The 576,716-nt window shown below is 39.1% G+C and overlaps 4 protein-coding genes and 1 non-coding gene across 13 annotated transcripts; 1 reads left to right on the forward strand and 4 right to left on the reverse strand.

The window, feature by feature from the left end:
* Positions 1 to 1,056: 1,056 nt before the first annotated feature.
* Positions 1,057 to 76,416, reverse strand: LMBRD2 (LMBR1 domain containing 2). 5 transcript variants are annotated; one of them, XM_064271272.1, is made up of 18 exons: positions 76,237 to 76,415; positions 50,932 to 51,168; positions 50,367 to 50,458; positions 45,962 to 46,057; positions 42,728 to 42,895; positions 41,582 to 41,792; positions 29,318 to 29,392; positions 27,948 to 28,061; positions 27,169 to 27,352; positions 23,761 to 23,942; positions 23,084 to 23,217; positions 20,737 to 20,842; positions 20,151 to 20,248; positions 16,912 to 17,015; positions 15,506 to 15,552; positions 10,822 to 10,927; positions 6,001 to 6,130; positions 1,057 to 5,231 (listed from the first exon to the last, which is right to left on the reverse strand). In XM_064271272.1, exons 2-18 carry the CDS (start codon positions 51,103 to 51,105, stop codon positions 5,171 to 5,173), a joined length of 2,082 nt encoding a protein of 693 aa, XP_064127342.1. In that variant the 5' UTR covers positions 51,106 to 51,168; positions 76,237 to 76,415; the 3' UTR covers positions 1,057 to 5,170. The 5 variants fall into 5 exon arrangements, with proteins under 5 accessions (XP_064127342.1, XP_064127347.1, XP_010586399.2 ...); XM_064271277.1 differs by having other exon boundaries at positions 6,001 to 6,127; positions 76,224 to 76,415; XM_010588097.3 differs by having other exon boundaries at positions 76,224 to 76,415.
* SKP2 (S-phase kinase associated protein 2) lies at positions 76,373 to 118,340 on the forward strand. 2 transcript variants are annotated; one of them, XM_003407987.4, is made up of 10 exons: positions 76,373 to 76,776; positions 77,465 to 77,736; positions 93,428 to 93,539; positions 97,945 to 98,088; positions 99,828 to 99,962; positions 100,171 to 100,269; positions 102,155 to 102,285; positions 110,636 to 110,687; positions 110,856 to 110,963; positions 116,460 to 118,340. In XM_003407987.4, the coding sequence occupies exons 1-10, from the start codon at positions 76,769 to 76,771 to the stop codon at positions 116,671 to 116,673; spliced, it is 1,275 nt and encodes a 424-aa protein (XP_003408035.1). In that variant the 5' UTR covers positions 76,373 to 76,768; the 3' UTR covers positions 116,674 to 118,340. The 2 variants fall into 2 exon arrangements, with proteins under 2 accessions (XP_003408035.1, XP_023401190.1); XM_023545422.2 differs by lacking the exon at positions 100,171 to 100,269.
* Positions 118,341 to 120,497: 2,157 nt separating this feature from the next.
* On the reverse strand, positions 120,498 to 192,295 carry NADK2 (NAD kinase 2, mitochondrial). Of its 3 annotated transcripts, XM_023545423.2 has the most exons (13): positions 177,239 to 177,291; positions 176,425 to 176,467; positions 158,112 to 158,200; positions 157,110 to 157,198; positions 155,867 to 155,948; positions 150,122 to 150,205; positions 148,628 to 148,764; positions 142,987 to 143,065; positions 138,878 to 138,973; positions 131,852 to 131,907; positions 131,471 to 131,524; positions 128,805 to 128,928; positions 120,499 to 125,748 (listed from the first exon to the last, which is right to left on the reverse strand). In XM_023545423.2, the coding sequence occupies exons 5-13, from the start codon at positions 155,935 to 155,937 to the stop codon at positions 125,610 to 125,612; spliced, it is 840 nt and encodes a 279-aa protein (XP_023401191.1). In that variant the 5' UTR covers positions 155,938 to 155,948; positions 157,110 to 157,198; positions 158,112 to 158,200; positions 176,425 to 176,467; positions 177,239 to 177,291; the 3' UTR covers positions 120,499 to 125,609. The 3 variants fall into 3 exon arrangements, with proteins under 3 accessions (XP_023401192.1, XP_023401191.1, XP_003408039.1); XM_003407991.4 differs by lacking the exons at positions 176,425 to 176,467; positions 177,239 to 177,291 and adding an exon at positions 191,670 to 192,295 and having other exon boundaries at positions 120,500 to 125,748; XM_023545424.2 differs by lacking the exons at positions 158,112 to 158,200; positions 176,425 to 176,467; positions 177,239 to 177,291 and having other exon boundaries at positions 120,498 to 125,748; positions 157,093 to 157,194.
* An 8,737-nt stretch (positions 192,296 to 201,032) lies between these two features.
* On the reverse strand, positions 201,033 to 284,226 carry RANBP3L (RAN binding protein 3 like). Of its 2 annotated transcripts, XM_064271312.1 has the most exons (14): positions 283,258 to 284,226; positions 240,555 to 240,613; positions 238,976 to 239,015; positions 238,383 to 238,460; positions 237,484 to 237,558; positions 235,510 to 235,581; positions 235,008 to 235,165; positions 229,558 to 229,661; positions 228,428 to 228,512; positions 214,426 to 214,528; positions 213,939 to 214,069; positions 212,330 to 212,450; positions 210,256 to 210,398; positions 201,033 to 201,788 (listed from the first exon to the last, which is right to left on the reverse strand). In XM_064271312.1, exons 1-14 carry the CDS (start codon positions 283,346 to 283,348, stop codon positions 201,591 to 201,593), a joined length of 1,458 nt encoding a protein of 485 aa, XP_064127382.1. In that variant the 5' UTR covers positions 283,349 to 284,226; the 3' UTR covers positions 201,033 to 201,590. The 2 variants fall into 2 exon arrangements, with proteins under 2 accessions (XP_064127382.1, XP_064127379.1); XM_064271309.1 differs by lacking the exons at positions 201,033 to 201,788; positions 238,383 to 238,460 and having other exon boundaries at positions 210,194 to 210,398.
* A 73,765-nt stretch (positions 284,227 to 357,991) lies between these two features.
* On the reverse strand, positions 357,992 to 358,098 carry LOC111750001 (U6 spliceosomal RNA). Its single transcript, XR_002785151.1, has one exon. It is a non-coding gene; the product is annotated as a U6 spliceosomal RNA (small nuclear RNA).
* Positions 358,099 to 576,716: the final 218,618 nt, after the last annotated feature.

Below are 576,716 nucleotides of genomic sequence, written 5' to 3' on the forward strand. Positions count from 1 at the left end.
CCATTGGATTGCTTTAAAAAAAATAAATACATTGTCTCTCCCCTGCAACTTAGTATATTAAGTAGGGAAGATGCCAGCCAGCATTCTTTTAGAAATACAACACTTTAAGTGACCAGGTGGATAAGATTTACATCAACAATACTGGCTCTAAATGGTGCTGTACAGTCAGTTTAATAAATTATACTATTCTGTGTATGTCTGCCATAGTAAGCCACTCTTCTACTCTTAGACTTAGTACAGAAAAATTCTCCTTTTATAAAAAAGAGTTGAGATCAAGATAATCATAAAAGAAAAGATTTTTGGGGGGGGGAGTCAATATTCCCCAAGGAATGTGTTAAAAGCAAGGAACATGCCAATATTCTTGTTTTATTAACAAAGTCTAAGAAATTTAAAATTACAGGGAGGCCTCAGTGAACCTATCTTTTGAAAATGGAAATAAAGCGTTTAGGAAATCCAGGCTGAGACTGAAAATATTAGGGGTGAGAGCACGTTCTCACTGCTGAGCTTGGGTCCCCGGGGGATGGAGCTCAGGTCTGATCTGCCGGGGGAGACGGCTCACAGGGCCTTGCCTCCAGGATTTGGGAGAGGGGTAACACTGCCTGGTCTCCCAAGTCTCTGGGCAAGAAAAAGTCACTGAGTTGGAAAGGAACACCCTACACAGAGGGAATTCATATTTTGGAAGGGTTTCTGTAACCGTCTTGTATTGTTCCAACCTCTCCTGAGGAAAATTTTGACAACGACCTATGTTATTAGAATTTCTCTTCATAAAATGAGGTCTCAAGGTTAATGCTTTTATTTATTCTTTTAGCCATCACTTTTATTTTGTATATCTATTTTTATGCCAAAACATTACATTGAAAAGAATTAATTTTCCTGGAGTGGCCTCCTAAGTGACCTAAAAGACAACACTCTGAGCCAGCATATTTCACCTTCACATTCAGATGCAGCTTAGTTGTAAGCACAATTCGTTTCACTACTTCAGGTGTGACGGTGCCATTTCAAGGAGTGGGATCTGTAGTCAGAACTAGTTCCTGTTAAGTATACTGATCACCCAAAACAACTGTGTACACAAAACATCTGGAAGACTAATCTGTCAGCACATTAAAAGTCACACTAAAGGGAGGCCTCAGAGAGGAAGGATGGCATGAGAGGAGTGAGGCAGGAAGGAAGATACTAAAGAGAAAAACCCTAAATCCATTTACTTCTTAACATTTAGAACTTAATATAATACAATCCATTACAGTTTTGGAGATCTGAGTATGTGAAGATTTTTCACGGACATGTTTTGCCTTGTAGCACAAATGTATTTCACCTTGCAATTTTCAGGCATGGCCCACTCAAATTATAAGTACAACAAACTCACATTACTGTACAACATGAACAACTGTGGAGAGTTTGTTTTTCCCTTAAGATTGTAATCAATAATCATCAAAAACATTCCTTAAACCTATTAAAGGTATAAACAATGAGGTTTGCTATTGCAAATAAATGAAATTCCTTCATTAAAATGCTATAATATACTAACAAACAATTGATTTTCCTATCCTCAGTTTAATTTAATTTGGGTATAGATCCAGTTTAGATTTCAGAACTGATAATTCAATCGAATGGTATAGCTACATATGACCCAAGAACAAATCAACTGGTAACTTTTTGAAGCTTTGGATTGTCAAATTCTTTTCTCTATTCTTTATAAAGGGAAAACCCTTAAACGTTTTGATTTAGCCCTTACCACTTCTGTGAAATGCAGGGCTCATGCATGATAAAACTGTTCTGAGGCCCTTGTACTCATTTGGTAAAAGAGCAAATTATGATAATTAGGCTTATACTTTATTTTGAACTTTACGATTTTTTTTTTTTTACAAAAATGCTCTATTGATAATAACAAGTTACTGATATTGTACAAAAAGTGTTAATTAGCAATTTACAGGTGAGTTATGAAATTAATAGATTAGTACTTTCTGTTAAGTTATTGTGAATTACCAGCTTACTGAATATCCTTATCTAACAACTATTTAAAAAATAATTTACAAAACTCTAATCAGTTATTTATTAGATAAAAAAGACATCAAAAAGTAAGTGCCAAAGTAGTTCTTTAAGAACTGTACTCTGCACGTAAAGTATATGAATTTAGTAATATTTTGTAATGTAGTTAAATTTTTATAAGCTTTTCAAATCAGAAAGCTCTTTGTACCTATTACTTTTTTTTTTTTTTGTTTGTTTTTTGACACAATGAGGCGTAATAAATGTTAATTCAGTTTTCCAGCGATAAAGTCTTCATTTTCAGGGGTTAAATCATTGCCTTCTGAACTCAGACATACAACTCTAAAAGATCAACTCTAAGCTCTAGAAGATTAACAATTAACCTTCTCAAAGGGTAGTCTACTATTAGAGAATGAGCAAGGTAACCTTCCTATATGATTTGTATATAAAGTCCTATAAGACAAACTCTGCTTAAAAGTTGAATGCTCTCAATCACTGAAACATCTAAAAATTATTTTGGAAATAACTCAAAAGTCATATAAGGATCTATACTGATTGTGAAGGTATATACATACTTCAATTATTATAATCATAAAAAATTTAATAATAAAGGAAAGTAGTAATGTTCCCTTATACATTCCTATCCATTTGTCTTACAACGTTATATGAGTAGGTCTGAAAAGTAATTGGATAATTTCTTCTCTTTTCCTGCTTCTACAACAGCATCTGAATTTCATGATGAAACCGTATGGGAAACAACACTATTTTCACAGGAATTTTGATGAATTATTTTGGAGTTTTTGCTTTGGGTACTTGTTTCTTTTTAATAATAAGGAACCAGGCCTTATTATGATCATTTCTGCATCTAATGTAAGTACCATTAGTATAAATAGCATGACTAATGACTTACTTCGTTTTTTTTCAACACTACTATAGGGTTTTTTTTTGTTAGTATACAAACATCAACTCAATACCCTCACAATAGCTTTGTGAGGTAGATCAGTAGGTAGATAGCAAGTATCACCTTCATTTTGCAAATGAAGAAACTGAGGCACTGAAAGGTTATGTGATTTGCCCAAGGTATTCAGTGAGTCAATCCTGTGGTTACAAACAGGATTAAATTATTTCTGCTCCTGGCCTGTTGCTCTCTGACCACAGGTCACAATAAAAGGCTGTGTGTGTGTATTCAAATGGACAGTTTCTACAACCTTGGATTCAGAGAGTACATCTTCATTGATAATTACTTTAAAGGGGATCTAAATCTCAAAGGTCATAAAAACTGAAGAAAATCAGGTAAGAAGGGTGACGCCATTCCTTTTACTACCCATATGGAACTGTACCTTTACAAGAATTACATGATGACACTAATTAAAGAGGAAAATAAAAATTTCAGATTTATGATTCAGAGAAAGATTACCTTCAAGAAACACACAATCATATCATTAGGGTGGCCATATAGTTTATCTTCAAACTGGGACAGTTGAGAGTGAAAGTGAACACTATTAATAATTATGTACGATAACAGGTGTTCAGCTGGGACTGTCTTGAGCAAGCTCAAGTACAGTCAGCAATATATTACGGATCCTATAAAATTGGCAAGTATTTCAGGGAAATAAAGACTTTCTGCATGCATGTTGCACTCAACCATGTTCAGTTTGCAATAAAATACTGGTGCTTAAACCAGTGACTTTGGCTTAAACACAAAGGCTTAAAAAAAAAAAATTAAAATATTAAGCATGTTTCACCAATAAGTTATTTTAACACATTTCCATTCTAATTTAGTTTTCTGCTTTCTATAAACCACAATTTAAGTGTCAGTAACAGCATTTTTTAACAACAGTAAATGGATTCACTTTTTCTCTTTGTATAATCGGATTTTTTTTAACAGAAACATCAACAGGCACCTTTAAAACTTAGGAATTTTGTGGGACTCTTTGGCTATTAAAAATAAAACAAAACAAAACAATTATTTACCAATAATGCTTTGGATTCTGTTTGAGTGGAATGATCAACACTTAAATTAATATGTTAAATGACAAAGGTGAACATTTCTCTCTGAAATAAAAATCTTTTACAAAGCAATACCAAAAGTATAAAAAAATTTCCAGTTATGACCAAAGACTGAAAAAAGAATACGTCACCTGATTATTCTACGCATGCTAAAGATACTAACACTAGCAGTTGAAGGATAGTTTTAATTACACATGCAAAACCTCACTTATTTGCATACAGAGTTGAAAAAGAGCTTTTTACACTGCTGTGACTGGTAAGTAAGCCTTGTTTTAAGACATGGGTTTTGTGAATATGGTTATTATTTAAAGTCTTTATTCACTTATATCTCTTTGGGAAACACAGTTTTAACATCTTCTTTAGAACTGGCAAAAATATAAATCATAATAAAACTTTAGTTATGATTTACAGGTTCCTTGAAGTTTTTTTTTTTTTTGGACCTTAAAAAAAAAAATGACTTTCCTGAAAAAAATTTATCTAAATCAAACTGAACTACATGTCCTCAACATACACTGATCTTCATCATGAATTAAATCCTTCCAGGGTAACTGTACTTCTAAGGCAGATATTTAATAAATGGTATGTAATACCCTAAACCCTGGTGGCGTAGTGGTTAAGTGCTACAGCTGCTAACCAAAGGGTTGGCAGTTCAAATCCGCCAGGTGCTCCTTGGAAACTCTGTGGGGCAATTCTACTCTGGCCTATAGATAGGTCGCTATGAGTCATAATGGACTCAAGGGCATTGGGTTTTTGGTATGTAATACCCTATTTTTATGCAAATAATGCGTGCCTTCTGCATTTGTTTGCTGGCGGAACCCTTCCCCCATGAGGCATTTTTAGTAAGCCTGCTATGCTAATTTTGTTTTTTACAGCAACCTGTGAAAGAGGATTGGAATGCAGGTGCTTGTGAAGGCGCCTCCTGGGGCGGGGCGGGGGGAGGGCATGGCTGGCAAACAAATGCAGAAGGTGTGCATTATCTGCATAAAAATAAGTTAAATCCTAACAGAAAGACGATATTCTATTCAATGAACAATAGATAAACTATTATTACTAGAATATAATTAATTTTCCATGCCTTTTTTGTTATCCTGACACTTTTTACCCAGAGCACAGAGTAAATTCTAGGGTGTACTGATGTGTTGACCTCAGATAATTGTAACATAAATTCTTTCACACTTTAGACATCATCAAATATTCTGCTGCGAGACATCGAGAGATATCGTCCACCAGGCTGATACCTGAAATGTAGATATAAAGAAATGATATGAGGCACTAATAGAGGAGAGAAAAACAAGAACACATTAAAAGAAAGTGGCTACATGATTGGTAAGCACTGTGAAATCTATTCAATAGCTGACAGCAGAAGCTTACCCTCCATGGATCTTATCCCAAAGAGATTTACTTAATTATAAATTAACCAATACTGTTTTAGAGCTTAGAGTACATGCATGACAGAGTGAGGGATGGAAAATCCATAAGACACATAAGAAGCTCAATCAGTTTAAATCTACCCTCCAACTGTTGAATATAAGTGAAATATTTTACCTTTTTTGTTAATAATAGGCAATGCTAAAAACAAATATCTTTATGAGTATGATATTTTGCTTTTGTTTAGTTATTTGCTCATAGCGTAGTGGTTAAAACCACACCACTCTGCTGTGGTTTGAATGCCTGACTGCCTGTGTTTACAAGTATATATATAATATATACTTGTAAACATATATGTATACATAAATGTTGTTAGGGTTCTTGTTATTTCAATTCTTCTTTCTCATTTATAATACCACTGGTAGTATATGAAGGTGTCAATTTCAATTACCACTACCATACGCTACAATTTAAAAAATAAAGCATTAGAAAGTATAAAAAGGAATCAAAGGTTGATTAATATGCTTATGCCTCTATTATTAGTCATTTATTTGTCACTTGTTTTCAACCTAGTCAAGTCAGTACCTTATTAAAATATCAGAGGAATGCTGCAGCCACAACCACCCAGCTGGACCTTACCTTCCTGATTCAGACTCAAGAGGATCATCAGTGAATGTTTCTGCATTAAAATCCAAAGGTTCTGCATCCTGGAGGAGTTCTATTCTGTCCCTTTCAGTCCTATTATTAGCTCTGGTATATTTGGATGCTGCTGCAAAGGAAGGGAGGAAAAAAAAAGATGAAGAAGATATGTCTACTTTCCTACTGTCTTTTAATATACAGGCTATAGACTATAGCCTTACAGAAAAAAATAAAAAAGATTACAATTTTGACTACAAAGACATATAAGAAAAGATAACTACATGGTCCCTTAAAAATCAGATTAAAATTAAGAGACTGAAAAGACAAGCCACGAACTGGGAGAAAATCTTTGCAAAACATGTATCTGATAAAGAACCTGGATCCAAAATTACAAAGAACTCTTAAAACTCAACGATAATAAATTCAATTACAAAATGGGCAAAAGATCTGAACACACAGATCTGAAGACATATAGATAAATGACAAATAAGCATCTAAAAAGATGCTCCATGTTATATATCATTAGGGAATTGCAAATTAAAACAGAAGTGACATACTATTACATAGCTTACACACCTATTAGAATGGCTGAAATCCAAACCCCTGACACCACCAAATGTTGGCAAGAACGTGGAACTAGAGGAACTCTAATCCATTGCTGGTGGGAATGAAAAATGGTACAGCCATTTTGGAAGACAAATTGGTGTGCCTTACAAAGCCAAACAGGCTTACTATATGATCTAGCAATCACACTCCTGGGTATTTACCCAAATGAGTTGAAAATTTATGTCCACGCAAACAACTGCACATGAATGTTTACACAGCAACTTTATTTATAATTGCAAAAAAACAGGGAAGCAATCAAGATGTCTTTCAATAGGTGAATGGACAGACACACTGTGGTATATCCACAAGGTAGAGTATCATTCAGTGATATAAAGAAATGAACTACCAAGTCACAAAGACACAGGGAGGAAACTTAAATGCATATTGCTCAGTTAAAGAGTCCAGTCTGAAAAGGCTACATACTGAATATTTCCAACTATATGACATTCTGGAAAAGACAAAACCATGGAGACAATAAAAAGATCAGTGATTGCAGGGGCTGTGGGGAAGGAGAGGGGAGATGAATACATGAAGCACAGGCCATTTTTAAGGCAGTGAAATTATTCTGTATGATACTGTAACAGTAGATGCATGGCATTATGCATTTGACAAAAACCCACAGAACTGTACCATACAATGAGTGAACCCCAGTAAACTATGGACTTTGGCTGATAAGGTACGAATATTGGTTCATCAATTGTAACAAATGTACCAACTTAATGTAAGATATTAACGGGAAACTTTTGGGGGTGGGAGAAGATAGATGGGAACTCTGTACCTTCTGGGCAATTTTTCCATAAACCTAAAACTGCTATAAAAAATAAAGTCTTGTTGTAAAAAGATAAGATTAAAATTATAAATACAATGATAGAAAAAAAAATTTCTCTGGCTTTGTATCTAGGCTAAGCTCAGAAGCAGATACAGTGCAAAGACTTAATTAACGTGAATCAGAATTAATATTTAAGGTATTGTAATAGCGAAATTGGTCATTACCAAATCAAGTTTCAGTTGGTTCCACAGTGAAACCAGGGGCTGCTATAGCTTTCATATAATCTCATTTCTTGGCTAGTATTTTCTTTAAGATGTAATCAGCTCAGGATTTTCAAAAAAGGCCTGAGTGTTTTCACCTATGAGGCATGGTCTAGGGCAGCAGAGTCTAACAGAAATAAAATGCAACCCACATAATTTAACCGTAATTTTTCTAGAAGCTACATTAATGAAAAAGAAACAGATAAAGTTAATTTAAATATGTTTAACCCAATATATCCAAAATATTATCATTTTAACATGGGATGCCAGCCACACTGCAAGCGATCAATAATCACAAGTGGCTACTGGCTACCATATTGGTTAGCACAGATCTAGGGAACTAAATCTCCCTTCTCCACATGGACGGCAGTTTCTTCATAAACAACCTAAATTCTCACAATGTTGTCCTGTGCAGTCCAATAGCTTCAGAAGAACTTAAATGATATAGCTCTGTTTGAAAACTTGAGGCTTGCCAATTCTATCACATCTTACATTTTTGTCACCTTGGACTCTGCCCTACATGGAACCACATTCATCTTTTCTCTCGTTCATTCAGCAAATGTTGATTATCTACCACATGCCAGGTTCTCTCTAACTCATATTCCTAAGGCTTTGTGGCTCCTCTTCTATTAACCATTCTCCCATACAGATCTTTCCCCTCTGTTAACTTGCACGCCATGGTAAGCAAGCTTCCAAATCTCTTTACAGAATCCTCCCTCTACCTGCTAGTTTTAACTAAAATTTGTAGCCCTCTCCTATTATTCTACCATAAATCTCATTCCAATCTTCTTCTTTTCATCTCCAAGATTACTGCCTTATTTTAGGTCCTCAACATTTCTTGACTGCATTACCAAAACAGACTCAAGTGGTTTCTGTGTCTCACTTCCCTGAAAATCATGGTTTATACTTTAGTAAGAATTCATCTTACTAAAACAAAACTCTGATCATGTTTCTTCCCAAACTGAAGCCTCATCTTCAGGATAAAATCCAGACTTCTGAATATGATAGTATCTGTTTCCCAGCTATTTCTGTAGTCTCTCCCTCTTTTCAGCCTTCTCATACTTTAGCCTCTTGTCACAGAGAAAAATTTGGATTTCCCAAAAAGGCTCTCTTATGTTACCATGCCTTCCACTCATTCTTCCTAAAATATCCTTCACCTGGCTAAGTGCTATTCATTCCCAAATGCTCAGCTAAAGATTTATTACAGAAATCCTTTCTCAATGAAGAATTCCTTTTCCATTCCCTAAGCTGAATTCCCTCAGCATTGGTTGCTTTCTTCTGTCATAGCTCTCATTATAAATTATCAAATAACCAATTACATTAAAGTTTGCTTCTGTGACTAAAATACAGGTAGTCCCCAACTTATGATATATTTGAGTTACAACAAACTGCACTTACAACCGTTTTTTGGTATATCTTATTGTCAGTAATATGTACTATATACAATGTTGCACCCCATAATTTGATGTTATCATTCTTAGATGTTCAGTTGCAGAAGTTCAATGTTATGATTTATAAAGATACTGACAATAAAAGGTAATAATAATGAAAACTAAATAAATAAAGTATTCGACTTAAATCAGAACTTATGATGAAGTCATCGGAAGGGAATCCCATCATAAGTTGGGGACTACCTATATTTCTAATATTTCCATTTGGCTCTTTTTTAATAGTTTCTATGTCTTTGGTGAAATTCCCCACCTGTTCATGCATGTTGACCAACATTTCCATTAGATCCTTAAATATATTAATCAGTTATTACAAAGTCCCTACCTGATAATTCCAACATTTGGGCCACCTTTAGGTCTGGCTATGTTGACTGTTTTATCTCCTGATGATGGCTTATATTTTCTTGCATATTTTATAATTTTGACTGAATGCCAGACATCGTGTGTAAAAGAAAGTAGAGTTTGAGATAATTAATAGTTGTACCCCAAAATGGACACGTTTCTTCTACTAGGACATTAATGTTGAGGGACTGAGTTAATCTAATCTGTAGCTGGGCTTGGATTGGGCTTTATTGTTGCTTTAGTTTCTGTAAGTCCCCACAGGCTTCATATTTCTCCAGCAATACACTGCTATTGTCTTGTGCTCAGGAGGGTCTCGTCTCAAGTACAGATTTCTCAGTATTTTTGCTCCATTCTCAGATTTCAACAAGCCCTGAACATCTGTCACAGAAGGGGGGCGGGTGTCTCTCCACGTTTCTACTGCTCCCCCAACAGTACATTTATGTTGCTTGGTACTCAGTGCAAAGCTTGTAGTTGAGCGGGGGAGGGTTCTTGGCTTTCTCACTCCTTCCTTACTCTTAGACAGGCCCCTGTGCACCTAAGCCTGTGATGGTGCTCTCGTAGCAATCTTGCATCTCCCCAAAGACAAACAACCTCTGCCTCCTAAAACACAGTACTATATCCTGGGCTAAAATAGTTTTCTTGCCACAACCCCAGTGGCAGGTGGCTTCGGCCATGTGTCAGTGCAGGGCTAGGAACATCAGATTTCCTAACCCCCTCAAGTGCCAGATGGCTTATTACTGGTATCGTTCCTCATTAAAATACGAGCACCCTAAGAAAAGGGTATAAGTGGGAAGGTGCCTGATGTATATGGTAAGTCAATAAAGTATTAAAAATGGCTGAATATCATCTACTAAGTAAAAAAAAAAAAAAAAAAAAAAATCTGAGTAAAAAGTAGAAATAAGCATTTGCCTAGAACATGCCTGGGATAAGTGCTGATATTTCTTAGGTTAGTACACTTACAACTATCATTTGATGTCCCAGTACTCCTTCTCCTACCAGGATGCATATCTGAGTTTCCCCTTCCTTTTATACACTGAGGGATGTGAGAAAGGAATGTCAGTACAAAAGTACATTTACAGTTCTACAAAGGCATTTCTGAATGGGTATCCTAATGCTTGAGGAACCCTGATGATTAAAGTGCTCAGCTGCTAACGGAAAGGTCAGTGGTGTGAACTCACCACTGCTCCGCAGAAGAAAGATATGGCAGTCTGCTTCTGTAAAGATTATAGCCTTGGAAACCCTATGGGGTAGTTCTACTCTGTCCTGTAGGGTCGCTATGAGTTGGAACTGACTTGACGGCAACAGATTTTGGCTTTTATCCTAATTCTCAGCCTTTATACAAGCAAGTATTAAAAAAAAAAAAAATTCTAAGAGAACTAGAAAATAAATTACTTACACCGATTGGTACTAATATCTGAGAAGTTTGACTCTTTCGGGTCAGTATGAACATTTCTGTTTCTAGTGGAATCTTCTCTATTGTGTCCATAACGTTCTTTCCATTCCTAGGAAAGAAACGCAAAGGAATATTTAACAACAACCAAAACAAATCAAATAAACACAAAAAAATCCCACAAGCAGAAAATAATACACCACTATCAACAGACTGATATACATGCACCTCTCATTTTGCTGCACTTCGCAGATACTGTGTTTTTCCACACTGAAGGTTTGTGGCAGCCCTGCGTTAAGCAAGTCTATTGGCACCATTCTTCCAACAGCATGTGCTCACTTCATATCTCTTTATCACATTTTGGTAATTCTCAAAACATTTCAAACATTTTCATTATCATATCTGTTATGGTGATCTGTGATCAACGATCTTTGATGTTACTATTGTAATTGTTTTGGGGCATTACGAACAGCACCCATATAAGACTGCAAACTTAATCGATAAATATTGTGTATGTCTGACTGCTCCACTGACTGGCTGTTCCCTCGTCTCTCTCCTTCTCCTCAGGCTTCTCTATTCCCCGACAATATTGAAACTTGGCCAGTTGATAATCTTACAATGGCCTCTAAGTGTTCAAGTGAAAGGATGAGCTGCATATCTCTCACTTTAAATCAAAAGCTAGAAGTGATTAAGCTTAGTGAGGAAGGCATGTTGAAAGCCGACACAGGCTGAAAGCTAGGCTTTTTGTGCCAAACAGCCAAGTTGTGAATGCAAAGGAAAAGGTCCTGAAGGAAATTAAAAGTGCTACTTCAGTGAATACACAAATGACAAGAACGCAAAACAGCCTAACTGCTGATATGGATAAAGTTTTAGTTGTCTGGATAGAAGATCAAACCAGCCACAACATTCCCTTAAGCCAAAGCCTAATTGAGAGCAAGGCTCTAACTCTCTTCAATTATGTGAAGGCTGAGAGAGTTGAGGAAGCTGCAAAAGAAAAGTTTGAAGCTAGCAGGGTTGGTTTACGAGGTTTAAGGAAAGAAGCCATCCCCATAACATAAAAGTGCAAGGTGAAACAGCAAGTTGTGATGTAGAAGCTGCAGCAAGTTATCTAGAACAAGGTGGCTACATTAAACAACAGATTTTCAATGTAGACAAAACAGCCTTATACTGGAAGAAGATGCCATTTAGGGCTTTCACAGCTAGAGAAGAGAAGTCAATGCCCAGCTTCAAAGCTTCAAAGGACAGGCTGACTCTCTTGTTAGGGGCTAAAGCAGCTGGTGATTTTAAGTTGAAGCCAATGCTCATTTACCATCCCAAAAATCCTACAGCCCTTAAGAATTATTCTGAGTCTACTTTGTCTGTGCTCTATAAATGGAACAACAAAGCCCGGATAACAGCACATCTGTTTACAACATAGTTTACTGAATATTTTAGGCCCACTGTTGAGTCCTTTCAGACCTTCCAAAGATGATCCAACAGAATGCAGAAATCACTGAATAATATCATTAATATCACACACAAGTAAAATCTTGCAGGAGATCACTCAAAAGCAAATTGACCAAAAAAAAAAAAAAAAAAAAAAAGTACATTGACTACCAGAAGCTCAAGCAGGATTTAGAAAAGGATGGGGAAAAAGGGATATCACTGCTGATGTCAGATGGATCCTGGCTGAAAGCACAGAATACCAGAAGGATGTTTACCTGTGTTTTATTGACTATGTAAAGGCATTCGACTGTGTGGATCATAACAAATCATGGATAACACTGTGAAGAATGGGAATTCCAGACACTTAGTTGTGCTCATGAGGAACCTGTACATAGATCAAGGGGCAGATGTTCGAACAGAACAAGGGAATACTGCATGGTATAAAGTCAGGAAAGGTGTGCGTCAGGGTTGCATCCTTTCACCATACTTATTCAATCTGTATGCTGAGAAGCTGGACTATATGAAGAAGAAGGGGGCATCAGGACTGCAAGAAGACTCACCAACAACCTATGATATGCAGATGACATAATCTTGCTTGCTGAAAGTAAAGAGGACTTGAAGCACTTACTGATGATGATCAAAGACCACATGATAAACAGAGAAAATGCTGAGGTTGTCAAGGATTCAATTTTACTTGGATCCATAATCAACACCCGTGGAAGCAGCAGCCAAGAAAACAAAAGATGTATTGCACTGGGCAAATATGCTGCAAAAGACCACTTTAAATTGTTAAAAAGCAAAGATGTCACTTTGATGACAAAAGTGCACCTGACCCAAGCCATAATATTTTCTATCACCTCATTTGCACGCGAAAGCTAGTCATTGAATATGGAAGACCGAAGAAGAATTGATGTCTTTGAATTCTTCAAAGAATTCAAATTCAAATTATGTAGCTGGTGAAGAATACTGAATATACCATAGACTGCCGGAAGAATGGACATGTTTTCAGGAGAGACCAGTCCCTGGAAAAGGGCTTCATACTTGGTAAAGTAGAGGGTCAGTGAAAAAGAGGAAGACCCTCAATGAGATGGATTGACATAGTAGCTGCAACAATGAGCTCAAGCATAACAATGATTATGAGGATGGCTCAGGACCATGTTTCATTTTGTTGTACACAGGGTCGCTATGAGTTGGAACCGACTCAATGGCACCCAATAACAACAACTGTTGAGACCTACTGCTCAGAAAAAAAAGATTCCTTTCAAAATATTACAGCTCATTGATAATGCACCTGGTCAACCAACAGCTCTGATGGAGATGTACAAGGAGATTAATGTTGTTTGCATATGCCTGCTAATACAATATCCATTCTGCAGCCCATGAATCAAGGAGTAATTTACACTTCCAAGTCTTATTACTTAAGAATTTTATAAGGCTATAACTGCCATAGATAGTGATTCCTCTGATGGATATAAGCAAAGTAAACCAAAAATGTTCTGGAAAGGATTTACCATTCTAGATGCCATTAAGAACATTTGTGATTCAGGGAACATTTGTCAAAATATCAACATTAACAGGAGTTTGGAAGAAGTTGATTCTAACCCTCGGGATGACTTTGAGGTGTTTAAGACTTCAGTGGAGGAAGTAACTATAGATGTGGTGGCAACAGCAAGAGAACTAGAATTAGAAGTGGAGCCTGAAGATGTGACTGAATTGCTGCAATCTCATGATAAAATTTAACAGATGAAGAGTTGTTTCTTATGGACGAACAGCAAAAGTGGTTTCTTGAGATGGAATCTACTCCTGGTGAAGATGCTGTGAACATTGCTGAAATGACAACAAAGGATTTCGAATATTAAATAAACTTAGTTGATAAAGCAGTGGCAGGGTTTTACAGGATTGACTCCAATTTTGAAAGAAATTCTGCTGTGGGTGAAATGCTATCGAACAGTGACAGATTCTTTTTGACTCTCTGACTAGATGACATAGAAATTATTAGGTCTGAGCAGTCTACTGCATAGTCTATTGCAAGTATGGTCAACTACAGAGTTAGAAATTCTCACAGAGAGGTTCTAGTAACTTCTACTCTTTGAGTCTAGTTATGTCTTCTGAAATAAACAAGTTCCCCCTTTGACTGACAAACTATAAAATATACGAAGACAACTATCATGTTTCCTCCTAGTCTTTACTTCTCCAGTATAGATTCATCCAGGTATGGAAAATTTACAATAACTGTGACTAAGCTTTTCTTATTTTCTGCCTTTTCACTAAGAGGAGGTCAGCTTGCCTCAGCAAATGGAGGACTGAAGGAAAACTACAGAGGAATAAAATTAATGTCATATTACAAAAAAGCATAACAATTTCAAAACAATACCAATTTAATAGCAAGCCTGCACTGATTGATTCAATCAACAAATATCTACTGAGCACCTATCTTAGGAGAGAAACTGTGCTACATGTTAGACATAATTGAAATAATTTATTACTAACAACAGAAAGATGTTACCTGTGTTTTATTGACTATGTAAAGAAAGGCATTTGACTGTGTGGATCATAACACATTATGGATAACACTGTGAAGAACAGGAATTCCAGAACACTTAATAGTGCTCATGAGAAACCTGTACCTAGATCAAGAGGCAGCTGTTTGCATAGAACAAGGGGATACTCTGTGGTTTAAAGTCAGGAAAGGTGTGTGACAGGGTTGTATCCTTTTACCATACCTATTCTATCTGTATGCTGAGCAAATGATCCAAGAAGCTGGACTATATGAAGAAGAACGCAGTATTGGGATTGGAGGAAGATGCATTAACAACCTGTAATAAACAGATGACACGACCTTGTTTGCTGAAAGAAGAGGACTTGAAGCACTTACTAATGAAGAACAAAGACCACAGTCTTCAGTATGGATTGCACCTCAACATAAAGAAAACAAAAACCCTCAAAAATGGACCAATAAGCAACAACATGATAAAAGGAGAAACTATTGAAGTTGTCAAGGAGTCCATTTTACTTGGATCCACAATCGACGCCCATAGAAGCAGCAGCCAAGAAATCAAACGATGTTGACTGAGCAAATGACTCGACGGCCCCTAACGACAACACAATGGCTTTTTAGGTCTTATAGGACCTGTAACATGTAAAAAAACATATTCTATGGCATTTTCCTACTATCTTCGGTTCTTAGCCGATTATTCCAAATCAGTATAATTTTTATGATATTTTGCATTAATCTTTAGAGCAATTTAATAAGTACTGTACTTACTCTTCTTCGATTTTCACCTTCTTCTTGCCTTTGCCTTTTTCTCTTCTCTAGAGACAGAAAAGTAGTCTCAAATTTGGAACAACATGGTTTAATTAGAAGTACAGTAACTGAAGTTAATGTATCAGGCTATGGCCAATTTTAAATTACAACAAAGTGAAATATAATAAGTTACTGTTGGAAAGGACTCCATTGGGAATGCCTTCACTATTTTTGTTGGAGGTGGTCATCTAACCTCTGCCTAAAAAGCTTCGATAAAGGGAAAATTTCTTTCTCGTGGTGACCTGAAATTTGTTTCTCTGTAACTTCTGTCTTTTCTTTTAGTCCTATCTTCTAAATTAAGTTCATACCTTTCTTTTTTCTACTTAAGAGTCTTTTCCTTGGTTGTTCTCTTTGGGGTGTATACTAACTTCCTTCAGTGGTTTTATTCATAGGGTAGGTTTTACAGACTCAATTCTGGCTGTCTTCCTCTAAAAACTTCCTGATTTGTCAGTCTTACTCTTGAAAATCTTACCCAGGACTGGATATGATACCTATATGAGGTTGAATTAATGTAAAAAGCAGTAGAAATAGTATGTCAACTAGGGATCTCTTTCCTACGAAAGCACATAAAGGCTACTCTGGCTTATTTTGGAGCTGCAATACATTTTTTGACTTACATTCAACTGATGATTATACAAACGCCTCAGATCCAAGAAGGAAGAATGGCAAAGAACCAATGTCCCAAAACTTAAGTTTTTTTTTTTTTTCCTATTCTACCATCACTCGAATAGCAGTAAATTTAATACACTCAATTCTGTGATTAGAATCTAATAAGCCCAAGCGAGCCCGTTGCTGTCGAGTCGATTTCGACTCATAGCGACCCTATAGGACAGAGTAGAACTGCCCCATACGGTGTCCAAGGAGCGCCTGCTGGATTCAAACTGCTGACCTTTTGGTTAGCAGCCACAGCTCTTAACCACTATGCTACCAGGGTTTCCAGAATCTAATAAAGAGCTATGTATTTGAACAAACCGTTAATGGTCATCGCATTCTAAGAAAACAGCCTTGGCCTGAATGATTTCTCATGCAGTTTTAGACTGATGGTGTCTTATATTAGGGAGTGTTATGGCTGTGTAGAACTTAGCAAATGTATTTCAGGGCAAACATGAAAATGACTCCAAGACTGTATCAAGTTGTAGACATATTAATAATTTATGTTGCAGAATTTCTTAAAGACAGATGGAATGATTATGTTTTCAAATTATTTTTGCTAAGAAGGCTATATGTAGATTTTAAGCTAATAAAACTGCATTAATTTATAATTTATAATTTCTTTTGATTAAAAACTTTCAAATTTTTACCAACATTAATTTTATATTTTGACTCTTAGTATTAGCCCTTCATTTATTTTAAAAGACAAATCTTACCTCGTCTGATTAACTCTTTTCCTTCATCAACTAAGTCAGATGTCATATCGTTATCTCCCATGAACTGCTGGAAACCAAGCAGATTCAAACAACGAGTTCCCAAGCTAATAACAATGGATTTCAAAAAAGAGAAGCATTATTTCACATTGGAAATGCTTAGACAAACTATTATTTAGTATTATCATTCCCAAAGAAGTCTATGTTTCTGCCTTTCTTCAAAAGTACTTACTTACATTTCCAAGAAACTTATGTTTAATACTCCACTGACTAGGATATGCACTATTCCTAGGTTTCTGACAGAGGCAAATTAAATCAAGCCATTAGTATACCTTCAGAAAATTATTATACCAGGTTGCTAAATAATGGCTATAATATAAGACCATTTTATTCCTTTCTTATATTTAAATACTAGTTTTAAAATACCACAAATACACATATACAACTAGTATTTCTAACTATAAAATATTCTGCTTATAAAGTCCCATGCAAATTTATTTTCATGGCTGTTGTTTGTTTTTTTTCCTGTGAGTTAATTCTACTTAAATGACTGTTATTAGACACTCTGAAAATATGGCACACAAGGAAGGAAGCAAAGGATGGGTAAAAAAAAAAAAAGGATGGGTAGGCAGGATTAATATTTGCTAAGATCCTACTATGCATTAGACAACTTACAGAGATACTCTCGTATTTCATTCTTACTACTACTCTAAGAACTAAATATCGCTTTACAGATAAGGAGACAGAAACCTAAAGGGTTAAATACTTTGCTAAATGCCACTCAATAAATTAAAGAGTTAGAATTTAAATCCAAGATGAAACAAAGACTAGATCTTTTTATTACATTAGTTCTCAAACTTGTTTACTGATAAACTTCTAATGGCAGGAAGCATGAATATATACATACATACATAGAGAAAAGGAGTGAGTGAGCAAGTGAATGAGTGAGTATGTATGTGAGTGTTTGCGTTGGGGGAATGGAAACTATGCAGCAGCTAAAAGAAAAGTGAAGGTCTCCCATTTTACATTAAAACGTATAAGGATCTGGATAACTCATAATAATTTGCTTGTTATAATATAAAAGGAATGTTTTATATGAATTACCATTGTGTACATCTAGAGTTTCAGGTGGATAGTCATGTTTATTCTATTAATTTAACCAGTCCCTTTACTACCTTCATATTCTTGTGGGAATACGGTGTCCCTGTATAAGCCCAGAACTAGATCACTGTCTCTGGGACTTTGTCTAAAGTGTTAACAGAACAGCCTTTATGCTTTCTAGACAGGCAAGTCCGAATTAGCTCTGGGTATGGCTGTGTTGGTGTGTTGGTAATAACACAGGGATTAGTTACACTGATTATAATTGCATTTCAAATGAAAATGAACCTATAAAGTCAAGTTACCATTGAAATATCAGTAAGGTATTGCTTCATATTTCTAAAATAGAAAATCCATTTTGCAAGATAATTTGAAAATTCAGGACCTTTTTCTCCTTAAAGACAAAAAAATGGCACTCAAAGTTTATCCTAATTAGCTCTAGAATTACACTTTTAGTGATTATTTTTAAGTTTAAAAAAATTCCTTTAAGATACAATAATTCCTTACATTTGTTTAAGGCTTTATAGTTGATAAAGCATTATTTCACTCATAATCACTTGAACCACATAATCTAGTAAGGTAAGAAGAGATGCTAATCTTGCCACCATAACTACTAACATGAGAAGACACGCTTTATACGCTATAAGCTTTTACTGTTTCTTTAATAGTTTTGTAAACTTTTAAAATGAAGAAGCATATAATCAAAACTTAGTCTCTTCCTTTAATATACCATATTCACAGTATAAATCTGTTGTCCTTTCTATGTTAAAGAAAAAGACTCAATATTAGATTTGCTATTAGTTCATATTAACAGCTTTATTTTAAACTGTAATCCCTTAGCTATTTTACTTATTAGAAGGTAAACTATAAATTTTTTTAAATTCAGTAATATATTTTAAACAATACCTGTCTGTTTACTCAAAACCCTAATACTAATATATGCATATTATTTGTAATAACTATATAATGGTATTGAAAGATTTAAATGAAAAGTAGTTGGATGAGACTTGAACTTTAGTTAAAAAAGCAAGCTGATTAAACTAACATCAATGACTTGTTTTGAAAAAAATGGTATCTTTGGTGTGTGCTAGAGCACTTAGAAGCCCTGGCGTTACAGCAGTTAAGCGCTTGGCTGCTAACATAAAGGTCAGCAGTTCGAACCCACCAGCCGCTCTGTGAGAGAAAGATGTAGTGATTTTCTTTCATAAAGATTAACCCATTGATGAGTCGATTCTGACTCAAAGCGACCCTATAGCATAGGGTGGAACTGCCCCATAGGGTTTCCAAGGAGTGGCTGGTGGATTCGAACTGCCAAACTTTTGGTTAGCTAACCAAAGGTGGATGGTCATGTTTATTCTACTAGTTAACTAACCGAAAAGTTGGCAGTTGGAATCCACCAGCTGCTCCTTGGAAAACCTATGGGGCAGTTCCACTCTGTCCTATAGTTGCTATGAGTCAGATTCGACTCAATGATAGTGAGTTTTGGGGTTTTTATAGAGCACTTAAACAGTGAAAGAGGCAGGCAAACAGAGTACAGGATGAGGAAATAGGGAACACAGGGTACTCACTTCTCATTTAGCTCCTTCTGAGTCTTAACCCTGCCAAAATTCCACCACTTTTTCTTATCCCATTAATAAGGACAGGCCATTTTCATTCCAAAACTAGGGGGAAATTATCTTCCACCAGTCCTACATGTACTGCCTGACTACAATTGCTCCTCACTTGACCCTTTGTGCTGACTATGGTCTGAAGCATCTAGAAACCCAGAACTGCTCGTGGGGAAAGCCCTCTGACAAATTTATATTATTGGACAGAAGTTATGCATAGGGGCACTTTACAAGCTACATTGACTGCCAGTGTCAAAGCCAGGATTTAAGAGTTAAAATTCTTGAATTAATCCTATCACTTTGCAGCCTAAATACTCTACCTCTCTTTTCCTTAAAATATCCTCAGAGGAAGAGCCTGACCTCCTTAACTCAAACTCAAGCAACCCTTTCAAATTATTCCCAGCTTCCCCCACAGCCACAATAAAACAAATGACAACCAAAAACCAACCAGTGAATATTTAACAGAGCTTTTAGGAGAAAGGATATTCAGATCAGGGTAAGAATATTAGGAAAAATAATCAATGTTAAGTTTCTTACCTAAAATAAGTAGCTATGCAGAGAATTACCACCAACATAGGGTAATATATATAGAATCCATCTGCAATGAAGGATAAAACTTTCATGGAACCCATAATCTGAAGAGCAAGAAAAAAGTAAACTAAATCAGCACAATTCCATAGTTTTTATTCCTTTTCATCATTAGAAAATTTGCCAAAAGCTAGCTATATCAATAAATTTGGACTTATCAAAAAGTAAAAACAAAGCACTAAATGGACTTAAAAAAAAAACAAACTTGTTTTTTATTGAGTTTTTTGCTAAAGAAAATTAATATTTTATAAATATTACTGAAAATTATCATATGCATTAAGACTAATAAATACAAAGGTGAATATTATTTTAGGTCCTCTCTGTTAATACTCAGCTAGACAATCTATGTGAATAAAAAATTTTATAGTAAAAGAAAATACAATAATTTTTATCCAGTTATTAGTAATTCATATATAATCTTTAAGAGAAAGTTCAGTTATTAAGAAAAAGAATCTCAATAATGCTTTAGAATTTTTCTGCCAGCATCTCAATTAGATGTTGAATCTAAAGAAGTCTGTTTTCTGACCGTACTTACAGACGTATAAGCAGTTGGCTGAGTATTTTGGTGAGAGATGGATGAATCCATATGGGTCAAACCCAAGAAATTAAGACATAAAGGAGGAGTTAAACGGCAAAATAACCTGCAGTAAGAATTTTAAAATAGGATATATATTTAAAAAAAAAAAGTGGCAAAATATATTTTATACTATATAAAAATGTATTAGAAATATTTCAGATCATTCTAACTACTATATGGTTGTCACTGTTGTTAGGGGCCTTTGAGTCAGTTTCGACTCATAGCGACCCTATGTACAACAGAATGAAACACTGCCTGGTCCCACGCCATCCTCACAACTGTTGCTATGCTTGTGCCCATCTGTACAACTACTGTATTAGTTTTTATCTATTTGCATTTTATATATTCTGAATTCTTAGTGTGAATTTCCCTTATTTACCTGGAAGACATTTAAAGAAAATCCTGTTAACTACATCCCCCTTGCAAACACCAACATGGCAAAACTCCAATCTCAGGCAGCCTGCTTTCGTGGTATTTGACCCTGCTGTATTATGAGTTGGAATCAACTGGATGGCAACAGGTTTTTGGTATCCCAAGAATTTGTGCAATGCCTTCACATGCACCTCCTTCAATTCTATCTGTGCAATCCATCTCAGCGGCAAGACCAGAACAGTGACATCCTCAAAACAAGGACAGTACATACGACATCTGAGGTTGTATCAAAATATGTCAGTCTGACAAGTGCAGGGATAAAGAATTGCTAGAGGTCAGTTTTATCCAGATAAAAAAGGACCTTACAAAACTACAGGGATGGAGAATTGGGGGAGGGGATAACAAGCAGTGAATGCGAATACAGAGTATGAAGGAGCTCTTTTACAGTGATTGGAATACCGGTACATTGATTGTGGCAGTGGTTATGAAACAGGCTGCTCAGCCATATTGAAAACCCCAATCAACACCCCTTCCCCCCTCTCTTTGTCTTGCTAACCACAAGCTTGTTTTGAGCAGGAAATCACAGCAGGTAATGGCTCTGTCCACTGACTAGCCCTAGTTAACACCTTGAAGCATGCATAGATTGAAATCACAACCTTCAACTGACCACCCCCCCCCCAAAAATAGCCATGGGAGGCTAAAGGCAGAAAAAACCTAGTACCAAACCCAACGCCCTGACGCCATTGGAAACAAAAAGCTCCCCAGCCCCCTTAGTCAGCGAGCACGTGGCCTTAAGGTCACTAGACCCCACGCGCTCCTTGTATGTGCAGACAATAAACTTGCCACTTTCTGTTTCCGTTGCAATCAGTGTCTGTCTTATTTCAATTGGCTAATAAGCCAGGACAAGAACCCGAGTGGTGTTCGGTTAAAGTTACAGGAATCTACACACACGCGCACACATACACACAAATGAATGAAGGTTAAAATATGGTGAAAACTGAACAAGGTCTGTGGTCTAGTTAACAGCAATGTACCAATGTCAATTTTCTGGTTTTGATATTGTACAACAGCTATATAATATGTCACCATTGGAAATGCTGGGTGAAGGGTACATGGGACTCTATACTATTTTTGCAACTTCCTATCAGCCTATAATTGTTTTGGAAAAAAAAAAAGAAAGCATTTTAGAGATGCTTCAGATATCAATTTCTTTGTGAACTCCACTTAGTTCAACCTTCATAGGTACCTAGTATGACTGATTTAACAATCAAGACAAGTTATGCAACCTAGGCCAAGCTGGAGCCATCTCTCTAAACTCTCTTAATCCCCTAGAAAAAACAGTTCCTTTTGTTTTGTTAGTCTTCATTCATCTAGTTTTATGCCACTGAATCTCAGAACATTCTCTAGATCTAATTTAGTCCCTAAATTCTCAACTGTTCCTATTATTTACTAATTTTTTATTGAATCTCTTATGGGTAAATCCAGTCTTATCATGTCTTTCATTTCTTTCCTAACCCGGCATGCCTATTTTAACCTTAAACTTCAAGTAATATTTAGCTGGCAATCAAGGAACATCTATTTCGTACTTAAGTCTAAGCAATGTTGTGTTGTTGTTAGTTGCGGTAGTGTTGATTCCGACTCATGGCAACCCTATATGTGCAGAGTAGAGCTGCTCCATAGGGTTTTTAAGGCTGTGACCTTTCAGAAGCAGATTTCCAGGCCTATCTTCCGAGGCATCTGTGGGTGGGTTCAAACCACTAATCTTTTGGCTAATAGTTAAGCACTTAAACATTGGCACCACTCAGGGAATCAGCAGCTCATAGAAATCCAGCTGTTAGTGGAACACATATAAACAACACGAAATAAAAAAGAAATCTATAAGAATACACAGAATGGAGACAATTCTCTTGTTTCTAAACATAAGCCTACTTACATGCCACTGAAAAGAAGGCTGTAAGCATCAGTCTGGTGATGTGAAGCCAAGTAATAATAGTTAAATACACGGATCCTGAACACAGTAGAATAAACACAGATACTTAGGAAGAAGATAGAAAGGAAGCAAGCCATCTGCAAAAAAAAAGTCTGTTTAAGACTAACGGCCTTTAAAGTAGTCCTTTACATATTATCACAGCATTTCTTTCATTCCCAGCTAATACTTACTGAGGTTCTAAAATTTAAACACAAAAACAGGCTTTTTTAGCATCTAAGAAAATGAAATTATGAAAAATATCTACATTTAAACCAGTTCAACATCCTAGATTCATAAGTTTCAAATCTACCTCCTGAAGTGAGCCTTTTTTCCAATTCCCTTGGAAACTCTTCACATCAAGACTGTAAATTAGGTAGCTAGATAGCTTCGCTAGCATAAAGAGGATCGACGTATTCATATAAGAAAATTCTGCACTATTTTGCACCTTTTCAGCTCTCCTAAAATACAGTTCTTTGTATTTACAGTCTAGGTAAACTGATGAAGCTCATTTTTAGAAGTCTGAATAATAACACTTTTAATTTCACTGCTTTAATTGGTACTAGGTTATATGGAGAAAAGCTACAATAGTCAAGTATTAACTATGAACTGACATACTTATGACAAGTATACACTCAACTGACCTCGATATAAATATAATTGTATGTTTTTTCTGCCATCTGTATAAAGACTGCAAAGAGGGATAAGACAGGTCTAGTGCTAAAGAATGTACACTCTGACCACACAACAATCACAGAGAAGACAGACAAAACCACAGCAAGTATTCTGTAAAACCACGGTCGTAAAAGGCATTCCCAGTACCATTCTGCAAAAAAGAAAAGAAAAAAAAAATTAGAAAAACTCATAAAGGAATAAATATTTCCCTACAACATACTTCATAATAAAGAGAAACACAGTAATTTTACAGTGGAAGAACCTAGCAGACACCGCCCTAACTAAACGATCACCACTAATGGGACAAACTGACGTCAGTGCCTCCTGCTACGATGATGCACTGGGAACGCGACACCACTGCTGCCGTGTTCCTGCAGAACATTAGTGTAGTCACACGGAAACATCGAAGTGAGATTCAGGGACACTTGGCTGCTAACCGAAAGGTCAGTGATTAGAACCCAACAGCCACTCCATGGGAGAAAGATGTTGCAGTCTGCTTCCATAAAGCTTTATAGCCTTGGAAACCATGAGGCAGCTCTGCGCTGTCCTATAGGGCCACTACGAGTTGGAATTGACTCGATGGCAATGGGTTTTCTATAATGAGAAACTTCCAGATTAAAGGACACTAAGGAGACACGACAACTGAATGCAATGCAGGATCTGGGATTTTTTTAATCAAGAATATTATTTGGACTATTTACAAATCTGAATAAGGTCAACAGATTATATATAGTATTATATCAGTGTTAATTTATGGATTTTGATAAGTGTACTTGGTTTCGTAAGAGAATGTCTTTATTTTTTAAAAATACACACTGAAGCACTTAGGTGTAAAGAGGCATCATGTCTGGATTGGATTCTCAAAAGATTCAGATAAAAACATATACAGAGGGAAATATAAAGCAAATAAATACGATGAAATGTAATTTGGGGAATCTGGGTGAAAGATATATGAGAATTTTTTGTTCTATTCTGGCCCCTTTTTGTTCAGTCTGCATTTAGATAAAAATAAAAGTTACCCCCCAAAAAAGAAGCTCATAAAATTGAAAAGGCTATATTTTCACTTGATCCATTGGAGATCTGAGTTCCTGGCTCACTGTCTTTTCAACACTACTCTCAGCCTAACCTGGTAATTTCAGTATTCACATAGGTGATTCTCCTTTCAATACCTTAGTCTCTTATTTCCGTGATCTCCTCTCCTCCAACGATCTTGTCCTTCACGTTACCTCATTTACTCATTCCCACAGTCATCCCTAAGCCTCGTATTGTCAATAACTCCAACCCTTCCATATAATCTCAACTTCCAGCATCTCTTTCTCCAAACTATATTCCAACGTCACTGACTGACTCCACCTGGATCAACAATCCATTTATTCTACTGCCTTTTTATTGTTCCTTAATATCCTCATGTCCTTTCTTACCCAGTTAAGATTCCACAGTCTTTGATGATAATCACTGTAATTTCCCAATTTCTGGTTAGATCCAACTCCCTGTCCCTGCACCCATATAGCTGCACATTGCAGGAGAAAGACAATCAATTTTGCTGACTGGTCTTACTTTAAAGTCATAATCACCAGCTTAAAGTGGGCACCTATCTGGCTAGTTTCCTATAATTCCCTAATCTCTCATTCCTACTCTACTAGGCAACTATATTGTACCTTCTCTCCTAAAATCTCCACCCCTGTACTTACTCAGCATTCACAGAGAAAACAGAAGCAGTCAGAAGAGAACTTCCCCAAGTTCCCACCACTACATCATTTCACCTGCTCAGCTACATCTGTGCCTTTCCTCCTGTCTAAGGCCATTCTCTTCATTCATTCACAAATTCCCATCTCATCTCTCCTACTCATGAACACTGTCTCAGCAATTCCTGCCTCACATTTCTGAAATCCAATGACCAAATCTTAGTATTCATGATACCTGACCTATGCGCAACATTTGAAAAGGTACTGTACACATCCGTCCCCTCAAAACACTTCACTGTCTTGGTTTTCCTCCTATTTCACTGGCCACTCCTTTATTAGTCTTTTTTGCTCACCAACCTGATCTCTACAGTGCCTCTTTTCTGGAGTGCCTCTCGGATTAGTCCTCAGACTTTCTCTTTTCTCTATCCCAATCATTTCTTTTCTGATTTTATCCTGACACATGGCTCACCTATACACTGATGACCCTAATTTATATCTCCAGCCCAGAATTCTCCCTTGAACTCTAAATTCTATAGTCAAGTACTTACTCCAAACCAAAACCAAACCCACTGCCTTCGAGTCGATTCCGACTCATAGAAACCCTGGTGGCGTAGTGGTTAAGTGCTACGGCTGCTAACCAAAAGGTCGGCAGTTCGAATCCGCTAGGTGCTCCTTGGAAACTCTATGGGGGCAGTTCTACTGTCCTATAGAGTCGCTATGAGTACTTACTCAGCATCTTTATTTATACCTTTATGTGTTTATCACTCCACAAGCCAGGGATTTCTATCTGTTCTGCTCACTGATACCAGGTACCCAACAATACAAAGCATGTATATGCTTAAATATGCTGAATGAATGAAAACAGGCATCACATCACTCCTTCACTTAATTACAATGGATCTTTGTTGAAGAATTTATCTGAGGTATCTGTTTTGACCATTAAGTCTTCATACTCAAAACCAAACACGCAAAAGGGAATCAAGTGACTACAACCATTTGTTTGAATAATCAAGGCAAAGAGAAATTTTAGTACTGTGATAGTCTGGAATTTTTAGCAGGTTTCTACTAAATTTGATAACATTTGAAAAGAATATAGTAGTATAGTATAGTACAGTACAGTATAGTATAATATATATTTTAAAAAAGTATAATAACCGTACCCAGTGCCGTCGAGTCGATTCCGACTCATAGAGACCCTATAGGACGGAGTAGAACTGCCCCATAGAGTTTCCAAGAAGCACCTGGCGTATTCAAACTGCCAACCCTTTGGTTAGCAGCCGTAGCACTTAACCACTACACCACCAGGGTAAGAGAGGAAAAAAGATTATGACTAGTGGTTTTGTATATAAGCTGATAATTGAAAACGATCAAAGACGACGTCTTAGGGAAATACTTCAGTAGTATGTTAAGACTAAAGACCCAAGCTTGTGATGTAAAACTATTCAAAATCCTATTTTAAGTATATTATACACCATATAAAATATGCTTTATGTAGCACATATATTTTTATAGGATATTTAAATTTTTTGTGAAGTAACAGTGAAAACTGATATAGGTTATGTCTTATATGACAAGTAAAGCAGCTATTATGGGGGGAAGCTTATCAGATACATATTATTATCTGGCATAAATTAAAGTTAGTTACTTAATACAACTAGAATTTACATTGGTGAAATATATACTTTTTCATACCAACTGTTGGATTATAAAAATACTGGATAAATCTATTCTCTGGCTCTGGCGATTGAAAAGTGTGCACAAACTGACGAGTTGCACTGGCTTCATTTTTTGCCACATCTTCTAGATAAAATGCCTGTTCCAAAAGAATTTGCCATTGTACTTGAGTGCGACGGTGCCTCTGAACTGAATAAATCACCTAAAAAAGGGAATAGGGGTGTATCCATCAGTGTTTTGATCCAAGAGTGATTCAACTCCCTGCTAGGGAGCATGTTTTTTTTGTCACAACAAGGGGGAAGTGCTAGTGGCATTTATTGGGTGGAGCCAAGGATGTTAATATTCTATAACATATATAACAATTCTGTTCAGTGAGCAATTCTCCCTCCCCAAATGCCAATAGTGCTCCTGTCCAGAAACACAAAGTTAGACCAAAAACACTTCAAATAATGATAAAGGACAGAATCAAAGGACATTTTAGAAACACAGTCACTAAAAATCCCTTTTTGATAAGCAATAACTAAAAATCTAACTAAAATCATCAGTAAGTAAATAACTATACACCGTAGCCCTCCATATCTGTGGGTTCCACATCTGTAGATTCAACCAACCAACCATGGATTGAAAATATTTGGTGGGGAAGGGGGAAGAGTTTTTTTCTTGTCATTATTCCCTAAACAATACTATGCCATCTTATATAAGGGGCTTGAGCATCCTCGGATTTTGGTATATGCACGGTTCCTGAACCAATCCCACAGTGATACCGAGGGAAAATTGTAATTAATAAACAAAGTTACCTGTTTATGTAGTTTTACTAGGCTTTTTTCACTTGGGTAGGTATTATGCTTTTCATCAAAATCTTCATAATCATCCATGTTCCTACCCATTTTTTCCTGGTATTCTGTAGGGCACTGGAAAGGACAGGTAGATTTTTTTTTTAAAAAACCTTATTTGCAAAAAGATAAAAATTTAATTTTTATTAAAAATCTTCTATTTATGGGCATTTCTAATTTTCCCAAAAACAAATCTTGGCATCTCTAAATAATTGAATTTACACACCAATGTTTTCTTGAAAATGTTTTAAAAGATGTATTGAGTTCTGAGCTATAAAAAACTTTTCTTCTCATCTCTCTTATTATTAATCTTTACACTCAGATACACTAGCTTGGAATGGGTGAGGGCAGGGAAGTTTATGTACACGAGGCAACTAGTACTTGAGGATTATTCTAGGCAGGCACCTGATGAAACTGTTGTTTTCATTGCTAAGTAATGAGGAAGATCCATGACAAATCCAAGATGCTGAATTTTTTAAAGAAATAGTACTGAGAGGCGAATATAAGATTTAGAGTCATCTTGCCTACTAGTAGCCATTTATTATCTGTATAAACTCATGCAAGTTACTTAGCCTCCTTGAATAAGTCACAAAAGGTAGCAAACATGAAAGAAACGGTTAGAGAATTGATTCCCATGACAATCATCTTAGCCAAAAGAAACACTAGCTAATAATCAGTACAATGGATTTAAAATATAGGAAAAGAATTATTTCAGTGGTTCTGAGCATGCATTAAAGACTACTGGGGAACTCCTGGAGTAACCAGTCATGGGAGCATATGTATGAATTCTCCTAATTCAACACCAATGAGTCAAAGTCTTAATTTTATAGCTTTTTGTTAAATATCTCGTGTCATTCATTTTTTGATATATTAAGTATATTATGACATGTAGGAAGATGATTTTTAAAGAGACTATTATTGAGGCCCCACTTTACTCTCTCCTAGGGAGAGATGCCTTTAGTGACCATGTATAATGACATTTTTATAGACTGTAAAGGTCCATCTCCATCACTGTGTCAAAGCAATCACTATACATTACCCAACATCACCTCTACCTCCAAATATCAACGGAAAATACTGTCAATAATTAATGTTAAACTTCTAATAACAAAAGAACATATTGTACATGCCAATAATCGCTGATTTATGGTTAAGATTTCCATGAAAATGGGAAGAGGTTGGGAAGACCTCAACTATAGACTGTTCTCATACTTTTCTGATGATTTTATTATACCCAACCCACTGCCATTGAGTCAATTCTGACTCATAGAGACCCTATTATAACACTATATAAACTTATATTTCAAAAGAATATAGATAATATGATTAATTACCTTTTTAAGTATTGTATCAACACATTTTCTCAACGGGTGGTTATACTTGATGCTTTCATTCACTTTACGAACCTCCTATAAAAACAGTGGGACAAATAATTTCTATGGAACAGACATCTCAAGTAAGAATACACTACGTATTATATATACTTTCACAAGTTCTATTTCAACCCAAATTACTTACCATATATATACAGTCCCTTTCACTGAATAAAAATCCCTAAGAACACAAGTAAAAATTCAGTCACACTTTTTGTTACTTTCTAAATTTACTCTCTTATCATTTGCCTACTTGGTACACAAAGATGAATAAGCATTATAAAAAAGTTCACGTAGGATCAGACAAGCTTTGTGATTTTCTATACATTATCTGAAAAAGAACCGAATTGTGTTCCTCTATGTTGCTCACCCAAAGATCTATTATCTCCTTATCTACTTCTTACTGAAGAAACCGAAGGGAGCAGAAAATATAAAAATGTCACAAAGTGTCTGTTCCTTTCCAATAGGAAAGTATATTAAAGCAACACAATGAATTGTTCATCCAACACTTATTTATTAAGAATACACTATGGGCCAGGCACTGTAGGTATAAGGATACCATAATCCATATTGGAGAGTAGGGTCCAGAAGGCATGGAAGTCTTTGACTGAAATTAGTTTGGTGATAATTAAACAAGCAATTTAATGAGTAGGAAAACCAGAAGGGAATTAAGGAGGGAAAACTTTAGAACCAGTAATCCCCAAAGGAATCACAATATTCTATAATATTCATTGGAACCACTGTTCTAGGCAGAGGAAATTGCATGTTCAAAGGTTGGGAGGCAACAGAGAACACAGGAAGCCAAACACCAGTATTTTCAAAAGAACATCACACTGTAAGATAGAGAATGGTTTTAAGGGATACAAAATTAGTCAGGGAAACCATGAGGAATATAGACAAAGTTATTAAAAAATTATAATTTATATGATAGAGTCACTATCCCTACTTAATATGTGAACAGCTCTCACAAATCAATACAAAAACGGGCAAGACACAAAAGAAACACAATTGGCCAATAAATGTCTGAAAAAATAGGTAAGCTCACTAAAAATAATTACAAGTGAAAAAAATGAGAAAAGTTTTCAGGAAAAATTATGAAATACTGGTATCATTTAATTATGTAAAATTTTAGGGAAATAGGCCCTCCTGTACACGGTAAAAAGCAATATACCCTATTTCAAGGGTAATTTGGCAAAGTCTTGTTCAGCAGAGAATATGCAAATTCTGTCATTGTTAAGTGCTGTCTAGTTGGATTCAACTCATAGGAACTCTACGTACAACAGAATGAAGCACTGCCCGGTCCTGCCATCCCCACAATCGTTGCTATGCTTGAGCCCACTGTTGCAGCCACCGTGTAAATTCATCTCATTGAGGGTCATCCTCTTCTTCTCTGACCCTCTACTCTACCGAGTATGATGTCCTTCTGTAGGGACGGATCTCTCCTGATAACATGTCCAAAGTATGTGAGGCACAGTCTCGCCATTCTTGCTTCTAAGGAGCATTCTGGTTTTACTTCTTCCAAGATAGATTGTTCATTCTTTTGGCAGTCCATGGTATATTCAGTATTCTTCACCAACACCACAAAGTCTTCCTTATTCATTGTCCAGCTTTTGCATGCATATGAGGCAATTGAAAACACCATGGCTTGGGTCAGGCACACCTTAGACTTCGAGGTGACATCTTTGCTTTTCAATACTTTATAGAGGTCTTTTGCAGCAGATTTGCCCAATGCAATGCATCATTTCATTTCTTGACTGCTGCTTCCAGTGGTGTTGATTGTGGATGCAAGTAAAATGAAATCCTTGACAACTTCAATATTTTCTCCGTTTATTATGATATTGCTTATTGGTCCAGTTGTGAGGATTTTTGTTTTATGTTGAGGTGTAATCTACACTGAAGGCTGTGGTCTTTGATCTTCATTGGTAAGTGCTTCAAGTCCTCTTCATTTTCAGCAAGGTTGTATCATCTGCATAACATAGGTTGTTAACAAGTGTTCCTCCAATCCTGATGCCATGTTCTCCTTCATGTAGTCCAGCTTCTAGGATTATTTGCTCAGTATACAGACTGAATAAGTATGGTGAAAGGATACAACCCTGATGCACACCTTTCCTGACTTTAAACCATGCAGTATCCCCTTGTTCTGTCTGAACAATTGCCATTTGATCTAGGTACAGGTTCTTCATGAGCACAATTAAGTTTCTAGAATTCCTAATCTTCACGATGTTGCCCATAATTTGTTATGATCCACATAGTCGAATGCCTTTGCACAATCAATAATACACAGGTAAGCATCTTTCTGGTATTTTTTTCTTTCAGCCAGAATCCATCTGACATCAGCAATGATATCCCTGGTTCCACATCCTCTTCTGAATCTGGGTTGAATTTCTGGCAGTTCCCTGTCGATACACTGCTACAGCCGCTTTTGAATGATCTTCAGCAAAATCTTACTTGCATGTGTGATATTGTTCAATAATTTCTGCATTTGGTTGGATCACCTTTCTTGGGAATAGGGATAAACATGAATCTCTTCCAGTCAGTTGGCCAGGTAGCTGTCCTCCAAATTACGCATACTCTAGACTCAGCAATCTCATCTATAAGAGTCTACCCTAAGGAAATAATAACTCAAGTTTGTTCAAAGATATTTATTGCAGCACTGTTTGTAAAAAAAAAAAAAAAAAAGATATAACCTAAATACCAACAGGAAAATGGACAAATTATGAATCACTTGGGAAAAATAAGACTGCTCCTTTCAATGAACTTAATTTATGAGGAAAACAGACATCAGTCAAATAGAAATGTGGCAACAGCTGTAAAAGCAAACTATGGGATGCTCTGAGAGGATTTAATCTAGTGTGAGAGGCGTTCTGATGAACTGATATTTAAACTGAAATAAAAAGATTGAGTAGGAATTAGCCAACCAAAAGAAGGTACAAGAGTATTCCAGACAGACGATCAGCACGTGCAAAGCTTCCTGACAGAAGTAAGCAAGGAGTTCAGTTCAGCATGACTATACAGGAAATGAAAAGTAAGTCCATGAGTAGCACTTGATCAGGCTGAAGAAATAAAGTCAAAATACTCTAGAAGACTTTACTAAGGGTTTATCTTGAGGCCAATGAACACAGCTAAGCAGAAAAGTGACAAGATCGAATTTCCTTAAAGTTTGTTGACTTGTTAGCACAAATTTATCCTACTTTGAATATTTACTATATAAAACCAAAAAAAAAAAAAAAAAAAAAAAACCTGTTGCTGTTGAATGGATTCCAACTTGCAGCGACCCTATAGGACAGAGTAGAACTGCCCCATTGAGTTTCCAAGGAGCGCCTGGTGGATTCGAACTGCCAACCTTTTGGTTAGCAATGGTAGCACTTAACCACTAAGCCACCAGGGTTTCCATTAACTCTATAGTCTGGTTATATATTATATATGAAATATCATATTTTTTCCTTTAAATTCTTCAGCAATACTAAACAAAAACAAGTACTAAGATAGTTAACTATTAAAATTTGCTATCTCTGTTACTAATTTGAGGATTCTTTCAAAGTTCCAATTTTTTATCAAGTATGGGAAAGTATTTGAAATATTGGCTTGTTTCTTTTATACAAAATAACTTTTAACTTTGTCATTACTATGCCTAGTCAATTATTTACTAAGCAGGTCAGACAACTTCCATGAGGGAGACCAACAGGCAATTTTCAGCAGAAATTAAGTAGCTGGTTCTCCTTCCCCAAAATTCACCAATCTAGAAAATGATAAAAGGTAGACGTGACCTCTCAGGCCATCTAGCAAATACCTTTTGAATGATTTGACATGGCTCGTAAGTTTCATTAATATTTTAAAGAAAAATAATAGACACACAGATATACATTCATTTCAGAGAGACATGAAAACACCATACTGGTTTTTATAAACTGCCATTGGGGGATTATATGGTTAACTGAAAAAATAGTTTTTTAAATTAACAAACAAACAAAAAGGTAATTGAACTTCCTGATCTGTTAAAAGATGTAATCAAAACTGGCATATTTTAAAAGTTTTCTGTCAAACTATTTATATTCTTTTTCCACGTTCTCCCTCCTAAAGTACAATCTGCATACCGCTATCACACTGATCATCTTTAACCACATACAGGATCATATTACTTTCCTGCTTGCATAATTTCAATGATTCCTCACTGTCTTCACAATATAGTATGGCATTCAAGGCCCTGTTATCTGTCTACAACCTATCTTTCAAATCATATAACCTATATTTCTCCAGCATAAACCTTTAGTTTTGTTTGAATATCTTCTGATATCTCACCAGAGCAGGCCCAGGTATTATTGCATCTCTCCCATAATAACTTCTTTAGGTCACTATTCAGAAGGAAAACTCTGTACTACGGCATTTCCTTTGTATCATTAACATCACATTTACCATGTACTGTAAGGGACTATTTGTATAATTTTTCACTCCAGACAGACAGTATCCTAATGGCCAGTTTTGCATAGCAATTAACACAGCAAGAAGACAATAAATATTTGTTAGATGTTGAGTAAATTGTCTCCTTAATCCTAAAACACTACACGAAACTAGCACAGAAGGTACCAATGGTACTCCTTAATTTTCCACATCTCATTCCTAAGCACAGGGCTCTTAATAACAACATAGTAACAATCCCCTCTATCTTTATTCAAACATTAAAACAGTTCCTCTTAGCAAAATCCAGGTCAAAAATAATAAACTGGAATTATATTTGTTGAAGGAATACTAACTATACTTTGTTGGGAATACAGAATGAACTGATGAAATCCATATTCCTCCAATCTAAAACAACTGAATTTAATAACAACTTTTGAGGGGAACACTATCAATTTAATGTGAACATAAATTATTTCTTTTGAAAAAATAAAAACATACATTACTGGCCTAAGGAAATACAATAGAACATCATAAGAGAGATTTGCTCCTACATTTTCAACCAATGTTTTCAGCTGCAGTTCTTACATTTTGCAGGGAGTAAATGCTGAAAAGCCAACATAAAATTTTCTAATCACAGCATATTCATTTATTGGTTTATGTATTCATTTGTATAACAAGTGGTTGGTGGGTGCTTAAGTGTTCAGAAGATCAGGGAAGGCTTCACTGGAGAATTTTCATTTATGCTGAGACTTGAAAATTAGGAATTAGTTGAAGAGAACGGAGAAAAGAGGATTCTAAGAGTTTTGAAATAGCATGCTCAAAACCAGAAGAGACAGGAAATGACTGTAATGGTTGTTGTTGTTCAGTGTGGTTGGATTGACTCTAACTCATAGCACCCATATGTACAACCGAATGAAACACTGCCCAGTCCTTTGCCATCCTCACAATCATTGATATGTTTGAGCCCATTATTACAGCTACTGTGTCAATGCATTTCATTGAGGGTCTTCTGCTTTTTCACTGACTCTCTACCTTATCAAGCATGATGTCCTTCTCCAGGCACTGTTCCTTCCCAAAACCATGTCCTAAGTATGTGAGACAAAGTCTCTCCATCCTCGCTTTTAAGGAGCACTCTGGCTATATTTCTTCCAAGACAGACTTGTTCATTCTGGCAGTCCACGATATATTCAATATTCTCCCGTAACACCATAATTCAAAGGCATCAATTCTTCTTTGTTCTTCCTTACTCGTTCTCCAGCATTCACAAGCATATAAGCCGACTGAAATTACTGTGGCTTGGGTCAGGCCCACCTTAGTCCTTAAAGTGACATCTTTGTTTTTTAACACCTTGAAGACTTTTTTTTTTTTGGCAGCAGATTTGCCAAAGCAATACTTCTTTTGATTGCTGGACTGCTGCTTCCATGGGTATTGACTGTGGATTCAAGTAAAATGAAATCCTTGACAACTTCAATCTTTTCTCCATTTATTGTGATGTTGCTTATTGCTCCAGTTGTGAGGATTTTTGCTTTATGCTGAAATGTAATCTGTACTGAAGGCTGTAGTCTTTGATCTTCATCAGTAAGTGCTTCAAGTTCACTTTCAGCAAGCAAGGTTGTATCATCTGCATAACGTAAGTTGTTAATGAGTCTTCCACCAATCCTGACGCCATGTTCTTCTTCATATAGTCCATCTTCTCAAATTATTTGCTCAGCCTATAGACTGAATTGAGTATGGTGAAAGGATGTAACCCTGATACACACCCTTCCTGATTTTAAACCATGCAGTATCCCTTTGTTCTGTTCTAATGATTGCCTCTTGGTCTATGTACAGGCTCCTCATGAGCACAATTAAGTATTCTGGAATTTCTATTCTTCGTAATGCTATCCAAAATTTTTTATGATCCACACAGTCGAATGCCTTTGCATAGTCAATAAAATACAGGAAAACATTTTCTGGTATTCTCTGCTTTCAGCCAAGATCCATCTAACATCAGCAGTGATATCCCTTCTTCCACGTCCTCTTCTGAACTCAGCTTGAGTTTTCTGGCAGTTCCCTGTTGATGTACTGCTGCAACTGCTTTTGAATGATCTTCAGCAAAATTTTACTTGTGTGTAACATTAACGATACTGGTTGATAATTTTCGCATTCTGTGGATCACCTTTCTTTGAATGCGCACAAATGAGGGTCTCTTCCAGGTGGTTGGGTGGGTAGGTAGGTGTCTTCTAAATTTCTTGGCATAGATAGGTGAGCACCTCCAGAGCTGCATCTGTTCGTTGAAACATCTCAATTGATATTCCATCAATTCCTGGAGACTTGTTTTTCATCAATGCCTTCAGTGCAGCTTGGACTTCTTCCTTCAATATCATCAATTCTTGATCATATGCTACCTCCTGAAATGATTTCATGTCGACCAATTCTTTTTGGTACATTGACTCTGTGTATTCCTTCCATCTTCTTTTGATGTTTCCTGCACATTCAATATTTTGCCCATAGAATCCTTCAAAATTTGCAACCTGAGGCTTGAAATTTTTTCTTCAGTTCTTTCAGCTTGAGAAATCCCAGCCGTGTTCTTCCCTTTTGGTTTTCTTAACTCCAGGTCTTTGCATGGAAACCCTGGTGGCGTAGTGGTTAAATGCTATGGCTGCTAACCGAAAGGTCGGCAGTTTGAATCCACCAGGTGCCTTGGAAACTCTATGGGGCAGTTCTACTCTGTCCTACAGGCTCGCTATGAGTCGGAATCGACTTGATGGCAGTGGGTTTGGTTTTGGTTTTTTGGTCTCTGCACATTTCATTATAATACTTTACTTTGTCTTCTCGAGCCGCCCTTTAAAATCTTCTGTTCAAGTCTTTTCATCATGTTGTCCATTTGCTTTAGCTACTCTATGTTCAAAAGCAACTTTCAGAGTCTCTTCTAACATTCATTTAGGTCTTTTCTATCTTTCCTACCTCTTTAATAACCTTTTGCTTTTTTTTATGTATGATGTCCTTAATGTCATCTCACAACTTGTCTGGTCTTTGGTCATTAGCATTCCATGTGTCAAATCTATTCTTGAGATGATCTCTAAATTTGGGTGGGATATACTCAAGGTCATACTTGGAGTCTCGTGGACTTGTTTTAATTTTTTTCAGCTTGAACTTGAACTTGCATATGAGCAATTGATGGTCTGTTCCGTAGTTCGTGCCTGGCCTTGTTCTGACTGATGATACCAACCTTTTCCATAGTCTCTTTCCACAGATTTGATTCCTGTGTATTCCACCCAGTGAGATCCATGTACAGTCACTGTTTATTTTGTTGAAAAAATGTATTTGCAATGAATAAGTCATTGGTCTTGCAAAATTCTATCATGTGATCTCCGGCATCGTTTCTATTACCAAAGCCATATTTTCCAACTACTGATCCTTTGTTTCCAACTTTCATATTCCAATCACCTATAATTATCAATGCATCTTGATTGCATGTTTGGTCAATTTTAGACTGCAGAAGTTGGTAAAAATCTTTAATTTCTTCATCTCTGGTATTAGTGCTTGGTGCAAAAATTTGAATATTAGTCATATTAACGGGTCTTCCTTATAGGTATATGGATATCATCCTATCACTGACAGCACTGTACTTCAGGATAGTTCCTAAAATGTTCTCTTTGATGATGAATACAATACCATTCCTCTTCAATTTGTCGTTCCCAGCACAGTAGACCATATGCTTGTCTGATTCAGAATGGCCATTATCAGTACATTTCAGCTCACTAATGCCCAGGACATCAGTCTTTACGGGTTCCATTTCATTTTTGATGACTTCCAATTTTCCTAGATGCATATTTCATATGTTACACGTTCCAATTATTAATGGATGTTTGCAGCTATTTCTACTCATTTTGAGTTGTCAGCAAATGAAGGTCCCAAAAGCTTTACTCACATCATTAAAGTCAACTCTACTTTGAGGAGGCATCTCTTCCCCAGTCATATTTTGAGTGCCTTACAATCTGAGGGGCTCATTTTCCTGATTTGGTTATTACCACATGCCTGATTCTCAACTCAGTGTACTGAAACATTTGAATCATTAACTACCTGTTTGGATAGCCTCCCTATCTCATTTATTTATTTATTTATAGTGTTAATAAATATACGACTTCAAAAATATAGTAGAAGCAAAGGTTTCTAATAGTCACATGTATTTCTGCTCCAACCAATATCTGAATCACAAGCACAAGATAATACCCTAAAATAGGGCATAATTATCTGAAGTTCTGATTCTTTCCCTTTCCCTAAAACAGCCTCCTGTACTTCTCTGTGCACTAGAAGTTCCCCAAGTGACACGTCCTTTGTCTTTGGGGGACTGGCCCAGTTACATCACTGATCATCAGGTGCTGGCTACAGACACCCAGGCCACTTCCTGGCTGCAGAAACCGCCTCCTGATTAGACAACTCTCACTCCTTCCAGCAAGGTCTGTTTTGCTTTCTCTGAGTGAGTAGGTAAGAAAGGGGATCAGCAGGAAAGTAATGAATTCCTTAAATGGATGTCAAGCTTCTGGTTGGACAGCTTGAGTTTCTCCCTTTCTTTACCAAGTGGTACCCATCTTAGTCCTGGGCAGGTAAATCTATAGTATCATTTGCCATTGTCAAGGTGAAGCCAATTTCATATGGTCAGGGTTTAGGGAGCTTAATAAAATACAATCCCCCTGGTTTCTGAATTTCAGAATCAACAGAGAGAGTCAAAGGAGTTAGACAGATGGGGATCAAAATGCCACCTATTCAAGCTGGCGGAAGAACTTATCTTTAGGTAAGCAGCAAATATCAAAAGTCCAGGCAAGGAGGAATAGAGACTAGGGAGGAGGCCCTTTATGACCTCTAGGTACTGTACTGCCTAATCATTTCTTCTGGTGGTTCCCTAATCTCAAGTAATTTCTCACATGTATCCAGTGAACTGTTTCCAGCTGAAGACGCTCACTTAAGAGCTTTCTGTTTATGCAGTTCTGTGTTCTCTAGTATTCTGCTTTGTGAATTCTGCTTTGGCTTCCCTGAAATTGATCATGGTCTCTTCAACTCAGAGAGACTGCTGGTCCAGATTTGGGTTCCCACTTTCATGAGATGCACCCTGGAAATTCTCTCCATTCAGTCACAAATGTCCTGAATTGCCTGGTGTTCAAAGCCTTAAAACCATTTTTTCACATATTTGTTCTTTTTTTTTTTTAGGTTTTTAAAGTAGGAAGGTAAATCTGATCCCTGTTACTTCCTCATGATCACTGACTGATGTTCCTTACCTTCATTTCTTTGAAAGAGCCTTATTGAGTTATAGTTCACGTATAATAAACCGTACATATCTAAAGTGTATACTTTTATAATTGTTGACATATCTATATACCTCTGATTTCATCATGGCAATCAAGATAGTGAATATATCTATCACCCCCAGAAGTTTCCTCGTGTCTGTTTGCAGTCCCACCCCCACCCCCCTTCCCTTCTTACCTCCCAAATCCTGTTATTTGGCAATCAATGCCATGTTGCTCTATATTAGTTTTCATTTTCTAGAGTTTATATAAATGGAGTCAAAAGTTATGTACAGTTTTTTTTTTTTTGGAGGGGTTCTTTTAATCGACATTATTATTCAAGATTTACTCATGCTGCTTTGTGTATCAATAGTAAATTCCTTTTCATTCCTTAGTAGGATTCTTTTAGGTCCCTGGGTGGCACAAGTACTTTGCACTGATTACTAACCTAAGTGGTTCAAACCTGCCCAATGGTGCCGTGGAAGAAAGGCCTGGTGATCTGCTTCCATAAATATTACAGCCAAGAAAACCCTATGGAGCAGTTCTACTCGGCAACACATGGGGCTGCCATGAGTCAAAATTGGTAATGGGCGGGTAGTATTCTATTATATGGTTTCTTAGTTTCCTAGGGCTGCTGTTACAATATACTACAAAGTAGGTGGTTCTAAAGAACAGAAATTCATTTTGAAAAAGATATTAGTGATGAAAAAGGTGTTGGTCTTACAAAATTCTATCACGTGATCTCTGATGTCATTTCTACCACAAGTCCATATTTTCCAACTATCAGTCCTTCTTTTTTGTTTCCAACTTTTGCATTCCAATCACCAGTAATTATTAAAGTATCTTGATTACATGTTTGATCAATTTCAAACTGCAGAAGTTGGTAAAAATCTTCAATTTGTTCATCTTTGGCAGAAGAAAAGAAAGGCAATGAGTGTAATGGTTAAGGGTTGGCAAAAGGTGGAAGGAAACATTTAAATGTCTGTTGATAAATTAGTGAATACATAAAATGTGGTATATTTATATGCGTGTGTGTGTGTTCATCTCATAGGGTTGCTATGAGTTGGAATTGACTTGACAGCAGTGGGTTTGGTTTTGGTTTGGTGTGTGTGTTTGTGTATTATTCAGATATAAAGAGAAATGAAGTTCTGATATATGCTATGACATGGATGAACCTGGAAAACATTATGCAGAGTGAAGTAAGTCAGAAAATAAGTCAGACACAAAAGGACAGATGTCATACTCTCCCACTTACATGAAATACCTAGAATAAGCAAATACATAGAGACAAAAGTTTGTTGGTGGTTACCAGGGGCTGAAGGGAGGAGGGAATGGGAATTATTGCTTAAGAACTACTGAGTTTCCATTTGGGGTGATGAAAAAGTTTTGGAAATGGATAGTGGTGATGGTGAATCACCACGGCATGGTGAATGTGCTTAATGTCACTAAAGTGTATATATAAAAATGATTAAAATGGCAAAAAAAAAAAAAAAAATTGTGATTTTCATAATAATTGCATTAAGCACATGGAACAATTTAGGAGAAATGAACATGCCTGGCTCTACCACTGACTAGCTGTTGACTAGAGGAAAGTTACTTACCTTCTCTGTGCCTTGTTTTCATCATTTATAAAATAGAGAGATAATTTTTTGTAGGCTACATTAAACCATTCTGGAGTTTATTCTAACAGGAATGAGAAGCCTACAATATGAGGTTTTAAGTTGTAGAGTAACAAGATCAGAGTACCATATTTTCACGGAGGAGCAAAAATATGAGGTGACTACAACAATCTCTTTTTAAATCCAAAACCAGATTATTAACATAGGAACATCTTATAATTTGTTCTAAATTTTTATGTACGCTATTGAAATTTATCTTTTGAACAACGCTGTGAAGTTGTTTCAAATCATCTGTGTATCAAAAGTGAATAAAACGAAGTGCCTCATTAAGATAACAGAGAGGAAACAAAATTTATTGATAGAAATTCTCAATGCAAATTGTTCTCTAAGGAGGTTTCCAGGCTTAGTTGGTGAGATTACTTTGGATTAAATTTTCAAGAAGTGTATTTCCCACTCTAGGATGAAGAGCCTTGTTGGCACAATGGTTAAATGCTCAGCTGCTAACTGAAAGGTCAGTGGTTCCAACCTACCAGCAGCTCTGTGGGAGAACAGACCTGGTAATGTGCTCCCATAAAGGTTACAGCCTAAGAAGCCCTATCGGGTAGTTCTACACTGTCACATAGGGTCACTATGAGTTGGAATTGACAATGGCACACAACAACAACAATCTAGGATACTTTTGAGAATAAAAGTCCTCCAGGATGACTTCTTATTGGCAGTTGAGCCCCAGGAGGTGTCATCTTCATCCTCTAACTAACAAAGATGCAGTGAGTATATATGCTACAGTGCAGGGTTATGCCTGTTGCCTTGAGGTAACTTTTAATAGTGCCCCTTTTTATTCTCAAAAGTATCCTTAATGAGGCACTTACAACAAAAAACCAACAATGATTAAAAGAACATACATGTACTTGCTGACTGTCGCTTGTAAGTTTAAATTTGCTTACCTCCATGATGTCTTCTAAATTCTCTTCTGCATCTGCTTTCTCTGTCATCAGTTTGGCTGCCTTAAAATAAGTCTTCATAAGTAGATAACCCTTTTTTGCTCCATTCCAGTATGACCGAGGAATTTCCACCAAGCCATACCCCAACAACAACACAAGAAGAAACAGACCCCACGTATTTGCAGCAGCTATCCCAATTGTCTGGAGCTGGTTCCTAAGAAAGAAAAAATGTGAGCAGCATGCTGCGATAAAGAAATTTTCCCTACAAAAATGTAAAATGAAACTAACATCAGGTGGTTTTTCAGAAAACAACTGTCCGAAGGATGGATAGGATTTTACATAAAAGAATTAGACCTTCAAATCCTCAGCTACTCTTTTAATAACAGCAGAAAATCTGTGTGTTTTAATGGAAAGTTAGAGTGTGACTACAAATGGATTTAACACAGGAAACACTGCTTCCATTATGGATAAAATTAAAACATAGTATAATTCACGGCAAAAATATGTATATATTTTCCCTACGAGAGCACATTTTTTACTAGGTGCTCTCTGATTCAATATTAACTGAGATAAGTCAGGAAATCTTTAAATTATCTCATGTTGAAGCAAACCTACTCAAACCTCAGGAATGCAGCAGCAGTGAGGTCTATCACTACTACTCCATTTCTAAATTTTCAGACCTAGCTCTTTGTATACATTATAGATCACAAGTATAATGTACATACCAATTTTATTATAATGTCTAAATGTAAGATAACATTAAAGACAAATATGCCCTAAAACTATGGTCAATACAAAAGGAAAAAACATTCACAAGTTCAGTGAGTCCACTGAAAAAGAACGAAAAAAAAAAAATTTTACTATATACAAAATTTGAAATTCTATGCCAAAAATCATGAGTTAATACTTTTAACATATAGATATTAGACAAAGTATTAGCCTTTTGTCTAATAGCTATATTTAAAGATGTTATTCTATATTTTCTTTTTTAGTAGTATGGATTATTCAGATATCTTTTTAGGGAATCTACAAAATATAACTTGTTCTGTTTACTGATGAAATGTCTACTTAACTACACAAATGGGATAAAAATTAATATTAAAAAGTACAAGTATACAGAAACAATGTTAAGAAGACTACTTTTCTTACCATTCTAAGTGTAAACGTGGGTTTACAGCTACATAAATTAAAAATGCTCCAAAAATCAGCAAATAGGTACCATAATAGATTGCATTCTCAATAAGTGCAGTTTTGATCTTCCCAGTGATGGAAAACCCTCCTGACCTTGCATATGACTGCATAAAGGGTAACAGAATCCTAGATGATTAAAACAGAAAATGATTAAAACACAAAACAATTGAAGTCTGTATAATCTTAAAATACCAAAAGAATATGAACGTCAATTTTAATGTATAGTTCTTTTCACTAATAAATATGAATATGAGTAATTACTAATTCTGGGTAAACTATACTAGGTGACTGAATTGTCTGTAATATTAAATTTTGGGGAGAGGAAAGGACGAGTAACAGTAGGAGTGATCTACAATGAGTCTAAAAAAAAAACTTCAAAGCCTTTTTGAAGAGTCTGGACTACGTTCAAAGGACAATGAGGAACCATTCTCTTTAACAGAAAGGAGATATGATCAAATTTTAGTTTTCTAAAAAGGCTGATAGGCTGCAGCATGGAGAATGGACTGAGGGGGAACAAAACTGGCAACAAGTTGGGAGGTGGTAAGGGTGTGCTGGTAAGAAGCAGGAGGGGAGAAGATCAGTTGTCAGCATATTCATTTTGAAGTATCTAGGAGACATCCAGGAGGAACTGTGCAGGAGATAGTTGGCAATTCCAGTTCAGAGTTCAGTAGAGAGGATTAGCAATACAGATAGATGATAGATGGAGGAGTCATCACCATTTCAATGGTACTGAAGTAAGTAGCTAAGATCTCTGAGATGTCCTAAGGCTAGTATTTAGAATGAGGAGGAAAGAATTGAGAAATATCAACTTTTAAGGAAGAAGTAAAGGAGTAGGAGGAGGAGTAGGAGCCAGTAAAGGACACTAAGAAAGAGCAACAGAGAGGTAAGGAAGAAAACTGTCATGGATTGAATCGTGTTCTGCAAAAAATGCGTGTATCAACTTGGTTAGGCCATGATTCCCAATGTTCTGTGGTTGTCCTCCATTATGTGATTGTAATTTTATGTTAAGAGGATTAGGGTAAGACTGTAACACCACCCTTACTCAGGTCACCTCCCTGATCCAATGTAAAGGGAGCTTCCAAGTGGGATGGGGGCTGCACCACCTTTTATCTCTCAAGAGATCAAAGGAAAGGGAAGCAAGCAGAGTTGGAGACCTCGTACCACCAAGAAAGCAGCACAGGGAGCAGAGCACGTCCTTTGGACCGGGGGTCCCTGCGCCTGAGAAGTCCCTAGGCCAGGGGAAGTTTGACAACAAGGAATCTTCCTCCAGAGCCGACAGAGAGAGAAAGCTGTCCCCTGGAGCTGACACCCTGAATTTGGACTTTTAGTCTACTTTACTGTGAGGAAATAAATTTCTCTTTGTTAAAGCCATTCACTTGTGGTATTTCTTTTACAGCAGCCCTGGATGACCAAGACAAAAGCCATGGAGCTTACGGAGTAGAAGCTGGAAGACTAAAGTTTTTGAAAGTGGAGAGAGAAAACAATGAAGTCAACTGCAGCCAAGCAGTCAAGTAAATAAGGACTTGCAAGTGTGAGCAGAGGGGTGGGGTTAGAAAACAAGACACAATGGGCTGAGGAGTAAGTACGCAACTCACAAAAGCAGACACCAAATGTAGACAATTTATTAAAAAGTTTGACTGGCTAAGAAAAATGTGGTATACTCATAAAATGGAATATTTTACAGAAATAAAAAGGAACAGAATACTGCCAAAAACAACATAACATAGATGAATTTCCTAAATATAATGTGAGCAAAAAGGCAGATGAGAAAAAGTACATGTTGTATAACTCCACGTTTATAAAGTTCAAAAACAGGCAGACAAATTTATGGTTAACGGAGTCAGAATAATGGTTACCTTTGCAGGGAGGTAGTGACTGGGAGGGGGCCTGAGGGAGGCTTCTGGGGCATTGGTAAATGTCTGTAGCTTCATCTGAGTGGTGGCTGTATGGGTATGTTCACTTTGATAAAGTCAGACTAAACACTTAAAAATCTGTCCATTTTTCTCTATAAATTTATATTTCGATTAAAAAAAAGTTTCCAAAAAAAGAAATTTGGCTGTGATAAATAGCCTAATGAGCTGGACAGGGGTATGATTTGAAAGGCTTTTTGTTCCTTTCCTTTTTTTTTTTTTTAAGGATGAGAGAATTATGCATTCTTAACTGAAATTGGAAGACTTAAGTAGATAACAAGAATTAATGGGGACAGATTCATATTTTCGGAAGAGGAATTAGCTTTAACAGGAGTGACTATTCTGTTATGGAAGGGAAGGATGGGTAGGTTGTTAGGTTTGTTGGTGGGAAGCTGAAAGAGCTGCCTTCTGATGACTTTTATTTTCACTGTGAGGTAGGAAGTAAAGTCATCTACAAAGGCTGAAGGTGATTGCTTTTAGGAAGTAGGAGAGAGAAACACAAAGGGAACAGCAGATATTTGAAATATTTTTGTGGCAAATAGGGCAAGCAGACTACAGAAACAAAGAAGGAAAGTCTGGCAATGTTCAGGGCCCAGCTGAGTTTAATGAGTATGCATTTGTAGGGGTATTACTCTACTTTGTTTTATGCTTTCTCTCTTTCAAGATTCACCACCTGTAGAATTATCTAAGAGATGCTCAGTAGGCAGTGGATAAAGTGTTTCTGTAGCTTAGCAGAAAGACAAAGCTATACAGGGTAGAAAGAAAGATGAGGAAAGCACCATTGGTTAATGAAACCATGGATATAATTAAAGCTATGCAGGGAGAGTTGGATAACAAGATGACCAAAGATGGGAAGGTAGGGAACACCAACATTTAGGGAGTGTACTACAGAAATGGAGCCCAGGAAAGAAATTCAGAAAATTGGACTAAGTAGAATAACAGGGGATAATGATGACTTTAGAAGAAAAATTTCATGTACTAATGGGGCTGGAAGAAGACTGGGTTGAAGAAGGGAGAGACAGAAGCCAATAACTGGAGGGGAACGATGACAAGAAAAATTTTGTTTTCTATATTTTGTCTGTTTTTTTCATTTGTTGCTTTTTATTTTTTCTTTTTGTCTTTTAAGATGAGAGCAACTAGAGCCAGCAGAAGGGTGGAGGATGCAGATACAATGACAACAACAAGTGACACTTGGATCAATTAAAAAATGCAAAGCTTTATTGAAAAATAAATCAGGATTTTTTTTATCTTAGCCAAAACTCTACCCTTCATTACCACTTACCATGTTAAAAATTGTGATGTCCAATATACTACCCTCCAGAAAACTGGCATGATTCCATCAGGAATGTAACTCCATGGCTTGAAACATGGATGCTGGCTGTTTAATAACAATTAATTTAAAGCCAATTAATCATAAATGATGACTACTTAAGTAAATTATACAATAATTTCTATGTAGCAATGCTCATTTTACATTATATTCAGATTTTTAAATTATTGGTGGGAAATTGGATTGTAAAATTTACTAGACAACTTAAAATTCAAAGATGACTATCAAACTAAAAAAAAAAAAGTACATGAAAGGAACAAAACAGTTTGTTCTAGAGAGGAAGGCCATTTAACTTTCAACTTTCAGTGTACTTTTTAGTCATCAAGTAAGAAGTGGATATGATGTTCAATTCAGAGAATAATAAAACAATCCTTAAAGACAAATGCATCATGAAATCAAACCTCTAATACAAAACCAAACCCACTGCCATCGAGTCAGTTCTGACTCAAAGCGACCCTATAGGACAGTGTAGAACTGCCCCATAGAGTTTCCAAGGAGCGCCTGGTGGATTCGAACTGCAGACCTTTTGGTTAGCAGCCATAGCTCTTAACCACTACACCACCAGGGTTTCCAAACCTCTAATACTTACCTTTAAAATCATCACTAATAGTCTCTGGCTGGCGCAAATGGCTGAGTGTTCAACTAAAGGTCAAAAGATTGATGGTTTGAACATACCCAGAGGTACCTCAGAAGATAGGCCTGGTGATCTCCTTCTGAAAGGTCACAGCCTTGAAAACCCTTTGAAGTAGTTCTACTCTGCACATATGCAGTCACCATGAGTCAGAATCAACTTGACAGCAACTAACAATTAATAATACCACTTAATCTCTCAATAAAATACATACTTATTCCATTCATGCGTTTGTTTGCTTTTCTTTCTTTCTTTTTTGGAGAAGGGAAGGAAGGCAAGTGATTAATTCCTAGAAATTGGAGTGTTAACTGAATCAGTCCCTGTGGTGTAGCTCCTGTGAAGATGCACGCCAGCACTTACACATATTTCTGTTTCAGTTTCCTTAGCTATGATGGGTCTCTGACCATATATCCTCCCATTTGATGGCTGGTTACTCTCCCTAGACTACAAGGATATTTTTAATCTCCAAGGACTTCCAACAATCCATAATTATTGCTGATCAATACCCAATTTTTAATGTTGCTTGAAAGGGAAGTAAAATTTACTTTTTAAAATTCACCCAAATGTACTAAAGTTAGATTAAAAAAACAAATAAATAAAAGTTGCATAAAGAAGCCTGCAAATACTACTTAAAGCGCTGGTAAAAGCTATGGTCAATATACATATTTTTTTTCACTTGGTAGTTTGATATGAATTCAATTTAATCTCTTGACAATTTGAAACTTTACTGAAAATTGTACTGATTTCAAAGGAATACTCTACATGCAAAATAGCTTCCTTGTCCTTGTAACAACCTTTTAAATAAGGCAAAAGAGAAAATACATGCCTCATTTTTAGATTAGGAAACTGAGGCCAAGAGAAAAAATAGCTTTCTGAAGTCATATAATTGGTAAGGGGAAAAAACAGGACTAAAAACCAGCTCTTTTCCAAGTTTCTCACTAGCATCTACCAAAAAGCCTTATGAACAAATAAACATTTAAAATTTATTTAAAATGTTTTATTCTAATACCAAAATGAAGTTAATCCTAAAATAAATAAATTTTAGGATTTATCCAATCCTAAATTTATTTTAGGATTAAAGTTAAATCCTAATTTTACTGATTTTAGGATTAAAGTAGAATACAAAGTAATTAAAAGTCTATGAGCAGATAAACTTCCAAAAAACAGAAAAGGAGTGAACGCTTCCTAACTCATTGTATGGGGCCAACATTAAGCTGATACCAAGGACAGACATCACAAGAAAACTACCAACCAATATCCCTTACGAACAGAGATGCAAAATCCTTAACAAAATACTAAATAGCTGAATCCAACAGCATATTAAAAGGATTATATACCATTATCAAGGGGATTTATCCCAGGAATGCAAAGGTGGTTCAACATTAGAAAATCAGTGTAATACACATTAATAGAAACAGGAAAAGAATAACATGATCATCTCAATTGACACCAAAAAGGCATTTGACAAAATCTAACACCTTTTCATGATAAAGACACTTAGCAAACCAGGAATAGAGGGTAATTCCTCAATATGATAAAGGGCATTTTTGAAAAACTCACAGCTAACATACTCTGGAGAAAAACTGACAGCTTTCCCCTTAAGATCAGGAACCGCTACTCAATATTGTACTGGAAATCCTAGCCAGAGCAATTAAGTCACGAAAGAGAGATAAAAGGTATCCAAATCAGGAAACAGTAAAACTATCCCTTTTTGCAGATGACATGATCCTACAGGAAAACCCCAAAGAATCCACAAGAAAGCTACTAGTGTTAATAAACGAATTCAGCAAAGTGGCAGGGTCTACAGTTAGCACACAAAAATTTTTGTACAACAGCAATAAGCAATCTGAAAAGAAAACTAAGCAAACAATTCCATTTATAATAGCATTTTGATAAAAGAATAAGATACATAGGAATAAATTTAGCTGGGGGATTATAGATTTGTACACTGAAAACTTAGAACATTACTAAAGTCAATTAAAGACTTAAATAAACGGAAGGGCATTCTGTGCTCATGGACTGGAATATTGTTAACATGTCAGTACTGCCCAAAGCAATCTACAGATTCAACACAACCCCCATAAAAATTCTAACAGCCTTCCTTGCAGAAGTGGAAAACCCAATTCTTAAATTTATATGGAACTGCAAGGGGTCCTGAATAGCCATAGCAATCTTGAGAAAGGAGAACAAAGTAGGACTCACACTTCCCAATTTCAAAAGGTACTATAGAGCTACAGTAATAAAAGCAGTCTAGTACTGGTATAATGACAGACACACTGACCAATGGAACAGAATTGAAAGGCTAAAAGTAAATTAATGGGGTGAAGAATAGTCTCTTCAATAAATGGTGCTGGAATAACTAGATTCATGAAAATGAACCCGGGCCCATATCTCACACTATATGTAAAAATTAACTCAAAATGGATCAACGACCCAAACGTAAGGAATAAAATCTTAAAATTCTTAGAATAAAACATAGGGGTAACGTTTCAGGACCTAGTTTTCAACAATGGAGTCTTAGATGTGACACCAAAAGCGTGTGCAACAAAAGACAAAATAGACAAATTAGGCTTCCTCAAATTAAAAAAAATTGTACATCAAAGGACTTTATCAAGAAAGTGAAGAGACAACCCCTAGAGTGGGAAAAAATATTTGGGCATCACATACCTGATAGGGGTTTAGTATCAAGAATACATAAAGAATTCCTACAACTTAACAACAAAGAGACTACCAGCCCAATCAAAAAATGCGCAAAGGACTTGAAGAGATGTTTCTTCAAAGAAGATATACAAATTGCCAACAAACCACATGAAAAAATGCTCAATATCGTTAGTCATTAGAGAAATGTAGAACAAAATCACAATGAGATACCACTTTACCCCCCACTAGGATGGCTATTATTAGAAAAAGGAAAAATCACAAATGTTGGGGAGGATGTGGAGAAATTAGAACCCTCGCCTTTGCTGGTGAAACTGCATAATGGTGCAGCTGTTGTGGGACACAGTTTGATGGTTTCTCAAAAAATTAAACAAAGAATTACCATATGACCCAGCAATTCTACTCCTAAGTATATACTCAAAAGAATTGAAGCAGAGACTCAGATACTTATACATCAATATTCAGTGCAACAACTCAAGTGTCCTTTAACAGATGAATAGAAAAATAAAAATTGGTATACCCATACAATACAATATTATTCACTTATACCCATATAATACAATATTATTCAGCCACAGAAAAATGAAATTTTGATACATGATCCGACGTGGATGAACTCTGAAAACATGCTAGGTGAAGTAAGTCAGAAACAAAGGGACAAATATTGTATGATCCCACTTACATAAAATATCTAGAATAGGCAAATGCATACAGAGAAAAGTTCATTCGTGGCTACCAAGGATGAGCAGGAGGGAGAAATGAGGAGTTATTGCTTAAAGGATTCTGAATTTCTGTTAAAGGGTAACAGAAAAATTTTGGAAATTGGTAGTGGTGATGGTTGTACCACATGGTGAAGATAATTAGCTGTACACATAAAAAAGGTTGAAATGGCAAATATTTCATTGTATATATTTTTTCTACACATATACAAAAAAAGTCTATGAGCAAAGGATCAAGGCTGAGTGGTGAGAGGATCGAGTTTTAGGAAATATAAAATCTGGATGGTAAAAACAGACAAGTTTAAACAATTTTCCCCTAAAATATTTATATATATATAAAAAGAAATACCTTGGGATAGCAGTTGCGTATGATCCTGTAATGTTGCTATTCTCAGGAGGGCTTGAGTTTGCAGCAGCATGCTTGCACCGGTTGTATATTGTCTAAAGTAATGAATGTATGGTTTCAAAATGAGAATCAAAAGGTTACCAAGTACTTAAGAAATACTGGAGTTTATCAACCTATCTACCCAAACTTACCTTCCTGGCTACGCTTTTTAATTATCAAATTCATAAAACAATATTTAAATTCAAAACATAAGTATAACCTTACACGATTTAAGGTGCCCTTGTGGAGCAGTGGTTAAGCTCTCAGCTGCTAACTGAAAAGTCAGCAGTTAGAACTCACCAGCCGCTCTGCAGGAGAAAGATGTGGCTGTCTGCTTCCATGAACATTACAGCCTTGGAATCCCTTTGGAACAGTTCTACTTTGCTTATAAGGTAGTTATGAGTTGGAATCTACTCAACGGCAATGGTTTTTTTTGGTTTACATAATTTGGCTGTCTTAAAAACTAACATACCTCAAAATTGTGATTACAATTGCCTTTTAAAGTGTGAAAATCAGTTTCACATCTTACCGTACTAACATCCAGAGGCAGTATGAAGACGATAAGAAAGCAGAGATACCAAGCAAGCAGTGTTCCAACAATTACAAGCCTATGCTGTTTCTTAAAGTCTCCGTATCGATGAAGTAGGAACAATGCCAGAAAAAAGACAAAAACAATCTCGAGTCCCAAAGCTGCACCACTCATTATTGAATGTTCACTCTGATGAATGAATGTAATTCATGTGCAGGTCTGGATCATACCTGTAAGCTGGAAAAAAAAAAAAAAATGCAGCATTAACACAAGACACGTCCATTTGGTGATTTACTAAATATTTATTAGTGTATTAATAAACTCATTTGAAAACTATCATGCTTCAATTTGAACTACAGGTAAGATGAAAAGGATCATTCCTACCCGCAAAAATGTATTTCATATTTTTAAAAACAAATATTAAAAATTTCACATAAATTATATCTTCAGGGAAAAAACCCCAAAAACTATACTAGTTCTTAAACAATTACAAGTTAAGATGTTCTTAACACTAGCTGTGAATAGTTTCAATACGCTGTCATTTAGAGTTTGACCCTAATGTTGTTAAGCCACAAAAGAATATTTCATACAAATATACTATTGTGACTCCAAAAAAGCCAAACCAGGAGGCAAGGCCAAGATGATGGAGAAGTTAGATGCTTTTTGTAGTCTCTCTTACAACAGAGACCCAAAAAACAAGTAAATTGATTATATATGACAGTCTTGAAGCCCTGACCATCAAAGACAAAGTTGAGACATCGGACTGAGTGGCAGGGGGAGGAAGAGACAGTTCAGAAGCAGCAAGGACTTGCCAGACCTGACCTAGTGGGCACCGGCAACCTGCAGGCCGGATCCGATGGCACAAGCAGATTGGTGACATTTGACACCGCCCCCCATTAAACAGGGTCCTCACCTGCCCATATTAGGAGCCCAAGGCCTGATGACTCCACCCACTCCACTAGGCCACCCATGACAGAGGTCCAAGAATAAGTGGTGACTCCCAGTCCTTACAGTGAACAACACTGGGTGCCCACAGTCCAACTGCAAACCCCACCTACCTATGTACCCTAGGGAAGATGACTTCCACTCAGACACTGGCGGGCAGCAGTTATCCGCCTGCCTTGATCAGTGCATGACCCTCTACTGCAGCCAGATACCGGTGCCTACTCCAATCACCCCTGCCCATCTAGGACTGTAGGTGAGAACCTGCACTACACACTCAGTGACTGATGACCTGGACACCTGAGCTGAATTCACACAAGAAAAGTAAATGGACTCCTGGGCTCACATACCTAGTAACAGCTCTACTACACAAGGAAAGTAAACAGACTCCTGGGCTCACATACTTAGTAACAGCTCTAGCCACCTAGATACAGGACATGAGAGCTTCAAAGATGCCAATAATCAGACTAGCTCACACAACCAGCTTATTTGGGCATATCAAAATAAAACTAAACAAGAACCTAGGACATAGTAAGAAAACATAAAAAAATAAATATAATAACATATTGATAGCTTGGAGATAGGAGTCAATATCAAATCACACAAAAAGGCAGACCATGATGGCTGCAGCAAGCCACCAAAACAAAGAATCAAGAAACCTTCCAGAGGAAGATAATTTCTTAGAATTACTGGAGGCAGAATTCAAAAAGACTAATATACAGAACTCTTTAAGACATCAGGAGTGAGATTAGGCAAAACGCAAAACAAGCCAAGGAACATACAAGACAAATCAATAGCAGAAATTAAGGTTATACAAGAGCACGATGACAAATTTAACAGGCTGCAAGAATCTATAGAGAGACAGAAACCAAAAGATTAACAAAAGAATTTCAGAATTAGACAACTCAATATAAAGTCATAGGAGCAGAACTGAAGTAATGGAAGTAAGAATTCGTAAGATTGAAGATAAAGCACCCGACACCAACATATTTAAGGAAAAATCAGATAAAAGAACTTAAAAAAAAAATGAAGAAATACTAAGAATTACATGGGACTCGATAAAAAGGGATAACCTACGAGAGATTGGAGTGCCAGAACGGGGGTGGGGGAGTTGGGCGGACAGAAACTTCAAAGAGAATTGTTGAAAATTTGTTGGCAGAAAACTTCCTTGATATCATGAAAGATGAGAAGATACCTATCCAAGAAGCTCATCAAACTCCATGCAAGGTAGATCCCAAAAGAAATTCACCAAAAAATATTATAATCAAACTTGCGAAAACAAAGATATAAAAGAGAATTTTAAGAGTGGCTAGGAATAAGTGAAAAGTCACCTACAAAGGAGAGTCAATAAGACTAAGCTCGGACTACTCATCAGAAACCATGCAGGCAAGAAGGCAATGGGATGACATATACAAAGCCTTGAAGGAAAAAAACTGCCAGCCAGCAATCATATATCCAGCAAAACTGTCTCTCATCATGATGGCAAAATTAGGGCATTTCCCAATAAACAGAAGTTTAGGGAATTTATAAAAACCAAACTAAAATTATAAGAAATACTAAAGGGAGTTCTCTGGTTAGAAAATCAGTATCAGATAACAACCCAAAGACAAGAACTGAGGACAGAACACACTACCTACCTAAACTAACACAAACAGAGGCAAAACAACTAAATAAACCCATAAAAAAGAAGAGATTGAAAAGGTAATTAAAAAACTCCCAACAAAAAAAAGCCCTGGCTCTGGTGGCTTTACTGGAGAATTCTATCAAACATTCACAGAAGAGTTAACCCCACTACTACTAAAGGTATTTCAGCACATAGAAAAGGATGAAATACTCCCAAACTCATCCAATGAAGCCAGCATAGCCCGGATACCAAAACCAGGTAAAGACACCACAAAAAAAAAAAAAAAAAAATTACAGACCAATATCCCTCATGAACATAGATGCAAAAATGCTCTACAAAATTCTAACAAATACAATTCAATAACATATCAAAAAAATAATTCACCATGACCAAGAGAGTTCATACCAGGTATTATTCAGGGATAGTTCAACATTAGGAAAAAAAAAATGTAATCCATTACACAAATAAAAAAGACAAGAACCACAAGATTTTATCAATTGATGCAGAAAAGGCATTTGACAAAATTCAACACCCGTTCATGATAAAAACTCTCAGCAAAATAGGAATAGCAGGAAAATTGTTTAACCTAATAAAGGGCATTTAATACAAAGCCAACAGCCAACATCATCCTAAATGGAGAGAGTCTGAAAGTATTCCCCTTGAGAACGGGAAAGGAACAAGGACGCCCTTTATCACCACTCTTATTCAACATTGTGCTGGAGGTCTCGGCCAGAGCAATTACACTAGAAAAAAGAAATAAAGGACATCCAAATTGGTAAGGAAGAAGTAAAAGCATCCCTATTTCCAGATGATATGATCTTATACACAGAAAATCCCAAAATTATCCACAAGAAAACTCCTGGAACTAATAGAAAATTTCAGCAAAGCATCAGGATACAAAATAAACATACAAAAATCAGTTGGATTCCTCTACACCAACAAAGAGAATTTCTAAGAGGAAATCACCAAATTGATGTAGCCCCCCCAAAATAAAATACTCAGGAATAAATCTAACCAGGGATTTAAAAGGCCTATACAAGGACAAGTACAAGGCACTACTGCAAAAAACCACAAGAGACCTACATAAATGGAAAAACATATCTTGCTCTTGGGTAGGAAAACTCAACAGTGTGAAAATGTCAATTCTACCCAAAGCCATCTACAGATACAATGCAATCCCTATCCAAATTCCAACAACATTGTTTAATGAGATAGAGAAACAAATCAACTTCATTCGGAAAGGGAAGAGGCAACAGGTAAGCAAAGTATTAGAAGAACAACAAACCGGGAGACTTCACACTACCTGATTTTAGAACCTATTATACTGCCATGGTAGTGAAAACAGCCTGGTCCTGGTACAACGGATACATAAACCAATGGAACAGAATTTAGAATCCAGAAGTATATGCATCCACCTATGAGCAGCTGATATTTGACAAAGGTCCAAAGTCCATTAAGTGGGGAAAAGACAATCTCTTCACCAAATGGTGCCGGCATAACTGGATATTCATCCACAAAAAAAAAAAGAAACAAAGCCCATCCCTCACCCCACACACAAAGCTAACTCAAAATGGATGAAAGACCTAAATCTAAAATCTAAAATGATAAAAATCACGGAAGAACAAAATAGGGACAACACTAGGAGCCCTAATACATAGCACAAACAGAATATGAAACACAAATAAAAATGCATGAACACTAGAAGAGAAACTAGATAACCAGGAACTCCTAAAAACCAAACACTTATGCTCATCAAAAGACTTCATCAGAAGAGTAAAAAGACAACCCATAGACTGGGAAAAAATTTTTGGCTACGACATATTTGATCAGGGCCTAATCTCTAAAATCTACAAGATACTGCAAAACTTCAACAACAAAAAGACAAATAACCCAGTTAAAAAATGGGCAAAGGATATGAACAGGCACTTCATCAAAGAAGACATTCAGGCAGCTAACAGAGACATGGGGAGATGCTCATAATCATTAGCCATTAGAGAAATCCAAATCAAAGCTACAATGAGATACCATCTCACCCCAACAAGGCTAGCATTAATCCAAAAAACACAAAATAATAAATGTTGGAGAGGTTGTGGAGAGAGTGGAACACTTATACACTGCTGGTGGGAATGTAAAATGGTACAACTACTTTGGAAGTCGATTTGGCCCCTCCTTGAAAAGCTAGAAATAGAACTACCATATGATTCAGCAATCCCAGACCTTGAAATATATCCTAGAGAAATAAGAGCCTTCACACAAATAGATACATGCACACCCATGTTCACTGCAGCACTGTTTAGGATAGCAAAAAGATGGAAACAACGTAGCTGCCCCCTAACAGATGAATGGATAAACAAATTATGATATATTCACACAACAGAATACCATGCAATGATAAAGAACAACAAAAAATCCGTGAAACAGCTCAGAACATGGATGAATCTGGAAGGCATTATGCTGAGTGAAATTAGTCAGTTGTAAAAGGGCAAATACTGTATGAGATCACTATTATAAGAACTCAGGAAAAGGTTTAAACACAGAAGAAAACATTCTTTGATGGTTATGAGGATGGGAGGGAAGGAGAGGGGAATTCACTAACTAGATAGTAGATAAGAATTATCTTAGGTGAAGGGAAGGGCAGCACACAGTTAAGGGGAAGTCAGCACAAATGGACTACACCAAAAGCTAAGAAGTTTCCAGAATACAACCAAACATTTCGAGTAACAGAGTAGCAGGGGCAGGGATCTGGAGACTATGGTTTTAGGGGACATCTAGGCTAATTGGCATAACAAAGTTTATTAAGAAAATGCTCTGCATCCCACTTTGGTGAGTCTTAAAAGCTTTGGGGTCTTAAAAGCTGGCGAGCAGCCATCTAAGATGCATCATTTGGTCCCAACCCACCTGGAGCAAAGGAGAATGAAGAACACCAAAGACACAAGGAAAATATTAGCCCAAGAGACAAAAGGGGCCACATAAACCAGAGACTCCATCAGCCCAAGGCCAAAAGAACTAGATGGTGCCTGGCTACCACCGATGACTGCCCTGACAGGGAATACAACAGAGAATCCCTGATGGAGGAGAAAAGTGGGGTGCAGAACTCAAATTCACACAGAAAAGACCAGACTTAACAGTCTGACTGAGACTAGAGGAATACCAGAAGACACAGCCCCTAGACTCTCTGTTAACCCAGAACTAAAACCATTCCTGAAGTCAACTCTTTAAGCAAAGATTAGACTGGAGTATGAAACAAAATAATACTCACGAAGACTGCCTCTTCGTTCAAGTAGATACATGAGACTAAATGGGCAGCTCCTGTCCAGAGCCAGGATGAGAAGGCAGAAAGGGATAGGAGCTGGTTGAATGGACACAGGAAACCCAGGGTGGAAAGGGGGAGTGTGCTGTCACAGGGATTGCAGCTAGGGTCACATAACAATATACATGTAAATTTTTGTATGAGAAATTAAATTGAGCTGCAAACTTTCACCTAAAGCACAATAAATTTAAAAAGAAAGAAAGAAAGAAAAAAAAAAAGCAGGAAAGAAAGACCAAAGTAGATATTATGAACATAGAGTAGCTAAAGGGAATGTAAGAAACAATGAAGTAAAAGACCTGAACAGAAGATTTCAAAGGATAGCTCAAGAAGACAAAGTAAAGTATTGTAATGAAATGTGCAAAGACCCGGAGTTAGAAAACCAGAAGGGAAGAAAACACTTGGCATTTCTCAAGCTCAAAGAACTGAACAAAAAATTTAAGCCTTGAGTTATAATACTGAAGAATTCTACAGGGAAAATATTAAATGGCACAGAATGGGTCAAAAGAAGATGGAAGGAATACACAAAGGTAATGTACGAAAAAAATAATTGATCAACGTTCAGCCATTACAGGAGGTAGCATACAATCATCAAAAACCAAGAGTACTGAAGGAAGAATTGCAAGCTGCACTGAAGGCACTGGCACAAAACTAGGTTCCAGGAATTGACAAAATACCAGTTGAGATGTTTCAACAAATGAATGCAGCACTGGAGGTTCTCACTCATCTATGCCAAGGAATTTGAAAGACAGGAACCTGGCCAACCAACTGGAAGCGGTCCATATTTGTGCTTTTCCAAAGAAATGTGATCCAACAGAATATGGAAATTATCAAACAATACTATTAATAACACATGCAAATAAAATTTTGCTGCAAGTAATTAAAAAACTGCTGTTTCCATGGATATACATCAACAAGGAACTACCAGAACTACTAGAAGTTCAAGCAGGATTCTGAAGAGGACGTGGAACAAGGGATATCACTGCTGATGTCAGATTGACCTTGGCTGAAAGCAGAGAATACCAGAAAGGCGTTTGCCTGTGTTTTAGTGACTATGCAAAGGCATTTGACTGTGTGGATCATAACAAATTATGGATAACATTGCAAAGAATGGGAATTTTGGAACACTTAATTGTGCTCATGCAGAACCTGTACGTAGACCAAGAGGCAGTTGTTTGAACAGAACGAGGGGATACTGTGTGGTTTATAGTGAGTAAAGATGTGTGCCAGGGTTGTATTCTTTCACCAATACTTATTCAATCTGTATGCTGGGCAAATAATCCAAGAAGCTGGACTATATGAAGGAGAAGGGGTCATCAGGATTGGAGGAAAACTCATTAACAACCTATGATATACAAATGGAAGCCCTGGTGGCGTAGTGGTTAAATGCTATGGCTGCTAACCAAGAGGTCGGCGGTTCAAACCCGCCAGGTGCTCCTTGGAAACTCTATGGGGGAGTTCTGCTCTGTCCTCTAGGGTCGCTATGAGTCGGAATCAACTCAACGGCAGTGGGTTTGGTTTTTTGGGTTTGATATACAAATAGCACCACCTTGCTTGCCGAAAGTGAAGAGGACTTGAAGCACTTCTGATGAAGATCAAAGACTACAGACTTCAGTATGGATTATACCTCAACATAAAACAAAAATCCTCACAACTGGACCAATAAACAACATCATGATTAACAGAGAAAATGGTGAAGTTGTAAAGGATTTCATTTTACTTGGATCCACAACCAACGGTCATGGAAGCAGCAGTCAAGAAATCAAACAATGTAAACAAGTGAATTTTTAAAATTTTCCTTTTAATCAAAATTTTTTATTAACTGACAAATTATATAACAGATTATGTCAGAGAAGCAAGCTTCTACAGAACTTGGGAGGCTTTAAAAACAAATGAAGGAGGCGGGGCCAAGATGGAGGACTAGGTGGACGCTACTGTGGATCCCTCTTGCAACAAAGACTCGGAAAAACAAGGGAATCGATCACATGCATAACAATCTACGAACTCTGAACAACAAGCACAGACTTAGAGATGGAAAACGAACAAATACGGGCAGACAGCGACTGTTTTCAGAACCAGGAGCCAGCGTACCAGGCAGGTGACCTTCGGAGCCCGATCTGGGGCAGAGCCCAGGGGGACAGACGGCACAGAAAGGGGGCCCACCCCTTCCCCCGGAACCCATCCCGGGAGGAAGTCTAGCTGGTTGGCGCGGGCGGCGTAGAGGCGCAGCCGGAGGGAGAAGCACCCGGGAGGCAGTGACTGATCTGGGAGTGGGGAGAACAGCATCCCAGCTGGGGTGCCGTCCTGTCGGGAGTTAGGCGAGAAGCCGACGGGGCGCGAGGGGGGGGGGTCAACTATATTTCCCTAAAGTGACCCCGGGGCGGGGCCCACACGTTCGTGTGGGAGGACGCACACCCAGTCCGCGCGTGTGGCGCAGCACACCGGAGGGAGAAATCCCCGGAAGTGACTGTTCTCAAAGCAGGGAAAGCAGCATCCCAGACGGGGAGCCATTCCACTGGGATCTGGGCGCGTGCGCGGGTGGGGCGTGAGCGCGAGGTCCATTTTTATTACCCTGAATTGACCCAGGGGGCGGGCCCACCTGGTCGTGCGAGTGACGCCCACCCAGTTCCCGTGAGAGGTGTGGAGCACCGGAAGAAGAAGTCCCCGGGAGGAAGTGATTGGTCCCAAAGCAGGGAAAGCAGGGTCCCAGACGGGGTGCCGTCCTGCTGGGATTTGGGCGCGCGCGGGGGCGGGGCGTGAGCACGGGGTCCATTTTTATTACCCTGAATTGACCCAGGGGGCTAGCCCACTTGGCCATGCGTGTGACGCCCACCCCGTTCGTGCGAGAGGTGTGGCGCACCGGAAGGAGAAGTCCCCGGGAGGAAGTGACTGGTTCCGGAACGGGGAAAGCAGCGTCCCAACCCGGAAGTCGTCCCGCTGGGATTTGGGCACGCGCACGGGCGGGGCGTGACCGCGGGGCCCAGTTATAATCGCCTGAATAGACCCTGGGGGCGGGCCCACCCATTCGTGCGGGAAACGCCCACCCAGTGCCCGCGAGCGGTGCCGCGCACCGGAGGGAGAAGTCCCCGGGAGGAAGTGACTGGTATCAGAGCAAGGAAAGCAGCGTCCTAGCAGGGGACCTGTCTCCCCGGATTTTGGCAAACGGGGGCGGAGCGTGAACGCGGTGTTCAGCTCTATATTCTGTGGTGCTATACTCCTTTTTTTTTTTTACACTCCTAGCTCTCAGATCCCTCCCCCACCCTCCCCAGGCGGCCCCATTAACATCCGAATACCCGGAGCCAGAGGGAGAATTCAGATAGGGATCTGACTGCATTTTTTTTTAGCCGACTACCTGGAAAATCTAGTTTCCCAGTGATGGCTCGGAGACAGCAGTCCATATCAAACCACATAAAGAAACAGACCATGACAGCTTCTTCAACCCCCCAAACAAAAGAATCAAAATCTTTCCCAAATGAAGATACAATCCTGGAATTATCAGATACAGAATATAAAAAACTAATTCACAGAATGCTTAAAGATATCACAAATGAAATTAGGATAAATGCAGAAAAAGCCAAGGAACACACTGATAAAACTGTTGAAGAACTCAAAAAGATTATTCAAGAAGATAGTGGAAAAATTAATAAGTTGCAAGAATCCATAGAGAGACAGCATGTAGAAATCCAAAAGATTAACAATAAAATTACAGAATTTGACAATGCAATAGAAAGTCAGAGGAGCAGACTCGAGCAATTAGAATGTAGACTGGGACTTCTGGAGGACCAGGGAAACAACACCAACATAGCTGAAAAAAAAATCAGATAAAAGAATTAAAAAAAATGAAGAAACCCTAAGAATCATGTGGGACTCTATCAAGAAGGATAACTTGCGAGTGATTGGAGTCCCAGAACAGGGAGGGGGGACAGAAAACACAGAGAAAATAGCTGAAGAAATCCTGACACAAAACTTCCCTGACATCATGAAAGACGAAAGGATATCTATCCAAGATGCTCATCGAACCCCATTTAAGATTGATCCAAAAAGAAAAACACCAAGACATATTATCATCAAACTTGCCAAAACCAAAGACAAACAGAAAATTTTAAAAGCAGCCAGGGAGAAAAGAAAGGTTTCCTTCAAGGGAGAATCAATAAGAATAAGTTCAGACTACTCAGCAGAAACCATGCAGGCAAGAAGGGAATGGGACGACGTATACAGAGCACTGAAGGAGAAAAACTGCCAACCAAGGATCATATATCCAGCAAAACTCTCTCTGAAATACGAAGGAGAAATTAAGATATTTACAGATAAACACAAGTTTAGAGAATTTGCAAAAACTAAACCAAGACTGCAAGAAATGCTAAAGGAGATTGTTTGGCCGGATGACCAATAATATCAGGTACCAGCACAATACAAGGTCACAAAACAGAACGTCCTGATATCAACGCAACTCAAATAGGGAAAGCACAAAAACAAACAAATTAAGACTAATTCTAAAAAATAAATAAATAAACAAAATAATACACACAACAGGAAATCATGGAAATCAATAGATAAACGATCACAATAATCAAAAAGAGGGACTAAATATAGGAGGCATTGAACTGCCAGATGGAAAGTGTAACAAGGCGATATAGAAGGATACAAGTTAGGTTTTTACTTAGAAAAATAGGGGTAAATAAAAAGGTAACCACAAAAAGGAATATCAATTCCATAACTCAAGAAAAACGTAACGACTCAATAAACACAAAGTTAAACATTATGAAAATGAGGATCTCACAAGCTACTAAGAAAAACCTCTCAGCACAAAAAAGCATGTGGAAAAATGAAATGGCCAACAACACACATGAAAAGGCATCAAAATGACAGCACTAAAAACTTATCTATAATTACGCTGAATGTAAATGGACTAAATGTACCAATAAAGAGACAGAGAGTCACGGACTGGATAAAAAAACTGGATATATGCTGCCTACAAGAGACACACCTTAGACTTAGAGACACAAACAAACTAAAACTCAAAGGATGGAAAAAAATATATCAAGCAAACAATAAGCAAAAAAGAAGAGGAGTAGCAATATTAATTTCTGACAAAATAGACTTTAGACTTAAATCCACCACAAAGGATAAAGAAGGACACTACATAACGATAAAAGGGACAATTGATCAGGAAGACATAACCATATTAAATATTTACGCACCCAATGACAGGGCTCCAAGATACATAAATCAAATTTTAACAGAATTGAAAGGTGAGATAGACACCTCCACATATATAGTAGGAGACCTCAACACACCACTTTCGGAGAAGGACAGGACATCCAGTAAGAAGCTCAGTAGAGACACGGAAGACCTACTTACAACAATCAACCAACTTGACCTCATTGACTTATACAGAACTCTCCACCCAACTGCTGCAAAATATACTTTTTTTTCTAGTGCACGTGGAACATTCTCTAGAATAGACCACATATTAGGTCATAAAACAAATCTTTCCAGAATCCAAAACATCGAAATATTACAAAGCATCTTCTCAGACCACAAGGCAATGAAACTAGAAATAAATAACAGAAAAACTAGGGAAAAGAAATCAAATACTTGGAAAATGAACAATACCCTCCTGAAAAAAGACTGGGTTATAGAAGACATCAAAGAGGGAATAAGGAAATTCTTAGAACGCAACGAGAATGAAAATACTTCCTATCAAAACCTCTGGGACACAGCAAAAGCAGTGCTCAGAGGCCAATTTATATCGATAAATGCACACATACAAAAAGAAGAAAGAGCCAAAATCAGAGAACTGTCCCGACAACTTGAACAAATAGAAAATGAGCAACCAAAGAACCCATCAGCCACCAGAAGAAAACAAATAATAAAAATTAGAGCTGAACTAAATGAATTAGAGAACAGAAAAACAATTGAAAGAATTAACAAAGCCAAAAGCTGGTTCTTTGAAAAAATTAACAAAATTGATAAACCACTGGCTAGACTGACTAAAGAAAAACAGGAAAGGAAACAAATAACCCGAATAAGAAACGAGAAGGACCACATCACAACAGAACCAAATGAAATCAAAAGAATCATATCAGATTACTACATAAAATTGTACTCTAACAAATTTGAAAACCTAGAAGAAATGGATAAATTCTTGGAACAATACTACCTACCTAAACTAACACATTCAAAAGTAGAACAACTAAATAGACCCATAACAAAAAAAGAGATTGAAACGGTAATCAAAAAACTTCCAACAAAAAAAAGTCCTGGCCCAGATGGCTTCACTGCAGAGTTCTACCAAACTTTCAGAGAAGACTTAACACCATTACTATTGAAGGTATTTCAAAGTATAGAAAAAGACGGAATACTACCCAACTCATTCTATGAAGCTACCATCTCCCTGATACCAAAACCAGGTAAAGACATTACAAAAAAAGAAAATTTTAGACCTATATCCCTCATGAACATAGATGCAAAAATCCTCAACAAAATTCTAGCCAATAGAATTCAACAACACATCAAAAAAATAATACACCCTGATCAAGTGGGATTTATACCAGGTATGCAAGGCTGGTTTAATATCAGAAAAACCATTAATGTAATCCATCACATAAATAAAACAAAAGATAAAAACCACATGATCTTATCAATAGATGCAGAAAAGGCATTTGACAAAGTTCAACACCCATTCATGATAAAAACTCTAACCAAAATAGGAATTGAAGGAAAATTCCTCAACATAATAAAGGGCATCTATGCAAAGCCAACGGCCAATATCACTCTAAATGGAGAGAACCTGAAAGCATTTCCCTTGAGAACGGGAACCAGACAAGGATGCCCTTTATCACCGCTCTTATTCAACACCGTACTTGAAGTCCTAGCCAGGGCAATTAGGCTAGATAAAGAAATAAAGGGTATCCAGATTGGTAAGGAGGAAGTAAAGCTATCACTATTTGTAGATGACATGATCGTATACATGGAAAACCCTAAGGAATCCTCCAGAAAACTACTGAAACTAATAGAAGAGTTTGGAAGAGTCTCAGGATATAAAATAAACATACAAAAATCACTTGGATTCCTCTACATCAACAAAAAGAACACCGAAGAGGAAATAACCAAATCAATACCATTCACAGTAGCCCCCAAGAAGATAAAATACTTAGGAATAAATCTTACCAAGGATGTAAAAGACCTATACAAAGAAAACTATAAAACTCTGCTACAAGAAATTCAAAAGGACATACTCAAGTGGAAAAACATACCCTGCTCATGGATAGGAAGACTTAACATAGTAAAAATGTCTATTCTACCAAAAGCCATTTATACATACAATGTACTTCCAATCCAAATACCAATGTCATACTTTAAGGGGATAGAGAAACAAATCACTAATTTCATATGGAAGGGAAAGAACCCCCGGATAAGCAAAACATTACTGAAAAACAAGAAGAAAGTGGGAGGCCTCACCCTACCTGATTTCAGAACCTATTATATAGCTACAGTAGTCAAAACAGCCTGGTACTGGTACAACAACAGGCACATAGACCAATGGAACAGAATTGAGAATCCAGATATAAATCCATCCACGTATGAGCAGCTGATATTTGACAAAGGACCAGTGTCAGTCAATTGGGCAAATAATAGTCTTTTTAACAAATGGTGCTGGCATACCTGGATATCCATTTGCAAAAGAATGAAACAGGACCCATACCTCACACCATGCACAAAAACTAACTCCAAGTGGATCAAGGACGTAAACATAAAGACTAAAACGATAAAAATCATGGAAGAAAAAATAGGATCTACCCTAGGAGCCCTAATACAGGGCATAAACAGAATACAAAACATTACCAAAAATGACGAAGAGAAACCAGATAACTGGGAGCTCCTAAAAATCAAACACCTATGCTCATCTAAAGACTTCACCAAAAGAGTAAAAAGACCACCTACAGACTGGGAAAGAATATTCAGCTATGACATCTCAGACCAGCGCCTGATCTCTAAAATCTACATGATTCTGTCAAAACTCAACCACAAAAAGACAAACAACCCAATCAAGAAGTGGGCAAAGGATATGAACACACATTTCACTAAGGAAGATATTCAGGCAGCCAACAGATACATGAGAAAATGCTCTCGATCATTAGCCATTAGAGAAATGCAAATTAAAACTACGATGAGATTCCATCTCACACCAACTAGACTGGCATTAATTCAAAAAACACAAAATAATAAATGTTGGAGAGGCTGTGGAGAGATTGGAACTCTCATACACTGCTGGTGGGATTGTAAAATGGTACACCACTTTGGAAATCCATCTGGCGTTATCTTAAACAGTTAGAAATAGAACTACCATACAACTCAGAAATCCCACTCCTCGGAATATACCCTAGAGATACAAGAGCCTTCGCACAAACAGATATATGCACACCCATGTTTATTGCAGCTCTGTTTACAATAGCAAAAAGCTGGAAGCAACCAAGATGTCCATCAACGGACGAATGGGTAAATAAATTGTGGTATATTCACACAATGGAATACTACGCATCGATAAAGAACAGTGACGAATCTCTGAAACATTTCATAACATGGAGGAATCTGGAAGGCATTATGCTGAGCGAAATAAGTTGCAAAAGGACAAATATTGTATAAGACCACTATTATAAGATCTTGAGAAATAGAAAAAACGGAAAAGAACACATACTTTTGTGGTTACAAAGGGGGGAGGGAGGGAGGGAGAGGGCTTTTTATTGATCAATCTGTAGATAAGAACTGCTTTGGGTGAAGGGAAAGACAACACTCAAAACAAGGAAGGTCAGCCTAATTGGACTGGATTAAAAGTAAAGAGGTTTCCGGGAAAAAATGAAAGCTTCAAAGGTCAGCGAAGCAGGGGCTGGGGTCTGGGGAACTTGGTTTGAGGGGACTTCTAAGTCAATGGGCAAAACAATTCTATTATGAAAACACTCTGCATCCCACTTTGAATTGTGGCGGCTGGGGTCCTAAATGCCAACAAGCGTTCATCTAAAATACATTAATTGGTCTCAACCCACCTGGAGCAAAGGCAAAGGAAGAACACCAAGGTCACACGACAACTAAGAACCCAAGAGACAGAAAGGGCCATATGAACCAGAGACCTACATTATCCTGAGACCAGAAGAACTAGCTGGTGTCCAGCCACAATCGATGTCTGTCCTGTCAGGGAGCACAACAGACAACTCCTGAGGTAGCAGGAGACCAATGGGATACAGACCCCAAATTCTCACTAAAAGACCACACCTAATGGTATGATTGTGACTAGAGGAATCCCAGAGACAATGCTCCCCAGAACTTCTGATGGCACAGGACAGGAACCATCCCCGAAGACAAATCATCAGGCATGAAAAGGACTGGTCAGTGGAGGGGAGAGAGATGCTGATGAAGAGTGAGCTAATTAAATCAGGTGGACACGGGAGAGTGTGTAGGCAACTCTTGACTGGAGGGGGGATGGGAAGATAGAGAGAGAGGGAAGATGGCAAAATTGGCACGAAACGAGAGACTGTAAGGGCTGACTCAATAGGGGGAGAGCAAGTGGGAGAAGGGAGTAAGATGTATGTAAACCTACATGTGACAGACTGATTGGAATGGTAAATGTTCACTTGAAGCTTAATAAAAAAAAAAAAAAAATGAAGTAGCTTTGTATGTACTAATACGAAAGATCTTCCCAACACACTACTTTTTTTTTTTTTAAAAGAATAGAACAGGGTATGGATGTAATATGTTACTTTTGATATATAGAATGGCTAGATGGATGATAGGTAAATAGATAGATAGACAGAGAGAGAGAGAGAGAGAGAGAGAAAGGTACACAGATACATAGTTACACAGATACATAAAACCTGTTACCATTCAATGGCTCTGACCCATAGCAACCCTCTAGGACACAGTAGAGCTCCCCATAGGGTTTCCAAGGCTGTAATCTTTACAGGAGCAGAACACCATATCTTTCTTCTGCAGAGCAGCTGCAGGGTTTGAACTACCAACCTTTCAGTTAGCAGCCAAGCCGTTACCACTGTGGGTCACAGGCCTCCTTAGATAGAGATGTTCATATTTGCATAGTGTGCACCTTGAAGACAATCAGGAAATTGGAAAGAATGTCTAGGAGTAGGAAGAAGATTTACTTTTTAACCGTATCTGTACTTTTGTATTTTATGTCATGTGTATTAATTACCCCTGTAAAAATATTTTGAAAAAAAAAAATAGAATGTTCTGTACTATACAACATAAGACTCTAAGAACAAAACAAACCTATAACCCACATATTTAAAATATTTTAAAATCAAATAGTTAAACCTTGCTTCCTTATGTAAAAAAAAAAAAAAAAAGAAAGAAAGAAAGAAATCAAACAACGTACCGCACTGGGCAAATCTGCTGCCCAAAAAAAGTCTTCAAAGTGTTAAAAAGCAAAGACGTCCCTTTGAGGACTAAGGTGCGCCTGACCCAGCCATGGTATTTTCAACCACTTCATGTGCTTGTGAAAGCTGGACAATTAATAAGACCAAAGAAGAACTGATGCCTTTGAATTAAGGTGTTAGTGGAGAATACTGACTATACCATGGGCTGCCAGAAGAACAAACAAGTCCATCTTCAAAATACAGCCAGAATGCTCCTTAGAAGCGAGGATGGCGAGGCCTTGTCTCCTGTACTTTGGACATGTTATCCGGAGGAATCAGTCCCTGAAGAAGGACATCATGCTTGGTAAAGTAGAAGGTCAATGAAAAAGAAGAAGACCCTCAACAAGATAGATCGACACAGCGGCTGCAACAAAGGGCTCAAACATCGCGAGGATTGTGAAGATGGTGCAGGACTGGGCAGTGTCTCATTCTGTTGTACATATGGTCTCTAGGAGTCAGAATTGACTCAACGGCACCTAACAACAACAACAACCCCATCACCAACATTAATCCATTATATCTTGTTAGCTCTTAAAAAAAAAAACAAACAAACCCACTGCCGTCGAGTCGATTCCGACTCATAGTGACCCTATAGGACAGAGTAGAACTGCCCGGTAGAGTTTCCAAGGAGCACCCATTAAACATTTTTTTTAATATAAGCATTTTTCTGCCTTAGTGAATAAGGACCTCAAGGGCAGGGATTTTAGTTGTTCACTGCTTTCTTTACTAAATGAATCAAATTCCTAGAATTGGAATCGCTAAGTCCAAAGATATAAATATATCAAAGATTTTATACAATTGTAGAATTGGCTTCAAGACAGTCTGAACCAAGGTAATATTCTAACCAGCAATATAAGTCACATGCCCACTGCCCCACACCCTCCCTATTAGCAGTGACTGTTTCTGCAGAGAGAAAATGAGTAAAGAGGTTGGGAGAGAGACTTTCTTTTCACTGTTTACCCTTAAGTATTGTCTGAATTTACTGCCATGTGAATTTTTACCTATTCAATAAAAGTCCCTCCCAGCCCTGCCCATCAAATAACTAATGGATCTATTGCTGTTGTTAGTTTCCCTGCAGTCCATTCTCAACTTGTTGCAACCTGATGGGTTGCAGAGTAGATCTCTTTAGGAGATTTCCAGGCTTGTCTTCTGAGGAACTTCTCAGTGAGTTTGAACTGCCAATTTTTCAGTTAAAAGTAGTGGCGTGCTTAACCATTTGTGCCAATTTGGATAACCAAAACAACCATGAATAAACAGAGAAAACACCAGGATCTAGGGATGGCTTGAGCCAATGAAAAGGACCACATTGCCAGGGAAGCAAAAATCTGGACAGCACTTGGCAATATGTATCAAAAGCCTTAAAAAAGGTTCACACACTTTGTCCTAGTAATTCTACTTCAAATAACTTATTGTAAGGAAAGGCCAAAAACCTTATTCTAAGGAACAAGGATTTATCTACAAGGTTGCTTTTCAGTGCAACATTATTTAAACATGAAAACTAGAAACAACTTAAATGTTTATACCCAACAATCCAGGAAGCCTTAAAAATGTCCACCAGGCTCATCGTTACGCATTGGCTTTTTGAGAAAAGCAGACAAGGGTTTCATAAAACACTAATCCTGCTAATCTGGCCATGACTGATAGGAACAGGGTTCTGTGCCTGAGTCACAGACTACCTACCAGCAACATTCCATTGCAAACTGCGATTAAAGGACACCACCGCATTCCAGATGTCAAAAAGGGCAGGGTTGGGGGAGTACACAGAGAAACACATATATGCATTGACTAATATACACTAAAATGCTCACAGTGGGTGCCACAGAGTAGCAGAAGAAATGACTTCTACTGTCTTCTTTGTGATTTCGTGTGCGTGTTTAACTTTTTATAATAAGCTAACGTTACTTTACAATTTTACAGTTATTTAAAAATTAATATTAACAACATAAGGAAAATACATAGCAACTAGAAAATGAAAATTTTTGCTCTGGTTATTTATTAAGTTCTTCTTATTAGTTGCTGTCTATTCAATTCTGACTCATGGTGACCTCATGTTACAGAGTAGAGCCACTCTACAGGACTTTCTTGGCTGTAATCTTAATGGAAGCAGATTGCCAGACCTCTTCTTCCATGGTACCACTGGGTGGGTTCAAACTGCCAACCTTTAGCAATTGAGTGCAAACAGTTTGTGCCACTTAGGGACCTTATTTATTAAATAAGTGCCTAAAATTACAATAATTTTAAAATACAAATGGTTTATTTTACCTTGGCAAACTCAGGTTCCAAATTCCAACCTTATTTAATAATTGTGTAACTTTATGCAATTTAAACTGTTAAATGAGGATAAATATACAAGAGCCATTGCCGTTGAGTCAATTCTGACTTATAGCAACCCTACAGGACAGGGGAGAACTGCCCCATAGGGTTTCCAAGGAGCGGCTGGTGGATTTGAATTGCCTTTTGGTTAGCAGCCGGAGCTTTTAAGCACTGTGCCACCAGGGCTCCAGGTAGCTATAAAGATCAAGTGAGACAGAAAAGTAAAACACTCAGTAGGACTTCCAAGGCACAGAGTACTAACCAACCAACCGGGTGCCATCGAGTCGATTCCAACTCATAGCGACCCTATAGGACAGAGTAGAACTTCCCCATAGAGTTTCCAAGGAGGGCCTGATGGATTTGAACTGTCAACCTTTTGGTTAGCAGCTATAGCACTTAACAAGTACAACCACCAAGGTTTCCACACAGAGTACTATACCAAAAACCCAGCGCCGCCGAGTCGATTCCGACTTGTAGCGACCCTATAGCACAGAGTAGAACTGCCCATTGGAGTTTCCAAGGAGCGCCTGGTAGATTTGAACTGCCAACCCTTTGGTTAGCAGCCATAGCACTTAACCACTATGCCACCGGGGTTTCCCTACAGAGTACGAAAGGTACTCAATAAATGTTAGTTGCTATTCTCTGCCTCCTTTATATCATGAGACTCCAGAAGAAAACTAACTAGTTTTCTCAACAGTCTCAAAGCATAGCTTCAACTCATACTTTACCCTAAATGGTATCTCCCTGCCCCCCAACCCCCTACTCCCCCCCCAAAAAAAAACAACTACGAATGAAAATCAACTGTGTTCTGCTTTTCATGCTCAATGGGCACCACAGCCTGGGCCTACTTTCTGTCCTATAAAACAAGAAATCAGCCTGGCTCCCAAAGTTGATCCCTGTGCCTCTCTCAACAAGTTGGGATTACCTCTCTAGGTCTGCAAGGTAGCTAAAACGTCCTTTCATCTGTTTGTTGTGACAGAGACAAAACACACATCAGAGTCATGTCCAGAAGATACACTTGACACACTAATGTCCTATAGAAAGACAATGTCATTTTTCCTGGAACGATGATCAAAAAGGCAGACTAGTCTATATCATTTGAACTGTAACCACGTGCGGTTTTAAAAAATATACTCAAGAGCAAAATTGGAACTATGCCTCTGACAACGACATTGGTCCTTCTATAATATTATTCAAATATTAAAATTACATGCTTAGGCTAAATGACAAAAAAGAAATTCCTAAAATTGAGGCAAATCAAAATTCAGTTACATATGATTAAAAAAAAAAAAAAATCATAAGGTTGATATTAACACCACAGAAACAAGGGTTGATTTTACTCAAAATCAAAATGCTAATTCATTCATCCATTCAAAATTTGTGCCTGCTTTGATGTCATATTCAACCTTTCAATATACTAGCTCTGAAATAGTCTTAAACATTTAAAATCTAATTCAGTCTTTTTCTAATCAAGACATTATTCAACACTACTTTCAGGTGTCTTTACAATAGTTTCATAATTGAATTACTAATGTTACTAACTTAGAATACTGTTTCCTGAGTCCTTTATGACTCTAGCATTGTTTCTTTAGGCTAAACACACTCTGAGTGGAAAATTTAGAAGTTAAGATAATTTTGAAATTTGAAGCATTCCAAATATTTACAAAAAAAGGAGAAAAAGAGAGAGAAAGGAAGGAATGGGAGGAAAGGAAGGAGGAATGCAATAGATCAGAACATAAACAAAAAACTGACAAAAATTTTGCCAAAACTAAAGATTCTGAAACTGAATGAAAAATTTCAACTAGAACCTAATGATTCATCAGACTCGGAGAGTGTCAACTGCAATATGTACCTTTACTCAGATATATAAAACAATAAAAATGAGGAGATAACTCAAGATCATAATAATGAAAAATCAAAAGAATCAGAACTAGAAGTGAGAAAAGTCAACAATTGTCTCCCACCAATAAAAATTTAAATTTTCTCAAGGAAATCATCATTCCCTGCTGAAAGATTTCACGTACAGATAGAATTTACTTCAGAATGTAGAATATTATAAGAGAACATCACTCTCAGTCTAAAAATGGGAGAAAGTAATATGTTTCGAAGCCCATCTAAAGGCTGAGGTGGCAAAACAACTAGTCGAACCAAATTCCAAAGTGTGACAAGTGTTTAGGAGAAGGACACACACAAACTGTTCTGTCTTTGGCAAGGCATGAAGGGAACGGGTTGCAACCATGTACAGAGGTCAGAAGAAAGCAAGTAAAATTTTAATGAATTCTTAAAGATCTCAGGTAGATAATGCAAGACTTGTTTTGGTAATTAGAAAATAATCCTTACACTTTCTCTTAATAACAAAATAATTTTAAAAAAGAATAGCTAACATTTAGTGTGCACTTACTAAATATTGTGCTCCTACTTAACAAGCTTTATCATACTAAAGAGAAGACTGTTAGTATTCTTGTTTAATAAAGGAGAAAATTGGGCACAAACAGGATAAGGAATTTATCCAAGTTCCCACCAAAACCAAACCCAAACCCACTGCCGTCGAGTTGATTCCGACCCATAGTGACCCTATAGGACAGAGTAGAACTGCCCCACAGAGTTTCCAAGGAGCGCCTGGCAGATTTGAACTGCTGACCTCTTGGTTAGCAGCTGTAGCACTTAACCACTGCACCACCAGGGTTTCCCCAAGTTCCCACAAAAAAAAAAATTTTTTTTTTTTTTTTAAATGGCAAAGCTGGGATTCAAACTGAGGCATCCTAACTAGAGTCTGGCTCACAGTTAGAAAGCTACATCTTCTCTTCTCCAGTCCAGACATAGTTTCTTAATGCAATTTAAATTGTTTAAATAAATTTCTTCTGTTCAGTCTCCATAGTGAACAATCAGAAATTCCCCTATTGATCATTCCTATCAAGACATAGTTCACAGTATAAGAAGAAAATGTTCAATGTAGAACTTAGCTAAGCCTCTTTACCTCAGAGTAATACTGCCATTAGTTGACTTAAGGGTAATATGTGATTCTAATCTGTATGGGAAAAGTAGAAAAGAAAACATAGAGCAAATTAGAATCGGGGCCAGAACCTTTCCACCATCTGCCCATCACTGACAGCATTTAACTGCAGAGAACAAAAGATTTACTGTAGAATTAATCAAGGAAAAAAGATCCTTTCTCAAATTTTATTAGCAGATACAAACTTCTTGCCACATAATTGTTCTCAGGCTCTTGTTCCCGAGCTAAATGATGTGAGAAAAAAAACTCAAGAATTTTACAATTTATTTCATACTATGAAGGAACTAGGAGCCCTGGTGACGCAGTGGCTAAAGCACTTGGCTGCTAACCAAAGGGTCGGTGGCTCGAACCCACCAGCCGCTCTGCAGGAGAAAGATGGGGCAGTCTGCTTCTGTAAAGATTTACAGCCTTGGAAATCTTATGGGGCAGTTCTACTGTGTCTTATAGGATCTCTATCAGTTGGAATCGACTTGACAGCAGTGGATTTGGTGGGTGTGAAGGAGCTAAGGAAAAAGTTCATCACCATTCTCATTAAATAGAATCTCTTTTGTCATATTTGGTTTTCGAAAATAACATATACTTATATATGTACACACACACACCTATGACTATATTTATGACTATAAGCCACCACTCATCTGTCGGTTCGTAGCACTGTGGTGGCTTACGTGTTGCTGTGATGCTGGAAGCTATGCCAGTGGTATTTCAAATACCACCAGAGGGTTCGCAAAAAAGAGGAAGACCCTCAGTGAGATGTCTTGACAGAGGCTGCAAAAATAGGCTCAAGCAGAGCAACAATTGAGAAGATGGTGCAGGCCTGGGCAGTATTTCGTTCTGTTGTACATAGCATCACTATGAGTCAGAACCGACTCATGGCACCTAACAACAATGCTTATAAGATATATATACATATATATGTGTATACATACACGCACATGTAATAAATAGCTTATAATCATTTATGATTTCCAGTCCTTTTTGGTCCCTCCTATAATTTTACCTCTAAACAGATAATACCACCCTTGCCCATTCTGAGCATCTCTCGGTGATAAACACTTCCCCAGTTTACACAGTCACTTTGGAGTCTATCTGAAGCTTCCAAAGGGTACTAGAAATGACGGGCCCTAAGTCATTTGCAGACGTTAAAAGAGACTGTAATTCATTTGTCCTGGATACTAACATAGGGAAGGGATTTTAGTTCTGGAAATATGGTGTACCCCAAAGTGGGAAATGGGATGTGCTAAGGTTAAACTAACAAAATTAATCAGGAAAATAAAATATTCCACATCAGTAGCAATCACAGTGCAATTAAGAGAACAAATAACAAGACGTCTGTACGTAGCCAGTAACTGCAAGTCTTCAATGGACACAATTCCTTATATCAAACAGTATCACATGTATCTATTTAAACTTTTATTTACAGCCATGACTGGAAGGAATGAGAAAAAAAGTTCCATATTAGCAAGCTGAAGTATTTCTCTTACCAGGGCAAACACTGTTAGTGAAATATCTACTCCAGTAGTAGAGGACTTGGACCTTCAGCTGAAGACTTGCAATTACTAGCTACCTACCAATTAATGGACCTTATGTCCATTAATTCAGATACTGCCAGTATTCTAAGAACTAGAAATGTTCCCTAAACAGCAGACAGAACAAGAATATTTCTTATCCTTAAATTTAGTATCTTCCCATCTACTAGACCTTCTTATCTATGAGATTTGTATCTAAAGTGGCCTATTCCAATTACTTTATATCTCAAAACTTTGTTATGCTTGCTATGGATTGTGTCCCCCCAAAATATGTGGTGGAATCCTAACCCCTGTACCTGTAGATGTAATGTAATGTACTGCAATCACCTTTGTATGCAATCTAATGTTATGTTACTGACCCATACCCATTACCAGAGTTATAAAAAATGGTAGATAAAGACATGCAAAAACAAACCGGAAGAGAGGTGCCATGTGAAGATTGTCAAGGGACCAAGGAACAGGTAGGGCTACAGAAACTGAAAAAGACAAGGATCTTCTCCTACAGCTGACAAAGAGAGAGCCTTCCCTTATAGCTGGTGCCTGAATTCAGATTTCTAGACTCCTAAATTGTGAGAAAATAAATTTCTGTTCTTTAAAGCCATGCACTTGCGGTTCTTCTGTTACAGCAGCCCTAGTAACTAAGACAGTGCTCACCACGGCATTTTAAATATTTTTTTATCCTTTCTCCCCACAAGGTTACCAGTTCCCTCTGTCTTGTTCACTTTCCTGGAGACTATAACTTTTTTTGTTAGAAATATTTTCTGTAATGAGTTGCAAGCTTAAGGGAAAGTATGTATATCTCAAATGAAGGCAACTGCTTTCTCCTTAGCCAAAGTAAAGATAGGTAACTACCGTGCAAAAAACCAGGAATACTGCATTAAAAAAAATTCTCATCTAACAGTAGTTTAATGAACTGTGCACACTAAGCCTACTATTCTTCACCTAGTGTTGATCAAAATCAATTTGTGAACAGATCCCCTCTTAATAGAAATCTCACCTACTTTCGAGAACAAAATAAAGGTTCATGAATTCCTTCCTGTCAAGAAGTGGTTACTTTTCAAGAATCTAATCATTTTTTTCAAAGTAGTATGAAGGTATGTCATACAGCATAAAACCACTGTCATCGAGTGGATTCTGACTCTTAGCAAAGCTATAGGTCAGAGTAAAACTGCCCCATAGGGCTTCCAAGGCTGTAATCTTTATGGGAACAGACAGCCACTCTTTCTCCCCACTGAACTAATTCTTTGGGGATGAACTGCCCTGCGTAATTCTAAACTTTATAAAAAAACTTTATAAACCCTCATTATTTTTATTACGGTTGGAATTCATCCCTCTTCTCTCTTCCACTGTTTTCCCGGGGCCATCGTTGTAGTAGTTTGCAATGCACAATGGATTTCGCACGGTCATCCTACCTGGAATATGGTACACTCCCTACTCTAACGCCCCCAAACTGTTTCCCGCAGAGATAGGCTAAAGCAGCTCTAGGTGGCGACGCAAATGGATGCAGCCGGTTGGCCGAGAGCAACCGAATGGCTTTGCTGGTGGCTCAGAGCTTAGCCCTGGTAAAGCCCTTTGCAGATACACAACCCACCCAGTGCCGTCGAGTACAGTAACCATATTTATTCCCATACTAGCATTTAGGAGATTTGTCAAGGCTGCAAGGGGATGCGCACCCTTCCCACCGCACACAGGAACCAAGGTGGTCTCTTGTTCCCCTAAAATTCAACCATCCTCTCTCATTCCAGCTGCGCTGTAGTTTAGAAAACGCTTCCACAACCGTTATCTGATTCGATCCTCATTCAACGCCTGTAACAAGAGCGTTGTTGTCGTAGTGCCTATTTCACAGGTAAGGAAAGGATCCTGCCCACAGACCCAGTCTAATTCTGAAATCATTTCCTGAAGGGCCCAAGGGCCGCCTCTCCCCGGTGCAGGAAGAGCTTCCTGGCAGAGGGCAGAGCAGGTGTGACGCCCACCTGGGTGACGGGCCGGGCTACTGGCTCCATGCAGTGGCCGGGGACGCAGGCCCCGCGGCGGCAGCCGTTCGGGATCTCCGGGGTTCCCTCCGTGTCCTCCTCTGCTCCGCCCCGGACCTCAGACCCCAGACCCCAAAGTGTCTCATCCCCTCCCTCAAGCTCACCATCTGATCTCACCAGACAGAATCTGGACGGGACCAAGAAACTCCGCGTCGACCACAGCCGTCCAGGTTCTGGGACCCCCGCTCTGAAATGACGGCGGAAGCACTCAGCAGAAGGCCTGCAGGTTCCCGGGAAAGGAAAACCCCTTCTCACTCAAGCAGCTGACATTCCCAGTCAGCCGGAGCACCGCCCACTTCCGCTTCCCTGCCCGCCCCTGTGGGCCGCGGGGGGTTGTGGGTATTTCAAAGGTCTGCGAAGCTTCAAGGGAAGGATTCAGGAAGTAGAGGGCGAGCCAGCCTGACTCCTGGACAGCATAGGAACTACAATTCCCAGCAGGCAGCTGGGCCTCAGACCTCTGCCGCAGAGGAGAGCGGGCAGAAGAGCCCTGTGCGCGCGGCGGGGATGGAACGTTACTAGAGTTCGCGGGTCTCACTGTTGGGGGCCAGCGCTGAGCGCTCGGAGCTGCCGCGCGCCAAAGCCGGAATCCCGAAGCAGCAGCTCCGCAATTAATGCACGTATTTAAAACTCCTGTGAATCGGTGGACGCCATGCACAGGTAAACCGATTGCAAAAAGGGGCAGAGCGTGCATGGACCGTCTTAATTCTTTTAGGCCGTGAATACTGCTACTTGCTGTTGTTGTTACTAATGCTATTATTATGCGAATGGTTGCTTAGCCCATTCTTTGGGAAAGTGTGGATAAATGTTTTAGTGAGGTGATTAGCGAGACGTTTTATTTGGCTTCCCTTATAGGGCTTTCCTGCAGGGTTTTCAAAATCACTGGATGGCTGCCCTCCCTCCCTCCTTGTTCCCTCCACCGTAAGAAATTCTTGAGGCCTGCCTGCGTGATCGTAAATCAAAAGCCTTTCCCATTTGTTCGGTTATTTTTTTTTCTTGGGATTTCGCCACTGGCACTTACAAATGCAATTTTATTAACTGCTGCGGAAGTTTCAAGTTTTCTACAGCGCATAAACTGCAGCTTCTTTTGTGCCTACCTTGGAGCCCTCGTGGCTCAGATGGTTAAGCGCTCGGCTGCTAACCAAAAGGTCTGCATTTCGAACCCACCAGCTGCTTCGAAAGAGAAAGATGTGGAAGTCTGCTTCCCTGAAGATTACAGCCTTGGAAACTCAGTGGGGCAGTTCTACTCTGCCCTATAGGGTCACTATGAATCGAAAGGCTGGACGGGGGATGGGTTTGGTTTTGGCTTTATTCTTGAAAAGAAAGGGAGTGTTGTGCATTTCTGCAGGAAACACCTCCAGGAGATTCCGGACCAAAGTAGCAACGTTACCACCAGTTTCACGTGGGGATGGGATTCTAGCAAGACTTCAGAACTGCTCTCAGGCATGGGAGTCTCTGCCCTGGAGAAGGAGGAGGTGGACAGTGAAAATATCCCCCAGGAACTGCTCTCCAGCCTTAGTCACCCGCAGAGCCCCCCGCGAAAGCGGCTGAAAAGCAAGGGGAATGACAAGGACTTTGTGATTGTTCGCAGACCCAAGCTAAATCGAGAGAACTTTCCAGGTAAGGTATGCAGGTAAAACTGGCAGTCACATAAGGGGGTGGATGGTTTGCACTGTTTTGTCCATCAGCCTTTGTTCAGGGATCTTTAGGATAGTTTCCTATGTTAAGTTGCCTAATTCTTAAATTGGATTGAAACAGTGGCTGCAACAATGGGTTCAAACACAGCAACTATTTTGAGGCTGGCTCAGGAGCCAGCAGTGTTTCATTCTGTTGTACATAGGGTCACTATGAGTCAGAACTAACTCTACAGCACCTAACAACAGCTCTGAAGTTATTTTTTGAAGGAATAGAGGAAGTAATTGTCTTTGAAGTCTATAGGAATCTTTCTGGGTATCTGGTGTATAATTGACTTGAAAATCTTAACCCGAGACAATACCTTTCTGCTCTTTTCTGTAGAAGGGAATCTGCCTGAAGAAAGGCATGAAGTAGCCAGCCAGCTTAGTTTCACAGATAAATGGCAGCATAAACAGTAGTCTTCTTCCAGGATTCCTTTTTCTTAAAGCCGTGGGTGAGCTTTTTGCACTAATCACTTTAGGTATTTTGTCAATAAGTTGCTAAAGTATTTGTGTATTAAACTAAGTGAAAGAGACTTATCTCTCAGGCCTACTTCCAGATGGGCTTCTCCTGGTAGCTTCTGTCTCAGTTGCTGCCTGCTCAATCACCCAAACCAAAAACCTAAGGGTCAGCATAGATTCCTACCATCCCCCAATATCCAATCAATCGTTACATCTTCCATTCTTGTCTCCTAAGTATTTCTCAAATTCTCATCATCTCTTGCCTATTGGAATACATGCATAACTCCAGCTTATCCTCCCCAGATCCATCCCCTGAAGCCAGAGTGACTTAACTGAAATTATTTATTTATTTTTCCGAATTTAATGTCACTGGTATTTTTAGTGTCTGAAATGGAGCACTAGCCATTTGGTGCTTGACCAACCAAATGTGAAAGACACTTCCTTTTAAGATGAACAGATTTTGGCTGAATTGCCAAGAACTGATAGCTCTTGACGTAGTGTTATTGGTGCCTGTCCTTCCGCATTCCTACACAGACAGGCATAAATAAAAATGACATTTCTTAAGCAAGGCTCTGTGGGAAACAAGTCAGAAGTTTAAGAGGTGATTGCTGTCTTCTGGGAATTTGCAAGTCAAGTTGAGGAGAAAAGACGATAAGAAATAACAAGTTTACAGTAATACATGGTGGATAATACACTAGCAGCAGACAAGTAGCGTAGGTAGTGAGCACTGTAGGAGGCCAGAGGGAGGAGCTTATTTGTGCCAAAGTGACTTGAAGCTTCCCAGAGGCAGAAGGGCTTCAATGGTAATGCCCATTCAGGTGGATGATCCTCCTTCTTCCTCGCAGCAAGAGTGGTTTGTTGAAGTGTCCTCAATAAATCATATCTTTTTAGTATAGGTAACGCGTCTTACTGGGCATATTTATTTCTCACATCACTTCACTTAGAAAACAGAGATTATTTTATCTCTGTCTGTGTGTGAATGTGGAAGGAGAGACACCAGTCATACTCCATGTCGAGAGTCATTGGTACTGGCCAAGTTCATCAAGATCACTACTCTTGGAAGGGAGAGAAAGATCTGGAAATGGTCCAGTAAATGAGGCTAAATTGTTAAACCTGACTTTAAAAACATGTCTGAGGTGAGAGAGAAAAAAAATGAACCTTTATGTTTGTTACTACTTGAGAGAGACCAAGAGAGACACTAATAACACATGTTTGTGCATGTATGGAATTACACACAATGTGGATTGGTTAATTGGTGTGTATGTGGGTAGATTCAGTGATGTAGGACGAGGGACAGCTGCTGTAGAGGATTCCCAGTGGGCCTCTGGAACCTGAGCAGTGCCTCCAGTGTGGTTGGATCATCATTCCAGGAATTTGTTTGCAGTTGTCAGGACAGGTGGCTAATAGCTCTGCCAGGATTGGGGTAGAACAGGCCACACCTGCTTCATGTAGATATCTGATGACAGAGGCCCTGGGCTGTGTAGTTTTTTCTTGGTTCTGTGTTCAGCCTAGGGCTTCCAATCTGTTCTGGTTTGAACGCCTGCTGAGAACTTGCATTTCCAGCAAGTTCCTGGGCAATGCTAATGCTGCTGGTTAGGGGCCAGTTCTGAGAACCACTAGTAAAGCAAAAACAAAACAAAACAAAACAAAAACCAAACCTGTTGCTGTCAAGTGGATTCTAATTCACAGCGACTCTATAGGACGGAGTAGAACTGCCCTATACAGTTTCCAAGGAATGCCTGGTGGATTTGAACCGCAACCCTTCCTTCAGTAGCCATAGCACTTAACCACTACACCACCAGGGTTTCCACTAGTAACGTGGTGGTTCTCAAAATTTATTATACACAAGAATCTCCTGGAGATCTTGTTAAAATGTAGATTCAGATTCAGTATATCTGGGGTGAAAGTGCAAACTCTTAGCAGGGGATTCAGAGAACCAGGACAAACCGGTTCGAAGTCCTGGTTCAACCTCCTGTCCCTCCAGGCCCCAATCCAGGTTCACATCTGGTGACTAAATCCTCTTCATCTATTTACACTGGAAGATAAAAGCTGTGTGGCCAACCTGTGCCAGGACAGGTCTGATTGGCCCTTGGGGGTGAATGCGTAGTAGGAATTGGGGAGGAAGTGGCCCAGCAGTGAGGTCAGTAATTGGTGGTCGTTAATGCCTGGCCCCGCCCTTTAACAGATAATGGTTGTGATAAAGCTGTTGAACTAACTTGTTAATCATCTCTCCTCTGGCTGTTAAACTTCTTGTAATTCCAAACCTTACAGTGTTTCTCAGGCTTTTTAAACTCTAAAGTTTAGACCTTATCAGAATCCCCAAGGGAACTGGTTCAAAGTGCAAAATTCCTGAAATTCTGATCCAAAAAAGCCTGGCTCGAGCCTGGGAATCTGCATTTTAATACTCTAGGTCAACTTTTTTCCAATTCTTTTTTTTTTTAATTGCTGGTAAGAAATAGACTTTATATTACAATCCTGGATGTGTATCTGAAACAAAACTTTTATAAAACTATTTCCCCCCACTAAGAGACACTTTGAGATTTTCTATTTTGTTCTCTTCCTTTAAGGGAAAAAAAAAAAGTTTGTCAAACTCACTGAATTGATTTCGTGACTGACCAGTAAGTCTCAGCCAGCAGTTTCCAAAACTAAACTCTGTACAGAGCGTTTATGGGACCTTCCCCACGAATCTTTCTTTTCCCCCTCCCCTAGAGCTTTCATTCATTCATTCAACAAATATTTATTGAGCACCATTCTAAGGATTGGGAGTACGGCAGTGAACATAACAAGCCGGAGACCCTGTCCTCATAGAGGTTATATACCTTGTTCTCCAATCCCAATCTTCATTGTTCCTGTGTTGCTCCTCCCATACCCCTGGTTCAGCAGGTCTCTTGTAGAAATACAGGGTTGTGGGGTTAAGAGGTTCATTGAGGGCCCCTGTTTTTCTTTTACTGTGTTTTGCTTTTTTCAGTTTTGCCCACTGAGCCCAAAAAAGCAAAAATACCAAGAACTAGCATAGCCCAGTGTTTTCTTTATGGCTTATGGGAAGAGGGAGGGAAGTCATCCTGAATGGCAAATCTGTTTGTCATTCCCCAGAAAGGAAGTACGGTTTTAACTGCTTCCTTCAAACAAAGCAGCAAAAGCAGGCATGAGATGAGAACCGCCCCCCAAAAAGAACAGATGTGAACTCCAGTGCCTGCTTATTCCCCGAGTGTAACTTGATTATCCTTAAAGAGAGGAACAGATGTAGAAATTTTGGTTTGATTAAGTTTACTTTGGGTTCTTCAACTTGAATCTGAGTGTAGGTGATGCTCTGAGGAAGAAATCTGTCAAATAAAAGGAGTTAACCTATACAGAAAAGATCAGATGCATAGAAAGTTCTTCAACAAGTCACTCTTTCCAGAGAAGTTGGAGGAGAATGAGAGACGACAAGGTTCCAGAAGTAGAAAGCTGGATTTACACCTGAGGAATAAGTGGAAAAGGTGACTGAGGGCAGTAACTAGCAGGTTTGCTAAGCTGGCCGGTGTTCACCCATTCATGACTCTGAAGTATGTTTAACAGCTGTTCATGTAAACTGAGGTCTTAGCCTTAATAAATATTTCCATTAATGTGTTGGGTGAGTTTGCAGCCTTGCTGGGTTTAGAGGAGGCAAGTGGAGGAAAGACCTACCTCTGGATTCTCCCATCTACTCTAGCCAAACAGGGTAGAGTCAAGAATCCAGGAAACAGGTGGCCGATGTTTGGAGAATTAAATATGGCAAGTAAAACTAGATTATCTGTATCACAAACTAGGATACTGTCCCTAGAGCAGGAAGACAAATGTTAGCCCCTCTGGTGGGACAGAAGCCAGTTTCAGGGTGTGGCTTACCCACGCAGGGCCCTAGAATCAGGGTCATCCTGTGATCAGCTCAGTAGATCCCTGGTCAGTTGGCTGCTAGCTGGGGCTATGCATTTTCTTGGCCATTGTCCCTTCCATTTGGTGTTGAACTGTTGATATCAGCATCTTTATTTTATCCGCTCTACTCCCCATCACTCCCTATCCCTGTCTGGTTTCTTTTTTCATAGCAAGTCAGGTTTAATTCTCACCTTTTCTAAGCTTGCAGAACAATCAGGTACTTAGAATGGAGGAGACCATAGAATCTTAGAGCATCATAGGGTAGGAAGAACAAGATTTGGAGTCGTACCAGCGTTTGAAATCCCATCCTGCCATTAAGGCATCTCTTGCAGACCCTGCCCTCCCTACCTCTTCCAGGTACACCTCAAAGGCTGCTGTACTCATGTACTGATAGAAGACATTATCTTTGCATTCTGGCTTTTTCTCTTCAGTCCCATCCCCTCCATACACCAATGGTGCTGTGTCATTTCTTTGCGTGTACCCGACTTGCAGTGCCTTCTGCCACCCTGGCAAACCTTCAAATATCTACCTCTTGTTACTTTTTTTTTTTTTTGTGGTAAAATATATATATATAATATAAAATTTGCCATTGAAACCATTTTTAAGAGTACAATGCAGTGGCATTAATTATATTCACAATGTTGTGTGACCATCACCACTTATTTTTTTATTTCCAAAACTTTTTCATCACTCCACACAGAAACTCTGTAGCCATTAAGCAGTAACTCCCCATTTCCTCCTCATACCCACCTCTGGTAACTATCAATCTACTTTTGTCTCTATATGCATTTGCCTTTTGTAGATATTAATATAAGTGGGACCATACAATATTTGTCCTTTTGTGTCTGACAGTTTTCACTCAGCATAATGTTATCAAGGTTCGTCCATGTGGTAGCATGTATCAGGACTTCATTTCTGTTTATGGCAGACTGGCTATTCCATTGTATGAGTATACTACATTTTGTTTATCCGTTCATTTGTTGATGGATACTTGGGTTGTTTTCACCTTTTAACTATAGTGAATAATGGTGTAATGAACATTGTTGCACACCTATCTGAGTCTCTGCTTTCAATTCTTTTGCGTTTATACCTAGGAGTGAAATTGTTGGATCATATAGTAATTGTATGTTTAAATTTTGGACACTGTGTTACTTTCGAGCTGTTACCTTAGGGCATGAGAATTTGGTAGTTGTGTCATCCTGACGAACTTTTTTAACACCATCAAGACCATCTTCCTCGTCTGTAAAATAGGGATGATAATACTGAGTACACAGAGTTACTGCAAAGAGTAGAGGCAGTGTGCCTTGATAAATGCTGAAAACTTTTTGGGCTTTCAGTAAATGGTAGCCATAATTGTTGATTTATATGTTTGTGCATTAGTTCGTCCCCCAGAGAGGCCCTTGGGCAGGGGCTGTGGCTTACACCCAACTCCCGGCACTGGTGTATTAGTTCTGGTGTGTTAATTCGGCACCCAGGAAATGTTTGTTGAAAAAAGAAATTATAGGGCAAACTCTTCACTTTACAGATGAGGAAACTGAGGTCCTGAGAGGCCAAGAGCCTTATCTGTGTGTAAAATAAAGCCAGCATTCTTCTCTGGGGTGTCAGTCATTCCTTTGTAAAATAGCTATTCAGCACTTTCAAATATTCAGTGGCAGGCTCTGTCCTAGGCACTGGATATGCAGTAGTATTGGTTAACGAAGGTTAACCAGTCACACAAATACAAAATGAGCACATTCACAGTTTGTGTGAGGGGAGAGTAAAATGTATAATGCATTTAGCAAATATTTATCAAATGCCTATGTACCAGTCATTGCACTCGATGCTGGATGAACAGATCTGGGTATGGGAAATGTATTTGTTTCCTAGGTATCATGGATTGAATTGCGTCCCCCCCAAAATATGTGTAAGCTTGCTTAGGCCATGATTCCCAGTATTATGTGGTTGTCCTCCATTTTGTGATTTTAATTTTATGTTAAGAGGATTAGGGTGGGATTGTAACACCACCCTTACTCAGGTCACCTCCCTGATCAAGTGTAAAGAGAGTTTCCCTGGGGTGTGGCCTGTACCACCTTTCATTTCTCAAGAGAGAAAAGGAAAGGGAAGCAAGCAGAGGGTTGGGGACCTTATACCGCCAAGAAAGCAGCACCAGGAGCAGAGCACCAAGAAAGCAGCACCAGGAGCAGAGTGTGTCCTTTGGACATGGGGTCCCTGTGCCTGAGAAGCTCCTCGACCATGAGAAGATTGAAGATAAGGACCTTGCTCCGGAACCAACAGAGAGAAAAAGGCTTCCCCTGGAGCCGATGCCCTGAATTTGGGCTTTTAGCCTACTTTACTGTGAGGAAATAAATTTCTTTTTGTTAAAGCCATCCATTTGTGGTAATTCTATTATAGCAGCACTACGTAACTAAAATGCTAGGGTTGTTATAACGAAAAAAAAACCAAAACCCATTGCCCTTGAGTTGATTCTGATTCATAGTGACCTTATAGGACAGAGTAGAACTGCCCCATAGGATTTCCAAGGAGCAGCTGGTTGGATTCAAACTGCTCACCTTTTGGTTAGCAGCCAAGCTCTTAACCACTGTGCCACCAGGGCCCTTATCATAACAAAGGACCATAAAAATGGGTGGCTTAAAAGAAGAGGAATTTATTCTTTGATGGTTCTGGAGACAAGATGTCTGAATTCAGAGTGTTTGTTGACTGTGTTGATTTCTTCTGAGGGCTCTGAGGAACAATCTGTTCCATGCCTCTCTCCTAGCTTCTGGTGACAGCCAGCAATCCTTGGTTTATAGATGCATCACTCCAATCTCTTCCTCTGTAGTTTTCCTTCTATGTCTATCTGTGTCTCTTCTCCTCTTTTTATAAGGACACCAATCATATTGGACTAGGACTCACCCTACTTCAGTATGACCTCGTATGAACTAACTCCATCTCCAAAGACCCTATTTGCAAATAAGGTCTCATTCACAGTTACCAGGGTTTAAGATTGTTATCTTACATGTATGTTTTCATTGTCCAAGTTTGCTTGCTTCTGCTTTCATTGCTGTGCCAAATTTTCCTCCTAGGACTTGAGTAGCATATCTCATATTGCTCATCTAATTGTTCCTGTTATGGATTGAATTATATCCCCCAAAAATATGTGTTGTAAATCCTGACCTCTATGCTTGTGGTTATAATCCCATTTGAGAATGGGTTGTCTTTGTTTCATAATGAGGCAGGATTAGTGTAGAGTATATCTTGAGTCAGATTTTTTTTTTGAGATATAAGAAAGATTAAACAAACAAGCAGAACAGAGATGGAGGAAGACACATGCCAAGCTACATGAAGATTGCCCAGGAGCAGAAGCTGGGAAGAGACAAGGACCTTCCTCCAGAGCCTGTAAAGGGAGAAAGCCTTCCCCTAGAGCTGGCACCCTGAATTGGGACTTCTAGCCTCCTAAACTGTGAGAAAATAAATTTTCTGTTTGTTAAAGTTACCCATTTGTGGTATTTTTATTAGAGCATCACTGGATACCTGACAATTTGGTACCAAGAGTGGGGTGCTTTTCTAACAGATACGTAAAATGTGTAAGTGGTTTTGGAACTGGTAATGGGCAGAGACTGGAAGAGTTTTAAGGTGCCTAAAGCCTAGATTGCCTTGAAGAGACTGTTGGTAGAATTACGGATGTCAAAGACAATTCTGATGAAGTCTCAGAAAAAAGTTAGGAGAGCTATAAAGTCTCTCATCTTAGAGAACACATATGACACCAGCAACAGAATGTTGCTAGAAGTGGGAATGTTAAATATGCTTCTGGTGAGGCATTAAAAGAAAATGATGAACATGTGACTGAACAATGGAGGAAAGGTGATGCTTTTTATGCAGTGGCAAAGAATTTGTCTGAATTAGGTTCAAATATTTGGTGGAAGGTAGGACTTGTAAGTGATGAACTTGGATATCTGGTTTAGGAGATTTCTAAGCAAGATCTTAAAAGTGCTGCATGGTTTTTCTTTGCCACTTATAGTAAAATGCAAGAGAAAAGAGGTGGACTCAAAAATGAACTGTGCAAAATGAAAACAAAATGTAAAGATTTGGAAATTTCTGTTGTATAAACTAAGGACACACGTCCTAGAATTTTTACCAAGCATGTGCCTGCATGATCTTTTGTTAAAGAAATTAAGTCTGTGACTGATGGATCTAACAAACTACCACAGCAGAAAACCATCAGCTTAAACTGAAAGGGACAGAGAAAGAACAAAAGGAAAGAATGCTGTCTGCCTCTTGGAATTCTACAGGTGGGAAACAGGCCAAAGGAGCTACATCTTTTGTCTTCCAAGAAAAGAAAAGGACCATCCCTGGAGCAGCTTGGAGATCAGCAGAACTGTTGGAAGGAGAACGGGAAGGAGGACCTTCTCAGTTTCAAAGGGTGGGGCCACAGTGTCCTGGATCTCAAAGGGTGGAGCCACAGCCTCCTAGGTGTCAAAGAGTTAGATCCTTGCCAACTCAGTTCTGGAGTGTGAGGCTGTCATTAAGGTGTGCCAGGGGGATGGGGCTTCTGCACAAAGTAGAGGGGGTGGGTTGCTTTGCCCAAGGGGCAGAAGAACTGAGGCTGAGGGGGTGGGGTTGCCACTCAGATTGACAAGGAGAATGGGGCCACCCAAAGCTTAGGGAGCAGAGTTGCCATCCCAGTGGGCCTAAAAGGCAGAGCTGAAGCCCAGGGCTAAGGGGCCTCCACTCAGAATCCAAAGGGCAAAGCCTATACCCAGAGTTTAGAGGGCAAGGCCATTGCCCAGATGATCTCATACAACAGAGGATTATTTCCAAGCCTTGGGAGCTAATATAATTTGTTCTGCTAGATTTTGGACTTGCTTGGTGTCCTTCTTTTCCTCCAATTTCTCCCATTTGTGATAGAACTATCTACCTTGTACCTGTTTTGCCATTGTACTTGGGAAGCAGATAACTTGTATCCTAGATTTTACAGGTTCACAGATGAAGACTAATTTTCCCCCAGGGTGGAATATGCCTAATGTCTAACCCATATTTGATTTAGATGCTTCAGAAGATGAGATTTTGGACTTGGAGTTGATTTAAGATTTTTGCTATAAAGGGATGGGATGAATGTGTTTTGCATGTGGCAAGGAAGTGAATTTTGGGGGGGCCAAAGGGTGGAACATTGTGGAATGAATTATGTCCTCCCAAAATATGTTTTGTAGATCCTAACCTTTATGCCTGTGTTATAATTCCATTTGGGAATAGGCTGTCTTTGTTACGTTCATGAGGCAGAATTAGTGTAGGGTGTATCTTGAGTCCATCTCTTTTGACATATAAAAGAGATTAAACAAGTGAGCAGAGCAGAGATGGGGGAAGACACATTCCAAGCCACATGAAGATTGCCCAGGAGCAGAAGCTTAGAAGAGACAAGGACCTTCCTCCAGAGCTGGCAGAGAAAGCCTTGTCCTAGAGCCGGCAGCCTGAATTTGGACATCCTAAACTGAAAAAATACATTTTTGTTTGTTAAAGCCACTCATCTGTGGTATTTCTCTTATAGTAGCACTAGATAACTAAGACATTTCTTGATTTATTATGCCTTGCCAGTAAAATTGGAAAACTAAATTTATTTAATTTGTTTCTTCTTCTCTTGTACCTCACAGCTTTGTTGTTGTTGTTAGGTGTCATTGAATCAGTTCCAACTCATAACAACCCTGTGTATAACAGAACAAAACGTTGCCCAGTCCTGCACTATACTCATAATCATTGTTTGAGCCCATTATTGCAGCAGTTGTATCAATCCATCTCTTTAAGGGTTCTTATGAATTGATTTGTGTCCCCCCAAAAATGTGTGTCACCCTGGCTAGGCCATGATTCCCAGTATTGTGTGGTCATACTCCATCTTATGATCTGATGTAATTGTCCTATGTATTGTAAATCCTGACCTCTATGATGTAATGAGGCAGGATTAGAGGCAGTCATGTTAATGAGGCAGGACACAATCTACAGGATTAGGTTGTATCTTGAGTCCATCTCTTTTGAGATGTAAAGAGAGAAGCAAGCAGAGAGGAAGGGGACCTCATATCACCAAGAAAGAAGAGCCAGGAACGAAACGCATCCTTTGGACCCAGGGTCCCTGTGCTGAGAAATTCCTAGACCCAAGGGAAAATTGATGACAAGGACCTTCCCCCAGAGCCAACAGAGAAAGAAAGCCCTGCCCTGGAACTGGCACCCTCAATTAGGACTTCTGGCCTCCTAAATTGTAGAGAATAAATTTCTATTTGTTAAAGCCATCCACTTATGGTATCTCTGTTATAGCGGCACTAGATAACTAAGACAAGGGTCTTCCTCTTTTTTGCTGACCTTCTATCTAGCCTAATGTCCTCCAGGAGCTGGTCCCTTCCTAATTACATGTCAAAGCACATGAGATGAAGTCTTGGCATCCTCTCTTCTAAGGAGCATTCTGGCTGTATTTGTTCCAAGACAGATTTGTTCATTCTTCTACTACATCGTGTATTCAGTATTCTTCACCAGCACTCTAATTTAGATGCATCAGTTCTTCTTCGGCCACCTCACAGCAAGCCTCCCTAATTTCCTTTCCTCCACCATCTTTAGGGTACACTATCACTGCCCCATTCATACTCCCTTGAAGCTCACCATTCTGTTACAGATCTGAGACTTACTCCTGCACGCAGATGTGACCCGGTGCTTGAAGGCTTTCTCTGGGTACTCAGTGTTGGGTAGGCAGGAATGCTGGGGAGTTAACATCCCCACTTCTCTCCCAGTAGCCCCCGACCAGTGACTGACAGTACTTGATGAATTAATACCCCAGTACCCCTGCCCTCATCGACAGCTCTGGGGCAGGTTCTTTACAGTCTCCTGGAGTCCCAGCAGATCTGAACCCCAGTTGAATATAGCAATAACCTGCTTATAGACGTGCCCCATGTTGGCTTCCTTCCTTTCCATGTCTCTCTTCTCTACTTCCCTCCAGTGGTTCCTGATATCACTTCCCAAACTACTTGCATTCAGATCGTTATCCTAGCATCCGCTTCTAGGGGAACCTAAACGTAGATAGAAGTTGGTTATGGGGTATTACTGGTAAATCACGCCATGCAGCCTTTGTCTGGACCCTACTCAGATCTTGGATGTTTCCAAGCAGGTAAGAACTCAGAGCAGCTGAAAGGGAAGGGTTGTCACAAAGGGGAAATGTACAGATTTAATGGGGAAAGGAGAGGAATAGAAAGAAAATTTTGACTCTTGCTGCGTTATTTAATCTTCTCACATGTTATTTAATCTTCCAATTGAACAAGGCTGCATGATAAATCTTTTTATTTTCCCATTCCTACAGATGAAGAAATTGAGGCCCAGAAAAATTAAGTAACTTGCCCAAGTTCATGGACTTGGGGGCAGCGTAGCCAGGATTCCAACCAAAGCTGTGCTGCTTTCTCAGTCTGGTAGTTCTCAGACTTGTTGGGGTGGCCAAGCACCTGATGCCTGGATGGTCCTAGAAGAATCTTAGCATATTAACTTTGTAAAAACTAAGCATATAATTTTTTTTTTAGGGGGGAGCAAATCAAATACTAGAATCTGACCTACATACGCAAGAGACAACAGGTCAGGGATTTAAAAATCAAAATCAACGGTAAAAAAAGTTGAGAAAAATCTATTCATTAACTTTTTTCAATTTGGGGAGCAGAGCAGGAGCCCGATTTGAGAACCTTTGTCCTCAGCCCGCACTGACCTCAGGAGCTTTGTGACAGTGATAAAGGATGGTTCGCACACTGACAATTCTCTTGGTACTTCCAGCTGCACCCCTAGATCGTGGTCGAGGCTCAGGGTCTCGGTCAGTCCTTTTATTTTGTCCCCTACAGAGAGTGAGGGGTAGGCATTAAGTGAGCAACTGCATATCTCTGCGACATTCTTCCGTAAGGGCCGCTTCCTCCAGGAAGGCTTCTCTGACCACCCTCCCAGTTTCATATGCTGTGTGACACCTTGAGCCCTGTTGTAGCCTATCATAGTACTTCATTGAAATTTCCTGCTTATTTGTCTGTGTGTCTCAAACTGAGCAAAATGAAGGTCAAAACCATGCCTTGCTCATCTTTGTATCCCTAGAACCTAGCACATACCCCAGCATATAGGACATGTTCAATAAATATGTGAATGGATGAATGTACCAGACATTGTGCTAGGTCCTATGAATACAAACATTGTTTAAAAAAGAAAAAAAAATGGGTTTTGTTCTCAAGAGTTCATGGTTTAGCAGAGGCCTAGGGGGATGAGTAAGTAAATAGTGAAATAGGGTGAAATAAGTGATCTGTTCTTGGTGCTGTCAGGGGAGGCCTTACAGAGGAGCTGGGGCTTATATAGCAATTTGGTTTTAAATTCATTCAGCTAAATCGGGAAGGGCACAGCATGTACAGAGACACTGAGATGCAGTGCAGACTGATGCAACCCAAGAATTACAACTAGTTCCAAATGGCTGGAGCATATTTCTAGATAACGAACCTAGAAAAACTAGTTGGACCCCGGCATGAAAGCTTTGAAGGTTGTGCTAAGCAGTGGCGACATCTTGCTAAATATTTGGGGGTGCCATTATAGGGTTCTTACTGAGGTGCAGGTAGCCCTGGTGGAGCAATGGTTAAAGTGCTCAGCTGCCAACCAAAAAGTCTGGTTCAAACCCACCAGCCACTCTTGGGAGAAGGATGTGGCAGTCTGCTCCCATAGATTATAGCCTTGGAAACCTGATGGGGCAGTTCCTGTAGGGTCAGTATGAGTCGGAATTGACAGCAGTGGGGTTGGTTGGTTGGTTTGTTTTTTTGAAACTGAGGGACAGAGGTGATTGTTTTATAAAGATTGCCCAGGAATACTATTCTAGAGGCAGCAACTTCTGTATCTATCAACCTCCTGATTTCTCTTGTCCTCAAACCTGCAGGTACAATGTACATGTTCAGAACACTGACTTAAAAAACCAAGCCAAACCTGTTGCCATCAGGTCAATTCTGACTCATAGCGACCTTATAGGACAGTAGAACTGCCCCATAGAGTTTCCAAGGAGGGCCTGATGGATTTGAACTGCTGACCTTTTAGTTAGCAGCCATAGCGCTTAACCGCTACGCCACTAGGGTCACTAGAAGTGTAGAAGATCAGTTGGAGGTAAATAATGGCTAGGAAGGCAGTCATTGAACTTACCTAACCACTCTGTATTTCTTTAATGCATACTTGCTTTCTTTTGGCCATTGTCAAATCAGCCTGCTCTTATGGACTTATTTTGTACATTCATATGTAAAAGCCTAATACTTGTTGAATAAGGCAAAGAAAACTGGTCTTCCTGCATCTACCTTATCCCCTTCCAGTGTGGTTTGAACACAGCAGCCAGAGTGGTCCTTGTAGTCATGCCCTCCTATCCTCAGAACCCTCTAGTAGCTCTGCACTGCATTCTGGGTCAAAGCCAAAGGCCTTGTTATGATGTGGAGAGCCCTGCATGATCAGGCCCCTCTCTCCTCTCTGACCTCATCTGTCACCCCTCCTGTTCATTCTGATCTTCTGCACTGGCCTTGTTGCTTTTCCTCAAAACAGATATGCTGTTCCTTGCACCTAGAACACTCAGATACTCACAGGGCTCACCCCCTCACTTTGTTCAAGGCTCTGCTCAGTGCCATCTCAGAAAGACCTTCCCTGACTGCTGTGTTCAAAATTTTAACCCCCACCTCCCCACCACAGTCCTCCCCCCTCCCTTAACTCCACTTAATTTTTCTGCATAGCTCATGTTAATTCTGTTGTCGTTAAGCCAATTCTGACTCATGGCAACCCTGTATACAACAGAATGAAACACTGCCCGATCCTGTGCCATCCTCACAATCTTATGTTAGAGCCCATTGATGCAGCCACTGTGTCACTCCATCTCCTTGAGGATCTTCTTCTTTTTTGATGGCCCTCTACTTTACCAGGCATGATGTCCTTCTCCAGGGACTGGTACTTCCTGATAACATGTCCAAAGTATGTGAGACGAGGTCTCGCCATCCTCTCTTCTAAGGAGCATTCTGGCAGTACTTCTTCCAAGATAGACTTGTTGGTTTTTCTGACAGAATATTCGATATTCTTCTCCAACACTGTAATTCAAAGGCATTAATTCTTTTTTGGTCTTCCTTATTAATTGTCCAGCTTTTGCATGCATATGAGGCCATTGAAAATACTATGGGTCAGGCATACCTTAGTCCTCAAAGTGACATGTTTGCTTTTTAACCTTTTTAATACTTTAAAGAGGTCTTTTGCAGCAGATTTGCTCAATGAAATGTTGTTTGATTACTTGACTGCTGCTTCCATGGGTGTAATTTCCTTTATATCGTGTAATCTACTTATTTTTTTATGTGTAATTGTCTGTTTTCCCCCGCTACAGTACAAGTCCCATGAATGTAAGAGATTTTGCCTTTGTTTACTGTTCTTTTCCCAACACCTAAAAGGATACCTGGCATCATAGTAGATGCTCAATGAATATTTATTGAACTAAGAAATGAGACCATCCTTTTGGGACTACCGTTTTAGATAAATCAACTTCACTGCACTTCCTGTAAGTCTGAAAGAAGAGGGAGGAAGTTTCATTTGAAACTGAACCTGTTGGGACCAAAAGCATCGTGGTATTTTAGACATTTTGGGTGATACTTGGGAGGTTTGGGGACTTGTTTGGTACCTCAGCTAATATTTGTTGTTCTTGTTGTTAGCCACTAGAGAGTCGGCCCCCAACTGATTGTGTTCCCACGTACAATGGAACAAAATCCTATCTGGTCTTGCACCATCCCCATGATTGGTTGCAGATTGGACCATTGTAATCTATAGGGTTTTCATTGGTTAATTATTGGAAGTAGATTGCCACGCTTTTCATCCTAGTCAGTCTTAGCCTGGAATCTCCACTGAAACCTATTCAGCATCATAGCGACATGCTGACAGGTGAGTGATGGATGTATTGGCTGGAAATTGAACCCAGGTCTCCTGCATGGAAGGCGAGAATTCTACCGCTGAACCAACACTGCTCTTTCAGTTCATAGAGTCCTAGCATAAAATTGGCCACTGGAGCTAAAGAAAGGAATGATATGAAAAGTATTCTTTGTTCTCCTCATTCACTGAGAAAGCCGGGTGCTCACTTCAGGGCGCACAGACCGCGTGTTTACCCAAAAAAAAAAAAAAAAATTGTCAGGATGAGTAATTAGATTTGTGTTAACTCCTTCTTTTAAGGTAAATATGGGATATCTTTTAAGTGCATGAAAACACACAGTAGGCTTGATAAGGTAACAGGATGGTGATGAGAAAACTTTTTTTTCCCCTCAAAGGCGTTTCATGGGACACCCTACCAGATGAGCTGCTCTTGGGGATCTTCTCCTGTTTATGTCTCCCTGAACTCCTAAAAGTCTCCAGTGTTTGTAAGAGGTGGTATCGCCTAGCGTAAGTAAATTTCACCCTCTTGGCATATGTGGAGGAGAGAAGGGCTATTTATTTGTCATTTTTTGTCTGGTAAGTCTAAAACTCAAGAAAAATATAGTAGCACAAACCAGACCTTCATGTTTTTATTGATAATTAGTGCCTTTGTTTCACAGTGGAAGAGAGAGGACTCCTGGAGGCAGAAACCTTGCCGCATTTCTCAAAGCCTCCTTTCCCTGAATTCAGTTCAGCACATGTTAACTGGGTATTGCCTATAGGCTGGGCAGTGCGCTCAGAGCAAAGGGGATCATAGAGGTGGTTAAGGCTCGGAAGAGTTAACTAACCCCGGTCACACAGAGCATAAGTGGCAAAGGCTGAGTTCACACTCAGGTCTAACAACAGAACCCTGGGTTCTTTCCCCACTCTGCTCCTGTCCAGCTTACCAGATGTGAGGAGCCTGTCTCCCCATATATGAGGATGATGGTACCATCAGTTCAGGGCATTTCTGAGGATGAAATGTAAATATGCCAGTACAGTGCCCGGCTCGTGGATGTGTTCAGTACATGACAGCCAAGAGCTGTTGGTGCTCTTGTTGATACCACCTTTCAGGTCTGGAAGATGAGCTGCACGTGGAAAGTCCTGGTGAACTGGGACGGCACCAGCAGCCCTGATGCAGAAATAGGCCTTGTTTTTCAGTTGGAGCTTTTCCCACCCCTCCCCCTTCCCATCTTCATTCCCCATCTTATCACCCCGGTCATTCTTTGCCATGTGTTTAAAGGCTGTTTATGTCACTCCATATAACTAAGATTCCCTTCATGAGACAGCAGGAGTCCTTATCTTCCAGGGTGCACTGGAAATAAGATAACATAGGACTCTGTTATGGATTGAATTACATCCCCTCAAAATATGCGTTGTAAATCCTAACCCCTATACCTGTGGATAGGACCCATCTGGGATAGGGTTTTCTTTGTTGTTGAGGCCATATCAGTATAGAGTGTGTCTTAAACCTACTCCCTTTTGAAATATTACAAAGAGTGGATTCGGCACAGAGAAGCAAGCACAAATGGAGGGGAAGAGAGATAGCATGTAGAGGTTGCCGAGGAACCAAGGAATCCCTGGGGTTAAAGAAGCTGAGACAAGGATTTTCTCCTAGAGCAGAGAGAGCCTTACCCTACAGCCAGTGCCCTCAGTTGAGACTTTGAGCCTCTTGAACCGTGAGAAGATGAATTTCTGAAACCCATCCACTTGTGGAATTTTTGTTACAGTAGCACTACGAAACTAAGACATAGACTCCTAGGTGCTCACAGGATGGGCCATTTGCTTGGAAGAGCTGCAGATGTTTGCAGTTGTGGGAGCAAGTGGTGTTGGAGTTTCACTTATTCCCACCCAAGGAACCCATTTTGATTTTCCTTCTCCACCAGCTGTGAACGTGTCCTCTTCATGCAGTCTATTAATCTTTATCTGAGTTGTCATAAAAGCAACAGCTGACATTTACTAAGCACTTGCTATGTGCCGGGCGCAGCTTTAGCAATTTAGTCCTCCACGCACCCTTAAATGACCTTAGTTTCCTGTTGCTGCTGTAACACAGTACCACAGACCAGGTTTAAAACAATAGAAAGGTATTCCCTCACAGCTCTGGAGGCCAGAAGTCGGAAATCAAGCTGCCAGCAGGGCCATGCTTCCTCCTTTAGCTCCTGGGTGTTCGAGGTGTTGTAGGCTTACGGCGGCATCACTCCAGTCTTTGCCTCTGTTGTCACATGGCCTTCTTCTCTGTGTTCTCTCCTCTTCTTATGAGGACACCCATCATTGGATTTACAGTCCGCCCTAAATTCAGGATGATCCCGAGATCCTTAACTTAATCATATCTTCAAAGACCTTATTTCTAAATAAGGTGAAATTTTAAAGTCCCATTTAGGCATGATTTTTTTTTCTTTTTTTTTGGGAGGGCACTACTCAACTTACTTCAGTGACAGTATCATTCATACCATCTCAGTTTTAGAGATCAGGAAACCACAGGGTCAGGAACAGTAACAGCAGAGCTGATAAGTGGTAAAGCAAGGGTCTAAGGTCTGGGTGACTCCACAGCCTTAACTCTAACACCGTATCTAGTTAGGTTCAGCTTAGGGTTCATGCAGCTTCTGAATTCATCCTCCTGCAGCTGCCAAAAAACCTTTAAACTTTTCCCTGATTGTAATGGAATGCTAGATGAGCTGTAGTTTACCTCTTTGCGAGAGGAAACTTAAGAAATGAGATTAGAGACAACCAGAGCAGTAGTGTTCTTGAAACCAAGATGGATTCTAATCTAGGCAAGAGAAAGATACAAAAGCGTGTCACTCTCTTAAGGATTTCTTACCTATAGTCCTGCCTTTTTAATGATAGATAGGCATCATATTAAAAAAACAATTTCTTTACAGCAAAATAATTTTGAAATCCTGGCCAGTGGTTCATTTTTTACAAGCATTATTGAAAAAGAAAATTCTAGTACATCTAGGCAGTTAAAATGTTTCCTCATGTGCTTGTATTTTTTTTTTTTAATTGAATTCAACTATGGATATTAAAGCTCCTCTCTTTTTTTATTGTGCTATTTGAGGAGCCCTGGTTTTTTTTTTTTTTTTTTTTGGTATGGTAGCACAGTGGTTAAAGGGCTCCGCTGCTAGCCGAAAGCTCAGCGGTTCGAACCCACCAGCCATTCTGCGGGAGAAAGATGTGGCAGTCTGCTTGCATAAATATTACACTCTTGGGAACCCTACAGGGCAGTCCTCTTCTGTCCTACAGGGTCTCGCTGTGTCAGAATTGACTCAATGGCAGTGAGTTACTGTGCTATCCAGTATATTTTTGGTACCTCCTTCTGGTTTTGTAAGCACAATCCATAATCTAAGTAATATTTTTCACTTTTTTTCCTCACATTAGTTTATATACTAGTATAGATATCTTTTACTCCCTTTTGGCAAATGTAGGACAGGAGGAGAATAGAAGAGTTGTTGGATTTAGGTTCTGCCCTAAATCCAATGATTTCATTATTTATTTTTTAATTGTGGTAAAGTATATATATAACAAAAAATTTGCCATTTTAACTGTTTTTAAGCATACAATTCAGTGATATTAATTATATCCACTGTGTTGTGCAGCCATTACCACTATTTCCAAAAGTTTTCATCATTCCAAATAGAAACTGAAAACTCCTTAAGCAAGATACCCCATTCTTACCTACCCCAACCCTTGTAACCACTAGTAAACTTTTGACTCCATGCATTTGCATATTCTAGATATTTCATATAAGTGAGATTTTATATATAACCCAACCCACTGCCATCGAATTGTGTATATATATATATTTATATAGTATATATAATATAATATATAAAAAGTAAAAATAAATTATAAGTATGTATTGTGTATAAACAAAAAAAAAACCACTGCCATCGAGTCGATTCCGACTCATAGTGACTATAGAACGGAGTAGAACTGCCCCCGTAGAGTTTCCAAGGAGAGCCTGGCGGATTTGAACTGCTGACCTTTTGGTCAGCAGCCGTAGCGCTTAACCACTATGCCACCAGGGTTTCCATTATTGTGTATACATATAGATAGATATATAAATACATTGTTTATTTCATATATATCTTATATACTTCTTATATATTGTTTATCTGTCTTTCTGAACACGTATATAATTTTTAAGCTTAAAAGTTATCGTTCTTTTGTCTAATGTGAGATTTTGAAAACAGAGCTGAACAGTGACTATTTTTTCCTAGTGGATGTCCCTAACAACTATATATCATCCTAAAATAGTACTAATTTGCCTTCTTTAGTTATATTTACACGTTTATGGTAACTGTGGTAACGTATCCATTCGTAGCAAAAAATGGTCAAGTGTGATCATTTAGGCTATTTTGAAACCACCCACCTAGTAATAATAAATGAAGCCATTTGTCAGTCATTTTTAAATTTGTCCAATGGAGCTGAATGTAGGAATTTTATTCTGTGGTTTCAGACCATTGCATTGCTAATGGTAGCATTGAGCCATCCAAATTGGAAATACGTATAAAGAGAAATGTGGAAGCCTCTCCATGCTAGGATTAAGAAATATTCAGTGCTGCCTTCAAATGTTATAACTAATTGTATACCAAAAAAACCAAACCTGTTACCATCCAGTCAATTCCGACTCATAGTGACCCTATAGGACTGCCCCATAGAGTTTCCAAGGAGCACCTGGTAGATTCAAACTGCCAACCTTTAGGTTAGCAGCCCTAGCACTTACCGCTATGCCACCAGAGCTTCCTAATTGTACAGTCAACTTAAAAAACAAAGGTCCCTTCAGAATTTGCTTCAAGGAGCTTTAGGTGCTATGTCCTCCTTGTTAGTACAATTGTTGAGGGCCTCCAGGATTTTGTGTGGCCAACTTATCAAATCAAGCATCTCCTCTTTCCAGGATTGATGAGTCCCTGTGGCAGACCTTGGACCTCACAGGTAAAAGTCTGCACCCAGATGTGATTGTTCGGTTGCTGTCTCGAGGGGTCACTGCCTTCCGCTGTCCACGGTCATTTATGGACCAACCATTAGTGGAAAGTTTCAGGTAAAAAAAAAAAAAACTCCAGAAAAGAAGCTATGTCTAAATCTTGAGATGGGAAAACAGCTGAAAACTTCTTTGTTTACATTTCCAACATTATAACCTGTGGCAGATCATCTGTACAATTTGGGATATCAATTGCATATCTTGGTATGTAGCCTTTATGCTGAAACATGGCACAGGTTTCATTGACACCATTTCCATATTAATTTAGGGTTACTGTTCCCAGGGTCAAAGATGCACATATTTAGCTTCTCCAGTTGGGTTCTTAGGAGATGGGGACCAAGAGAGCATTCACTTGCAGATATAAGGCTGCCCATCTGTTTCCCTGCTGCCCTTTTCTGATAAATAAAAGAGTATGGGCTTTATACCAGTTTTATGGCTTCTGGTTTCTGATCCTACTGTAGGATAGTTCAAAAAGCGATCCTAAATAGCCTGTATTTCTAGATTACTGATCGTTTTGCAATATGGTTTAGTGCTGTCTCATACTTGAGAACAGTAACTAGAAACTAAGCAGAAAAATAAACTAAAAGCAACAGTGCTAAGAGTTAAGCATATGTATTCTGACACTAGTATTTTCCCTTCTTTCCTTAGTCAGATGGTGGCACTTCTCTCCCACTTGGTTTTTATCCTACTCCTGTGGCTGCACCTTCTCCGTCTCCTTCACATGCGTGCTTTCCTTTGTTCACTCCAAGGTCTGTCCCTGGCTGCCTTCTCTTCTTGATCCATAATACTGTTTTGGGCAAGGTGTGTGCTGACACCCACACTAATGCCGCCCTCAAAAAACAAAACAAAACCCACTGCTGTCAAGTCGATTCTGACTTATAGCAACCCTGTAGGACAGAGCAGAACCGCCCCACTGGGCTTCCAAGGCTATAAATCTTTAAAGAAGCAGACTGTCACGTTTTTCTCCCACAGTGCAACTGGTGGGCTCGAACCACCAACCTTTCGGTTAGCAGCCGAGTGCTTAACCACTGTACCACCAGGTCTCTCAAATGTTCATCTCTAGTTCAACTCTGTCTTTCAAACAGAGCCCTGTTTCTAATTACCTAGAAACTTCTCCACCAGAATTTACTCCAAGTACCTAAATATTAAACCACAAAAAATAGTTGCTGTCTACCCAGTTCCAATTCATGGTGACCCTATGTGTCAGAGTAGAACTGTGCTCCATAGGGTTTTCAAAGACTGATTTTTCAGTAGATCGCCAGCCTCTAAGTGTACTTAAACCTCCAGCCTTGAAGTTAGCAGCCAAGAGTATTAACTGTTGGTACCACCCCAGGACTCCGTGTTGGCATATCTAAAATTAAACACAGTTGTTAGCGTACCTAAAATTAAACACAGCCTGCCTTTGAAACTTGCTCTTCCACTATTTTCCATGTTTTAGTAAATGCTGCCGCCATTCACGCACTCACCCTCACCAGGAACCAGGAGTCCTCATATAGGCTTACTTCTTCATCACCCGCCATCCAGCTCACTCTCATGACACCCTCTAATTAATTTCCTAAGTGGAACTATATTGGTGACAATATCTGTCCCCAACTAAAATCTTCTTGAATTGTGAAATGAATGAGGATGGGAATTAGCTAGTAGGAATTTGCTTTGTGACCAGAACTATAATTAATACTTGAAATGTATAATTTGGGTCTTATTTGTTACTGGCTGCTCATCTGGGGAGAAGGGAGTGGATTTCATCTGGATATATTTGTGTGAGCCTTATGAAGTCTCTTTTTCTGTTATGTGTTCAGCGCTCTTCGCGTCCAGCACATGGACCTGTCGAACTCTGTAGTAAATAAGTCCACCCTCCATGACATTCTCTCTCAGTGCTCCAAGCTGCAGAATCTAAGTCTGGAAGGGCTACAGCTTTCGGACCCCATTGTCAAGTAAGTGGTAGCCAGGAGCATGTCACAGGGGAGATTGTTTTTGTGTGTGTCAGTTTGTTTCCTGACTGTAAGTGGATGCCCTTCCATCCCTGTCTGACTCGGAGGCCTGTGCGCTTAACTACTTCACTGTTCTCCTTTCCTTTGGATGCTCGTTGATCAGATAAGAGTGTCTTACTGGTATTCCTTTGGCATCTTTTTCTTTCCCCAGTAATCTTGCGCAGAACTCAAATTTAGTGCGACTAAACCTTTGTGGGTGTTCGGGATTCTCCGAATCTGCCTTGAAGGCTTTGCTAAGCAGCTGTTCCAGGTAGGAAAGATTTGAGACTTGATTATAGTGCTGTTGTATCAAATATACAATTATCTTTCATGGCTGTTGTTGTTATTAGTTGCCATCCAGTCAACTCTGACTCGTGGTTGACCCCATGTGTGCAGAGCAGAACTGCTCTGTAGGGTTTTCAAGGCTGTGACCTTTCAGAAGCAGATCACCAGGCCAGTCTTCCAAGGTGTCTCTGGGTGGGTTTGAACCACCAACCTTTCAGATAGTAGTCAAGCACTTAACCATTTGTGCTCCCAGGAACTCCCACATCTGAAAAGAATTGGGTAAATTTTTGAGCTATCTAAGTTCTTGCAACTCTTTATCCAAAATCCAGGAACCAAGTAGATTTGGATAATGCAATAATACACTTTGCTCTCAAACTTGTTGTCTAAACTCAGGAGCCAAATCAGTTTAGATTACAAGGGACACTTGTGTAGGTATCCCTTTTTTTTTGTTCGTTTGATAGCATGTTTATCAACAGGGTAGTTGAAAGAAATCTGTCTACACTTGACCACACAGTCAGGTTTTTTCCCCACAGTATCTGTAGATCTAATGTACAATTTTTAATTAAATTTGGTACATTGCTGATGTAAACCATAAATTTGGGTGACTTCATTAAAAACATCTCTTTTATGTTGTAGAGTAAGGTTAATACATAAAGACTACAAAGTTGCAGACATTACCAAGAGAGGAGAGGTATGGTTTACAGAAGTTTTATGTGATACAGCATTGTACCTATGTCTTTTTCATGATTTGTTGAAAGCAGATTGCTTTTGGATAAGAAAATGTCACCAACAAGAGAAAACGTATAGCCCTATCTTTAGTCAGTTAATGCCAGAGAGGGGAAAACCAAACCAAACCTGTTGCCATTGAGTCGTTTCTAGCTTAGAGCGAGCCTATAGGACAGAGTAGAACCCATAGGGTTTCCAAGGAGTGGCTGGCAGATTTGAACTGCTGACTGTGGGGTTAGCAACCAAGCTCTTAACCGCTGTGCCACCAGGGCTCCAGAGAGGGGAAGGGAGGCTTAATGTTTGCATGTTGTCTTTGAAGTCCTCATCTCAGCTGAGGAAGAATAAGATGAAGTGGCTTTTTACAATGTTATCTGCTCTTTATTAGGAATCCCTAGTATAATCTGTCAGTTTATTTCAGACAGCTTGGATGATTGTTCTGTCTTTGTGATTGTTTGCTATACCTACCTGGGTGGTTTGAGAAAGAAAATATAGAGGCTAGCATTTTTACAGTCAGACCTGGAAGAAGATTGGTGCTGTCAGGACAGAGCAAAGGCAAGGAGAGTGCGCCCTTCCACTTCCAGAAGGGGGCAGCATTCACTAAGGCCTCTGCCTAGATCTCCAGGCGACTTTCAGGGACAAAATGGGGCGAGGGAGAGTGTCAGGAAGGGGGAAGGCAGTTTCAGGTGAGCAAAGAAAGATAGCTTCTTAGAGAAGCAGGGGCTCTGTGTAAAAGGAAAGAAATCTGTAGCTTTGTATTTTCACTGCAATTTTAGGCAGTGTTCTGAGCTGGTCACTTCCTGGCCAGCATAATAAAGTGAGATCCCTTTTTTCTTTGTTTTAGGGTCCTCTTTAAGCAGAGAAAAGAGCCCTAGTGACCCAATGGTTAAGTGCTTAGCTGCTAACCAAAAGGTCAGCGGTTCAAACCCCACAGCCGCTCTGTGGGAGAAAAGACCTGGCAGTCTGCTCCTGTAAAGATTATAGCCTAGGAAATCCTATGGGGCAGTTCTGTTTTGTCCTACAGGGTCACTATGAGTCAGAATCATCCAATGGCACACAACACCAGCAACTAAGCAGAGAATCATTTTCGGGAGAACTCTTTCCCATGCGGTGGTTTCATGTTTTCGTGTCACCCATCTTCTGTGCAGATTGGATGAGCTGAACCTCTCCTGGTGTTCTGACTTCACTGAAAAGCACGTGCAAGTTGCTGTGGCGCATGTATCGGAGACTATCACCCAGCTGAATCTGAGCGGCTACCGAAAGAATCTACAGAAATCAGGTAAGAGCCACGGGGTCCAGTCCCCTGGGGCCTTAGCAACAGTAACACCAACAGTAATAATAGGTCTGATTTATGGAGCATCTTCTAAGTGCTAGTCTTTATAAACTGCCTCATTTAATCCAGTGCACATTACTCCTATTTTTCAAACGAGGTAACAGGTGATTTAGAAGGGTTAGAGAAAGGCAAACAGATAGTGGAGTGAAGATTTATTTAAACCTAGGATCTGAAAGTATATTTCACTTTTATACTTTAAAACAATTCGTTTTTAAGCAGAAGACCCTTTTTTATCAACCAAGTTCGTAGGCAAACCCCTAAAACTAAAATAGATAAATATAGTATTTGATTAATTTAAACAGTGACCCTCCCCTCTGTCCCCCTCCACCATGGGACATTTGGCAATGTCCAGAGATATTTTTGATTGTTACAGCTGAAAAGGTGCTACTGACATCTAGTGGGTAGAGGCCAGGGATATTGCTAAACATCCTACAATGCACAGGGCAGCACCCCTCAACAAAGAATTAGCTAGCCCAAAACGGCAGTAGTCTTGGAAGTTGAGAAACCCTGTTTGAAAGGTTTTTCGTAAGTTCAAATGTATAACTTATTAGAAATTCTGTTGAAGAAAACAGCAAAGTTGTTTGGATGAACACAGGCATTTGAAGTTAAGGATAACCCCCCCTCCCCCACCCAAAAACCAAACCCACTGCTGTCAAGTTGATTCTGACTCATAGCACCCCCCTGGGACACAGTAGAACTGCCCCATAGAGTTTGCAAGGAGCGCCTCGTGGATTTGAACTGCTGATCTTTTGGAAGTTAAGGATAGTGGGTGACAATTACAGTCTTTATAAACCTCAGCGCCCAGTTATGCTTTGTCTTATTGGTGTAACGTTGAGAAAATCTTGATTTGCAAAGCTAAGTGGTTGCAAACGGCCGGAATTTTATAACGACTCCACCCTGCCACCTCAGGCTAGTGTTCAGCCTGTGGTCTTCACGTAATCTAGTTAAGTTCACAACACACATAAACCCTTTATTGGTGTTTTGATGCTGGTGTATCAGCACATTTGAGTGTAGATGTTTTGTTTATTATAGTTTTTTTTTTTTTAAATATTTAAAAAGACTTGAATCAAACATTCGTAGAATGTATCTTCTTAAAATTGAAGTTGCATTTGAAAACTGCTTCTCCAGGACACGATATGTCCTCTTGTAAGTAACACAGAGCAGGCTGTAGAAAATGCTAGCTGGGTTCACAAGAGTGACCAGGATCTGGACCCCTTGCCCATGCTGGAGACCCTGCCGTTTTCAAACGCATGCATTTTCAGACAGTGCAAACGTTTTCATGAAAGATCTGTAAAAGAGCCAGCCATGTCTGGGTGTGTTGCCACCACCCTTCCCTCTGTAATATTCCTGTTCTACGTTTTTTTCCTTTAAGCACTACTTTTAATCTGATTATGGTATTACGTATTCACTCTCAAAAATATAGGAAAACAAGTCACCAATAATCCCACTAACATCTATCTTGCCAGTCTTTTTCTCCATAGTTTTTTTAAAAATGGGATCTATTGCACAGAATACTTTGTCGTATCACGTCCTTTTCGGTGGCTATCTATCAATACATCATAGGAGCCCCTGGGAGGTGCAAATGATTAAGTGCTGGACTACTCGCTGAAAGGTTAGCGGTTTGAACCCACCCAGAGGTGCTTTGGAAGACAGGCCTGAAGACCTGCTCCTTGAAAACCCTGTGGAACAGTCCTACTCTGCACACATGGCGTGACCATGAGTTGGAATTGACTCGACTGTAGCTAACAACAACAACAATAGATTACATCATAATTTTTCAACTAATCACCTTCTGGTGGACACTTAGAATCTTTCTAGTTTTTTTCCTTTTATAAATGACTATGATGAACAGAGGCAAATCTTTGAATGCATTTCTAACGATAGATTCTTAAAAGTGGAATTGCTTGGGAATTTTATCCATTGCTGGTAAAAATGTAAAAGGGTACAGCGCTGTGGAAGACAGTTTGGCAGTTCTTCAAAAACTTAAACATAGAATTACCTTTTGTTTCCCCATTGCTATCAAGTTCATTCTGACTCATAGTGACCCTATAGGATAGAGTAGGACTGCCCCATAGGGTTTCCAAGGAGCGGCAGGTGGATTCGAACTGCCAGCCTTTTGGTTAGCAGGTGAACACTTACCAGTTACCATATGACCCAGCAATTCCACTCGTAGGTATATACCCAAAAGAATTGAAAGTAGGGACTCAAACAGATAATTATACACCAATTTTCACTGCAGTATTATTCACAATAACCAAAAGGTAGAAACAATCCATTAATAGCTGAATGAATAAGCAAAAAGTGTTATATATATATATATATATATACACACACAGTGGAATGTCCACTCTGTCATAAAAAGAAATGAAGTCCTGATACCTGCTGCAGCATGGGTGAACTTTGAAAACATTAAACCAGCTGCCATCCAGTTAAGTCTAACTCATGGCGACACCATGTGGGTCAGAGAAGTGTGTGCACAGGGTTTTCAATGGCTGATTTTTCAGAAGTAGATTGCCAGGTCTTTCTTCCGAGGCACCTCTGGGTGGACTCAAACCTCCAACTTTTCAGTTAGCAGCTAAGCACTTTAACGTTTGCACCGCCCAGGACTCCTTGAAAATATCACGCTGAGTGAAATAAGTCAGACACACAAGGACAAATATTGCTTGAACCCCCTCACATGAAATATCTGGAATAGGCAAATGTTTAGAGACCAGAGTTTATTAGTAGTTCCCAGGGGCGCTTGGGAGGGGCAAATGGGGAGTTATGGCTTAAGGGTTTCTAAGTTTCTGTTAAGGGTGATGAATAATTTAGAAAGGGATAGTGGTGATGGTTGTATAGCATGGCGACTAATGAATGTCACTGAATTCTAGACTTAAAAATGGTTAAAATGGCAAATGTTTTGTTACATACATTTCACCACAATAACTTTTTTTTTTTTAATGTGAAATTGTGGAGTCAAGGACTAGGCACCGCTCTTGGGCTTTGGGTAGCTCTTGCAAAATTGCCTTCCGAGGAGTTTAAACTCCCACCAGTGAGCGTCTTCTTCACCTTCGAATCCCTCTACTCTTAGTTCTTCCCTCTTCATGTCCACGGAAAGGGAAGGCAGTACCCTGTTTACATTTCTTTTCCGTGTCAGAATTTCCCACTTGCTACTTTATTGAGAATTTTTCTGAAATGAACTGAGATCCATAGTCGCCCTGGCTGCAAGGTTGAGAAATTGGTATAGACACACTGCTATTAATTTTGTCAAAATTTGGCTTAAAACTTTTCTTTGTTCCTCTGAAAAAGAATAGATTGCCTGTCGACCGAGTTTTGGCAGGGCATAGTCAGTAATAAAATCCTGCTCGCTGGACACATTCAGGCAGAGGGCCAGAGTGGAAGTGGAAGTGTTAGTTTTCTTAATTATGGGAATCAAAAAATTATTATTAATGTCATTAAGAGTGGTGCACACTATTTCATCATATGTAAGTTAACGAGAGTTTGATTTCAGCTGAAAGACTGGTGTCAGACTAAAAAAACTACCTGGGTTCAAATACCAGCCATTTCCTGGGTAACCTTCAGCAAGTTGCTTAACTTCCTTGTGCCTCACATTCCTTATCAGAAAAACAGAGATAATAATACAGCCCATCTCTCAGGGGTCTCAAACCCAAACTCATTGCCATCAAGTCCATCCTGACTCATAGTGACCCTATAGGATAGAATAGAACTGCCCCATAGGGTTTCCAAGGCTGTAAATCTTCGTAGAAGCAGACTGCCACATCTTTCTCCCCAGGAGTGGTTGGAGGATTCGAACCACTGACCTTTTGGTTAAAAGCTGAGCACTTTAACCACTGTGCCACCAGGACTCCCTTAGGGGTTTAGTAAGGAATAGAGTCAGTACCTGTACAGTTCTTGGCATGTCACGAGAGTTTGGTAATTTTTGGCTGTTATTATTATAGCCACTGTCCTCTCCCCTCTTGCCCCCATCATAACCCCTCCGTGGGGCAATAGAAAAACACTGAACTAGGTCTTGGAGGAAGACCTAGCTTTTGGCCTTAGATTTGACCTTGGCTTCTCTAGTTTAAATTGCCTCTCATTTGAAATGATAAGATGATTTGTACATCCCCTCTACCTCAAGTGGATCTGTAATTTGTGGTAAAATAAAAGGAGACATTAAAAAGGTAATATCGTCACTGACTACTGTTCACTAAAGGAGCCGTGGTAGCTAATTGTCTAGTGCTCAGTTGCTAACTGAAAAGTTGGTGGTTTGAACCCACCCAGCAGCTCCACCGGAGAAGGACCTGGCAATCTGCTTTTGTAAAGATTACAGCCTAGGAAACCCTATGGGGCAGTTCTACTTCATCATCTTGGGTCACTTGGAGTCGGAATTGACCTAATGACAACAACAACACTGTATACTAACCCTTGCTGCCAAGAGAGGAAGGCATTTGAATGAAGACTAGAGAAGGAGACTTAACGATTTTATACCCATAGCGTTGATCTTTCCCTACCAAAAAAAAAAAAGCCTGCTGCCGTCAAGTTGATTCCAACTCATAGTGACCCTACAGGACAGAGTAGAACTGCTCCACAGAGTTTCCAAGGAGCACATGGCGGATTCGAACTGCCGACCTTTTGGTTAGCAGCCATAGCACTTAACCACTACACCACCACGGTTTCCTAGTAGTGTCAAAATCTAATGTTTTTAGCTGGTTGGTTGGCTAGACGACTGGCTTAATAGTCACACAAAATTGAACAGGTAGTCCCCAGGTACCACGGGATTCATTTCTGACATAAGTTGAATAGCTCTTTTTTTTTTTTTTAAGCTTTCGTTATTGCCTTTCATTATCGGTATCTTTATAAATCCGATCTTAGTATTTGTCTTTGGGGGTTGGAAACATTACATATAAACTTACAGATATGATGACATCAGCAACTTACATGCTGCAACATTGTATATAGTACATATTACTAACGATAAGATGTACCCCTGCCCTCGCCCAAAAAAAAGGACGGCTGTAAGTGTGATTTGTCATAACTTAAATACATAAGTCAGGGGGTTGTGAGTGCAGTTTGTCGTAACTTGAATATGTCATAAGTCAGGGGTTGTAAGCGCGGTCTGTCATAACTTGAACACGTCATAAGTCAGGGACTACCTATGCAAGTCTTCTGCTGCTTTCCCTTCGTTTTTTGGTCACTCATTAAACGAATGTTTATTGGGCACTTGCAACACATGAAGTCCTGCTCCAAGCTCGGGAAATGTGGCCTTGAGCAAAACAGACAGACTCACCCTTGTGAAGCATACGTTCTAGTGGGGAGCCAGACAGTGAACAAATAACTAAATTTTGTTGATTTTTGTCAAAATTTGGCTTAAAAAACTCTTTGTTCCACTGAAAAAAAGAACAGGTGGGAGGTGAAAACTGCAAGGAGGAAGAATAAAGCAGAGTAAGGAGGTAGAGTGTGGCAGGACAGAGGCTGTTTTTGGATGGAACCTCTCAGAGGAGGTGACACTTGAGTGAATGAGGCAGAGACCCATGTGGATATGTGAGGGAAGAATATTCTGGAACAAAGGACCAGCAAGTGCATAGGCCTTGAGATGAGAGCCAGTGTGCAAGAGGAGGCAAGATGAAAGGTGGTAGATGAGATAGCCATGTGCTCTCCAGGCCAAGGCAAAGCTTTGGAATTTTCTCTGAGTGAGATGGTAAGCCATTGGAGTATTTCGAGCAGAGGAGTGATACTATCTGACTTACCTTTTAAAAAGCTCACTCTGCTGCTGTATTGGAAACCCTGGTGGCGTAGTGGTTAAGTACTGTGGCTGTTAACTAGAGGTCAGCAGTTCGAATCTGCCAGGCGCTCCTTGGAAACTCTATGGGGCAGTTCTACTCTACTCTATAGGGTCGCTATGAGTTGGAATTGACTCTACGGCAGTGGTTTCGTTTTTTGGGTTTTGCTGCTGCATTGAGGAAAGGCTGTAGGGGGCAGGCAAGCCTGGAAGCAGGGAGACCAGTTAGGAGACTAGAGTGGTAACATGAGAGGTGGTGAGAAATGATCAGATTTGGAGCATATTTTGAAGGCCGATGTATCAGGATTTGGTAACAGACTGGATGTGGGATGTGAGAAAAATAGTCATATGACTCCAAGAGTTTTTGATTTCAGCAGCTGGATGGATGGAGTTACCACTTACTGAAATGGGAAAGTCATTAGGGAAGGAGCATATTTAGGGGAGAAATTAAGTATTTTGTTTTAGACATAAGTTTGAGATGCTGATCATATTTCAAAATGGGTATGTTGATGAGGCAGTTGTAAACGCAAGTCTAGGATTCAGGACAGGGAACTGGACTGAAAATGTGGCTGGAAGGGGAAAAGAAAACTAAGCAACTAATCGCATTTGCCTTTTTTTGTGTGAGTAACGTTTGTTGATTCATTTTCTGATTATGAAAATAATCAAATTCTGAAAAGTCATCTATAATGACTTCCAAATTGTGAAAAGTCATCTATGAGCCACCACCCTTGAAAACCACAGTTAACATTTGGTATATTTCCTTCCAGCCTTTTTATTTCCCCCTTTCTTTCTGATATTTTAACTGAATTGCGATTATGATACATTGTGTATATTTTGTTTTGTTTTCGCTGTACATTTTAAGTTCTGAGTATTTTTTTATGCTGTGAAATGTTGGAATGCCTTTTCATAACAGCTGGTAGCATTGTATCCCATGGAATGAATGAGGGTTAATATATTAAACTAAGCCTCCATTAGAATTTGGGGTTAGGGTCTATTATATGCATTGTTAAAATGATTATCTTCATGCACATTTCTGTTTTTCTAAGAATGAAATTACTTGGTCAAAGAGCAAAGTGTAAAGCTCTGAATACCTTTTTTTTTTTTTTTTAAATCAGTTCACCCTTCTGAAAAGTTGTATAAAATTAAATATCCATTTGTAGCATATGGGAGGACCTGCTTTATTATCTGGATATTATAATAAAATAGATATTTCATTTGGTGGCTGAAAAGCATTATTTCTAGTCTTGTTATTTCTCACTCCATTTTCATTATCTCTGTATTTTACAATTTATTTGTTCACATTCTTTGCCCATTTTCTATTGTGTTTATCTGTTTTACTCTTTACATAATAAGAACGTTAACTCTGTATATATTGCAAACATTTATTCCCAGTTCGTTAATTCTATTTGTTTTAACATGGTAGAATTTTAAAAATTGTATGTAGTAAATTATAAGTTTTCCTTATATGCTTTCTTTTACATTTACAAAGTCCTTACTTATCTCAACATCTTTTTAATATGTGTGAAATTTATTTGGGTATATGAGATGGGAAGATGGCTTCATTTTTTGCAGTCGTTGTAACAGTATTGGTTTGTCATGATCCTAGATTTCCCCCACTGATTTGAAGTGCTGCCTTTATAATATGCTGTATGTTTACATATACAGACAGTTCCCAGGTGGTGAACATCTGACTTACGGACAACCTGTACTTAAAAACGGACTGCCATAAACCTATTACGTTAAAAAACTGAGTTAAATACAATGATCCTTATGAACGCACGTGCTACTTTGTGATGCTCATGAAAACATTGCTTGGTTTGGAAGTCTTAAGTGTTTTATATGCATAGAAAGGTAAAATATATACCATATACTAAGACAAACATTTGACTAACTATAAATAAGAACCATATGTACCTGTTCCGACTTACAAATGTGACTTAAAGACAGACTTAGGAATGGATCTCATTTGTAACCCGGGGACTGCCTGTACCAGTGTTTTGGTTTTGGTTTTCGCTATTGTGAATGGGTTTTTTTTCTTTTATTTTTCCAGCCAATTATTGCTAATACACAAATAAGCTATGAATTGTTTAACCAGTCATCGTACACAGCTGTCTTAACATTTCCAGTAGTTTTTCAAATGGTTCTTTTGGATTTTCTGGGTAGAAAATTTTATATGCAAAGGTGATAAATTGTTTCTTCTAATTAATTGTGCAGAGGAGCCCTGGTAGTTCAATGGTTAAGTGCTTGGCCGCTAACCAAAAGGTTGGCAGTTCAAACCTACCTAGTGCCTCTGTGGGAGAAAGACCTGGTAATCTGCTTCCATAAAGATTACAGCCTAGAAAACCCTTTGGGGCAGTTCTACCTTGTCACATGGGATCACTATGAATCAGAATCGACTCGATGGCACCTAACGACGACATCATTGTGCAACTCTAGTTGCATTGTCCTGAACCTCCAACACAGTGTTAAATGGTAATAGTGATAGCAGGTATCCTTTTCTTGTTCCGCATTTAATAGTGACGTGTTTTCTCTTCTTAGATGTCTCTACCTTAGTTAGAAGATGCCCCAATCTTGTCCACCTAGACTTAAGGTATGATTTTGTTTGTTTATTTTAGATTAAAAGTTGAAAAAGCATGACTGCTATTTGAAAAGAATCTTAATGTTGAACTAAAGGAACTAGGCAGTACACTGTTGCTGCCTTCTCCACTCTGGAAGTGATGGATGGGCTTTAAACTTCTTTTCTTCTGCTCTGTTTTAGTGATAGTGTCATGCTAAAGAATGACTGCTTTCAGGAATTTTACCAGCTCAACTACCTCCAACACCTGTCACTCAGTCGATGCTATGACATAATACCTGAAACTTTACTGTAAGTATTTTTTGTTTTCAAAGCTAGTAGGGGACAGGGACCAAAAGAGATGCCACTGGTGTTAATATGCATTGTTATTAGTAGACGGTGCATTGTAAAAGAAAGAGGGACAAGATTACATCTTTTCATTGCACTCCCATCTTCAAATTATTGGTTTGACTCTTGTAAGTGAATTTCAAGAATGTATGAATAAATTAGACGAATCAGCTGCACAAGGTTAACTGGTGGAATTAGAAGATCTAAGAATTAGAGTCTTTATTAATCAGTTTAATTAATCATGGCTCAAAAAAAAAAAAAAGAAAACCATCATCAAGTCAATTCTGACTCATAGCGACCCTATAGGACAGAGTAGAACTGCTCCATAGGGTTTCCAAGGCTGTGAACTTTATGAAAGCAGACTGCCACATCTTTCTCCCATGGAGCAGTTGGTGGGTGTGAACCACCGACCTTTCAGTTAGCAGCCGAGCAGTTAACCACCGTGCCACCAGGGCTCATTAAACTTGACTCAGGACCTGAGTTTATCATTTGAAAAAGCACTCCCTGAAAGGGGTACCAGTACCTACTTCTGTCACTCTCAAATGTTGGGGTCTGAATTCATATCCATGGAATTCTTATTAAAACTGCCCTCCCCTCCTTTATTTCCTAACATTCAGAACTCTGAGGAACCTCTGACTTCTACCAAAAAGATTTCTCTGTCATCCATTCTTTCCCATCCTTGCCATTTGGGCTTCCCCTTCCTTGCTTGTGCAGCCCCCTGGGGAGTGCAGTGACAATTCTTTTCTGGTCACTTTTATTAAGAAAATCCGTTCATGTACCTTGTTTCCTTTCTTTCACACCAGTGAGAAAGAAGCTATGCTGACAATATCCAAATGCTTTTTCCCAGGCAGAAGCTAGAAGAAGGCTGGGAGCCCTCACGTTTTCACGTTATTATGCAATGAGATAATAATGCTTGCACAGTAATAACTGCAAGCTGCGTGATATGGTGGTTAAGACCTGGGGCCTGAAGTCACAGACCAAGCTGTGAGCGCTAACTCCATTATTTTTACTGATTTGTCTAAATATTATCTAGAAATAAGAGAAATAGGGGCATTAGGAATAAGTTACAAGTCATACCACCAGATGAGAGTGAAAACAAGAACAAAGATACCGTCCTTGAACCTTAAGGTAAAAGAGTACGTTTCTCTAGGCATTATGTAAACAGTACACTGATCTGCCTTCTGAACTTTTTAAAATGTTTGCTGCTCACCTAACCTTGAAAGTTTCTCGATGTTACGATGGAGCAGGAGAAAAGTGGGGTGCAGACCTCAAATTCCAGTAAAAAGACCAGACTTAATGGTCTGACTGAGACTGGAGGGATCCCAGAGGTCATGGCCCCAGACTCTCTGTTAGCCCAAAACTAAAACCATTCCTGAAACCAACTCTTCAGACAAAGATTAGACTGGACTATAAAACATAAATGATACCGGTGAGGAGTGTGCTTCTTAGCTCAAGTAGATACATGGGACTATGTGGGCAGCTCCTGTCTGGAGGTGAGATGAGAAGACAGAGGGGGACAGGAGCTGACTGAATGGACACGGGAAATATAGTGTCAAGAGGAGTGTGCTGTCACATTGTAGGGAGAGCAACTAGGGTCACATAACGATGTGTGTGTAAGTTTTTATATGAGAAACTGACGAACTGTAAACTTAAAGCACAATTAAAAAAAAAAGGTTTCTCAAGATAAAATTTCTTTCCCCCTAATTTCTGTCATTCTGGTGGCTTAAATATTTGAAGTTCACAATTAAAAAAATCTGAGGAGTGACTATGTGGGCAACCCCTGTCTGGAGGCAAGATGAGAAAGAAGAGGGACAGGAACTGGTTGAATGGACACAGGGAATACAGGGTGGAGAGGAGGAATGTGCTGTCTCATTAAGGGGAGAGCACCTAGGAGTACATAGCAAGGTGTGTATAACTTTTTGTATGAGAGACTGACTTGATTTGTAAACTTTCACTTAAAGCACAATAAATTAATTTATTTTTTTTAAATCTCAGGAGTGGGGAAACAAAGTTTCTGTCTTTTTTCTATAATAATCTTTAAATACTTGGGACACTGTACCATTTTTTCCTTAGGGCCTATTCCTATTGTACACATATTTCCTAACCCTGTGATTGGTATATTCCCTTAGTCCAAACTTTCTTTTGATTATTCTGTATTTCTCATTCAAATAAGAAACCCAAGCTGGACTTAGTAAATTGATCGGAGGTTAGGAGAAACTAAAAACTTCTGTGGTAGCAGAATTTGTAGTTGAGGAATTTAAGATTTTATAAGGAAAACAAGATTATGTTGATACAGTAAGGGGTAAACGAATGAGTTTATAAGTATCTTTTGTTTAATAAAATTAAGTAAAGACACTTAAAACATTATCACTGTCATTTTGTTATTGTCATTTGTTGTTAGGTGCTGTCGAGTCAGTTCCAGCTCATAGTGACCCTATGTACAACAGAACGAAACACTGCCCCATACTCAAAATCATTGTTATGCTTGACCCAGTTGTTGAAGCCGCTGTGTCATTCCATCTCCTTGAGGGCCTTCCTCTTTTTCAGTGACCCTCTACTTTACCAAGCATGATGTCCTTCTCCAGGGACTGATCCCTCCTAATAACATGTGCAAAGTATGTGAGACATAGTCTCGCCATCCTTGCTTCTAAGGAGCATTCTGGTTGTACTGCCTCCAAGACAGATTTGTTCATTCTTTTGGCAGTCCATGGTATATTCAATATTCTTCACCAACACCACAGTTCAAAGGTGTCAACTCTTCTTCGGTCTTCCTTATTCATTGTCCAGCTTTCACATCCATATGATGCGACTGAAAACACCATGGCTTGGGTCAGGTGCACCTTAGTCTTCAAAGTAACATCTTCGCTTTTCAACACTTTAAAGCGGTCATTTGCAGCAGATTTGCCCAATGCAATGCATTCTTTGATTTCTTGACTGCTGCTTCTGTGGATGTTGATCATGGATTCAAGTAAAATGAAGTCCTTGGCAACTTCAGTCTTTTCTCTGTTTATTGTGATATTGCTTATTGGTCCAGTTGTGAGGATTTTTGTTTTCTTTATGTTGAGGTGTAATGCATACTGAAGGCTGTGGTCTTTGATCTTCATCAGTAAGTGCCTCAAGTCCTCTTCACTTTCAGCAAGCAAGGTAGCGCCATCCGCGTATTGCAGGTTGTTAATGAGTCTTCCTCCTATCCTGATGCCCTGTTCTTCATATAGTCCAACTTCTCGTATTATTTGCTCAGCATACAAATTAAATAGGTATGGTGAAAGGACACAACCTTGACAAACACCTTTCCTGACTTTAAACCACACAGTATCTCACGTGTGGTATAGCAGTCTGTTCGAACAACTGCCTCTTGGTCTGTGAATGTCATTTTACATGTCTTAAATTAGAAATAGTGGCACTTAAACTATTCATTTCTGTTTACCATCCCATAGTTTGCAAAGTCTCTTCTATTGTAGCTTCAAAGAGATGCTCACAAACTTTGCTGTGTTGTAGATGACGCACATAATAAAAAGCCTGTTTTTTTGTTTTATTTTTTGCCTCCTTCTCAAAATGCTAAGGACTTTTTGATATTTTGACTTGGGAACTGGTCATTTGTCCATCATCCCATCTTAAGCAGCTCGCTCCCCTCTCACCTGTAACACCCGAGGGTATTCTAAGACAGGTGTAATCTCCTTCCCCATCAAGTATTTTCCACAAAGCCTTGTTTCAAGAACATTTCCTCCTCTGCCATCTGCTTTACCTCCTTTTCTTACTTCCACCCACAGTTTTGTCTTTTCCATGTTAATCCACCACAGAATGGCTCACAATTTAGCTAATTTGGGTGTCCCAGAACCAGAATTCTCACAGTTATTACAAAGTTCTCATAGGCTCAAATTTCACACGAGGGAAATTCAGAGTTAGGGCAGGATTGCTATCATCTTAAATGATGATAGGTTTAAAGATCTATGTATTGTGATTGGGTTTTTTTTGTATTCTTATTTCTACATTTCAGAGGATAGTATACTTCAAGAACAACAGCAATTTATTCTTCTTGATTTTCTTTTTGTCTGTTTTGACCTCCAGTTCTTATCCCCTCAATGAACAACAAGCTTACTTATTTTATTTGGATAGTGCATTTATTTTCTAAATTATCCATCATCTTACATTCATCTAACCTATGTTAAATATCGGTGATGTTGAATTCACTTCGTTGACTGTAGAATAGATAAACTTACAGGGGTGGTGGGAAAACTGGAAGAGCAGGTAAATATGGAATGCCTTATGGCCAGCTGAGCATGTGTTTAAGGTTCTGTAAACATGGAAGAAACATCAAAGGTTTTGAAGCAGGGGACTGACATAGTCAGAACTAGGCGTAGGAGAATACCTTAGCCATTGGTATCTAAAATAGGCTGGAAGGAAGAAAGATTGGATGTAAGGCGACAATTAATTATAAGGAAAGATTTTTTGTTGTTAAATAGCTGACAATGTGAAGATATAAAGGATGCTTCTAACACAAGGTCATTGACGTGTTCATTGATCTGCAGTGGGATTTTGTTAAAATTCCAAAATAAATGTTCCCTTTCCTGAGACTTTGTACTGTGTGTTCCAACCTGGAACAAATACAAATCAGAGATAGGAATTTCTAGGTACGTAGATGTGAGTTAAGAAGACCAACTCATTACCAAAAATATTTACTTTAGGGAAACAAGCTCTCTTCATGAACCAGGACTTCACTGTTGACAGAGTTGTATTTCATCAAATGTGGTTAATAAGAAGGGTAACTTAATCTACGATAGAAAAAAATGGTAATATGTAGAGAGGTAAGGAGGCTTTTCCCTCCAATAAAGGTGTCACTCCTTTTCTCCATCTATATTCAACTACATGACTCTGTCTAAAACAGCTCAGTTGAAGTCACTGTTAGGTTTTATCACATATAATGGGCTTGTTGACCATTAACCACTATTAAGAAGTTACCATCACCACTACTGACTTCTCCTTTTGAGAGAAAGAGCCTAGTTCCAAAAAAGGTCAAGTCCATATGCTTAGATTGCATGTAACCTATGGTGATTCCAGCTGATGCCTCTATAAAACACTTAAGCTTTTACCATCACTGGCTTGCTAGCTGCTTCTTACTACACAGTACATCTTTTTAGATAGATCACTGTATAAATCAATACTGGAGAATGGAAGCAAATATCATTGGATTTTAAATGCACCTTGGAGTTCCTGAAGTTGTTATGAGCCTCATTCAACAAAATGTACCGCCATGTTTTCTAAGGCCATGTTGCTCAAGCTATGGCCTTACTTTCCAGTTTGATTCATCTTTGCCATTTTCTCAAATCATTTATTCCAGATTATGTTTCCAGGTTGCATTTTATAGAATATGATACAAATTGTAAAAATTGGGTCATGTAACTCTAGTACAGTAGCTTCCATAGATACTGTTACTCTGAAAATCTCTCTCTTCTTTTCCAGTGAACTTGGAGAAATTCCCACATTAAAAACACTACAAGTTTTTGGAATCGTGCCAGATGGTACCCTTCAAGTGTTGCAGGAAGCCCTTCCTCATCTACAGATTAATTGTTCCCATTTCACCACCATTGCCAGGCCAACTATTTGCAATAAAAAGAACCAGGAGATATGGGGAATCAAATGCCGACTATCACTGCAAAAGCCTGGTTGTCTATGAAGTATTTACTACAAGATGGTGCCTCCTTTTTCTATGGAACAAGGAAAATAGATAGGAAGCCCAAATGCTTGAGCCCTCAACTATTTTTATTCGATTTTTCTTTTGCTTTCATTCTGCAAGCATCTTGGCATTAGAGGATAATTTAGGAGCGAAAACTAGAAAGTGTTGCTTTTTTTGAAATGACTGTAAAAGCTTTGACTTGGCCATTCCTTTAAAAGCCTAAGTTGTAGGTCTTTTGGAATTTTAGGAGAGTGAGCCTATCATTTCAAGCTCCCTTCAAGAGCAAAATTTGAGCCACCTCTTCCAAGTGCCCTTCTTACTAAGTCTGTTTAGAATCAAGCTAAAAATCACTACCAGCAAATAGTTTTCATAGCCTATATGGCAACTTGACTTTTTTCCATTTAATTTTTCAGTATTGCTTTATAAGACATAGATTGGAAGAAAAATAAGCTATTTGTATTATTAGGTAAATGGCAAGGGAATCACAGCGTAATTGTGTTTGATGCAGTCCCTTCTGGGGAAGGAAAAAGCTGCATTTCAGCTTTGACTTTGGATTTGAAATTAGGTTCATGTGAACCCGTAGCCCCACGGAATTCACCATAAACCTAGAAAGCAAAACTAAATAGAGGTATAGAACTCGTATAGAATTTGAAGGTTCAAAAGGTAATTTTTTATGACATTAATTTGAGGTATCTTTTAATTTATATAAGGTGCTGTTTCCCCAAAATTCTTAATTAGTTGAGGGAATATAATTGTGGTGTGCTAACTTTATGATCAAATTGTTAACATTGGTTCTTTAGCTTTTAAAGTGGCTTGCTTTGTTTCAGGAAGGTGACATTAACCAGTCTCTATTCTTGAAATGTCGACTAGAATACAGTAGTTGCCTGCTGTTTTCCTTATTACCGAGGCTATTTTTATATTACTCTGGAATCAAGTATTTTAATTGCCTTTTTAAAAATGATATCCTAGAACAATGGCTTGAAGCTACACGTTTTATAAAGTTACTGAACCTAAAGTGCCCTAAGAGGAACTCTAGGTTCCTTTCTGTCAGAAATACACACTCATAGCAGGTCCATAAAGTTTCAGAGCAGTAAGCACTACTTGCATCTGTATAAAAGTTAAGACTCAGGTGTTGATGCTTTTGATAGCATAGGTGCTTTAAACAAAAACTGGTATGTAGCAGCAAAGGGACTAAATGAAACAAAAAAAGAAACAAGCTAGTTTCTTGTTTAAATTGATGACTGCCCCGTATGTTCAAAATGGAAAAAAAAAAAAATTCCTATTAACATTAACTGATTTTTTTTTTTAATCATATTTTTCAAGTGTTAGAAACAATAGAATGAAGTGCCCTTATCTGCTCAGACCTAAGGAAGAACATTTTGGAGTAGTGTTAACGCAGGAAATGATTATGTGTCAATTTATTAGTAGTTAAAGAGTGCTAAATACTACTTGAAATTATTGTTTACGGATTAGTGACAAGGGCTGGTGATAGGATCCATTTGGACTGTTACTTCCAGATGTCCTCAGACATAAACTACTTCCAAACCGAGTCCAGCCATAAGCTATTTTGCTAAGATGTCAAAGTAATCTGTATTTTTATATGTGATTTCTACTTTTATAGATTTGTTTTAAAATAAAACACATTTTTATAAAAATGAGAACATCAACCGAATTGTATTCCTTGTTTCTTTTTTCTTAAGTACTGTGGCTAAAATTAGAAAGCATTCGATGTGGTGTGATTAATGTTGATAGTCAAGTATTTATTAATATAATCTACTAACACTTTTTAGGCATCCCTGGGTGGTGGAGACATTTAGTATGTTCACTGCTAACCAAAAGGCTGGAGGTTTGAGTCCACCCAGAGGCACCTTGGAAGAAAGGCCTGGCCACCTACTTCCAGAAAATCAGCCACTGAAAACCCCACAGAGCACAGTTCTACTCTGACACACGTGGGGTCACCATGAGGCAGCATGGACCAGATGGCAAGTGGTGTTTACTTTTTAGTAACCCTTTTTAAGTACAGACTTGACAAACTTATATGGTATATCTTTCTCTCATTCAAAAACTATTTGAATAGTTTAACCTATACCCAGAGGCCCTCCAGGAATTCAGTTCCTTTGAACTCATCCATTCAAGTGCAATAGTGACTCTCCCTGAATATTACCCAGTCTGTTGATCCTTCTTTTGTCTCTCCTCTGCCTTTTTCTTGTTTAATTATGAAAAATGGCAAAGATATGCAAAAGTAGAGAGTATGATGAACGCTCATCACTCAACTTCAGTCATTAACTCATAGCCAATCTCATTTTCTCCATAATCTCATTCAGTCCCTCCTCCCCACTAGATTATTTTGGTGCCAAACCCAGGCCTATAATTTAATATTTTAAAAGATAAGGATTCTTGGATTAATTCTGAAACATCAAATATCAGGTTGGTATTAGTTTCCCCAGTTGTCTCAAATGTTTTCTTACATGTCGTTTGTTCTGATCAGGCTTCAAACACGATCCTTGCATTGCATTTGGTTGGTTGACATTCTCTTAAACCATTTAATCCATCTGTTTCCCCCTCCCCCTTTTTTTCCTCGTAATTTGTTTTTTGAAGACACTAGGTAATTTATCCTGTGTTACACATTTTGGATTTTACTGATGTCAGTCCTGGAGTGATGTTTAACAGGTTACTCTGATGCCTTATTTCCTATAAACTAGTAGTTAGCTCTACCCACAAAAAGCTCTAGGCCAGCGGACTAGAGCTCCCCAGGAGACATTTGGCAATGTCTGAAGACATTTTTGGTTGTCACAAGTGGAGAGTTGCTACATCTAGTGGGTAAAGGCTAAGAATGCTGCTAACCATTCTGTAGTATACAGGACACCCACCCACCCCCCATAACAACTGGCCCAAAATGTCGAGTGCTGGTATTGAGAAACTCTGACCCAGAGGCTTGATTTTATCAAGATGGATTCTTTTTATGGCAAACCTCTTGCTGTCAACTCAATTCCAACTCATAGCAACCCTATAGGACAGAGTAGAACTGCCCCATAGGGTTTCCTAGGCTTTAATATTTTGGGAGCAGATCACCAGGTCTTTACTCCCATGGGTTGGAACTGCCAACCTTTCGATTAGCAGCAAAGCGCTTTAACTACTGTGCCATCAGGGCTTGTTTTTTTATCCGGGGGATACTTAATACCTAGCATCGTGTTCTTTCATCAAGAGGCACATAATGTCTTTTTTTAACATCTGTCCCCTTTGTTACTTTCATTCTGTCACCTCACTCTTTCTTGGGCCCCTTGGTTCCTCCCTCTTCCAGGCCCTATCCACATGTTCCAGAGATATTTTGTAAGGTACTCTCTGGCCAACTGCAAAATTTTTATTTCTGGATAAGGGGACTTGTACCCTTTCTGTCCTGGTGAATTCAATTTCAGTCCAGCACTTACTGAGATCTACAATGTGGAAAACACTGATTGAACAATGGCACAGGGCAAGGTGCAGAGCATTTGGGAAAAGACAAAGTAGTCCAAAGACTGGGCAAGCTAGAAAGAAATCCCTTACAAAGATATGTTACCCCTGGAACATGGCAAAAGGCAACCTCTTCTTTCCTTACCACTCCTGCACCTCCCCACCCAGCCAGACACCTCAGAAGTCAAAAAGGTCTCTTCCTCAAAAGGCTATTTCTTCAAGATACAGGCTGAAGACTAAAAGCCTGTATTAAACTCATTTTATTGGATTTGATTTAGTCATTATTTTAATCAACCTAAATATTAAAGTGCTATTTTGATATTTCTCAAAACATACTAAATTGAAATTTTGAGCATTATAGTTACTAATGACTACATTTTAAGGTCTTCAAAAGGCAAGGGCCATGATGGAAATGAGGAACTACAAAGTAGACTAATTTTAAATTAATAGGCACACTGTATTCTATTTGTATCCCAGCCCTTATCTTGTATTTATATCAAATCTTTTAAACAAATACTGGTCCTACAGTCATTTATATTGGCTTTTAATAATACATTTGCCACGCAAAACTACTCGTAAGTTACTCAGGGTAATAATTTCCAATGCAAAAAGTACACAGATAGGAATTTGGCAGTATTTTAGTCCTTAACTACATGTAAAGTGGATAATCCATTATAACCTACTTAAAAGGCTACTGGAAATATTTAAACTATTAATAGAATGATTTTATGGACAATCATTTCATGAAGAGATGATGCTTTGAGGGGAGATGTGAGGCAGGAGCAAAGAGCTATATAACAAAGCTTAATTACCAAAGGGACTTGAAATCTTTTATTTTCTTCTAAGAGCCAAGAAGAAACAATCTAGTTGAATGACAACCTGACAAATCATTCAAATCCTCTTTGTTCATTAAAAGAAAGTTTGGAAAAATGCAATAGTTGCACTTGGGGAAAACATTTAACAGCTTGTGAAAACCTGGTTCTCAAATACTGCCCTACTTATTACTTTATCCATACATCAGATAACCCTCCACACACTCCATAAAAGAATGACAAAGTTCACTATAGTAAAACTATTGTTTATTATCATTATAGGCAATTTCCTAAGTCAGTCTTTAAATAGTCATTATGAGAAAGGGCAAATCAGAACTCACAATCTACTCCTATAAAAAGCTGTGTATCGTTCAGGTTCCTGAACAGGTTTATCAGCATCCTAAGTTTTGACTTTTTTTTTTTTTTTTAATACTATTGATGTTTGATTTTTGAAACAGGAGAAATGAACAAAGTTAGCTAAACCCATACCTTTATCTCAGCTAAGCTCTTATCCCCACCCTCCTCCATATATACATATTTTTCATTATCCCATTTACATGTCACATTATCCCTGGGATCTTTTTTGCATAATTATCTTGTCACCAGTATGATAATGCTTACATTATGGTTTATTGGCACAGTGGAATGAGTTATTAAATTCTAAATTACACTTATTTCCACAGCTGAGCAACAGATAACTGTCATTGTTAGCTGCCATTCACTCAGTTTTTGACTCATAGCAACCCCATATGACAGAGCAGAACTGCCCCATAGAGTTTTCTTGGCTGTCATCTTTGGGAGAGCATTCATCAGGTCTTTCTCCCGTGGAGCGGCTGGCTGAGTTCCAGCAGCAACCTTCTGGCTAACAGCCAAGTGCTTACCTGTTGCGCCACCAGGGCTCCTGGAGCAACAATGTATCCTTAAATTTATATTCAATCACTTTTTCAACTCAAGTGAATATTTTGCAATGAATAGTTTGTTAGGTGGATCTATCTGCTTATTTTGGTTGTATTTATTTTCATGTTTAAAAATGAAATCAATGGAAATTCTTTATATGTGAAGGCTATACATTTAGGAAAACATGTATAGGCAGTCCCCAGGTTACAAATGTGGGGCTCACACGCAACCTGTAGTTATGAACCAACCCCGTAAAGCCTATTATATTAAAAATTCAAGGTACATACAATAGCTGGTAATAACAAACAGGCACTACTTTGTGACCTACATCAAAACATTATTATTAGTGTATTACTGCGTTAAAGATGTTTTAGTGTATCTGACAGTATTCAATGTTTTTATGCATACATAGGTACATTATATACTATATACTAGGGCAAATATTGGACTAACTGATGTTAGATACAAATCGTACCTAACTGTTCTCACTAGGAACGGAACTTTTTCATAGTATCTGGGGACTGCCTGTAATATGATTTGATATACTAGGGCCAGAATGAATGAATCTGTCTTGGAAGAAGTACAATTAGAATGCTCCTTAGAAGCAAGGATGGTGAGACTACATCTCACATACTTTGGACATGTTATTAGAAGGGATCAATCCCTGGAGAAGGACATCATTCTTGGTAAAGTACAGCGTAGCGCAAAGAGGGAGACCCTCAACAAGATGGACTGACACAGTGGCTGCAACAATGGGCTCAAGCATAACAGCAATTGCGAGGCTGGCACAGCACCGCAGTGTTTCATTCTGTTGTACACAGGGTCACTATGAGTCGGAATTGACTCAACAGCACCTAACAACAGCAACATAGAATATCAAAAATAAGTCAAAATTATCTTTAGAGTCTATATTTACCAGGTAACACTCTACCATCTGATTATGTAAAAAAATCATGATCCTGAGTCAAATATTAGCAGTGAATGAAAAATCGACAGGGCACAGAACAATATATAGTGCAAGCAGTGGGAAAAAGACTTTTTGAAACGTAACATTTTGTGAAAACCGGGTTTTCAAATAGACCCCATAAGAGTTAAGTGAAATAATGAAATAAAAAAGTAGAGATAACAATCATCTAATTTTATTCACATATAGTTGCATGAAAAGTTTAACTCATTCATAGACATTTTTGCTATTCTAACATCCTTTGTGTCTCATCATCTCTTACAAATAAATTCCCACCCAGAGCAGAAATGTTAGAAGTTATATCACAAACACATTAAGTATTTCTGAAACCTTTAAAATATGGCTTAGGGATAATTTTACACAGCAGGTTACCAATACATATTAATAGACCTATAGTAAAAAAAAAAAAAAAATTTTTTTTTTATAGTGCCATTTTGGACAATCAGTTTTTCTTGAGATTAACTAAAGACGGAGTTGGCACTTTTTTCAAGGCATTTTAAACCTCTTATAGGGTTGCTACAAGTCAGGACCGACTCAACAACAATGGGTTATGTGTGTGTGTTTTCAGGGGAGTTTGAGCCCTGGTGGCGCAGCAGTTAAGTGTTTGGCTGCTAATCAAAAGGCTGGCAGTTTGAATCCACCAGCTGTTCCTTGGAAACCCTATGGGGCAGTTCTACTCTGTCCTGTAGGGTCACTATGAGTCAGAATTGACTCAACAGCAATGTTTTTCAGGGGAGTTCCTACACTGTAGAACTTTACTTGTTTATAAAGTGGTATCTTTAGCCTATCATTTTAAAATAAAACCAGAAACCAGCTCCAGCTCTGGGAAAACACTGATTTTTCTTGCTTTTCTACCTGATGCATTATATAAACTCTTTATTATGAGTATTTTTGCAGATACTTTTAACTAAAATGAACAGATTCTTCTGGGTATACATCAAAATCTGAATTACCTTTGTATATTGTTGTTGTTAGTTGCCATTGAGTTAATTTGACTCACAGCAACCCAGAGTGTGTAAAATAGAACTGCTCCATGGGGTTTTCAAGTCTGTGACCTTGCAGGACCAGATTGCCAGGCCTGTCTTCCAAGAATTCTCTGGGTGGGTTCAAACCACCAACCTTCTTGTTAGTAGTTGAGTGCTTAATATTTGTACCACCCAGGAGACTATACTAACATTTATATTGAAATTTTGATAAGAACAGCAAGTTAAATGTTGGCAAAATTAAGTGCACTCAATTTGAATATACACCCTAGCTTTCACAGAATTTACTTCTGAGCTCACTAGACTTAAGTTCTAGAAGAAGAATGTCTGTTTCATTCATTAAAGTAATTCCAGCACCTGGCATAGTACATGGCACAGAGTGGGTGTTAAATACTTGTCAGTGACTGAACAGCTTTCACCTAAAACCCAGACCCAGTACAACTTTCATCACTGAGTGGAAAAAAAAAAAAGATAAAACTATAGATAAATGGCTTGAGAATACCAGCTGTCTCATTATGCAGCAATAGGAGCTTTTTGTGTCAATTCTGGGAGTACTTGTTATCAGTAGATCAAGAATTAGATAAAAGTAATTTCCTCCAAAAATAAAGGAATTCTCTAATCATAATGGGAAAAAAAAGAAAAGCCATAACATTTTATCCCTCCAGTGGTGATGTGTGAAACTTGGAGTATGAGCTAAGTGAAACCACAATATTACTCAAGGCAATCCCAAAACAAATGAATATCTTGCATATTTACTAAAGAATCCATTTTCTTTCTGACAATACTCCTAACGCTAGACAAAAAAAAATTTTAAGTGTTACGAAACTCCTAAGAGAAGATGTCTAATCAGTTTATCCTCTTCACCTTTTAATCCATGTTAGTGCATGTTAAAGACAGAAGAAACCTATTAAACTCAAATCATCCAAAAAAAAAGAGAGAAAAAGAGAGAGAGAGAGAGGAATGAATGCTTATGCCCTAAAACAGCAGCTGGGTAATTAAATACATTGGTAACAGTAGCATGACTTTGCCCAACCATACGCGTTTCATTCTCCTTGGAAGCTCTACGGGGCAGTTCTACCCTGGCCTATGGGGTCACCATGAGTCGGAATCGACTCGACGGCACTAGGTTTGGTTTTTTTTTGTTTTTTATATGCATTTCACCTCGCATTGTTGAAGTTAATATGAATTAAAGCCAACTAAATGAAAACACTGATCTGTAAAGAACTTCAAAAGTGATTGAAATTTTTAAATCAATAGAGTCATAACAAAATCATTTTGTTCTGAAATTATAAAATTCTTAGCATGTTTAAAAATGCATTTACCTATTTCAATTAGGTCAAACATCAGGATTTATCAAAATTCTCCATCAATATCATCAAAATAAAAAAAAATCTATTTTTAGGATACTATAAAAAATATGCACTACTCAAAAGGATATGTTTGATCTGACCAATTTCACAAACCTGGGAAAAAGAGAAGGAAAAAACATCTGTACAGTTGAATTTCCAATCCTAAACATTAAGTCCTTTATTACTTCTTTAAATTTAAAAAGACGCCAGCACTCTTGGTTCCCGATTGTAAGCAATATAGAAATTGTCACTAGTATCAATTCCAATCAGTTTAGTCCATCTATTTTCTTAGTGCGCATCTTTCCCATCACAATCCAACAGGAGAAAAAGGCGAATTTCACTCTCCTGGTCACCTTTGAGCCAGGGGCAACCAGTCTCAACAATACCCGCCCCCCAAAAAAAGGTAGCTTTATGACCAGTAACCAGTTTCTGCAGTAAAAAAAAAAAACAGTAATCAAAATTTGTCATCTGAGAAAACCCTTCACTGTTCTAGCAGCACAGTTCGAAGTTCGTCTTCTTTATTGATCATCATCGAAGCAATTGCTCCATCATTAAACTCAAAAGAAGTTCCTCCATCCACAACCATACAGGCATCCCAGCAACGAGAGCGAACACAAACCCTAAAGAGACAGAAACATTAAATATTAATATTTTCTTTACACTAAATGATAAAACCAAACCTGCTCCCGTTGATTCCAGCACATAGCAACCCTATAGGACAGAGTAGAACTGCCCATAGGGTTTCCAAGAAGCACCTGGTGGATTTGAACTGCCGACATTTTGGTTAGCAAACAAACTCTTAACAACTACACCACCAGGGTTTCCCCACACTAAATGACAGTTTTGTTAAAACCCTGAATTCTTATCTAAGCTAGTAGATCATTTAGCCTTGCTTTTAAAAATCAAGTTGCCCGTTGGTATGAGAGAATTGACTATTTAAATACATGGGTACCTTATCTAGGCTCTAAATTTACTTAAGTAAGAATTTTACATGAAAACGGTCACACTCTTCTTATTCAATGCTTAAAAATGTTTGTAGTGGTAATATCTCTTTTAACATTCAGTTATATGAGAAGAACCTATGAGCTCCATTAAGTCTGTATTTGTTCACTGATCCTGGATATTTACATTTTAAGACTCAGATGATGGGCAAATTATTAGTATCCAGCACAATGAACACACTTGTGTAATCACCAAAATTGGAAACAGAATGTTACCCAGCTTCCTAGAAGCTCCCTCACTCCCCTCTGTCACCACCCTGCCCTCCTTCCCACTGTCCTAACTTCTATCACCATAGCAGTAGTACCGTATTTTTACACAAATAACGTGTACCTTCTACATTCATTTGCCAATTGCATCCTCCCCCTGCAAGGTATTTCTGTAAGCACTGCTATGTCAATTATTTTTTTACATGTTGCTGTAAAAAATAATTAGGGTGCTATTTTCCATCAACATGTAAAAAAAAAAATCAGCAGAACAGCGCTTACAAAAATACTTTGCAGGGTGATGGCATGGTTGGCAAACAAATGCAGAAGGCACATATTATTTGCATAAAAATATGGTAGTTTTGTCTTTAACTTTAAATAGAAGAATACAGTCTGTACACTTTCATGTTTATGTTTTTATGTTTAACTTTAAATAGAAGAATACAGTCTGTGCACTTGTGTCTGGTTTTCCTTTGTGCGACAGTACGGTTATGAAATTGATCCGTGTTAATACACAGCAGTTTGTTCATTTTCATTGCTGTGCAGTACCCCACTGTACGGAAATACCAAAATTTATATATCTACGATGTGTTTATTTATCTACTATTCATGGACATTTTGGTTTTTGGCTATTGGAATTAGAATTATGAATATTCTTGACCATGTCTTTTGGTGCACATGTGTATTATACATTTCTGTTGGATAAATACCTAAGAGAATTATTGGGTCATAGTGTATGCTATGTTCAGTTTTGGTAGGTAACTATTGACAATTTTCCAAAGCATATATCTCTAACAGTAGTGTGCGAAGGTTCCAGCTGCTCCACCTCCTTGCCAGCAAATGGTACTTTGGACATTTTGGTGGATGTTTATGGTACTGTATTGTATGGTTTTAATTTGCATTTCCCCGATGAATAATACAGTCGAGTGCCTTTTCATACGTTTATCGGCCATCTGGATATACTCTTTTGTGAAATGCCTGTCCAAGACTACTGGCCATGTTTCTATTGCACTGCCTGTCTTTTTCTTATTGATTTGTAAGAATTTTTAAATATTATAGATTCTGGGTACGAGCCCTTTGCTAGATAGATATAAACCAAAAACCAAACCCACTGCCATCAAGTCGATTCTGACTCTTAGCCACACTACAGGACACAGTGGAACTGCCCTATAGGGTTTCCAAGAAGCAGCTGGTAGATTCAAACTCCTGACCTTTGGGTTAGCAGCTGAACACTTAACCACCATGGCATCAGGGCTCCTTGCTAGATATAGGAGCTGCAAGTATCCTTTTCACTCTGTGGCCTGCCTTTTAATTTTCTTAATGGTATCTTTCGATCAACAGAAGTTCTTAATTCTAGTATAGTTCAATTCATCCATCTTTTCGTTTGTTGTTTAAGTGCCTTTCCAAATCTAAAACCATGAACCTATTCTCTTACGTTATATGAGCAAAAGTTTTAATATAAGACGTATGTATCTTTAAGGAGTCTTTGTAATCTCACCCACACTGAGCACATTTTTGATTCATTAAAATTAATTCTTAAATGAATAAAGGGAAGTTTAGGTAAGGTGAGCTTCTTTTTCAGTGCCTTTCCTGGGAAACAAATCAACTGTCTATATTCATAAAAATAAAATACACATAGTATAAGCAGCAATTTATACTTAAACTCTTCTTTGCTTGCCATGAGGTGAATGCCATTTTCTCGTAACTACAGTAGATTTTCTTATCAGTTTGGAAAATTGGGCAACTTTACAAAATAAGAAATTTATATTCATTTTTGTATATTCTCTCCCCACGGTGGGGTGGAGGGAGCTGAAGCAAATTCAATAGGTGTGTGCATGTTTCACTTTTAGGGAAAAACTGAAAGAAATGAATCCTACTCTAAAGATATACTGCTATATAACTTAGGTTTTATATGAATATTTATCCTGCTTTTATTTCATAGCTTATTAGAAAGCAGCTGTTTTCCAATCAGTTTCTTTTATAGTGATCATTTGATCTTATTGTTTGTGTCCTGATACATTAAAAAACAAACAAATCCCCATCACCCAATTAAACACCTATGCCACTTCTAACCAAGAAAAAAACCCAAACCCATTGCTGTTAAGTCAATTCCAACTGATAGTGACCCTATAGGACAGAGCAGAACTTCCCCATAGGGTTTCCAAGGAGCAGCTGGTGGATTCGAACCGCTGACCTTTTGGTTAGCAGCTAAGCTCTTAACCACGGTGCCATGCCCCTTCTAGTCACTTAGATTTTAGTCTCTGTAAGATAATACAACAAGGTTGAAAGACAGTATGTTTTAGCCAACTTAGCATGATACTTCATTAGTTCAACAGGTTCTACTTTTTCCACTAGGTCATGTTTGAATGAGTAAATTTAATGAAATTAAATACTCTTAAAACCAAACCAGGTATGCTTTATGATTAAAACAAACATTACATGGTATGAAAACATAGACTTTAGAAGCTTACTTTGAGGAGAAACAACGCTGACGACTGCTTGAGAAAACTCTATTTGCTATTGGTTCTCGAATACTGAAAAGTATTTTTGGTTCCTCTGGACTGTAGAGCAGTGATTCGTTATACTCATTTGTTACTGTAAAGAAAAACATCCCCAAATATTAGCACATTCAATGAAAGATGGTCACTTCTGAGAGGTGTGAAAAAAAAAGATGCTATCCCCAATTTAAAAGCAGCTGTGTTCCAAAAGTTCTGTTTTGTAGCAAGTATAACACATACTCCATAAAAAACAAACTCATAAATAAGGATTAGGTTCAAGATTAGCCCACAAAAGCGCACACCACCCGCAATATAGCAGAAATAGGTACACTTGGGGCGGGGGGTGGAATAAAGAATACACTGACCACAAGGCTAATAATTTAAAATAGAGGAACTGGTTGTCGTTAATTGCCGTGGAGCCAGTTCTGACTTACGGCAACCCCCCGTGTGCAGAATAGAACTGTTGCACAGGGTTTTCAACGGCTGCGATGTTTTGGAAACGGATGACCAGGGCGTACTTCTGAGGTGCCTCTGGGTGGGCTGAACTGCCAACCTTCCAGTTACTGGTCCAGCACATAACCATCTGTGCCACCCAGGGACTCTGCAGGAACTATTTTGAGGCACTCGAAAATGGAACTTGACTTGCCATACTCTTCTGCCAAGTTCTTTTCAAAACACCATGTCAAAGCTTTCATAACCCTAATTTTATGTTAACAGTCTTGATATAAAATACAGTCTCGAACATGAACAAGCAATATGCTTTCTCCAGTGAAACTGCCACCGCTCCAGGCACGTCCGAGAACTCCCCGTGGCCGGCTGTCCCTCTAACCAAGAGACACGGGAGAGCTGCAGGCAAAGCGCAAACCGGCTAAAGACAACCGCGCACAGAAATCCAGCATGAGAGACAGTTTAACTGAGCACTGTATTAAAAGACATTATAAAAATTGGAAAAAGAGTGTACACACACACACACACACACACAGACAGAAATTACAAGTTGGTTAGATAATCTACCGTATTTACCAAAGTTGCATTTGAATCAGTTGGTTCCTTAAAAAAATTTTATTCATCCTCAAAAATAAAACTTTGCCTCCTTGGGGACACACACAAAATGTGCTAGTTCTGAAGGAAACTTCAAAAGAGTAGTTGCAAAATGTGTATAACAGTGAGTGCACTATTGGCATTCACCACTGCTTCTGAAGATAGTCAAATCTCCAAAAGAATGATATCCACTCAAAAGTAAAGCTCTGATATGTTTATCACGAGAAAGCACTATATTCTGTACATGCACTTAATTTATACACCTGATAAAAATGTCAGTTGTTTTACATACTGTACGTTACATTATATAATGAAGCATCAATTACTATAATGTGCTTAATCTTCCTTCCTTTGATACAGGTTTAATACTAATGCTAATTTATAAGCCAAGCTTAAAATAATCTTTTAGGTTTCAAATTAAGAGAGAGAGAAGAGTCCATTTTAGAGAACTGAAACAGACTTTAGAAATTTCGTCCTGTTTTCAAACTCTTTTAGATGCAAACTATTACCCCAAAAAGGAAGTCTTATGTGGAAATCCAATATATAAAATAACAGATAAACAGACACTGTTAAAACACTTTATCAGGTTCAAATGTATTGCTGACTCGTTTTAAAGGCAACCAAGTAGAAAGAAAAGAGGCCGTCCTGAAAACAGTTGGTGTTTACAGAGGACAGTTACAGTCCTGTATGAGTTGATATCCACTTTGTTTTGGTTGTACATGTTGAGAAAATCCTTATGCAGGTAGGTAAATGCAACTATAAACAGGTTTGGGTGTTTTTTGTTTTTCTAACAATTTACCTTGAAGTCTCAGGATATACTTCATTAAACAGAACTAGCAAGAAAAGTTTTAGTTTGAGGTCTGTACAAAAATGATCTTCATAGATGGGTGGATTCCAGTGTGTAAAAATTTGATATGCAAATCGAATGTGTTTTTCAATTTAAATATCTTTTAAAAATAAATTTTAAAAGAATGCATTTGCAGAAGCCCTGAGCACCAGCGACCTAATTTAATACCCTCATTTTATGGCTGAGCAGGAAGGAGAGGTGGGGAGGATCACAGTCTTGCAGAAAGTTTCACAGTGAGTGCCTGGCTGATTTAGGACTGGAACTCAAGTTCTAAAATTCCCTGGTCAGTATTCTTTCTCCCACAATGATAGTTCTCCTGAAGGAATCCTGAAATAACTGGGCAAATCTAAGTAGGAGAAGGTTAAAGAGAACATTTGAGTGAATGTGAGGTCAAGCATTCACAGCTCAGTGAATCGCATCTCAGTCACAGGATATTAATGGTATACCAAGTTTAGATCTGCACTTCCTATTTGCCAGATGTGCATTTTTCTATCACCCAAGACATGTCTGCAGTTACACCACTTAGACATAGTTTGTATTTATATTGTGACAAAAATCACAATATAAAAGTCCAGCTTTAAACTTTATATTCTTAAAATATACTTAAAGGGACATTATATTGAAAAGCATGTTTGAGTTAAAAAAAGTATTTATACTTTGCTAATAATTAGACAAGTACACATCACAATTACATCGAAATCAATACAGATTCCAATTTAAACAGGAGCGATTATTATCATTGGTCACCAACCTTTCTCCACCAATTCTTTGTTCAATGGAAGACTCAAACTTCCTTGTCTTTTTGCTATTGAAAGAGGAAAGGGAGAAAGCATCTTGATTAAATATTTTATAACATATAATAGATAACACATAATAACATACATATTATATAAAACCCAAACCAAACCCACTCCAGTCGAGTCAATTCCAGCTCATAGCGACCCTATAGAAGAGAATAGAACCGCCCCATAGGGCTTCCAAGGAGTAGCTGGTGGATTTTAACTTCTGACCTTTTGGTTAGCGGCCGAATACTTAACCATTGTGCTACCAGGGCTCCACATATTATATATATAAAAAAAAAATAGCATATTATAAATATATTACAACATACAACAGCTATTTTGGTACTCACCAATATTTAAAACATCTTCCACAGCCTGAGTAGCAACCCTGTTAATATTGAATGACCTAGAAGCAAAAATCAAATAATTCTGTTTTAATTCTAAAAATATGCTAAAAATGAAGTAGAATAATCTATTTAACATAGAAAGAATTCATATAAATGATCAGGGAAAGAAATAATCAAAAGGCAGTAGCGACCCCACCCAATTTTTAAAAACAGTCCCCAGACTGTGGTGCAGTGAATTACTTAATATGGCCCTTCACAGTCTTTGTGGCTACCACACAATGATTGGGTGGGACTATGCAAATAAGGTGCTTGTGACCCACAAGGGGTTTGGATAGTTTGCTGCTAACACAAATAAGGTGCATGGAACGCTTGTGGGGGGTGGGACCATGCAAATAAGATGTATAGAACCCTTGCAAGGGGATCAGTCAGTTTTGTCATCCCACTAGGCTTAAAATGAGCCACCCCAGAGGCAGAAAGGTGGACCTCACTACCACCAAGAAGAGATGGGAGTGGAGCATGTCCTTTGGACTTAGGGTCCCTGTGCTGAGAACCTCTTAGACCAAGAAGACAGAGAGAAAGACAGAGAGCTGTAATACTGGAGATGGTGCAAGACGGCAAGACACGGCAGCAGAGAAATGGAAGCAGCAGAACCAGGAGACTGGTGCGAGATAGCGCAGTGGGCTTCCAAACCCATGGAGCAAGGCGGTTACAGTAGGTGTGCTGACCCACAGAGCGGAACTGCTGAGTGCCTTCAGGCAGGAGGCTTCTTGGTGGAGTGGGGTGCCTCCAGGCACTTGTCGATGAAGCAGGGCTTGCTGACCCATTGAACAAGAGGGCTGAGCACCTTCGGGCCAAGGCTTACTAGTGATGTGGGGTGCCCTGGGAACTTATTGGTGGAGTTAAAGAACTTTGTAACATGAGCCTGAGCTGGGCAGAGGCTAGGCTGGCCCAAGAGGCCCAAGGGGCTGAAAGCCAAGAGGCCAAGGACCAGAGAAAGGCCTGCCTGCAGGCACAGCTGAGAAGAGGCTGTCCTGATTGAAGAACTGTATCCTGAGTTGTTCCTAATTCTGAATTTCAACCTGTTACTTTCCAAATAAATCCCATAATCGTATTATCTGTAAGTTCCATGCCACCACTGCAGTGAATTACCAAATCCTGTAGGGAAGTAGAGAGTGCCTTGGGAGGGACGTTGGCTGTCAGAATTAGTAAAAAGGTTGGAGGGTGGAGATATGTCTGACCTCTACCTCATAGCAATCAGCCTTGGGTTGCTGATCTTGATTCTCTCTCCTCCCTCTCCTGAAATTAGAGAAGGGCAGACACCTCCACTGTGCCATCATTTTTACACAGGCTTATTGACTTGATGGCAACGGGTTTGGTTTTGGTTTGGTATATGAAAAATTACTCTCAATCTTACTGATAATTAAGGACATACAAATTAAATTTTTTTTTCTCAAATTTGCAAGGATTAAAACTGACAAACAGTATTAGCATGGATATGGGGACAAAAGGATTCTTATACAATTCTGCACGGTCAACAGTTTAAAGCGAACATATTCTTATACAGTAATTTATCCTAAAATATACTTGCACATATAATATACAGAGATGTCAAAGATATTTACTGAAGCACTGTTTATAACAGCAAAACAAGTCAAATATCCATCCATAGGAAGCTGGTTAAATAAACTATAGCTATGAATACTACATAAATATTAAAAAGAATAAAACAGAACTGTATGTGCTAATATGAAAAGAGAACCGAATGTTAAGTTAAAAAAAGGGAACTGTATAAATAATGTATATTATTTCCCTGTTTATTTTTTTAAAAGAATTATACAAATATATGGTGTTTGTGTCTAGAGATTGGCACTAGAGATATGAATGAAAGGGAGACTAACATTTCATTGTAAACACTTTTGTACTATTTAACATATTTTTAACATGTGTTATTTCTTTAAATATAAAATAAATAATTGTCTTGAAAGTGAGAAATGCTTTACCTGTATGATATCTTGCTTAAACACTTAAAAATAAATAACACAAACATGAATACCTCTTGAAAATTGCTCTATCCTAGGGTCTAAAAGGAAATCCTGGCGGCACAGTGGTTAAGAGCTACAACTGCTAACCAAAAGGCTGGCAGTTCGAATCCACCAGGTGCTCCTTGGAAACCCTATGGGGCAGTTCTACTCTGTCCTATAGAGTCGCTATGAGTCGGAATCGACTTGACGGCAATGGGTTTGGTTTTTTAGGTTCTATAAAGATAAGGCAAAGATTTTTTAAAAAAATTCTTCCAGGTAATTTAGAATTCTTTTGGTACCTCATAACCCTTCTCACATTGGCCTCCATAGAAAATCCCAATGAACTGAAATAACATAGTGAGTCATGCAACTCTAAACCTAAATCAGTGGCTCTTACTTTTTGAGGAGAGGGAGTAAAGATACTACTCCCTGTATACTTCCCGCTCCGATTTTGAGAAATGGGAAAAAAATTTTGGACATTCTCCTAGGAAAAATGCAAATACTCAAAATTTTACATTAGAAATTTGATGTCATTCACAGGCCAAACCCCTGTGCTAAAAAACCTAAGGTCTGGCCCTTGCCTACTCCGTATTAACCATTATCTGCCCTCCAACTTCACAGCCCAACCACACCAAGCTGAGTCCTGCCTCCAGACATTTGCTCCCACTTACTAGCTGTGCTGTGTAAAGCCAAATACTTTAAAGTGTCCTGACCTACTTATTCTTGAGTATGAGGTCCATGATACCTATACGTCATTAATATTACCATTATAAATCAAGACATAGTCATTAATATTACCATTATAAATCAAGACATACGACACTACCTAGCTCATGGTAAAGAACTCAGCACTGAATGAAAATGTCAAACTCAAGGGATATACATGAATTATATTCAGATTTCTCTGAACATCCACATTATTGGAAAATATTCTTTTGGAATTCTTACATTAAAAATCTAAAAGTCATATAAAAATGAGATACTTTTACTAGGGTTCTGTTCAATTAAAATATATAGTTGAAAGGCAAAGGATTTTAATGACTAATATCTCCTTATAGAAGTAAGACTTGATTTAAGAGAACAAAAGTCTTGTAGAGCTTGTTCTTGTATTCCTAGAACTATGACGTATTAACAATGTTAGAAATAGCTCAAACTAAGCATGATCCACTTAAAAAAAGTTCAGTTGGACTTCATTAAAATTAAAAACTGCTCTGCAAAAGGCACTGTTAAGAGGATAAAAGGACAAGCCATACACTGGGAGAAAATATTTGCAAAACACATATGCGACACAGGACTTGTATCCACAATATACAAAGAATTCTTAAAACTTAGCAATAAGAAGACAAAAAACCCAACTAAGCAGTAAGCAAAGGATCTAAACAGACACTTCGCCAAAGAAGATATAAACCCAATGCCGTCGAGTCGATTCCGACTCACAGCAACCCTATAGGACAGAGTAGAACTGCCCCATACAGTTTCCAAGGAGCATCCAGTGGATTTGAACCGCTGACCTTTTGCTTAGCAGCCATAGCTCTTAACCACTACGCTACCAGGGTTTCCAAAGAAGATACACAAATGGCAAATAAGCATATGAAAAGATGCTCCACATCATGTTACTAGGGAACTGCAAATTAAAACAATAACGAGATACCACTGCACATCTATAAGAACAGGTAAAATCCAAAACACTGAAAACACCAAAGGCTGGCAAGGATGGACAGCAAGAATAACTCTCATTCATTGCTGACTAGAGTGCAAAATGGTACAGCCACTTTGGAAGACAATCTGGCAATTTCTTATACAGCTAAACATACATAATCTTACCGTGCAATCCAGCAGTTGTGCTCCTAGGTATTTACCCAAATATGTTGAAAACTTACATCTACACAAAAACCTACCGATTTATTCATAATCGCCAAGAAATTAGAAGCAACCGAGACGTACCTTAGTAGGTAAACAGGTAAACAAACTGTGGTACATCCATATGATGGAGTATTATTCAATGATAAAAAAAGCAATGAGCTATCAAGCTATAAAAAGGCATGGAGTAATTTTAGTTTTTTTTTTTAGTTGTGTTGACTTCTCCTGTATTGTGTATTATCTTTCCCTTCTTCAAAGTTGACACTTTAAATACATATTGTTAAGTGATAGAAGTCAGTCTGGAAAAGCTATGTACTGTATGATTCCGACTAGATGACATTCTGGAGAAGTCAAAACTATAGAGATAGTAAAAAGATCAACGGTTACCAGGGACTCGGAAGAGAGGGAGGGATGAATAGGTAAACCACAGGGCATTTTTTGGGCAGTGAAACTATGGTGCTGAAACAGTGGACACATGAAGTTAGGCATCTGTCAAAAAAACATTAGAACCCTAATGTAAAATACGCACTTAATAATAATGTATCAATATTGGTGCATAATTGTAACAAATATACCCCACGATGCAAGATGTTAAAAACAGGAGGAACATGGTACAGGGGAAGAGAGGGTATAGTGAACTCTGTGTACTTTCTGCATAATTTTTCTATAAGCCTAAAACTGATGTAAAAATTAAAGTCTAATAAAAAAGAAATAATTTGAGAAAAAAGGAGACCAGAAGGGGTACAGAGGAAACAAGATTGGGCATGAGCTAATAAATAGTGAAACTGGCTAATGGGACATGGGATTCATTATACTGCTTTGTGTACTCTTGTATATATTTAAAAATTTACATAATAAAGTGGTTTTAAAAAGCAATGCTAATCTCATTTATAGCTAACAAACCAAAAATATGAAGTAAATCTCCAAATTAAACAATCCAAACTTATAGTTTGATAATCACTATTTTAGCTGTATTTGTAAGCATATAATCATTTATTCAAAAAGCATTTGAGTGAATATGTATTAGCTACTGTGCTATGCAAATATGTCACATTGAGGACTAAGGTGCACCTGACTCAAGCCATGGTATTTTTAATCGTGTCATATGCATGCGAATGCTGAACAACGAAGAAAGAAGACCAAAGAAGAACTGATGCCTTTGAATTTCGGTGTTGGCAAAGGATATTGAATATACCATGGACTGCCAGAAAAATGAACACATCTATCTTGGAAGAAGTACAGCCAGAATGCTCCTTAGAAGCAAGGATGGTGAGACTTCGTCTTACGTACTTTGTGGACATGTTATCAGAAGGGACCAATCCCTGGAGAAGGACATCGTGCTTGGTAAAAGAGAGGGTCATCGAAAGTGAGGAAGATCGTCAAGGAGATGGACTGACACAGTGGCTACAACGATGGGATCAAGCGTAGCAACAATTGCGGGGATGGCACAGGACCAGGCAGTGTTTTGTTCTGTTCTACACAGGCTCACTATGAGTCAGAACTGACTTGACAGCACCTAATGACAACACTGTGCTACGCACACAAAAAAATTAAGCAGGAAAAAAAAGTCTCTAGTCATCATCCCAAACCATTCAAGTTGTTCAGTAGTCTATAGTATAGTATAGTATAGTATAGTATAGTATAGTATATAGTACTATACTATAATAGTACCATGAGAAAAAGTGTTGGGGAGAACAAAAGGGATGAATTAATTGTGCTTATGAAAGGAACTGGATTCTTGTAAAGATTTCCTAAATAGAATGACATTTGAAGACTGGGTTTTTCAGCCAGTGGATGGAAAGTTGAGAGTGTTTAGGCATTTAAAGCAGGAAGAAGTTGCATTGAGGAAAAATAAAAGCCAAGAAAGAACATGGTATGTGCTGAGACTTACAAGTAGCCTGCAGTATCTCCAGTACGCTCATGGGGATGGGCTGTGTAGGAATAAGGCTGGTAAGGTAGTTTAGATCATATTAGAAAGGGCCGTGTATGACAGGCTGAGCAATGTGAACATAGGCAGGGGTCAATGAAAGAATTAAAGCATAGAACAAATAGAGACAGAATTACCTACAGTTTAGAAATACTAACCTGTTGGTGGAAACCCTGGTGGCGTAGCGGTTAAGTGCTTCAGCTGCTAACCAAGAGGTCAGCAGTTCAAATCCGCCAGGCGCTCCTTGGAAAACTCTATCAGGCAGTTCTACTCTGTCCTATAGGGTCGCTATGAGTCGGAATCAATTTGATGGCAGTGGGCTTTTTTAACCTGTTGGTAATGTGGATGACACCCCAAAGAATAAAGGGTGAGGCACAAAGAACATGCACTAAAAAGATTGGGGCCTGGACCAAAGCAGCAGCAGTAGAAACTGAAAGAGGGGGCAGAGACTTCAGAGTTCGACTGACAGGACTGAGAGACTGGTATGTGTGGAGGTTAAGGATGGGGAGACTCAATGTGGAGTAAGGCTTTGAGGAGTAGTGTTTTTTCTCTAGAGCACAGAGTCAGGGTACACAGTGATGCCATTAAGCAATACAGGGAACACAGGAAGAAAAACTGAAGATAATAAATTCCGTTTTGAATGTGTTGAATTTGAAGTGCTATTAATATCCTGTCTAGCAGGTTACTTTACAATATGAGTTTGTACTCAGGAGAGAAGACATCTGCATGTAGACTAGAAGAGACTAGCCAGGGAGAGGTTACAGGGCAAAGAGGATACAGGAAGCCCCAGGCCATCTCCGGCAAAGTCCAGGAAGCCTCAGGCCATCTCCAGCAAAGTCTTTGTGGCACAAATCTTCAGCATATCTTTTGTATTGTACTTTGTACCCAATTCTTTATTATTTAAAATATTCTTCACTTTAAGAAGATATTTATATAGCCCCCAAAACTATTTATCATTTCCTTTATTTCTTTTTAAACCTAGTGTAGCAGGCTCAATAACGATCAGATAATGACCAAATCCAGGCTGTAGCTGTAATCCAAGAAGTCAAGGCAGGACTCCTGAACCCAACCAATGAATGAAACAGACACCAAGCCAACTTACACAACACCACCAGGTTACCACTTGAGTATTAGAGGTCTTAGGTGCACTAATACGAGATATTGCGTCAATCACTGAAAAGATTTCACAAGAGCTGATAAGCAACATCTCAAGTTACTTACCAGGCCTTTGATCCTGTTCCAGTACACAAATTGAGTCCTGAACTCTTCTGTTTTTCCCATGGACCATCATCAACTGAAATCTCATAGTAGGACGCCCTGTGGATTAAGAATATAAAATTGGGTTTGCAGAACTTACCGTTCACAATAAAAAGTTCTTCAGAACTGATGAACCCTAAGTAAGCTGGCTTTCCTGAGACATACCTAACTTAGTAGGCATACACATCACGACGCTAATTCCAATATTAAGTGAAAAAGTCAAACAAAACAAAACCTTCTACATGCCTCTCTGATCCATATGCTCCTTTCTATCAATACTTTAACATTTCAAACAAGGGCTTCTTGTAAATTTTTGGCTAGCATTGCTGCTACTGCTTGTATGGAATCTAACACACAGAATATTATTTTAGGATTCAAAAAGAAGGTATTGCCCTTAGGTGAGTTTCATTTTTGGTAGCTAGTCCTTGATATATATAGCTAATCCTTTAAGTTACTAATAATTTCTACTAAACTCTTGTTTAAGTTACACATTAACGGTGTCTTTGAATTGGCAGTAAGCTAATAACAGAGATAAGATATAAAAGGTCTAAAGAAAATTTCCAACTAGAACTGGGTTAGTGGACAAAACTAGGAATAAAACTTGACTTGTAAATTTCTTTTAAAAATTGTATTTCTTAGGGCATTTCATAAACAAGGAATTAAGTGGGCTTTCTGAGACCATCAAAAATGACACTATTCTTTAACTGAATGAATGTGTAAATGATTTATAACTATTCAAAAAACTTTTGAAATGTGTAGAAGTCTATTTTGTAAGCTATATCTTAAAATAATGGTGTCACAGAAAAACAATGGATTTTTTTCTCCATCAAATTAGCTTCAGCAGAAAAGTTAAAATAAGCCCTTAATGTAGCTTTTCAGATAATGACAATTATTAGATATGCTTGCAAACACTAACACTAACTATGTGGATAATTTCTCTTATTTTAACCCTTTCAATTTCTCCTGTAAGCACTCAATTCATAAAGGCTCTGCATGGTAAAACTCATTTTCTTCTTCTTAAGCCAGTATTCTTTATAAAAATAAAAGATAGCAGGACCTAATATTCACACTTAATCTACTTCATAGCTTTGTTTCATCTTCCTAGAAAAAGTACATTAGAAACCTATTATATACAGACAAGCCAACCAACTCCGTAGCAATGGCTGCTATCATTCCAGAATCAAGTAGAAACAAAAGAGATTAGAAGTGAGTGGGAGCCGAAGAAAAGTAGACGCAGAGAGGAAGAAGCATCAAGTCAGGTGGGAAATGCTGAGCCCAAAACACTGAGCAAACTTAGTGTCATTCTCACATGCAGGTTTATCACAGATTAGTCAACTCACAGAATTTATTTCAGGGAAATTATTTTTTGAAGGCAGCAATAAAACTCACAGTCCCTTTAGAGTGGGTATACTTCTTCTTAAATTGTCCACTGCTACAGCCCAAGAATAAGACAGTCTAGGTTAGAACAAATAGAAGAAAAGAAAACAACAAAAACAATTGGGCTTTAAAAATGTTCTTAAATCTAAGAACATTATAAATGAGGCAGGAATAATATTGCTGCATTTCATGTTTTCCAAGTGAAGCACTTAAGTTTTCAGTGTGGTGAAGCCTCAGTACAGGATCTGATCAGACATACTGGGTTTGTTTGATAGCTTTAATGCTAACTAATGACATGACCTTGGAGAAGGTATTTGAACTCTCTGAATCTCAGTTTCTTTCGCTGACAAATAAACTACCTTACTCATAGGGTGTTTGTGAACATTAAATGAGACAGCATATGTAACATCCACAGTGCCTGGCACACAGCAGGCATCCAGTAAATGTTTCTTCCTTCCTGCCTAGGGGTCTATGTCATGGAATCTTCAAAACTAAGTTCTAATGCTTCTAGTAATCAAACCTTTTTCAGGAGTGTAAGAAGCCAACACATTGCTGTCCTTTTCTTAGTAAAGACATAAAGTGAAGCATCAAAGGACACCAAACAAACAGCAGCAGTCACTGTACAGATCAACCAACCAAGCACTACTGCCACAGAAGTTAAGCATTCAATATAAAATCCCCCAATAGCACTTCACTTAATTCCCAAGTCTATCAACTGGTCCCAGTTTTCCTCCTTTTAAAAGTTATATAAATTTTTAGTAAGTACAAATTATAAAGCAATGCTAGCAATAGCACTCAGCAGTTAACCATACAACTTTTAAATGATACAAACAGAATAATGTTACCCATTAAATGGTGATTTTTACCTTTGTCATCTATTTATTTTAATATAGACTTTCTACATCAGAAAACTGTTGCTTTCTTCTGTCTTTGGCAATAATGACTAGATTATATCACTAGAATTACATTTTCTTCCTTTTCTATTGCATAAAAATATCCATTATTTATGTCCATATTGCTTCAAATTTAGTGTGTAGCAAAAAAAAAAACTATATATAGTGTAAGTCTTATGTTAAAATAAACATATTCTTTATGCTTTACTATCTAAGTTGCCTTTAATGAATAATTTTATTTCTTTGAAGAGTCGATGTTAAGATTAACAATTTTTTAAAGTGTGTATTTTACTACCCCCATACATTAAACACATTATACATGTGTTTAAACTAGCACTACACTTATACACTGAACATAGCGGGTGCAAACTCTATTTTTGTTGAACAAATTTAATATTGTTTAAGTCAAAACAATTACAACAACTCAACAAGACTGTTCAAATCATTTTGCCGAATCAGGTTTTCTTCTTTTCAATGCTGCCTGAGTTAAATTATTGGCTAGAATATCTTTTTTAGCTAAGGCAAATTTTTCTCATAATTATTTATGAACGGATATGATGTGCAGCAAACAAAATTTCAGAAAGTATAGAATTCTTTGTAAATGAGCGAGTCAATTACACCGTCTTCAAAGGGTCACATGGTTCCTCTAGCAGCAGGGACAGTGACTCATCTCTAATTTTCCACCGCTAATTTGTGGCATAGTGGTTAAGAGTTCAGCTGCTACCCAAAGCTGGCCGTTCAAATATACCAGGTGCTCCTTGGAAACCCTATGGGTCAGTTCTACTTTGCCCTACAGGGTCGCTAAGAGTCAGAATCGACTCAGTGGTAACAGGTTTGGTTTTTTGGTTTAATTTAGTTAAATCTACAAATGAGAAGGCAAGTTCTAAAGTAACAATAAAAGTTAACTTTATATTATAGCAGTCATTAGATATCTAGTAACAACTTTGATACAAAGTTTTACAAAAAAAAATTTTGTTGATAATTTAAGCATAAATTATATTCAACTCCCACAAAACAGATTTTATCAGTAATAAAACACAAATGACCTTTTACACTCCTCATGAGGAACTCTATTAACTTTAATACTTGTTTATAATAGTTATGAATCATAAACTGTCAATGCACTTGCCTTATGAAGTGTTACATTAAGAAGGTTACAACATCATCTAGATAGTATTCCTGGCAAAATTGTTTAGTCTGAATCTTACCATGCAGAGAAAAAAAAACATACAAATCTAAAATAAGGGATATTATGCAAGACAATTTGCTTGGACCATTTGAAAATATTAATATCATGAATGACAAAAAAGGGGGTAGAGATTAAGGAACTGTTCTTAACTGAAGAATTTTAAAGAGCCATGCAAGATGGCCAAATGCAATGTGTGATCCTTAAATGGATCCGGGACAAAAACATGCAAAGAAACAAATCAGCTCTAAAGGACATTATTAACAAAAGTACTGGGGAAATTTTAATATGAATTGTTTATAAAAATTGTGTATCAATTACAAATATATGCCTAGTATATCTCTCAAAAATTTATAAAGCACCTATAAGGTAGAGTAAAGGCTCTGGAAAGTACTGTAGTAAAGAAATCGGAATAACTTAGTAGAACCTAGAGTTTCACAATTTTTTTTTTTTGGCCACGAAACCCTCCTTCCTCTTAACATGTATTAATGTATACAAAGAGTCTGGAAATATTCCCACTAGTTTATTCAAAACTCTTAGCCAGGTTATAGAAGTTGAATACCCAAAAAATACTAAAACATCAAATTCCAAACTCAAGAACTCAGGTTTAAAAATACCTGGATGACAGACTCTCCCCAATGAAGACTTCATTTAGTGCTCTCACTGGCAAAAGCTGGGGTCCTGAAGCCACGGACTCTGCAAGTAATGAAAAAAAAAAAAACTAAGATAACTCCTTGAATTTTAGAAATATTATGTTTTAAAACAGTAAAACTTTTACATTTTTGTTTTAATAGAATCATACACTTTAACAAATCAATAACTTTTACTTTAAGTATTTAAAACACAAACCTTAAAGTCATGTAACATTATGCCTTCAAGGGAAGCCATTGTCTCTTCAACATAAAACTTAATTCCTCTTAAAAAAAACAACTGCCTCTTTTGCCAAGAGACCAGAAGAATACAGATCAAAAGGGGGTAAAATGTAGAACAGAATTTAAAATTCTCATGGGATACAGACTTCCTGTAGTCATTGAGGCTAGATGAACCCCAAACTATTGCCCTGAGATAACTTTAAACCTTAAACCAAAAGCATCCCCTGAAGTCTTGTTTAAACCAAACAATAGTTTAGCTCACGATATTGTTAGAAAAATAACATGCACCTTCTATGTTTATTTGCCAACTGTGTCCTCTCCCATGAGGTTATTTTCATAAGCATGTTTTTTTTTTTACAGCAACATATAAAAAAATTGGCATAGCAGGCATGGTTGGCAAACAGACGTAGAAAATACACAGTAATTAGTAAAGAACGTCTGCCTTGAGCACTGTACTCTTTTTTTTTTTTTGCACTGAACTTTTTTTTCTCTTTTTTTTATTGTGCTTTAATTGAAAGTTAACAATTCAAATCAGTTTCTCATACAAAAACTTACACACATTGTTATATGACCCTAGTTGCTCTCCCTATAATGTTACAGCACACTCCTCCTCTCTACCCTGTACTTCCCGTGTCCATTCAACCAACTCCTGTCCCCCTCTGCCTTCTCATCTCGCCTCTGGACAGAAGCTGCCACGTGTCTACTTGAGCTAAGAAGTACACTCCTCACCAGTATCATTTTATGTCTTATAGTCCAGTCTAATCTTTATTTGAAGAGTTGGCTTTAAGAATGGTTTCAGTTTTGAGCTAACAGAGAGTCTGGGGGCCATGTCCTCTGGGGTCCCTTCAGTCTCAGTTAGACCACTAAGTCTGGTCTTTTTACTAGAATTTGAGTTCTACATCCCACTTTTCTCCTGCTCCATCAGGGATTCTTTGTTGTGTTCCCTGTCAGGGCAGTCATTGGCGGTAGCCGGACACCATCTAGTTCTTCTGGTCTCAGGCTGATGGCGTCTCTGGTTTATGTGCCCCTTTCTGTCTCTTGGGCTCATATTTTCCTTGTATCTTTGGTATTCCCCATTCTCCTTTAGCATCGTACTCTTTGAAAGAACCATCTATATGGGATCACTACACAGTTTATTGTACTGTGGTGGCTTGTGTTGCTGTGATACTGAAAGCTTTACCACCTGTATTTCAAATACCAGCAGGGTCACCCTTGGTGGACAAGTTTCAGCGGAGCTGAATTATAGTGTTGGTGAAGAATACTGAATATACCATGGACTGCCAGAAGAACAAACAAATCTGTCCTAGAAGAAATACAGCCAGAGTGCTCCTTAGAAGCAAGGGTGGTGAGACTTCATCTCACACGCTTTGGACATATTATCAGGAGGGACTAGTCCCTGAAGAAGGAAATCATACTTGGTAAAGTAGAGGGTCAGCAAAAAAGAGGAAAACCCTCAACAAGATGGATTGACACAGTGGCTGCAACAATGAGCTCAAACGTAGTGATTGTAAGGATGGCACAGGACTAGGCGGTGTTTCATTCTGTTGTACATAGGGTCACTATGAGTCAGAACCAACTCAATGGCACCTAACAACAACAACAAAATGGATCATATTAACAATGGCAACTCAAAAGCTTAGATAGGAAGCTTAGGGAGCAGTGAGTTTCTGTTAATGGGGGAGCAACAATTCGAAAAATGAGATTGAGGATGGTTGCACAACTTGAAGAATGTAATCAATGTCACCGAATTGTGCATGTATAAACTGCTGAATTGGTATATGCACTGCTGAGTACATTTTCAACAACAAAAATAAATTCTTTTTAAAAATTGCTAATAAATTTCTGAGATTAGACAGGAAACTTAGGGAGCAGTGAGTTTATGTAATGGGGGAGGAACAACTCAGAAAATGAGGGTGAGAATAATTACACAACTCAAAGAATGTAATCAAGGTCACTGACTTGTACATGTAGAAACTGTTGAGTTGGTGTATGTTTTGCTGTGTATATTCTCAACAACAATAAAACAAATAAGATTTTTAAAAAATTTCCAAGAGTAATGAAATATTCCTCTCATTAGATCCTTGCCACACTACTTAGTTTACTCTGGTCAATTCAGAGATGGAATTGACCAAGCACTTCCAAGGGAGAGCCATTTTGGATTTAAATAGGAAATTACACGCATGAGTTACATTTGAAACGATATCATATGTTAAAGATAAGTATACTCGTATTTTCAAACAGGAATTACGTATGTTCAGATATTTATACACATTACATCAACCTATATTTTTCAGAAAGTTAATCCACTACCTCATGGTTAAAAATATTAAAGACTCATTAACTAGCTTAACATACAAAAGACTAAATTGTTTTGGTTTAAATTTGCAGAGGTGTATTTGACAGCAAAAACAGTATTCACTCCAAAAGCAAGGGTGGAGAATAAATGTAAAAAAAATCACTCATATTTAGAGAATTATTTTTGATTAAAGAAAAGTAAACTTCTATTTGTCTTCCAGTGCTTTAAGAATTTAATGTAATTTGACGTTTCAAAAAGGTCAATAGCCAGTTATTAAACAGTAGTAAGACAGTTAGCCATTCCTTCTTCTAAGTGACCGAAAAAGAAAAACGCAAGAACAGATCCTGATAGAGAATCCTAGAAATAATAAATCCTAGAATTTATTAACTATGACATTCTTAGGCCCATATGGCTGCATCATAGTGCTAAGGCACTAAGTAATGACAGGCGAATAATTAAATCACTAAAAAATCCTGAGGATTATCTTGACGTTCTGCCTTCCTCTATCCTAAATCACATAAGGACTTCATAAAATTTTTATGAGTTCATATTTTACATTTAACTCTTTACATCTATGAAACTTATTTTGGAGTAGGAATTATAAGGATTTTTTTTTTTCCCAAGTGATTGGGCAGTGTTCCAACACCATTTGTTGAATAAGCTACCCTTTCTTTATTGATGTGAAATGCTACATTTATCAGATACTAAATTCGTACATACATAAACTTGGATCTATTTCTGCTTATCTTGGTGCCAGGTTTAAACTGCTATTCTTTATAATGTTTTATGCCTGAATACCTCACCACACACACAACCCCCTTTCTTCACAGCTAAAAACCCAGAATATACTGTCTTATCCTAATTTCTTTGCACAGTAAATATGATCTAGTCCAGTGCTCTTTTTACTCTCATCTCCTACTCTATTACTAACCCTTGATGTCTTGAGAGTTTTTTGTTTGTGACTTTGGGATAACAGCCTGTACAACCTAAAATGCTCTCTTCTCTATTCTATGGTTCAGAAATCCTATTCATGCCTAAAGCCAAATTCAAAACATACCTCTTCTTTCTCTGATCCCCCTTAAAGGTCAATCATACCTCTTCCCATATACTCATAAAACTCATTGCTGTCAAGTCGATTTCGATTCACAGTGACCCTGCAGGACAGAGTAGAACTGGCCCACAGAGCTTCCAAAGCTATAATCTTTACAGAAGCAAACTGCTACATCTTTCTCAATCAGAGCATCTGGAGAGTTCAAACTGCTGACCTTTCAGTTAGCAACTGAGCACGTAACCACTGCACCACCAGTGCTCCTTCCTTTTACTCATAGCACATCTATATTTAGTATTTGTTTAATTAGCATTGTATTATCATCTGTTGTTTCTGTATCTGTTTCCTCCACCAGGCTATAAGTTTTTCAAAGACCATCATTCTAATCCTCAAGGTATCTAGCACAGATTTCCCATAATAAACACCCCTAAAATAATTATAAAATTAGAGTTACTGCCTTTCTATTTGCTACTAAATTGCTTCATTCATTGAAAGATGGCTAATTAACAACTACTCCTTGATTTTCCTGGCCTTCAAGCCAACATGTACTTTCAAAAAGCAACCAAAAAGCCTGCCTTGTGCTTCTGTGATGGGTTATGGTTAGTTGTCAACTTGGCTAGGCCATGATTCTCAACGATTTGGCAGTTATGTATTGGTGTAGTTACCCTCTATTTTGTGATAAAACGTAATCACTTCCACGATGTGATCTGGTATAATCAGCCAATCAGTTGTAAGAGGAGTTTCCTTAGGGGTGTGGCCTGCATCCAATATATATGGACATTCTGGAAAAGCTTGCTGGCTTTTGCTCCCACTGGATCCTGCATCTGGCTCATCATCATCTGATCTCTGGTTCTTGGGACTTGAGCCAGTAGCCTGCCATCTTACCTACCAATCTTAGGTTCTTCATACCTTGCAGCTACATGAGTCCAGAGAAGCCCTCCAGCCTGATGCCTGACCCATGGACTTCAGGCTTCCCAGCTTTTACAACCTTGTGAGCCATTTCCTTTAGATAAATCTCTTTCTCTCTCTCTAAATACATACATATACACTTCACTGCTTTTGCCTCTCTAGAGAACCCAGCCAAAGACAGTCTCTAAATAATGGTACATCAAAGTTCTTTGAGAAAAATATTGACTATACTGCTTTTCTCCCCAGCTTGTTTCTAATTGTTATCTATCTAAAGCTTACTTTACTAAATCAGTCACCAAGTAACCTTTAAATCCAGTCCCCATCATAATACCTGAACAGAGTAAGTATTAAATATCAGGTCCCACTCCCTATCATTTTTATAGTTACACTTTATGTGTACCATAGCAGAAACAAGAAAACTGCAGTAGAATACCCATCTGGATAGAAGTTTTAGAAATTTATTTTTTAAAGTAATCATCTTGAAAACTATTCCAATATTATGTTTTATAATCCTTCCCTAGCCAACTAATTTTCAAGCCTATCCTAGAAAATGTTTCCTTTAGAAATATGTTGCATGTCTTACTTCAGATTCTAATCGTAACATCAATGTTTACAACTAAAGCAATTCAAACCAGCCACTGTTGAGTCAATTCTGACTCACAGCAACCCTGCAGAACAGAGCAAAACTGCCCCCATAGGGTTTCCAAAGCTGTAAGTCTTTACAGAAACAGATTGCCACATCTTTTTCCCATGGAGCAGCTGGTGGGTTCAAACCACCTACATTTTGGTTAACAGCCAAGTGCTTAACCACTGCATTACCAGGGGTCCTTTAAGTGTTACTAGTGGTACTAAAATACCAAAATAATTATAAATAATTACTTCCAAAAATTAGAAGTTGATGTAACTGTAACTTAAATATTGCCCCAAAACAAAACACCAAACCCATTGCCATTAAGTCGATTCTGACTCATAGCGACCCTATAGGACAGAGTAGAACTGCCCCATAGGATTCCCAAGGAGCAGCTGGTAGATTTGAACTGCTGACCTTTCGGTTAGCAGCCTGAACTCTTAACCACTGCGCCACCAGGGCTCTAAATATTGCCCCAAATACATCTAAATCACAATCTACCTACTTTCATCATGAACACGTTCAATATTGAAGGCTCTGCTATGTTGATTCAAACTTAGCTGCTGTTCATGAAGGTCCACAGGAACAGGATTTATGCCAGTCCCTTCAAGATATAACCTGATTCGCTGCCTCCATAGCCACCTTAGAAAAAAGCAGAGGGAAAGAAAGAATGTCAAGATAGAATAAAATAAAAAATTAGACATTATAATCATTTCACCAAAAAAAAAATTTTATTTTAAAACTAGTTATTATAAAAACAAAGTGTACTAGAAACACTAAGACCCACAGATTCCTGCTCAAAGACTCATTTGGATGTTTATTTCTCTTTTCAATTATAATAAAATATTTAATGTGTTATATAAAATATTCCAAGTAACTTGAATTTAAGTCAAACTGTCAAGTACCCATTAAACCCAAGATGCTGAGTTAGATATGGCTTGGGTTTTGCTCAGCAACAAATAAAACTGAACATATATATAAAAAGAAAGCATTCCAAAATTAAAATAATATTGTGTCACGGTAGTTGGATTAAGATAAAAATCCCCCCCCAAAATTAAAAATGATGATTTTTTATAATAAAAAGAGATTAAGAGTAAACAAGTATTATACTATTTTAGCTTACACATAAAAAATTTTAATATTTTCTTAAAAATAAAGAAAAAAGCATCAGGTTTAATTGATTTCAAAACCAAAAACTGCTGTTTCAAAGTCAAATGGAACAAATTCTGCTAGATAGGCATACAGAAAACATATTCCTACTTGTTCGTTATAAATCAGTCATTTCTAGGTGTCAAACTTTGGAATGACGAGAAACTAGAATCACGGTTATTGATTCCAGAGAAGTCAAAGAGATTTGATATGACCTCACAAACGTAGAGAGGAAAAGACTTCTTTGACTCTAAAATCTAGCCGAAGTCAAGAAACAAAAAGCAGCCCAACTTGGTCTCTCTCAAATGTAACTGGGCAACCTCGTCCCTGTTCCTCCCTCCACCCTCGTCTTTTTAGCCTGATGACTAAACAGAGTAAGTTAAAGAAACATGAGAAAACACTTGCTGATCAAGAAATACTGCGTAAGACTGAGATACCAGGAATTTCAGCAGTGCTGGAGTAAAGCCAACTCTCAGTCATTATTTGGTGGGAAAAGATGATAAAAAACATAAAGTCTTGGAGAATTTGCACACCTAATTTCAACCAACACTTTTAACTATCTTTCCACCAAACTGCTAAGAACATGTAACAAGGATAAGAAAATAGCGACAAGGCCTCTATCTCACTGAAGGTAAAAAGCTGTTACTTACCATTATAGGCCAAGTGGCATTTGTCAGAGTTTCTACACACAGTTCAAATTGGACTAGGAGAAGGTATATTCAATCTCTCTGTAACTCAGTTATTTTTTATGGCTACAGTTACAACTAATCCAAATACTACCTAATTTGATTTTTCGACAGCATCTTTAATGGCACACATCTACATAAGAACAATAGTAAGAAATTCCTACCTGAACTCCCCACGATAGAACTTCCTTAAGGCTTCTGGGAAGGCATGTGTGTATCGGACAGGCAGACATAAATGACCCTCAGACCTTTATTTTAAAAAAGATTTTGTGTGATGTAAAGGGAAAAAAGAAGAGGGTAAGAGAAAAAAAAAATTTAATTCAAGCTACAAAAATTAGATACAAATTTTCTACTCTATACATAATTTTTGTGTCCTCAAATCGTCTACTTTTAACAACTAGGACAAAAAAGGCCACAAAGAAATATTAGATTCCATTCAGCTTTAAAGCGATAATACACAGTAATACTTAGGGTTCTACACTGTAATGAAACTAAAAATATTAGCAAACCTGTCACTTACTGATTACCCATAAAGATACATAATGGCATAGTTTTTACCTTTTAAATTATTTAACTACTAACTTCGGGTAAGTTACTTTAGCATCAGGTTCATCTCTAAAATGGGAGTAAAGCCACCATTCTCAAAGGGTTATTCTGAGGAATCAATTAAACTATTTATGTAAAAGTGTTTTGAATGACAAATAATCTCTTTTTTAATGTTATTTAAGATCTCCTGACTCACTAAAACAGAACTGAGAGAGCGTATTCCTATGTAATCCTTCATTTATTAAAAAAAAAAATGAGGGTGAAATCTCCCAAGGAGTTCCTGATGTGGAAGACAGAAATAAAAACAAATAATCACAAATTATGAGATGGTTTTTTAAGACTGTCTACAGGTTGCTATAGGAAGATAAAAGTATATGGCGCCTAAAGGGAGTAAAGGTGTCCAGAAAACTCAGTCATCATCATTTACATGTTTCAATCTTGTTGCTTAGCAAACAAACTTTTGCTATTAAGTTAACTTCTAAGTATGAAGAATAGAGGAAAAGATTTTTACAAAGCTATGACAGGCAACAATTTCTTTATCTTAGAAGATCAACAATGAGGTTAAGAAAAGGCACAGACTAATTATTTTATATTTTATATTCGCAGCAATACTTTACACAGTCCTAAGCATCAACAGTCATTTGATAAAACAATACTTGTTGAGATCCAGTGGAGGTCCTAAACATCACGGAGATAAAGATTTCTCTTGAATTTATATTCAGATGTTACCTAGGGCTACAGGCATCTGAAGGCTCATACTTGGGCTGGAGGCTTCCTTTCTGAGGTGGCTCATTCACACGGTTGACAAACTGGTACTGGACGTAGGTAGAGGCCTCAATTCCTCTTCCTGTGATTCTCTCCACAGGGCTGCTTGAGTGTTCTCACATCATGGTGGCTGACTTCCCCCCAAAATTAGCAATCCAAGAGACCAAAAGAAGCTGCAATACCTTCTATGACCTGGCCTTGGAAGCCCAATGCTGCCATATCATATTCTATTAGTGATATAGGCCAAACCTTATCGAACACGAGGGAGGGAGACCTCACATTCTACCCCATTTTTAATCTTAAACACTCAAACGTCATAATTATTTACCAGGCTCAGCAGAATGGGTGCAGAACACAGAAGGTACATAAATTAGATATTTGATTTAGATAGTCCATATGAGTGACCCATGTTGGAAGTGAATCCTCCAGCCCAAGTCAAGCCTTCAAATGTCTGCAGCTCTGCCTGACATCTAACTGTAACCTCATGAGAGATTCCAAGCCAAACCACCCACCCAAGGTACTCTCAAATTCCTGAACACAGAAACCATAAGATATCACCATTTTAAGCCTCTAGATAACAGGGTGATTTGTTATGCAGCATTTGATAATTTATACAAAGAAGAAGAAACTTGAGTTGAACATTAACTTCTGAGCTTATCTGAGGATTATGAGGCACTGTGGTGCTTAAGAAAAAGAAGTCAGACAGCTTGAATCATAGAACAAACTAAGAGGCTTAATATATTTCTGCCTGGAGGCAAGAAGACAAACCAAAGGACTTCTAATACCTATTATTCTAGGAAGAAAATTGAGAAGGGATGGCTATTAACACCCTCTACTTACCAGTTTCAAAACTCCCATAAGGTTATAAATATTAAACCAGCTTTCTAAATGAAAATGTCTTTCAAAAAACTATATAAAATATGATCATCAAAGCAAGTAATTTCTTATGTTAATGATGTAAAAATATGCTATTAAGAAGTCCTAAAACACTGGGTTAGTTAAAATACTCATGTATCAACTGAAGGCAATCAAAATTAATTACTAAGCCAATGATCTCAATTACTTATATTCAGGGAATATTTGCCTAACTGAATTGGGATCCTAGCCCTACTTCTTAAGATCACTTATCATTCATTTTTCAAACGTTTACTGCCTACCAATAATGTGTAAAACCATGCTAGTGGTAGAGAAATTAAAATACCAGGTTCTATACTCAAGGAGTTTAGAGTCTAATGAAAGAGATAAACAATCAAGCAGGAAATAATATAAAAGGATAAATGCTGTCTGTAGAAGGAATCATACTCAGAGCCCAGGAGAGGCAGCAGTCTTGAATGAATGAAAAATGCACAAGTGAATAAACAGAGAAAGGGCACTCTAGGCAGAAGCCCATGAAAAGGGCACGGCCTTATAGAGAACTTTTTCACTCGCTCTAGTCTTTCAAATCATGAGCTGTCTTAAATGCCAGAGCAGAAGCCTCCATGTACGAGCCTCCAACCAATGGTGTTAGCGGATGCTCATATAGTTACATTTTGCATTTAAATTCAGCCTTTAGGTAGGATCCTAGAGGAACTGCAGTAATTTTTTTAGCTGAAGAATGTATAATGCCTGTGGGTCAGTGAGGATGAAGTTAGAAAAGCAGATAGGCAACAGATGGCGGAAGATGTGTGCGTGTGTGTGTACATATACGCGTTTGCATTAGAGAAACCCTAAAAGATTTTAACTGAGAAGTGGGCATAACCAGATTTGTGCTTTAGAAAGAACACTAAGGCAAAGTGTGAAGGATAGGCTGCAAGGGGTGAGACTGGAGTCATTTAAACATATTACAAGGGCCTGAACTATGCATAGTGGCAGTGAGGATGGTGAGAAATGGAGTCAAAGGTAAGATCCCCAGGAATTAGTGGCCAATCCGATGAGGGGTGAGGGAGAAGCTATGATGTCATTCATCAAGAATGCCGGGGAAAGGGAGAAGAGGTGAGTTTTTTGCAGATATGTTAGATTTTTAATGCCACTGGATACATCCAAGTAGAGGCCAGTGTGGCTAGAATAGCAAGAGGAAAGGGGAAAATAACAGGCAATAAGGACAGAGCACTCAGGGGCCAGATAAGGTAGAGCCCTGTATGTCAAAGGGTGACCAACTCCCCCATGACACAGGACTTTCAGTGCTAAAACTGGGAAAGTCCTAGGCAAACTAGGATGAGGTAGTCATAGTAAAAGCTTAGATTTTATTCTGAGCTAGACGGGAGGTCACCATAAGATTTTTAGCAGAGAAGCCACATGATATTATCCAACTTTTATAAAACAATCATTCTGGCTGCAATGTGGAGAAGACACTGTAAGAGTAATAGGGGAAGAAAGAAGATCAGTGCTGGATATAAAGATTTTTGAAGTCACCTATGCCTGAGTTAAAACCATGGGTAATAAATAATTGTCTGGCAACAGCACAAAGCATGAAGGAGAAAAAAGATGGGTCCAGAGCCTATGTGAAAACACCGCTATTTCAGCAGCTGACAGAAAAATAAGATCCTTCAAAAGAGATGGAAACCCTAGTAGCGTAGTAGCTACGAGCTATGGCTGCTAACCAAAAGGTCAGCAGTTTGAATCCACCAGGCACTCCTCGGAAACTCTATGGGGCAATTCTAAGTTCTACTCGTCCTATAGGGTCACTATGAGTCAGAATTGATTCAACGGCAATGAGTCAAAAGAGAGAGGCAAGGAAGTAGCCACAGAGATAGGAAGAGACGGGTGTCATAAATGCCAAAATACAGATGCAACAAGGAAGCAGTTAGTATAAAAAACTTCCCAGAAATCAACTAAGCCAAAGGCTAAAATGTACAGTAGATTCAGTAACTAGGATATCACTGGTTTCCTAGACAAAAGCAATGTCAATGAACTGATTGGGCAAATCCAGAAAACATCACAAACATTTAGAAAATGACTGGGAAGTAAGGAAGTGGAGATACCAAGTTAGGGGGTAAAGGGAAGGAAAAAGGGTAATAAGCCAAGAAAGGGATACAGGGTAGAAAATTTAAGTTTTCTTGAAAGACAGGCATCTCGAACAAGTTTATAGGCTAAGAGGAACCATGTGAGAAGGCAGAGAGAAAAAAAGGGAACAAATGATAGAATAAGATTTTTTTTTTAAGGGACAGAAAAGTTGAGGAAGTTCTAACCCAGTGGCTTCCATCTCCTCTGTGAGATAAGAGTGGGGGTTTATTGAAAGAGGAAAGATAAGGGAAGCAATAAATATACAGAAATTGAAGAGCCACACTTGAAACAGCCATCTCAGGGAACCGGGAAGAGAAATGACCACGGCCACATAGGAAGTTTTTTGAGCAACTCCGAGGGTCCAGATCTACGCGCTAGAGACTAAAAACTGCAAGTGCCATCAAGCCCAGGTTTCCGTAACTGTTCTTCCAAATGGCCTCAGCAGTGCTGGTGTGGGAACAGAGAAGATGATGGTCAGACTGATCTAGAATTGGACAGAAGGATAATGATACAAAACATTTTAAAAATTGTCAAGAAAATGAATGAAGTGAGAAAGAGTTAAATGAAGAAAATAGAGGGGATCAAAGTACTGAAATCAAAGGGAAGATTGCTGGGAGTGAGGGAATAAAACTGTTATCAAGATAGGAGGCTGTGGTCAAAGTGGAATTAAAATTTTAGAGACAGGGAAAGTCCAGATGATTATAAAGTCCAGGTGTGGTAACAACTGTGTCTGGCTGGAATAGAATTAGGGTAAATATCAATGAAGCTGAGGAGAAGAAAAAAAAAAAAAATGATAACAGGGATTTGGTAGGACTATTAATTAAGTCAACAAAGTCACCCAGAAAATTGGTGAAGGCATAACTAGGAATGCAGATGAAAGCAGTAGGGAATAATAGAAGATTGAACTTGATTAGCTCAGCACTCTTTAGGAATACCAAAGGTCCCCAATACTCACCTGAGTCAAGGGCTCAGGTCTATTCTGCCACAGATCCTCCTCCCAAACTACCTGGAAAGCTCAAATGTGAGGACTGGTCTGTCCCATGTCATAATTTTCTACCACGAATGCCAGCTAAACCAAAAAAAAAAAAAAAAACACAAACCCATTGCCATCGAGTCGATTCCAACTCATGGAGACCCCATGTGTTAGAGTGGAACTAATCCATAGTGTTTTCCTGGCTATAATCTTCATGAAACTAGATCACCAGATCTTTCTCATGCATAGCTGCTGGGTAGGTTCAAACTACCAGACTTTCAGTTAGTAGACAAGTGCAAACTCTTTGCACCCAAGCATCTTCCCAATGCCAGCTAGATGCACATATATTTCTCAGGCCTGAGCTAAAAACTAGAGCAATGTCCTTGTAAAAAACTACACAGAAGAGAATTCTACTACATGCCTAAATTTCATCACTAAAATGTTTTACATTCTAATGTTCATGGTAGCCAGGAACAATGATGCTTCCATTTAAGAATCATGGCATCATAGTAAACTACCCCTACAACAGAGCCCAGAAATAGTCTCTAAATTGTCAGATTTATCATAAATAGATAACATGCAAAACAGAAACATTTTTATGTATAATATGCAAAATGAACAAACAAACCCCACGTTTCCTTACCTTTCTGGGTCAGTGTTTACACCAATAACTGGTTTAAGTCTGTCCAAGACTTTACTTGCCGCCAGAAGCATTGTGCCATCACCTAAAAGGCATAAGACAAAGTTAACCACACTTCTGTTACAAAACAAGTTTTTTACATCATTTTGAACACTAGTACTTTTGTTTCAACAATCAGCCCTCACTCTGCCAATTGCCACAGTCTACACCCTTCCTTTCCTTTCTATTCTCTCTCCCACTCTAATCCAGGATTTCTCGACAGTGGCAAGACTGGCATTTTAGGTTGCATAATTCTTTGTTGTGGGAGGCGTCCTGTACACCATAAAAGATATTTTAGTAGCATCCCTGGCCTCTACCCATTATAAGCCAGCAGCACCATCTTCCTACTGCCATCCCGTTGTGACAAGTTTGTTCAAGACAATGCCAAACATCCCCTGGGATCAAAACTGCCCCCAGTGGGAACCAGTGCACTAATCCTATCACTTCTAATAGCTAATCCTCTTTTCCCATAACATGAGCCCAAATTCATATTTATCCAATATATCCAATTGGATATACTAGAGAATATATCCAATATAGCCAACAAAGTGTCCAACTTTGTATATTTCTCTCCAACAACTGCTGTCAATTTAAAGTTTTAGAAAGAATGGTCACTAAAGCTCAAAAATAAAGAAATAAATAAATAAGCATAAGTATACTAGGGCCAAAGAGGGATGGGACTTATCTGATTTCACAAAGCTCTTTATCAACTTCAACTTTTTTTTTTTTTTTTTAAAGACTGGCACAACTAAGCCAAAACATAGTTACAACTAATCCTTTGTGTTATATTTAAAGTTAAACGCACATCTCAAAGTACAGAGAGAAATACATATACTGGAACCCAACAGTAGCTTCACTGACTATAAAAGTAAAATATTATGTAAAACAGACCTGTTTTAAATCTAATCCTAGAAATGCAAAAATTTGTCCTTTTTTATGGAAGGACTTCATTAAAACTGGAGTGTTGGTGTGCAGTGGTTAAGAGTTCAGCTGCTAACCGTAAGGTTGGCAGCTCGAATCTACCAGCCGCTCCTTGGAAACCCAACGGGGCAATTCTACTCTGTGCTGTAGGGTCACTATGAGTCGGAATCAACTCAACAGCAATGGGTTTGGGCTTGGGTTGGTCATTAGACCCACAGTGTTTGGAAATATGTGTATTAAATAGTATTTCTGTCTCCCAGCATCTTTACCTCTGTAAAACTATTACCTCCGGCCGCTATCACAGCATCTGCCCATCGAACAGTCTCTTCATCATATTCTCTTCTTTTTACTAGACGAACTTCAATTCCCTCATTCCTAAAGTAAAAAAGTAAAGATAATGTAAGATTGACGTCAATAACATACATTTTAGGGGTATGTTTTCTGAGGGGCAGGTTATTACAATGGAGAAAATTAATTTATGCTTTATAAATAATGTTTAGCGTTATAATGTTAGCATCATCTTTCATTTAATTATAATAGCCAAATAATTACAATAGGTCAGGAAGCGTATGAATGAACTGAAAGCTACTGGTTATTCCCAGCTCTCTATGGACTTTAAATACATTTTTACAGCCATTAACAAATAGCAGCATTGACTGGTTAGCATTTAGTTTCATTTTCTCGACTTCTTTTGATACTAAAACTCATTAAGACAAAAATGGCTCAGAACACTAACACCTGAGAATATTTTTAAAAATTATAAAACTGAATAGCCATTATTTTAAATCCAACAAATATTCAGTAAGTGCCAGACACTGAGTGACTAAAATGCTTTCTAATTTGCATGTTCTTACACTGTTTCTCTTCTATATGTATAAATCTATTCACTGACTGTATTTAGTCCCAGTTATAATTAAATTTATAATGGAAATGTTTAGATATTCAAAGGATATTAAAATGAATACCCATATAATCCACTACTCTGTTTAAGAAATGAAACACTACAGGTACAGTTGAGTCCTGTTGTGTATACTGAGTTAACTTTGTAGAAAAGTTGCTTCTTGGGGCAGACCAAATAGTAACTAAAAATACCTTTGCAATTTTCAGAGTACCATAAAGATTTCCTCAGGAACGCTGTAAAATTAGGTCCACCTTAATATAATTTTCTCAAAATGATTTTATAATGGCAATCTTTACTAAAAATCTAAGGATTAGCTGCTAATAAAAAATAAAAATTGGAAGTCCTAAATACTAAAGCCCACCCAAGACCTGAGTCCATAAAACTTACCGTAAACTATCTACAATATGCTCCACATTTCTGGTGTGAATATAATGTCGTTCAAGCAATCCAGTGTAGCTAGAGCCTTTCAATGCAAGCTATATTAAAATAAAACAAATTCTGTCTTATTATACTGATATATACTACATATTATAACATATTTCTTTTAAAAGCTCTATATAAAATAATTACGATGGCCTTTCTTTCTAATGAAGCACATTTTAATTACTATCTGTGAAATCTACAAGTTCAAACTGAGCTAGAAAGCTGAATTTCAGAAAACCATCATCTGATTTTAATACCACATACATTAAGTTTTTGAATCATGTAGTCATCAGGATCTCAAAACATATGTGTTTTATAGCTTCAGTGTTTTATTTTCTTAATGACTTTTTAACATATTGCATATGACTACTTGAAGACCAAAGACAAACTAATATTTTTTTTAATAATTTTTATTGTGCTTTAAGTGAAAGTTTACAAATCAAGTCAGTCTGTCACATATAAGCTTAAGTACACCTTAGTACATACTCCCATTTACTCTCCCCTTAATGAATCAGCCTGCTCCCTTCTTCCAGTCTCTCCTTTCGTGACCGTTTTGCCAGTTTCTAACCCTCTCTACCCTCCCATCTCTCCTCCAGACAGGAGATGCCAATGCAGTCTTAAGTGTCCACCTGATACAAGAAGCTCACTCTTCATCAGCATCTCTCTCCAGCCCATTGTCCAGTCCCTTCCATGTCTGATGAGTCGTCTTCTGGAATGGTTCCTGTCCTGGGCCAACAGAAGGTTTGGGGACCATGACTGCCGGGATTCTTCTAGTCTCAGTCAGACCATTAAGTATGGTCTTTTTATGAGAATTTGGGGTCTGCATCCCACTGTTCTCCTGCTCCCTCAGGAGTTCTCTGTTGTGTTCCCTGTCAGGGCAGTCATCAGTGTGGCCAGGCACCATCTAGTTCGTCTGGTCTCAGGATGATGTAGTCTCTAGTTCATGTGGCCCTGTCTCGGGCTCATAGTTATCGTGTGACCTTGGTGTTCTTCATTCTCCTTTGATCCAGATGGGTTGAGACCAACTGACGCATCTTAGATGGCCGCTTGTTAGCATTTAAGACCCCGGACGCCACACTTCTAAGTGGGACGCAGAATGTTTTCATAATAGAGTTTATTATGCCAATTGACTTAGAAGTCCCCTTAAGCCATAGTCCCCAAACCCCCGCCCATGCTCCGCTGACCTTCGAAGCATTCAGTTTATTCCAGAAACTTCTTTGCTTTTGGTCCAGTCCAACTGAGCTGACCTTCCCTGTACTATTGTCCTTCCCTCCCCCTAAAGTAGTTCTTATCTACTAACTAATCAGTAAATAACCCTCTCCTACCCTCCCTCCCTACCCCCTCTCGTAACCACAAAAGAATGTGTTCTTCTCAGTTTATACTATTTCTCAAGAACTTATAAAATAGTGGTCTTATACAGTATTTGTCCTTTTGCATCTAATTTCACTCAGCATAATGCCTTCCAGGTTCCTCCATGTTATAAAATGGTTCACAGATTTGTCACTGTTCTTTATCGATGCGTAGTATTCAATTTTGTGAACGTACCATAATTTATCAAACCATTCATCTATTGATGGACACCTTGGTTACTTCCAGCTTTTTGCTATTGTAAACAGAGCTGCAATAAACATGGGTGTGCATTTATCTGTTTGTGTAAAGGCTCTTATTTCTCTAGGGTATATTCCAAGGAGTGGGATTTCTGGGTTGTATGGTAGTTCTATTTCTAACTTTTTAAGAAAATGCCAGATAGATTTCCAAAGTGGTTGTACCATTTTACATTCCCACCAGCAGTGTATAAGAGTTCCAATCTCTTCACAGCCTCTCCAACATTTATTATTTTGTGTTTTTTGGATTAATGCCAGCTTTGATGGAGTGAGATGGAATCTCATCCTAGTTTTAATTTGCATTTCTCTAATGGCTAATGATCGAGAGCATTTTCTCATGTGACTGTTAGCCGCCTGAATATCTTCTTTAGTGAAGTGCGTGTTCATATCCTTTGCCCACTTTTTGATTGGGTTGTTTGTCTTTTTGTGGTTGAGTTTTAACAGAATCATATAGATTTCAGAGATCAGGTGCTGGTCAGAGATGTCATAGCTGAAAATTTTTTCCCAGTCTGTAGGTGGTCTTTTTACTCTTTTGATGAAGTCTTTAGATGAGCATAGGTGTTGGATTTTTAGGAGCTCCCAGTTATCTGGTTTCTCTTTGGCATTTTTAGTAATGTTTTGTATTCTGTTTATGCCTTGTATTAGAGCTTCTAACGTTGTCCCTATTTTTTCTTCCATGATCTTTATCATTTTCGTCTTTATGTTTAGGTCTTTGATCCACTTGGAGTTAGTTTTTGTGCACGGTGTGAGGTATGGGTCCTGTTTCATTTTTTTGCAAATGGATATCCAGTTATGCCAGCACCATTTGTTAAAAAGACTATCTTTTCCCCAATTAACTGACACTGGGCCTTTGTCAAATATCAGCTGCTCATATGTGGATGGATTTATATCTGGGTTCTCAATTCTGTTCCATTGGTCTATGTGTCTGTTGCTGTACCAATACCAGGCTGTTTTGACTACTGTGGCTGTGTAATAGGTTCTAAAATCGGTTGAGTGAGGCCTCCCACTTTCTTCTTCTTTTTCAGTAATGCTTTACTTATCCGGGGTTTCTTTCCCTTCCATATGAAGTTGGTAATTTGTTTCTCCAACACTTTAAAAAATGTCATTGGAATTTGGATCGGAAGTGCATTGTATGTGTAGATGGCTTTTGGTAGAATAGACATTTTTACTATGTTAAGTCTTCCTATCCATGAGCAAGGTATGTTTTTCCACTTATGTAGGTCCCTTTCAGTTTCTTGCACTAATACTTCGTAGTTTTCTTGGTATAGGTCTTCTACATCTTTAGTAAGATTTATTCCTACGTATTTTGTCTTCTTGGGGGCTACTGTGAATGGTATTGATTTGGTGATTTCCTCTTCGATGTTCTTTTTGTTGATGTAGAGGAATCCAAGTGATTTTTGTATGTTAATCTTGTAACCTGAGACTCTGCCGAACTCTTCTATTAGTTTCAATAGTTTTCTGGAGGATCCCTTAGGGTTTTCTGTGTATAAGATCATGTCATCTGCAAATAGAGATAATTTTACTTCTTCCTTGCCAATCCGGATGCCCTTTATTTCTTTGTCTAGCCTAATTGCTCTGGCTAGGACCTCCAGCACAATGTTGAATAAGAGCGGTGATAAAGGGCATCCTTGTCTGGCTCCCGTTCTCAAGCGAAATGCTTTCAGGCTCTCTTCATTTAGGATGATGTTGGCTGTTGGCTTTGTATAAAAGATGCCCTTTATTATGTTGAGGAATTTTCCTTCAATTCCTATTTTGCTGGGAGTTTTTATCATGAATGGGTGTTGGACTTTGTCAAACGCCTTTTCTGCATCAATTGATAAGATCATGTGGTTTTTGTCTTTTATTTATATGGTGGATTACATTAATGGTTTTTCTAATATTAAACCAGCCTTGCATACCTGGTATAAATCCCACTTGGTCATGGTGGATTATTTTTTTGATACGTTGTTTAATTCTATTGGCTAGAATTTTGTTGAGGATTTTTGCATCTATATTCATGAGGGATATAGGCCTGTAATTTTCTTTTTTTGTGGTATCTTTACCTGGTTTTGGTATCAGGGATATGGTGGGTTCATAGAATGAGTTAGATAGTATTCCATCATTTTCTATGCTTTGAAATAGGTTTAGTAGTAGTGGTGTTAACTCTTCTCTGAAAGTTTGGTAGAACTCTACAGTGAAGCTATCCAGGCCAGGGCTTTTTTTTTGTTGTTGCTGGGAGTTTTTGGATTACCTTATCAATCTCTTTTTTTGTTATGGGTCTATTTAGTTGTTCTACTTCTGATTGTGTTAGTTTAGGTAGGTAGTGTTTTTCTAGGAATTCGTCCATTTCTTGTAGGTTTGCAAATTTGTTAGAGTACAATTTTTCATAATAATCTGATATGATTCTTTTAATTTCAGTTGGGGCTTTTGTGAAATGGCCCATCTCGTCCCTTATTCGGGTTATTGTTTGTTTCCTTTCCTGTATTTCTTTAGTCAGTCTGGCCAGTGGGTTATCAATTTTGTTAATTTTTTCAAAGAACCAACTTTCGACGTTGTTAATTCTTTCAATTGTTTTTCTGTTCTCTATTTCATTTAGTTCAGCTCTAATTTTTATTATTTGTTTTCTTCTGGTACCTGATGGATTCTTTTGTTGCTTGCTTTCTATTTGTTCAAGTTGTAGGGACAGTTCTCTGATTTTGGCTCTTTCTTCCTTTTGTATGTGTGCATTTATCGATATAAATTGACCTCTGAGCACTGCTTTTGCCGTGTCCCAGAGGTTTTGATAGGAAGTCAAACTAATATTTTAAGAAGCAGTTAGATGACCTCTGCTCCACTTGGATTCAATTTGGAATTTACCTGATTCAATCCAAAAATGGGTGGTTAGCTCCCTAAGAATGGGTAACTTTTAGATATAAAAACATATATCCTTCAAGAATTATTTTTCTTAGTTGATTGGAATGACATCTTATAACTATTTTGCCATTAATATTCTCCTTTTAAAGCCTATGTCTTCTAAATAATCCATAAAGCAAAATAAATGTTGAGAATTTCAGAAATATTCTCAATGAACTTCCAACTCAGAAATTTGCCCACTACAGTGAATTCTGGTAGAATTCAAAAGCATGTTAGTTTCTTTCCTCCTCCAAATTCTCTTATACCTTGCCTCTTCATGACACAAAATCAGTTTTTCAAGTACGCACCTAATTTTGTCATGAGTCTTAAATATACCTTTTGTTTGAAACCATTATTTACTGAATTATGATGTAAAACCAATTTTTAGATAAATTTTTAATATTTACCTTTTTAAAGTTTTGAAAAGTAATATTAACATGAAGATGCGTATATAAAGTAAAAATCATATATAATCTTAGGGCCCAGAATTGGAGTTAATATTTCACATCTATTTTTCCAGTCTTTTGTCTATAAATATGGGATTAGGGATTTTAAAATTGTTTTCCTCCTTATTCTATAATGTAAAAGGAAATGTATGCTTCTCAAAAGAAGGAAATGACTATTATGAAAATTAATATAGATGTTAACTCACAAAGATATACTAGGTCATACATCACGTGTAAACAGTTTAATGCCTAATCAAAGCCTCATTATATTTACACAGAGCAAACCAATGTCAAGGAGATTTTATTTATGTATTTATTTAAAAGAAATCAGTGACCAAGGTAATAACTCTTCATTTACCTTAACCAACAAATCAACATAAATCAGGTTTGAAACACTATTCTTTCTAAGGGTGAATTTCTGAATATGGGTGACCATGGCACTAACATTCAGATTATAACTGTCACGATCCAACTAGGGATTAATTAAAATGGCACTGTCTTAGTCATCTAGTGCTGCTATAACAGAAATACCACAAGTGGATGGCTTTAACAAGGAGAAATTTATTTTCTCAGTCTAGTAATCTAGAAGTCCAAATTAGGGGTGTTAGCTCTAGGGTACAGCTTTCTCTCTGTGTCGGCTCTGGAGGAAGGTCCTTCTCATCAATCTCTCTCCTTCCCCGGACCAGGAGCTTCTCCGTGAAGGAACCCCAGGTCCATAGTACGCGCTTTGCTCCCAACACTGCTTTTTTGGAAGTATGAGGTCACCACTCTGTCTACTTCCCTTCCATCTCTTATAAGGTAGAAGGTGGTGCAGGCCACATCCCAGGGAAACTCCCTTTACATTGAATCAGGGATGTGACCTGAACAAGGGCATTATACCCCACCGTAATCCTCTTTAACATAAAATTACAATGACAAAATGGAGGACAACCACACAGTACTGAGAATCATGGCCTAACCAAGTTGACAAATGTTTTTGAGGGACACAGTTCAATCCATGACAGGCACTAACTACCTCTCAATGAACTTGAATCAAAATGCTTCTGGTTCTCTACTCTCTCCTTCAGTGATCTCCTCTACTTTCATAGTTTTAACAGAAATCTATATGTTGATAGGAATCCCTGGGTGGTGCAAATGACTAACATGCTCACCTGCTAGCTGAAAGGCTGAAGGTTTGAGGTCACCCAGGGAATCCTCTGAAGAAAGTCCTGGTGATCTACTTCCCAAAAACCAGCCATTGAAAACCCGATGGCGTTCTAGTCTGACAGGCATGGGGTCTCTGTGAGTTGGAATCAACTCAATGGCAACTGATTTTACTCGCTGATGACTCCCAACTTTGCTCTCTAATCCTGGCCTATCTTTAGAGATTCAAATGCATTTATTCAACTGCCTATTTGACATCTCTATATGGATATCTAACAGTATCTCAAACAAACATGTTCAGTATCAAACCTGTGATTTTCCACCTCTCAGGATCACTCGCCTATGGCTAAAGCCAAATCTAGGAGTCATACTTGATGCCTCCATTTCCCTTATTCCCACATCCAACTTACACTGAACTAGTGCACCACCAGGGCTCCATGTTTAATCCACAGGAGAAAGATGTGGCAGTCTGCTTCCGTAAAGATTTACAGCCTTGGAAACCCTGTGGGGCAGTTCTACTCTGTCCTACAGTGTCACTGTGAGTCGGAATCGACTCGACAGCAGTGGGTATATTTAATCCATCCAATTCTCCCTCTCTTCACCACAAACCTCCCCAGCCAAAAACAAAAAAACCAAACCCATTGCCGTTGAGTTGAGTCCAACTCATAGCAACCCTGCAGGTTAGAACAGAACTGCTTCATAGGGTTTTCAAGGAGCGGCTGGTGGATTCAAACTGCTGACCTTCTGGGTAGCAGCCGTAGCACTTAAGTACTATGCCACGAGAGCTCCCTCTTCACCGCTACCACTCACAAACTCACACCCAGACTATGGCACAAGCCTCTTATCAGGCTCTCTGCTTTCACCCTTGCCCACCTCCCCCCATAGGCTATTATTCTTCATACAGCAGCCAGAGTGAACCAAAGCATGTCTTTCCCTCTGCTTAACATCTTTATGCAAGTTGTACTTTTAACAAAGGATGTATTCCTTACCAACTCTGAGCAGATCTGGCTTCTGTTCTCCCACCTCATCTCATACCACACTTTCTCCTCATTCCTTATACTCTAGTCTCATCAAGCTCTTTTCTATGTACTTGCTTGAATGCTCTCCTTTCCTTCAGCCCAACACTGGTTCTTCTCAACCTCTGGGTGTCAGGACTGCCTGGATCAGGGATACATTCCTGTTGCTGTATTACTCTATCCCATAACCTGTTAATTTCTTTCACTACAGTTACCAAAACCTAAAATTGTCTTAGTTATTAAATATATTTTTTAATCTGATTGTCTCCCCTTACTAGAATTTAAGTACCAAGACAGCAGTGATCTTATTTATCTTGTTCACCACTGTATCCTCAGGACCTAGGTACTAAGAATTTGTTGAATTAAGTTATTCATGCATCTTTCACAAAAGGAACAACAGTGTAGAAGCAGATAGTAGAGAAGATAACCTAGATAAGTGAAAATAGCAAAAACAAGAGTGTGCTAAGTATGCCATCTTTAAGTTGTCAGAATTAAGCAGAGGCAGATTAGTTACCATGCTGTATTATTTTGTTATAAGAAATTCTCTCTCATGATTTTATTTTCAGAGTAGTTTATATAGCTAGAAATTTAGGTCTGGAAAATTTAATTTATTCATTCAAATATTTGAATGCTTACTACGGTGTTTATTTAAATATTTGTTAAGCTCGAACTATTAAACAGGGTACTGAAAACTGCTAGGGAAAATGAGAACTAATTCAAATGCACAATAAATCTATTACAACAATTTCATCAAATTTCCTGCTCCTAAACTGCAATAAATAAAACTTAAGGGTAACTGGTCCTCTGACTTCAACTTCCTGCCCAGGTTTTTGGCCTTATGTTCCCACTGCGTTTGGACAATACAGAACATGTACCTCTGCACAGAGTACATATGCCTTACCCTATGGGCCCTGTAATTCTAGTCTGGTGATTCAGAAGCTTCTGTGTCTACTTCTACCTTCTTAGATGTTCTTGTTGTTAGATGCCCTCAAATCACTTCTACCTCATAGCAACCCCCATGTACAACAGAATAAAATACAGCCCTGTCCTGCGCCATCCTCACAATCGCTGTTATGCTTGAGCCCGCTGTTGTAGCCACTGTGTCAATCCATCTTGTTGAACGTCTTCCTATCTTTCCCTGGCTCTCTACTTTACCAAGCATGATATCCTTCTCCAGGGACTGATCCCTCCTGTTAACCTGTCCAAAGTATTTGAGGTATAGTCTCGCCATCCTTGCTTCTCAGCAGCATTCTGGTTGTACTTCTTCCAAGACAGATTTGTTCGTTCTTTTGGCAGTCCATGGTAAATTCAATATTCTTCGCCAACACCACAATTCAAAGGTGCAATTCTTCTTCAGTCTTCCTTATTCGTAGCTAAACTCTAGAAAATTAAGATTACCAAGCAGTTGAGTGTCAGGAACTTTAGTTGAGATGGTGAAGGGGGTTTGGAGGCCTAATGAAAAACTTCAAGTCTCCCATGATTTTAACAGGAAAGTTTTTGCTAACAACACTAAAATTCCTAAAATTCCAAATCTAAATACAAAGTTCATTTAGCATCCAAACACTTGACATTCACACAGAAATGTCATTTCATAAATACTTATTCCCACTCAAATTTCTTCTTCTTGTGAACTAATTCTCTAATAACTGATACTCAACACGTTCATTTAGAGAATACAAGTTTGCGTATTAACTATTTTCTTTAGAGATCTAGGTTGGCTGGAGTGTTAAGCTTCATTAACATGGACTGGCTAACCCAGGCAGATAAGAGATAAGGTATTTAAACAAGGACTTAATATACAGCATTGATTAGAAAATCTTAAACCATTATTGAACTGAATCTTATTATTATTTTTTTAATTAACTTTTATTAAGCTTCAAGTGAACATTTACAAATCCAATCAGTCTGTCACATGTAAGTTTACACACATCTTACTCCCTTCTCCCACTTGCTCTCCCCCTATTGAGTCAGCCCTTTCAGTCTCTTGTTTCGTGCCATCTTATTATTTTTTAAAGTATAATATTCAAAAACTGTTAAGAATTTCTAGCCACATTTCTTCAAAAACATTAATCAGTCAAAAACAACAGCACGTGAATTCTTGTAAAATGTCTTATAATGAGAAGGCTAGAGAAATGATAGAAATTTAGAATACATTCTCAATTCTGCAATGCTATACAACGGTAGGGTACCACTAATGATGTTAATATTTTCTTTTTGTTTAAAGCTTGTTATTCTTCCCTCCATTAAAAAAAAATTTTTTTTAAAGATTATAAACCAGGATACCTGGAAAAGACAGTGTGAATCTAAAAGATCTATGTTGTTGTTGTTAAGTGCCATCAAGTTGGCTCTGACTCGTAGTGACCCTATGTACAACAGAATGAAACACTGTCCAGTCCTGCGCCATTCTCGCAATCGTTGTTATGCTTAAGCCCACTGTTGCGGCCACTGTGTCTATCCATTTTGTTGAGGGTCTTCCTCTCTTTCCCTGACCCTCTACTTTACCAAGCATGATGTCTTTCTTCAAGGACTGATCCCTTCTGATAACATGCCCATAGTATGTGAGACGTAGTCTTGCCATCTTTGCTTCTAAGGAGCATTCTGGTTGTACTTCCAAAAGAGATTTGTTCATTCTTTTGGCAGTCCGTGGTAGATTCAATATTCTTTGCCAACACCAACCACAATTCAAGAGCATCAATTCTTCTTTTGTCTTCCTTATTCATTGTCCAGCTTTTGCATGCATATGAGGCAACTGAAAACAACATGGCTTGGGTCTGGTGTACCTTAGTCTTCAAGGTGACATATTTGCTTTTTAATACTTTAAAGAGGTCTTTCGTAGAAGAGGAAACCCTGGTGGCTTAGTGGTTAAGTGCTATGGCTGCTAACCAAAGGGTCTGCAGTTCAAATCCACCAGGCACTCCTTGGAAATTCTATGGGGCAGTTTTACCCTGTCCTATAGGATCGCTACAATTCAGAATCGACTCAACAGCAACGGGTTTGTCTTTTTGGGGTTTGTAGAAGATGTGCCCATTGCAATGCATCTTTTGGTTTCTTGACTGCTTCCATGGGTGTTAAGGATCCAAGTAAAATGAAATCCTTGACAACTTCAATCTGTTCCCCGTTTATCATGATATTGCTTACTGGTCCAGTTAGGAGGATTTTTCGTTTCTTTATGTTGACGCGTAATCCATACTAAAGGCTGTGGTCTTTGATCTTCATCGGTAAGTGCTTCAAGTCTTCTTCACTTTCAGCAACCAAGGTTGTGTCATCTGCATAACAGATTGTTGACAAGCCTTCTCCAATCCTGATGCCACGTCCCTTTTCATATGGTCCAGCTCCTCTGATTATTTGCTCAGCATACAGATTGAATGAGTATGGTGAAAGAATACAACCCTGACACATACCTTTCCTGACTTTAAACCACGCAGCATTCCCTTGTTCTGTTCGAATGACTACCTCTTAATCTATGTACAGGTTCCTCATGAGCACAATTAAGTATCCTGGTATTCCCATTTTTCACAATGTTATCCATAATTTGTTATGATTCACATAGTCAAATGCCTCTTGCATAGTCAATAAAACACAGGTAAACATCTTTCTGGTATTTTCTGCTTTCAGCAAGGAACCATCAGCAATGATATCCCTGGTTCCACGTCCTCTTCTGAATCCAGTGTGAACTTCTGGCAGTTCCCTGTCGATATACTGCTGCAGCTACTTTTGAATGATCTTCAGCAAAATTTTACTTGCATGTGATATTAATGATATTGTTCAATAATTTCCACATTTGGTTGGATCACTTTTCTTGGGAACAGGCATAAATATGGATCTCTTCCAGTTGGTTGGCCAGGTAGCTGTCTTTCAAACTTCTTGGCATAGACAAGTGAGTACTTCCAGGGCTGTATCCGTTTTCTGAAACATCTCAATTGGTATTCTGTCAATTCCTGCAGCCTTGTTTTTCACCAATGCCTTCAGTGCAGCTTGAACTTCTTCCTTCAGTACCATTGTTTTCTGATTATATGCTACCTCCTGAAACAGTTGAAAATTGACCAATTCTTTTTTGGTATAGTGACTCTGTGTATTCCTTCCATCTTCTTTTGATGCTTCCTGAGTCATTTGATATTTTCCCTGTAGAATTCTTCAATATTGCAACTCAAAGTTTGAATTTTTTCTTCAGTTTTTCCAGTTTGAGAAATGCTGAGTGTGCTCTTCCCTTTTGTTTTTCTATCTATAGGCTTTTGCACAGATCATCATAATGCTTTACTTGGTCTTGAGCTGCCCTTTGAAATCTTATGTTCAACTCTTTTACTTCATCATTTCTTCCTTTCACTTTAGCTACTCAGCATTCAAAAGCAAGTTTCAGAGTCTCCTGACATTCATTTAGGTCTTTTCTTTCTTTTTAATGACCTCTTGCTTTCTTTATGTATAATGTCATTCCACAATTCATCTCGTGTTCGGTCATCATTGTTCAATGTGTCAAAACTATTCTTGAGATGGTCTCTAAATTTAGGTGGGATATACTCAAGGGTGTACTTTGGTTCTCGTGACCATGTTCTAATTCTCTTCAGCTTCAGCTTGAACTTTTGTACGAGCAATTGATGGTCTGTTCCACAGTTGGCCCCTAGCCTTGTTTTGACTGATGATGTTGAGCTTTTCCATTGTCTCTTTCAACAGATGCCGTCAATTCGATTCCTGTGTATTCCATCTTGCGAGGTCCATGTGTTTAGTTACTGTTTATGCTGGTAAAAAAAACATATTTGCAATGAAGAAGTTGCTGATCTTGCAAAATTCTATCATGCAATCTCCAGCATCGTTTCTATCACCAAGGCCATATTTTCCAACGACCAATCCTTCTTCGTTTCCACCTTTCATATTTCAATCACCAGTAATTATCAGTGCATCCTAACTGTATGTTCAATTTCAGAGTGTAGAAATTGGTAAAAATCTTCAATTTCTTAATCTTTGGCCTTAGTAGTTGGTGTGTAAATTTGAATAACAGTTGTATTAACTGGTCTTCCTTGTAGGCATATGGATATTATCCTATCACTGACAGCATCCTACGTCAGGATAGATCTTTTTGACGAGGAATGCAACACCATTCTTCTCCAAGTTGTCATTCAGCATAGTAGACCATAACATTGTCCGATTCAAAAATAGCCAATACCAGTCCATTTCAGCTCACTAATACCTAGGATATCAATGTTTATGCACCCACTTCATTTTTAGCAATTTCTAATTTTCCTAGATTCATGCTTCAAACATTCCAGGCTCCGATTATTAATGGATGTTTGTAGCTTCTCATTTTGAGTCATGCTACATCAGCAAATGAAGGTCCCGAAAGCTTGACTCCATTCACTTCATTAAGGTCAACCCTACTTTGAGGAGGCAGCTCTTCCCCAGTCCTCCTTTTGAGTACCTTCTAACCAGGGGGGCTCATCTTCTGGCACTGTATCAGACAATGTTCTGCTGTTATTCAAAAGGTTTTCACTGGCTAATTCTTTTCAGAAGTAAACCACTGAGTCCTTCTTCCTAGTGTGTCTTAGTCTGGAAGCTCAGCTGAATCCTGTCGATCATGGGTAGCCCTGCTGGTATTTGAATAGCGGTGGCATAGCTTCCAGCATCACAGCAACACTTAAGCCCCCACAGTAGGACAAACTGACAGACATGTGGGTAAAAAGATCTATAAGCGGATAAACTGCAGCATAAGCAAGAGTTTCTCATACAAAATATCCAAAAGCCAACATCACTTCTCCCAACATAGTTCTGATTTTAAAATAATAAAAATAGCGTGAAAGGAAAATGGGGGAATTCTGAATGGACAGAATTTTATCACACCTCAAAATAAGACGTAATACTTACGTTATTTTCTAAATGGTCTATAACACTTTACTAAAGTATCACAGATATTTTTATTTGCTAAAACTGAATTTATTATAAATACAAATTTCTAAAGCTTGTTTTACTAGTCAGTTGAGTATTTCTATTTTGTGCTGTATTTATTTTCCATGAAAGCTCAATAAAGGGAGGAAATAACCCTGTTAAACCAAACTCATTGCCATGAGTCAATTCAGATTCATAACAACCCTAAAGGACCAAGTAGAACTGCCCCATAGGGTTTCCAAGACTGTAATCTTTACGGAAGCAGACTGCTACATCTTTCTCCCATGGAGCGGCTGGTGGGTTTGAATGCCGACCTTTCAGTTAGCAGCTGAGTACTTTAATCACCATGCCACCAGGGCTCCTTAGGCAAGGAAATAGGTCTTTTGAAATTTAACACACAAGAAATACACAGACTTTTGAGACAGTAACAGTCTGAAAATTCAGTAGGCATAACAAGTACTCTTAGAGGCATATACACTGTTAACTCAAATTTCCTTAAAAAGGTTCTTTTTGCTGTTGGGTGCTGTGGAGGGGATTCTGACTCATAGCGGCCTGATGTAACAGAGTAGAGCTGTCCCACAGAGTTTTCTAAACTGTAATCTTTACTGTAGCAGATTGCCAGGTCTTTTCTCCCACAGAGCCTCTGGGTGGATTTGAATCTCCAATCTTCGGGTTAGCAGCCAAGTGCTTAAACATTGTTCCTCCAAGGGCTCCTTTAAAAGGGTTAGTGGTACCTAATTAACAGCTAGAAAGTAAACCATTCACCTAGTGTGACAGACTTAGGGCAGCAAACCCTAAATATTTCTTGAAATGTACTTGGCATTCATCTGGATCATTTCTATCCTGCTTATACTTTCTCTCAGGCTGTCATACTTTCTTTCCCCATCATTCTTTCCCTACTTCCACATTCCTCTTTTTTAATTCTGCATACCTCCTCCCTTATATGTTTATACTGCTCAAGGTTCCATCTTTGGCTTTCCCCACTTCATTTTTTCCTGAGTTAGTGTCCCAACCCAGGGACTTGAATTACAAAGCATAAGCCAGTGACTTTGAAATCTATACTATTGGCTCAAGTCTCTCTCTTGAACGACATGCTCATATCATCAAATGCCTACCTTCACAACCACCCACAGATAGCTCAAGTACCTCTTCCCTCAAAGTACCTGTCTTAGTTACCTAGCGCTGCTACAACAGAAATACCCTAAGTGAATTTCCATAACAAAGATAAATTTATTTTCTCATAGTCTAGTAGGCTAGAAGTTCAAATTCAGAGCATCAACTCCAGGGAGAAGCCTTTCTCTGTCGATTCTGGAGGAAGGTCCTTCTCGTTAATCTTCCCCTGGACTAGAGACCAGACCCCAGGACCAAAGGATGTACTTTGCTCCTGGCACTGCTTTCTTGGTGGTATGAAGTTCCCCTGTCTCTCTGCTCCCTTCTCTCTTTGCTTCGAAGCCCGTTAACATCATAAAGGTAGGATTTATAACACATAGGAAAATTACATCAGATGACAAAATGGTGGACAATCACACAATACTGGGAATCATGGCCCAGCCAAACTGACACACATATTTTCTGGAGACACAGTTCAATCCATGATACCACCTATAACTGTTTATACATTCCCCGTTCAATTTGCTCTCCTGAGTCCCGTATGTCAGTTAATAATACCATGATTTACCAAGTCAACAGAATAAAAACCCAGGTGTAACCTTTAATTTTTTCCTGAAACAAAATCTCCACAGCTAATCAGTGGTAAAGTTCAAAAGTAATTATCTATAAACTGTTTCTGCAATATGTGTTCTTTACATTCCAGTTACCACCCACTTGAGTTCTGGGTCACATTGACCCTTACCTAGATTAATAAAATAACTTGCCTCTGGAATTCCTAAAATTGTTCCTTCTTTGAAAGTCTTTGACTAATTCCCACCCCTACCCCACACATACACAACCACCATCACCAGAAACCTAGAGTAATAATTTTCAGTAAGCACAAAATACTGAAATCTAGGAAAAATTGACCCCCATCACCCGACTCCCATGGGAAAAGAGAGAGAGGCTGAGCAGGGACTATATTCTACCACCAAAAAAAAAAAAAAAACTTGAAAATCACTATGAGATAAATTCCTTAGTATGACATTTAACACCTTACAAGGTTCAGCCTACCTGTTACCCTCAATATTCCTCTTAAGCAATGATTTTCAAACTGCCCTTACAACCCATTATAGGTTGGCCTTATCAGTTTAATCATCACGACTGGCATTATTATTAAATAGAACAGAAAATATAATACACTACATGTAACAAGGCTAAACTGTTTCATGTCATCTTTTAAATTTCAAATATGAAAATATGTACTGAGTCACAGTGTAAAAGATGTCTTACTGTGTGGATCACAGTCAAAAAGCTTGAGTTCTTATTGGTGGCTACAAGAGGAATTTTCTCACTGTCTTTGCTAGTACTGTTCTTGCCTCTTCACATATACAAATTCTTTCTTATCCTTCCATATTTAATTCAAATATCCTAAACTTAAAAGATTCCATTTCACTCTCATCACATTGACAAAAAAAAAAAATGTTAAAATCTACCACGTGCCAATGAGATCATGGGGAATCAGAAAAGTCATTCAACACTGATGGGAATATGTATTTGGTACTTCTAACTGCCGCATTTTTTAAATAATGGAAAAACTGGAAACAACCTAATTCTGCAAACAGAATACTATACCGCAATTAAGATGGATTAATACGTATCAGCATAAATTTAAAAACCAATTGTGAAAAACAAAAGCAAATTTTTTAAAAAAGACATATTCTAAAGAATATATCACTGATGTGATTTTTTTTAAACACTCAAAATAATATACTTGCTTATGGATACATTCATATTAATAAACACATAACATACGCATGGGGATAATATACATAAGTTCAGGCTAGTGGTTACTCTGAGGAGGGGCAGAGGGGAAAAGGTTGGAAGGACAGAGCTTTATTTGCATCTGTAAGATTTCCTTAGTAAAATCTGAAGCAAAAAGGTGAAATATTATTATCTGTCAAGTATAAGTAGTCAGATACACAGGAGTCTGGTTACGTACTTTCTGAAACCTTTCTACATGTTTGAAGTATTTCATAACTGAAAATCTAAACTTCAAAAAGATCACTAAAAAAAAAAAAGATTCAGAAGTTGAAAAAAAATTCAAACCTCTTCTTTTTTCCCCTTCAACCTCACCCTTCCCCAAATTGTTTTCTCTCTTCTCTGTACTCCCATAGACCACTTATGAATATATAAATAGTATACCAAAAAACTCATTGCTGTCAAGTCAATTCCAACTCACAGCGACCCTATAGGACAGAGTAGAACCTCCCCATTGAGTTTCCAAGGAGTGGCTGGTGGATTTGAACTGCCGATCTTTTGATAGCAGCCAAGCTCTTAACCACTACGCCATCAGGGCTGCAAAAACAGTATAAGACAGCAAAATATATTTTCTCCATACATTTGAAAACAATTTATTCATCTTTGGTTCTCCAGGACCTGGCAGGGTGCCCAGAACTTAGCAGATATTCAAGCAATTGGTTGTGAATAAATATTTTAAAGTGACACTTTAAACAAATTAAGTAAACGAACAAACTCACTGGGTGTTGGTAACAGTGACACTGTAAGCAAGTATTTTTAAAGCAGGTCATAATTTTCATAATTATTTTCTTCATTATAGAATTATTTCTTGACAGGAATTCAAAGTCTCAAAACTATAACTTCTGAAAGAAACTGACTTTAAAAAAAAGTTAAATTCAACAAAATTTTAGTTCACTTTACTGATCTAAAAAAGGCTACTTTGAAGTAACCACATCAGTGCTCTTTTAGATAAGTGATTCAATAAATATGGTGACATTTACAAAATGATCATTGTGGCTTTAAGATTAGATTATAGCACTTTAAATTACTTTGCATATAGGTTATCTAACTTGGTATGCCCAGAAATTATGTAAAAAAGGACAAGAAGGTATTATTATACCAATTTCAAAGATGAAGAAGTGATACAGAGAGAAGCTAGGCTGGTTACCCGCCAACCTTTACAAAGCCAACAGATTGTGGTGCCAGAATGAAAACTCAGATCTGCTCTTAATCCACGAATTATCCACTACACCATGCCCACGCAGCCATATACTACCAGCATTCCTACGTTAGCCATATATTTCACTCCTCCTTGAGAACTATAAAATACTCTCCTTGAGAACTATAAAATACTCAGGCCACAAAACTTTAATTATGATGGTTAAGTGACATGTTATTGTTGTTTGGTGCTGCCGCGTTGGTTCCAACTCATAGTGACCCTATGTACAATAGAATGAAACACTGCCTGGTCCTGCGCCATCCTCACAATTGTTATGTTTGAACCCATTGTTGCAGCCACTGTGTCAGTCCATCTAGTTAAGGGTCTTCTTTTCACTGTCCTTCTCCAGGGACTGATTCCTCCTGATAACATGTCCAAAGTTATACAGGTCAAGACTATTCTGTTCCTCATCATTTCCCAAAATTCTACCAATTTACACCTAGGAGGAAGACAGCCAATCAGGTGAACCCTCCTTGAATGCAAATATTTTATAAAAGATTGGCCTAATTTCATGCACACTCCACATCTACTGGTTTATTACTTAAAAAAAAAAAAAAGTGTAATGAATTTTCCTAAGGCATGAAATAACTGACACACATGTTGATATTTTGAAATACATATTTCTGTTACAGATTACAAAGTTTAATGGTTGTGAAATAAAGTCAATTTATATTTTACTAGTTAAGAAGATATTAAAAACCCAAAACCCACTGCCGTCAATTCCATCTCATAGCAATCCTATAGGACAGAGCAGAATCGCCACATAACGTTTCCACGGCTGTAATCTTTACAGAAGCAGGCTGCCACATCTTTCTCCCTCAGAGCAGCTAGTGGGTTTGAACTGCTGACCTGTCAGTTAGCAGCCATGCACTTAACCACTGTGCCCCCGGAGCTACTCCAAGAAGATATTAACGTGCATCAATCATCAGACACTTTTGTTTTTACTCAGACTCTAATTCATATAATTTAAAAATATGGGGAAAGAACATAGTGAAAAATTCTCCTATTTACAACCTCATGGCTGACCACATACTTGTAATTTCTAAAGCCTCCCCCAGGCAATTGTGATATGCAGTGAATGTTGACAATTACGGCTCTAAAGAATATTGGTCACGACTATCTAGTGGTGGAATTCCAGCTACTGTGATATTCAACCCTTTTACATTTTTACAATTCTCCCACTTAACTGCAAATATTTATGGGACTGAACGTTACCCTCTATTTTCCAAGTTATGTTCCACAGAACTTAAAACATTTTCTGCAAAAAAAAAAAAAAGCATGGTCAAATAAACATCATCTTTTTAGACTAACGTTTCTCAAATATATTTAGTCATGAACTCTCTTTCAAGGAACCCATGTTAGTAACCCGTGCCTTAAGCTTTCAGCAGCTTAACATCTTCTGGAGGATGGACAGCTGATAATAAGGTCCTGGGCTGGAAGAAAGCTGGTCCCCAGCCTCAGAGAAAAGAACTAGAAATGATTTTAAAGAACAAAAACATTTCACAATTTTTTTAGTACGTGGGTGTGGGATTAGAGGGATATGTGAGGGCAGAGGAGGGAGGGTATGTGGAGAGGATGATAAGTTCCAGTCCTTGCCCTCAAAAAGCTTAGGGTCAACAGAATAATAACAGATTATACTCCAACGCGGAAGGTTCGATGACATAAATGTTATGATGATACAGAAACGAATACCTAACCCAACCCTTGGTGGCCAAAGAGAGGGACAGTAAGGTTATCAGGGGTGGCTTCCTGAGAGAGTAAAGTCTGAGCTTGACCTCAAAGGAGTAGGAATTGGCTAGAGGATGGAAAGGGGCATTCAAAGCAAAGCATGGCGGGGGAGTGGGAAGCAAAAGTAAAGACACCCTGAGATAGCATTTTTCACCTGCCAGGTTGGTAAACATTCAAACAATTTAACAACTGCGTTATGAGAAAACAGACACCCTCATGCATTGCTGGTGAAAATACACATTGGTACAGCCTCTAAGGGGGATAACTTGGCAATACCAATTGAAATATCAAATGCACATACCTTTTGACTCAGTAATTCCAGTTTTAGGTATTTATTTAGTGCTTGATTCACACCTGTATGAATTAACACAAATGTCATTCACTGCAGCACGTATTTAATGAAAGATTAATACCAACCTAACTGTTAATTAAGGCATATGTGTACCTGCAATACCATAAATACTATGTTAAAAAAAAAAAAAGAGGACAGTCTTTATGACCCACACGTACAATTCCCACAAGTAGCATTAGGTCTTTTTTTTTTTTTCAAAGAATAGCTCATACAATATGCTATTAGCAAATAACAACAGATTGGGTGAAGAAGAAAAATACTTTGATATGTTAACAGGAAAAACAAAGACCAAAATGGTTGTCAAAAGAGACTCTGAAACTTGCTCCTGAACGCAGAGTTGCTACAGCAAATGGAAGAAATGATGAAGTAAAAGTGCTGAACAGAAGATTTCAAAGGGCAGCTCAGGAAGACAAAGTATTATAATGACATGTGCTAAGACCTAGAGTTAGAAAACCAAAAGGGAAGGACATGCTCAGCATTTCTCAAGCTGAACGAACTGAAGACAAAATTCAAGCCTTGAGCTGCAATACTGAAGGGTTCTATGGGCAAAATATTGAACGACGCTGAAAGCATCGAAAGACGGAAGGAATACACAGAATCACTATGCCAAAAAGAATTGCTCAACATTCAACCATTTCAGGGGGTGGCATATGGTCAAGAACTGACGGTATTTGTCTTGGTTATCTAGTGCTGCTATAACACAAATACCACAACAGAAAGCCATGCCAAAGTGGATGGCTTTAACAAAGAAAAATTTATTCCTTCACGGTTGAGGAGGCTAGAAGTCCAAATTCAGAGGGGAAGGCTTTCTCTTTCCATCAGCTTTGGGGAAGGATGCTTGTCACCAATCTTCCCCAGTAGAGCACATTGTCACCACAGGGATCTCAGATACAAAGGACTTGCTATGATCCTGGCTCTTATTTCTTGGTGATATGAGGTCCCCGATCTCTCAGCTTGCTTCTCTCTTTTATATCTCAAAAAACATTGACTTAAGACACAACCTAATATTGTAGATTGAGTCCTGCCTCATTAACATAACTATCCTTATTCCCACCTCATTAACATCATAGAGGTAGGATTTACAAGACATTGGAAAATCATGTTGCTGTTCTTGTTCGGTGCCCTTGAGTTGGTTCCTACTTATAGCGACCCTATGCCCAACAGAACAAAACACTGTCCGGTCCTGCGCCATCCTCACAATCGTTGTTATGCTTGAGCCCACTGTTGCAGCTACTGTGACAATCCACCTCGTTGAGGGTCTTCCTCTTTTCCGCTGACCTTGTACTTTGCCAAGCATGATGCCCTTCTCCAGAGACTAATCCCTCCTGACATGTCCAAAGTATGTGACACTACTCTCGACATCCTTGATTCTAAGGAGCATTCTGGTTGTACTTCTTCTAAGACAGATTTATTCGTTCTTCTGGCAGTCCATGGGATATTCACCATTCTTCGCCAACACCACAATTCAAAGGCATCGATTCTTCTTTGGTCTTCCTTATTCACTGTCCAGCTTTCACATGCATATGATGTGATTGAAAATACCATGGCTTGGGTCAGGTGCACCTTAGTCTTCAAGGTGACATCTTTGTTCTTCAACACTTTGAAGAGGTCCTTTGCAGCAGATTTACCCAATGAAATGCATCATTTGATTTCTTGACTGCTGCTTCCGTGGCTGTTGATTGTGGATCCAAGTAAAATGAAATCCTTAACAAATTCAATCTTTTCTCCATTCATCATGATGTTGTTCATTGGTCCAGTTGTGAGGATTTTTGTTTTCTTTATGCTGAGGTGCAATCCACACTGAAGGCTGTAGTCTTTGATCTTCATTAGTAAGTGCTTCAAGTCCTCTTCACTTTCGGCAAGCAAGGTTGTGTCATCTGCGTAACACAAGTTGTTAATGAGTCTTCCTCCAGTCCTGATGTCCCGTTCTTCTTCATATAGTCCAGCTTCTCGGATTATTTGCTCAGCATACAGATTGAATAGGTATGGTGAAAGAATACAACCCTGGCACACACCTTTCATGACTTTAAGCCAATCAGTATCCCCCTGTTCTGTCTGAACAACTGCCTCTTCATCTATGTAAAGGTTCCTCACGAGTACAATTAAGTGTTCCGGAATTCCTATTCTTCCCAACATTATCCATAATTTGTTATGATCCACATAGTCGAATGCCTTTGCATAGTCAATAAAACACAGGTAAGCATCCTTGCGGTATTCTCTGCTTTCAGCCAGGATCCATGTGACATCAGCAATAATATCACTGGTTCCACCTCCTCTTCTGAAACCGGCCTGAATTTCTGGCAGTTCCCTGTCAATATATGGCTGCAGCCGTTTTTGAATGATCTTCAGCAAAATTTTGCTTGCGTGTGATATTAATGATATCGTTCTATAATTTCCACATTCAGATGGATCACCTTTCTTGGGAACAAGCATAAATATGGATCTATTCCAGTCAGTTGGACAGGAAGCTGTCTTCCATATTTCTTGGCATAGACGAGTGAGCACCTCTGGCACTGCATCTGTTTGTTGAAACACCTCAATTGATGTTCCATCAATTCCTGGAGCCTTGTTTTTCGCCAATGCCTTCAGAGCAGCTTGGACTTCTTCCTTCAGTACCACTGGTTTCTGATCATATGCCACCACTTGAAATGGCTGAACATCAACTAATTCTTTTTCGTATAATGACTCTGTGTATTCCTTTCATCTTCTTTTGATGCTTCCTGCTTCGTTTAATATTTTCCCCATGGAATCCTTCACTATTGCAACCCGAAGCTTGAATTTTTTCTTCAGTTCTTTCATCTTGAGAAACGCTGAGCGTGTTCTTCCCTTTTGGTTTTCCATTTCCAGCTCTTTGCACATACCATTATAATACTTTACTTTGTCTTCTCGAACCACCCTTTGAAATCTTCTGTTCAGTTCTTTTACTTCAACAATTCTTCTTTTTTCTTTAGCTGCTCGATGTTCGAGAGCAAGTTTCAGAGTCTCCTCTGACATCCATCTTGGTCTTTTCTTTCTTTCCTGTCTTTTCAATGACCTCCTGCTTTCTTCATGGATGATGTCCTTGATGTCATTCCACAACTCATCTGGTCTTTGGTCACTAGTGTTCAATGCGTCAAATCTATTCTTCAGATGGTCTCTAAATTCAGGTGGAATATACTCAAGGTCATATTTTGGCTCTGTGGACTTGCTCTGATTTTCTTCAGTTTCAGCTTGAACTTGCATATGAACAATTGATGGTCTGTTCCACAGTCAGCCCCTGGTCTTGTTCTGACTGATGATATTGATCTTTTCCATTGTCTCTTCCCACAGATGTAGTCAATTTGATTTCTATGTGTTCCATCTGGCGAGGTCCATAAAAAAAAAAAAAAAATTGTGTATAGTCGCCGTTTATGCTGGTGAAAGAAGGTATCTGCAGTGAAAAAGTCGCTGGTCTTGCACAATTCTATCATTTGATCTCCAGCCTTGTTTCTATCACCAAGGCCACGTTTTCTAATTACCAATCCTTCTTCTTTGTTTCCAACTTTCCCATTAAAATCATCAGTAATTATCAATGCATCTTGATTGCATGTTTGATCAATTTTAGACTGCAGCAGCTGATAAAAATCTTCTATTTCTTCATATTTGGCCCTAATGGTTGGTGCATATATTTGAATAATAGTCGTATTAACTCGTCTTCCTTGTAGGCATAAGGATATTATCCTATCACTGACAGCATTGTACTTCAGGATAGATCTTTCAGTGGTCTGTTTGACGATGAATGCAAACACCATTCCTCTTCAAGTTGTCATTCCCAGCGTAGTAGACTATATGATTGTCCGATTCAAAATGGCTAATACCAGTCCATTTCAGTTCACTAATGCCTAGGATATCGATGTTTATGCATTCCATTTCATTTTTGACGATTTCTAATTTTCCTAGATTCATACTTCCTACATTCCAGGTTCTGATTTTTAAGGGATGCCTGCAGCTGTTTCTTTTCATTTTCAGCCATGCCACATCAGCAAATGAAGGTCCCAAAAGCTTTACTCCATCCACGTCATTAAAGTTGACTTTACTTTGAGGAGGCAGCTCTTCCCCAGTCATCTCTTGAGTGCCTTCCAACCGGGGGGGCTCATCTTCCAGCACTATATCAGACAATGTTCTGCTGCTATTCATAAGGTTTTTACTGGCTAAGACTTTCCAGAAGTAGACTGCCGGGTCCTTCTTCCTAGTCTATCTTAGTCTGGAAGCTCAGCTGAAACCTGGCCTCCACAGGTGACCCTGCTGGTATCTGAATACCAGTGGCATAGCTTCCAGCATCACAGCAACACGCAAGCCCCCAAAGCATGACAAACTGACAGACACGTAGGGGAGGAAAATCATATCAGATGACAAAATGGTGGACAATCACACAGTACGTGGAATCACGGCCTAGCTAAGTTGACACATACTTTTGAGAGACACAATTCAATCTATGACAGTGCTGAAGGATGAAGTCCAAGCTGCACTGAAAGCACTGGTAAAAAGCCAGGCTCCAGGAACTGATGGAATACCCATTGAGATGTTTCAACAAATGGATAGAGTGCTGGACGTACTTACTCGTCTAGCCTAGAAATCTGGAAGACAGCTACCTGGAAAAGTGACTGGAAGAGATTCCATTCCAAAGAAAGGTGATCTAACAGAATGCAAAAATTATTGAGCAATACCATTAATACCCCACGGAAGTAAAAATTTGCTGAAGATCATTCAGAAACAGCTGCAGTAGTACATGGACAGGGAACTGCCAGAAATTCAAGCAGGATTCAGAAGAGGATGTTGAATGAGGGCTATCACTGCTGATGTCAGATGGATATCGGCTGAAAGTGGAGAATAACAGAAAGACATTTACCTGTGTTTTATTGACTATGCAAAGGCATTCGACTGTGTGGATCATAACAAATTATGGATAATACTGTGAAGAATGGAAATCCCAGAACAGTTAATTGTGCTCATGTGGAACCTGTACATGGACCAAGAGGCAGTCATTCCAACACAACAAGGGGGAGACTGGGTGGTATAACATAACAAGGTATGTGTCAGGGTTGTATCCTTTCACCACACTTATTTAATCTGTATGCTGAGCAAATAATTTGAGAAGCTGGACTATATGAAGAAGAATGTGGCAACAAGATTGATGGAAGAGGAGGCAGAGCCAAGAAGGCAGAATAAACAGACACTTCTGGCGAGCCCTCTTTACAACAAAGACCCAAAAAAACAAGTGAAACCAGTATATTTATGACAAGCTAGGAGCCCTAAGCATCAAAGGCAAGCTTAGAAAATGAACTGAGGGGCAGGGGGAGGAAGAGACGATTCAGAAGCGCAGAGGAATTACCCGACCTGAACCGCAGGGAGCCCTCAGACACTATTCCCAAAGCCCCGGCGGTGGGCTGGTACTAGCATTCTGCCAGTTTCCTCAGGGAGAAGCAGCCAGCCACACAGCCGACTCACACCTCCAGAACCAAAGAAGAACAGCGCTCTCGGCAAAAGCTAAGTACTTGTGTATATTTTACCGTGCCCCCCGCCCCCAAGCCAGCTTCAGTGGATGAATTCCCTGGGCCTGAGATAGGCCCTGTTGAGCGCCTGGAGCCATCCTCCTGGCCTTGGAGAAAGAAAAAATTTGCAAACTGGGGGAAAAGATGATTTGCCAGCTCCACTAACCAGGGGAGCTCAGGACAGAAGCGGCTCCTGTCCAGGCATAAAGGGTCCGTGGACTTTCAGTACCTTTCCCCTCTGCATGGATCTGTGTGGGCCTACTTCAGGAGAATAGGCCCTTGTTGGCAGACTCCAACCATTTAAGCTGTGCGGTGGAGAAGTGGGTGTTTGATGTTTGACATTGCTTTGCCTATTAAGCAGGGTCCTCACCTACGCACATCAGGGGCCTAAGGACTGGTAGCTCCACTCAGGTCACCCAGCCACCTGCAACAGGTGTTCAAGGATAACTGGTACCTCCCAGTCCTTACAACCAAAAACATTTGGTGCCCATGGTCTGCCTGCAGAACTCACCCACCTGTACGCTCTAGGGATCAGAGACAGGCTTTCCTCAGAGACACATGGGGGACGATTCTCAGCCCCCTGACTTGTTCAGAGTGTAACTCCCTGCTACAACCAGATACCTATACCTACACCAATCACACCTGCCCCTCTAAGACTGTAGGACAGAGCCTGTACCACACACTTGATAATCAGCTACCTGGACACCTGAGCTGAACTCATACAAGAAAAGTGAATGGACTCCTAGACTGATATACCTGATAACAGCTCTAGCCATCTGGCGACAGGACCTCATTGCCCCAAAGGCAAAAATAATCAAGCTAGCTCACTCAAGCAACCCATCTGGGCATATCAAAACAAAACAAAGCAAGAAACTATGACACAGTAAACAAACATAAAATAAACTGATACAATAACTTATAGGTGGCTCAGAGACAACAGTCAATATCAAGTCACATGAAGAAACAGACCATGATCACCTCAAAAAGCTCTCAAAACAAAGAATCAAGGGATCTTCTAGATGAAAGTGCATTCCTGGAATTACCAGAGGCAGAATAGAAAAGATTAATATACAGAACCCTTCAAGACATCAGAAAGGAAATGGGGCAATACACAGAACAAGCCAAGGAACACACAGATAAAGCAACTGAAAAAATTAAAAAGATTATTCAGGAACATAATGAAAAATTTAATAAGCTGGAAAAACCCATAGAGAGAGGGCAATCAGAAATTCAGAAGATTAACAATAAAATTACATAAGCAGACAACTCAAGACAAAGTCAGAGGAGCAGAATTGAGGAAGAGGAAGGCGCAATTTCTGAACTTGAAGATAAATCACTTGGCATTAATACATTTGAAGAAAAATCAGATAAAAGAATTAAAAAAAAATGAAGAAACCTTAAGAATCATGTGGGACTCTGTCAAGAGAAATAACCTATGAGTGATTGGAGTACCAGAACAGGAAGGGATAACAGAAAACACAGAACCGTTGAAGACTTGTTGGCGGAAAACTTCCCTGATACCTGTAAGATGAGAAGATATCTATCTAAGATGCTCATCGAACCCCACATAAGGTAGATCTCAAAAGAAAATCACCAAGACATACTATAATCAAACTTGCCAAAACCAAAGATAAAGAGAGAATTTTAAGAGTGACTAGGGATAAACAAAAAGTCACCTACAAAGGAGAGTCAATAACAATAAACTCGGATTACTCGGCAGAAACCATGCAGGCAAGAAGGCAATAGGATGACATATAAAAAACCGAAGGAAAAAAACTGCCAGCCAAGAATCATACATCTAGCAAAACTGCCTCTCAAATATGAAGGCAAAATTAGGACATTTCCAGATAAACAGAAGTTTAGGGAATTTGTAAAAACCAAAACTACAAGGAATACTAAAGGGAGTTTTTTGGTTAGAAAATCACCAAGACATACTATAATCAAACTTGCCAAAACCAAAGATAAAGAGAGAATTTTAAGAGTGTGGCTAGGGATAAACGAAAAGTCACCTACAAAGGAGAGCCAATAAGAAGATTGATGGAAGATTCATTAACAACCTGCGATATGCAGATGATACAACCTTGCTTGCTGAAAAGTGAGGAGGACTTGAAGCACTTACTGGTGAAGATTAAAGATTACAGCCTTCAGTATGGATTACACCTCACCATAAAGGAACCAAAAATTCTCACAACTGGACCAAAAAGGGAAACTCTGGTACCCTTACTGGTAGTGGTTAAGAGCTATGGCTGTTACCCAAAAGGTCGGCAATTCAAATCCACCAGGCGCTCCTTGGAAGCCCTATGGTGGCAGTTCTACTCTGCCCTATAGGGTTGCTATAAGTCGGAATCAACTCGATGGCAACGGGGGACTAATAAGCAACATCATGATAAACAGAGGCAAGATTGAAGTTGTCAAGGATTTCATTTTACCTGATACACTATCAATGTCCATGGAAGCAGCCGTCAAGAAATCAAACAATGTACTCCGCTGAGCAAATCTCTTGCAAGAGACCTCTTTAAAGTGTTGAAAAGCAGAGAGGTCACTTTTTGAGGACTAAGGTGTGCCTGAACCAAGCCATGATATTTTCAATTGCCTCATACGCATGTGAAAGCTGGATAATGAACAAGGAAGACCGAAGAAGTATTGATGCCTTTGAATTACAGTGCTGGCAAAGAATATTGTATATACCATGGACTTCCAGAATAACGAACAAGTCTGTCTTAGAAGTACAGCCAGAGTGCTCCTTGAAAGCGAGGTCAGTAAGACTTCGTCCCATGTACTTTAGACATGTTATCAGCAGGGACCAGTCCCTGGAGAAGGACATCATGCTTCGTAAGGCAGAGGATCAACAACGAAGAAGAAGACCCTCAATGAGATGGACTGACAGTGGCTGCAACAATGGGCTCAAACATAACAAAAATTGTGAAGACTGCGTGGGATCGAGCCATGTTTTGTTCTGTTGTACAGGGGGTTTCTTTGAGTTGGAACCAACCAGATGACACCTAACAACAACATTTTGACTTGTATGTATAGATTGTTTCTTGAAGGAAACACGAGAAGTTGACTACATTGGTTACTTCCAAGGAGGAAAAGTGAGTGCTCAACTGACAGGAATAAAAGAAAGGCTTTTCATCCTACACCCTTCTGATTCTTGTATATTTTGAACCATTTTAATGTATTGCTGATGCATTTTAATTTAAATAAAATGAAATCAGCACGGTCTAATGGGAACTAAAGTACTTTGATATTGCCAGAAAATAAAGACAAGAACCAATCAGAAATGGAGCTCAAGAGGTAGACAAGAGCCAGGTTAAGAAGGGCCTTATTTGGCACACTAACGATCATTACCTTTAGTACACAGCAGTGTTTCTCAAAGTGTGATCTGCAGCCTACTGACAAACCTGGAGAGCGCATTAAAAATGCATATCCCTGAATTCAGCCCAAGAGTCTGAAACATTAGGGTATTGTTTAGGAAGGCAGAATCTTGGAATTTATCCTTTTAGGGGCTAAGGTTCTAGGATCTGCATTTTAACAAGTTTCCAGGTGACTACAGGCTATGGGTTACAGGCTATGGGTGCTTTTGAGGAATAAAGCTCTGGTGGCACGGTGGTTAAGTGCTACAGCTGCTAACCAAACGGTTGGCAGTTCAAATCCACCAGCCACTCGTTGAAGACCCTATGGGGCAGTTCTACTCTGTCCTACAGGGTCACTGTGAGTTGGAATTGACTCAGCGGCAATGGTTTTTGTTTTTTCTTTAAGCAGAGGGGTGAGGTAGCCAGATGTTCACTTTAGATAAACCATTCTGGTGCCTGTGTCTGGAAGATTTGAGAGAAGCAACGCTTAGTTAGAAGACTCTGGCAGTACCCCAGATCATGTTCTTTAATTTGATAAACACTCATGCTGCACACAATATACTTATTGGGTACCGCGTGGCAAAAGTATTATCCACCTGAAAGCTGCAATCTAACTATACCACCTTTTTCAGGAAAAAGTAACAACAACAACAAAATCCAAGGCACTCTACTCTCCCTCCAGAACATGAAAAAGCTAAAAGTGGAAATAATTCAATCCAATAATAAAGGGTACGGCTAAAAGAAATTATTTTATCCCATTCTGAAGATAATCCAAGAGGGGAAAAAAAATGGAAGGAATTGCCTCTGGGTTTGTGAAACTTGGAGTGGGGAAAGGAGGGTAGAAATTGCTGACTTCTTATTTGCTATACATTAAAAGAGTTTTAAATAGAACTTTTTATTGGGACAAAAAAGTATGCTTCCAGTGTCAAAACCCTCTCCAAATCAGCCTCAATTCATCTACAGGTCTAATCTGTGTGAGTGTCATGGACTCCCTCATTAATAAATAACATTAATAAAAATTCTACATTTTCCAACAGCTGCAACTCTTAAGGTGCAAAAAAATCATACTAATAGTTGTATTAGCCCTTGCAAGGTCTTGAGCCAGCAGAATCCTTGACTACAAATCCTGAATCCACAAGACAATTCATTGACCAGTCAGGGAGGAAAAAAAAGTAAAATTTAGAAATAAAGCAATATAACGAATATGAAGCAAAAATGTCACTTTGAGGACTAAGGTACGCCTGACCCAAGCCGTGATATTTTCAATAGCCTCATACGCATGCAAAAGCTGGACAATGACTATGGAAGACCGAAGAAGAACTGATGCACCTGAATTATGGTGTTGACGAAGAATGTTGAACGTACCATGGAGTGCCAGAAGAACGAACAAATCTGTCTTGGAAGAAGTACAGACAGAATGCTCTTTAGAAGCAAGGATGGCAAGACTTCGCCTCACAAACTTTGGACATGTTGTCAGGAAGGATGAGTCCCTGCAGAAGGACATCATGCTTGGTAAAGAGTCAGCGAAAAAAAGGAAGACCCTGAATAAAATGCACTGACACAGCAGCAATAATGGGCTCACCCATAACAAGGACTGGGAGGATGGCGCAGGACTGGGCAGTGTTTCATTCTGTTGTATGTGGAGTTGCTATGAGCCAGAACTGATGCAACAGCACCTAATAACCACCACCACCACCAATATGAAAGAGTAATTTAAAGTCAAACTTTCACCCAGTTTGTAAACCTATTGTTCACATGTATTATCAGTTAAGAAATATTTCCTGTAATTCTTTTAGCTTCCACAAAGTCAGAAACCCATGAGGTTTCAGAGTATCAATTATACTGCCACTACATCCCTCATCTGCCAGTTGCATTTTAACAAGTAACCTAGCAGAGACCTATTTTGCAACAAAGCAGCCACCATTACCACCACAAAAGAAAACACTTTGATAGAAAACTTCAGGTTACCATGACGCTATAGACACAGCAGCCAGGGTGCCAGAAGGCTCAAGAAGCACTTGGCCACTTTCTTTTATGTCCAATTCACATGATTCATTTATCTTAGTATCTCTTACTCCAGCAATAAAACAAACAATAGCAACAATCTTCCCACTACTATCACGGAATCCCATTTTAGAACAGTTTCTCAAGTATTGTGTAAGTATTCTTTGGCCTGTTTTCGATCTCTGAATATTATTCCATTCTGAGTACTAGTCTTAACACCTATATAAATGATAAACTCAGATCAGCACAGGATAACCTAATAAAATTTAATTGGAGTAATAACAACAACATCAAAAAATTGTTCTACTTCCCAGCAATTACAAAAGTGTGCGTTTACAGTCCAGGAGTTTTACTTCAAAGTTTTCTTGTCTGGAACAGCATTGCCTAGCAATAGACAAATATTTACCTATTAGAGATTTCTCTTCAGCTGCTGAGAGTGGGTACACTGGAAGTTTGATTTTTAAAGACTTATCGATTTACCTCTTTTCAAAGTTTGTATTAGTAGCAATCTAGTTCAGAGGTCAAAGAGTTAAACTTCATTTAGATGCTACCCACTTTCTCGAGGCCTTGAAAAAGTTATCCAGTTTCAATATGCCAGCGCCAGAAAGGACCTTGGAGGCTATGGAGTCCAACAGTAGTGTTTCACATTCTGAACTAGGTGAAAGCACTTTAAAAACTGACAGTACTACACAAAAAGTATCATTTTCACCCATGATGCTTGGGCAAGTTAAAAAGACTTATACGAAGTTAAGCATACAGAACCAAGGCCTAGAACTCTGAGCTCCTGGCCCCCAATCTCACATGCCAGTTGAGTGCACTACTTTAAATGATTGTGGGAAGTTTCCATAAAATTGTATGAAGAATATATTTATACATATATAGCATTTGACAATTTCTGAGAAGTAAACTGTTACAGACTGAATTGTCTCTCCTCTACCCCTCCAAAAAAAGATATACTGAAGTCCTAAATCTCTGGTACCTGTGAACGTTACTTTGTTCGAAAACAGACTTCAGAGATGTTACCAGTTAACAGGTCATACCAGAGAAGGGTGGGTCTCAATCAGTGGCATCAATAGGGTTGGTGTCACCCAGTGTGGTAACTTAAGATGTCACTTCCCCCATGGACTACCTCCTATACCAGATCCTACAGAATCCTTAGTAATGCTTTATTGTACTAATGTTACTTGTAAATCGTAATTCTCATTTATAACATTCTTCCTTTTCCTTTAATTACTACTTCGGTCTCAAAAAAGTTATTAGTATAGGTTCACAAATACTAATTACCACAATATTATAGCTAAAACACCAGAAAATTTGACAGAATCAGCGACTATAAAAACACCGGCACCAACAACAATAGTGCGTGCTTACAGCACGTGCAGACAAAACCATGTCATTCAGGCATCATTGTAATGGGGTAATGACAGCTCAGACCTGGAGCACACTAGAAGTTCAAAAAGTAAATTAGCACACAGTTTTAGCCTTGTAGGTATATCGATACATGTAAACTTGGCTTACAAAACATGTTTTGTTGTAACTACAGGATATTTTTATAAAAAATAGTAAATACTGCACAAAAAATTTAGTCATTTTGATGTCATCCTCACCAGGTGCGGTCTGCACACCTCCCCACACACACACCCCTAGTGACACCACTGGTCTTAATCCCATCCAAGTGGTGTTTTATAAATGAGAACAGACACTGAGACACACAGAAGTTGAGGATCAGTGAAGATTGCCAGGAGCCACCAGAAACTGGGAAAAAGGCATGAGACAGTTGCTCCCTCAGAAGCCTCTGATGAAATCAACCTGGCCAAAGCCCTGATTTAGATTTTTTGTCTCCAGAACTGTGAGACAATACACTTCTGTTCTTATAAGCAACCTAATTCGTGGTATTTTGTTACAGCGGCCCTAGGAAACTAACTCATAAAAACTCATAGATCTTGCAAAATTAGAAATAGAACTCAAGGGACAACCTCTTTACCAAAACTGTACTTTCTTCTGACATTACCATTTCCTGCCTCGCTTGCAGTTTCGCTCCCTAACACAAACTTGGAAACCCTGGTGGTGTAGTGGTTAAGAGCTATAGCTGCTAACCAAAAGGGTAGCAGTTCAAATCCACCAGGTGCTCCTTGGAAACTCCATGGGGCAGTTCTACCCTGTCTCATAGGGTCCCTATGAGTAGGAATCGACTCAACAGCAACTTTTTTTTTTTTTAACACGAACTTGATGGCAGAGGTGGTTCTGTGGTAGAATTTTCAAAGTCCCCCCTCCACGTGGCGTGGGAGACCCATGTTCAATTTCTGCCAATGCACCTCAGTGCAGCCACCACTCATCTGTCAGTGGAGGCTTACATGTTGCTATGATGCTGAACAGGTTTCAGCATAGCTTCCAGGCTAAGATGGGCTAGGAACAAAGGTCTGGTGATCTGCTTCCCAAAATCAGCCAACTAAAATTCTACGGATCACAATAGTTCAATCCCGTTACATGGAGTCTCGCCATGAGTCAGGTGCCAACTGGACAGCAGCTAACAACTAATCCAATCTCTGCTCACACTGTTTACTGAATTACTATTTTAAAGATGCAAGTGTTTTCTATACATTGCTATCTTCAAACAGTTTGGGAAAGGAGAGAAATCAAATCTGCACCTAGTACTTTCATCCAAGGGCAAGAGCCCTCTTCAATTAGTCGATGAAAGAATCAAGGTGTTCAATGCTGAAAGTAGATTTAATACTTAAGATGACTTACAATATACTTGGTGCCTCCACAAAATAACTTGGCAGAAGAAAGATTACAAACCCTACGTTTAGAACAGGGTAACTACTCTTGCACAGGATTATTTAAACTAGATTATGGTCAAGTCGAATTTTCTCTCTTGCTCTTTCCAGCACGAAAGATAGACTTGCTCTAAAAACCAACGCTAGAACCCTGTCTGACCACCACGTTCCAGCAAGGAAAAGGCTCACCCAAATGGGCTTCTGGGAGCGAGCTTCCCAGGCCTTGCAGTCCAGAAGGGGGTGTGTCCGCGGTACCACCGCCCTCTTTTCCACGGCCCGCAGCGACGCCCCCAGGCCCCCTATCTTGGGGTGGCCTGGGGAGCTATTTCTAGAGCATTCGGACCTCAGGCCACTGGTCCCACCTTTCTTTGAGGCGTAATCCTTCCTTCCTCCTGCTCTTCCCAACATGATGGTGGAGGTGGGGAAGCAGAAGTGAATCCCCAAACCACTCTCACTCTATGGGACCACTCAGAAGCCCCTCTTCCCCCACCGAAGACTTCGCACCCCCGCCTTGGGAGTCTGCACTAACGGCGAGGGGAAGCCACAAGAGAAGCCACAGGGAGTGGGGGTCAGCAAGCGACGCAGGTGGGACATCCGGTGCCCCTTGGGCAAGGTCGTCCCCAGAGGTCTCGCCCGAGGGGGTGTGGCCGCCCCCCAAAGCTGCTGCCGAACCAGGGAGCGGGCCGGGGCCCAGCCCAGAGAACACGGCGGGGGCCGTCTGGCCGCGGGGACCCACCAGCTGCTTCATGTCCTCCTCCGAGAGCTCCGCGTAGCGGTACCGCTGCTGTTCGAATTCGTAGCGGGTGGTTTTGGCCACCACCACCACCCGGGACGGGCGGAAGCCGCCGTCGGGACGGCTGCCACAGCCCGCCAGCTCGCGCGGCTGTCCCTGCCCCAGGTGTCGCGGCCGCACGGCGGGGCCTCTCGCGCCTGGCCCCCTCAGCGCCGCCGCCCGGCCGCCCGCCACGCGACGACAGCTGCCCAGCAGGAAGCCTCGGTAGCAAGTCATTGTCGCCCCCGCCGGGGCTGCAGGCTCGGACTCCTGCCTCCGCTCCCCGCTGGCCGGAGCGAGCGCCGCCCGTGCAGCTCCAGTCTGTAACTTAGTGCCGGGCGGGCAGAGGTTAAATGCACGGCGGTGCAAGGCCCGGGCCCCGAGGAGGACGTGCCCAGACGTTGACGGGGGTGGGGAAAGAGAGGCGATTGGCAGCTGGGAGAGCCCAGGCGCGGGAACGGTGGGCGGAGAGGAGCTGGAGGCCTCGGGTTGGTAGGTTTTGTTTGTTTGTGTATGCGATTCCACCTACGCCTGCGCAGTCCCCGCTTCACAGCCTGCGGGGCGACCTCCCGCTCCACCTCTTTCCCTGCGGCCACTCTTCGCCCGCCCCCTAGGAACACTGTCAGCCAATCAAAGCCCGCTGAGGGCCCGGAGCCCCAGGAGCGAACGGGATTGGCTGGGGCCGGGAGAAGGCTGGAATTCTATTTGGCGTTCGAGCTGCCGGGAGGAATACAGCCGGAACCGGTCTGAGGCTGCGCGGGTGTTGTGAACGGCGTTTTGAGCGCTGCGCGGGAGGAAGGGTGCCTGCTCTGTCAGTTACTGTTCTTTTTCATTATTGCCCATCAGAGTAGGTTCGTTCAGTTAATCAACGCGTGTTGGACCGCTGATGTTTTCAGCCCTGTACTAGGGGCTGAGGACACTGACCCAGGACCAGCAACACAATGTGCGGGGCCCTAGTGCAAAGTGGGAAACCCTGATGGCATAGCGGTTAAGAGCTACGGCTGCTAACCAAGAGGTTGGCAGTTCAGATCCGCCAGGCGCTCCTTGGAAACCCTATGGGGCAGTTCTACTCTGTCCTATAGGGTCGCTATGAGTCGGAATTGACTCGATGGCAGTGGGTCTGGTTTTTTTGGTTAGTGCAAAATGAAATTGCACAGCCCCTAGCTCAGAAATTATTGAGACTGTCGAGACGGATAGCATACCCAGCCCCGAACTCTTATAAGGGCGGGCCCTTTGCGACTGCACAGATTGCAGCCCCTGAGGCTGGCTCTGCTGACCACCGGAGAACCTTCAGCCCTGAGAGAAAGTGTAGCCTTTGGAGAACCAAGAGGATAATGTCTAGAGGAGTCTGGCCAAGTGGACCATTTCTAAATGGGGAGATAGGGTTGAAATGGTAGGTAGGAGGAGAGTGGAGGGTTTAAAATGTCAGTAATTTGTATCTGTAACCTGTAAGCAGTAGCTTACCCTTTGAAGACTTTTTACCGGATGAGGTGAGTCATTGAAAGCAGTGTTTGATGACTGTTGATCTGGCTTTGGAATGTTGGGTAGATTGAAAGGCAGGAAGAGCAGTGTTGTCACTAGGATTACTGTCACACACACACACACACCCACCCATGGACCCTCTTCTGGTACCAGACCACACAGAATTCTTAGTAATGTTTTTTGTACTAATGTTACTTGTGAATCATAATTCCCATACACCAGTCCTTTTCCTCTATTTACTACTTCATTCTCAAAAAAGTTAATGTACAGGTTCACAAATACTAATTACCACAGTATTGTAGCTGAAACACAGAAAACTTGGCAATATCAGTGACTGTAAAAACACTGGCTGCAGCAGAAACAACAGTAGGCTTGTAGCACAAAACCACTATGATTCAAAGAGTCATTGTAATGACTCTGAGCAGAGTTTAGAAGTTGCAAAAAGTAAGTTAGCATAGAGTTTTAGCCTTGTAGGTATTTTGATACATGTAAGCTGGGCTTACGAAAAATATTTGTGTTGTTATAGCTAACCACAGGGATATTTTTATTAAAAATGATAAATGTCTGCTGAAACACTGCACAAAAATTTTATAGACAGTCATTTTGGGGTCACTCCCTTTGACAGTGTCCCCCAGTGCAGTCTGCACACCCATCCCCACCCCCCTAGTGATCCACTGAGGAGGAGGGAGACTGTTGGAGGTTGGAATAGTTAGGTGTTATAAGGACCTGGGCTAGGGTAGTAATGGGAATGGAAGGAAAAGCTCCTCTTATAAAGGGAGAATCACATGGCAATGCATATTCTAGTGTTTATGCCTCTTACTCCTCAGATCCACTTGCTTTGGCACCCTCTTTGACCCTTTGTAGTCCTGGCACTACCATAGCTGGCTTTTGGACTTTAGACAGGTTACTTCATCTTTCTGGACCTCAGGGTCTGTCAAGGCTACCAACATTCATTCATTTATGGATTCATTCAATATTTATTGAATGTCTACTATGTACCAGGTGGGGCCCTGGTGGCGCAGTGGTTAAGTGTTTGACTGCTAACCAAAGGTCAGCAGTTTGAACCCACCAGCCACTCCCTGGAAACCCTATGGGGCAGTTCAACTCTGTCCTATAGGGTCGCTATGAGTTGGAATAGGCTTGACGGCAACAGGTTTGAGTTTTGGTATGTACCTCGTAGTGCATTAGGCTAGGAAAATACACAATTGAGTCTGATAGGTATCTCTTTTTAGAAGGTCAGTGACCTCTTCCCTAGGGCCAGGAACTTGGTTTTATAAAAAAAAAAAAATAGTGAGCGCTAAATAGAGACTGTAACTTTAAGCACAACTCTAATTTCTACAGAATCTGAGTTACTCATCTATAACTCAAGCCTCTTCAAGGTCCCTTCTACTCCTACGATTCTAACACTTCATAACTCATTAGATATTAGGGAGGAAGAAAAGGGAGAAGTCACAGATGACATATGTTCGAAGCCCAACTGAGTAGGAAAATGTTCATTGTTCCATTTAACAAAAAGAATAAAATGAGTAGGAGAACCTGTTTTGGATCAAAATCTATGAGTTTTGTGGTACATATGAAATTTCAGAACTTTTTTCTTCCCACATCATAAATAAGAACTCAAGGGGTTGGCTTTCTCCCATTTCCAGCTATAAACATATCTACACTGACATCTCAATGGGGATATCCCATTGTACATGGCTATTTTGGATCCCATTTCCTTCTACCTCCTCAAAAATATTGTTCCATCAAATTATCTTCTGTTATATAGCTTTAATTCTCCCTCTCGTCTGGATTTTCCTCTTCAACATTTAAACATGCTCGTGTCTGTGAACCCGTGACATCCTAGAGAGACAAAAAGAAAAAAAAAGCAAAGCCTTATGTCCCACTGTAGCTTTACCATGTTGCCTATCTTCTTTTACAGCTAAGATTCTTCAAAGAGTACTCTGCTCATCATGGCCACAACCCTATCTCCTATTCATTCCTCAGGCCTTTGTAGTCTAGCCTTTCCCCACCATTTCACTAATTACTGTTTCCAAGGTTACCAATGGATCTGGTTATAAACTCAGAAGACATTTTGCAGCCCTTTAAATTACTTGATCTTTCTGCAGCATTTGACATGGTTATTTCTTCTTGAAATCGTTTACGCTGGCTCCCAATATACCAGTCCCTAATGGTATTTCTCCCATATCTCTGACTCTTCCCTTTTCTGAGTTCTTACTAAGCCCATTTCTAGGATCTACCATCTAACCTTGGCTCTCCCTCTCTCCCTCTTTCTGCACACTGTCCTAGGTGACTTCATCCAGTATTGTGTAATGAAAGAGCTTGGGCTTTGAAATTACAAAGACCTTGGTTTAAATCCCAGCTTTACCGCTTATCAGCTTTGTGAACCTTGGACTGGTTGCCTAATCTTTCTGAGCCTGTTTCTTCATTTACAAAACATAATAGCTGCCGTATAAAGCTGTAAATACATGTAGAAATGCATGGCTGTGTGCCCATCACGAAGCAGACACTTGGCAAATATTAACTATTTTCACCTTCCATGATTTAAGCTACTACCAACATCTTTAGTCTGTATCTTTCTCCTGAGCTTCAAATCCTTATTTCTAGCTTCCGGTTGCATAATGCCTCTCGAGTCTTACACATACAACACACCTTGATGCAGCTCAGATTATGTTTGAGTGCCTGCTATTGGGCAAGCTCCCTGCTAGGTGCTAGAGATAAAAAGAAATCCCTGCCTTTGAGGAGCCTAAAAAAGTCTATGCAGTGATAATACTTACACACGTGGTGCTATGGGGATTTAGAGGAGCAGGTCTTAAATCAGCTTAAGCGGAGGTGTTAGGGAAGGATTTCCGGAAATGTAATGAATGAGTAGCTATTAGCTAGAATCAGCAAGAATGAGAAAGGAATTCTCCAGAAGAAACAGCATACTTAAATAAACAGCAGTTCTGAATTTCGAGATAATTTGGAGGAAGGCAGGCAATACTGGGAGGTGAAGAGAGATGTAGACAGGGGAAAGACCATGGAAAGCTTCATATCCGTAATTAGGAACTTACTTTTACCCAGTATAGGATGCGAAGCCACTAAATGGTGTAAGGAGAAAAGATATGATTAGCTTTACAAAAATTATGAACAGACATTTTCTAGAAGGAACGCATCAGTGAACATCTGAAAAGATACTCAACCTTATTAGAAATAAGAGAAATGCAAATTAATGTTATAGTGAAATACCATTTTATATCTACTTGTTAGTTTCTATCAAAATAGCTCCAACTCATGGTGACCTTATGTATAATAGAATAAAACATTGCCCAGTCATTTACCATCTTCATGATCATTGGTATGTTTGAGTCCGCTATTGCAGCTATCGTGTAGAGCCTTCCAAACTAGGGGACTGATCTTCCAGTACTATATCGGACGATATTCTGCAGAATATTGTGATCCATAAGGTCTTCATTGGGTAATTTTCTAAAGTACATTGCTAGGCCTTTTATCCAATATATGATGAGAAGCCACTAAAAGGTATAAGGTGTAATCTGTCCACTTGTTGTTAGGTGCCGTTGAGTCAGTTCCAACTCCTAGTGACCCTGTGCACAACAGAATAAAACACTGCCCAGTCCTGCACCATCCTCACAATTGTTGCTATATTTGAGCCCATTGTTGCAGCCACAGTGTCAGTTCATCTCCTTGAGGGTTTTCTTCTTTTTCAAGGACCCTCTATTTTATCAAGCATGATATCCTTCTCCAGGGACTGATCCCTCCTGATAACATGTCCAAAGTATGTGTGGTGTAGTCTCGCCATCCTTGCTTCTAAGGAGCATTTTGGTTGTGTTTCTACCAAGACAGACTTATTTGTTCTTTTGGCAGTTCACAGTATATTTAGTATTCTTCTCCAACACCACAATTCAAAGGCGTCAATTCTTCTTCAGTTTCCCTTATTCATTGTCCAGCTTTCTCATGCATATGAGGCAACTGATAACACCATGGTTTGGATCAGGGGCACCTTAGTCTTCAAGGTGACATCTTTGCTTTTCAATACTTGAAAGAGGTCTTTTACAGCTGATTTGCCCAATGTAATGTGTCTTTTGATTTCTTGACTGTTGTTTCCATGGGTGTTGATTGTGGATCCAAGTAAAAGAAATCCTTGACAACCTCAGTCTCTTCTCCATTTATTATGATGTTGCTTATTGGTCCGGTGTGAGGATTTTTTTTCTTTATGCTGAAGTGTAATCAATCCATACTGAAGTCAGTGGTCTTTGATCTTCATCAGTAAGTGCTTCAAGTCCTCTTCACTTCCAGCAAGCAAGTTTGTGTTATCTGCATAATACAGGTTGTTAATGAGTCTTCCTCCAATCCTGATGCCCTGTTCTCTTTAATAGAGTCCAGCTTCTTGGATTATTTGCCCAGCATACAGATTGAATAGGTATGGTGAAAGGATACAACCCTGACGGACACCTTTCTTGACTTTAAACCATGCAGTATCCCCTTGTTCTCTTCAAACGACTGCCTCTTGACCCACGTACAGATTCCTCATGAACACAATTAAGTATTCTGGAATTCCCATTCTCTGCAATGTAATCCATAATTTGTTATGGTCCAATGAGTCGAATGCCTTAGCATAGTCAGTTAAACACAGGTAAACATCTTTCTGGTATTCTCTGCTTTCAGCCAGGATCCATCTGACATCAGCAATGATATCCCTGGTTCCACGTCCTCTTCTAAATCCAGCCTGAATTTCTGGCAGTTCCCTGTTGATATACTGCTGCAGCCACTTTTGAATGATCTTCAGCAAAATTTTGCTGGCATGTAATATTAATGATATTGTTTGATAATTTCCACATTTGGTTGAATCACCTTTCTTGAGAATAGGCATAAATATGGATCTCTTCTAATCAGTTGGCCAGGTAGCTGTCTTCCAAATTTCTTCACATAAACGAGTGAGCACTTCCAGCGCTGCATCCATTTGTTGAAACATCTCAATTGGTATTCTGTCAATTCCCGGAGCTTTGTTCTTCACCAATGCCAAAAGGTAATCATTAATAATCTTACTGAGTTTGAGACTTGAACCTCATTTGTAGCAAGACCAGTGTGCTTTTCTAATAAATGCACCTATCTAATCACCTGCTAGTCACATATCCAACAAGTTTGTTTTCAACATTTTATGGGAAAAATTATATATCACTGTGATATTCACAGTTTGAAGATTTACAAAGATCTTAAGATGTGTCCTTCCCAAAGTCAAGGTTCTACTGTTTATGCAAACCCTAGAACTCCCTCTAGCCCACTTCATGTACATTCTGACTTGGTGAAAGATACCTATTTCTCCTTTTTGATGACATTTGAATACTCTGGGGGCTAAGGGTTCCTGGCTTTGGCAGTAATGGATGTAAAATAATATTTTTAGAGAGCATATTTTGATGGTGCATAATTAAACTGAATAATTGGGTATAGTCCTGTTGCAAGAGAACAGTGTTTAGATTATCTTAATAAACAATATACTGGGGGAATATTTATCTAAGTAAATTTTAGTAAAAATAGCTTCTATGGAAATCCAAGAAGACGTATGCTTTGAAATAACCTACCTAAATAACTTATGAAAATGAATATCATTGTACGACTGATTTAGTCACATTAAAGAGCAGAAAAGGACCTAGAAAAAGGAGAAGACTAGATGAATAGGACAAGGGAAAACTGTAAAATATTCCTATTACTATTATCTCCCCAAAATATATCATTAAATATTTGCATAAAGATTATAAGAAAGACAGCGTGGACAGGAAATGGATTGAAAGTATCATGAGCTAAATATGTTACTGATGTTAGCAGCCATTTCATAATCCCAGACATTTTCAATCTTTCTCTCACTGCCTTCTCTAATATTCTACACTATATTTGATTCTGTTGTCCCGACATTTCCATATAGGACAGGAAATAGTCTAATTTTTTCCTTTGGTATATCCAGAGAAGTCCAAGGAAAATCATAAAAGAATAAATTCAGCTTATATTAAAATATTTGAACCATTGAGAAAATATTGCTTGATCTCTTCTCTAGTGCGGGGGCAAGAATGAACATTTCAGAAAGATAAAGATCTCTGTTCTCTTTCACTTTAACAATTTAGTGCACAACTGTCCCATATCAGCTAAGATCCTACAGTAACAGAGAATCAGTGCTTTACTTTCTTCTCCAAATGTATCTCTAATTATGTTAGGCTTTCAATGAAAAATTTCCAGAGTGTGTTCTGCATCAGAGTCACTCTTCTGGATCAAAAAAAGAAAACAAAAAAAAACTTTAGACTCCTGTTTTTCCATTCTTTTTTTTTTTTCCCTTCCTTTCATGCCAGACCTTTTCTGATTTGTGTGTGTGTGTTTGTTTCTTCTCTCTACTTTTTCTCTCTTCTCTCACATTAACTTTTTTCTCTCTTCATTTTCTAAGTCACTGCTTACTTTAGAAGTAAAAGATGTTACCAACTATGTTTCTTCTGTAATCCCCAGAAGAATGAATGGACCTCTCTTAATAATAGCTAACTTATACTAGGTTGTAGTTATCCAGTTATATGGAAACACCAAAACTTTCAACAATTAAGATGCTAACTAATTCATAGCCTGAAGGAGTTCATTCCACTTCCAATGTGTTAATGTAAACTTTTAGACATTAGCTGAGGTTTGACTTAATAAATACATGTACATAATTGCTTTTATTACTACAAAAGGTACTGTAATAAAGTAATACAACTTTTAAAAAATGTGTATTCACATGTATATATCCAAGTAAATGCTGTTCTTCAAAGTAGCACGTTGTGACGTACATCCTTATTCCAAATGTGTTGTCATTTTCCAAAACATTTTCAAAAATCATTTTGGAGTCGTGAACCTTTATCCCATAATGGGTGAATTATCTTAGAGACACGGTCAAAAGTCATTTGAAGCTATGATGTAATTAAATTGGATATATCATTGGGTTGAAAAAGGAAACGTGCCGTAAGTACTGAGACAAATTTTTCTGTATGGCTCATGAAGTATCTCTGCAACAAATATCAAGGCATCAAAACTCTGTCACCTAATTATTGAAATAATTGTAGTCTACCATAATGGCATTTAAGAAAAAGACTAATTTGGCTATATATGGTAAAATTGTTTAAAAAAGGTCTCTTTACAACCACACCTACTAGAATACGAAAGACAACTTAATTACGTAAATAAGCAAAAAAAACAAATTAGCATGTTTGACTTTTTTTATATAGTACTTGCTGTTTGGATACATAGGCAATGGCTTATATTTTATTTTTTCATTCAACAACTGTTGGATGCTGACTGTGTGTCAAGAGTTACACAAAGTGCAATGGGTACAATTCCAAGAACATACACTCTCTAAGAAATTCATACCATGAATATATAAGCTTAAAGTATTAGGAAATCCAAAGGTTAAATGAAAATACATATTTACCAGAAGATAAACATGATTAATAAAATGTTGTCAAGTAGTTCTAGTGTTTTTCAAAAATTGATTCTGAAAATTTTGTAAAATATTTGTTTTATAGCCAGACGATATATTATTGAAAAAATAAATAGATATTTATCAAATCCAGTAATTTATAATTGTAACTATTGTGTCCATCAATGTGATGAATAATCCTAATTATCAAATCTTATTCTAAACTAACTTCTTGAAAATTGATGAATTTTGAACTTCTGAAGTCCATGTATTTCTTAAATCTATCATTTCTCCAAAATAAAATGTAAAACCTCAAAATTATTAGACTACATAAAATAAAAAATTTAATTGCAACTAATTATGTTTCTTAAAATTTCCATAAAAACACTTAAAGGAATGAATAGGATTTTGTCATTTAATTAGGGTAGTCTAGTATTTTTACAAAGGTAACCAGTCTTTTTGTAGATGTTGTCATGTTTATAGTAGGTAGCTCTTACGAGCAGGCAATGGATTTTCTGTGGGCCCACCTAGAAGGATCTGTGATATAAATTTAAAATATTTTATTATACAGCGTTATATTTGTATTAAGTTTAATATTGAATACAACTGAACACTGAATATTCATGAATGAGGAAATGAAAAAGAATCTACATTTTTATAAAGTAATGTTTGGAAATATTGCTAATAATTTTAAACATGACATTTTCAGGTAATTAAATTCTTCCTTAATTTATAGTCTATCAAATCCGAAAAGCTAAACTTTTTATTGATTCCATAAGGTTTTAGTATTTGTATGTAGTCCCTCCTGGGGGAGACACTGAGTGAGAACAAGGAAAAATGGGGGTGGAGGTCATATGGTTGACATTTACTTTGCATTATTTCCATTGTTTCATTTTGCATTAAGATGGTTGCACATCATGTATTAGGGTTGTACATAAAATTTGTTTTAAACCTCTGCCCTAACAAAAGAAAAGTTATTTACCTGATCCATTTTTAGGGACTTGGATAAAATCATCCTCATCCTCATCACAGCTATCGCAGTTTAATTGTTGGAGGATTATTTCTGACTGATTTTCAGCTTGATTTACACCTTTCTGCTTAATGAAGCTTCGAAGTGCAACCAGACGATGATGTATTGCTGCATACAGATATCCTATGTCTTTGGCATTGGCCTGCATGATGAGAATCAAATTATTAAGAATATCAATTACTTAATAATGTTAGGTACATTTTAAAAATTTTTAGTCTTTCACTATTAATAAGAAAGGAGTTATGGTATAAATCTAGAACATAAATAAGTGCTAACAGCTCTATAAACTAAAAGGTGAAAAAATGTATCTTGAAGTACATAATTTTATAAAAGTTCCAATATTTGCATTTTAAATTGAGAAAATAAAATTTTGTGATTTAAAATTTTATTTGAATATGTTCATTTATGTTTATGGCAGCATGGTCATCCATAGAGTGCAGAAAAGCACATCTTGATTCCACAGGCATATCCATATATTTATCCTCTCCTTCAGATTCCCACCATGAATTCTGAAGAAAAAAAGATCAGATCAAAGAGACAAAAAAGTCAAGTAGGGAAACAAACACTAAAGAAGAAAGAATATGCCAAATATTTTTTAGAAAGTAAGCTCTTTAAGGATTAGACATTCAGGGGCATGATAAGGTACTCTTCTATTCTTTATTGGAGAGAAAAATCATAATTGACTAATGGCATAATTCATGTCATCACTATGTAAGGGATTCTCTTCATAGTTTTACAGCTTGCCTTCAGCAGGACACAAGATTAAAACTGTTAATTGATCTTTGACCAGTAAATGCAGTGGGACTATTCTCACTCCACTGATTTATGCTGTTGAAAAATTGTAGGGTTAGGGGAAAAAATGTCTTCCATTTCCTTTACATCACTTTGCTTAGACATCCTCTCCCAGGTGCATAGTGTGAGGAAGCAGAACTCATGAGAGTGGTCTATGATATTGTACCATAAATGTATCAGAAGTCCTTGGTTCCAATACTTTGCTATTTTTATGGTTGCTATTAATATAAAAAATGATGGTTACAATAACTGGTATAACACCGTTACCATATTCTGTTTTTATTCAGTCTTTACAATAAAACCATGGGTTAATTATTCATCCACTTATATGAGTCTAAGCACCAAGCACAGGTATTCAGTCATTTCCCGCCTCTCTTTACAGATGAGAAAATGATGGCTCAGAGGAGTGAAATGACTTGTCCAAGTTTACCCACATAGTCAGCAAAATGGTTGGGACTTGAATTCTGGGTTTCCTAACATCAAGGTCACTCCTCTGTAAGGTAATACAGTGGTAGTTTACCTTTTTTTTTTTTTTGTCTTTTCACAATTTCAAAGCAAATATGGGGAAGATTTTTTTTTCCTGGTAACGTTTCCAGAGATCTGTTGAACATTTGAAAACCAAGAACTGAGGATTGGATCAACTACATGCCAACTTTTTGACAATAAGTTCTTCCATTATAATTTTTTACTTGAATATTCTTAAGTTGCTCCAAATTATGTTTGAAAACAAAAAACACCTAACAATATATTAAATAAAATACTTATCTTTCTCATATTGTATTAGATATTGCAGAGTAGGTGATGAGTATTTGTTGACACAAATAATTTAATTTTTTATATTATGTGAAATGGAGTAATTTTTCCTTAATAAATTGTTTATATTAAGAACATATATTGAAAGGGTATTTGTAATTGAAATCTAAATACTATTTTTCTACTTTCACTAGCATTAAATTTTAAATATGCCTTTCACTAGTCAGTGTTTCCTTTTGCCATATTCATTCAAGAAATTCAGAACAAGAAATTCAAAAAATCAAAATGATACGCCTTCTGGCCAACATGGCACCGTAGGCAAAAGCACCACATCATCCTTCCACAGCAAAGACCCAAAAAGCTAAGCAAAACAAGAAAAGTGTCAGTACTGGAATCCAAAAATCAAATGAAGACATAAAGAACTCAGCCAAGCACCAAATGGAATAAGAAACTGACAGAAACAGAGTGAGGAGAGATATGTGTGGAGGTCCCCTATCAGCTAATGCAGCATGGATTTGCCATCTTGCTCTTCTGTCAGGGATTGGCAGACGGGGAGCACCGGAAAGCAACTTCATGGAGCTCCTAGCAGGAGACAGAGCACCCGGTAACCAGCAATACACACCTTTCCACCCCCCATCTTCTCCACACTGCTCTACCTCTGTGCTTCCTGGCTGGCAGCGATGGCTCGGCCGGCCAGGAAGTGGAGCATCCATGCTACTTGGATCCGCCCTACCCACATCAGAGATCAGCAGACAGGGAGTGTGGGAAAGCAGCTTCGCATAGTTCCCAGCAGGAGACAGAGCACCCTAGCCAACAACATACGGTTTCCCAACCTCTACCCCTCTTTCTCCCCTTCCCCCACCCCCCACTTCAGCCTCCTCTGCTTCCTGCTGGCTGCAGACTCTTGGCCCAGAGGCAACTGCTTCAGCCCTGGGGTGCTTAGATTCACCCTGCCCACACTGGCTGGCTCCCTGAGTGCCATTTTCTGTTGCTAAAGTTTTTTTTTTTTTTTCCCATTTATTTTGGTTTCTTCTGTGCCTTCCACCACCTCCCCTTCCTTTCTCTCAAAAAGCTGGCTCCATGAGCCATCTTAGTTTCCTTTTGCAAGGCTGTGAAGCACCACTCGACTGGGGAACCACTCCCGGAGCCCAAGGCACCATGCTGAGATCCCTGGGTTTTTTTCCTTTTTGTTTTGTTTTGCTTTGTTCTGTTTATTTCTTTTCTTTTTCTTTTCGAAGCTTGGGAGCCCCTTCTAGCAGGGCTGTACTGCACAGCTTATGAGCCCCCAATCTGCACAGCCACGTAGGTCGGAACCCTGGGGGCATTTCTTATTTCTTTTTGTTTTCTCTTTTTTCCTTTCTGTCTTTCTTAATTTCTCAGTTCTGTCTCCCTGTCTCCTGAATACCTGGTGCTGTGAGACAGCTATACCCCCTCTAGCCAGGCTATATTGCACAGCCTGGGAGCCATTTCCCCAGTTTTTGAAGCCACACCAGTGGGACCCCTGGGGGCTTTTCTTCCAAATTTTTATCTAGTCTTTTTTTTTTCTTTCTTTTTCCCTCTTTATCCACCCCCCTTTTTGCTTTTCTTCATTTCTTGGTTTCTCATCTCTCCACTCCAATGGTAAGCTCCCTTAGCACTCTTTTGTCTGTTTTTGACTCCTGCCTCTCTCATCTTTCCCATACCTATTTTAGCTCCACACAGCACAACCTCCCGCTCCTTCCTACCTACCTGCATCATGTGCTGAACATAACATCCCTGAACAGCACAGGCATGGCCTACCAGAACCTGCCCAGCACTGATTCCTGGCCCACCCTGTCAGCCCTAGTATGTTCCACAAACAACCCATCCCAGCCTGTCCCCTTCAGCTGGACCTGCCCTGCTGCACCATAGCTGAGTGACTGGCCCTGCCCGTTGGACAAGGAGGTGAATGTATCATGACCGCAAGTAAGTAAACAACAAAGAACGCACAGCCTGCCTGCTCAGACATAACCAAATAAAATAAATAAATAAATAAAAGCAGGACAAAACAAACAATAAAGTCAATAAAGGAAGAAAATAACTACTGAATGCTCCGAAGACAGCAGACAACATCAAAAGATATACAAAAACAGGACAGGACGGTTCCAGTAGGCATCCAAAATAAAACACCAGAAGACTTTCCAGTAGAAGAAAAGGAACTAGAACTACCAGATAGGAAATTCAAATCTCTTATTTTCAGAGCTATCCAAGAGTTGAAGTAAAAAACAGACAAAAATGAGGAAAAAATAGACAAATTCATGGAAAAGGCAGACAAATTCATAGAAAAAACTCTCAATAAAATACGTATAGAAGGGGAATTTCCCAACATAATAAAGGGCATCTATGCAAAGCCAATGGCCAACTTTATTCTTAATGGAGAGAGGCTGAAAACATTTCCCCTTGAGAACAGGAACAAGACAAGAATGCCCTTTATCACCACTCCTATTTAACATTGTGCTGGAAGTTCTAGCTAGAGCAATAAGGCAAGAAAATGAAAGGGCATCCACACTGGTAATGAAGAAGTTAAAATGTCCCTATTTGCCTATGATATGATACTATACATAGAAAACCCAAAAGACTCCACAAGAAAATTACTGGAACTAATAGATTCAGCAGGTTAGCAGATACAAGATAAACATACAAAAATCAGTTGGATTCCTATACACTAATAAAGAGAACAATGAAAAGGAAATCAGGAAAAAAATACCTTTTATAATAGTCCCTAAAAAAATAAAATACTTAGGAATAAGTCTAACCAGGGATAGAAATGAAAACTACAAAACACTACTGCAAGAAACCAAAAGAGATCTACATAAATGGAAAAACATGCCATACTCATGGATAGGTAGACTCAACATTGTGAAAATGACAATTCTACAGAAAGTGATTTCCAAATACAATGCAATCCTGACCCAAATACCAACAACGTTCTTTATAGAAATGGAAAAACTTATCATTAACTTTATATGGAAAGGGAAGAAGCCCCAAATAAGTAAAGCACTATTAAAGAAGAAGAAAGTAGGAGGATTCACATTACCTGACCTCAGAACCTACTGTGCAGCTATGGTAGTCATACAGCCTGATACTATGGTACAATGACAGATACACTGACCAATGGAACAGAACTGAGAACCCGGATGTAAATCCATCTACCTATGGTCATCTGATCTTTTGCAAGTGTCCAAAGTCCATCAAATGGGGAAAAGACAGTCTTTTTAACAAATGGTCCTGGCAAAACTGGATGTCCATCTGCAAAAAAATGAAAGAGTACCCATACCTCACACCATATACAAATACAAAAAGTAATTCAAAATGGATCAAAGACCTAAATATAAAGCCAAGAACTATGAAGTTCATAGAAGAAAAAAATAAGATCAATGCTAGAGGCCCTAATACATGGCATGAACAAGATACAAACCACAGCCAATAACACATAAACTCCAGAAGAGAAGCTAGATAACTGGGATCTTCTAAAAATTAAACACTTATTCCCATCAAAAGACTTCCCCAAAAAAGCAAAAAGAGAACCTACAGACTGGGAAAAAAATTTTTGGCTATTACAAATCAGACAAAGGTCTAATCTCTAAAATCTACGAAAAAATCCAACACCTCTACAAAAAAAAAAAAAAAAGTCAATCCAATTAAAAAACGGGCAAAGGAAATGAACAGACACTTCGCCAAAGAAGACATTCAGGCAGCCAACAGACACATGAGGACGTGCTCGTGATGACTATCCATTAGAGAAATGCAAATCAAAACCACAATGAGATACCATCTCACCCTGGTATTACTGGCACAAATCAAAAAAACAGGAAATAACAAATGTTGGAGAGGGTGCGGGGAGATAGGAACTCCTATGCATTGCTGGTGGGAATGCAAAATGATACATCCATTTTGGAAAACGATATGGCGCTTCCTTAGAAAGCTAGAAATAGAAATACCATATAATCCAGCAATCCCGCTCCTAGGAATATATCCTAGAGAAATAAAAGTCATCACACAAATAGACATATGCACACCCATGTTCTTTGCAGCATTGTTCACAATAGCAAAAAGATGGAAACAACCTAGATGCCCATCAACAGATGAATGGATAATCAAACTGGTAAATACACACAATGGAGTATTACACAACGATAAAGAACAATGATGAATCTGTGAAGCACCTCATAATATTGATGAATCTGGAGGACATTATGCTGAATGAAATAAGTCAATCACAAAAGGGCAAATATTATATGAGACTATTACTGTAAAAACTCATGAAAAGGTTTACACACAAAAAGAAACAATCTTTGATGGTTACGAAGGGTTGGAAAAGTACTAAATAGACAATAAATAAGTGGTAGCTTTGGTGCGGGGTAAGGTAGTACACAGTACCGTGGATGCCAGCACAACTTGTAGAAGGAAAGGTCATGGAAGCTCCATAGACACATCCAAACTCCTTGAGGGACCGAATTGCTGGGCTGAGGGCTGCAGGGACCATGGTCTCGGGGAACCTCCAGCTCAATTGGCACAACATAGTTTATAAAGAAAATGTTCTACATTCTACATTGGTGAGTATTGTCTGGGGTCTTAAAAGCCTGTAAGCGGCCATCTAGGATAGTCCACTGGTCTCACCCCTTCGGAAGCAAGGAAGAATGAAGAAAACTAAAGATATAAGGGAAAGATTAGTCCAAAGGTCTAATGGACTGCATCTACCACGGCCTCCACCAGACTGAGTCCAGTACAACTAGGTAGTGCCTGGCTGCCACCACTGACTGCTCTGACAGATATCAAAATAGAGGGTCCCAGACAGAGCTAGAGAGAAGTGTAGAACAAAATTCTAACTCAGAAAGAAAGACCAGACTTGCTGGCCTGACAGAGACTGTAGAAACCCTGAGACTATGGTCCCCGGATGCCCTTTCAGCTCAATAATGAAATCACTTCTGAGGTGCACCCTTCAGCCAAAGATTGGACAGGTGCATAAAAAAAAATGAGACTAAAGGGGCACACCAGCCCAGGGGCAAGGACTAGAAGGCAGGAGAGAACAGGAAAGCTGGTAATAGGGAACCCAAGTTTGAAAAGGGAGAGTGTTGGTGTTTCGTGGAGTTGTTAACCAAGGTCATAAAACAATATGTATACTGTTTAATGAGAAACTAGTTTGTTCTGTAAACCTTCACCTAAAGTACAATAAAAAAAAAAATCAAAATGATACATTTTTTAAATAACAAATTGGCAATGCTTACAAAAACTATAATGCCCAGTAAGAACCATAATAAAGTGAGAATGGAAGTCAATTCAGTCTATTTAATGAAAAAAACCTCATTAACACTGACAAATGAAAAAGAAGTTACATATATATATATATTTCATAACCACTATGAGTTGAGAACTGACTCAATGGCACCTAACAACAACAACAACAGCCTTTTAAAGTATAATTGTTACTATCTTCATTTTGCAGATGAGTAAACTGAGGTTAAGGAAGGTTTAGAAACTTACCTGACGGTCATACAATATATGCAGTATGGTACATATGTATATATATACACATATATACATAGGCACATATGCATAACATGCACACACATGCACACTCACACATAAGCATAAATAGATTTTGTTGTTAGCTGCTGTTGAGTCGGCCCCCACTCATGCCGACCCCATGCACAAGGGAACAAAACACTGCCTGGTCCTGTGCCAGCCCCATGATTGGTTTTGAATCAGACATTTGTGATCCATAGTGTTTTGATTGGCTGATTGTCAGAAGCAGGTTGCCAGGCCTTTCTTCTTAGTCCATCTTAGTCTGGAAGCTCCACCGAAATCTGTTCAGCCTCATAACAACACACAAAGGGTCCACTGACAGATGGGAGCTGGCTGCACATTAGGTGCATTGGCCAAGAATGAACCTGGGTCTCCTACATGGAAATCAAAAATATATATGAAATATAGTATAAGGCCAAAATATTAATAGTGGTCATCTCGAGGGGTAGAATTTTGAGTGATTTTTTTTTTTTTATTGCATTTGGTTTGCTTATCTCTGTTTTATAAATATCTTGCCATTTAAATATATGTGTATATACACATTTTTTTAATCAGCATGGGTCAGGTATTGAGCAACAGAGTATACTCATGGCTAACAGTTTCAGTCTCTGGCAGGCTGCTTTACCCACTCAAAACCAGTGGGGACCTAGCCTGGCAGAATATCAAGTATTCTCCTTAAATAGCAAACAGCTTGGACATCATCTTACACCTAACATCTTAATACCCAATATCACACCTAACAGCGTACTTACAGGTAGTTAATAAAACCTTTGGTTTTTTATCAATAGCCATTTCTTGACATACCATTACTATACAGGAGCCTATTTACTTGTATTGTCATCTTCTGCCTGAGTCACTTGGGTACACAGTCTTCTCCAGTGTTCTGGAGCCTTTGCTTTTTTTTTTTTTTGGCCTCATTCCCACCAACTCTGTCTCTGTGTCTGATTCTTGCATTTCAGGTCAAGCATTCCTGCTACAGAGAACAGCTAAAGCTGTGCTCCCATCCTGTTACCTTGGACACTGACTCGTGCCCAGAATTGGAATTTGATGTTTGTTATCCCTTGGCCTGGTTGTTTTAACTTGCTAGCCCTGTGTTTTTCCATTGCTCACTGGTTCCTTTCCAGTGCCCTCAAAGCCTTCTCAGTCTCAGCATACAGTATAAGCATCAGGCTATGATTCCGCTGACCCCCTCCTGGGAGCCATTCTTGACAATAGTCACTTCAGAAACTTAGTACGAGTGTTGACATAATTTCTTTAGTAAAGAAAAGGGTAGAAGTTTGACAGCATATATCATACAAATGTCTTGTAATAGGTACCGTTTACTATATATTTTGATGATATTAACTTCTGAATTTTATATAAAATTTATGTCTTATATTAGACTGTAAATAACCATAATGAATGACTGATTTTTTACCAATGGTACAGGTTATGTAATAAGGTGAAAAAACAAATCGGTAATTGCAGAGACCTATAAATATAGTAGGATAATTCTCTTAATCACTGAAATTTTCACTTACCTGAATTAAAAATATTCTGATGCTGTAGTCTTCTAAATCAGTAGCTGTTATTTGTAAATTTTTATGGTTTGCTCTTTGTATCCTCATTTGAGCCCAGAGTTTACTATTGAGAATCAGCCTCAGGCTGCCTTGATTGCGCATAACTAAAACAGGAAGGCAAATGTATTAGACTATAGACAGTTGATTCCTCAGTCTCCCAGAGGAATTTGCCATTTTTGAAAGCAAAGTAAGCCTGTGTAGTTGGTTATCAGGCTGTATTTCCACTATTAACTTGTAATTTGATTGGATTATGACCTGTTGTTTTTTTAGTTGTATTTGGGCTTTATTTCATTAGAGGACTTTTTTTTTTTAGCTTAAATGCCCAAATCATAATTTTTACTCTAATATTAAAGAATCATTTATGTTTTAGAACTCCTTTTAAAAATATAGTGGTTTGAAGAATATTTATGCAAGAATAATTCTTGACAATGGATAAAACTGAACAAAAACTTTAAGGGTCCAAAATATGGGGTTATTTAAATAAATTATGGTATAGCCAATCAAGAGAAGCTTATGAACCCGTTAAAAATATTGAAGAAGGGTATTATGATCATAGTGGAAAAATGATCACAGTGTTGTTGTTGGGTGCCATCAAGTCCATTTCAACTCATAGTGACCTGAAGCACAACAGAATGAGACACTGCCCAGTCCTGCCCCATCCGTCATGGTAACATTATGTAAAAAAATCAGGCTACAAAGCAATATGATAATCACAAAATTTATAATATATGGATACATTTATATATACAGAGAACAACATCCAGGAGAATATATTGGCTATCTCAGGAAGGTAGGCACAAGAGTAATTTTAATTTTTTTCTTTTTACTTATCCGTATTTTCTGTTTCTTACAGTGAACGTGTATTACCTGTATATCAAAAAGAAAAAAAAAATGTTCTTGTTTTTTGGCAGCGAGAGGGAGTGGAATTAAACCAGAGTTTTAGAGAACAAGTAGCACCTGCCTTAGGAATAATACTTGGTCGGGTTATTTAGAAATGTTGTTTGCCAGCTTCAGAACTGAAGACACTGTTCCTGTTCTCCTACTTTGAGTTCTCGCCATTACCTGTTTCTTGAACTTGATACCTGAAACTCAACAAATGTCCATATTCCTGGATCAACTTCTACCTGTGGCCTCCTCCAAAGCTTTGACCTCCCAATCTTGACCCATAAACTCATACACCCCACCCAGATCTCTGCCTTTGCTCATTTTCGATTTGGGCCTCTGAACAATGCCCCAGTGTTGTCTTTTTGGATGGCAAACCTCCTGTGTCTTTCAGTTGGACTGACTCCTGATTCTGACTATCTCTCTATGCCTACCCAAAACCCACTGCTGTCGAGTCGATTCCGACTCACAGCGACCCTATAGGACAGAGTAGAACTGCCCCGTAGAGTTTCCAAGGAGTGCCTGGCGGATTCGAACTGCTGACCTTTTGGTTAGCAGCCATAGCACTTAACCACTATGACACCAGGGTTTCCTCTATGGCTACAGAATGAAATAACTGTACAACTTTTTTCCATAGAAACTGACCCTTTTCCCCAACTTCCATACCACGTTTGGAATGCCAAAGATACATTGTGGTTCAAGTATTCTCTTTTACAAAAGCTATCTTCACTTTACAAAATAATCTGTACCAAATCCCTTTAAATAATAATGAGAGTGATTTTGGTGTGTGCTGGGCTCTGTCATAGGTGCTTTACATGCAGTAGCTCATAAATTCCCACATTCATTCAATGAGTCATGGATTCCTTATGTCCCCATTTTAAATTGATACAACTACAATAGAGAAAGAGATTAAGTAATTTGTCCAAAGCATCAGTTAGTAAACGGTGGAGCCAGAGCTGGAACCCATGTAGTCTGACGTCAGAGTCCACTTTAAATAGGAAGTTTCTCTAGCACGTTAAAAACAACATTGTTTTCAACAGTCGGGTTTATTGATGTATTTTATAACACACCTCCAGAAACTGATGTATATCCTTTTTGGAAATTTGACCCTGAGAAACACAGGCTTGCTTGAAAAATGAGCTTAATTCCTTACTTAGTCTTGACTGTAATGTTCCACAGTCACTGTGTGCTGTGTCGTTCAGTCTCAAAGTTCCTCTGCCCCTTTCCGTCCAGGATTGGGTTGTGTTGTTGAATATAAAAAGCTTGCAGGTGATCTAGATGACAATTTTTTTAAACGTCAAATATATAGAAATTTTTTCAAGGTGAATCATTTCTTATGATATAATAATTTTATATCTGTCTGCTTGTTACTGGAATAAACTTTGTCAATGATTTATAAGCCAGCCTTCAAAATTTACTTAACTTTTAAAAACATACAACTTTTGAACGGTTCAAACATCAAAGAGTAAAAAGACATACAAAGTGAAAAGTCCCCCTTCCTCCCCTGTTCCCCATTTACCAATTTCCACCCCCCAAACAGGTAACCACTGTTATTAATATTTTGTTTATTCTTTCAGAGATGTTTGTAAGTAGATTCTTGTTGGTAGCTGCTGTCGAGTCAGTTCTGACCCAAGGCAACCCCGTGTGTGTGGACAGAACTGCACGCGCGTACGTATATATATATCCCTATTTTTCAATTGGTTTTAGTAGAATTCCTTGCATACTTTCTGCATCTTGCTTTTTTCACTTAACCTTGTATCTTTATATAAAAAAAAAATTTTTTTTTTTATATACCAACTATTAAATTAAACTTAATGTTATTTGAGTTATATAATCTTATTTTAAATTAAGGAATCATGAAACCTTTTGCATATTTAAAAATTTCAAAGAATACAGCATGAGACTAGGATATGACATCACAGAGTACCCTACTATAATGTAACGCTTACCATGCTTTGTGGAAAAATGTTGTGGTAATTACTATAATTACAAAAAGTTGTAGTAATTACAGAAAACCTGCAAAAGCTGGAACCTGTGTAAAGGAGAAACCTGTTAGAGAAGGAAAACTAAAATATTTTCCACTAAATAGAGAGCAATAGAAAAATGGTGACTGCACACTGTCAAAAGCAGACAACTTGCAAGATCCGGACAAGGCAGTCCTGTTGACTTCTGGCTCTCACAGGTTTCACTGTACATTTCATAGGCTGGTAGATACACTACTCAACATTGAAATCCTATGTACAATAAAAAAAAAATCAAACCCGTTGCCATCGAGTTGATTCCGACTCATAAAAATGTACAACACTGTATGAAATTTCAAACTTATTGAAAAGAATTTTATAAAAGAAAACAATCGTTTCCATTATCTTGAGCTGAAATCATCATATTGCCAATGTTTAAAAATTTCCGCATAAGAAGAATTTTTAAATCATGTGATAATAACATTGACCGCAAGAGCAGGTATGCAAAGTATAAAACATAGATTTGAAGTTACTCTAAGACAGGGTCCTTGGCTGTCTTCATCCTGAGGGATTAATGCAAATGTTGTAATAACAGCCCATTTTCCTGCTAATTACACACACACACACGTAAGAATACAACAAAATATCGGTTTAATGTTTGTGAGGCTCCCATATTCTTAGGTGAGCAACTTAGTCTTCGTGAAAACTATACTTCTACCTTCATTTTTAAAGATGTCCCTGCTGATGGTGAGTTTAGTCCATGTATGTGCTACCAGTAAGAGCAATGCATGAGATACAGACCTTTAACACATTATATTCTGCTTCCTCCCCTGTTTTAATATCAATTTTCTCCAGCAAGCATTTTGGTGTTGGTTTGGATGAGAAAGCAGCAGCTGATTCAATTAGGGATGTATTTTTAATGGAGTCCGTTCCTAAGAGAAAGTGGAGGGAAAAAAATATCAAAAGCCCCATTTTCCCTACTGTGACAGTTTTTTGTTGCCTCTGTTATCATACATATCTTCTTGCCCTTTTATAACACTAAGCTTTTTCAAAAAAATCAAACTGCTTGAGTTTAAGTAGAAATCTCCTTACAGAGTCTCTGCATCATTAAACTAAAAAATGTTAAAAGCTTTTATCATGTAACTATTTTTATGTGCTTTAATCTTTACTAAAGTTTTTAAAACACCAGACTATTCCTTTTTAATTTTACAAATATTAAACAAATGACACGAAAAACAGAATGCAAACTAGTTGAATCCAGTGTTTTCACAAATGAAATACTTCTTACTTGTATTTGGAGAGTTGACAGTCAATTTCAGAGTGGATTTGAATGGTTTTTCCTTGGTATAGGAATCATTTTCAAGTTGAGGCTGGTTCAGTTTTTGAGTACCCTGGGAGGGGGGGAAATGCATTATTTAATTTTCTCCCCTATGTATGTGCACTATGCCAAAGGACATTTTTGATCTATTTCAACATGACAAGCCCATTTTTTTTTTTTTTTTTTTTTTTTTTTTACGTGCTGAACAAGGAACGCTTCCTTATTGTTAGAGGACCTTTGGCTCTAATCCTCAGGAGACATGGTCTAGTTACCACCAGCATACTTCAGGTGGGATCTAGTCCCAGGAACAAAGAGAAAAATTCTAGTGGCCCAAAAGAAGGTAGCCGCTGTTCCATGTTTCCACCAGACTAACCTGATGCCTACAAGGAGGTACAACTATCTCAGGTATTTCAGTATTCCCAACAATTCACTCTTGCTATCCACTTCATGGGGGGGAAAAAAAAAAACAATCCACAGAACCCACTAGCTGTTTCAGGGAACATCTTTATAGAAAGAATCCTGGTTTTTCTTTCAAGACAATTTTGGCCCACAACCACTTTTAAGGCTGTATATTTGGGGTCTGCACATGCATTGTAATTAAAAACCTATAAAAAAAAGAATGAGTAATTGCCATGCCATTTATTTTTTATACCCTATTTTATGCAGAACAGGGAGAATTAGCAACAACGATATTTAAGTACTTATGCTTATGTCTTTTCCCTTATGAACTCAAAATCCTTTTACGTTCTTTAACTGAACATCAAGATATTTCCTTAAAATTGGTAGAGAGAGATATAATTATTACCATTTTAAGGAAATAAAATTAAGGCACAGAAAGTCTAATTACTTACTCTAAAAGCACATGGTCAATGACAAGAAGGACACAAGGCCACAGGCTTACAGGATTAGAAGAAAATACAAATTATCTCAATAGCTCCTCGATAACCTATGTAATGGTTAATTTGGCTTCAATTCGGCTAGGCTATGGTGTCCATTTGTTATGGTGTCCATTTGTTTGGTCAAACACTAGTCTAGGTGTTCCTATGAACATATGTTTAGGATTTAAATCAGTTGACTTTGAGTAAAGCATTTTACCCACCAAAATATGGGTAGGCCTCATCCCCATCAGTTGAAGTCCTTAAAATTAAACAAGAGGTTTCTTGAAGGAGAAAGATTTTGCCTCAAAACAATAGACATCCTGCTGGAATCCCTGCCCCCACAGACAGGCCTACTGATTTTGGGAAATTAGACTGCTGGAATTTCTAGCCATTACCTGACCTAATTCCTTTTAAATGAATCAGTCAATATTTTTCTATCTTACTGGTTTTTTTCCTCTTGTTGTTAGGTGCTGTCGAGTCAGTTCTAATTCATAGCAACCCTACGCACAACAGAATGAAACACTGCCCAGTCCTGCACCACCCGCATAATCATTGCTACGTTTGATCTCATTGTTGCAGCTGTTGTGTCAATCCATCTCCTCGAGGGCCTTCCTCTTTCTCACTGACCATCTACTTTACCAAGAATAATGTCCTTCTCCAGGGACTGGTTCTCCCTAATAACACGTCCAAAGTACGTGAGATGAAGCCTTGCCATCCTCACTTCTAAGGAGGACTCTGGCTGTACTTCTTCCAAGCCAGATTTGTTTGTTCTTCTGGCAGTCCATGGCATATTCAATATTCTTCGCCAGCACTATAATTCAAGGGCATCAATTCTTCAGTCTTCCTTATTCGTTGTCCAGCTTTCATGTGCATATAAGGCATTTGAAAATCCTATGGCTTGGGTCAGGTGCACCTTAGTCCTCAAAGTGACATCTTTAATTTTGAACACTTTAAAGAGGTCTTTTGCAGCAGATTTCCCCTATGCAATAAATTGTTTGATTTCTTGACTGCTGCTTCCATGGGCATTGATTGTGGATCCAAGTAAAATGAAATCCTTGACAACTTCAATCTTTTCTCTATTTATCACGATGTTGCTTATTGGTCCCGTTGTGAGGATTTTGGTTCCTTTATGTTGAGGTATAATCCATACTGAAGGGTGTAGCCTTTGATCTTCATCAGTAAGTGCCTCAAGTCTTCTTCACTTTTAGCAAGCAAGGTTATGTCATCTGTATGTCTCAGGTTGTTAATGAGTCTTGCTCCAATCCTGATGCCTTGTTCTTCTTCATATAGTTTGGGTTCTCAGGTTATTTGCTCAGCATATAGACTGAATAATTACGATGAAAGGATATAACCCTGACACATATCTTTTCTGATTTTAAACCATTCAGTATCTGCCTTAGTTACTAGTGCTGCTATAGCAGAAATACCACAAGTAGATGGCTTTAACAGAAAGTTATTCTTTCACAGTTTAGGAGGCTAAAAGTCCAAATTCAGGGTGCCAGCTCTAGGGGAAAGCTTTCCCTCTCTTTTGGCTCTGGGGGAAGGTCCTTGTCTCCTTTCAATGTCTGTGAGATTTCCAAGACCACTGTGAGTCTCGTGTTCCTTGGAGATTTCCATGTGTCTTGGCATCAATCTTCTCCTGGGTCTAGGGGGCTCTCAGCACAGGGGCTCCAGGTCCAAAGGACGCACTCCTCTCCCAGCTCTTCTCTTGGTAGTAGGAGGTTCCACCTTCTCTGCTCACTTCTGTCTCTTTTATGCTTTTGTCTTAGGCTGGTTTCTCTGGAAAAGCAGAACCAGAGAAGTGCATAAATATATGGAGAGCTTTGTATCAAGGAAATGGCTTCTGTGGTTGCAGAGGCTACAAAGTCTCAAGTTTGTGGGTCAGGAGGCTTCTCCTGAATGTAGTTGCAGGGGCTGGCGAACCCAAGATCAGTAGATCAGACAGCAGGCCTCTGGCTCACAGGCTGTGGAGGCTGACAAATCCCAAGGTCAACAGGTAAGCTGCTTGGTCAAGTCCCAAGAACCTGAGGTCAGATGAACAGCAGCCAGCTGCATGATCCAGGGCAAGCAAAAGCCAGTGAGATTTGCCAGAAAGGCCACCTATATTGGATACAGGCCACACGCCCAAGGAAATGCCCTTCCAACTGATTGACTGCTCATAAGAGATCTCATCATAGAGGTGATTTTATCACATCAGATCTCATTATGGTGGTGATTACATCAATACATAGCTGGCAAACTACATTATAACAAACCACTGAGACCAAGGCAAGTTGACATGCAACTCCAGCCATCACAGTGATGCAGGCCACACCCCAGAGAAACTTCCTTTACATCAGATTAGGGCCGTGACCTGAGTTAAAGTGTTGCATCCCATCCTAATCCTCTTTAACATAACTTAATCTTGCCTCATTAATCACAGGCAGAGATTAGAATTTACAACACATGGGGCAATTACATCAGGTCACAAAATGGAGGACAACCACTCAATACTGGAAATCGTGGCCTAGGCAACTTGACTTATATTTTGGTGGGACATAATTTAATTCATGACAGTATCCTCTTGTTCCGTTCAAATGACTGGCCCTTGTTCTATGTACAGGTTCCTCATGAGCACAATGAAGTGTTCTGAATTTCCCATTCTTGGCAATGTTATCCATAATTTGCTATGATCCACACAGTCAAGTGCCTTTGCGTAGTCAATAAAACACAAGCAAACAGCTTTCTGGTATTCTTTACTTTCAGCCAAGATCCATTTGACATCAGCAATGATATCCCCTGTTCTACATCCTCTTCTGAAACCAGCTTGAATTTCTGGCAGTTCCCTGTTAAGATACCGGGGCAACTGCTTTTGAATTGTCTTCAGCATGTGATATTAATGACATGGTTTGATAGTTTCCACATTCTGTTGGATCACCTTTCTCTGGAATAAGCACAAATAGGATCTCTTCCAGTCAGTTGGCCAGGTAACTATCTTCCAAATTTCTTGGCATAGATCAATGAGCACCTCTAGCACTGCATCCATTTGTTGAAACATCTCAATTGGTTTCAATTCCTGGAGCCTTGTTTTTCAGCAATGCCTTCAGTGCAATCTGGACTCCTTCTGTCAGTACCATAGGTTTTTGATCATATGCTACCTCCTGAAATGGTTGATTGTTGACCAATTCTTTTGGGTACAGTGATTGTGTATCCTTCCATCTTCTTTTGATGCTTCCCACATTATTCAATGTTTTGCCCATAGAATCCTTCAGTACCGCAACTTGAGGCTTGAATTTTCTGTTCAGTTCTTTCAGCTTGAGAAATGCTGAGTGTGTTCTCCCTTTTTGGTTTTCTAACTCCAGGTCTTTGTACATTTCATTATAATACTTTGTTTTCTTGAGCTGCTCTCTGAAATCTTCTGATAAGCTCTCTTACATGATCATTTCTTCCTTTTGCTTTAGCTACTGTATGTTCAAGAGCAAGTTTCAGAGTCTCTTCTGACATTCATTTTCATCTTTCTTTCTTGTCTTTTTAATGACCTTCTACTTTCTTCATGTTTGATGTCCTTGGTGTCATCCCACAATTTGTCTGGTCTTCAGTCATCAATATTCATTGTTTCAATGTGTCAAATCTATTCTTGAGATGGTCTCTGAATTCAGATGGGATATACTTAAGGTCATACTTTGACTCTTGTGGACTTATTTTTATTTTCTTCAGCTTCAACTTAAACTTGCACAGGAGCAATTGACAGTCTGTTCCGCAGTCAGACCCTGGCCTTATTCTGACTGATAATATTGAGCTTCTTTCATTGTCTCCACAGATGAAGTGGATTTGATTCCTGTGCATCCCGTCTGGTGAGGTCCATGTGTACAGTCACTGTTTATGTTACTGAAAAAAAGGTATTTTCAGTGAATAAGTCATTGGTCTTGCAAAATTCTATCATGTGCTCTCTGGCATTGTGTCTATCACCAAGGCCATATTTTCGAATTACTGATCATTCTTTTTTTTCCAACTTTTGCATTACAATCACCAGCAATTATCAATGCATTTTGATTGCATGCTTGATCAATTTCAGACTGCAGAATTTGGTAAAAATCTTTAGTTTCTTCATCTTTGGCATAAATGATTGGTGGGTAAATTTGAATAATAGTCTTATTAACTGGTCTGTCTTATGGGCATATGGGTATTATCCTATCACTGGCAGCATTATCCTTCAAGATAGATCTTGAAATGTTCTTTTTTTTTTTTTATAATAACTTTTATTAAGCTTCAAGTGAACGTTTACAAATCCAATCAGTCTGTCACATATAAGTTTACATACATCTCACTCCCTACTCCCACTTACTCTCCCCGTCTTGAGTCAGCCCTTTCAGTCTCTCCTTTCTTGACAATTTTGCCGGCTTCCCTCTCTCTCTATCCTCCCATCCCCCCTCCAGACAAGAGTTGCCAACACAATCTCAAGTGTCCACCTGATATAATTAGCTCACTCTTCATCAGCATCTCTCTCCCACCCGCTGACCAGTCCCTTTCATTTCTGATGAGTTGTCTTCGGGGATGGTTCCTGTCCTGTGTCAACTGAAGGTCTGGGGAGCATGACCGCCGGGATTCCTCCAGTCTCAGTCAGACCATTAAGTTTGGTCTTCTTACGAGAATTTGGGGTCTGCATCCCACTGATCTCCTGCTCCCTCAGGGGTCCTCTGCTGAGCTCCCTGTCAGGGCAGTCATCAATTGTGGCCGGGCACCAACTAGTTCTTCTGGTCTCAGGATGATGTAGGTCTCTGGTTCATGTGGCCCTTTCTGTCTCTTGGGCTCTTAGTTGTCATGTGGGCTTGGTGTTCTTCATTTTCCTTTGCTCCAGGTGGGTTGAGACGAATTGCTGCATCTTAGATGGCTGCTTGTTAGCATTTAAGACCCCAGACGCCACATTTCAAAGTGGGATGCAGAATGATTTCATAATAGAATTATTTTGCCAATTGACTTAGAAGTCCCAGCAAACCATGCTCCCCAGACCCCCGCGCTTGCTCCGCTGACCTTTGAAGCATTCATTTTATCCCGGAAACTTCTTTGCTTTTGGTCCAGTCCAACTGAGCTGACCTTCCATGTATTGAGTGTTGTCTTTCCCTTCACCTAAAGCAGTTCTTATCTACTGATTAATCAATAAAAAAACCCTCTCCCACCCTCCCTCCCTCCCCCCCTCGTAACCACAAAAGTATGTGTTCTTCTCAGGTTTACTATTTCTCAAGATCTTATAATAGTGGTCTTATACAATATTTGTCCTTTTGCCTCTGACTCATTTCGCTCAGCATAATGTCTTCCAGGTTCCTCCATGTTATGAAATGTTTCAGAGATTCGTCACTGTTCTTTATCGATGCGTAGTATTCCATTGTGTGAATATACCACAATTTATTTAACCATTCATCCGTTGATGGACACCTTGGTTGCTTCCAACTTTTTGCTATTGTAAACAGAGCTGCAATAAACATGGGTGTGCATATATCTGTTTGTATGAAGGCTCTTGTATCTCTAGGGTATATTCCTAGGAGTGGGATTTCTGGCTTGTATGGTAGTTCTATTTCTAACTGTTTAAGATAACGCCAGATAGATTTCCAAAGTGGTTGTACCATTTTACATTCCCACCAGCAGTGTATGAGAGTTCCAATTTCTCCGCAGCCTCTCCAACATTTATTATTTTGTGTTTTTTGGATTAATGCCAGCCTTGCTGGTGTGAGATGGAATCTCATCGTAGTTTTAATTTGCATTTCTCTAATGGCTAATGATCGAGAGCATTTTCTCATGTATCTGTTGGCTGCCTGAATATCTTCTTTAGAGAAATGTGTGTTCATATCCTTTGCCCACTTCTTGATTGGGTTGTTTGTCTTTTTGTGGTTGAGTTTTGACAGAATCATGTAGATTTTAGAGATCAGGCGCTGGTCGGAGATGTCATAGCTGAAAATTCTTTCCCAATCTGTAGGTGGTCTTTTTACTCTTTTGGTGAAGTCTTTAGATGAGCATAGGTGTTTGATTTTTAGGAGCTCCCAGTTATCGGGTTTCTCTTCATCATTTTTGGTAATGTTTTGTATTCTGTTTATACCTTGTATTAGGGCTCCTAGGGTTGTCCCAATTTTTTCTTCCATGATCTTTATCGTTTTAGTCTTTATGTTTAGGTCTTTGATCCACTTGGAGTTAGTTTTTGTGCATGGTGTGAGGTATGGGTCCTGTTTCATTTTTTTGCAAATGGATATCCAGTTATGCCAGCACCATTTGTTAAAAAGGCTGTCTTTTCCCCAGTTAATTGACACTGGTCCTTTGTCAAATATCAGCTGCTCATACGTGGATGGATCTATGTCTGGGTTCTCAATTCTGTTCCATTGGTCTATGTGTCTGTTGTTGTACCAATACCAGGCTGTTTTGACTACTGTGGCTGTATAATAGGTTCTGAAGTCAGGTAAGGTGAGGCCTCCCACTTTCTTCTTCTTTTTCAGTAGTGCTTTGCTTATCCGGGGCTTCTTTCCCTTCCATATGAAATTGGTGATTTGTTTCTCTATCCCCTTAAAATATGACATTGGAATTTGGATCGGAAGTGCGTTAAATGTATAGATGGCTTTTGGTAGAATAGACATTTTTACTATGTTAAGTCTTCCTATCCATGAGCAAGGTATGTTTTTCCACTTAAGTATGTCCTTTTGAATTTCTTGTAGTAGAGCTTTGTAGTTTTCTTTGTATAGGTCTTTTACATCCTTGGTAAGATTTATTCCTAAGTATCTTATCTTCTTGGGGGCTACTGTGAATGGTATTGATTTGGTTATTTCCTCTTCGGTGTTCTTTTTGTTGATGTAGAGGAATCCAAGTGATTTTTGTATGTTTATTTTATAACCTGAGACTCTGCCAAACTCTTCTATTAGTTTCAGTAGTTTTCTGGAGGATTCCTTAGGGTTTTCTGTGTATATAATCATGTCATCTGCAAATAGTGATAACTTTACTTCTTCCTTGCCAATCCGGATACCTTTTATTTCTTTGTCTAGCCTGATTGCCCTGGCTAAGACTTCCAACACGATGTTGAATAAGAGTGGTGATAAAGGGCATCCTTGTCTGGTTCCCATTCTCAAGGGAAATGCTTTCAGGTTCTCTCCATTTAGAGTGATATTGGCTGTTGGCTTTGCATAGATGCCCTTTATTATGTTGAGGAATTTTCCTTCAATTCCTATTTTGGTAAGAGTTTTTATCATGAATGGGTGTTGGACTTTGTCAAATGCCTTTTCTGCATCAATTGATAAGATCATGTGGTTTTTGTCTTTTGTTTTATTTATGTGATGGATTACATTAATGGTTTTTCTGATATTAAACCAGCCTTGCATACCTGGTATAAATCCCACTTGATCAGGGTGAATTATTTTTTTGATGTGTCGTTGGATTCTATTGGCTAGAATTTTGTTGAGGATTTTTGCATCAATGTTCATGAGGGATATAGGTCTATAATTTTCTTTTTTTGTAATGTCTTTACCTGGTTTTGGTATCAGGGAGATGGTGGCTTCATAGAATGAGTTGGGTAGTATTCCGTCATTTTCTATGCTTTGGAATACCTTTAGTAGTAGTGGTGTTAACTCTTCTCTGAAAATTTGGTAGAACTCTGCAGTGAAGCCGTCCGGGCCAGGACTTTTTTTTCTTGGGAGTTTTTTGATTACCGTTTCAATCTCTTTTTTTGTTATGGGTCTATTTAGTTGTTCTACTTCTGAATGTGTTAGTTTAGGTAGGTAGTGTTTTTCCAGGAATTCATCCATTTCTTCTAGGTTTTCAAATTTGTTAGAGTACAATTTTTCATAATAATCTGAAATGATTCTTTTAATTTCATTTGGTTCTGTTGTGATGTGGTCCTTCTCATTTCTTATTCGGGTTATTTGTTTCCTTTCCTGTATTTCTTTAGTCAGTCTAGCCAATGGTTTATCAATTTTGTTAATTTTTTCAAAGAACCAGCTTTTGGCTTTGTTAATTCTTTTGATTGTTTTTCTGTTCTCTAATTCATTTAGTTCAGCTCTAATTTTTATTATTTGTTTTCTTCTGGTGCCTGATGGATTCTTTTGTTGCTCAGTTTCTATTTGTTCAAGTTGTAGGGACAGTTCTCTGATTTTGGCTCTTTCTTCTTTTTGTATGTGTGCATTTATTGATATAAATTGGCCTCTGAGCACTGCTTTTGCTGTGTCCCAGAGGTTTTGATAGGAAGTATTTTCATTCTCGTTGCTTTCTAAGAATTTCCTTATTCCCTCCTTGATGTCTTCTATAACCCAGTCTTTTTTCAGGAGGGTATTGTTCATTTTCCAAGTATTTGATTTCTTTTCCCTCGTTTTTCTGTTATTGATCTCTAGTTTTATTGCCTTGTGGTCTGAGAAGATGCTTTGTAATATTTCGATGTTTTGGACTCTGCAAAGGTTTGTTTTATGACCTAATATGTGGTCTATTCTAGAGAATGTTCCATGTGCGCTAGAAAAAAAAGTATATTTTGCAGCAGTTGGGTGGAGAGTTCTGTATAAGTCAATGAGGTCAAGTTGGTTGATTGTTGTAATTAGATCTTCCGTGTCTCTGTTGAGCTTCTTACTGGATGTCCTGTCCTTCTCCGAAAGTGGTGTGTTGAAGTCTCCTACTATAATTGTGGAGGTATCTATCTCGCTTTTCAGTTCTGTTAAAATTTGATTTATGTATCTTGCAGCCCTGTCATTGGGTGCGTAAATATTTAATATGGTTATGTCTTCCTGATCAATTGTCCCTTTTATCATTATATAGTGTCCTTCTTTATCCTTTGTGGTGGATTTAAGTCTAAAGTCTATTTTGTCAGAAATTAATATTGCTACTCCTCTTCTTTTTTGCTTATTGTTTGCTTGATATACTTTTTTCCATCCTTTGAGTTTTAGTTTGTTTGTGTCTCTAAGTCTAAGGTGTGTCTCTTGTAGGCAGCATATAGATGGATCGTGTTTCTTTATCCAGTCTGTGACTCTCTGTCTCTTTATTGGTGCATTTAGTCCATTTACATTCAGGGTAATTATAGATAAATAAGTTTTTAGTGCTGTCATTTTGATGCCTTTTTATGTGTGTTGTTGACAATTTCATTTTTCCACACACTTTTTTGTGCTGAGGCGTTTTTCTTAGTAAATTGTGAGACCCTCATTTTCATAGTGTTTGACTTTATGTTAGTTGAGTCGTTACGTTTTTCTTGGTTTCTATCTTGAGTTATAGAGTTGTTATGCCTTTTTGTGGTTACCTCATTATATACCCCTATTTTTCTAAGTAAAAACCTAACTTGTGTTGTTCTATATCGCCTTGTATCACTCTCCATATGGCAGTTCAATGCCTCCTGTATTTAGTCCCTCTTTTTGATTATTGTGATCTTTTACCTATTGACTTCCATGATTCCCTGTTATGTGTATTTTTTTTTTTAATTAATCTTAATTTGTTTGTTTTTGTGATTTCCCTATTTGAGTTGATATCAGGACGTTCTGTTTTGTGACCTTGTGTTGTGCTGATATCTGATATTATTGGTTCTGTGACCAAACAATATCCTTTAGTATTTCTTGTAGCTTTGGTTTGGTTTTTGCAAATTCTCTAAACTTGTGTTTGTCTGTAAATATCTTAATTTCGCCTTCATATTTCAGAGAGAGTTTTGCTGGATATATGATCCTTGGTTGGCAGTTTTTCTCCTTCAGTGTTCTGTATATGTCGTCCCACTCCCTTCTTGCCTGCATGGTTTCTGCTGAGTAGTCAGAACATATTCTTATTGATTCTCCCTTGAAGGAAACCTTTCTTTTCTCCCTGGCTGCTTTTAAAATTTTCTGTTTATCTTTGGTTTTGGTGAGTTTGATGATAATATGTCTTGGTGTTTTTCTTTTTGTATCAATCTTAAATGGGGTTCGATGAGCATCTTGGATAGATATCTTTTCGTCTTTCATGATGTCAGGGAAGTTTTCTGTCAGAAGTTCTTCAACTATTTTCTCTGTGTTTTCTGTCCCCCCTCCCTGTTCTGGGACTCCAATCATCCGCAGGTTATCCTTCTTGATAGAGTCCCACATAATTCTTAGGGTTTCTTCATTTTTTTTAATTCTTTTATCTGATTTTTTTTCAGCTATGTTGGTGTTGATTCCCTGGTCCTCCAGATGTCCCAGTCTGCATTCTAATTGCTCGAGTCTGCTCCTCTGACTTCCTAGTGTGTTGTCTAATTCTGTTATTTTATTGTTAATCTTTTGGATTTCTACATGTTGTCTCTCTATGGATTCTTGCAACTTATTAATTTTTCCAGTATGTTCTTGAATAATCTTTTTGAGTTCTTCAACAGTTTTATCAGTGTGTTCCTTGGCTTTTTCTGCAGATATCCTAATTTCATTTGTGATATCATTAAGCATTCTGTAAATTAGTTTTTTATATTCTGTATCTGATAATTCCAAAATTGTATCTTCATTTGGGAAAGATTTTGATTCTTTTGTTTGGGGGGTTGGAGAAGCTGTCACGGTCTGCTTCTTTAAGTGGTTTGATATGGATTGTTGTCTCCGAGCCATCACTGGGAAACTAGTTTTTCCAGAAAATCCGCTAAAAAAAAACTGCAGTCAGATCCCTATCAGAGTTCTCCCTCTGGCTCAGGCTATTCAGATGTTAATGAAGCCGCCTGGGGAGGGTGGGGGAGGGAACAGAGAGATAGGAGAGTAGCACCTCAGAATATAGCCAGAGTTGCTTGTCTTGCTTGGAATGACTGTTATATCTGAGATTCCCGCGGGCGCGTCGCCTATGTGTGCTGGCTGTGTGGAGATTGCCCCCAGGGGGTCTGGCCCGCTGGAGTCACGGTCAGATCCTCCGCTTCCAGCCCCACGCCCAGCGTCAAGGCTCCCCTACTGGGACGGTGCACTCTCAACTCCAAAATCAGTCGCTGCCTCCCGGGGACTTCTCGTCCCTCCAGCCGCGTGGCCGTGCTGCCCCCGTGAACCAGGTGGGCCCCCTCCCGGGGTTAGTTCAGATGGGTGGAGTAGCTCCCCGTGCTTGTGCCGCGACCAAGTGTCCCGGCTGGAACGCTGTTCTCCCCACTCCAATACCAGTCGCTGCCTCCCGGGGACTTCTCCTACCGGCTGCGTCCCACACCGCCCGCGCGACCCGGCTGGTCCCCTTCCCGGGGTTAGTTCAGGGGGTGGAGCAACTCTCCGTGTTTATGGCGTACCTGCGAGCAGTCCAAATCCCTGCGGGACGGTTCCCCGGCTCGGATGCTGCTCTTTCTGCTCCAAGATCAGTCACTGCCTCCCGGGGACTTCTCCTACCGGCTGCGTCCCACGCCGCCCGTGGAACCGGCTGGTCCCCCTCCCGGGGTTAGTTCAGGGGGGTGGAGCAGGTCTCTGTGCTTGTGCCGTACCTGACTGGTACGCTGGCTCCAGGCTCTGGAAACTATCGCTGCTTCCCTGTATTAGTTCGTTCTCCGTCTCTAAATCTGTGTTTGTTGTTCAGGGTTCGTAGATTGTTATGTATGTGATCGATTCACTTGTTTTTCCGTGTCTTTGTTGTAAGAGGGATCCGAGGTAACGTCTGCCTAGTCCGCCATCTTGGCTCTGCCCCGAAATGTTCTTTTTGACAATGAATGTGATGCCATTCCTCTTTAATTTGTCATTCCCAGTATAATGTCTATTCCTCTGGAGAATCCTAAAATACCCTATTGTCTTTAGGATGTAAGCAACTTAAATGAATAGGAAGCTCAAGTTCCTTTATAAGCCAAATTAAAAATATACACTAGTGCCTCCTCAAACCAAATCTAAAACCCATTACCTTGGAGTCAATTCCAGCTCATAGTAACCCTATAGGACAGAGTAAAGCTGCCCCAAAGGATTTCTAAGACAGCAATCTTTATGAAAGCTGACTGCCACGTCTTTCTTCCACAAAGGGCCTGGTGGGTTCAAACTGCTGACCTTTTAGTTAGCCTCTGAGCACTTAACCACTTCACTACCAGGGCTCCTTAACAAAATCTATAGTCCCAAATATAATTTATTGGCATAGATATTTCTCTATCTTTCCTTACTAGATTATAAGCACCTCTAGGACACAGTGTCCCCTTTAGCTTTTATAACTACTTGCCCTGATGGTTTTTAAGCCTAACTACATAATATATGTGAGCATGTTATTTATGTGCACATGTACTCTTGGATTTGGGGTCTAGCCTGAGGCAGATCTAGACCAAACTAGGTGTTAAATATGACTAACTGTGAAAGCCCTAAAAACCTTGAAATCAGCTGGCCTCATGAGTTGATAATTTTGTTAATCTGAGCATTTACAAAGGTTTTTAAATCTCTATAGCCTCCTTGGGATTCTTCATGTAACTGATATCCCTAAGACAAGCTAGCCACCTTGGGCCTATCTCAGTCAAGTTCTTGATCCTAAGGCTGGTTGAAAGGTAGAAAGAGTATGAAAAGGTGACAGACCAGATGAAGCCACAGGCACAGTTATTCCTCTCACTTTGCTGTATAATTCCCCATTATAGATTTATGTTCTGTCTTAGAAATCAGAGCTCTGTCAAGGGTAGAGCAGTGACTGTCTCAAACAGGAGGCTGCTCAGTCTTAACTAAGGATGATGGTAATAATACTTAGGGGTTTCCACTCAGCATATATATTCCCCTAGGCAAATAAAGGACTATAATTTCCCTCTTAAAACTAGCTTTTCAAATGTAAGAGCTTAAAGGGGAGAGTGGTTGTTAACCAATGAGAATAAATTTGCAAATGATTTAAAGGTATTTTGTTAATAAAAATGCTATTGAAAATCTGTATTAAAATATCATTAGCAGTTGAGCTTATCTAATTATTGCAGATGATTCTGGGATTTCCTTGGGTATCTTTGGTTTAATGCAAGTCAAAGAACTATTTAAAATTTTGCATAGGTAATAATGTCATAATTATACAGTTCCCTTCCTCTGTGAGTTCCTATCTATTATTCTGACAACTAGAACATGCTTCCCAAGAGAAACTTTCTGGTTAAAGAAAGAAAATGTGTCTTTGAACCCAGGAGTTAAAAATTATATTTCAATTAAACATTCTTTTAATCAATTTGTCTCAGAAATTTGAAGTGACAGCCATCTATATAATATAACCATATACCAAAATCTTACCAAAACTCTTTCTACCATGTTTTCTCCAAAAACAAAATCAGAACTGTAGCTTTTAAAAGAGCACTTATCTTCATTTAGTTGACATCTGAGGGAAAAAAATAAACAATTGCTATTTTAAAAATATGGATAAAACCATTTCAAATCATAGCAGGTGAAATAACCAAGTGAACTAATAAATTTATGCAAAGTATAAAAAGACATGTACTGGTCACTTTTGTTTATTTGACGTTAATAAGAAATGAAGGAAAAACTGAGCTAGATACTTGCAGGGGTGGATGACATTCCAAATATTTAACAACTCTTACAGCACTGGTAGAGACCAGTCCAAACAGGTTTCGTGTCAGTCACGGTACTGGCTGCATGACCAGCCAGGTGTGCTGTCCGGCCCTTACGTTTATGCTTTTCCAGTATAACCTTCTCTAATCTTCACTTTCCTCTTCCCCAATTGGCCGGTGCTTTTAGCAATCAGAAGTCACCAGGGCCAAAGCAAAGCCAGCTGACTTCATCAGTTATACGTGAGCTTGCAGCGGTTTGATCTTTTCATACCTCTCAGATTTTTTTTTTTTTAATTTAAAATTGGTTTGCATGATGAGAAACTCAAAGACGTGCAGTCCTCTATTCATAGGGAGATGTGGTCAGTAGGCAACTGCCCTAATCATATCAGTCAGCTTATGTCCCACAACTAGTCTTAATCTTCTCTCACATCCAACATTCCTTCATCACTGGTAATACAGGCAGTATTAACTTTTCATACTGCTTTCCTTTTTGTGTATCCAACCCATAATAATAAATAATGAATAATGCCAAAAATTATAAAAGAGAAAAAAAGAATGTCACAGAAAGGAAAGCCTAATCTAATACCCACATAATTGTCAAACTAAATAAAAGTTTAACTATACCTTTTGAATCACTCTCACCCAAGTCAAAGAGATAATAAAGATTCTTGAATATTAATATGATAATGTTTAGATATCAGAGACATTTTGAACAGCATTTTAAACTTGTATTCTTTATAAAAATCTTTCAAACGGAAATCTTGGCACTTTATCTTATTTTCTCTGAATGCCTTTAATGATAAAAGAAAGCAAGAATGAAAGGGCAACACTTTCATTTTCTCACTGTTAACATACCCTACTGAAGTAGCACTTAAAAAATGCTGGTTAGTAGACACCTGGACTGAGATTCTGGCACTTGGTTGATTGTCACTTAGCAAATAGGAATTTCCCTCAGAAATCTGAAAGAAAAGAAATCCATCAGAAAGTTTAACTACATTGCCCTGGTGACTCAGTGGCTAAGAGCTCAGCTGCTAACCAAAATGTCGGTGTTGAAATCCACCAGCAGTTCCTTGGAAACCCTAAGGGCTGGTTCTACTCTGTCCTACAGGGTTGCTATGAGTTGGAATTGACTCCATGGCAACAGATTTTGGTCTAACCACAGGAACATGAGGCAAGGAAACAATAGTTACGGTTGATTCTTGTTATTTGCAGATTCTGTATATGTGAATTTGCCTACTTGCTAAAATTTATTTGTAACCCCAAAGTTAGCACTCGCAGCCCTTTCACGGTCATTTGTGGACATGCACAGAGCAGCGAAAAACTGGAGTCGTGTACGTTCCCAGCTGAAGTCGAAAAGAAAAAGGCAGAGTCTGACTTCTTATTCTAGTCCTCATACTGTAAACAAGTGTCCTTTTTGTGGCTTGTTTAATGTCACGTTTTTCACATTTTTGTGCTTTTTGTTGGCAATTTTGCTGATTAAAATGGCACCCAAGTGTGGTGCTGAAGTGCTGTCTAATGTTCCTAAGCACAAGAAGGCTGTGATGTGCCTTACAGAGAAAATATGTGTATTAGATAAGCTGCTTTCAGCCATGAGTTATAGCATTGTTGGCCATAAGTTCAATGCTAATCAATCAACAGTATATATTAAATCAAGAGTCTTTAAACAGAAACATACATGAAACAAGGTTATACATTGATTGGTCAATAAAACATGTTGTGGCTTTCAGGAACCTAAGCCTGTAGTTCCTCTAGGAGCAATTGTTCGGTATTTGCTATTTCAGTGTTGACAGTGACTTTATAGTTAACTATTGGTCTCAGTTATGTTCAATGAGAATTGACTGTTAATGTAAACTTACTCTGTTGAAGTATAGCCCTAAGCAGTTTATGTACATTATCTCATCTATTTCTCATAACAACTCTATAGATTTTGTACTTCTATTATCCACATTTTACAGATGAGGAAACTGACTCAAAGAACTTAAATAACATGCCCAGGCCACACACAACCGGGAACGGAGCTGACATTTGAGCCCTTCCCTGTCTGTCAGGAGACTTACGCTTAGTAACGATGTTGGGAAATCTCATTATCTTTTGTTACTTTTAACTCTTTAGCCTAATAGAGTTAATTCTCGTTTCTGGGTTAGTAACACTAACTTCAGAATAATGGAATCCAGGGACTGCTCACCGTCACAGCCACTCACGGTGGAAGGAAACCCCATTCAGCTCTTCATCTTGAAACTTTTGACTAGAAACTGAACTAATTAATCACTCTGTCCGATGTGCACATTCTGTGCATTAATATATGAACGTAGGAGCGAGGAATTTTAGAGCTGGAAGGAACCCTACAAATTATCTGGTTTCAGGTTTCCAATGTTTTGTGAACGGCTCCCTCCCCCCACCAGGGATTTGCAAAGATGATCCTGGGGGGTTCATGTCTTTAAAGGCAGATGGGGTAAGTTTCCACTGCTCTTTTTATATCAATCAATACAAATAATTTTGAATATTTTCCCTTTGTAACAGTGGTTTGAGAGCTGACAAATATGTATCAAGAGATTGTACAACCATGTTCACTGCAGCATTATTTGCAATAGCCAAAATGTCCATCAATAGATGACTGGATAAACAAAATATGGCATAGACATAAAAAAAACCCATTGCCGTAGACATATAACGGAATGTTATTCAGCCATAAAGAGTAACGGAGTTCTGATACATGCCACGACATGGGTCAGCCTTGAGAACATTATGTTAAGTGAAAAAACCCAGGCACAAAAGGACAAATATTGTATGATACCACTTATATGAAATGTCTAGAATAGGTAAATCCACCCAGACCAAAGATGAGTGGATACCAGTGGATAGGGGCAGGGGAGACTGGGAGTTATTGCTGAAGAGGTACTGAGTTTCTTTTTGGGGTGATGTAAAACTTTTAGAAATGGACAGTGGTGATGGTAGCACAACATGGTGGAGGTAATTAATGTCATTGAATTGCACACTTAGAAACATATATATCAAGACAGCATGCAAAGATCAAAGTACATGTTCATAACTCAGTCCTCAGATATTTGTCTTTCAGCCAGATGACAGTTCTTGACCTTACATGGCTTAAACTAGTTTAAGCCATATAAGCATCTATTGTGTAAGTAATATACAATAACTGGCCATTGATTAATGACAAGATGAATAAAAATTGACCTAATTTTGAAAACTAGTTAATAAGGAACATAAAAAAAAATGGTTCTACAAAATTTGCCTAGGAAAAATTTTCATGAGATCTATAAATTACATTCATTTGGTCAAAATTCTGGCATAGCATCTTATATATAGTATGTCTTTGGATCATGAAACAGAGATAATGCAATGATGGGCATTTCGTTAATTGAGAATAAGGATTGTTCATACCCTTAATAAGTTATTCAAGAGGAAATGCTTGCAAGCAATAGCCTGAAATTCTGTCTCTCACATCATTATTTAGGAATAAAGTACAAGAAATATTTTAATAAGTTTGATCTTGAAAGTATGCAATGCAAGATTACCAAATATAAGGCCAAGAAAGAAATGTTGATCTACTTTTGAGGTCATAGCATGTAACCAAAATTTTAATCTACGGTTTATAGTACATGCTGTTCCAAAGTCAAATGCAATATCGTAACATTTTAGAAATTAGTCAACACGTCATACTTTTTGTTTACATAATTTAAAACAAAATAAACAATACATATCACTTCTTAAATGAATAAACATAAGAATTTATCTTTATATAATATGTATGATTATTAGATTAGGTTTAAATAAACCTTTAATAATATACTTATCTGAAATTAAAATGTGTTTTATTTAAAATCACATATATCATGCAGAAATGATGAAATGATTTTTTAAATTTATAATGGGTTTCATGAGATCACATCTTACAAAGGTTTGGAAATATAAAAATGTTGGCAAATGCTGACTGAGCGTAATTCCCTCACTTCACAGGTAAAAAGAGAAGGCTGAGTGTCTTGACCAGGGACCCAAACATAGGCAGATAGTGTCAAAGTTAGGATTAGCACCAATCTGATTTTTTTTTCATTGAGTTGAATTTTTTATGCTTCTGTATGTCAATGTCCTCAAACTCAGTATGAGAAAACAAAACAAAACTATGTGACCAACCCTGAATAGGTTAGCTGGAAACAAGGAGTAATTACTCTCAAATTCAAACCTACCCGTCCTATGTTTCCTCGCCAGTGTCTATGCTGGAAGCCACAGGTAAAACTATGCTATATACCGAAAGCCATAACTACATGGTCTGAGTAAAATGAATATCTCCTTAGAAAGACCCACAAAAGTGATTCTGCCACTACCATGGTTGGAAGAGAGAATTCTTATATGTTTCCAGAGGCTCCCCAGGCCCTCAGAAGAGACTTGCTCTTGAATGTAGAATAGCTAAAGCAAATGGAAGAAATGATAAAGTAAAAGATCTGAACAGAAGATTTCAAAGAGTAGCTCAAGAAGACAAAGTAAAGTATTATAATGAAATGTGCAAAGACCCAGAGTTAGAAAACCAAAAGGGAAGAACACTCTTGGCCTTTCTCAGGCTGAAAGAACTCAACACAGAATTTAAGCTTTGAGTTGCAGTTTTGCAGGATTCTGTGGGCAAAATATTGAACAACACAGGAAACATCAAAAGAAGATGGAAGGAATACACAGAGTTACTCTACCAAAAAGAATTTTTTAACATTCAACCATTTCAGGAGGTAGCATATGATCAAGAACCGATGGTACTGAGGGAAGAATTCCAAACCGCACTGAAGGCATTCTCAAGAAACAAGCCTTCAGGAATTGATGGAATACCAATTGAGATGTTTCAACAAATGGATGCAACGCTGGTGGTACTCACTCATCTATGCCAAAAAATTTGGAAGACAATTACCTGCCCAACTGCCTGGAAGAGATCCATATTTGTGTCTATTCCAAAGAAAGGTGATCCAGCAGAATGCCGAGATTATCAAACAATATCATTAATATCACATGCAAGTAAAATTTTGCTGAAGATAGTTCAAAGACAGTTGCTGCAGTATATCAACAGGGAACTGCCAGAAATTCAAGCCAGATTCAGATGAGGATGTGAGCAAGGGATATCATTGCTCATGTCAGATGGATCTTGGCTGAAAGTCAGGAAAGGTGTGTGTCAGGGTTGTATCCTTTCACCATAGTTATTCAATTTGTATGCTAAGCATATAGTCTGAGAAGCTGGACTATGTGAAGAAGAATGGGACATCCGGTTCTAACAACCTGCAATACGCAGATGACACAACCTTGCCTACTAAAAGTGAAGAGGACTTGAAGCACTTACTGATGAAGATCAAAGACTATATAGCCTTCAGTATGAATTATACCTCAACATAAAGAAAACAAAAAATCCTCACAACTGGATCAATAAGCAACATCATGATAAACAGAGAAAAGTTTGAACTTGTCAAAGATTTCATTTTACTTGGATCCACAATCAACATCCATGGGAGCAGCAATCCAGAAATCAAATGACATATTTTATCAGGCAAATCTGCTTCAGAAGATCTCTTTTAAGTGTGAAAAGCAAAGATTTCACTTTGAGGACTAAGGTTCACCAGAGCCAAGCCATGAGATTTTCAATCTTCTCATATGCATGTGAGAGCTAGACAGTGAATAAGGAAGACCGAAGAAGAGTTGATGCATTTGAATCACAGTGTTGGTGAAGAATATTGAATATACCATGATGGTCAGAAGAATGAACAAGTCTGTCTTAGAAGAAGTACAGCAACAGTGCTCCTTCGAAGCGAGGATGGAGAGGCTTCATCTCATGTACTTTGGACGTGTCATCGGGAGGGACCAGTTCCTGGAGAAGGACATCATGGCTCGTAAGGTAGAGGTCAGAGAAAAAGAGGAAAAGCCTTGACAAAATGGACTGACACAGTGGCTGCAACAATGGTCTCAAACATAGCAACGATTGTGAACAAGGTGCAGTGTTTTGTTCTGTTGTACACAGGGTTGCTATGCATCAGAATAAACTTGATGGTGCCTCACAACAAGAACAGATAGTTCCTTGCTCCTGTTATCCACGAAGATGGGCATAGAGTAAATCCCTGTTGTGACCTAAACTGGCAAAGCCATACTATGAAGTTGACCATTTAGGGATGCAGAAAATTGCCATCCCATTTTTTGGCTCTTGACTTCCAGCTCCTGCCCACTCCATTGCGCCTCCTATTCTCACACGGGATAATTCTGGAATGTGGGCCTCACAACAACCTAGGAGAAGGAGGATGGAGGATTAAGGTACTCCTTACCATAGGGGTTTTTCTTTCCTTATTGCTTGTTTTTTCTTTAATCTTGCAGGATTCCAATGCATTGTGCCCAAATGTTTTGCTTACTTTTCCACACTTTTGAACTTGAGGTGGCTGCAAAATAGCAGGTCTTAGAACATGTTCGGTATGTTTCACAGGCCCTTAAAAGAACAGCATAAAAGGGTCAATATATTTTTAGTGAAATACTTCTTCCTCCCTTTTTGTCTTACATAATGCTTGTTTTCTAAAGTAATGATTAAATGAGGGGCTGATATAACTAGTCAAAGTCAAAATAGCCAGTGCATTGCCTACTCCTTACTCCCCACCTCGCTTTTACCCAATAACTGTTCATTTTGACCATGGGCTCAGGATTACCAAGTGTATTCCTTCATGATTGGTCACTCTGCTTACCCTCATACCCTCAACACTCATTCACAAACAGATTCAAATGTAGAAGTAAAATACAAAATTTTTGACATTGTTGTAATAGAAAGAAGCTACATACCTCCTTTTGTATTGTTCATATCGACCTTCTTTTGCACAAGAGTTGGTGACATAAAAACATTGTTTTTATTCACTGTAAGAAAAAAACGTTTAAACAATTTTACACCCATTAGAGTGTCAGTTTCTGTATGGGGTTTGACTGTCTTGTATGAGCTCACCAGTAGGTGTCGCTGTTGGAACTAGCAGTGAGCATTACAGCTGCTAAAACCAAAAACCCTTGCTGTCAATTCTGACTCACGTGGCTCTGCTAAAAATGCGTGATTACCGCAGGAGTTTTGCTCCATAGTTCTCACAAGTGACATTAGATCGCTAACAGAAAATTCAGTAGGCTTTAGAGTCATGAAATAATGTACCGAAAGAAATTCTACGGATTATGAACACGAACTGATAATGAACCCTCTGTGTTTCCTGTAGAATGCTACGAAACTTAACAAATTCTGCCCCCGCCTCCGCCTTCATAAGTATACCTGAAGACGAGGGTTATGCAAGGTTATTTTTCTATGACATGTGTGGGTGGGATATGACTGTGGTGGTGGCTGAAAGTATAGGATTTCTATATATTTCAAAGGGATTGCCTTTAGATTGCAAATTGCAGAAATAGCTACCTTTGGGTTTTTGATTAAGAAGCCTGGGTGGTGCAGTGTTTAAGTACTCGGCTGCTAAAGGAAAGGTGGGCGGTTCGAACCCACTAGCTGCTCCACTGAACGTCGCAGACGGCTGCCACTTGCTTCCATAAAAGGCAGCCTTGCAAACCTTATGGGGCAGTTTATACTCTGTCCTGTAGGGTTGCTATGAGTCGGAATCGACTGGACAGCAATGGGTTTGGTTTTCTGGTTTGGGCATTGGTTAATAGAAATGAGAAAAGACGAATTCCTTCTTCAAAGTATAATACATTCGTAAATATTGAGGTATAATTGCTTCTCTAACAAATGGTTTTTATCGTTACTATCAAAAGCCAACAGTGAATGGGCCATACCAAGTTGTACTATTTTTCTCCTCTCCAGCACCACCAATATTCTGCATAGCATGGATTGGACTAGTGCTTACTGATATCAATGTTCCCTTATTTGTTCTTTCCCGGTTTTTTTTTTTTTTTTTCCTTTGCAGGGGGAATCTGATTCTTGAAAATTAAAACGAATTGGAGTTAAAGCCATCCCCTTGCTTTATGCACAAATGCAGTAAGACAGACCGCCTTGGCCTCTGGATTAGGACCCCTATCCCTCTTAGTGTCTGTAACTTGTGTTGAGCAGGAGGGTGGCTTTTCTCTGTCTGAAAGGAGCTTGGCACACTATTACTCAGTCACGCTTGGAATTGTTAATAAGAATATAGATTTGTTAGTTTAGAAATTAATGTAGTTTTGGGTAGAAGGGGGTGAGTTAAAAGGAAGTGAATAGTTTGTGTTTTTTATTTATTAGTGGTAAGACCAACTTGTGTGGTGTATATTATTAAGGAAAGGTTCATCAGAAACAAAAACACACAAGAATACAAATCATAATTTAAATGTGGAGAAAGTTCCAACCATTGCAAATATTTTATTATGATAAAAATAATTTTACTTAGCAAAGCCTTAAAAATTTCAAATAAAAAGAAGTAATGTTTTAATTAGTGAAAAGTTCAAATGGAATCATGTTTTAAACTTTAGGATAGGAACCCAAAACAAACTTTAGAATAAGAATTTAAACAATTGTTGCTTCTTTTCTAGGGCTATACTGTATAAAATATAATCATAAATATGAAGTCCTAGAAAACATCACCATGTTCAAGCTTTCTACCAAAATTAAACATGCATACTATCTGGATTTGGGGGGTTAGAATTCATAAAGTATTATTCCATGAATACTTGTGAAGCCTCTATTTGATTTGTCACTAAAATGTCAGCATTTTCTGGTAGCTGAGAATGAAAATTCATCATAAATGAGAATGGATCTTGAAAAGTCAGAGTATCAGGCTTGGGGTTCTAGAAGCTCTTTATTACCTGGCCCAGAAGGGGGGAAGGTGGGGTGGTCAGCGAAGGATGCTGATCTCATTCTCTTGTGGGACAAGGGTGACTCTGAAAGCAGATTGAAAACGAAAGTCAATAGGGAAGTGGGTTTTTTTGTTTGTTTTGATTTGGATTTTTGCTGTTTTATAAAATTTTCTATATCACTGAGTTATAAAAAATTTTGGTTTATTTTTATCAGTGGAAAAAATGCAGTATGCCTCTAGTTAGGATTATAAATTCATTCCCATTTAATTCAGTATTTCACGAGTACTCACATGTGCAAGACACTGTATCAGGAATAAAGATGACCTCAAGAAACTTACAGTGGAAGAGACAGACATATACATCAACAGCTATATTACAAGGCAAAGGGCAATATGACCTATCATAAAAATAATCACCAGAGTGCTTTGGGGGTAGAAGAGAGGCAAGCTAAATTACTGATTTACTCAGAATATGATGTGTGATAAAGTTCTTAGAATAACTCGTCATTTTAAAGGGCAGGCATCCATTTATTTAAGCAGATGTTGACTTTAAAAATATCATTTCCCCCTAATTACAGAGTGTATACATGCTCAATGCAGAATCTTGGAAAACACAGCAAAATACAAGGGGTGGGGGGAGATTACTTGTAATCTCATTACCTAAGATTACCACTATTAATATCTTGATCTATGGCCATCTAGTCTTTTTTTTGAAACTGATAAATTGAAATTTTAAAGTCACTCACTGTACAGTCCATTTTATAGCCTGCAATTTGCACATAACAATATATTATAAAAAACAATCCAATGGGTAGCCTTTAAATATTTCCCTTTTGAAAAGTTTCTTAGTAATTTCACGCTCACAGTAAACATTAGCACTGATCAGTCAACAGTTAAGACTACACCTACCTCCTTGGGACTGAGAATCTGTAGTAGAGATAGTAAAAGACGAAGATAGTACACACTTTCTTGAAAAACCATTAAGTTCTACAAGAAATTCAACATGTAGGGCAAAACTGCTTACAATGACACACTATCCTTTTCCCATGATATGGAAGGATATATAGAGTTTCCTTTTGTCTACCGAGAAAATCACTTGATAACATATTAACTACCGATGCATAAATTTTAAACATTGGGATTAACGTCTTGGTGACTATAAACCAATAGGCATATCATAGTATGTAGTATGAAACAATTAAAAAGGAGGAGATTCAGCAGGAAATTGCATATTAATTCTGAGTTTCTAAGGAGAAGATTTTTGGTGGGTTGCCTGAGGGTCAGGCAGTGCAGAATCACGGAATTTTAGTGTTAACATCCGTGTTCTCAGGTACCTGGCATGACATCTTCCAAAATAAAAGCCAGCCTACTTGCATGTTTAAAAACAAGGAAAACCATTAAGTGTTGGTTTCACAGCGTCTGTGTGCACATACCAAAATGCTTGTGTTTGCATATTTTCTTCTATAAAGATTGATTTTGACATACAGGATGTAAATCATTACCATGCTCTGCTGCTTTGTACAGGGTGTCTTCTGCAGGTCTCTGAAAGGAAACAAAACTGCCAGTTAGAGCCGACTGCTGTTTTGACATGAGATTTCTTTCCTGTCGCTTTATAACAGAATTCTCAGAAGCCAGGTCTATTCAGCCCAGCCTGGACAAAGCAGCTCACCTTTATTCAATCAGGCAGGTGATTCAAGAAAAAGCCAAGTCTACTATCGTGGTATTATATTTCAGTGATTAGAGAATCCTTGTGAGAAGAGCTGGTTTAAAATGCAAATTTTGAGGGGAGGACTCTCAGGCTGCTGAAGGGAATCTGCTTTTTTAGCAAGAGCTTGGAGATGATTCAAACCCTAGGTTGAGAAATCTAGGGTTTGAATGTTGAGTTTCTTTTCTAGAGTGAATTAGGAAACCCTGGTGGCGTAGTGGTTAAGTGCTACAGCTGCTAACCAACAGGTCAGCAGTTCAAATCAACCAGGTGCTCCTTGGAAACTCTATGGGGCAGTTCTACCCTGTCCTATAGGGTCGCTGAGTTGGAATCGACTCGATGGCAGTGGGTAGTGGTGGGTTAGAGTGAATTAATTGTATAAATAAGAATGATTAACAAAGAAATAATAGTTAAGCTAAAGCGAGAATGCTACTAATCTTATTGTGTGTCTTTCAAAGTAGATGATTTTACTGATTCTGAAAAAGCAGATAGGGACCTTAAGACCCCTTTTAAATCAAACATCTCAGTTGGGAACTTTTACTTTACACCCAGTTTTATGCTAGGTCAGTAGCAGGATCCATGAGGAGCTTCAGCCCTTCTAATCTCTTTCAAGTCGTCCTCTTTCCAAATCACCCCATATAAACATGTAATTTTAGTAAAACCAACATATTCTCCGTGGCTTCCAGACAAGGCTCCTGACTTCCCATGCCAGTCTGACTGTTGTCTCTGAATCCTTCTGGAGGCACCGCTCTGCTATGTGGTAAACAAGAACATACACGTATGCAGTAATGTCATCTTTTAGTACAGTTAGCTACTTGAAATACAATTTTCTTTGTTAAAGTAAATGTCACCCCTTTTTTTCTCCTTTTTCGAAATGGGTGACTGAGCGCTTGACAAAACTAATGCCATGATGAACCTGTAAGTTCTTCTTGCTCTGCCTGCCTCCTCTTTTGCATACCTCTGTTAATGACTTTGTTTTGGCCAAATGTTAATGACTTTGTTCTTTGTTTTAAACTGATGCGAATAACCTTTCGTTACACCCGACCACCTGTGGCCTATAACCCCCACAGGAAAATCACAGCCCAGGTATCTGATATAAATATCATTAGCGTGATTAAGAAATGTCTGGCAGGGACTACAAAGACACTTGTAACGCTTGTAAGATTCTATATAAGCTCTGATGTAAAATTGCTCTTTGGGACCCCATAGAGACAGCCTGTGTTGCTGCCGAGTCCCTGGTGATGTATACATCTCCTTTATAAACTTTCGCACTCTTTCGGACTTGGAGTATTTTTCATTGGCTCGACTGGTCCAGGGCACGGACCCTAATCAGGTAACAGTAAAGACAAACACAAGGAAAGGCAGTGCGATCTTACCTTAAAAGCTGGTTCTCTCTTTTCAAAAACAAATATTGGCTGAGCAATGACGGTTTTTTCTGTAAAAGAAAAAGAACAGACAAGAAATCAAAGTACACTCTGACATTTCTAACACCAACTGAAAATACTTGAATATATTTTTGTTTTGTGTGTTTCCCTGCCTTTGGATAAAATCTTAGCTATCTTACTTGGTTACTATAAATTCCATAATTTTAACAGTTAATTACAGAAACATGTACCATATTTTACACAAGTAACAGTTTTTTTTTAACAGGCACCTGATTTGGACTTTTGGCCTCCAGAACTGTGAGCAATTTAGTTGTGTGCTTTAAAGCCACCGATTGGTAGGATTTGTGTTACTGGGAAACATGACACCATCTAAACTCTTTCTATAGGCATTTTATGTTCTTGTCCTTCACTTTTACTCAAAACACTCATTCAACATTCCAGAAAGAATTCAGCTCAAACTTCATGCACATATGTAATACCTTTGTTTTGTTTTGTTATTTTTTAGGATTCCAAAGTGCTATAGTCATCAGTGTTAACAGTAAATATAAACCTCTTTCCCCCTTTTTTTTTTCTCTTTTTTTTAACTGTGCTTTAAGTGAAAGTTTACAATTCAAGTCAGTTTCTCATACAAAAACTTTCACACACATTGTTATGTGACCCTAGTTGCTCTCCCTGTAATGTGACAGCACACTCCTCCTCTCTACCCTGTACTTCCCGTGTCCATTCATCCAGCTCTGTCTCCCTTTGCCTTCTCATCTCGCCTCCGGACAGAAGCTGCCCACATAGTCTCACGTGTCTACTTGAGCTAAGAAGCACACTCCTCGTCAGTATCATTTTCTGTTTTATAGTCCAGTCTAATCTTTGTCTGAAGAGTTGACTTCGGAAATGGTTTTAGCTGGGCTAACAGACAGTCTGAAGGCCATGTCCTCTGGGGTCCCCTCTAGTCTCAGTCTGATCATTAAGTCTGGTCTTTTTACTAGAATTTGAGATTTGCATCTCGCTTTTCTCCTGCTCCATCAGGGATTCTCTGTTGTGTTCTCTGTCAGGGCAGTCATTGGTGGTAGCCAGGCACCATCTAGTTCTTCCAATCTCAGACGATGAAGTCTCTGGTTTATGTGGCCCTTTCTGTCTCTTGGGCTCTTATTTTCCTTGTGTCTTTGGTGTTCTTCATTCTCCTTTGCTCCAGGTGGGTTAAGACCAATTGATGCATCTTAGATCACTGCTTGCTCGCTTTTAAGACACCAGATGCCCCTCACCAAACTGGGATGCAGAATGTTTTCTTAATACACTTTGTTATGCCAATTGACTTAGATGTCCCCTGAAACCATGGTCCTCAGACCCCCCCCCCCCCCCAGCTACTCTGTCCTTCAAAGTGTTTGGTTATATTCAGGACACTTCTTAGCTTTTGGTTTAGTCCAGTTATGCTGGCTTCTCCCCTTATTTTAATATGTACCATTTCCTCCCAAAATATTGGGTAGGTTGTAAGGTCTTTTCCCTGTCCCTTATTTTATGTGTTTAACCAGCATGCAGCTTCTGACAAAAAACCTATTTCATTTAGGAAGGTAACTGGAAGATTTTGTTGAGTGCTTCTGGGAGATTAATCATCTCAGAGAAATGGTTTCAAAGGATCTACCAAGATAAAAGCAGATCAGGAAATGGGAGGAGAATACTGAGTGGGTGTGGGGTAAAGGACCTAGTTTTTGTCCCAAGTAAGGTGGACTTTGTTCTTGGCTCTGGAGAAATAACCCCTGGAGCAATTGGGGTGCCTTGGTCTGGGACTTTCAGGTCACACCTGAGGATCTGTGCTGGTGAGTAGGGACTGGACAGACCAGAAGAGACTCACCTGGGAGGCTGATATCAACAAGCTGCTGGAGGCATGATTTAACCCATTGTGCATCAATAAAAGCCTGGAGCCCTAAGGCTCAGAGAACTTCCTGTTTGATGAGAACTTCTGCTTTCGGAAGGGTAGAGTGTCCCTTAAGATATGAAAGCGTCACGTAGGGAACCCTCCCAGACCTTGCCTTACGTGTCTCCTTGTGTGTATTCTTTCTGGTTATAAATAAACCTGTAGTCATAAGTACCGTATATTCTCCATGAATTTTGTGAGTTGTTCCAGTGAATTATTGAACTCAAAAAGGCAACAGGAAGCAACATGTCAGAAAGTAAGGGTGTCATGTGGACTCCTGAGCTTGTAGCTGGCATCCTGAAGATGGTGGGAAACCAGCCCCAAATTTATGGCCAGCAGGTCAAAAGGTTGGAATGCTGTGTGGACTTCTCAAAATTGCAACTGGCATCTGTCTATTTGGCAGTTTGAAGGACAGTGTGAGCTAGGAAGTCGAGGGGTGGGGACAGTAGAAAAAGGGATTTCCCTACTGTTTAATGTTCATATTTATCTTGTTTTAGTTTGCAGTTCTTTGTTGTCATCTTTTGCCTGCTTTTTCAGAGTTCTTCTCACTCTGGTTCCCAATACTTTCCTTTATGCCCCTGTCTGCTTCGTGCTCTTTCACTTGTGTCTGGCCCTTTGACTGGTCAAAGCATGAATTTTGGAGCTTTGAAAAAATTACTCCAAGCCTCAGGTTTTCACTTGTATCTATACCCATATCTATTTCTCTCTGTATATATTTTTAAAAAGAATTGTTTTGAGAATTGAAGCAATGCTTTGCATGTGAGATCAACTAGTACAGCTTCCTCTTCAAACCTTTTTGGAGGAAAGCAGAATAGCTAGCTATCTGTATCTGTCATCTCCGTATATATATACACATCTATTTATTTATCAGCTTGTCAATCTATCGACCTATCTTCCTCAATGTACCAAACTACAGGTTGCATAGAAGATACTCAACAAAAGTTAGATTCCCTTCCCTCCTCCTCTCCAGTTCCATGTTATATGCAGTCACCTAGCCTACTCTATGTTAGCTCTATGGGAAAGGTTTCATTTTTCCTCAAAGATCTTTTTATTCATGCCTTACCCAATTCTTACCTCTATCTTCTCTTTTCTCCTTGTTGCTCTCCATTCTTATTTTATTTTAATATCAGGAAGTTTCTGAACTCAAATTGTGGCCCGTAGTCTTGGAGATCCTTGCTCCTCAAAGTGAGGTCTACGCAGACCAGCAGCACTGGCTGCGAGTTTGTTAGAAATGCAGAATCTCAGGCCTCAGCCCAGTCCTACTGAATCAGAATCTGCATTTTAACAAGATCCCCAGGTGATTTGCATGCTGCACACTAATGTTTAAGAAGTACACTAATGTTTGAGAATGGCACCTATAAAAAAAAAAAATTTTTTTTTTTTTTAGGTTTCTATAAATTGAGATCAAGCTGAGGAAAGTGTCAGTGGAGACTCTTGTACTGTGTCCAGGGTCAGTGACTAACCCTGAGGGAAGTTCTGAGTAACCTGGCAGTTAATGAGAAACTAATTACTATTCAAACCATATACTATGACTATTATGATTTAATGTAAAGTCAAGAGCCACTCTGAAGACTTAAAAAAAAAAAAAAAACAGTAGTAAGGATATTGAAATTAGTCATTCAAATATACTGCTTGAAGCAATCAAGAATTTCCCCATGAGGCAAAAGTTTGTTTTCTATTTTAAATATATGTCTGAAATCAGACTTGATTGTTGCTTTTTTCATGAAACAAAATTCTTTAGAAAATGTCACTGCTTGAGATTGTTAAATGTTAATTAAAATATTCATTTCTGCAAAGTAAAACTTTAGCCTGGAGACTTACTAAAAAAAAACCAAACCCATTGCTGTGGAGTTGATTCTGACTCATTGCAACTCTGTAGAACAGCCCTATAAGTGTTTTCAAGGAGCAGCTAATGGATTAAAACTGCTGACATTTTGGTTAATAGCCATAGCACTTAACCAAAGTTCTATGATTCTCTAAAAAGAGTTTGAAACTTTTGAAGTCTCAACTGTAAAAAATGATACCTTCTGTAGAAAAGATAAATCATAGCAGACATCCTCAATCTCTGGAACCAAGCCCCGGGAACCAAAGACATAGAGGGTCTGAATCATAATCTTGATTTTTTTTAAAAGACCAAACAAACAAAAAAACATAGCTATATTAAAACTTTCCAATACAGTCTTAAGGAAGGACAAGTTATGGCCCCAAAGGAAAAGGAATCTGTACAAATCATGAAGGAACCAGAAGCATTCAAAAGGAATGAAATAAGCAACAGATTACTCACCAAAATATAGAGTACATCTTTAAAGAAGGAAGTGTTAAGGCCACAGAGTGACATCATTAACTGTGATGGGGCACTCTTGGTTCTCTTTTGAGTCCTTTGCACTAGCTTGAAGGTATAGGACCCCAGAGGTAAACAGAGACATTACTGGGGCAGTTTACACGGAATGTTTCCAAGCTGACCCACAAAGTACCAGTTCAACTTGAGACACAAGATAAATGGATACTGTTGGAATGATTTCAGCCCGGTGAACCCTCCTGAACTTATAACCAACATTGAGTACTATAAATAAAAGGTGGTCCCCCAGCTGGAAGACTAGTTGTAAGAAATACAGCAGTATATGCAGTAAAAGTGGGAAACCCCTCATCTCCTTCAATCAAATTCTGAAATTTTTGAACTGGTTTAAATTTTCATTGGAAATGAAGTTATAAACTTCCAACTTTAAGAAATCCAGCATTCCTTAGTTTAGATTTATTTACGAGAAGCAAGCACTAGAGAAAAGAATCAACATTAGAACAAAACAAAGAAAGTTATTTCTCTTTTCATCAATGCCAAGCTGTTAAAGAGAACACTCATTTTTAGAATCAGTATCGTTTCTGAATAGGAAATTAGAGAAGATAGGAAAACTTTCTCTCAATCCCACTGAATATAATCATCACTACCTAAAGTTTGTCTAATCCATCCCATTTTCTGAACACATCTGCTTCTCATGCTGATAATCTTCAAGGGACACAGTGATTCTAGACTTTTCCTTCCACTGGTTTGCACTGTTCTAGATGTAGACACAAACCAATTTTGAAAAACCAAGGTATAGAGATAAAAAGTATCTAATAAGAGCAAGAAGCAAGAAGAATTAGAAGTTGTGTCAAGCATAGATAGACCTCGCTACCCTTCTGGAAGTAGGACCAAAATGCTAGAATTCATTCCTAGCACTGAATGTCTATGTTGAAAACCCTCACCCCAACCTGAATTCCAAACTGTGATGCTTAGTTTATAATTCAGTTATTTGTGATAATGGGCTGTAGCCACTGATTTAATTTCATTTGTGTTTTAGAACCTTGAGATTTGCAGCATTAATAATTTAAGTGAAGAAAAATTCTTCCCATATCTTAAGTCATTTACTCGACTAATACCTATATAAATAGAACAGGGCACAGATTCGCAAAACAGTGAGTTTTAATTACCTCAGTTAGTAGAGATCATCAGGCAAAATCACCCTGTCGATCAAATACAGTGATTACTGAAGAAACTGACTTTATTTTTAAAGGTGTTCTGTAATTGATCCCAAAAAACATGGTCATCATGTACCGTGTACTTTATATGTGGGAATGATCATTGGCTGGAATGACTTCAGGAGGATCTTCTTTGTTTTCCAACAGATCTTTTACAGTAAACATCACAGTATAGTCCATTAAATTTTACTAGTGTTTCAGTGTCAAGACATTACTTTTTGAATTAATTCTCTATTTCTTCTTAAAGACTGTGGTTACCATATGAAAGCATATCATGACTAATCTTTACCCTTTTGCCTTTTGAAATATTTAACTTAATATATACTAAAGAAGTAATATTTTAAAGAGTTAGGACTCATTGATTTCATACAGTGCTTCTTTTATGCACTGGCATAACATGGAAACTTATGTTTGCACTGTACTTGATCAATTATAAAGCCTATTTAAATATATTAATATTAGGTGAATCAATGAATGATTACCAGAAGCTAGAATGCATGGTTTTAAACATCTAAAATCTGGAGAAAATTAGACCTGGATTTAAAGTCCATCTCCTCAATTTACTAACCATGTGATTTAGGGCAGGTCATTTGCCTCTCTGAGGCTGGGTTTCCTCATCTATAAAATGAGGATCAGAAGGCCTACATCACAGAGTTGCTGTAAGGATTAAGCAAGGCAATGCATTTTATTTACACTTAGCAGAGTGTCAGACATCTTTAAGAAATGTTCATAAGCTGCAGCTCTTATTACATTATACAGTCCTCAAGGAGTATGTTATTAAACCTTTTTTTTGTCCCATTATTATTAGTTAATTGTGTTTTAGGTGAAAGCTTACAGTACAAATTAGTTTCCCATTCAAAAATGTGTACACAAATCTTTTTTGTGACATTGGTTGCAATCCTCCCAAAGTGTCAGCACTCTCCCTCTTTTCCTTTACTCTCCGGGTTCCCCTTGTCTGTTCGTCCAGGTTTCCTGTCCCTTCCTGCCTTCTCATCTTTGCTTTTGGGCTGGTGTTTCCCATTAGGTCTCCTATACTTGATCGAACTAAGAAGCACATTCCTCATGTGTGTTATTGTTTGTTTTATAGGCCTGTCTACTCTTTGGCTGAAAGATGGACTTTGGGAGTGGTTTCAGTTCTGAGTTGGAAGGGTGTTCAGGGGCCATAGTCTTGGGGGTCCACCCAGTATCTGTAACCCCTTTTAAGGACGAGATCTAAGGTTTTAAAATTATAGGATGTACCCAAGATCACACAGCTAGTGCATAGCAGATCTGGGACTAAAACAAGTAGAATGTGACATCAAATCTCATGCTTTTTCCTAAAAGGAAGGCTGCCTCCTGGTTTTCATTGTGAGTTAAGGCTTTCATTGTGAGTTAAATGGCTATTTTACAGCTTCTTTTCTGAGCATGTTATGCAATCGACTGTGGACTACGGTGGCTCTCTCCTGCTTCCAAAGTTCTGTACGAACCTGGTTGAGATGTGATCCTGTACTGCATGAGTCTTCCTATACTTATGTTTCACCATCTGCAAGATGCTAACATTCGCTTATTCTCGCGTTTTATCAGTTCGTTTTCTGACTCTAAAGAGGGTTGTTCCAGAATGTCTGCAGGCAAATGGCATGGGGATTCTAGCAATTTAAAATCTGCATGTCAATATTTATTTTCAGCCACTGGCAAAAATAACTTGGGAGACTATGTTAACTTTTGCCAGAGTATACCCATTTCTTCATAATTTGAAGGAATTATTTTGTCTATAAATAAAGCTATTTTGTGCTTTTGTTATGAGGTTGCTTGCAATCTTTGATTACTTGAATAAATTTATGAACCATGAATGTGGAACATCTGGATTGATAATGCCAGAAAGAGCTGCTTACTCTTTCTCTACACTATGCCCTCATTTATGTCTATGGGGTAATAGAGATGCAAAACGTGTCTTAGGATTTACTTGGTCAACCTGGTAGCATTTGGAAATACATATTTCATTTGATAACATTTGTAAATCACACATTTCCCCCTCAGAATAACTTGAGTGTGAAAATGCTTCCATATGTTAGAGATGGGTCTCTCCATTTTGCTGAGGGAAGGGGAATAGAAATATAGTCAAGATTTCATGGCATGGTGAAGATACATACTGAGCAGAGAATTGTACACATTTAAAATGGTATCTTCTTAAAGTTAATTTTAATTCTCCAGTAGTGTTTTCTTTACTGCTAAAATTAATGAAGCAATTTTGCTACAAAATATCGTATTAATAAGAATTAAATCACTATTCACAAAGACAATAAGTCAATACAGCTGGTATACAGCTTCATATACTGGATTCAGATAAATCTAAATTCTTCCTCTTCAATAAAGAAGCACACAATTTTTTAAATTCCTTCATGGATTCCAAGGACACAAAGTCAATGGAGAAGTTTGGTTGCAACTTATTCCAATTCCAAAACACTTTGCCTTAAACTTACTCCTCTTTGTACTGAGGCTTTGAGCAAGCAGAAAAAAACAAAAAAAACAAAAAACCTCCTTGTTTTCCCACTTCCACAGGAATAAATGGATGTTATTTCACTGAGAACAAGTTCTTTGAGACCTAGTCAGGAAGAAAGGAGCCAAGCTGCCAACCAAAGAGTTGACAAGACCAGACGGCCTGGGGCTCATTCTCCTCTTGGGAACATGCAGACACTCCAAGTGGCCACTATTCATCTTTACCTTGCATTCAAGGACTGAACTGCCCTGCTAACCTGCACGGCACAGAAATGGAGTAGGAACAATCTGCACCAATGGTTCAGCAGAGACATCTTATTGCACTGCATTTGAACTACTTTGGGAGAAGGAAAGACCAGGTAGCAATTGGTAAACCTTACCAGGAACATTTTGTTCATTGTGCTAAAGAAAATTACAAGAGAAAAACCTTAACTTTTAAAATTTATATAACTGGGAAAATTGAAAACAATCCTCCAAATTTAGCCATTTTTCCTTCCTTCAAGATTTCATCTCCCTTACACCCCATACATAGTTCCCTCCCTCTGCTGTGCCCATTTCTACTTCTTTCCCTTATGTACTCATTTGTTTCTCTACATGCTTAATATTAGGATTATCATGTTGTTGTTGTTGTTAGGTGCTGTCAAGTCAGCTCCAATTCACAGTGACCCTATATATAACAGAATGAAACACTGCGCGGACCTGTGCCATCCTCATAACTGTTGTTATGCTTGAGCCCATTGTTGCAGCCACTGTGTCAGTCCGTCTCATTGAGGGTCTTCCTCTTTTTCACTGACCCTCTACTTTACCAAGCATGTTGTCCTTCTCCAGGGACTGATCCCTCCTGATAACACGTCCAAAGTATGTGAGATGAAGTCTTAACATCTTTGCTTCTAAGGGGCATTCTGGCTGTACTTTTCCCAAGACAGATTTGGTTGTTCTTTTGGCAGTTCATGATATATTCAACATTCCTCACCAACAGCATAACTCAAAGGTGTCGATTCTTCTTCAGTCTTCCTTGTTCATTGTCCAGCTGGGATTATTATTATTATCATATACCAGGTAAATACTCTTTTCATGAGCGTTTTTTAAGAGATAAACTCAAGTTTAAATTTGATAAACTCAAGTTTATCTCTTAATTTTTTCTGCCTCTTTTAGGTATGTTTTTAATTATGATGGCCCTTATATAGTTCTTATGGAAATAATGATGTAGATAAATGTGTAATCCCAGCTCTTTGCACTAACCACTAACTTTGAGCAGGTCACTCCTGTCCTCTGATTTCAATTTTTTAACATGTAAAATTAGTTAGACTAAGTGTTCTTTGAAGCTTTAACATTGTAGGATTTCTGAATATTAATCACTTAAGTAAAATGTTCAGGAAAATAAGTATTAATTGCTTTAGTAAACATTGATTGCTTGCTATGAGCAAAGTAATAGACAATGGCAATATAGTGAGTTTAAGGCTTAAAATGTGAGAAGTGTTCATAAAGATAGAAGTTTGGCACAATTATTATGGTGTTTTTGAAGATTTTGTTCCTATATCTTTATTTTTTTTTCTCATCTTTAAATTTTCAGATAGGGTTGTTTTGTACAAGTCCCTCTAAACCTGTATTGCTTCACCTCACTATCAAAACAATCACTCCCTGATTAATTTTAGCTCACTAAGTTTTCAAAAAGAAAAAATGATGACAAACACCAAAACTTTAATTCATATTTGAGAACAAAGTTTCTTATAACAAAGTTGGTCTTGTTAAACAAACCTCATAACCTGTAACACTGATATGTGTCTTACCTATGATCAGCTATATAAAAATTAACACACACAAAACCCTTTAACCTGCAAATTCACCTCTCTTTAGACAACTAAAGTTGAAGACAGCCAACTCCAGACCAAAATGTTCCACTAGCAATATTCACAGCCTTTTTCCTTAATTTACTCTTATCTATCTCAATGGAAAAATTTCTCTTTTTTGTGAATTATCTCCTTTTACTAGAACAAGAAAGGACTTGATATTGAGTATTTACACTATTCATTTCACAGATCTGAAATTTGTTTTTTTCAGTTTAGATGGAGCTCTACTCCAGAGGGACGATGAAGTTATTGAGCTGTACTTGCTGGAATTTTGAAAGTTTCTCTGAATCTGCTGAGATGAGGAATTTATATCTCAGTAACACTGGGTTCTTTTAGGACCTGAAGCCCATCCTGCCATGATAATAAAAAAAAAAATAGAGACCACATTTATAGCCTCTTCTCTATCCCTCCAGTTTGGGTATGTAGGTCAGGTCCCTTCTCCTCAGTTCCAATTTTAACCCCTCTCCTCCTTCTGGCTCAACTCACAGAAGCATGTTTTATGTTCTTTTAATGTTGCTTTAGTTAGTGTCAAAAGATAACCGCAGACTGTCATCCCTGGTTACAAGTCTAGATCTTATTCCTATGACTTTTTGCTTGTTTATTGCCATCCACAGGGGGTGAGGTATATGATTTTTTGGGCAGAAGAAATACTGAATGGACATGTTTACTGAGCTTTATATTATGATAGACTTGCTAACAGACTCCATGAAAAAGCAGCTCATTTGTGAAACTTACTTTGTCTAACTGTTGATTAAAAATTCAAGTAAATTAATGATTTAATGTAATAGTTGAGCCAGTATTTTAAATGGAGCCCCCTGTTTAAATAACAAAGTGAACTGTAATAATGACTATTATTTATCCCCTTTTGGTGTGTTGGGATACTGCTTGTTTTCCTTATCTAAAACCCAAACCATCTCTCCAAGACCATATCAGCACAGTTCCAGAAATGGTGCACTGCTATCTTTCACGTTTCACGCAGTGTACAAGATAAGGGCTGTGTGGTTTATTTATAGATTAAGCTAAATACAAACTGTTGACATAGCCAGCAAGCCGCTTGCTCTGGGCGATGGGTTTGCACTGATATATCTCCATTTTCTCACCTGTTTCTTTTAGATTCATATACACCCTTTTGGGGAACACCTGGATGTGGTTAAGTAATTCGTATAGAAATTAACTTGTGACTTCAATAACACCACATTTTAAACAACTGAACCACAAATTGAGTTCAAGGGCCATCACTCAGGTCCTTCACAAGTACACAGCTGAACATCTATTTCGTGCCAGTGTAAGAGGCAGTGAGCAAGGTTAAAACACAGGCTCAAGAGTCACAGTTCTTGGGTTCAAATCTTGGTTCCACCTCCCCAGCTATGAGGTCTTGGCGATACCTATCTCATGAGGCTTTCATAACGAAGTGAGCTAATACATGAAAAGTGCTTCAAACAGTGTTTGGCATATGACAAACACTCCATAAATGTGATTAGTTTATAAGTGACATGTTAGCACTCTGGTGTGGTCCAGAGTGTAACAGTTTTCCATTCCCAAAGACCTTGTATAACACAGTTCAGGAGACAACATCAACTTGAATGAAGTAATATGGACAAATCATAGAATCGCAGTTTTGAAAGGGATCTTCTAGGCCCCTTAGTGGGACTTTCCATCTAAGTTTTTAAGAGCATCCTCAATAGATGGCCTTCCATAGCATGGGAGATCTGTCAGGGTTAAATGTATGTTGTCGCCAGAGCTTACTAACTTGTGTACAGAGCACACTGAGTGTGGGCTGCATGTGTGCCAAGATCTTAGTCCTTCATCCCGCAGGATCAGCCTCCTGTTTACCCCAATGTGTTGTATGCATTTTTATCATTTTTTGTGCATGCCTTCTTGTAAAAAAAATGTGGGAAGCATTCCTTCCTGTTATGATAGATGTAATTGGCTTTAGAAACACCAGCAAAAGCAGCAGCATTTGGATGTGAATGTTAGATTACATAATACTATTTTACAAGTGTTCATCGCCCTAATGCGGAATTTGCACCCCAGGGGTGGTCACCAGTATGTTGCTGTTGTTAGGTGCTGTCTAATTGGTTCCAACTCATAGTGAACCTATGTACAACAGAACATATGTACAACAGCCTGGTCCTGTGCCATCCTCACAATCGTTGCTATGTTTGAGCCCATCGTTACAGCCACTATGTCTACCCATCTCGTTGAAGGTCTTCTTTTTCTATGACCCTCTTTTTACCAAGCATGATGTCCTTCTCCAGAGACTGGTCCCTCCTGATAACATGTCCAAAGTATGTGAGACAAAGTCTTGTTACCGTTGCTTCTAAAGAGCATTTTGGTAGTACTTCTTCCAAGACAGATTTATTCACTCTTCTGGCAGGCCATGGTATATTCAATATTCACTAGCATACTAATCAGGAATATCACAACTCAGTGGCCTCTCATTAAAAGGTCTTCAGCTTTCCATCTCAATCAATATCAGAGGTTGTTGGTCCAGTTGTGAGGATTTTTTTTTTTCTTTATGTTGAGGTATAATCCATACTGAAGGCTGTGGTCTTTGATCTTCATCAGCAATAAATGCCAGAAATAAATTTTCATTGGTGAAATTAGTGGCATTCAAGACTCTTTTATTGCCCAAAATACTTCAGGGATACCTCCTATCTTACATTAACCAGACAGAAGAATCTGGCAAAGCCTATAGCCTGTGCCTTTAGGTATGGTGCCAGATACTTGATACCAAAGGGTCCAGTTTCCATTACTGTTGTTGTTATTGTTGTTAGGTGCTATTGGTTCCATTCTGACTTATAGTGACCTATATACAACAGAATGAAACACCGCCCAGTCCTGTACCATCCTCACAATTGTTGCTATGCTTAAGCCCATTGTTGCAGCCACTGTGTCAATTCATCTCATTGACTGTTTCCTCTTTTTCGCTGACCCTCTGCTTTACCAAGCATCATGTCCTTCTCTAAGGACTGATCCCTCCTGAAAACATGTCCAAATTATCTCAGATACAGTCTCGCCATCCTTGCTTCTAAGGAGCACTCTAGCAGTACTTCTTCCAAGACAGATTTGTTCTTTTGGCAGTCCATGGTATATTCAATATTCTTCTCCAACACCATAATTCAAAGGCATCAATTCTTCTGTGGTTTTCCTTATTCATCGTCCAGCTTTCATATGCATATGAGACAATTTAAAACACCACGGGTTGGGTCAGGCACACCACAGTCCTTAAAGTGACATTTTTGTTTTTTAACACTTTAAAGAGGTCTTTTTCAGCAGATTTACCCAATGCAATGCATCTTTTGATTTCTTGACTGCCGAGTCCATGGGTGTTGATCGTGGATCCAAGTAAAATGAAATCCTTGACAACTTCAATATTTTCTCCATTTATCATGATGTTGCTTATTGGTCCAGTTGTGAGGATTTTTGTTTTCTTTATGTTGAGGTGTAATCCATACTGAAGGCTGTCATCTTTGATTTTCATCAGCAAGTATTTCAAGTCCTCTTCACTTTCAGCAAGCAAAGTTGTGTTATCTGCATAATACAGGTTGTCAGGGGGTCTCCCTCCAATCCTGATGCTCCATTCTTTACAGAGTCCAGCTTCTCAGATGATTTGCTCAGCATATAGATTGAATAAGTGTGGTGAAAGTATTCAACCCCGACACACATCTTTTCTGACTTTAAACCACACTATATCCCCTTGTTCTGTTCGAATGACTGCCTCTTAACCTATGTACAGATTCCTCATGAGCACAACTGAGGGCTCTGGAGTTCCCATTCTTCACAATGTTATCCATAATTTGTTATGGTCCACACAGTCAAGTGTCTTTGCATAGTCAATAAAACACAGGTAAACATCTTTCTGGTATTCTCTGCTTTCAGGCACCATCCATCTGGCATCAGCAATGATGTCCCTTGTTCCATGTCTTCTTCTGAATCTGGCTTGAATTTCTGGCAGTTGCCTGTCGATATACTGCTGCAGCTACTTTTGAATGATCTTCAGCAAAATTTTACTAGCATGTGATATTAATGATATTGCTCAATAATTTCCACATTAGGTTGGATCACCTTTCTTGGGAATAGACATAAATATGGATCTCTTCCAGTCAGCTGGCCAGGTAGCTGTCTTCCAAATTTCTTGGCATAGACAAGAGAGTACTTCCAGCGCTGCAACCATTTGTTGAAACATTTCAGCTGGTATTCTGTCAATTCCTGGAAACTTGTTTTTCGCCTATGCCTTCAGTGCAGCTTGGACTTCTTCCTTCAGTACCATTGGTTCCTGCTCATACAGTACCTCTCGAAATGGTTGAATGTCGACCAATTCTTTTGGTGTAGCGACTCTGTGTATTCCTTCCATCATCTTTTGATGCTTCCTGCATCGTTTAATATTTCCCCCATAGAACCCTTCAGTATTGCAACTCAAGGCTTGAATTTTTTCTTCAGTTCTTTCAGCTTGAGAAATGCAGAGTGTTCTTCCCTTTTGTTTTTCCATCTCCAGGTCTTTGCACATGTCATTATTATGCTTTATTTTGTCTTCTTGAGTCACCCTTTGAAATCTTCTGTTCGGCTCTTTTACTTCATCATTTCTTCCTTTTGCTTTAGCTAATTGACATTTTAGATGAAGTTTCAGAGTCTTCTGACATTTATTTTGGTCTTTTCTTTCTTTCCTGTCTTTTTAATGACCCCTTTGTTTTTAAATGTATGATATGCTTGATGTCATTCCACAACTTGTCTGATCTTTGGTCATTAGTGTTCAATGCACCAAATCTATCCTTGAGATGGTCTCTAAATTTAAGTGGCATATACTCAAGGTTGTACTTTGGCTCTTGTCGACTTGTTCCTATTTTCTTTAGCTTCCATTAGTAGGCAGGAGAGTTCCTAGTTACTGGTTGACTATACAGAATACTGCCATTGAAATGTCGTTGTGTCTGAGGGAGGATTTTATGCAAGATGTGATCAGGTTACCTAAAGAACAGAGAGCTTAGAACATCATATGAACTGGTTTATGCTTGCTTGCTAATAAATGTTTATTTAATAAATATATGTCTGCATGAATGAATTTGTCCTAAGACCTAGTTTCCTTTTAACCTGGCAATCAGGAGCAGAACTGCCCCATAGGGTTTGCAAGGAGCAGCTGGTGGATTCGAACTGCCAATCTTTCATTAGCGGCCATAACTCTTAGCCACTGTGTCACCACGGCTGTAAGGTTGTAGAGGAATAGCTTACTTTTACCCTATCTCTAATGTTTTGGTGGCTAAAACTACATCCCAAAATGGATCTATAATTGTGCATGATCAGGTTGGTTTGTAACATTACCCATTTTACTCACAGTAAAATCCAAAGGACTTACCATGACTTATAAGACATTACACAATCCCCCTTCTTTCTCGCCTTCCCATCTCTTAACTAATGTTCTAACACTCATTTATGCTAACTCAGCCACATTGGTGTCTGACTGTTCCTCCAACACAGTGGTTCTCAAAGTGTGGCCTCCATAGCAGCAGCAACAACATCAACTGGGAATTTGTTAGAAATAAAAATTCTGAGGCACCGCCCCAAACCCATTGCCTTTGAGTAGATTCCGACTTATAACAAGTCTGTAGGACAGAGTAGCACTGCCCCATAGGGTTTCCAAGACTGCAGCCTTTACAGGAGCAGATTGCCACATCATTCTCCTGTGGAGTGGTTTGTGGGTTGGAACTGCCAATCTTTCAGTTAGCAGCTGAGCACTTAACCACTGCACCACCAGGATTCCTTGGCCCAACCCCAGACCTCTTGAATTAGAAACTTGGGATGGAGCCCAAGCAACTGTGTTTTAATAAGCCCCCTAGGTGACCCTACAAAACAAGAACAAAACCCGTTGTCATTAAGTCAATTCCAGCTTATAATGACCCTGTAGAACAAAGAAGAACTGCCCCATATGGTTTCCAAGGAATGCCTGGCAGATTCAAAATGCTGACCTTTTTGTTAGCAGCCATAGCTCTTGACCTCTACACCACCAGTGTTTTCAGTGACACTACAGGTGATGCTAAAGTTTGAGAACTACCGACCTAATTACACACTAATTCAAATGAATCAAAAACAACAGCAAGACAAATTTATGCCAAGTCTGAATTCTACAACTTAAAGTCTTTGTATTTATTCTTTACCTGTACTCTAATTCCCCAGATTTTGCATGACTCACTGCATCACCATTTTCAGGTCTTTGCTTAAATTTCATTTTATTGAGCCTATTTTTGACCACTCCTGTTTAAATGGAATCTCTATCCCCCTATGAAATTCTCTATTTTTCTTATTTTCAGTCATAGCTTTTATCACCATGCAGAAACCGTGGTAGCGTAGTGGTTAAGTGCTATGGCTGCTAACCAAAAGGTCAGCAGTTCGAATCCGCCAGGTGCTCCTTGGAAACCCTGTGGGGCAGTTCTACTCTGTCCTGTAGGGTTGCTATGAGTCAGAATTGAGCCGACAGCAGTGGGTTTGGTTTTTTTTTGGTATCACCATGTACACTATATCTTTTGATCATATTCTTTTGCCTGCCCTTTTCTGTCTCAGGAAATAAGCTCCACAAGGGCAAGATTTTTTGTCTCCTTTGCTCACTGCTGTATCCCTAGAGCCTAGAATAGTGACTAACCAGGGCAGGCACTTCATGAATATTTGGTTATATATATATAACCAAAATATATATATATATTTGAACATATACAAGTATTATAGATTTTGGAATATGTACAACTATTATACATTTTTAATATATGTAATTATAGCTTTTTAATATATGCAAATATGGATTTTAAAAATATATGTATATATATTCAAAAGAGAGGAAGAACAAGTGGTTGGGTGAGAAAAATTTTTATAAAGTAGTTCACTTGAGTTAGCTATTAAAGGATAAATCATGAGACAGTTGTAGCTTTAAAAGAAAAACACCAAATTCTGAAGAAAATGTGTAGAAATCATTGATTCTAAAGGATGCTCAATAATGAAAAGGCTGCTGTTAGAAAAAAAAGTACTGAGGTCTCACTGTAGCTAATAGATACTTATTTTCATTATGCCTCAGTTTATCCTGTGCTAATCTCATTGGTTTTACTAATTTTTTGTTACTATATTATTAATTTAGTAAATCAATGAGATTAGCACAACATAAACTGAGGCATAATGAAAATAAGTATCTATTAGCTAGGGTAAGGCCTTGGTAGAGAACATTTCAAGATCTATCCTGAAGTACAATGCTGTCCCATTTTTTAAAAAAATTGCCATTGAATTCATTCTGAAAGGATAATATCCATATACCTACAAAAAAGACCTGTTAATACGACTATTATTCAAATTTACACACCAACCACTAAGGTCAAAGGTGAAGTGGAAGATTTTTACCAGCTTCTACAATATGAAAATTGATTGAACATGCAATCAGCATGCATTGATAATTACTTGTCATTGGAATGCAAAAGTTGGAAACAAAGAAGGATCTGTAGTTGGAAAACATGGCCTTAGTGATAGAAACGATGACCGAGATCACATGATAGAATTTTGCAAGACCAACAACTTCTTCATTGCATATACCTTTTTCAACAACATAAATGACGACTATAGAAGTGGTCCTTGCCAGATGGAATACACAGGAATCAAATTGACTACATCTGTGGAAAGAGTAAGATGGAAAACCTCAATATTATCAGTCAGAACGAGGCTGGAGCCAAGTGCAGAGCAGACCATCAACTGCTCATATGCAAGCTCAAGTTGAAAATGAAGAAAATTAAAACAAGTCCATGAGAGCCAAAGTATGACCTTGAGTATATTCCACCTGAATTTAGAAACCATCTCAAGAATAGATTTGACTCTTTGGAACACTAAGGAGGAAAGACCAGAAAAGTTGTGGAATAACATCAAGGACATTATACATGAAGAAAGCAAGAGATCATTAAAAAGACAGGAAAGAAAGAAAAGACCAAAATGGATGTCAGAAGAAGCTCTGAAACTTGCTCTTGAAAGTCAAGTAGCTAAAGCAAAAGGAAGAAATGATAAAGTAGAAGAGTTGAACAGAAGATTTCAAAGCGCGGCTCGAGAAGACAAACTAAAGTATTATGATGACACGTGCAAAGACGTAGAGATAGAAATCTGAAAGGGAAGAATACACTCTGCATTTCTCAAGCTGAAAGAACTGAAGACAAAATTCAAGCTTCGAGTTGCAATATTGAAGGATTCTTCAGGGAAAATATTCAACTATTCTGGAAGCATTAAAAGAAGATGGAAGGAATACACAGAGCCACTATACTGAAAACAATTGGCCAAAGTTCAGCCATTTCAGAAGGTAGCATATGATGAGGAACCAATGGTACTGCACTGAAGGCTTTGGCAAAAAACAATGTTCCAGAATTGATGGAATACCAGTTGAGATGTTTCAACAAACAGATGCAGTGCTGGAAGTACTCACTCATCTATGTCAAGAAATTTAGAAGACAGCTACCTGGCCAACTGACTGGAAGAAATCCATGTTTATGCCTATTCCCAAGAAAAGTGATCCAACTAAATGCAGAGATTTTCGTGCAATAACATTAATATCACATCCAAGTAAAATTTTGCTGACGATCATTCAAAAGCGGTTGCAACAGTATATCCACAGGGAACTGCCAGAAATTGAAGCCAAATTCAGAAGAGGATGTGGAACCAGGGGTATCATTGCTGATGTCAAATGGATCCTGGCTGAAAGCAGAGAATACCAGAAAGATGTTTACTTATGTTTTATTGGCTATGCAAAGGCATTTGACTGTGTGGATCATAACAAATTATGGATAACATTGAGAAGAATGGGAATTCCAGAACACTTAATTGCGCTCATGAGAAACCTGTGCATAGACCAAGAGGCAGTTGTTGGCACAGAATAAGGTGACACTTGGTGGTTTAAAGTCAGGAAAGGTGTGTGTCAGGGTTGTATCTTTTCACCACACTTATTCAATCTGTATGCTGAGAAAATAATCCAAGAAGTGGGACTATAGGGAGAAGAACGGGACATCAAGATTTTAGGAAGACTCATTAGCAATCTGTGTTATACAGATGATATAATTTTACTTGCTGAAAGTGAAGAGGACTTGAGGCACTTACCATTGAAGATCAAAGATCACAGCCTTCAGTATGGATTACACCTCAACATAAAGAAAACAAAATCCTCACAACTGGACCAATAAGCAACTTCATGATAAATGGAGAAAAAATTGAAGCTGTCAAGAATTTCACTTTATTTGGATCCACAATCAATATCCATGGAAGCAGTAGTCAAGAAATTAAAAGATGCATTGCATCGAGCAAATCTGCTGCAAAAGATCTCTTTAAAATGTTAAAAAAGCACACTTGTCGCCTTGAAGACTAAGGTGTGCCTGACCCAAGCCATGATGTTTGCAATCAACTCATATACATGCAAAACCTGGATAATGAATAAGGAAGACAGAAAAAGAATTGACGCCTTTGAATTGTGGTGCTGGCAAAGAAAACTAAATATACCATGGACTGCCAAAAGAATGAACAAACTGTCTTGGAAGAAGTACAGCCAGAATGCGCCTTAGAAGCAAGGATGGTAAAACTACATCTCACATATTTTGGACGTGTTATCAGGAGGGATCAGTCCCTGGAGAAGGACATCATACTTGGTAAAGTAGAGGGTCAGCGAAAAATAGGAAGATCCTCAATGAGATGGATTGACACAGTGGCTGCAGCAATGAGCTTAAGCATAACAACAATTGTAAGGATCGTGCAGAACTGGGCAGTGTTTTGTTCTGCTGTACGTAGGGTTGCTATGAGTCATAACCAACTCGATGGCACCTAACAACAACATGTTATTAATAGAGAAGTTCTGAGCTTTAGGGATAAAAGAAGCAATACAATACTCCTAATTATATAAATTTCTCCGTAGTAATGTCTAATATTTCATATTGAAGGCTTATGTTTCCTGAGCTGAGTTGTGAGTGCTCTGCCATAACATTCTTGGGAAAGTTATTAAAATGAATTGAAATATTCCAGTGTCTTCACCTGTTCAGTGCAGTTGCCAATGGAGATCTAGATGAAGCTTTGGGATATTAGGCCTCCTAGACAATCTCAGGTTTTTTAAAATGAGGTATAATTTACATAGAATAAAAATACAGACGAATTTTGACAAATTTGTGCACTCACCTAACCAAAACCTTCCTCATATAGGACATTTCCATTATTCCAGTTAGTTCCTTAGTGCCCGATTAGGCACTAAGCTCTTCTTCCAACCCTGGGCAATGAATGTGCTGATTTCTATCACCACGGCCTAGTTTTGCCTGTTCTAGAACTTTGTATAAATGGAATAATACAATATGTGCTCTTTTGTGTTTGACTTATTATCACTAAACATAATGTTTTTGAGATTTTCATATGTGGTTATATGTGTCGGTGATTCATCTCTTTCTGCTGCTGAGTGTTATTTCCGTGCACTTAAGTATCCATTTACCTTTTGGTGAACATTTGGGTTCTTCCTAAATCTGCTATGATTGTAAAGTAAATTCTGCTATGGACATTCTTTTATAAGCTTTTCATGGGCATATTTTTCATTTCTCTTCCGAAAATTCCTAAGAATGGAATTGCTGGATCATATAGTAATTGTGGAAGCCCTGGTGGCATAGTGGTTAAGTGCTATGCTGCTAACCAAAGGGTGGGCAGTTCGAACCCACCAGGCGTTCCTTGGAAACTCTATGGAGCAGTTCTACTCTGTCCTATAGGGTCGCTATGAGTCAGAATCAAATCCATGGCACTGGGTTTGGTTTTTGGTTTTGGTATAGTAATTGTATGTATGTTTAAGAAACTGTCAACCTATTTTCCAAAGTGGTTGTGCCACTTACCGCAATGAATGAGAGTTCCAGTTGTTCTACATCCTCCATAACACATGGTATTGTAAGTAATTTTAACTTTAGTCATTCTAGGGGATGCGAAGTGATATCTCACAGTGGTTTTAATTTGCATTTCCTTGATGACTAATAATGTTGAGCATCTTTAAGTGTGGTTATTGGCCATTTGTGTATTTTCTTTTTGAAATGTCTGCCAGATCATTTGCCCACTTTTAAATCAAATTTTTACCTCAAGTTATATCGTATTTTTAGGCAAATAACGCGTGCCTTCTGTTTGTTTGCCAGTCATGCTTTCCCCTCAAGAGGCCTTTTTGTAAGTGCACTAGGCTAATTTTCTTTACAGCAACATGTGGAAGAGGACTGTCATGGTGGCATGTGTGAGGGTGCCTCACAAGTGACGAGGGTCGGGGGAGGGGGAACATGGTTGGCAAACAAACAAGAAGACACACATTCTTTGCATAAAAATACGGTATTCCGGTTACAAGTCCTTTCTCGGATATAGGTATCAGAAATATTTTTCTCCCAATATTTTCATAAAGGTATGTTTTGAAGAGCAGTTGTTTTTAATGCTGATAGCCTAATTTATCTATTTATTATGATAAGTGCGTTTTGTGTCTATGATTTGTCTATTTTCCATTTTATTGATTTCTATTCATGTTTATTAATTCCTTTTTTCTATTTACTTTGGTTTTTGTTCCCTCTTCTTTTTCTAGTTTCTTAGGTAGAAGCTTATAAAATTGATTTTTAACTTTTCTTCTTTGGTTAGGTAAGCATTTAAAACTATACATTTGTCTCTAAGGTCTGTTTTAATTGTATCCCACACATTTGGTATGCTGTATTTTCATTGTTATTCAGTTTGAAATATTTTCTAATTACTGCTTTAATTTCCTATTTGACCCTTAGGTTATTTAAAGCTGTGTTGCTTATTTTTCAAGCATTTGGGGGTAATTTCTAGATTTTTTTTGTCTTTTTCTTCTTTTTAAATTGTGCTTTGCATGAAGGCTTACAGAGCAAATTCATTTCTCATTAAACAATTGATACACATATTGTTTTGTGACATTGGTTGCCAAACCCACAACATGTCAACACTCTCCCCTTCTCAACCTTGGGTTCCCGGTTACCAGCTCCTGTCCTCTCCAGCCTTCTCATCCTTGCAGCTGGGTTGGTGTGCCCATTTAGTCTCATTTTATTTTGTGGGCCTGTCTAATCTTTGGCTGAAGGGTGAACATCAGGAGTGACTTCATTACTGAGCTACAAGGGCATCCGGGGACCATACTCTTGTGGTTTCTCCCGTCTCTGTCAGACCATTAAGCCTGGTCTTTTTTTATGAGTTAGAATTTTGTTCTAGATTTTTCTTCAGCTCTGTCCAGGACCCTCTGTTGTGATCCCTGTCAGAGCAGTTGGTGGTGGTAGCCTGGCACCATCTAGTTGTGCTGGACTCAGTCTGGTGGAAGCTGTGGCAGTTGTGGTCTATTAGTCCTTTGGACTAATCTTTTCCTTGTGCCTTTGGTTTTCTTCATTCTCCCTTGCTCCAGATAGGGTGAGACCAGCAGAGTATCTTAGATGGTCGCTCACAAGCTTTTAAGACCACAGAATCTACTCATCAAAGTAGGATGTAGAACATTTTCTTTATAAACTATGTTATGGCAATTGAGCTAGATGTTCTGTTAGACCAAGGTCTCCAGCCCACAGCCCAGTAATTCTGTCCCTCAGGGAGTTTGGATTTGTCTATGAAACTTCCATAACCTTGCCTTGTACAAGTTGTGCTGGCTTCCCCAGTACTGTGTGCTGTCTTACCCTTCACCAAAGTTACCACTTATCTATTGTCTGTTTAGTGTTTTTCCTTCTCACCCCACACTCCTTCATAACCATCAAAGGTTGTTTCCTTTTGTGTGTAAATCTTTTCATGAGTTTTTATAGTGGTGGTCTCACACAATATTTGTCCTTTTGTGATTGACTTCCTTCACCCAGCATAACGCCGTCCAGATTCGTCCATGTTGTGAGGTGCTTCGCAGATTCAGCATTGTTCGGTATCGTTGGGTAGTATTACATTGTGTGTATGCACCATAGTTTGTTTATCCATTCATCTGTTGATGTACACTTAGATTGTTTTCATCTTTTTGCTATTGCGAGTAACATGGTGTACATATGTCTATTAGTGTGATGGCTCTTATTTCTTTAGGATTTATTCCTAGGAGTAGGATTGCTGGATCATATGGTATTTCTTTTTTTTTTTTTCTTTTTGTGCTTTAAGTGAACGTTTATAAACGAAGTCAGTCTCTCAAACAAAAATTTATGTACACCTTCCTATATACTCCTAGTTGCTCTCCCCTTAATGAGACAGCACACTCCTTCCCTCCACTCTCTATTTTTCGTGTCCATTTGGGCAGCTTCTGACCCCCTCTGCTCTCTCATCTCCTATCCAGACATGAGCTACCCACATAGTCTCATGTGTCTACTTGAGCCAAGAAGCTCATTCTTCACCAGTATCATTGTCTATTCATTAGTCTAGTCCAATTCCTGTCTGAAGAGTTAGATTTAGGAATGGTTCCTGTCTTGGGCTAACAGAAGGTCTGGGGGCCATCACCTCTGGGGCCATTCTAGTCTCAGTTAAGTCTGGTCTTTTTACGAGAATTTGAGGTCTGCATCCCACTGCTCTTCTGCTGCCTCAGGGATTCTTTGTTGTGTTCCCTGTCAGGGCAGTCATCGGTTGTACCCGGGCACCATCTAGTTCCTCTGGTCTCAGGTAGATGTAGTCTCTGCTTTATGTGGCCCTTTCTGTCTCTTGGGCTCATAATTACCTTGTGTCTTTGGTGTTCTTCATTCTCCTTTGCTCCAGGTGGGTTGAGACCAATTGTTGCATCTTAGATGGCTGCTTGCTAGCTTTTAAGGCACTAGACGCCACTCTCCACAGTTGGATGCAGAATGTTTTCTTAATAGGTTTTATTATGGCAATTGACTTAGATGTCCCCTGAAACCATGGTCCCCAAACCGCTGCCCCTGCTACTCTGGCCTTCGAAGTGTTCAGTTTACTCAGGAAACTTCTTTGCTTTGGTTTAGTCCAGTTGTGCTGATCTCTCCTGTACTGTGTGTTATCTTTCCTTTTACCTGAAATAGTTCTTTTCTACTGTCTAATTAGTGAAAACGCCTCTCCCTCCCTCCCTTCCCACTCTCATAACCATCAAAGAATATTTTCTTCTCTGTTTAAACTATTTTTCGGGTTCTTATAATAGCAGTCTCATAGAATATTTGTCCTTTTGCAACTGACTAATTTCACTCAGCATAATGCTTTCCAGAATTCTCCATGTTACAGAATGTTTCACGGATTCATCATTGTTCTTTATCGATGCATAGTATTCCATTGTGTGAATATACCATAATTTATTTATCCATTCATCTGTTGATGGGCATCTTGGCTGATTCCATTTTTTGCTATTGTAAACAGTGCTGCAGTGAACATGGGTGTAGATATATCCGTTCGTGTAAAGGCTCTTATTTCTCTAGGATGTATTCCAAGGAGTGGGATTGCTCAATCATAGGGTAGTTCTATTTCTAGTTTTTTAAGGAAACACCAAATTGATTCACACCAGCAGTGTATAAGTGTTCCAGTCTATCCACAACCTCTCCAACATTTATTATTTTGTGATTTTTGGATTAATGCCAGCCTTGTTGGAGTGAGATGGAATCTCATTGTGGTTTTCATTTGCATTTCTCTAATGGCTAATGATCATGAGCATCTCCTCATGTATCTGTTAGCTACCTGAATGTCTTCTTTGGTGAAGTGTCTTTGCCCATTGTTTAATTGGGTTATTTGTCTTTTTGTAGTTAAATTTTTGCAGTATCCTATAGATTTTAGAGATCAGATGCTGATTGATAATGTCATAGCTAAAAACTTTTTCCCAGTCTGTAGGTAATCTTTTTACTTTTTGGTGAAGTCTTTAGATGAGCATAGGTGTTTGATTTTTAGGAGCTCCCAATTATCTAGTTTCTCTTCTGGTGTTTATACATTGTTAGTAATGCTTTGTATACTATTTATTCCATTTATTAGGGGTCCTAGCATTGTCCCTATTTTTATTCCATGAACTTTATCATTTTATATTTTATATTTAGGTCTTTGATCCATTTTTAGTTAGTTATTGTGCATGGTGTGAGGTATGGGTCTTGTTTCATTTTTTTGTAGATGGATATCCAGTTATGCCAGCACCATTTGTTAAACACACTGTATTTTCCCCGTTTAACTGACTTTGGGCCCTTGTCAAATATCAGCTGCTTATATGTGGATGGATTTATGTCTGGATTCTCAATTCTGTTCTCTTGGTCTATGTGTTTGTTGTTGTACCAATACCAGGCTGTTTTGACTACTGTGGCAGTATAATAGTTTCTAAAGTCAGGTAGAGTGAGGCCTCCCACTTTGTTCTTTTTCAGTAATGCTTTACTTATCTGGGGCCTCTTTCCCTTCCATATGAAGTTCGTGATTTGTTTCTCCATCTCATTAAAAAATGTTCTTGGAATTTGAATCAGAATTGCATTGTATATATAAATCGCTTTTGATAGAATAGACATTTTTACAATGTTAAGTCTTCCTATCCATGAGCTAGATATATTTTTGCACTTATGTAGATCTCTTTTGGTTTCTTGCAGTAGTGTCCTGTAGTTTTCTTTTTATTTAGGTCTTTTATCTCTGGTAAGATTTATTCCTAAGTACTTTATCACCTTGGGGCTACTGTAAATGGCATTGATTTGGTGATTTCTCCTTCGAAGTCCTTTTTGTTGGTGTAGAGGAATCCAGCTGATTTTCGTATGTTTATCTGGTATCCTGATACTCTGCTGAACTCTTCTATTAGTTTCAGTAATTTTCTTGAGGATTATTTAGGGTTTTCTGTGTATAAGATCATGTCATCTGCAAATAGAGGTACTTTTACTTCTTCCTTACCAATCTGGTTGCCCTTTACTTCCTGATCTAGCCCAATTGCTCTGGCTAGGACTTCCAGCAAAATGTTGAATAAGAGTGCTGATAAAGGGCATCCTTGTCTGGTTCCCGATCTCCAGGGAAATGCTTTCAGACTCTCTCCAATTAGGATGATGTTGGCTGTTGGCTTTGTATAAATGCCCTTTGTTATGTTGAGGAATTTTCCTTCTATTCTTATTTTGCTCAAAGTTTTTTTTTTAATCATGAAAGGGTGTTAAACTTTGTCAAATGCATTTTCTGCATTAACTAATGAGATCGTACGGTTCTTGTCTTCTGTTTTATTTAAAAGATGGATTACATTAATTGTTTTTCTAATGTTGAACCATCCCTGCATACTGGTATGAATCCCACTTGGTCATGGTGAATTTTTTTTTGATAAGTTTTCTTTAATTCTGTTGGCTAGAATTTTGTTGAGGATTTTTGCATCTATGTTCATAAGGGATATAAGTCTGTAATTTTCTTTTTTTCTGGTTTTTCTATCAGGGATATATGCTGGCTTCATAGAATGAGTTTGGGAGTATTCCATCCTTTTCTATGCTCTGAAATACCTTTAGTAGTAGTGGTGTTAACTCTTCTATGAAAGTTTGGTAGAACTATGGAGTGAAGACATCTGGGTTGGGAGTTTTTTGATTACCTTTTCAATCTCTTCTTTTGTTATGGGTTTATTTAGTTGTTCTACCTCTGTTTGTGTTAATTGAGGTAGGTAGTGTGTTTCTAGAAATTCATTCATTTCTTCTAGGTTTTCAAATTCATTAGAATACAGTTTTTCGTAATAATCCAATATGATTCTTTTAATTTCAGTTGGGTCTGTTGTAATATCACCCATTTCATTTCTTATTTGGGTTATTTGCTTCCTCTCCTGTTTTAGTTTTGTCAGTTTGGCCAATGGTTTATCAATTTTGTTAATTTTTTCAAAGAACCGGCTTTTGGTCTTGTTAACTCTTTCAATTTTTCTTCTGTTCTCTATTTCATTTAATTCTGCTCTAATTTTTATTATTTGCTTTCTTCTGGTGCCTAAGGGTTTCTTTTCTTGCTCTCTTTCTATTTGTTCAAGTTGCCAGGATAATTCTTTGATTTTGGCCCTTTGTTCTTTTTGTATGTGTGCATTTATTGATATAAACTGACCTCTGAGCTCTGCTTTAGCTGTATCCCAAATGTTCTATTAGGAAGTGTTTTCATTCTCATTGTATTCTATGAATTTCTTTATCCCATCCTTAATTTCTTCTATAACCCAGTCTTTTCTGAGCAGGGTATTGTTCAGTTTCCAAGTGTTAGATTTTTTTCCCCTGCTTTTTCTGTTATTGATTTCTACTTTTATGGCCTTATGGTCAGAGAAGATGCTTTGTAATATTTCAGTGCCTTGGACCCTGCTAAGGCTTGCTTTATGACCTAATATATGGTCTATTCTAGAGAATGTTCCATGTAACTAGAAAAGAAAGTATACTTGTCTGCTGTTGGGTGGAGTGTTCTGTATATTTCTATGAGGTAAGGTTGGTTGATTGTGGCACTTAGATCTTCCAAGTCTTTATTGAGCTTCTTTCTGGATGTTCTGTCCTTCACCAAAAGTGGCGTGTTGAAGTCTCTTACTATATTTGTGGAGCTATTTCTCTTTTCAGTGCTGATAGCATTTGTTTTATGTATCTGGCTGTCATTGGGTCCGTAATATTTAATATGGTAATATCCTCCCAGTATAAAAAAAAAAAAAATTTTTTTCGTCCCTTTAATCATTATATAGTGTCCTGCCTTATCCTTTGTGGTGGATTTAACTTTAAAGTCTATTTTGTCAGAAATTAATATTGCCACTCCTGCTCTTTTTTGATTATTTTTTGCTTGATATATTTTTTTCCATCCTTAGAGTTTTAGTTTGTGTCTCTAAGTCTAAGCTGTGTCTCTTGTAGGCAGCATATAGATGGATCGTGTTTTTTTAATCCATTCTGCCACTGTCTCTTTATTGGTACATTTAGTCCATTTACGTTCAGTGTAACTATGGATAGGTATGAGTTTAGTGTTGTTATTTTGATGTCTTTTTTTGTGTGTTGTTGACAGTTTTTTTTCCCCACTTAATTTTTCTGTGCTGAGTAGTTCATATTTATATATTGTCTTTTTTTTTTCCTCTTATTAGTTGTTGTTGATTTTGTTTCTTCTGAGTCTCTATTTTTTTCTTGTATTTTATTTTGATGAGTAGGATTGTTAGTCTCCCTTACGGTTACCTTAATTTTTACACCTATTTTTCTAAGTTTAAAGCTAACTTTTATTTCTTTATATCACCTTGTCTTCCTCTCCATATGAAAGATCCATGACTACATTTCTTAAAAAAAAAAAAAAAAAAATTTCTTAGTCCGTCTTTATTTTTTTAATATTGTCTTCTTTTACATAATGACATCGCTGTTCCCCTGTTTTGAGCGTTTTTTAATCTTGATTGATTTTTGTGATTTCCCTATCTGGGTTGACATCTGATTGCTCTGTCCAGTATTTTAGTCTTGGGTTGATATCTGATATTACCGATTTTCTAACCAGGGAACTCTGTTTACTATTTCTTGTAGTTTTGCTTTAGTTTTTATGAGTTCTCTAAACTTCTGTTGATCTGGAAATGTCCTAATTTTGCCTTTGGATATGAGAGACAGTTTTGCGGGACATATGCTTCTTAGATGGCAATTTTTTCCCAATAATACTTTCTTCAAGTCATCCCATGGCCTTCTTGCCTGCATAGTTTCTGCTGAGTAGTCTGAATTGATTCTTATTGACTCTCCTTTGTAGGTGACTTTTTGTTTATCCCTAGCTGCTCTTAAAATTCTCTCTTTATCTTTGAGTTTGGCAATTTTGATTATAATATGTCTTGGTGATTTTCTTTTATGATCTACCTTAGGTGGAATTCAATGAGCATCTTGGATCTTCTCATCTTTCATGATATCAGGGAAGTTTTCTGCCAACAAATCTTCAGCAATTCTCTCTGTATTGTCTGTTATCCCTCCCTGTTCTGGTACTTCAATCACTCGTAGATTATTTCTCTTGATAGAATCCCACATGATTCTTAGGGTTTCTTCGTTTTTTTAAATCCTTTTATGTGATTTTTCTTCAAATATATTAGTGCCAAGTACTTTATCTTCGGTCTCTCCAATTCTGCCTTCCACTTGCTCAGTTCTGCTCCTCCGACTTTGTATTGAGTTGTCTAATTCTGTAATTTTATTGTTAATCTTCTGAATTTCTGATTACCATCTCTGTATGGATTCTTGCGGCTTATTAATTTTTTCATTACAATCTTGAATAACCTTTTTTAATTTCTTCAACTGCTTTATCTGTGTGTTCCTTAGCTAGTTCTCTGTATTGCCTGATCTCCTTCCTGATCTCGTTCCTGATGTCTTGAAGAGCTCTGGATATTAATCTTTTGTATTCTGCATCCAGTAATTCCAGGAAGGCATCTTCATCCAGAAGATCCCTTGATTCTGTGTTTCAAGAGCTTGTTGAAGCAATCATGGTCTGCTTCTTTATGTGATTTGATATTGACTGTTGTCACTGAGCCATCTATTACTTATTGTATTTATTTTATGTTTGCTTACTGTATCCTAGCTTCTTGCTTTGTTTTGTTTTCATATGTCCAAATAGGTTGCTTGAGTGAGCTAACTTGATCATTTTCTTCTTTGAAGCTCTAACGTCCTGTCACCAGATGCCTAGAGCTGTTATCAGGCATATGAGCCTAGGAGTCCATTCACTTTTCTTGTACGGATTGAGCTCAGGTGTCCAGGTAGTTGATCACCAAATGTGTGGTACAGGCTCTGTCCTACAGTCTTAGAGGGGCAGGGCTGTTTGGTGTATGTACAGGCTTATGGTTGCAGCAAGGGGTCATGCTCTGAAAAAGGCAGGGGGCTGACAACTGTCCCCCAAGTTCTGTGAGGAAAATGTATCCCTGTTCCCTACTGCACACAGGTAGGTGGGTTCTGCAGACACACCATGGGCCCCAATGCTTTTGGTTGTAAGGACTGGGAGGTACCAGTTATCTTTGGACCCCTCTCATGGGTGGCTGTGTGCCCTGAGTGGAGCCACCAGTCCTTAAACCCCTGATGAGGGTAGGTGAGGACCCTGTTTAATAGACAAAGCAGTATCAAAGATCAAACACCCACCTCTCCATCGCACAACTGAAACAGTTGTATTCTGCCAACAAGGGCCTAGTCTCCTGAAATAGGCCTACACAGGTCCTTATGAGGGGGAAAGGTATTCAAAATCCATGGACTGTTTATGCCTGGACAGGAGCTGCTTCTGTCCTGAGCTCCCCAGTTTAGTGGTGCCTTGGAGATTATCTTTTTCCCCAGCTGTGAATTTATTCCTTCTTCAAGGTTGGGAGAATGGTTGAGGACACTCGGCGGAACCTATCTCAGTCCCAGGGAAATTGACAGCCACTGAAGCTGACTTGGAGGCGGGGGCATGGTAAAATGTACGTGGTAATATACATGGTAATATATAGCTTTTGCTGAAAGCGTCATTCTTTTCTGGTTTTGGAGGTGTGAGTAGTCTGTGCAGCTGGCTGCTTCTCCCTGAGGAAAGTGCAATTGAACGCTACCACCAGCTGCCGCAGTCTCCCCCAGCAATGGTGCCTGAGGGTTCCCAGCAATTCAGGTCTGGCAACTCATCTCTGCTCTGAACCGTCTCTCCCTCCCCCTGCCGCTCAGTCTGTTTTCTAACTTTGCCTTTGATGTTCAGGGCTCCTAGCTTGTAATAAATATTATTTTTTCACTTGTTTTTTCAGGTCTTTGTTGTAAGAGTGATCACCAGAAGCATCTGAATATTCTGTCATCTTGGCCCCACCCCTCTGGTATTTCTATTTCTAACTTTTTAAGGAAGCATGATATCATTTTCCAAAATGGCCCTAACATTTTCATTCCTACCAGCAGTGCAGAGAGTTCTGATCTCCGCAGCCTCGTCAGCATTTGTTGTTTCCTGTTTTTTTTGATTTATGCTTGTAATGTTGGGGTGAGATAGTATCTCATTGTGGTTTTGATTTGCATTTCTATAATGTCTAGTGTTTCGCTGAAGGCATTAGTGAAAAAGAAGATTCCAGGAATTGACAGAATATTAACTGAGATATTTCAACAAATGGATGCAGACTGGAAATGCTCACTTGTCTGTACCAAGAAATTTTGAAGACAGTTACCTGGCCAGCTGACTGGAAAAAAAAAAAAAGAGACCCATATTTATGCCTATTCCCAAGAAAAGTGATCCAACTGAATGCAGAAATTATCGAACAATATCACATGCAAGTAAAATTTTTCTGAAGATCATTCAAAAGCAGCTGCAGCAGTATATCGACAGGGAACTGCCAGAAATTCAGGCTTGATTTAGAAGAGGACATGGAACCAGGGATATCATTGCTGATGTCAGATGGATCCTGGCTGAAAGCAGAGAATACCAGAAAGATATTTACCTGTGTCTTATGGACAATGCAAAGACATTTGACTATGTGGATCATAAAAAATTATGGATAACATTGCTAAGAATGAGAATTCAAAAATACTTAATTGTGCTCATGAGGAACCTGTACACAGATCAAGAGGTAGTCATTCCAACAGAACAAGGGCATATTTCATGACTTAAAGTCAGGAAAGGTGTGTGTCAGCGTTGTAAAATTTCACCATATCTGCTTAATCTGTATGTTTAGCAAATAATCTGAGAAGCTGGACTGTATGAAGAAGAATGGGCATCAGGACTGGAGGAAGAGTCATTAACAACCTGCGTTATGCAGATGACACAACCTTGCTTGCTGAGAATGAAGAGGACTTGAAACACTTACTGATAAAGATCAAAGACCACAGCCTTCAGGATGGATTACATCTCAACATAAAGGAAACAAAAATCCTCACAACTGGACCAATAATCAACATTATGATAAATGGAAAAAATATTGAAGTTGTCAAGGATTTCATTTGACTTAGATTCACAATCAACACCCTTGCAAGCAGCATTCAAGAAATCAAAAGACACATTGCAATGGGTGAATCTGCTGGGAAAGACCTCTTCAAAGTGTCGAAAAGCAAAGATGTCACCTTGAAGACTAAGGTGGGCCTGACCCAAACCTTGGTGCTTTCAATCACATCATATGCATGCAAAGGTGCACAATGAATAAGGAAGACCTAAAGAAGAATTGATGCCTTTGAATTGTGGTGTTGGTGAAGAATACTAAACAACAGTGGCTAGTGAAAATGAGAATTTCCTCATGTGTCTGTTAGCTGCCTTAATGTCTTCTTTGAAGTGTTTGCTCATATCCTTTGCCCATTTTTTAAATTGGATTATTTGTGTTTTTGTTGTAGAGGTGTTGGATTTTCCTATAGATTTCAGGCATTAGACATTTGTCAGATTTGTCATAGCCAAAAATATTTTCCCTGTGCTGTAGGTTCTCTTTTACTCTTTCAGTGAATTCTTTTGATGAGCTGTTTAATTTTTAGAAGATCCCAGTTATCCATCTTTTGGTGTTTGCACGTTTATTAGCTATGGGTTGTATCCTGTTTACGCCATGTATTAGGGCCCCTAGTGTTGACCCTATTTTTCTTCTATGATCTTTATAGTTTTTGGTTTTATATTTAGGTCTTACATTTAGTTTGTGTATATGATGTGAGGTGTGGGTCCTGTTTCATTTTTTTGTGGATGGACATTTAGTTTTGCCAGCACCCTTTGTTAAAAAGACTGTCTTTTCCACTGTTTAATGGACTTTGGGCCTTTGTCGAAGATTAGATGATCATACGTAGATGGATTTACATCTGTGTGTTCTCAATTCTGTTGCATTAGTCAATGTGTCTGTTGTTGTACCAGTACCAGTCTGTTTTGACTACCATAGCTGTATAGTGGAAACCCTGATGCCATAGCGGTTAAGTGCTATGGCTGCTAACCAAAATGTCAGTAGTTCAAATTCAACAGGTGCTCCTTGGAAGCCCTATGGGGCAGTTCTACTCTATCCTATAGGGTTGCTGTGAGTTGGAATAAGTTCTGAGATCAGGTAGTGTGAGCCCTCCTACTTTATTCTTCTTCTTCAATAGTGCTTTACTTATCTGAGACCTCTTCCCTTTCCATATAAAGTTAATGATTAGTTTTTCCATCCCTTTAAAGAATGCTGTTTGTTTTGAATCAAGTTTGCATTGTATTTGTAGATTGCTTTGGGTAGAATTGACATTTTCACAATGTTGAGCCTACTGTCCATGAGCATGGTATGTTTTTCTATTTATGTAGGCCTCATTTAGCTTCTTGCAGTAGTGTTTCATAGTTTTCTTTGTGTAGGTCTTTTATATGCCTGATTAGGTTTATTCCTAAGTCTTTTTTTTTTGAGGGGGGTATTTTAAATGATATTGCTTTTATGATTTCCTTTTTGCAGTTCTTTTATTGGTATATAGGAATCCATCTGATCTTTGTATGTTTATCTTGTATCCTACTACTCTGCTGAATATTTCTATTAGTTCCAGCAGATTTCTTGTGGAGTCTTTTGGTTTCTCTACGTATCATGTCACATCATTCACAAATAGGAGCAGTTTTACTTCCTTACCAATTTGGATGCCCTTTATTTCTTTTTATTACCTCACTGCTCTAGCCAGGACTTCCAGCACAATGTTAAGCAGGAGTGGTGATTAAGGACATCCTTGTCTTGTTCCTGTTCTCAAGGGGAATGTTTTCAGCCTCTGTCCATTAAGAATGATGTTGGCTGTTGGTTTTGTATAGATACCTTTTATTATGTTGAGGAATTTCCTTCTATATCTATTTTATTGAGAATTTTTATTAGGAGGGGATATTGGACTTTATGGAATGCCTTTTCTGTGTCAATTGAGATGATCATGTGATTCTTTTGTTTTATTTATGTGGTGGGTTACATTGATTGATTTTCTAATGTTGAATCATTTTTGCATACCTGGTATGAATCCCACTTGCTTGTGGTGTATTTTTTTTTAATATGATGGTGTTTTTCTATTTATGTATGATGCTGTATTTCTATTTAATATGATGCTGAATTTTATAAGCTAGAATTTTGTTGAGAATTTTTGCATCTATATTCAAGAGAGATATTGGTCTATAATTTTCATTTTTTATGGTGTCTCCACCTGGTTTTGGTATCAGGGTTATGCTGGCTTCATAGAATGAATTCAGAAACATCCCTTCCTTTTCTATGATCTGAAATTGTTTGAGTAGTACTGGTACAAGCTCTTCTCTGAATGTTTGGTAGCCTAGATATTTTATCGATATTGATTTCTAATTTAATTCCAGAGTAATCAGAGAATATACTTTGTATGAGTTCATCTTTAAAATTTTTATTGAGAATTGGTCTATGTTGAAGCATATGGCCTATCTTAGTAATATTCTGTGTGCATTTGAAAAGATGCATTTTGTATGTTTTTCTTTTATGTAATGGACAGAATTATATGCTATAAATGGTTAGTTGGTAGTGTCATTCAATTTTTACATATCTTTACTAATTTTTTCTGTTTGCCCCAACTCATGGCAACCTCATGAACAATGGGCTTAGACCATTACAATCCATAGAGTTTCCATTGGCTGATTTTTCAGAAATAGGTTGCCAGGCCTTTCTGCATAGTGTTTCTTTGCATCAGAGCAACTCACAAGCCTCCACTGACAGATGAATGGTGGGCTGCATTTGAGATGAAAACCTGCATCTCCCACAAAAGGGAGAGGGCAAAAATTCTACCACAGAATCATCACTGCCTTAGCCCAAGCCAAGCCCACTGCCTTTAGAGAGAGATATTAAAATCCTCAACTATAGTTTATAAATTTATCTATTTTTCCATCAAGTTTTGCTTCATGTATTTTGAAGTTCTGTTATCAGGGGTCAGAGCCCTGCTGGTGCAGTGGTTAAGACCTCAGCTGCTAACCAAAAGGTGGGCCGTTCAAATCCACCAGCCACTCCTTGGAAATCCTGGGACAGTTCTATTCTGTCTTATAGGGTTGCTATGAGTCAGAATCGACTCTATGGCAATGGTTTTGATTATCAGGGATCTCAATAGAGTGCCCTGGACAGAGCTGGAGAAAAAACTTAGAACAAAATTGTAACTCACAAAAAAAAACACCATACTTACTGACCTGAAAGAGACTGGAGAAACCCTGAAAGTATGACCCCCAGACACCCTTTTAGCTCAGTAATTATGTCACTCCTGAGGTTCACTCTTCAGCCCAAGATTAAACAGGCCCATAAAACAAAATGAGACTAAAGGGACACACCAATCCAGGGGCGCAGACTAGAAGGCAGGAGGGGACAGGAAAGCTGGTAATAAGGAACCCAATGTCGAGAAGGGAGGGTGTTGACATGTTTTGGAGTTGTTAACCAGTGTTGTAAAATAATGTGTGTACTAACTGTTTATTGAGAAACTAGTTCTGTAAACCTTCATCTAAAATACAATTTAAAAAAAAGGAAAAAATATTTACCATAGTTATTTTAAAGTCTTCATCTGCTAATTCTAATACCTGGATCATTTGTGGGTCTTTCTCTATTGCCTGATTTTTCTCTTGACTATGGGTCATATTTTCCTTTTTCTCCTGTATGTCTATTAATTTTGAATTATATGATGGGCATTATGGAGGATACATTGTAGTCTCCAGAGCCCATTTTATTTTTATGAAGAGTGTTGAGTTTTGTTTTGAGAGGAAGTTAAATTATGGGAAGATCAACCTGAATTTGGGAAGGCTTCATAATACTTTATTAGAGTAGCTGGATTTTAACTTTGTCCTTAGACTTAGGAAAAATCTCTCAGTCCTGGAAAGCAGTCTTATTCCCAAGGCATGGCTCTTCTGTGGTTTCCAAAGAAAGTCCAAGGTTTGTTAGTCAAATCTTTCTAAATTGCTGGGACTCAATCTTAAATCTTTGCTTCTCTTGTAGTGGAAAGCAGCTTAGATCTCTGCTTATCCCTTTCATTCTTCCAGTAGTTTCTTTCCTCCTTGGCTACTTGGAGTCCCACCCATACATGCACAATTTAGGAGTCAGTCAAGGATTTGAGGGTACTTTATACACAGGTTTATCAGCAACTGCTCTGTGTTTCCCCCTTTCAGGATTTTTTTTCTCATTATCCAGTATTTCTAGTAGTCTGATTTCTCTGACCAATAAGACTGGAGCTTTCTGCTTGAGTTATAGTTGCTCTGCATTTCCTAAACTAGGGTGTGTTCTCAGGGAAAAAAACATACAGATGTTCAGGTTACCTAGTTTGTCACTTTATTTCAAGGGTCTAATTCCCAAAAGAGCTCTGGTGGTGCAGTGGTTAAACGTTTGCCCACTAACCAAAAGGTTGGTAGTTTGAATCCACCAGCTGCTCCTTGGAAACCCCATGGGGCAGTTCTACTCTAGTTTTCTCTGCTTTTGGGTGTTCTCCCATGCCCTTATGGAGTTATTTTTAAATGTTTTCTCCAGAGTTTATAATTATTACCTTTAGGAAGAATTAGCATGATATAAGCCATTCCACTGTTACCGAATCTTACTAGGTAATAAAAATGTTTCATAAAATTTGCTCTTCTATAAACTATGTTCCTGAGATCTGTGGTAGAATCAAGGATGAGCAGATTGTTTCCTCCTAGCTTTATTTTTAAAAATTTGAAAAATAAAGTTCAAACCATTAAATTTATTTTCATAATCCTCAAATATGTGCCATGTGTTAGGGAGGTTTATTATGGAAAGGATTCCCTTGCTGGGCAGGAGCCTGAACTTCATGAAATCTAATAGTTTACAAGCATATGATTTTTCCCCTCTCTAATTATTTACAAATGATTTATATTTGTCTCTCACAACTTGTGGGTTTAAATGTCAGTAATGTCTTTGCAGATAAAATAAAACAAATTTGAGTCTTTTTGAGGCTCCCTTTTAGTGGAAGAGAGACAGATATATGTGTAAGTCTCCCTTTTTAACCCTAGCCCATTTTAACTATGAATCACACAAGAGATGTCATGTCGTATATGCAGTATCACTTCTTTATACTCACAAAAAAGGAAAGCTGACACAAATTCTCTTTTGAGAACCACAACATATATGTTTGCTCATGTTATCTTTTCATATAATAGGCACTCTTAGATTGTACAATAGCTAAATGATTCCCTTTTTCATGGATATATCTTCATTCTCCAGCACTGAAATTCTGTAGGTACTTTGAGTACATTCGTGATTATCCACAGAAAATACTTAAGAGAAATAGTACATTTAAAACAACCTAAGTGTAATTTATGTTTTAGGGCTTAGATTCAGAGCAAAATTGATGACATAGAAATAGGCAGTACTTAGCCTTTATGTTTATATTTACAAAGTTTTCAATTTTATTCGGTACCTTCCAAAACCCTTAATAGGAGTGTGACTAAAATGTGAAGAAGGATGAAGAATGCAGCAAAGTCGGAATATAAGATGCACATGGTATGGAATGACATTTTCTTCCACCCAAAAAGTTGAAAAAAGTGTCATTAGCTAGTCTAGTTGGTATTAGTGAATTCCTCAGAAAACACATGTTAGAAATAAAGCTTGTGAGAAAACCATGTTTGTATTACCAGTTTCAAGTATAGCATCCAGTACATAGTGGATATTCAGTAAAAATGTGTTAAATAAATGATTGGTCGATGGCATTAATCTGTATTAGTTGGCTTCCAGGTAACTAACCGATATTAAGAACTAAGTACATCCAGAAAAATCACTGCCAACGTAAATCAGGAGAAACCCCAAGGCATCTTTTGTATCTATGGAGCAGGTTCTCTAATGTGGATTAATGAAAAAAATTAAACTTTGCAATACTAGGAATCATGTATTTTATAAGACAGCATATATAGCAGAAGAAGAATTGATGCCTTTGAATTATGGTGTTTGTGAAAAATATTGACTATACCATGGACTGCCAGAAGAACAAACAAATCTGTCTTGGAATAAGTATAGCCAGAATGCTCCTTAGAAGTAATGATGGCGAAATTTCATCTCACATACTTTGGACATATTATCAGGAGGGACCAGTCCCTGGAGAAGAACATCATACTTAATAGAGTATCAGAGAAAAAGAGAGAGACCCTAAACGAGGTGGATTGACACAGTGGCTGCAACAATAAGCTCAAGTATAACAGTGATTGTGAGGGTGGTACAGGACCGGGCAGTTTCATTCTGTTCTACATAGGGCTGCTATGAGTCAGAACTGACTCAACGGCACCTACCAACAAGAACAACAATATAAAGCAGGAAGTGCATTGAAAGTAACCCTTAATAAACATACAGCCTTGGAAAAGTCTCTTGACTTTGAGGAGTCCTAGTTTCTACATCTTTTAAAATAAAAATAGCAACGCCTACCTCCGTTGGTTGTTGCGAGAATTAAATAAGATAATGTATGGGAAATTATTTCGTAAACTTTAAGGCACTATGAAACATAAGGATGGTTAAATTTTGACTACTTATGTGTAATGAACTTTGCTGATGCTCTATAGACGTACAAATGTGGTCACAATTTCAATGTAATAGTGAGAAATGGATTTAAAATATCACAGAAGCTATAACGCAGCAATAAGTAGTGAGATGAGCATCCTGAACTTCTATTCTGCACTTGTATAGCATCTACTAGTGACCGCAGACCGGACGAGTTATGGAATGACATCAAGGACATCATACATGAAGAAAGCAAGAGAAGAATGGCAATTCCAGAACACTTAATTGTGCTCATGAGGAACTTGTACATAGATCAAGAGGCAGTTGTTTCAACAGAGCAAGGGGACACTGCGTGATTTAAAGTCAGGTAGGGTGTGTGTCAGGGTTGTATCCTTTCACCATACCTATTCAATCTGTATGCTGAGCAAATAATCTGAGAAGCTGGATTCTACGAAGGAAAATGGGGCATCAGGATTGGAGGAAGACTCGTTAACAACCTGTGTTGTGCAGATGACACAACCTTGCTTGCTGAAAGTGAAAGTGAAGATGACTTGAAGCACTTACTGATGAAGATCAAAGACCACAGCCTTCAGTATGGATTATACCTCAAAATAAAGAAAACAAAAATCCTCACAACTGGACCCATAAGCAACATCATGATAAACAGGAAAAAGATTGAAGTTGTCAAGGATTTCATTTTACTTGGATTCACAATTAACACCCATGGAAGCAGAAGTCAAGAAATCAAAAGACTCATTCAACTGGGCAAATCTGCTGCAAAAGACGTCTTTACAGTGTTGAAAAGCAAAGATTTCACCTTGAAGACTAAGGTGGGCCTGACCCAAGCCATGATGTTTTCAGTCACCTCATATGCATGTGAAAGCTGGACAATGAATAAGGAAGACCAAAGAAAAATTGACACCTTTGAATTGTGGTGTTGGTGAAGAATATTGAATATACCATGGACTGCCAAAAGAATGAACAAATCTGTCTTGAAAGAAGTACAACCAGAATGCTCCTTAGAAGTAAGGATGGTGAGACTACATCTCACATACTTTGGGCATATTATCAGGAGGAATCAGTCCCTGAAGAAGAACACCATGCTTGGTAAAGTAGAGGGTCAGTGAAGAAGAGGAAGACCCTCAACTAGATGGATTGACACAGTGGCTGCAACAAGGGGCTCAAGCATAACAATGATTGTGAGGATGGCACAGGACTGGGCAGTGTTTTTTCTGCTGTACATACGGTCGTTTGATGGCATGTAACAACAACATAGCATCTACTGCCATAGAGTATAAACTCTATGTGGGCAGGAAACCTCGGGTTAGTTGTTGTTGCAGTTGTTCGGTGCTGTCAAGACAGTTCTGACTCGTAGTGACCCTATGTACAACAGAATAAAACACTGCCAGTGTCCTGCACCACCCTCACAATCATTGCTGTGTTTGAGCCCATTGTTGCAGCCACCGTGTCCATCCATTTTGTGGACAGTCTTCCTCTTTTTCACTGACACTTTACTTTACCAAGCATGATGTCCTTCTCCAGGGACTGGTCCCACCTGATAACATGTCCAAAGTACATGAGATTAAGTCTTGCCATCCTTGCTTCTAAGGAGCTTTCTGGCTGTACTTCCTCCAAGATTGATTTGTTTGTTCTTGTGGCAGTCCAGGATATATTCAATATTCTTCACCAACACCATAATTCAAAGGCGTCAATTCTTCTTAGGTCTTCCTTATTCACTGTCCAGCTTTCACATGCATATAAGGCAACTGAAAACACTTTGGCTTGGGTAGTGAATCTTAATTCTCAAAATGACATCTTTGCTTTTTAACACTTTAAAAAAGTTTTTTTTTTTGCAGCAGATTTGCCCAATGTAATATTCAGCTTAGTAGGCAACTTATGTATCCAGCATCTGCATAGCACCTTGCACACTGTCATTGCTAGATATTTGCTGAAAATAAATTATCTTTATCTGTGATTACCCAAAAAGTAACCTTTCTGTGACTGACTAGATGGAAAGGGTCAAATACCTCAGTGTTAACATAAAGCACTTTAGGATGTAGCATGGGAGTTAGAAAATATTCATGCGTTGTATCTAGTCATGCTCTCAGCGAAGTTACATGCCATTGAATCATAGTCTGTAAGCTAAATGAGACAGCTGGATCCTTATTCTGGTTGGGGGTAGGCCAAAGCCCTACACCCAATGTGTTGCTGAATAAATCCATAACCAGTCTTCACTCTCTGAAACTAATGGCTTTGCTTCCTTGGACCTTCGCTGAACTTTACATAATTGCAAGGTGCAACTATAGCTTGGAGGAAAAATCAGGACCACATCACTGAATGAGAAGTCCCTGGGTGGTACAAATTGTTAAGCACTTGACTACTAGCCTAAAGACTGGCTTTTCAAATCCACCCAGAGGTGCCTCAGAATACAGACCTGGTGAGCAACTCCAAAACATCACAGCCTTCTGTGCACACATGTGGTCCCTATGAGTTGCAGTCAGCTCAGAGGCAATTAACTACAACAGTACTGAATGAATATTTTAAAACTCCGGGACAGTAACTGGAATGCTATAGAGCAGCACAGCGAACATTTACCCAGTGTCACTTGTCAACTCAAATCTCTAGATGACATTTCTTCCAGCAGTCAATGGACAGGCTGCACTGCATTAGTACGCTTCAAAACTCTATGTGGGTAGATGTTTTGAGAGGCAGCTGTTGAAGAATATGATTTCTTTCAGAAAATTCTAGGCAGAAGCTTCAGTCTGAGAAAGGAGAGCAGACTTCTAGTCTTGTTAGTATTTGGGGAAGTATGTCATCATAATGGTATTTCTGGACTGCTCTGGCTATGACCTGTAAGGGAGAGACCATCATGGCAGCCTGCTTTAAATTAAAACAATAGTAGGATACTATTTTCTACTTATAAAAGTGGCAAAGAATTTAAAAAGTAAATTCTGAGAACACCCTATGCTGCTCTTCAGAGTGCTGATTGAAGGGCCATTTGTTAAAAAAAAAAAAGTCTTAAAAACATGCATATCCTTTGACCCACTACAATTCCACCTATAAGAGTTTATCCTATGAAAATAATCCCATATATGTGCAAAGATCTATCTGTTGGCTTACGTTTGACACAATATTGCTTGTAATACTGAAAAATTAGAAACTAAATATCTAACAACAGAGAATTGCCAAAAGGAATTTCGCTATATCCATGTGAAGGAATAGTATACAACCATTAAAAGTAAGATCGTAGAAGAAAATGTTATGACATGGAAAATAGTTCATAATATATTGTTGAAAAGCAGTTTACAAAACACTATGTACAAAATAAGACTATTTTTGCTTAAAACGCAAACAAGAGGATAATCCATACATATGCATAGAAAAAAAAAAAGGTCTACTCTAAAATGTTAATAGCAGCTATCTCCAAGTGGTGGGGTTACAGGCGATTTTTTACCGTCTCCTTAACGCTCTGCTCACCAAATTTTCTATAGTAAGTATTATATCAGAAATTAGGGGGAAAAAGATCAACTTGGACATTTCAAACAAAATGAACAGCAACCAAAAAACCCAAGATGAATTAGCATTATCTGCTAACAGAGGAGCAAAAGCCTTTTACACTGCCCTGATTAAGTCCCGGCACATTTCAGGAGTTTACATTCCAAGACAGTTGGTTCAGAATAATTTATTTAAGCCCTGATGGTAAAGAAAGGTCTTAGAAGCTTACAGTGTTTTTATATAGTATGAAGTATTTTCTACCCACGTTGTGTTAAGCCTTTTACGGTGTGAAGTCACTTTGTATAGTTGCAGGAACTGATGCAGTGAGACGCCAGGCCCATTCACACAAATGTCCCACCTTGAAAATGGTAGGTTTCAGCCCTTTACCCAACCCTCTTCAGGCCACTGAAATCTAAAACTGTCTATGCAAAATACAAAGAGCTCATAGCCTAGATCCATATGTAGGCAGACCCATCACTGGCAGGAGAATTAGAAATGTCTGGGGCAAATCCTTAACTTCTGGGGGTTGGTGATGTCATCCATGACAATACTCAGTCTTTCCCACAAGGGTCTTTTGCTTCCCCTGACAGAGGTGGATTGGAGAGATCAGCTTGTCTATTCCTGTCAACCATCTGCCTCTAATTGACGCAGCTGGATGGGTTGTGGATTTGAAATTTAAAAAAAGACTGGTGGTGAAAATGGCTGTGAGGTAGATAGTATAGTCTGAATGGGTGGGTACCCATCCTGTGAAATGTGATACTTTTCCCTGTCTTCAGCTGTTCCTGGACCATAAAAGAGAACCAAGAATATATTTACTTTTCCCACAAATGAATGATCCAGAGATCCAGACAAAATTAGGTTTAGACTTTCAGTCCCAAAGTGTACCACTTGTTGGAGGACGGGAAAGAGAGTTCCAGGCTAGCTTGAAGCTCCTCTCAGCCGAATTCCCCATCAGCTGATTCAGCCTTGCCCTGGTGGGTGTTTTGAATTACACAAAATCTAACATACTCTAGAAAAGTGATGGCAACTGTAAGTTTAAACACATAAGTTTCAGAATAACAACTCCAAGGAATATGAAGTCTTGATAGTCTTCTTTAATCCTTTAAAAATCAATAGAGAATCCAAGTTAACCCACCCTTACGCATCACTGTCGTATCTATTCTGAGTTTAAAAATGGAAAGTGGCAAAGCCTTTCACACTCAGAGCTCCCCAGGTACTTCATTAACACATCACTCTTCTGGGAATGCATGGGGACACACACTGACTCACCTTGCTGTGGCAGGTCCTCCTGAAGCTTCAGTTTACCCACGTGCAAACTGTTGAACAGGTGGCTGCCGCCTTTTCTTTGTATAGTAGACATCGTGCTAGTAGTATGGCTCGTGGCTTGAGTATCACTGCGGCATTTCCTTCCCTTGGCTGGTCACAGGACACCTAGTGCCACATAGATACGAGCAGGTCCTTACATGTAAAATATTTACTTCTCTAAGAAACTTCCTAGTTTTTCTTTGTCATGATTCTTGAAATAAGTACTTACGAATGTTACTTCTCCTTCATCTAAAGATGCCAATTCATTTGGCTAAAAATACCACTTAATCGTTGTTACATTCTAAAGCAAATTGAAAGTCTTCTCCCTTAGAGTATAAAATCCTACAAAGTAACTCTTTCTAACAGATGACAGTTTGGGGCAATTTTTGATTCTTGCTGCTGACATGAAATCCAGTGCCTCAAGTATTTAGAGAGGACTGCTAGAGTAATAAATACCAAATTGGGGGGAGGGGGAATGCTGCTGAGTTAAATGAAGTGATTTCTAAGCCTGGTCTGAGTTACGGTCTGTGACAGCTGAAAGTGTACAGTTCTTAAGGGAAGCTGGAAGGGGGCGGAGCTAAGCTGGCTAGGCTATTAGCATAAAAAGGCAGGCAAGAAATGACATTGGAGTTGCTTTGAATAATAGTGACCAAAGCAGGGACTCTAAAGATGCCCTGTTGTTATGTGGTCAAATAGCTACTCTGTAATTAAAAGCTCAAAACAGGAGGTTATACTGCTTGGATAGTCATTCAGTACGTGTGAAATCTAAAAGGCATAACTGGAACTGGTAATGAGCTCATGGAAATGTACTGCTAGAACTTTCAATTTCTATAAACACCTCTGAGTCTTCAGAAGGGGCAGCTATAGGGCAGACTGTCTGCCAAGGCAACTATTTGGAGTCCTTGAAGAAAAATAAACACTGAAAATACTGTCTTTCCATAGACCTAGCTCTGTTTCCCCTTGGATTCTCTGTTGCTACTCCTAGGCTAGATTATCTACAATGTTTCTTGTGCTTGCTATTTTATTAGTGTTTAAAACTCCAAACACTTTTAATTTAATTTGGGAGACAGTTAAAATTGAGGTCTCAGGGAATGCTGGTAGATCCTGCCTTTAAGATTGACAGCTCTTTGTAGATTCAGAAAGGGAGTGGTGGGCAAGGACTAAGGAGAAAGGCAGAGCGGTTTAGTTTCAAAGTGTGGACCCTGCAGTTTCCTATTTATACTGGGAAATTGGTGCTAAACTTGACACCCTAACTGGAAAGTTACCCCCTAGCCAGATCTGGAGTGAGTGCCCTCGTTTTACTTTGAGGCAATTAACAATTCCCCAGGCATACTATGACTTATGAAAACGCTTTTGAATTGCACAATTTCTTTTTAATATTTCCAGTTTACTGAACTGCTGTTACTCTTTTCATAATCTACCCATTGCAGTTGTAACTTTATCACATGTGACAAATTATAAAAGTGTTTGGCTGCTTTGAAAGTGGCTCCTGTTATTAGGAACCATAGTTTCTGCTTTAAATGGCTTGTATTTACCTTATCTTCCACAGCAAGCAGGGTGGAAAGCTGAGATGTTCTTTACCTGAGTACAATAAAGCTATCCATATTCTATCAGCCTTGACCTCACTGATAATCATATTAAAACTGTAAGCCAGCCTTTGAGAGAAAGGGGTTCTTAAAAATGTTTTATAATGAAATGTTTATAAAATATGCATAAGTTGTGAGTAAAAAAAAAAAAAACTTGTTGCCGTCAAGTCCATTATGACTCATAGCAACCCTATAGGACAGAGTAGAACTGCCCCATAGGGTTTCCAAGGAGTGGCTGGTGGATTCCAACTGCCAACCTTTTGGGTAGCAGCCGTAACTCTAAGTCCCTGCGCCATCAGGGCTCCAGGTGGTAAGTAGGGTATAATAAACCCTGTGCACCCATTACCTGGATTCAAAAATGGTCAACTGATGGACAATCTTTTTTCAAACCCATGTGTTGCATCACACCCACTTTCCCTCCTTACTCCATCACTAATTTGAAGCATCTCAGGCATCATTTTATTCATAAATATTTCATGAATTTCTAAAACACAAACATTTTCAAAAGCATAAGCATAATAAAATTGTCACATTATTAACAATTAAGTACTTTTCCTTAATGTAATTAAACATCCAGTGTTTTTGTTTCCCTGACTGTCATATATGTATAAAAACATTTTGTTCAAATCGGGATCCAGATACAGCACATTGTGTTTGGCTGGGGGGTCTCTGGAGTTTGGTTTCGATCTATAGGTTCCCCACTGAGAGAAAACCTTCTTCTGGGCTGAACATCCGCGTTTCCCAGAACTTGTGCCTGATTTTTCCAGGAAGCTGCCTAGGAGTTTAATATGCCTCCTTTTTTTCTTACACTTAGATGTACAGCTGGGAATAAAGAGAGGAAAAGGAATGGTCGGCTGACCATAGGGGATAAAACATCCCAACTTTCTAGTCATTGCGCTACCATTAGCTTACTGTGTAACACTGAGCCAGGCACTTAACCTCTCTGGGTTTGTGTCTTCATTTGCAAAATGGAAGAAATGTTTGGTAAGCTATGTGAAAAATTATTCAACATTTATCCTGTGAATATAAAGGCCTGGGAAAGGAAAGCCTATTCTGTTTTCTCTTTGACTAGAGCCTGAAGATAAATAAATATAAAACTGAACATCTGAGCAAGATTTGAGGGTGTATTTGAAAATAAACCAAACCCATTGCCATCAAGTTGATTCCGACTCAAAGAGACACTACAGGACATAGTAGAACTGCCCCATAGGGTTTCCAAGGCTGTAATCTTTATGAACGCAAACTGCCACGTCTTTCCTCCCATGGAGTGGCTGGTGGGTTTGAACTGATGCCCTTTCTGTTAGCAGCCAAGCTCTTAACCACTGCAACACCAAGGGGCCTCAGACTCTTAGATCTCAATTCTGTTTATCACAATCACCCTGGGAATGTCATAAAGATATAGATTCTTGATGCTAACTGCAGAATCCGAGGTTTGGGGTGGGGTCTGGAAACTACATAGTTTTAAAAGTCCCCTAATCCAGGCGAGCAAGCACAGTCTGCTTAGACAGATCTCCACTATTCATTTATTGTCTTTTCTTAGGGCCTTATGAAACCTAAAAAAAAAAGCCAAACCTGTTGCCATGGAGTCACTTTTGAGTCATAGCGACCCTATAGGATAGAGTAGAACTGCTTCAGGGTTTCCAAGGCTGTAGTCTTTACAGGAGCAGACTGCTACATCTTTCACCAAGGGCTGGTGTGACCTTTCAGTTAGCAGCTGAGTGCTTTAACCACTGAGCAATAAGGGTTCCTTGAAACCAAACAAGCACTCCTTAAAACATAGTAGTTTCAAGTGCCACACTGTTAAGGGGATTGGGATAGTACTGGAAACACTTGCCGCCTGAATCCTTTCTTGTCACGCTGTCGTACATCATTGAATTCTGGCCAGTGATTGGTTAAAGGAGTCAAGAGGACTCCTGGGCTCTTGTACTGCATGTTGAATTATACTTCTGCTCATCAAGAAGTCCCTGTTATAATTCACCACTTTACACTGGAGAGACTCAAAGCAGTATGCTACAGGAGTATGCAAAATAACATTAAATGTATCAGCCACAGTTGGATGGGTGATTACTTTGTGTGATGGTTAAGGTCGTGTGTCACCTTGGCTGGGCCATGATTCTCAGTGGTTTGACAGCCATATGATGTTGTGATCACTTCCATGATGAGATTTGATGTGATGTGATCACCTCCATGATGAGATCTGCTGTGAATAGCCAATCAGTTGAAAGGGAGTTGCCTTGGTGTGTGGCCTGCATTGAATATAAGTGGATATTCTGGCAAGGCTTGTGGGCTTTTGCTTGTTCTGGATCCTGCAGGCGGCTCCTGTTTGTCAGATCTCCGGTTCTTGGGACTTGAGCTAGCAGCTTACCTGTGGTCTTCCCTGCCAAACTTCTGATTCGTCGATCTTCACAGCCTCTGAGCAAGAGCCCTGCTCTCCGACCTGCTGATCTTGGGTTAGCCAGCCCCTGCAGCTATGTGAATCAGGAGAAGCCTCTATCCTGACTCAAGGACTTGGGGCGGTCCGGCCTCTACAACTGCTTGAGCTATTTCCTTGATATAAATCTTTCTTTCTATATACATTTATACATGCTTTACTGGTTTTGCTTCTCTAAAGACCCCAGCCTAAGATATTTTATCTTGTTTTTTCCCCCCCTTACTTTTCAGAAGCACCAGCAAGTTAGTAGTTCACAAGGGGCATATTTGCATTTAACTATTTGATAATGAATAAAAGCAACATGTCATAAAATAAAAAAGCTGAAGACTGGTTAGGCCAAGAATCAGGTGAATGTTTGTCATTTGTACTTTCAATTTGATTAAAAATTAGTAAAAATAAAACCAGTTGAAGTAGAGTCTATTCTTACTCTTGGTGTCCCTATGTGTGTCAGATTAGTTAGAAAGGTGCTTCATAGGGTTTTCAATGGCTGATGTTTTGGAAGTAGTTCACCAGGCCTTTCTTCTGAGGTGCATCTATGTGGACTCAAATTGTCAACCTTTCAGTTAGCAGCTAAGCAAGATAACCATTTGCACCAACCAGGGACTCCAAAAATGAATTAGAATCCTATAAAATTCAAGCTTCTTCTTTTATCAACTCTCTGTGACCCCAGAAGGATGCCCTTCATTTCATTTGTCTGGGTTCTTTCTTCTCTCCCCATATTGCTCCCTGTGTCTTTGTAGTCCTAGAAAAGTAGAATAGAATGACATGCCAGAAATAAATGATTGATCCCATCAGCTGGTACTTTTGGGGTGAATACTGGAAAAATTGATATTTTGCAATTAGAATTAGCTCAGAAAGCATAGCATTTGATTGCGTTATCTAAGCAATGATAAGGTTATAGGAGGGTTTTTTTGCTTTTTTAGTTGAAATATATTTTAAAAGCAGGAGTGCATGTACTGTGTATTAGTCCACAACTAAGTTACTTGTTTAACTAATAACCTGCAATGTTTCCAAAATATTTAAGATGTCTAATCTACAGGTATATCTTCTCCTTGCAGATCTTTGGGCCGCTTTGAAAGACAGGCAATACACAAATAAAAAATAGTAGTATTGTCCTTATCACTTTCATTCTCAAAGAACAGGATAAAAGACCCTTAACAGGAAGCAAGCATGATGCTCTGAACCCTTGGGCCAAGCCTCAGTATGATACCAAAAGCACTGCAGGAACTATTAAATACTCATTGCAGCAGGAAACTAACGAAACTGTATACAGCTTTAGTTTAGTTGTTCTATTGATTTTAAATAACAAACCCCCTGCTTCTTTATATGAGCCGATGGTAGCTTTTGTGGCTGTCCAGAGTTGTCTTACTCTAAGTTACTAAATGTTTTTTGCTCTAAGAATTTCCCAAGTAGCACAGTTGGCTGCATTTTTACATTTGTAAAAATATAGGACACTTAAATGTATTTGAAATTGTTTTGCTTGAATACTTGCTCCTGTTTACAGATTTAGGAGGCTACGCTGGCACAGCACCAAATTGCTTACTTAATCAAAGGTGCTCTCTATCCTGAAATTGCTACCATTGATGTTTCATCCATTGAACCCCAATATTTGGGTTCTGGTTGTCATAAATATTGCCTCACTCCATAAGCATTGCCTTGGCAGCTCAAACTAATTTTGGCTCTTTAATGAGCCTCACAGCTGGCTGCAGTAGGGCCCCCTCTGGAGGTCAGCAGAGTCTCAGATCAGTTAGCAGAGTAACTTTGGCTTCAGCACAGGACAAACCCATGTCTTTTCATCCAGTGCCCATAAGAATTAAAAAAAAAAAAAATTTTTTTTTTTTTTTTTTTTAAGAATAGGGGTTTATATTTGTGAATTTAGGAAATGATTATCTGTATCTAAGGTTATAGGAAATTTCCCTGATTACCCTCCTGCGGGTGAAATTTGATCATTGCTGTGTTCTGGCATTTAATCTCAGTAGCTTTACCTTTTCTATATGTATTGAAGAATTTTAGCCAAAGTGAAAACAAAGCAAAGTAGGAACAAAAGATGGAAAATGTCGAGTTTTGTTTTGTTTGTGTTTTAAGAGTAAAGTAGTTCCTGGGTCCAAAATGTCCACCATCTGGGTAGGATCAAATGGGCTCACAGAATCTGAATTCCATCTAAAATTGTTTGAAGTACACAGGCATCAGGATCAATGGGTTCACAGCAGAGCTGAACTATTTGCAGGAACTGGGATCATTTCCAAAATAAAGTAAATTTATTCTCACTATATCAAACTTTTACTACATTATTTGAATTTACATTTATGGGAATAACATAATAACCAAATTATGCTCCTCCTTCTCTCGCTCCCTCTTCCTTCCTTCCTTGCTTTCTTCCTTCTTGCTTTCCTGCCTTTCTTTATTTCTTCTCTCTTTTTCTGTATTTCTTCTTTCACTCGTTTTTCTTCTCTTTTAATTTTAATTAGGTGGAGTATAATATAATTTTAACGTATTGAAATTCTATATCTGGGATTTGCTTTAAAATCTTATGGGAGAGGAAGATATGGGGACATAGATGAAATAATATCGGCCACAAATTGATAATTATTAAAACTGAGTGATGGGTACACGTGGATTTATTATACTTCCTTATACATTTTTGCATATATTTTGAATTCCCATGATAAAAATTTTAAAATATGTTGAGGTTGTTAGCTGACACTGAGTCTGCTCTAACTTTGGGAGACCCTATGTGTAACACAATGAAACATTGACTGGTCCTATGCCATCTTCACGGTCATTGGTATGTTTGAGTCTATTGTTGTGGGTATCGTGTTAGTCCATCTCACTGAGAGTCTACCTCATTTTTGCTGACCCTCTACGTTACCAAACGTGATGTCTTTTTCTAGCGATTGGTCTTTCCTGATGACGTGTCCAAAGTAAGCAAGCTGAAGTCTCCTATGGTAGACACTATAGATTGCCTATTGAACAGCCATGTTCCTTTCTTCCTTGCCTTCCTTCCTCCCTATTTTGTTTAGATGTTAAGTGGCAATATGCCTAGAGGATATGCCCCAGCCAGCCAAAGACAATGATAACTCCATTTATTTTTTGCCAGTCATTGGTTCAGAGGATTGGTTCAGATGTGTAGAGTTTGATCAGTGAAATATCTTCTGTGATAAAGAAAACTAAAGTAAAATATATGAGGAGGCCCCCCCTCCCTAAAATCTATCCGATCTTTGAATGAGATTGTGTGAGGATGTGATACTTGGGGCTGGTGCAGCCAACATGCTACCATAATGGGTATGTCCTGAGGACAGTGAGGCAGGATGATGGGTACACTTTCTAGCTCTTGGTGACAGTGTTAAACCACCAAAATGACCCTGAGTCATCTACCTCTGGATTTCTACTGTGGGTATCCTATTACTTACAATCAAAGTCTTTCTAACTAATGCAAGCACCTATGAAATAAAGACAGTGGGGATTTAGTAGTGACCGATACAGACCTAGACACCGCCTACATGTAGCTGTAGTGTTTGGGGTCCGACAGTGGACTCAAATTCAAGTTTTGCCACTTTAGGCTTATTTAACCTCTCAGAGCTTGTTTCTTCATTTGCAAAATGATGACAGTAATATGATTTACCTAATAGATTTGTGGCGAGGACTAAATGAGAGAACACTGTGTTTAGCACATAGCAAGAGCTCCATAACTAAGACCTGTGAGATATGTTGGTAGTAGAAGTGAAGACACAATAGAAAGAAAAGGATGATGCAAAAGTAACTTCAAAGAGAGAATCCCAAGAACATGGTAAATTATGTAGAAGGATCTGAAAGGTTAGTTTTTGTTCACGTGGTTATGGGATTTAAAGTATTATGATTTCTTCTTTGATTTGTTGTTTATTTAGAAATATATTGCTTAATTTCCATATACTTGGAGAATTCTAAGTTATCTTTGTTATTGATTTCTGGCTTAATTCCACTGGAACTGGAAAACATGCTCTGTGTGATTTCAAATTTTTGCATTATTTAGGCCCAGCATACAGTCAGTTTTGATAAATGTTCTCTGTATACTTGAAAATAATGTGTTCTACAGTTGCTTAGTTCTACCCCTAGCAAAAAAATCCTTAAAAAATGAAGGTGAATAAAGAAATTTTCAGGAAAAAACACAAAATTTCCCAAGCCCCATCCTCCTAGATGATCTTAACCCTTTGATGTTGAGTTGATTCCAACTCATAATGACCCTATAGGACAGAGAAGAACTTCCTCATAGGGTTTCCAAGGAGCAGCTGGTGGATTCGAACTGCTGACTTTGGTTAGCGGCCAAGCTCTTAACCACTGTGCCACTAGATGATCTTAGAACTCCTAATTTTATCCTCACAGATCCTGTCCCTAGAGCTTTGCTCAGTTTCTCAGACTCCACTTGGTTTCACTGAATGTTGGATTCACTTCTCTAGCCTTCCTTTCTTTCTGATATCTTGGTCCCTCAAATCACTGTTGCTTTAGTAACTCTCTGATGCCTTCTAAAATATTAAATTTTATCATTTCCTAGTCTTTCTAAGCGGAAAGAAGGTCTACCATTACCAGAAGATGTAAATGATTGTGAATTAAGGAAAATACAACATGTTATGTTCTGGATATATTGTCATTTGTTACAATCTTTGTAACTGGCCTATATCAAAAATGCTCTTTAGAAGCAAAGATGGTGAGACTTCATCTCACTTACTTTGGACGTGTTATCAGAGGGGACCAATTCCTGGAGAAGGACATCATGCTTGCTAGAGGGTCAGTGAAGAAGAGAAAGTCCCTCAGTGAGATGGATTGACACAGTGGCTGCAACAATGGGCTCAAACATAGCATGATTGTGAGGATGGAGCAGGTCTGGGCACAGTTTCATTCTGTTATACATAAGGCCACTCTGAGTAAGACCCAACTGAATGGCACCTAACAACAACAATGACACAAAAGGGAGAACTAGCTTTATGCCACCAGGGTTTCAAACTTTGAAAAAGAAACATAAAAATATAAAATTATAAAAAGAATGAGAACACGGACATAAAAGTGACTTGCAGAATGTAACTTGGAGTGCCAGCTACAATAAACAAAACATTTATGAAAAAATAAATGCTCTGCAATATAGCCTTGCTCTAATTTGTACCACATCAAATGGCTTTTATAACAAACAGAAATGGCCCTAATAAAAATTAAGCATTTAATATCACAATTCCCAGGAGAGATTCTAGAGAGTGAAGTCATTTCACTTACTTGTACTGGCTTGGTGCCATCCAAGTAACTAATAAATTAAGGATAGAGGGAAGAAAGAAAAAGGAGAAAACAAGGCAGAAAAGAAGGGTGCAAAGAAAAGAGGAATGGAGTAAAGAGAATAAATTTGTGGTGTACTTCTTTATTTTTCTCAAGGGTATCATGATGAAATAACAAAATTATGGCATTTTTACATTTAGTACAACCAGAATGCTCATTAGAAGCAAGGATGGTGAGACTGCGTCTTACATAGTTTGGACATGTTGTCAGGAAGGATCAGTCCCTGGAGAAGGACATCATACTTGGCAAAGTACAGGGTCAGCGGAAAAGAAGAAGACCCTCAACGAGGTGGATTGACACAGTGACTGCAACAATGAGCTCAAGCATAACAACAATTGTAAGGATGGCGCAGGACCAGGCAGTGTTTCCTTCTGTCGTGCATGGGGTTGCTATGAGTCGGAACCGACTCGACGGTGCCTAACAGCAGCAATAACCACATTGTGCTCCAAATTGGGAAAATTTCTGTTCTTTCTGTGGTTAAGAAACCAAATGAAGAAATAACATCCAACTTTTTTGAAGAATTTATTTGGAAAAGGTAGATTGAAAACCAGACCTGTTGTCCTCAAGTTGATTCTGATTCGTAGCGACCCTATAGGACAGAGTAGAACTGCTCCATAGGGTTTCCAAGGCTGTAATCTTTTACAGAAGTAGGCTGCCACATATTTCTCCTTAGCAGCAGCTGGTGAGTTCAAACCGCTGACCTTTGTGGTTAGCAGCTAAGCACTTAAATGCTGCATCACCAGGGCTCCAAAGGCAGATTATTGTTGTTGTTGTTAGGTGCCATCAGTTCCATTCCAACTCATAGCTGAATGATCTTCAGCACAATTTTACTTGTAAAAAGTATGTGTGATATGAATGATATTATGTGTGATATGTATGTGTGATATGAACGTTATTATTCGATAATAACTACATTCTGTTTGATCATTTTTGTTTGGAAGGGCACAAATGTGGATCTCTTGCAGTCTGTTGGCCAGGTAGCTGTCTTCCAAATTTCTTGGCATAGATGTGTGAGCACCTCCAGTGCTGCATCCATTTTTTGATATATCTCCATTGGTATTCCATCAGTTCCTGGAGTCTTGTTTGTCACCAATGCCTTCAGTGCAGTTTGGAATTCTTCCTTCAATACCATTGATTCTGGATCATACGCTACCTCTTGAAATGGTTGAATATCGACCAATTTTCTTTGGTACAGTGGCTCTGTGTGTTTCTTCCATCTTCTTTTGATGCTTCCTGCGTCATCTAATATTTTCCCTATACAAGACTTCAGTATTGCAACTTGAGACTTGAATTTTTTCTTCAGTTCTTTAGCTTGAGAAATGCTGAGTGTGTTCCTCCCTTTTGGTTTTCTAACCCCAGGTCTTTGCACATTTCATTATAATACTTTACTTTGTCTTCTCGAGCTACCCTTTGAAATCTTCTGTTCAGATCTTTTATTTCATCATTTCTTCCATTTGCTTTAGCTACTCAATCTTCAAGAGCAAGTTTCAGAGTCTATTCCGACATCCATTTTAGTCTTTTCTTTCTTTCCTGGTTTAATGGCTTCTTGCTTTCTTCATGTATAATGTCCTTGACGTCATTCCATAATTCATCTGGTCTTTGGTCATTAGCGTTCAATGCGTCAAATCTATTCTTGAGATGGTCTCTAAATTCAGGTGTGATATACTCAAGGTTGTATTTTGGCTCTCATGGACTTGTTCTAATTTTCTTCAGCTTCAACTTGAATTTGGATATGACCAATTTATGGTCTGTTCAGCAATTGGCCCCTGGCCTTGTTATAACTGATGCTATTGAGCTTCTTCATTATCTCTTTCCACAGATGTAGTTGATTTGATTCCTGTGTATTACATCTGGCGAGGTTCATGTGTACAGCCATCGTTTACATTGCTGAAAAAGGTATTTGTAGTAAAAAAGTCATTGGTCTTGCAAAATTCTAACATGTGATCTCTGGCAGCATTTCTCTTACCAATGCCATATTTTCCAACTACTGATCCTTCTTCTTTATTTCCAGCTTTTCCATTCCAATCGTCAGCAATTGTCAAAGCATCTTAATTGCATATTTGACCAATTTCAGACTGCAGAAGTTGGTAAAAACCTTCAATTTCTTCATCTTTGGGCTTAGTTGTTGGTGCATAAATTTGAGTAACAGTGGTATATGTAAGTATGTGTGTATGTGTTTGTGTATGTAATATCCAAGAGATAACTGTCTGTCAACTGGTCACTTTAGAACTTTTTTCAGTTGTGCTGCTGACCTAGCTGAGAACACATTCATAGCCCAGTTTGAAATTGTCTGTTTAGTAGTTTCTCGTGTGTCCATAACCAAAAAAAAAAAAAATCCCATTGCCATCCAGTCAATTCCAACTCAGTGACCCCATATAGAAAACTTATTTCTTTACTAGAGTTGCAACTATTGGTTTTTTTAATTATTTTTTTCTCTAAAAAGGTATTAGTTAACTTTATTGCTCACTCTGTTCACCACAGTTGACTCTGAATTAAGTTTAGGTCTTTCAAAAACATCAAATCTGTTTTCCTGAGGTATAGTTGTAGCACCATAATGCATTTTCAAAATGCTGCACTGCTGTGTAAACAGCTGCAGAAGTTGTTGTTGTTGTTAGGTGCTGTCAACTCAGTTCCAGCTCATAGCAACCCTATGCACAACAGAACGAAACGCTGCCTGGTCCTGTGCCATCCTCACAATTGTTGTTATGCTTGAGTCCATTGTTGCAGCCACTGTGCCAATCCATCTCATTGGGGGTCTTCCTCTTTTTTGCTGACCCTATACCAAGCATGATGTCCTTCTCCAGGGACTTGTCCTTCATGACAACATGTCCACAGTATGTGAGACTAGTCTCGCCTTCCTTGATTCTAAGGTGCATTCTGGTTGCACTTCTTCCAAGATAGACATGTTCATTCTTTTGACAGTCCACGGTATATTCAATATTCTATGCTAACACAATTCGAAGATGTCAATTCTTCTTCAGTCTTCCTTATTCATCGTCCAGCTTTTGCATGCATATGAGGTGATTAAAAACACCATGGCTTGAATCAGGTGCACCTTAGTCTTCAAGGGAACATCTTCGCTTTTCAACACTTCAAAGAGGTCTTTTGCAGCAGATTTGCCCAATGCAACGCGTCTTTTGATTTCTTGACTGCTGCTTCAATGGGTGTTGATTGTGGATCCAAGTAGAATAAAATTCTCGACAACTTCCATCTTTTCTCTCTTTATCGTGATGTTGCTTATTGGCCCAGTTGTGAAGATTTTTGTTTTATGTTGAGGCTTAACCTATAACTAAGGCTGTGGTCTTTGATCTTCATCAGTAAGTGCTTCAAGTCCTCTTCACTTTCAGCAAGCAATGTTATGTCATTTACATAATGCAGGTGTCCAATCTTGATGTCCTGTTCTTATTTATAGAGTCCAGCTTCTCGGATTGTTTTCTCAGCATACAGATTGAATAGGTATAGCGAAAGGATACGACCCTGATGCACACCTTTCCTGACTTTAAACCACGCAGTATCTCCTTATTCTGTTGGAACAACTGCTTCTTGATCCATATACAGTTTCCTCGTGAGCACAATCAAGTGTTCTGGAATTCCCATTCTTCGCAATGTCGTCCATAATTTGTTATGATCCACACAGTCAAATGCCTTTTCATAGTCAATAAAACACAGGTAAACATCTTTCTGGTATTCTCTGCTTTCAGCCAGGATCTATCTGACATCAGCAATGATAACCCTGGTACCACATTCTCTTCTGAACCTGACTTGAATTTTGGCAGTTCCCAGTTGATATACTGCTACAGCCACTTTTGGATGATCTTCAGCAAAATTTTACTTGCATGTGATATTCATGATATTGTTTGATAATTTCTGTGTTCAGTTGGATCACCTTTCTTGGGAATAAGCATTATGGATCTCTTCCAGTTGGTTGGATAGGTAACTGTCTTCAAAAATTTTTGACATAGACAAGTGAGCACCTCCAGCGCTACATCCATTTGTTGAAACATCTCAATTGATACTCCGTGAATTCCTGGAGCCTTATTTTTCGACAGTGCCTTCAGTGCAGCTTAGACTTCTTTCTTCAGTACTGTCCGTTCCTGATCAGATGCTACCTCTTGAAATGATTGAATGTTGACAAATTCTTTTTGGTGAAATGACTCTGTGTATTCCTTCCATCTTCCCTTGATTCTTCCTGAGTCATTTAATATTTTCCCTGTAGAATCCTTCACTATTGCAACTCAGGGCTTTAATTTTTTCAGTTCTTTCAACTTGAGAAATGCCAAGTGTATTCTTTCCTTTTGGTTTTCTATCTCCAGGTCTTTACACATGTCGTAATACTTTACTTTGTTTTCTTCAGTCGCCCTTTGAAACCTTCTATTCAACTCTTTCAGTTCATCATTTCTTCCTTTTGCTTTAGCTACTCCATGTTCAAGACCAAGGTTTAGAGTCTCCTCTCACATCAGTTTTGGTCTTTTCATTCTTTCCTGTCTTTTTAATGACCCTTTGCTTTCTTCATGTATGATGTCCTTGATGTCATTCCACCACTCATCTGGTCTTCTGTCATTAGCGTTTAATGTGTCAAATCTATTCTTGAGATGGTCTCTAAATTCAGATGGGATATAGTCAAGGTTGTACTTTGGCTCTCATAGACTTGTTCTAATTTTCTGAAGCGTCATTTTCAGCTTGCATACGAGCAATTGATTGTCTGTTCAGCAGTTGGCCCCTGGCCTTGTTCTGACTGATGATATTGAGCTTTTCCATCATCTGTTTCCACAGATACAGTCGATTTGATTCCTGCGTATTCCATCTGGTGATGTCTACGTGTATAGCCACGGTTCTGTTGTTGAAAGAAGGTGTTTGCAATGAAGAAGTCATTGGTCTTCCAAAAGTCTATCATGTGATCTCCAGCATCGTTTCTATCACAAAGGCTATATTTCCCAACTACTGATTCTTCTTTGTTTCCAACTTTCACATTCCATTCATCAGAAACTATCAATGCATCCTGATTGCATATTTGATCAATTTCAGACTGCAGAAGTTGGTAGAAATCTTCAGTTTCTTCATCTTTGGCCTTAGTGGTTGGTGCATAAATTTGAAAAATAGTTGTATTAACTGGTCTTGTTTGTAGGCCTATGAATATTATCCTATCACTGACAGCATTGTACTTGAGGATGGATCCTTGAAATGTTCTTTATGATGATGAATGCAATGCCATTCCTCTTCAATTTGTCATTCCTGGCGTAGTAGACCGCATGTTTTTCAGATTCAAAATGGCCAATACCAGTCCATTTCAGCTCACTAATGCCTAGTATATCTATGTTTATGAGTTCCATTTTTGATGATTTCCAGTTTTCCTAGAGTCACACTTCGTCTATTCCAGGTTCTGATTATTAATGGATGTTTGCAGCTGTTTCTTCTGATTTTGAGTTGTGCCACATCAACAAATGAAGTTCCTGAAAGCTCAACTCTATCCCTGTCATTAAGGTCGACTCTACTTTGAGGAGGCAGCTTTTTCCCAGTCATCTTTCGTATGCCTTCCAACCTGGGGGCTCATCTTCTGGCACTATGTCAGACAGTGTTCCACTGCTATTCATAAGGTTTTCACTGGCTAATTCATTTCAAAAGTAGACCGCCAGGTCCTTCTTCCTAGTCTGTCTTAGTCTGGAAGCTCAGGTGAAATGTGTCTGCCATGAGTGACCCTGCTGGTATTTTAATAAACGTGGCATAGCTTCCAGCATCACAGCGACACACAAGCCCCCATTGTATGATAAACTGACAGACACATGGGCGAAGCTTCACAAGAGGCATTTCAAAAAACATTTGACCAATGGCTGCACCATCGTGTGTCATAGCAGACTAGTCCAAGGGATTTAGCATCAGGAAGTTATAAGTTATATCTTCGTCTCTTACCAGCTGTGATACTTTTATCAAGTTATATGGCCTTACTAAACATCAATAACATTGTCTCCAACATATGGCCATTATAAGGATAAGATGAAATAATATACCTAATGTTTCTGGGCATGAAGTAGACACGCAATAAATGGTAGGTACAAAAATATGTGACCTTTCTCAATGACCACTTTAAAAGGGATGGTACTCATGGAGAAATGTGTGGTTTGTGATTTTGTCCAAAATCAGCCATATTGCTTTAAAATCATGAGGATGATAATAGTCGTCTTTCCAAATTTAATTAATCCATTTCAAGTTTTATTTGGAAAGGAGTCCTGAGATAACCTGGGAGTATGAAATGGCAGCATGACCGTCAGGAGATAAGCATAGGATTATAGGAGCACAGATTTTTGTTGACTGATTAAGGATATTTAAAAAGAAAAGTTAAAAAATGCACAGGTCATTGATTCCGCAGCATTATCCAGAAGACACCCGACCTAGCTGATAGGATGCCTGCTTGCTGGGCCTAGAATTCACAACCCAGTAAAATTCTCCCTTAACTCTGTGCCCCCAGCCTCTGTACTTACGAAAACTCTTAATCATACTATTTTCTGCAGTAGAATCAGCCTCTCTTAGTGGATGGAGGCTGTGCTGATCAGCTAGATTCTAATTAGTAATCTGATTAGTAATTATAATTCTTATTATAATTTTTCTATTTACTCATCCCACCAAGTGTACACTGAGTCAGGTTGGTTCCAGGGGATCTAGACAGCTCAATTCACAGACTGCAGAGCATGGAGCCAAGAGTCATCTAATGTCTGAGAGAAATTGAAACCAAAAACTAGGTAGATGGTCCAAGTGAGACATCCATCCATCCAAAGGCATTAAGGAGGACCCGTGACAGACATGGGGATACTAGACCTAATTAAGAGGAAAGGTCCTGGGTAGTAAATAGGAAAGTGTATAGTGCCAGTTCAGACATAGTCGGACTTAGAAATTAGTCCCTTGTGAATTTGTTAGGATGAGTCAACTCTCTAGAGAGTGAATTTTCCTGAGTAAATTGGTAAAATTGAATTTTGGATTCACTTAATTAAAAGCCTGTAGACTATAGGAGTTTCAGCAAGATGACACTAAGACTCTCTGAGGGCAGGGACTGTGTCTCATTCGCCTTTGTGTCCAAGTGTGGAGCAGAGAGACTGGCACATCATAGGTGGTCAACAAGTTTCACTGGAAGAATGAGTTTATGAAATCACATTCAAGGCCCTGTCTGAACCAAACTGCTGAAATTTACATCAGAAAAGCCCAGACTCCTTGCAGCATTTTTCTTTGATGATGTCTGAAAAACTGCTTCAATATTAAGCAGGAAAGAAGTAGGGTTTCATTCTTCTTGACTTTCCTCTCATTCTCGTTTTCTCTCAGCCCAGGGAAATCTTTTCATCTCTGTTGCTGAGAGACAGCCAGCTTTTTAGCTGTGGGAGTTTTCCAGTTGCGTGAGACAGTTTCATTATAAACCACCTCCCCATCCCCCTCCAAAAAAAGAGAATGAGAGAGAAAAAAAAGGGGGGGAGGGGGAGGAAGAAGGCTAGAAATAATGCCTTCTCCAAAAAAACAGGTATTTTTGCTTTCTCTTTTCCTGACTCTATTTTTATGGATTTTAAACTGTGTGTTTAAAATTATGTATTTTTTTATTTATAAAGTTCTAAGTAAAATATTGTTTACTATCACATGAAGCACAAAGGGTGTTAAATAAATACAATGGAAAGATGGAGCTAGCTGCCTGGTCTGAACTAAAGGGAAGAAACCCCATTGGGAACTGGCCACCATGAGTTGTTTAGTAAGCATTTGGCAGCTCCAGCAAATTAAAAACCTAGAAGATAACAAACAGATTTTTTTTTTTTTCTGTAATACATTTCAGACACCCAGCCATGCTTAGCATGAGAAATAACATTTTTATTCAAGGGAATTAGAATTATGAAATAGTTACTTAAGTGGGTACTGTCTAAAAGCTATTAAGTAAAAATGTTTTTTTTTCCTTTGAAGCTCATTTAAAACAAACTTTATAAACTTCACTTTGAGTTTAGAATTAGGCAAGCTTTTTGCATTTTAAAGAGGTTTATTCACTTAAATTCCAAAAGGCTGAGAGAAAGTTAAGACATTCTAGCGAAGCACTAGTTTTTTTTTTAGCGAAGTCTCTGAATGGTGCCAACAGCTAATGCTCTTGGCTGCTAACTGAAAGGTTGGAGGTTCTAGTCCACCCAGAGACACCTTGAAAGAAAGGTCTGATGATCTATTTCTGAAAAATCAGCCATTGAAAACCCTATGGAGCACAGTTTGACTCTGACATTCCTGGGGTCACCATAAATTAGAATGGACTCAGCAACTGGCTTTTTTGATTGTCTAGTAGAACATGGCAGAAATTCAGTTTCACAATTGTTTCATGTAAGCTTTTATATTACATAAAGGTCTATGTGTGGTTTGGAAAGCTGACTTATGGAGTTTGGAATCAGCCTGGTGTCATGTTCTAGGCCAAAAGAAGTTGTGACATAAGAGACGTCTTCAAGCCCCCAATGTAATGTGAGGCCTGGCCCTTCACAGTCAGCTAGTGAACAGTTCTTGAATGGTTTTATTAATGGCACATATAAGTCCTTGTACATCTAGGATGACAAAAAACTCATCAAGTAAACAGCCCTGTAAGAGAGCCTATCTAAAGCCTCAAAGGAATTCAGACTCTGCTGGGTTAGATTTAAGGCCACAAAGAACAGAGGCAGGAGCATTGCCACATTCATTTAGTATCATCTTCATCACTATTTATCACCCACTAGACCAGTAGTTCAAAACCTGGCTGCCCAATGAAATCATTACTCTGAAGCTGGGGTCCCACTCCCAGAAAATTAAAGTAAATCAGTTTGAAGTGAAGCTTGGGAACAAGTATTTTTTAAAAAAGTTCCCTGTTGTGGGTTGAATTGTGTTCCCCCAAAAGATGTGTTCAAGTCTGAACCCTCAGTACCTCTAAATGTGAGCTTATTTGGAAATACAATCTTTGTAGATATAATTAGTAAGGAGGAGGCCATACTGGATTAGGGTGGACCCTAAATCAAATATAACTGGTGTCCTTATAAAGAATAAGGAATTTTGGAAACAGAGACACAAATATACAGGAAGAATGTCATGTCACGATAAAGATAGAGATTTGAGCGACACATCTACAAGCCAAGGAATGGCAAGGATTGCCAGCAACAGCAGAAGCTAAGAGAAAGAATGGACTCTCTCCTACCACCTTCAGAGAGAGCACAGCCTTGCTAACACCTTGTTTTCATACTTCTAGCCTCCACAACTATGAGAGAATAAACTTCTGTTGTTTTAAGCTGCCCAATTTGTGGTAATTTGTTATGGCGGTTCTAGAAAACTAATACACTCCCCAAAATGAGTCTAATTAATAGCTAACGTTGAGAAACACTGTACTGAATTATAAACTCCTGAGGGCCATTTTACTCACCACTACTTATCTCAGCTGCTATTCATAAGGTTTTAACTGGCTAATGCTTTTCAGAAGTAAACTGCTGGGTCCTTCTTCCTAGTATATGAAGAAGAACGGGGCATCAGGATTGGAGGAAAACTCATTAACAACCTGCGTTATGCAGATGACACAACCTTGCTTGCTGCAAGTGAAGAGGACTTGAAGCACTTATTAATGAAGATCAAAGACCACAGCCTTCAGTATGGATTGCACCTGAACATAAAGAAAACAAAATCCTCACAACTGGACCAATGAGCAACATCATGATAATTGGAGAAAAGATTGAAGTTGCCAAGGATTTCATTTTACTTGGATCCCCAATCAACAGCCATGGAAGCAGCAGTCAAGAAATCAGAGGACGCATTGCATTGGGTAAATCTGCTACAAAGGACCTCTTTTTTAAAATAATTTTTATTGTGCTTTAAGTGAAAGGTTACAAATCAAATCAGTCTCTCACACAAAAACTTTTATACACCTTGCTACATACTCCCAATTACTCTCCCCCTAATAAGAAAGGACCTCTTTAAAGTGTTGAAGAGCAAAGATGTCACCTTGAAGACTAAGGTGTGCCTGACCCAAGCCATGGTATTTTCAATCGCATCATATGCATGTGAAAACTGGACAATGAATAAGGAAGACCGAAGAAGAGTTGATGCCTTTGAACTGTGGTGTTGGTAAAGAATACCGACTATCCCTTGGACTGCCAAAAGAATGAACAAATCTGTCTTAGAAGAAGTACAACCAGAATGCTCCTTAGAAGCAAGGATGGTGAGACTGTGTCTTACATACTTTGGACATGCTGTCAGGAGGGATCAGTTCCTGGAGAAAGACATCATGCTTGGCAAGGTACAGGGTCAGCAGAAAAGAGGAAGACCCTCAACGAGGTGGCCTGACACAGTGGCTGTAACAATGAGCTCAAGCATAACAACGATTGTAAGGGTGGCTCAGGTTGGGCAGTGTTTCGTTCTGTTGTGCATGGGGTCACTATGAGTTGGAACTGATTCAACAGCATCTAACAACAACAACGCTTATCTCAGCATCTGCTATAATGTCTTGCACAGTGGGAGGAACAATGTATAATAAAAGCAAAGGGTTATCTTCTAAATGAAGACCAGCCATGTTGCTGGCAGTCCCCCTTTATTTTTTTGTTTGGTTTGGTTTTCCATCTATCTTGCACATATGTATATGCACTTAATTAACTAGGTCCCATGGCAGTTAGTAGAGCATCTCCCTTAGACATGGGTGAGTAAGGCACTGCACTTTGGAGTTCCTCCCTTGAAATTTTCTGTATCTCCTCAAGTGCCTGAACCACCATGGGAGTGGCACCCTGAGTCCAAGGTAAAACCTCCTATCTGCGCTCTCTGACCCTCTACCGTGCATGTGGACTGAGCCAGAGGCCAGCAAGGGCTCCAGGTTGCAGACCAGCAGGTTTGTCCCAAGGCCCTAGGAGGGTGGCCAGGGAGTGGACTGCTCGCCGATATGTATTTCTTTTATAAGATTGTGTGCGATTGGACCACCAGAATGGAGCTGACAAGCTAATTTTGGATGACTCGAATTATTCAAATGGATAGAGACCACACAAAAATTATTTGCCTGGGTCTCACATACCTTAGGGGTGGCTCTGCCTCTAGAATACTGGTTCTTAAATTTCTTAGTAATGAAATTTTATGCTGTCCTATTAAAAAATGTTACCATATTATAAATCTTGTTTCTTGGGAAAAAATTCAAGAGGATTTTTAGAGCCAAATCTGTTAAAATCAATTGGCCACATTTTCTGGAGGAACAGATTTACTTAGAGAGACATTTCTGTCTGAAATTTTGCAAATGTGTCATGAGAAAAATTCCAAGTGACTAAAAAGGACCAAAAAAAAAAAAAAAAAAAAGTGGCAATTGAAAGAGCTCTCCCCATTCTTTTTTACTTCTATCTTCTAGGCAAAATTATTTTCAACTTTTAAGAACTAAATAAGTTTTTTAAAATGCTTTTTTTAAGGGTGGGGAAGGAGAAATCATGACTTTTTAGAAAGCCAGAAGACTAGTTATCTGATTCAACTTTCTTGGGAAAACTACCCTGGTTAATAATTTCTATATACTGATTAAATTCTGCAAAGGTAATATTATGGATATATTGGGTTAAATAAAATACGTTGTTAAAATTAGTTTCATCAACTTCTTTTTACTTTTTTTAACGTGGCTTCTAGAAAATTAAAATTACATATGTGGTTTGCATTTGTAGCTCACATTATATTTCTACTGGACAATGCTGTAAGTTGTCCATGATCTTAAGAGTTCACAAACTGTAACATAGACATGGAAACTTGGTTAAAACTGGTTAGAAAATTTAATTCAGACAAACAGAAGAGTATACCAATGGGCCAGAGGAAGGGAAGGAATAGGAAAAACCACCTAAAACCTAGCAGAGGAATATGGGTTGGGAGATCACGAGGGTTAGAAAAGTGCTTACCTACACCCACGAGGAGGCTTTGGGACAGGGCCCAAAGAAGTTGATGTATCCAAGGGTGAGAAGAGAGTGATCAGTTTGCTCCACACACGGAAGGAAGACGAGGAAGAATATCCCAGGAGGCCCGAGATTGCAACCAAACTGGCCCCACTTTGGGCTGAAGTTTGAGTATTTCAATCTTGAATCTAATCCCCACAGGCTTGCTTGGAGCTGATTTCCAAGATATGACATGAAACTCTGAAATGAACTGCAGTTGAGGGAGGATAATTGTTCAAAATCAACCTGTCTGGGGCTCAAGCTATAGCAATGTAGGCATTACAAGGAAACACAGCCTTTTTATTAGTCACAAGTTTGTTGAGGGGCTGCAGACATGTGAGTTTTATAGAGATACACGCGGAACACTGCAGGGAGAAATTGGTGCATGTAATTCTGCACAATCCAGATGAGATCTCTGGAGATGTTTTGGATCATATACAACGTGAAATGTTTGTAAATAGTAAAAGATATGACACACAGCTCGCTCACGTGTCCTTGTTCTTCCTGTCATGTGGTTTAGCATCTTTCCAGACTCGAGGCTCTAAGGAATGAGGTCCTCCAGTGAGGTGATGATAGTTTGAGAGTGAGGAGAGCAACCATAAAAGGATTCTTGGAATTTTGCCTTGATCAGAAACTTTAGGTTTATTTTCCTCTCAGCATGCACGACCCTATCTAGTGCCTCTTCACATCAAAACAGAAAATGAAGGAGAGAGGGTTAAGAGCAATTCCTGCAATTCTGGTGTCCCTTCAAATATTGAAGCAGATATTCAATTTGAAAAATAAAATTTCCCCGACCTCCTTTTTTAAATTTTTTTTTTTTTTTACTGTGGTCAAATACATATAACATAAAATTTGCCATTTTAACCATGATAAGTATACAATTCAATGACATTAATTACATTCACAGCGTTATGTAACCATCATCCTCTTTCCAAAGCTTCTTCATCACTGCAGACAAAAACTCTGTACCCAACCTTCTGTTTTATTAGCTTCATGTCACAGCCATAAAAACTATATTCGGTTATTTTTGTTTTCAATCTTGCCAAACAGAGGCTTGGGAAAAGCAAAGATTCTCAGCTGCTGGCTTTCCTGAGCACAATCGATACTTACATGAGGAACTCTCTAATACCAACACTTCCCCTGCAATCCTTTTAGTGTCTGGATGTCTTCATTTGTGGTTAATCCAGGGGAGAGTCCCCAGAGGGGCAAGGTTGCAAAACAGGAAGCAGATTTTCCCCAGGTTTTTTTAAGGGCCCCTCTCAACTAAACAAATAGGAGCGAAGAAAAACCACACTTTAAAACCCCTTCCAGAGGATTTTGGAAGTGTGGGGGTTTATTTTACGATATCAGAAATGTTACCTATTGATTCAGATCAGTTGTTCAGCCGGTTGTAGTGACTTCACAGAGCAATTTTAGGAAAGCAGAGCTATAGATTTTCACCTCCCCTCATCTTCCCATCAAAAGCTATGTACTGGTGAAGTCGATAAACTATTAATTGCAACAATAACCTGAGAATCAAACTACAAGTCCTGCTTTCTTCCCTTTGCTACAAACCCCTTCCTGGGTCACTGGACACACACTACATACATCAATGAGGATGATGCCAGGTGTGAGACAAAAACACTGAAGTGAATCAGAAGAGATTTGTTTTCCCACCTGCCAGAGGATGGCCTATAAAGCAATTTGGGAGGAAGACTGGGGGGGGTTTTTGAAGACATCTTGGAATATTAGGGTTGGGAGCCTTAATCTTTTCACACTCCCATTCCGCGGAGAAAGGGGAGTACTTGTCATCTTGTCATGGATCTCCATAGAGAGGATCCCCAGAGAATCTCCTGTGAAGCTCAAGGGTGTATCGGAACAGAAGGACTGGCACCAGCTTCTCATTTGGGATGTGTTGAGTGGCTGAATCTACTGGTACATCTGGGACTTCCAAGGCACAAACCGCCAAGGCACCAGGTAAAGGCATCAGAAGAGGGCAGAGCAAGTCAGGAAAAGGACAAATCATCCCCCAGTTTTCCACAGAGCCAAGGTGGTTGTAACAGGAAGTCTAAGTTTCCCATGGCCCTAGAGACCCCACAGGATGGCTGAGAGCACAGGTTAGCTTGCTAAACTAATTTCCATTCCCCAAACACACAAGAAGCAAAAGGGCCCAGAACCAGCCATAAGTTTCTGGTTTTGTACTCCATGCTTTATAGGACCTTGTGTATTGTCAACAAATACACTTACTAAAGAACACACGGGTCCTACTGCCACTTGGGATTCCTGCTGGGAGCTGGAACAAATCAACCTAAACCTCTAATCATTTGCTCTTCCAACGGACACATTCAAGCCCCAGGAAAGCTTCACCCTGGATCATCTAAACAAAAAGCAATTGTTTCAATGCCCTGAAGGTTTGTGGGCTGAGGCTGCAGAGGCTGTTTTGGGATGAGAGGAAGATTTTAGCACTGGAATTTGTCAAATCATTTGGGGAGAAAAATTAATAAGCTTGTCAAATTCTTCCTCTCAAATAGCAGAAGATTTTTTTCATAATGAAATATCATTTCCCAGATAGAACCAAGTGTCCATTTCCTTCTCTTCACATTCTAATTTGTGCTTCTGGAGGTACTCATGAATGTGCCCACTATGTGCAACCGTTCACATGACAGCTGAAGAATAATTGCAATATTTTTCATATTACTCTTAAGTATGCATATATGTAGGTCTAGCTGTAATCTACATGAAATGTTAGATTTGCTCTTTGCATTGAAAATTAGATGGACACTAAATTCTAAAGTTGCAAATAGTTTTATTTTTATAAAACTATTTAATAAGATTTAATTAATTAAAAATAAACTTATAATTTTAATTAAATAATTTTGATTTCAAATTTGATGAAAAAAGATTTTAATTATAATTTATGGTTTGACCTTTAATTTTTAATAATTTTGAGTATTTTAGAAGACATTTCACTTATTTTTAAATATAGGCAAATAATTTTATTTTCTTTGTTTACATTATTTTAATTAAAATTATCCTTAAAATACATTCAAATATTATATACCTTGAATATAGTTACACTTTATTTTTTAATCCACTTGATCATTACTGACACAAGAATACAAGTTATGTGAAAATCTTGGTTATAATAACATAGTGACTGCTTGAAATTACAGCCCAAAATTTAGATTCTAGGGAGCAAATATATACTCATTTCTGAATTATTACTCATCCAAACATCGTCAGCTCATCAACAAAATGCCCAGGTGTGTGCAATACAAATTAAATTCAGTCGTCTTTGATATTTTGCTTACTCTCAGTTTAAAATGTTTTTCTAATTGTCATGGATTGAATTGTGCCCCTCCAAAATATCCATCAATTTTGGCTGGGCCATGATTCCCAGTATTGTGTGAATGTCCACCATTTAGTCATCTGATGTGATTTTCCTATGTGTTGTAAATCCTATTTCTATGATGTTAATGAGGGGGAATTAGAGGCAGTTACATTAATGAGGCAGGACTCAATCTACAAGATTAGATTGCATCTTAAGCCAATTTCTTTTGAGATATAAAAGAGAGAAGCTAGGAGAGAGACATGGAAACCTCACACCACCAAGAAACAAGAACCAGGAAAATAGTGCATCCTTTGGACCTGGGTTCCCTGCACTGAGATGCTCCTTGACCCGGAAAGATTGATGACAAGGACTTCTCCCAGAGCCAACAGGGAGAGAATGCCTTCCCCTGGAGCTGATAACCTGAATTCAGACTTCTAGCTTCCTCGGCTGTGAGAGAATAAAATTCTGTTTTATGAAGCCATCCACTTGTGGTATTTCTGTTACAGCAGCAGTAGATGACTAAGACACCAGTTTTTTTCTTATAACGGTATATTTGTCTAGTTAAGAGGATAGAATATATTCCATTTAGCAATTTGTTAACTTGATTTATAACTTTTAAATATATAGACTTAAGGTGGTAAGTGGGTCTCCAGTTTTCCCAGGTGTTATAAAGGATGGGAAGACTGAAAGGGTCCCACCAGCAGAGACTCAGGGTAGGCCATGGCATTGGGGATGAAGTAGAAGTGAATCTCAGGATTCCAGGTAGACTGGAGGACTACTGAGCTGTTAAGGAGATACCCAGAGACCAGATCAGTTGATGATATTGACAGCTGAAACCATCAGAGAAGTGACTGAAAACCAGATACTCAACTTCCTCCTACTGGCTTGATTTTCCCCTCTTTCTGCTGCCTCTGGAAAGTCAAGATTCCTTTCCTAAAAATTCAGTAAGAAGTGGGGGGGTCGGGGGAAACAAAAAACAAAAAAACCTGCTGCTGTCAAGTTGATTCTGACTCACAGCTACCCTATGGGGGGGAGGGTAGAGGCAGCTTAAAGAGAGACCTTGAGGTGGATAGTGATTAAAATGATAATATCTGGATTTGACTAAAGATGTATTAAATGAGACCGATGCTTACCGGATTTGCCCTAAATTTTATTTTCCTGCTGTAGAATAGGAATGGGGTTTATCAAAGGAAAATAGGCATAGATATACAAATAAAGTGAATTTCATGTTTAAAAACCAAAAACCAAACCTGTTGCCTTCGAGTTGATTCTACTCATGGCGACCCTATAGGACAGAGTAGAACTGCCCCATACTGTTGCCATGGAAGCAGCAGTCAAGAAATCAAACGATGCATTGCATTGGCTAAATCTGCTGCAAAAGACCTTTTTAAAGTGTTGAAAAGCAAGGATGTCAGCTTGAAGACTAAGGTGCACCTGACCCAAGCCATGGTATTTTCAATCACATCATATGCATGTGAAAGCTGGATAATGAATAAGGAAGACCGAAGAAGAATCATGCCTTTGAATTGTGGTGTTGGAGAAAAATATTGAATATACCATGGACTGCCAGAAGAACGAATAAATCTGTCTTGGAAGAAGTACAACCAGAATGCTCCTTAGAAGCAAGGATGACGAGACTGCATCTTACATACTTTGGACATGTTGTCAGGAGGGATCAGTCCCTGGAGAAGACGTCATGCTTGGCAAAGTACAGGGTCAGCAGAAAAGAGGAAGACCCTCAATGAGGTGGATTGACACAGTGGCTGCAATAATGAGCACAAGCATAACAACGATTGTAAGGATGGCACAGGACCAGGCAGTGTTTCGTTCTGTTGTGCATGGGGTCTCTATGAGTCAGAACTGACTGGACGACACCTAACAACAACAACAACATACGGTATCTAAGGAGTGCCTGGTGGATTCGAACTGCCACCCTTTTGGCTAGCAGCCATCGGTCTTAACCATTGTGTCACCAGGGTTTCCCGAATTTCATGCTTGGGTATATCTAATTTGGATTTGTCCAATACATGCGTTTTACAGGTAGTACCTTATTAGAAAATAACCCATTGAAACCCTTTGCTGTTGAGTCGATTCTAACTTATAATGACCCTATACGACAGAGTAGAATTGCCCCATAGGGTTTTCAAGGATCAGTTGGCAGATTTGAACTGCTCACCTTTCCATTGGCAGCCAAGCTCTTAACCTCTGTGCCACCAGGGTTCCACTAGAAAATAGGACACCTTTTTAATGGAAAAGGCCAGAAAAGGTAGAACAATGGAGATTATTAATTCCTTGACTTTTTACTAGATTTGTAACCCTAGCTGAACAATGAAATTACCTGAAAGCTTTAAAAATATTCCAGTTTCCGGGGGCGGAGCCAAGATGGCGGACTAGGCAGACGTTACCTCGGATCTCTCTTACAACAAAGACACGGAAAAACAAGTGAATCGATCACATACATAACAATCTACGAACCCTGAACAACAAACATAGATTTAGACACGGAGAACGAACTAATACAGGGAAGCAGCGATAGTTTCCAGAGCCTGGAGCCAGCGTACCAGTCAGGTACGGCACAAGCACAGAGACCTGCTCCACCCCCCTGAACTAACCCCGGGAGGGGGACCAGCCGGTTCCACGGGCGGCGTGGGACGCAGCCGGTAGGAGAAGTCCCCGGGAGGCTGTGACCGATCTTGGAGCAGAAAGAGCAGCATCCGAGCCGGGGAACCGTCCCGCAGGGATTTGGACTGCTCGCAGGTACGCCATAAACACGGAGAGTTGCTCCACCCCCTGAACTAACCCCGGGAAGGGGACCAGCCGGGTCGTGCGGGCGGCGTGGGACGCAGCCGGTAGGAGAAGTCCCCGGGAGGCAGTGACTGGTATTGGAGTGGGGAGAACAGCGTTCCAGCCGGGACACTTGGTCGCGGCACAAGCACGGGGAGCTACTCCACCCATCTGAACTAACCCCGGGAGGGGGCCCACCTGGTTCACGGGGGCAGCACGGCCACGCGGCTGGAGGGACGAGAAGTCCCCGGGAGGCAGCGACTGATTTTGGAGTTGAGAGTGCACCGTCCCAGTAGGGGAGCCTTGACGCTGGGCGTGGGGCTGGAAGCGGAGGATCTGACCGTGACTCCAGCGGGCCAGACCCCCTGGGGGCAATCTCCACACAGCCAGCACACATAGGCGACGCGCCCGCGGGAATCTCAGATATAACAGTCATTCCAAGCAAGACAAGCAACTCTGGCTATATTCTGAGGTGCTACTCTCCTATCTCTCTGTTCCCTCCCCCACCCTCCCCAGGCGGCTTCATTAACATCTGAATAGCCTGAGCCAGAGGGAGAACTCTGATAGGGATCTGACTGCAGTTTTTTTTTAGCGGATTTTCTGGAAAAACTAGTTTCCCAGTGATGGCTCGGAGACAACAATCCATATCAAACCACTTCAAGAAGCAGACCGTGACAGCTTCTCCAACCCCCCAAACAAAAGAATCAAAATCTTTCCCAAATGAAGATACAATTTTGGAATTATCAGATACAGAATATAAAAAACTAATTTACAGAATGCTTAATGATATCACAAATGAAATTAGGATAACTGCAGAAAAAGCCAAGGAACACACTGATAAAACTGTTGAAGAACTCAAAAAGATTATTCAAGAACATACTGGAAAAATTAATAAGTTGCAAGAATCCATAGAGAGACAACATGTAGAAATCCAAAAGATTAACAATAAAATAACAGAATTAGACAACACACTAGGAAGTCAGAGGAGCAGACTCGAGCAATTAGAATGCAGACTGGGACATCTGGAGGACCAGGGAATCAACACCAACATAGCTGAAAAAAAATCAGATAAAAGAATTAAAAAAAATGAAGAAACCCTAAGAATTATGTGGGACTCTATCAAGAAGGATAACCTGCGGATGATTGGAGTCCCAGAACAGGGAGGGGGGACAGAAAACACAGAGAAAATAGTTGAAGAACTTCTGACAGAAAACTTCCCTGACATCATGAAAGACGAAAGGATATCTATCCAAGATGCTCATCGAACCCCATTTAAGATTGATCCAAAAAGAAAAACACCAAGACATATTATCATCAAACTCACCAAAACCAAAGATAAACAGAAAATTTTAAAAGCAGCCAGGGAGAAAAGAAAGGTTTCCTTCAAGGGAGAATCAATAAGAATATGTTCTGACTACTCAGCAGAAACCATGCAGGCAAGAAGGGAGTGGGACAACATATACAGAACACTGAAGGAGAAAAACTGCCAACCAAGGATCATATATCCAGCAAAACTCTCTCTGAAATATGAAGGCGAAATTAAGATATTTACAGACAAACACAAGTTTAGAGAATTTGCAAAAACCAAACCAAAGCTACAAGAAATACTAAAGGATATTGTTTGGTCACAGAACCAATAATATCAGATATCAGCACAACACAAGGTCACAAAACAGAACGTCCTGATATCAACTCAAATAGGGAAATCACAAAAACAAACAAATTAAGATTAATTAAAAAAAAAATACACATAACAGGGAATCATGGAAGTCAATAGGTAAAAGATCACAATAATCAAAAAGAGGGACTAAATACAGGAGGCATTGAACTGCCATATGGAGAGTGATACAAGGCGATATAGAACAACACAAGTTAGGTTTTTACTTAGAAAAATAGGGGTATATAATGAGGTAACCACAAAAAGGCATAACAACTCTATAACTCAAGACAGAAACCAAGAAAAACGTAACGACTCAACTAACATAAAGTCAAACACTATGAAAATGAGGGTCTCACAATTTACTAAGAAAAACGCCTCAGCACAAAAAAGTGTGTGGAAAAATGAAATTGTCAACAACACACATAAAAAGGCATCAAAATGACAGCACTAAAAACTTATTTATCTATAATTACCCTGAATGTAAATGGACTAAATGCACCAATAAAGAGACAGAGAGTCACAGACTGGATAAAGAAACACGATCCATCTATATGCTGCCTACAAGAGACACACCTTAGACTTAGAGACACAAACAAACTAAAACTCAAAGGATGGAAAAAAGTATATCAAGCAAACAATAAGCAAAAAAGAAGAGGAGTAGCAATATTAATTTCTGACAAAATAGACTTTAGACTTAAATCCACCACAAAGGATAAAGAAGGACACTATATAATGATAAAAGGGACAATTGATCAGGAAGACATAACCATATTAAATATTTACGCACCCAATGACAGGGCTGCAAGATACATAAATCAAATTTTAACAGAACTGAAAAGCGAGATAGATACCTCCACAATTATAGTAGGAGACTTCAACACACCACTTTCGGAGAAGGACAGGACATCCAGTAAGAAGCTCAACAGAGACACGGAAGATCTAATTACAACAATCAACCGACTTGACCTCATTGACTTATACAGAACTCTCCACCCAACTGCTGCAAAATATACTTTTTTTTCCAGCGCACATGGAACATTCTCTAGAATAGACCACATATTAGGTCATAAAACAAACCTTTGCAGAGTCCAAAACATCGAAATATTACAAAGCATCTTCTCAGACCACAAGGCAATAAAACTAGAGATCAATAACAGAAAAACTAGGGAAAAGAAATCAAATACTTGGAAAATGAACAATACCCTCCTGAAAAAAGACTGGGTTATAGAAGACATCAAGGAGGGAATAAGGAATTTCATAGAAAGCAACGAGAATGAAAATACTTCCTATCAAAACCTCTGGGACACAGCAAAAGCAGTGCTCAGAGGCCAATTTATATCAATAAATGCACACATACAAAAAGAAGAAAGAGCCAAAATCAGAGAACTGTCCCTACAACTTGAACAAATAGAAACTGAGCAACAAAAGAATCCATCAGGCACCAGAAGAAAACAAATAATAAAAATTAGAGCTGAACTAAATGAATTAGAGAACAGAAAAACAATCAAAAGAATTAACAAAGCCAAAAGCTGGTTCTTTGAAAAAATTAATAAAATTGATAAACCATTGGCTAGACTGACCAAAGAAATACAGGAAAGGAAACAAATAACCCGAATAAGAAATGAGACGGACCACATCACAACAGAACCAAATGAAATTAAAAGAATCATTTCAGATTATTATGAAAAATTGTACTCTAACAAATTTGAAAACCTAGAAGAAATGGATGAATTCCTGGAAAAACACTACCTACCTAAACTAACACATTCAGAAGTAGAACAACTAAATAGACCCATAACAAAAAAAGAGATTGAAACGGTAATCAAAAAACTCCCAACAAAAAAAAGCCCTGGCCCGGACGGCTTCACTGCAGAGTTCTACCAAATTTTCAGAGAAGAGTTAACACCACTACTACTAAAGGTATTCCAAAGCATAGAAAATGACGGAATACTACCCAACTCATTCTACGAAGCCACCATCTCCCTGATACCAAAACCAGGTAAAGACATTACAAAAAAAGAAAATTATAGACCTATATCCCTCATGAACATTGATGCAAAAATCCTCAACAAAATTCTAGCCAATAGAATCCAACAACACATCAAAAAAATAATTCACCCTGATCAAGTGGGATTTATACCAGGTATGCAAGGCTGGTTTAATATCAGAAAAACCATTAATGTAATCCATCACATAAATAAAACAAAAGACAAAAACCACATGATCTTATCAATTGATGCAGAAAAGGCATTTGACAAAGTCCAACACCCATTCATGATAAAAACTCTTACCAAAATAGGAATTGAAGGAAAATTCCTCAACATAATAAAGGGCATCTATGCAAAGCCAACAGCCAATATCACTCTAAATGGAGAGAACCTGAAAGCATTTCCCTTGAGAACGGGAACCAGACAAGGATGCCCTTTATCACCACTCTTATTCAACATCATGTTGGAAGTCTTAGCCAGGGCAATCAGGCTAGACAAAGAAATAAAAGGTATCCGGATTGGCAAGGAACAAGTAAAGTTATCACTATTTGCAGATGACATGATTATATACACAGAAAACCCTAAGGAATCCTCCAGAAAACTACTGAAACTAATAGAAGAGTTTGGCAGAGTCTCAGGTTATAAAATAAACATACAAAAATCACTTGGATTCCTCTACATCAACAAAAAGAACACCGAAGAGGAAATAACCAAATCAATACCATTCACAGTAGCCCCCAAGAAGATAAGATACTTAGGAATAAATCTTACCAAGGATGTAAAAGACCTATACAAAGAAAACTACAAAGCTCTACTACAAGAAATTCAAAAGGACATACTTAAGTGGAAAAACATACCTTGCTCATGGATAGGAAGACTTAACATAGTAAAAATGTCTATTCTACCAAAAGCCATCTATACATTTAACGCACTTCCGATCCAAATTCCAATGTCATATTTTAAGGGGATAGAGAAACAAATCACCAATTTCATATGGAAGGGAAAGAAGCCCCGGATAAGCAAAGCACTACTGAAAAAGAAGAAGAAAGTGGGAGGCCTCACCTTACCTGACTTCAGAACCTATTATACAGCCACAGTAGTCAAAACAGCCTGGTATTGGTACAACAACAGACACATAGACCAATGGAACAGAATTGAGAACCCAGACATAGATCCATCCACGTATGAGCAGCTGATATTTGACAAAGGACCGGTGTCAATTAACTGGGGAAAAGACAGCCTTTTTAACAAATGGTGCTGGCATAACTGGATATCCATTTGCAAAAAAATGAAACAGGACCCATACCTCACACCATGCACAAAAACTAACTCCAAGTGGATCAAAGACCTAAACATAAAGACTAAAACGATAAAGATCATGGAAGAAAAAATTGGGACAACCCTAGGAGCCCTAATACAAGGTATAAACAGAATACAAAACATTACTAAAAATGATGAAGAGAAATCCGATAATTGGGAGCTCCTAAAAATCAAACACCTATGCTCATCTAAAGACTTCACCAAAAGAGTAAAAAGACCACCTACAGATTGGGAAAGAATTTTCAGCTATGACATCTCCGACCAGCGCCTGATCTCTAAAATCTACATGATTCTGTCAAAACTCAACCACAAAAAGACAAACAACCCAATCAAGAAGTGGGCAAAGGATATGAACACACATTTCACTAAAGAAGATATTCAGGCAGCCAACAGATACATGAGAAAATGCTCTCGATCATTAGTCATTAGAGAAATGCAAATTAAAACTACGATGAGATTCCATCTCACACCAGCAAGGCTGGCATTAATCCAAAAAACACAAAATAATAAATGTTGGAGAGGCTGCAGAGAGATTGGAACTCTCATACACTGCTGGTGGGAATGTAAAATGGTACAACCACTTTGGAAATCTATCTGGCGTTATCTTAAACAGTTAGAAATAGAACTACCATACAAGCCAGAAATCCCACTCCTAGGAATATACCCTAGAGATACAAGAGCCTTCATACAAACAGATATATGCACACCCATGTTTATTGCAGCTCTGTTTACAATAGCAAAAAGTTGGAAGCAACCAAGGTGTCCATCAACGGATGAATGGTTAAATAAATTGTGGTATATTCACACAATGGAATACTACGCATCGATAAAGAACAGTGACGAATCTCTGAAACATTTCATAACATGGAGGAACCTGGAAGGCATTATGCTGAGCGAAATGAGTCAGAGGCAAAAGGACAAATATTGTATAAGACCACTATTATAAGATCTTGAGAAATAGTAAACCTGAGAAGAACACATACTTTTGTGGTTACGAGGGGGAGAGGGAGGGAGGGTGGGAGAGGGTTTTTTTATTGATTAATCAGTAGATAAGAACTGCTTTAGGTGAAGGGAAAGACAACACTCAATACATGGAAGGTCAGCTCAATTGGACTGGACCAAAAGCAAAGAAGTTTCCGGGATAAAATGAATGCTTCAAAGGTCAGCGGAGCAAGCGCGGGGGTCTGGGGAGCATGGTTTGCGGGGACTTCTAAGTCAATTGGCAAAATAATTCTATTATGAAATCATTCTGCATCCCACTTTGAAATGTGGCGTCTGGGGTCTTAAATGCTAACAAGCAGCCATCTAAGATGCAGCAATTCGTCTCAACCCACCTGGAGCAAAGGAAAATGAAGAACACCAAGCCCACATGACAACTAAGAGCCCAAGAGACAGAAAGGGCCACATGAACCAGAGACCTACATCATCCTGAGACCAGAAGAACTAGTTGGTGCCCGGCCACAATTGATGACTGCCCTGACAGGGAGCTCAGCAGAGGACCCCTGAGGGAGCAGGAGATCAGTGGGATGCAGACCCCAAATTCTCGTAAGAAGACCAAACTTAATGGTCTGACTGAGACTGGAGGAATCCCGGCGGTCATGCTCCCCAGACCTTCAGTTGACACAGGACAGGAACCATCCCCGAAGACAACTCATCAGAAATGAAAGGGACTGGTCAGCGGGTGGGAGAGAGATGCTGATGAAGAGTGAGCTAATTATATCAGGTGGACACTTGAGATTGTGTTGGCAACTCTTGTCTGGAGGGGGGATGGGAGGATAGAGAGAGAGGGAAGCCGGCAAAATTGTCAAGAAAGGAGAGACTGAAAGGGCTGACTCAAGACGGGGAGAGTAAGTGGGAGTAGGGAGTGAGATGTATGTAAACTTATATGTGACAGACTGATTGGATTTGTAAACGTTCACTTGAAGCTTAATAAAAGTTATTATAAAAAAAAAAAAAAAAATTCCAGTTTCCCTACCCTAGTTGAGTCTGAATCTCTGGATGTGGGAATCTGCATCCATGTGTTTTAAAAGCTCCTCAAGCACGTCAACTGATGAATGGATAAGAAAAATATGGCATGTTCATACAATGGAATAGTATTTGGCAATAAAAAGGAATGAACTATTGATACATGCTACAACATGGATGAAAATTGAAAACACTATTTTAAATGAAAGAAGCCAGTAATGCACATGCTATATGATTCTGCTTATATAAAATGTCCAAAATAGACAAAGCTTTAGAGATAGAAAGTAGATTGCGGTTGCCTATGACTGGAGGGAGAGAGAATGAGGGGGATTAGAAGGTGATAGCTAAAGGGTACAGGGGTTTCTTTTTGGTTGATGAAAATATTCTAAAATTGATTGTGGTGATGGTTGCATAAGCCGGTGACTATACTAATAACTATTGTATACTTTAATAAATGAATCACATGTTTTGTGAGTTGTATCTCAATAAAGCTGATATAAGAAAAAAAATAAAACACAAAAACTGCTCCCTCCTTGCTGTTGTTGTTAGGTGCCGTGGAGTCGGTTCCGACTCATAGCGACCCTATGCACAACAGAATGAAACACTGCCCGGTCCTGCGCCATCCTTACAATCATTGTTATGCTTGAGCTCATTGTTGCAGCCACTGTCTCAATCCACCTCGGCTCCTTCCTAAGGTGATTCTAATGAGCAACCAGGTTTGCAACCCACAATGAGCAGGTGTCTTCCTAATCAATTCTTTGCCTAAACTTCTCAGGAGGTCAGTTTTGTATCTATGTCTCCAGAGCCTGGCAGATTCATCAGTTAATGTTGTACACTTTCTTCTTTCCCTCTTTGTGTTGTCAAGGTCCAAACCCTGTCAGATGATCAGGCCCTTTGCCTCAAGTGCCTTGCAACACAGCTTGCTTATTGAAGGGTGTGTGACAGTCTGCATCAAAGCCAATTAGTCTTACTGTTTCCTTTTTAATGAAGCAGATCAATTAAGAAAGAGAAGGGCTTCAGTGGAAAATTCGTGGGCCTGCCAGACCAGAAGTTCTAGGGTATTCTGTGATTTGGAACCCAATTCATTTATTTATTAGGCACTCATTCATTCAACAAGCATGTGTTGAGCACCAATTATGTGTTAGATGCTGGAAATAAAATGATGAATAAAGATCAACTTTCACAGAGCTCCTGGTTTTTTTATTTGGCACCTCAGAATAGAGGAGAAATCAAGAATTTCCCAGCCGCCTGAAGTTCATCTGTTCTTAGCCCCAAAATTTCAACCATTCTTTTAGGATTTGAAATGCTAATAATTTTTTTGTAGTTTTAAGAGTTTCCAATTTTTTATTTTTCCAGGTTTAAAAAAAAAAAACCCACAAATGAAAGTCTCTTTAACACACAAAAAGTAGTAGATAATTTCAACGTAAGGAATTCTTGTTTAAATAGAATAAATTTAGCTTCATGGAAAACTTTACACTATTCTCTTTCCTTCTTATTTTGCTGTTTCCCAGCCACTCCCTCTACAAGCATTTGGACAGTCCCTTGAGACATCACATTCAGGCCAGTACTGCTCTTATTTACTTAGGGAGTATTAGCTTAGAAGAAGTTTTAGTCCATTACAATTTATTTAAAATCAAATTATTTTCTTTGTCTCTGTCTTTCTATTGATAATGAGTAGTACCTGTTAACTTTCTCCAAATGAATAAGTTATGAACTAAATTAAATTTTCTGTTAAGATTGAGTAACAGGACTAGATTTACCCTCCTACCTTAAAAAACCGATAAATAAAGACAACATATTGAAAAAAATCATTTTCAAGACACTGAATACAAGGCAATGAAGAACAGTTATTCCTGAAAAACAGGAAACAAATGAGGTAAGCCCTCTAATTGCCCTGGTTTACTGTCTTGAGATGGATACCAGTCTGAAGTAAAAGAAGGGGATACCCAGGTGGAGCCTGGCAGACTCTCTGATTTGAGATGGAGCAGAAAGTCTGGGGTGAGCAAAGTAGCTAGGGTTCTCAGGAAAGAGTATTGGGCAGGAGAAGGAAACCTGAAGATTTGAAGAGGGTTTCCCTGAGTCTGCACTGAATATTGATTACCACATGATTGTGAACAAACTACCTGAGGCCAGGGACAGAATCACTTGAAAGTGGTAGAGGTGGGAGTGCCCGGCACTCACACAAGGCCAGAACAGTACTTGTAACCAGACTGTTATAAACCTTAAGGTTTTGATAAATCATAAACCTTATAATTTACGGGGCATTGTGTAGAGTACTCAGAAGGATCTCTCTTTGGTAGTGGGGAATAATTAACCCTATACTGTGGATTTCTCTCATAAATCATAAGAGCAATACCTGAAAGGATTAAATTGTAACTTATGTAACTTAACTGTGCCCTAGAACAAAGCTCAAGAATATTTATAGAAATATAAAACACTGAAGTAAAATTCATAATGACTGGGCATACAATAAAAAAATTACCTAGCATGCAAATATTACTAGGGATATAGAAAAATATGACCTATAATAAGAAAACTCAAAGAGAACAAACTCAAAAGTAAATGGATATTAGAATTAGCAGACAAAGATATTAAAACAGTAATTATAATTGTATTGCATATGTTGAAAAAATTAATACAGATGTAAAAACTATAAAAAAGACCCAAATAGAACCTCAAGAAATAAGTACAATGTCTGAGATGAAATATACACTGGGTGAAACTAGCAACAGATTGAATATTGGAGAAGAAAAAAATTAGCGAAGTTTCAGACAGTGATAGGTGATAGAGGCTATCCAAAAATGCCATATACAGAGAAATTTTTTCCCCCAATTTGACAAAACCTGCAAACATGAAAATCCAAGCAGAATAATGAACCCCAAGCACAAGATACACAAAGAAAACTAAAAAAAGCACATGATCAAGTTGTCCAAAATGAGTGATAAAAGTCTTAAAAGCTGTTGCAGAGAAAAAACACATACAGAGAGGAAAAAAGATAAAGATGACAACAGAGTCCACATCAGAAACAACACAAGTGAAAAGATAGTGGAGCAGCTTCTTTAAATAAAATGTATGACAAAAATAGCACAAAGGTTAAGAGGGGGGAAATGGAAGTATACTATCGTAAGGTTCTTATAAATAGAGTGGTACAATATACTTAAAAGTATTCTGTGGTAAGTTGAAGATGCATCTTATAAACCCTAAAACAACCATTGAAATAAAAGAGTTATAGCTAATAAGCCAACAAAAGAAGAAAAATAGAATAATAATAATAAAATACTCAATCCAAAATAGGCAGAAAAAGAGGGAAAAGTAGCAACAGGTGGACAAAAAAAAAATGTATAGCCATGTGATAGACTTAAACATAACCATATCACTAATCACAATAAATGTAAATGGTCTAAATACTGTAATTAAAAAACAGAGATTATAGGATTAGATTTTAAAAAATCAAGACTCGACTATATGCTGCCCCAATAAAGCTACTTTAAATATAAAGACACAAAGAGATTAAAAGTAAAAGAATGAAAAAGATATACCATGTTAACACTAATCAAAGAAAACTCAAGTGGTGATATTACTATCAGACAAAGTAAATTTCAGATCAAAGAATGTTAATAGGGATAAAGAAGAACATTTCATAATGACAAAGGGGTCAATTCATGAAGAGAACAGAACAATCCTAAACATTTGTGTGTCTTAATAGTAGAGATTCAAAGTAATGAAGTAAAAATCGATAGAACTGCAAGGAGAAACAGACCATTATAGTCAAGACAAATTCATATCCTCTCTCAATAACTGATAAAACAAGTAGAAAATCAGTAAGGATATAGAAGACACGAGGAACACTATCAAGCAACTTGACCTGATTCATATAGAGAATACTCTGCCTAACAACACAGAACACATATTCTTGTCAAGTGGGTACAGAACATTTACCAAGATAGACTGTATTCTGAGGCATAAAACAAGTCTCTATATAAATAACTCAAGTTATACGAAGTATATTCTCAAACCACAATGAAATTAAATTAGAAATCAGTAAGAGGAAGATACCTGGAAAAATCCGCAAATATTTGGAAACTAAATAACATATTGGTCAAGAAGAAACCAAAAGGAAACTAAAAAGTATTTTGAGATGAGTGCAAATGAAAAACACGACATATCAAAATTTGTGGGGTGCCATTAAATCCATACATCATTGCTGTTATTAGGTGCTGTCAAGTTCATTCCAACTCATAGTGACCATGTAAAACAGAATGAAACACTGCCCAGCCCTGTGCCATCCTCACAATCATTGTTATGTTCGAGCCCATTGTTGCAGACACTGTGTAAATCCATGTCGTTGAGGGCCTTCCTCTTATTTGCTGACTTCTACTTTACCAAGCATGATGTCCTTCTCCAGGGGCTGGTCCTTCCTGATAACATGTCCAAAATACATGAGACAAAGTCTTGCCATACTTGTTTTTAAGGAACGTTCTGGCTGTACTTCTTCCAAGACAGATTTGTTCTTCTGGCAGTCCATGGTATATTCAATATTCTTAGCCAATATCATAATTCAAAGGCATCAGTTCTTCTTTTGTCCTCCTTATTCATTGTCCAGATCGCATGAATAAGAGGCAATTGAAAATACTGTGGCTTGGGTCAGGTGCGCCTTAGTCATAAAGTGATATCTTTGCTTTATAACACTTTAAAGAGATCTTTTGCAGTAGATTTGCCCAATGTAATACATTGTTTGATTTCTTGACTACTGTTTCCATGGACATTGATTGTGGATCCAAGTAAAACGAAATCCTTGACAAGTTCAATCTTTTCTCCATTTACCATGATGTTGCTTATTGGTCTAGGTGTGAGAATTTTTGTTTTCTTTATGTTCAGGTGCAATCCATACTGAAGGCTGTGGTCTTTAATGTTCATCAGTAAGTGCTTCAAGTCCTCTTTGCTTTCAGCAAGCAAGGTTGTGCCATCTGCATATCACAGGTTGTTAACGAGTCTTCCTCCAACCTGATCTGGTGTTCTTCTTCATGCAGTCCAGCTTCTCGGATTATTTTCTCAGCATACAGATTGAATAAGTATGGTGAAAGATACAACCCTGATACACGCCTTTGCCGACTTTAAACCACACAGTATCCCTCTGTTCTGTTCAAACCAATGTATCTTGGTCTATGTACAGGTTCCTTATGAGCACAATTAAGTGTTCTGGAATTCCCATTCTTCAAAGTGTTATCCATAATTTGCTATGATCCACACAGTTGAATGCCTTTGCATAGTCAATAAAACACAGGTAAACATCTTTCTGATATTCCCTGCTTTCAGCCAAGATCCATCTGACATCAGCAATGATATCCCTTGTTCCACATCCTCTTCTGAATCTGGCTTGAATTTCTGGTAGTTCCCTGTCGATGTACTGCTCCAACTGCTTTTGAATGATTTTCAGCAAAATTTTACTTGCATGTGATATTAATGATATTGCTCAATACTTTCCACATTCTGTTGAATCACCTTTCATTGAAATGGGCACAAATATGGAACTCTTCCAATTGATTGGCTGGTAGCTGTCTTTGAAATTTCTTGGCATAGACGAGTGAGAATCTCCAATGCTGCGTCCATTTGTTGAAACATCTCAATTGGTATCCTGTCAATTCCTGGACCCTGTTTTTTGCCAATGCTTTTAGTGTCAGTATTAGAAAAGAACAAAGGACTCAAATCAATGATCTTTAATTCTATTTGAAGATGCTCTAAGAATTAGAGAAAAAGCCCTAAATAATTAAAAAAAAAAAAACCCTTGCCATCAAGTTGATTGTGACTTATAGGGACACTATAGGATAGAGCAGAACTGCCCCAAAAGGTTTCCAAGGAGCAGCTGGTGGGTTTTAACTGCTGACTTTTTGGTTAGCAGCCATAACACTTAACCACTACACCACTAGGTCTCCTAAGTAAAAAGAAAGAAGTAGATGGAAGAAAATATTTAAAATCAGAGAAAAAAAATCTATGAAAGAGAAAACCGAATGTGAAGATTAATCGTATTTATAAACTTTTAGATAGCCTTCCATGAAATTTTTATTGACAATGCTTCTAGGGATATGCACACATCACACTTGTGGTTGTCAGTCAGAAGTACATAGGTTCAACTAGCAAATGGACTCAGATTTGAAGCATTATTGACTGAACCGGGGCTAAATTCTCCCAATAGAAGGAATGAAAAATTAAAATAGGTGTGGAAGCAAAGTCTGGGACGACTTTTAAATGCTAGGTTCCATGACAAAACTGTTAAGGAACTCATGAAGGTAAGACTCTAAGTTTTAGATTCTACTGGAAGGAATGAATGTATTTTTTAAAATATTAAATCCTTCTTGTACTTTTAAATGCCACTAAAGGTCTGTGTTTACACTTTGTTACCTGCTAAATTTTGATGACCAAATGGTTTTATTTATTGTCATTCCATTACATTTTTAACATCTTTAAGTATACTTTCTACAGGTATTTTCTTTTCCTGAAAAAAAAAAAAAAGCACAATTTTTTTTCAAGAAAAAAAAATTACACAGACTGCAAGTCTGTAATATGCCAGTTTTTCTGTTTGTTGAATTGTCAGCAAAATGCAATGAACTGGATTCTAGATAATAAACTAAGAAAGATTATAACATAGAACATGAATTTTGCACAGCTTCTGGAAACCGTGGTGGCGTAGTAGTTAAATGCTACAGCTGCTAGCCAAGAGGTTGGCTGTTCGAATCCAACAGGCACTCCTTAGAAACTCTATGGGGCAGTTCTACTCTGTCCTATAGGGTTGCTATGAGTCGGAATCGACTCAGCAGCAGTGGGCTTGGGTTTTTTTTTTGGTTTCTGTCTTAGACATCTAGCGCTGCTATAACAGAAATACCATAAGTGGCTGGCTTTAACAAGGAGAAGTTTATTCTCTCACAGTCCAATAGGATAGGAGTCTGAATTCAGGGTGCTGGCTCCAGGGGAAGCGTTTTTCTCTCCGTTGGCTCTGGAGGAAGGTCCTTGTCATCAGTCTTCTCTTGGTCTGGGAGCATCTCAGCACAGGAACCTCAGGTTCAAAGGATATGTTCTGCTCCCTGTGTTGCTTTCTTGGTGGTATGAGGTCCCCATGTGTCTCTGCTTGCTTTTCTCTTTTATATCTCAAAAGAGACTGGCTTAAGACACTACCCAATCTTGTAGACCTCATAAATATAACTGCTACTAATCCATCTTATTCCATCATAGTGATAGGATTTAAAACATATGGGGAAATCACATCAGATGATTAAATGGTAGACAATCATACAAGGGAATTATGAACTAGCAAAGATGGCAAATATTTTGGGGGGACACAATTCAATCTGCAACAGCTTCAAATCCCCGCTGCCCTCTGCTTAAGACAAGGCCACAACCTTTTTGTCTATTGTTCTCTGGTTAACCAGGAAGGGAGTTACACAGATAATGTCTTCAGTTCTTAATTTTTTTTGATCAAATAAATTCTCATTCTAGAAGAGATAATGTCAACATACTCAATTATATATATAAAAAAATAACTCTGAAGATGAGGCATTTGGATGAATCATCACTTTCTGCCTTTAATTATTGTATGAAGTTTATTTTTCCAATGTCTTTACTTTGTCCAAATTCAAACACAGGTATTCTAACAGAGCTATGTTTCTATTTCCTTTCCTGTAGCACATATTGCAACAACTTTTGTCCCTTTAAATGTGTGCCTGCATTCATATAATTTACCTATAGTGGTAGGAACTCTTTTTTTTTTTTTTCAAATTAAATGTCTTTATACAAGAAATAAGGAATATAAAGCTTACCAGAAGACCCTGGTCTTTTAAATATTTTTCCAGCTGTCTTAGAACTTACTGCCTGTTGCTTGAAACAACATCTTCCTTCCTGACTGTGAGATCCTAAAATGTTGGATTTGGTGTTCTTGTTTATATAATCTCTTATTCAAAACATCAATACATAGATATTTGGGCAGTTAAAAAAATTGAGGGTACAGCTGTGAGCAGAACAAAGTCCTTGCATTTTGGAGCTTAGGTGAGAAATATGAAATGAACATATAAATAATGGACTCATAGTTTAGGAAGTGGTCCTTGGGCATTCTTTTCCTATCTTAGGTAGCCTTGTAAAGTGGAAGCATCCAGCTCTCTTAGAAATCTGGCAAATAAACTTCTGTTGAGTTGGACTTTGACTGGTGCCTCACTTGTTTGTACTTTCTGAGGTAGGGGCCACAAAATGGACAACCTGGGCTCTCTTAAATTGACTTTATTCAGGCTCTCCTTTAATAGTGTTTCATCTTCCTTTTTTTCTACCAGCTCTTGCCTAGTTACTGGAGAAAACTCTTCTCCTTTCTGTTGTATTCTTCTTTCTCCCTCTTTATTTCATTTCATTAAAGCTATTAATGACTTTTGAACATATGAATAATGTCAATAAAGCATTTAAAAATTATTTTATGTGAAAGTTTACAGCACAAATTAGTTTCTCATTCAAAAATCTATACACAAATTGTTTTGTGACCTTGGTTGCAATCCCTACAAAGTGTCAGCACTCTGCTCCTTTCCATTTACTCCCCGGGTTCCCTGCATCCATTTGTCTAGGTTTTCTGCCCCTCCTGCCTCCTCGTCTTTGGTTTTGGGCAGGTGTTGCCTGTATAGTTTTGTGTACTTGATTGAATGAAGAAGCACATTCTTCATGTACATTATTGTTTGTTTTATAAGCCTGTCTAATCTTTGATTGAAAGGTGGACTTCGAGAGAGGCTTTAGTTCTGAGTTAGGAGGGTGTCCCGGGCACAGTCTCAGGGATTCCTCCAGCCTCTGTCAGACCAGCAAATCTAGTCTTTTTTTGAAAATTTGAATTTTGTTCTACCTTTTTCTTCTGCTCTGTCCAGAACCCTCTGTTGTGATCCCTGTCAGAGCATTCAGTTATCGTAGCTGGGCACCATCTACTTGTGGGCTCGGGCTGGTGGAGGCTGTAGTTCATGTGGTCCATTAGTCCTTTGGATTAATATTTTCCTTGTATCTTTGGTTTTCTTCATTCTCCTTTGCTGTGAATATGATGGGACCAATAGATACGTCTTAGATGGCCACTTGCAAGCTTTTAAGACCCCAGATGCTACTCACCAAAATAGGATGTAGAACATTTTATTTATTTATTTATTTATTGTGCTTTAAGTGGAAGTTTACACATCAAGTCAGTCTCTCATACAAAAACTTACACACACCTTGCTATTTATTCCTAGCTGCTCTCCCCCTAATAAGACAGTACATTCCTCCTCTCTACCTTGTATTCCCTGTGTCCATTCAACCAGCTCCTGTTCCCCTCTGCCTTCTCATCTCACCTCCAGAGAGGAGCTGCTCACATAGTACCATGTTTCTACTTGATCTAAGACACTCAATCCTCACCAGTATCATTTTATGTCTTATAGTCTAGTCCAATCCTTGTCTGAAGAGTTGGCTTTGGGAATGGTTCCAGCCTTGGGCTAACAGACGACCTGGGGACCACGAACCCCAGAGTCCCTGTAGTCTCAGTCATACCATTAAGTCTGGTCTTTTTTGAGGTCTGCAACCGACTGTTCTTATGCTCCATCAGGGATTCTGTCTTGTATTTCATGTCAGGGCAGTCCTCGATGGTAGCTGGGCACCATCTAGTTCTTCTGGTCTCAGGCTGATGTGGTCTCTGGTCTATGTGGCCCTTTCTGTCTCTTGGGCTCATATTTACCTTGTGCCTTTGGTGTTCTTCATTCTTCTTTGCTGCAGGTGGGTTGAAACCAATTGATGTATCTTACGTGGCCTCTTGCTAGCGTTTAAGACCCCAGGTGCCACTCACCAAAGTGGGATGCAGAATGTTTTCTTAATACATCTTGTTATGCCAGTTGACCTTGATGTCCCCTGAAACCATGGTCTCCAGACCCCCATCCCTGCTACTCTGGCCTTTGAAGCGTTCGATTGTGTTCAGGAAACTTCTTTGCTTTGTTGACCTCTCCTGTATGGGGGGTTGTCTTTCCCTTCACCTAAAACAGTTCTTGTCTACTATCTAATTAGTGAATGCCCCTCTCCCTCCCTCTCCACCCTCATAACCATCAAAGGATATTTTCTTCCTGTATGAACCTTCTCTCGGGTTTTTATAATAGTGGTCTCATACAATATTTGTCCTTTCATGATTGACTTATTTCACTTAGCATAATGCCCTCCAGATTTATCCACGTTATGAGATGTTTCGAGGATTTGTCAATGTTCTTTTTCATTGCATCATATGCCACTGTGTGTATGTACCAAAGTTTGTTTATCCATTCATCTGTTGATGGACACTTAGATTGTTTCCATTTTTTGCTACTGTGAGTAATTCTGCAATGAACATGATTATACATATGTCCATTCGTATGACAGCTCTTATTTCTCTAGGATATATTCCTAGGAGTGGAATTGCTGGATCATATGATATTTCTGTTTCTAGCTTTTTAAACAGGCACCATATTGTTTTCTATAGCAGTTGTACCATATTACATTCCTACCAGCAGTACCTGAGAGTTCCAGTCTTCCCATGACCTCTCCAACATTTGCTATTTTCTGCTTTTTGATTCATGCCAGTAATGTCAGGATGAGATGATATCTCACTGTAGTTTTGATTAGCATTTCTCTAATGGCTAATGATCATGAGCATTTTCTCATGTATCTGTTACTTGCCTGAATGTCATCTTTGGTAATGTCTGTGTTCATATCCTTTGCTCATTTTTTAGTTGGATTATTTGTCTTTTTATTATTGAGATGTTGAAGTGTTCTATAGATTGTAGAGGTTAGACCCTTGTTGGATGTGTTTTAGCCAAAATTTTTCTTCCCAGTCTAGGCTCTCTTTTCCCTCTTTTGGTGAGTGTGTTTAATTTTTAGGAGCTTCCAGTTATCTAGTTTATCTTCTGGTGTTTGTACAGTGTTAATTATGGTTTGTATTGTATTTATGACATGTATTAGGGCCCCTAGTATTGTCCCTATATTTTCTTCCATGTTCTTTATCATTTTAGGTTTTATATTTAGATCTGTGATCCATTTTGAGTTAGTTTTTGAGCATAGTGTGAGGTATGGGCCTGCTTCATTTTTTTTACAGACAGACATCTAATTTTGTCAGCACCGTTTGTTAAAAAGGCTGTCTTTCCCCAATTTAATGGATTTTGGTCATTTGTCAAAGATCAGCTGACCATAGGTTGATGTCTCTAGGTTCTCAGTTCTATTCCATTCATATATGTGTCTGTCGTTGTACCAGTTCCAGGCTTTTTGCCTGCTCTGAGATAGGTAGTGTGAGGCCTCCTACTTTGTCCTTCTTCTTCAATAATGCTTTTCTTATCTGGGGCCCCTTTCCTTTCCATATAAAGTTGATGATTAGTTTTTCTACCTCTTTAAAGAATGCTGTTGGTATTTGGATTAGGATTGCATCATATCTGTAGATCGTTTTGGGTAGGATTGACATTTTCACAATGTTGGGTCTTCTTATCCGTAAGCATAGTATAATATGTTTTTCCATTTTTGTAAGTCTCTTTTGGTTTCTTGCAATCACGTTTTGTAGTTTTTTCTGTATAGGTCTTTTACATTCCTGGTTAGATTTATTCATAAATATTTTATCTTTCTAGGAGTTATTATAAATGGTAGTTGTCTTAAGCTGGGTTCTCTAGGGAAGCAAAAGCAATGAAATGTATAGCTACAGATAGATAGACAGAGAGAAAGGAAAAGAGATTTACATCAAGGAAATAGTTCATGCAGTTATAAAGGCTGAAAGTTCTAAGTCCATGGATCAGTGTGATAGTTAAAGTTGTGTCAGCTTGGCTGGGCCATTATTCTCAGTGGTTTGGCGGTTATGATGCAGTTTGGCAATCATATAACGATGAGATCAACTCCATGACGGAAAATTCTGTGAGTAGCCAATCAGTTGATTTTCCCAAAAGGGATTTTCCTTGGGGGTATGGCCTGAATCCAATATAGGTAGACTTTCTAGTAAGCCCCGTGGGCTTTTATCCACGCTGGATCCTGCATCTGGCTCCTGTTCATTTGACCTCTGGTTCTTGGGACTTGAACTAGCAACTTACCTGCCACCTCCCCTGCTGAACTTGGGATCTGTCATTCTTCACAGCGTGTAAGCCAGAGGACTGCTGTCTGACCTGCTGATCTTTGGCTCACCAGCCCCTGTGGCTATGTGAATCAAGAGAAGCCTTCAGGCAGGGCCAAGGTGGTGGAGTAGTCAGACGCTTCCAGTGGTCCCTCTTATAACAAAGACCCCCCCAAAACAAGTGACTTGATTATATATATATATATATATGACAAACTAGGAACCCTGAAGGCAAAGTTAAGAAATTGGACTGAGTGACAGGTGGAGGGAGAGACAATGCAGAAGCAGCGAGGAGTTGCCATGTTGATGGGAGTGCCTCAGCCCCAATACCCTGGTGCGACAGTGGCAGGGCTGGCAGTAGTGTTCAGGATGGAGCTGCTTCAGTGAAAGAAGGCAAGTGAGGTGGCACAGCTCCAACCCCCAGGTACAACTGTGGTGGGACTGAGTCAGTGCATAGAATCTGCGCTCTAATTTTGTCTAATTTACCGGACAGATCTAACAGCTCCTCTTTTTGAAATAAGTCTCTCCCATCTGCCCGATCCCTTCTCCCTCTGCCCCAGCTGGCTTCCATAACAGTTGGTTTCCCTGGGCCTGAGATAGGTCCTGCTGTACTCCCGAAGTCATTCTCCTGGCCTTGGAGAAAGAATAAATTAACAAATGGGGGAAAAATATTCTTCCAGCTCCCCTAATCTGGAAACTCAGAGCAGAAGTGGCTCCTGTCCAGTCACAAGCAGTCCACAGATTTTGTCTTTCACTGCTGTATGGATCCGGGTGCCCCCAATACAGCAGATAGCATCTGGCTGTTATATTGCAAGGGCAAATCTGTTTAAGGTCTGATTGTAACTGTTTCAGCTGTGAGGTGGAGAGAAGGGTTTTTGATGTTTGATACTGCTTTACCTATTAAACAGGGCCCTCACCTACCCATAACAGGGACCTGAGGACTATGGCTCCACCCACATCACATAGCCACCTGCAACAGGGGGTCTAAGGATAAGGGGTGCCTCTCAGTCCTTACAGTTAGAAGCACTGGGTACCTATGGTACAACTGCAGAGCCCACCCAACAGAGCACTGTAGAGAACAGGGATGCACCTTCCTCACAGACACTCAGGGGAAGGTTGTCAGCCCCTTGCCTTCCTCAGGGTGTGATCCCCTGCTGCAACCAGAAACCTGTGCATACATCAGCCACCACTGCTCCTCGAAGATCATAGGAGAGAGCCTGCACCACACACTAGGTGACTACCTGGACTCCTGAGCTGAGTCTATACAAGAATAGCGAATGGACTCCTAGGCTCGTACACCTGGTAAGAGCTCTAGCCATCTGGTGACAGGACATTAGTGCTTCAAAGACTCCAATAATCAAGTTAGCTCACTCTAGTAGCCTATCTGGGTATATCAAAACAAAACAAAGCAAGAAGCTAAGGTACAGTGAGAAAACATAAAATAAATTAATACAATAAGTTATAGATGGCTTGGAGACAACAGTCAATATCAAATCACAGAAAGAAGCAGAAGACGATTGCTTCAACAAACTCCCAAAACAAAGAATCAAGGAATCTTCCAGATGAAGATGTATTCCTGGAATTACCAGGTGTAGAATACAAAAGATTAATATACAGGACTCTTTGAGACATCAGGAAGGAGATCAGGCAAAATGCAGAACAAGCCAAGAAGCACACAGATAAAGCAGTTGAGGAAATTAAGAAGATTATTCAAGAACATAATGAAAAATTTAATAGGCTTCAAGAAAGCATAGAGAGACAGCAATCAGAAATTCAGAAGATTAACAATAAAATTGCAAATTTAGACAACTCAGTAGAAAGTCAACTGAGCCGAACTGAGAACTGGAAGTCAGAATTAGCTAGATTGAAGATAAAACACTTGGCAACAATGTATTAGAAGAAAAACCAGACTAAAAAAACTTAAAAAAATGAAGAAACCCTGAGAAACATGTGGGACTCTAGCAAGAGAAATAACCTGCAAGTGATTGGAGTACCAGAACAGGTAAGGATAACAGAAAATACAGACAGAATTGTTGAAGATTTGTCATCAGAAAACTTCCCTGATACCTTGAAAGATGAGAAGATATGTATTTAAGATGCTCATCGAACCCCATACAAGGCATACCCCAAAAGAAAGTCACCAAGACATAATCAAACTTGCCAAAACCAATGAAAAAGAAAAAAATTTAAAAGCAGCCAGGGATAAACAAACAATCACCTACAAAGGACAGTCAATAAGAATACACTTGGAATATTCAGCAGAAACCATGCAGGCAAGAAGGCAATAGGATGACATATATAAAGCATTGAAGGGAAAAAATTGCCAGCCAAGAATCATATATCCAGCAAAACTGGGTCTTAAATACGAAGGTGAAAATATGACATTTCCAGATCAACAGAACTTTAGGAAATTACAAAAACCAAACCAAAACTACAAGAAATTCTGAATGGAATTCTCTGGTTAGAAAATCATAATACATCAGATATCAACCCAACACTAGAACACAGTACAGAGCAACCACATATCAACCCAGATAGGGATATCACAAAAATAAATCAAAATAAAAAGATGTTCAAAATAGGGAATCAGCGATGTCATTATGTAAAAGATGACAACATTAAATCAATAAACAGGGACTAAATAAAGTAGTCACAGATCTTTCATATGGAGAGGAAATCAAGGTGTTACACAGAGATAAAATTTAGGTAAAAAATTAGAAAAATAGGGGTAAATATTAAAGTTACCACAAAGGTGACTAACAATCCTACACATCAAAATAAAAGAAAAACATAAAGACTCAGCAAAAACAAAATCAACAACAACGAAAAAGAGGAACACAAAATTTACAAAGAAAAACTACTGAGCACAAAAAATTATGTGGGAAAAAGAAACCGTCAACAACACACACAAAAAGGCACCAGAATGACAGCACTAAACTACTATGTATCCATAATAACACTGAATGTAAAAGGACTAAATGCACCAATAAAGAGACAGAGAATTGCAGAATGGTTAAAAAAAAAAAATCAGTCTATATGCTGCCTACAAGAGACACACCTTAGACTTAGAGACACAAACAAACTAAAACTCAAAGGATGGAAAAAATATATCAAGCAAACAACAAACAAAAAAACAGCAGGAGTGGCAATACTAATTTCTGACAAAACAGGTTTCAAAGTTAAATCTACCACAAAGGATAAGGAAAGACACTATATAATGATTAAAGGGACAATATACAAGGAGGATATTACCATATTAAATATTTATGCACCCAACCACAGGGCTTCAAGATACATAAAACAAACTCTAACAGCACTGAAAAGGGAGATAGACATCTCCACAATAATAGTAGGAGACTTCAACACACCACTTTCAGTGAAGGACAGAATATCCAGAAAGAAGTTCAATAAAGACACGGAAGAGCTAAATGCCACAATCAATCAACTTGACCTCATAGAGATATACAGAATACTCCACCCAACAGCATCCAAGTACAATTTCTTTTTCAACACACAGGGAACATTCTCTGGAATAGACCACATATTAGCCCATAAACAAAGCCTTAACAGAATCCAAAACATTGCAATATTACAAATCATCTTCTCTGACCATAAAGACATAAAATTAGAAGTCAATAACACAAAGAAAAACAGGGAAAAGAAATCAAACACATGGATACTGAACAACACTTTTCTCAAAAATGATTGGATTATAGAAGAAATTAAGGACAGAATAAAGATATTCATAGAATCCAGTAAGAATGAAAACAGTTCCTGTCAGAACCTTTAGGACACAGCAAAAGCAGTGCTCAGAGGTCAATTTATAGCAATAAGTGCACACATCCAAAAAGAAGAAAGGGCCAAAAATAAAAGAATTATCCCCACAACATGAACAAATAGAAAGAGAACAACAGAAGAAACCCTCAGTCACCAGAAGAAAGCAAATAATAAATATTAGAACAGAATTAAATGAAATAGAGAACACAAAAACAATTGAAAGAGTTAACAAGACCAAAATCTGGTACTTTGAAAGATCAACAAAATCTATAAACCATTGGCCAGACTGACAAAACAAAAACAGGAGATGAACCAAATAACCCGAATAAGAAATAAGATGGGTGGTATCACAACAGATCCAACTGAAATTAAAAGAATCACAAAAGAATACTATGAAAAATTGTACCCCAACAAATTTGAAAACCTAGAGGAAATGCACAAATTTCTAGAAACACACTACATACATAAACTAACACAAACAGAGGTAGAACAACTAAATGAACCCATAACAAAAGAAGATATTGCAAAAGTAATTAAAAACTCCCCCCCAAAAGGCTCTGATGGCTTCACTGGAGAATTCTACCAAACTTTCAGAGAAGAGTTAACCCCACTACTACTAAAGGTATTTCAGAGCATAGAAAAGGATAGAATACTCCCAAACTCAATCTATGAAGCCAGCATAACCCTGATACCAAAACCAGACAAAGAAACCACAAAAAAAAAATTACAGACCAATGTCCTTCATGAACATAGATGCAAAAATCCTCAACAAAATTCTAGTCAATAGAATTCAACAACATATCAAAAAAATCATTCACCACAACCAAGTAGGATTCATACCAGGTATGCAGAGATGATTCAACATTAGAAAAACAGTCAGTGTAATCCATCATATAAATAAAACAGAAGACAAGAACCACATGATCTTATCAATTGATGCAGAAAAGGCATTTGACAAAGTTCAACACCCATTCATGATAAAAACTCTCAGCAAAATAGGACTAGAAGGAAAATTCCTCAACATAATAAAGGGCATTTATACAAAGCCAACAGCCAACATCATCCTAAGTGGAGAGAGAATGAAAGCTTTCCTTCTGAGAATGGGAACCAGGCAAGGATGCTCTTTATTAACACTCTTATTAAGCATTGTGCTGGAGGTCCTAGCCAGAGCAATTAGGCTAGATAAAGAAATAAAGGGCGAGGGAGGCAGGGCCAAGACGGCGGAATAGCCAGATGCATCCGGCGATCCCTTTTACAAAAAAAGACCCCCAAAATCAAGTGAAACAATTATATTTATGACAAGCTAGGTGCCCTGAACATCAAAGGCATAGTTAGAAAACGGACTAAGTGGCAAGGGGAGAGTGAGACCGTTCAGAGCAGAGAGGAGTTGCCAGAACTGAATTGCTGAGATCCTTCAGGCACCATTCCTGGAAGCGGCTGTGATGGGCTGGTGGTAGCGTTCAGCTGCAGTTTTCTCAGGGAGAAGCAGCCAGCCACACAACCTACTCACACCTCTGAAACCAGAGAAGAACGGCGCTGTCAATATAAGCTAAGTATTTGCGTATATTTTACCATGCCCCCCACCCCCAAGCCAGCTTCAGTGGCTGATGATTTCCCTGGGCCTGAGATAGGCCCATTTGAGCACCCTGAGCCGTGCTCCAGGACTTGGAGAAGGAATAAATTCATAACAGAGGGAAAAGATAATTTGCCAGCTCTACTAACCTGGGGAGTTTAGGACAGCAGAGGCTCCTGTCCAGGCATAAAAGGTCTGTGGACTTTGAACACCTTTCCCCCCTTCATGGACCTGTGTGGGCCTATTCCAAGAGAACAGGCCCTTGCTGGCAGACTGCTACTGTTTAAGCTGTGCGGTGGAGAGGTGGGTGTTTGATATTTGACACAGCTTTGGCTAATAAACAGGGTCCTTACCTACCCACATCAGGGGCCTAAGGACTGGTGGCTTCTCTCAGGTCATCCAGCCCCCGTGACAGGGGTCCAAGGATAACTGGTACCTCCCAGTCCTTACAACCCAAACCATTGGGTGACCGTTGTCCATCTGCAGAACCCACCCACCTGCATGCCCTGGGGAAGAGGGATGTGCTTTCCTCAGAGACACTCGGGGGATTGTTCTCAGCCCCCTGCCTTGTTCAAAGTGTGACCCCCTGCTGCAACCAGATACTAGTACCTACACCAAACACCCCTGCCCCTCTAAGACTGTAGGACAGCTACCTGGACACCTGAGCTGAATCCAAACAAGAAAAGTGAATGAACTCATAAGCTCATATACCTGATAACAAAGCTAGCCATCTGGCGACAGGACATCAGAGCCCCAAAGGGGAAAATAATCAAGCTAGCTCACTCAAGCAACCCATTTGGGCGTATCAAAACAAAACAAAGCGAGAAACTAGGATACAGTAAGCAAACATAAAATAAACTAATACGATAACATGTAGACAGCTCAGAGACAAGTCAATATCAAACCACATAAAGAAACGGATCATGATCTCTTTAACAAGCTCCAAAACAGAGGATTGAAGGATATTCTGGATGAAGGTGCCTTCCTGGAATTACTGGATGCAGAATTCAAAAGATTAATATACAGAACTCTTCAAGACATAAGGAAGGAGATCAGGCAATATGCAGAACAAGTGAAGGAACACACAGATAAAACAGTTGAAGAAATTACAAAGGTTCTTCAAGAACATAATGAAAAATTTAATAAGCAGCAAGAACCCATAGACAGATACCAATCAGAAATTCAGAACATTAACAATAAAATTACAGAAATAGACAATTCAATAGAAAGTCAGAGGAGCAGAATTGAGCAAGTGGAAGGCAGAATTGGGGACCTTGAAGATAAAGAACTTGGAACTAATATATTTGAAGAAAAATCTGATAAATGAACTTTAAAAAATGAAGAAATCTTGAGTCATGTGGGACTCTATCAAGAAAAATAACCTATGAATGACTGGAGTACCAGAACAGGGAGGGATAACAGAAAATACAGAGAGAATTGTTGAAGATTTGTTGGCAGGAAACTTCCCTGATACCATGAAAGATGAGAAGATATCAATCCAAGATACTCATTGTACTCCACATAATGTAGATTTTAAAAGAAAGTCATCAAGACATATTATAGTCAAACTTCTGAAAACCAAAGATAAACAGAGAATTTTAAGAGCAGCTAGGGATAAATGAAAAGTCACCTATAAAGGAAAGTCAATAAGAGTAAGCTCAGACAACTTGGCAGAAACCATGCAGGCAAGAAGGCAATGGGATTACGTATATAAAGTTTTGAAGGAAAAAAATTGCCAGCCAAGAATCATATATCCAGAAAAACTGTCTCTCAAATAAAAAGGTGAAATTAGGACATTTCCAGATAAACAGAAGTTTAGGGATTTCGTAAAAACCAAACCAAAACTATAGGAAATACTAAAGGGAGTTCTTTGGTTAGAAAATTAATAATATCAGCATCAACCCAAGACTAGAACACTGGACAGAGCAATCAGATGTTAACCCAGACAGGGAAATCACAAAAATAAATCAAGATAAAAAAAAGCTCAAAATGGGGAAACAGCGGTGTCATTATGTAAAAGAAGACCACATTAAAATAATAAAGGGGGAATAAGAAATGTAGTCATAGATCTTTCATATGGAGAGGAAGACAAGGTGATATAATGAAATAAAAGTTAGGTTTAAACTTAGAAAAATAGGCGTAAATAATAAGGTAACCACAAAGAGACTACCTATCCTACTCATCAAAATGAAATACAAGAAAAAAATAGAGACTCAGCAAAAACAAAATTAACAACAACAAATAAAAGGAAAAGACAATACACAAAGAAAAAATACTCAGCACAAAAAAATTAATTGGGAAAAAGAAACTGTCAACAACACACAAAAAAAGACATCAAAATAACAGCACTAAACTCATACCTATCCATAATTATGCTGAATGTTAATGAACTAAATGCACCAATAGAGAGACAGAGAGTGGCCTAATGGATAAAAAAACTCGATCCATCTATATACTACCTACAAGAGACATACCTCAGACTTAGAGACACAAATTAAAGCTCAAAGGATGGAAAAAATATATATCAAAGAAACAACAATCAGAAAAGAGCAGGGGTGGCAATACTAATTTCTGACATGATAGACTTCAAAGTTAAACCCACCCTGAAGGATAGGAAGGAAAGTATATATTTGTTAAAGGGACAATATAACAGGAGAATATAATCATTTTAAATATTTATGCACCCAATGACAGGGCTGCAAGATACATGAAACAAACTCTAACAGCATTGAAAAGTGAGATAGACAGCTCCACAATTATAGTAGGAAACTTTACCACACTACTTTCGGTGATGGAAAGGACATTCAGAAACAAGCTCAATAAAAACTTGGAATATTTAAATGCCACAATCAACCAACTTGACCTTATAGACATATACAGAATGCTCCACCCAACAGCAGCCAAGTATACTTTCTTTTCTAGTGCACATGGAACATTCTCTAGAATAGACCACACATTAGGTCATAAAGCAAGCCTTTGTGGAATCCAAAACATTGAAATATTACAAAGCACCTTCTCTGACAATAAGACCGTAAAAGTAGAAATCAACAACAGAAAAAGCAGGGACAAGAAATCAAACACATGGGAACTGAACAATACCCTGCTCAAAAAAGACTGTGTTATAGAAGGCATTATGGATGGAATAAAAAAAATCATAGAATCCAATGAAAATGAAAACAATTCCTATCAGAACCTTGGGGACACAGCTAAAGCAGTGCTCAGAGGTCAATTTATATCAATAAATGCACTCATCCAAAAAGAAGAAAGGGCCAAAATCAAAGAATTATCCCTACAACTTGAACAAATAGAAAGAGAGCAACAAAAGAAACCTTCAGGCACTGGAAGAAAGGAAATAATAAAAATTAGAGGAGAACTAAATGAAATAGAAAACAGAAAAACAATTGAAAGAGTTAACAAGAGCAAAAGCTGGTTCTCTGAAAAAATCAACAAAATTGGTAAGCCATTGGCCAAAATTTCAAAAGAAAAACAGGAGAGGAAGCAAATAACCCAAAGAAGAAATGAGATGGGCGATATTACAACAGACCCAACTGAAATTAAAAGAATCCTATCAGATTACTATGAAAAATTGTACTCTAACAAATTAGAAAACCTAGAAGAAATGGATGAATTCCTAGAAACACTCTACATACCTAAACTAACACAAACAGAGGTAGAACAACTAAATAAACCCATAACAAAAAAAGAGATTGCAAAGGTAATCAAAAAACTCCCAACAAAAAAAAGCCCTGGCCCAAGGGGCTTCACTGCAGAGTTCTACCAAACTTTCAGATAAGAGTTCACACCACTAATACTAAACGTATTTCAGGGCATAGAAAAGGACAGAATACTCCCAAACTCATTCTCTGAAGCCAGCATATCCCTGATACCAAAACCAGGAAAGACACTAGAAGAAAAGAAAATTACAGACCTATATCCCTTATGAACTTTGATGCCAAAATCATCAACAAAATTTTAGCCAATAGAATTCAACAACATATCAAAAAAAAAATAATTCAACATGACCAAGAGGGTTTCATACCAGGTATGTGGGGATAGTTCAACTTCAGAAAAACAATCAATGTAATCCATCATATAAATAAAACAGAAGACAAGAACCACATGACTTTATCGATCGATGCAGAAAAGGCATTTGACAAAGTTCAACACTCATTCATGATAAAAACTCTCAGCAAAGAAGGAATAGAAGGAAAATTCCTCAACATAATAAAGGGCATTTATACAAAGCCAACAGCCAACATCACCCTAAATGGAGACAGCCTGAAAGCATTTCCCTTGAGATCGGGAACCAGACAAGGATGCGCTTTATCACCACTTTTATTCTACCTTGTGCTGGAGGTCCTAGCTAGAGCAATTAGGCTAGATAAAGAAATAAAGGGCATCCAGATTGGCAAAGAAGAAGTAAAAGTATCTCTATGTGCAGATGACACGATTTTATACACAGAAAACCCTAAAAAATCCTCAAGAAAACTACTGAAACTAACAGAAGTGCTCTGCAGAATATCAGGATACAAGATAAACATACAAAAATCAGTTGGATTCCTCTACACCAACAAAAAGAACATTGAAGAGGAAATCATCAAATTGATACCATTCACAGTAGCCCCCAAGAAGATAAAATACTTAGGAATAAATCATACCAGAGATGTAAAAGACCTACATAAAGAAAACTATAAGTGGAAAAACATACCTTGCTCATGGATAGGAAGGCTTAACATTGTAAAAATGTCTATTCTAACAAAAGCCATCTATAGACACAATGCAATTCCCATCCAAATTCCAATAACATTTTTTAATGAGATGGAGAAACAAATCACTAACTTCATATGGAAGGGAAAGAGGCCCTGGATAAGTAAAGCATTACTGAAAAAGAAGAACAAAGTGGGAGGCCTCACTCGACCGGATTTTAGAACCCATTTTATCGCCAAAGTAGTCTGAACAGCCTGGTACTGGTACAACAACAGATACATAGACCAGTGGAACAGAGTTGAGAATCCAGACATAAATCCATCCACATACGAGCAGCTGATATTTGACAAAGGCCCAAAGTCAGTAAAATGGGGGAAAATACAGTGTGTTTAACAAATGGTGCTGGCATAACTGGATATCCATCTGTAAAAAAAATGAAACAAGACCCATACCTCACACCATGCACTAAAGCGAATTCAAAATGGATCAAAGACCTGAATATAAAATCTGAAACAATAAAGATCCTGGAAGAAAAAATAGGGACAACACTAGGAGCCCTAATACATGGCATAAAGAGTATACAAAACATTACTAACAATGCAGAAGAGAAACTGGATAAGTGGGAGCTCCTAAAAATCAAACACCTATGCTCATCCAAAGACTACCAAAAGAGTAAAAAGATTAGCTACAGATTGGGAAAAAGTTTTTAGCTATGACATTTCTGATCAGCATCTGACCTCTAAAAACTACATGATAGTGCAAAAACTCAACTACAGAAAGACAAATAACCCAATTAAAGAATGGGCAAAGGATATGAACAGCCATTTCACTAAATAAGACATTCAGGTGGCTAACAGATACATGAGGAAATGCTCACGATCATTAGCCATTAGAGAAATGCAAATCAAAACTATAATGAGATTCCATCTCACTCCAACAAGACTGGTATTATTCCAAAAACCCAAAATAATAAATGTTGGAGAGGTTGTGGAGAGACTGGAACACTTATACACTGCTGGTGGGAAAGCAAAATGGTACAACCACTTTGGAAAGAGTTTGGTGCTTCCTTGAAAAGCTAGAAATAGATCTAGCAGTCCCACTCCTTGGAATATATCCTAGAGAAATAAGAGCATTTACATGAACAGATATATGCAAGTCCATGTTCAATGCAGCACTGTCTACAATAACAAAAAGTTGGAAGCAACCAAGGTGCCCATCAACAGAAGAATGGATATATAAATTATGATATACTCACACAAAGGAATATTATTCATTGATTAAAAAACAACGATGAATCCGTGAAACATTGCACAACATGGAGGAATCTGGAAGGCATTATGCTGGGTGAAATTAGTCAGCTGAAAAAGAATAAATATTATGTAAGACCGCTATTATAAGAACTCAAGAAATAGTTTAAATAGAGAAGAGAATATTCTTTGATGGTTATGAGAGGGGGGTGGGAGGGAGAGAGGGAAAGGGATTTTCACTAATTAGATAGTAGATAAGAACTATTTTAGGTGAAGGGAAAGACAACACACTATACAGGAAAGATCAGCACAACTGGACTAAAACAAAAACAAAGAAATTTCCTGAATAAACTGAACGCTTTGAAGGTGAGTGTAGCAGGGGCAGGGGTTTGGGGACCATGGTTTCAGGGTACATCTAAGTCAATTGGCATAATAAAATCTATTAAGAAAACACTCTGCATCCCAGTTTGGAGAGTGGCGTCTGGGGCCTTAAATGCTAGCATGCGGCCATCTAAGATGCATCAATTGGTCTCTACCTGCCTGGAGCAAAGGAGAATGAAGAACACCAAAGACACAGGGTAATTATGAGTCCAAGAGACAGAAAGGGCCACATAAACCAGAGTCTACATCTGCCTGAGACCAGAAGAACTAGATAGTGCACGGGTACAACTGATGAGTGCCCTGACAGGGAACACAACAAAGAGCCCCTGAGGGAGCACGAGAGCAGTGGGATGCAGACCCCAAGTTCTTGTAAATGACCAGACTTAATGGTCTGAGACTAGAATGACCCTAGGAGTCATGGTTCCCAGACCTTCTGTTAGCCCAAGGCAGGAACCATTCCTAAAGCTAACTCTTCAGACAGGGATTGGACTAGACTATGGAATAGACAAGGATACTGGTGAAGAATGAGCTTCTTGGATCAAGTAGACACATGAGACTGTTGGCATCTCCTGTCTGAGGGGAGATGAGAGGGTAGAGAGGGTCAGAAGCTGGCCAAATCGACATGGAAAGAAATGGAGGAGGGAAGGAGTGTACTGTCTCATTAGGGGGAGAGGAATTAGGAGTATATAGCAAGGTGTTCATAAATTTTTGTATGAGTGTCTGACTTGATTTGTAAACTTTCACTTAGAGGACAATAAAAATTAAAAAAAAAAAAAGAAATAAAGGGTATCCAAATTGGCAAAGAAGGAGTAAATTATCTCTATTTGCAGATGACATGATTGTATATATGTAAAAACCTGAAGAATCCTCAAGGATACTACAGAAACTAATAGTTTAGCAGAGTATCAGGATACAATATAAGCATACATAATTCAGTTGAATTCCTCTACACCAACAAAGACAACATCAAAGAGGAAATCACCAAATCAATACCATTTACCCGGAAAAAAACCCCATTTACAGTAGCACCTAAAAAGATAAAATACTTAGGAATAAATCTAACCAGAAATGTAAAAGACTTATACAAAGAAAACTATAACACACTACTGCAAGAAACCAAAGGAGACCTACATAAGTGGAAAAACACTTGCTGGTGGATAGGAAGATTCAACATTGTAAAAATGTGTATTCTTCCCAAAGTCATCTATAGATACAATGCAATCCCCATCCAAATACCAGTGACTTTTCTAATGAGGTGGAGAAGTAAGTCACCAACTTCATATGAAAGGGAAAGAGGCCCCAGATAAGTAAAGCTTTACTGAAAAAGAAGAACAAAGTGGGAGGCCTCACATTACCTGCTTTTAGAACATATTATACCACCACGGTAGTCAAACCAGCCTGGTACTGGTAAAACAACAGATATGTAGACCAATGGAACAGAATTGAGAATCCAGACATAAATTCATCCACATATGAGCAGCTGATATCTGACAAAGGCCGAAAGTCAGTTAAGTGGGGAAAATATACCCTGTTTAACAAACGGTGCTGGCATAACTGCATATCCATCTGCCGAAAAATGAAACAAGACCCATACCTCACACCATGCACAAAAACTAACTCAAAATGGATCAAAGGCCTAAATATAAAATCTAAAACAATAAAGATCATGGAAGAAAAAATAAGGACAATGCTAGTAGTCCTAATACATGGCATCAACAGTATATAAAACATTACTAACAATGTACTAACACCAGAAGAGAAATGAGATAACTGGGAGCCCCTAAAAATCAAACACCTATGGTCATCTCTATTCTGTCCTATAGGGTCTCTATGAGGTGGAATCGACTCGACGGCACTGGGTCTGGGGTGCTCATCTAAAGACTTCACCAAAAGATTACCTACACACTGGGAAAAGTTTTTTAGCTATAACACTTCCAATCAGCATCTAATCTCTAAAATCTACATGATACTGCAAAAACTCAACAACAAAAAGAGAAATAACCCAATTTAAAAATGGGCAAAGAAGACATTCAGGCTGCTAACAGATGAGAAAATGCTCACAATCATTAGCCATTATCCATTAGAGAAATGCAAATCAAAACTATAATGAGATTCCATCTCACTCCAACAAGGCTGGCATTAATTCGAAAAACACAAAATAATAAATGTTGGAGAGATTTTGGAGAGACTGGAACACTTATACACTGCTGCTGGTGGGAATGTAAAATGGTACAACCACTTTGGAAATTGATTTGTTGTTTCCTTAAAAAGCTAGAAATAGAACTACCATACGACCCAACATTTCCACTCCTTGGAATATACCCTAAAGAAATAAGAGCCTTCACCTGAATAGATATATGCACACCCATGTTCATTGCAGCAAAAAGATGGAAGCAACCAAGGTGCCCATCAACAGATGAATGGATAAATAAATTATGGTATATTCACATATGGTATATGCAATGATTAAGAACAATGATGAATCTGTGAAACATTTCCTAACAAGGAGGAATCTGGAAGGCATTATGCTGAATGAAATTAGTCAATTGCAAAAGGACAAATATTGTATGAGGCCACTTTTATAAGAACTCTAGATAAATTTTAAGCAAAGAAGAAAAAATTCTTTGATAGTTACACATTCACTAACTAGATAGTAGACAAAAATATTTTTAGGTGATGGGAAGAGCAACACACAACACAGGGATAGTCAGTACAACTGGACTAAACCAAAAGCAAAGAAGTTTCATGAGTACAACCAAATGCTTTAAAGGCTAGAGTAGCAGGGATGGGATTCTAGGGACCATGGTTTCAGGGACATCTAGGTCAATTGGCATAAGAAAATGTATTAAGAAAATGTTCTGCATCACACTTTGGTGAGAGGCATCTGTGGTCTTAAACGCTAGCAAGCCGTCATCTAAGATGTAAAATTGGTCTCAATCTACCTGGAACAAAGGAAGAAAACCAGACATGTGGTAAAGATAAGCCAAAGAGACAGAAAAGGCCACATAAACCAGAGGCTCCATTGGCCTGAGACTGGAAGAACTAGATGGTGCCCGACTACCACTGATCACTGCCCTGACAGGGAACACAATAGCGAATCCCTGATGGAGCAGGAGAACAGTGGGATGCAGATCTCATATGTTCATAAAAAGACCAGGCTTAATGGTCTGACTGAGACTGGAGGGACCTGATGGTCACGGTTGCTGGACCCTTTGTTAGCCCTAGATTGGAACCATTTCCGAAGCCAACTCTACAGACAGGTATTGGCCTGGACTCTAAGATAGACAATGACATCGGTGAGGAGTGAAATTCTTGGCTCAAGTAGGCAGTTGAGACTATGTGGCAACACCTGTCTGGTGGTGAGATGAGAAGGAGGAGGAGGGCAGGAGCTGGTTGAATGGGCACGGGAAATACAGGGTGGAGAGGATGAATGTGTTGTCTCATTAAGAGGAGAGCAGCTAGGAGTATACAGCTAACTATGTATAACTTTTTGTATGAGAGACTGACTTGATTTATAAACTTTCAATGAAAGAACAACAAATTAAAAAAAAAAGGGGGGGGGGGAAGCCTTCAGCCTTATCCACAGCCTCTACAACCACCTGAGCCATTTCCTAAAATAGATCTCTCTATATATACTTATATGCTTTAATGGTTTTGTTTCTCCAGAAAACCCAGCCTAAGACAGTCAGGCTGGAGGCTTCTCCTGACTCACGTAGCAGCAGGGGCTAGTGAACCCAAGATTGCCAGGTCGGACAGCAGACCTCTGTCTCAGAGGCTGTGGAAACTAATGAATCCCAAGATTGGCAGGTAAGCTGCAACTCAAGTCCCAAGAACCGGAAGTAGGATGAACAGGAGCTATTCGCAGGATCCAGAGCAAGCAAAAGGCCATGAGCTTTGGCAGAAGGTCCATCTATATTTCAAGTAGGTCACACCCCCAAGGAGACTCCCTTTCAACTGGTTGGCTGCTCATAACAGATCTCATCATGGAGGTAATTACATCAGATTTCATTATGGAGGGGATTATATCATTACATAGCTGCCAAACTACATCATAACTACCAAATCACTGAGAATCATAGCCCAGCCAAGTTAAAACATAGCTCTAACCATCACAGTAATGTTTTCCTGATTTCCTTTTCTAAATTCTTTTTGTTGGTGTATAGGAGTCAAACTGATTTTTTTTTTTTTTAACTTTTATTGAGCTCCAAGTGAACGTTTACAAATCAAGTCAGTCTGTCACATATAAGTTTATATACATCTTACTCCGTACTCCCACTTGCTCTCCCCCTAATGAGTCAGCCCTTCCAGTCTCTCCTTTCGTGACAATTTTGCCCACTTCCAACTCTCTCTATCCTCCCATCCCTCCTCCAGACAGGAGATGCCAACACAGTCTCAAGTGTCCATCTGATATAATTAGCTCACTCTTCATCAGCATCTCTCTCCTACCCAGTGTCCAGTCCCTTTCATGTCTGATGAGTTATCTTCGGGGATGGTTCCTGTCCTGTGCCAACAGAAGGTTTGGGGACCATCATCTCCGGGATTCCTCTAGTCTCAGTCAGACCATTAAGTATGGTCTTTTTATGAGAATTTGGGGGCTGCATCCCACTGATCTCCTGCTCCCTCAGGGGTTCTCTGTTGTACTCCCTGTCAGGGCGGTCATCGATTGTGGCCGGGCACCAACTAGTTCTTCTGGTCTCAGGATGATGTAGGTCTCTGGTTCATGTGGCCCTTTCTGTCTCTTGAGCTCTTAGTTGTTGTGTGACCTTGGTGTTCTTCATTCTCCTTTGCTCCAGGGGGGTTGAGACCGATTGCTGCATCTTAGATGGCCGCTTGTTAGCATTTAAGACCCCAGACGCCACATTTCAAAGTGGGGTGCAGAATGTTTTCATAATAGAATTATTTTGCCAATTGACTTAGAAGTCCCCTTAAACCATGGTCCCCAAACCCCCGCCCTTGCTCCGCTGACCTTTGAAGCATTCAGTTTATCCTGGAAACTTCTTTGCTTTTGGTCCAGTCCAGTTGAGCTGACCTTCCATGTATTGAGTGTTGTCTTTCCCTTCACCTAAAGCAGTTCTTATCTACTAATTAATCAGTAAAAAACCCTCTCCCTCCCTCCCTCCCTCCCCCCCTCGTAACCACAAAAGTATGTGTTCTTCTCAGTTTATACTATTTCTCAATTTTTTTATAATAGTGGTCTTATACAATATTTGTCCTTTTGCCTCTGACTAATTTCGCTCAGCATAATGCCTTCCAGGTTCCTCCATGTTATGAAATGTTTCACAGATTCGCCACTGTTCTTTATCGATGCATAGTATTCCATTGTGTGAGTATACCACAATTTATTTACCCATTCATCCGTTGATGGACACCTTGGTTGCTTCCAGCTTTTTGCTATTGTAAACAGCAAAAACATGGGTGTGCATATATCTGTTTGTGTGAAGGCTCTTGTTTCTCTAGGGTATATTCCGAGGAGTGGGATTTCTGGGTTGTATGGTAGTTCTATTTCTAACTGTTTAAGATAACGCCAGATAGATTTCCAAAGTGGTTGTACTATTTTACATTCCCACCAGCAGTGTATAAGAGTTCCAATCTCTCCGCAGCCTCTCCAACATTTATTATTTTGTGTTTTTTGGCCAGCTGATTTTTGTATGTTGATCTTGTATACTGCTACTAAGCTGAATGTTTCTATTAGTTCCAATAGTTTTCTTGTGCAATCTTTGGGGTTCTCTATGCATAGGATAATATCATCTACGAAAAGGGATAGTTTCACTTCTTCCTTTCCAATTTGGATACTCTATTTCTTTTTCTTGACTTATTGCTCTAGATAGGACTTCCAGCACAATGTTAAAAGGAGTGGTAACAAAGGAGATCCTTGATTCATTCCTGTTCTCGGGGGGAATGCTTTCAGCCTCTCTTCCTTAACTGTTGGTTTTGTATAGATGGCCTTTATTATGCTGAGGAATTGCCCTTCTATTCCTATTTTGCCGAGTTTTTATCTGGAAGGGGTGTTGGACTTTATCAAATGCTTTTTCTGCATCTATTGAGATGATCACATGATTCTCTTCTTTTGTTTTACTTATGTGGTGGATTATGCTGATTGTCTAATGTTGAACCATCCTTGCACACCTGGTGTGAATTCCACTTGGTCGGGGTGTATTATTTTTTTGATATGATGCTGAATTCTTTTGGCTAGAATATTGTTGAGAATTTTTGCATCTATATTAATGAGACATGTTGGTCTGTAATTTTCTTTTTTTGTGGAGTATTTGCTGGTTTTGGTATTAGGGTTATGCTGACTTCATAAAATGAAGTCAGGAGTATTCCTTTCTTTTCTATGCTCTGAAATAGTTTGAGTAGTACTGGTGTGAGCTCTTCTCCAAACGTTTGGTAGGATTCTCCAGTGAAGCCATCGAGGCCAGGTTTTTTGGGGGGAGGGGAAGGGAGGAGTTTTTATTACCTCTTCCACCTCTTCTTTTGTTATGGGTCTATTCAGATTTACTATCTCAGTTTATGCTAGGTTTGGTAGATAGTGTGTTTCTAGAAGTTTGTCCATTTCCTCTAGGTTCTCAAATTTGCTGAAGTACAATATGATCTTTTTTATTTTTGATTGGGTCTTTTGTAATGCCCCCTGTCTCATTTCTTATGTGGGTTATTTTCGTCCTCTCTTGTTTCTCTTTTGTCAATTGGGCCAATGGTTTGTCGATTTTATTGGTCTTTTCAAAGAATCAACTTTTGTTCTTGTTGATTCTTTCTTTTGTTTTCTGTTCTCTACTTCAGTTATTTCTGCTCTAATCTTTATCATTTCCTTTATTCTGTTGCCTGTGGGATTCTTTTGCCGTTCTCTTTCTATTTGTTTGAGTTGTAGTGCTAACATTGTGATTTCGGCCCATTCTTCTATTTTGATGTGTGTGTTTGTTGCTATAAATTGACCCCTAAGCACTGCCTTTGCTTTGTCCCAAAGGTTTTTGTATGATGTATTTTCATTCTCATTTGATTCTAGAAATTGTTTTATTCCCCCTTTGAGTTCTTCAGTTACCCAATTGTTTTTAAGCAAGGTGTTTTTTAATTTCCATGTAATTGATTTTTTTCCTTGATCTTCCTGTTATTGATTTCTACTTTTATGGTGTTGTGATCACAGAGAATGCTTTGCATTATTTTGACATTTTGGATTTTATTCAGGGTTGTTTTGTGGCCTAAAATTTGTGGTGTATTCTGGAGAATATTGCATGTGCATTGGAAAAGAATATATACTTTGCTGTTGTTGGGTAGAGTGTTCTATATATGTCTGTGAGGTCAAGTTGGTTGATTTTGGCCTTTAGATCTCCTGTATCTTTGTCGAATTTCATTCTAGATGTTTTGTCCTTTACCAGGACTGGTCTGTAGAAGTCTCCTGCTACTATTTTGGAACTATTTCTCTTTTCAATGCTCTAAGAGTTTATTTTATGTATTTTGGAGCCTTGTCGTTGTGTGTGTAGGTATTTATTAAGGTTATGTCTTGTTGGTGAATTGTCCATTTAATCATCATAAAATGTCCGTCCTCATTTTTTATGGTTGATTTTCCCTTTAAGTCTATTTTATCTAAGATTAGTATTACCACCCCTGCCCTTTTTTGGATTAGTATTTGCTTGATTCCCTCATGTGTCTGCCAGTTTGTCATACTCTGGGGGCTTGCATGTTGCTGTGATGCTGGAAGCTATGCTGCTGTTGTTCAAATACCGGCAGGGTCACCCACAGTGGACAGATTTCAACTAAGCTTCCTGACTAAGACACACTAGGAAGAAGGACCTGACAGTCCACTCCTGAAAAGAATTAGCCAGTGAAAAACTTATGAATAGAAGCAGAACATTGTCTGATGTAGTGCCGAAAGATGAGCTCCTCAAGTTGGAAGACACACAAATACGACTGGGTAAGAGCTGCCTCCTCAAAGTAGAGTCAACTTTAATGACATGGATGGAGAAAAGCTGTAAGGACATTCATTTGATGATGTGGCATGACTCAAAACGAGAAGAAACAGCTTCAAACATCCATTAGAAACTGAAACATGGGATATATGAAGAATGAATCTAGGAAAACTGGAAATCATCAAAAATGAAATGGAATGCATAAACATCAACATCCTAGGCATTAGTGAACTAAAATGGACTGGTATTGGCCATTTTTAATCAGACAATCATATGGTCTACTATGCTGGGAATGACAACTTAAAGAGGTACTGCGTTGCAGTCATCATTAAAAAGAACATTTCAAGATCTGTCCTGAGGTACAGTGCTGTCAGTGATAGGATGATATCCATATGCCTATAAGGAAAGCCAGTTAATACAACTATTATTCAAATTTACACACCAACCACTAAGGCTAAAAAAAGATGAAGAAATTGGAGATATTTATTAACTCCTGCAGTCTGAAATTGATTGAACATGCAATCAGGATGCATTGATAATTACTGGTTATTGGAATGCAAAAGTTGGAAACAAAGAAGAACTGGTAGCTGGAAAATGTGGTCTTGGTAGTAGAAACAATGCTGGAGATTACAGCATAGAATTTTGCAAGACCAACGACTTCTTCATTGTAAATCCTTTTTTTCAACAGCATAAACAGCAATTATATATGTGGACCTTGGCAGACGGAGTACACAGGAATCAAATCCTCTACGTCTGTGGAAAGAGACAATGGAGAAGCTCAATATCATCGGTCAGAAAAAGGCCAGCGGCCTACTTTGTAACAGACCATCAGTTGCTCATATGCAAGTTCAAGTTGAAACTGAAGAAAATTAGAACAAGTCCATGACAGCTAAAGTGCAACATTGAGTATATCCCACCTAAATTTAGAGACCATCTCAAAAATACATTTGATGCGTTGAACACAAATGACCGAAGACCAGATGGGTGGTGGAATGACATCAAGGACATCATACATGAAGAAAGCAAAAAGTCATTTAAAAGACAGGAAAGAAAGAAAAGACCAAAATGGATGTCAGAGAGACTCTGAAACTTGCTCTTGCACATCGAGTAGCTAAAGTGAAAGGAAGAAATGATGAACTAAAAGAGATGAATAGAAGATTTAAAGGGTGGCTTGACAAGACAAACTAGAGTATTTCGTATGGATTGAATTAAGTCCCCCAAAATATGTGTGTATCAATTTGGCTAGGCCATGATTTCCAATATTGTGTGGCTGTCCTCCATTTTGTGATTGTAATTTTATATTAAAGGGGATTAGGGTGGGATTGTAGCACCCTTACTAAGATCACATCCCCAATTCAAGGTAAAGGGAGTTTCCCTGGAGTGTGGCCTGCACCACCTTTTATCTTACAAGAGATAAAAGGAAAGAGAAGCAAGCAGAAAGTTGGAAACCTCATACCACTAAGAAAGCAGTGCCGGGAGCAGAGCACGTCCTTTGGACCCAGGATCCCTGCGTGGAGAAGCTCCTAGTCCAGGGGAAGATCGATGAGATGGCCGACAGAGAAAGCCTTCTACTAGAGCTGATGTTCTGAATTTGGACTTTTAGTCTACTTTACTGTGAGGAAATAAGTTTCTCCTTGTTAAAGCTATCCACTTGTGGTATTTCTGTTATACCAGCACTAGATGACTAAGAAAGTATTATAATGACATGTACAAAGAACTGGAGATAGAAAACCAAAAAGGAAGAACACACTCGGCATTTCTCAAGCTGAAAGAACTGAAGAAAAAATTCAAGCCTGGAGTTTCAATATTGAAGGATTCTACAGGGAAGATATTGAATGGCTCAGGAAGCATCAAAAGAAGATGGAAGAAATACACAGTCACTATACCAAAAAAAATTGATAGATGTTCAACCATTTCAGGAGGTAACATATGATCAAGAACTGATGGTATCAAGAAGTCCAAGCTGCACTGAAGGCATTGGTGAAAAACAAGGCTCCAGAAACTGATGGAATACCAAATGAGATGTTTCAACAAGCAGATGCAGCACTGGAAGTGCCCACTGTTTTGTGCCAAGAAATCTGGAAGACAGCTACCTGGACAACTGACTGGAAGAGATCCATATTTACGCATATTCCCAAGAAGGGTGATCCAACCGAATGTGGAAACTATGCACAATATCATAAATATCACATGCAAGTAAAATTTTCCTGAAAATCATTCAAAAATAGCTGCAGCAGTACAAGGAACTGGCAGAAATTCAAACCAGATTTAGAAACAACAGGGAATAAGGGATATCATTGCTGATGTTATATGTATCTTTGCTGAAAGCAGAGAATACCAGAAAGATGTTTACTTATGTTTTATTGACTATGAAAATGCATTCAACTGTGTGGATCATAACAAATTATGGACCACATTGTGAAGAATGGAAATTCCAAAACACTGAATTGTGCTCATGAGGAACCTATATATGGATCAAGAGGCAGTCCTTCAAACAGAACAAGGGAATACTGAGTGGCTTAAAGTCAAGAAAGGTGTGCATCAGGGTTGTACCCTTTCACCATACTTATTCAGTCTGTATGATGAGCAAATAATCCAAGAAACTGGACTATATGAAGAAGAATGCAACATCAAGATTGGAGGAAGACTCATTAGCAACCTGCAATATGCAGACAACACAGCCTTGCTTGCTGAAAGTGAAGAGGACTTGAAACACTGATGAAGATCAAAGACCACAGTCTTCAGTATGGATTACACCTCAACGTAAAGAAAACAAAAATCCTCACAACTGGACCAATAAGCAACATCATGATAAATGGAGAAAAGATTGAAGTTGTCAAGGATTTCATTTTATTTGGATCCACAATCAACACCCATGGATATTGCAGTCAAGAAATCAAAAGACATATTGCACTGGGCAAATCTGCTGCAAAAGATCTCTTTAAAGTGTGAAAAAAGCAAAGAAATCACCTTGAAGACTAAGGTGCACCTGACTCAAGTCATGGTGTTTTAAATTGCCTCATATGCACACAAAACTGGAGGATGGATAATGAAGATTGAAGCAGAATTGACGCCTTTGAATTGTGATGTTGACAAAGAATATTGAACATACCATGGACTGCCTAAAGGATGAACAAATCTTTCTTGGAAGTACAACCAGAATGCTCCTTAGAAGCAAGGATGGTGAGATTACGTCTCACATACTTTGGACATGTTATCAGGAGGGGTCAGTACCTGGAGAAGGGCATCATGCCTGGTAGAGAGTCAGCAAAAAAGAGGGAGATCTTTCACAAGATGGATTGACAAAATGGCCTCAACAATGGGCTCAAGCATAACAACAATTGTGAGGATGGCGCAGGACTGCACAATGTTTTGTTTTGTTGTACATAGGGTTGCAATGAGTCAGAACCAACTCTACAGCACCTAACAACAACAGCAACAACAATTTGCTTGATATATATTTTTTTCCGTCCTTTGATTTTTAATATATTTATGTCTCTTTTTAGCTTTATCTCTTGTAGACAGCATATGAATGGGTTGTGGTTTTTTAATTCATTCTGTCACTCTCTGTCTCTTTACAGGTGAACTTAAGCCATTTACATTTAGTGTGATTATCCATAGGTGTGAGTTTATTGTTGTCACGTTGTTGTGCTTTTTTTTTTTTTTTTTGATGATGCTGACCATTTCTTTGTTCCTCTTACTTTCCTATACTGAGTTCCTTTTGTGTGTGGATTTTCTTTTCTTTTGTTATCATAGATTTTGTCTTTACTGAGTGTTTATGTTTTTCTTCTGATAAGTAGATTTGTTGCCTTTCTTTGTGGTAACCTTTAAAGTTACTCTTATCTTTCTAAGTTTGCACCAGTCTTTTATTACTTGATAATGCCCTGACGTCCTCTCCATTTGAATGTTCTATGCCTACACCGTTTACTCCCCATTTTATTTTTTTGATGTTGTTGTCATTTATAGATTAGTGTTTCTGTTTTCCTGTTTCAAGTCTTTTAGCTTTGTTTTATTATTGAGAATTCTTTACGTAGGTTGGTATCTGGGTGATGATGTCCTGTATCATAGACTCTGGTTGTTGCCTGATGTTGGCTCTCTCACCAAAGAACTCCCTTTAATATCACTTGTAATTTTGTTTGGTTTTTATGAATTCCTTTAATTTCTGTTTATCTGAAAATGTCCTAATTTCACCCTAGTATTTGAGATTTTTCAGAATATATTATTCTTGTTTGGCAGTTTTTTTTTCTTTCAAGGTTTTATGTATATCATACCATTGCCTTCTTGCTTGCATAATTTCTGTCAAGTAATCAGAGTTTAGTCTTATTATTTCCTCTTTGTAAGTGACCTTTTGTTTTTCTCGAGCTGCTCTCAGAATTCTTTCTTTGTGTTTGGTTTTAGCAACTGTGATTATAAGTATTGGTGACTTTCTTTTGGATTCTATGTGGGGTTCATTGAGCTTCTTGGATGGTCAGCTTTTAGTCTTTCATATTTGAGAAGTTTTCTGCCAGCAAATCTTCAACAATCTTCTCTGTGTTTTCCATTTTCTCCCCCTGTTCTGGAAATCTGATCATGTGCAAATTTTTGCTATTGATTGTGTCCCACGTAATTCTTTGATCTTCATTTTTCTTCATTCTTTTCTCTGATTTTTCCCAAACAAAGTGGTATTCATGGATTTGTCTTTAGTCTCACTGGTTCTCTCATTGTTTCAAATTTGCTCCTAAGACCTTCTATTTTTTTTTTAATTGTGCTTTAGGTCAAAGTTTACAGCTCAAGTTAATTTCTCATACAAAATTTATAAACATATTGTTCTGTGACATTAGTTGCAATCCCCATAATGTGACAGCACACTCCACCTTTGTACCCCTCATTCCCTGTGTCCATTCAACCAGTTCCTGTCTCTTTCTGCCTTCTCATCCTGCCTCCAGACAGGAGCTGCCCATTTGGTCTCATGTATCGGATTGAACTAAGAAGCACAGTCCTCACGTGTATTATTTTTTGTTTTATAGTCATGTTTAATCTTTGTCTGAAGAGTGGGATTCAGGAATGGTTTCAGTTCTGGGTTAACAGAGTGTCTGTGGGCCATAGTTTCAGGGGTTTCCCCAGTCTCTGTCAGACCATTAAGTCTGTTTTTTTTTGCATGGGTTTGAGTTCTGCTCCACATTTTTCTCCCACTTCATCTGGGACTTTCTTTTGTATTTCCCATCAGGGCAATCATTAGTGATAGCTGGGCACCATCTTGTTCTTCCAGTCTCAGGCTGGTGGAGTCTCTGATTTAAGTGGTCCTTTAGTCTCTTGGGCTAATATTTTCCTTCTGTCTTTGGTTTTTTTCATTCTCCTTTGCTCCAAGTGGGATGGTACCAACTGATGCATCTTAGATGGCCACTTGCAGGCTTTTAAGACCCCACACAGCACTCCCCAAAGTGAGATGCAGAACAATTTCTTAATAAACTTTGTTATGCCGATTTACCTAGATGTCCCCCAAAACTGTGATCCCCAGGTCCCAGGCCCAGCTACTCTGTCCCTCAAGGTATTTGGATGTGTCCAGGAAACTTTTTAGCTTTTGCTTTGGTCCAGTTGTGCTGACTTCCTCTGTATTGTGTATTGTCTTTCCCTTCACCAGAGTTGATTGTTGTCTACTATCTAATTAGTGAATTCCTCTCCCCCTCCTGCCCCACACTCGTAACCATCAAAGAATTTTTTTTTCTGTATTTAAACCTTTCCTTGAGTTCTTATAATGATGGTCTTATGCAATATTTGTCCTTTCATGACTGACTACCTTCACTTAGCATAATGCCATCCAGATTCATCCAGGTTGTGAGATTTTTGCAGATTCATCATTGTTCTTTATTGTTACATAGCATTCCATTGTGTGTATGTACCATAATTTATTTATCCATTTGTCTGTTGATGGGCATCTAGGTTGTTTCCATCTTTTTGCTATTGTGAACAGTGCTGCAATGAACATGGGCGTGCATATGTCTACTCATATGACAGCTCTTATTTCTCTAGGATATATTCCTAGGAGTGGGATTGCTGAATCATATGGTATTTCTATCTCTAGCTTTTTTTTTTTCAATAAAAGTCAACTTTTACTGAAGTAAAACATACTTAGAGAAAAGCACAAAACTCTTAAGTCTACAGCTCAAAGAACTTTCACAAAGTGAAGACACCTATTGAAATAGCATTCAGATCAAGAACCTTATGCCCCTTCCAATTACTACCCCCAAAGGTAACCACTTGCTCAACTATTAATTCTGTAGATTCGTTTGTCCTGTTATACTTTCTATCATTGTGAGAGTCATCTGAGTTGTGGCACGTAGCAACTGTTTCTCCGTCCTCGTAGCTGAATATTATTTCATTGAATTAAAATGCCACGATTTCTTTATCCATTCTGTTGTTAATAGAACTTTGGGTTGTTTGGGGCTATGAATAAAGCTTCTATGAATCTTCTAGTATACATCTTTTGGTGAAAACATCTATACATTTCAGCTGGGTATACCCAAGAAGAGGAGGGCTGGTTCCTAGGGGTGATTGGGTAGGTTCCGCCCCAGAGACCCTGTGGCCAGCAGCTTTTGAGGCTGTGATGCACTGTGCTGGGTTGCTCTCCCATGCATGCCCCTCTTAATTTGTAGGCTTTTTCCTTCCCTCTCTGAGAAGGTCCTACCACACAGATCCTCTGCGGACTTGTCGGTGGTAAGGGGCCTGAAGTTTTCTCTCGGTAGTTTGGGCCTCCCCTCCCTGTTTTCCAGGCCCACTTCAGCAGCTGGGCACTGATCCTTCTGCCCCATGAAGGGACACAGATGGCCAGGTCTTGCTGAGCTTCCATCTGCAGGGCCTGGGTGAGAGGGACCCAGGCTAGAAAGCAGGGGGTGGCAGATCAGAGAAGCCACATCAGGAGGGAGGGGAGGTGGAGGTGGTGCCTCTTTGGTGTGAGCTTCGGGGCAGGAAGCTGTGGTGCATCCAGTTTGACTCCCAGTAGTGGGTATCACCTGTGGCCTGGCAGTCAAAGAGCAGGACAGGAGAGCAAACAGAGACCTCCTTTGGGAGTGCCCAGCTCAGCGAACATCTCTTGAGGGTGGTGTAACTGTATGTTGATGAAACTCTATCAAAATGTTAGTTGTTGTTGTTAGGTGCTGTTGAGTCAGTTCCGACTCATAGCTACCCTATGTACCACAGAATGAAGCACTGCCCGGTCCTGCGCCATCCTTACAATCATTGTCATGCTTGAGCTCATTGTTGCAGCCACTGTGTTAATCCATCTTGTCAAGGATCTTCCTCTTTTCCGCTCACCCTGTACTTTACCAAGCATGATGTCCTTCTCCAGGGACTGAACCCTCTTGACAACATGTTCAAAGTATGTAAGATGCAGTCTCGCCATCCTTGCTTCTAAGGAGCATTCTGGTTGTACTTCTTCCAGGACAGACTTGTTCATTCTTTTGGCAGTCTATGGTATATTCAATACTCTTCACCAACACCACAATTCAAAGGCATTAATTCTTCTTTGGCCTTCCTTATTCTTTGTCCCGTTTGCATGTATATGATGCGATTGAAAATACCATGGTTTGGGTCACGCGCACCTTAGTCTTCAAGGTGACATCTTTGCTGTTCAACACTTAAAGAGGTCCTTTGCCGCAGATTTGCCCAATGCAATGCCTCTTTTGATTTCTTGACTGCTGCTTGGATTGTGGATCCAAGTAAAATGAAATCCTTGACAACTTCAGTCTTTTCTCCATTTATCATGATGTTGCTTATTGGTTCATTTGTGAGGATTTTTGTTTTCTTTATTTTATTTTTTTTTATGTTGAGGTGTAATCCACACTGAAGGCTGTGGTCTTTGATCTTCATCAGTAGGTGCTTCGAGACTTCTTTGCTTTCAGTAAGCAAGGTTGTGTCATCTGCATAACGCAGGTTGTTAATGAGTCTTCTTCCAATCCTGATGCCCCGTTCTTCATATAGTCCAGCTTCTCAGATTATTTGCTCAGCATACAGATTGAATAGGTATGGTGAAAGGATACAACCCTGACATCAGGGCTGTATCCTATCACCTATTAAAATAGTTAAGTATAAAACGTATCATTAAAAAGCTTTATATAAAGGCACGTTTATAGCTGATTCCTTATAGCACAAGCTTTATAGAAAATAAACACCTAAGTATAAAGTATTTTTTCTCTTGCTTATTCTTTAACATTTCTTGGTCTCATCCTAGTTTTATTCCCCCAGTTCTAACGTAGTATTCTTCCTTTTAACCTTAATCCTTTGATTTCTTAGTTATTTCTTAGAAGATTAAGAGTATTCCAGGGCCTGAACTAGGTGAAGAGGATTGGGCATGATACAGTTTGTTCTTATTTTTATTGTGGTAAATACATATGTAACAAGTTGTTTGCCTCTTCAACATTCTTCACATGTACAATTCCCTGACATTGTTTGCCATGTTGTTCAACCATTACCATTTTCTGTTTCCAGATTTTCCCATCACCCTTGACAGAAGCTCAGTGTCCCCTAAGCAGTGAGTCCCCTTTTACCCTCCCTCCTTCCCACCTCTGGTAACCACTAATAAGCTTTGGTCTCTATACAGCTTAATATAGTTTTTATTATAAAAGTAATAGATGCAGATGCTTTCAATGCGAGGGTGTAAAGCGAAAAGTAGGTATCCCCCTCCCTTCCTCCCTCCCTCTCCCAGGCCCACTTCTCAGAGGTTGCCCTTCTTAATGTTTATAATCCAGAAACCTATAGATATACAGAAATCTATAGCCTTCCAAAAATGTTTATAGATACGCAAAAAAATATGGAACTCTTCACGAATTTTTGTGTCATCCTTTCGCAGGGGCCATGCTAATCTTCTCTGTATCGTTCCAATTTTAGTATATGTGCTGCCGAAGCGAGCACTATCTCTAGCTTTTTAAGGAAGCACCAAGTCGTATTCCAGAGTGGTTATACTATTTTACATTCCCACCAGCAGTGCATAAGAGTTCCAATCTCTCCTCTCCAATATTTATTATTTTGTGTTTTTTGGATTAGTGCCAGCCTTGTTGGGGTGAGATGGTATCCCACTGTTGTTATGATTTGCGTTTCTAATGATAGGGAGCATTTCTCCAGGTGTCTGTTAGCCACGTGAATTTCTTCTTTGGTGAAATGTCTGTTCATATCCTTTGTACATTTTTTAATTGGGTTGTCTTTTTGTTGTTGATGTTTTCCAGTATCTTATAGATTTTAGAGATCAGACCCTTATTGAATATGTCATTGCCAAAATTTTTTTTCCCAGTCCGTAGCTTCTCTTTTTACTCTTTTGGTGAAGTCTTCGGATGAGCTTAAGTGTTTGATTTTTGGGAGCTCCCAGTTATCTAGTTCTCTTCTTGTGTTTGTGCATTGTTAGTTATGGTTTATGTACTATTTATGCCATGTATTAGGGCTCCTAGCATTGTCCCTATTTTTTCTTCCACAATCTTTATGGTTTTAGATTTTGTATTTAGGTCTTTGATCCATTTTGAGTTAGGGAGGGGGTATGGGTACTGTTTCAATTTTTTTGCAGATGGATGCCAGCACCATGTATTAAAAAACTATCTCTTCCCTATTTAACAGACTTTGAGCCTTTGTCAAATGTCAGCTGCTTATAGTGGGTTATGGGTGGATGGATTTATGTCTGGGTTCTCAATTCCATTCCATTGGCCTATGTATCTGCTGTTGTACTAGTACCTGTCTGTTTTGACTACCATGGCGGTATAATAGCTTCTAAAATGAGGTAGTATGAGGCCTTTCACTTGGTTCTTCTTCTTTAGTAATGCTTTACTTATCCAGGGCCTCTTCCCTTTCCATATGAAGTTGGTTATTTTTTTCTCCATTTAATTAAAAAATGCATTTGGAATTCGGATAGGGATTCCACTGTATCTGTAAATCACTTTGGGTAGAATTGACATTTTCGTAATGTTGAAACTTCCTATTCACAAGCATGGTATGTTTTTCCACTTACTTAGGTCTCTATTGGTTTTTGCAGTAGTTTTCTTTGTACAAGTCTTTTACTTCTCTGGTTAGATTTATTCCTAAGTATTTTATCTTCTTGAGGGCTATTGTAAATTGTTTTGATTTGCTGATTTTCTTTTCAAAATTCTCTTTGTTGGAGCAGAGGAATTCAACTGCTTTTTCTTTGTTATTCTTATATCCTGATACTTTACTGAAATCTTCTATTGGTTCCAGTAGTTTTCTTGTGGATTCTTTGGGGTTTTCTGTGTATAAGATCACATCATCTGTGAATAGGGATACTTTTACTTCTTCCTTACCAATTTCAATGCCCTTTATTTCTTTTTCTTGCCTTATTGCTCTGGATAGGGCCTCCAGCACAATGTTGAATAAGAGTGGTGATAAACAACATCCTTATCTGGTTCCTGTTCTCAAGGGAAATGCTTTGAGACTCTCTCCTTTAAAATGATGTTGGCTGTTGGCTTTGTATAAATGCCCTTTATTACGCTGAGGAATTTCTCTTCTATTCTTATTTTGCCAAGAGTTTTTATTAGGAATGGGTGTTGGACTTTGTCAAATGTGTTTTCTGCATCAATTGATAAGATCCTGTGGTTCTTATCTTTTGTTTTATTTATGTGATGGGTTACATTGATATTCTAATGTTGAACCATCCCTGCACCCCTGGTATGAATCCCATTTGGTCATGATGAATTACTTTTTTGATATGCTGTTGAATAATATTTTCTAGAATTTTGTTAAGGATTTTTACATCTATGTTCATGAGGGATATTGGCCTGTAATTTCGTTTTTTTGTGGTGTCTTTTTCTGGCTTTGGTATCAGGGTAAGGCTGGCTTCATAGAATGACTTCAGGAGTATTCCTTCCTTTTCTATGCTCTGAAATACCTTTAATAGTAGTGGTGTTAACTCTTCTCTGAAAGTTTGGTAGAATTCTCCAGTGAAGCCATCCAGGTCAGGGCTTTCTTTTTTGTTGGGAGGTTTTTTTTTTTAAAATTACCTTCCAATCTTTTCTTTTGTTATGGGTTTATTTAGTTTTTCTACCTCAGTTTGTGTTAGTTTAGGTAGGTAGTGTGTTTCTAGAAACTTGTCCATTTCCTCTAGGTTTTCAAATTTGTTGGAGTACTATTTTTGGTAGTATTCTGTTATGATTCTTTTAATTTCAGTTGGATATGTTGTGATATCACCCAACTCATTTCTTATTCAGGTTATTTGCTTCCTCTCCTGTTTTTCTTTTGTCAGTTTGGCAAACGGTTTATTGATTTTGTTGATCTTTTCAAACAACCTACTTTTCATCTTGTTTTTATATTCTATATTTCATTTTTTCTGTTCTGTTGTTGTTAGGTGCTGTTGAGTCAGTTCCTACTCATAGTGACCCTATGCACAACAGAGTGAAACACTGCCTAGTCCTCCACCATCCTCACAATTGTTGCTATACCTGAGCCCCTTGTTGCAGCCACTCTGTCAGTCTATCTCATTGAGGGTCTTCCTCTTTTTCGCTGACCCCCTACTTTACCAAGCATGGCGTCGTTCTCCAGGGACTATTCTATTCTTTACTATTTCTTTTCTTCTGGTGCCCAAGGGCTCCTTTTGCTGCTGTCTTTCTATTTGTGTTGTAGGATTAATGTTTTAATTTTGGCCCTTTCTTCTTTTTAGATGTGAGCATTTATTGCTATAAACTGACCTCTAAGTACTGCTTTTGCTGTGTCTCAAAGATTCCGGTTAGATGTGTGTGATGGTCATGATTGTGTGCCAGCTTGGCTGGGCCATGATTCTCAATGTTTTAGCAGTCATGAGATGTTGTGGTCACTTCCCTGTTGAGATTTGATATGTGGTTACCCCCATGATAAGATCTGCTGTGAGTAGCCAAACAGTTGAAGGGGAATTTCCTTGGGTGTGTGGCCTGCATTGAGTGTGGGCAGACATTCTGGCAGGGATCAGAGGCTTTTGCTTATTCTGAATCCTGCACCAGGCTCCTGTTCATCTGACCTACGGTTCTTGGGACTCTAACTTGAAGCTTACCTGCTGTCTTGCCTGCCAATCTTGGGATTTGTCAATCTTCTGTCTGTGAGCAACAGTGCTGCTCTCCGACGTACTGATCTTGGGTTTTCTAGCCCCTGTGGCTACGTGAATCAGGAGAAGCCTCTGATTCTGACCCATGGACTTGGGATGTTACAACGTCTACAACTGTGTGAGCCGTTTCCTTGATATAAATCTCTCTCTCTATGTATATATTTATATGCTTTACTGGTTTTGCTTCTCTAGAGGTCCCAGACTAAGACAATGAGTTTTCATTCTCATTTGATTCTATGAATTTCTTTACTACACCCTTGATTTCTTCTATAACCCAGTGATTTTTGAGCAAGGTGTTGATCATTTCTATGTATTTGATTTTTTTTCCTTGCTGTCTCTGTTATCGATTTCTACTTTTATGGCTTTATAATCTGAAAAGATGCTTTGTAATATTTCAATGTTTTGGATTCTGTTAAGGCTTGCTTTGTGGCCTAAAATGTGGTCTATTCTGCAGAATGTTCCATGTGCATTGGAAAAGAATGTATACTTGGCTGCTGTTGGGTGTAGTGTTCTGTATATGTCTATGAGGTCAAGTTGATTGATTGTGGCATTTAGATTTTCTGTGTCTTTACTGAGTTTCTTTCTAGAAGTTCTGTCCTTCACCAAGAGTGGTGTGTTGAAGTCCCCTACTATTATTGTGGGGCTGTCTATTTCTCTTTTCAATGCTGTCAGAGTTTGTTTTATGTATTTTGAAGCCCTGTCATTGGGTGAATATATATTTATTATGGTTATGTCCTCCTGGTGCATTGACCTTTTTTAATCATTATACAATATCCTTATTTATCCTTTGTGGTAGATTTTGCTTTAAAGATTAATATTGCCACTCTTGTTCATATTTGGTTGCTGTTTCCTTGAAAATTTTTTTTTCCTCCTTTGAGTTTAATTTGTTTGTGTCTTTGAGTCTAAAGTGTGTCTCTTGTAGGCAGCATACAAGATGGATCTTTTTTTTTAATTCATTCTGCCACTCCCTGTCTCTTTCCTGGTGAATTTAGTCCATTCACATTCAGTGTAATTATTGATAGGTATGAGTTTACAGCTGTCATTTTGATATACATATTTTTTTTGTGGTGTTGACAGTCTTAGTCCCATTTAATTTTCTGGGCCAAGCCATTTTTCTTTATGTATTTTCTTTTCATCTTTTTCATTATTGCTGATTTTGTGTTTGCTGAGTCTTTATTTTTTCTTCTTTTTTATATTGATGGGTAGATTTGTTAGCTTCCTTTGTGGTTACTTCAAAATTTACTTTTAGTTTTCTAAGTTTAAACCAACATTTTATTTCTTGATATTGCCTTAATCTCCTTTCCATATGGAAATGCTATGACTACACTACTTATTCCATCTCTCTTTTTTTTTTTTTCTAACGTTGTAATTTTTTGCATATCCATGTCTCTGATTCCCTATTTCAGTCTTTTAGCTTTGATTGTTTTTGCGGCTTCCCTATCAGGGTTGATTATCTGGTTGTTCTGTCCTGTGTTCTCGTCTTCGGTTGTTGTATGATATTGTTGGTTCTCTAACCAGAGGGCTCCTTTTAATATTTCTTGTAATTTTAGTTTGGTTTTTACAAATTCTCTTAAGTTCTGTTTATCAGAAAATGTCCTAATTTGGCCATCATTTTTGAGAGACAGTTTTGCTGGATATATAATTCTTGGCTGGCTATTGTTTTTCTTCAAGGTTTATATATGTCATCCTATTGACTTCTTGCCTACGTGGTTTCTGTTGAGTAATCAGAGTTTAGTCTTATCGATTCTCCTTTGTAGGTGGTTTTTCATTTATTATTAGCTGCTCTCAAAATTGTGTCTTTGTCTTTGGTTTTGGCATGTTTGATTATAATATGCCTTGGTGACTTTCTTTTGGGATCTATCCTGTGTGGGGTTTGTTGAGCTTCTTGGATAGCTATCTTCTCATCTTTCATGATATCAGGGAAGTTTTCTGTCAGCAAATCTTCAACAATTCTCTCTGTGTTTTCTGTTGTTTCTCTTACCCCCATTCTGGTTCTCTAATCACTCATAGGTTATTCCTCTTGAGAGTTTCCCACATAATTCTTAGGGTTTCTTCATTTTTTTTTTTTAATTCTTTTTTCTGATTTTTCCTCAATAAATTGATATCAAGGGATTTATCTTCAGTCTCACTAATTCTGACCTCCATTGCCTCAATTCTTCTCCTACGACCTATTGAGTTGTCTAATTCTGAAATTTTATTGTTAATCTCTTTGATTTCTAGTTGTTGTCTCTCTATTGTCTCTAGCAGCCTGTTAAATTTGTCGTTCTCTTCTTGTATTGTCCTGAATTCCTCTATTGCTTTGTTTGTGTGTTTCTTGGCGTGGTCTGAGTTTTCCCTGATCTCTTGAAGAGCTCTGTATATTAATCTTTTGAATTCTATTTCCAGTAGTTGCAAGACCTTATCTTCTTTCAGAAAGTTTCCTGGTTCTTTATTTTAGATGCTTGCTGGAGCTATCTAGACCTACTTCTTTATGTGATTTGGCATTGACTGTTGTCTCTGAGCCATCAATAAGTTAGTATATTTATTTGTTGTATGTTTGTTTACTGTGTCCTAGTTTTTTGGTTTCTTTTGATATGCCCAAATAGGCTGGGCATGTGAACTACTTTGGTTATTGGCATCTTTGAAGCTCTCACATCCTTTCTCTAGGTAGTTACAGCAGCTACTAGGTGTGTGACCCCAGGAATCTCTTCACTTTTCTCATGTGGTTGCAGCACAGGTGTCCAGGTCATCAGTCGCTGTGTGGTGCAGGCTCTTACCTACAGTCCTAGGTGGGCAGGGCTGCATAAGTTTGTTCAGAGCAGGCACAGGCATCTGGCTCCAGTCAGGGGCTATGTGCAGAGCAAAGCAGGGGGCTGACATCTGCCCCTTGGTGCCTGGGTGGAGGGCATGTCCCTGTCTCCTAGAGTGCATAGGTGGGTGGGTTTTGCAACCTGTCCTTGTTGGCTGGAAAGACTGGGAAGCATCACTTATTCTCAGATCCCTATTGTGAGTAGCTAGATGGAGTGGGTGATACCGCCAGCCCTTAGGAGGCTGATGTGTGTAGGTGAGGTCTCTGCTTAATGGGCAGACCCATGTCAAACGTCACAAATATGCAACTCCTCCTTGGCTGCTGCAGTTGAAAATAGGCTTCAGGTGTATGTCCTGTTGTTTTATGCTAAGGAGGGCATGTGGTGTTGAATTGGCCCACACAGGTCTGGGCAGGCATGAATGGCACTACAAATCTGAAGACCCCTTATGCCAGTGCCTAAGCAAATGGGCAGAGCCTTCCCTGAGTTCCCAGCTTAGGGGGCATAGCATTTTTTTTTTTTTTTTTTTAAGCTGAAAGACTGGTTTGGGCGCATATAGCCCTGAGATCTGGCTTAAGTAGCAAGGCAGTTGTTGAATACTGCCAGACTGGTGTTGGAGAAGAGCAGGGTGGAGGGTGGGTGAGAGGAAAGAGGCACTTCTCTGCTGCCAAAGCCCCAGAAAGTGAATGGTTATTTTGACCTCCGGTGGTAAGTTAGAAGCTTGCATTTAACTTTCACAGGTCCAGTGTCACTTCTACCTGGCTCTGGAGGCTTGTGCAGACTCTCTGCTGTCTGTCCTCTCCCAACATAGTGAAACACATCCTTAATGCTATTGCTTGGCTCAGCCCACGTGTGCCAGCCAACCCGGCCAGCAGCGTGCCAGCAGCCTCACTACTGGTACTTCTTCGATACTTTTGAATTGCCTCTCCTTTCCCCTCCTACTCAGTCCGGATCTTCAGCTTTGTCTTTGGTGATCAGGGCTCCAAGATAATCATATATAACGGATTCACTTGTTTTCTCAGGTCTTTTTGTAAGAGGGATGACATGAAGTGTCTATTCCGCCATCTTGGCCCCACCTCAAGACCTTCTATTGAGTTATCCATTTCTAAAATTTTGTTGCTTATCCTTTGGATTTCTAGTTGCTGTTTTTGTATGATTTCTAATTTTTTATTTTGGGGGCATCTTGTTCTTGGATTATTTTTCTGAATTTTTCTTTTGCTTTGTTTGTGTTTTCCTTTATTTTGACTATGTTTCTGTCTGCATTTTCCATGATTCTGTCTATTTTCTCTTTGTTTTTTTTCTGTTTTCCTTGATCTTTTTCCTAACTTCTTGTTGAGCCCTAAATATCAGTCTTTTGAATTCCATATCAGGTAGTTCCACTGCCTTTTCTTCTACCGGAAGGTCGTCTGATTCTTTATTTTGTTTACTTGCTGGAACCATCTCGTCCTGATTTTTTGTGTGTTTTGATGTTGTCTTCTGTCTTCGAGACATTAAAGTACTATTTTCTTTATTTATTGATTTTATGTTTTTTTTTGTTTTGTCCTGATATTTTGTTTTGTTTTGATGTCAGGGCAGGCAGACCAGGCATGCTTTGCTGCTTGCTCATCTGTGGGCATGATAGCTCTCACCACCTTGTTTGGGCAGGCAAGGCAGCAGCAGGCAGAGCAAGCCCGCTTAACTGTACACTGGTTTGGCAAGGTGGCTGTGGGCAGATTGGGTGGGCACTAACTGCCTCATGATGTTGGTCTGTTGGTGTGGGAGCATTCACATCTCCTCATCAGGATAGGCAGGGTGTTGGGTGGGGAGTGGTGGAGGCTCACTTCCCACCATTTAACAACTGATTGAGTGGCAAGAGGTGTAGGGTGATGCGGGCTCAGTGTGGCAGCGGTCCTGAGTGCTGGGGATGCTGTAGCTGCTTTGGCATTGTGTGGGCCAGTGGGAAGGGCAGTGGCATATGGGGTTATTTGGCAGGGGCAGAAAGAAAAGAGAAAAAAATGCAGCCGGGGCAAGCCGGTGTGGTTGGGCAGACCCGGGGTCCAGTGGGAAGGGAGGGGAGGTGACATACTGGCCTAGATGGGAAGGAGAAATAAAAAAAAAAAAGGCAAAAAATTGGCTGCATGGTGGGGCGGAGGGTGGGGGTGTGGCAGACCTGGGACAGTGGCAGGTTGATATGCCAGCAGCTCTCTAGCCACAGCGGTGCTGTGGAGTCCAGCGGGAAGGGGTGGAGGTGGAGTACAGGCTATGCTGGAAGGAGAAATAAAAGAAAGGAAGAGAGAAAAAATTAACAAATAAAAATAAATAAAAGCTGGTGGGGGCTGGCAGCTGGGGGCAGGGAAGACCCAAGGATCAGTGGGAAGGGAGGGGAGGTGGCTTACAAGGCTGAATGGTAGGGAGAAAGAAAAGGAAAAAGAGAAAGAAAAAAAGCAAAAAATAATGGTAGTGTGGGGGGATCTGGTGGCTCTCTAGCCAAGGCTGTGCATTGTGGTCCAGTGGGAAGGGGGGAAGGTGGAGTACGGGACTAGGTAGAAGGAAGAAAGAGAAAAAAAATGACATGGCGGGAGCTGGCAGGTGGGGGGAGGATAGACACGGGGCAGCAGTGGGCTGGTGACTCTCTAGCCAAGTGGTGTGGCATGGCTCATAGGAAAGGTGTGGAGATGGCGTATAAGGCAGAAATGTAGGGGGTGGGATAGCATATTTCTCTGGTTACCAAGTGCTCTGTCTCCTGTTGAGAGCTCCATGAAGTTGCCTTCCATACTCACTGCCTAGGGTCATTGCTGGCTGTGTTCCAAGATGGTCATACTCTGCTGTGTTAGTTGGCAGGGAACCTCCACTTTGTATCTCTTCTTGTTCTCTGTTTTCATCAGTATTTTCTTCCATTCAGTTTGATCTTTTGTTTATACCTTCATTTGATACTTAGGGTTCCAGGGTTGATGTTTGCATCTGTTTTACTTAGTTTTTTGGGTCTTTGCTGCAGAGGGTCAGCGTGGTGTGCCTGTCTATGGCACTATGTTGTCTCCATCCCTCTGAATAATGCATTTTATTAAGCCCAAGTCAAATCCTGTATTTTAAAATGAAATTAGCTGTAATTAATAAACATCAATAGCAACCCCTCTAAAAAGCCCTTAAGACATTAGAATTCCCCTTTAGGAAGTTTCCATCTGCCTACTCGTCCTATTTTAACCTCTGTAGTCTCCCTTTTTCCCTAAACTGAGACCTTAGATCAACCTGTGGATTTAGCCCCTCTCCCATCCAGAACATGACCAATTCAGGCTATAGGTGGACAGGATTTCAGGAATTCTAGCCACATTCCTGTAGGATGCAACATCAAGTCATGTTTTCCTGGTGAATGATAATAAGCATCACTACTAGGCTGGGGTCTGATAATGTGTATTATTATTGTTATTATTACTTTTAGAAAACTCTCCTGGCAGCGCCAGTTCACAAGCTATTGTATCAAAAAATGTTTCTTAAAATGTGACTCCAGACCAACTGCCTCAGAATCACATGGTGTGTTTCTTTAAAATGCCAATTTTTGTATCTTGCACCAAATTGTGGGGTCCAAGAACTCCCCATGCGTTTCTGACACAAGCTCCGGTTTGAGATCCTTTTAGGTCCCAAATACAGTAAAATACATTTATGTCTGCATATGGAGTTTTTAGAATTGCCATTTATATTTCTCTGAGTAAATGGAACCAGAGGAACTGGATTGAAAGAAAATCCTTATTAAAAAAAAGGTTATCTAAAGGAATTAACATTGTGAAACTTCCTGTTCATATAAACTTTGTAAGTGCTGTTTCTTTTCCACATTTACCTTATTAATGCAATTCCTTCTTTTAATTCTAACCTCGATTTGGACTGTGTTCTTTCTTTTCTACTTGATTCTGTTGAGCAATTATTCATTAAATTATTCAACAAACAATTGTTTAGGATGACTCTTGACAGCAGTGGGTTTGGTTTTTTGTTGGTTTAGGGGCCAGGCACTGTGCTGGGATTAGGAATGCCTTTAAGGACCTTACAAATGAAGGGAGGTTTGGTGAAGTGAGTACTGGAGTCAAACTAGTAATTAGGAAATTACAATATAATAGGGTCGTGATAGAATGTACACAATACTCAAGTGAAATAAACTACACGGAAGAATGATTTTCTAACCAAAACACAAACCCCCAAATTTCTGCAGCTGCTGAGCTACCTAGCTATGGACATGGTCTGTGGCTTTCTGCTACTAGCAGCCTTCTGTAATGCTTTACACAGCATTTCCATAAGTAAGGGCAATAAAATATCTCTATAGAGCCTTGGTGGCACAGTGGTTAAGAGCTCGGCTGCTAACCAAAAGGCTGGGAGTTCGAATCCACCAGCTGCTCCTTGGAAACCCTGAAGATTTGATTTGTCACCTTTGCCACCAATGTATATAAAAAGGGGCCGGGGGTTTCTTTTTGGGGTGATGAAAAATATTTGGAAATGAACAGGAGTGATGGTCGCACAACATGGTGAATGTAATGAACGTCACTGCATTGTACACTTAAAAATGGTTAAAATGGCAAATGTTTTGTTATATGTGTTTTATCCCAATAAGACAATGTGGCTGGGAGAGGACATGCTAGTTCTTTTCAGAGAAGTGAGAGTTTGTGGAGCCTTCCAGCTTTGTGGAAAAAAACGGGCACTGCACCTGCCCAACTCAAGTCAGGAGCCACCAAGAAAACAGTCCACTGAGTTTTAAAGGAGCGTTTTTTTTTTTTTTTCTGGAAGATAGGCCTTGTGCACATTTCTCATTTGGAGCCCTCTGAAGAGCTGGTGTTTCACAGAAGTGCTCTCATATCAGCCAGTGCAGCTGAGAGAAAGGAAGTTAGTGTCTGAGAAAACCCTAAGCCCCCACTGTGTAGTGTGGCAAAGGTGTGTAAGCCTTTCATGGGCTCAGTGTGAGCTATGAAGTTGGTGGAAATGATCAGCGTGAGGCTCTTGGGAACTCAAGGCTCTGAAGAAAGGAAGGGTTAGGCAGAAGCTTGGAGAGGATATTGCTTGCTACCCAGACTTATATGGCTGGAAGAAGGATCAGCGTTATTGGACGACCACAGACAGGTCCATGTGGTGAAGGAAAGAAAGTCCATATCCTGTGGGAGTGTCCATGCCCAAAAGCTGTGCAGAGGGTCCACATCAAGTGTGCCACCTCTTAGAGCTTACAGTAGACAAGGACACCAAGAGGGACCACAACCCAGCTACAAAACCTACGACCAACACTCAGCCAGGCACCGAAGGCCTCTGTTTTTTCTCCCTGAGGCTGAAGCTGCCAAGAATGATTGGAGGGAGGGATCCGAGGAACTTCAGGGTCAGATGGGAGGAGTGGGTGAGGAGAAGCTTGGAGAGAATATTGAACTGAATGGAAACTGTTAATGTTACTATTACTACTACTAAGGAAGCCCAGGGGGAGTAGTGGTTAAGAGCTATAGCTGCTAACCAAAAGGTTGGCGGTTCAAACCCACCAGGTGCTCCTTGGAAGGAAACCCTATGGAGCAGTTCTACTCTGTCCTTTAGGGTTACTATGAGTTGGCATCACCTCGAAGGCAATGAGTTTTACTACTACTAATGCCTGGATTTGACTGAATATATTCTGGAGAGAGATTAAGTTGTCAGTTAAATGGTGCTGAAAGTTTCAGAGTTGGTCTGAATTTTCTGAACTGTCCTAAATTCAGTCTTACTGTTACCAGGCAGATATGGGGACTAGTCAGAGAAATGTACACACAGGTATAAAAATAGAATCAGTTTCATATTTGTACATCACTACTTGGTGACTGACTTTCCAATTCATAACTGTTGCATGGAAAATTCTAGAATGATTCATTTAAACCCAGTGCTATCTTTCAAAGAAGATATTTAAACATGGCAAATTCTTCCTGTGTCTGTTTACACCAAGTGCTTTATATGGATTGATTTAAACCTGCCTTTCTCTACTGATTTTTTTTTTTTTAATAACTTTTATTAAGCTTCAAGTGAACGTTTACAAATCCAATCAGTCTGTCACATATAAGTTTACATACATCTCACTCCCTACTCCCACTTGCTCTCCCCCTCTTGAGTCAGCCCTTTCAGTCTCTCCTTTCTTGACAATTTTGCCGGCTTCCCTCTCTCTCTATCCTCCCATCCCCCCTCCAGACAAGAGTTGCCAACACAATCTCAAGTGTCCACCTGATATAATTAGCTCACTCTTCATCAGCGTCTCTCTCCCACCCGCTAACCAGTCCCTTTCATTTCTGATGAGTTGTCTTCGGGGATGGTTCCTGTCCTGTGCCAACAGAAGGTCTGGGGAGCATGGCCGTCGGGATTCCTCCAGTCTCAGTCAGACCATTAAGTACGGTCTTTTTATGAGAATTTGGGGTCTGTATCCCACTGATCTCCTGCTCCCTCAGGGGTCCTCTGCTGTGCTCCCTGTCAGGGCAGTCAACGATTGTGGCCGGGCACCAACTAGTTCTTCTGGTCTCAGGATGATGTAGGTCTCTGGTTCATATGGCCCTTTCTGTCTCTTGGGCTCTTAGTTGTCGTGTGGCCTTGGTGTTCTTCATTTTCCTTTGCTCCAGGTGGGTTGAGACCAATTGCTGCATCTTAGATGGCCGCTTGTTAGCATTTAAGACCCCAGACGCCACATTTCAAAGTGGGATGCAGAATGATTTCATAATAGAATTATTTTGCCAATTGACTTAGAAGTCCCAGCAAACCATGTTCCCCAGACCCCCGCACTTGCTCCGCTGACCTTTGAAGCATTCATTTTATCCCGGAAACTTCTTTGCTTTTGGTCCAGTCCAATTGAACTGACCTTCCATGTATTGAGTGTTGTCTTTCCCTTCACCTAAAGCAGTTCTTATCTACTGATTAATCAATAAAAAACCCTCTCCCACCCTCCCTCCCTCTCCCCCTCGTAACCACAAAAGTATGTGTTCTTCTCAGGTTTACTATTTCTCAAGATCTTATAATAGTGGTCTTATACAATATTTGTCCTTTTGCCTCTGACTAATTTCGCTCAGCATAATGCCTTCCAGGTTCCTCCATGTTATGAAATGTTTCAGAGATTCGTCACTGTTCTTTATCGATGCATAGTATTCCATTGTGTGAATATACCACAATTTATTTACCCATTCATCCGTTGATGGACACCTTGGTTGCTTCCAGCTTTTTGCTATTGTAAACTGAGCTGTAATAAACATGGGTGTGCATATATCTGTTTGAATGAAGGCTCTTGTATCTCTAGGGTATATTCCTAGGAGTGGGATTTCTGGGTTGTATGGTAGTTCTATTTCTAACTGTTTAAAATAACGCCAGATGGATTTCCAAAGTGGTTGTACCATTTTACATTCCCACCAGCAGTGTATGAGAGTTCCAATCTCTCTGCAGCCTCTCCAACGTTTATTATTTTGTGTTTTTTGGATTAATGCCAGCCTTGCTGGTGTGAGATGGAATCTCATCGTAGTTTTAATTTGCATTTCTCTAATGGCTAATGATCGAGAGCATTTTCTCATGTATCTGTTGGCTGCCTGAATATCTTCTTTAGTGAAATGTGTGTTCATATCCTTTGCCCACTTCTTGATTGGGTTGTTTGTCTTTTTGTGGTTGAGTTTTGACAGAATCATGTAGATTTTAGAGATCAGGCGCTGGTCTGAGATGTCATAGCTGAAAATTCTTTCCCAGTCTGTAGGTGGTCTTTTTACTCTTTTGGAGAAGTCTTTAGATGAGCATAGGTGTTTGATTTTTAGGAGCTCCCAGTTATCGGGTTTCTCTTCATCATTTTTGGTAATGTTTTGTATTCTGTTTATACCTTGTATTAGGGCTCCTAGGGTTGTCCCAATTTTTTCTTCCATGATCTTTATCGTTTTAGTCTTTATGTTTAGGTCTTTGATCCACTTGGAGTTAGTTTTTGTGCATGGTGTGAGGTATGGGTCCTGTTTCATTTTTCTGCAAAGGGATATCCAGTTATGCCAGCACCATTTGTTAAAAAGGCTATCTTTTCCCCAGTTAATTGACACTGGTCCTTTGTCAAATATCAGCTGCTCATACGTGGATGGATCTATGTCTGGGTTCTCAATTCTGTTCCATTGGTCTATGTGTCTGTTGTTGTACCAATACCAGGCTGTTTTGACTACTGTGACTGTATAGTAGGTTCTGAAGTCAGGTAGGGTGAGGCCTCCCACTTTCTTCTTCTTTTTCAGTAGTGCTTTGCTTATCCGGGGCTTCTTTCCCTTCCATATGAAATTGGTGATTTGTTTCTCTATCCTCTTAAAATATGACATTGGAATTTGGATTGGAAGTGTGTTAAATGTATAGATGGCTTTTGGTAGAATAGACATTTTTACTATGTTAAGTCTTCCTCTCCATGAGCAGGGTATGTTTTTCCACTTAAGTATGTCCTTTTGAATTTCTTGTAGTAGAGCTTTGTAGTTTTCTTTGTATAGGTCTTTTACATCCTTGGTAAGATTTATTCCTAAGTATCTTATCTTCTTGGGGGCTACTGTGAATGGTATTGATTTGGTTATTTCCTCTTCGATGTTCTTTTTGTTGATGTAGAGGAATCCAAGTGATTTTTGTATGTTTATTTTATAACCTGAGACTCTGCCAAACTCTTCTATTAGTTTCAGTAGTTTTCTGGAGGATTCCTTAGGGTTTTCTGTGTATATAATCATGTCATCTGCAAATAGTGATAACTTTACTTCTTCCTTGCCAATCCGGATACCTTTTATTTCTTTGTCTAGCCTAATTGCCCTGGCTAGGACTTCTAGCACAATGTTGAATAAGAGCGGTGATAAAGGGCATCCTTGTCTGGTTCCCGTTCTCAAGGGAAATGCTTTCAGGTTTTCTCCATTTAGAGTGATATTGGCTGTTGGCTTTGCATAGATGCCCTTTATTATGTTGAGGAATTTTCCTTCAATTCCTATTTTGCTAAGAGTTTTTATCATGAATGGGTGTTGGACTTTGTCAAATGCCTTTTCTGCATCAATTGATAAGATCATGTGGTTTTTGTCTTTTGTTTTATTTATGTGATGGATTACATTAATGGTTTTTCTGATATTAAACCAGCCTTGCATACCTGGTATAAATCCCACTTGATCAGGGTGAATTATTTTTTTGATGTGTTGTTGGATTCTATTGGCTAGAATTTTGTTGAGGATTTTTGCATCAATGTTCATGAGGGATATAGGTCTATAATTTTCTTTTTTTGTAATGTCTTTACCTGGTTTTGGTATCAGGGAGATGGTGGCTTCATAGAATGAGTTGGGTAGTATTCCGTCATTTTCTATGCTTTGGAATACCTTTAGTAGTAGTGGTGTTAACTCTTCTCTGAAAGTTTGGTAGAACTCTGCAGTGAAGCCGTCCGGGCCAGGGCTTTTTTTTGTTGGGAGTTTTTTGATTACCGTTTCAATCTCTTTTTTTCTTATGGGTCTATTTAGTTGTTCTACTTCTGAATGTGTTAGTTTAGGTAGGTAGTGTTTTTCCAGGAATTCATCCATTTCTTCTAGGTTTTCAAATTTGTTAGAGTACAATTTTTCATAATAATCTGAAATGATTCTTTTAATTTCATTTGGTTCTGTTGTGATGTGGTCCGTCTCATTTCTTATTCGGGTTATTTGTTTCCTTTCCTGTATTTCTTTAGTCAGTCTAGCCAATGGTTTATCAATTTTGTTAATTTTTTCAAAGAACCAGCTTTTGGCTTTGTTAATTCTTTTGATTGTTTTTCTGTTCTCTAATTCATTTAGTTCAGCTCTAATTTTTATTATTTGTTTTCTTCTGGTGCCTGATGGATTCTTTTGTTGCTCAGTTTCTATTTGTTCAAGTTGTAGGGACAGTTCTCTGATTTTGGCTCTTTCTTCTTTTTGTATGTGTGCATTTATTGATATAAATTGGCCTCTGAGCACTGCTTTTGCTGTGTCCCAGAGGTTTTGATAGGAAGTATTTCATTCTCGTTGCTTTCTATGAATTTCCTTATTCCCTCCTTGATGTCTTCTATAACCCAGTCTTTTTTCAGGAGGGTATTGTTCATTTTCCAAGTATTTGATTTCTTTTCCCTAGTTTTTCTGTTATTGATCTCTAGTTTTATTGCCTTGTGGTCTGAGAAGATGCTTTGTAATATTTCGATGTTTTGGACTCTGCAAAGGTTTGTTTTATGACCTAATATGTGGTCTATTCTAGAGAATGTTCCATGTGCGCTAGAAAAAAAAGTATATTTTGCAGCAGTTGGGTGGAGAGTTCTGTATAAGTCAATGAGGTCAAGTCGGTTGATTGTTGTAATTAGATCTTCCGTGTCTCTATTGAGCTTCTTACTGGATGTCCTGTCCTTCTCCGAAAGTGATGTGTTGAAGTCTCCTACTATAATTGTGGAGGTATCTATCTCGCTTTTCAATTCTGTTAAAATTTGATTTATGTATCTTGCAGCCCTGTCATTGGGTGCATAAATATTTAATATGGTTATGTCTTCCTGATCAATTGTCCCTTTTATCATTATATAGTGTCCTTCTTTATCCTTTGTGGTGGATTTAAGTCTAAAGTCTATTTTGTCAGAAATTAATATTGCTACTCCTTTTCTTTTTTGCTTATTGTTTGCTTGATATATTTTTTTCCATCCTTTGAGTTTTAGTTTGTTTGTGTCTCTAAGTCTAAGGTGTGTCTCTTGTAGGCAGCATATAGATGGATCGTGTTTCTTTATCCAGTCCGTGACTCTCTGTCTCTTTATTGGTGCATTTAGTCCATTTACATTCAGGGTAATTATAGATAAATAAGTTTTTAGGCCTGTCATTTTGATGCCTTTTTATGTGTGTTGTTGACAATTTCATTTTTCCACATACTTTTTTGTGCTGAGACGTTTTTCTTAGTAAATTGTGAGATCCTCATTTTCATAGTGCTTGACTTTATGTTAGTTGAGTTGTTACGTTTTTCTTGGCTTTTATCTTGAGTCATAGAGTTGTTATAACTTTTTGTGGTTACCTTATTATTTACCCCTATTTTTCTAAGTAAAAACCTAACTTGTATTGTTCTATATCGCCTTGTATCACTCTCCATATGGCAGTTCAATGCCTCCTGTATTTAGTCCCTCTTTTTGATTATTGTGATCTTTTACCTATTGACTTCCATGATTCCCTGTTATGTGTATTTATTTATTTTTTTTAATTAATCTTAATTTGTTTGTTTTTGTGATTTCCCTATTTGAGTTGATATCAGGACGTTCTGTTTTGTGACCTTGTGTTGTGCTGATATCTGATATTATTGGTTCTCTGACCAAACAATATCCTTTAGTGTTTCTTGTAGCTTTGGTTTGGTTTTTGCAAATTCTCTAAACTTGTGTTTGTCTGTAAATATCTTAATTTCGCCTTCATATTTCAGAGAGAGTTTTGCTGGATATATGATCCTTGGCTGGCAGTTTTTCTCCTTCAGTGTTCTGTATATGTCGTCCCATTCCCTTCTTGCCTGCATGGTTTCTGCTGAGTAGTCAGAACATATTCTTATTGATTCTCCCTTGAAGGAAACCTTTCTTTTCTCCCTGGCTGCTTTTAAAATTTTCTGTTTATCTTTGGTTTTGTTGAGTTTGATGATAGTATGTCTTGGTGTTTTTCTTTTTGGATCAATCTTAAATGGGGTTTGATGAGCATCTTGGAGAGATATCCTTTCGTCTTTCATGATGTCAGGGAAGTTTTGTGTCAGGATTTCTTCAACTATTTTCTCTGTGTTTTCTGTCCCCCCTCCCTGTTCTGGGACTCCAATCACCCGCAGGTTATCCTTCTTGATAGAGTCCCACATAATTCTTAGGGTTTCTTCATTTTTTTAAATTCTTTTATCTGATTTTTTTTCAGCTATGTTGGAGTTGATTCCCTGGTCCTCCAGATGTCCCAGTCTGCATTCTAATTGCTCGAGTCTGCTCCTCTGACTTCCTAGTGCGTTGTCTAATTCTGTTATTTTATTGTTAATCTTTTGGATTTCTACATGTTGTCTCTCTATGGATTCTTGCAACTTATTAATTTTTCCAGTATGTTCTTGAATAATCTTTTTGAGTTCTTCAACAGTTTTATCAGTGTGTTCCTTGGCTTTTTCTGCAGTTATCCTAATTTCATTTGTGATATCATTAAGCATTCTGTAAAGTAGTTTTTTATATTCTGTATCTGATAATTCCAAGATTGTATCTTCATTTGGGAAAGATTTTGATTCTTTTGTTTGGGGGGTTGGAGAAGCTGTCATGGTCTGCTTCTTTAAGTGGTTTGATATGGATTGTTGTCTCCGAGCCATCACTGGGAAACTAGTTTTTCCAGAAAATCCACTGCGTCCAGTCCAAATCCCTGCAGGACGGTTCCCCCGCTTGGACGTTGCTCTTTCTGCTCCAAGACCAGTCACTGCCTCCCGGGGACTTCTCCTACCGGCTGCGTCCCACGCCACCTGTGGAACCGGCTGGTCCCCCTCCCGGGGTTAGTTCAGGGGGGTGGAGCAGCTCTCTGTGCTTGTGCCGTACCTGACTGGTATGCTGGCTCCAGGCTCTGGAAACAATCGCTGCTTCCCCGTATTAGTTTGTTCTCCGTCTCTAAATCTGTGTTTGTTGTTCAGGGTTCGTAGATTGTTATGTATGTGATCGATTCACTTGTTTTTCCGTGTCTTTGTTGTAAGAGGGATCCGAGGTAGCGTCTGCCTAGTCCGCCATCTTGGCTCCGCCTCCTCTCTACTGATTTTGATAACCTTCCCAGTAGTGTAGGGAACTGAGATAATTGGAGAAGTTTTGGGGAGAAGAGAAGGGAGGATGGAGTGGTCACTAGTAATTCTTCACACTACTGGCTGCTGCTTCCTAAAATGACAATGTGTCCGAGGCTGTATTGGGCACGTTATTTTTTTCAGGGGAGATAATGTTTATATAAGTGGCTTAGTAGATTCCATACCTGCGTTTCTGGGAGAAGTTGGGCAGCAAGGGTGGCTTCTGAGACCTTCCAGGGTGTTGAGCCACATGCTTCTGACCAACTGTCTGTGTTTGGGGGTGTCCAGCTGTGCTGCCTGCCTTATTTCTCCTAGGAAGTTTCTAGTATGTGCCAGTAACTGGGCAATTTACTCTCTGGCATTTTCACTCCAGGATGCTTTTTTCTTCTTCATTGGCTCTTGACTCCTGATTTGAGAACCACTGTGAGTAGTCATGACTAATTACTGCCTGGTTTTACATGTACCCCCTCACATATGGTCTGCCTCAGGCAGGTCTTTCGACTTTAAGGTCAGCCAGTGTATAGAGAGTCAGCTGGAAATTCAGGAGTCTTTGAGTCTAAAATAGCTTTGCTCATAGGGAGCCATATATTCAGAGCCTCTGTAGCAATGGAGATGTAGTATATCTGAAAGATAAGCCACCCTACAGATAATAAATACATCAACAGCTGCCAATTATTAAGCACACATATAGTCTCAAATGCCCCTATCAATCTTCTAGGCTGTTTTTTTCCCCATTTACCCCAAAGCTTGAGGAGGTAAAGTAACTTACTTGAGGCCACACAACTTATAAATGGATTTGAACCTAGTTCCATTCAACTTCAGAGCCTATATTATTTCCTGTATGCCAAATTATCCTTGGACAAAAGAATAATACACATGGATTGAAAAGAAGATTTTTATCAACTCAAGCAGCTGACCTTTTCTTCAAAAAATAAGGAGATTTGGTCCAATTGGGGAGGATAAAAGAGAGGTCATTAAAAGAAGTAGGCATTAACCAGGTGGAGAAGGGCTCAGAAGACCACTCAGGCAAACAAAACTGCAGGTGAAAAGGCCCGGGGTGGGGCTGTAGAACTGCTTGGGAAGCAAAGAATTGAAAGAAGCCTGCTGTGATTGGAATGGAAGGGCCAGGAGAATATTTGGAGAGAACCACTGGCTTGTGACATGCAGGACTTTCAAGTTACTACTAAGGGTAAGAATTTAATAATTTGGATTACTGAAAATAATTATTTCTGAAGGCTGGTGCCTGAAAAGGACATAATAATAATTATAGTTAACATTCATGAATGCTTACTTTGCACTAGATACTGTATTAAACACTTTATATTATCACATTTGACCCTTGCAACACATTGTGAGGTAGTTACCCCCTAAATACCAAATTATTAACTGCATTTTTATGGATGAGGAAACTGAGACTTAGATAGATGAAGTAACTTGCCTCAAATCATGCAAGTGGCACATAGTAGAGCTAGGATGGGAACCAAATCTTCTCTGTTCCTCACCCTGAACTTTTGCCATTATGTTATACATAAATATTGCCCCATCTAGATTATGGTATTTCATTCACAATTTAGGAGGAATATTGAGAAACTAAAATATGCCTAGAATAGGGGATGTCCAAAGTGAGCACGATGATCCTTGTTATTATTGTCGTCAGGTGCCGTCAAGTCAGTTCCCACTCATAATGACCCTATGTACAACAGAACAAAATACTGCCCCGCCTGCGCCACCCTCACAATCTTTGTTATATTTGAGCCACTGGGTCAGCCACTGGGTCAGCCACTGTGTCAGCCACTGTGTCAATCCATCTCATTGAGGGTCTTCCTCTTTTTCATTGATCCTACTTAACCAAACATGATGTCCTTCTCCAGGGGCAAGTTCCTCCTAATAACCACAGATAATCTCTGTTGTTGTTGTCATTAGGAGCGGTCCAGTTGGTTCCAACTCATAGCAATCCCATGTACAACAGAATGAAACACTGCCCAGCCTTACGTCATCCTCATAATCGTTGTTATGCTTGAGCCCATTGTTGCAGCCACTGTGTCAATCAATCTCGTTGAGAATGTTCCTCTTTCTTGCTGACCCTCTGCAGACAATCCATAGAGGTGTGGATTATTTGAAATTTGGTTTATTTTTTAGCTTATCAGGTTTTTAAAGTTTATTTCTGGTCTGTCTTATAATGTACACAATATATTAACACAGTAGTGTGTATGTGTGATTTATAAAGAAATTAATATATACAAAATTTGAGGAGATAAAGCTTTTGGGGTATGTTAAAACTTTTTACATGTTTTGGGAGTGAATGTTGAATTTTTTTTTTTTTTAATGATGAGGGTAAGTAATCAAAATGTTTAGAAAGCAGTGGTCTAGAGAAGAATATCAAATGTCTAGGAATAGATGGTTCAAGGAAAGAAAACAGAAGAGTGACATGTTATGGCAGAGAGGGAGGAGAGACTTTTTGTATTGCTCCAAAGGTAGAGGTAGAATCGTTGGGTGAAGCCAAAGGGAGGCAGAATTCACTTCAACATAAGATGAGAATTTCTAACAATTGGAGATGGACAAAGAATGGGATGAGCTGCTTTGTGAGCCAGTGAGCTCCTGACACTGGAGAGTGAAGGGGTTCATTCAGAGCCTGGGCAACTGTGAATAGGGAACATGTGCTGAAGATTCCTGCTTTGGATGGGAGGTCGGACCACACAGGTTTTCAGGCTCTTTGAGCTCTCTGGATCTATGGCTCCATGATTTTTAGAGGATGTGTTGCAGATAGTGTAATAGATGGTTTCTGCTCTTCAAATATGCTTGGCATAGCTCAGAAACCATTCTAGGTCTACTTTTGCCTTAAGATCTTTGTACTTGTTCTACTCTCTGTTAAATGCTCTCCCCCCCAACAACTACCTCCATAGTGAAAAGACCCTTCAAGTCTTTTCAAGGTAGCCTACCCCAACCATACTATTTAGAAGTGTACCCTGTCCTCATCCCTGACAGCAGGCCCAGTTCCTCTTACTTGACTCTACCTTCTTCTTCTTCTTTTTTTTTTATAGCACTTAATACCACCTAACATGCTATATAATTTGCTTTGTTAATACCTTAATGGTTCATTATCTTTCCCTCTGCTAGTGCCATGGTCAAGGATTTTTGTCTGTTTTATATTCCAGCACCTAGAACATGTTCTGATACATTGTAGACACTAAATAAATATTTATTGACTAAACGGTAGAACAGGGCTGGCTGATCTGAGCCTAGGCTCTACTGGGACCTGGCTGAGTGACTTTGGGCAAATCACTAATTACTCTGGATATCAGTTTCTTCGTGGGGTCTGTACATCTCTAAAAATAATTTTATGATTTTTAAAATTGAATTGGGTGGTTTGTTGTTTGCCTCTTAAAAATATACCAAGCAATTTCAAGTGAATATCAATCCAAACATAAGAAGAAAATTTGACAATTATCCTCTTTGACACATACTTTGTTCTTCACACAGCTGTGTTGCTAACCTGAGCCATTTAACACTCAAATTCTTTGTTGTTCCGAGAGCCATTTATTATTGGAAACACACCACTGAAAGATAAATCTAGTGACTGGCACATGTTTACCACACTTCCTCTAGGAACCTTTAGGCTGGGGATTTTCCACTGCTAGATCACTGCTTAGGGGAAAATTTTAGAGCAGCAGGAAAAACCATCAATGGTCTGCTCCTGTTGCTGGTATAAACCATCTTGATTGGCCTCTCTAAGCACACTCAGGCTATATCAGCTAGAACTGATTGTTTCAGGTTTTTTTTTTTTTTAATACACACACATTTTGTGAGTTTATTATATTTTCAGGTATAATTAGATGATTTCACATGAATATGAGAAAAGCATATTATATGTGCTATATGAAAGCAATTAGCTATTATAGAATCCTACCTAATATATATACTACATTTGGAAAAACACAAGCATATACGATAAACTGAAGGAGTGCATTTCCTGTAGAATAAAAAGTCTCAACCAAGCCTAGGAATCTATTGGTAGAACTGAATCCTTACGAAATAACAGGCTGGAGCTCTTAGAATATTGTCATGCCCACTCCCTTCTTTCAACAAAGCAACCAGAAGGTGTTTTTAATGACTAGTTCGAAGGTTTTATATTGGATAATCCTGCTACCCTGGCCACAGCTGATTGGTTCATAGGCTGGCTTATCAGGGGAGTTCTACACTGGGTGGTGACTGGTTAACTGTATCTGTTGGGATGCTTTTGGCTGCAAATAAAAGAATATCCAACTAAAACTATTTTAAACCATGAAGACTTTTTAATCTCATATAACAAGATGTGCAGAGGCAGGGAAAATCCAGGATTAATTCAGAGACTTAATGATGCCTTTGAGGACCCAGGTGTTTTCCATTTTTCAACTTTGCCAGTCTCTGCAAACCCCCCTCCCAAGTGTTCACAACATGATTGCAGCAATCCCACTTTTTATATAATAGAACAGCCAAGTCCAAAGAAGAGGTGGTTTCCTCTCATGCATCTATTTTTATTATGACTCATGAACTTACCTGGAAGCTCTTTGGGACATTTGGCGAAGATTGGGTAACACATCCCTTCCCTAGTTGCAGGAGAAGCTGTGAAAATGAGCATCTGAGACATGTCAAGTGCCTATAGTGGAAGGTAGGCTCTGCTAAAGGAAGAAAGAAAAAGAAGAAACCAATACTGTGTACTATACCAACATATTTCAGGGTGTTTGAATGTGAGACATAGAGACAAAATTAGACAGAAGCAGCAGGGGAATTAGAAGTAGAGAACCAGAGTAGCTGAACATCTGTAATAGTAGAGAACTTTAGCTGGAGGAGGAAATGGTGGCCACGTGGGGAGCCTAGATTTCTACCCTCACTGGGTTGTGATGAGGTGCCCCACCCCAAACCACCAGGGTGGTTTCAGAGGAGGCTGATTAGGGAGTTAGGATTTTCATCCTCAATGGGCAGTAACAAGCCTCCCTACTCAATCCCTCCCTTGGTGCCAGTGGAGACCACATAAGGAACCTGGACTTCCACCCCCATCCAATTGTAATAAGGCACACCTTCCCCTTATCCAATATTACTGATGTCCTTATAAAAAGAGGAGAAGAGATACAAAGAGAGAGAGCCATAGAGGGAAGACAGATATAAAGATGAAAGCAAAGATTGTAATATGCTGCCACAAGCCAAGGAACACTTGGGTCCACTAGACGCTAAAAGAGGCATGAAAGAATTCCTCCTCTAGAGCCTTGCCAACATCATGATTTTAGATTTCTAGCCTTAAGGATGATGAAAGAATAAATTTCTGATATTTTAAGTCTCCCAGTTTGTAGTACTTTATTACGGCAGCCCTAGGAAACTAATACATAAATAAAAATGGAATTCTAAAAAATTTTCATGTAACTCACAGGAAGGTAGGAAAAGGAAACGGAAATTAAAACCAGTGAGAACAAACAGAAAATGAAAAATAAATTGGCAGACTTATGCCTTAACATATAAAATTAATTTAATTTAATTGCATTAAATGTAAATGGTCTAAATATACCAATTAAAAGATTGGCAGAGTAGATTAAAAAACATGACTCAACTATATGCTACCTACAGGAAACTCACTTCAAACATAATGATATATGTATGTTGAAAGTAAAGGGATAGTAAAAGATATTGCATGCAAACATGAATCAAAAGAAATCAGGAGTGGCTAAAATATATCAGATAAAATAGACTTCAGAGCAAAGAAAATTACCAGGGGCATAGAGGGGCATTAGATAATGATGAAAGAGTGAATTTACCAAGAATCATAGCAATCCTAGTATGTATATATCAAACAACAGCTGCAAAATATGTGGAAAAAGCAAACTGATAGAACTGAAAGAAGTAGACAAGTTTACAGTTACAGTTAGAGTCGTCAATATTCTTCTCTCAACAATGGCTAGGACAACTAGACCAAAAATCAGCAAGGATATAAAATAACTCAAAAGCACCATCTACTAACAGAATCTAATTGACATTTACAGAACACTCCCCCCAGCAACAGTACATACACCAAGGTGGACTGTATCCTGGGTCACAAAACAACCTCAACAGTTTTAAAGGAATTGAAATCATATGAATTGTGCTCTCTGACCATGGTGGAATCAAACTAGAAATCAACAACAGGAAGAAAACAGGAAAATACCCAAACACTTTATCTTAGTTTCTTAGTACTACTATAACAAATACTACAAGTAGGAGGCCTTAAAGAACCAAAATTTATTTTTTCACAGTTTAGGAGGCTGGAAACCTGAATTCAGGGCACTAGCTCTAGGGGAAGGCTCTGTCTCTGTTGGCTTTGGGGAAAGATCCTTGTCTCTTCCAGCATTCTTCAGTTTCTTGGTGATCATCACATGGTATGGCGGCATTTATTTTCCCCTGTTTATGCTTGCTTGTCTCTGAGTCTATGCTGCTCATTACAACTCAGAAGTGATTAGATGCAGACACACTGTACACTGGTATGGTCTCATTAACATAACAAAGAAAATCCTATTCCCAAGTGGATTTACAGCCACAGGTATAGGGGTTAGGATTTCAACACATACTATGGGGGGACACATTTCAATCCATGACACACTTGGAAATTAAACAGCACATTTCTAAATAATTCATAGGTCATAGAGGAAGTCTCAAGGGAAATAAAAAAACATATTCAACTGAATGAAATGAAAATTCAACATATCAAAACTTGTGGAATGCATGCAGCCAAGCAATGTTGAGACACAAATTTACAGCATTAAAACTTGCATTAGAAAAGTGAAAAAGATTCGTCAGTAATTTAAGTTCCCACCTCAACATATTAGAAAAATGAGAGCAAAATAATTCTAAAACAAAAAGAAAGTAGGACATAATAAAAAAGCAGAAATCAATAAAATTGAAAAAGAAAATAATAGAGAAAATCAATGACTCAAAAAGTTGATGCTTTGAAAAGATCAATAAAATTGACAAACTTAGCAAGGCTGATGAAGAAAAAGAGAAGATACAAATTACTAATGTCCTTAGGTTACCCTGGCACTTACAGTAGGTACTTGATAAGTGTCTATTGAGTGAATTTTTCCCCGTACTTTGCCCATCTAGGCATAATCACAGAATAAGTGGAAATCAAAGTCTTCCTTTTCCAGGCTGCATTGCTTTCTGAGTTACTTATTCTTAAAGGACTCTAACTTAAGATCTGTTTTTGTTTATGTCATCTTGAGATGCAGTAAAATACTGCTAATACCAAACAACAACAAAAATGCTTGTTTAACTAGCCTTTGAACTAGGAAACTCTATTTGAAGGTTTTTTCTGCATATCTAGAATGCTCTAATTCTGACTTACAACTATGTCTGTTATTCATTTCTGTAAACCAAACCTTACAAAAACTTAATAAATTAAAACAGCATCGTTGTATTATGTCTCATGATTCTGTAGGCTTAATGAGCAGTTCTTCTTCTGGTCTTGTCTGGGATTAGTACCCTGATGGCATTTAGTTGGCAGCTGGGCTGGGACTGTCCGTTGTGATTCCTTCATTTTCTTCTAGGTAGCCTCTCCATATGACTAGCTTCCTCACGACATGATGATTTCAAGCCAGCAATCCAAGATGACTTTAACACATGTCTGGTACTTTGGCTGGAATGGCTGGACTAGCTGGGATAACCACGTGGTCTCTTCAACAAAATAAATGGACTTCTCTACGTGGCGGCTCAAGGTTTCAAGAGAGCAAAGACTCCTAATTCTTAAAATCTAGCCTAGACTAGACAACGTTAGAATTACTTCTGCCACATTATGTTGAATAAAGCAATCTCAAGGCCATCTCAGATTCAAGGGAAGGAAAAACAAACTCCATATTTTGAGGGGAAGGAAGCATAGAATTTGTGGCCATATACCATGGACCTGAATTATATATATTCCTCCTACACGCAAAATACACTCATCCATTCCCAAGACTCTCAAAAGTATCACCCAGTATGGTATCAGACTCAGGGGGTACAGCCAAACAAAGTGGTTCTCCTCCATTCAAAGGCTGTGAATTACAAAGATAAGTTATCTGATTCCCAATACACTCAACAGACAAATATGAAACGCTGAAAGAATAATAGTAATGAACATTCCCATTCAAAAAAGGGAGGAAAGGGAAGCACATAGTAGCCCCTGGTACATTATTGTTGCTGTTGTTAGGTACCATCAAGTCAGTTCCAACTCAGAGTGACCCTACGTACAACAGAACGAAACACTTCCCAGTCCTGCACCATCCTCACAACTGTTTTTACGTTTGAGCCCATTGCTGTAGCCACTGTGTCAATCCACCTCATTGAGGGTCTTCCTCTTTTTCACTGACCCTCTACTTTACCAAGCATGATGTCCTCCCCCAGGGACTGGTCCCTCCTTACAACATATCCAAAGAATGTGAGATGTAGTCTCACCATCCTTGCTTCCAATGAGCATTCTGGCTGTACTTTTTCCAGGACAGATTTGTTTGTTCTTTTGGCAGTCCATGGTATATTCAATATTCTTTGCCAACACCATAATTCAAAGGTGTCAATTCTTCTTCAGTTTTCCTTATTCATTGTCCAGCTTTTGTACGCATATGAGGTGACTGAAAATACCATGGCTTGGCTCAGATGCACCTTAGTCTTCAAGGTGACATCTTTGGTTTTTAACACTTTAAAGAGGTGTTTCGCAGAAGGTTTGCCAAATGCAATGCATCCTTCGATTTCTTGACTGCTGCTTCCATGGATGTTGCTTGTGAATTCAAGTAAAACCAAATTCTTGACAACTTCAATCTTTTCTGTTTATCATGATGTTTCTTATTGTCCAGCTGTGAGGATTTTTAGTTTTCCTTATGTTGACATGTAATCCATACTGAAGGCTCTAGTCCTCTTCACTTTCAGCAAGCAAGATTGCATCATCTGTATAACACAGGCTGTTAATAAGTCTTCTTCCAATCCTGACGCCCCATTCCTCTCCTTATAGTCCAGTTTCTCAGATTATTTATTCAGCATACAGATTAAGTATGGTGAAAAGATACAAGCCTGACATACACCTTTCTTGACTTTAAACTACCCAGGATCCCCTTGTTCTGTTTGAACAACTGCCTCTTGACATATGTACAGGTTCCTCAAGAGGACAATGAAGTGTTCTGGAATTCCCATTCTTCACAATGTTATTCATCATTTGTTATGATCCACACAGTCAAAGGCCTTTGCATAGTCAATAAAACACAGGCAAACATCTTTCTGGTATTCTCTGCTTTCAGCCATGATCCATCTGACATTAGTAATGATATCCCTGGTTCCACATCCTCTTCTGAATCCAGCTTGAATTTCTGGCCATTCCCTGTCAATGTACTACTGCAGCCGCATTTGAATGATCTTCAGCAAAATTTTACTTGTGTGTGATATTAATGATATTGTTCAATAATTTCCATATTTGTTTGGATCACCTTTCTTGGGAATAGGCATAAATACGCATCTCTTCCAGTTGGATGGCCAGTAGCAGTCTTCCAAATTTCTTAGTATAGATGAGTGAGCACTTCCAGAGCTGCATTTGTTTGTTGAAGTATTTCAATTAGTACTCTGCTAATTCCTGGAGTGTTGCTTTTAGCCAATGGCTTCAGTGCAGCTTGCACCTCTTCCTTCAGTTCCTGATCATATGCTACCTCCTGAAGTGGTTGAAAGTCAACCAATTCTTTTTGTTATACGGACTCTGTGTATTTCTTCCATCTTCTTTTGATGCTTCCTGCATCATTTAATATTTTCCCCATAGAATCCCTCAATATTGTAACTCAAAACTTGAATTTTGTCTTCAGTTCTCTCAGCTTGAGAAATGACCAGTATGTTCTTCCCTTTTGGTTTTCTATCTCCAGGCCTTTTCCCATTTCATTATAATACTTAACTTTGTCTTCTCGAGCTGCAGTTTGAAATCTCTGTTCAGCTCTTTTAATTCATCGTTTCTTCCACTTGCTTTAGCTGTGGTTAAGAGCTATGGCTGCTAACCAAAAGGCTGGCAATTTGAATACACCAGACACTCCTTGGAAACCCTATGGAGCAGTTCTACTCTGGTCTATAGGGTCGCTATGAGTCGAAATCAACTCGACTGCAATGGGTTTTTTTTTTTTAACTCTATGTTCAAGAGCCAGTTTCAGAGTCTCTTCTGATATCCATTTTGGTCTTTTCTTTCTTTCCTGTCTTTTTAATGACCTCTTGCTTTCTTCATGTATAATGTCCTTGATGTCAATCGACAACTCATTTGATCTTCAGTCATTCGTGTTCGATGAGTCAAACCTATTGTTGAGATGGTCTCTAAATTCAGGTGGGATATACTCAAGTTGGTACTTCGGCTCTCATTGACTTGGACTAATTTTCTTCAGCATCCACTTGAGCTTGCCTGTGAGCAACTGATGGTCTGTTCCACGGTGGTCCCCTGGCCTTGTCATGACTGATGATACTGAGCTTTTCCATTGTCTCTTCCCACCGATGTAGTCAGTTTGATTCCTGTGTATTCCATCTGCCGAGGTCTACCTGTATAAAAAAAAAAAAAATTTTTTTTTTTTTTTTTACCTGTATATTCACAGTTTATGTTGGTGAAAAAAGGTAATTGCAATGAAGAAGTCATTGGCCTTGCAAAACTCTGTCATTTGATCACCGGCCTTGTTTGTATCACCAAGGCCGTATTTCCCAACTACAGATCCTTCTGCATTTCCAACTTTGTCATTTCAATCACCACTAATTATCAATGCATCCTGACTGGATATTTGATCAATTTCAGACTGAAGAAGTTGAAAAATCTTCAATTTCTTCATATTTGGCCTTAGTGGTTGGTGTGTAAATTTGCATAATAGTCATATTAACTGGTCTTCCTTGTAGGTTTATGGATATTATACTAACACTGACAGGGTTGTACTTCATGATAGATCTTGAAATGTTCTTTTTGATGATGAATGCAACACCATTCCTCTTTAAGTTGTCATTCCCAGCATAGTAGACTGTCTTAGTCATCTAGTGCTGTTACAACGGAAATACCACAAGTGGATGGCTTTAACAAAGAGAAATTTATTTTCTCACAGTCTAGTAGGTTACAAGTCCAAATTCAGGGCTTTGGCTCCAAGGGAAGGCTTTCTCTGCAGGCTCTGGAGGAAGGTGTTCGTCCTCAATCTTCCCATTGTCAAGGAGCTTCTCAGGCACAGGGATCCCAGGCCCAAAGGTCACGCTCTGCTCCTGGTGCTGCTTTCCCGGTAGTATGAAGTCCCCAACTTTCTGCTTCCTTCCTTTTTTTTTTTCTATAATTTTTATTGTGCTTTAAGTGAACGTTTACAAACCAAGTCAGCCTCTCACACAAAAACCCATATACACCTTGCGACACACTCCCAATTACTCTCCCCCTAATGACGCACCCCGCTTTCTCCCTCCACTCTCTTTTTATGTTCATTTCACCAGCTTCTAACTCCCTCCACTCTCTCATCTCCCCTCCGGGCAGGAGATGCCAACATAGTCTCAAGTGTCCACCTGATCCAAGTAGCTCACTCCTCACCAGCATCCCTCTCCAACCCATTGTCCAGTCCAATCCATGTCTGAAGAGCTGGGTTCGGGAATGGTTCCTGTCCTGGGCCAACAGAAGGTCTGGGAGCCATGATCACTGGGATCCTGCTAGTCTCAGTCAGATCACTAAGTCTGCTCTTATGAGAATTTGGGGTCTGCATCCCACTGTTCTTCTGCTCCCTCAGGGGTTCTCTCTTGCGTTCCCTGTCAGGGCAGTCATCAGTTGTAGCCGGGCACCATCTAGTTCTTCTGGTCTCGGGATGATGTAGTCTCTGGTTCATGTGGCCCTTTCTGTCTCCTGGGCTCATAATTACTTCCTCGTGTCCTTGGTGTTCTTCATTCTCCTTTGCTCCAGGTGGGTTGAGACCAATTGATGCATCTTAGATGGCTGCTTGCCAGTGTTTAAGACCCCAGACGCCACTCTTCAAAGTGGGATGCAGGATGTTTTCTTATAGATTTTATTATGACAATTTACTTAGTTGTCCCCTGAAACCATGGTCCCCAGACCCGAGGCCCTGTTATGCTGGGCCTTCGAAGCATACAGTTTATTCAGCAAATATCTTTGGTTTAGTCCAATTGTGCTGACCTCCCTGTATTGTGTGCTGTCTTTCCCTTCACCTAAAGTAGTTCTTATCTACTATCTAATAAGTGAATGCCCCTCTCCCACCCCCCCTTCCTCCCCCCTCTCGTAACCTCAAAAGAATGTTTTCTTCTCAGTTTAAACTATTTCTCAAGTTCTTATCATAGTGGTCTTATACAATATTTGTCCTTTTGCTACTGACTAATTTCACTCAGCATGATGCCTTCCAGGTTCCTCCATGTTATGAAGTGTTTCACAGATTCCTCACTGTTCCTTATCGATGCGTAGTATTCCACTGTGTGAATACACCATAATTTATTTATCCATTCATCCATTGATGGGCACCTTCATTGCTTCCATCTTTCTGCTTTTGTAAACAGTGCTGCGATGAACATGGGTGTGCATATATCTGTTCGTGTAAAGGCTCTTATTTCTTTAGGATATATTCTGAGGAATGGGATTGCTGGATCGTTTGGTAGTTATAATTCTGGCAGTGCCAAATCAATTTCCAAAGTGGTTGTACCATTTTACATTCCCACCGGCAGTGTATAAGTGTTTCAATCTCTCCACATCCTCTCCAACATTTATTATTTTGTGTTTTTTGGATTAATGGCAGCCTTGTTGGAGTGAGATGAAATCTCATGGTAGTTTTGATCTGCATTTCTGTAATGGTTAATGATCATGAACATTTCTTCATGTATCTGTTAGCTACCTGAATGTCTTCTTTAGTGAAGTATCTATTCATATCCTTTGCCCATTTTTTAATTGGGTTATTTGTGTTTTTGTAGTTGAGTTTTTGCAGTATCATGTAGATTTTAGAGATCAGACACTAATCGGAAATGTCATAGCTAAAAACTTTTTCCCAGTCTGTAGGTAGTCTTTTTACTCTTTTGGTGAGGTCTTTTGATGAGCATAAGTGTTTGATTTTTAGGAGCTCCCAGTTATCCAGTTTTTCTTCTGAATTCTTAATAATGTTTTGTATACTGTTTATGCCATGTATTAGGGCTCCTAACGTATTGTCCCTATTTTTTCTTCCATGATCTTTATCATTTTAGATTTTATATTTAGGTCTTTGATCCATTTTGAGCTCGTTTTAGGGCATGGCATGAGGTATGGGTCTCGTTTCATTTTTTTGCAGATGGATATCCAGTTATGCCAGCACCATTTGTTAAAAAGACTGTCTTTTCCCCATTTAACTGTTTTGTGGCCTTTGTCAAATATCAACTGCTCATATGTGGATGGATTTATGTCTGGATTCTGAATTCTGTTCCATTGGTCCATGTATCTGTTGTTGTACCAGAACCAGGCTGTTTTGACTACTGCGACGGTATAATAGGTTCTAAAATCAGGTAGTGAGGCCTCCCACTTTGTTCTTCTTTTTCAGTAATGCCTCATTTATCCGGGGCCTCTTTCCCTTCCATGTGAAGTTGGTGATTTGTTTCTCCATTAAAGAATGTCATTGGAATTTGGATCAGAAGTGCATTGTATATATAGATGGCTTTTGGTAGAATAGACATTTTCACAATGTTAAGTCTTCCTATCCACGAGCAAGTTATGTTTTTCCACTTATGTAAGTCTGTTTTGGTTTCTTGCAGAAGTCTTTTACATCTCTGGTAAGATTTATTCCTAAGTATTTTACCTTCTTGGGGGCTACTGTAAATGGCATTGATTTGGTAATTTCCTCTTCAATGTTCTTTTTGTTGGTGTAGAGGAATTCAACTGATTTTTGTATGTTTATTCTGTATCCCGATACTCTGATGAACTCTTCTATTAGTTTCAGTAGTTTTCTTGAGGATTCCTTAGGGTTTTCTGTGTATAAGTTCATGTAATCTGCAAATAGAGATACTTTTACTTCTTCCTTACCAATCTGGATGCCCTTTATTTCTTAATCCAGCCTAATTATTCTGGCTGGGACTTCCAGCACAATGTTGAATAAGAGTGGTGATAAAAGGCATCCTTGCCTGGTTCTCGATCTCATTGGGAATGCTTTCAGGCTGTCTCCATTTAGGGTGATGTTGGCTGTTGGCTTTGTATAAATGCCCTTTATTATGCTGAGGAATTTTCCTTCTATTCCTGTTTTACTGAGAGTTTTTATCATGAATGGGCATTGAACTTTGTTAAATGCTTTTTCTGTATCAATTGATAAAATCAGGTGATTCTTATCTTTTGTTTTATTTATGTGGTGGATTACATTAATTGTTTTTCTAATGTTGAACCATCCCTGCATACCTGGTATGAATCCCACTTAGTCATGGTGAATTATTTTTTTGATACTTTGTTGAATTCTATTGGCTAGAATTTTGTTGAGGATTTTTGCATCTATGTTCATGAGGGATATAGGTCTATAATTTTCTTTTCTTGTGGCATCTTTACCTGGTTTTGGTATCAGGGATATGGTGGCTTCATAGAATGAGTTTCTTGTGGCATCTTTACCTGGTTTTGGTATCAGGGATATGGTGGCTTCATAGAATGAGTTTGGTAGTATTCCATCCTTTTCTATGCTCTGAAATACCTTTAGTAGTAGTGGTGTTAACTCTTCTCTGAAAGTTTGGTAGAACTCTGCAGTGAAGCCGTCCAGACCAGGGCTTTTTTTTGTTGGGAGTTTTTTGATTACCTTTTCAATCTGTTCTTTCGTTATGGGTCTATTTAGTTGTTCTATCTCTGTTTGTGTTAGCTTAGGTAGGTAGTGAGTTTCTAGGAATTCATCCATTTCTTCTAGGTTTACAATTTGTTAGAGTACAATTTTTCATAGTAGTCTGACATGATTCTTTTAATTTCAGTTGGGTCTTTTGTAATACCGCCCATCTCATTTCTTATTTAGGTTATTTGCTTCCTCTCCTGTTTTTCTTTTGTCGGTTTGGCCAGTGGTTTATCAATTTTGTTGATTTTTTCAGAGAACCAGCTTTTGGCTTTGTTAATTCTTTCAATTGTTTTTCTGTTTTGTATTTTATTTAGTTCAGCTTAATTTTTATTATTTGTTTTCTTCTGGTGCCTGTGGGTTTCTTTTGTTGTTCTCTTTGTGTTTGTTCAAGTTGTAGGGATAATTCTTTGATTTTGGCCCTTTCTTCTTTTTGGATGTGTGATTTTATTGATATAAATTGGTCTCTGAGCACCACTTTTGCTGTGTCCCAAAGGTTCTGATAGGAAGTGTTTTCATTCTCATTGGAATTTATGAATTTCTTTATTCCATCCTTAATGTCTTGTATAATCCAGTCTTTTTTGAGTAGGGTATTGTTCAGTTTCCAAGTGTTTGATTTCTTTTCCCTGCTTTTCCTGTTATTGATTTCCACTTTTATGGCCTTATGGCCAGAAAAGATGCTTTGTAATATTTCAATGTTTTAGATTCTGCTAAGGCTTGCTTTATGACCTAATATGTGGTCTATTCTAGAGAATGTTCCATGTACACTAGAAAAGAAAGTATACTTGGTTGCTGTTGGATGGAGTGTTCTGTATATGTCTACGAGGTCAAGTTGGTTGATTATGGCAATTAGATCTTCCGTGTCTTTATTGAGCTTCTTCCTGGATGTCCTGTCCTTCACCGAAAATGGTGTGTTGAAGCCTCCTACTATTATTGTGGAGCTGTCTATCTCACTTTTCTATGGTGATAGAGTTTGTTTTATGTATCTTGCAGCCCTGTTATTGGGTGCATAAATATTTAATAAGGTTATATCTTCCTGGTGTATTGTCCCTTTAATCATTATATAGTGTCCTGCCTTATCCTTTATGATGGGTTTAACTTTAAAGTCTATTTTGTCAGAAATTAATATTGCCACTCCTACTCTTTTTTGATTGTTGTTTGCTTGATGTATTTTTTTCCATCCTTTGAGTTGTAGTTTGTTCGTGTCTCTAAGTCTAAGGTGTGTCTCTTGTAGGCAGCATATAGACGGATCTTGTTTTTTAATCTATTCTGCCACTCTCTGTCTCTTTATTGGTGCATTTAGTCCACTTATATTGAGGGGAATTATGGATAGATATGAATTTAGTGCTATCATTTTGATGTCTTTTTTTGTGTGTTGTTGACAGTTTCTTTTTCCCACTTAATTTTATGTGCTGAGTAGGTTATCTTTCTATGTTGCCCTTTCCTCATATTTGTTGTTGATTTTGTTTCTGCTGAGTCTGTTTTTTTCTTGTATTTTATTTTGATGAGTAGGATCGTTTGTCTCCTTTGTGGTTACCTTATTATTTACCCCTATTTTTCTAAATTTAAACCTAACTTTTATTTTTTTGTATCGCCATATCTTCCTCTCCACATGGAAGGTGTATGATACATTTCTTAGTCCCTCTTTATTATTCTAATGTTGTCTTCTTTTATATAATAACATCACTGTTATCCTCTTTGGAGGTTTTTTTTTTTATAATCTTGCTTTTTTTTTGGATTTCCCTGTCTGGGTTGGCTTCTGGTTGCTCTCCCTAGTGTTCTAATCTTGGGTTAATACCTGATATTATTGATTTTCTAACCAAAGAATTCCCTTTAGTATTTCTTGTAGTTTTGGTTTGGTTTTTATGAATTCCCTAAACTTGTGTTTATCTGGAAATGTCTTAATTTCACCTTCATAATTAAGAGACAGTTTTGCTGGATATATGATTCTTGGCAGGCAATATTTTTCCTTCAATTTTTTAAATATGTCTTCCTACTGCCTTCTTGCCTGCATCATTTCCGCCGAGTAGTCCAGGCTTATTCTTATTGGCTTTCCTTTGTAGGTGACTTCTCATTTATGCCTCGCTGCTCTTATAATTCTCTCTTTATCTTTGGTTTTGGCAAGTTTGATTATAACATGTCTTGGTGACTTTCTTTTCAGATCTACCTTATGTGGAGTTCGATGAGCATCTTGGATAGGTATCTTCTCATCTTTCATGATATCAGGGGAGTTTTCTGCCAACAAATCTTCAACAATTCTCTCTGTATTTTCTGTTATCCCTCTCTGTTCTAGTACTCCAATTGCTCATAGGTTATTTCTCTTGATAGAGTCCCACATGATTCTTAAGGTTTCTTCATTTTTTAAAAATTCTTTTATCTGATTTTTCTTCAGAGGTATTAGTGCCAAGTGATTTATCTTTGAGTTCAGAAATTCTAGCTTCTACTTGCTCAATTCTGCTCCTCTGACTTTCTATTGAGTTGTCTACTTCTGTAATTTTATTGCTAATCTTCTGAATTTCTGATTGCTGTCTATGGATTTTTCCAGCTTATTAAACTTTTCATTATGTTCCTGAATAATTTTTCTAATTTCTTCAATTGCCTTATCTGTGTGTTCCTTGGCTTGCTCTGAGTATTGTCTCATTTCCTTCCTGATGTCTTGAAGGGTGCTGTATATTAAACTTTTGTATTCTGCATCTGGTAACTCCAGGAATGCACTTTCATCTAGATGATCCCTGGATTCTTTGTTTTGAGAGCTTGTTGAGGTGATCATGGTCTGTTTCTTTATGTGACTTGATATTGAATGTTGTCTCTGAGCCATCTATAAATCATTGTATTAGTTTATGCTTGCTTACTGTGTCATAGCTTCTTGCTTTGTTTTCTTTTGGTATACCCCTGTGGGTTGCTTGAGTGAGCTAGCTTGATTATTTTCGCCTTTGGAGCTCTGACGTCCAGTCCTCAGATGGCTAGAGCTGTTATCAGGTATATCAGTCTACGAGTCCATTCAGTTTTCTTGTATGAATTCAGCTCAGGTCTCCAGGTAGCTAATTATCAAGTGTGTGGTATAGGCTCTGCCGTACAGTCTAGAGGTTCAAGGGTGATTGGCATATGTACCAGTATCTGATTGGAGCAGGGGATCACGCTCTGATCAAGGCAGAGGTCTGAGAACCAACCCCCGGGTGTCTCTGAGGAAAGCACAACCCTGTTCTCTAAAGTGTGCAGATGGATGGGTTCTGCTGATGGACCATGGGAACTCAAAGTTTTTGGTTGTAAGTACTGGGAGGTACCAGTTATCTTTGGACCCCTGTCATGGGGGTTGGATGACCTGAATGGAGCTACCAGTCCTTAGGTCCCTGATGTGGGTAGGTGAGGACCTTGTTTAATAGGCAAAACAATGTCAAACATCAAACACCCACCTCTCCACCGCACAGCCGAAATGGTTGGAGTCTGCCAAGAATGGCCTATTCTCCCAAAATAGGCACACACAGGTCCATGCAGAAGGGAGAGGTACTTGAGGTCCATGGACTGTTTATGCCTGGACAGGAGCTGCTTCTGTCCTGAGCTCCCCCAGTTAGTGGAGCTAGCAAATTATCTTTTCCCCCAATTGCAAATTTTTTCCTTCCCCAAGGCCGGGAGGATGACTCTAGGTGCTCAGCAGTGCCTATCTCAGGCCCAGGGAATTCAGCCACTAAAGCCATTTTGCAAGTGGGGGTGGGCATTAAAATATATGCAAGTACTTAGCTTTTGCCGAGAGCTCCGTTCTCCTCAGGTTCCGGAGGTGTGAGTGGACTGTGTGGCTGGCTGCTTCTCCCCGAGGAAAGTGTGGCCGAATGCTAGCACCAGTCCGGTCTGCTGCCGCTGCTCCAGGAATGGTGCCTGGGGGCTCCCTGCGATTCAGGTCCAGTAACTCCTCTCTGCTTCTGAACAGTCTCTTCCTTCCCCTGCCCCTCAGTTCATTTTCTAAGCTTGCCTTTGAAGCTGAGGGCTCCCAGCTTGTCACAAATATACTCATTTCACTTGTTTTTTTCAGGTCTTTGTTGTAAAGAGGGCTCACCGGCAGCATCTGTCTATTCCACCATCTTGGTTCCCGACAGTAATTTTTAAATTTATCTAAGCACAGATTCTCAGTGTCTCCTACTTCAGTGGCAGGGAATGTTCTTTGATTAGGGCCCAGTTCTACTCTCCCAAGAAGCCCTGGTGGTGCAGTGTTTAAAACACTTGTCTGCTAACTGAAAGGTCAGCAGTTCGAACCCACCAGCTGCTCCATGGGAGAAAGATGTAGCAGTCTGCTTCTGTAAAGATTACAGGCTTGGAAATCCTATGGGGGCAATTCTACTCTGTCCTATAGGGTCACCACGAGTCGGAATCGACTTGACAGCAATGGGCAGTAGGTAGTAGCAGTTCTGCACCTTCAGAGTTTTTCCCTAATCCATTATTCTTCGAGGCTTTTGGTTCCATCCTCTAAGCTCTTGGCTCTACCTTTTTAGAATCCTTTTCTTTTCCTTAAGATAAGGGCAATGTTTTAAGCTCAGTAGATTTCTCTGTCTTGTTTCTGGCTATATAAAGTTTGGAACCCAGGGACATCACTTTATTTTATACCGTACCTGTCCTTTTTAGTCCAGACTAGTGGTGCTTTTGAAAATAGAATTCTTTTTAAAATTTTGTATGTTTTCTATGCACCAAATTACAAATTCATCCCATTAAATAAAATTGACACCCATAAACCTCTTTAAGACAGGTACTTTTTCTTTGGAGTGCAAGCCAGTGTGCTGCAGGAGCAATGCTCTTGAGATTCTTGAATTGTTCTGAAGTCTTAACAAAAGATTGAACAACCACAAATCAAGGTCATACAACCTTGATTTGATCTTTTCTCCAAGTACTTCCTTTATTGTCAGCACCCTGCCTTGATGTTTCCCCTGAGGTTGTTTCTTACTTTGAGAACCTTTTGCCAGATGGAGAGACTGGGAATGGAAAAAGTTTTATTTTCCAACCTAGGACACCCAGGGCTGGAAACATTTCTTCCAAATTCTGTTTTAAAAAGGAAGTTTTTTTTTTTTTTTCCCCCACTCATTTTTCTCTTCCTATACTTTATCATAAGTGGCTAAAAGAAGCCAACTTGCACTTCAACATTTTTCCTGATCCTTTAGCCAGATCCGTAAATTCATTGATTCAACTTTTATATTACATTTTACCACAGGCAATGGTGTTGCCAAACAATTCAACATACATAATATACCTTCTTCTGCCCTCCCATGTCTACCTCCTATCATGTCTGAAGCCAATGTCATGTTTAAAATTTTTATTATGGCAGCACCCCCACTTATGGTTACCAGTTTTTTTTTTTTAACAAACCACCTTAAAACATAGTGACTTAAAACAAAAGCTGTAATTATTCTGTGGGTTGACTGAGTGATTCTTCTGCTGGTCTCACTTGGTCAATAATGTGACTGTATTTATCATGGGACAGAATGCTTTGGTTCTTTCTGCTTCACATGACTTTCCATGACTAACTTGAGTTTCCTTACAAGATGATGGTTTCAAGTCAACATTTCAAGGTGGCTTCATTTGCATATCTAGAACTCTGTTAGGGATGGCTGGAACATCTGGGCTGGTCAAGCATCTTTCTGTTTCTATGTGTTCTGTGCAGGAAGATAACTGAACCATTTTACATGGTGGCTCAGGGCTACAAGAGGAAGAAGACAGAGGCTGCCAGATATCCCTAAAGCCTACACCTAGAACTAGCACAATGTCACTTCCGCTGCATTTACTGGTTGAAGAAGGCCACAAGGCCAGCCCAGACTTTAGGAGAGAGGAAAATATACCCCACGTTTTGATGAGGGGAATGGCAAGAATTTGTGGTCATCTTTAATTTACCAAAATAACAGTGATGCCAAGGCAGTGTAAGATCCTCCAATGCTTCTTGGTTCTTAAATTTTGCTTTATATCAAAATGTCTACCTTCTACAGAAGACACATAGCTATTCAAGTGCAAAGGCTGGAAAGCAATCTTTTATAGATCCTTTTTTTTTTTTAAAGCCCCTTACACAGAGTCTGCCACATAATAGGCACTCAGGAACTGATTTCTGAATAAATGTTGACTGAATGAAATGTTCAGTCTAACTTTTGTAATATAGTTCCTGTTGTATTCTAATCTCATGAATAACGGATTTCCATTCATAGTAAACGTTCAACTCTCATTAACTAAGGTGTTTGATTAATCAAGAACAGACTATTCCCTGTTAGTTTGACAGTAATTTTACTGTAAATAGGCTCTTCTTTAGTAAAATGGAGATGCTTATAAATGGAGTCTTCTTCTAGGGAAGCAGTTCTTAATCCTCACTACATAACAGAATCATCTGGGGTGCTTTAAAAAAATTCCATTCCAGAGCATTTGAACCCTAGACTAAGTAAATCAGAATCCCTAACAGCATTGGTACTTGCCTTTAGGTGATTCTAATGTGCAGCCTAGGTTGTGAACTACTTTTCTAGGGCTAAGTTTTTAAACGATATCTTGCATTCCAAGGAAGTAGCTTTGCCCTGCCCCACCCAGCTTCAACCAGGCAATTCAGCGTTTTTATCTATGTATTGGGGGTATGTTAAAAATTTAGTTTGCAAAAAAGGATTTCATACTATCATAAAAGTGTGAAAACATTGGATGTTATGATAGCCGACAACTCTTGGCTTTGTGAAGTAGGACAAATAATCACTGAAATATTTTTCTTGGCATTTTTATGGCTGGCCTACATGAACAACTTTGAGGTTATGATTGTTTAATAAGAGGAAGAAGCTGCTCTTCCAACACCTCCAGGGTGTTTCTCTGTTTGTATAAAGCCTCTTTTTGACCACATTGTGGATCTTAAGCTCGCTGTGCATCTTTTCTATTTACCCAAAAATTACATAGGACCTACCTGTATGGTAGGTCAAGAGACACTTTCCTTGCCGCTATGGTGAGTGCTTTCTAGGGCTCAGTGTCTGAATAGCTCTCAAAACTTCTTTTTAAAGGAAGAGATGCAACTTATTTTCTTTGAAATCTGCAGAGCTAATCCTTGTGAGGAAACTTTTAGATCATAGATAGGGGCAAAAGTTACTATGGAGAAAAGTTTCAAAAATATTTCCCTAAGGGCAATGTTTTGAATAATCAGAAAATAATCTAGGTTAGAATAATTTATTATTTATTATTATTTGGATACTTTCTCACTGGCACTTGGGGGAAGGCTGTCAGCATCCTGCCCTCAGAGTGTGACTTCCTGCTGCTACTAGAAAGTGGCACATACAACCATCACCACTACTCCTCTGAGTTAACAGGTGAGAGCCTACACCACACACTCAATGGCCCATTATCAGGACACCTAAGCTGATTCTATTCAAGAACAGTGAATGGACTCATAGGCTCATATGCCTGGTAACAGCTCAAAGCAGCTGGTAACAGGACATAAGTGATTCAAAGGCTACAACAATCAAGATAGCACAATCTAGTAGCCCATCTGCATGTACTGAAACAAAACAAAAAAAGAAGATAAGGCTCAGTGAGCAAGTATAAAGGAAATCATCACAATATCTTATAGATGGCTTGGAGACAGCAGCCAATATCAAATCACATAAAGAAGCAGACCATGATTGCTTCTACAAACCCCCAAATGAAAGAATCAAAATCTTTCCCAGATGAAGATACATCCCTGGAATTGCCAGATGTAGAATATAAAAAACTAATATACAGAATGCTTCAAGACATCAGGGATGACCTCAGAAATGAAATAAGGCAATCTACAGAAAAAGCCAAGGAACACACTGATAAAGCAGTTGAAGAAATCAAAAAGATTATTCAAGAACATAGCGAAAAACTTAATAAGCTGCAAGAATCTATAGAGAGACAGCATTCAGAAATTCAAAAGATTAACAATAAAATTACAGAATTAGACAACTCAATAGGAAGTCAGAGGAGCAGAATCGAGGGATTGGAAAGCAGAATTGGGGAGATGGAGGATAAGGCAGTTGACACAAATATATTTGAAGAAAAATCAGATAAAAGCATTAAAAAATTGAAGAACCCTAAGAATCATGTGGGACTCTATCAAGAAGAATAACTTGCATGTGATTGGAGTTCCAGAACATGGAGGGATAACAGAAAATACAGAGAGAATAGTTGAAGATCTGTTGGCAGAAAACTTCCCTGGTATCATGAAAGATGAAAGGATATCTATCCAAGACTGTCATCGAACCCCATACAAGATAGATCCCAAAAGAAAATCACCAAGACATATTATCATCAAACTTGCCAAAACCAAAGATTAAGAGACAACTTTAAAAGCAGTCAGGGATAAACGAAAAGACGCCTACAAAGGAGAATCAATAAGTTCAAACTACTCGACAGAAGCTACGCAGGCAAGAAGGCAATGGGATGACATATATAGAGCACTGAAGGAGAAAAACTGCCAGCCAAGAATCATATATTCAGCAAAACTCTCTCTCAAATACGAAGGTGAAATGAATACATTTATAGATAAACGCAAGGTTAGAGAATTTGCAAAACCAAACCAAAACTACAGGAATTACTAAAGGAAATTCTTCAGTCAGAAAATCAATAATATCAGATACCAACACAACACAGAGTCACAGAATAGAACATCCTGACATCAACTCAAATAGGGAAATGACAAAAACAAATTAAGGTTAATTATTAAAAAAAAAAAAAAAGCTTAAAATAGGGAATCACTGATGTCATTATGTAAAAGATTACAACAATCAAAAAAGAGGGACTAAATACAGGAGGCATAGATCTTCCATATGGAGAGGAAACCAAGGCCATATAGGGTGATACAAGTTAGGTTTTTACTTAGAAAAATAGGGATAGATATTAAGGTAACCACAAAGAGGTCTAACAATTCCACACTTTAAAGTAAAAACCAAGATAAACATAATAACTCAGAAAAATAAATTCAACTACTATGAAAATGAGGAACACACAACTTGCAAAGAAAAACCTCTCAACTCAAAAAAGTAGGTGCAAAAATGAAATTGTCAACAACACACAAAAAAAGGGATCAAAATGACAGCACCAAACTCATACTTATCCATAATTACACTGAATGTAAATGGACTAAATGCACCAATAAAGAGACAGAGAGTTGCAGACTGGATAAAAAAACACGATCCGTCTACATGCTGCCTACAAGAGACCCACCTTAGACTTAGAGACACAAATAAACTAAAACCCAAAGGATGGAAAAGAAAATATCAAGCAAACAACAATCAAAAAAGAGCAGGAGTGGCAATGTTAATTTCTGACAAAATAGATTTTAAAGTTAAATTCATCACAAAGGATAAATTAGAACACGATATAATGATTAAAGGGACAATTTACCAGGAAGATATAACCATATTAAATATTTATGCACCCAATGACAGGGCTGCAATATACATAAAACAAACTTTAACAGAATTGAAAAGTGAGATAGACACTTTCACAATTACAGTAGGAGACTTCAACACACCACTTTCCTGGAAGGACAGGACATCCAGAAAGAAGCTCAATAGAGACATGGAAGATCTAATTGCTACAATCAACCAACTTGACCTCATAGACTTATACAGAACACTCCACCCAACAGCAACCAAGTATACTTTCTTTTCTAGTGCACATGGAACATTCTCTAGGATAGACCACATATTAGGTCATAAAACAAGTCTTTGCAGAATCCAAAACATCCAAATATTACAAAGCATCTTCTCAGACCATAAGGACATAAAAGTAGAAATCAATAACAGAAAAACAGGAGAAAAGAGATCAAATACTTGGAAACTGAACAATACCCTGCTCAAAAAAGACTGGGTTATAAAAAAAAGTTATAGAAGACATTAAAAAAAAAAAAAAAGGATGGAAGAAAGAAATTCATAGACTCCAATGAGAATGAAAACACTTCCTATCAAAACCTTTGGGACACAGTGAAAGCATTGCTCAGAGGTCAATTTATATTAAGAAATGCACACATACCTAAAGAAGAAAGGGCCAAAATCAAAGAACTGTCACTACAACTTGAACAAATAGGAAGAGAGCAACAAAAGAAACCATAAGGAACCAGAAGAAAACAAATAATAAAAATTAGAGCAGAATTAAATGAATTAGAGAACAGAAAAACAATTGAAAGAGTTAACAAGGCCAAAAGCTAGTTCTTTGAAAAAATTAACAAAATTGTTAAACCGTTGGCCAGACTGACTAAAGAAACACAGGAAAGGAAACTAATAACCCGAATAAGAAACGAGATGGGCCGTATCACAGCAGACCCAACTGAAATTAAAAGAATCATATCAGATTACTACAAAAAATTGTACTCTAACAAATTTGAAAACCTAGAAGAAAAGGATAAATTCCTAGAAACACACTACCTACCTAAATTAACACAAACAGAGGTAGAACAATTAAAGAGACCTATAACAAAAAAAGAGATTGAAAAGGTAATCAAAAAACTCCCAAGAAAAAAAAAAGCCCTGGCCCGGACGGCTTCACTGCAGAGTTCTACCAAACTTTCAGAGAAGAGTTTACACCACTATTACTAAAGGTATTTCAAAGCATAGAAAAGAATGGAATACTCCCTAACTCATTCTATGAAGCCAGCATATCCCTGATACCCAAACCAGGGAAAGACACTACAAAAAAAGAAAATCCCTCATGAATGTAGATGCAAAAATCCTCAACTAAATTCTAGCCAATAGAATTCAACAACATATCAAAAAAATAATTCACCACGACCAAGTAGGATTCATACCAGGTATGCAAGGATGGTTCAATATTAGAAAAATAATTAATGTAATCCACCATATAAATAAAACAAAAGACAAGAACCACATGATTTTATCAATTGATGCAGAAAAGGCATTGGACAAAGTCCAACACCCATTCATGATAAAAACTCTCAGCAAAGAAGGAATAGGAGGAAAATTCCTCAACATAATAAAGGGCATTTATACAAAGCCAACAGGCAGCATCACCCTAAATGGAGAGAGCCTGAAAGCATTTCCCTTGAGAAAGGGAACCAGACAAGGATGCCCTTTATCACCACTCTTATTCAACATTGTGCTGGAGGTCCTAGCCAGAGCAATTAGGCTAGACAAAGAAATAAAGGGCATCCAGATTGGCAAGGAAGAAGTAAAATTATCTCTATTTGCAGACAACATGATCTTATACACAGAAAACCCTAAGGAATCCTCCAGGAAACTACTGAAACTAATAGAAGCGTTCAGCAGAGTGTCGGGATACAAGATAAACAGAAAAATCAGTTGGATGCCTCTACACCAACAAAAAGAACATCGAAGAGGAAATCACCAAATCAATACCATTCCCAGTAGCCCCCAAGAAGATAAAATACTTAGGAATAAATCTTACCAAAGATGTAAAAGACCTATACAAAAAAAACTACAAAGTACTACTACAAGAAACTAAAAAGGACCTACTTAAGTGGAAAAACATACCTTGCACATGGATAGGAAGACTTAATATTGTAAAAATGTCTATTCTACCAAAAGCCATCTATATATACAATGCACTTCTGATCCAAATTCCAACAACATTTTTTAACAAGATGGGGAAACAAATCATCAACTTCGTATGGAAGGGAAAGAGGCCCCAGATAAGTAAAGCATTCCTGAAAAAAGAAGAACAAAGTGGGAGGACTCACTCTACCTGATTTTAGAACATATTATACTGCCACAGTAGTCAAACAGCCTCGTACTGGTACAACAACAGACACATAGACCAATGGAACAGAATTGAGAATCCAGATATAAATCCATCCACATATGAGCAGCTGATATTTGACAAAGACCCTAAAACAGTTAAATGGGGAAAAGGCAGCCTTTTTAACAACAGGTGCTGGCATAACTGGATATCCATCTGCAAAAAAATGAAACAAGACCCATACCTCACACCATGCACAAAAACTAACTCCAAATGGATCAAAGACCTAAATGTAAAGTCTAAAACGATAAAGATCACGGAAGAAAAAATAGGGATAACGTTAGGAGCCCTAATACATGGCATAAGCAGTATACAAAACATTACTAAAAATGCTGAAGAGGAACCAGTTAACTGGGAACTCCTAAAAAGCAAACACCTATGCTCATCTATGAGTCAGAATCGACTCGATGGCACTGGGTGGGTATGCTCATCTTAAGGCTTCACCAAAAGAGTAAAAAGACCACCTACAGACTGGGAAAAAGTTTTTAGCTATGACATTTCTGAACCACAAAAAGACAAAGAACGCTATTAAAAAATGGGCAAAGGATATGAACAGGCACTTCACGAAAGAAGACATTCAGGCGGCTAACAGATACATGAGGAAATGCTCACGATCATTAGCCATTAGAGAAATGCAAATCAAAACTACGATGAGAATCCATCTCACTGCAACAAGGCTGGCAATAATCTAAAAGACACAAAATAATAAATGTTGGAGAGGCTGTGGAGAGATTGGAACACTTATAGACTGCTTGTGGGAATGTAAAGTGGTAGAACCACTCTGGAAATTGATTTGGCGCTTCCTTAAAAAGCTAGAAATAGAACTACCATACGACCCAGCAATCCTACTCCTTGGAATATATCCTAAAGAAATAAGAGCCCTTACGTGAACAGATATATGCACACCCATGTTCATTGCAGCACTGTTTATATAATAGCAAAAAGATGGAGGCAACCAAGGTGCCCATCAACAGATGAATGGATAAATAAATTATGGTATATTCACACAATGGAATACTACGTATTGATAAAGAACAGTGAGGAATCTGAAACATTTTGTAACATGGAGGAACCTGGAAGGTATTATGCTGAGTGAAATTAGTTGCAAAAGGACAAATATTGTATAAGACCACTATTATAAGAACTTGAGAAATAGTTTAAACTGAGAAGAAAACATTCTTTTGTTGTTATGAGAGAGGGGAGGGAGAGGGGGCAGAGGGGTATTCACTTATTAGATAGTACATAAGAACTACTTTAGGTGAAGGGAAAGACAACACACAATACAGGGGAGGTCAGCACAACTGAACTAAACCAAAAGCAAAGAAGTTTCCTGAATAAACTGAATGCTTCGAAGGCCAGTGTAGCAGGGGTGGGGGTTTGGGGACCATGGTTTCAGGAGACATCTAAGTCAATTGGCATAATAAAATCTATAAGAAAACATTCTGCATCCCACTTTGAAGAGTGGCGTCTGGGGTCTTAAAGCTAGCAAGTGGCCATCTAAGATGCATCAATGAGTCTCAGCCCACCTGGATCAAAGCAGAATGAAGAACACCAAGGACACAAGGTAATAACGAGCCCAAGAGACAGAAAGGGTTACATGAACCAAAGACTACATCATCCTGAGACCAGAAGAACTACATGGTGCCCGGCTACAACCGATGACTGCCCTGACAGGGAACACAACAGAGAACCCCTGAGGGAGCAGGAGAACAGCGGGATGCAGACCCCAAATTCTCATAAAAATGCCAGACTTAATGGTCTGACTGAGACTAGAAGGACCCTGGTGGTTATGGCCTCCAGACCTTCTGTTGGCCCAGGACAGGAGCCATTCCCGAACCCAACTGGTCAGACATGGATTGGACTGGACAATGGGTTGCAGAGGGATCCTGGTGAAGAGTGAGCTACTTGGGTCAGGTGAACACTTGCTATGTTGGCATCTCCTGCCTGGAGGGGAAATGGGAGGGTAGAGGGGCTTAGAAGCTAGCAAAATAGACATGAAAAGAGAGAGTGGAAGGAGGGAGCAGACTGTGTCATTGGGGCAAGAGTAATTGGGAGTATGTAGCAAGGTGTATATAAGTTTTTATGTGAGAGACTGACTTGATTTGTAAACTTTCACTTAAAGCACAATAAAAGTTATTAAAAAAAAAAAAAAGCAGTAGCTGGAGAAAACCAGGCCCAGGGACATGCAGAGAACATCCACCTGTGACCACTGTGTGACCTTCCACTAGGGGCAGTGACAGGCTACGGGCCCAGCTGGGGAATCGAACCCAGGAAGCGAAAGGCTGTGCAGGTGCAACACCCCATAATAAGTCCTGTTACTAATCCCAGAGGGCCCAGGGGCCAGGAGCCATCTTGGAAAGCTGCAGCGCACGCAGCTTAGTTAACGTATCCCTGCCTGTGCCTATGAATAAACATGAATCTTTTCCCACCCAAGAACTTTTAAAAACTCAGGCCCATCTTTTGTTTTGTGAGACAAGGGTAAGCATTGCTCTAGGCCCTCCTTTACTCCGCTTGCAAGCCTCTTCAATAAAGCTTTGCTGGTGTGGAAAATTCTGCGTGCCTTACCTGCTCATTCTTGATCAGACAGAGGCAAGAACCTTATTCCAGTAAGAATACCATTCTGCTCAAATTTCTTGGCAAAGGTTGGCAAACCAGTCCTTAGACGGCTGCATTTCTCAGCTGCATTTGGGCCGAGATCTCTTCTCTAAATTCTTTACTCCCTTGACTTCTCTGACAACACACTCTGCTGATTCTCTTTGACCATTCATTTTTTATCTTCTAAATAGGTACTTATTTTCTGTCCTGCTTGCAAATATTGGGGATACTCAAGTATTCATGCCTGGCCCCCATTCTTCTCATGTTGAACTTTCCCAGTGATTTCGTTAATGCTCTTTGTTTTAATATGAATAACCATGGATAATTCCTAAATCTCTTTCTCCAGTTTGACCTTTGCCCTAAGTTTCAGATTTCTACCATTTACGCTCATTCATCGTTCACTCCTGCCTTCTAACTCCTATTTGTTTCTCCTCTAAATCAGTATAAGTATTTTTTCAATTAATTGCTCAGTTCCCACCTGCCCTTAGCAGGACATGCAGTATTACCCTCCTGAGAGAATTTTCCTGCCCTCCAACTGTCCACAACTCCCAACGACTTATTCAGTCTAAAAGGGTCAGGCTAGCTGTTAGACGCTAGTCAACTACAGACAGAACTCAAGTCTTATCACTCCACTGCTGTTATTGCAACTCAGTGTTATGTGGTATGGATGTTGAAAGCATACTCTTCACAGGTCAGAAGACAAAGTCCCATATTTGGGCTCAAATATTACTGACTCTTGTACTCAACAAATTTTTTCTGAAACATACGTGTGGCTTATCTGGAGAAGATTCTAGCAAAATCCATATGTTGTGCCCTAGCCTTCCACCACCAGTTCTTATGTTGATTTCTGACCATTACTTAATACCCATCTTTTCCTCAAATAATTTCCTTTCGGGTACCTTGAGGCCTTTACATGCTCTTCCTTCCTTTCCCTACCTCTGAGCCTCAATCAGGCATCGTTACAGCATTTCAGTGTGAGATCTAGAAGCTTGCATCATAAAAGAAGAGAGATATACAGTCAAATTTACTGGTCTACCCTTTCTGGCTAATTAGGTATGCTCCTCAGGGCATCATCTCTCTGAGTTTCTCTGTTTCTTAGAAATGACACCCAAATTTTTATTTCTCCTTTCTTCATAGGCAAAAAGGTGTTTTAAAAAGTCGATTTTTGCCCTTATGTTCTGTAGCAAATCAGACACTGACTAGGTCTGAGACAAGTCACCCCAAAAACCTTGTATAATGATAGAAGGCTCTGATTTGATAAATTCTGGCTTGAGTCCATAGAGTTTGGTGACTCCAGCCTGTTTTCACATTGCTACATATTCTCCAGATCCTTTCCAGGAACTGTATGTAGTCTTACTTATTTGAGGAATCTTGACTTTTTATCATGGACTTTAATCAACATGTTGGTAGGTCTTGCCTGCTCCACGTTAACCTAGGGTGCTTGGAGAAAGGGCATAGAATCCTTTCATTGTTCTGGCGAAGAACATTACAGGTCTTGACAACTTATTACACAGCACTATTTGCGCGGTGATTACCGTCACCCACAGGACCCCTATTACAGAAATATTTCATCTCTTTCCTCTTGCACAAGTCTAAATGGCCTTTAAGGGCTCTCTTGAGAAGCTCAAATTGATATAAAACACAGTTATATGGTCTGTATCTTTCCTGTTTTAGACATGTGGCTAAGGTTTTATCTTTATTGCACATTGGAGACATTCTGACTCTTGCCTATAAAAACCCCCTTGGGTGTTAGCTCATTTCCGGTTATTTAGGACTATCTTTAGTCCTGGTAAAGTTGCTGCCATAATAATTTGAAGTAGCACTCCGTGAAGACAGTATACCGTCCTGTCTTAATCACTGCTTTATTTCCAGTAGCTAACATGTGGTAGTGCTCAATAAACATTAGTTGAAAAAAAAAATACACAAATGACTATATCCTTATGTTTCTCAACTAATAACCTATGTCTCCTTTGCTCACGATGGCTCAACCAATGTCACACTTTCCTTAGGCCATCAGGAGTGTGGGTTTGGGGATTCATCTTGACACCAAATTTTGTTAATTATAGAGCAACTTAACTGTTCAGCACCTGAGGCTCTGTTTTTATGTTCAAGAGCTTAAAGCTACACATTCTACACCAGCACTTGCCAATGGACCTTTCTGCAGTGATGGAGATGCTCTATCTATCTTGGTGCTGTCCGAAATTGTAGCCACTAGCTACATGTAGCTACTAAGCACTTGAAATATGACTAGTGTGACTGAGGAACTAAATCCTGAATTTTATTCAATTAAAATTTAAATATCCATTTGGAGTTAGCATCTACTATATTGGATAATACAATTCTACACAACTGAAAGATACAAGCGCAAAAGGGAACACATGCAATATTTTTTAAATCTTCTAAAATTATAAAAGTAATACATTCTCAATAAATAAAAAAAAGACAAATATGGGGGGACACTAAAAACATTCATATCCCAATATCTAAATGTAAATAATGTTAACATTGTGATGTATGCCCTTTGAATTAATTCTCTTCTATTTTCTGTAAGAAAGGAAATTAATGCAAACTAGCTGATACATTTTGGAGAGCAGGCTAGCTGAAAGCAAATGTAGAAGCAAACAACATGTGAAGAAAGGAGATAAAGAAGATGACGCAACCTAAAGGAGAAAAACAACCTTATCAACAGGAGACACTGGGACCAGCTAAGTCACAAACAAGGACTTATAGATAGCAACCAAATGGGCTCAAAGAGCTCCAACGTGTATAAAACAAGGGACACTAAGACAGCTTTGCTTGGAGTCATAACCAGAGCCACTTTGGTCATATGTTGGGAGTGGGAAGCAGTGGGCTGCAGCAGCTCGCCTGGGCTTACTCCTAAGTCCTAGAGACGTTGCTAACTCAGTCATATGTTGAGAACTAGGGCCCAGGAGGTTGGGGAGCAGTGAGCTGCGGCAGCTTGCCCGGACTTACTCTCGACCTTCCTCCTAGTCTAACACATGTTTCTTGTTGCTCCGATATCTCGGACGTCCGTCGAGGGTCAAGGCTCAGTTAGCTAGGAAGCAGTGGGCTGTGGCAGCTTGCTTGGGCTTACTCTTAGTTCACTCCCGACTCAACACATGTTGCTTCGATCATACGTTGAGAGCTAAAGGATAATAAGCCCTCGTGCTCAAGAGACGTAACAGAGATCCACAAGAGATTCTCGGAGATCAAGGCTGATTTGACATCCAAGCCACTGACGATGACATGGTCAAGAGTTGGCCTAGACCAGAGAACAACAACGCCCAAACACTGTCCTCATTTGTTGTAAGCTTGCTTACTTTCTCTGTCCTTTCCCCTGGTGAACTGAGATCTTTGGCGTCCGGGGTAGCCAAGATTCTGTGTGCCTAATAACTAATAAAGACATTGTGGAAAGACACAAATCACTTGGAGTAGTTGTCGCAACCCCCTCCTCATGACATTCATGGTTAGGATAGTTAAGAAAATAGCCTGAAACTTCCAAAAGCCCATTAAAATCAGACTTAACTGATTGTAATAACTATCATGGATCTGGGTTATAAGAAGGCAAGGAGGGAAAAAGACCTTTCATGGTGCCAAGGAGTGGATCAGATGAAATGATAGCAGCTGGGACTTGGTGGTCATGTAGAAAAGGTGAGAATGGGTAGTTTCTAGTAGAACCAACAAGACAGGGTGAAAGAGTAGAGCTGGGATGTGAGAAAGAGGGAGGAGTAAGGATGAGCATCAGGTAACCAGGGGAATATTGGGCACTTTACAGAAATTAAGAAGACTTGAGAAGGTACAGGTCAGATGAAAAGGAGAAAGGAGAGGGTAGAAATCAAGTTCTACACAATAAACTACCTAAATTTAGTGCAGAAATCTCCCACTGGTGTTGGAAAAAAAAAAATACAGTACCTTATGAACTGACAACAAAAAAACATAGAGCTTGTTAAATATATACTCAGTGTTTATGAAATCACCTCAGATGTGAAGTCAGCTGGCTTCCCTTTGATATAATTTACTTCCTATCTTTACTGTAGTGTGTATAGTGGCAAAGAGCACATATATGAAGCCCAGTCACTTTTTTCTGTTAATTCCACAGCCCAATCACTGCAGTGAAGGACCCTATTTTGTCAACCACTAGCAGTGTGACTTTGAAAAAATTATTTAACTACCCTGTGGCTCAATTTTCTCAACAATATGACCCACTTCATAGGGTTGTGAGGAATCCACAAGTTTGTATATGAAAAACACAGACAGCACTCAAAACGTCATGAGCACAATGTAAAAGTTAGTTATTGCTTGTTCACCAGTGTCTCATACTTGTTCCTACAGAGGCTTTGCTCCTGCTAAGAGGGGCAACTCCACCACTGACTTATCTTATTGGCTTTATTAGATGCAGATTGTAAAGTCCACATTTTAGGTAAAAATAGCTTCTCGTCAAAATGGAAATGCCTATGAATCCCATTGAATCACGTTTAGCACGAGGAGCGCACACTGTGAAAGGCACAGAGGAAATGAAACTCACTGAGTCGATTCACGTCTTGGAACCATGTGCACGCCACGACACATACCCATTAAACAGGCTGTGGCAGAATTGGCTACCCTATTTCAACATTTTTTCTGTTGTTTCTCTAATCTCTCCTTTTCCTCCAACTTCTACCCTTAATTTTATGTGAACACACATACACTTTGCCTTGCTTCTCTAATTAGAATTCATTGAATTCTTGTAAGCAGTATCTGTCATTGCTGGTGCTCACATTTCTTCTCCAGGTGTGCCTATCAGAGACACCTGCCACCATTTATTTGCATTTCTTGGTTAGGGAAGGCTGATAATAAAGCATTTGGTAACTGAGCATACATCACGTCTAGAATTAATTACTCTGACTTGCCCGCCTTTTGTTCTATCAATGAGCTCCTCAACCCACTACAGGTATATCTAAACCATATTGGCAGACTGGGCCTTGTCCTTGAGATAAGAAAAAAATATTGTAAAGTATCTTTAAGTTTATTTAAATTAAGCTGCTTTATATCCAGCTGTATAACGTTAAGACTTATAATCACCTAATGTTGAGTCTCTGAGTGGCACAAAGCTGCTAATTGAAAGGTTGGTGTTTTGAATCCACCCAGATGCACCTCGGAAGAAAGGATGTGGTGATCTACATCTGAAAAATCAACCACTGAAAACCCTGTGGAGCGCAGTTCTACTCTGACACACATGGGGTCTCCATGAGTTGGAATCAACTTGATGGCAACTGGTTTGGGTTTTTTCGTTTTTTTTATAGTTTCTAGTGTTTTTTTTTTTTTAATTTGGTAGATACAGGATGGTAAGCCTTAAAAAATAAGTGGTAATAATTGAGATGTCATACATACTGAGGTGAGAAGGGGGATTCTGAAGTAAATCCCTCACTAGCTGTGTCACCTAGAGCAAATTTTTTAACCTTTCAATGCCTTGTATCCTTATCACAAAAATTAGAAGAGAATCAACCTCAAACGTCTGCTTTCAGACTTAAATGAGATAATGCTTGTGTTTAGCATATTCTCTGACATGTGTTAAGAACTCACTAAGTGTGACTTAGAAGGATTCCTGGCGGGGGCAGTGGTTAAGTGCTCAACTGCTAACTGAAAGGTCAGGGGTCTGAAGCCACCAGCTGCTCCACAGGAGAAAGAGATGGCAACCTGCTTCCTTAAAGATTATAGCCTTGGAAACCCTATCGGGCAGTTCTACTCTGTCCTGTAGGCTGGCTATGAGTCAAAGTCAACTTGACAGCAATAGGAAATGTTATTTACCAACTGAAGGAAAAAAAAAAAAAACAACTGAAGGGAAGGACTACCTGAATTAGTGAAAACTCTGAATTATAGATGTGTAATTAAAAAAAAAAATTTTTTTTTTTTTAAATTAAATACGTGGAGTCCCTGGGAGGTGCAAACAACTGACATGCTCAGCAGCTAACCAAAAGTTTAGAAGTTTGCGTCCACCCAGAGGTGCCTTGGAAGAAAGGTCTGTTGATCAACTTCTAAAAAATTAGCCTTTGAAAATCCTGTGGAGCACAGTTCTAGTCTGACATATATGGGATCACCACGAGTGGAGTCAACTCCACAGCAACTTGTTTTTTTCCCCCCTCAAATATGTGGAACTTGCTCTGTTTGAATATAAACCCAAAAAACCCCTCAAACCCACTGTCATCAAGTCAATTCTGACTCATAGTGACCCTATAGGACAGCAGAACTGCCCGATGGTGTTTCCAAGGCTGTAATCTTTATGGAAGCAGACTGTCACATCTGTCTCCCGAAGAGTGGCTAGTGGGTTCGAACCACTGACATTTTGGTGGGCAGCTGAGTGCTTAACCACTGTGCTACCAGGGCTCCTTATTTGTGCGTACATAACTAAAAAGCATTAAGTAAAGGCTCTCAAAGATTAAAAGAATAATTTTAATTAACATAATGATTATCTAGGTTTTTCTAGACCTCCCCAAGGATGCTGAGAACAATTTATTTTCTAAAGGAATTAATTTAATTAAAAATTATTCAATTAAAATTTTGCCTCTGAAATCTTATATGTACAGGTCGACCCCAGCTTAGAATGCATTCGAGTTGTAATGAACCACACTTACTACCATCTGGTTTTATTTGTACGTCTTATCGTTAGTAATATGTACTACATACAGTGTTGTGGCCTGTAATTTGCTGATGTTATCATTCTCATGCCAACCTCCAAAGACAAATAAAGATAAGATTTATAAAGATACTAATAATAAATATCAACAATGATGAAAACTAAGAAAAAAAAAATTAGGTGTTAGTCTTAGGTCAGAACCGACTTACAACAGAGCCATCAGAACAGAACCTCATCATAAGTTGGGGACTATCAGTGTATATAATTTGTCATCCCTTTAAAAATTTGGAAAGCAGTCACTTTTTTCTGTTAATTCCACAGCCCAATCACTGCAGTGAGGGATGGCCGAATGAATGGAAGCAGGCCACGTGAATGAGGATCTATGGTAAAAAGAAAACGGGATGTTTCATCCTCCACATTTTCCTAGATTGCCTTAGTAAGGAGACAAGGTTGCAAGTGTCTTTAAACCAGCTTACACATAACAGGGCTGCTCCTTGGGCACAATTCTGTGGCCGTTTTAATGGTGACTCGGGAATAAAGTTTACACCGTGTTGACGGAGTGTGCTGCAGGAAGAATGAATTCTACAGGAAGCTGTCCACAGGCTAAGGCCTTGCTTAAATGGAAAAAGGCAAAAACTCACTACCTTGGTCTCATCTCCAGCCCACTTCCTGGTGGCATTCTCACGGCTGTAGAGCTAACAGCCCAGATCTAGGGAACTCTTTATGGCTGTGTACAGGTCAGTATACTGAAGAATAAAGTGCAAATTTTGTCCTTTTAAACATACCTCCAAGCCCCCAAGTCTCTATAGAAGGACATCATGCTTGGTAAAGTAGAGGGTCAGCGAAAAAGAGGAAGACCCCGAACGAAATGGACTGACACAGTGGCTGCCAACAATGGGCTCAAGCATAACAACAATTGTGAAAACGGGGCAGGACCGGGTCGCTGTGAGTCGAAACCGAATTGATGGCACCTAACAACAACAACGTCACAGTGGTTAAGAGCTCTGGCTGCTAACTAAAAGGTCGGCGGTTCGAATCCACCAGGTACTCCTTGGAAACCCTATGAGGCAGTTCTACTTTGTCCTACAGGGTCGCTATGAGTTGGAATCGACTTGACAGCAACAGGTTTAAGTTTTAACAACAACAACAAGCGTAGTAAATTTCAAAATGCTCTCTGAAGGGACGTAGTGAGACAAGCATCTCTGATGAGGGGTTTCACTAACACTTTTTTTTTTGTTCTTTTTTACCTTGCTCACAAACCCTAGCCTTCTAGGCAATGAGGGTAGTTTTCAGCTACTTGAATCCCAGAGCTCAGGGATTTGCCCCCAAATAATTACCAATTTAAATCTCAGAATATTGTTAATAGTTTGCATTTGATCTGAGTCAATCACTATGGAAAATGTATGGCTTTGTTTTCATTCGAGACATATTCTTGAAATATTTTTGAACAACTAAAGATAATACAGTTCTGGTTAGTGAAAAAGAAAATATTGGAGTTTAGCTCCTTCCAGGGCCTAGCAGGGGAGTGTCATTTTTTGCTCACTCTTTTGGTTCAAGTCCCTGTTGAAACCCTGGCAAGGCTGTGGGGTTCCAAGTGACTTTGTGCCTCACACAAGCTCCCACACTCTGTGTGTGTGTGCTTATTTTCCACACTGAGTTAACTTAGCGTGAAGAAATAGAAGGTTAGAACTTTAAAAGGTGTGAAAGCAAGCTGGAAATTTAAATGATATGAAAGCCGACCACCAAGAATAAGTGAAATGTCTATAGGAAAATATGACTCCCTATCCTGAGAAGCAGTGGCCAGACAGCGTTGGAGGGCTGGTACCAAGAACTTTGGGGTAAGAGCACTCAGCGTTTCTCAAGTGCCTTTCCTGAAGACTGGTTCTCTGACTATTTCCCTTCCATATTCCTTTGATATCCAGTACTTCCTAGAATCAATGAGCCATGCCCGGCAGAGCAGTTCAGAGTCCAGCCCCTGGATGATTTTCTCTCTGTTATTTACACATGGTTCATGAGGCAGGAAAAATTTGGTGTCTCTGGGCTTACAAAGGATCATTTCAAAACCCTATAGTCAGTACTGGAATGTTGCTGGATAACAAGGCTATAGGCCCAAGGGACGAAATTTCATGCTGTTAATCCTCTCTGCCTGATCTAAGACCTCTGAGCTCCCTGCATGTGGGAGACAAGGCCAAATATTGACAGAGCTCAGAGGCAGCACTTCATGTTTAAGGAAATGCTCACAGTATCTTTCTCTTTGTCTCCTCCTCTACACCCCGCCCCCTGCTTCCCAGTGCCTTTTATTGAACACTGCATTATATGAATGCCATGTTGAATGAAAGGACCAAATGGATGAATGAATATCAATCCACAATTCCCAAGGTTTCTTGAACTAAATTTGCTTTTTCTGAAAATCTCACACTTCTGCTGCCCGATTCAATGAATTCATCAAACACTTTGAATACTTGGCAAGTGCCAGGCTCTGGGTCAGAGCTGGGGATAGGAAGGGGAGTCGGCAGACTCATACCGGAATAAGTGTAAAACAAAATAGAAAGTGTTAAGTGGCACAAGGGGTTCAGAGAGCTATGGAAGGCCAAAGAAATATTACCACAGACTAAAAAGCTAAATGCTATTGCTGTGAACAAAAGAGCTCCTATCCAAACACCATTGTCTGATGACAGGAAAACACTCTGCTCATGTGGGAAAGAGTTGTGTGTTTTCTAAGGTCTTTATTTGGGAGACCTTATTTTTTTGGTGTTTTGTTTTTAATAAAGTAGTGTTCAAGAGCATAGGCTCTGGGGTTGAATTTCAGTCTTGTCATTAGAGGGTGAGTCTGGCCTAGAGCTAAGGGTTCATACTGAGGAGTAGCTGAAGCTAAGCATAGGAAGTGAGGCTGTGACCAGTTTGTAGCTAGAATAAAGAGATACCCTCAAAATTGTTGCTGTTTGTTGTTAGGTACCATTGAGTTGGTTCTGACTCATAGTGACCCTATGTACAACAGAAAGAAACACTGCCCAGTCCTGCACCATCCTCACAAACATTGCTATGTTTGAGCCCATTGCTTGCAGCCACTATGTCGGCCCATCTCATTGAGGGACTTCCTCTTTTTTTGCTGACCCTCTAGTTTACCAAGTATGATGTCCTTCTCCAGGGGCTGGTCCCTCCTGATAACATGTTCAAATTACATGAGATGAAGCCTCACTGCCCTCACTTCTAAGGAGCATTCTGGCTGTATTTCTTCCAAGACAAACTTATTCGGCCTTCTGGCAGCTCATGGTATGTTCAACATTCTTCGCTAACACGATATTCAGAAGCATCAATTCTTCGGTAGTCCTTATTCATTGTCCAGCTTTCACATGCATATGAGGCAATTGAAAATACCATGGTTTGGGTCGGGCACACCTTAGTCCTCAAAGTGACATCTTTGCTTTTCAACACTTGAAAAAGGTCTTTTGCAGCAGGTTTGCCCAATGCAATACATCATTTCAATTTTCGACTGCTGTGTCCATGGGTGTTGATTGTGGATCCAAGTAAAATGAAATCCTTGACAACTTCAATCATTTCTCCCTTTATCGTGATGTTGCTTATTGGTCCAGTTGTGAGGTTTTTGTTTCCTTTATGTCGAGGTGCAATCCATACTGAAGGCTGTAGTCTTTGATCTTCATTAGTAAGTGCTTCAAGTCCTCTTCACTTTCAGCAAGCAAGGTTGTGTCATCTACATATTATAGGTTGTTAATGAGTCTTCCTCCAACCCTTGTGCCCCATTCTTCTTCATATAGTCCAGCTTCTCAGATTATTTTCTTAGCATACAGATTGAATAGGTATGATGAAAGGATAGAACTCTGATGAACACCTTTCCTAATTTTAAACCACACAATATCCCCTTGTTCTGTTCAAACGACTGCCTCTTGATCTATGTACAGGCTCCTCTTGAGCACAATTAAGTATTCCGGAATTCCCATTCTTCCCAATGTTATCCATAATTTGTTATGATCCACACAGTTAATGCCTTTGCATAGTCAAAAAAACACAGGTAAACATCATCCTGATATTCGCTGCTTTCAGCCAGGATCCACCTGACATCAGCAATGATATCCCTGGTTCCATGTCCTCTTCTGAATTTGGCTTGAATTTCCAGCTTTTCCCTCTGGACGTACCGCTGCAACTGGTTTTGAATTACATTCAGCAAAATTTTACTTGTGTGTGATATTAACGATATTGTTCGATAGTTTCTGCATTCTGTTGAATCACCTTTCTTTGGAATGGGCACAAATATGGATCTCTTCCAGTTGGTTGGCCAGGTAACTGTCTTCTGAATTTCTTGGCATAAACATGTGAGCACCTCCAGCATTGCATCTGTTTATTGAAACATCTCAATTGGTATTCCTTTGATTCCTGGAGCCTTGTTTTTCCCCAACGCCTTCAGTACAGCTTCGACTTCTTCCTGCAGTACCATTGGTTCTTGAGCATATGCTTTCTCCTGAAATGTTTGAACGTCGACCAGTTCTTTTTGGTACGGTGACTCTGTGTATTCCTTCCATCTTCCTTTGATGCTTCCTATGTCTTTCAATATTTTGTGCTCATAATCAGTGCCATTTAATCAGCACAAACATCATATTGTTTCATTTTGAATACAGTATAGATCCTTGTATTACCATGTTATGTATACTTGTCTTCCCAATTGGACTTTAATATTCTCAAAGACTTAATGTCCTTTATATGCTTTGTTATGCCTTGATACAGTTTGGGAATAAATACCCATTCTTTAGGGGCAGGCATATTAATCATGAGTGCAGCACAAAGAAGTAGGTAGGAAAGAAAGCAGCTAATCATGAGTGATGGTCTTTAAAGATGTTGGACATGATTCTGGCTACTGCTCAAGGAACATCTCCAGCCTTGAGATGCATGGAAAGAGTATTTGTTGATGAAGGTCCACAGGAGAGGCCCTTGGCAACATTCTTTTTTGAAGCTTGTAATGTAACTAAAAATTACAAGGTCAAGGTTTTAGGTTCCATCTTAGTTAAGAAGGCTTGCAGTCCAGTGAATATCACCATTCCACTCATCCTTCTCTAAGCTGCCTCTTATAATATCTGCAAACCACAAAGGAAGGGTGGATGCAACTCATAAAAAAAGTATGGATGACTCAGTGCAAACACATTTTCCTGCTGTAGCAGGTCTCAATCTTGGCTGCAAATTGGAATCCATTTTTAAACCTGGGAAGCTTTAAAAGCTACTGAAGCCTGAATTCTGCCTCCAGAGATTCATATTTAATTGTTCTGGGCTATGGTTGAGTTGATAACCACTGATCTACCAGAAAAGCAACTGGAAGTTCTTACATTATCAAAGGTGGGTTAACAGACATTGCTTGACATCTAAGTCCTTATAAATAAAACACACTCATTGTTATCTAAATTAGTATGGAAGATTGGAGTTACTTTATATATACAAAAAATAAGAGCCAGGAGTGGAGCTAGTCCTTTGGATCCAAGGCCTGTGCACTTAGAACCTCCTGGACCCAGGGAAGATCAATGCCAAACACATGTAGATCTTCAAGGAACCCCAGGACCACAGATGGTGAAAGGAAACAAAGACCTTCCTCCAGAACTGACAAAGAGAGAGGCTTCCCTTAGATCTGGCACTCTGAATTCGGATTTGTAGCCTTCTAAACTGTGAGAGAATAAATTTCTGTTGGTTAAGACCACCCACTTATGGTATTTCTGTTATAGTAGCACTAGATACTTAAGACAGATTATATATCTACATTTACATATAATTTCATTATATATATATAAGTATATAAACATATATAAAACCAAAAACCCATTGCTGTCGAGTCAATTTCAACTCATAGCAACCCTATAGGACAGAGTAGAACTGCCCTATAGAGTTTTCAAGAAGCGCTTAGCGGATTCAAACTGTTGACCTTTTGGTTAGTAGCCATAGCTCTTAACCACTACGCCACCAGTGTTTCCAAATATATATATTTGTGTATATATATTTGTGTATAAAATGCACTCACAAGGTTTCTGGTTTCTGGGACTAGAAATTTTTCTGCATTAGTCTATAATTTTTCATTCCTGGAGATAATGAAGAAAAGACTAGACATTGATTTGTTGCTGATGACTTAGAGATTGTCCAACCCAGAGACAGGAATTAAATGGGGATGAGGCTGAAATTCTCTTTTAAAATCTGTGATTTGAGATGGGCAGAGGGCCTAGAAGGAAGTTAGTGTTTGGCAAGTCTTTCATGTGAATGGTATTTATAAAATGCTTGGTGTGCATCTCAGAGCACGGGACAGTTCAGTGTGGCTATCTGACTAGCTTCGCAACTTGGGGTAATCTCTCTACCTGCCTCACAGATTGTGATGATAAGGACAGCAACCTGCATAGAAACACTTAATGAACTAAGAGGTCCTATAGAAAGGCATAGTATCCCTATTGCTTCCCAGTGAACTTACTTGTCCCAGTTTAGATGTGAGAGCTTCTGGGACAGAAATGCTCAACATTCTGACAACCAGTAAACAACATTTTATTTTAGAGGCACCTGCTCTTTCAAGTGCCCACAAGGTAGGTTAAGTACTAAACAATCATTCACTGAAAAGAGGTCCATTTAATTAATTAATTAAATAAATACATGATTATTTGGCACTTTTTTTGGGTGAAGCATTGTCTTAGTTATCTAGTGCTGCTATAACAGAAATAGCACAAGTGGATGGCTTTAACAAATAGAAATTGATTCTCTCACAGTTTAGGAGGCTTGAAGTCTGAATTCAGGGTGCCAGTTCCAGGGGAAAGCTCTCTTTCTCTGTTGGTTCTGGAGAAAGGCCCTTGTCATCAATCATCCCCTGATCTAGGAGCTTCTCAGTGCTCTGCTTTTTTAGTGGTAGGAGGTCCCCCTCTTCTCTTCTTGATTCTGTCTTGCAAATCTCAAAAGAGATTGACTCAAGGTACAGCCTAATCCTGTAGATTGAGTCCTGCTTCGTTAGTATAACTGCCTCATTAACATCATAAAACCAAAAACCCAAACTCTTTGCCATCAAGCCGATTCTGACTCATAGAGACCCTATAGGACAGAATAGAACTGCCCCACAGGGTTTCCAAGGAGCAGCTGGTGGATTTGAACTACTAGCCTTTTGGTTAGCAACCGTAACTCTTAACCACTGTGCCACCAGGGCTCCTATTAACATAATCGAGGTTAAGATTTACAGCACACAGGATAATCACATCAGGTAACAAAATGGTAGACAACCACATGATACTGGGAATCATGGCCTGGCCAAATTGACACAAATTTTGGGGGCACACAATTCAATCCATAACAAGCATCTTTCTAGATATTGATGCTTTTGGATAGGGAGGCCTTAAATGAAAACCCTCAAATAGCCTCACAAACCAGATTTGTCTAATGGGGCATTGGACCCGCTCATTTAACAGACCCTCCAGAACTGCCCACACATCTGTCCTCTACAATGAACATTTCAACATCACCAAAATGCAGCTTTCTGGTTAAATAATTGGAGAGTTTCATATTGGAGTGCTTGAAGGAAGTAGGAGCAGAATTAGGGAGAATGGAGGATTAATTGACTTGGGGATCTGTTGAGGATATAGCCTTGTCTAGACAGAGATGGGATGAGGAAGTCTGGCTTGGAGTAAACTGGCTCCAGACCAGATAATCTCTCTGAAAAAAAGATTTACCATTCCTTCTTCTTGCCTCCTCACCTCATTTCCCCTGCAGTTAATAATCTTTGAGCTCTTACTTTGTGCCAAGCATTGCATGTCCTTTGCATATAATACATCATTTTTAATCCTCATAACAACTCAATGTGGTAGGAATTATAAGATGCACTTTATTGTTGAAAAATACAAGGGCTTGCCTGGCTTCTCACAGGTTGGTAAGTAGCAGAGTTGGGATTCAAAGCCAGGTGGTCTTACCCCAGAGCCCGGGCTCTGAAGCATGGCCTATACTGCATACTCTCATACCCTTCCAGCCAGAAGCAGCTATTTGAAAAATGGTGGGCTGGTGCAACCTTCTTAGACAGTCAGTCAGAATGTGGTGCAGTGGGAACCCCAGAAGACCCAACAGCTTCCTATTGATAACAACATAAAATTCCACCATCTGGGTTTTTTTCCATTTAAGGGACAGCATATTTTATGTGGGTCAAGTCATCAGTTTACTCACAGCCCAAGGAAATGCTAGAAATTAAAAATTCTCTATAGTTTGTCTGACCTCAGCCCATAACTGTGTAGGCGCACTTCTGAGCATACCAGTAACTTCCTACTTCAGTCTAGATTGGAAATATGCCCCCAACTTCCTAAACCCGGTATATATTATTCTTGACACTTCCATCAGAGAATGCAAAATGACCGCAATTTCAGTGTTCAGAGATCTTTCTCCCCTTCATATTTAACACAAATATACCCTTATATTTTGGCCTCCTTTTTCTTCTAAAAAATTCAGGATCCAGAGAAGATGTTTGAGGCCACCCATCTTTGTATCTCCAGCACCTAGTACAATGCCTGGCACACTGTAGGCACCCATGAAGTGTTTGGTGAATTAATGAATAAAGTGTGTTCTCTAAGTGTCAAGAAGATGCTACTGAACCATCATTGATAGGACATAAGCAGAGAAATTTTTTCTAGAAGTGAAGATGGATTTTGGTTAAGTCATGATGTCAGCCTCTGCCTTGCTTCTCCTGATTTTCCTAAATTGCTTCCCTGCAGCTGGATTTACTGATATATCCCCCCTGTGGCCCCAGGATTACCTTCATCCCCACTGAGTCTTGAGTTAATCGTGATGCAGACAGGAAATTTATCAGTGACTTAAGTTTCCACCACCAAGAAGAATTAAGATTAGGGCAAGGTCTCCAAGGCAGGATTGTGGGCGTTTAGCTATGCCTGCAGGGTCTACCTCAACCTCTCAGAGTCTCCTATTGCACCTAATCTCACAACACTTCTGGAAGGTAGATATGTGTGCTGCTAGCATTGGACCTGTCTGCATGAACAGAAACCTGAGTGCAGTAGATTAAACAAATCAGCGTTTACATTACTCATGTAACAGGAAGCCGTAGTACTGTCCAGGGCTAGTACTGTGCCTCTGCAATGTCATTAGGGTCTTAGGGTTCTTTCAGCTTTTAACTCCCCCAGGCTTAGCTTATGGCTTTGGGCTTCATGCTCACATGATAGCTGTTTCTCTTTCAGCATCCTATCTGAGCTCCTGGCAGAAAAAAGGGCAAAGGATGAAGGCCAAAAGTGTGTGCCAGCTGAATTGGCCCCTTTTATAAGCTTTCCCATAGCCTCACTCAGGGATTCCTGCTTATACCTTACTGATACATCTAAGACTCTGGGGATGTGCATATTTTTACTTGGGTGTATTGATTTCTTAAATAAAAGTGCTACCACCTGTCTGTTGGTTTGTCATACTGTGCTGGCTTGCATGTTGCCATGACGCTGGAAGCTATGTCAATGGTATTTCAGATATCAGCAGGTCACCTGTGGTGGACAGGTTTCAGTGGCTCTTCCAGATTAAGACAGACTAGTGAAAAAAGCCTGATTATCTACTTCCAAGTATAAGTCAATGAAAACTTTATGGAACACAACAGAATATTGTCCAATATAGTGCTGGAAGATGAGTCCACTAAGCTGGAGAAAAAAAAAAAATTTTTTTTTTTTTTTTTTAGCTGGAAGACACTCAAAATACACAGTGGCCACAACAGTGGACTCAAGTATACCAATGATCATGAAGATGGGGTAGGCCTGGGTAACAATTCATTCTGTTATACATGGAGTCGCCATGAGTTGGCCCCAACTTGACGGCAACTAACAACAACAACAAATAAAATTGGGGTCCTCTATGTAAGGAGGAAGAACAGAAGAGACAAGCAATAATTGTGTCATGACACAGCGTGGTGGCTCCAGGGACAAGGCCTGGGGGCCTGTGGATTTTAGGGTTGACCTCTGGGTGACCCAGGCCACAGCAACAGGCTTGTCTTGCTTCTCACTCCTCGCTTACCCTTCCTTATACCTTAGTCTCTGTCCTGAACTACAGCTCCACCCTGAACCCCATTGGCAGCTTGGATCTGGGCAGATTGCATAGCTCCTCCCAGTTCTATCTCCTTAAGTTTAGGGCCAGCGCCTTCTTACTACTTACCACTGGTGGGAACGTCCGTCTATGAACCAGATTTCCAATACTGGTCCCTGCACTACCTGGCCTCTGACTTTAACCTATAGGTGTCATCTTTACCTATAGCCCCCTAACTACCAGGCTAGACCTCTTTGAACTTGAGGCTGCCCAATTCATATCTGAACTCGTCCAGGTAATGACCCAGAGCCCATTCTAACAGTAAGGTTAGTTTCAGTGCCAAGAAGTAGGGGAAACAAACAACAATAACAAAAAACCCAAACTCTCTGCAGTTGAGTTGATTCCAACTCAGGAACCCTATATGGAGTACAGGGTAGAACTGCCCCATGGGGTTTCCAAGGAGCTGCTAATAGATTCGAACTTCTGACCTTTTGGTTAGTGGACATAGCTCTTAACCACTGTGCCACCAAGGCTCCAGAAGTAGGGGAAGGAAGATCTAATTTCCTGTGGCAATACAGCTCCCGAATGCCTTATGTTTGGCCCCTTTGAGGTTGGATGTACCATATTTGGAGCTGAAAGGAGGGGCTTTCCTTAGTGGGGAGTTGCAGGACTTCTTTCCCTTCGAGGAACGTGAGAGTGATGAGTGTACGATGTGCAACTAGAAGGAATATAGTGAGGCACTGGTGATTCAGTGGCAGAATTCTCGCCCTCCATGCGGGAGACCCAGGTTTATTCCTGGCCAATTGTACCTTATGTGCATCCACCATCCTGTTTGTCAATGGAGGCTTGAGTGTTGCTATGATGCTGAACAGGTTTCAGTGGAGCTTCCAGACTAAGATGGGCTAGAAAGAAGAGCCTGGTTGTCTGTTTCTGAAAATCAGCCAATGAAAACTCTACGGGTTACAATGGTCTGATCCATAATGAATCATGGTGATGGCACAGGAGTGGGCAGTGTTTCGTTCCATAGTGCATGGGGTCACCCTGAGTTGGGGCCAACTGAACAGCAGCTAACAACAGGAGACATGTAGCAATCATATAGGCTGACTCTGTATGCTTTATGCATAAGAAACAGTTCCAGTAAGGCAGTAGTAACTTTCCTAAAAAGGAAAGAGCTGCTACCACATACATGGGCTCTCAGTCCAAGATGGGGGTGAGGGGGGTATGTCGGGGTGAGCTAGGAGTCTGAGACCGGATGGTGGGATTCCTCCTGGAGCTCTCTCCCAGCCTCCTTCACCTACAAGCAATCCATCTGACTAACTTCTGAGAAGGTGAGGAAGGAGCCATGAGGGTGACTACAGGAAAGATTTCTCTATTCCAAGCCAGGAGAACTTTTTGGCAAAGAGGAGGGAAAACATGAGCTCCAGGGGAGTCAAGTGCTGAGTGATTGAGTGGAAAGGATTGTAGACATCAACATTTCCAGTGCACAAATGCGGAAACGAGTCCAGGGCAGTGGTGGAAAGTGTTCAAGGCTGCTTAGTAATGGCAGCTAACATCCATTGAGCACCTACTCTGGGCCAGGCACTGTTCTGAGAGCTTTACCTGAATCAACTTGTCCAATCTCACAGTATCCCTATGAGTTCAGTACCAATTATTCACAATTCTATGTCTAAAATCCTTGAGGCCAGATATGTTTCCAATTCAATATTTTAGAAAAATATTTTTAACATTTTAGAAAAATAATAAGGTGCAGACACCGTATATTATACAATGATTCCAGAGGGGCTTGGGAAGCACACTGACATTTCTACAGCAAGTGGGCTAGAAAAAGACTATAAAAACCATCAGGCCAATCATGCCAACAAATAAGTTTGGCCACTTATGAAAAAGCATTAGTTTTTCTGAGTTTTTGGGATTGCAGAGCTTTCAGACTGCATCGTTATCCTCATTTTACAGAGGAGAAAACTGGAATTCTGGCTCCAGAGTCCGTGCTGTTAACTATTTTGTTCTGAAGCCTGATAATGTATTTTATGTTTCTATTGCATTTTGTATTTCCTATAGCCTCATCCAGTACTCACAGACATGTTGAGGAAGCAGGAGCAAGCTTTGTTGCATCTCTTTAACAAATAGGGAAACCGAGGCTCAGCGCAATAGTGACTTGTTTAAGTATATAGGATGGATGGATAGAGGCAGAATCCAAACCAAAATACAGATCTCCATACTCCTGGCTGTCCTCACTCCTGGTGACATTTGCACACATTCCTCAAGGGTTATTTGAAAGAAAAACAGTGTGATGAGAATGTTAATATTTGTGACACTTTGAAGACTGGGTTAGAAGTGGCAACGGAATCAGAGCAGAAATATGGGAATATGTGCTAATGTTTTGAGCAAATAGTAGGAGAGGCTGTGGTAAACTCCTTATCCTCCCCAAATGCCACAGAACAAAGTGCTGACTGGTTGAACAAGGGAACACGACAAGGAGTCCTCCTTTGTCTGGAATATTTTTTCTCTGAGACTGAGATGATCCCTCCTGATTTTAGGGTTATCTGAGGTCTCCTGACTATCTCCTCAGAAGCACAGAAAACAAACAAACAAGAAAGCAAACAAGTATTCAGGACAGAAAAGAATTGAGGAATTTTGGGGCAGGAGGCCTCTGCTGCCATGCCCCAGGTACCCAGACTGAATGTCAGAAAGCCACAGCCACCAGGAGGTTATGAGAAGGATGGTCTTTGATTTTCAGAAAGCTGTCAGAGAAGAAGGCTGTGATCTCCTATTCTCTCTGAGACCCCAAAGTCAGCCTTGAGAGGGAATAGATGAGGTGTATGGAGGCTGCTGTCTAGTTCTTTGTGCTCAGAATATATGTAGCCCCTAGCAGGAACAGAAGAACAGGCAGGGATGGGGGCAGGGTAGGGAGTCAGTTGGCCCTGGAGGATCCTGGGAAGGATGGAGAGAGGAGGGACATGAGAAGAACTTCAGTAGTCTTCTCACGTCACCACAGCAGGCTGCACCGCTTCTGAGGTTGTCAGCAGCTCAGTTCCTTTCTCCTGGAGTCCAGGTTTCTAGAGGGCAGCAGGAATTTCTGAAGATATTTCTGCTTCTGGCTATACTATAGTTTTTCTAAGATACCAGATAAGCAGTTAACTACATGGTGTTATTTAAGGACACCAGAAAGGCCCCCAGTTCCCATATATCTCACCATTAGAGGAACTCTTCTGGATTAATAAGTTCTTCAGAAGATGCCATATGCAAGGATTTTTGCCAAAGAAATACCTATACATATGCCATCATCTGGAATGTTTTTCCCCGACTTTTCACTGTTAAATTTTCATGACCTTCCTTGAATCTGTTCCTCTTTGATTTTGATACTCCAATTTAAAAAAATTTTACATATAATTACATGTATATGAGCCCTGGTAGTGCAGTGCTTAACAAAAAAGTTGACAGTTGAAACCGACACTTCACTAAAGAAGACATTCAGGTGGCTGACAGATACGTGAGGAAATGCTCAGGATCATTAGCCATTAGAGAAATGCAAAGCAAAACGACAATGAAATTCCATCTCACTCCAACAAGGAGTCTAGCATTAATCCAAAAAAACACAAAATAATAAATGTTGCAGAGGTTGTGGAGAGACGGGTACACTTATACACTGCTGGTGGGAATGTAAAATGGTACAACCACTTTGGAAATCGATTTGGCGCTTCCTTAAAAAACTAGAAATAGAACTACCATATGATCCAGCAATCCCACTCCTTGGAATATATTCTAGAGAAAAAAGAGCCTTTATACAAAGAGATATATGCACACCCATGTTCATTGCAGCACAGTTAACAATAACAAAAGGATGGAAGCAACCAAGGTGTCCATCAATGGATGAATGGATAAATAAATTATGGCATATTCACACAATGGAATATGATGCATCGATAAAGAACTATGATGAATCTGTGAAACCTAGCATAACATGGAGGAATCTGGGAGGCACTATGCTGAGTGAAATTCGTCAGCTGCAAAAGGATAAACATTATATAAGACCACTATTATAAGAGCTCGAGAAATAGTTTAAACAGGGAAGAGAGTATTCTTTGATGGTTATGAGGGGGGAGGGAGGGAGAGAGAGGGGTTTTCACTAATTAGATAGTAGATAAGAAGTATTTTAGGTGAAGGGAAAGACAAGACACAATACGGATGAGGTCAGCACAACTGGACTAAACCAAAAGCAAAGAAGTTTCCTGAATAAACTGAATGCTTCGAAGGCGAGCATAGCAGGGGTGGGGGTTTGGGGACCATGGTTTCAGGGTACATCTAAGTCAATTGGCATAATAAAATCTATTAAGAAAACATTCTGCATCCCACTTTGCAGAGTGGTACCTGGGGTCTTAAATGTTAGCAAGTGGCCATCTAAGATGCCTCAATTGGTCTCAACCCACCTGGAGCAAAGCAGAATGAAGAACACCAAAGACACAAGGTAATTATGAGCCCAAAAGACAGAAAGGGGCACATAAACCAGAGACTCTGTCATCCTGAGACCAGAAGAACTAGATGGTGCCCGGCTACAATTGATGACTGCCCTGACAGGGAATATAAAAAAGAATCCCTGAGGGAGCAGGAGAGCAGTGGGATGCAGGCCCAAAATTCTCATGAAAAGACCAGACTTAATGGTCTGACTGAGACTAGAAGGATCCCAGTGGTCATGGTCCCCAGACCTTCTGTTAGCCCAAGACAGGAACCATTTCTAAAGTTAACTCTTCAGACAGGGATTGGACTGGACTATGGGATAGACAATGATACTGGTGAAGAATGAGCTTCTTGGATCAAGTAGACACATGAGACTATGTTGACATCTCCTGTCTGAAGGGGATATGAGAGGGTAGAAAGGGTCAGAAGCTGGCCAGAGGGACACAAAAAAAGAGAGTGGAGGTAAGGAGTGTGCTGTCTTATTAGGAGGAGAGCAATTAGGAGTATATAGCAAGGTGTTTACAAATTTTTGTCCGACTTGATTTGTAAACTTCCGCTTACAGCACAATAAAAATTAAAAAAAAAAAAAAAAGTTGACAGCTGGAATCCACCAGCCATTCCTTAGAAACCCTATGGGGAAGCTCTACTCTGTCTTACAGGGTTGCTATGAAACCAAAACTGGCAATGGGTTTGATTTTATTAGAGCTGTTTCACTCTGTAACATGGTTTTAAGTTTACAAGTTGGTCTCCCTCTCAAGGACTAAATGGGACAGTACAGTAGCTCTGCATAACATCCGTTAGGGCAAAGTCCCACTGCATATATGTCTTGGTCCTATAAGGCTTTTGTATTTAAAAAAGAGAAAACAGCTTTTTTGTTTGTTTGTTTCCCCTTAATACCCTCAGGGTGAATGAGTCTGGGGCTCCAGGGGTCATCCCAGTCTCTGCAGTGCCTCCTTCTCCTCCTTCCCCTCCTCCTGGCTTTATTCACCCCCGAGTAGCCCTACAGCCGTTCACTTCAGGCCCAGGGCAGCTTCCACTGCAGACGGGGGCGGTCCCTTGCTCTGGACGGCAGCGGCGGTGGCTCCACATGATCAGGTAGCGGCGACACTAAGCGGGTGATGGCAGCTAGGGTCGCCATCGCCAACCTCACTCCCGGCATCCGCTCATCTGCTTCCTCCTGGTCTCCACCGCCACTCCTCCATGCCGCTGTCCGCCCCACGCCCTGCACCCAGATGCCGGCCTCCTGTATCCTGTGGATACAGCCCTAGGGCTTTGTCTGGCGGACAGGCGGGTGAGGGAGCTGCAGCACTGGGATGCTTCCGCTCCTCAGATGGGAACAGGGACGGGGCTGAGGACTGCCTGTATATAATACGGTGTTTGCAGACGTCCAAATTGCATAACGTCCTGTTTCACAGAACATATGGTGGATGTTAAACGCATGACTGTATATAAAGTGCCTGGCATAGAGTAGGCGCCAAGCAAATGCTAGCATTTCTCTTGTCTTCTGCCAATTCTTCCTTTAAACTATTTGTAAAGTTCACTTCTTTCTCCCTTACTTCTCTGCCACCACTCTAATCCATTCCTCCTCCCAATTTACCTCTGTCTCCAGTATCTTTCTCTTAATATGCCCTACGAGCTGCTGACTAATGGATTTCCCTAAAATATTTCTGTCTTTGTGCTTCCCCACTGTTCAAGGACTGCAGTAATTCCTAGTTGTCTACTATACCAGTCCAAACTGCTAGTGATACATCTAGCAGCACCACTTGCTCCTCTCAGACATAAAACCCTTACTAATGACTCCAGGGAGCCCTGGTGGCACAGTGGTTAAGAGCTTGGCTGCTAATCAAAAGGTCAGCAGTCCAAATCTACCAGCCACTCCTTGGAAACCCTTTGGGGCAGTTCTACTCTGTCCTGTAAGGTCACTACGAGTTAGAATTGACTTGACAGAAACCGGTTTGGGTTTTTAGAATGATTTTAGGATGATCTAGTCCCTACCCACCAAACATGCTGTGCCAATGACTTGCTCCAGGACCTCTGCTCTTAAATCTTCTCCTAACCCACCACGCTCTCCTTTCTCCACACTACCTTTCAAATCCTCCCTTCCAGGTTTAGATTAGGTTGGATATCCTTCACAGGTCAATTATATGCTTTGACTAGTCAATTAATAAATATGTATTAAGTAGTGCAGTGAGGAAAAATATAAAGGAGGGTCTCTGAGCTCTTATAAGCTAAACTCCATGTGGAGAGTTGTCTTAGTGTTACCAGTTACCAATCTGACACAAAGGTCCTTGTCTTTTCCAGAGTAAGAATACACGCAAAAGACAAACTTTATCTTCAGCAAGCTTTATTTTGCTTGAGTCAAGCAAAAGGAGTCAGAGGGGGACTAAGCCTCTCCAAAAGGCTGACTCAAAAAGGGAAGCAAAGCCAGGGCTTATATGGGGTCAGTGGAGACAACAGAGTAATGAATATTTAGTGGGCTTCTTTCAAGGGGCAGGTACTTCTCAGAATAGTGATGAATGTGAATTAGGTTGTAGGCTCATCTGGGATCCAAGATGGAGCCCGCTAATATTCAAGATGGAGTCCCCTCCACAGCCCTTGGCATCACTTATTACGGGATATAACGCAAGCTCACTGATATTTGGAGCTATATCACCATCTTTGGAGGGCTAAGGAAGATTAAACAGCGGACACACTTTGTTTTTCTCCTCATGTGGGAGCCTGTAAAGGGGGAAGGGACTAGAAAAACACTAAGAAGGAGATAGTAATTCACGGGTTGTTTCAACCTTATCTTGCATTGACAGGGTGTAGTTCCTGTTTACCCAACTTCTAGGTGGTAATCTCTTAGCTCTTTTATTCCGCCAGCACAGTTAACCCTATCAGTCTCATTATGGTTCTCTAGAAAAACAGAACCAGTGGGAAATATGTATGTGTATCTCTCTTTCTCTTTCTCTCCCCATACACACACGCATACACACATATAATGTATCTCTCTATATATATGCACATAGAGAGAGAGAAAGAGATTTACTTCAAGGGATTGACTCACACAATTGCGGAGCCTAGCAAGTCCAAAATCCATAGGTCAGGTGGCAAGCTGGAGACTTCTTCAGGCTTATGTTCCAAGATCCATTAGTCAGGTGATGGGAAGAGTGCAGAGTGGAGAGAGAGAGTTAATTCTGTGGAAATATCTATTCATAGTCTGGAGACAGACCACATCCTAAGGAAACTCCTCTTTCAACTGATTGATTTGTTATGCTATATTAGATTACATTATGGAAGGTGATTACATTACATTGAATTAAATTACATTATGGAACAGCAACTATTCTAGTACTCTGCCAAATCCCAGGCCAAGTTGGCATATAATATTAACCACCAGAAGACCTGATGACCGGTTACATAGAATGTCATTAAACTTCCCGAGATAGATGCTAAACCATGTTTGGTTGATTCTCTTCACTACCCGGTATTTTGAGACTCCAGTTTCTTGGAAAGTTTTCCCAAAGCATTCCTGAGAGTTTATAAAGGATGTATCACTTGTGCTCTTGAACAAGATCTGGCAACTTCTCTATCAGTTAGGGATGTTTTGGCTATAAGTAACAGAACACCTAATAGTGTCTCAAGTAACAAAAACATTAAATGTTTCAGAACATGAGAAATCTGAAGGTAGCCGGTCAGATGTGAAGTTCAATCTGGGTTTAGAGAATGACTGATGAATGGTAAGGTTGACTAGGCTTGGGCTGTGGAGTTACAGATCTTTCAATTCCCCCTGACTATTTAAAGGAGTCTTTCCAGGGGCTAAGGCAGGGATGTACATACAGGAGGATATGGGAGTGATTGTGGTAGGGGATCAAGTGACCCAGTTATGGATGAAGGAAGACTATACAGAAAGGATCTTTTATGGAAAAGCAAACCATTTAATTTATTGTCATTGTTGTTAGGTGCTGTCAAGTTGGTTCCAACTCACGGTGACCCTGTGTACAACAGAACAAAACACTGCCCTGTCCTGTGCCATCCCCATAATCGTTGTTATGCTTGAGCCCATCATTGTGGCCACTGTGTCAATCCATTTCATTGAGGGTCTTTGTCACGGATTGAATTATGTCCCTCAAAAATGTGCGTATCGACTTGGTTAGTCCATGATTCCCAGTATTGTGTGGTTGTCCTCCATTTTGTGATTGTAGTTTTATGTTAAGAGGATTAGGGTGGGATTGATTATAACGCCATCCTTACCCAGGTCACCTTCCTGAACCAATGTAAGGGGAGTTTCCCTGGGGTGTGGCCTGTACCATCTTTTATCTCTCAAGAGATAAAACGAATGGGAAACAAGCAGAGAGTTGGGGACCTCAGACCACCAAGAAAGCAGCCCCAGAAGCAGAGCTTGTCCTTTGGACACGGGGTCCCTGCGCCTGAGAAGCTCCTTAACCAGAGGAAAATTTGGGGATGCGGACCTTCCTCCATAGCCGACAGAGCCTTCCACTGGAGCCGATGCCCTGAATTTGGACTTGTAACCTACTATACTGTGAGAAAATGAGTTTTTCTTTGTTAAAGCCATCCACTTGTGGTATTTCTATTACAGCACTAGATGATTAAGGCAGTCTTCCTCTACTTTACCAAGCCTGATGCCTTTCTCCAGGGACTGGTCCCTCCTGATAGCATGTCTAAAGACCTGAGAAATGAGGTCGAGTAAATTCAGGGCTTGATTATGAAAGACACCATAAGCAAGGAAGGGCAATCTGTTTGATTTAGTAGGAAATAAAGAAACTTTAGAGGTTTTTGGTCGTGGTGGGTGGTAACGTAAAAACTGCATTTTCATAATTGCTGATTGATTCAGCAATATAGAGAAATCACAAATCCATGTGTATGCACAAAACTCAAGTTAGAAACTATTTTAAAACTATAGAACTTTGCAATCTAGAAGAAATATTTCAGATCACTTAGCCTGAGCTTGTTTTCACATTTCACGTCATCAATCCCCAGTGTGAAATTAGGTCACTTAAAGAAAAAGCCAGCACATTTTGTAGAAGGCACTGTGCTGGTGTGGAAATCTGAACCTTTAGAAGAATTCACTATTTCTAGCTAAATTCTTTAGTTCCTGGACTAAAGAAGAAGACTACCTAGTGTTTGAAAAAAACAACATATTCATAGATATTTAAATTAATGTCACCTTCAACTCAGGCACAAGAATGTTCCAGAACGACTATTGTCTTTGCTGATTCTCTGATGGCACCTTGCTTCCTGAGCCCAGAAACTTGTTTATAGGAGATGTTCTCAGTTTGTGCAGTGTTCCTCTGCCCCAATCTGCATCTGCCAATAACCACAATCTCTGCCTTTACCTGCCACTCCCCCCCCCCACTCAGCACACACAAGCTTTTCCTGCATTATTGTCCAAAGAATTGGGTGTTCCATGTTCTACAGTTATGCTGTTCTCAGGACAGTACAATTAATCTGGCTCAAGGTAAAACCTCTTACTATTTTGTACTTTGTCTCTCTGGGTGATCCCCTTCCCCGCCCAGGTGCCTGGTGGCCTTCTGTCCCTTCCACCCTGCTTTAAACCCTATTATCTGAGAAGGCTCTGGGAAACTATTTCACATAAGCATTTGGGAATGTTTATGTGGGGGCAGGGAACATGGAAAATTGTGCATCAAAAGAACAGAACACAGCCCTTTTCCATGACCTTTGATTATCCCTTTAAAAAAAAAAAAAAAGGGTAGGGGATGGCGGTAACACTGCTGTTACTTCTATTTTCCTTGGAATTTTTCAACTGTGACATTTACGTATTTGCTAGGGTGTAAATGGTCACTAAAACTTAATATATGGCCCTTCCTAGAACAAGAAGGAAACTATTTCTAAAATAAGTAAAGCCCTAGTTATGGGAATTTGGGCATCATCAGTTCTAAGGAGGCGCCATTTGTTCAAGCCAGAGGCAGCCTTTCCAGCATAATGAGGACCAGGCCTTGCTAAGGTCCAGAGCACTCCTTGCTTGGTCCTTTTGCTTTGAACCCTGGATTTTAGTCATCAGAAGGGTCCGTCTAATTTAGGGTTACTGTTATTTTTCCATTTATGTATTCATGAACAGATTATATATACATGCACAGGAATCAAATTATTCAAAGTTGTGATAGAGTGAAAAATCAGCCTGCTTCCTTTTCCTGCCCCCACCCCCACTCAGTTCCCTCTTGGAGGCAGCCTCTCTGATCAGTTTCGTCAGTGTCCTCCTTCCAGGGACCATCTACCCATTTTCAAAAATATAGTTACAGTTATTTGAAGGAATTATTTTGTTTATTTTTTCAGGGAGATATCCCATTCACATGTGTCAAAAATGAACAAACATAAAAGATAATCAGTGAAAAGTCATGGGCCCAACCCTGCCCCCCTCTACACCACCCCTTCTTCACGCTCCATTGGGTAACCACTTAGTTATGTTCTTGTGGATTATTCCAGACTTTCTCTGGGCACATGAAGCAAATACAGTTCTTATTCTCCCCCTTAAGGGATTCTTTTAACTTTGGATTTCTTGCCAGTCGCCAAGGAGTCGATTCTGTCCTGTGTGTGTCAGAGTAAAACTGTGCTCCACAGGGTTTTCAGTGGCTGATTTTTCAGAAGTAGATAGCCAGGCCTTTCTCCCAAGGTGTCTCTGGGTAGACTTAATCCTTCAACCTTTTGGTTAGCGGTCAAGCGCATTAACTGTGTGCATCATCCTGGGATTCCTGGGACTAGATAATCATAACAAAAAGAATTATTTGAAAAAGCTGAATATGCATTATGGAATCAATTATATACAGTTTATGAGGCAGTTAACTTAAGCATGAGTATATACACAACAAACTACAAATGATAAACTTATTTAACTGCATATTTCTTTGCACCAGTACATTGTGACCCTCTTAGCCCCCCAAGGGAAACAACTCTACCTTGTTAAGGTGTGACCCCTTCTCTTGTGGTCTAGTTCTGCACTTCTGTGTTCCTTACTGATCCACAGCCTGTATTTTTCTGGGTTGCTCTCCCCTTCACTGAACCTGCTACATTAATTGTGTAAAATTCTGCCTATCCATCTGCAATTGCCCAAAGTTCAGACATGAGTTGAGTTTCTTCATTAGCTATATTTCCATAGATGTGGCTGCTTCTCTTCCTCTCTTATGGATAATTTTAAAATATTTAAAAGTCACCATGACCTGGGCCCCTAACAACTAGAATAGATGACAACAGTACACAATTCAAGAGGGTCCTGATGAATGTCAGGCCTGACCACCTGCCCCTGGGTCAGCCTGGGCAATGCTGGGCATCAAGGAGATTTACCAGCTAGGTCCTTTCTGCAGTTTTGTCTACAACGCACAGGGGTTGTATTTGCAGATCACTATGGCTTTTGATCAAAAAAGGGAACTTCTGCCCTGAGCCCTACCACTCTGAGGACCCCTTTATTTAGGGGTTGACATGTCCTTCCAGACGCACAGGCTGGAATTTTTTTGCATTTCCTCTCACAGGTGGCCTATGCCAGCCCCATAATAACCTGCTTTGTAGGTTATTGCCTATTTTACTTACTTGGGAGGCCAACCCAGAGAAGGATGACCCCATTGTAGGCTCAGGAATCTAGCTGTGTCCCACCTGCACTTGCTGCTCCTGTCCCTCTCCTCACAACCCTAAATTTTAAAGCCCCACCAGTCCTTCAAAATCCAGCTCAAGTATTCCCTGGAAGTAACGCAGCTCTCCCAGTTGAATGCATTTCTTCAACTCCTCTACTCCTTATTGCAGTTTCTGTCATACCATCTACATTCTGCTTATAGCTGGAACTCAGCTAGAATTATAAATATCTGTTTCCCTCCCCCCTAAGACTAGAAACTTTGGAACCTTGGCTATCTATCTCTATAGACCATGGCTAGCTTAGCATGATGGCTACAATGTAGTAGGATGCCAACAAATATTTACTGTACAGAACTGGATTATTTCACCCAATTAGCCCAATTGGGTGAAATGGGATGCATGTGTGTGGGAGGTTGGGGAGCTGAGTAGATGGTAAGAAAGGGGTGTGTATATGGAGGGGATTGAGTGCTGAAAATCTCTTACTTGAACCTTTCCACCTCCCACATTGACAGTGTAACAGAGTGGCTAAGAATTCAGTCTCTGGCCTTTGTGCGACCTGGATTCAAATCTCGATTCTGCACTTATTGGCTATGTGGCTTCTGGCAAGCTACTTGACTTCTTTAAAATCCATCTTCCCCAAATATAAAGCAAGGATGAGAATAATGATATCTATCTTATAGAGCACTTAGCACAGTGCCTGGTACACAGTGGGCATTAAATTATTTTTATTTGTTTTTTTGGGGGGTGACCATCAGCATCGTCCATCTCTGTTTACATGTGGTCGTAAAGCTTTGACAACAGCAGCTGAAGTCTGGAGGTTTTTGAACCAAGGCTTTGACCACTTCTGCTCCAAAGCTGTTATTTTATTGGAAAAAGGAAAATAAAAAAAATCATTAATGAAACCTCTCTGAGCTTTAATTTCCCATTGGGGAAGCAGGCTAAATAATAACTGTGAATGTTTTGTTCAAGTCTGTTCCTTAGTTTAACAATAAACCTTCCCATTTCTAAACTGACGGTAACACTGAGAACCACAGAGCACATTTGTTTTTTTAGATGAAGGTTTACAGAATAACTGGCTTCTCATTCGACATATTGTTTTGAGACCTTGGTTACCAACCCCATAATGTGTCAACACTCTCCCTTCTCAACCTTGGTTTCCCTATTACCAGTTTTCCTGTCACAGGAGACATTTTTTATTTACTGTTTGGTACTGTACATTTTTTTTTTTTTACTGTACATTAGTGTTCTTAAAATGTTATTTAAAAAAACGTATATCCAGTTGTCTCATTAAAGTCTCAATAACAGATGGAAAATTGGGCATAAATATTAGGAAGGGCAGTTTCTCATGAAGCAAATGGAAAGAGCATTCAGCTGATAAAAGGACATGGAAATTTTACAATTTCTAAAGCAAAGTTTATTGGTGGATGGCAAATACCACAAAGTGTTGCAAAAGTTCAGGAAACAGAGACTTAACGATAGGAAATTACTTGTCAGTTGCACTGGAAATTTCCACTGCTTGCTTTGTTGACTGTGGAAGGGGTTATACAGTGGAGAAGAGCTGTCTCCAAGTGTGTGTGTATGTGCGTGTGTGTGTTGCCTCTTCATAAACCCTTTGCAATGCTTTCATGTTGTGCTCTTCTTCCAGTTTTCTTTATCTTCCAACAGCCTCTGGAATCACTGGGGGCCCTTTCCTGGCCTGTTGATTGTATAATCCTTGTCCTGCTATTCGTGGTCTCGCTCCCACTATCTGACGTATTAACACTCCCACTGCAAAGACATTATCAGTGATACTTGTTAATGAAGCTGTTATTTAGAAAAATGCAATAAAAATATAGTGACTTATGAAAATAAAGGAAATTTTAATCCAGGTCATTTGAAAATTTATGAAGAATCGCAGAAGTTCAAACCCTTAGACTAGAAGAAACCTAAGATAGCACTGAACCAAGCCCATTTTTATTATAGATGATGGAAATCGAGGCACAGAGAAAGGGGTAACATACCTGACATCACAAAGCTAGCAAGTCTGGGTTCAAGCCTAACAACTTCTGGTCAACCACATAAACATTAGAGAGTGACCAGCAGTCATGGCCTACAAATGTAGAAATGGCGTGACCTCTCTCTTTAGGGAGTCATGTTTGGGAAACAGAAATACCAATGTTTAAGTTCTGTGTGTGAAACAGCACTGCTAAAATTAACACTGCAGAACATAAACATTCAAATAAGTGTGGATGAGAAGAATCAACATGGCTCCTTGTGTCTAACTTTCCTCTAGGAGCATACAGACCCCAGGGAGGATACAGCTAAATCACAGGTGCGTGGACATGGCCAAGAATGGAAAAGTGACTCTTCCCGGAGCTGCAAGGGTCTAGTCTGTCTAGGGCCTAATGCAAGGGCCCATCAAGGCAGAACTGTGGAGTAGAAGTTTGGCTAAATAGGGAAGAGTGTCAAAGGAAAAGAGGCAGGAAGATGCCTGCTTGCCTGGTGGTGCCACTATCTTGAACCCTTGCGAATTTCTTGAAGTGCCAGAAGATTTTCTGTTTTTCTTTCTGGGCAATTATTACACGAAACATCTTCTGGACCTTATCACGAGGTCTTTTTACTGTAACACAAATAAATGGTGATTTACCCGCACCGTTGATGTGAAGTTGATTACTACTCATATCAACCCTATAGGACAGAGTAGAACTGCCCCCTAGAGTCTCCAAGGAGCCCCTGGTGGATTCGAACTGTCCAACTTTTGGTTAGCCGCTGTAGCACGTAACCACTATGCCCCCAGAGTTTCTGAATGGTGATTAGGCCAGGCAATTCCTACGCTCTCTCAGCCTCTGAAAGCATAATTGTTCTTGTAACTGTGGCTCCCAGTAGTGAGCCTGGTGGTGCAGCAGCTAAAGCACTTGGCTGTCAACCAAAAGGTCAGTGGTTGGAACCTAAGACGTGACAACCTGCTTCTGTAAATATTTACAGCCTGGGAAACTCTATGGGGGTAGTTCTACTCTGTCATATAGAGTTGCTAGGAGCTGGGATCGATTCCATGTCAGTGAGTTTAGTTTTTTTTTTTTTTGGTAATTGTAGGGGAGGCCAGAAGCTTTCCTGGTGGGGGGTTTCCAGGCAGGGCATAGCAAGAGGCCTCTCTGGAAGGACCCAGGGTGAAGGCATGTGGCTGGGGTCAGGCTGACTCTGCATGGGGTGGTTCTGGGTGAATGCTCCAGATTCTGTGCCTAACCACCCCCTTTCATGCTTTCCTTGAAATCATGTCGAAATCATGACAGGAAATGCGAGTGGTCTGGAATTACAAGAACCCATTGCTGTTGAGCCTAGTCCAATTCACAGAGACCCTATAGGACAGGGTAGAACTGCCCCATAGAGTTTCCAAGGCTGTAAATCTTTATGGAAGCAGACTGCCATATCTTTCTCCCACAATGCAGTTGGATTTAAACTGCAGAACTTTTGGTTAGCAGCCGAGCTCTTAAACACTGTGCTACCGAGGGTCCTTGGTAAGAAGATCTGTATATTAACACATTGTAAGAGAATCTATATATTTACCTTTTCAAGACCCTCCCAGGCCTCCCCTCACCACCAAAGGAAAAAATATTTGTACACCACCCTGCTCTCCTCAACCCTGCCCCCCAGGTACTTGTAATTCCTCCCCAAATGGAGTCATTCTCTGGAATTCACTTGATCTCAAATTTCCAGAGAAGAAAACCGAAACTCAGAGAGGTCAAGTGACTCACTGAGAGGATTAGGATGTGGATTTTCAAATCAGAATGTCAATGTTTGTTTATTTTGTTTGTTTCTGCTCACCAGGACAGCTCTCTCACTTCAGTGTGAAAGAGCTTAGGAAGTCAGCTTTTGTGCCTGAGGGAAAGGGCAGGTGGAGAGGAGGCTGTGGATAGGTAGGGGAAGGACACTTTTTTGTCATAGGGAGAGGGGTATCAGAAACATCATTTCAGCTTAAGCTAGCAGAGTAGAACTGCCCCATAGAGTTTCCTAGTGTATTCAAACTACCGGCCTTTTTGTTAGCAGCAGTAGCTCTTCACCACTATGCTACCAGGGTTTCCACAGCCAGTCAGAGCAAAGTAAAAAAAAAATCAAGTTACCTTTGTCTCTTTTTATCCTGTTTTTCCTGGAGGAATTGACTTATATTACCCTCAGGTATGTTTCTGAAGGACGTTAGTTTCAGCTCTTCCAAAGTCTCTAAAGAGACTTTCTTTAGCACCTATGGCCTAATGAGGTTTTTACAAAGGCTGCATGTAGCTTAGAGGCAGATCAATGCATGATATAGTCAAGAATCTTGCTGTCAGTGTCAGAAACCCAAATCAAACCAGAATAAGCAAAAAAGGAGGGTATTGGTCCATTCAACTAGGAAGAACGAGTGGCTCAAGAGTGACTGGACCCAAGGGTTCAGATGATATCGTCAGAGCTCTCTATCTCTCTGCTGTACTTCTGTGGGGGCTGGTCTCATTCTCTTCTACTGAATATGGGCTTCCTCTAATAGGAGGGAAAAAGACAGCATGTCCCCAGACATTTGCAGGCTTACAACATCCCATTTAGTGATGTCAGAGGAAAAGAGAGCTGCTGTCTTCCGCGTCTAACTCAAAATCACAGGAAAGGGTTCTGAATTGCTCTGTTTCAGGTCAGATACCCATCCTGTGAACCAATCGCCATAGCCAGTTGATGAAATACTCTGATCAGTCAGACTGGGGTGTGTACTCACTTATGTGACTGTGGGGAATTTTTTGGTATTAGTTGAGGTCCCAGCAGTAAATTGATGGCATACTCAAATTGGGTTAATTTCAGGATAGTTCAATAAAAGGGCTGTTTACAAAGGTATGGGCAGGGTTTAAGGAAGCCAACCAGAGATGGTGTAGTACCTCTGGGTTAACAACGTAGGAAGTCCTTACAATCCTGAGGCCTGAAGGGTCAAGGGGAAGGAGAGTTTCCTGGAACTGGGAGAGGGTAGCCATACAGAAAATTCTCTTGAGGGAAACTGTAATCTTCAGCAGAACACAGCCAACTTTCCCGAAGCTGGAAGAGAAGGCATCAGGGGGCATATACCCCTACCTCACATCCTTCTTTTCTCCAGTTTCCTGCCAAGATTCTCAGTGGCCAAACCCAAATAGAAGCAAGAGGGAAAGGGAGCCCTTGGGGCATCCATACAAGCCAGGCTTCTGGAATACGGGTGGAAGACAGGGTCTGGAGAGGCAAATAGAATGTACCCAATAGAGCACCCACCAGAATTATACAGAATGAGGGAGGAGAAGCTCGGCAAAGGGAAGGTGGGTTGCTGCCACCATAAGAAGAGAAAGGAAGTTTGTGGAGCAATCCAATATAACAAATGTCCATGACAGACTTCTCAGGAAGGGGCCAAGGACTGTAAATTAGAAATTACAATATGAAAATTAGGGGGAAAGAGAAGTGATTCCTCAAAATCCAATGTACATATTCAGAATGTATCCATTTGTAATGGATCATTCCTATGAGAAAACCCACCAGCTGCTGTCCAGTCAACTCTGACTCATGGCGATCCCATGTGTGTCAGGGTAGAACTGTGCTCCATGGGGGTTTCAATAGCTGTCTTTTTGGAAGTAGATTGCCAGGTGCCTCTGTGTAGTTCCAAACCTTTAATCTTTCAGTTAGCAGCAAAGTGCTTTAACGATTTGTACCATCCAGGGACACCATGTGAAAACCCACTGAATAATAAAACATGTATATGTTGAATGTATTAGAAGGCCATCAGTCCACAAAAGAACCATGACTTCTCTGGGAAATATCTTTTACCCAAGGCACTAGATTTCCAGTCAATTCCTTCTTTTTCAGGAGAGCTTGGAGAGTTTTAAGGTTGCAGCTCAGATGAAAGGGAGAACCATAGCCTAATCCCTCCTGTGTACTTACAAGCCTCTGCTCATAGCCTGGATTTTCGATCTCTCTATAATCCTCCTCTTTATGGACTCTTCTGTGAGGATATAAATTATCCTCCCTCAACCGTAAGTCAGCTGTGATGTATTTTCAGAAATTTCACAATGTCTGATCCTTGCTGACAACTTAAATCCTGTCTTTGTACTGAAAAGACAGGAAAACTGTTCCGTTTCTTCAGATGTTTCTTTAGTATAAAATTTCTTAATTCAGATAGCACTTTCTTAGTCCTTGTAGAATTTGTTTCCTTTAAGCTCTCTGGGTTATTGCTTTAAAAGAAGCTTTTTTTTCTTTTGCCTAATTTTCAGTGCCTCAGCCTGGTAGATAAAAAAAAAACCTGCCTTAAAAGTGAGTCAGGAGATTTGTTTGTTTGGGGAGACTATGGCAGCAACTGGTTTGGATCTTCAGAAATGCAAGGCTGACACCTTCTGGAAAGCATGTAACTATTACACTCGCAAGTAGCTCCCTTTGTCCAATATTCAGAGGGCTGTTCACCTCTGTGTGTCCCAGAACCTTATCATCGAAGAAGAGTTTCTGATCTGGGTAGGGTTCAGGTGTACATGAAATTGGATGGAAAAAACTTATATCTTTATTTTTATAAATTGCTGCTTTAAATTTAGCATTTTCCTCAATAATAAACACAGGCAACTAACTACAGCAGCATTATTGGTGATTTTGTTAACTGTAGAAATTGTCAATGTTTTCTTATCACATTACAGTTATTGCAGATATTTCAAAATGTTGCTTATGCTTGTTACCACTTTGAAATCACTGTAGATCTGCTGCTATGTCTTGTTAATGTGTTAATACATAAGCAGGTATATTAATATATCATACATTTGCTGTCTTAATATTGTGATTTTTGAATATTTTAATATCATTGGTTTCCTTTGAAATATATGCATTTTATTTTGTACTTATAAAAGCTATTTTGAGAAGAAATTTATAGTTTTCACCAGACAACTAAGGGTGGATGGCACAAAGAAGATTAGGAATCCCTGTTATAGATACATTCTAGAAGGGATAGAGGAGGATAATATATATATATTCACATACATACACACACGTATACACACATATACATATCTATACACAAACACACACACACATATATACTACTCCTCTGTCTTAAGGAGCCCTGGTAGCACAATGGTTAAGTGTTCAGCTGCTAACTGAAAGATGGAGGTGTGAACCCACTCATCCACTGCGCAGGAGAAAAGGCCTGGAGAGCTGCTTCTGTAATGATTAACTGCCTTGGAAACGCCATGGAACAGTTCTACACTGTCCTATAGCATCACTATAAGTTGGAATCGACTTAACGGCACGTAATCAGAGCAACAACTCCCCTCCTACACTAAAATGATGATTTTTAGTTCTTGTATATAGAAATAAATTTTTTTGAAGAATGTTCTAATATCACATTAATTACCTATGCACAAAACTTTTCTTTTTCTTCTCAGGAAACTAGACCCTAAAATGTGGTAAGGAAACTCTTCTTTCCCTTGCCCCCTACCACCCACATACAAAAAAGTGGTGTGTAAGTGTGTTTGGTTTTCTAAAAAATATGTTTTTAAAATTGTGAGATTAGTTTTTAATCTTGACATCAGGTGATATTTTCTGAACACTGAACTGCTGTTGAAAAGGGCTTAAGAAAAGAAGGCTTCTCCAAAATCCCAAAGGTTTATAAGAATGTTTCTCCACTAAGAGCACTGGAAACATGCCTGAGCTTCGTGGGGTTTTTAAGCAAGGAAAGGAGCTACTGTACAACACAGCTGCTGTAGGACCCTAGCCCTTGTGACACACTGGACTTAGGAATTGGCTGCAAACACTGAGTGGCCTCCATGAGCATTGAATACACCCAAAGAGGAGCACAAGATGATCCAATGGGAAGCGGAAGGAAAATATTAGAATACCTGTTTATGTTTATCTAAAAGTTGAAAAAAGAGTCACTTTACCGGTACTTCACAGATGCCTCCTTTCTGTCTGTATTCAGAAAATCAAGTGTCACCTGAGGTGCACCAGGAGTCCTCAGGGAAGGGTAGAAGTTCCTCTGTGCAGTGGGGTTGACAGCTGCCCATCATCCTTCATCGGCTTTTAGGTTAGTGAGCCATTTGCAGGTTTTGTGTGCCCGGTGAAATGGCTTACAAATGACATTATCCACCTTAAACTAAACTCCAAAAACCAAAACTGTTGCTGTTGAGCGACCCTATACGACAGAGTAGAACTGCCCCATAGGGTTTCCTGGTGGGTTCAAACTGCTGACGTTCTGGTTAGCAGCCTGAGCTCTTAACCACTGCACTACCAGGGCTCCTTAAACCAAACTAGCCCTCAAAACAATGAAATTTCTCAATGGCACTGTGGGTTGAAGGGAGTGTTTGTAATAGTGCAAAATCGTAAACCTACAAAAACACAGTGCCAGAGCTCCACTCTCTCCTAATATCACCTTTTCAGAAACAATACAGGAAAAAAAAAGGATTATCTTATCTGATAAGGAACTCAGCAGTTACAATTGAGTCAATTCTGACTCGTGATGACCTGATGTATGTTGGGGTAGAACTGTGCTCCACAGGATTTTCAATGGCTGGTTTTTTGAAAGTAAATCTCTGGGCCTTTCTTCCCGAGTGCCTCTGGGTGGACTTGAACCTCCAAACTTTCAGTTAGCAACTGAGTATGTTGACAATTTGCACAACCCAGGAACTCCTGATAAAGATAAGGAATTGGATCCCCCCAAATTGAAATTACCAACATGGTTCAATATACAAGTTTGTAACCATTGTTACTAATATGTATGTATGATGTATGTATTTATATGTGTGTATGTATATATATATATATATGAAACCCTGGTGGTGTAGTGGTTCAGAGCTATAGCTGCTAACCAAAAGGTCGGCAGTTCGAATCTACCAGGTGCTCCTTGGAAACTCTATGGGGCAGTTCTACTGTGTCCTATAGGGCGGCTCTGGGTTGGAATTGACTTGATGGCAACAGGTTTGGTTTGGGTTTTTGATTTATATACATAAGTTAAAAAATTATTTACTAATAAAAAGGTGTGATCAAGAGGGTATTGAATTAGACTTCTAAGGTCAGTAAGTGAGGGATCCAGGATTTGAATCCAGGGTTGATTCCAAGTGTAGGACTCTTTCCACTACCCCATAATACATCAATAAATGTGGAATACATCAATTAGTTTATTAATTAACATAGCTTCTTCATCATGGCTCTCAAATGATGCTGTGCAACAGAGACCAGTTCATTTCAAGAGCTCTAATTGTTAGCTTCTTTTTACAGAATTAAAACTTCTCTGCAGTTTCCACTTACTTCTCCCGGTTCTTCTCTGGAGCTACATAGAATCACTGTAATTCCTTTTCCAGGAAGACACCCAGTTCCTTGCTGCAATGACCAAATAGCATGCAGGAAGCAGAAAAGAAGACTGATTTTAATCTTTCCAACTGTAAATCCTACACAGAACAGGATAACTCTTGCCATGAAGTGTATAGCCACTAGGCAGAAGGCTCCTGTACAGGTGGACCCAAATAGGATGCATCCCCACTTGGCAGTGGAATCATTTGGTCCTTGCTTGCTCCTCTGTGAATATTTGCTTATGCTAGAAAACACAGGCCCCAAGCCTGGGGCGGGGCCGGGGGGGGGGCAGTCAGTGATCTACAGGGTGGTTCTGAGTGGGTTCCATGGAAAGTATCTTTATCAACTTCTCTTGAAGTGTAGTCAGGTACTACCTAATTCATGATAAAATACAGATTCTCATGCTTAACTCACATCTGCTGGATAGGATCTTGGATCTGGATATGATGAGACCTGGAATCCTGACTTTTTAATAAGTACCTGTTCCCCTAAAGATTCTGATGCAAACTTGAGCTTGGAAGCCTCTGGACTAAAGAAAAGCCATGTCTAAGTGACATGGCAGTTGCTGCCTCATGAAATTCATCTTGGTGGATGACAATCGGAGTCTGTCCACATAAATAACAAAGATTTTTAGAAGGACTGGAGTTGTCAATATTTACGTGATATAAGAAAAGCAAGAGCATCTTCCAAGGGAGCTTAGCAACAAGCACATATGAAACCATGGGACCCATAGTTAGCAGGTCGGGCCTAGGCAATGGAAGTGAGTGCCTTTGAAAGGTGCTGAAAATGCCTGAGTGGGAATCTCCAGGTGGCCAGTTATAAAGGAATAGGATGATAAGCCCCCCCCCCCACCTTTTTTTTGCAGTCAATACATTTTGTTTAGTTTGGGAAAGTACATAGATCCAATGGAAGATGGAATCCTAGTGTTAACCTGGACCTGTCTGAGGGTTGTGTTAACAAGAAGCAAAGGGATCTCTGCCAAACTTAGTGTCTGCTTTAGAGTTTTCACTGAGACTGTGTAGGTCCATCTCTGTTTTCAACCTCCCTTATATTTTACATAACTGGAATGAAGTCTGATGCATTCAGAAAACATAGTCCAAGAACCAAAAGTACTGTAAAGAATTCTATTTTTTATTGATGTTTCCCAAAGAAATTGAGAGATTCAAATTCTATCTCTCAGCACTGCTTAAAATCCCTGCTCCCATTCTTCTTTCTTTCTCACACTTCTTAGTTGTGCAAAGCCCCTTTCTCTTCACACTCACTCTCGGTTTTCTCTCCAGCAAGCCTTTGTACCTACTAGGGCTGAAAGGTAAAGTGTAGAGGAAGGGAACCACAGACAAAAGACATTGTAGCAATCATGTCCTGGATTCTTGAGAATTCTGCTCTGAGCTGTTATTTGACCCATCTGGGACATTTCTGGCTTCTCTTGAGTGGAAACTTGCTGCTAGTGAGGTCATTTCCTTCACTGTTTTTTCTTCCTTCTCTGCTTTGGAGGCTTCCATGTGCTTAAAACAGAAGCTACCACACAGGACACCAAGAAAGTAGAACAGAACAGATTGTATATTTGATTCAGAGGGTAAACAAACTTTTTTTTTTTTTTTTAATTTCAACTACTTCATTAAAACCCAGAAGCTTTTCCGGTGACTGCTTGATCCTACTCAACACGTGAAAAGATGACAGGAACTAGCAAAGAACCAGTAGGAGTCAGCAAGCAGTCTCATTCCCAAATGAGATAAAAGATCCTGAATTGTAAGCTCAAACCACGATATTTACGTGACACCTTGCTGAGAATATTATCAGTATTTTAGAGAGGAACATGAGGGTGTAGGAGACAAGTGAAGCAACTGAATTATGTTGGGAACAACCTGAGATAGGAAAGGATGCGATAAAATGTTAAACTTGGTTTTTCCAGTTTCAATTTCTTAAGAAGCCATTGATACCCAAGGTCGGGCAAATTCCCAAGAGGTCAGGCCAATTCCCATGGTTCCAGGCCACTGGAAAGTGTGTCTAACTCTGCCCCTTACTTACCATTCCGTAGCAATAATGTGCAGCAGTACAGATAATGTTTTAGTGTTGTGGAATTGTTTGACCCTGCTAATTGATCATCAGTGTATTCTGCATGAAGAATTCCAGATTTACAAAACTGTGGAATTATTTATGAAAAATCCTTTACTTTAGAAAGTCGCCCTAGGATTATTCATGAGTGCAGATTCAGGATACAAAACTGATTTACCCATAGCTTTTCCAGAACACGTCTCTTGGATGAAGAGAAACTCTCTGCATAAAAGTCTACAAGGCCCAAGCGTTTACAGCAGTGGAACTGCCCATCTGGGAAACAACTCCGGAACCCCTTCAGACAAACTTTCCACAGCAGGGTAACCCAGCAGTCCCTGAGCCCCTGCCAGCTCATTTGCAGCCAGTATTTTTCACAGATGCTCCCTGGTGAGTAGCAATTTCCGGATATTTTTCACATGGTTCTCATCCTGCCAGCTGGGCACAGTGCAAGGACTGCAGCTCAGAGAACAAGCTGGGTGGACCAATCAAAACCTGCTGGCCAGCCTGACTGAGATTAGACAGGATTGTTTGAGCCTTGCCCTGAGGTTGGCACACCCTTGTCTTTCCTCCTCTGTTGATCTCCCTCCTCCCCCCTTCCACGCCCCTCATCCTTTTTGCTACTAACTAGCTACTTGGCCTTGGTCAATGGGTTAACATCTCTGGACCTCAGTTTCCTCTTTGGTGAAATGAGGGAGCCCATCACTCATCTCGGTTAAGGCCTTTAAAACCAACTCATCAAGTTCTTCCATTAACTGGCACATCTGACCATAGCCCTCTCCAACTCTAGGTACATTTTATGAGCTATTTTAGGACATAAAATTCCAGAAGGAAAGCTATGTTTGTTGCATGAACCTGCTTCAGTGACAGACAAAGCTGAACCTTAAATTGGAAAGAAAACATGAAATCCATTATTAAGGCTACTTGAGGGAAGAAGAGGCTGAAAGAAGTGCTGTAACTATTAAAAATCAATGGTGAAATGGAATTTACCACCTCTAACTTGCCAGGATTTAATTCTAGAGTCCTAGGATCCTGAATAATGAATCAAAATATGCTCTCCATGACCTTTAGGATGTGCCAAGATGGAAAGATGATAAAAGAAAAGAGAAAAATTATGGAAAGTTTGATTTCATTCCTATTATTATACTTTACATTAAAAATAATGTTTTCTAGTAATATCCACCACAAAGGATAAGGAAGGACACTACACAATGATTAAAGGGTCAATAAACCAGGAGGACATAACCATATTAAATATTTATGCACCCAACGACAGTGCTCCAAAATACATAAAACAATCTCTAACAGCATTGAAAAGTGAGGTAGACAACTCCACAATAATAGTAGGAGACTTCAACATACCACTTTTGATGAAGGACAGAACATCCACACACACACACAAAAAAAACAATAAAGACACGGAAGATCTAAATACCACAATCAACCAACGTGATCTCATAGACATATACAGAACACTCCAACCAACAGCAGCCAAGTATACTTTCTTTTCCTATGCACATGAAACAGTCTCCAGAATAGACCACAGAAAAAGCAAGCAAAAAATATCAAACATATGAAAATTGAATAGCACCTTGCTCAGAAACTACTGGGTTATAGAAGAAAATAAGGAAGGAATAAAGAAATTTACAGAATCAAATGAGAACGAAAGCACACCCTACCAGAACCTTTGGGATACAGCAAAAGCAGTGCTCAGAGGTCAATTTATAGCAATAAATGCACACTTCCAAAACGAAGAAAGGGCCAAAATCAAAACATTAACTCTACAACCCTACAAGAGAACAGCAAAAGAAGCCCTCAGGAACCAGAAGAAAGCAAATAATAAAAATTACAGCTGAATTAAATGAAATAGAAAGACAATTGAAAAAGTTAACAAGACCAAATGCTCGTTTTTTGAAAAGATCAACAAAATCGATGGGCCACTTGCCAAACTGACAAAAGAAAAACAGGAGAGGAAGCAAATAACCCAAATAAGAAATGAGATGGGTGATACCACAACAGACCTAACTGAAATTAAAAGAATCATAACAGAACACATGAAAAATTGTACTGTAACAAATTTGAAAACCTAGAAGAAATGGACAAATTTCTAGAAACACTACATACTTAAACTAACACAAACAGAGTAGAACAACTAAATAAACTTATAACAAAAGAAGAGATTGAAAAGGTAATTTAAAAACTCCCAACAACAACAAAAAAGCCCTGGCCTTGACGCTTTCAGTGGAGAATTCTACCAAACTTTCAGAGAAGAGTTAACACCAATACTACTAAAGGTATTTCAGAGCATAGAAAAGGAAGAAATACTCCCAAAGTTATTCTATGAAGCCAGCATAACCCTGATATAAAAACTAGGCAAAGACACCATAAAAAAAGAAAATTACAGACCAATATCCCCAAGAACTTAGACACAAAAATCCTCAACAAAATTCTAGCCAATAGAATTCAACAACATATCAAAAAAATAATTCACCATGACCGAGTGGGATTCATACCAGGTATGGAGGGATGGTTCAACATTTTAGAAAAATAATCAATGTAATCCATCACATAAATAAAACCAAAGACAAGAGCCACATGATCTTATCAATTGATGCATAAAGGGCATTTGACAAAGTCCAACACCTAGTCATGACAAAAATTCTCGGCAAAATAGGAATAGAAGGAAAATTCCTCAGTATAAAGGGCATATATACAAAGCCAAGAGCCAACACTATCCTAAATGGAGAGAGTCTGAAAGCATACCCCTTGAGATTGGGAACCTGACAAAGATGTCCTTTATCACCACTTTTATTCAATATTTTGCTGGAGGTCCTAGCCAGAGCAATTAGGCTAGAAAAATAAATAAAAGGCATCCAAATTGATAAAGAGGAAGTGAAAATACCACTATTTGCAGATGATATACAAAGAACCCTAAAGAATCCACCCGAAAACTACTGGAACTAATAGAAGATTTCAGCAAAGTATACAAGATAAACATACAAAAATCAGTTGGATTCCTCCACCCCAACAAAAAGAACGTCCAAGAGGAAATCACCAGATTAATGCCATTTACAATAGCCCCCAAGAAGATAAAATACTTAAGAATAAATCTACCAGAGATGTAAAAGACTTATACAAAGAAAACTACAAGACACTACTGCAAGAAACCAAAACAGACCTACATAAGTAGAAGAATATACCTTACTTATGGATAGGAAGACTCAACCTTGTGAAAATGTCTTCTACCCAAATCTAAATATACAATGCAATCCCAATCTAAATTTGAACAACATTTTTTAATGACATGGAGAAACAAATCACCAACTTCGTATGGAAAGGGAAGAGGCCCTGGATAAGTAAAGCATTACTGAGAAAGAAGAACGAAGTGGGAGGCCTCACACTACCTGATTTTAGAACCTATTATACTGCCACGGTAGCCAAAACAGGCTGGTACTGGTACAATGACAGATACATAAACCAATGGAACAAAATTGAGATTCCAGACGTACATTTAACTACCTATGAGCAGCTGATATTTGACAAAGGCCCAAAGTCCATTAATTGGGGAAAAGTTAGTCTCTTTAACAAACAGTGTTGGCATAACTAGATATCCATCTGCAAAAAAATGAAACAAGACCCATACTTCACACCATGCACAAAAACTAACTCAAAAATAGATCAAAGACCTAAATATAAAATCTGAAACAATAAAGATCGTGGAAGAAAAAATAGGGATGATTCTAGGAGCCCTAATACGTGGCATAAACAGTATACAAAACATTACTAACAGTGCACAAACACCAGAAGAGAAACTAGATAACTGATAGCTTCTAAAAATCAAACACTTATGCTCATCAAAAGATTCCACCAAAAGGCTAAAAGGACAATCTACGAACTGGCAAAAATTTTTTGCTACAACAAATCTGATCAGCATCTAATCTTTAAAATATAAAAGACACTGCAAAACCTCAACAACAAAAGGACAAATAACGTAGGTAAAAAATGGGCAAAGGATAGGAATAGGAACTTCACCAAAGACATTCAGGTGGCTACCATATATGTGAGGAAATGCTCATGATCCTTAGCCATTAGAAAAATGCAAATCAAACTACAATGAGATACTATCTCACCCCAACAAGGCTAGCATTAATTCAAAAAACACAAAATAATAAATGTTGGAGAGGTTGTGGAGAGACTGGAACACTTATACACTGCTGGTGGGAATGTAAAATGGTACAACCACTTTGGAAATTGATTTGGCACTTCCTTAAAAAGCTTTTTTTTTTTTTTTAAAAAAAGCTAGAAACAGAAGTACCATAGGATCCAGCAATTCTGCTCCTTGGAATATATCTTAGAGAAATAAGAGTCCTCACACAAATAGATACATGCATATCCATGTTCATTGCAGTACTGTTCACAACAGCAAAAACATGGAAACAACCTAGGTGCCTACCAATGGACAAATGGGTAAACAAATTATGATATAGTCACACAATGAAATACTGTGCAATGATAAAGAACAAGGATGAATCTGCAAAACATAACGTGGATGAATTTGGAAGGCATTATGCAGAGTGAAATTAGTCAGTCACAAAAGGGCAAATATTGTATGAGACAACTATTATAAGAACTCAAGAAAAGGCTTAAACATAGAAGAAAACATTCTTTGATGGTTATGAGCATGGGGAGAGAGGGAAAAGGGTATTTATCCACTAAATAGATAGTAGACAAGAATTGCCTTAGGTTAAGGGAAGTACAACACAGAATACAGGGGAAATCAGCACAACTGGACTGAACCGAAAGCTAAGGAGTTTCCTGAATACAACCAAACACTTCGATGAACAGAGTAGCAGGGGTGGGGGTCAGGTGACATATAGGTCAATTGACGTAAAAAAGTTTATTAAGGAAATGTTCTGCATCCCACTTTGGTGAGTGGTGTCTGGGGTCTTAAAAGCTAGCAAGCAGCCATCTAAGAGGCATCAATTTGTACCAACCCACCTGGAGCAAAGGAGAATGAAGAATACCAAAGACACAAGAAAAATATTAGCCCAAGAGAAAAAAAGGGTCACATAAACCAGAGACTCCATCAAGCTGAGGACAGAACTAAACGGTGCCCCGCTACCACCAATGAATGCCCTGACAGGGAACAAAACAGAGAGTCCCTGACGGAGCAGGAGAAAAATGGGGTGCAGAACTCAAATTCCAGTAAAAAGATCAGGCTTAATGATCTGACTGAGACTGCAGAGGCCCCAGAAGACATGGCCCCTGGACTCTCTGTTAGCCCAAAACTGAAACCATTCCTGAAGTCAACTCTTCAAAGATTAGACTGGATATGACAAAAAAATGATACTCATGAAGACAGTGCTTCTTAGCCCAAGTAGATACATGAGAATAAATGGGCAGTTCCCGTCCGGAGGCGAGATGAGAAGGCAGAAAGGAACAGGAGCTGGTTGAATGGGTACGGGAAATCTGAGGTGGAAAGAAGAGTGTGCTGTCACATTATAGGGAGAGCAACTAGGGTCACGTAACAGTGTGTGTATAAATTTTTGAATGAGAAATTAACTTGAACTGTAAACTTTCACTTAAAGCACAATTTAAAAAAAACATTAAAAAATGCTGTTTTCTCGGATTATAAAAGAAATATAGAAATTTGGAGACTACTGAAAAATACAAATTATAAAATAAAAGCACTCAAGATAGACATCGTTGTTGTTAGTTGCCATTGAGTCAATTCTGACTCATGGCAACAGCTGTCAATGTCGTTGTCGTTTTCTTCCACCCTTTCTGATCTGGACACTATGAATACAGTCTCCTCCAGTTTTCGAAGTGTTATTCTTATCCTGAATCATCGTTGCTCATGGAAAGCTGTAAACCCTAGAGAATTCAAAGTGCCAACACTACTTTTGGTTTTCTTTCCCATATCTCACCTTTACCCAAACCAAAAAATAATGGTGACAGGTGACTATTTGAGTATGTGGCTTAACTGAGGGTAAATTTTGAGTGTTGCTCTTGCTTAGCACTTGTAAACAAGCCTTTGTCTGTATCTGTATGGCTCAGTATGGGGTACAGGACAACAGTCTTTTTTTTTTTTAATAATATTTTATTTTGTTTTTGGTGAAAGTTTACACAGCAAGTTAGGTTCCCAATTGACAATTTCACACAAATTGATCAATGGCATTAGTTACATTTTTACACATTGTATCAACATTCTCTTAATTGCATTCTGATTGTTCCTAGTTTCCCTGCCCCCTTATCTTCCCATCTTTGCTTTAGATTAAATGTTGACCTTTTGGACTCATACAAATTTTTTTTTTTTTAGCAGAGAACCAATACAAAGGGTAACATTCTTTGTGTATCACTCTGCTTTTCTGTTATAAAACGATCTCAGGGGATAGTTTTGGTTCAAAGTTTAAAGTGTATCTCAGGGTGATAGTTGCAGGGAGTTCTCTGGTCTCAGGTAGTCCAGTTAATCTGGTCTTTGAGTTTTGTTTTGTTTTTTTTCCTGCATTTTTCTCCAGTTTAACCGGGATCATCTATTGTGTCCCCAGTCAGATGGTTCAGTGGTGGTAGCCGGGCACCATCTAGTTCTTCTGGTCTCAGAGTCGTTCAGGTAGTGGTTCACATAGGCTATTAGCATTGTAGATTTGTTTCTTCTCTGTGATTTAGGTTACCTTCTTACTCTTTTGCACCTGATGAGAAAAGACCAATAATTGTGTCTTAGATGGCCACTTGCAAGCTTTTAAGACCTCAAATACTACTCGCTTCACTAGGATACAGACCAGGACAGTGGCTTTTCTAAAAAGCACTTGTCGCTCCTCTGCTTTAAATTCTTCAGTGGCTTCCCATCACCCTTTCGATAAAATCCACACTCCTCAAGAAGACTCACAGGGACCACCAGCATGATCAGATCCTTGCCTTTCTCTCAGGCCTTTGATTTGCACGGCTCTATCTACATTCTGCTCCAGCAATACTGGTGCTTTGCCCATGTTACCCCTCTTCTTGAAGTACTTCTCCTCTTTCCATTACCTGGCTAATTTGTAATTTATCCATCAGAGTAGTTTAGGTCCCGTTCATTTGTGCTCCCACAACATCTTGTATTCATCCAATACACACTGGTCCACCATTTCCTAGATCTTCTTTTGCACTTAGGGCTAACATCACTCACTTTGATGATTACCTTACAGTCTGCTTTGCATTGTCTCTTGGCTATTTCTAATGTCTTTCTTGACTCCTTATTGAATTTCTAATTCTCTGAAAGAAGAAAATTTTGACTTAAACTTCTTTGTGTTTTCATTACAGTGTTAGCCTCACAATAGATATTGAAAGGTGAGATAAATGGTTGAAACCTTCATGAAAATAACAGTAAACAAAGTGTAGACCATAGTAATACAATCCAGGATACTTAATGGTAGCCAACGCATACGGAAAGAATTCATTTAACAACATGCAGGATAAAGAAAACCAGCACTTTCATTCTGATTTTCAGGTAGATTTCTTTATACTCCAAGAGATCAGATTAGAAATGAACTGACCAGGAGGTGGAAAGCATGTTTACTGGATTTTGACGTAAAACTATACTTACCCAGATGAGCAATAGTTCTTTTTTTTTTTTTTTTTTAATTTTTATTGTGCTTTAAATGAAAGTTTACAAATGAACTCAGCCTCTCATACAAAAATTTATGTGTACCTTGCTGTATACACCTAATTGCTCTCCCCCTAATGGGACAGCACACTCCTTCCCTCCACTCTCCCTTTTTGTGTCCATTCCACCAGCTTCTGATCCTCTCTGCCCTCTCATCTCCCCTCCATATAGGAGATGCCAACATAGTCTCATGTGTCTACTCGATCCAAGAAGCTCATTCTTCACGAGTATCATTTTCTATCCCATTGTCCAGTCCAATCCCTACCTTAAGAGTTGTCTTTGGAAATGGTTGTGGTCTTGGGCTAACAGAAGGTCTGGGGACCGTGACCACCAGGGTCCTTCTAGTCTCAGTCAGACCATTAAGTCTGGTCTTTTTACGAGAATTTGGAGTCTGCATCCCACTGCTCTCCTGTTCCCTCAGGGTTTCTCTGTTGTGTTCCGGGTCAGGGCAGTCATCGGTTGTAGCCAGGCACCACCTAGTTCTTCTGGTCTCAGGCTGTTGGAATCTCTGGTTTATGTGGCCCTTTCTGTCTCTTGGGCTTATAATTAGCTTGTGTTTTTGGTGTTCTTCATTCTCCTTTGCTCCAGGTGAGTTGAGACCAATTGATCCATCTTAGATGGCCACTTGCTAACGTTTAAGACTCCAGATGCCAATCTCCAAAGTGGGATGCAGAATATTTTCTTGATGGATTTTATTATGCCAATTGACTTAGATGTCCCCTGAAGCCATGGTCCCCAAACCCCTGCCCCTGCTACGCTGGCTTTCAAAGCATTCAGTTTATTCAGGAAGCTTCTTTGCCTTTGCTTTAGTACAGTTGTGCTGATCTCTCCTGTATTGTGTGTGGTCTTTCTTGTCACCTAAAGTAGTTCTTATCTACTGTCTAATCAGTGAATACCACTCTCCCTCCCTCCTCCCTTTCTCCCCCGTCTTGTAACCATCAAAGAATATATTCTTCTCTGTTTAAACTATTTCTCGAGTTCTTATAATAGTGGTCTTATACAATATTTGTCCTTTGCAACTGACTAATTTCATTCAGCATAATGCCTCACAGGTTCCTCCTTGTTATGAAATATTTCACAGATTCATCACTGTTCTTTATCGATGTATAGTGTTCCATTGTGTGAGCATACCATAATTTTTTTTATCCATTCATCTGTTGATGGGCACCTTGGTTGCTTCCATCTTTTTGCTATTGTAAACAGTGCTGCAATGAACACGGGTGTGCATATATCTGTTCGTGTAAAGGCTCTTGTTTCTCTATCATATATTCCAAGGAGTGGGATTGCTGGATCATATGGTAGTTGTAACTCTAGCTTTTTAAGGCAGTGCCAAATCGATTTCCAAAGTGGTTGTACCATTTTACATTTCCACCAGCAGTGTATAAGTGTTCCAGTCTCTCCACAACCTCTTCGACATTTATTATTTTGTGTTTTTTGGATTAATGCCAGCCTTGTTGGAGTGAGATTGGATCCCATTATAGTTTTGATTTGCATTTCTCTAATGGCTAATGATTGTGAACATTTCCTCATGTATCTGTTAGCTACCTGAATGTCTTCTTTTGTGAAGTGCCTGTTCATATCTTTTGCCTGTTTTTCAAATGGGTTATTTGTCTTTTTGTGGTTGAGTGTTTGAAGTATTATGTAGATTTTAGACATCAGGCACTGATTGAAAATGTCATAGCTAAAAACTTTTTCCCAGTCTGTAGGTAGTCTTTTTACTCTTTCGGTAAAGTCTTTGGATGAGCATAGGTGTTTCATTTCAGGAGCTCACAGTTATCTGGTTTCTCTTCTGCATTGTTAGTAATGCTTTGTATAGTGTTTATGCCATGTATTAGGGCTCCTAATGTTGTCCCTATTTTGTCTTCCATGATCTTTATTGTTTTAGATTTTATATTTAGGTCTTTCATCTATTTTGAGTTAGTTTTTATGTATGCTGTGAGGTCTTGTTTCATTTTTTTTGCAGATGGATATCCAGTTATGCCAGCAGCATTTGTTAAAAAGACTGTCTTTTCCCCATTTAACTGATTTTGGGCATTTGTCAAATATCAGCTGCTCATATGTGGATGGATTTATGTCTGGATTCTCAATTCTGTTCTATTGGTCCGTGTATCTGTTGTTGTACCAGTACCAGGCTGTTCTGACTGCTGTGGTGCTGTAGATTCTGAAATCAAGTAGAGGGAGGCCTTCTACTTTGTTCTTCTTTTTCAGTAATGCTTTACTTATCCAGGACCTCTTTCCCTTCATGTGAAGTTGGTGATTTGTTTCTCAATCTCATTAAAAAATGGTATTGGAATTTAGATGGGAATTGCATTGTATCTATAGATGGCTTTTGGTAGAATAGACATTTTTACAATGTTAATCCTTCCTATCTATGAGCAAGGTATGTTTTTCCACTTATGTAGGTCTCTTTTGGTTTCTTGCAAAAGCGTTTTGTAGTTTTCTTTGTATAAGTCTTTTACATCTCTTGTAGGATTTATTCCTAAGTATTTTATCTTCTTGGGGGCTACTGTAAATGGTATCGATTTGGTGCTTTCCTCTTCAATGTTTTCTTGTTGGGGTAGAGGAATCCAACTGATTTTTATATGTTTATCTTTCAGAACCGACTGGATGGCACTGGGTACTGGGTACTGGGATCTTGTACCCTGATACTATGCTGAACTCTTCCATTAGTTTCAGTAGCTTTCCTGAGAATTCTTTAGGGTTTTCTGTGTATAAGATCATGTCATCTGCAAATAGAGATACTTTTACTTCTTCCTTACCAGTCTGGATGCCCTTTATTTCTTTATCTAGCCTAATTTCTCTGGCTAGGACCTCCAGCACAATGTTGCATAAGAGTGGTAATAAAGGGCATCCTTGTCTGGTTCCCGATCTAAAGGGGAATGCTTTCAGACACTCTTTGTTTAGGAAGATGCTGGCTGTTGGCTTTGTATAAATGTTGAGGAATTTTCCTTCTATTCCTATTTTGCTGAGAGTTTTAATCATGAATGGATGTTGAACTTTGCCAAATGCCTTTTCTGCATCAATTGATAAAATCATGTGATTCTTGTCGTGTGTTTTATTTATATGATAAAAATTCAAATTTATTATTTATTTATTTTATTTTATTGATGGATTACATTAATTTTTTTTCTAATGTTGAACCATATCTGCATAGCTGGTGTGAATCCCACTTGGTCATGGTGAATTATTTTTTTGATATGTTGTTGAATTCTATTGGCTAGAATTTTGTTGAGGATTTTTGCATTTAAGTTCATAAGGAATATAGGTTTGTAATTTTCTTTTTTTTGTGGTATCTTTACCTGGTTTGGTTATCAGGGATATGCTGGCTCCATAGAATGAGTCTGGTAGTGTTCCGTCCTTTTCTATGTTCTGAAATACCTTTAGTGTTAGTGGCGTTAACTCTTCTCTGAAAGTTTGGCAGAACACTGCAGTGAAGCAATCCGGGCCAGGGCTTTTTATTGTTGGGAGTTTTTTGATTACCTTTTCAATCTCTTCTTTTGTTACTGGTCTATTTAGTTGCTGTACCTCTGTTTGTGTTAGTTTAGGTAGGTAGTGTGTTTCTAGAAATTCATCCATTTCTTCTAGATTTTCAAATTTGTTAGAGTACAATTTTTCGTAGTAATCTGATATGATTCTTTTAATTTCAGTTGGGTCTGTTGTAATATCTTCCATCTCATTTCTTATTCATGTTATTTGCTTCCTCTTCTGTTTGTCTTTTGTCAGTTTGGCCAATGGTTTATCAATTTTGTTCATTTTTTCAAAGAACCAGCTTTTGGTCTTCTTAATTCTTTCAATTGGTTTTCTGTTTTCTATTTCATTTAATTCTGCTCTAATTTTTATTATTTGCTTTCTTCTGGTGCCTGAGAATTTCTTTTGTTGCTCTTTTTCTATTTGTTCAAGTTTAGGGGTAATTCTTTGATTTTGGCCCTTTCTTCTTTTTGTGTGTGTGCATTTATTGATATAAATTGACCTCTGAGCACTACTTTTGCTGTGTCCCAAAGGTTTTGATAGGAAGGGTTTTCATTCTCATTGGATTCTGTGAATTTCTTTATTCCATCCTTAATGTCTTCTATAATCCAGTCTTTTTTGAGCAGGGCATTGTAGAATATCCACCTGTTTGATTTCTTTTCCTTGCTTTTTCTCTTATTGATTTCTACTTTTATGGCCTTATGATCAGAGAAGATGCTTTGTAATATTTCGATGTTTTGAATTCTGTTAAGGCTTGCTTTATGACCTAATACGTGATCTATTCTAGAGAATGTTCCATGTACAGTAGAGAAAAAGGTACACTTGGGTGCTGTTGGGTAAAGTGTTCTGTATGTGTCTTTAAGGTCAAGTTGGTTGACTGTAGCATTTAGATCTTTCGTGTCTTTATTGAGCTTCTTTCTGGATGTCCTGTCCTTCACCAAAAGTGGTGTGTTGAAGTCTCCTACTATTATTGTGGAGCTGTCTATCTCACTTTTCAGTGCTGTTAGAGTTTGTTTTGTGTATCTTGCAGCCCTGTCATTGGATGCATAAATATTTAATATGGCTATAACCTCCTGTTATATTGTCCCTTTAATTATTATATAGTGTCCTTCCTTATCCTTTGTGGTAGGTTTACCTTTAAGTCTATTTGTCAGAAATTAATATTGCCACTGCTGCTCTTTTTTGATTGTTGTTTGCTTGATATATTTTTTCCATCCTTTGAGTTTTAGTTTATTTGTGTCTCTAAGTCTAAGTTGTGTCTGTTGTAGGCAGCATACAGACGGATCTTGTTTTTTAATCCATTCTGTCACTCTCTGTCTCTTTATTGGTGCATTTAGTCCATTAACATTCAGCATAATTATGGATAGGTATGACCTTTTTTTTTTTTTATCAACTTAGTGCTGTCATTTTGATGTCTTTTTTGGTGTGTAGTTGACAGTTTTTTTTCCCATTTAATTTTTTTGTCCTGAGTAGTTTATATATTGTCTTTTCCTCGTATTCCTTGTTGTTGATTTTGATTCTGCTGAGTCTCTATTTTTTTCTTGTACTTTATTTTGATGTGTAGGATAGTTTGTCTCCTTTGTGGTTACCTTATTATTTACCCCTATTTTTCTAAATTTAAACTTAACTTCTATTTCTTTGCATTGTCTTGTCTTTTTCTCCATATGAAAGATCTATGACTACATTTCTTAGTCTGTCTTTATTGTTTTAATGTTGTCTTCTTTTACATAATAACATCGCTGTTTCCCCGTTTTGAGCATTTTTTTTATCTTGATTTATTTTTGTGATTTCCCTGTCTTGACTGACATCTGATTGCTCTGTCCAGCGTTCTAATCTTGGGTTGATACCTGATATTGATTTTCTAACCAAAGAACTCCCTTTAGTATTTCTTGAAGTTTTGGTTTGGTCTTTACGAATTCCCTAAACTTCTGTTTATCTGGAAATGTCCTAATTTCACCTTCTTATTTGATAAACAATTTTGCTGGATATATGATTCTTGACTGGCAATTTTTTTTTCCTTCAATACTTTATATAAGCCATCCCATTGCCTTCTTGCCTGCTTGGTTTCTGCCAAGTAGTCTGAGCTTATTCTTATTGACTCTCCTTTGTAGGTGACTTTTTGTTTATCCCTATCTGCTCTTAAAATTCTCTCTTTATCTTTGGTTTTGGCAAATTTGCTTATAATATGTCTTGGTGACTTTCTTTTAAAATCTACTTCATGTGGAGTTCAATGAGCATCTTGGATAGATATCGTCTCATCTTTCACGATATCAGGAAAGTTTTCTGCCAACAAATCTTCAACAATTCTCTCTGTATTGTCTGTTATCCCTCCCTGTTCTGGTACTCCAATCACTCATGGGTTATTTCTCTTGATAGAATCCCACATGATTCTTAAGGTTTCTTCATTTTTTAAAATTGTTTTATCTGATTTTTATTCAGACATATTGGTGCCAAGTGCTATCTTCAGATTCACCAATTCTGCCTTCCACTTGTTTAATTCTGCTCCTCTGACTTTCTACTGAGTTTTCTAATTCTGTCATTTTATTGTTAATCTTCTGAATTTCTGATTGCTGTCTCTCTATGGATTCTTACAACTTATTAAATTTTTCATTATGTTCTTGAATAACCTTTTTAATTTCTTTAACTACTTTCTATGGATTCTTGCAGCTTATTAAATTTTTCATTATGTTCTTGAATAACCTTTTTAATTTCTTTAACTACTTTATCTGTGTGTTCCTTGGCTTGTTCTGCATATTGCCTGATCTCCTTCCTAATTTCACTCCTGATGTCTTGAAGAGTTCTGCATATTAATCTTTTGAATTCTGCATCTGTTAATTCCAGGAAGGCACCTTCATCCAGAAGATTCATTGATTCTTTGTTTTGAGAGCTTGTTGAGGCAATCATGGTCTGTTTCTTCATGTGATTTGATATTGACTAATGTCACCGAGCCATCTATAAGTTATTGTATTAGTTCATTTTATGTTTGATTACTGTATCCTAGCTTCTTGCTTTGTTTTGTTTTGATATGCCCAAATGGATTGCTTGAGTGAGCTACCTTGGTTATTTTTGCTGTTGAAGCTTTGACATCCTATCACCAGATAGCTGGAGCTGCTATCAGCTTTATCACTCTAGGAGCCCATTTGCTTTTCTTGTATGACTTCAGCTCAGTTGTCCAGATAGCTGATCATCAAGTGTGTGGTACAGGCTCTGTCCTACAGTCTTAGAGGGGCAAGGGTGATTGTTGTAGGTACTGGTATCTGGTTGCAGCAGGGGGTCACACTCTGAACAAGGCATGGGGCTAAGAATCATCCCACAAGTGTCTCTGAAGAAAGCATGTCCCTCTTCCCTGGAGTGTATAGGTGGGTGGGTTCTACAGATGGACCATGTGCACCCAGTGTTTTTGTTGTAAGGACTGGGAGGTACCAGTTATCCTTGGACTCCTGTCGTGGGTTTCTGTGTGACCTGAGTGGAGCCACTAGTCCTTAGGCCCCTCATGTGGGTAAGACCCTGTTTAACAGGCAAAGCAGTGTCAAACATGAAACACCCACCTCTCCACCACACAGCTGAAACTGTTGCAATCTGCCAACAAGGGCCTATTCTCCTGAAATAGGCCCACACAGGTCCATGCAGTGGGGAAAGGTATTCAAAGTCCTAGGACCATTTATGCCTGGACAGGTGCTGCTTTTGTCCTGAAGTCCCCAGGTTAGTGGAGCTGGTAAATTACCTTTTCTCCCAGTTGTGAACTTATTCCTTCTCCAAGGCTGGGAGGATGATTCCAGGTGCTCAGCAGGACCTATCTCAAGCCCAGGGAAATCAACAGCCACTGAAGCCAGCTAGGGGGTGGGAGACGTGGTAAAATATACACAAATATTGTGCTTTTGCTGAGAACGCCGTTCTTCTCTGGTTCTGGATGTGTGAGTACACTGTGCAGCTGACTGCTTCTCCCTGTGGAAACTGTGGCCAAATGCTACTACTAGCCCTCCACAGCTGCTCCTGGGAATGGTGTCTGAGGGATCTCAGGGATGTGGGTCTGGTAACTCCTCTCTGCTTCTGAACTGTCTCTCCCTTTGCCTCTCAGTGCATTTTCTAGCTTTGCCTTTGACGTTCAGGACTCCTAGGTTGTCATAAATATAACCATTTCACTTGTTTTTTTGGGTCTTTGTTGTAACAGGGTTCACAGGAAGCATCTGGCTATTCCGCCATCTTGGACCAACCTCCATAATTGTTCTTAATCTAGTCAATTTAAAGCATAATTAACCAGTTGAATTATGAAAATGATGTCTGGCAAACCTGGTTTCATGGTTTGGTGTTGTATTGAGTGCCCATTGCTTACATTTTTGGGTAATATTTTAAAATATTTAAGATACATGCAACAGAGTATAATGAACTGCACTTTGATCTCAAGACTTTTTTCAAAAGTTATCATATAGGAAACGAAATTGTATTTCCTGTGGCCAAACAAAAATATTATATTTCCTTCCTGAAGGTGGCGTCTATGTACTATAGTCAAAGAGTCCTTCCCTAATCTGTTAAGAAGAAAAGAAAAACTTTTCCAGACAGTAAAACAACTTATAAAACTGTCATGAGTAATTCCAGCAGCTGGGCTGAAATGGAAGGCAGTTGAAAGCACCTCTGCTTCCACGTGACAGGGCGTGAACTTACATAGATTAAGATTATAGATTTACCTGTGAACGCTGGGACCCATAACTCAATTTACAGGTGTATTAGAGCAGAAAATATATTGCAGAGCCAATTCTCTGGGATTTGTTATAGGTACCAGGAATTTTATGAGCTAAGAAAGACCACAAGATCTGGCTGAGATGACCCAAAAGAAATGAGAGTTCTCAGACCTGCATGGGACCTGGGACCACAACCACAAACATTTGCATTGTGGGAACTATTTGAACTTGGGGGTAAAAATTCCCTAATTAAAAGGTTCCCAAACCCAGCTTTTGCATAAGAATTTTCTCTGGAACATGTTAACAACACCGCTTTCTGGACCTCAATGCCAGAGATCCGAATATTGAAGACACCAGTGAAGCAAAGGAATCTATATTTAAGAAACTTCCTAGAGTCTAAAATTACTCAGCTTTGTAGCTAGAAGGAACTACCAATATAAGCAACAACATGGACAAATCTCAAACATTACTCTGCACAAAAAAAGTGCACACTGTGTGATTATGAATAGTGATAGAAATGAGGTCAGTGGTCGTGTAAGGCAGGGGTTAGGTGGGTTTACTGTAAGGGGGCATGAGGGAACTTCCCAGGGTGATGACAATGTTCTATATTTTAACTGAAGTGGTGCTTACATGGACGTACACATTTGTCAAAATTCAGCTATCAGTACACTTAAAATGTATACATTTAACTGTATATAAACCATACCTCAATAGTGTTCATTTAATAAAATATACCTACTAGATGATTCAAACATACATCGAAGTTTAGGAACAACAAACTGATCCTTTGCTAATGGAGAAACACCAGGTTTTAAACGCCCTGGAGCCACACTGTGACTTCTTTGGCACTTATACTACCACTGAAGGAATGTCTGAGCCCAGAGCACCTTCAAGATCGAGTTGTCCAATGTCTAGATTTTCTGTATAAGAAAACTGAGGCTCAGAAAGGTTGAGAGACTTTTTCAGTGTCATACAGTAAAATACCAGCAGAGGTCAAATTATAACCCTGATTTTAGCTGCTTTTGCTTTTCTCTCAGTATCAGACTACATCCAAAGGAGAAAGAACAGGAGGTACCTAGTGGATGTTTGTATTGTATCTAATTGCTCTAATTTGTACCCTTTGTTCTAATTTGTATCCTTTGTTCTTCATTTCCATCTACAGGAAAGAGACACTAGGTTATCTGAGACAAGGAAATAGTATAGAATTAAATAGAATCAAATCTTATAAGGAAAGGTTGGTAGACTTTGGTTTCCGGCTTGTTCACTTACTCATGTAACTAATAACAAATAGTTGTTGAGTGCCTGCAAGTCACTGTTCTAGGCACAAGAGATTCAGTAGTGATCAGACAGACAAGATCCCTGCCCTCAAAGTGCTTATACTATAGTTGAAAATAAGTAAGTAAAAAAGTGCATAAGCAAGGCAATTTCAAATTGTAACAAATACTAAGAATTAAAAAAACAGGGTGATTGATAGAGTAACTGGAAGAGAGGGACTATTTTAGCTGAGGTCCTAAGAGTAAGCTGCTTTGAGATAGCGACATTGAGGAGCGTGAGATGAAGCTTGTTGTTGTTGTTAGGTGCTGTCCAGTCAGCTCCAACTCATAGTGACCCTATGTACAACCGAACAAAACACTTCCGGGTCCTGTGCCATTCTCACAATTGTTGTTATGCTTGAGCCCATTGTTGCAGCCACAGTATCAATCCATCTTGCTGAAGGTCTTCCTCTTTTTCGATAATCCTCTGCTTTACCAAGCATGATGTCCTTCTACAGGGACTGATCCCTCCTGATAACTTGTCCAAAGTACATGAGACGAAGTCTTCTATCCTTGCTTCCAAGGAGCATTCTGGTTTTACTTCTTCCAAGACAGATTTGTTAGTTCTTCTGGCAGTCCATGGTATATTCAATATTTTTCACCGACACCACAATTCAAAGATGTCAATTCTTTTTCGGTCTTCCTTATTCATCGTCCAGTTTTTGCATGCGTATGAGGTGACTGAAAACACCATGGCTTGGGTCAGGTGCACCTTAGTCTTCAAGGTGACCTCTTGGCTTTTTAACACTTTAGAGAGGCCTTTTGCAGCAGATTTGCCCAGTGCAATGTGTCGTTCGTTTTCTTGACTGCTGCTTCCATGGCTGTTGATTGTGGATCCAAGTAAAACGAAATCCTGGACAACTTCAATCTTTTCTCCATTTATCATTTTGTTGCTTATTGGTCTAGTTGTGAAGACATCTGTTTTCTTTATGTTGGAGTGTAATCCATACTGAAGGCTGTGGTCTCTGATCTTCATCATTAAGTGCTTCAAGTCCTCTTCATTTTTAGCAAGCAAGGTTGTGTCATCTGCGTAACGCAGGTTGTTAATGAGCCTTCCTCCAATCTTGATGCCCCATTCTTCTTTATATAGTCCAGCTTCTCAGATTATTTGCTTAGCGTACACGTTGAATAAGTATGGTGAAAGAATACAACCCTGACGCACACCTTTCCTGACTTTAAACCACGCAGTGTCCCCTTGTTCTATTTGAACGACTTCCTCTTGATCTATGTACAGGCTCCTTATAGGCACAATTAAGTGTTCTGGAATTCCCATCCTTCACAATATTATCTATAATTTGTTATGATTCACACAGTCCAATGCCTCTGCATAGGCAATAAAACACAAATAAACATCTTTCTGATATTCTCTGCTTTCAGCCAGGATCTATCTGATATCAGCTATGATATCTTTGCTTCCGCATCCTCTTCTGAATCCAGCTTGAGTTTCTGGCAGTTCCCTCTTGATATACTGCTGCAACCACTTCTGAATTATCTTTAGCAGAATTTTACCTGGCTGTGATATTAATGATATTATTTGATAATTTCTGCATTCGGTTGGATCACCTCCCTTGGAAATAATGGTTGGTGTGTAAATCTGAATAATAGTTGTATTAACTGGTCTTCTTTGCAGATGTATGGATATCATCCTGTTACTGACAGCATTATACTTCAGGATAGATCTTAAAGTGTTCTTTTTGATGATGAATGCAAGGCCATTCCTTTTCAAATCGTCATTCCCAGCATAGTAGGTCATTTGTCTGATTCAAAACAGCCAATACCAGTCCATTTCAGTTCACTAATGCCTAGGATATAGACATTCGTGCATTCCATTTAATTTCTGACAATTTCCAATTTTTCTAGATTCATACTTTGTACATGCCACATTTGGATTATTAATGGATGTTTGCAGCTGTTTCTTCTCATTTGGAGTTGTGCCACATCAGCAAATGAAGGTCCCAAAAGCTTGACTCTATTCACGTCATTAAGGTCGACTCTACTTTGAGGAAGCAGTTTTTCCAAAGTTGTATTCTGAGTGCCTTCCAACCTGTGGGGTTTATCTTCCAACATTATGTCAGACAATGTTCCGCTACTATTCATAAGGTTTTCACTAGCTAATTCTTTTCAGAAGTAGACCGCTTGGTCCTTCCTAGTCTGTCTTAGTTTGGAAGCTCAGCTGCAATCTGTCTGCCATGGATGGCCCCGCTGGTATTTGAATGCCGATGGCGTAGCATTCAGCATCACAGCAATACACAAGCCCCCATAGTAGGACAAACTGACAGACATGTTGGGGAGATGAAGCTAGAGGTGGTGAAATTGAAGGCAGCAATCCCTAGGTGGTGCAAATGATTACCACGGTTGGTTGCTGACCGAAAGGTGAGAGGTTTGAGCCCATGCAGTTGTACCTTCGAAGAAAGGCCTGGAAGTCTACTTCCCAAAAATCAATCATTGAAAACCCTATGGAGCACAGTTCTGCTCTGACACACATGGCAACTGGTATATCTTCAAATATTTCAAAGTCTGTCATGTAGAGGAGGAAGTGCAGTTGTTTCTTGTTGACAAAGTAGGCAAAATGAGAACCAATATGAATGGAGAGACAGAAGTTGAGTTAAGATTAGTTTTGGGAAGAAAGTTCCAACTTAGTAGAAAAGAAATTGATGTTTTTTGGAGGCGCTATGAAGGACACTATGTTCTAGTTTCCTTATTTATAGTATTTTGTTTAATTCTTGCAAAAACTCTGTGTGTCAGGTGGAACAATGTCTATTAGAAGGAGGGATTTCCTCCTCCCAGGAGGTATGTATGTTCAGACAGAGTGGGCACGTATTTGGGTTTGAAGAGAATGGATCCTTCACTGAGTAGTAGAGGATTTCTAAGGTCTTTTTCAGTTCTAAGATATTTTAAGCCTACGCTCAATAGTTTATGTTTAGCAGATGAATATGCCTGTCAGTTTCAAAGACTTAGCTGAGCTGAGTGGCATCTGATGGTCTACCTACAGAACCCTGCTGATCTTCCAGTACTGGGCACGTGGTAGGGACCTAATTCATGGTTGCTGAAATGAAATGAACTCTCTGGCTGAGGTAGAGACAGGTGAGTTGGGACCTCCTTAGTCTTGGGTTATCCACCCCCAGCAGAGGCCATCCTAATTATGTTATAAAAACTATTGTAAAAAGCAAGTAAGGCATTCCAGATTCCAGCCTAGGCAATAGAAAGTTACTGAAAATTCTTGAACTACAACAGGGTGTCTCCTGTTCAACTAAAATTTAACCATAAATTCTTAGGAAGGTCTTTCATTGAACCAATTCCCTGCGAAATGCAGCAGAATGACATTCTGCTGTCTTCTTCAACCAGAAACAAATTATGGTCAAGACCTTCTCTTGTGGAAGGAAAACAGAAAGAGCAGAAAGGGCGGTGAGCTAACCCTTACCTAGGAGTTCTGGCCCACTCACTTTTCACTAAGAAAATTTGTTTGATTTACTTAAGGAAAATAAAGTTATGTCTGAGGAAAAAAGTAGCTTTGATTAGAAGGCACTTATAGAAGTGGCTCTCTAGAAAGATCTGTAAATCTATACCCCTAAAAGCCCTGGAAGGAAAAGGGGAGGTGCATGACTTGGATTATTTGGGTATTGACCTTTCTGAAGACTGGTGCAAGGAATGAACTAGGTGATCTCAAGATTCCTTTCACTGTATGTGTCATGGTTCTGTCAAAATTACCCAATTACTGATCCTCCTTAGCACTACATGGAAGACAAAGTTCAAGCTAAAGTACAGGTGAGAACAAGACCCCTGAACACTGTGCAAAACACAAAATTCCCACAGGCCAGATACACTTCCATTGCCCCTAGGTGCCTGCTCATGGCAGAGAAACCGTGTCCTCTGTTTTTCATCCTATCCTAAATTATTGTTCTATTTGACCATAAGGTATTTGAAGGGCCCAGTATCTTCTATTTTTGAGTGTGCCTCTACTCCAGTGCCTGGCAGAGATTGAGAAGGTACTCAATAAATGTATGATGAATGAATGAAGTTTCATAGCCCTTCTTTCCAGGGCTTAAGAATAGCTAATGTTAACTGAACACTTTCTGTGTGCCAGGCACTGTACCAAACACTTTGAAAATATTACCTCATTTAATCATTACAACAATCCTATGAAGTAGATACTATTATCATTATCATTATTGTTTTAATCTGATGAAACTCACCCTTTGAGAGGCTAATTAACTTGACCAAAGTCCAATATAGAAGTGCGAAGACTAGAACCCAGTTCAGGTAATAGACCTAGGCTTGAAAATACTACACTGTATTGCAGATTAGATTGAACCCTGTTAATGTTGTGGGAACAGGGGCAGGCAGTATGCTGAAAGTCTGTGGATTGTTTTGCCCCAACTCAGAGTCAAGGTTCCAACTTACACAGCTGCCAGTTTCTCAGCAATCTGGGCACCACTTGGATAGAGCTGACACTCTTGAATAGAGAGAAAAACAGACAACAGGCAAGAATTGTTTTTCTGTCTCATTTTCCCTGGCTCTTCTCTCCTGCTTTCCCATACTTCAGTCTAGACTGAAGCCTCCAAAATAAGGTGAATCTCTAACGACCAGTGTTTAGGGGAGTCTTGGGTGGCTGCCTCAGGCTTGGTAGCCCACTGTGAAAGTTGTTGTTTTATTCTTTGTTCCCTAAATTGGCAAGGTGTGAAGATTTTTGGACTTTCCTTATAAGTAACAATACAGGTATCCTCTGCTTTTGACATGTATGCTTTATACCACTTCACTTTTATGAAAGGCCTACATTAGTACTTGGTTTCGCTAACCAAACGAAAACAGAAGAGGATTTTTGTTTTTACAAAAATCATTTTGTTTTTAGCGTTCGGTGTTTGTTTTGTAGCAAGCTGTTAAAGAGGCAACTCACACCCAGAACAGTGAGAGTGGCATCACCATTCCTGTTTTTACTATATGTTAGCATTATTTTAGGTTTTATGTGCTATTTGGTATGATTCGGTAGGTTATTTTTTGGGTCAGGGAAGGCTCAAAAATTTTCCTTTGTAATTTATTGATAATTGCTTCTTCACTTTATGCCATTTCACCTTACGAAAGGTTTCATAGGAATGCTCTCCTTTCAGATAGCAGGGGAAACGTGTACAACAACAATGAGTTGCCATCAAGCCAACTCTGACTCGTGGTGGCTCCATGTGTGTCAGAGTAGAGCTGTATGTCATAGGGTTTTCAATAGCTGATTTTTTGGAAGTAAGTCTCCAGGCCTTCTTCCGAGGTGTCTCTGGGGAGACTTGAACCTCCAACCTTAATAAGCAGATGAGCTTATTAACCGTTTGCAGCATTCAGGAACTCCTTACATATGAATACCACATCTCAATGTATTTTAAAAATAAATGATCATTTACTGAGAGTTTACTATGTGGCTGGCACTTTGCAAGACCCCAAGCGTGCATTATTATCTCAGTATATTCTCATGACAACAAGCACCCCTACTGATTTAAGTTGTTTTCCTTTAGCTTTGATTTAATGCCTAGGCTTTATGTGGGTGTGAGCAGGTAGTGCCAAAAAAGCTTTGCCTGATTATTTTTCTACCAAACAAGGCAAAAACAAAACAAAACAAAATTCTGTCTCCATGTCAACATGCCATGTTTGTCTTGGTCAACACCAAATAAGCCAAGACATTCACAGGACTCCAGAGAACTTCTCTGCCCTTTTCTGCAACAAGTGAATTCACCCCACTCAATCCTCTGAGCTAGCAAATCCTTCACCTCAAACAGCTCATAAGCCAAGAGTGTAGAAAGAATCTATTTAATGTCAGGGAAAGATAGAGTTGGGTGTAAGTTCCATGTTTTCGTGTTAAAAAACTGAAACTCCTGGTCTTTTCCATCTGGTGGGGCCACTACTAACCTCTAGGCAATCTTTGTTTTAATTAGAAAATGGCACCCCGTATTGGAGCCCTGGTGGTGCAATGGTTGAGTTCAGCTGCTAACCAAAAGATGGGTGGTTTGAATCCATTCGCTGCTCCTTGGAAACCCAATGGGGCAGTTCTAGTCTGTCCCATAGGGTTGCTATGAGTCAGAATCAACTGGAAGGCAACTTTTTTTTTTTTTTTATATGAGCTAACTGGAATCCCTGTGTGGCACAAATGGTTAAGTGCTCGACAAATAGCCAAAAAGTTGGCAGTTTGAACCCACCCAGAGGCATCTGGCAAGACTGGTCTGGCAATTTTCTGCCTTGAAAACCCTAAGGAGAGATTCTACCCTGCACATACGGGTTGCCACAAGTCGGAATTGACTTAACAGCAGCTAACAGCAACAATATGGGCTAACTTAGTCCCAAGGATTCAGTGCTAGGTGAGCAAATGGTAGCTTTGTGCCCTTTTCTCCAGAAACACGCAGCCCTGTGCCCATGGCTCAATGAGAAGGGCCTGGGGTTGGATTTCAGCTTCCACTCACTTCCTCTGTGGGCACCCCTGAACAACCTGCATAACTATACTTCTGAGGTTTGCAAACAGGAACAACACAGAAGTCCCAAAGTGGCAGCTCATGGACCCCTAACCCATGAGCTTTCTTGGCCTAGTCATGTGGGAAAGAAAAAAATTAGAGGACCTGGAACGTGAGGTATGCATTTCTGCATGGCACAAATGGCCTAGAGCCAAGAAGATTGCTGACTTTATGGTTGACTTATTTTGTCTTTTTATTTAACATTGTAGCTTGAATTTCATTCCACGTTAGCACATAAAGAGCTACCATTTTCTTTTTTAATTAACTTTTATTAAGCTTCAAGTGAACGTTTACAAATCCAATCAGTCTGTCACATATAAGTTTACATACATCTTACTCCGTACTCCCACCTGCTCTTCCCCTATTGAGTCAGCCCTTTCAGTCTCTCCTTTCGTGACAATTTTGCCAGCTTCCCTCTCTCTCTATCCTCCCATCCCCCCTCCAGACAAGAGCTGCCAACACACTCTCAAGTGTCCACCTGATATAATTAGCTCACTCTTCATCAGCATCTCTCTCCCACCCGCTGACCAGTCCCTTTCATGTCTGATGAGTTGTCTTCGGGGATGGTTCCTGTCCTGTGCCGACAGAAGGTCTGGGGAGCATGGCCGCCGGGATTCCTCTAGTCTCAGTCAGACCATTAAGTATGGTCTTTTTATGAGAATTTGGGGTCTGCATCCCACTGATCTCCCGCTCCCTCAGGAGTTCTCTGTTGTGCTCCCTGTCAGGGTAGTCATCGATTGTGGCCGGGCACCAACTAGTTCTTCTGGTCTCAGGATGATGTAGGTCTCTGGTTCATGTGGCCCTTTCTGTCTCTTGGGCTCCTAGTTGTCGTGTGACCTTGGTGTTCTTCTTTTTCCTTTGCTCCAGGTGGCTTGAGACCAATTGATGCATCTTAGATGGTTGCTTGTTAGCATTTAAGACCCCAGACGCCACATTTCAAAGTGGGATGCAGAATATTTTCATAATAGAATTATTTTGCCAATTGACTTAGAAGTCCCCTCAAACCATGTTCCCCAGACCCCCGCCCCTGCTCCGCTGACCTTTGAAGCATTCATTTTATCCCGGAAACTTCTTTGCTTTTGGTCCAGTCCAATTGAGCTGACCTTCCATGTATTGAGTGTTGTCTTTCCCTTCACCCAAAGCAGTTCTTATCTACTGATTAATCAATAAAAAACCCTCTCCCTCCCTCCCTCCCTCCCCCCTTCGTAATCACAAAAGTATGTGTTCTTCTCAGTTTTTACTATTTCTCAAGATCTTATAATAGTGTTCTTATACAATATTTGTCCTTTTGCCTCTGACTCATTTCGCTCAGCATAATGCCTTCCAGGTTCCTCCATGTTATGAAATGTTTCACAGATTCGTCACTGTTCTTTATCGATGCATAGTATTCCATTGTGTGAATATACCACAATTTATTTACCCATTCATCCGTTGATGGACACCTTGGTTGCTTCCAGCTTTTTGCTATTGTAAACAGTGCTGCAATAAACATGGGTGTGCATATATCTGTTTGTGTGAAGGCTCTTATTTCTCTAGGGTATATTCCCAGGAGTGGGATTTCTGGGTTGTATGGTAGTTCTATTTCTAACTGTTTAAGATAACGCCAGATAGATTTCCAAAGTGGTTGTACCATTTTACATTCCCACCAGCAGTGTGTAAGAGTTCCAATCTCTCTGCAGCCTCTCCAACATTTATTATTTTGTGTTTTTTGGATTCATGCTAGCCTTGTTGGAGTGAGATGGAATCTCATCGTAGTTTTAATTTGCATTTCTCTAATGGCTAATGATCGGGGGCATTTTCTCACGTATCTTGTAGCTGCCTGAATATCTTCTTTAGTGAAGTGTGTGTTCATATCCTTTGCCCACTTCTTGATTGGGTTGTTTGTCTTTTTGTGGTTGAGTTTTGGCAGAATCATGTAGATTTTAGAGACCAGGCGCTGGTCGGAGATGTCATAGCTGAATATTCTTTCCCAGTCTGTAGGTGGTCTTTTTACTCTTTTGGTGAAGTCTTTAGATGAGCATAGGTGTTTGATTTTTAGGAGCTCCCAGTTATCAGGTTTCTCTTCATCATTTTTGGTAATGTTTTGTATTCTGTTTATGCCTTGTATTAGGGCTCCTAGGGTTGTCCCTATTTTTTCTTCCATGATCTTTATCGTTTTAGTCTTTATGTTTAGGTCTTTGATCCACTTGGAGTTAGTTTTTGTGCATGGTGTGAGATATGGGTCCTGTTTCATTCTTTTGCAAATGGATATCCAGTTATGCCAGCACCATTTGTTAAAAAGACCATCTTTTCCCCAATTTACTGACACTGGGCCTTTGTCAAATATCGGCTGCTCATACGTGGATGGATTTATATCTAGGTTCTCAATTCTGTTCCATTGGTCTATGTGCCTGTTGTACCAGTACCAGGCTGTTTTGACTACTGTGGCTGTATAATAGCTTCTGAAATCAGGTAGAGTGAGGCCTCCCACTTTCTTCTTCTTTTTCAGTAATGCTTTACTTATCCGGGGTTTCTTTCCCTTCCATATGAAATTGGTGATTTGTTTCTCTATCCCCTTAAAATATGACATTGGAATTTGGATCGGAAGTGCATTATATGTATAGATGACTTTTGGTAGAATAGACATTTTTACTATGTTAAGTCTTCCTATCCATGAGCGAGGTATGTTTTTCCACTTAAGTATGTCCTTTTGAATTTCTTGTAGTAGAGCTTTGTAGTTTTCTTTGTATAGGTCTTTTACATCTTTGGTAAGATTTATTCCTAAGTATTTTATCTTCTTGGGGGCTACTGTGAATGGTATTGATTTGGTTATTTCCTCTTCGGTGTTCTTTTTGTTGATGTAGAGGAATCCAAGTGATTTTTGTATGTTTATTTTATAACCAGAGACTCTTCCAAACTCTTCTATTAGTTTCAGTAGTTTTCTGGAGGATTCCTTAGGGTTTTCTGTGTATAAGATCATGTCATCTGCAAATAGTGATAACTTTACTTCCTCCTTGCCAATCCGGATACCCTTTATTTCTTTGTCTAGCCTAATTGCCCTGGCTAGGACTTCAAGTACGATGTTGAATAAGAGCGGTGATAAAGGGCATCCTTGTCTGGTTCCCGTTCTCAAGGGAAATGCTTTCAGGTTCTCTCCATTTAGAGTGATGTTGGCTGTTGGCTTTGCATAGATGCCCTTTATTATGTTGAGGAATTTTCCTTCAATTCCTATTTTGCTAAGAGTTTTTATCATGAATGGGTGTTGGACTTTGTCAAATGCCTTTTCTGCATCAATTGATAAGATCATGTGGTTTTTATCTGTTGTTTTATTTATGTGATGGATTACATTAATGGTTTTTCTGATATTAAACCAGCCTTGCATACCTGGTATAAATCCCACTTGACCATGGTGAATTATTTTTTTGATGTGTTGTTGGATTCTATTGGCTAGAATTTTGTTGAGGATTTTTGCATCTATGTTCATGAGGGGTATAGGTCTATAATTTTCTTTTTTTTTTTGTAATGCCATTTTCTTTTTAAAATTATTTTTTATTTAGTGTTTTAATAGATAGTACTTATATTTGGTACACAAGTCAAAATATACAAAAGGGTATAAACACATTGTCCCCCTACTGCCCAGTATTGCTTCTTTAGAGTTAGCCGCTTCTCTAGAGTTGCTTCTATTGCTTCTCTAGAGTTGTGTGTCCTTCCAGAGATATTTTACGCACACACAAGCACATACATGTGTACCATATTTCTAAGACACCATGAATTACGAGATGCACCATTATTTCATGCTCACTAAGAAAAAAAAATCCCGTGTCTTTATGATGCTTCTGTCCCATCCATAAATCAATCAAATCAGCCTCTCATTGCCTTGAAATTTGTTTTATCTACCATGGGGAATTAGACTATTTTCCCTGCCTTCTGCTGCATTGCTTGGAGTGTGACAGGCAATCCTTTTATGTGTATCTCAGCAAAAACATGTGACACAGCTTCATCTACTGGTGGCTATCTTCATTTCTTAGATCCTAGAACATGCTTAGTTGTTGCTTTGCAGTATATATATATACATACATGTGTATGTGTGTGTCACAACCTTGCTTGTGTATGAAGAAGGTTTGAAGTGAAAAGGACTTGAAGCACTTACTAGTGAAGATCAAAGACCACAGCCTTCAGTATGGATTATACCTTAACATAAAGAAAACACAAATCCTCACAACTGGACCAACAAGCAACATCATGATAAACAGAGAAAATATTGAAGCTGTCAAGGATTTCATTTTACTTGGATCCACAACCAATGCCCATAGAAGCAGCAATCAAGAAATCAAATGATGTATTGCATTGGGCAAATGTGCTGCACAAGACCTCTCTAAAGTGCTGAAAAGCAAAGAAGTCACTTTGATGACTAAGGTGCACCTGAGCCAAGCCATGGTATTTTTAATTGCCTCATATGCACGGGAAAGCTGGACAATGAAAAAGGAAGACTGATGCAGAATTGATGCATTTGAATTATGATGCTGGCGAAGAACACTGAATATACCATGATCTGCCAGAAGACGAGCAAACCTGTCTTAGAAGTACGGCCAGAATGCTCCTTAGAAGCAAGGATGGTAAGACTTTCTCTTGGTTACTTTGGACATGTTATCAGAAGGGACCAACTCCTGGAGAAGGACACCATGCTTGGTAAAGTAGAGGGTGAGCAAAAAAGAGAAAGACTTTCAATGACGTGAATTGATACGGTGGCTGCAACAATGTGCTCAAACATACTTACTATTGTGAGGATGGCACAGGACCAGGCAACATTTTGTTCTGTTATACATGGGGTCACTATCAGTCAGAACCAACTCAACGGCACCAAACAACAACATACGTGTGTGTGTATGTACATATATGTGTGTGTATGTATATATGTGTGTGTGTGTGTATATAGTGAAAACTGTGAGAGCCGGAACTTGACGAGACTGCCTTGTTTTTCTGGGTCTTACAAATTTTCCGCCTTTGACAGGTGCAGTTACTAGTTTTCTATCACTATTTAGTGAAAAATATTTGAGTTTTCTTTCTCTAACAGGTTTCTATCTTACACAGGTTCCAGCTTTCACTGGCTTTACTCTACACACATACATACACAGAAAATATATAGGAAGAGAGAGTGAAACAGACAGAGAATTGAGGCTAGTCCGCCATTTTTTTTTAGTGTAAAAAGTAAAGTAGGAATTAAGCTTTATTTTTCTCCAGAAGCTGTCTACAGTGTACTATGGTTTACTACCTTGGGCAGCTTCATTCACTTATGTTACTTGTTTGACCCCTGTAGATGTTTGAGTTTGTAACATTTGGACTATTGAACAACTGGCTAATGGCAATCTCATTGGTACTCCGTTTGCACTGAAGAGTGGGCAGTTTTATCACTGGCAATAGCCTTTTAATAACACCATGCAGCTATGCACACAGGCTCAACTGGGATGCGTCCTTTGGAAGTGTGGTCCTGGCTTGAGTCACACTGGGGTTGCATGACCTGGGGACCTCTGATATCTGACTTGATCTGCCTCCTTTTTTCTTGTAGGTGATGTGTCTGGGTCATTGGTAGGGAGCATAAGTAAGGAAGATTCATAGCAATAAGTTGTTGTTGTTAGGTACTGTCGAGTAGGTTCCGACTCATAGCGACCCTGTGCACAACAAAACGAAACACTGCCCGGTCCTGCGCCATCCTTACAATTGTTGTTATGCTTGAGCTCATTGTTGCAGCCACTGTGTCAATCCACCTTGTTGAGGGTCTTCCTCTTTTCTGCTCACCCTATACTCTGCCAAGCATAATGTCTGATCCCTCCTGACAACATGTCCAAAGAACATAAGACGCAGTCTCGCCATCCTTGCTTCTAAGGAGCATTCTGGCTGTACTTCTTCTAGGACAGATTTGTTCGTTCTTTTGGCAGTCCATGGTATACTCAATATTCTTCGCCAATACCACAATTCAAAGCTGTCAACTCTTCTTCAGTCTTCCTTATTCACTGTCCAGCTGTCACATGCATATGATGTGATTGAAAATATCATGGCTTGGGTCAGGCACACCTTAGTCTTCAGGGTGACATCTTTGCTCTTCAACACTTTGAAGAGGCCCTTTGCAGCAGATTTGCCCAAAGCAATGCATCTTTTGATTTCTTGACTACTGCTTCCATGGCTGTTGATTGTGGATCCAAGTAAAATGAAATCCTTGACAACTTCAATTTTTTCTCAGTTTATCATGATATTGCTCATTGGTCCAGTTGTGAGGATTTTTTTTTCTTTGTGTTGAGGTGTAATCCATACTGAAGGCTGTGGTCTTTGATCTTCATTAGTAAGTGCTTCAAGTCCTCTTCACTTTCAGCAAGCAAGGTTGTGTCATCTGTGTAACGCAGGTTGTTAATGGGTCTTCCTCCAATCTTGATACCCTGCTCTTCTTCATATAGTCCAGCTTCTTGGATTATTTGTTCAGCATACATATTAAATAGGTATGGTGAAAGAATACAACCCTGACACACACCTTTCCTGACTTTAAACCAATCAGTATCCCCTTGTTCTGTCTGAACAACTGCCTCTTGATCTATGTAAAGGTTCCTCATGAGCACCATTAAGTGTTCTGGAATTCCCATTCTTCCCAGTGTTATCCATAGTTTGTTATGATCCACACAGTCAAATGCCTTTGCATAATCAATAAAACACAGGTAAACATCCTTCTGGTATTCTTTGCTTTCAGGCAGGATCCATCTGACATCAACAATGATACCCCCGGTTCCACGTCCTCTTCTGAAACCGGCCTGAATTTCTGGCAGTTCCCTGTTGATATACTGCTGTAGCAGTTTTTGAATGATCTTCAGCAAAATTTCACTTGCGTGTGATATTAATGATATTGTTCTATAATTTCCACATTCAGTTGGATCACCTTTCTTGGGAATAAGCATAAATATGGATCTCTTCCAAACAGTTGGCCAGGAATCTGTCTTCCATATATAAGATAACTGAATTAAGAGCAAAGCTGAAATTTAGCCTGGAAATACACTTCCACTTTTACGTAAAAAGTGTGAACACTTTGGAGTAAATTGACTTTGTTGTTCTAAGACAAGTGTACTTAAAAAATTTTTTTAAAAACCTTTAAACTATACCTTGCACTTGGAAGATGCTCTTCAGATAAATTTTAGGGACTCAAGTTCTGATCCTCACTCTAGTATGACTCCCTGTGCATCCTTGAATAAGCCACTCTCTGGGCCTCATTTATTAATCTACAAAGATTTGGAATTCGACCAGAATCTAGACCTAGGTTCTTAAGATTTTGACAAGAATGCCTTTGAAATACGCTCACTTTTGTTTAAAATTTGAGGGGGTTCACAGACTTCCTGGTACCAATCCATCGATTTCTGTACATAGCACCTAATGCTTGCCTTTCTATGCATTTAAGATTTCACCAAATTTTTCTGGTGCCATTGTCACAAAGACAGTATTTGATGGTGCTCATCAACTGTATAATAAAAATATTTTCCAACTTTATTTCCTTTGAGAAATTAATAATAAAGCAGCTGTATTGCGGATACCTGTGGACCCGGCATCTGAATCACTTCCTCTGACCCTACGAAAAATAGGCCTTCCACTCCCAGGTAAACTTGCTGGATACTCACTTTCCCAACTACCTTGGCAGCCCGGACCTCAGTTTTGTTTTGCCCTAGGCTTAGAATTAGAAACTAGCTACACAAGGAGTGGGGACCTTCACAACCCTTTTGGGTGAGGGTGGCCACAGTGACAGCAGCTCCACTCAGTCTCTGGAGGAAGCCATGGCAGTCAGGTCCGCATCAGAGATGTTGGCCTTTCAGTTTGCAGCATTTGTTCCCAGTGCCAGGAACAGTGATGTCTTCAAGGGACAGGTTCACTGGGGTATTTTGGACATCATACCTGGAAGATACTCTGGCCTTATTCAAGATTCTGTGAGCTACCAAATATCCTTTAATAAATTTCTTTTCTGCTTAAATTAGATGGCTTTTTCTGTTGCTTGCAACTAAAAACCTGACTGATACAAGCCTTAACCTTCTCAAATGGGTGCAATGACTTAGAAATTATTCCCTAACAAGAGACTTCTTCGAAAGTCAGCTATCAGAGTAGTTTGGGGAAGGGGAGAACAGAGTACTGAAACTGTACAATTTGTTATAATCGTAATACTGACCTTCATTTTAGCACCCTAAAAAACAAAACCAAACCCATTACTGTCAAGTCAATTCTGACTGATAGTGGCCCTACAGGACAGGGTAGAACTGCCTCATAGAGTTTCCAAGGCGGTAAATCTTATGGAAGCAGACTGCCACATCTTTCTCCTACGGAGGGGTGGTGGGTTCGAACCACCGAACTTTCGGTTAGCAGCCAAGCACTTAACCACTCCTGATATGACAGAAGCTGTCTTGTAACAGAAGCCTTATTTAAGGCTTGACATCTTCAGAAGGTTAGGAATTGAGGGAGCCTGTGCACGGAGAGAGAAGGTAGTTAATGTACGAAGCAGTTTTGTCACCAAGGACGCATAAAGCAGGAAGCAGGCGTTTGCAGTAACAAGGGTACAATGTTTATAGTCTTGTTTCTGACCATAATTACCTACATAGAGAATTTTTCCCAATAGGTCCATCAAAAAACTTCTCGGGCCTCAACCCTCATCTTCTACATTTCCCACACTAGATATTGCTTCAATTTTTAAGGAACTGCTTTATTGTGAAAAAATACCCACAAGAAAACAAGAGAAACTCTTGTGAACAAAACCTGAAACAAAACATCCTGCTGCTAAGAGCATTAAAAAGAAAATACGACTATTCTGAAAATCAGTGTTTGGAACAGAGAATGTATTTTTTTATAGAAGCTGAGTTATAAATGGTGAGTGGGTTCCCAGATGAGCCCACAAAAGACTACTTACCTCACAATGTTCCTGCCAAATTAATCATGTTGCTCAGCCCTGTACAGTGTTATCACATTACTTGCTTTTTTTTTTTACTATACACACTCATTTTCTACCATGTGAGCTCACTGCAGGAAACTAAAAGTAGAGAAAAGTATAAAGCGTAAAGAGGGTAAGGGATAACAACAACCCTGAAAGGTTATCCTCCCAAGAGATAATCATTTGAATACATTTTATTCCAGTCAATGAAAATATCTTAACAGATTTATTAAGGTATAGTTGACATACAATAAACCGCACATTTTTAAAATGGACAAGTAGGTATATTTACCTGTGAAACATCACCACGATCAAGATAATGAACGTACCCATCTCCCCAAAAGGTTTCTTGTTCCCCTTTGTAATCTCTCCAACCAGCCCACCCCCACCCCCAGGCACACACTGATCAACTTTCTGCCACTATAGATTAAGTTCCATTTTCTATAAATTTATATAAATGGACTCATATAGTATGTAAGTTTATATAAATGGACGCATATAGTATGTACTCTTTTTTTTTTTTTGGTCTGGCTTCTTCTACTCAGGGTAATTATTTTTAGATTCATCCATGTTGTAGCCTGTAGAAATAGTTCACCTGTTTTTATTGCTAAATACCACTCTGTTGTTAAGAATTGAATTGTGTCCCCTCAAAAGATATGTTGAAGCCCTAAGACCTTGTTGGGAAATGGAGTTTTTCTTTTATTATCAGTTAAATCATACCAATGTAGGATAGGTCCTAGTCCTAATCCCTTCTGAGTGCTGCTTTAAAAAAGAATACAATAGACATGAAGACCATTACACACAGGGAGAAGACACCATACATCCATAAGTAGCAAAGAAATGCCAAGGATCGCCAAAGGCCACTAGAAGCTAGGAGATGGATATGGAACACTTCCTCTCTCAGAATCCTCAGAAGGAATCAATGTGGAAGATACTGTGATTTGGACTTCTAGCCTCCAGGACCGTGAGAAGACAAATTTCTGTTCTTTAAAGCCACTGTTTTTTGGCTGGGTCATATAGTATGTACTCTTTTTTGTCTGGCTTCTTGACTGGAATAAAATGTATTCAAATGGTTATCTCCAGGGGGGTGGCCTTTTGGGAGTTTAATTTAGGTGTAGCTTCTTGAGAAATTGCCAAATTTGTTTTCCAAAAATGTTGTACCATTTTACATTCCTACCAGCTGGGTATGAGAGTTCCAGTTGCTCTAAATATTCACCAAATCTCGCTACGATCAGTGTTTTTAAACTTTGGATATTCTAATAGCTATGCAGTACTATCTCAACGTGGTTTTAATTTGCATTTCCCCAATGATTGATGATGACAAATATTTCATGTGTTTATTTGACATGAGTGTATCTTCTTTGGTGAAATGTCTTGAAATAGCTGCTAAAATCTTTTGCTCATTTTTGAATTTTTTTTTTTTATGATTGAATTTTGAGAGTTCTTTATGTACTCTGGACACAAGTACTACTATTAGCTTAAAGAGGGCAGAGACATTATCTGCTCCTTCCCCAGAACTTAGAATAGTGCTTGGCATCATAATACAGGCTTAACAAATATTTGTTGATTGAGTGAATGCTTTTCTCCTGAAGAGAATTTTTTAAAATCTTGATGTAATTAAATTTACTGACCTTTTGTCTTATGATTTTTGTTCTTGCGTGTCTTGTTTAAGAAGGGTTTTCCTACACCAAGGTCATAAAAATATTTCCTTCTAATATTTTTAAGTGGCTTTTCTTTATTTAGACCTTTTGTCTATCTTTAATTTGTATGGTTGGTGTGGAGTAGAGCTCAGATATTTTTTTATATGTGGAAAATAGTAACTTCTAGCAACGCTTCTTGAACTTTCTGTCCTCTTCATTCTGATTTGAAAAGCCAATTCTAACATAAACTTCTCTTCTTCTTGCTTTTTCTCATTTAATATTGCTTGCATTTTCCGCCAGGTCATTAAAAAGTGTCCTACACACATCATTTTAGTTGTTGCATAATATTATAACCTCTGACTATACCAAAGTTTATTTAATAGTTTCCCAGTATGTTTATGTCATGGATTGAATGGTGTCCTCCCAAAATATCTGTCAACGTGGCTAGGTCATGATTCCCAGTATTATATGATTGTCTACCATTTTGTCATCTGATGTGATCTCCCCAGATGTTGTAAATCTTATCACTGTGATGTTAATGAGATGATTAGGAGCAGTTACATTGATGAAATCCACAAGATTAGATAGTGCCTTAAGCCAATCTCTGTTGAGATGTAAAAGAGAGAAGCAAGCAGAGAGACAGGGGGCCCTCACACCACAGAGAAGGAGGTGCTGGGAGCAGAGTGTGTCCTTTGGACCCAGGGTTCCTGCACAGAGAAGCTCCTAGTCCAGGGGAAGATTGATGAGAAGGACCTTCCTCCAGAGCCAATAGAGAAAGCCTTCCCCTGGAGCTGATGCCCTGAATTTGGACTTGTTACCTACCAGACTGAGAAAATAAATTTCTCTTTGTTAAAGCCATCCACTTGTGGTAATTCAATTGCAGCAGCACTAGACGACTAAAACAGTGAACTTTTTGGATATTTTCAATTATTGTTTATTTAGCACTTTCATGAACATGTATGCAGATGAAACATCATCCACATTCAATTATTTACTTAAAATAAATTCTTAGAAGTAAAACTATTGAGTCAAAGGATATGAACATCTAAAGCTCTTACAATAACTAAAAAAAGTACTCTCTGGAACAGTTAAACCAGTTTACTCTCTTTGGGCCTTTACTAGCAAATGAGAATACAGGTCCCAATATAACTTTACCAACATTAATATCAACATCCTTTTCCTTTCTTTGACATTCTTTAAAGGTTTATGTGCCAGACCCCATGATAAGCTCTTCACATGGATTATCTCATTTAATTCTCACAATGCTATGAGGTAGGTACCATCATAATCCCTCTTTAATACATAAGGAAATTGAGGCCTAGACAGGTTAAGAGACTTGACCAAGGTCACACAGCCTGGGAATGCTGGAATTGAGATTTCAACCCACACCAATAAACTCCAGAAGTCCAATGTTTTAATCAACTCTTCTGCAGCCTCAAATCTTTGCCAGTTTAAGAAGTTGAAAGTAACATCTCTTTAAATTTGCATTTCTTAGATTATTACTGAAGTTGAACATTTTATCTTGTACTTTTTAGCCAGTTGTATCTATTTTAGTAATCAACTCTATGGACATTCTAAGCTCCAACATAGTCAGTAGGAGGTAATGTGGTTCTCGAAGCAGCTCAGCTTAGAAGAGTATGACTTGAATTCCAGTGGCGCTTTGTTACTACTCATACTCTTTACTTGCAAAATGAAGGTGGTTATGTTTTACCCCATAGGGTTGTTATAAAAACTGCTGGGATCAGATGGGTTATAAGTACATAAGTCAACAATAAGATGCAGTGAAGAGAGACACTGGGCTCACAGCTTTGCAATAAATAGGTTCCTTAATTCTCCCAACTCAATGAAACGGGCAAAAGCATTACCTCCATTTCATAGATGTGAAAACTGAGGTTTAGAAAAGCAATGTAATTTGACCGAGGTTACACTGCTGGTAAACGGTATGCTTATTTAAAAGAGTGCCTGGAACATAGAGAGGCCTTATAAGTGTTCATTCACCAGGAACATATCACTCCTTGCCCCAGGAACGGTAATGGCATCTCCCCAGATTCTGAAGAGGTGACAGCAACTTTTTTCTCAGAGAGAAGGGAAGATTTCTTGAAGGACTGTGTTAATATTGTGACACTAATTGGTATCAAAGATGCCCTGGTGGCACAGTGGTTAAGAGCTCAGCTGCTAACCAAAAGGTCAACAGCTCAAATCCACCAGCCTCTCCTTGGAAACCCTATGGGGCAGGCAGTTCTACTCTGTCATATAGGGTTGCTATGAGTTGGAATCAACTCGATGGTAACTGGTTTTGTTTTAATAGGTATCAAACCCTTGATCAATCTTCTTTTATTTTACCTAACATTCAGAAAAGGTCTAATGATAATCCCCCTCGGTGCATGGTTAATTTTCCCCAGTACTCAGCAAACCATTTACCAGCTTCTTCTACCAGGTGGTTTTAAGCCTTACACATTGACTTCTCTAAAGATTTACCCTTCTCACGTGGCTGCCCCTCTCTTGTACCTTGTCCCTCCAGTGCAGATGGAATGGAAACAAAATAAGAATTTTCTTGCTATATTGAATTCCCAGTGATAAACATCCTTGCTATCCTCTGAGCTGCACTTCACCGTAGTTTGTGGTGTGAGAGAAAGAGATTAAGCTTTGTCTTTCAGATTCAGACCCTCCGTTTTATACTCTGCTGTATGATGCTGTTTTGTCATCTGACTCCGTGTTAACCAGCTGCCTTTGTGTAGATTCTGACTCATGACAACACCATGTTTGTGAGAGTAGAACTGTACCCTATAGGTTTTATAATGGCTGATTTTTTTGGAAGTAGATCACTAGGCCTTTTTTCCAAGGTGCTTCTGGGTGGACTCAAACATTCAACATTGTGGTCAGCAGCTGAGTGTGTTAATTATTTGCACCAGACAAGACTCCTTGTTAGACTCTCCTATGTTAAACTCTACCAACTGGGAGGGAGCTCTAGAGGATGACTGCAAATCTGGAGGAGACAGGAAGGGGCTTGATGCTTCCTGTTTGCTTCTTGTTGGGTTTCTGCAGGCTTATGGTCCTGTGAGTGGCACCCTAGCAAGGGTTCTTTACCCCTTCAACACCAGCACACCAGCAAAGCAACTCCTCCTTCTCAGAACCACAGGGTTCTCTCTTCCAAGTTTCTAAGTTTTAATAATTTCAACCTCTTCCCTTTGTTCCCCAGCTCTAAGGACAGTAGCTGTTTCCTGCAATTGCTACTCTGTGATGCTTCCGTTTATCTTTTTGACTCTTCAAGACCAGTTAACAATAATTCGTATCAAATCCTCTTTGTTAAAATAATTCGTGTGGTTTCTGTCTCCTAACTGAGCCGTGAGTGATACAGAGAGTGTGGGAGGAGGGACACTAAGAGGTTTTTAAAGCCCCATCAACAAAACTTGATGCTTCCTTTAGACTGGGTCCAGTAAGTATGGTAAAAAGTCTGGGATCTCCAAGTTACGGGGGGACTTAAGAAATCTGAGCTTGGGTCAGTGTGGAGCCTAGGGGCAACTTGGAAGTATCCTTATCCCTGGCTCTTGGCTGGCCTTTAGGCTGTCTGGTGTTCAGTTCAGCTCATGCTGGTGCAGTCCTGGCCAGGGATAAAGAATACATGCAGCTGGTAGTTCACATTTCTCAGATACCTTAACTGTGTAGAGATGGAGTAGCCACCAATGGTGGCACTAACAAAATTGGCATGAGTTCCTTACCTTGGAGAAGAGGCGGTGTGGGGAGTGTCCTCACCCAGTGAAGGCAAGGCAACTCATTTGAATCAAGGTAGGGAGAGAGAGTATGTGCCCCCTTCCTAGAGCACCAGGGCCCAGAACTCCCAGATGTTTAGTTCCTGAATGTTGATAGAGTCGTGGTTAATAGCATGGGCCCAGATGCCAGGCTAACCAAAACCAAAGCAAACCCATTGCTGTGGAGTCGATTCCAATTCAGAGCAACCCTATGGGACAGAGTAGAACTGCCTCACAGGATTTCCAAGAAGTAGTTAGTGGATTCGAATTGCCAACTTTTTGGATAGCAGCCAAGCTCTTAACCACTGTGCTACCAGAGCTGCCGGTGCCAATCATCTAGATTCAAATTCCCCTGCTGCCACTTACTAGCTATGGGACCTTGGGCAATTTTCTCAACCTTTCTATGCTTCAGTTTCTTCACATATAATACATATAATGAAGATAATAATACTATTTACAGGGTTTGTATTTAACTATATAGTTACTCTATGTAAAGCATTTAGAATAGTGCCTGGTACACAGTAAGCAATATGTAAGCAGTAACTATTTTCTTATGATGACCTGTGTGAGTATCCCAGAGGAAGCAGAGGTGAAGCGATGTATGAAGGGAACAGTTTCGGTTGGAGGAGTTATGTTTGTTAGGATACTTTAGGTTGTAAGAAACAGAAAACTCTTAAGACAAATAGCTTAAAAGTGAGAAGATTTATTATCTCAAAGACAAGAAGCCTGAGTAAGGCAGCTTCAGCAGCTCAAGGATGTCTTCGAGGACTCAACTCACATATTTCTTTTCTGCCATTCTCAGCAGAATGGCTTTTTCCTGGGACTTGTCTTCTCATGTTTCCAAGATGGCTATAGCAGCTCTCAACATCACAGGCTGGAGACAACATAAAACCAAAAACCAAACAAACCCAATCGAGTCGGAATCAACCCTATAGGACAGAGTAGAACTGCCCCATAAGGTTTCCAAGGCTATAAATCTTTACAGAAGCAGACTGGCACGTCTTTCTCCTGCAGAGTGGCTGGTGGATTTGAACTTCTGACCTTTCAGTTTGCAGCCAAAAGCTTAACCACTGCACAACCAGGGCATCTTGGTGAAAACATACAAGGATACTAAGAAGGCCTTTCACTTACTTGTGTATATTTTAAAAATAGAGAATAACCTTCCCCAGATGTCTGCCTCTATCCCCCAGGCAGGCTTCTCCTTCATCCTTATTGGCTAGATTTGTTTCACGTGCCCACACCTAAACCAATCAGTGAAAAGGTGAATGGGGCCCTCACAATTAGTTAGACCAATCATGATTTACAGTTGGAGTGGGGGTGGAACCCACCTCCCTGAAGCACAGGGCTGTGCAGGAGGGTACATGCCCTCAAAAAATCAGAGTTCAGGTAGGATTGAAAAAGGGAGAAATAACTTATGAGCAGCCAACCAAAAGTGACTACTAGCAGCCTTCCCAGCATGCTACAAATCACACAGTCCTTGGCCTATACATAAACTTGGCCCTGTGTTCAGACTGACCACCACACTGGGCATTTAAGAGAGTTCGCAGGGGAGGGAGATGCAGTTCTCCCACCTCAAAAGCAACATGGGGACAAATATCAGTTTTATTCTCCTAGGACCCAATCACACACACACACTGCACCATTTGGTGAGTGTTTTTCAGTTAGGAGGAGTGTGAGGAATGGAAAAGAGTGAAGAGAGGAAGGAGGAGGCTAGTGCTGAATAAACTGGCATGTCAACAAAGGATGGAGGAGGGAACATTAGCAAGAAAAAGGATGGAAGCTGGAGAGCCCCCAAGCACAGAAGCTGGGGAAATGAAGGGACAAATTCAGGAAGAAATGTTATTTAAAATGTGCGCACATCTGAGGAGCAGAAACACCAAAGGAGCTGCACAAAAGGCTAAGCAAGAGGGGAGCCTGGGAGCGGGAGTTGAGAGGAGGGCTCTTTCAGAGCGAGTACAAAATGACGTTTTACTTTCAATAGCCATGACCCAAGCAAAAATTCTATTTTTTCTTCACATGAAATCTTGCTGTTCTGAAATTACATGACTAAAAAATTTCTTTTCCCATGGGGCAGGAAGAAGGAACAGAATCAAATTAAACAGCTGCTGGTAGCTGAGATCAAGTGGCAGCCCCAGGCCAGAGACGCACAGACACCATGCAGAGTGGACAGCTTCTGATGGGGAAAGTGACCATGCTGACCACTAAGCTCTGTCTCTGGGAGACCTGTTTACTTTTCATGCCCAGACTTTCAGGGACCCTGTCGGCCGTGTTTTCTGGGGCCCAGGCCTCACTTTTGGTGCTTCATGGTGGTAAAACTGGAAGCAAGAAGTAGGGAAGGCAGTCTGACAGTCTATTGACTAGGAATTTTTGCAATATCTGGAACCTGTTTAAGCCCAGGTTCTCTTGGTGGCTGCATTCTCTGAGGTACACTTTTAATTACTGGAACCAGAAACGGCAAATTCGGTACCCTCTTAGGTACTGTTGTGGTAAGAATAAGGAGAATAAAAAAAGAATCCATTGGAGTTCTTTCTGGAGAAAGCACAGTATTTTTTTTTTTTTTTTAGAAGAAACACTTTGATAGATCACACAAGGTGAGACCCGAAAGCCATGCTCAAGTCACAAAAGATGATCTAGAAACTGCTACATAGGGGATAGGCAAGCAATTTTCGTTGCTTCTAAGGGAAGAAAGAGTAGCTGAGTGGCCGAGAAATCCCTTGCATATCAGTAGACATTATCCATATGTCTCCTTCCTTTCCCCAATAAATTTCAGTTTTTCTTCTAGACATCTTCTGTAGCGGAATCTCTGATAGATTTTTTAGGTTCCCAACTGTTACAAGCATAGAACCTCATGCACAAGGACTCTGTGGCCATTCTGTCTAATGCCAGAAGTAAGTGGTGGATTGCTACATTCTGCCAGTGTGGCCCTCTTAGGGTAACCAATGTTTAGTAAAAGTCTACCGCGACTCATAAAGTATTTGGTGCAAGTAGATATTTTCTGGAAACTGGAGCAGGGCTGAATTGTGCTCCTGAAATGAAGTGGGGATGAAATAGAACGTGTGGATGTAAGAGTCAGAGGGATACCTCTGTTAACATCTGGGGTTACGTGAGCAAAGCACTCTCTTAGACATTCAACCAATCAATTGAAAAACCAATCAATGGGAATTTATCAAGCTCTTACGTTGTGCTTGACGTATATGATAGTACATATGAAGGATAAAAGCTATGGAAAAATCACTGCATTTGATGAGTTTACAATCTAACCTGGGCTCCAAACTCAACCCAAAAAAGGGGTTAAGATGTGTGATAGTGACTATGATGCTAATTGAGATCTGAGAATAGGCAGATAAATATAGTAGTCTAAGTGTTATGAAGGAGGGTGGCTTCAAAGCAGGAAGCCATGATCTAGCCAGAGAGGAAGATGGGAGGCAGCACTCCCAGCAGGGACCAACAGAGACAAAGACAAGGAGGCAGGGACAAGTATGGCAAACAGGAGGAACTCTTGGCCCCGGTGGATTAAAATCGGGCAGTCCCTTGACTTCCACATAAAGAGAGGAGAAAGAGAACTTAAGGGCCAAAACAGTCTCAATAGAGCTGAGAGGGAGGCCACTCCACATAAGCAAACATGCTCACAAACATGATGGGGTGAGTTTTCAGAGCAGGAGGTTGGAGGAAGTCCCTGCTGTGATTTACAACTGTGTGTGACCTCAGACAGCAGCTGCTCTCGCTTCAGAGAACGGAGATTTGTTTCTTCATAAAAATGATGAATATCACCTTAATGCAAAAATTAAAAAAAAATTAAATCTGTGTCAAAAGGAGAATTTCTTAGATGAGCCCTCTGGTTTCTCTGTAAATATTCGGCAGCACGGGTCTGTAATCCCAGGCGGCTGCGGCCTCCGGGGCGACGGTCCTCGCTGCCAATCTTCGGCCTGTTGATATTCTGCCTTGGTCTCAGGATGGGGAAATCACCGATTCCAGTCTCACACGGGGAATTAAGCTTGGAACAATACAGTATTTTACAATCCAGTACAAGCTGCATTTATCCAGAGCTTTTCATGCGTGGCATCTTAAAGCTCTTTATGACCCTTTTTTTAAAAAAAGGAAAAAGAAAAAAGAATTTAAAAGCAAAAACCTTCTAAAAACTCAAACCCCCACTGAACTAAATGAGCCATTGAGAGTGAATAGGCCTGAACAGTGGCCTTCAGAATGGGAACAGAGGTCCCTCTTGGTGGAACAAGAACAACAGAATCAAAGGAAATCACAGCTCAGCGAGGGCGGCACAGGGCCTGAAATGGATGCCTCGGCCTGTGGACTCTGACCCAGCTCTGCAGTCCGCGATGGGTACAGGGAACTTTGGCCGGACGTCAGGAAACAGGGTTCTGGCCTCCACGATTCTGTGAGTCCAGAAAGGACCAGAAGGCCACTTTATGCACCTGAAGATGATGAGTGCCAGGTTCAATATTTGCTCTCCCCATTCTGGCGTCACTGTCCCACAGCGGCCTCTGCACATAAGGTGATTTTGGACTCCAATCTTCACCAGAGCTCCCCTTTCCAGGCTCCTAGGTCCCTCCCACTGGGTTCCTGTACAGCCCAGGCATGCCTACCCTTCCGGAAGTCCCTCTGCTTTGGACATCCTCCCTGTGCCACCGCTTGCTCCCTCTTACTCTGCCCCACCAAACCCCCTAGCTATTCTCCTGGGTTCTGCTTCTTGTGGAGTTCTCTTGGTCCAATCTGATAAATTCATTCCATTAGATGTAGCACAGGATGACATTATTTAACATGATACAGGTAGTCCCCAACTTACAACAGGGTTCTGATTCCGTGACTCCATCCTAAGTCAATGCTGAGGTTAAGTCGAATACCTCTTTTTTTTTTTTAGTTTTCATTATTATTGCCTTTTATTATCAGTTATCTTTATAAATCAGATCTTTGTCTTTGGGGTTGGAAACATTACATATAAACATCTTTGAGTGAACCTCTGATAATGACAGCATCAGTAAATTATGTGCTGCACTTTGGAAATTGATTTGGCGCTTCCTTAAAAAGCTAGAAATAGAACTGCCATACGATCCAGCACTCCCACTCCTTGAAATTTGTCCTAGAGAAATAAGAGCCTTCACACTAAGGGATATATGCACACCCATGTTCATTGCAGCACTGTTTACAATAGCAAAAAGAGGGAAGCAACCAAGGTGCCCATCAACAGAAGAATGGATAAATAAACTGTGGTATATTCACATAATGGAATATTACACAATGATTAAAAACAACGATGAATCCGTGAAACATAACATGGAGGAACTTGGAAGGCTTTATGCTGAGTGCAATTGTTCAGTTGCAAAAGGACATATGCAATATGAGACCACTATTATAAGAAGTCAAGGAAAAGTCTAAACACAGAAGAAAATATTCTTTGATGGTTATGAGGGTGTAGAGGGAGGGAGAAGAGTATTCACTAATTAGATAGTAGACAAGAGCTATTTTAGGTTAAGGGAAAGACAGCACACAATACAGGAGAGGTCAGCACAACTGGACTAAACCAAAAGCAAAGAAGTTTCCTGCATACAACCAAACGCTTCGAAGGCCAGAGTAGAAGGGACGGGGGTTTGGGGACCATGGTTTCAGGGGACATCTAGGCCAATTGGCATAACAAAATGTATTAAGAAAACATTCTGCATCCCACTTTGGTGAGAGGCGTCTGGGGTTTTAAATGCTAGCAAGTGGCCATCTAAGATGCATCAATTGTTTTCAACTCACCCAGAGCAAAGAAGAATGAAGAATACCAAAGATATATGGTAAAGATGAGCCCAAGAGACAGAAAGGGCCACATAAACCAGAGACTACATCAGCCTGAGACCAGAAGAACTAGATGGTGCCCAGCTATTACCAATCACTGCCCTGCCAGGGAACACAACAGAGAATCCCTGAGGGAGCAGGAGAACAGTGGGATGCAGACCTCAAATTCTGGTAAAAAAAAGACCAGACTTAATGGTCTGACTGAGACTAGAGGGACCCTGGCAGTCACAGTCTCCAGACCCTTTGTCAGCCCAAGACTGGAATCATTCCTGAAGGGAATTCTTCAGACAGGGATTGGACTGGACTATAAGATAGAAAATGATACTGGTGAAGAGTGAGATTCTTGGCTCAAGTGGATACGTGAGACTATGTGGGCAACTCATGTCTGGAGGTGAGATGAGAAGGCAGAGAGGGACAGGAGCTGGTTGAATGGACATGGGGAATACAGGGTGGAGAGGAGGAATGTGCTGTCTCATTAGGGGGAGAGCAGCTGGGAATACACAGGAAGGTGTATATATAACTTTTTGTGTGAGAGCCTGACTTGATTTGAGAACTTTCAGTTAAAGGACAACAAAAAAAAAAAAAATGTGCTGCAACATTATATGTAGTACATATTATTAACAATAAGATGTACACACACACACACAAAACAGATGGTTGTAAGTGCAGTTTGATGTAACTTGAATACACCATAAGTCGGGACAACCAGCACTTATCTCAAGAAATATATTTATGGCTTAAAGGGATCTCCAATGTTGTAATCATAGGAAAGACCTGGAATTTCCATGAAGGTGGAGGATGCTCAAAGTCAATATTGCCAATTGCAGTATTGCAGGAGTTGCCTTGGTGCACGAGGAGCTGGCATTGGAGCTTCTTCACAAACATGAGAGCTGTAAATAACTCATCTTGGGCTGGTGAGTGGAAATGAGGATCCAGAACAAAACAAAACAAAAAATTAAAGAAGTTACATCTGAGTGGTGGTATATAGATTTTGACTGCTCTAGGACACCTATCAAGGGGCCGTGGTGGTACAGTGGTTAAACACTCAGCTGCTAACTGAAAGATCCCACCAGCTGCTCTCTAGTAGAAAGATGTGACAGTCTACTTCTGAAGCCATCAACTAATAGGTTCTTGTCAAGCAGACTAGCAAATTGAAGTCAGCCAGGCATACGGTTGGAAGAACAGAAAGTTTTATTCACAGTTTGCAAACTGGGAGGCAGGCAGGGTCTCGTGACCTAAGGTTGCCAGCTCCCTGAGCCATGGCAGATTCGTTCCTTTTCTAGGCAGTGACATATGCATGAACAGCGAGGGGAGGATCTTCAATCTTGTGATGCGTGTGCAGTCTGCATAATTTTAGTGAATAAGTTTTTGTGCATGGCTCTAAAAATATTGTGCACAGCCCTAAAAAAATGGCAACGACTTGCTACTTCCATCCCAGGAATGTCATATAGCAGGTAAATTCAGAGTCAGTGCACCTGCACCTCAGCCTCCTGCCAGGAGAAGAGAAGAAACCTGGGGATTCAACCACTCATGGTGAAGTGCTGTAAAAGTTGTAACAAAAATGGTGACTATACAGGTGGACCTCACCAGATGGAATACACAGGAATTAAACTGACTACATCTGTGGAAAGATGCAATGGAAAAACTCAATATCATAGGTTAGAACAAGGCCAGGGGCCAACTGTGGAAGAGATCATCAATTGCTCATATGCAAATTCAAGTTGGAACTGAAGAAAATTAGAACAGATCCACAAGAGCCAAGGTACGACCTTGAGTACATCCCACCTGAATTTAGAGACCATCTCAAGAACAGATTTGATGCATTGAACACTAATAACAGACCACCAGACAAGTTGTGGAATGACATCAAGGACATCATACATGAAGAAAGCAAGAAGTCATTAAAAAGACAGGAAAGAAAGAAAAGACCAAAATGGATGTCAGAAGAGACTCTGAAACTTGCTTTTGAATGTAGAGTAGCTAAAGTGAAAGGAAGAAATGATGACGTAAAAGAGCTGAACAGAAGATTTCCAAGGGCCCCTGGAGAAGACAAAGTAAATTATTATAATGAAATGTGTAAAGATTTCTGGAGATAGAAAATCAAAAAGGAATAACACACTCGACCTTTCTCAAGCTGAAAGAACTAAAGACAAAATTCAAGCCTTGAGTTGCAATATTGAAGGATTCTAAGGGAAAAATATTAAATGATGCAAGAAGCATCAAAAGAAGATGGAAGGAATACACAGTCACTGTATCAAAAAGTCGATGTTCGATCATTTCGGGAGGTAGCATATGATCAAGAACCAATGGTACTGAAGGAAGAAGTCCAAGCTGCACTGAAGGCATTGACGAAAAATGAGGCTCCAGAAAGTTATGGAATACCAGTTGAGATGTTTTAACAAATGGATGCAGTACTAGAGGTGCTGACTTATCTATGTCAAGAAATTTGGAAGACAGCTACCTGGCCAACCAACTGGAAGAGATCCATATTTATGCCTATTCCCAAGAAAGTGATCCAACCAAATGCAGAAATTATTGAACAATATCATTAATATCACATGCAAGTAAAATTTTGCTGAAGATCATTCAAAAGCTGTTGCAGCAGTATAGAGACAGGAAACTGTCAAAAATTCAAACTGGATTCAGAAGAGGAGGTGGAAACAGGGATATCATTGCTCATGTCAGATGGATCCTGGCTGAAAGCAGAAAATACCAGAAAGACGTTTACCTGTGTTTTATTGACTATGCAAAGGCATTCAGCTGTGTGGATCGTAACAAATTATGGATAACATTGGGAAGAATGGGAATTGCAGAATATTTAATTGTGATCATGGAGAGCCTGTACATAGATCAAGAGGCAGTTGTTCGAACAGAACCAGGGAATCCCGGGTGGTTTAAAGTCAAGAAAATTGTGCATCAGGCTTGTATCCTTTCACCATGCCTATTCAGTATGTATGCTGAGCAAATAATATAAGAAGCTGGACTATTTGAAGAAGAATCGTGTGTCAGGATTGGAGGAAGACTCATTAACAACCTGCGTTATGCAAATGACACAACCTTGCTTGCTGAAAGTGAAGAGGACTTGAAGCACTTACTGATGAAGATTAAAGACCACAGCCTTCAGTATGGATTATAGCTCAACATAAAGAAAATCAAAATCCTCACAATTGGACCAATAAACAACATCATGATAAATGGAGAAAAGATTGGCATTGTCACAGATTTTATTTTACTTAGATCCATAATCAATGCCCATGTAAGCAGCAGTCAAGAAATCAAACCATGCATTTTATTGGGCAAATCTGCTGCAGAAGACCTCTTCAAAGTGTTAAAAAATAAGATGTCACTTTAAGAACTAAGGTGGACCTGACCCAAGCTGTGGTGTTTTCAATCAACTCATACATATTTGAAACCTGGACTTTGAATAAGGTTGACTGAAGAAGAATGAAAAAGAACTGATGCCTTTGAATTATAGTGCTGGTGAAGAATATTGAATATACCATGGACTGCCTAAAGAAAGAAAAAATCTGTCTTGGAAGAAGTACAGCCAGAATGCTCCTTAGGAGCAAGGATGGGAAGACATCATCTTACATACTTTGCACATGTTATCAGAGGGACCAGTCCCTGGAGAAGGACATCTTGCTTAGTAAAGTAGAGGGTCAACTAAAAAGAGGAAGACCCTGAAAAAGATGGATTGACAGACACAGTGGCTTTAACAATGGGCTCAAGGATAACAATGATTGTGAGGATGGTGCAGGACCGGGCAGTGTTTTGTTCTGTTCTGCACAGGGTCGCTATGAGTGAGAACCAACTTGACAGAATGTAACAACAACAAGTGTTCAATAATAGCCACAATAATGGACTCAAACATATGAACAATCATGAAGACAGCACAGGACCAAGAGAAGTTTTGTTCTTTTAAACATAAGGTTGCCATGTGTCTGAGCCAACTTGGTGGCAGTGAACAAGTGTTCAATAACTGTGGGTCCCCATGCTGCTCTTCTCCCCTTGTCTTCTGTCTCCACCACTAAGATCTTTTAGTCACACTCTGTGCTTGTCCCTTAATGAGTTGTACCAATATTGTCCAAATGCCATTCCCCTGAGCCACTGGGAATGTTAGCGTGAGTGGCAGCATGGGGTGAAGAAAAGCACAGGTGTAAGGAAACCTGCCCTCTCATCCTGATTCTAACCAGCTGTGTGACCTTGGCAGAATTATTTCACCTCTATGCTCGACAGTCTCACTGTCAGTAAAATGACTACATTGAATGAAGTGATAGCTAAGGTCCTTTAGGAGTCCAGTATGCCAGGTTTGGTGAGAAGTGGCAAGATAATACCATTAAATATGTTGAACACCTCTAGATTATAATACTGCATTAAAAAAAAGAAAAAAACTTCCTGACCACTTAAATAAACGCAAGTGTTGTTTCTTCAACTAAAATGACTCCGACATAGATACTGAGATTTGGAAATGAAGGCCAAGATAATAACAGACAACCGGAAGGCACGGTCTACTAAGCTGCAGTCTGCTAGAATTTTCTGTTATTCCTAGGTCTGAAGGAGCCACTGACTTCCAGTTTCCTCCTGACAGCTAATTGGATAGAGGAAACAGAGAGGAATGGAAAGCAGTGTAGGTGGAACGGTGACTTCTGATGGCCAATGTCCATCTCTGCCAGAAGGTTTTCTTTGGCCACTGTGCCTGGGCACACAGAAAGCTGTAATTGAACACCCTAAGAAGCAGTCCTTCACCAATGCCTGAGGGGAGCCCAGCTCCTTCACCTCAGATAGAATCACTCTGAGTTCTGTGCTCTTCTCTGGCTTCCTGATCACCCCAGTTTCCCACAGGGGTAATTTGCTGAATAACGCACCATCTCCCTCCATTGGTTGCTTTCTCTTGCCCTTTGTCCTATTGACATTTTCTGTGATCATTTTCCAAATAAACTATTTTCACTCAAATTCATGTTTCAAAGTCTGCTTCTGGAAGAAATCCAAACTAACACAAATGGTTTAGCTCCTAAAGATACAGCTTTATTCTAGAAATGATCTACGGTTTTATTTATTAGCTCACTTATTTATTCCACAAATACTTGTTGTGCTCCTACAAAGTAAGGCACTGAGTCAAGCACTGAAAAATATAGATAGCTAGATGATAGCTAGCTAGCTAGCTAGATAGATAGCTAGATAGATAGCTAGATAGATGATAGATAGATAGATAGATAGATAGATAGATAGATAGATAGATAGATAGATAGATAGATAGATGGATGATATTCTATGAAAAGTCAGTAAGTGGGTATTTGATTTTGAATCTCTCATGACAGGCAGAGCTGGTTTGGAGAGGGCAAGGGATTATGGGACCACTGTAGTACTAACATTTTCTGGACACAGCAAGGTCCAGATGTACTGGCTGGCGGAGTATCTAAAGATGAAGGACCTAGCTCTGAGAATCCTCTGATCAAACACCCACCTCTTCCCCAGCTTCCAACAACACAAAAGCCTCTTTATGATATGAGGCATGAGAGGGTGGTTATGGCAAATTCTGCACTGGGAATAAAGAACTGCACTGCATCCTTTGTGTTTGTCCAGGTGGCTGATAATGTCAGAGGCACTTTCAGGGGCTGACCAGCCACAGGAGCTCATCTGGGTTTTTGAAGTTTACAGCTCTTCTAGCCATTAATCCTGCCCAGTATCCTGGGACATGGATGTTGCTTCAAAGGTGGGCCACTGAGCATGTCACAGAGGGCAGGTGTATCCCTGAGAGGCAAAAGGAATCATGCAGATCTCTCTTGGGCATCCCAAGGAGAGCCCATGAGTTTTAAAAAGAAACATCAAATAAAATGACAGGGCTTCAGAGTCAAAAAACTAAGAACTAACCCAGCTGAACAAATGGTGTCTGTGCATTCAACAGCATACTCTGTCTGCTTCCAGGAGGCACCCAGGGGTTGAAGTGAATGAAGTCGGCCTCAAGAACTGTTGTTATCATGGAGCCTGAAGACATTATGCTGAGTAAATAAGTCAATCACAAAACGGCAAGTATCGTGTGGCCTCGCTTACATAAAAAGACATGATACAGGCAAATTATAGAGACCAGAGTTTATTAGCGGTTACCAGGGGTGGGAGGGAGGGAAAAGGGAGGGTTATTGTTTATAGAGCGCTGAGTTTTTGTTTACTGTGATGGTACATTCTTGTTGATTAGGGGTGATATTTGCACAGCCTGTTAATGTAATTGATGTCAATAAGTTGTACACCTATAAAAAGTTGAATTGGCAGATACTGTTGATAGATATACTTGCAAAATAAAAAAAGATAGAGAGAGATAGAGAGCAGCTGCTGAGGCTGCTTATGTACCAAACACCTCATGGGATTTGATTTCTTGGTTTGGAGGTTTAGGGTCATGGTTTCATGAGACATCCCAGTTAATTGGCCTAATATATCATATTTAGTGCTTCCATTCTACCTTCAATTTCGTCATGTAGTGCCTAAGGTCTTAAAAGCTTGCAAGTGGCCATCCAAAGAACAACAATTTATCTTTATTCACCTGGAGCAACAGAGGAAGGAATGTCAGGAATAGGAGGAGGAAATAGAATGTATTGCTAATTGCCACCATAAACAACTGTCTCTTTTGCCATGAGACCAGAAGAACAGTACAGTGCCCAGATACCATTACTGAACATTTTGATCAAAGATTCTATAGAAGAATCCTGATTAAAAGGGGGAAGGTGTGGAACAGAATTTCAAATTTTCATGAAACCCAGACTTTCTGAAGCAACTGAGGCTAGATGAGGCCCCGAAACTATTGCCCTGAGATAATATTTAAACCTGAAACCAAAAATATTCCCTGAAGTCTTCTTTAAACCAAACAATAGTTTAGCTTAATTAGTAAAGAATGTCTGCCTTGAGCATTGTGTTTTTTTAAAGAGCTATCTAAATAAGATCAAATTGGCAAGGACAACACGAAAAATTAGATATGAAACTTTGGGGGCAGTGAGTTTACGTTAATGTGGAGGAACAGTTCAGAAAAGGAGGGTGAGAAAGGTTGCACAACTGGAAGGGAATCAATGTCACTGAACTGTACATGCAGAAACTGTTTAATTGATGTATGTTTGGTTGTGTATATCCTCAACAGCAACAAAAATAAATTATTAAAACAAAGAAAAACTTCTCCAACCTTTAATCATTATGCTATCAATTTTTTACTTTTTTCGAACTGTACTTGTTACTTAAAAGAAGTACAAGCTCTATGTAGATATTCCCCCATGTCTCTGTCAGTTTGTTGTACTGTGGGGCCTTTCATGTTGCTGTGATGCTGGAAGCTATGCCACTGGTATTCAGATACGAACAGGGTCACCCATGGCGGAAAGGTTTCAGCTGAGCTTCCGGACTAAGACAGACTAGGAAGAAGGAACCAGCAGTCTATTTCTGAAAAGAATTAGCAAATGAAGACCTTACGAAGCAGCAGGGGAACACTGTCTGATATAGTGCTGGAAGATGAGCTCCTCAGGTTAGAAGGCATTCAAAAGAGGACTGAGGAAGAGCTGCCTCCTCAAAGTAGAGTCGAACTTAATGTCATGGATGGAGTCAAGTTTTCAGGACCTTCATTTCCTGATGTGGCGTGACTCAAAAGGAGAAGAAACAGCTGCAAACACCCATTAATAATCAGAACATAAAATGTAGAAAGTATGAACCTAGGAAAACTGGAAATCTCAAAAAATGAAATAGAATGCATAAATATCTATACCCTAGGAATTAGTAAGCTGAAATGGACTGATATTGGCTACTTTGAATCAGACAATCATATGGTCTACTACGCCAGGAATGACAACTTGAAGAGGAATGACGTTGCATTCACCATCAAAAATAACATTTCAAGATCTATCCTGACATACAACACTGTCAGTGAATAGGATAATATCCATACACCTACAAGGAAGACCAGTTAATACAACTATTATTCGAATTTACACACCAGCCACTAAGGCCAGAGATGAAGAAATTGCAGATTTTTACCAGCTTCTGCAGTCTGAAATTGATGGAACATACAATCAGGGTGCACTGATAATTACTGGTCATTGGAATGCAAAAGTTGGAAACAAAGGAAAAGGATCGGTAGTTGAAAAATATGGCCTCGGTTATAGAAATGATGTTGGAGATGGCATGATAGAATTTTGCAAGACCAATGACTTCTTCATTGCAAATACCTTTTTTCATGAACATAAATGGCTACTGTACACGTGGACCTCACCAGATGGAATACACAGGAATAAAATGAACTACATTTGTGGAAAAAGATGGAAAAGCTCAATAGCTCAGTCAGAACAAGGCCAGGGGCTGACTGTGGACCAGAACATCAATTGCTCATATGCAAGTTCAAGTTGAAACTGAAGAAAATTAGAACAAGTCCACAAGAGCCAAAGTACAACCTTAAGTATATCCCACCTGAATTTAGAGACCATCTCAAGAATAGATTTGATGTATTAAACGCTGATGATCAAAGACCAGATGAGTTGTGGAATGACATCAAGGACATCATCCATGAAAAAAGCAAGAAGTCATAAAAGACAAGGAAGAAAGAAAAGGCCAAAATGGATGTCAGAAGAGACTCTGAAACTTACTCTTGAAAGTAGAGTAATTAAAGCAAAAGGAAAAAATGATGAAGTAAAAGAACTGAACAGAAGATTTCAAAGGTGGCTCGAGAAGACAAAGTAAAGTATTACAGTGACATGTGCAAAGGGCTGGGAATAAAAAACCAAAAAGGAAGAACACACTCAACAATTCTCAAGCTGAAATAACTGAAGAAAAAATTCAAGCCTTGAGTTGCAATAGTGAAGGATTCCATGGGAAAAATATTAAATGATGTAGGAAGCATCAAAAGAAGATGAAAGGAAAACACAGAGTCATTATACCAAAAAGAATTGGTCAGTGTACAACCATTTGAAGAGGCAGCATATGATCAGGAACTGACAGCACTGAAGGAAGAAGTCCAAGCTGCACTGAAGGCATTGATGTAAAACAAGGCTCCAGGAATTAACAGAAAATCAATTGAGATGTTTCAACAAATGCATGCAGCACTGGAAGCACTCACCTGTCTATGCCAAGAAGTTTGGAAGACAGCTACCTAGCCAACTGACTGGAAGAGATTCATATTTACGCTTATTCCCAAGAAAGGTGATTCAACTGTATGTGGAAATTATAGAACAATATCATTAATATCACACACAAGTAAAATTTTGCTGAAGGTCATTCAAAAGTGGCTGCAGCAGTGTATCGAAGGGGAATTGCCAGAAATTCAGGCCAGATTCAGAAGAGGACGTGGAACCGGGGATATCATTGCTGATGTCAGATAGATCCTGGTTAAAAGCAGAGAATGCCAGAAAGATGTTTACCGGTGTTTTATTGACTATGCAAAGGCATTTGACTGTGTGGATCATAACAAATTATGGACAACACCGCATAGACTAAGAATTCCAGAATACTTAATTGTGCTCATGGGGAAACTGCACATAGATCAAGAGGCAGTTGTTTGAACAGAACAAGGGGATACTGCCTGGCTTAAAGTCAGGAAGGGTGTGCATCAGGGTTGTATCCTTTCACCATACCTGTTCAATCTGTATGCTGAGCAAATAATCTGAGAAGCTGGACTATATGAAAAAGAATGAGGCATCAGGATTGGAGGAAGACCCATTAACAACCTGAGTTATGCAGATGACACAACCTTGCTTGCTGAAAGTGAAGAGGACTTGAAACACTTATTGATGAAGATCAAAGACCACAGCCTTCAGTATGGATTGCACCTCAACATAAAGAAAACAAAAATCCTCACAACTGGACCAATAAGCAACATCATAATAATCAGAGAAAAGATTGAAGTTGTCAAGGGTTTAATTTTACTTGGATCCTCAATCAACACCCATGGAAGCAGTAGTCAAGAAATCAAAAGATGCATTGTATTAGGCAAATCTGCTGCAAAAGACCTTTTTAAAGTGTTGAAAAGCAAAGATGTCACCTTGAAGACTAAGGTGGGCCTGACCCAAGTCTTGGTGTTTTCAATCGCATCATATGCATGAGAAAGCTGGACAATAAATAAGGAAGACCAAAGAAGAAATGACGCCTTTGAATTGTGTTGGTGAAGAATATTGAATATACCATGAAATGCCAAAAGAACAAACAAATCTGTCTTGAAAGGTTTACAACCAGAACACTCTTTAAGAAGCAAGGATGGCGAGACTATGTCTCACATACTTTGGACATGTTACCAGGAGGGACCAGTTCCTGGAGAAGAACATCATGCTTGGTAAAGTACAGGATCAGTGAAGAAGAGGCAGACCCTCAAAAAAATGGATTGACACAGTGGTTGCAAAAATGGGCTCAAACATAACAAGGATCGTGAGCATGGTGCAGGACTGGGTAGTGTTTTGTTCCGTAGTACATAGAGTCACTGAGTTGGAACTGACTCTACGGCACCTAATAACAACAACATGGAGATTTCAAAGTGATTTAAAACATAATTATAAAACGTATATGTTCTAATGAAAAAGATTTAGAGTAGCTCTGCAAAAAAAAAAAAAAAAACAATTATCGCTGGGATGTCAGAGGGCAAGAGTGGGCCTTTTCTCCTTTCTTCAACACCACGATGTTGACTGAGGGCTACTGATGCTATTCGTGTGGATAACTCATCCCAATAGAGTTCTGGAATTTTTTCGTTAGGTGTACAAGTGCCAAAATGCATTTTGAAACCTTGATTCTTATAGATATCAATTACCAGGATCATGAATTGGGCTAAAAGCTGATGCAGTTTAACATTCAAGTCAAATAACAGAAATGTCCATTTATGCACATTTTTGTAATTCCCTATATAATGGTAAGAGAATTGTATTTTTGTCTCCTTCTATTCTTAAGTGTCTCTTTTCCACTTCTTCTAAGCCTGCTATAAGGCTAGGCTGTTTTGCAGTAGGCAGCACAAGGGCAGTCCAGGGGATGGAGGGAGGGGAGCAGGAGGAGCTGGACTTTACTGCTGAGCCTCTTCTGCCACCAAACCCATGGCGCCTTGTACTCTGGGAGGCTGTCTCTCTGCTACTGTCCGCCACACTAAAGAAGGCAGTCACAGTGTGAGCTTTTTGCCTCTTTGTATGAGAAAATTTGAGTATTTTGTTCGGAAATTAAATTTGACCACTTGTTGATATATTTTATTATTTAAGTGGCATTTGATACATTGTTAATAATTCATTTGATTTTGAGAATTAGAGGTCAAATCTTTAACAAATTCATCTATGGTAATAAAGCTTAATATTAATAAAGAGAGTATGAGATGAGTGGAGGTGAACACAATAAACATAGTCCCGAGGTCCAGAATTTTTTTTCTTCCAATAAGAGCACTAGCGCTTACTGTGTGCTCGGTTTTTGTGGTAATACAAAAAGGAATGAGAAAATAATTCCCACTTAGTCTACAATCTGATTGAGCAACTAAGGTAAATACCAAATAGTGCAGTATAAGACTATATGGTAAGTAGCATAAGAGAATAGTCTTCAAGTAATAAAAGATTTAGAAAAGGTGGAGATCATCTTGATTGTGGGAAATTCACTCATTCATACAACAAATGGTTTTTGAGCACCTACTATGACCAGGTACAGGAGCCCTGGTGGCTCAGTGGTTGAGTGCTCAGCTACAAACCAAAGGTTCAAACCCACTAGAAGCTCCATAGAGAAAGATGTGGCAGTCTGCTTCTGTAAATGTTACAGCCTTGGAAACACTGTGGGGCAGTTCTACTTTGTCCTGAAGGGTCACCATGAGTTCGAATGTAACACAATGGCAATAGGTTTGGTTTGGCCAGGTGCAAGGTGTTAATGCATTAGACTGTTAGCCAAAAGGTTGGAGGTTCAAGTTCACCCAGATGCATCTCAGAAGAAAGGCCTGGCAATCTACTTCCAAAAATTCAGTCATTGAAAACTGTATGAAGCACAGTTCTAATCTGACACACGTGGGGTCCCTGTGAGTCCAGATTGACTTAATGGAAACTGGTTGGTTCAGTATGACCAGGCACCATTCTAGGATACTGGGGTACACAGACAATGAGTAATCCTTGCCTTCCTGGAGGTTACAGTCTAGTGGGGAGAGACAGATAATAAACAAAAAGCATACCAAGTAAGTAAATTATGATTTTTTTTTAAGGAGGGTCTAAATGCTAAGGGAGAAAAATAAATCAACTGGACATTGTGCTGCTGGGTAGACCACAATAAGGACCTAGGCCTTTACTCTGAATGGAAGGAGGAGCCATTGCGGGGTTCTGAGAGCAGAATGACAAGACCTGATTGACGTTTTAACAGGATCTCTCTGGAATGAGAATAGCCTCAGAAAATGTTTGAAGGAAGTAGTAAAAAGCATCACATTGTTAGCTATTGTTAGGTACCCTCATGTTATCTCTGCCTCATAGCCACAATATTTATGTATAATAGAATGAAACGTTGCCTGGTCCTATGCTATCCTCACAATAGTAGGTATGTTGAGACCATTGTTAATCATCATAGTTACCATCACGTTTATTGAGTAAGTTCTATGTGCCAGTCGTTGTGATAATCAGGTATCATGGATTCTCTCATGTATTCTTTTGTCAACACTATAAGGTCGATAATCTTATTATCCCTATTATACTATTATACCAACCCAAGCCGTGGTGTTTTCAGTCACCTCATATGCATGTGAAAGTTGGACAATGAATAAGGAAGACCGAAGAACGGATGCCTTTGAAATATGGTGCTGGCAAAAAATATTGAATATACCATTGACTGCCAAAGAATGAACAAATCTGTCTTGGAGGAAGTACAACCATAATGCTCCTTAGAGGCAGGGATAGCGAGACATTGTCTCACATACTTTGGACATGCTGTCAGCAGGGACCAGTCCCTGGAAAAAGACATCATGCTTGGTAGAGGGTCAACGAAACAGAGGAAGATCCTCAGTGAGATGGATTGACACAGTGGCCACAACGATGGGCTCAAGCATGATAACAGTTGTGAGGATGGTGCAGGACCAGACAGTGTTTCATTCTGTTGCACATGGGGTCATTATGAGTCACAACTGGCTCGACAGCACCCAACAACATTATACTGATAAAGAAACTGAAGCTGAAACACTAAATACTTGTCTAAAACCTCACAATCCACAGGAAGTAGAGCCGTACATCTGTCAAATGTTTCAACAACTTGTGTTGCTGTTTTCAGGTGTTCTATTACACTGAATATCAGGTTTTCCTGTGACCCCACTTTCATGATATGAATTTCCTGATCAAAAACCTCTCCTCTGATGTTTGAAGCCCTCCTTTGAGAAGTTTACCAAAAGATTGGCAGTTCAAATCTTTGGAAACTCTATGGGGCAGTTACTCTGTCCTATATGGTCACTATGAGTCGGAATTGACTCAATGGCAAAGAGTTTGGTTTTGGGTTTTTTGGGAAGTTTGTGTGCCGTAACTCTTAACAGGAACTCTGTTCCATTCAAGCCAAGAAATCCTTGACTGTAATGGTCAAGGCACTTCTGTACGGAATGCAAATGATAAAGCAGATCATGTCAGAGAATTTGTAATACAATACAGCAGAAGTGACAAGGTATATATAACTGTTTAAAAAATAAATAAAGATCCTGCAAACAAAAGCCAGGCAGACAAAAGGTCAATAGAGTTTCAGGTGCTCAGCTCATTGCCCTTTAAACATGCAATGCTCATTGATCACTTTATGCCTGGCCCTTACACATTGGCCCTCAGGCATCTTTTTATCCTGACAAAAAACTTATAGCTAAGTGCTGATTGGTATCATCCCTGATTTATAGATTAAAAAACCAAGGCTTAGAGATGTTAAGTAACTGCCAGGGCTGCACAGCAAAGCATCACCTTGGACCCTCACACCATTTTTGTTAACTCCAAATTCCATTAGCTTTTTTACTACTATATCACACTGTCATTTGGAAGGGACATGGGGTGGCAGGGGGGAAAAGATTGAGATTCATTGTCTAATACAAAGGAATAAACTACTACCAGTATAGTTAACGGCTGTCCAAAAGAGTACCCAACGGGGTGGTGATGCAGGGTGGGTGTCTTTTACCCAGAGATGCAGCAATTGAAGCCACACTGTAAGAAGGACAAGGTGAGTCTGGAAGGGACTGGGTGTCAAGGTGGCTGGTAGATCTAAAACCATGTAAGGATTTGGCTAAAACCTCGCTATGTCTGTCAAGTTGCTAGGAAATCGGTCAGTAGAAGAAATGGGGAGAAACAGGATGAGGACTGAGAAGTCAGTATGCTGGTTAAGAAAGACGCAAATAAAAGAGAAGGGTACAGAGTGAGATAGAGGGGGCTTGATAGTAGAACTTCTTTAAGGGCCTTAGGCCAAATGTGGGTTTCATTTAACAGGACACAGTCAACACTAGGCCACCAGTTGGTAGAGTATCTCTGTGGTAAATCGTCTTTAGTGCCCAGGTTGTAGTTCGATTTTGTTCCTTCCAGCAAACTGTGGGGAGGCCTGCAGTGTCTGGGGCCCAGGGATTGAGAAATATTTATTCTCCAAGGTGTCCAGCCACTCCTAGCTCTTTTTTTTAAAAATCATTATTGAACTCAACCATTTATTTGCTTCTTCGCTTGCTTGTTTATTTATTGCTGTGTTAATCTTGTTTCAAAAAGAAGAATTTGAGGCGGGGCCAAGATGGCGGACTAGGTGGACGCTACCGCGGATCCCTCTTGCAACGAAGACTCAGAAAAACAAGTGAATCGATCAATACATAACAATCTACGAACCCTGAACAACAAACACAGATTTAGAGACGGAGAACGAACAAATACGGGGAGGCAGCGATTGTTTTCAGAGCCTGGAGCCAGCGTACCAGTCAGATTTTCTGGAAAAACTAGTTTCCCAGTGATGGCTCGGAGACAGCAGTCCATATCAAACCACATAAAGAAGCAGACCATGACAGCTACTCCAACCCCCCAAACAAAAGAATCAAAATCTTTCCCAAATGAAGATACAATCCTGGAATTATCAGATACAGAATATAAAAAACTAATTTACAGAATGCTTCAAGACATCACAAACGAAATAAGGCAAACTGCAGAAAAAGCCAAGGAACACACCGATAAAACAGTTGAAGAACTCAAAAAGATTATTCAAGAACATGGTGGAAAAATTAATAAGTTGCAAGAATCCATAGAGAGACAGCATGTAGAAATCCAAAAGATTAACAATAAAATTACAGAATTAGACAACGCAATAGGAAGTCAGAGGAGCAGACTCGAGCAATTAGAATGCAGGCTGGGACATCTGGAGGACCAGGGAATCAACACCAACATAGCTGAAAAAAAATCAGATAAAAGAATTAAAAAAAATGAAGAAACCCTAAGAATCATGTGGGACTCTATCAAGAAGGATAACTTGCAGGTGATTGGAGTCCCAGAACAGGGAGGGGGGACAGAAAACACAGAGAAAATAGTTGAAGAACTCCTGACAGAAAACTTCCCTGACATCATGAAAGACGAAAGGATATCTATCCAGGATGCTCATCGAACCCCATTTAAGATTGATCCAAAAAGAAAAACACCAAGACATATTATCATCAAACTCGCCAAAACCAAAGATAAACAGAAAATTTTAAAAGCAGCCAGGGAGAAAAGAAAGGTTTCCTTCAAGGGAGAATCAATAAGAATAAGTTCAGACTACTCAGCAGAAACCATGCAGGCAAGAAGGGAATGGGACGACATATACAGAGCACTGAAGGAGAAAAACTGCCAGCCAAGGATCATATATCCAGCAAAACTCTCTCTGAAATATGAAGGCGAAATTAAGATATTTACAGATAAACACAAGTTTAGAGAATTTGCGAAAACCAAACCAAAGCTACAAGAAATACTAAAGGATATTGTTTGGTCAGAAAACCAATAATATCAGATACCAGCACAAGACAAGGTCACAAAACAGAATGTCCTGATATCAACTCAAATAGGGAAATCACAAAAACAAACAAATTAAGATTAATTAAAAAAAAAAATAACAATACACATAACAGGGAATCATGGATGTTAATAGGTAAAAGATCACAATAATCAAAAAGAGGGACTAAATACAGGAGGCATTGAACTGCCAGATGGAGAGTGATACAAGGCGATATAGAACGATACAAGTTAGGTTTTTACTTAGAAAAATAGGGGTAAATAATAAGGTAACCACAAAAAGGTATAACAACTCCATAACTCAAGAAAAACGTAACGACTCAACTAACATAAAGTCAAACACTATGAAAATGAGGATCTCACAATTTACTAAGAAAAACACCTCAGCACAAAAAAGTATGTGGAAAAATGAAATTGCCAACAACACACATGAAAAGGCATCAAAATGACAACACTAAAAACTTATTTATCTATAATTATGCTGAATGTAAATGGACTAAATGCACCAATAAAGAGACAGAGAGTCACGGACTGGATAAAGAAACACGATCCGTCTATATGCTGCCTACAAGAGACACACCTTAGACTTAGAGACACAAACAAACTAAAACTCAAAGGATGGAAAAAATATATCAAGCAAACAATAAGCAAAAAAGAAGAGGAGTAGCAATATTAATTTCTGACAAAATAGACTTTAGACTTAAATCCACCACAAAGGATAAAGAAGGACACTATATAATGATAAAAGGGACAATTGATCAGGAAGACATAACCATATTAAACATTTATGCACCCAATGACAGGGCTGCAAGATACATAAATCAAATTTTAACAGAATTGAAAAGCGAGATAGACACCTCCACAATTATAGTAGGAGACTTCAACACATCACTTTCGGAGAAGGACAGGACATCCAGTAAGAAGCTCAATAGAGACACAGAAGACCTACTTACAACAATCAACCAACTTGACCTCATTGACTTATACAGAACTCTCCACCCAACTGCTGCAAAGTATACTTTTTTTTCTAGCGCACATGGAACATTCTCTAGAATAGACCACATATGAGGTCATAAAACAAACCTTTGCAGAGTCCAAAACATCGAAATATTACAAAGCATCTTCTCAGACCACAAGGCAATAAAACTAGAAATCAATAACAGAAAAACTAGGGAGAAGAAATCAAATACTTGGAAAATGAACAATACCCTCCTGAAAAAAGACTGGGTTGTAGAAGACATCAAGGAGGGAATAAGGAAATTCATAGAATGCAACGAGAATGAAAATACTTCCTATCAAAACCTCTGGGACACAGCAAAAGCAGTGCTCAGAGGCCAATTTATATCGATAAATGCACACATACAAAAAGAAGAAAGAGCCAAAATCAGAGAACTGTCCCTACAACTTGAACAAATAGAAACTGAGCAACAAAAGAATCCATCAGGCACCAGAAGAAAACAAATAATAAAAATTAGAGCTGAACTAAATGAATTAGAGAACAGAAAAACAATTGAAAGAATTAACAAAGCCAAAAGCTGATTCTTCGAAAAAATTAACAAAATTGATAAACCATTGGCTAGACTGACTAAAGAAATACAGGAAAGGAAACAAATAACCCAAATAAGAAACGAGAAGGGCCACATCACAACAGACTCAACTGAAATTAAAAGAATCATATCAGATTATTACGAAAAATTGTACTCTAACAAATTTGCAAACTTAGAAGAAATGGATGAATTCCTGGAAAAACACTACCTACCTAAACTAACACATTCAGAAGTAGAACAACTAAATAGACCCATAACAAAAAAAGAGATTGAAACGGTAATCAAAAAAACTTCCAACAAAAAAAAGCCCTGGCCCGGACGGCTTCACTGCAGAGTTCTACCAAACTTTCAGAGAAGAGTTAATACCACTACTAGTGAAGGTATTTCAAAACATAGAAAAGGACAGAATACTACCCAACTCATTCTATGAAGCCACCATCTCCCTGATACCAAAACCAGGTAAAGACATTACAAAAAAAGAAAATTACAGACCTATATCCCTCATGAACATAGATGCAAAAATCCTCAACAAAATTCTAGCCAATAGAATCCAACAACACATCAAAAAAATAATTCACCATGATAAGTGGGATTTATACCAGGTATGCAAGGCTGGTTTAATATCAGAAAAACCATTAATGTAATCCATCACATAAATAAAACAACAGATAAAAACCACATGATCTTATCAATTGATGCAGAAAAGGCATTTGACAAAGTCCAACACCCATTCATGATAAAAACTCTTAGCAAAATAGGAATTGAAGGAAAATTCCTCAACATAATAAAGGGCATCTATGCAAAGCCAACAGCCAACATCACTCTAAATGGAGAGAACCTGAAAGCATTTCCCTTGAGAACGGGAACCAGACAAGGATGCCCTTTATCACCGCTCTTATTCAACATCGTACTTGAAGTCCTAGCCAGGGCAATTAGGCTAGACAAAGAAATAAAGGGTATCCGGATTGGCAAGGAGGAAGTAAAGTTATCACTATTTGCAGATGACATGATCTTATACACAGAAAACCCTAAGGAATCCTCCAGAAAACTACTGAAACTAAGAAGAGTTTGGCAGAGTCTCAGGTTATAAAATAAACATACAAAAATCACTTGGATTCCTCTACATCAACAAAAAGAACACCGAAGAGGAAATAACCAAATCAATACCATTCACGGTAGCACCCAAGAAGATAAAATACTTAGGAATAAATCTTACCAAGAATGTAAAAGACCTATACAAAGAAAACTACAAAGCTCTACTACAAGAAATTCAAAAGGACATACTTAAGTGGAAAAACATACCTCGCTCATGGATAGGAAGACTTAACATAGTAAAAATGTCTATTCTACCAAAAGCCATCTATACATATAACGCACTTCCGATCCAAATTCCAATGTCATATTTTAAGGGGATAGAGAAACAAATCACCAATTTCATATGGAAGGGAAAGAAGCCCCAGATAAGCAAAGCATTACTGAAAAAGAAGAAGAAAGTGGGAGGCCTCACTCTACCTGATTTCAGAAGCTATTATACAGCCACAGTAGTCAAAACAGCCTGGTACTGGTACAACAACAGGCACATAGACCAATGGAACAGAATTGAGAACCTAGATATAAATCCATCCACGTATGAGCAGCCGATATTTGACAAAGGCCCAGTGTCAGTAAATTGGGAAAAAGATAGTCTTTTTAACAAATGGTGCTGGCATAACTGGATATTCATTTGCAAAAGAATGAAACAGGACCCATACCTCACACCATGCACAAAAACTAACTCCAAGTGGATCAAAGACCTAAACATAAAGACTAAAACGATAAAGATCATGGGAGAAAAAATAGGGACAACCCTAGGAGCCCTAATACAAGGCATAAACAGAATACAAAACATTACCAAAAATGATGAAGAGAAACCTGATAACTGGGAGCTCCTAAAAATCAAACACCTATGCTCATCTAAAGACTTCACCAAAAGAGTAAAAAGACCACCTACAGACTGGGAAAGAATTTTCAGCTATGACATCTCAGACCAGCGCCTGATCTCCAAAATCTACATGATTCTGTCAAAACTCAACCACAAAAAGACAAACAACCCAATCAAGAAGTGGGCAAAGGATATGAACACACACTTCACTAAAGAAGATATTCAGGCAGCCAACAGATACCTGAGAAAATGCTCTCGATCATTAGCCATTAGAGAAATGCAAATTAAAACTACGATGAGATTCCATCTCACACCAACAAGATTCCATCTCACACCAACAATTCCATCTCACACCAAAAAACACAAAATAATAAATGTTGCAGAGGCTGCGGAGAGATTGGAACTCTTATACACTGCTGGTGGGAATGTAAAATGGTACAACCACTTTGGAAATCTATCTGGCGTTATCTTAAACAGTTAGAAATAGAACTACCATACAACCCAGAAATCCCACTCCTCGGAATATACCCTAGAGAAACAAGAGCCTTCACACAAACAGATATATGCACACCCATGTTTATTGCAGCTCTGTTTACAATAGCAAAAAGCTGGAAGCAACCAAGGTGTCCATCAACGGATGAATGGGTAAATAAATTGTGGTATATTCACACAATGGAATACTATGCATCGATAAAGAACAGTGACGAATCTCTGAAACATTTCATAACATGGAGGAACCTGGAAGGCATTATGCTGAGCGAAATGAGTCAGAGGCAAAAGGACAAATATTGTATAAGACCACTATTATAAGATCTTGAGAAATAGTAAAAACTGAGAACACATACTTTTGTGGTTACGAAGGGGGGAGGGAGGGAGAGGGTTTTTTTTACTGATTAATCAGTAGATAAGAACTGCTTTGGGTGAAGGGAAAGACAACACTCAATACATGGAAGGTCAGCTCAATTGGACTGGACCAAAAGCAAAGAAGTTTCCGGGATAAAATGAATGCTTCAAAGGTCAGCGGAGCAGGGGCGGGGGTCTGGGGAAAATGGTTTGAGGGGACTTCTATGTCAATTGGCAAAATAATTCTATTATGAAAACATTCTGCATCCCACTTTGAAATGTGGCGTCTGGGGTCTTAAATGCTAACAAGCGGCCATCTAAGATGCATCAATTGGTCTCAACCCACCTGGATCAAAGGAAAATGAAGAACACCAAGGCCACACGACAACTAGGAGCCCAAGAGACAGAAAGGGCCACATGAACCAGAGACCTACATTATCCTGAGACCAGAAGAACTAGTTGGTGCCCAGCCACAATTGATGACTGCCCTGACAGGGAGCACAACAGAGAACTCCTGAGGGAGCGGGAGATCAGTGGGATGCAGACCCCAAATTCTCATAAAAAGACCATACTTAATGGTCTGACTGAGACTAGAGGAATCCCGGCGGCCATGCTCCCCAGACCTTCTGTCGGCACAGGACGGGAACCATCCCCGAAGACAACTCATCAGACATGAAAGGGACTGGTCAGCGGGTGGGAGAGAGATGCTGATGAAGAGTGAGCTAATTATATCAGGTGGACACTTGAGAGTGTGTTGGCAGCTCTTGTCTGGAGGGGGGATGGGAGGATAGAGAGAGAGGGAAGCTGGCAAAATTGTCACGAAAGGAGAGACTGAAAGGGCTGACTCAATAGGGGAAGAGCAGGTGGGAGTATGGAGTAAGATGTATGTAAACTTGTATGTGACAGACTGATTGGATTTGTAAACGTTCACTTGAAGCTTAATAAAAGTTAATAAAAAAATGTAAAATACCATGTTTTCTACAAAATATATTTTCATCTATGTATGGTTATAGCTGAAAAAAAAAAGATCAAACCCCCCCCCCGCAAAAAAAGAAGAATTTTGTTGCACATATTTGACATTAAGTGCTGTGTTATTTTTATCTAAGAGTTCTTTTCTCAGCACTGAATTTTGTGAGGCAAGAGAATTAAAAAGAAATCCCTTCAATTTCTACCATTTTGCTACATATTCATTATTTGAGGAGCGGTGTACATGATTCCAGTAAGCTCATATTTCTTGTTTTCTAACCTTGACATTATTTGGGTTACATCTCCATAGCCCAGAATGATGAAAAGCCTTGGCAGTTATTTAGTTTAATTTACCATAATCAAAAGGAGCCCTGGTGGGACAATGGTTAAGCACTTGGCTGGTAACGAAAAGGTTGGAGGTTCAAACCCACTAGTGACTCCATGAGAGAAAAGACCTGGCAGTCTGCTCCCATATTACTACCCCATTTCTAGCCTAGGAAACCCTATGGGGCAGTAGTACTCTCTCAAGTGGGGTCTCAATGAGTCAAATTGACTCAACAGCATACAACAGCACCGTAATCAAACCCACGTAGGATTCTGAGGACTGAATAATACTGCTTGGTTAAAAATAAATAAATAATAAAAAATAAATAATATAAATATATAATACATAGTGAGGACAGATCACTGTGTTCATCATCATTGCATCCTGCATCTCAGTTGTTCTTCCCCTTGTCAAGGCCCCAGTTCTGCTATTATCTCATTTGATCACTGTGGCAACCCTCATAGATAGGCAGGCAGATGAGCAAACAGAGGCAAAAGCGTGCTCTGGTTGAAGTCATTTGGTTTTTCTCCATTAAATTTAGGTGGTGCAAATGATTAAGCACTTGAGTACCAGTCAAAAGGTTGATGGTTCAAACCCCCCCCCCAGAGGCACCTGAGAAGTCAGGCCTAGCGATCTGCTTCTGAAACCCTGTGGAGCACACACAGCTCTACTCTGGCACACGTGGGGTCGCCATGAATCGGAAGCAACTAACATCCAATCTCCTATTCAAATACTAATATGATATGAGCTGAGGTTAGAATTTTTCTCATACCGTCTAGCTGAGTAGATAAACTTGTCAAAGAAAAAAAACTGGAACAGAAAGTTAAGGCACTTTCAAATTTCTGTTTTTGGAAACATGAGGACAAGGCAAGGCTTGATGGATTGGTATCAAGTTTGTCTTTAATGACTCTTATCCTGTGTTCCTATCTTACACGCAGCTGCAGAAGACCCAAGAATTCTGAACATAGGATTAAATAATGCGTGAAGAATTTCCTGACAGGCCTGTCAGATTTAAATTTTGGAACATGCAGAACATGACTCAGAATCTCAGGAGCCACAGGCCCAAAGAGTGATATCACTGACATTCTGGATTTTTTTTTTAAGGAAAAATTATTTCAGGCTTGAAAATTTTTCTATCATTTTACTGTATTTTCTAGTCTTGAGCTGCACTGTCCAGAACAGAAGTCACTAGGCACATAGTCACGACTAGTGAGTGCTTAAAACGTGACTTGGCCAAACCGAGGTGCCGTCAGTGTACAGTGGAGCCCTGATGACTCAGTGGTTAAGAGTTTGGCTGCTAATCAAAAGGTCAGCAGTTCGAATCCACCAGCCACTCTTTGGACACCCTACGGGGCAGCTCTATTTTGTCCTATATGGTCACTATGAGTTGGAATCAACTTGATGGCAACAGGTTTGGTTTTTAGTATATTGATTTTAGTATACTGGTTTTTAATATGTTGAGACAATAATATTGTTAATATGCTGGGTTAAATATATTAAAATGAATTTCACCTGTTTCTTTTAGTTTTTAATGTAGCTACTATAAAACTTAAAATTACAAATGTAGCTCACACTAGCAGCTTGCATTATATTTCTATTCAATAGCTCTGGTATAGAGAATACTTCTCTGTCAAGAACTCTGAAGGGCTTGAGATGTTATCCTACTTGCAAGCTAGCAAGTTACGCCTCTACAGTTTCATGGATGCTGGTAGAAGACACAAGACTCCTGGGTCAGAGATGAACAGTTTATTACTCACAGCAATAGTAGTGGCCACAATATCAGCATAGAAGTGCCAGTTCACCAAGTCCCAACTTCCACAGGGCAATGTGAAGAGTCAGATGACAACTATAAGGGGAGTGGATTGTGTTATAGAAGAACTTTGAACTTAGAGAATTTGAATATTTTATAAAGGGCAGTAAACAAACCTGCTATTTACTGTGGAGGAAGACATATCTTCCAAGGGTTTTTACTATACAAACACCCTTGAAAAGATAATTTAGGAAAAAGGGATAAGTAGTGCATTGTTTGCAAGACATACAGAAGCATGAGAGACGCTCTGAAGATTGTCCCCCAATATCCTCATTTCCATAAGTCTTCTTTTCTTAGACTATCCATTTCTCTTTGGAGATGTTATCTTTCTACAGATTAATATACATTGCTAAGAAGCCAACATTAATCTCTAACTCACTGAATTGCTGTTAGTTGTAGCCTAGTTGGTTCTGACCCATGATGACCCCATGTGTGCCGAATAGGACTGCTCCCCAGGGTTTTCAAGTCTGTGACCTTTCAGAAGCAGACTGCCAGGCCTGTCTTCGAGGTGTCTTTGGATGGGTTGGAACCATTAAACTTTTAGTTAGTAGTCAAGTGCTTAACTGTTTGCTCCATGCATGGACTCTATTGAATTGTACACCACAATATATCCTAAGCCCCTCTTCCCTTCTCTGAAAAGAACCCGTCTCCCTAAAAACATTACGTCAGAATTTACTTACTGCATCATTGGCACTGTGCTTGAGAAGGAATATTGGAACCAGGAAGCTCAACTAAAAGAGGCTCGTTCTCTGGACACAAGCTTTAGGAAACATTTGGAAGCACTGGCACTTTAAATAAACATCTGCTTAACTAAACAGTGATTTGAAGTCTCCTCAAAGGCTTGACTTTGGAATCTTAGTTCCCATGGCAGCACACAGGTCTGAACAGGCTCTGTCTTGCACCCTGGAACTTTGCACCTTCAAAGCATTTTACCAACAACGAGTAATTGATTTTCACAACACAGTGGTGAGCTTGATCATTAAGTACTATTATCCAGTTTGACTGCCTTAATTCACTTGCTCCAGGCCCCAGCAACTATAGTCAAAGCAAGAGATGGATACAGAATATCTGGCTTCTGTGCTGAGTTAAGATCCCTGGAGTATGTCCATTTTTTGCATGTAAAACCACTCCTCCCTGTCCTCTTACGTACAGTCAATAAATAGCATTTGGTTTTGTAATACTGTGTTTTTCTATCCTGTTGTGTACAGATTATTTAATTTTAGTTCCTTTAGAACTTTCACTATCTCATTTTTATTTTTTTTTATTCATTTAAATAGATAATAGGTATACACACAAAGGCAAAAAAAGAGGTGAGAGGTACGCAGTGAAAAGTATTCTGCCTTCCTCCTCTGTCACCCAACCACCTAGTTCTCCTCCCTGGTGGCAATCATCTTTATTAATTTCTTGTGAATACTTCTAGAAATAGACCATCATTTATAAAATATGTCCCTTATATTATGCAATTACTAGCATGCTATATACATATTTTTCTGCACCTTACCCTTCTCACTTTATTAATCTTGGAGATCATTCCATATCAATATGTCAGTGTACCACAATTTATTTCAACAGTCTCCTATTAGGAGGGCATATTGATTTTTTCCATTCTTTGCTATTACAAACACTACTTACTTATTCAGTTAACTTAACCAACACTTACACAGTGCTCGCTTTGTGCCACGCTCTGCAGTAAAGATCCTTGTACTTACATCATTTCCTGCATGGGCAAAATTTATGAAGTACAGAGGTTCTGCTGTTTTTAAGCCATCCTTAGGCAAATGGCTTACCCTTTCCCAGCTCAGTTTCCTCATTTACAATATGGGACAATAACAGTACCCATCTCATAGGGTTCTCGAGAGGATTAAATTAGTTAAATACATAAAAATCTCTTAGCACGGTGTCCGACACAAAGAAAGCGTGCTCATTGTAGCTGTAATTTTTGTTTCTGTAATTATGAGTGAATTTGAACATCTTTTCAATTGTCTGTTAGGTTACTGACTGTCTTGGTCATCTAGTGCTGCTATAACAGAAATACCACAAATGGATGGTTTTAACAAAGAAGTATATTTTCTCACGAAGAAGGCTAAAAGTCCAAATTCAGGGCATCAGCTCAAGGGGAAGGCTTTCTCTGTCAGCCTTCTCATCAATGTTCCCCTGGACTAGGAGCTTCTCTGTGCAGGGACTGCAGGTCCAAAGGTCACTCTGCTCCCAGAACTGCTTTCTTGGTGGTATGGGGCCCCCAACTCTCTGCTTGCTTCCCTTTCCTTTTTTATCTCTTGAGAGATAAAAGGTGGTGCAGGCCACACCCCAGGGAAACTCCCTTTACGTTGGATCAGGGATGTGACCTTGGTAAGAATGTTACAATCCCACTTGAATCCTCTTTAACATAAAATTACAATCACAAAATGGAGGACAACCACACAATACTGGGAATCATGGCCCAGCCAAATGATGCACACATTTTTGGGGAACATAATTCAGTCTATAACACTGACCTTTTACTTATTGATATGTCAGCCTTTTAGAATACTATATACACATGTAGTGTCTGTGTATATATATAATATATATACACACACACATATATATACATATGTGCTCACACATACACACACTTACACATATATACCCTTTGTCCACGATATGAGTTAAAAATATTTTCCTAGTTTGCAATTTGTCATTTTGTCTTGTTTATTTTTTCTTACTTTGTACACTTTTTTATTATTATGTAATCAAATTTATCAATCTTTTTTTATATGACTTCTGGGTTTTATATCCAGAAGGTCTTTCCTACTGAGAGATAATAAAAAAAAAAAATTCATATTTTTCTGGTACTTTAACTTTCCTTTTCTTACAGTTGAATCATTGATCCATCTGCAAATTATTTTGGTCTTGGGTGAGGCAAGAATTCTACTTTTTTTCCCAGATGTCTACTGGTTTTCCAAAACCATAAATGCAATTTAGGAACAGGAATAGTTTAACTCCAGAGAATTTTATAATTTATGAATAATACAATTTTTGTTTTATCCAGTGTGTGTTTTATAGGATGATGAGAGGTGTGTATGGTCTTTCCTATCCAGCCTATTATTAGTAATAAGTACTTGCCTTTGAGGGCCAAAGGATAACTTGCCTGTCTTTATTGATCAAGGCATACTAGCACTCAGCTACAAAAGGAAGATACTAAGAAATGGTAACAAAAGGAAAAGAAGAACTCAGAAGTGTAAGAACATTGACACTGCCTTCCCTACCCCCCAAAGCGTACAGTTAACTGGTAGAGAAAGGTGAGAAAGGTTTCTCTTCAGAGTAAGAGAGAACACCTATATACGAAGTGTTTAGGAGATGGTTATGACAAAGTTCAGATTTTAACTGTGATCCTGACAATAAACAAGGGGCAAAGAAGTCATTCGAGGCAATTAGAGTCAGCAAAGGCCTGCAGGATTATACATCGTACTTTGGCTCATAAAGCCAAAGGTGCAGTAGGTGCCCAATAAATCATTGAAATTAATTGATCACATGTTGAGAAGAAGCGTGGCACCTAAAAAGAGTGATGAATGGAGTTAGAGATTTAAATCATTGACCAATAGTTGACCAATCAGCTGAACTTCGGGTACAGCTTTCCCTATATTTCCATATTCTTATTGCTGGAAAATCAAGTCTAATTAAATACTTTGATGTTGTATTTTCCAATTTCATCCCCTAGGTCAATTCTGAACGCAGTAACTTAACCACTCATCTCTGTCTTAAAGTGAGTTTTTAAAGAATGTATTTCATTCATTCCTCCAACAAACATGTATTACATGTACGTTATATGTCAGGTATCAGGGTACATATGGGGGATACGAGATAAAACTCTCACCTTGCCCTTGAGGAGAATACAGTCTAATACAAGAGACAGAAACATAGACAAACAATTAAGATGATTAAAATGTGATGTGATACCCATTGCCTTGGAGTCAGTTCCAACTCACGGTAACTCTACATGTTTCAGAGTGGTACTGCACTTCATAGAGTTTTCACTGGCTATTATCTTATGGAAATAGATCAGCAAATCTTTCTTCTGTGGCACCCCTGGGTAGATGTGAACTGCCAACTTTTCTGTTAGTAACCAAGAGCAAGTCGTTTGCTCCATGGAGTGACCTATTAAAACATTCGTAAGTATTTATTTATTGATTACTATAAAGGGAGATGTACTGTTTTGTCAAAGTTACTCACTGTTACGGATTTGAATTGTGTCCCCACAAAATATGTGTTGGAATTCTAGACAATATACCTGTGGATGTAATCCTATTTGGAAATAGGATTTTCTTGTTATGTTAATGAGGTTATGTGAGTGGAGGGTGTGTCCTAAATCCAATCACTTCTGAGTTATAAAAAGAACAGATTAGACATACAAGGAAGCACAAATGGAAGAAGATAAACATCATGTGAAGGTTGCCATGGAACCCCAGAGCCAACAGTGAGTCACCCACTTGTGGCATTTGTGTTATAGCAGCACCAGGAAACTAAGACACTCTCAATCTAAAAAAAAAAAAAAAAAAACTAATGGAACAATAAAGAAAAGTTTTTAAAAAATTATAAATCACCTGAAATTCTACAACTCAATTATAATCATTATTAAATTTTGGTTCATATTTGTTAAGTATGCTTTTTGCAATGCTCTCAAATCACATACGTACAAGGCAGTGTTATATATGTTTCTATAACAGGTATAACCCCTTGCTGTCGAGTTGATTCCAGCTCATAGTCACCCTACAGGGAAAAGAACTGCCATGTAGAGTTTCCGAGGCTGTAATCCTTATGGAAGCCAACTGCCCATCTTTCTTTTGTGAAGTAGCTGGTGGGTTTGAACCTCAGACCTGTCGGTTAGCAGCCAACCGCTTTAGGCACTGCACCACTAGGGCTCCAGCAATATATATAAAGCATTGTTATGTTCTATAAATGCCCTTAATCCACAGACGAACAAGTCACTTATAATGTGACTTAAAAGGAGAAAAATTCTGAACTTAAAATAGAAAAATAGAAGCGTGGGAATTAGGTGAGAAAAGTAGTATACAGCCTTGAATTTGACTTTGCCCCTACATGCTGTGATAACAAAAATAACATACAGTTAATCTTTGTAAGCTAGCCTTGAGACATAAGTCATAGACAACTTCCCTAAATCTCTAACCTTGAAGAGAAGGTATTTGGCTAATCTGTAACCTTGGAGAGAAAAGATGAAACAGACTGACTTTGACTTCACATTGGCCTTACCATGTGACGTCAAAGTGAAAAAATCATAGAGGCACTGGATGTCGGTTCTTTCTTTGAGAGAAGACAGAGATACAGGAATCTCTCTCTAGCCTCTTATTCTCTGAAAACTTGAGAGCTTGCTAAAACTGCCGGCTGTCGCCAATCTCAGACCCTAGTTAAGAGGGACCTCTGTTGAGTTCAAGCCATGGCCAAGCCTTTCTCTGGAGATCACTAATAAAGGGTAAATGCCTGAAGGCTAAAGATTTGGGCTCTAGCCATTGAACTAACATTGTAATTGCTAGTTCTGATTCTTCAGTTCTAAATGAGGTCTTATTTGTGTGCCTTACCATGACTGCCTTGCAATAAACTAAGCGAGTTCATGTATGACAAATCTGAGCATTTCTTTATTTAAATTTTAAAATTAAATCCTACAGGACAGTACCTTATTAGATGTTTCCCTATGCTTAAATATTACGTATAAATGTAATTCATTATTCTGTAGTTTTTTTTTTTTTTTTTGGAGCCCTGGTGGTGCAGTGGTTAAGAGTTCAGACTGCTAACCAAAAGGTCAGCAGCTCAAATCCACCAGCCACACCTTGGAAACCCTATGGAGCAGTATGACTGTGCCTTATAGGGTCGCTATGAGTAGCAATCGGCTTGATGGCAACAGGTTTGGTATGGCTTTTTTTTTTTTTAATATAGGAATACCTTTCCATATCAATAAATACTAGTCTATATCATCATTTTTATGGATGCATAGTGACTCTTTATATATGTGTGTGTGAAATAATTTCCTAAATTAACAGTATTCTTACTAATGGACATTGAGGGGATATTTTTACATTTATATTCATTTATTTATTTATTGATATATAATTCACATAGTATACATTTCATCCTTTTGAAGTGTACAATTTGATGGTTTTTAGTATATTCATAGTTGTACAGCCATTCCTTCAACCTAATTTTAGAACATTTTCATCAACCTGTAAAGAAATTTCACACCTATTAGCAATAGCTTCCTATTCCCCTCACGCCTAACTACTAATTCATTTTCTGTCTCTATAGATTTTCCAATTCTGGACATTTCTTATAAATAGAATCATATATTATGTAGTCTTTTATGACTCCCTTTATTGACATAGCATAAAGTTTTCAAGGCTCATCCATGCTGTAGCATGTATCAGAACTTTGTTTCTCTTAATTGCTGAATAGTATTCTATTGTATAGATACACCACCTTTTATTTATTCACTTATCAGCTGACAGGCATTTAGGTTGTTTCCACGTTCTGCCTATTGCTGTGAATACTTGTATACAAAATTTTTGTGGATACATGTTTTCATTTCTCTTGGGTATGTACCTGGGAATACAATTTCTGGGTAACGCTGTGTTTAACATTTTGAGGAACTGTCCAATTTTTTTTTTTTTTTTACCATTTTATATTCCCACCAGAAATGGATAAGGGTTCCAGTTTCTCCACATCCTCTTCAACACTTGTTTTTAATTTTTCTGATAATAGCCATGATGGTGGGAAGCGGTATCTCATTGAGATTGTGATTTGTATTTCCTTAATGACCAATGCTATTAAGCATCTTTTCATGTGATCACTGGCCAATTTACTTCAGATTTATACTAAATTCCAGGGTTTTTTTTATATACACTTTATTCCTACTTAACTCTATTCCCTTCTCCCCCCTTGTTTTGCTATTATTGCTATACATGTTACATCTATACGCATTACAAACCCCACAAAACACTGTTATAATGATCACTTTACATAATTTTGTGTCTTTTATAGAAGTTGAGAGAAGAAAGAAGAGCAACTATATATTTAGTTTGTTACATTTACCATCTTATTTACCATTTCTTCTTCTCTTCCTCTGTTCCTGTGGATTCAAGTTTCCTTACTCCAGTACAGTTCTGTTCCCATTTGCATTATGATTATTTTTGTGCATAAAGCTTTTCACAGCTGTGCAGTTATCTACCATAGTGGACATTGTTGGTTATTTCCAAACCGTAAATTCTTCCACTTCTCTCTTCCTAACAAAACTTTGCATTTCCCTATCATGCTTTTAGAGTCTGTAGCACTCCTCCTTTGGCTATAGAGGCTGGCTTGGACCAATTAGTATAATCCTATCCCCTCTGTTATCATGATTATTTCAGGGTGGCATGTGACCTACTTTGAACCAGCTAGAGAGAAACCCAGACTTCTTTTTCAACGGTTGAAAAAAGTGCTTGTTGGACGAGGAATCATGGAGTCATTTTCCTCCTATGAGGAAATTTTCTCCTATGAGGGAACTCAGGCGGAAGCTGAGGCCAACACACAAAAGATTAAAGAGATGGAACTGTGATCTTGATAACAGTGTGACCTCGGGGTAAGGAGTCCTAAACCCCATCTAACCTCTGAGCTTTTCGGTTATCTGATTCTTTTACGGCTTAATCCAACTTAAACTGGGTTTTCTTTTAATTCGAGTCAAAAGCTTGCTAATTGGTTATCTCCTTAGAATAAATTCCTAGGACAGGATTGCTGGCTCAGAGGGTATACCATTTAACACTTGATACATAATTGCCAACATTTTTCACAGAAGTTCTACCAATCACCCTTTTTCATATACTCTGACCATTGATGTTGTTGAACTTTTTCATCTTTGCCAATCTGACAGATAAAAAATGCCTTATTTTTATTTGATTTTATGCTTCTTTGATTATCAATAAAGCTGACCATTACATGTTTATTGACTATTTGTTAACAAGTAATTCACTGGCATTTGCAACATTAGAGATATTTGATTTATATATTTGCATGTGCCAATGAAATTTTGGGGTCGAATGTGCGAGTATTCATTCATTCACTTAATCACTTAATAAATATTTATTGGTTATCTAATGCCAGGTACTATTCTAGGTGTTAGAGAAATAGTGGTGGTGGTGGGGGGGGGAAGCCTGTAAAAGTCTCTGTTCTCTCGGAATTTATGTTATGGTATAAACTAAGAAGTATTATATGTAGTATATTAGATGATAATAAGGAGTCCCTGGGTGGTACAAGCAGCTACTGTGCTTGGTTGCTAACTGAAAGGTTGGACGTTCGGGTCCACCTAGAGGCACCTCAGAAGAAAGGCCTGGTGATCTACTTCTGAAAAAACAACCACTGAAAACCTGTGGAGCACAGTTCTACTCTCACACACACGTGGTCGCCATGAGTCATAATCAGCTCAAGAACAACGGTTTTTTTGTTTTGTCTCATTTTACTTCAGATGTTAATAAGTGCCAATTGGACATGGAGAAAATTAAAGCAGGGAAGAGAAACAGAAATTATAGGAATGGGAGATGTGGAAGGGGAGAAAGAGAGTATGGCCATTTTATAGTTAGCCAGGAAAAGTTTCATTTGTAAGGTTACATTTGAGCTAAGACCCAAAGAAGGTGAGACGGGGAGCCAAGCATACACCTCAGGGAAGATTAGGGAGCAGAAGCAGTATTAGGGACATATGCCACATGAGTGAAGAACAGCAAGGAGGTGAAGAAGGGTGAAGTAAAATGAAAAAGGGAGATAGTTGTAAGAGATGAGGTCAGAAAGGTAGCTGAAAGCAGACCATTTAGGGTCTTGGAATGTGACTTTGTGATGGAGGTCATTCATTCTACCCTGAGTGAAATACAAAGTCATTTGAGAGTGTAGAGCAAAGGTGAAGTTTGATCTGACTTATGTTAATAGGATCACTCTAGATGATGTGTTGAGCACACACTGTAGGTGACTGCCTTAGGCTGGGTTCTCTAGAGAAGTAAAACCATGTGTATACAGACGTATATATGTAGAGAGAGAGAGAGAGAGACATTTAATTCAAGGAAATGGATCATGCAGTTGTAGAGGCTGTAGAGGCTGGAAAGTCCCAAGTCCTTGGGTCAGATGTTAGGCTGGGTGCTTCTCCTGACTCATGTAGCTGCAGGGGCTGATGAACTCAAGATAAGCAGGTCAGATGACAGGCTGCTGGCTCACAGGCTGCTGAGGCTGACAAATCCCAAGTCAGCAGGTAAGCTGCTAGATTAAGTCCCAAGAACCAGAGGTCAGGTGATGACTAGCCAGATGCAGAATCCGGAGAGAAAGCCTTGCTGAAACATTCATTTATATACTGGAGGCAGGCCACACCCCCAAGAAAACTCCCTGTCAGCTGATCGGCTGCTTGTAGCAGGTCTCGTCATGGAGTTGATTACATCATTACATAACTGCCAAATTACATCATTATAATAACTGCCAAACCACTGAGTATAATGGCCCAGCCAAGTTGGCACACAACCTTAACCATCACAGTGGCCAAGGGCAGAAGTGAAGAATCCAGTTATAATGTCATTAAAATAATTCAAGTGAGAGATGATGGTGGCTTAGACCAGAGGGTTGACAGTGGAGGCAATGAGACATATTAAGATTTCAGATGTACTTTAATATAGAGCAGACAAAATTTTCTGTCTGATTGTAGGTGGGGAGTGGAAGAAAGAGAGAAGTCAAGGATCACTGCAAGGTTTTTGGCATGAGCACTAGAAGGAAGAAGTTTTTATTTACTGAGATGGAGTAGACTGTGGTAAGAGTAGGTTTGGTGGCAAAGTGGGGGATAGGAATCAAAAATTTGATTTTTATCATTGTGCTAGTTAAGGTTGTGTGTCAACTTGTCTGGCCCATGATTCTCAGTAGTTTGGCATTATGAAATGATGTAGTTTGGCAGTTATGTAATGATGTAATTTAGCAGTTATGTAATGATGTAGTCATTCTCCACAATATGGTCTGATGTGATCAGCCAATCAGTTGTAAGGGCAGTTTCCTTGGGGGTGTGACCTGTATCCAGTATACATATGGACGTTCTGGCAAAGCTCACTTATTTGCTTTGGATCTTGTATCTGGCTCATCATCATCTGACCTCTGGTTCTTGGGACTTGAGCCAATGGCCTGCCATATTGCTTGCTGATCTTGGGACTCATCAGACTCCACAGCCTGTGAGCCAGCAACCTGCTATCTGACCTGCCTATCTTGGGTTCATCAGCCTCTGCAGCTACCTAAGTTTCTGGTGACTGACAAGAATTTTTGGCACTCCTTTGCTGTAGATGGATCTTCACATGGTCTCTTCCCTTTGGTGTGTGTGTGTGTCTGCGTCTATCCTGCTTTTTTTATAAAACAATTCTTAGAAGGGATTAGGTTTAGGGCCCAACCTACTCTGGTATAACCTCATTAACATAACAAAAAACCCTTATTCCCGAACAAGATCACATTCACAGATATAGGAGTTAGGGCTTCAACATAAGTTTTTTTGGAGGAAAAAATTGGATCCATAACAGAAGCCAAGTGAAGAAAAAATATGTTTCAAGGAGAGAGTAAGGCACTATATCAAACGCTTTTAAAATGAAGACTAAGAATTAGTTGAGCCCACTCTTCAGACAAAGATTAAACTGGACTATAAAACATAAAATAATGCTTGTAAAGAGTGTGCTTCTTAGTTTAACCAGATACACCAGAACAAATGGGCACCTTCTGTCTGGAGGCAGGATGAGAAGGCAGGCAAGGACAGGAACTGGTTGAATGGACACTAGAAACCCAGGTTGGAAAGGGAGAGTGTGCTGTCACATTATAGGATCGCAACTAATGTCATATGTGTATACATTTTCTGTATGAGAACGTAACTTGAGCTGTAAACTTTCACTTAAAACACACACAAAAAAAAAAACCTCATGGGATTTGGTTTCTTGTTTTGGAGATTTAGGGCCATGGTTTTATGGAACATCTCAGTTAATTGGTCTAATAATATATTTAGAGGTTCTGTTCTACCTCCTAGTTTGATGTACAGTGCCTAGGGTCTTAAAAGCTTGAAAGTTGCCATCCAAGGCACAACAATTGGCCTCTGTTCACCTGGAAAAACAGAGGAAAAAGGAGAGTCAGGAATAGGAGGAGGATATGGAATGTGTGACTAATTGCCTCCATGAACAACTGCCTCCTTTGCCATAAGACTAGAAGAACCGGATGGTGCCCAGCTACCATTACTGAACAATTTGATCAAAGGTTCCATAGAAGAATCCTGATCAAAAGGGGGGAAGTGAAGAACAGAATTTCAAAGTCTCATGGACTCTAGACATCCTGGAGCCATGAAGGTTGGATGAACTCTTGAAACTATTACCCTGAGATAATCTTTAAATCTTAAACTAAAAACATCCCCTGAAATCTTCTTTAAAAAAAAAAGAATTAGTTGAGGATTGGATTTATCAATCTGAAGATCATTGCTGATTTGTAGATGTGCAACAAGCATGTCAGTGAGCTTTAAAACGGATCCTTCCCAATAGTTTTGATATGACTACAGGTCCTTGATGGACACCTTGATGAAAGCCTTGTGAAAGACCCAGAGCAAAGGATGCAGGTAAGCTGTGCCCAGGTTCCTGACCCACTTAAACTGTGAGATAATAAATGGCGCTGTTTTAAACCACTAAATTGTAGGAGAAGTTTGTTACACAGCAATGGAAAATACAATGGGCATAGATGAAGGTAGGTAATTCAATGCAGTAGTGAAAGCCAGTAGAAGTTCTTTTCTGATTGCTTCTATTTTATCAGTGAAGAAGGGAACCAGGTTGAGAGTGAGGGTGCAGCAAGAGGTAATAAAGGTTTGAGGTAAGATGAGAAGGTATGAAATAGAAGTGTGGGGGAATTAATGGATCAGAGCAGTATAGTATGATCAACAGGCATCATTGGAGGCTAACTTGAGATAAATGGTCATAAATGCACAGTGAGAACAATCAGTATGGTTGCTAGTTGTCCATAGCCACATTCCCTTGGGTGGGTGCAATTACAGGGCCAGCAGTGGTTTGGATGTAACCAGAGCTAGGATTTTGCTAGATGAGCACAAGAAAGGAAGAGGAGGCAAGAGAATTGAAGATATATGCAAAGGAAAACATGCTATGACAGACCATAGAATATAGTTTAGGTAAACAGAGAATTGAAGACTGTGAAAGGGTGGTAGAGTCAATGGTTTTAAGTCCTTGTGATGGTGAAGACTTTCTGAAATAAGGAGTTAATGGAAATGATCAGAATAATAGCAAGTAATGGTATAATTACTGAGCTTGAGTCCTGAAGGTCTCAAAGAAGATAATGCCTCTGAGACTGAGTGTTGGTGGTTAAGGAATAGTGGAGATCTTGCCAGGAACATGCAAGAAAGTCTGAGAGTCTCTTCAGCATGTTGATAGAGGCAGGGAACCTGGCAGGGAACAGTCCATTGGCCCTTATACCATCTGTCTTGGTTATCTAGTGCTGCTGTAACAGAAATACCATAAATGTGTGGCTTTAGCAAACAGGAATTATTTTCTCACTGTTTAGGAGGATCAAAGTCTGAATTTAGAGCACAAGCTCCAGGGAGAGGCTTTCTCTCTCTGTTGGCTCTGGAGGAAAGTTCTTGTCTCTTCAGCTTCTGCTTCCTGGTTGCTTGGAGATCTCCATGTGTCTTGGCATCTGCCTTACCCCATATTTTTCTCTTGCCCCATCTCTCTCTACTTGCTTGTTTAATCTCTTTTTATATCTCAAAAGAGATTGACTCAAGATAAACCCTACACTAATCCTGCCTTATTAACATAACAAAGACAACCCATTCTCAAATGGGATCATACCCACAGACATAGAGATTAGGACTTACAACACATTTTGGAGGAACGTAATTCAATGCATAACACCATTTTACTCTTATCTCCTACTGAATCACTGATAGACAAAGGGAAGTTAGGATGGCTCCAGTCAAGATTCATTCCTGTGTGTTGACCACATCCTCCTTCATTCTTTTCCAGAACCACAGCCAAAACCATTGAGAGCCTGCCAGTTGTTACACAATAATCATTATTTGTTTTATTTGTCATTACCCATCAGGCCCATTTAAATTATACCCACTGGCCAAAGAACCTGGGCCTATATTCAAAACCAAAAATCTCAAAAATGAAACAACCAAAAGGACCACTCAGAGGGGAGCTGTTTCTAAGAGTAGGGAGCAGACATTGTGGGATAAGGAAAGTGGCCTGGAAAAGGAATTACTGCACTCAGGCTGGGACTCGAGGGTGAAAGAAACCACTACAGGTTCAGTCAGATCCTTTTGGCTGTCCCCAGTGTTCTTCACAAGGTGTTTTGATTAAGGGCTTTGACCTTGGTAGGCCATTCAACCTTGAAGGGCCCACAGCATTTCCATCACTCAGTAGTGTGTGGCCGCATGGGCCATAACCTTCCTGGATGGTTACTTCCCTGTTGATGTTTTAAAAATTAATAATAGTACATGAACAAATGTTAAAAAATTAAACAACGTAACTCTAATCCCTATCATGAAAAATAACCATTATTAATCATATCTCATGATTCCTTCCAGAAAGAGTAAAATAGCATGGCTATACAGTGGAGTAAACTTAGAATCTGACCGTCACTCTTAATTTAATTCAGTAAATATCTCTTTAGTGCCTACTATATACAGGGGCCCGTACCCAGTGCTATGACGGATAGAAAAAAATTGGTGATGCTCTCCCTGTCTTCAAGAATCTTACAAGAAAAGTATGTCATTGGCCATATATAATACAGGGAAACATGTGGTCTTATTCCGGGTTCCACCAGAAGCAGATTCTGGGACAAAGATTCAAGTGCAAGTAGTTGAGTGATGATGGAGACATTGATAGAGGAGTGGTCAACTGAGACAAAGAAGAGAGGGCAGCCTGTAAAAGGGGTTATCCAGCCAGTTACCACAGCAGACAACTGAGCTTATTCCCACTAGGGAAAGTATGGAAACTACTATTAAACAGGGTTATCCCACTCAAGGAGCAAGGGGGCTGGGGTCTTTAAACACCTTCTGTTAGTCATTGGTCGAAGGTTGCCCCTGGCTGGTGTTAACTCCCTTATTCCTTCAGCTACTGAACAGGCAGGCAAAATGAAGCCAAATGGCCAAAGAAAGCCTTCTGGCAAAAAAAAAAAAAAAAAAAAATACAGGTCATGACAACAGGAAATCATGAACTGAATTAAGAATGAGAGAATAAGGGAGAGGATTAAAAAAAAAAAAATTTTTTTTTTTTTAATGAACCACATCTGTTACAATTATAATAACTCAAAACAATACAAACTGTATACCTGGGAGACAGGGCAAAAAGGACTCAATTCTTGCTGTAGGTTTAGAGAAGGTTTCCCAGGTGATTTTTGAGTTGGACAGTATAATAAACATTTATCATTCTTATTTGGCATTTATGCTGTTTTAATATCCTTCATGCTTGAAGGGACTTCCCTATCTTACACATTTGTGCCTCCTCAAGGAAGAAGCCAGAAACTCTTTCCCCAGCTTCTCTTGCAGGAGCCGAGTAGTCATGTGATCTAGGCTCTACCAATGGGACGTACCCATGAAAAACTGGATTTGCTAGTACTTTGTTGAGGGCTTTTACACGTATGTTCATGAGAGATATGGCTCTGTAGTTTTCCTTTTTTGTAATATCTTTGTCCAGTTTTGATATTAGAGTAATGTTGACCTCATTGAATGAGTTAGGAAATGTTCCCTCCCCTTCTATTTTTCTGGGACAGATTGTAGAACACTGGTATGGTTTCCTCCTTAAATGTTTGGTAAAATTCACCAGTGAAATCATCTGGGCTGTATATGTATGTATATATATGTAATTTGCAAAAAAAAACGCAGCCATAACTAACATGGCTACCTGAGTTTATGCAATATAACAATTCACCAAGCTGCACACTGAAAATTAATACACTTTACTGTACATTTGGTAACTTTCAGTTAGAAAGTTTAAAGGAAAAAGAGAGTATCATCGAGGATAAGTTCCTTGTCCAAGGTTATATGGCATTTTATTGCAAAAATAAAATGCAGCAAAAATTACTGCAAAATTAATTGTGAAAATGTACTTATCTTTAAAGTTAACTCTTTGCATAAAAGTAATAACACAAATAGTTAAGAACATTTGGAGATAAGAAAACAAAGAAATGGATTGACCGTACATTGTAATTTTGAGACAGTACAGTAGCTGACTATGTGGTAGAGTTATAATTTGAACTCAGGTTGTCTAACTCCCTGGTTTACACTTTCAACCACAAAGTTGTACTAAATGAATGCAAAATACCTAATTGACTGCCTAGTTGACTGTGAATATTTTACACATAGTCAGCCTTTTGGAAATAATTGAATTGTCAGTGTACTGGGCACATGATGATGGCTCAAATTCATTAGAAGGGCTAAAAACAAAAAATGGGATCTTGCATTCAATGAAGAAAATCTGAAAAGGAAGTTTGACATTTCTCAAGGTTTTTATGACTCACAAAGGAAGAGGTAACTGAGAGGAGAAATAAGTGCCCTTAAATATTTGAAGGTTCTCCAGATGTCAAATTAGGAAATATTATACTCTAGTCTGCAGCTGGTAGATCACAAAAGTACCACAGCTCCCGTGGGGACACATTCTTGTGGTCAGGAAGAGGCAGCATTTTGATCTATTGAGTGTCTTTTTTGCTGAATCTGAAGTTGAGGAAGTGCTTTTTTCCCTGTTGTCACTGTGTGCTGTTCAGTCAATTCCGACTCATAGTGACCCCATGTGACAGAGTGGAACTGCTCCATAAGGTTTCCTAGCTGTAAATCTTTACAGAAGTAGATCACCAGGTATTTTCTCTCCTGGAGTGGCTGCTGGGTTCAAACTGTTGACCTTTTGGTTTGTAGCCGAGCACTTTACTGTTGGGCCACTGCGCCTCCTTTTTCCCTAGTGGCCTTCTTTATAATTTACCAAAAAGTTTAGAGTCATTCAGGCTAAATTAGATAACCTCAGGCTCATACCCCTGGCCCCCTCCACTAGGAGGGGCAGGCAAATGTCCCCCATAGGCCAGTCTTCTTCTTCAATTCCGTGCACCCAAGATTTAAGGAGCCTGAAGCTGTACTCAGCACTGATTGGGTCTCACCTGTGATGGAAAAAATAAAGCATGCTACCATTTTCTACCACTCTTGAGGCTCCTCATTACAGACAACTTTTGGAGTGAAGGCCTGAGTGCTCAATGCCTCTTCTCAGCTTCACTTACCACCAGATCAAATGGCCTACAAAGCCACAGCTAGGTCTTCTACAAAGAAAGCTATTTAAACACAGGTCCTGCCACCTAGACCCACCCATTGCCATTGAGTTGATCCCAACTCATACTGACCCTATAGGACAGAGTAGTACTGCCCCACAAGGTTTCCAAGGCTGTAAATCTTTATGAAAGCTGATTGCCACGTCTTTCTCCCTTGGAGCTCTAGTGAGTTCGAACCATAGACTTTTCAGTTAGCAGCCAAGCAGTCAACCACCGTGCCACCAGGGCTTCTTCTGCCTAGACCTGGAGCTGGCAATCTCTCAGGGTGGCTGGTTGAGTCTTCACTCAGCCCTAGCATGGAGGAAGCAAGACAAGAAGAGAGGTTGGGTGAAAGCCTTAAGTTTCCCTTTTCGATCTGCACTAGACGGCGCTGCACAGTGAGGTAGCAGCTGGACTTCATAAGTAGGGTCCTGGGCAAACCCTAAAGAAATACACCCTGCCCTAGGAGTAAGCTTTGGAGCAGAGGGAAGGCATGTAGTGAATACAGTCCGAACTTTCGCTGGCCACGGACAAGAGTATAAATGGAAAAAAAAAATGGAGACACACGTATATTCTTATCATTTTAACCAGTAAATATTTATTAAAGAATATGAAATTGCAGGATGTCATTTGATCTATTCAAGTTGTGTTTTTGATGAGAATACTTTCCTTCCTCAATTTCCTTATTTTGATTGGTAATATTCCTATCCCACAAACCAAAAACACCACCTACTCCAAAAACCAAAAAACCAAACCCATCGCCATCGAGTAGATTCCAAGTCATAGCGACCCTATAGGACAGAGTAGAACTGCCCCATGGGGTTTCCAAGGAGCTCCTGGTGGATTGCAACTGCCGACCTTTTGATTAGCAGCAGTAGCTCTTTACCACTTCGCCAGCAGGGTTTCTTTCCACCTACTGAATGGCTAAATTGAAACAAACAAACAAAAAACCTCACAATACCAAGTGCTAGCAAGGATGCAGAGCAAGGGTAACTCCCAGACACTGCTGGGGATGTGAAAAATGGTACAGCCACTTTAGAAACACTTTTTCTTATAAAATTAAACATCTACTTACTTTAAATGTTTAAACATCCATCTGACCTAGTAATCTACTCCTAGGTACTTGCCCAAAAGAAATGAAGACCTAAGTTCACATAAAGACCTGTACAAGAAGAGAAATGAGAATATATGTTCACAGAAAGACCTGTACAAGAAGGTTTATAGCAGCTTTTCTCATAATCACCTGAAAATGGAAACAACCCAAATGTCCATCAACTGGTGAATGGATAAACAAACGCAACACCTCTTATAAAGGAATACATGCAACTATTGATACTTGCAACAACATAGATGACTCTCAAAGGATTATACTAAGCGCAAGAAGCCAGACACAAAAGGCTACATACTGCATGAATTCTACTTACATGCGTTCTGAAATAAAACAAAGCGATAAAGAAACTATGTAAACTATGTAAATTAGATTGAAAGTTTCCAGGAGCTGAGAGCAGAGGAGAGGGGAGGGAATTGACTACAAAGGGGCACTGGAGAACTTTCGGGGTTGATGGAAATACTCTGTATCTTGATTGTGGTCATGGTTATATATTACCATACATTTAGTCAAAACACATAAAACTGAATATCTAAAAAGGGGGAATTTTATTATATGTAAATTTTTTTACATATAGTAAAAATAAAAATTACACTTAAAATTTTGAATAATTTTTATTACTTAAAAATTTTTAATATCCCATTTCCAAGTTTTATGTGGGCCATGGCCAACAAAAGGCCACTCACTTTCCTTTTTAACAATTTTCACCAAAAATTTAAGTGTCTGCTTCCTTGAAGATTTAATAATTTTTTCTTTAGATATTTTTTCTGCATTCGCCCTCAGTATTTTCAGTTTCTATCACATTGCATGTGTACTCATTCCCAATGATCTAAAAGATCAAGTAATAAAACAAATTACATCCAAAGTTTACAAAATATAAACAATTTTTCTTCTTTTATTAATGTTTTTATTGTACTTTAGATGAAGCTTTACAGAGCAAACTAGTTTCTCATTAAACAATTAATACACATTTTTTTTGCGACACTGGTTGCCAACCCCATGACATGTCAACACTCTCCTTTCTTGACCTTGGGTTCCCTATTACCAGCTTTCCTGTCCCCTCCTGCCTTCTCGTCCTTGCCCCTGGGCAGGTGTGCCCCATTAGTCTCATTTTGTTTCATGGGCCTGTCTAATCTTTGGATGAAGGGTGAACCTCAGGAGTGACTTTAGTACTGAGTTAGGGTATCCAGGGGCCATACTCTCAGGGTTTCTCCATCTCTGTCAGGGCAGCAAGTCTGGTCTTTCTTTTTGAGTTAGAGTTTTGTTCTACATTTTTCTCCACCTCTGTCCAGGACCTTCTATTATGATCCCTGTCAGAGCAGCCAGTGGTGGTAGCCAGGCACTATCTAGTTGTACTGGACACAGTCTGGTGGAGGCCATGGTAGATGTGGTCCATTAATCCTTTGGATTAATCTTTCCCTTGTATCTTTAGTTTTCTTCACTCTTTCTTGCTCCTGAAAGGGTGAGACCAGTGGAGTATTCTAGATGGCCACTCACAGGCTTTTAAGACCCCAGATGCTACTCGCCAAAGTAGAATGTAGAACATTTTCTTTATAAACTATGTCATGCCAGTTGAGCTAGATGTTCCCTGAGACCATGGTCCCCACAGCCCTCAGCCCAGCAATTAGGTCCCTTAGGGAGTTTGGATGTGTCTCTGGAATTTCCATGACCTCGCCTTGTACAAGTTGTGCTGACTTCCCCAATATGGTGTACTATCTTACCCTTCACCAAAGTTACCACTTAACAAGTGCCTATTCAGTGTTTTTCCATCCTGACCCTCCCCTCCCTCGTAACCATCAAAGATAGTTTGTTTTTCTATGTGAACCTTTTGATGAGTTTTTACAGTAATGGTCTCATACAATATTTGTCTTTTTGTGATTAACATTTCACTCAGCATAATGTCCTCCAGTTTCATCCATGTTGTGAGATGCTTCACAGATTGATTATTGTTGTTTATCATTGCATAATATTCCATTGTGTGTGTATGTACCACAGTTTGATTATCCATTCATCTGTTGATGGGAATCTAGGTTGTTTCCATCTTTTTGCTATTGTGAACAATGCTGCAATGAACATGGGTGTGCATATGTCTGTTCATGTGACAGCTCTTATTTCTCTAGGATATATCCCTAGGAGTGGGATTACTGTGGGCCATATGGTATTTCTATTTCTAGCTTTCTAAGGAAGCGCCATATCATTTTCCAAAATGGTTGTATCATTTTGCATTCCCAACAGTGGTCCATCAGAGTTCCGGCCTTCCCGCAGCCTCTCCAACATTTGTTATTTCCTGTTTTTTTGATTTGTGCCAGTAATGCCAGGGTGAGATGGTATCTCACCGTTGTTTTGATTTGGTTACTGGGTTTTGAATGGCTAGTGATGGTGAGCATTTCCTCACGTGTCTGCTAATTGCTTGGTGAAGTGTCTGTTCATTTCCTTTGCCCACTTTTTAACTGGATTATTTGTCTTTTTGTTGTAGAAGTGTTGGATTTTCCTGTAGATTTTAGAGATTAGACCTTCATTGGATTTGTAATAGGCAAAGTTTTTTCCCCAGCCTATAGGTTCTCTTTTTACTCTTTTTGTAATGTCTTTTGATGAGCATAAGTGTTTAATTTTTAGAAGATCCCAGTTATATAGCTTATCTTCTGGAGTTTGTGTGTTGTTAATCATGGTTTGTATTCTGTCTTTTTTGGGTGCATTTAGGCTATTTATGTTCAGTGTAAATATCAATAGGTGTGAGTTTATTGCTGTCATTTTGTAGTGCTTTTTTTTTTTGTGGCGCTGACATTTTCTTTGCTCCTCTTACTCTCCTGTGCTGAATTCTTTTCATTTGTGGATTTTTTTTTCATTTCTTTTATTTTTGTAGATTTTGTTTTTACTGAGGCTTTATGTTTTTCTTCTTTATTTTGACAAGTAGGTTTGTTAACTTTCTTTGCAGTTACCTTGAAATTTACCCTTATCTTCTAGGTTTGAACCAGCCTGTTATTACTTCGTATCACCTTGCCTTCCTCTCCATTAGAAAGTTCTATACCTACACCATTTATTCCCTCTTTTATTGTTCTGATGTTGTCATTTGCAGATTAACCTCTCTAGTTCCCTGCTGTATATCCTTTGGTTTTGAATAGTCCTTGAGAGTTCATTTCCTAGGTTGATATCTGGCTGCTGTGATCTTGCATCCTAGAGTTAGGCTGTGGTCTGATGTTGTTCTCAAATTAAAGGACTCCTTTTAATAATTCTTGTAAGTTTGGTTTAGTTTTACATATTCCCTTAATTTCTGCTTGTCTGGAAATGTCCTAGTTTCACCATCATATTTGGAACAAGCGTTTTGCAGGATATATTATTCTCTTTTGGCAATTTTTTTTCTTTCAAGGATTTGTATATGTCATCCCACTGTCTTCTTGCCTGCATGGTTTCTGCCAAGTAACCAGAGCTTAGTTTTAACTCAGTCTGACTTTTCGTTTTTCTCAAGCTGTTCTCAGGATTCTTTCATTGTCTTTGGTTTTTGTATGATACGCCTTGGTAATTTTCTTTTGGGGTCTATTCTATGTGGGGTTTGTTGAGATTCTTGGATGGTCAGCTTTTCATCTTTCATGATATTAGGGAACTTTTCTGTCAGCAATTCTTCAATGACCTCTGTGTTTTCCATTTCTGGAATTCCAATCCCTCATGAATTTTTGCTTTTGATTGTCTCATACATAATTCTCAGGGTTTGTCCATTTTTCTTCATTCCTTTTTTCTAATTTCTGTTCAAAGTGGTATCCAAGTGTTTGTCTTCAGTTTCACTGATCCGGACTTCCATTGTTTCAAACCTGCTCCTCAGACCTTCTATGGCATTGTCCATTTCTTAAATCTCACTGTTTATCTTTTGGATTTCTAATTGTTGTTTTTGTATAATTTCTAGTTGTGAATTTACTTTGGCATTTTGTTCTTGTATTATTTTCCTGAATTCTTCCATTTTTTTGGTCTGTATTTTCCATGAATTTGTCTGCCTTTCCCATGAATTTGTTTTTTCCTCATTTTTGTCTACTTTTTGCTTCAACTCTTGGATAGCTCTGGATATTAGAGATCTCAGTTCCCTATCAAGTAGTTCTAGTGCCTTTTATTCTGCTGCAATGTCATCTGTTGTTTTATTTTGGACACCTACTGCAACCATCCTGTCCTATTTTTATACATGTTTTGATATTGCCTGCTGTCTTCAGGACATCCAGTAGTTATTTTCTTCATTTATTAATTGTAGGCTTGTTTCATCCTTCTTTTTTTGTTTTATTTGGTAATCTCTGAGCAGGTAGTCTGTGCATTCTTTCTTGTTTGCTTATCTGTGGGCACAACACTTTTCACTTCCTTGTCCAATGGGCAGGTCCAGTATTTCAGCTATGGTGCAGCAGAGCAGGTCCAGCTGAAGGCAAGGGGCTGGGATGGGTTGTTTGTGGCACATACTTGTGCTGGCAGTGTGGGCCAGAGATCAAAGCAGGGCATACACCAGTAGGCCATGCCTGTGCTGCTCAGGGTGTGATATTCAGTGCATCGTGCAAATAGGCAGGAGGGAAGGGCAGGTTGTGACGTGTGGAGCTAAAGTGGGTATGGGAAAGAAGAGGAAGAGGGGAAAGAAACAGGAGCCAAGAAAACAAACAAACAAAAAAGTGCTGAGGGAATTTGCTGGTGGAGAGGTGAGATAAGAAACTGAGAAATGGAGAAAAATCAAAGAGAAAAAATAAATAAAAATTCAAAAAAGAAGAAGAAGAAGAAAAAAGGGAAATGTTCCCAGATATCCCACTGGCAACCAGGGAAGTGGCTCCCAAGCCTTGGGGCATAGCTCACCTAGAAGGACAGAGATGGCACACAGTACCAGGTATTCAGGAGACAGAAAAAGAAGAAAAGCAGAGAGAGATGAGAAATGAAGAGAGACAAAAAGGAAAAAAGAAACAAAAATGCCCCCTGGGATCCCACTGAAGTGGCTGTGCAGACCAGGTCAGTGACTCCCAAGCCACACAGTTCAGCCCAGGTAGAAGGGGCTCCCGAAAAGAGAAAAGAAAATGAAAACAAACAGAAAGAAGCCCTGGGGATTCCATCAGTATGGCTGCGTGGATCGTGGAAGCAGTTCCCCAGCTAGGCGGCCCTTCGCAGTCTGTCAAGGAGAAGTGAAGACGGCACATGGAGGCAGGTGTTTAAGAGAAAGGAGAGGGAGGAGGTGAGAGACAGGGAAGAAACCAAAAAAAGCCAAAAAAAAAAAAAAAAGTGACACCAGCAACAACGAAATGGCACTGAAGGAACCAGTGGATGTGGTCAGGGCAAATCCACTTGGCATGAAGCTGGTGCCTCCTGGACCAAGATTACTCAGCTTGCTGGGAAGCAGTGGAGGCAGAATAGGGAAAAGAAAGGTGGGGGAGGTGGTGGGAAAGCATATATCACTGGCTACCAGGTGCTCTGTCTCCTGCTAGCAGCTCTTTGAAGCTGCTTTTCTGTACTCCCTGCGGCTGATCTCCAATAGAAGTCCAAGATGATAAATCTATGCTGTGTTAGCTGATAGGGGACCTCTGATCTTATCTTTCCTTGCTCTGTGTTCTCTGTCAGTTTCTTAATCCATTCAGTGCTTGGTTGAGTTCTTTATCTCTTCATTTGATGCTTGGGGTTCCAGGATTGATGTTTGTCTCTTACTTATTTTTTCAGGCCTTTGCTGTGGAGGGATGGCCTGGTGCTTCTGTCTATACAGCCGTGTTGGCTCCATCTCCTGTCCAAAATGTAAACATTTTTAAGGAGAATTTTAAGTTAAAGTAAATGTAACATGGAATGTATGAATCTAAGAAAATTGGAAGTCTTCAAAAGTGAAGTGGAACGCACAAAGATTAATATCCTAGGCATTAAAAAAAAAAAATTTAGGCATTAGTGAGTTTAAATGGACTGGTTTTGGCCATTTTGAATTGAACAATCATATGATCTACTATGCCAGGAATGATAAATTGAAGAGGAATGGCATCACACTCATTGTCAGAAAGAACATTTCAAGATCTATCCTGAAGTACAAATGCTTTCAGAGATAGCATAATGTTCATATGCCTACAAGGAAGAACAGTTAATATGACTATTATTCAAATTTATGCGTCAATCACTAAAGCCAAAGATAAACAAATTGAAGATTTTTACCAACTTCTGCAGTCTGAAATTGATCACATATGCAATCAAGATGCATTGATATTACTGGTGATTGGGATGCGAAAGTTGGAAATAAAGAAAAAGGATCAGTAGTTGGAAAATACGGCCTTGGTAATAGAAATGACACCCGATATCACATGATAGAATTTTGTAAGATGAAGGACTTATTCATTGCAATTACCTTTTTCCAAAAACATAAATGATGATTATAGAGATGGACCTCATCAGATAGAGTACACAGGGATTGAATTGACTACACCTGTGGAAAGAGACAATGGAAAAGCTCAGTATCAACAGTCAGGAAATGGCCAGGGGCTGAACGCTGAATAGACCATTAATTGTTCATATGCAAGTTCAAGTTGAAGCTGAAGGAAATTAGAACAAGTCCATGAGAGCCAAAATACGACCTTGAGTATATCCCACCTGAATTTAGAGACTGTTTCAAGAAGAGATTCGACACATAGAACACTAATAACTGAAGACCAGACCAGTTGTGGAATGACATCAAGGACATTATACATGAAGAAAGCAAGAGGTCATTAAAAAGCCAGGAAAGAAAGAAAAGACCAAAACTGATGTCAGAAGAAACTCTGAAACTTACTCTTGAATGTAGAGTAGCTAAAGCAAATTCAAGAAATGATGAAGTAAAAGAGCTGAACAGAAGATTTCAAAGGGCAGCCCAGGAAGACAAAGTAAAGTATTATTATGAAATGTGCAAAGACTTGGAGTTAGAAAACCAAAAGAGAAGAACGCACTTGGCATTTCTGAAGCTGAAAGAACTGAGGAAAAAACTCAAGCCTCAAGTTGCAATATTGAAGGATTCTATGGGGAAAATACTGAACGACACAGGAAGCATCAAAAGAAGATGAAAGGAATACACAGAGTCACTGTACCAAAAATTTCAACCATTACTTTGAGGACCAAGGTGCACTTACTTGACCCAAGCCATCGTGTTTCTATTGCCTCATATGCATGTGTAAGCTGTATGGTGAATAAGAAAGACCAAAGAAGAATTGACGCCTTTGAATTATGGTGTTGGCAAAAGTCTTAGATATCTAGTACTGCTGTAACAGAAGTACCACAAATGAAAGGCTTTAACAAAGAGAAATTTATTGTCTCACAGTCTAGGAGGCTAGAAGTCTGAGTTCAGGGTGTCAGCTCCAGGGGAAGGCTCTCTCCCTGTCAGCTCTGTGGGAAGGTCCTTGTCACCGCTTTCTTGATGGTATGAGGTCCCCTTGTCTCTCTGCTCACTTCTGTCTTTTATTTCTCAAAAGAAATTCACTTAAGACACAACCTAATCTTGTAGATTGAGTTCTTCCTCATTACTATAACTGCCCCTAATCCTGCCTCATTAATATCATAAAGACAAGGTTATAACACACAGGATAATTACCTCAGATGACAAAATGGTGGACAATCACACAATACTGAGAATCTTGGCCTGGCCAAGTTGACACACATTTTTTGAGGAACACAATTCAATCTGTAACAGTGAAAAATATTGAGTATACTATGGAAAGCCAGAAGAACGAACAAATCTGTCATGGAAGATGTACAGCCATAGTGCTCCTTAGAAGCAAGGATGGCAAGACTTGGTCTCACATAATTTGGACATGTTATCAGGAGGGACCAGTCCCTGGAGAAGGACACCATGCATGGTAAACTAGAGGGTCAGCGAAAAAAAAAGAAGACCCTCAATAAAACGGATTGGTATGGTGGCTGCAACAATCGGCTCAAGTATAACAATTGTGAGGATTGTGCAGGACCGGGCTGAGTCTCGTTCTGTTGTAGGTAGGGTCAGTATGATTCAGAGCCAACTTGACATCGCCTAACAATAACAAATGTAAAAAAATTGGAAAAGTAAAAATTATTTTTCATAAATTTTCAAGTTATTTTTCTTCTAAAGTATTCAAAATTATCTCTTAATTTTAAATACAAATTATATTGACTATCAACAGTTAATGTTTAAGTTATAATTTAAATGAGGATGAAATTATTAAATGAATTTTTGGGAATATTAATAAATCTTATTAAATATTTTTATAAAAATAAAACGCCATTCTGGATTTCAGGGTTCAACTAGTAGCCAATGAAAAGAATCACTATAAAATTTCATGTATATGATATCTATACTCAACATAAATATAAGAGTGACATGAATTGTTTGCTGTTGAAAAATGTTCTCAGCTGCCATTTGTAGGTATTTGAAATACCATGCTAATTCATGAGTACCTCCAGAGCCACTAAATGGAGGAATGAGAAGAGCAAGAAAATGGACATTCAGCATTCCTGGGAACAATGAATCTTTTAATTCATGCTTTCTGAGGGGAGAGATCTGACAAGTTAATTAGTTTTTATTCCTTACCTAAGTTCTTTCACTGCTCAAATCCCCCCTTCAGTTCAAAGCAGTGTCCATCTCTGGCTTCAGCAGTACAACAACTCACAAACCTTTGGATCTAGTTCCCCTTTGTTTCAAGAACACAGGACAAGATATATGCAAAAGGATTTCCCTGGGGCCTGAACAGTGTTAGTCTTGAGACTGGATGTTTTTGGTTATGGACTGCCCTGATCCAGTGTTGCACACAGAATCACAAGTGGTAAAGATACCCACGTATGATTTAACAAATTCATTTTGCCTGTGTGCTTAAAATATGTGAGACCTTCTAAAAGGCAGCACCCAGGGCAGGGAACCCTCTTGCCTTACTGTGGGTGGTATATCCCACATACTTACCCTCTGACTGTTCTATGTCTCAGATGCCAAAATTGCCCTTTAAAAAAAAAATCTTTTAAAATATAAATGCTTTTGCTAAGGGTCACATTTCAAGGGTTCATTTAACACACATAATTACCTATTACCACTTTAACAGGGATTTCTGTGCAAGCAACTAGACTCAAGAATAGGTAGAATGGTGATTAGAGGAAGCTTTGGGGGCCTGGAAGGAGCAAAGAGCATGCTAGGGGATGAGAGGCAGGCATCAAAGAGAAGCTCCAGAACTGTAGAGGGTGGTCTCTGCTCCAAAATCCTCACATGTGCCCCAGGCTATGGGTATTCTCTACATCATGAAGGTAGAGAAGGCTAAGATGTAGAGATTTGTGTATTAAACTTACGGTAGACAAACATCATTCCACCAAGACTCAAGGTCAACGGTTCGCATAGAATTAGAGGGTAATGTATGTTTAAAATGGGGAGAAGGATAAATATGTAAACCGTGTTTTTCAGATAGTTAAAAGCATTTTTAAGTGCCCATTGATCACTTAAAATTCCTGTAGTGGTTACTAGGGGTGGGAAGGTGGGGAAAGGGAGAGTTGTACCTTAAGGGGCAATTAGTTTCTGTTAAGGGTGATAGAAAAAATTAGAGAGAGATGGTGATGACAGTTGCACAGTATGGTGAACATAATTAATGTCACTGAATGGTTGTTGCTGCTGTTATAAACCTGTTACCATTTAGTCGATTCTGACTCATAGTGACCCTATAGGACAGAGTAGAACTACCCCATAAGGTTTTCAAGGAGCCACTGGTGGGTTCAAACTGCCGACCTTTTGGTTAGCAGCTTAGCTCTTAACCACTATGCCTTGTTAGTTGTTGGCAAGTTGATTTTGACTCATGGTGACCCCAGGTGCGCAGAGTCGAGCAGTTTCATAGAGTTTTCAAGGCCGTCACCTTTCGGAAGCAGATCACCGAGGCACCTTTGAGTGTTTTGGAACCACCAGCCTTTAGGCTAGTAGTTGAACACACAATGGTTTGTGCCACCCGGGTTGCTTATTGTACATGCAAAAAATGTTCAAACGGCAAAGGTTTTGTTATATATATTTTTACCACACACACAAACAAATTCTTAGTACTTTGGGGAACATTCTGTTTTGGGAGAGGTTCCTCGAAATATAAATCCAATCATGTACCTTTCTCACTAAAGTCCATACCATGGCCTCCAAAGCTCTGAAGGATGTGCGCACACACTGACTGCCACCTCCTCATCCTGTGGGCCTCATGAACTCTGTGGCCCAGCCACCTGACCTCCTGTCAATTCTTTAGAAAGTTGTTTCCTGTCTCTGAGCCATTAGTCATGCCATTCCCTCTGCCTGAAATAAACATTCTTCCTCTCCAGCTTGGCATTGCCAGCTGCTTATCATCCTTTACACCTCAGCTTACATGTTCTTACCTAGAGCAGCCTTCCCTCCTGGCCGCCTCACCTCAAATAAGAAATATGCTCACATACACCATATTTTCTGTCTAAGCTCTTTCTCTCTTCCTTTAAACCCCTTGTCATAACTTTTAACGATTTAATATGTTTACTTGTCATTTTTGCCTAGCTATACTCGAAAATATGCTCCATGAGCCCATCCTTCTTATTCCCCTGGTATCTTCAATGTGTCTAACGGAGTTCCTGGCACAAAGTGGTCAGCAGCACTCAATAAACACTTGATTGTAATAAGTCTTAAAAAAAAAAAAAAAAAGAAGCTCAGTGCCTTGGAGAATACTCTTGACATAATGGCCACTCAGTAGATTCAGCTCCTTCCTTAGGTAATCTTATAGAGTACTGAACAAAATGTATTCAATCATGAGATCCATGGGAACTGAAAGCTTGAAAGGTTTGGATCATGGCCAAAGAATTCTGTTGTTAGCTGCCACTGAGTTGTCCCTTGACTCATGGGGACCCTATGCATAATGAGATCAGGCTCTTGTAATCCACAGGGTTTTAAGGGGCTGATTTTTGGAAGTAGATTCCCAGGACTTTCCTCCAATGCTTAGCCTGGAAGCTCTGCTGAAATCTCTGCAGCATTATAGGAACACACAAGCCTCCCCGGATAGATGGGCGGTGGCCACGTATGAGGTGCATTGGCCAGGAATCAAACCTAGGTCTCCTTCATGGAAGGGGAGAACTCTATCACTGAACCACCACTGTCCCAGCTAAAGAATAAGTAGTGTCTTTTACTATCAGTGTATCATTTCAAATAAACGACTATACTAAAGCAGAATTCACCACCACCTGGATTTTAAAAAATAATCTTGCTTGATGTCATAGAGCTGGTGTACATACTATATTTTAGTGCTGGGGCTTGTAACAAAAGATTAAGTAAAATTCCATAAATGTTAGAACTCATTTATATTTTATTCTCAGGGGGTAGGAAGGATTGTATGTTAAAGGTGTGCAATGAAAAAATTCCTCCCCTATTCAAATAAGTTAATAACTGTTAAACAATTCCATTTACTTATGTATATATATATAAGCTGTCTGACTCCTCAGAGTCCTTAGCGTGTTACTATGTGTTCTGAATCAGAACCACAGAAGCACAGGACCCTTATTCATTTTTTTGAGCACAGATTAGCATTTCCTGAAATGAGTATTCCCGGCACACAGTTTGGGAAATGCTGTGGAGTAATACCTCAGTCTGTCTTTTAAGAAGCTGCAAGAGCAAATTACGCGGTGCTGAAGAAAATATGACAAACCTGGGTGGAGAAACCATAGCACACAGATCACTGCACTGGGTCAGATTTACCTGGTATGGTCCAGGTTCTCTGGATTTCATCACAGATCATCTCCACTCCATTTTACAGCTTCTCCGTAGGTGTTTGGAATAGAAGAAAGCATTCCTGGATTATTAAAACATACAAAGAGATTATACAAGTATCTTCTAGGTGTTCAGAATCTTGAGGAAGGTAGGGAATTCACATCAGACTTTCTAACAGGACTCATTTTTACTGGAGCCCTGGTGGCTCAGTGGTTAAGAGGTCAGCTGCTAAACAAAAGGTTTGCAGTTTGAATCCACCAGCTGCTCCTTGGAAACCCTATGAGGCAGTTCAACTCTGTCCTATAGGGTCACTAGGAGTGAGAATCGACTCAATGGCAAAGGGTTTGGATTTTGGGGTTTTTATTGTGTTATTGTTAGTGAAGTCAGCCCCCACTTTATGGTGACATCATATACAATAAAAAAGAAATGCTATCCAGTCCTGAGCCATTCCCATAATCTCTAGTGGATGGAACCATTGTGATCCATAGGGTTTTCACTAGCTGATTTTTGGAAATAGGTCACCAGGTCTTTCTTCCTAGTTTGTCTTAATCCAGAACTCTGCTAAAACCTGTTCAATATCACAGCAACACACAGCCTCCACCAACAGATGGGTGATGGCAGCACATGAGGTGCGCTGGCCTAGAATAGGAGCCGTATCTCCAGCATGGAACGTGGCAACCCTACCACTGACCCACGGCTGCCCTCTTTTCACTATGCAACAGTTGCCAGTTCCAAAATGGAAGAAAACCCTCTTCCAAGTCCATTGCCATCAAGGCAATACCAACTCATAATGACCCTCTTAAGCACTAGATTTTTGGAGAAACACTAAGAGTAAAGGATGATGGGTATGTTAGGTTTATCTTAGAGAAGGTGAGACTTAAGCAGAGTTTTCTTTATAAACTTTCTAATGAAGTATAACACACATACAGAGAAGTGCACAAAACCCAGGCAGAGTTTTTTTTTTTTTTTTTAATAATTTTTATTGAGCTTTAAGTGAACTTTTACAAATCAAGTCAGTCTGTCACGTATAAGCTTATATGCACCTTACTCCATACTTCCACTTACTCTCCCCCTAATGAGTCAGCCCTTCCGGTCTCTCCTTTCTTAACAATTTTGCCAGTTTCTAACCCTCTCTACCCTCCCATCTCCCCTCCAGACAGGAGATGCCAACACAGTCTCAAGTGTCCACCTGATACAAGTAGCTCACTCTTCATCAGCATCTCTCTCCAACCCATTGTCCAGTCCCTTCCATGTCTGATGAGTTGTCTTCGGAAATGGTTCCTGTCCTGGGCCAACAGAAGGTTTGGGGACCATGACCGCCGGGATTCCTCTAGTCTCAGTCAGACCATTAAGTCTGGTCTTTTTATGAGAATCCCACTGATCTCCTGCTCTCTCAGGAGTTCTCTGTTGTGCTCCCTGTCAGGGCAGTCATCAGTTGTGGCCGGACACCATCTAGTTCTTCTGGTCTCAGGATGATGTAAGTCTCTGGTTCATGTGGCCCTTTCTGTCTCTTGGGCTCATAGTTGTCGTGTGACCTTGGTGTTCTTCATTCTCCTTTGATCCAGGTGGGTTGAGACCAATTGATGCATCTTAGATGGCCGATTGTTAGCATTTAAGACCCCAGATGCCACATTTCAAAGTGGGATGCAGAATGTTTTCATAATAGTATTATTTTGCCAATTGACTTAGAAGTCCCCTTAAGCCATAGTCCCCAAACCCCAACCCTTGCTTCGCTGACCTTTGAAGCATTCTGTTTATCCTGGAAACTTCTTTGCTTTTGGTCCAGTCCATTTGAGCTGACCTTCTGTGTATTAAGTATTGTCCTTCCCTTCACCTAAAGTAGTTCTTATCTACTAACTAATCAGTAAAAAACCCTCTCCCACTCTCCCTCCCTCCTCCCCTCGTAACCACAAAAGTATGTGTTCTTCTCAGTTTATACTATTTCTCAAGATCTTATAATAGTGGTCTTATACAATATTTGTCCTTTTGCCTCTGACTCATTTCGCTCAGCATAATGCCTTCCAGGTTCCTCCATGTTATGAAATGTTTCACAGATTCGCCACTGTTCTTTATTGATGCATAGTATTCCATTGTGTGAATATACCATAATTTATTTACCCATTCATCCGTTGATGGACACCTTGGTTGCTTCCAGCTTTTTGCTATTGTAAACAGAGCTGCAATAAACATGGATGTGCATATATCTGTTTGTGTGAAGGCTCTTGTATCTCTAGGGTATATTCCCAGGAGTGGGATTTCTGGGTTGTATGGTAGTTCTATTTCTAACTGTTTAAGATAACGCCAGATAGATTTCCAAAGTGGTTGTACCATTTTACATGCCCACCAGCAGTGTATAAGAGTTCCAATCTCTCTGCAGCCTCTCCAACATTTATTATTTTGTGTTTTTTGGATTAATGCCAGCCTTGTTGGAGTGAGATGGAATCTCATTGTAGTTTTAATTTGCGTTTCTCTAATGGCTAATGATTGAGAGCATTTTCTCATATATCTGTTAGCTGCCCAGGCAGAGTTTTTAAAACAAATTTTGAAGTTTCCAAACTGACCACCAACTTGAAGGGCTTCTAGAGCACATGCCAAAATGAGGGTAATAAATTCTTGGAAAGATATTCTTTTAGATACACATGAAGCTTCTCATTAATTCTGTGCTGGAATTACAGTGTGAAAGACCATATGCTGCTGCTCACACTGCAAAAATGACCACCTGGAGACGTTCCTTGAGTTCAACAAGTTCAGCCCAAACCTGGCTATTACTGCTCAGACTGGACTGCCAACTGGTTGGAAGGTTTGGGCTTGCTTTTAAAGGAAACCAGCATTTTAGAGACATGAAGCTGAGGCCCTTTATTTTATTATTATTATTTTTGGATCATAAATTGACTCTGAGATTTCCATATTGTATACAAGATATTCCATCCATGGAAACAAAAAAGGACCCTGTAGCCAAGAAACTGAAGAGAAGGAATGCTGAGTTTCATCTCTCTCTTCTTTCATTCCAGAACCAGAGAAGGCTCAGATCTTGAGCAATCTTTATTGTGATTTTAGCATGTCACAAAGCCACAGGGTGGAAGAAACCCAGGCGCTTGTCAATCCTAGGATGACAGGTGAAGGGTCCCAGACTTCGGAAGAGTAGAGTTTCCCATCCTCTAGTCAGAATGAAGCAAGCGATGCAATGAAAAAAAAAAAAATTTTTTTTTTAAAAAAAAAAAAACCATAGGGCAGAGAGAGACTTAAGGGCCTCTCTCCAGCTTCCGCTTTATACAGATGATATAAGGAGGGTTTAATGACTTGCCCAGGGTCACCAGTTGGCTAGAAACAAATTAGAGACTAGAATCCAGATCTCAGGGCTCCAAGCACAATGCTCTTTAGACTATGCTGACCCTGTTAAGCTCATGGTGATCTTTACATTTCCCAAGGAAATGTGGCAAGCAGAAAATGTTGTTGTTAGGTGCTGTAAAGCCGATTTCTACTCATAGTGGCCCTATGTGCAACAGAACAAAACACTGCACAGTCCAGTGCCATCCTCATAATTGTTGTCGTGCTTGAACCCATTGTTGCAGCCACTGTGTCAATCCACCTCGTTGAGAGTCTTCCTCTTTTTCCCTGACCCTCTACTTTACCAAGCATGATATCCTTCTCCAAAGACCGGTCCCTCCTGATAACATGTCCAAAGTATGTGAGATGTAGTCTCGCCATCCTTGTTTCTAAGGAGCATTCTGGTTGTACTGCTTCCAAGACAGATTTGTTCTTTCTTCTGGCAGTCCGTGGCATATTCAGCATTGTTTGCGAACACCATAGCTGAAAAGTGTCAATTCTTCCTCAGTCTTCCTTATTCATTGCCCAGCTTTTGCACGCATATGAGGAGATTGAAAATACCACGGTTTGAGCCAGGAGCACCTTAGTCCTCAAGGTGACATCCTTGCTTTTCAACATTTTAAAGAGATCTTTTGCAACTGATTTGCCCAATACAATGCGTCTTTTGATTTCTTGACTGCTGCTTCCATGGGTGTTGATTGTGGATTCAAGTAAAACGAAATCCTTGACAGCTTCAATCTTTTCTCCGTTTATCATGATGTTTCTTATTGGTCCAGTTGTGAGGATTTTTGTTTTCTTTATGTTGAGGTGTAATCCATACTGAAGACTGTGGTCTTTGATCATCAGTAAGTGCTTCAAGTCCTCTTCACTTCAGCAACAAGGTTAGGTTACCTGCATAATGCGGTTGTTAATGAGTCTTCCTCCAATCCTGATGCCTCACTCTTCTTCATATAGACCAGATTCTCAGATTATTTGCTCAGCATACAGATTGAATAAGTATGGTGAAAGGATACAACCCTAACATACACCTCTCCTGATTTTAAATCACACAGTGTCCCCTTGTTCTGTTCAAACAACTGCATCTTGATCTATGTACAGGTTCCTCATGAGCACAATTAAGTGTTCCGGAATTCTCATTCTTTGCAATGTTATCCATAATTTGTTATGATCCACACAGTCGAATGCCTTTTCATAGTCAATAAAACATAGGTAAGCATCTTTCTGGTATTCTCTGCTTTCAGCCAGGATCCATCTGACATCAGTAATGATACCCCTCGTTCCACATCCTCTTCTGAATATGGCTTGAATTTCTGGCGGTTCCCTGTAAATGTACTGCTGCAACCACTTTTGAATGATCTTCAGCAAAATTTAACTTGCGTGTGATATTAATATTGTTTGATAATTTCCTCATTCAGTTGGATCACCTTTCTTGGGAATAGGCATAAATATGGATCTCTTCCAGTCGATTGGCCAGGTAGCCATCTTCCAAATTTCTTGGCATAGACAAGTGAGCACTTGCAGTGCTGTATCTGTTTGTTGAAACATCTCAATTGGTGTTCCGTTAATTCCTGGAGCCTTGTTTTTTGCCAATGTCTTCAGAAAATGAGAACACATAAAAATAATAGTACTCATACTAATAGTTGCCATATAACTATATTGTAATTACTGTTACTATGATTGCGGACACTGAGTACTTGCTATGTATTTTACTGTGTAGTAGGCACTGTTCTAAGTGCTTTACACGTATTAACTCATTAAATCTGTGCAATAACTCTATATGCCAGTACTATTATTATCCCCATTTTACAAATGAGGAAACTGAAGCACAGAAAAGTTAAGTAACATGGCTTAAAGGCACTTGCTTGAAAAGAAAACAGATAAAATAAGTGACTTTAATCATACTGACTCCTGGGGTGGAGGGATGAGATGTCAAGGGTGGGTCACAGAGAGTGAGGAGACTTTGGTGCATTCACACAATGGAGAACTATGGCGCCATATAAAAATAATGAGGACAGTCTCTGTGTAGGACAGAAGGTGATGTCCAGAATACACTGAATGTGAATCAAGGTCCTGGAAGGAATCATATGTCATACATGAAAGAATAATTAAAGAGATTTCAATAATGGGAACATTTACAAAGTTAGGGAAGGACTAAGGGAGCCAACAGGGGAGGTGAAGGGTTCCCTGGACTTGCAATTAAGAAACTTTTACAATCACTTATTATGCAGAAAGTATGGAAGTGCTCAGAGACCAACAAGAGTGTTTTAAAATACACAGGAGTTAGCTTGAAGGGGCGCCCATTGGCTAAATCTAGGGAAATTTGAGCAGCAAAAGAAAAAATTACTATAACTGGTTATAAAATCTTAAATAAATAATGCCCACACATCCACACTGATACTTAAAAAATAAAATGAAGTAAAAAGAGAGAGGGAAAAAAGAAATCATTAGCTATCTTTGGAGGTGAGTATTACAATGGTTCATTACTCTGAAAACTGGTTATTAAAGAGAAATAATTAAGCATTTTAACCTTACCTTTTTATGAAAAAGATCATGTGTTATCCACAGCTAATAGGGAAAGAAAGCTCTGCCTTACATAAAAATTCCGGCTAATAACTGTAGAAGGGATTATCACATTAGAATATCACAGTATTCCAAAAAACCAAACCCATTAACAGCAAATCAGTTCCACCTCATGCTGACCTCACGTGTTACAGAATAGAACTACTCCATATGGTTTTGTTGGCTGCAATCTTTGCAGCAGCAAATTGCCAGCCCTTTCTTCTGCAGTGCTGCTGGGTAGGTTCTAACTGGCAACCTTTAGGTTAGCAACTGGTGGCAAACCACTTTTGCTACCCAGGAACCTGTCACAATTTTACAGCTGCCAATAAGTTAATTGATTCAGGCAAAAATCATTGATGAATGCCAAAATTATTAAGTGAAAAGTTGTTAGAAAACAGCATGTTCACAGTATACCAAAGGATCACTCCCCACAGATTTTTTTTTTTGCTAACTTCCAAAGGGAAAAATGTACTTATACAATGCAAAGATATGTTGTTGATCACCCTAAGTGAGTGATGAAATTTAGCATCACAAATAGTCAGACAAACTGAAATCGTTGAGCTTTCGGACCTGATGCAACACGAAGTCTGGAAAATCACCTATAAGTCTTCTTGTCAAAACTTTGATCTAAATTTAATCAAGCCTTTGGACCTAACTTCCAGTTTACAGGAAATACATGACACAAAGGAACAAATTAAACAACACCATGAGGAAGCAATCAGACAAATCCAAAAAGAGGACATTCTACAAGTCAATGTTATTTTAAAAAATCAGGATTCATTCATCGTAATAAAAATAGATTAAAAACATTGAACCCAACACAATGTGTTGATTTTGATTGAATCCTCATGTTTTAAAAAGAACTATTAAAAAAATCTTAGTAATTAAAGAAATTTGAATATGAGCTTGATATTAGGTACACCAAAACCAAGCCTGTTCCGGTTGACCCATAGGGACCCAATGAGAAAGACTAGAACTGCTCTATAGGGTTTCCAAGGAGTAACAGGCGGATTCGAACTACCGACCTTTTGGTTAGCAGCCTGAGCTCTTAACCACTGTGCACCAGGGCTCCTGACATTAGATGAAATTACCAAATTTCCATTAATGTTCTTCTTATTGTCACGTTAGATGCCATTGAGTCAATTCCAACCCTTAGCGACCCCACATACAACAGAATGAAACTCTACCATCACTATCATTTTTAAGCTTCAGGCCATTGTTGTAGCCACTGTGTCAGTCCACCTCATTGAGGGTCTTCCTCTTTTTCGATGGCCCTCTACTTTACCGGCGTGATGTTCTTCTCCAGGGACTGGTCTCTCCTGATAACAGGTCCAAAGCATGTGAGACTAAGTCTTGCCATCCTTGCTTCTAATGAGCATTCTGGGTATTCTTAGGTGTGCTAATGATATTGTCTTTACGTAGGAGAATATCTTTATTTTTAGGAGAAGCATGTTAAAGTATTTAGGGGTGATATAACATGATGTTTACAACTTAGTTTCAAAAAACGACATAGAATTTAGTAAATATGGCAAAATGTTAGGAAATGTCTCATCAAGGTGGTGAGTAAGTGCGTATACATTGTGCTATTCATTCATCTTTTCTCTATGTTTGAACATGTTTGTAATTAAAAGATAGAAAAAATATATATATGGCCCAAACAATATACATTTTGTAACAACAAATGCCTATCAGGGGAGAGGAATGGGAGTGGGGAATAAAGACATAAGGGGAAAAACCAACAAACAAATGGAGGCTTGAGCTGACAATGACAGTAGTGTGCCATGAGCTGAGGATTAGAATTGACTCGCCCTCCGCACTTTAAAAAAGAAAAAAGCCATCTTCAAACTGTTCAAATGGGAGAGCAGAGTTGTGGTGAGGGTGAGGAACTTGAACCCAATAGACTGTGAACATGTGGCAACAGGCTGACTACCTAGACATGCCTACATTGCAAATCAAGTCTGGATGCCTTCACATCCATTTGGTGATGAGGAGTTACGTCTCTTATGTAATGAAGGCCTTATGTTATTTGATTTATAGCTCCTCTTACCATGGGAGATTTGTTCAATCATTCCCTGGACTGTAGCTAAATCACCAAGGACATGTTTATCTACCTGTGTTTAGTCAAGGCCCAGGCTCAGACTTTTCCATCTCCCCCAGGCGTGTAACTGTGACTTCTTTCATTTGCTTAAGATGGCTCATCACCTTGCAAGCATTCCAGGGGAACTTGTCTTTGTGGCTTCCCTGTGAGTCAGGTGAAGAAGGTTGTGAAGATGCCTGAGGCCTTGTCCCATGAAGAGTTGAAGTGCCTGGCCCCTGGTCCTTGGAGAAACAGCCAGAATAAAAGTGCAGCAGGGAATACCCCCATCAGGACTTGGTGACATATAATCAAGAGAATGTCATCTCATAGAAGGTCTACGCAGAGATCCTGGGAAGAAAATGTTGAAAATTCCAACACAGTAGAACTTCTCAAGGGCAGAAAACACATCTGCATGTATCCCCAATGCCCAGGTTTTAAGAACACGATAGGTACTCAGTACATCTTTGTTGACTGAGTAAATGATGACTGAATGATCAGTCAAATAATGCTTATGTGTCCATACTGGAAAGGACAGACAAATGGATAAGAAACCTTTTTTTTTTTTCTTAAACTGAATGAGAAAGTGATTTAAGTAGTGAACAAGGAAAATAAAATGCTATGACAGATACTATATCTACCCATTTGCTTTGGGGAGTAAAAATAATTTTTAAGTAAGTATAATAAATGGAAAGAATGCTTATGTAAATGAGATATAAAAAAATGGCTAGAAACAAATTGTTCGTGCTAGAAACCAAAGTGTTGGATTACAAAAATCCTAGGCTGAAGAATCCTAAAACCACCCTCTGATATTTCTATTCTATGAGTAGCAATCCTCAATTCCAGTTTGGCCAGTCCTAAGGGTTTCCATTTCACCCCCAGATGCATCATAAAATTCTCCCTAACTTCTCAAAACAAACTGTTTTAATTTACTACATTATTATAAAAACAAGGAGGTAGTGGAGAAGGGAATATTGTGAAATCAAAGAAACAATGAGAATGCTCCAAGTTTAAAATTCCTCTCTAGTCTAGACGAACAGTTGTTTCTGAGAATTCCATACTTTCCAAACCTAGAGATACACAACAGAAAGGCCAAAAAAATCCCCAAGAATTCTTGTCCCATTCTTGTAGGGCTTCTACTGGGGTTAAGGCTTCCCTTCTTGCTAGATGAAGGAAGCCAGGCTTGTTGGAGCTTGCACAAAGCAAAAATTTTGCCTTGCCTGAATTATTTTACATAACTGAAAATATCAGTCTGATGGCCAATGCCACAAGGTACCATGTAGTGAACTCAGGAAAAATCAAATGTTGTGACCTGAATTTCAAGTCTGGCCCTACGTAGCTGATCAAGAGAATTTGAACATTCTAGCTCAGAGATATTTGCTGGTTTTAAAAAGTGGAAAATTAGATAGAGATCCTAAGTATCTCCCATTACTCTTGCACCACTGTTTAGGTGAACATCTTTCCATGCTTTCAAATGGATCCATCGGTCAAGCTTCCATCTTCATGGGCCTTTCCATCAGGCTCCCTCACAGAATTAGCTGGTCTTGATTCATATTCTGCAAAACACAGACCTCTTTGCACCCCAGTCCCCTCCGAAGCTTCAGCTGAGCAGAGCACCTATTCTTGGCCTCTGTTTATGATTGTATTGGTCTAGATCACACTCTGATCCAATCACCAGGGCTGGGATATTAACCAACTCTGAGTTAGGTGCAGCGTTTGAAACCATCTGCTCTTTTGTCAATGTTGTAGCTTGATCCAAAGCATTAGATTGAAAGAGAGCTTGCTCTGTGATTTTTCTGTTCCCTTTTTGGAAATGCTTTCTTCCTATTCTTCCAGGTTAAAGCAAGAAGGCACCAGTAAGTGTCTGCTCGTCATCTAAGAGTAAACAGGTGGAAATCCGTTTGGATTCACTTTCAAATTTCCTAATGCTTTCAACCCAAACTCCCAAGCTCAAATTCCTGTTGTAAGCAAAGAAACACCACAATTGCTTGGTCAAATGAGCTGAGGCATAAAGTAGTAATTCTTAAACTAAAGTTAACCATAGAGAATCCCGGGTCTTGTCCCAGAGATGCCGATTCTATAGGTCAGTAGTGATGTCAAAAGTGGGCACTTGAACAGGCCCTCCAGGTGATTCTGAGACAGGTGGAAAGGGACCACAATTTTTAAGGAAAAAGAAGGCCAGAGTAGAAAGAAATGGAAACAGCTGGAGTGAGGGAAAAGCTCCTCAAGAGACTTGGTGACATGTAGTCACCTGGGGGTTGGGCCCTTGGTGTATCAAGGGCTGCAAAGCCTGGAGATGTTCAAGGTGTATTGCTCCACCTTTGGGCTGCTGTTCACCATTTGACACCATGAAGCAATGAAGGACAAACAAGCTGTCATTGTGCCAACTGCCGAACCAGCCAGCAGTGGCCTGATTTCAGCCCCCTCTCACCTCTCACCTTTGGATCATTTCATGCCTCACCTGTAGGTTCGGTGTCACTTTCACTTGCTAGAACTAGCAACTGGAGCTGTGATGGAGGCAACTTCTATCCCAGCCTTGGTCCCTTGACATTATCACCAGGACTGACCTCGGACTCTGAACTTGTGTATCAATTAGGACACCAATCCTCAAACGTTTTTGCCAAACTGTATGCTATCTCACTCGTTTTAAAGTTGACACTTAACATTCTTCATCACAAGTTTAAATAGTTGCAAAGGATGTACTTTCTGGCATGTTGTATATTTTGACACTTTTAAATTAAACTGTTACATGACTCTTTGAAATAACTAAAGGGGATCTAAGTGGCACTATGATTTGGTACCCATCGTCTTTCATTCACCCATTTGAAATGTGTATGAACAGCCAGAATGCTCCTTAGAAGCGAGGATGGTGAAACAATGTCTCACATACTTTGAACATGTTATCAGGAGGGACCAGTCCCTGAAGAAGGACATTATGCTTGGTAGAGGGTCAGTGAAAGGAAGGAATAGGAATAACCTAAACGAGACAGGCTGACACAGTGGCTGCAATGATGGGCTCAAGCATAGCAATGATAGTGAGGATGGTGCAATACCAGGCAATGTTTTGTTCTGTTGCTGTGAGTTGGAACTGACTCAGTGGCACCTAAGAACAACATGTCCTACTTTAATAATCAGAATTTTTATAACAACTGTTTTTCTTCTTAAATTAATATTTCCATCCTACTTTCCCTATATACACCTAGTCCTCACTTATCAACTATCTCATTATTCAACTTTTCGCATCTACAACAGTAGTAAAAAATCTACTATCTGACTATTTGTGCACTAATGACATACATCTGGCAGTAACAAATGCTGAGGTGTGAGGCAAAAATAATGCTGGCTGTGATGGTTAAGGTTATGTGTCATCTTGTCTGGGGCATGATTTTCAGCTGTTTGGCAGTTACGCAATGATGTAATTTGGCAGTTATGTAATGATGCAATTTGACAGTCATCCTCTATCTTCACATACCACCAATTTTCACATAACAACTGGTCTTTGGAACCTAACAACCATGTCAATAAGTGAGGAGTGGGTGTAATTTCATCCTAATGTAATCTATTTCTAATTCTTGTAGTCTTTTACTTATTATTCCATCATACTTTTCTTTGAAACGTATGTATATATTCCTATATATGTGTGCATATATATGCAAGTATGTGTGTAATATATATGTGTGTATATTTTATATATATATATTTGTTGTTGTTGTGTGTCATCGAGTCCATTCCTACTCATAGAGGCCCTATAGGACAGAGCAGAACTGCCCCACAGGGTTTCCTAGGCTGTAATGTTTATGGAAGCAGGTCACCAGGTCTTTTCTCCTGCAGAGCAACAGACGGATTCAAACTGCCAAACTTTCAGTTAGCAGCCTAGCATTTAACCATTGCACTACTAGGGCTTCTTTGTGTATATATAATCTAACATTTAAAGTCTGATGTTTAAAGTGTGTGTGTGTGTCTGTGTATGTGTGTCTGTGTGTTTTATTTCCTGTGACCAATGTGAAAGGTCTAAATTTTGGGATGTTTGATGGTGAGGACTGCTAGCTCAGACTTGGGATCAATAATTTACTGCTTTTGGTAACTTGTAATTTTTATACAGACTTAATCACGCAGCCAAGGAAATGTTTTTCTCTGTAGCTAAGCTAAAGAATGTCAAAAGTACATCACACAAAGCCAGGAGAAGGAAGTATGTCAAAACCCTTTGCATGAGATGTTCTGAAAAGAACTTTCCCCTAGGCAAGTTAATCTTTGCCCTCTGTTCCCATAGAATCCACCACGTAATCATCTTGTGACCTCCTCGTGAGCACATACATCTGAAATTATGCACTGTATCCAAGCCCCACAGCCCTCATCTACTGTGTCAACCAATCATAGCAAAAACCTCACTTTGAGATGTCCCGCTTTCTCCCACCTTGCCTCACCAAACGCCAATTAGAATATTGTTAGCTAGTTCCCAAGGAGCCTTAAAACAAACAGCTCATCTGCAGCTTGTCCCCAAAGAGCCTTGAAACAAACTGTAAGCCACCATTCCACAGTGCCCACATACCCCTTATTAACCAATCTTTTTCAAATCCTTGCTTCTAATGATCCCACCTTATGCTGATTTATATTTGTAACTTCCCATCAAAATAATGTACCTTAACCTCTCTGGTCTCACTCCATAAATATCTCTCTGTAGCTTCGCCACCTTGGAGCATTTAGCTTCATATTGTGGACTGTGCAGCTCCCAAGTGTGAACTGGTTTTGAACCCTCAAAAAATCTTTTGCTTTATTTTAACAGAGTACGAGTTCTTACTCTTAGACACCACACTGATCTAAGAATTAGAAGTTGTCTGTCTTCTGGATTGAGTTACTAATATTTTAATAAAAACAACATAAATACATTAGAAATTATTACACATAAAAAGTGAATTTTATTGGAACTAAATCTCTTAAAAAACAAAAAAAAATCCATTGCCGTTGATTCTGACTCATAGCAACCCTATAGGACAGAGTAGAACTGCCCCATAGAGTTTCCAAGGAGGAGCCTCATGGTATTTTGAACTGCTGACCTTACAGTTAGCAGCCATAGCACTTAACCACGACGCCACCAGGATTTCCATCTCTTACTGAATAGAATTTGTTCTAGCTATTTCTGCGGATAAGTAACATTTAATGCTACAATAAGCCAGAACTCAGCAGCAATTATATTAATATTTTTCATTTTTGCATATGAAAGTCCTAAAAAACCTTATTCATATAAATAATTATATGGAAATACAAGGAGTTTTGTTATAGCAATGATATCCAATTCTTTGAACTCTTTCTGAGCTACTTTTCATGGTTTATCAGCTGACAACTTGATTACATTTTTTAATTTTTTTTAAACAAAGAATCAGAAACCATTAGAGTTGCAAAATGTTTTTACACAATCATTTGTTGTTGTTAGCTGCCATTGAGTCAGCCCCTGATTCACTGCAAAGCCGTGAATGATGGAATGAAATGCTGCCTGGTCTTGCATTATTCCCATGACCAGTTGTGGATTGAATTGTAGTGATCATAGTGTTTTTATTGGCTGTTTTTCAGAAGTAGATCACAAGACTTTCCTTCCTAGTCCATTTTAGTCTGAAAGTTTTTAAAAACCTGTTCAGCATCATAGCAACATACAAGTCTCCACTGACAGACACGTGGTGGTTTCTCATGAGTTGCATTGGCCAGGAATCAAACCCAAGTCCCCCACACGGAAGGTGAGAATTCTACAACTGAACCACCAATGTCCCCCTATAAAATCATACAGTTGTTTCATTTGTCACACCAACCTCAGTATTCAAATAGTCTGTTTGGTACCATATAGATTTTTATACTATAGGGCATGCTACCTTCGTGGGGACAAAAATTTGTTCTAGAGGGATGCCACCTGTCTGTCAGTTTCTGGTACTGTGGTGGCTTGTGTGTTGTTGTAATGCTAGAAGCTATGCCACTGGTATTTCAAATACTAGTGGGGTCACCCAAGGTGGACAGGTTTCAGCAGAACTTCTAGACTAAGACAGACTAGGAAGAAGGACCTGCTGATCTACTTCAAAATAATAATAAGGCAGTGAAAACCTTATGATAAGTGGCAGAACTCTGTCTGGTATAGTGCAGGAAGATGAGTCCCTCAGGTTAGGAAAACCAAACCCAGTGCCACTGAGTCGATTCCAACTCATAGCGACCCTATAGGTCAGAGTAGAACTTCCCCATAGAGTTTCCAAGGAGCACTTGGTGGATTTGAACTGCTGACCTTTTGGTTAGCAGCCATAGCACTTAACCACTATGCCACCATGGTTTCCCTCAGGTTGGAAGGCACTCAAAATATGACTGGGGAAGAGCTGCCTCCTCAAAGTAGATTTGACCTTAATGACATGGATGGAATCAAGCTTTTGGGACCTTCATATGCTGATTTGGCATGGCCCAAAACGAGAAGAAATAGCTGCAAACATCTTTAGTAATCAGAATGTGGAATGTGCAAAGTACGAGTCAGAGAAAATTAGAAGTGCTCAAAAAAGAAATGGAATACTTAAAGATTGATATCCTAGGCATCAGTGAGCTGAAATGGACTAGTATTGGCCATTTGGGATTGAATAATTATATGCCAGGATTGACAAAAAGAACATTTCCAGATCTAACCTGAAGCACAACGCTGTCAGTGATAGGATAGTATCCATTCATCTACAAGTAAGACTAGTTAATATGACTATGATTCAAATTTACACACCAATCACTAATGCCAAAGATGAAGAAATTGAAGATTTTTACCAACATCTGCAACCTAAAATTGATCAAAAATGCAATCAAGACACATTGATATGTACTGGCCATTGGAACTTAAAAACTAGAAACAGAAGAAGGATCAGTAGTTGAAAAATGTGGCCTTGGGGATAGAAACATAGACGGAGATCGCATGATAGAGTTTTGCAAAACCAACAACTTATTCATCAGAAATATCTTTTTCCAACAACATAAATGATGACTATACATGTGGATCTCACTGGATGGAATACACAGGAATCAAGTCAACTACGCCTGTGGAAAGAGACAATGGAGAAACTCAATATCATCAGTCAGAACAAGGTAGTGGTCCAACTGTAAAATAAACCATCAATTGCTAATACGCAAGTTCAAGTTTGAAGCTGAAGAAGATTAAAACAAGTCCATAAGAGCCAAAGTATGAACTTGAGTATATTCTACCTGAATTTAGTGACCATCTCAAGAATAGATTTGAAGCATTGAATACTATTGACCAAAAGATTTGAAGGAGGACATTGAGGACATCATATATGAAGAAAACAAAAGGTCATTTAATAGAAGGAAGAAAAAGAAAAGAACAAAATTAATGTCAGAAGAGACTCTGGAACTTGCTCTTTGACACAGAGTAGCTAAATTGAACAGAAGAAATGATGAAGTAAAAGAGCTGAACAGAAGAATTCAAAGGACAGCTCAAGAAGCCAAAGTTAAGTGTGATAACAAAACGTACAAACACTTAGAGTCAGAAAACCAAAACAGAAGAACACGCTTAGAACTTCCCAAGCTGAAAGAACTGAAGAAAAACCTCAAGTCTCGAGTTGCAATACTGAAGGATTCTATGGGCAAAAAAATTGAACAAAGCAGAAAGCATCAAAAGAAGGTGGAAGAAATACACAGAGTCACTGTGCCAAAAAGAATCAGTTGACAAACATTTTTGGAGGTAGCATGTGATCAAGAACCGATGGTACTGAAGGAAGAAGTCCAAATCGCACTGAAGGCATTAGCAAAAAACAAGGCTCCAGGAACTGAGCATGGAACACCAATTTATCAACAAATGAGTGCAATACTGGAAGCACTCATTTTTTTATGCCAAGAAGTTTGGGAGATAGCTCTCTGGCCAACCGACTGGAAGAGATCCATATTCATGCCAATTTCAAAGAAAAGTGATCCAAAAAATGCAGAAATTATCAAAAAATATTATTAATATCATATGCAAGTAAAATTTTCCTAAAAATAATTTAAAAATAGTTGCAGCCTTACATTGACTGGGAGGTGCCAGAAAGTCAAGCTAGATTTAGAAGAGGATGTGGAATGAGAGATATCATTGCTGAAGTCAGATGGATCTTGGCTAAAAGCAGAAAACACCAGAAAGATGTTTACCTGTGGTTTGTTATCTGGGTTTACTAACTATGCAAAGGAATTCGACTATGTGGATCGTAAGAAAAAAGCTGGACTATGAATGAGGAAGACTGAGGAAGAATTGATGCATTTGAATTATGGTATTAGCGAAGAATATTGAATATACCATGTACTATCAAAAGAATGAACAAATCTGTCTTGGAATAAGCACAGCTAGAATGCTCCTTAGAAGCAAGAGTGTTAAGACTTCAACTCATACTTTCAACATGTCATCAGGAGGGACCGATACCTAGAGAAATACATCACGCCTGGTAAAGCAGAGGGTCAGCAAAAAAGAGGAAGACCCTCAACAAGATTGACTGACACAGTGGCTGTAACAACAGGCTCAAACATAGCAACCATTGTGAGGATGGTGCAGGACTGGGCAGTGTTTTGTCCTTCGTACATAGGGCTGCTATGAGTCAGAACCGACTCGATGGCACCTAGCAACAACAGCAATGAATATAGTATGTACAGAGTATGAGAGATACACAGTATATCCGTGGTTTTTAAATTTTATGGTTGGGAGTGATTAGGAAAATATTTCTGAAAAGGTTCTTTACCAAACCAAAAACCAAACCTGTTGCCATGGATTTGACTCTGACTCATAGTGACTCTGTAGGACAGTGTAGGACCTCCCCATAGGGTTTCCAAGGTTGTGATCTTTACAGGAGCATACTGTCTCATCTTTCTTATACGGAGCAGCTGGTGGGTTCAAACCACCAACCTTTCAATTAGTAGCTGAGCACTCAACCACTGTGCCATCAGTGCTCCTTAAAACCAAACCAAAACCAAACCCTGTACCGGTCGAGTTGATTCCGACTCATAGCGACTCTGTAGGACAGAGTAGAACTGTCCCATAGGATTTCCAAAGAGCACTTGGTGGATTCAAACTGCCGACCTTTTGGTTAGCACCCATAGCTCTTAACCACTGCACCACCACGGCTTCCGTGGCTCCTTAGGGAGGCAATATGGAAAAAAAGAAAATTTGAAAACACTGTTTAAGGGCAAATCCCCAGAATTATATTTGGAATGGGAGAATTACACTTTTCCTTAAAGGAGAAGAAGGTCATTTATGAGAAGGGAACCAGCTTCACCCACTGGCATGTTCTAAGACAGATTAATTTTATGAAATAGTTCATATGAATGAATATATGATAAATGAATTAATAAGTAAGTGCTAACAATGGTGACCAGAACATAGTTGCTTGCTAAATGTGAGTAAGCACTATTATTATTATTATCTTCATCATTATGATATGCCTTGGAGGATATTTATCCCCCAAGGATAGTTATTCCTCAGGATCACTGAGTCAGGATAGTATTTAGCATTTGTAAGAGAGATCCAAGTATCAGTGGTTTGTTGTAGATAGAAGTTTAATTCTCTGTCACATCAAAGTTAGAGCTGGTATGGTAGCTTCTTTTATCTGGAGGCCCCAATGGCCTGGGTTTCAAAGTTAACCAGGTTCCTAGACCCTCTGTAGATTCAGACATACCTGCTGAATGAATGGATGGGGAAATGGACAAGAGTGGGCATTAACTCCAGCAGAGACAGCTCAATTGCTATGGGCCAATGTTGACTTGTTCGTACTCTACATCCAGATCTGCACTGCCCAATACTGGAACCATCATCCACATTTATCTATTTAAATTAAATTAATTAAAGTCAAATACAATTTAAAATTCAGTTTCTCAGTTGCACTGGCCACATTTAACTGCCCAGTGGCTACCTGGGGCTAGTGTTACCTATTGGATAGTGCAGATTCTAGAACGCTTTGCATAAATGTTTTTGGACAGACGCCACCAATCACCTGGCTTCCCTGTATTCTGCCTTATATCCCATTTGCTTTTCACCGGGATGCCCTAGTTCTCCTTGTCTTGCTATAAGGGTTTTGAGTTCACGAGAACCTGACCATTAAAAATGGAGTCAGTGCAGCCTTTATAAATAGCTCATAACTTGCTTCCACTTTTAACAGTTCTTGAAACGGCAGCTCAGCACCAAGGCCCATCCCAGCGTCATGTCTTTGGAACTGCTAGGGACTCCAGGAAACATATGCATCCTAGCAGCTCAGACTCTGCCCTGTGGCTTCCTACCACTCACAGGAGTCCATACATATTTCTCAACCATGTCTTGCTGAGCATTACAAATCACCTTCTGTCTTCAAAACAATCCGACTCACTGGAGTCACTCCAATTCACTTTCTTTCTTGAAATTCATGACTTCTTTTGATGTTTATCAATATATTACTACCTGTTGTGCTTGCCAAGATTGTGTCTAGGCTTTGGTGATATATCGTCTCCTTATAGTATATTCCAATGAACTTCCCACCCTTTTTGGGGGTCCAAAAGATCCGTGAGCTGCAGAAGGTGGCAAGATGCCAGAGAACAAGGGCTCATTTCTCATCTAGACATCTTACTCACTAGAACAGAGTTGCCTTTGAAAGCCCGTGTGTATTAGGGAAGGATTCCAGGAAGGTGTGTGACTTTGGAATAATTACAATGGTTGGCTAAGTTAAGGAAGGCTAGAAATCATAATTAAGGCCAATCCTAGACAAGGCAATGAAGTTAAAGTTTGAGAAGTTGAAGAAGTTGAGAGGTTTGTCTTTGGCGTCTCTCCAAATTCCCTGAGAACCTTTTTCTTTTATGTTTTCTCCTCTGTCCCCTTCCCTCTAGGACTTTTGATCTTTGCTTCTTGCACCTTCAGGGAAGCCCCTTTCACACCTTTTTCTCCCATGGAGACTTAGTTCTGTTACCTTAAGACTCTGCTGGCTAAAATCAGCCGGTTAACGGAAGAAGCTAATTCACTCAAAGGCAGAAATCTTTCACCTAGTCCCAGAGATGGGTTTCAGAGGACAGTGAAGACCCTAAAACTTCACAAATTTTTGTGTGCATTTTCTAGGAGAAAGAATGATAGGTTTTATCAGATTCTAAAATATGTCCATGTTTCCCACCCCTGCAAAAAAAAAAAAAAAGGCTAGACCCTTTCCTGGTGAATATTAATAGCTGATAATAGTAACCTCAGTACGATAGAGAACCACCATTTGTAAATACTTTTGCCTAACAAAATAATAATGGGAGAGTTTTCAGTCCAGAGGCAAGAGAGCTAAGAAAGACTATTTGGGGCAGGAAACAGAGCCTACTATTGCCATCTGGATCACACCCAACTACCTCCACTTAGGAGCAAGGGCAGCGTCTCTGGGTTGCATTGCTTTCTGTTGAATACAAAACCTTTTCACTCACATAAAATGTAGGTTTTGCCTAGGAATTTCAAAGAAAGTAAGTGAAAAACACTGAATATATCATGGACTGCCAGAAGAACAAAAAATTCTGTTTTAGAAGAAATATAATCAGAATGTTCCTTGGAAGCGAGGATGGTACAACTTCAACTCACTTACTTTGGACACATCATCAGGAAAGACCAATCGGTAGAAAAGGACATCATGTTTGGTAAAGTAGAGGGCCAAGGAAAATGAGGGAAAATCTCAATGAAATGGATTGATACAATGGCTGCTAATGACAGGTTCAAACATACCAACAATCATGAAGATGGCGCAGGGCCGGGCAATATTTCATTCTATGATAGACAAAAAAAAAAACCATAGACAAGGCCACCGTAAATCAGATCCGACCTGATGGCAACTAACAAGAAGTAGGCTTAGGCCACCACTTGTTTTCTTCATTAAGGTAAGTTCTGTGGTAGAATAGCAATAGAGTGTTGCTCTGCCAGTAATTTGTCGAGCAGCCTTTTAAGAATGACTCAGCCTCGCTGGGCCTCAGTTTCCTCATCTCTAAGAAATCGGGCAGTCCTCTTCAGTCCTAGAATTCTAAGAAAATTACCAAAAGTCTATTTCAAATAAAACTTCTGTGTTGCCCTTTTATTGATGTGGAGAGATTGTTTTCGTATTTGGGGGAAAAGATATACAACCAAACACTAAGTTGTTTTCTTCCTTTTAAATATGTTAGCATCTTGTTCGAAGCAAGACAATCTGTTCTTGAAAGCTTCAAAACAGCCTGTGGTGGATTGCAATTCTTGTCTCAGAAAGATTAATAGGAAACAAACTCTAAGGAAGAAAATTCAAAGCCCATTTCTATGCTTCCTGCCTTTTGGATCTTCTAACATGTAAATCGACCATTACAAAGAAGATTAGTTATTAGAATGGTCTGCGTGAAGACCAACATTCAGCTCCCTGTTTATGCCTTGCCAAGAGGTCTGGGTGACCAGCATCTTAATGGCCTTCTTTCAGCCAGCAGGAGGATGGACCGCATATTAACTACCTGGTTCTGTGTTCCCCAACTTTAATTTAACCATAGCCTTAAAAAACTGGAGATCACCACCCCACCCTGCCCATCCCAATGTGCTTTAAATTAGAACAAAACCTGCTTGTACTGGGCACTCCAGACATCCACACTCAGCAACTGTAATTATTTTAAAAGATTTAAGAAAGATACTTTTAATCTCTAGAATTTGTGATGGCCTTTCCCTTTTTTTTTTTCCCCTTAAACATTTCTGGTATATTCCTCTGGTATATTGCTTCATCTTTTTATTTTTAAGTACTCGTTTTTCATTTCCTGGCAAAATTCCCTAAATGGCAGCATGTTTGATTGCTTAATTCTCCCCATCACTGGCTTCCTTACCCTGCTCTCTTTTTTTTTCTAATACGGTGGCACCTCCTTACGTAGTAGTCTCCGCTATTCTAACACGTCTGAAAGCACCACTGAATAATCAACACGGATTCATCACAAGTTGTGCTAAATTAGCCTTCACTCAAAGCCAGTTTACTTGTGCATTATATATAATTCCATCCAGAAAAAAAAATGTAGATGTGAAACCTATAAATGTGTGGAGGAGAGGAAGGGGCAGGCAGGCATGGGAGAGGGGGACTCTCGGGCAAGACCCTGCCATGGAAAATGCCAACTGATGGCCTGGCAATGAGATAAGAGATAGAAGACAATGAAAAAATAATACTAGGGGAATCAAAGAAGCTTTACAGTCCAGGGAATTGAAAGTTTAGGTAAACAGAACCAAGCACCCTAAGGGCAACTAATCCAAATTACAGCATTTCTAGAGTGGTGGTGGAATAGATTATCAATATAGCTTGAAAAGGGGGCAAAGGTAATAAACCAATTGGGGGGAGCTATTTCAGCTCATGTTATGGATTGAATTGTGTTTCTCAACAATTATGTGTTGTAAATCCTCACACTGATACCTGTGGATGTAACCCTGCCTGGGAATGGGGATTCTTTGTTATATTAATGAGACTGTATCAGTGTAGGGTTTGTCTTACGCTAATCACTTTTGAGATATAAAAGAGCAAATTGGGCACAGAAGCAAGCAACCAAGCAAGGAAGGAAGCAGAGATGGGGGAAGATAGATGCCACACAACATGAAGATTGCCAAGGAATGAAGGAACAGAAGCTGAAAAGAGACAAGGACCTTCCCTCAGAGCTGACAGAGAGAAAGCCTTCCCCTAGAGCTGGTGCCCTGAATTTGAACTTTTAGCCCCCTAAGCTGTAAGAAAATAAATTTATGTTCATTAAATTCACCCATTTGTGGTGGTTTTTCTGTTATAGCAGTACTAGATAGCCAAGATAGATTCCTAATAGCCAGTTTTTCCTTTTTTTGTTTAGTAACAGTTAGCTAAAGTACATGACAACTCAGAATAAAGATCAATTTGTAACCCTTCCTTGCAGTCGAGTTTGGCCTAATGACTGTAGTTGTTGTTAGGTGCTGTCAAGTCAGTTCCGACCTGTAGAGACCCTATGTACAACAGAATGAAACCCTCTCTGGTACTGCACCATCCTCATAATCATTGTTATGCTTGAGCCCATCGTTGTAGCCACTGTGTTATTCCATCTCATTGAGGGTCTTCCTCTTTTTTGCTGACCCTCTACTTTACCAAGCATGATGTCCTTCTCCAGGGACTGGGCCCTCCTGATAACATGTCCAAAGTACATGAGATATAGTCTCGCCATTCTTGCTTCTAAGCATTCTGGTTGTACTTCTTCCAAGACAGATTTGTTTGTCCTTTTGCCAGTCCATGGTATATTCAATATTCTTCATCAACACCATGATTCAAAGGTGTCAATTCTTCTTTGGTCTTCCTTATTCATCTTCCAGCTTTCTCGTATATATAAGGTGATTAAAAACACCATGGCTTCTGTCAGGTGTACCTCAGCCTCCAGGGAGACATGGGTGTTGATTCCATGGGTGTTGATTGCTTCCATGGGTGTTGATTGTGAATCCAAGTAAAAAGAAATCCTTGACAACTTCAATCTTTTCTTCATTTATCATGACGTTGTTTATTGGTCCCGTTGTGAGGATTTGTGTTTTCTTTATGTTGAGGTGTAATCCATACTGAAGGCTGTGGTCTTTGATCTTCATCAGTGTTTCAAGTCCTCTTCACTTCAGCAAGCAAGGTTGTGTTGTCTGCATAACGCAGGTTGTTAATGAGTCTTCCTCCGATACTGACACCCCATTCTTCTTCATACAGTCTACCTTCTCGGATTATTTGCTCAGCATACAGGTTAAATAAGTATGGTGAAAGGATGCAACCCTGACATACACCTTTTCTGACTTTAAATCACAAAGTATCCCTTTGCTCTGTTCGAAGGACTGCCTCTTGATTTATGGATGGGTTCTTTATGAGCACAATTAAGTGTTCTGAAATTCTGATTCTTCACAATGTTATCCATAATTCGTTATGATCCACACAGTCAAATACCTTTGCATAGTCAATAAACACTGGCAAACATCTATATAATATTTTCTGCTTTCAGCCAGGATCCACCTGACATCAGCAATGATATTCCTGGTTCCACGTCATCTTCCGAATCTGGCTTGAATTTCTGGCAGTTTCCTACTGACGTACTGCTGCAGCAACTTTTTTTTTTGATTGTGCTTTAAGTGAAAGTTTACAAATCAAGTCTGACTCTCATACAAAAATTTATAAACACCTTGCTATATACTCCTAATTACTCTCACCCTAATGAGACAGCACACTCCTTCCCTCCTCTCTATTCGTGTCCATTTGGCCAGCTTCTGACCCCTCTATCCTCTCATCTCCCCTTCAGACAGGAGATGCAAACATAGTTTCATGTGTCCACTTTATTCAAAAAGCTCATTCTTCACCAGTATCATTGTCTATCCCATAGTCCAGTCCAATTCCTGTCTGAAGACTTGGCTTTGGGAATAGTTCCTGCCTTGGGCTAACAGAAGGTCTGGGGATCATGATCACCAGAGTCCTTCTAGTCTCAGTCAATCCATTAAGTCTGGTCCTTTTATGAGAATTTGGGGTCTGCATCCCACTGCTGTCCTGCTCCCTCAGGTATTCTCTGTTGTGTTCCCTGCCAGGACAGCCATCAGTTGTAGTCGGGCACCATCTAGTTCTTCTGGCCTCAAGCTAATGTAGTCTCTGCTTTATGTGGTCCTTTCTGCCTCTTGGGCTCATAATTACCTTGTGTCTTTGGTGTTCTTCTTTCTCCCTTGGTCCAGGTGGGTTGAAACCAGTTGATGCATCTTAGATGCCCCCTTGCTAGCATTTAAGACCCCAGACACCATTCTCCAAAGTGGAATCCAGAATGTTTTCTTAATAGATTTTATTATGCCAATTGACTTAGTTGTCTCCTGAGACCATAGTCCCCAAACTCCTGCCCCTGCTATGCTAGCCTTCAAAGTGTTCAGTTTATTCAGGAATCTTCATTGTTTTTGGTTTGGTCCAGTTGTGTTGACCTCTCCTGTATTCTGTGCTATCTTTCCTTCACCTAAAATAGATCTTATCTACTATCTAATTAGTGAAAAACCCTTTCCCTCCCTCCCTCCATCCCCCTCTAGTAACCATCAATGAATATTCTCTTGTCTGTTTAAATTATTTCTTGAGTTCTTATAATAGTGATCTTATACAATATTTGTCCTTTTGCAGCTGACTAATTTCACTCAGCATAATGCCTTCCAGATTCCTCCATGTTATGAAATGTTTCACAGATTCGTCATTGTTCTTTATCAATGCATAATATTCCATTGTGTGAATGTACCATACTTTATTTATCCATTCACCCGTCAGTGGGCACCTTGGTTGCTTCCATCTTTTTGCTATTGTAAACAATGCTACAATGAACATGGGTGTGCTTATAGCTGTTCATGTAAAGGCTCTTATTTCTCTAGGATATATTCCAAGGAGTAGGATTGCAGGATTCTATGGTAGTTCTATCTCTAGTTTTTTAAGGAAGCGCCAAATCAATTTCCAAAGTGGTTGTACCATTTTACATTCCTGCCAGCAGTGTATAAGTGTTTCAGTCTCTCTACAACCTCTCCAACATTTATTATTTTGTGTTTTTTGGATTAATGCCAGCCTTGTTGGAATGAGATGGAATATCATTTTAGTTTTGATTTGCATTTCTCTAATGGCTAATGATCCTGAGCATTTCCTCATATATCTGTTAGCTACCTGAATGTCTTCTTCAGTGAAATGTCTGTTCATATCTTTGCCCATTTTTTAATTGGGTTATTTGTCTTTTTCTGGTTGAGTTTTTCCAGTATTACATAGATTTTAGAGATCAGATGCTGATCCAAAATGTCATAGCTAAAAACATTTTCCCAGACTCTTGGTAACGTTTTTACTCTTTCGGTGAAGTCTTTGGATGAACACAGGTGTTTGACTTTCAACAGCTCCCAGTTATCTGGTTTCTCTTCTGCATTGTTAGTAATGTTTTGTATACTGTTTATGTCATGTATTAGGGCTTCTAATGTTGTCCCTATTTTTTTCTTCCATGATTTTTTATCATTTTAGATTTTATATTTAGGTCTTTGATCCGTTTCGGGTTCATTTTACTGGATAGTGTGAGGTGTGGGTCTTGTTTAATTTTTTTGCAGATGGATATCCAGTTATGCCAGCACCTTTTGTTAAAAAGACTGTCTTTTCCCCATTTAACTGTTTTGGGGCCTTTGTCAAATATCAGCTGCTCATATGTGGATGGATTTATGTCTGGATTCTCAATTTTGTTCCGCTGGTCTACGTATCTGTTGTTGTACTAGTACCAGGATGTTTTGACTACTGTGGCAGTATAATAGGTTCTAAAATCACGTAGAGTGAGGCCTCCCACTTTGTTCTTCTTTTGCAGTAATGCTTTACTTATCCGGGGCCTCTTTCCCTTCCATATGAAGTTGGTGATTTGTTTCTCCATGTCATTAAAAAATGTCATTGGAATTTGGATGGGAATTACATTTTATCTATAGATGGCTTTTGGTAGAATAGACATTTTTACAATGCTAATTCTTCCTATCCATGAGCAAGGTATGTTTTTCCACTTATGCAGGTCTTGTTTGGTTTCTTGCAGTGGTGTCTTGTAGTTTTCTATGTATAGGACTTTTACATCTCTGGTAAGATTTATCCCTAAGTATTTTATCTTCTTGGGGGCTACTATAAATGGTATTGATTTGGTGATTTCCTCTTCGATGTTCTTTTTGTTGGTGCAGAGGGATCCAAATGACTTTTGTATGTTTTTCTTGTATCCTGATACTCTGCTGAACTCTTCTATTAGTTTCAGTAGTTTTCTTAAGGATTCTTTAGGGTTTTCTGTGTATAAGATCACGTCATCACTGCAGCTACTTTTGAATGATCTTCAGCAAAATTTTACTTGGGTGTGATATTAATGATATTGTTCAGTAATACCTGCATTCAGTTGGATCACCTTCCTTTGGAATAGGCATAAATATGGATCTCTTCCAGTTTGTTGACCAGGTGGCTGTCTTCCAAATTTCCTGGCATAAATGAGTGAGCACTTCCAGCACTGCATCCATTTGTTGAAACATGGTAGTTGCTGGAGCCTTGTTTTTCACCAGTCTTCAGTGTAGCTTGGGCCTCTTCCTTCAGTACCATCAGTTCCTGATCATATGCTAACTCCTGAAATGGCTGAACGTAGGCTAATTCTTTATGGTATAGTCACCCTGTGTAGTCCTTCCATCTTCTTTTAATGCTTCCTGTGTCATTTAATATTTTCCCTGCAGAATCTTTCAATGTTGCAACTTGAGGCTTGAATTTTTTCTTCATTTCTTTCAGCTTGAAGCATGCCGAGCACGTTCTTTTCTTTTGGCTTTCTAACTCCAGGTCTTATGGCCCTCTGATTATTTTTGGTCGATTGGCCAATATTTTGCCTATAGTATCAGAGAAGGCACACAAAAGAAGAGGCAATTGCTTTTACTGAGGGGTAGGGTAGGTTGCCAGATTTAGCCAATAAAAATACAAGAGGCCCTATTCAATATGAATTTCAGATAAACCACAAATACTTTTCTAATGTATGCATTGCACTGGGTAAATCTATGTAAAAGACCTCTTTAAAATGTTAAAAAGCAAAGAGGTCACTTTGAAGACTAAGGTGTGCCTGACCCAAGCCATGGTATCTTCAATCACCTCATATGCATAAAAAAGCTGGACAATGAATAAGGAAGACTAAAGAAGAATTGATACATTTGAACTATGGTGTCAGCGAAGAATATTGAGTATATCATGGACTGCTAGAAGAAGAAACAAATCTTTCCTGGAAGAAGCACAGCCAGAATGCTCCTTAGAAGCGAGGATGGCAAGACTTCGCCTCACATACTTTGGACTGTTATCAGGAGGGACCAGTCCCCAGAGAAGGATATCATGCTTGGTGAAGTAGAGTGTCGACAAAAGAGAGGGAGATTTACGGGTAAAAAGAGAAGGAAGAAAGAATATTGAAGTTTCTACCTCCTATGATTTTTTTTTTTTTTATGAATCATGGCCAGGTGAAAGCTAGAAACTATCAAAAGATCAAAGAGAATTGCCCTCCCAGGGCTGTGTTAAGCCACCTCAAAGTCATTTCTTTTTTGGAAATGAACAGGAAATACATTAGTAGATATATTTTGCCACTTCATACACATAAAATCTCCCACTAGATTTGGCTGAGGTGGAAATAAGTATGCCAGTGAAAAGTTCATGATTGCCAAGAATGATTCAAGATGTAGGCTCTGTCTCTTCGTGTGTATGAGGGTTCTGTGATTTCAAGGGACATCTCCTATCCTTTCAGAGAAAACATGAAACTGAAGAGAGGAGACAGGGTAGTGGAAATAAGAGTTACCTCACTCTCCCATAATTAATTTGGTGATTTGAGTTAAGCCGTTTCTCCTCTGACAGTTTCAGCTTCCTCATCTGTGAAATTGCAAGGTCTCCCTAACTGTTATCTAAGGTCTCCTCCGGCCCTGATAGTGGTCCAGTTTGAAGTAGCGAGGCTAAGTCTCATTGGCTTTCAGGCAAATCACGAGAAGAACAACTTGGTTTATCAGCCTTTCTGACAATTCTGTCAGTTGCCAGTATTCTTTCAGAAAATTCCCTTTTGCTCTTTTTAGCCAGAGTTGATTTCTGCTACTTTCGAGTAAATAATCAAAGAGCCCCAAATCACTGTTGCAAGGTCAATTACATTTGTAAAACTCATTGTTAAACAAAATTACAGTTTTCTCTACTGTGGGACTTCTCTGAGCTTTAAATATAGTCATGTTTTTGTATAGTTCCAAGAGAGTATAGTACAGATTTAACAAACCATATTCATCACAGATCTTTTTGTTGTTGTTGTTTGTCAGAGCATTAGTAGCACCAGTATTCTAGGGTTCCTGACTTTCATCTGTATTTTATGTCTGTAAAATCTGACCTATCAGCCAATGTATGATCTAAGATGAAGAAACTGTGTCTTTGACTTCTTTTCCCCCTTCCCCCCACCTAGTACTAGGCATGAACTTATTACCACAGTAAGCAAAATTATACTTTGAACTCATTGCAAAGCAGCCATCCCATAACCACTGAGCAGTTTTTAAAGCCATAATAGATCGCAGGATGCTCTTGAGGCCAAGAGCTGACCCATGTCACTTTGCCAAAAAATGCAGTTTTCATGATTACTTTCTGCCTGCCCAGGATTCATGTGGTTTCCACTGGTAAGGTGATCCTTCACTTCCTGACATGGTTACTCTCTGACTGCTATTTGCTACAAATCCTTTGAATTGCAGGACCCCTGGGGGGGCTGCCTGGCGGGTGTGGTTATCAATGGCACTAAGAACATTCTCGGTTTGATCCCATCAGCTGCTCTGCGAGAGAAAGACGTGGCTGCTTCTGTAAAGATTTACAGCCTTGGAAACTTTGTGGGTTGCTCTACTCTGTCCTGTAGGGTTGTTATGAGTTGGAATTGACTCAACAGCTGTAGGTGGGCAAGGAAGCTCTGCTCAACCCAACTATTACACTTAATTCAAAGTTTTTTTTTAATCAAATATGCATTGATCCCATGTTTTGTGCTGCTTAATTCTTACTCTATATGAATGTATTTAAACTCCTTATGAACTGCTGGGGTTTGTAAGTTCCTCTAGTATATTGCTAAGGAGCCCCAGTGGTACAATGGTGAAGCACTGGGCTGCTGAGTGAAAGGTTACGGTTCAAACTCACCAGTTGCTCTGCCATAGAAAAGACCTGGTGATCTGCTCCCATAAAGATTGCAGCCTAGGAAATCCTATGGGACAGCTTTACTCTGTCACATAGGGTCGCTATGAGTTGGAATTGACTTGATGATACACAGTGACACTGACCATAAAGGACTACAGATTTCTATTCATCATAGTGTCTTATGAGTGTACTAGATGACAGGCACTCCTTGGCATGATGTGTTTGGACTACAAAGAGAGATGCCCAAAAATGCAAGCCACTAAAGCTTAAACTTGTAAGCAAACCTGAGGAAAAAAGCTTTATAATGTAAAAATATTGGTGTAAAATTTGAGCTAAATCAAACCATACCCGTTGCTGTCGAGTCAATTCTGACTCATACGGGACAGACTAGAACTGCCCCATAGTTCTCCAAGGAGCGGCTGGTGGATTCTAACACTGACCTTTGGTTAGCATCCGATTTCTTTACCACTGCACCGCCAGGGCTCCAAAGTTTGAGCTAGAAGTTGTTAATGCCTGGAGACTTTCATCAGTAATGAAAATTCATTTAATACAAATTACCTGTTGACTGGAAAGAAGAGGGGAATGCACACTACTTAGGATTAACAGCCAAGCCCCTTGCTAAGATCTTCGTTGTTATCGTTAGCTGCCATTGAGTCAGCCCCGGCTCACGGTGATTCCCAACTCGTGACGACCCTATGCACTATGGAAGGAATGCTGTCCAGTCTTGGGCCATCCCATAATCAGTTTCACATTGGATCTTGTGATCCACAGGGTTTTCATTGACTGATTTTTGGAAGTAGACCACCAGGCCTTTCTTTCTAGTCTTAGTCTGAAAGTTCTGCTGAAGCCTGTGCAGCATTATAGCAACATGCAAGCCTCCACGGACAGAGAGGTGGTGGTGTGAGTGAGGTGCATTGCTTGGGAATCAAACTCCCACGCGGAAGGTAAGAATTCTACCACTGAAGCACCGATGACCTTGCCGAGGGCTTTACATGCATATATTGCATGCATATTTTTGTGTTTGAAATAGACATTATAAGGTAGGAACTTTTGTTATTGTCCCCATTTTACAGATGGGGAAATTAAAGCAGATGAAGGTTAAAAAGCATGCCCAAGGTTTCATTGTTAGTAAGAAGCAAAGCCAGGTTTTAAATACCAGACTGACTCCAAGGCTTACATGCATAACTATGGGGCTATACTGCCAATAGGTTTGCTGAGACATTGATCTCCTCCGACCTCTGGGCAGCCAGAGAAGGCCTGGGGCAGAGGAACTCTCTAAGCCCGGTTGCCTCTGGCCATGAATGAGCAGTTGCATCTGTTTACCTCTGCTCTGCTCTCCTGCCCCCACAACCTTGAGCTGTACAAATTATCATCATGTGCCATGACATGGAAAAGTCTGGGAAGCATTGACTTCATCACCTAGGAAATCACTTCCCGATTAAAAGGTGAAGGACTTAGGGTGGGTAGAAAACCCAGCGAGTGGCCACATGCCAAAGCCCTCTTCTCTTTCTTTTAAACAAGAAATAAAAGGCTAAAAGATCAAGCTTAAAAGGTTACAGAGCTGCAGGTGGGGTGGGAAGGGACTGCCATTCTTTCACAAGCTTGGTAGAGAAACTGTGCTAGGTGTTTCTGTGCCTGGAGTGAGAGTTGCTGAGCTCAAGAAATGCTTCATGGACGTGGGCAGAAGGCTGTGTCATTTTAGAACATGGCTCAGCTCACTGCAGCCAGACCTGTGGGCCAGATTCAGCCCAGATCCTTTTTATGTACAGCCTGAGAACTAAGAATGCTTCTTTATATTTTTTTTTATAAACAAAACAAAACAAAACAAAGACGAATATGTGACAGAGACTATGTGTGGCCTACAAAGATTAAAATATTTACTATGTTGTCCTTTACAAAATAAGTTTGCCATCCTCTGGTCTTGAACCCACCACGCAATCATCACAAGAAAGCCGTGGGGTCAATGAATGCGAAGCCAGAATAAAAAAATACTGTAAGATTCCAAGAGCTTCACTTGCAACTTTATAGCCTTTATGTGATTGACTCAAGACAGATTTACTTTACCCTTTGGTAACAAAGTTTCGGTATTTAGTTGGAAAGAAGGAAGCAGGAAAATAACCTCCTATTTCCCAATTTTATACCTTCCAGCTTAATAGGTCTCCAGGTATTTTGTGAGCTTTTTTCTAGGCAGATGCTATAAGAACAAACAGCTGACAAGAGCTGTCTCCAAGAGGGACATGAGGGATATGAATTATAAGGAAGAAAGAAATAATTGTTTAATGCCTGGGCGGAACAAATGGTTAAGCATACGACTATTAAACAAAAAGCTGGTGGTTCGAACCCACCCACAGACACCTCAGAAAAAAGGCCGGGCAATCTGCTTCTGAAAGGCCACAGCCTTGAAAACTGTATGGAGTACGGCTCTACTCTGCACACGTGGGGTTGCCGTAGTTGGAATCGATGACAGCTAACAACGACCTTCTAGGAGGAGTTCCCAGGTGGTACAAATAAATGATTAACGTGCTCAGTTGCTGACTGAAAGGTTGAAAGTTTGATTACACCCAGAAGCACCTTGAAAGAAAGGTTGGGCTATCTGTTTCCCAAAAATTAGCCACTGAAAACCCTGTTAAGCACAGTTCTACTCTGACACACCTGGGGTCACCATGAGTCAAAACTGACTCAATGACAAACTGGAAAAAAAACATACTAGGTATTTCACACCTGGTAAATTATTTAATGCTCAGAAAAATCTCCTGCAGTTTGTCTCTATTTTATACGTAACACACTGGATCTCAAAAGGGCTAGTGACTTGCCCAAGATCAAACAGCCAGTGAGTGGCAAACCTAGGATTCAAATCTCAGTGTTCTGATTCCAAGTTCTGTGGTTCTTTTTCTACACCAAGCTAAAAATAGTGAACTTTGAATTGTTCCAGACAGAGAATAAAAAATCCAAAGTTCCAGTCCTGTCTTCACTACTAACAAATAACTTCACCCAGGCACGTTCTGGGTCCCTCATCGGATTAATGAGTGGATCAGGCTAGAGAATTGCAAGATCCCTCCAGCTCCATCCTCCTATCATTGTTTTTGAGAAATGATATGGATGAAATGGAAAAGGAAACTTGGATAAGTAACTTTATGCTCCTGACACGTCCAACTTTCTTGGGCTATGAGGTCAGTGAGGGTAAGGGGGACTTGGACAAATTCATTTAAATAAAAAATACATGATAAAAATGTAAGTATGAGACTTTCAATTCTGACAGTATGGCAGCTTGACTTAACAAAGACTCCCACCCCAGCTACAAACATGTAAATGCTGCATAAATATTTTAAAACTTTAAAATACATAGCCTAAAAGAAAGCCAAGACAATTCCCAGGTGCCAGAAAAAAAAGACATTCAAAACCAGAGGTATAAGCTCCAGCAGACACGTGAGGGGATAAGGAAAGGATCAGGCTTGGACACGGGCCCCACAGTAAATTTGGCCTAGAGACTGTTTGGGCTGGAAGTGAGACCTGTGTTTAAAACTGGAACTTCCCAAAATTCTGAGGGCATGAAAGGAGGTCTAGAAGAATTCTGTCTGCTGCCCCGAGAAGCAACAGGGAAGCAAGCTGTTTTTCTAGGCCTTGGTTGGGGGGTGGGAGCGGGAGGAATGCATCCTGTGAAAAGTTCAAAACTCAATGTGGGTGTGGAATATGAATCTTAAACTACCCACATATTATTATAAGAACCTTAAGTAAGAAATTAACATAATCACTGATCCGAAAAGCTGGACTCTATGAAGAACAACATGGCATCAGGATTGGAGGAAGACTCATTAACAACCTGCCATATGTGGTTGACACAACCTTGCTTGCTGAAACCAAAGAGGACTTGAAGTACTTAAATGATGAAGATCAAAGAATACAGCCCTCATTTTGGATTACACCTTAACATAAAGAAAACAAAAATCCTCACAACTGCACCGATAAGCAACATCATGACAAATGGAGAAAATACTGAAGTTGTCAAGGATTTCATTTTACTTGGATCCAAAATCAATGCCCATGGAAGGAGGAGGCAAGAAATCAAACGACCCATTGCATCGGGCAAATGTACTTCAAAAGGCCTCTTTAAAGTGTTAAAAAGCAAAGACGTCACCGTGAGGACTAAGATATGCCTGACCCAAGCCATGATATTTTCAAATGCCTCATAAGCATGCAAAAGCTGGACAATGAATAAGGAAGAAGAAATGATGCCTTTGAATTATGGTGTTGGTGGAGAATATTGAATATACCACGGACTGCCAGAAAAATGAACAAATCTTTCTTGGAAGAAGTACAGCCAGAATGCTCCTTAGAAGCCAGGATGGTGAGACTTCGTCTCATATATTTTGGATATATTATCAGGAAGGACCAGTCCCTGGAGAAGGACATCGTGCTTGCTAAAGCAGAGGGTCCGTGAAACAGAGAAGACCCTCAAAGACAGCGATTGCCACAGTAACGGCAACAATGGGCTCAAACATAGTAACAATTGTGAGGATGGTGTAGGACTGGGCAGTGTTTCATTTTGTCATACATTGGATCATTATGAGTCAGAACCGACTTGATGGCACCTAATAAGAACTGATCCATGACGAGTGGAAACCATGTGAGTCTGCCAAAAGTAAATACACAGCTACTATGTAGGGAATAATCCACAATCCAGGGTGTATGGGACTTTTACCAGAAATAAATAAATGAAAGATTAGTTTTGAATGTAATGAAAAAAACAATTACTGACTATATGATTAAAAAAAAAAGTATAGGGAAGGATCATCATCTGATGCAACATATGGAAGAATTATCAGCCAAAGAATTAGAAATCACTATGTTTAAATTGAACAGATAAAAGAAGGCATAAGGAAAAATATGGAAATAATCAAACCTGTTGCCATTAAGTTGATTCTGACTCACAGCAATCCTCTAGGACAGAGTAGGACTGCCTCATAGAGTTTCCAAGGCTGTAATCTCTATGGAAGCAGACTGCCATATCTCTCTCCCTGAGAGAAGCTGGTGGGTTGAAACCACTGAACTTTTGGTTAGCAGCCAAGAGCTTTAACCACTGAACCACCAGGGCTACTTATCAAAATGATACTACTTTTACAAAATTTAAATGAGGAATTTAAAGAATTATCAAATAGAACTTCTAGAACTGAACAATCTCATCATTAAAATTTTATATTTCTAATTAAATAGCAGATTAAACCCAAAAACCAAAACCAAACCCATTGCTGCCAAGTTGATTTGGATTCATAGTGACCCTACAGGACAGAGTAGAACTGCCCCATAGTGTTTCCAAGGATCACCTGGTGGATTTGAACTGCTGACCTTTTCATTACTAGACATACCTCCTAACCACTATGCCACCAGGGTTTGCAAATAGCAGATTAGATGCACTTAAAAAGAGCTGGTGGGAGATGGGGCCAAGATGGAAGAGTAGTCAGACGCATCTGGTGATCCCTCTTACAACAAAGACACAAAAAAACAAGTGAAATGATTATAGTTATGACAAGCTAGGAGCCCTGAACATCAAAGGCAAAGTTAGAAAACGGACTGAGAGGCAGGGAAGGGGGAGAGATGCTTCAGAAGTGGAGAGGAATTGCGGGATGTGAATCACCAGGAACCCTCAGGCACCATCCAAGGGAGAGACTGCTGCAGGCTGGTGGTAGTGTTCAGCCACAGTTGCCTCAGGGAGAAACAGCCAGCCACAGCCTACTCACACCTCCGGAACCAGAAGAATGGCATTCTCCACAAAACCTAAGTATTTGTGTATATTTTGCTGTGCTCCCAGCCCCAAAGCTGGCTTCAGCGGCTCTTGATTTCCCTGGGCCTGAGATAGGTTCTGCTGAGCACTCTGAGCCATTCTCCTGGCCTTGGAGAAGGAATAAATTCGCAATTGAGGAAAAGAAAATCTGCCAGCTCCACTAACTTGGGGAGCTCAGGACAGAAGCAGCTCCTGTCCAGGCATAAATGGTCTGTATACTTTGAATATCTTTCCTACCTGCATGGACCTGTGTGGGCCTATTTCAGGAGAATAGGCCCTTGCTGGCAGACTGCAACTGTTTCAGCTGTGTGGTGGAGAGGTGGGTGTTTGATGTTTGACACTGCTTTGCCTATTAAACAGGGTCCTCACCTACCCACATCAGGGACCTATGGACTGGTGGCTCCACCCACATCATCTAGCCACCCGTGACAGGTGTTCAAGGATGATTGGTACCTCCCAGTTCTTACAA

The sequence above is a fragment of the Loxodonta africana genome, chromosome 2 (genome assembly GCF_030014295.1).
Source record: "Loxodonta africana isolate mLoxAfr1 chromosome 2, mLoxAfr1.hap2, whole genome shotgun sequence".
NCBI lineage: Eukaryota > Metazoa > Chordata > Mammalia > Proboscidea > Elephantidae > Loxodonta > Loxodonta africana.

Excerpts from the sequence above, each read along its gene's own strand:
- LMBRD2 (XM_064271272.1), bottom strand. The coding sequence starts at position 51,105 with ATGAGTGGTGCAGCTTTGGGACTCGAGATTGTTTTTGTCTTTTTTCTG. Across the intron at positions 23,218-23,760 it reads ACAATTATATTTATATCGAG|ATGGCTTGCTTCCTTTCTAT; the intron begins GTCAGTTGAGTG and ends TTTTTTTTGCAG. Across the intron at positions 5,232-6,000 it reads CTTGAGTCTGAATCAGGAAG|GTATCAGCCTGGTGGACGAT; the intron begins GTAAGGTCCAGC and ends TCTACATTTCAG.
- SKP2 (XM_003407987.4), top strand. Across the intron at positions 100,270-102,154 it reads TTGCTAAGCAGCTGTTCCAG|ATTGGATGAGCTGAACCTCT; the intron begins GTAGGAAAGATT and ends TCTTCTGTGCAG. Across the intron at positions 110,964-116,459 it reads ATAATACCTGAAACTTTACT|TGAACTTGGAGAAATTCCCA; the intron begins GTAAGTATTTTT and ends CTTCTTTTCCAG.
- NADK2 (XM_003407991.4), bottom strand. The coding sequence starts at position 191,942 with ATGACTTGCTACCGAGGCTTCCTGCTGGGCAGCTGTCGTCGCGTGGCG. Across the intron at positions 158,201-191,669 it reads AGGAGGACATGAAGCAGCTG|CTTGCATTGAAAGGCTCTAG; the intron begins GTGGGTCCCCGC and ends ATTTTAATATAG. Across the intron at positions 138,974-142,986 it reads GGGGAGAGTCTGTCATCCAG|GGCGTCCTACTATGAGATTT; the intron begins GTATTTTTAAAC and ends CTTAATCCACAG.
- RANBP3L (XM_064271312.1), bottom strand. The coding sequence starts at position 283,348 with ATGTCTACTATACAAAGAAAAGGCGGCAGCCACCTGTTCAACAGTTTG. Across the intron at positions 239,016-240,554 it reads AGAGAGAACCAGCTTTTAAG|AGACCTGCAGAAGACACCCT; the intron begins GTAAGATCGCAC and ends GTTTCCTTTCAG. Across the intron at positions 235,166-235,509 it reads TATGAACAATACAAAAGGAG|GGCCTGTGAAACATACCGAA; the intron begins GTATGTAGCTTC and ends TGTTCTTTTAAG.